Here is a 471,392-nt window from a genome sequence, read left to right as displayed (position 1 = left end):
AGGTATTAGCATCTTTCAATATTAGTTGAGAGTTATGTATATACATGTAGTAGTAGAGAGAGAGAGAGAAAAAAACATAAGAATTATAGCATCATACAGATGTTTCATCCTTCAAGGACTCGTCATCGATGATAAGCACCTAATATGTTGGTACCTAGAGGGCGACTGAGAAAACTCTACATTGGAAGGTGCGATAGCCCCATCGTTCAATAAATGTCATAATTTCAATATCAAATTTCAAAAATTCTGGACCGTGCCACTATTCAAATGAATTAAAACGACAGAAATTTTGAACCAACAGTAACTACCTCTAAAACTATAAATTTACCAGACAGAATACTCAGACTTTCATTGTAAGCATAAAATGTCGTCTCAATGCTATCCTACTTTTTGTATGCCGTTCCCAAACTAAATATAGAAATTGCCTTAATATTTCATACGGTATAATAAAAGAAATTATGAGGGTGCTTTTAAACTTGCATCTTGAATCTAAACGTGTTCATTGGGGGGAAAAATGTCTGTTAAACCTTAACCAATCGATGACGTGATATGTACAGAGACCAATGAACACGTGTGCGACTCTGTGGTTTAGTTTTAATTCGTCTTCTGTTCCAAGAACAACTTCCTTGATATAAAAATATACAACCCTCAACTAGCTCATTAAAGCATATACTTTAGATTCTGGACGAGTCACAATCTCGGGGATTAAAATAGACCATTGGGATCAATGGAAAAAGTAATGCTGCTTCCTGAATCGCTATCTCACACATACTTGGAAGGAAGTTATACCTGCATTTGAAATACATTATCCTTACATTACGTATATGTTCCTCAATCTTCTTATGGAATTTTTTTCTTCAGGAAAACCATTTTAGCACCAGCTGTGACGTAGAGTTGTGAAAAAATGACACGCTGACCTCAGGTACATAACGCTTATGTGTGACCACCCTCTTGGAAGGCCCGAAATAGCTCCACTGCACACATGCAAGTTAATCAATCTTACACAGGTAGGCCGTGTACACGTACACACCCGGTAGTTCAATACGTACGGGGTTTGATAAGGCCCTATTAGTTAATGTGTATTATACACCTGTACTTAGCTAGCAAGACCAGGAACATAACACACACTGTGTATATTATAATAGTTTGTAAATTAGGAAGTCTAATAATAAGCATGTTCAGTTTGCCAAGGTGAGAAAATTCCAATGTATAATTACTCGATTATGCGTAAAACTTACAAACATTTTGTTATGTCAGAAATCAATGTATTATAATAATAATTAGAATCAACGTAATTATGCATCGTTGATATTGCATAAGGCCAGATATATCGCGTTGGCAATGCAAAATAAAAAAAGGTGTGCTACAATGTCGAATATATATTTACATAATACATTGCAATGTAAATAAACAAAAAAAAATATGCTTTCATCAATTAAAGTGCGCGACGGCACATTGTATGTTCATGGTAGGGGATTTGCTCCTGACGCTTTGCCATAAAGATGGTAAGGACACACAAAATAAGTAAGAATATTGTTACAACATTTTATTTTCAATTAATGTATCAAACATAAAAACGAGGTCCGTATGTATTCAGGAGTTACACAGTTGTACCACAACGACACATAGCTTGCAACATTACACTTTATACATAGATGAAATAAAAATATATCTGGATTGTGTATAGTTACTTAATCATGAAAATGTATAGATGCTACCAGACTAGATTGTTGAAAATCATAATCCTTAAATACGTTGAAAAAAATAGAACAAACAATATTTCATTTGACTGTCTCTCTTTTACACACACATTTATCCAAAACATCCAATGTTGAAACAGTCAAATTAAAAGTAATAATAAAGTACTTCTATAGGCAGTTACATCCATTCGAGGAAATTTTCGCCCAAGTTTTCGTTGTATGTCGAACATGACTGGTGCCAGATTATTATAACAGTTTCAAACTGGATAACTTGTGTGTTTACTGATTCCTTGTTTTAAACGTAACCATTGATATTCCTTTTAAAGGAAATGAATTTATATTAGATAAACAAATCATTATTATCAAATAGCATGCAATAGATTTATAAGAAAAACTATTTGAATATAATAAAGTTGTAATGTAGTAATGATACATTGTCCTTGGTAAACCGGACAGTTTCGAAACACTTTAAATGCCTGTTACCAATACGAAGCTGAACCTGATATACAGGAATGTGACGATATGAAAATGTAATAAATAAAGATGAATGTGGTATTCCTATATAAGCTGTACAAAGACTAGACTTTGAACCACTGACTAGATTCTCCAGTACATTACCCAACCATTCACAGAGCACATTCACCAGCAGTTAGAACTCATTCGGTTGATTATTAGTGGAATAAATGCATATATGCTTCGAGTAAGTTAACCAGGTAAAGCACGCAATAACGAAGCATTGACTCTTTGGAAGGAAAAACCAAAAAGTCGTTCTATCATTAGAAAATGTGAGAAGATAATAATCCTAATTTATCTTTAAATTCGTCCACATCCAGACTAGAAAAAACATGTTGGACTACTCATGATTACATATGAGATCAAGTATTGTAGGCAGTTAGGACGTTTTATAAAAAAAATGTGGTCACACACATCTTTTTGTATCACTTCTTTCGCCCTCATTTCACCCTTTCTCAAGTTTTTGCCATTGGGTGGTTTTCCCCCTCGTGTTGAGAGTTTCATGAGTTTTCATTGTTCTTCAGAATGTAATACTTAAATATCTTCAAGTCAATATCGGTATAAGTTTTACCTCTGTAGGACGACTCGTTGTTTGGAATCTTCCAATTTTCTATCTATTATCTTCTTAACGATATATTTAAATGCTGTAAGCTCTTTAATTGCTCAGGGGTGTGCTACATGTCCGTCCGACCCTGCGAATATGCCTTCTGGATTCTGACGGATGGACGTGGAGCGTACACAATGACAACCGACACTGATTGGCTCCCACACCTCTTCATACCTGTAGACATTGTTTTCTGTACATCCAACAACACGAAACACACGTGTATAATAGTTAATCTTTTTACACTCGCGTATAAATCCGCTATCGGGTGATTCTTCTTGGCAGTTCCGACAACTGCATTCTGCCTGGAGCATATTATCAGGGATCCGGAATCGATCGTACTCCATAACATAATAGGACGGACACAATGGTGCATTACTGGATGGAAGATCCGGACAAGTGGAATCACCTTCGATACGAAGATATTTCTTGTCCACATATTCCTCTGGAATGTTTGTCAATGTGCGTACAGGTTCTATCATTCCGAAACTGTCATGGATACGTGAACTATATTCGTTTCCGCGATAATTTCTTTCTATCCGTCGGTATTCCGCGGCACTTGGCGGATGACATACTGTACGACGAAGTCGATTAGGTCTCGCATGAATGCCAACTAAGAATAACACTGAGACAATACACCACTGCAATACCTGGAATTACAATATATATGCATGATTGATTTGATTAAAAACTCTTTATCATGCACTATTATTTGTTAAAGTTTAAAATGTGTTTGTAATTTGTTCAATTTCAGATAATAAATGCATGTGCTATACAAAAATATTTATCAAGATACGTCTGTAAATAAAGTGTATTCGGCATTAACGTTATAAAAGCTCGACATAAACTTTATCAGAGAAATTATTGAACACCTGTAATATAAAATGGCTATGCTATGTTAATGGCAGAAACGCGGATGCGATGTTATATAACATAATAGACTTGAGTAGGTAGATAGCTGTCTCTACCCGGATCACTACTAAAAAGTGAAAGCGAAACACGTATAGTAACAAGAACCTGTTAATTAAGTTTAAACTTCGCCAAATCTGATTTTTACATTACATGTTTTTCATAGCTTTACATACCTTTGTCATATTCATATTTCTACCTTCACTATCTTACAAGTTATGGTCCACAGAACTGCCATATCGGTATTTATACATAACGGATACCCTGGCAGTGAATTGACAGGGTGTTTCCCGTCACAGTTATGTCCCTTTGCAAGCATGACGTATGTCACCTGCTATAGGAAGTTTAAATTGACGACCAGTTAGTACCTCCAATAGAGCGGTTTGATGGTTCCTTCTGTTTATTTATGCTAAAGGGGAAGTTACAAATACTCTTTCGACAAATCATCGCTACTCTCTAACACACGATTTAAGACAGTTACCACCTGTATTTATATATAGAAAAGGGAAATCCTCGTTTTCTTATTTATGATTTGACTGTAATTGGGAAGGGGCGTGTTTATAGATGGTTTGTTTGATACTGTTCGGCGGATATCTTCCTAAATGATATTCCAACTATCCTTAATAGTCATTGATATTGAATTAGAAAAAGGATAGGATTTAAAATTCCAGGTTTTTTTCTTCTTTGAAAAGTCAGTTGTTTGAAATAATAATCAGATTGTCCAGTGTTTGAAATAAGTAGCACTATTTCCCTTTTCATTCAAAGATTATGTAATTATTAAATAGAAATGATTCTTCAGTTCGAAGTAACATACAGTTATCAATAATATGAAATGAAGAGACTTTACTTTAAGTCCATATACATTTGTTGAGGAATAGACTTGTATAAGATGAATTACATTTGTTGAGGGGGAGTGACTATAAGTTGATATTGAACTCATGTCAAACCCTCCTGCCAAATGGTGAAGCAACGAAATCTGTTAAAATCACAGATCACATATATCATAGGTAGATGTCCTAAAGCATGGTGTATTTCTGTATTACAGGTAGATGTCCTAAAACATGATGTACATATGTATTTCTGTATTACAGGTAGATGTCCTAAAACATGACCTATTTCTGTTTTACAGGTAGATGTCCTAAAGCATGATGTATTTCTGTATTACAGGTAGGTGTTCTAAAACATGACCTATTTCTGTATTACAGGTAGATGTCATAAAGCATGATGTGTTCCTATGCCACTGTTAGATGTCCTAAAGCATGATGTTTTCCTATATTACAGGTAAAGATGTAGATGTAATGTATATATATATATCTATGTACGTGTAACTTTACTGGTTTTACCTCTAGGATACATCTCCGATAAATGCAATGTTTTGATATTTTGATGAGAGGTAAATTATGCTTCATTAAGCGATTCTAGTATTATCGTTATTCCCTCAACTTATTAAGGTATGGGTATATAGTGACACCTTTGTCTGTGCGGCCGTTTATGTAACATCAAAACATCACACCATCAATGTCTACACCTGGCCCGATTAGATTTGGATGGTCATCGATCAAGGTTATAGGTCAATAGTCACACTTGACACTAAAAAAAAAAAAGAAAAAAAAAAAAAACCAGTATATCTCCTGAACCACTAGACCGATTTCATTCAAGGTCTGTCTACTCTTTACTAGCTTTGAAATAGCAAAAACGTTATGATAAAGATATCTGTTTAATCAATCAACAGATGTAGTTCATATTTCCATCATTAATAACATCATATCATCCAAGTTTACACCTGATGTGATTTTGGTGGTCATCAGTCCAGATTAAAGGCCAAAGGTCACACTTGACCACTTTTGAAAGTAAAAAGCTTGGACCGATTGTGTTCATGTCCACGCCATGATATCACAGCATCAAAGTCTACACTCTACACTCAGAATGGTCAAAGGTCAAAGTTAAATGTCACACACCAATATAAAAATCTGGCGAACAAGATATACCATGAACCCCCAGACAGATTTATTTCCAAATGTGGGGGTTGGGGTTTATATATATGCGAGACACAACTCGCTTTAGTTTGCTTATAAGCCGAGTTACATACTCCCGAGATCTCTAGCTAACTAGTCCTACGCTCAACTTATTGTTAATATGAAGTTAAACAAAATTAAATAAATAAACAAATAGATAAATAAGCCCAACTAATCGAGTTCTCTCTAGCCGCGTCCGTGTGTAGAGCGGCTAGTTTTACCAGGGTTACAGTAGTCTATCGGCTAAAGGAAGTATCACTGTTAAATTACTCCTGAAAACTATTATCAGACGTGACGGTTTTTAAAAAAATGCATATAAAATAAGACTTTTCCTGAATTACGAAAATTAAAGTGTCGGAAACCGTGCTTTATAAAAATTGCAGTGTAAAATACTAGCACTGCGTGAACTCGTCAACCGTACCGACGGATTCCATTCGGCTTTCTACATTGTTTACAAATAACAAATGTGCTAATCTCTATTTCAAAACCCGCAATCATATATTTAGGATAAGGCTCGTATCGTTATAATCAAACCCATTTCAAATTATCGTACTCTAATGAGTATATAATATACAGTTATATTCGCTTTAAACAAATATTCACAAGTTATATTTCATTATGCGCCGAATAATTCCACGTTGTTTCTCCACTTGTGAACGATATATTGACACGTGATGGAAATATTTCCTGACATCGCATTGATAACGGCTCTTATTGATGACACTTCTGAGCAAGATGTATAAGAAAAAGTATATGTCACGATAAAGAAAAAAGGTCGAAATCATTTAATTAGCGAATGCTGAACAGTAGATTGTTATTCCCAAAATACCAATATACCACGGGAAGTTCCTGGATACAAATACAGCTTAACAAAAAGCAATTAAAAAAAAATAAAAAACAAAAAATAGTATACAATGTAGCTTAATGAAAAAACCGATTCCATCCGAATATAAGAGATACATGTGATTTTGAGATAAATCTTAACGCATGGTATATATATTATATACACACACACATATATACTGTATATATATTGGTTGAGGCTAGACCGATAATGACCATGATATAATTTAAATAGAATATCAGACAGAGCCTGAGATATATCGATCTCGAATACGACAGAATAATCTGTCTGGCGTATTTCTTCCTTTCGACTGATTTCCCCACCCTATTGTATGCAGATCATGGGAACAATTGACATGACGTCACTGTTAATTATGTAGTCACTCAGCAACAAATGACCGCATGTCTCATAACGACCCACTAAGATCGGCTTCATATAGAATATATAAAAATATCGGCTGTCAAAAACGTATAAATGTTTCGTTTATCTCGAATATCAAGCAAGAAATAACTTTGTATGGTGAAAATTGGTAGGTGATTACCATGGGTATGATAATAAGGGATTGGGGCAAAACCACCTTCATTATCTCTTTAATTATGATTATAAAACAGCGAAAACAAAACAATGTAGGGTATCTTTTTAAGTTCATTTATTCAACTTGAGAGTCTTTTCCCTGAAAACCGGCCATGCATTTCACATGAATATCGTAGTTCCTTTGACTTTTACTTAAACAATTAAGAAGAAAAGCATTATTGAACTTAGAGGAAAATCGTAATTTTAAGTAAAGGAATTTTCATGAAATAAATTCTAAATATCATCCTAAAGTTCATTGATCAACCAGAAGAATAAATTATTCATTAAACTACTAAAATATAAATTCATATTACTTCTTCAAACATTGAATAATTAGAGCAAGAGCAAATAAAATATGTAATAGGAAAAAATGGCAAGAAAATACCGACTTATATAGGAAATGTAATTCTAACTCAAAATCTATGAAACAATGGTGTATATAAAAGAATGTAAACTGTTAATACAGAAAAAATGGTATGTTTCAATTTACTAGACACATTGCAGGTGATACACAATGTGTTATTGACATACATAGTTTAAGTAATGTTTTTGGTCCCAAATGACTAATTTTTATTGGGTCGTAACCTTACGATACAAAAATCAGATCAATTGATGCCTCAGACTTATATAATGTCAGTTATGTTTGTAAATTCACCTGCGATTTTCCAGTATCATTTCAGACCAAAAATATAGTGGTGTACTTCAAGTATTATTATAGACCAATTATTAAACCCCCTACACTCGTCAGTAATATAGTGTTGTACTTCCAGTACTAATTCAGACCAAATATCAAAACCCCATACCCTCGTCAGTAATATTTGTTGTACTTCTAGTACAATTTCATACCAAATACTTAAAACCTCCACTCTCCTCAGTAATATTTGTTGTACTTCCAGAACTATTTCTGACCAAATATTGAAACCCCTACACTCGTCAGCAGTATATTGTTGTACTTTCAGTACTATTTCAGACTAAAATATCAAACCTCCTACACTCCCCAGTAAGGTAGTGCTGTACTTTCAGGATTGTTTTCAGACTCGTTTTGCAGTGATTGTTTGTTTGTCTACTTTCTACCACAATACCCCGTGTTATTCCACTCTCAAGCCATTGTATAAATGTGCCGACTGTTGGATACATATATTTTATATACCACTAGTGGTATATGACCTTACGGTCTTTTGATTGGTCAAGAACTCGAACTTTGACCCAAGCTGCAATTGTTCTTGACGTCACATAACCGAGTTCCGGACGTCACCGGTACACTTTATTTGCAAACGCGAAATTATACTTGGCCACGTTTCCCTTTGATTCAAGCCGATAGTATTGTGGTAGAAACAGGTCACACGACTCGTGATTGTTGGATATGGAATTTATTTCACACTTTTAAGTAATTTTTTAAAAGTTGCAACTTTTCAAAAAAAAATACCTTACTCGTGTGAAATAAATTCCATATCCAACAATCATTCGTTGTGTAACCTCTATTTCTACAACATTAATTGCTCTCCTTACAGGTGTGTCTAAAGCAATTAGTAAAAACCTATAAAAACCTATGTACGGAAGAGTGTTGTTAAGTGTTAAATTGATAATTATATAAGCACCTTCGAATCTTAGTTGCCAGTGATATTTCAAATTAGATTATGGTCTATCCCCGTTATCCGTACTAATGTAGTATTTGAACATTGAGCTATGCCCCTATGTAGCCCTCCTATCAGCCCCCACCCACCTATGTGCATTGAAGTTTTTTCGTATGACATGGAATTATCCTGATCCATCAGTGATCTATGCTACTTATATACAATGTAGGTAACTTTACATCACGCCATTATATATATACATATGTCGTAAATTTCCCTTACTCTTTCTTTACGTATATTCCTTTTTACCATTATTATTTCTTTATTTCTTTATTAATTGTTAATATTGATGTTATATGGTAATTAGCTCAGGTGCATGTCTTTTAATTACAATACTGATAAGCAAAAGAAGATGGACGTCACAGTTTTGGCGTAAACTCATATAGGTTACGCGAATCAAATAACAACTTATTTGTATACATTTGTATATCTTAATTTTATATCTTTTAGTACTATTTGTATCACAATAACATAATCATATATATAATGAAGACTCTATATGACGGAAACCGCTACAAATAGAAAATTGATTAAAATCCTACCCTTGGTTTTATTGACGTGTAAATATGATTACATGTAATAATAAATATGAAAGGAGACAAAAGAACAACATATTAATACATTTGGGAAACCCTGTATAAATATATGATACTGTACTGACAACTGTTTTAATATCAACAGCTATTTACAAGAACATTGCAAAAATATTCCGTTTACATTCGCGAACTACCTACTCAAAATATAAATAGATGATTAAGAAAATCCACCATGGAAATATACTGGCGACGATGATCATTTAGTTTTTAGTTCCTGGTTAAACATCATCTATCGATATGCACTGAGATTGTTTACTAACGAATTTATCAGAGCGGAACGACCTTGGATAAACAAGGCTACTTCAACACTAATTGTATCTTGTTTAAATATATAACGTTCGATGAATCAGGGCAATGTCACTGGAAATATACCTATTGCATATCTATGTAATTAAACTCAGTCCTGTTGAAGGCCAAATGATTGATGCCATGACGTGTGTATACACACGGGAAACTTTATACAACACTGTGCTCAATAATAAACAGCCAGATTTTCCTTCACGCACGATTGATATATCGATACGTGTATATTGATATATTGGTATAACATAGATGCCTTTATTTCTGTTATACAATGACATCATATTAGTGATGTTGTATAGATTACACTGATGGTAATATAATCTACAATAGATCACTAGTATTCAAAGAATAATGTCGTAGTTTTCCTTCCTGATGTATTAAATTGAAAATTTCCGCTGTTACTTATAAAAAATTTCGTACATTTTATCAGATGTACTTATGCTTTAAAAATTTGTATTATTTCTAGTCATGGAGATTTAATCAGGTTATATCTAATTTTGTTATTATAATATCTTTAATTTCCATGTCGGAGTTCCATTGTTTGATATAAGCGATATAAGCATGGAGACATTTAACAAGACCATTTTACTTTAATGATTACCATTCATATAATTGACAGACATTTTAAAAAATAGATAGGTAACAACACTCGTCCATACCCATTTTGGAGTCTTCGTTTAAGGAAATAAAGTTGTCTTGAATTACAAACACCCTGTACGTCGATAGAAATGTTACATTTGCAAGATATACTTCACAGAATCAGAGAATCAGTCTTGGTGTCGTTGAAAGATTTGGTTAAGCTTATTGTTGACACTTTTTCGTCATTTCTTTAAGGATTAATGGTTATGTCTCCATGCATGGTTACCATAATCATTCATCATTACAAAATCAGAGCTGTATTTGTATAGGGATATTGTTTAGTGCAGAAATGGAATTAATGGAATGTGGTTAAATATTTTAATTTATCTTTAACTATTTTTTCACTCTTTGCACTGCCATCTCCATTAAAAACTTAAGGAACGTCTATTTTTCTTTTGTGATGAAAGCTTTCTTTTCCAAGAAAGGCGAACCACATTATAGATACATAGTTGTGAACTTTAGAGGAAGGTATTCGTTAGATAAACGACTATGACCCATGGAAAAGTCACAAGATGGAATCGTGAGAATGATTAATTTCTCATCAACAACATCTTCGTTGAGTTTGGTGACCAGATCTTCCAAAGGACTATTGACTGGCCAATTGGGACTAATTTTGCCCCTAGTTGTTTTCATACGAGGTTAATCTTATCGAAGAACTATCAAAATAGGTAAGAGAGATACGCAAAGTCCTTCAATTTCATTTAAGGATGTTTTTTGCGAGTGTATATATTAACAATGTTATTTTAACCATAAAAAAACAACCATTGGAACTTTTAATCAATGACACTCCATACTTCTCAGTGAACAATCCGCTTACCTCAATGTCACTTACAATGTTACCAGCGGGGACAGCTTACAACTAAACAAACGATGATTTCAGTTTCCCCAATTCCTCACTTCTAGATCCCTACATTATGGGTTTCGAGAGATAGAGGTTAATGAAGAAAAAATGGAAAAGGTTTAATGGCAAACACCATGATACGAGGGCTGATTGATAAGTTGTGAGCCTGTTATTGAACGAGGTACTCAAGGATGTTCTTTTTAAGTCCTACTATTATCTGACTATATAGGGCCGTGTACCCAAGGACTGGTCTCATTTGGTTAGTTTATATCGACGAGGTAGCACTCTAAAGCAAACAAAACAAGCATTTTTGCAAAATGGACCAAATCGGTTAGGGTTAAGGTGAAAGAGTCTGTCATTGCCATGACTGCCATTCACGGTTGTGGCTTAAAATTGGTTGAGCATCCGCATTATTCCCTTGATCTCGCTCCATCAGACTTTCGTCTATTTCCAAAACTGGAAGGCACCCTTACCCTAACCCTAACCCTTACCCTAACATGCAGTAGATGGCTTTCTGAACAGCCAAGCAAAGGAGTTCTATAAAAGTGGCATTGGGGCCCTTGAATACCGCTGACAAAATTGTATGGATACTGAATGTTGAAAAATGATACAATATGTCCGACAAAATTCAAATCCTTCAATATGAGGCTCACAACATATCAATCAGCCCTCGTATCATGCTTTCCTTGTGTGATATGAAGTCGGACGTGTTCAATGCATGCTGACATACCTAGTGGTCCCTTTCTCATCGCCCTAGTTCTTATTGTGAGAATGTATCTTTACCTGGAATTGATCTAGATTTGTATGGCGGGTGTCGTCGTGACCTAGATTTGTGGCGGGTGTCGTCGTGACCTAGATTGGTGGCGGGTGTCGTCGTGACCTAGATTTGTATGGCGGGTGTCGTCGTGACCTAGATTTATATGGCGGGTGTCGTCGTGACCTAGATTTATATGGCGGGTGTCGTCGTGACCTAGATTTATATGGCGGGTGTTGTCGTGACCTAGATTTATATGGCGGGTGTCGTCGTGACCTAGATTTGTATGGCGGGTGTCGTCGTGACCTATATTTGTGGCGGGTGTCGTCGTGACCTAGATTTATATGGCGGGTGACGTCGTGACCTAGATTTGTATGGCGGGTGTCGTCGTGACCTAGATTTGTGGCGGGTGTCGTCGTGACCTAGATTTGTGGCGGGAGTCGTCGTGACCTAGATTTGTGGTGGGTGACGTCGTGACCTAGATTTGTATGGCGGGTTTCGTCGTGACCTAGATTTATGGTACAGCGATCGTGCATCATCAAAATGACTGTTCTATCTAAGTGATCGTAATGAATAACTGGTATTAAAAACGAAAAATATGAAAGTTTTATAAAACATCAACAAGTAGGTCCGTCTGGACATTTCTATTAGTAAACCGTTTTCTGATAATGCGCATCGAATCCATCCTTTTTAAAGTCCGTTACACGTTTTGAAGGCATGCTAGAAAGGCAGTTCTAAGAAATTCCAGATGTCTGTTTGTAGGTAACAATGTGTGCAAAATATCAAAACAAAGATGCTTGGCGAATCTAAAATCTGGAGAAAAAAAACACATCTTAATCCAGTACTTGTTTGTTGTCTTATGAAACTTTTAAATTTTTCGTTTTTTCCAGACATGGTGTTAGGGCCAGAGGAAACTCGGGCTAGGCCGAAAGTAACTATCAGCCATTGCTTTTAAACCTATATCACATGGAGCTGTATTCCTACACTGACCGACTCAGTATAAACTGTAGTATACAGTCTCATGAATACAATTTGGTTTACTAACGACATGTAGGCTAGACAAATTCAGCAAAGAATGTAAATTTATATATAGTAATGGCACAATGTTGCATTTAACGCGAACTCGTGTTACAGGATTCAGGAAGGTGAACACCAACACCTCTAATAGGCAATCAGTTCTCAGAATCGACATGTAAATATTTGATAATGAAGTATTCCTTGTCTGGGACAACCAGTTATCGGAACATACAAACTCCATTCAGAATTATGTAATACTTTGTTCCGCGTAGAGTCTTATCAAATAACCATGTCTGGATTTTACGATGAATGCAATGTATAAGTCCACAGTTATGTTTTTTCTGTTTTTCGTCCGCGTGCTGGTAGGTTTTGGACAATTTCACGAAAAACAAACAGAAACTGATTTTCATAATTTGGTAGAAATATATCAGTAAAATTCATGAAATCAAACTGCACCCATAATGAACTACCAGCCGACCAGAACACTTATTGAAACAACCATGGTTAACAGTTTGAAGTAAGTCTTTTAAACATGCTTAAGTTAAACAATTATGTTTTATTTATGTTTTCTTCAAAATTAAATACATATTCAAAATGTCGCACAGAATACAATTTTCCCTGACAAATATCTTGTGTTTTTATTTATTTTTATTTTTTGTTTACCTTGCTGGATAGTATGTTTTTGAAATCTGAAAGGACGTAAAACAGATAAAAAATCCAACTGTGGCCCAACCACACATATATCTTATCTTAGTGTCCCGTGTGAAAATACCCACATTAATTCTAACTAAACCTTTTCATTTCCTTCTCAAGGACAACCGGTAAATAACATTTAAAATAGCTGAAGTAAAAGGTACAATAGGATATGCTGAATAGTAAATATAAAACTGAATCATACCGCTGCACTTATCCTTCTAGGACTAAATACGCATCTAATGGTTCTATTTAACTCGGAAAATATAATATAATTTAATATAAATTACTAACTTCACATTCATACGTGAGTCTTTGGAAATAATTGTGATATATTGTGATAAGTTACGTTATTTGTTTTTGTATTATAGCGACCCTGCCGCATGTATCGGCTTGATACTTTAATTCTTAATAAACAGTTTAGTTTTCTACACAAAAGCAATCTCTAGTTTTAGATTGAATTTGTGGAATATTTCGTCATTGTGTGTAGACGCCGCAGTAAGTTTTGTTCTTGCGTGGTGTCTCTGTGGTGTCATGGTGTCATGGTGTCGTGGTGTCGTTGTGGTGTCGTGGTGTCGCTGTGGTGTCGAGTTGTCGCTTTGGTGTCGTGTTGTCGTGGTGTCGCTGTGGTGTCTCTATGGTGTCGATGTGGTGCCGATGTGGTGCTGCTGTGGTATCGCTGTGGTATCGTCGTGTCGCTGTGGTGTCGTGTAGTCACTGTGGTGTCGTTGTGGTGTCGTGTTGTCGATGTGGTGTCGCTGTGTTGTCGTGCTGTCGCTGTGGTATCGTTGTGTCACCTGTGGTGTCGTTGTGACGTCATTTTGGTGTCGATTTGTCACTGTGGTATCGTGTTGTCGCTATGGTGTCGTGTTGTCACTGTGGTGTCCCTGTTTCGCTGTGTTGTCGTGGTGTCTTTGTGACGCTGTGGTATCACTGTGTCGCTGTGGTGTCGTGGTGTCACTGTGGTGTCTCTATGGTGTCGATGTGGTTCCGATGTGGTGCCGATGTGGTGTCGCTGTGTTGCCGTGGTGTTGTGTTGTCGCTGTGGTTTCGTGGTGTCACTGTGATGTCGTTGTGTCACTGTGGTGTCGTAGTGTCACCTGTGGTGTCGCTGTGATGTCACTTTGGTGTCTCTGCGGTTTCGAGTTGTCGCTGTGGTGTCGTGTTGTCACTGTGTCGCTGTGGTGTCGTTGTTGTGTCGTTGTATCACTGTGTCGCTGTGATGTCGTGGTGTCGTGTTGTCGCTGTGGTGTCGTGTTGTCGCTGTGGTGTCGTTGTGTCGCTATAGTGTCGATGTGGTGCCGATGTGGTGTCGCTGTGGTGTCTTGGTGTCAGTGTGTCGCTGTGATGTCATGTTGTCGCTGTGGTGTTGCTGTGGTGTCGTGGTGTCATTGTGGTGTCGTGTTGTCATTATGGTGCCATGGTGTCTTCTACGGTGTCGCTGTGATGTCACTTTGGTGTCGCTGTGGTGTCATTGTGTTGCTGTGATGTCACTTTGGTGTCGCTATGGTGTCACTGTGTCGCTGTGATGTCACTTTGGTGTCGCTATGGTGTCATGATGTCGCTATGCCATCTTTCGTGGTCTGGGTATCTTTTCTAGTCTTGTTACAATTAGTTTTGAAGGTGCTAATGTCTCGGGGTTTTTTTGTTTGTTTTTTTTGTTTTTGACCCGTTAGCGTATTCCGTTAAGCCACTACATCAACGAATGATTTGTAAAATAAACACAGAAAAAAATGCATGCCATCTATTCAACGGAATACTTTGTTTCCTTAGATTCTTGGATACCAAATAATTTTACTGGAAGCAGTAATAACATCAAGACTTAAGTTCTTATGTATAGATAACGAGTATAACATCGCTCACATTTACACACAAAAAAAAATCATGACACTATTGACCGTTGTCACGTATATTACTGATTTATTGAGGAGTTTCAGTGTCTGCTTTCATGATGTGTTATACATGTATTTATAAGGTAGGTGTCAACATTGGTTAAAGGAGATATTTATTACCACAGCTGGGTAGGTATATGGTAATTTATTTAATCGCGTAGAATCCATATCTTATTGCTACAATTGATACATATAAGCATAGCCAAAATAATGATTACAGACAGATCATGTATAAACCGCTGCATAGAATCACCCACCCACCACCAATTATGCCTAAGTGCAGAACCGTCCAAAGAAAGCCAAAAAAGGGGTATTGATAATTGATATTGATAATCAATTAAAGTTGAAGGCGATTTTCAAATAATCTTTTTAACCATATATCATTTTTGGAACTCCCAAATTGGAAAAATATTGATTTAGAATTTTAAAGAAATGCTTTGCCATGGTAACTTATATTCGGGTGAGCGATGGCAAGCATTTTGAGAAATTCCAAAGGAACAAGGAATACTCATTATATTTAACATATATCATCTTTTGATACCGGAACAAACATTTGCTTCCTCAAATGTTTATTTAGCCTCATTTATCTAAGAATCGATGTGTGATATTGTAGTTCGATTCTATAATCACGTGACAAAGGGAAATGACTCCAAATACAACTTCATTGTGAAATATTTAGAATGTGATGCAACCATGAATCTCTTCACATCTTGGTCTGGGTTCTTGACAGGTGACCTTTGGAAATTTATCATTAACAGAAATTTACAGATAATCACGTGACAAAGGGAAATGACTCCAAATACAACTTCATTGTGAAATATTTAGAATGTGATGCAACCATGAATCTCTTCACATCTTGGTCTGGGTTCTTGACAAGTGACCTTTGGAAATTTATCATTAACAGAAATTTACAGATAGTAAGCCTTCTTCAGTCTGATATCTCAAATCCTTATATTGATTATTAAAACACGGAACTGAAGTTATATATGATTATCTAGCACAAAATATCCCTGTTCTATTTATTTCGATAACGATGACACGTTTCGGGCCCAAATTTTCTATCAAGTTTTGTCAGCTTGAGAAAAGTTAGCTTTAATTTTTGGTCCCTGTAAATGTGCTGCTTATAGACTGAACATATGTATATAAATAGCATGATAATGATTATGAAACAAGAAGGGACTGACCATAGGCGGATCCCCCTAAAGCCAAGGGATCATTTTGCAATCTTGAATTAAAACTAAGAATTTCATCATCAGATAACATCGCAAAGCATATACATGTATTGGATAAAAATATTTAAAAAAAAAAAAAAGAAGAAGAAGAAAAGAAAAAAAAATCGGGACTTCATCCTATATCAGATTTACACAGTTTATTAGAATGCTTACATATTAATATATATACACACAAACTTTTATTCCAGAAAAAAATGCACTAACTGGTGTGCGCCAAAATTAGAACGTTGAAGAATCCTGATAATGTTGTTTGTTTAAGATAAAACTCTGCTGCTTAATTTAATGTGGATGTTACCCTGTTGATGTCGTTGGTTGTTGTTTGTTGATGGAACCCTGTTGTTAATTGTTATTTGTTGCTGATGAAACCTTGTTCATGTCGTTATTTGTTGTTGATGGAACCCTGTTGTTCACTGTTGTTTTATGTTGATGTAACCCTGTTTATGTCTTTGTTATTTGTTGTTAATTGAACCCTATTGTTCACTGTTGTTTTATGTTGATGTAACCCTGTTTATGTCTTTGTTGTTGATGGAACCCCGTTGTTCATTGTTGTTGAGAGGTGACCGAGTGGTTAAGGTGTCCCGACACTTTATCACTAGCCCTCCACTTCTGGGTTGCGAGTTCGAAACCTACGTGGGGCAGTTGCCAGGTACTGACTGTAGGCCGGTGGTTTTTCTCCGGGTACTCCGGCTTTCCTCCACCTCCAAAACCTTGCACGTCCTAAAATGACACTGGCTGTTAATAGAACGTTAAACAAAAACAAACCAAACCAATCATTGTTGTTGTGACCCTGTTTATGTCGTTTTTTATGGAACCCTGTCGTTTATAATTATTTGTTGTTAACTGAATCCTGTGTTCGTTGTTGTTTATATATTGATGGAACCCTGTTGTTCACTGTTGTTTAATATCGATGGAACCCTGTTGTTCGCTGTTGTTTTATATTGATGGAACCCTGTTGTTCACTGTTGTTTTATATTGATGGAACCCTGTTGCTCACTGTTGTTTTATATTGATGGAACCCTGTTGTTCACTGTTGTTTTATATTGATGGAACCCTGTTGTTCACTGTTGTTTTATATCGATGGAACCCTGTTGTTTTATATTGATGGAACCCTGTTGTTCACTGTTGTTTTATATTGATGGAACCCTGTTGTTCACTTTTGTTATATATCGATGGAACCCTGTTGTTCGCTGTTGTTTTATATCGATGGAACCCTGTTGTTCGCTGTTGTTTAATATTGATGGAACCCTGTTGTTCACTGTTGTTTTATATTGATGGAACCCTGTTGTTCGCTGTTGTTTTATATTGATGGAACCCTGTTGTTCGCTGTTGTTTAATATTGATGGAACCCTGTTGTTCACTGTTGTTTTATATTGATGGAACCCTGTTGTTCACTGTTGTTTTATATTGATGGAACCCTGTTGTTCATTCTGGTAAGTTGTTGTCGTGATCCTTTAGTTCCAGTTTGTTTAATGTTACCATGTTATTATTGTTGGTATAGCCATTCACAGGGATATTTAATTTCCTTATTCTATTTAACAGTTACACCACATGGGACATTCTTTACGAATTTTCAAATTTTTCCGATAAACCTGATGCAATAAACAACTTTAACTGAAATTGCAATTTTACGGATTTACCTGCCATTATTCTTTGAAGGCGACTTCCTGTTGTTATCCGTGTACAAACTATCTGTGGTATTTGAGACAGATAACGTTATTTAACCAGGAAATGGCTATAGTTCGGACAACACTTGACCTACAAATTTATTTCAACAAACAATATTGGAAAGCTGTTCCCTAAAAAAAACACTTTCAGGCATTGAATTGGGTTATATCAAATAAAAAAAAAAAACGCAATGACAAAGTCTCGATTCTCTTTATTCAAATTAGCATTAGGCCAAAAACAAGTATTGATATAGAGGTTACACAACGAGTGGTTGTTGGATATGGAATTTATTTCACACGAGTAAGTTATTTTTTAAAAGTTACAAAAGACACGAGCTTTAGCGAGTGTTTTTTGCAACTTTTAAAAAATAACTTACGAGTGTGAAATAAATTCCATATCCAACAATTTCGAGTCGTGTGACCTGTTTCTACCACAATAATATCGGTTTGAATCAAAGGGAAACGTGGCCAGGTATAATTTCGCGTATGCAAATAAATTGTACCGGTGACGTCCGGGACCCGGTGATGTGACGTCATTAGATTTTGATGACGTCAATAACAATTGCAGCTTGGGTCAAAGTTCACCGTGTTAGCCAATCAAAATGCGTACAGAGTTTATACCACGTGTGGCTAAGCGAAAATTTCCACACGCGAAAATATCCACTTTTTCAGTATATGTCTGTAGTATACCTCGGATTATACTGTAGAAAGGGGGATATATGTCTGTAATATACCTCGGATATTTACTGAAGAAAGGGGAATATATGTCTGTAATATACCTCGGATATTTACTGTAGAAAGGGGAATATATGTCTGTAATATACCTCGGATTATACTGTAGAAAGGGGAATATATGTCTGTAATATACCTCGGATTATACTGTAGAAAGGGGGATATATGTCTGTAATATACCTCGGATTATACTGTAGAGAGGAGAATATATGTCTGTAATATACCTCGGATTATACTGTAGAAAGGGGAATATATGTCTGTAATATACCTCGGATATTTACTGTAGAAAGGGGAATATATGTCTGTAATATACCTCGGATATTTACTGTAGACAGGGGAATATATGTACGTAATATACCCCGGATATTTACTGTAGAAAGGGGGATATCTGTCTGTAATATACCTCGGATATTTACTGTAGAAAGGGGAATATATGTCTGTAATATACCTAGGATATTTACTGTAGAAAGGGGGATATATGTCTGTAATATACCTCGGATATTTACTGTAGAAAGGGGAATATATGTCTGTAATATACCTCGGATATTTACTGTAGAAAGGGGAATATATGTCTGTAATATACCCCGGATATTTACTGAAGAAAGGGGGATATATGTCTGTAATATACCTCGGATATTTACTGTAGAAAGGGGAATATATGTCTGTAATATACCTCGGATATTTACTGTAGAAAGGGGAATATATGTCTGTAATATACCTCGGATATTTACTGTAGAAAGGGGGATATATGTCTGTAATATACCTCGGATATTTACTGTAGAAAGGGGGATATATGTCTGTAATATACCTCGGATATTTACTGTAGAAAGGGGAATATATGTCTGTAATATACCTCGGATATTTACTGTAGAAAGGGGAATATATGTCTGTAATATACCTCGGATATTTACTGTAGAAAGGGGAATATATGTCTGTAATATACCTCGGATATTTACTGTAGAAAGGGGAATATATGTCTGTAATATACCTCGGATATTTACTGTAGAAAGGGGAATATATGTCTGTAATATACCTCGGATTATACTGTAGAAAGGGGAATATATGTCTGTAATATACCTCGGATTATACTGTAGAAAGGGGAATATATGTCTGTAATATACCTCGGATTATACTGTAGAAAGGGGAATATATGTCTGTAATATACCTCGGATATTTACTGAAGAAAGGGGAATATATGTCTGTAATATACCCCGGATATTTACTGTAGAAAGGGGAATATATGTCTGTAATATACCCCGGATATTTACTGTAGAAAGGGGAATATATGTCTGTAATATACCTCGGATATTTACTGAAGAAAGGGGAATATATGTCTGTAATATACCCCGGATATTTACTGAAGAAAGGGGAATATATGTCTGTAATATACCCCGGATATTTACTGTAGAAAGGGGAATATATGTCTGTAATATACCCCGGATATTTACTGTAGAAAGGGGAATATATGTCTGTAATATACCTCGGATATTTACTGTAGAAAGGGGAATATATGTCTGTAATATACCTCGGATTATACTGTAGAAAGGGGAATATATGTCTGTAATATACCTCGGATTATACTGTAGAAAGGGGAATATATGTCTGTAATATACCTCGGATTATACTGAAGAAAGGGGAATATATGTCTGTAATATACCTCGGATTATACTGTAGAAAGGGGAATATATGTCTGTAATATACCTCGGATATTTACTGTAGAAAGGGGAATATATGTCTGTAATATACCTCGGATATTTACTGTAGAAAGGGGAATATATGTCTGTAATATACCTCGGATTATACTGTAGAAAGGGGAATATATGTCTGTAATATACCTCGGATATTTACTGTAGAAAGGGGAATATATGTCTGTAATATACCCCGGGTATTTACTGAAGAAAGGGGAATATATGTCTGTAATATACCCCGGATATTTACTGAAGAAAGGGGAATATATGTCTGTAATATACCTCGGATATTTACTGTAGAAAGGGGAATATATGTCTGTAATATACCTCGGATATTTACTGTAGAGAGGAGAATATATGTCTGTAATATACCTCGGATTATATTGTAGAAAGGGGAATATATGTCTGTAATATACCTCGGATATTTACTGTAGAGAGGAGAATATATGTCTGTAATATACCTCGGATATTTACTGTAGAGAGGAGAATATATGTCTGTAATATACCTCGGATTATACTGTAGAAAGGGGAATATATGTCTGTAATATACCCCGGATATTTACTGAAGAAAGGGGAATATATGTCTGTAATATACCCCGGATATTTACTGTAGAAAGGGGAATATATGTCTGTAATATACCTCGGATATTTACTGTAGAAAGGGGAATATATGTCTGTAATATACCTCGGATATTTACTGTAGAAAGGGGAATATATGTCTGTAATATACCACAGATATTTACTGTAGAAAGGGGAATATATGTCTGTAATATACCTCGGATATTTACTGTAGAAAGGGGAATATATGTCTGTAATATACCCCGGATATTTACTGTAGAAAGGGGAATATATGTCTGTAATATACCTCGGATATTTACTGTAGAAAGGGGAATATATGTCTGTAATATACCTCGGATATTTACTGTAGAAAGGGGAATATATGTCTGTAATATACCTCGGATATTTACTGTAGAAAGGGGAATATATGTCTGTAATATACCTCGGATTATACTGTAGAAAGGGGAATATATGTCTGTAATATACCTCGGATATTTACTGTAGAAAGGGGAATATATGTCTGTAATATACCTCGGATATTTACTGTAGAAAGGGGAATATATGTCTGTAATATACCTCGGATATTTACTGTAGAAAGGGGAATATATGTCTGTAATATACCTCGGATATTTACTGTAGAAAGGGGAATATATGTCTGTAATATACCTCGGATATTTACTGTAGAGAAGGGGAATATATGTCTGTAATATACCTCGGATATTTACTGTAGAAAGGGGAATATATGTCTGTAATATACCTCGGATATTTACTGTAGAAAGGGGAATATATGTCTGTAATATACCTCGGATATTTACTGAAGAAAGGGGAATATATGTCTGTAATATACCTCGGATATTTACTGTAGAAAGGGGAATATATGTCTGTAATATACCTCGGATATTTACTGTAGAAAGGGGAATATATGTCTGTAATATACCTCGGATATTACTGTAGAGAAGGGGAATATATGTCTGTATATACCTCGGATATTTACTGTAGAAAGGGGAATATATGTCTGTAATATACCTCGGATATTTACTGTAGAAAGGGGAATATATGTCTGTAATATACCTCGGATATTTACTGTAGAAAGGGGAATATATGTCTGTAATATACCTCGGATATTTACTGTAGAAAGGGGAATATATGTCTGTAATATACCTCGGATATTTACTGTAGAAAGGGGAATATAGGTCTGTAATATACCTCGGATATTACTGTAGAAAGGGGAATATATGTCTGTAATATACCTCGGATATTTACTGTAGAAAGGGGAATATATGTCTGTAATATACCTCGGATATTTACTGTAGAGAAGGGGAATATATGTCTGTAATATACCTCGGATATTTACTGTAGAAAGGGGAATATATGTCTGTAATATACCTCGGATATTTACTGTAGAAAGGGGAATATATGTCTGTAATATACCTCGGATTATACTGTAGAAAGGGGAATATATGTCTGTAATATACCTCGGATATTTACTGTAGAAAGGGGATATATGTCTGTAATATACCTCGGATATTTACTGTAGAAAGGGGAATATATGTCTGTAATATACCTCGGATATTTACTGTAGAAAGGGGGATATCTGTCTGTAATATACCTCGGATATTTACTGTAGAAAGGGGAATATATGTCTGTAATATACCTCGGATATTTACTGAAGAAAGGGGAATATATGTCTGTAATATACCTCGGATATTTACTGTAGAAAGGGGGATATATGTCTGTAATATACCTCGGATATTTACTGTAGAAAGGGGAATATATGTCTGTAATATACCTCGGATATTTACTGTAGAAAGGGGAATATATGTCTGTAATATACCTCGGATATTTACTGTAGAAAGGGGAATATATGTCTGTAATATACCTCGGATATTTACTGTAGAAGAGGGAATATATGTCTGTAATATACCTCGGATATTTACTGTAGAAAGGGGAATATATGTCTGTAATATACCTCGGATATTTACTGTAGAAAGGGGAATATATGTCTGTAATATACCTCGGATATTTACTGTAGAAAGGGGAATATATGTCTGTAATATACCTCGGATATTTACTGTAGAAAGGGGAATATATGTCTGTAATATACCTCGGATATTTACTGTAGAAAGGGGAATATATGTCTGTAATATACCTCGGATATTTACTGTAGAAAGGGGAATATATGTCTGTAATATACCTCGGATATTTACTGTAGAAAGGGGAATATATGTCTGTAATATACCTCGGATATTTACTGTAGAAAGGGGAATATATGTCTGTAATATACCTCGGATATTTACTGTAGAAAGGGGAATATATGTCTGTAATATACCTCGGATATTTACTGTAGAGAGGAGAATATATGTCTGTAATATACCTCGGATATTTACTGTAGAAAGGGGAATATATGTCTGTAATATACCTCGGATTATACTGTAGAAAGGGGAATATATGTCTGTAATATACCTCGGATATTTACTGTAGAAAGGGGAATATATGTCTGTAATATACCTCGGATATTTACTGTAGAAAGGGGAATATATGTCTGTAATATACCTCGGATTATACTGTAGAGAAGGGGAATATATGTCTGTAATATACCTCGGATTATACTGTAGAAAGGGGAATATATGTCTGTAATATACCTCGGATATTTACTGTAGAAAGGGGAATATATGTCTGTAATATACCTCGGATATTTACTGTAGAAAGGGGAATATATGTCTGTAATATACCTCGGATTATACTGTAGAGAAGGGGGATATATGTCTGTAATATACCTCGGATATTTACTGTAGAAAGGGGGATATATGTCTGTAATATACCTCGGATATTTACTGTAGACAGGGGAATATATTACGAATTACCTCGGGTTATACTGTAAAAGGGGAATAATTTTCTTTAAAAACCGGTATTTACGTAAAAGGGGAAATAGTCTGAATACTCGGGTATTTACTGTGAAAGGGGGATATAGTCTGTAATATACCCGGTATTTTTCGTAGAAAGGGGAATATTGTCTGAATAAAAAAATGGTTATACGTGAAAGGGGGTATAGGGGCTGTATATACCTGGTATTTACTGTAGAAAGGGGGGAAAAATGTCGTAATTTTACCCCGGGAATTACTGTAGAAGGGGAATAATTTGTAATATACCCGGATTTACTGTAGAAAGGGAAATCTGTTTAAAACTCGGATTAACTTTGATAGAAAAGGGGAATATAGTTGTAAAAATCCTCGGGTATTTACGTAGAAAGGGGAAAATTGTCGTAATAACCCCGGTATTTTTGTAGAGGGGAATATATGTCTGTAATATACCTCGGATTTACGGGAAAAAAGGGGATATATGTCTGTAATATACCTCGGATATTTACTGTAGAAAGGGGAATATATGTCTGTAATATACCTCGGATATTTACTGAAGAAAGGGGAATATATGTCTGTAATATACCTCGGATATTTACTGTAGAAAGGGGAATATATGTCTGTAATATACCTCGGATATTTACTGTAGAAAGGGGAATATATGTCTGTAATATACCTCGGATATTTACTGTAGAAAGGGGAATATATGTCTGTAATATACCTCGGATATTTACTGTAGAAAGGGGAATATATGTCTGTAATATACCTCGGATATTTACTGTAGAAAGGGGAATATATGTCTGTAATATACCTCGGATATTTACTGTAGAAAGGGGAATATATGTCTGTAATATACCTCGGATTATACTGTAGAAAGGGGAATATATGTCTGTAATATACCTCGGATATTTACTGTAGAAAGGGGAATATATGTCTGTAATATACCTCGGATATTTACTGTAGAAAGGGGAATATATGTCTGTAATATACCTCGGATATTTACTGTAGAAAGGGGAATATATGTCTGTAATATACCTCGGATATTTACTGTAGAAAGGGGAATATTGTCTGTAATATACCTCGGATATTTACTGTAGAAAGGGGAATATATGTCTGTAATATACCTCGGATATTTACTGTAGAAAGGGGAATATATGTCTGTAATATACCTCGGATATTTACTGTAGAAAGGGGAATATATGTCTGTAATATACCTCGGATATTTACTGAAGAAAGGGGAATATATGTCTGTAATATACCTCGGATTATACTGTAGAGAAGGGGGATATATGTCTGTAATATACCTCGGATATTTACTGTAGAAAGGGGAATATATGTCTGTAATATACCTCGGATATACTGTAGAAAGGGGAATATATGTCTGTAATATACCTCGGATATTTACTGTAGAAAGGGGATATATGTCTGTAATATACCTCGGATATTTACTGTAGAAAGGGGAAATATATGTCTGTAATATACCTCGGATATTTACTGTAGAAAGGGGAATATATGTCTGTAATATACCTCGGATATTTACTGTAGAAAGGGGAATATATGTCTGTAATATACCTCGGATATTTACTGTAGAAAGGGGGATATATGTCTGTAATATACCTCGGATATTTACTGTAGAAAGGGGAATATATGTCTGTAATATACCTCGGATATTTACTGTAGAAAGGGGGAATATATGTCTGTAATATACCTCGGATAATACTGTAGAAAGGGGAATATATGTCTGTAATATACCTCGGATATTTACTGTAGACAGGGGAATATATGTACGTAATATACCTCGGATTATACTGTAGAAAGGGGAATATATGTCTGTAATATACCTCGGATATTTACTGTAGAAAGGGGAATATATGTCTGTAATATACCTCGGATTATACTGTAGAGAAGGGGAATATATGTCTGTAATATACCTCGGATATTTACTGTAGAAAGGGGAATATATGTCTGTAATATACCTCGGATATTTACTGTAGAAAGGGGAATATATGTCTGTAATATACCTCGGATTATACTGTAGAAAGGGGAATATATGTCTGTAATATACCTCGGATATTTACTGTAGAAAGGGGAATATATGTCTGTAATATACCTCGGATATTTACTGTAGAAAGGGGAATATATGTCTGTAATATACCTCGGATATTTACTGTAGAAAGGGGAATATATGTCTGTAATATACCTCGGATTATTACTGTAGAAAGGGGAATATATGTCTGTAATATACCTCGGATATTTACTGTAGAAAGGGGAATATATGTCTGTAATATACCTCGGATAATACTGTAGAAAGGGGAATATCTGTCTGTAATATACCTCGGATATTTACTGTAGAAAGGGGGAATATATGTCTGTAATATACCTCGGATATTTACTGTAGAAAGGGGAATATATGTCTGTAATATACCTCGGATATTTACTGTAGAAAGGGGAATATATGTCTGTAATATACCTCGGATATTTACTGTAGAAAGGGGAATATATGTCTGTAATATACCTCGGATTATACTGTAGAAAGGGGAATATATGTCTGTAATATACCTCGGATATTTACTGTAGAAAGGGGAATATATGTCTGTAATATACCTCGGATTATACTGTAGAAAGGGGAATATATGTCTGTAATATACCTCGGATTATACTGTAGAAAGGGGAATATATGTCTGTAATATACCTCGGATATTTACTGTAGAAAGGGGAATATATGTCTGTAATATACCTCGGATTATACTGTAGAAAGGGGGAATATATGTCTGTAATATACCTCGGATATTTACTGTAGAAAGGGGAATATATGTCTGTAATATACCTCGGATATTTACTGTAGAAAGGGGAATATATGTCTGTAATATACCTCGGATATTTACTGTAGAAAGGGGAATATCTGTCTGTAATATACCTCGGATATTTACTGTAGAAAGGGGAATATATGTCTGTAATATACCTCGGATATTTACTGTAGAAAGGGGAATATATGTCTGTAATATACCTCGGATATTTACTGTAGAAAGGGGAATATATGTCTGTAATATACCTCGGATATTTACTGTAGAAAGGGGAATATCTGTCTGTAATATACCTCGGATATTTACTGTAGAAAGGGGAATATATGTCTGTAATATACCTCGGATATTTACTGTAGAAAGGGGAATATCTGTCTGTAATATACCTCGGATATTTACTGTAGAAAGGGGAATATATGTCTGTAATATACCTCGGATATTTACTGTAGAAAGGGGAATATATGTCTGTAATATACCTCGGATATTTACTGTAGAAAGGGGAATATATGTCTGTAATATACCTCGGATATTTACTGTAGAAAGGGGAATATATGTCTGTAATATACCTCGGATTATACTGTAGAGAAGGGGAATATATGTCTGTAATATACCTCGGATATTTACTGTAGAAAGGGGAATATATGTCTGTAATATACCTCGGATATTTACTGTAGAAAGGGGAATATATGTCTGTAATATACCTCGGATATTACTGTAGAAAGGGGAATATATGTCTGTAATATACCTCGGATATTACTGTAGAAAGGGGAATATATGTCTGTAATATACCTCGGATTATACTGTAGAAAGGGGAATATATGTCTGTAATATACCTCGGATATTTACTGTAGAAAGGGGAATATATGTCTGTAATATACCTCGGATATTTACTGTAGAAAGGGGAATATATGTCTGTAATATACCTCGGATATTTACTGTAGAAAGGGGAATATATGTCTGTAATATACCTCGGATATTACCGTAGAAAGGGGAATATATGTCTGTAATATACCTCGGATATTACTGTAGAGAGGAGAATATATGTCTGTAATATACCTCGGATTATACTGTAGAAAGGGGAATATATGTCTGTAATATACCTCGGATATTTACTGTAGAAAGGGGAATATATGTCTGTAATATACCTCGGATATTTACTGTAGAAAGGGGAATATATGTCTGTAATATACCTCGGATATTTACTGTAGAAAGGGGAATATATGTCTGTAATATACCTCGGATATTTACTGTAGAAAGGGGAATATATGTCTGTAATATACCTCGGATTATACTGTAGAAAGGGGAATATATGTCTGTAATATACCTCGGATATTTACTGTAGAAAGGGGAATATATGTCTGTAATATACCTCGGATATTACTGTAGAAAGGGGAATATATGTCTGTAATATACCTCGGATATTTACTGTAGAAAGGGGAATATCTGTCTGTAATATACCTCGGATATTTACTGTAGAAAGGGGAATATATGTCTGTAATATACCTCGGATATTTACTGTAGAAAGGGGAATATATGTCTGTAATATACCTCGGATATTTACTGTAGAAAGGGGAATATATGTCTGTAATATACCTCGGATATTTACTGTAGAAAGGGGGGATATATGTCTGTAATATACCTCGGATATTTACTGTAGAAAGGGGAATATATGTCTGTAATATACCTCGGATATTTACTGTAGAAAGGGGAATATATGTCTGTAATATACCTCGGATATTACTGTAGAAAGGGGAATATATGTCTGTAATATACCTCGGATATTTACTGTAGAAAGGGGGAATATATGTCTGTAATATACCTCGGATTTTACTGTAGAAAGGGGAATATATGTCTGTAATATACCTCGGATATTTACTGTAGAAAGGGGAATATATGTCTGTAATATACCTCGGATATTTACTGTAGAAAGGGGAATATATGTCTGTAATATACCTCGGATTATTACTGTAGAAAGGGGAATATATGTCTGTAATATACCTCGGATATTTACTGTAGAAAGGGGAATATATGTCTGTAATATACCTCGGATATTACTGTAGAAAGGGGAATATATGTCTGTAATATACCTCGGATATTTACTGTAGAAAGGGGAATATATGTCTGTAATATACCTCGGATATTACTGTAGAAAGGGGAATATATGTCTGTAATATACCTCGGATATTTACTGTAGAAAGGGGAATATCTGTCTGTAATATACCTCGGATATTTACTGTAGAAAGGGGAATATATGTCTGTAATATACCTCGGATATTTACTGTAGAAAGGGGAATATATGTCTGTAATATACCTCGGATATTTACTGTAGAAAGGGGAATATATGTCTGTAATATACCTCGGATATTTACTGTAGAAAGGGGAATATATGTCTGTAATATACCTCGGATATTTACTGTAGAAAGGGGAATATATGTCTGTAATATACCTCGGATATTTACTGTAGAAAGGGGAATATATGTCTGTAATATACCTCGGATATTTACTGTAGAAAGGGGAATATATGTCTGTAATATACCTCGGATTATTACTGTAGAAAGGGGAATATATGTCTGTAATATACCTCGGATATTTACTGTAGAAAGGGGAATATATGTCTGTAATATACCTCGGATATTTACTGTAGAAAGGGGAATATATGTCTGTAATATACCTCGGATATTTACTGTAGAAAGGGGAATATATGTCTGTAATATACCTCGGATATTTACTGAAGAAAGGGGAATATATGTCTGTAATATACCTCGGATTATACTGTAGAAAGGGGAATATATGTCTGTAATATACCTCGGATATTTACTGTAGAAAGGGGAATATATGTCTGTAATATACCCCGGATATTTACTGTAGAAAGGGGAATATATGTCTGTAATATACCTCGGATATTTACTGTAGAAAGGGGAATATATGTCTGTAATATACCTCGGATATTTACTGTAGAAAGGGGAATATATGTCTGTAATATACCTCGGATTATTACTGTAGAGAAGGGGGATATATGTCTGTAATATACCTCGGATTATACTGTAGAAAGGGGAATATATGTCTGTAATATACCTCGGATATTTACTGTAGAAAGGGGAATATATGTCTGTAATATACCTCGGATATTACTGTAGAAAGGGGAATATATGTCTGTAATATACCTCGGATATTTACTGTAGAAAGGGGAATATATGTCTGTAATATACCTCGGATATTTACTGTAGAAAGGGGAATATATGTCTGTAATATACCTCGGATATTTACTGTAGAAAGGGGAATATATGTCTGTAATATACCTCGGATATTTACTGTAGAAAGGGGAATATATGTCTGTAATATACCTCGGATATTTACTGTAGAAAGGGGAATATATGTCTGTAATATACCTCGGATATTTACTGTAGAAAGGGGAATATATGTCTGTAATATACCTCGGATTATACTGTAGAGAAGGGGAATATATGTCTGTAATATACCTCGGATATTTACTGTAGAAAGGGGAATATATGTCTGTAATATACCCCGGATATATATGTCTGTAATATACCTCGGATATTTACTGTAGAAAGGGAATATATGTCTGTAATATACCTCGGATATTTACTGTAGAAAGGGGAATATATGTCTGTAATATACCTCGGATATTTACTGAAGAAAGGGGAATATATGTCTGTAATATACCTCGGATATTTACTGTAGAAAGGGGAATATATGTCTGTAATATACCTCGGATTATACTGTAGAAAGGGGAATATATGTCTGTAATATACCCCGGATATTTACTGTAGAAAGGGGAATATATGTCTGTAATATACCTCGGATATTTACTGTAGAAAGGGGAATATATGTCTGTAATATACCTCGGATATTTACTGTAGAAAGGGGAATATATGTCTGTAATATACCTCGGATATTTACTGTAGACAGGGGAATATATGTACGTAATATACCTCGGATTATACTGTAGAAAGGGGAATATATGTCTGTAATATACCTAGGATATTTACTGTAGAAAGGGGAATATATGTCTGTAATATACCTCGGATAATACTGTAGAAAGGGGAATATATGTCTGTAATATACCTCGGATTATACTGTAGAGAAGGGGAATATATGTCTGTAATATACCTCGGATATTTACTGTAGAAAGGGGAATATATGTCTGTAATATACCTCGGATATTTACTGTAGAAAGGGGAATATATGTCTGTAATATACCTCGGATTATACTGTAGAAAGGGGAATATATGTCTGTAATATACCTCGGATATTTACTGTAGAAAGGGGAATATATGTCTGTAATATACCTCGGATATTTACTGTAGAAAGGGGAATATATGTCTGTAATATACCTCGGATTATACTGTAGAGAAGGGGGATATATGTCTGTAATATACCTCGGATATTTACTGTAGAAAGGGGAATATATGTCTGTAATATACCTCGGATATTTACTGTAGAAAGGGGAATATATGTCTGTAATATACCTCGGATATTTACTGTAGAAAGGGGAATATATGTCTGTAATATACCTCGGATATTTACTGTAGAAAGGGGAATATATGTCTGTAATATACCTCGGATATTTACTGTAGAAAGGGGAATATCTGTCTGTAATATACCTCGGATATTTACTGTAGAAAGGGGATATTGTCTGTAATATACCTCGGATATTTACTGTAGAAAGGGGAATATATGTCTGTAATATACCTCGGATATTTACTGTAGAAAGGGGAAAAGTAGAGGGGCTGTCATGAGTTTCCCCCCATATTTGATTATGAAAGGTTTTTGAATTTTTTATTTTTGCGAGCCCGGGGAGCAAAAAAAAAAAATTCTAAGAGATCATAAAACTAATATGAAGGGGAAAAGAAAAAGCAATTTTTTTTCAAAGACTTTTCTTTCATCGTTCCCCATCAAAAAAAAGATTTTTTCTTTTTTCCTTGAACGTCAATCTAACCAAATCACCCGCTTCGAAGTGGTCAATTATACCGAGAGAGAAAAAAAATATTTTAACACAACTGACTCTTTAAAAGGATTCATTTTTTTTTAAAACACGTCTCAAAAAAAAAATTTCAGATTTTTTATTTTTAACTATAAAGATTAAAAGGGCCTTGGTTGTTTAAAAAAGAGGAAAATTTTAGTTTGAAAGTTTATGAGCGATTTTTTTTTGATTTTGACAAGCCGTGGACCGTCACTTGGCGCGTTTAAAGGAGGGGTTTTGGTTTTTACAAATGTAAATTCCTGTTTGCTGTCGTTTCAGAAACCCCTTTTTACGGGCCCTTTTTACGGGCGTTTTGGGGGGTTTATCCTTTGTCCTCGCGGAGTTTTTTTGGGGATGTGGGGTTCCAAACCCTGAATTTTTTCCCACTGAAAATTGTGGAAAACTGCCGGGGGGAAAAAAACGACTTTGGTGCCCATTTTTGGGTTTTCAAATGTTTGTTTGTTTTGGGGGATTTTCACGTGTTTTCGCGACCAAATGTCGCAGGTTATTCTGAGTAAAACCCTTTTTAAGGGAAAGTTGTAACAAAAAAAAATTGCCGTTTTTTTTATTTAGGATTTTTAAGTAAATAAAGGTTATCCCTTTTTTTTTAATTTTTAAAAAAATCAAGGCTAGATTTTTAAACGGACAAAGAACCGCAATTTTTTTTTAAAACGGGTTTAAAAAATTGGGTTTCAGGGGGCAAAAAAATAGAGGTTTGGGCCCGGCCCAATTTAACATCTTTATAAAATAATTTAAAAAAAACTTGAGGAGGGTTTTCTCTTGGGTTTTAACTTTGATTGGGACAATAAAGTTATGGGGTTTAAAAGACCCAATTTTGGGGCGTTCAGTTGATTTTTTTTTCAAAATTTTTCAAACAAATAAATCGCCATTTTTTCGAGTCGTGGAAAAAAAAAGTAGGTCGTTCCCCCCGGGAAAGAATCAGTTTTTGGGCCCGGGAAAACCCGCCCCCTCCGTGCGAAAAAGGGGTTAAATTCCCCTAGTTCAAAAAAAAATTTAAAGTGATGGGGGTTTTTGAACCCCTATTAAAAAAGGGAAATCATAGAAAAAATGTCTGTAATTTCCCTTTTTTGGGGGCTATTTTTTTCCCGGGGAAAAGGGGGAATATTGGGCTGTAATATACCCTCGGATTTTTATGTAGAAGGGTAATAAGTCGTAATATCCCCCTTTATGGGTTTTTGTTTGAAAGGGGGAAATATATTGGGCCCTTTTTAAAATACCTCGGATAAGGGGGGGAAAAATTTTTTTTTTTAAGGGGAAAAGGGGAAAAAATATGTCCTTTTAAAATTTCCCGGATTTTTTAAATTTTTTGGGGGTTTGCTGTTTGATATTTGGAAGAAAAGGGGGAATAGGAAAATTGGGGTTTTGGAAAGGGGGAAAAGGAAAGGAAAAAGGAAAGGGAAAATATTTTTAATTATAATGGATATTTATGGAGAAGGGGAAAAATGGAAATTTATTTTATGGGGAAAAGGGGAAGGAAAATTGAATAAATGTAGAAAGGGGGGGTAATGGAAATGGAAATTTTTGGGGGGAATAAAGGGTTTGGAAAATTTTGGGAATTTTTGGGGGCTGGAAGGGGGAGGGGGGAAAATAGGGCTTTTAATATCCCCGGTTTTTTACTGAGAAAAGGGGGAAAAGGGGGGGGGAATTTTGGGAAAAAAGGGGAAAATAAATTAAAAAAGAAAAGGGAAAAAATTTTTTAAATTTTGGGTTTTGAAAAAAAATTCTTAAAAAAGTCGGTTTTTTTTCGGGGAAAAAGATTTTAACGGTTAAACAGGGGAATAAAATGTTTTTAATATCCTCGGGTATTTTTCTGAAAAAGGGGGATTTTAAAAGTCTTTTAATAAAATCGGATTTTTAAATGTAAAGAAAGGGGGGGGGAAAAAAATGGCTGTAATATTCCCCCGGATATTTTTGGTAAAGGGGAATATATGTCTTTTAATATAAACCCCCGGGGAAATTTCCCGGAAAGGGGAATTAAAGGGCTGTAATTACCTGGATAAAATTTTCTGAGAAAAGGGGGTAATTTTCTGTAATATACCTCCCATATTTTAAATTAAAAAAGGGGAAATATGTTGTAATAAAACCCCGGATATTTTCTTTTAGAAAGGGGAATAATTTTTTCCCGTAATATAAACCCCGGTTTTACTTTAAAAGGGGAAAAGGGGAATAAAGAAAGGGGGGAAATATGTCTGGGAAAAGCCCCCCGGGTATTTCTGAAAAAAGGGGAATATATTCTGTAATATACCCCCGGGTATTTACGGGAAAAAGGGGGAAAAAATTTCGTAATATTCCCCGGATAATTTTTCTGAAAAAGGGGAATATTGTTTGTAAATAACCTGGAAATTTCTGTGAGAAGGGGGGAAAATAGTTGTAATAAACCCCGGAATTTACTGAAAAGGGGAAAAATATTAGGGTTTTTTAAATACCTCGGATTATTTCGGGAGGGAAAGGGGAAATTTTTTTTTTATATTTCCCCGGTTTTTTTACTGTTTGAAAGGGGGAAAATTTCGTAAATTCCCCCGGGTTTTTAAAGGGAGAAAGGGGAATATATGTCGGGAAAATACCCCGGGGTAAATTTAAAATTTTAAAAAGGGGGGAAAATATCCCGTAATATAAAACCCGGATTTTACCCGGAAGGGAAAGGGGGGAAAAAAGGTCTGGGTTTTAAAACCCGGATTTTACTGTAGAAGGGGGAAATTGTTTTGTAATATACCCCGGATATTTAAGATTAAAAAAATATTTTCTGTAATTTTACCTCGGATTTTTTCTGTAAAAAAGGGGGGAAAAATGTCTGTATAAAATTACCTCGGGTATTTTACTGTGACGGGGAAATTTTGTCGTAATAAAACCCGGATTATTTTCTGTAGAAAGGGGAATTTTTTGTTTGTAATAAAACCCCGGATTTAATGTAGAGAAAGGGGAAATATTTCTGGAAAATCCCTCGGATTTACTGGGAAAGGGGCTATTGTCTTAATTACCCTTTTGGGATTTACGGTGGGGGAAAGGGGAAAATTAAAGGGCTGTTTAAAATACCCGATTAAAACTTTAGAAAGGGGGGTATGTCCCGTAAAATACCCCGGATATTTTCTGGAAAAAAGGGGGGAAATATGTTTTGGTAATTAACCTCGGATTTTTAAAATGTAGAAAGGGGAAAATTGCTGTAATAACTCGGATTAAAACGGGAGAAAAAGGGAATAAAATTTTCTGTAATATACCCCGGCTAAATTTTCTTAAAAGGGGAATTTTAAAGGTTTTGTAAAATTTCCCGGATATTTTCGGGGAGAAAAGGGGGAAAATTGTCTTAAAATACCCCCGGGTATTTAATGAGGAAAAAGGGAAATTTTCTTTTTTAAAACCCCCGGATTAAATTTTCTGTAGAAAAGGGGGAAAAATTGTCTGTAATATACCCCCGGTTTTTTCTGAGAAAGGGGGAAATATTGGCGTAAATCCTGGATTAAAAATTTTCTTTTAGAAAAGGGGGAAAAAATAAAAGTCTGGAAAATAAAATGGATTTTACGTAAAAAAGGGGAATTTAAATTTTGTAAAAATACCTCGGATTTATGTTTGAAAGGGGGGGTTAAAATTTTTTGGTATTACCCGGAAAATTTAAGTAAAAAGGGGAATTATATGTCTGTTAAATACCCGGGTTTACTGAGAAAGGGGAATTATGTTTTGTAAATACCTCGGGGGTTTTACTGTAAAAAGGGGGGGATATTTCCCGTTTTTACCCCCGGATTAACTGTAAAAAAGGGGATAAACTGTCTGTAATAACCCGGATTTTACTGAGAAAGGGGAATATATGTCCCCGTTTTAAAAAAAATTTCCTCGGTTTTACTGTAAAAAGGGGAATTAAGGCTGTAAAATAAACCCCGGATTTACTGTAGAAAGGGGAATGCTGTCTTAACCCCGGGTTTTTTAAATGTAAAAGGGGAATCTTTTCCCCAATATCCCCGGAAAATTTTTTTGTAGAAAAGGGGGAAAAATTTTTTTTTAATATACCCCGGATAATTTTTCGGGGAAAGGGGAAATTGGGCTTTTAATATACCTTTGGAAAATTTTTGTAAAAGGGGAAAAAAATTGGGCGGGAATTTAACCCCCGGATTTTTACCCGTAGGGAAAAAGGGGGGTAAACGTTTTTAAACCTTGGATTTCTGTAAAAGGGGGGGATATTTTCTGTAATTACCGGATATTTACTGTAGAAAGGGGATATATTCCGTAAATACCTCAAATTTTCTGTAGAAAGGGGGAAAATTTTGCTGTAAATACCTCGGGTTATTACTGAGAAAGGGGAATAATTTTGTTCGGGAATTACCTCGGGGGGATAATTTTGGAAAAAAGGGGAATAAATTTTTGTAAATAACCCCGGGTATTTACTTGAAAAAGGGGGAATTTTGTCTTTTAAAAAATTTCCCCGGATTAAAACGGGGAAAAAGGGGGTAAAAGGGCTGTAAAATACCTCGGATATTTAAAATTAAAAAAAAAAGGGGGGTATAATTTTTCTGTTTTTCCTTTGGTTTTTTACAAAAAAGGGGAATAAATGTCTTTTTAAAATTAAAATCGGAATTCCCGGAGAGAAGGGGGGGTAAGTCTGTAATATACCCGGATTTTACGTAAAAGGGGAAAAATGTTTTTGTAAAATTTCCCCGGAATTTAAATTTTAGGAAAAGGGGAAAAATTAAAGTCTGGGGAAAATACCTCGGATATTTACTGTAGAAAAAGGGGAAAAATTTTTGTAAAAAACCCGGAAAATTTTCTGAAAGGGGAAAAACTTGGGCTGAATATACCCCCCTATTTACTGAGAAAGGGGAATTTGTCTGTAAATTCCCCCGGAATTTACGAAAAAAGGGGGAAGATATTCTGTAATTTAACCCCCAAAAATTTAAATGAAAAAGGGGAAATTGTCGGGAATTAAACCCCGGGGTTTACTGTAGGAAAAAGGGGGAAAATTTTCTGTAAAGACCCCGGATTTTAGGGGGGGGAAAGGGGGGAAAATTAAAGTCTTTTAAAATACCTCGGGTTTTTCGGGAAAAAAGGGGAAAATTTTTTCGTAAAAATTCCCCCGGATATTTACTTAGAAAAGGGGGGTAATGTCGGGAATTTTTACCTCCGGATAAATTTTCTGTAGAAAGGGGGAAAATTGTCTGTAATATCCTCGGGTATTTACTGAAAAAGGGGAATAAAAAGTCGGGAATATACCCGAAAATTTTCCGAAAAAAAAGGGGGATTTGGGCTGTAATTAACCCGGAAAAAACTGTAAAAAGGGGAAAATAAAGTTTGTAATATTTCCCCCGGATATTTTTTTTAAAAAGGGGAATATAAGGGGCCCGTTTAAAATAACCCCCGGGAAAATTTTCGGGAGAAAGGGGGGGGTTTTGTCTGAAAAAATTTCCTCGGATATTTACTGTAGAACCGGGGGAATTTTAAAGTTGGAATTCCCCTGGATTAAAACTTTTAAAAAGGGGAATATTTTCGGGAAAAAAAACCCCGGATTTTAAAAATGAAAAAAGGGGAAATTTGTTCTGTAATAAAACCTCGGATTTTTACTGAAAAAAAGGGGAAAATTGTCTGTAATATTGGTTTTTGAAAAAAAAAAAAAAACCCCCCCGGGAAATTTACTGAAAGGAAAAGGGGGGGTTTTATGGGCTGTTAAAAATACCCCCGGATTTTAAATGAAAAAAGGGAATATATGTCCTTTTAATTACCTCGGATATTTACTGTAGAAAGGGGAATATAGTCTTAATACCTCGGAATTTACCCGTATAAAAGGGGGGGTAATTTTTCTGTAAAATACCTGGATATTTTTGTAGAAAAAGGGGAAAAATGTTGTAATATAAACCCCCGGGTATTTTTCTGTAGAAAGGGGAAAATTTTCTGTAATATCCTCGGGAAAATTTACTGAAAAAAGGGGAATATTGTTTTGTAAAAAATACCCCGGATTTTAAAGAAAGGGGGAAAATTTGTTTTTTAAAATACCTCCCGGGTTTTTTTCTGTAGAAAGGGGAAATTGTCTGTAATCTACCTCGGATTTTCCGAAAAAAGGGGGAAATAGTCTGTAATACCTCGGAAATTTTTAAATGTAGAAAAGGGGAATAAAAATTGTTTTGTAATATACCTCGGATAAATTTTCTGTAGAAAGGGGAAATATTTCGTAAAATACCCCGGAAATTTTCCCGTAGAAAGGGGAATATATGGCCGGGAAAAAACCCCGGATTTTAAATGTTAAAAAGGGGAAAAATGTTTTTGTAATATACCTCGGTAAACTGAAAAAAGGGGAAAGGGGAAACCCCATTAATTGGGGGCGGGCTTTTTAAAACCCCGGGAAATTTTCTGTGAAAAGGGGGAAAATATGTCTGTATATCCTCGGAAATTTTTACTGTAGAAAGGGGGAAAAATGTCCGGGAAAATTAACCCCGGATTATTTTCTGAAAAAAAGGGAAAAAAATGTTGAATAACCCCGGAAATTTTCTGGGAAAAAGGGGGATATATTCGGAAATTTCCTTTGGTTTTCTGTAAAAGGGGGAAAATTGTTTTTTTTAAAAAAAAACCTCGGATTTTTAAATGTTTGAAAGGGGAAATTTTGGCTTGGGAATATAAAACCCCCGGGTATTTACTGTAGAAAAGGGGGAAAATCTGTCTGTAATTACCCGGGTATTTTAAATGGGGAAGGGGGAAAAATTTGTTGTAATTACCTGGGGTTTTAAAATGTGAAAGGGAAAATTTTCGTAATATACCTAGATATTTTGTTAAAAGGGGAAATAATTTTGGGCTATAAACCCGGGTATTTTTGGGAAAAAGGGGAAAAATATGTCCCCGAATAACCCTCGGAATTTACGAAAAAAGGGGGGGTATAGGTTTTGGGAATATAACCTTTGGATATTACTGTTTGAAAGGGGGAATAAAAGGGCTGTATATACCCGGGGTTTACTTAGAGAGGGGGAAAAATTGGGCTGGAATAAAAAACCTCGGATTTTCCCCGAAGGAAAGGGGGAAAATGCTTAATAACCTCGGAATTTTTCCGAGAAAGGGGAAAAATTGGGCTGGGAAATTAAACCCGGATTTTACTGTAAGAAAAGGGGGTTTTCGTAAAATTCCCGGAATTTCGTAAAAGGGGAAAAATGTCGGGAAAACCCCCGGGAAATTTACTGGGAGCAAGGGGAATATTGTCGTAAAACCTCGGATTTTTTCGGGAGAAAGGGGAAATATGGGCTGTATTTTACCCCGGATTTTACTTTTAGAAAGGGGGAAAAATTTTTGGGAAAAATACCTCGGAATTTCCGTAGAAAGGGGAAAAAATTGTCTGTAAAATTTCCTTTGGATTTTTTTAAAAATGTAAAAGGGGAAAAAAGTCGTTTTAAAAATCCCGGATTTTTTTAATGTAGAAAGGGGGAAATTTGGGCTTATACCTCGGATTTTATGTTTGAAGGGGGAAAAAAAAGTCGGGAATAAAACCCCCATTAACTGTAAAAGGGGGAAAATTTTCTGTAATAACCTGGGGTATACTGGGGAGAAAGGGGGAAAAATTTTTCTGTAATTCCCCCGGATTTACTTGAAAGGGGGGAAAATATTTTCCCGGGAAAATACCTCGGTTAAACTGAAAAAAGGGGGTAAAAATGTCCCTTTAAAAACCTCGGATTTACTGTAGAAAAAAGGATATTTTTTTTGTAAATCCTCAATTTAATTGAAAAAAGGGGGGTTTTAAAATTTTTAATTCCCTGGTTTTAAGAAAAGAAAAAGGGGATATTTGGGCTGTAAAAAACCTCGGATTGTTTCTGTAGAAAGGGGAATATATGGGCTTAATTAAACCCCGGAAATTTTTTGTAAAAGGGGGGTATTGTCGGTAAATAAACCCGGACTTTAAATGAAAAAAGGGAAATTATGTCTGTAAATCCCGGAAATTTTAAATGTAAAAGGGGAATATTTCTGTTAAAATCTGGGTAAAATTTTCTGTAGAAGGGGAATATCTGTCCTTTACCTCGGGTTTACGGAAAAAAGGGGAATATGTCTTAATTACCCGGTAAATTTTCGAAGAAAAAGGGGGAAAATTTGTCCCGTAAAAAACCCCGGGATTTTAAATGAAAAAAAGGGGGGGGAAAATTTTCTGTAAATTTCCCCGGGATAAAATTTCTGAAGAAAGGGGGAAAAATAATCCCCGTAAAAATTCCCCCGGTTAATTTCTGAAAAAGGGGAATATTTTCTGTAATATCCCCGGAATTAACCCGTAGAAAAAGGGGGAAAATGGGGCTTTAAAATACCCGGAATTTAAATTTAGAAAAGGGGAATAAGGGCCCGTAAAAATACCCGGATTTTTACTGTAGGAAAAGGGGGGTATATGTTTTTTTAAAAATACCTCGGAAAAATTTTGTTAAGAAAAGGGGAAATATGGCTGGGAAAAATTAAAACCCCGGATATTTTTCTTTTAAGAAAAGGGGAAAAATTCTGTAAAAATTTCCCCGGATTAAAATTCTGAAAAAAGGGGGGGAAAATGTCTGTAAAACCTCGGTTTTTCTGTAAAAAGGGGGGGGATATTCCTTTTTAAAATACCCCCGGTTTTTTTCCCTTAAAAAAAAGGGGCTTATGTCTGGGAAATACCCCCCGGATAAAAGGGAACTGTAAAAAGGGGAAAAATTGTTGTAAAATTTTGGTTTTTTGAAGAAAGGGGGAAATTTAACCCGGAAAATTTACAAAATAAAATTTGAAAAAACTTTGGCTAAATTTTCTTGAAAGGGGAAAATTCCAAAACCGGAAATTTAACTGGAAGGAAAGAAAGGGAAAATTAAAAATTCTGTAATAAAAACCCCGGGGGATTTATGGAAAAGGGGGAAAAATTTTTAATAACCTCGGAAAATTTGGAAAAAGGGGAATAAATGTTGTAATATACCCCGGAAATTTTTTGGAAAGGGGAAAATATGTCTGTAATAAAACCCGGAGTTTAATTTGGAGAAGGGAAATATAAAAGTTGGGTAATACCTCGGTTTTTACTTAGAAAGGGGAATATATGTCTGTAAAAACCCCGGATTTTCTGAAGAAGGGAAAAAAATAAAGTTTTTTAAATAAATCAAAAATTTCTGTAGAAAGGGGGGGGAATTTTTGGGGGGTAAAATGTTGTAAATTTCCCGGATATTTTCTTTAGAAAGGGGGAAAAATGTCTGTAATAACCTCGGAAGTTTACTTGAAGAAAGGGAAAGGTTTCTGTTTAAAACCCCGGAAATTCTAAGAAAGGGGAAATTTGTCGAATATACCCGGAAAATTTTTCCCGTGAAAGGGGAAAAATAGCTTTAAAATTAACCCCCGGGAAATTTTTGAAGAAGGGGGGATTTTCTGTAAAAACCTCGGGTATTAAATGGGGAAGGGGGGGGAATTCTGTAAAAATGGAAATTTTCCGGGGATTGGGGGAAATTTTCGTTAAAATTTCGGGTAATTTTTTAAAAAAGGGAAAAAAATTCCACCCGGAATTTTATTAAAAAAATTCTAAATATGGATTAAAATTTTCGAAAAAAAATATTTCCAAAAAATACCCCGAAACTTTGGAAAAGGGGTAAGCCCCAAAATTTACCCGAAAAATTTACTGTTAAAAGGGTAATGTCCGGGGAAAATACCCCCGGGTATTTTCGAAAAAAAGGGGGGTATTTTCTGTAATAACCTCGGAAATTTACTGTAGAAAGGGGGGAAACTAAAGTCTGTTAAAATACCCGGATATTACTTAAAAAGGGGGGTTTTAAAGCCGGAATATACCCCGGATATTTACTGGGAGAAGGGGAATATATTTTTTGTAATTACCTCGGGTTATACTGTAAAAGGGGGAAAATTTTCCCTTTTATACCCCGGATATTTAAAAAGAAAGGGAATATATGTCGTAATATACCTGAATTTTTCTGTAGAAAGGGGAAAATATGCGTAAATACCCGGGATTTTTGAAAGGAAAAGGGGGGAAAAATTTTTCTTTAATTTTAACCCCCGGATATTAACCCCCTGAAAGGGGAAAATAGGGCTGTATTACCCGGGGTATTTAAATGGGAAAAGGAGAATATTTTTCTGTAATTCCTGGTTTTACTGAAGAAAGGGGAATATTGTCTGTAAATACCCGGGAAAAATGTTTTAAAAAGGGGGGAGATGCTGTAATTAAACCCGGGTATTTTCTGTAGAAAGGGGAAAAAAGGGCGGGGGTAAAACCCCGGAAATTTTTGGGAGAAAAAAAGGGGAAAAAATGTTTTGGTTTTAAACCCCGGGGTAAATTTTCGGAAAAAGGGGAATAAAAGTCTGTAATAATCCGGATTTTACGGAAAAAAGGGGAATCTTTTGGTTTTCATATTCCCCGGTTTTGGAAAAGGGTTATTTCGGTAATAAACCCCCGGGAAAATTTACCGGAAAAAAAAAGAATCTTAATAAAAACTTTGGAAAAATTTTAAACCCCGAAGAAAAGGGAAATTTTGGGGGGTAAGGAAAAACCCGGAAAAAAATTTTACGTTTAAAAGGGGTAAATTTCTGAAATACCCTCGGATTTTTCCCGAAAAGAGAAAAGGGGAAATTAAATTTCCCCAATATAACCTTTGGATTTTTAACTGTAAAAGGGGAAATATTTCTTTTAATAAACCCGGTTTTTCTGTAGAAAGGGGGGGAAAATTTTCTGTAATTACCCGGATATTTTTTGAAAAAAGGGGGAAAAATGGGCGGTTGGGAAACCTCGGGTTTTTTCGTGAAAGGGGAAAATTTTGGGCTGAAAATAAACCCCCGGGAATTTACGAAAAAAGGGGAAAAAAGGGCTGTAAAAATAAACCCCGGATAATTTACGTAGAAAAGGGGGAAAATATTCTGTAAAATACCCGGTTTTTCTTTTAGAAAAGGGGGAAAAATTTTTGTAATTACCCCGGATATTTTTCTGTAAGGGAAAAAAGGGGGGGGAAATATTTTCTGTAATATACCGGGTTTTTGGCCCCGTGGGGGGGGGAATTAAAGGGCTTGGGGATATACCCCGGATTTACGTAGAAAGGGGAATTAATGTCTTAATAAAACCTCGGAAATTTTTTGAGAAAGGGGGGGGAAAATCTGTAAAAATAACCCCGGATTTTTTATGTAGGGAAAAAGGGTTATTCTGTAATAAAAACCTCGGAATTTACTGTAAAAAGGGGAATATATGTCCGTAAATACCCCGGATATTTTTAGGGGGGGGAAGGGGGGGGGAATAAAATGCTGTCAAATACCCTCGGGTGTTTTTCTGAAGAAAGGGGAATTTCGTAAAAATGGAAATATTCCCCGGGGGTTTGGGGGAAATTTTTTCCCTTTTGCGCCATCATAAACCTCCGCGAAAATTTTTCCCCCCCCGCCCAAAATATTAAAAAAAAATCTAAATTTAAAAAAAACAAGGGTTGCGCAAAAATTCCCCGAGCCCAAAATATCCACCAACCCCCCGAACACTTTGGAAAAATGGCTAAGCAAAAAATTTTCCCCACCCAAAAAAACCACTTTTACATTTTAATTTTTTTGTAAAACCCTCGGATTATAAATGTAAAAAGGGAAGGGGGGAAAAGGGCTGGGGAAAATACCTCGGGTTTTTCTGGGGAAAAAAGGGGGGTAAATGTCGGTTAAAATATATAAACCCCCCGGATTATTTTTAAAAAAGGGGTTATTTCTTAATGTAATTACCCGGAATTTTTTCCCGGAAAGGGGGTTTTTTTTGTCCTTTTAAATCCCAGTTTTAAAGTCGGACAAAAAAATATTTGTTTTGTTAAAATAAAACCAAAAGGGGGGTTAACCTTTTTAAAAAAATTTAAGTCCGTTTTAAATTACCTAAATTTACCCCGTAAAGGGGGTATAGTCTTGTTTACTGGGGAATTTATTAGAAAGGGGTTTGGTTTTTTAATAGTTAAAAACGGTTTTTTTACTTAAAAAAGGGGAAAAAAAAGTTGGTTAAAAATTCCCGGGTATTTACTGTAAAAGAATAAATTCCTTAAAATACCCCGGTTTTTTCCCGTGGGAAAAAGGGGGAAAAACCCTTTAAAACCCCAAAATTTATGTTTGAAAAAAAATTTGTGGTTTAACCCCTTACTTTAAAAGGGGATTATTTTGGGAAAATATGGTTGGAATAAATTTAAATTTAAAAGGGGGTTGCCCCGAAACTTTTTTCTTATATGAAAGAAGGGGAATATCGGTTGGAAAATTAAACCCCGGTTTTATAAAAAGGGAAAAATTTTCTTTTCCCCGGTAACTAAAAAGGGGAAAAATTTTTAAAAAAAAATTTCCCTTCAAATTTGCTTATTCCTTCAAAAAAAACCCCCGGGAAATTTTTTAAAAGCGGAAAATAACACATTTTTTTTTTCCCTTAAAACCAAAAATATAAAAACTTTTTTCAACCCCAAAAAAACAAATTTTTTTTTTTTTTTTTTTTTTTTTTTTTTTTTTTTTTTTTTTTTTTTTTTTTTTTTTTTTTTTTTTTTTTTTTTTTTTTTGGAAAAAAAAAAAATTTTTTTTGGGCCCCCCCTTTCCTTTTTTTTTTTCCCGATTTTGTTTTGGTTGTCTTTCAAAAAAAAACCGGGGAAAACTGGAAAATTTCCAATTTTGGGAAAAAAAAAAAGAAAAAATTTTCCCTTTTAAAAACCCCTTTTAAAGTTTTTTCCCAAAAGGATGTGAACTGTAAGAAAGGGGAATATATGTCTGTAATATATCACGGATATAAACTCACGGATGTATAGTTTAACTCAATGCATTTACTATAATGTACTTACGTCAGAATGTTTTTCCTGCTTCAGTATTTTTATTCCCTTTTCAATCGACACGCTTTAAACTGTCGGTACAAAAGATATTTGTTCTGATTAAACACTAAAAGCAAGGGCGTCACCTATTAAAAAAAACATCTTAACGTCGGCACTTAAAGTTACATATCTAGGTAAGCCCTATATACAATGTAATATGCAGTCTTCGTTCTATACGGAACCCCATTATAGTCATGAATGATTCTTGGTTCTTTAATACTCTGTTGGCACACTGTTGTGTGTTACAAGAGGTTAATAATGAAAACAAAATGCATGCCAGATAGGGTAGTAAATATTCAATGATATATACAAAATATATTATAGCATATAAATAACCATAATATATAGCATTTCGCTGTAGATATTAAAGAGGAATAACTTAGAGCCCACGTCTTAATAAATACTAAAGTAAGTAATACAGTTGTGGTGTCTCACTCTACATATTACGAAGGATTGATTGTAATATGGTTGAAATACAATTATAATTACCAATTACGATGTAGCCAATGAAAGCATGTTTTATGTTTATGACACCAAGTAAAGTGCTAATTCAGTGATAGTATACATGAAGTTTATAACAAAAGCATTTTCATTTGGTGATATGTACATCAATAGAATGATTTTATCCCTTAATTCGCTATATTCAATTGCAAAAAGAAAACGGAAATACTTTACAGCGAAGTACAAATTTTATTTTTCATTAACTACAATATAGTATAAAACTTTTTACAACAACAATGGTTGGAACAAAATGTGCCCCCTTTCTTGTCCGATTTGTTTGTTGTCTTCATACGAAACTGATTTCAATTAAAGAACATATCTGAACATAAAGTCAAAGGAAAACTCTTCAATATTACTGTTAGAATTAACAAACAAATGGTTGACCGTGTCGGTTGGATGTACTCTAAAGAAGTATTGAAGAAGCGTACGTCGATCTAAATTAAAGACGTAGCAGACACGGACATGATGTTGAATAATTATGATTCTGATATGAAATACCATTTATAAATAGTAACTTTCCTGCTTCCCAAACATACGATATTTGATTGTCACAGTTGACCCAGTAGTCAAGATCTTGTTTCCAATATCAGTTTCCGTGTTAGATATCGAATCATGATTGGAAAATGAAATTACAACACGAGGTTAGGAGAGATTGTGGAAAACCACGGGAGAGCTTTAAAGTCGACAGCATGATATCATATTTCCGTTTACGATAGGATTCAATTCTCATTTCGATATATCCTCTTGGTTGAAATTGATGTTTCTTTTACTCAACAGTATTCGCTTGTTATTTTCAGCATTAGCACCTTGAGATTGGCGGTGGCCTTGCTTTGGTTAACATTTCCAGTTCACGCGCAATTTGAGGTCAATTTCAGTCCCGATTTCGGAGTGTTTTCTTCGTTTTCCGAAGCCAAACTTCATGTGGACGATGGAAAGTATTTTGTACAAGACGCTTTCAGATTTTACATTAAAATATGACACGATAACCAATGTACTTTTTAAGTTGTAGTTTGGATGTGACGTCATCAAAACGTGTGTTCATAATTTGTCAATACACACAAAAACGCGATATTATATCGTCATTGCACAAAGCTATCTCCTTACAATCTATGCCTATGGCTATATCATGACGTCATCTGGCACAATGTTTACCTACGTTACGTCGATCTGCTCATGTATAACTATTGCATTTATATAGACAGGAGAATATTTCAGATTAGACCAGAGATATAAATATGCTACTGTTCGGCTACCGGGTTGTATTGTCGTTATGGATGAGCAGGCAATAATAGTGTGAAGAGAACAAGCCAAATTGTCATTTATTTATGAAGAAAAATTATCCAGCATTAAATCGAATGTATGCGGTAGGACATGATACTATTCAATAATGGGGCAACACTGCACACGAATAGATGACAAAATGACTTGATTTATTTATTTGACGCTATCTCAATTGTTAAATGACCCAATGTTAGTTCATTGTAAGCAATGGCTATTTCTCAAATGGCAGTACAAGGCTCTCATAGACTTGAATGAGTAAATAAATGAATTGTATATATATATTGTTTGATGTAAGCACTTCCTGGATCAAGGGTCATGAGAATGGGAATTTACATTACGGATCAGTGAACGTTATCTTAATGTAACGTAATGCTTGTGGATTTGTCCTCTTACTTTACTGTTTTGATTAATAGGTTACATAGATTTAAATGGTGGCAATCGATACCTATGAATATTTATCAGCACGGCGGATAACTTACCTGTATGTTACCGACGTTTACTATATCATGATTGTACAAAAGATGTGTGGAAGTGTTTATAAATAGAAACGTAAAGTGTATGTCGGATAATAAATATTAGACTGTATCGTACGTGGCACTATCTTGGCCTTCTATGACTCGTCGGTGATTCCAGGACCATCACACTTATAGAAATACATGAAGGAAGTTAGAAAATGATCAGAAAGAGGTTAAACAAACTTTAAAACATAGAAGTGGGCCTGCAACCGTCCCATTAATTAAGGGGAACAAGAATCATGGAGCATGTCCATAACAAAGATATCTATTCTGATCTCGATGTGTTTGATCCCGAATAATGGGTTCATATTGACTTTAGTTAATACTTAATACTGGGGCATGGTCTGGAAGACGTCCGCAAATGGACACTTCCTTCTGAAATGAACTTTCCCAAAATGCCCGCTTGGCGTTTGGTCTGAAACCTTGCTGACTTCAGGGGACTTGCTAGTGATAAAGATGATAGAGGTGTAGTCCCACTGAAGGCAAAGATATACCCAAAGAGTGCCAAATACTGGCAACGGGAATATTTCAAGCTTTCAAAAAGCTTCCCTCTCCGTACGAACATGATTCCAACCAAGTTTTACCTATGTCATCCTCGTAATTACAATATTGTAATATTTGAATTGAGTGTTCACCATCCCCCTCACACTTACCCCTAGAACAGTGACATTGAGTTCATGAAATAAAGCAGAAAATGTCTTTTCGTCCGTATAAAAGAATTTTATGTTTTTAGTTTTCACCATTTTAGAGAAATAGTCTGCTCCATTTTAAGTATAACTACGGAGCTCAAGCAGGAATTACATAGCAATGGAGTTACGGATCTATATTGAATTATCATTATTTAAGCGAGCAGTTCCCTTAAAGCATATCAAATAGAGGTAAACCACCACAAATGTCATTTAGATTTATAAAGTTATTTTTATGTTTATCCAATCTATTTTGAAAAGGCATGTGTGTTTAAAATGACAGGATTCCTTAATATAAATGGAAAACAAACATAACTGGTTATGCTCTCCTAATGTATTGCGGAAGTGTTTCCCTTACCCTTTCTTCAACCATTTCCTTCTCATACCAATACAATTTCCCTTATTATTTTCAAGTTATGACTTTATATAGCCTTGTCCAGACCTCTTCCCGGTTGTCAATCTAAGTAACATGATTATGATTCTACCTTCATGCTCATTGTTTGGAACGGGACGATTTTTTTCCCGAGGGCGGACCCAGAAACTGGTTCTATAATTATTGTTCTTGTATTTATCTCAATAATCGTATGCAATATTCCGTGTAATCGCGGGAATCTCGACTATTTTCTAGTTTTAAGTGGAGAAGGTAGTCCCCATTACGGGGTTACTGTGTGGATCTTGGTATGTTATTCAATATCTAGGAACTTGAGGTGAGAGAACATGGGTATGGAAATGTATATCCATTGTGGGAAATTGTGGGATCCTTTTTAGCAGTTCTCATTCAGTATAGTTGATGTGTAAAACACATTTGTATCTGGAGTATCGGCGCGGTGATGTGACTAAGGGTTGCACGAAGTTCATAGGGGCATAATAGGAGACACAGTTTTTCAACAATTCTCTTACCTACGACGGAAGGGATTTAAACAAATGAAAAGTTTTTCAGCAATTCCACCACCTAGACAGAGAGGCTTGTTCAGTAGGAGAATCAAGGGTGGAAATGTTAAAATTTTAATCTTGTAACAGTTGAATTTTAACCAGATTACAGCGTTTGAGCCAAGATAATTCAATATTCACAAGACAATAAGAAAACAATTGCATTTAGGATATTTCAAGTTGATGTGATTTGTGAAGAAGTGAGCTCTAATAGAGGAATGTCGGGTGCACTACTTCTATTCAAAGATGTATTGGGCATGTAAATTGGGCATGAAGATGCGATAAACCAACCCTACCAAGATCCACACAGTAGCCCCGTAATGAGGACTACCTTCTCCAGTTAAAACTAGAAAATAGTCGAGATTCCCGCGATTACACGGAATATCGCATACGATTATTGAGATAAATACAAGAACAATAATTATAGAACCAGTTTCTGGGTCCGCCCTCGGGAAAAAATTCATCCCGTTCCAAACAATGAGCATGAAGGTAGAATCATAATCATGTTACTTAGATTGACAACCGGGAAGAGGTCTGGACAAGGCCATATCAAGTCATAACTTGAAAAGAATAAGGGAAATTGCATTGGTATGAACAGGAAATGGTTGAAGAAAGGGTAAGGGAAATTGTATTGGTATTTAAAGGAATTTTTTGTGGAATGGGTAAGGGTAAATGCATTGGTATTTAAAGGAAATTGTTGTGGAATGGGTAAGGGAAATCGTGTTGGTATTTGAAGGAAATGGTTATGGAAAAGGTAAGTGGAATCGCATTGGTATTTAAAGCAAATGGTTGGGAAAATTATGTTGTTATTAAAAAATTGTATTGGTATTTAAAGGAAATTGTTTAGAAAAGGGTATGGGAAATCGTATTGGTATTTAAAGAAAATGGTTGGTGAGAGGGTATGGGAAATTGTTTTGGTATAAGAGAGACTAGTTTGTCATGTTGTATTCAACACCAGAAACCACATAAAGACATTCTTGTTTTCTACATGTGAATTTATTGATGCAATACAACCTTGTTATGTATAGCAACATGGGCTTCATCCAGTACATTATAACTCTCGACATTTAACAGATCTGAAATAACTACATAAATTATATAAATAGTAACAGGCAATAGAGATAAATAACTAGTAACACACAAAGGATATAACTAACATAAAAATATACAAAAAGTAAAAATATTACTAACATAACATGTTATAAGTACGAATATAGATGGTCAATATATGTAATGAATTATGGTAGCATTTACCCGCTTTGTATTTTGTAGAGTGGAGAGGTCATGGCGACTCCATAGCGATACCTAGGTATGTACTGGACCCAATCAAAAGATCATAATACCAGACGTATTTGATCCAATTATGTTCCGATCTAATTAATATAATCAATTAAATCAGTAATAACACTAATTTCATAATCAAAAATATTTCCAAACTGCAAAATGATGTGTTGACCATGTGGACAACTAGTAAGCCTTCCACAATCCAGCAGAATTAGGGATATCCAGTTGAATGCAATGTCCATATGAAGGTATTGGCTCTACAGCATACATTTAAATGTATTGTCAACTATTTTTGTTACAAGATTTTAGTAAACATATTTTTATTTTGAATATGAAAGAAATGTACACGATATCCAACAGAACATCAGTCAACATAATCAAAAGGTAAAATAAAAACAAAACAATCTTGGAAATGTCATATTCAGGTGGGCAAATGAAATAAATAAGTATTAAAAACAAGTACAGTACTAAGAACAAGTATCACAGTAAATATAGGTACATGTATCATGGAAAATTAAAAATCATCGCTGAATCATGTTCCAAACAACGTTTAATCTGTCAATGATAGAAACAAAACAAACAACATCGTATTGTGTTAGGCATCACCACCTAATCCACATAAAGGTAAAGGAATGTTGTACAAAACAGGATAATTAGTTTTAGATAAAAAGTGTATATGTATAGATTTCTTTTAGAATTTAAATCAACACTGTACACTTACACATATCAGGAACTTCATATGGCTTTCATTTTTAACTGCTGGGCTATATAGACTTTTATATCTCAATGATTGCCATCCCGACTCAAAAATATTGTATTAATACTAAGAGTATATAGACCTTTCTGTTTTGATAAAATGTACATGTGAAAATGTAATTTTAGTATTGTGAAATGTAACATCCGGGGCTAAATTATCATTAAATGTCAAATATAAACATAGAGACAGAGTAAAATTGTTTAATATTAGCAGGGCGTAGACATAACTCCTACCGTTCACCAGCTCTCTTTGCCGCTAATGAACTATAATCAACTTTAATTATATAAGTACATCAGCCACTCAGGTTACTGTACAGAATTCAAAGAGAACTACTACCGTTGACCGGCTACCTTTGGCGCCACCGATCTAAACAGTGAACTTCTACAAGTACATGAGCTCTTCAGGTTACTATACAGAATTCAGATAGCTTAAACCGTTCACCAACTCTCTTCGGCGCTAGTGAATTAAATGGTGAACTTCTGCAAGTACATCAAGTCATTGAGATTACTGGACAGAATACAAAAACAGCTACTATTCACCATCTCTCTTTGGCGCTAATGATCTAAACAGTGAACTTCTACAAGTACATCACTTCAGGTTACTGTACAGATTTCAAAGACAGCTACAACCGTTCATCGCTACAACCATTCATCGGCTCTGTTAGGCGCTAATGAACTAATCAGTGAATTTCTACAAGTACATCACTTCAGGTTACTGTACAGAATTCAAAGACAGCTACAACCATTCATCGGCTCTCTTAGGCGCTAGTGAACTTATCAGTGAACTTCTACAAGTACATCACTTCAGGTTACTGTACAGAATTCAAAGACAGCTACAACCATTCATCGGCTCTCTTAGGCGCTAGTGAACTTATCAGTAAACTTCTATAAGGACATCAGTCATTCAGATTACTGTACAGAATACAAAGTGAAGCAACATTACACACGATCTCTATTTTATAGAGAGATTCGGCATTATGTTGTACTACAATACAAGTCAATATGCACCACAGATTCAACCATATATAATGCTCAACATCAATCTAACAGTTATGCCTAGTGCATAGTCACCATGGTGTGCTTCTCACAAAAATAACAAAGCAAATCTATTATAAGACACTATTGTGAGTCACTCTATACTGATTCGGCTGATTATACCAACATTTACTTGCTCGTCGTGTTTTCAGGAGTATATTGACAGACCAGAAGGAAAGGGAGGGATGTTCAAGCAATTATCAAAACATAACTTTTTTTTTTTGCTATTGAGATTCAAAGATTGCTTTTTTGTTTTCAATTTTAATTTAATGGATTGGTTTCAAGTCACCAATGAAATATTTCATTTTACCTACATGTTCCGACAATCAGTAAACAAGAAACTTGTTTTCTGTTGAGCTTAAACTTAAATAGATAAATAAGGAAAATTTCAATGAATAACAGTTATTTTTCAACATACCAAATAAACTTTTTTTCAGATGAACATATCATTTATATTGGTAAAAAAGAACTATCATCGATAGCTTCTTGTGGTGAAACCGTAGGATAGTATTAGAGTACTTATAGCGTTTGTTTCTCAGGTTCATCTCTTCTAGTACAGGAATAGTAGCGTGTCAAAAATTAGAATAATTTCGTCCTTAAGTGTTAGTTTTCCTATCTAAATGGAATCGCCGTTGTCAAAGTCAAATTATCCTTTTCCAAAGATTTAAAATAATAATGATTATAATTGGCTGTAAAAAAAGGAAATTTCTCAGCAGAATAAAATCAGAAATCCTTTTATTGATCATGAAATATTCAACAACTATTGAGTAATTATTTTTCTTGTTAACCCTAAAATACTAGTTTTAGAAGAAACGAAGGCACATTACTAATATTAGTTCTACTCTTCATTCAGGTGGGAATCATTTTTTTTCTTACGGATAATTTTATTTTTTCATGGGGAAATACGCTGGAAAAGAGAAAATCGTACTTGTGTTTGGCACACTGCCGTATGAAGACATCTCATGTTTTAGCTGCTCACACAACTAAATTAGGGTATTATATATACATTTGTACATAACAGTAGCATTACAGTACAACATGAAATAACACATTTTGTGAACAACGGTTTGTATATTCGTAAATATTGTAGAGTGCATGTAGCATTATTTAATGTGTTTATATTTGATTTCACAATCTTCCTTAACAAGTTCATATGATAACAATACTTAATTTATGACAAAACATTGAAAATTTATGTTTTAATGTTTAACATAATTTATTGATAATTTGTAGTCCATCTTTACACGGCCTGTATCTAATATAAGATTGTGCCTTTATCTACAATTGTTGATATAATTTTTTTCATATGCTTGTAGATTTGAATAACATGTTCCCACATACAAATGCAATTATTGTTAAAGATAGTCGATAATACTTCGAAAATTGTAAGGTTGTATACAAATGTACATGTAGCCCATGACTGCAGTATTGTATAACAAAAGAATTTACTGTATCATATCTTAATATGGCAAAAACGTTTTATATTGTATATTATCGTATATTTTATATCTGATTATAAAAGTTTTATATCAGAGAATATCTTATTATAAAAGTTTTATATCGTAGGATATCAGATTATAAAGTTTTATGTCATAGGCTATCTAATTATAAAAGTTTTATATCGTAGGATGTTTTATCATAAAAGCTATATATCGTAGGATATCAGATTATAAAAGTTTAATATCGTAGGACATCTAATCATAAAAGTTTTATATCGTAGGATATCAGATTATTAAAGTTTTATATCGTAGGATATCAGATTATTAAAGTTTTATATCGTAGGATGTTTTATCATAAAAGCTATCAATCGTAGGATATCAGATTATAAAAGTTTAATATCGTAGGACATTTTATCATAAAAGCTATATATATCGTAGGATATCAGATTATAAAAGTTTTATATCACAGAATATCTGATTATGAGAGTTTTATTTCGTAGGATGTCATATTATAAACTTTTTATATCGTATGAGGTCATATCCTAAAGGATGTCAGATTATAAAAGTTTTAAATATATGTGACCAGTTCCATATCTAGACCATTTCGCTACCCTAGGCAAAACAACATGGCATGGATGAGTTGTCAGATTAGTAAGGTTCTGTTGTAGGGCATAAAACTACATGAGTAACCTAAACTTCAGTAAACAAACAATAATAATTATATATATTTACACAGCCTAAAACAAACATAAATGTTCTTGTATGTACAAATGTCAAGTTTGTCAACCGAACATGTATATATCTTTTATACAAATCAATAATAGATCAAGGTATCTACAGGGGGTGTCGTCTCCCCTTGACAAACATTATGGGAAGTTGGTATATAACAGGTGCCAGGACTCTATTAGGTTAATTATAGTACATTAAATTGGGTGCATTCTAATAACTAGACCAACAAATATTACTACATAAACATAGCTTCTTCTAAACGTCTATTAATTCAATGTATTGCAGATTTTTTCTTCAAAACTTTAAAGTCTAATATTGCTTTACATCCTCATCTAAAATCAATCTACAACTACCATCTATGTGACATGCTCCATAGCACAAATATACAATGTATGTAGGCGACATCTCAACGCATAAAGAATGAAGGTTAACTAACATCCCTACCACAGTGGCATATGTAGGTCAACCGACATCCCCAGCAAAGCTTGATGTAGGCTACATCATATAGCATAAAGAATAAGGTTAACTTACATCCTTATCACAATGGTATATAGGATACACCCTCCAGAACAGACTTAACTTACATCCCTAGTACAGCATTATGTAAGCTACATCACATAGCACAACGACTGAAGGTTCAGTTACATCCCTAGCACATTGGTATATATGCCACATCCCCAAGCACAGATGCACTTAATGATCAATTTACATCCCTAGCACAGCGTTATGTAGGGTACAAATAACAGCAAAAAGAATGACAGTTAACTGACATCCCCAAGCACAGATGTGTAGGTCAACCGACATCCCCAGCACAGATGTGTAGGTCAACTGACATCCCCTATCACAGATGTGTAGGTCAACTGACATCCGCTAGCACAGATGTGTAGGTCAACTGACATCCCCTAGCACAGATGTGTAGGTCAACCAACATCCCCTAGCACAGATGTGTAGGTCAACTGACATCCCCTAGCACAGATGTGTAGGTCAACTTACATCCCCTAGCACAGATGTATAGGTCAACTGACATCCCCTAGCACAGATGTGTAGGTCAACCAACATCCCCTAACACAGATGTGTAGGTCAACTTACATCCCCTAGCACAGATGTATAGGTCAACTGACATCCCCTAACACAGATGTGTAGGTCAACCGACATCCCCTAGCACAGATGTGTAGGTCAACTGACATCCCCTAACACAGATGTGTAGGTCAACTGACATCCCCTAGCACAGATGTATAGGTCAACTGACATCCCCTAGCACAGATGTATAGGTCAACTACATCCCCTAGCACTGATGTGTAGGTCAACTGACATCCCCTAGCACAGATGTGTAGGTCAAGTTACATCCCCTAGCACAGATGTGCAGGTCAACCGACATCCCCTAGCACAGATGTGTAGGTCAACTGACATCCCCTAGCACAGATGTGTATGTCAACTGACATCCCCTAGCACAGATGTGTATGTCAACTGACATCCCCTAGCACAGATGTGTAGGTCAACTTACATCTCCTAGCACAGATGTATAGGTCAACTTACATCCCCTAGCACAGATGTGTAGGTAAAATGACATCCCCTAGCACAGATGTGTAGGTCAACTGACATCCCTAACACAGCGGTATGTAGGCTAAATCCCCTAGCACAGATGCACTTAATGCTTTTGATGGTCAATTTACATTCCTACTTTAGCAGTATGTAGGCTAAATCCCCTAGCACAGATGCATTTGATGGTCAATTTACATTCCTTCTTAAGCAGTATGTAGACTATACAACTCATAGCACCAGGAATGTAAGTCAATTTACATCCCTAGTAGTTTTTCATGAGTAGCAAATAATTGTCACATTTAGAACAGAAATAATCAATACTGTATTTTGTGTATTATGGTCATTGAATCGTCGAAAATTGTCTTCTGTCCCTACTCAAATTAATTCTGTTGTATCCCTGCATTGCTGCATGTCCAATACCTCTACCATAATATAAAAGATTTAGTTGCAAAGGAAGCTAGTATGGCATTCCCATGCATTTGTCTAGTTAACTCACAAACATAATAAATTACAATATTGCACATGTACCTATCACACACACTCTCAGATATTTACGCACACACACATTACAGACACATATTTTAACTGTATTTTGTATGAACATGTACTCCTGAGAATGCAGTACTGCAGAACTATACACTTTGAAGGTATCACATTGTACATCTATTCAACATCGATCCATTATTGAGTATTTTGACATTTGAAAATTAAAATACAATTTCATAAATCCGAACTATCCAGGAAGAAATTTAAGAGTAACAGTATTTAATAAATAATACAATCTCCTTTAGACAGTCGATAAGAAATAGACCTGGTAATCATCTGCTTATAATGTATACATGCTACCGTAAAACAAAATATTAAAGGGGCATTTGGACATCAGAAACATGCAGAATTTCTTTTGATGAAATCCATGTCCGAACAATGATTAAATGAGTGTCTGTGCCTACATGTAATGAAACTAACGCCGAAATGTACAAGAAAATGATGTAACGTATACAAATACTGTATGTCTTTGCAGTAATAAGTGATACTTCGAGTCACATTAGGAATTTCAGGACTTAATACTCAAAGAACTGGTTTATCTTGAGAGTAAAAGCGACTTATAAATGCAAAGATTATAACTTTTACTATTTGGAAAAAAATGCATATTTTCCAGTAAGTTTCATTTTGATGACCTAAGCGTTATTCAAACGGACGAATGCCGCTTTAAGACATAGCAAAAAATAATGAGTTGCTCAATTGATTTCCATGTTAATACTATGATGTTAATTAATGTGTCATATCTTTTTCATCATCTTTGGATCAGACAAATATCAGAAAACATAACAGATATAAAGAGCAGTACCATATATACTCTCCCCTTCCTTTTTATGGCAAAATGAATCTTTTTATATACTTAACTCACTGATCTGCCAATACAATCTTCTGTCTTTTAACCAAAGACTCTGTTTCAGAAAATCAATAGAAGCTCTCTCACTTCTTAGAATTATTTTGTGTTTTTTCTCAAACCAAGTTTGAAATAAGATTTCCCTATTAAACTTTTATGTAGTGTACTGATCTGATGTTTTTAAGCAAACAGTGTTCTTATTTGATCATATCGTATTACAGTAATATTATTCTGCTGTGTTTGTATCCACTATATTTATACAATATTTAAATATATTGACTTGATTCTAAAACATTTTGACTGACAATATATATCCATGAATTTCATTGATTCAGACTCATTTTTCTCACATTTTCACAAATTACAATGTACCAGAAAATCATCTCTTAAAAAGATTTTTCTAGTGAAAACAACAACACAATGTCTGTCAAATCTGGAGGACAACATTTCTTTAAGAAACAGTTGGAAAATCATAGAATATGCAGATACTGTAGTCAGCTTGAAGATGTCTGTATGTCTTACCATTTATCCGTGTAATACAGGCAGTATTGTGTCATTGGAGTGAGGACTTGTGCAAGGCAACATCAGTGTGGTTTTGATTGTTTCCCCGATTTGTGACCATGCTGAACACATCAAGACTTGTTGAAGGTTTGACACGTGGTTATTTAAACACTGGTAGGTTATATAGATTGTATCCGGCTCTCTGTGTCACAGCCAGGTATATATAAACCACATGGTACACTAAAATAGAAGGAAAATTTAACAAATTATTAAGGATTTTTTCTAGTGTTAATGTACAGTAAATATTTCAGCAGAAATTTTACTTTTGGGACTTTACGCCCTGGAATTATTGGGCTAAACTATGACTGCACTTAATACAATCTCTACATATTCTACAAATTCATCATTGTGCTAATCTGTTAAAATCTAATATTGTGATAAAATATTTGAGTGCACCTAATGAATACAATTATTTCCTGTGTATTACCCACTCTGTTAGATTGCCCTCACACGTCGAAAAAATGGTTTTATAATTTTAAGTCTGCAGATAGCCTGATCCGGTACATTGCCCACGGGTTATCTACTAAACGATAGAGTATATTCTCACTACCAGGGGAATCCCCTGCTGTATTTGTTTAGCTTTCACATTTGACCGATATTGCCTTGACATGTAAACAGTGTTCATAAAAGCATTTCTAGATCTACTTGTGAGTTACTTTTTCTTAATATGTCCATGTACAGTTAAATGTTCAATTCATATTTCGAATGTGAACAGCAATGTCTGCACCTGATAGTACACCAGTGAAATACAAAAAGTCAACTTGGATTCGACAAATATCGCATAGCCTGCAGTTTTTGTGTTTCTTGGAAAACATTTTGTCAGATAGCCCACTTCATTACATAGCCAACATGATAAAAGGCATTTTTTAAATGTTTTAAATTGTGTAGCCCATGTGCAATAAACAGGAAATAACAGTACAATTGCAGTATCTCAAATATAAACTGTATGCATGTTTTCTTTGGGCACCCAATTTTACCATGTTCAATCTTTTACTTTTTCTCAAACCTAATTAGGGTTTACCGTAAGTGAAAATGGGTCATATAAAATTTCTACAAAGAATTTAGAGATCAGAACTGAGGTAATATATTAATTGTTTAGACCACACAAATATTACGATATACATACCTCCTGGTATTAGACACAGGAACCCACCAATGAAGAAAACCAGGCTGTGCCATCCTGTGGGAGTACAAAAGAGAGGCTCTAAGTACTTACTCTCACATTACATGTATAGTGAATAAGATATGTAAATGAGCGACTTTTAATTAATAGTACTCGTGTCTACAAATTCTGCAAGTAACCAAAATAAAGAATGCGGACTGATAAAAAAAGAGTTGAAAAAAGCACTGACATAAGTTTTAAATGGTGTATTTATTTTAAATGAATTTTCAGTGCCATAACTTAAGTTTTTAAACTACAAGTGTTTTGTGTTCAATTAAATTGATACCAGTAAACTTATTTGTAATATATCAAATTATTTGAACAAACTCAGAACACAGCGTTCTCTATGCTGACTAAAATCTCTCACTATTTTAACCCAAAATCTAAATAAGTCAGATAATTTACATTAAGGCAAAAAGAGTTATCTCCCTTCCCTTACCTCTCTGCTCAGAGATGGTTATTGCAACACCAGTGACTACAAGTGCTGAAATGAAAGAAATAATGAAAAATGTTTTTATGAGATTAACAGGATCTGATAGACCCTCAAACTCAAATATTATGGTCTTAACACAGACATTAGCCTCGTGTCTTCTAATAAAATGTATAGACATTTACATAAATTCTCATACTACAAGATTAAGACAGCTTGGTCTTCCATCACTGCAGTATACAAGGAGGAGGTATGACATGATACAAGCATACAAATTGTTAAATGGGCATGATGTCAATTCTGGGGATATTTTCCAAACTGTCGGCTATAACAGAACCAGAGGTCATAACAGAAAATTACTCAAACCAAATTCAAGATTAAACATCAGGAGACACTCATTTCCAGTGAGGGTAGTCGAAGACTGGAACAATCTGCCAGCAAATGAAGTCAACTCACCATCAACCAACTCATTCAAGAGAAATTTGAACCAACATTGGAAGGATCTGGATATCAAATTCTGTCCGTCTTGTTACACATATACTAGTGTTTGAACAAAGCAACCAATTATTCCCCGGCAAATATGATTAGTGTAAACACCAGTCGGAGGGACAACTCTAAACATGATTGTACACATGTATACATCCGACTTGCTTGCCATTGGAACAATTATATGTACATTGTGTGTATAGATTATTAATATAATGTTTAGATATGATAAAACAATGAGATAATACCAAGGAGCGCATGCGCTGAAATTAATTTCATTGACCTTAAACAGGAGGCCAAGAAGCGAATATACGCTTATAAAAGGCCGTTAACTGCTATTGCTATTGCTATACTCACTGAAGACTAGTGAAGGTTGAACATAATTTTTTTTTGTATTGTTTTACTGAAAGACAAAAAGCTTAAGAGAAAAAAGAGGCCCAGAGGGCCTGTAGTATCGATCACCTGGATATTTCACCAAATATGACAAAAACTTCAATTTAAATTACATAATAACCGCTTTCCCAGTTACGGATTTAAAATTGATTTACACAGTATATAAAAATTAAAGCATTGCTTTTTATGGGGTCATCCCAACCATTTGGACAATTTTGAATCCCCATCCCATAGAGATGCTACAAGGCAAATATGAGCGATATCCAATGCAAGTTGACTTTTCTCTGATCTATACATGTGACAAGATGACAAGTTGACTTTTCTCTGATCTATACATGTGACAAGATGACAAGTTGACTTTTCTCTGAACTTTACATGTGACAATATGAACTTTGTGATCTGTACATGTGACAATTTGACTTATCCATGATCTATACATGCGACAATAGACTTCTCTCTGATCTGTACATGTGACAAAATGCATTCCCTCTGATCTATATATGTGACACTCGCGTGAACTTTAACCTTTGAATGACTTGTATGACATTTACTTGAAATTTATGGAACTGTACTTCTGACCTCTACATGCTTATGGCCTTTGTTTAACTTACCAAGTCCAATCACAGTGAGAGCAATGGAGCCCGCCACAACCTTACAGTTGTCCCTGATCTTAGGGTGCCGCCACCATCTAAAAATAACAAGAAATCACAAAAACGTTTTAACATGATAGGAAAGCATTGTAATTAAAATATTTAATGTAATTACTGTACTTAATGATGTCTTGCCCTATTATGTATTGAAGTATTGATTTTAAGTGTAGATTACATGTCAGGTACCAGCAGCAGAATCCCTACCAGAAAAAGATGTGTTGTGATAAAATTGAAGCATATCCGTATTCATAGCAGGCATATATTATAAGGGGCCATTTAACATCGAGACTCGGAAGAAAAGATGACAGGCTGGAAATCCAATTGCTATAGCTCAATTAAGTTATAACAGAGGTCTACACATAAGCAGCTGCCAATATAGTATAAATATATAAACATTATCTAATGACACAAAAACACTGGTATTTGTAAATGTAACATCATTATTTGAGACTGTCTCACTTTGTGCAATTAAAAAAAAGTGTCTGGCATTCTGACATGATACTGACATAACCACTTTAAGTTGCTTCATTTTAAACACATGTAATTACCAGCTATTTTGAACATAACTTGCTGTAAAATCTATTTTTGGTATTGACATGTACCTGCTGCCATCAGAGAAAGACCTTGTAGATACCCGTGTGTCGTCTGACCAAGTACTGGATAGGGAATGTGTAGAACGGGTCGTAGTCAGCTTAGCGTTCCTGTATAATGTGAAAATATGTTACAGTGATCTCAGTACAAACACTATAAACCTACCCACATATATCAAAAATAATACAGAACATCCGCAAGACCAACGATATACATAATCTGCATGTACTTAGTATAGTTTAATAGTTTTTCTTCTCATCTTCATATGAACTTTTAGGCTTGTGAAGAGGTAAACCATAAAAAACCTCTTATTCTGACCCAGAATTCAGGTCAAAATTAAATATATGCAGAATAAATATGCTGATATATGTACATTTAAAATTTACACTTCATAGCTCACGTCAATTCAATTTGAGATCCTAGTACATATTGCAGAAGTCAATATTTTACCTGTGGTGCATACTGATGAAAATGAAAGTCATTCTATCATGCTTTGTAATTTGTATACTGCTACAGTTGTATATATTGCTACTTTTTCCTATATATTGTAATACACCTATATATATATCCTCATTTATATATATAAAAAAAAATCAAATCAGGACATACCCAGCAACTCTCGTTTTGGATTCTTTTGAACTTGACGACTTTTTGGAGTGCTCATCATCATCATTCTGTAGGTAACAAACAAAATACACTTTACTAAACATATCACATGTAACTACAGCATATAGAAGGAAGGAAGGAAGGAAGCAAGGAAGCAAGCAAGCAAGCAAGGAAGCAAGCAAGGAAGCAAGCAAGCAAGCAAGCAAGGAATGAGGAAAGGAAAGAAGCAATCAAGAAAGGAATGAAGAAAGGAATGAGGAAAGGAAAGAAGCAATCAAGAAAGGAATGAAGAAAGGAAAGAAGCAAGCAAGCAAGTAACGAGGAAAGGAAAGAAGCAATTAATGCAAGCAAGCAATGACATGACGGATGGTGAGATTAGTTTTAATGGGATGCATTCTAATGGAAATTAAAAAGGAAATCAGCTACATGTAAATGTATATACATGTAACATCAATGTGTGCAAGTTATCACTATTTCAAAAACGTGTATTGAAAAACAAGCTCATAAATATTGTCTGTCCGTCTTTCAGCTCTTCTTACTATTGATGATAAATATGTTGTAATAACATTAAGAAATGTTATTTCAACACTGGTCGGGCTGTTGAAAAAAATTTCCACTTTATTTCATGACAGTCACGATTAAAATGTATCTACATTAATTGTAGCTCATACAAATGTACATGCATGTATATACATACATGTATTCTGTATGATTCTGACTATCTACCTGCTTTGGTATATATATATATATATATACTGTGTAGGTCTAAGTATAGCAGATAATTAAGTAGATAGTTCTAATCATAGGGGCTTGAAGTACAACCTGTAGACACCAAATGGTTCAGAAAGGCTCACAAGCCGCACAGAAGAGCTTGATGATAAGTAACAAGTAAGAACTACAAATAATTACAAACATTACTCGATCTACACACATAAAACCCGTGTTAGGCCAGTAGAACTACAGTGTACACGTGTAGGCAACTTCGGTGCGTATACTCTACACAAATGTACGTGTACATGTACATGTTGGTGCAGTGAATGACCTATTGATTAGTGACAAGGGCATCATATAACGATTACAGTTGAAAACAGATATACAAATTATATCTAATTATTGATATTTTCAAGGTTTAGATTATTCCTAGACACGTCATAATAATGAATAGCTGATCCGTCGTGTTATTAACATAAACCGTAAAATGTCAATATTTGTGAAAACATGGAAGATTCAACAAGATTCAGAAATAGACGACCCGAATGCAGTTTACTGACTGGAGGGCGGATTTTTGGTCCTGTCCTCAGTGGAGCTGTCTCCTTGGTTGACCCATATAGTCGAATCTTATCATCGTCTTCCGAATCAAACGCGTCATCTATTGAAAATGCCCCAGTAGACATTGTCAACAAACGGTTGTCATTTTTCTTCCAAAAGGCCGTTACCGCTTAGGCAATAGAAGAAAAATCGAAATTAGATTTCAATTATATTGAAATATTAACAGTTATACGACGCTATTATGCACACATATAAAATGAACTAGTAGATATATTTCTTAAATGTATTTAGACTGTAGACGATGACTACGCTATTTTATGGTAATATTTTTTTCCTCAAGTATGTAAGCGACTTAACACCGCACCGCTAAGCACTAGGCCTACTTTCGTTTCGTGTACTTACCAAACAAGAGAGATATGCCGACCTTTGCAATCTATACCAATGTGCCAAAACCTGAGGATGCGAATAAGTTTCTTCTGGATGCATCTAAATTCATATCAGAAAAATTAGGGAAGCCGGAAAAGGTAACACGCTCGATAAACGCATAGAACTATCCACAGGTGCCTGACTCGTTTTATAAAATAATGACATATAGAGTACATACCTGTATTTATATGTACCCTATATGTTATTATTTTATAAAACGAGTCAGGCACCTGTGAACTTTCCCATATTCCAAACATGGAACATGTCTCTGTGTCTAGTCTTCAGGGTAACAGTACTCTTTAAAAAAACCCCAAAAAAAACCAAGTAATACCTCGATTTCTGGCTATTTCTTTAATACAATAACAGGCATGCCCCTGTATGTTCACTGTACATTCCTTGTAGGCCAAGGTCACATACAAAAGTGGTGAAAAAGCTAGACGGCGACCATACAACTACATGTATGTAGAGTATTTACAATTAAAACCCGGCCTGCTACACATGTATACATGATGTATGTACTGTATAGAGGATAATGAATGGTTTCTTTTAGGGAAAATTCAGCAGTGGAAATTCATGCAAAAATTACATATACAGATTTTTATATGTCTCGCCTTTCATAATAACATTAAAACATTGCTATTCTTGTAAAATTGTGTAACATTTCATCACTAAAACCACTCTTAACAGGTCCATTGAAACTAGTACTGTACCACCCGACAAAAAACAAACGTGTACATAAGTAAAAGTAGAGAGAGTTTAGGTCACCTTACTAGCTCAGGCTTACGTGACTTTCCCTTCAGCCTAGTGGTAGGATGTTTGCCCAAGCGCGGGCAGGTTATATCTTTCATTACTCCTTCCTATTACACATCCACTTTTCCAATTTTTTAATTTGCATGGAACTGATTGTGGATGTTCACATTTTCAAGCCTCATAAAACTACATTATTAATACTAACTAATTTCTTAAAACAACATACTGTCAGGTGTCTGCTGGACCAGTTGTGGTTTGAAAATTATGAAAAATAAAAATGCATGTCTAAATTTAGGTAAAAAAGGGAATCACCCTGCCTAACAGGAAGGGTTGACAAGCAATGAACAAACTAAAGCCAGCAGCAATCTAATATCTCTTTAATTTCCCGAAAATTTCACATTTTACCATGAATTTTACCATAGATTTCATCGTAAATACCATACCCATTGGTAATACCATTGACTGAACAGCAAATGTTCTGATAGTCTTACAAGAGAAGAAATATTTTGTGAATTTCTGACCAAGTTTGTTTTATTAATGAAGGGCTGAATGTATATCTAAGTTTTACCAGCCTCTGCTCACTTTTATTCGGGATTGATAATAACTTTATATGAGAGCAGTTGAAATGGCTGCTTTTATTTTAATTACAATAACAGGAGACCATTTCTTTTTTCTGTTGCAGTTCGTGACTGTGCGTTTTCACCCAGACCAGTTGATGTCTCATGGAGGTTCTACTGAGCCTTGTGGTAGTGTGGAACTCTACAGTATTGGCCTTGGTACAGAGAAAAATAATGAGCATACAAAGTCAATTGGGGAATTTATAGCTGAAAAGCTATCCATACCAAAAGACAGGTAAAGTACATGTATACAATATGCAGAGATGTCTTAAAACCAGGAATGGCATTAAATATATCTCTGTTGTTTTAAAGAGACATCAATATGTGATTCCCTAGAATTAATCATGTTTAAATTTCATTATCATTTAGTTAACATCACAGCTTTATTACTTGCAAAGATCGAGCATTAAATTATAATAAAATATATGAAAGCTTGATTTAACAAAGAGTTACAAGGAATATTATTATTCTTTTAACTTTGTAGCATTGCTTATGAATTTGATAAGAATCTTCAAGTTGAAAAGGTCAGGTTTAACAAAATTTCTTTTTCCTCTTACAGATTTTACGTAAATTTTATAGACCTCAAAAGGACAGATGTCGGGATTGACGGGAAAACATTTGCTTAATATATATGTAGGGGTTATCTCCCTTCTACATACAATCCGCAATACATGTGAATATCAGAGTTACTTCCCTTGTATCACTCGTCGATGTACACTTTCACAGGTTGTGTGGAAGTTAATGTCCTAATGGAAAACTTCCATAAACACATTGTCCATGTCTTCATTATTGTACCAATACTATTATGTATTCGTTGCTTGGTGTAGCACTTTACATGTGACAATGTGTTTGTTTTAAGACTAGTACCTTGAAACACTTGGTTATTGGAACCTGATAGTCCTAAGAGAGGTTAGTCAGATGCTTCTTGGAGAAATTTACTTGAAAATGGAATAAAGATTTCAAAACATGCATTGATTTGTTCTTCTGAATTTTATTGCTGTGAGTGAAAAAATATTCTAGAACCAAAGTGTCTGTTGTCTATCGATGATGTATACATATCCATAAATGTAGTAATCAATATAGATAGACACGAATGAATAGCACCTTTATATACGATATTTAAATACAGGAATAATTTTTAGCTCATATGGTCCAAAAGACCAATGTGAGCTTATACCATAACGCGGCCCCCGGTATCAGTGTAGTATGATAAAGTGAAGCCCATGGTAAAGTGAAGCATTTTCCTATTTTCTTTTAAATTATTTTTTTTTCACCAAATCTTTTTTACAGTACATATGTACCTTGTTTTATTCCTCTGAACACATTAACACACAAAAAATGTTGGGGGGGGGGGGGGGGGGGAGGGTTGAGGAAATTTAGGGTGGGGCGGGGCGCTTTACTTGGTAAAGTGAAGCATTTTACTTTTTTCTTACTTATTAACTTTTTCTCACCAAATCTTTTTGAAATTATATTGTTTAATTTCCCTTGACACATTAACACACGAAAAATGTGTGTGAGGGTCAAGAAATTTAGGGTGGGGCGGGGCACTTCAATTTACCATGACCATGGTAAAATGAAGCATTTCACTATTTTCTTTTAAATTAATTTTTTTTCACCAAATCTATTTTTTGAATAAACTGTTCAATGATTTGGGGGGGGGGGGGGGGGGGGGGGGGGGGGCAAGAAATTTAGGGTGGTGCAGGGTGCTTCACTTTACCATGGCCAAGTGTGTTTTTCAGCCAATCGGATCAATTTTCCTAACGAGGTCCTTAGATCGTGTAATGATCGTGTATTTGTTGCACGTGTATTGTATATATTAACCTGTATTTGTATTGAGTGCGTACTATCTGTGTTGTTACATGTAAGGGATTGCGACGTATTGTGTGGGCTCGGGGCTATATATACCCGTGCACGGTAGTCGGGAATCTCTTAGACACCTGTAAGCACACGATATCTATAAATAGCACTCGGTGTAGTGAGGTGGCCGGTGGACTGACGGGTGAGGTGCTGGCTGGGGCGTAAGGTAGGCGGGCACGGGTTGTCGCCAGGTACGCCGGGCGTACGGACTGACGCCGGGGAGCGCCAGGGAACGCCGGGCCGACGGTAGGACATTCTCACGCCACCGAGTGTGCCAACTTTCATCCATTAATTTCATGTTACGCCGGCGCGGAATATGTATCACCGGGTGCCCACATAATGCTCTCAATTATCTATGTCGATGTCTGATGTAACCAATGTCTGGCAATAAATGTCATCAAATCGCAGTCGTTGTTTGGTTATTTTATACACTAGCAGCGAAGTAGCACCAGCGACGATCTTACGTAGGAACCCTGGATAGTAGAACAACGGTGAACCAAGCAGGATAAACCGTTACAATCGCATGTCTCTGGTAAAATGCACTACTATTATACCTCCTTTCCTGTAGCTATACACCTTTCGTTTCGTGTTGCCAAAACAAGAGAGATATGCCGATCTTTGCAATCTATACCAATGTGGCAAAGCCTGAGAATGTGAACCAGTTTCTTCTGGATGCATCTAAATTTCATATCAACACAATTGGGGAAGCCGGAAAAGGTAACATGCTTCACAAACGCATATAGAATATTTTAAATATGTTTCACACTTATACTGTACATTCATTGTAGGACAAGGACACCACGGTATACCGTCACGAAGATCGCTTTTAGTTATGTAATACTTCAGCATTGAACTGTTTTTGTATGGTATTTATGATCTATTTGAATGCCAGAGCTTTGCAAGCAAACAAATCATACATTATGATTTGTTTGCTTGCAAAGCTCTGGCATTCAAATAGATCATAAATACCATACAAAAACAGTTCAACGCTTATATTTACATTCCTTTTACTTTTTTCATTTTTAAATGCTATAATTCATATTTAAAATGCAGAATTCCCGCCTTACCGACAGTCAGCAGATTTTTTGTCAGTCGTTGGAACAACCGGAACATGGTCGCGTGTTTTTTGGCAAACAAAATAGTACATTGAAAATTTAAAAAAAAACTCAATTTTGTTAATCATTTTATTATCAACGTAATGCACAAATAGCATATTTGTCATAACAAATAATGTAGACAAAATAATTAGTCGTTAAACTTAATTATCCTGGATATTGTGGTTCCGGTTTGTGTTGTATTAATACGCTGATAAGTGTAGCGCGTGATGGATGGCATTTAAACGTACATCAACGTCAGAGCTCTCAAACAGACTATATAGTGACAATGCCAGACAAATGTAAATATATGTAATTATTACTCTCTAGGTGGGGTGATATCTATATTCAGTCGGTACATCTGGACAACCGGGTATGGTACCTGTTACCTTGTTAGCATGTTTGTGTGTTGAAATAACTTGTTACGATAGAAAGCTTTCAATCAACATTGTCGAGGCGTTTGTATTAATTATTTAACGTAATAAAAACACAATAAAATACATCTTGACTATAAACTCAATAACCACACATTACACCAATAGATTCAAGGAAATATTAAGGATTGACAATACAAAATAACCTACGATGAGACAAACATATAAACAACATTACAGCCAATGCAAATAGGTCCCTAGGTTGTTAAAAATGCAACCTTAAAAAAAAAGTCATTACATATTGAAGAACACGCATACAAAATACTAGTCAAACACACACTTGAATACTGCTCTTTCATTTATGACTCACATAACGCAACCAAATTAATAAAATAGAATAAAAATTAACGAAGAGCAACAACAGACACCACAACACCAGTTCAGTAACAGATACGATCCGCAAACTACAATGATCAACACTACAGATAGGTTCTCTAAACACAGGAATCATCAATTTTTTTCAAATTGTACACCAAATCAACCCAACATACATATATAGTCACTCCCGAACGAGACATGGACATGCTCATATCCGCTCTAAAGGACTCCTACAATATTCATTCTTTCAATAAACAGTAACACAATGGAAACTCCTTTTAATAAAAAACAGCACAATGTACAACATTAGAGGACTTCAAAGTACACATACCCTATTCTTCCCACGATGCCTTCATCACACACTGAAACGAAACAGCTGGGTTTTATTTTAACCTTTTATCTATAATTGCACAAACAAAACAAATCATTGTAAATAACCCCTTTTCACGCCTTTGCGCCAGGACCCCAGAGGGCATAATCATAAACAATGTCGGAACCCCCGTAAACCGAAGAAGAAGAATGGTTTTGTAACATGCGACATGAAAATTCTTGGGGACAAAGGGGGGAAATACAGAAGAACATAAACCACTAGAAGTATTGCAGAACAACTACCTTTTGCAGATGATAAGCAACCCAACAAGATGGAGAGGGACAGATATATCAAATGTCCTTGATGCGCTGATCACTAAAGATGAACATGCTATAGAGGAACTGGAGTACCAAAGCCCACTGGGGAAAAGTGACATGTGCACTATATTTTTCTGAAATAGGCGTAAATAAGGGAAAACTACAGGAAATTTAGCTGTGAGGAACTGAAAAGAGATGTTAGTGAAACTAACTGGCAAGATACCCTGAGAAATACAGACCCAGTCAACAAGATGTGGGCAAACTCGGGGTGTTCGAGAGAAACATGTGCCTATGGCGAGAACCAGCACTAAAAGGAAGAACAAGACACCACTGAATAAAGAAGCACTAGCTCTGATTAAGGAGAAGAACTCAATGACAAGGATATTGATAAGAACAAAAGATCTTTGAAATAGAAAGACTATACCACAAAGTCAGAAACAAGGTATTGAACAGAGTCAGACAAGCCCGTAAACAACTCGAACGGGGACTGTCAGCAAATGTTAAAAACCCTAAAAGTGCCTTTACACTAGCCCAAGTAAACCAAATTGTGGGAGAACAGATAGTGACGAGGATAAGGCAAACATTTTGTTGGACTTATTTAGCAGTGTCTTCACAAAGAAGCCCGAAGACAACACTCCAGACCTAAACACTAGCTCCTTAGAGGTGGAATATCAGTATTTATAGATATCAGAACAGGTTGACTAAAAAGCATTGAATGCATTCATAAGCTATGCCAGCCCCTGCTCACTTTGCTTTTATTCGGGATCTTTTGAGGATGGCTTTACATTAGAGCAGTTGAACTGCTTTATTTTTATTACATAAACAAGTGACCATTTCTTATTTCCGTTGCAGTTCGTTACTGTGCGTTTTCATACAGACCAGCTGATGTCTCATGGAGGTTCTACTGAGCCTTGTGGTAGTGTGGAACTCTACAGTGTTGGCCTTAGTACAGAGGGAAAATAATGATCATACCCGGTCTATTGGGGAATTTATCGCCAAAAAACTGTCAATTTCCCAAGACAGGTAAAGTATACAATAAGTAGAGGTGAAAATCTCTGTTGGTCTCAAAACCAGGAATGGCATTAAATATTTCTCGTTTTTAAAGAGACATCAGTATTTGGTTCCCTAAAGTTAATCATGTTAAAATGTTATTGTCATATTGGAAATCATCACAGCTTTATTTTTCGTAAAGATCGAGCATCAAATTATGATAAATAAAATGACAAACTTTGTTGACAAAGAGTTGTGAAGAGATAAATTATTGATCTTTTAACTTTGTACAATTGCTTTGAATTTAACAAAAATCTTCAAGTTGAAAAATTAGGTTTCACAAAATTTCTTTTTTGTTTTTACAGATTTTACATAACGTTTACAGACCTCAAAAGGGAAGAAGTCGGAATTGACGGGAAAACCTTTGCTTGATATATTTGTAGTGGTTATATCCCTTCTACATACAATCCGCAGGAAATGTGATCATATTATGATGTAGATGTACCAGATTTACTTCCCTTGTTTCACTCAGTGATCTGCAAACCATATCTGGGATTGTACACTCTCACAGGTTGTGTTTTTGTTTGATGCATCATTCGACATGTGGACAGTGTTTAAGACTAGTATAATAAGACAGGTTGACAGTGTGTTAATTTTAAGACTAGTATCATTAGACATGTTGACGGTGTGTTTAAGACTAGTATCATAAGACATGTTGACAGTATGTTTAAGACTAGTATCATAAGACATGTTGACAGTGTGTTTAAGACTTGTATCATAAGACATGTTGACAGTGTGTTTATTTTAAGACTAGTATCATAAGACATGTCGACAGTGTATTCATTTTAAGACTAGTATCATAAGACATGTTGACTGTGTGTTTAAGACTAGTATCATTAGACATGTTGACAGTGTGTTTTAGACTTGTATCATACGACATGTTGACAGTGTGTTTATTTTAATACTAGTATCATTAGACATGTTGACTGTGTTTAAGACTAGTATCATTAGACATGTTGACAGTGTGTTTAAGACTAGTATCGTTAGACATGTTGACTGTGTGTTTAAGACTAGTATCATTAGACATGTTGACAGTGTGTTTAAGACTAGTATCATTAGACATGTTGACGGTGTGTTTAATACTAGTATCATTAGACATGTTGACTGTGTTTAAGACTAGTATCATTAGACATGTTGACAGTGTTTATTTTAAGACTAGTTCATTAGACATGTTGACAGTGTGTTTATTTTAAGACTAGTTTCATTAGACATGTTGACAGTGTTTATTTTAAGACTAGTATCATTAGACATGTTGACAGTGTTTATTTTAAGACTAGTATCATTAGACATGTTGACAGTGTTTATTTTAAGACTAGTATCATTAGACATGTTGACAGTGTTTATTTTAAGACTAGTATCATAAGACATGTTGACAGTGTGTTTAAGACTAGTTCATTAGACATGTTGACAGTGTGTTTAAGACTAGTATCATTAGACATGTTGACAGTGTGTTTAAGACTAGTATCATTTGACATGTTGACAGTGTGTTTATTTTAAGACTAGTATCGTTAGACATGTTGACAATAGGATCCTGATATCCTTCTCATATTTAGTGTTTTATGTTTATGATAGAAGTTAATCAGATTCTTCTGGGAAATATTTATCCAAACCTTCAAAAATTAGATAAATATTTCAAAGCATGCATTGATTTCTTCTTTTAAATTTCATTGCTGTGAGTGAAACATATTCTAGATTATTTTGTTAAGAATAGTCAAAGTGTCTGTAATCTATCAAAACATCATGTATATATCCATCAATGTATCTATGAATATCTATAGATAGACACGAATGAATAACATATGTATATACGATAAGTAATCATTTTAAGTTGATACAACATCGACAATCGTTATAAGATTAATTGAGTTTAATATTTTCAATACTTTACGAATTAGAAACAGTAAAACATTTGACGAATATCAATCTGCATCAAACAGCTGTTTGTCCAGTATGGTTTTCTCGGTGATAATGACTAAACATTTTAAACCCAGAAGGAAAATCATGGAAATCGAAATAAATTGTAAACGCTAGCTCGAGTTTTGACTTGAAGATATTCTTATCTCATCATTAGGGTTACTCTGAAAGAACGTGAATGCATGTGTTTATTTTCTAAGAAATTCAGACTTGATATGTTGGATAAAATCCAAATAGACTTCCCCCCGTCTCTAGAGTATCAAGAATCAATACAATTGAGCTTTTACGATACGTCTAGTTTCAAACTAGGGGCAGATAATCTTGTGTTAAAAAGTTGGGCACCACAAGAGAGCATTTCAATTTTGTACGGAATTCTGAACAATGGCTATTAACTGAAAATTAACGTAAAAAACGAGGAAAGAAAAAGGCGTGTGAACACATAGCAGAAGAGAGACACGGAATTGATTTGATGGCGATGAGAGGCTGGCATATGTTTTTGTACTTCATGCTTTTTAGCATCAAATCAACTACAAGACACACGTACAATCTATAAGAGTAGATCACAATCAGAACGGGTGACGATGTAGCGCCTTAACACACTTAAAGTCACGTGCACAAGAAGAATTTCGACATAATCCGACAATCCTTAGACAGGTTATTCATTATGGCTGGTATAGGCCTACACTTGTGATAAGTGGCTACTTTTTAATGATGACATCAAAGTTGATTCAAAAACGATGAAATAAAAAAGTCTTCCTTTATATCAAAGCACGTATTTCACAGATATACACGTGCAGTTAAAATGTGCTTCCACCTTTGTGAATAAGCCAAAAAATGCCTGTTTTACCTCAATGCATGTCGTTGTCGGTGTCGTTGTCTGTGGAGGTCCCGACAGGTCAGTTGTATTTCTCAGATACCTTTTGGTATGGTTTGCTATGGAGGAAAACACTGGCGTGCCCGAGGATAAAGGATCGTCGTATTCAGTTGACTCGTGACAAGTGGTTACTTTGCAGTGCTGCAATGCAATTTAAAACTAAATATGAAACCGTCCTATATAAAAGCCAGTGTTCCGCAGATACCAACTAACATATGCGTGCAGTTAGTGCACCAGAGTCCCGACTATAATTGTAGAGGTCACGGCAGGCCATATCCCCCCCCCCCCCCCCCCCCCCCCCCCAGCAGATTCTCGCAAAATATTTATTTCTGTCTAGCGAACATTAAAGAGACCCCTGTATACATATCTTATCCTTTCTTTTCTGTCATGTTCTCTGTTTGTTCCTTCTAATCTGTTGGCGTCTCATTGGCACCAACATTTGATCCATGCTGTCACTTGGACTAACCCGTACAAAAAAGGTTAACGCTTTCGTAAATACCAACCGCTAGAAACGAACTCCTAGTTTGGGATGGATCTCAGCATCAATTAAAGTTCCTCTGAAATATTAACCGGAGTTCTTAGTAGATTGGTAATTAGGACACATAATCAATTAGATTTAATTTTCTTAAAAAGACTTAAAGAGTTGAAGTATGTCAAATACTTACTTGTTTGCAATTAATTGAAGGACATTCCGCCAATACTTGAGGCGAGCCCTGAGTAAGTGGCGTACTCGGTGTGGAAGTGGTGCGTTCATTGAGTGGTACTTCCTGAACCTTCTGTGTTTCTTATCAGTAGTTACATAACATCCTTGTTGTATATCCCCCTAGTACTAACGAGGCCACAAACATACACACATCATACCTCCTCCCCTTCATAGTTCACAGTAACATCTGGAGAATCTCAGTGTAAATGTCTAACTACAAATATACATAACTATCGTTAGATATTACTGGATACAAGGATAAGGTTAGATGATACGATATATAAGATATTTCATACAATTTTTATTATTTCAGATGATATGTAATTATTTTTTAAGAAGGATATTAGATATCTTTGATAATTATATAAGACACAGTATCATTTTGTTTACTAGAGAAGAGGTCTTGTAATATTTTTTTTTATCAAATATATTATATAAGATACATATATCATAAAAAAGGGTCCTTTACAAAGAAATATTTGATAAAATGATATAAATAAACTGTATCTTATAATTTGGTTAATACTGCATCAACATTGATCCATGAAAAAATATCAACTTGACTAGCTATAACATCTTCTCTCAAATCATTAGCAGATTTGTAACTCTTTTTTCCAGCCATAGTTGTGGATGGTTGATCCAACTCCTCAAAACGATTCAATATAAGTTTCCATAATGTGGGGTAGAACATAAGATAAAAAAAACAATACACTGAGAATATGGATTAATTTGCTAAAAATTCCATTCTATCTTTTCGTGAACATTTGTAGGTAGGCGTTTCGGGTATGCACATGGAAAACATTTACTATAATGTTATTTCAAAAATATGTAAAATATAATAATTTAGATTGGAAATTGAAACAAACACTATAAACAGCTACAATATGGTATCTGCTGTTATTTATATCTTGTTAGGGCAGAATATGTTTTTTAAGTATTGCCATTTCCCTCTTAGATTAACATGCTCTCGACACGTGTTGGATGTTACAGAGGCTGGTGACACGCGTACAACAAAACCCGACAAGTGCCAATATGAGTTGTGTATCCGGTTTGTTATATAAACATCTTATGTCTTATCACGAAGCCTCAAAACCAACTTTCACACAGGGGAGTGGATTTGAATACTATGACATATCACAGGGACTTGGCACATGATTTTTTTTTTTTTTTTTTTGTATTTCTTTTATTTTTCAAGTTTTTTTTTCTGCCTAGTAAAATACAAAAATATAACCCATACACTTACACTCGCACATAAGATCATAATCACATCACATATACGATATCATCATTATCATCATCATAATTCATTATATCATCCTTTTCATGCTACATATTCCCTTACACACATTAATTCATAATTAGTTCACATACAGTGTAGTTGCACATGAATATTGATGTAAAATGACCTATCGGAAACTGGCTGTTATGTTGTGTATTAGCTGATACTTTGATACCTAGAAACAGGGTTTAGGGATACTATCTTGATACAAGATACAAAGTTGTACATACAAGGATTCAAATCTTACAATATAAAGAAAATCACATAATGACCCTAACATGCCGTTGTAGTAATTTATAGTAGCAGTATTTGTATATCTTATTGCTGAGAAAAGACAGAAAACCTGCGAAATATCACCCCTGCTTGCTGTATATATGTACTATCATTATGAGTAGTGTTACTGGTTCAGAATATTCAGACTAAATCTATGTTGTTCTGACATTATCCCATTATAATGCAAAATTATGCGAAACATATTAAACTATTGGGTTAATACATTGCCTTCTTTTAACATTTTTTTCGGTTTGTGTAATCTTCCTATAAATACCTACCGGGGTAATAAAGTATTCTTCAGACCGATTCACACTTGGTGGTGCATGGTATACATTGTTGTATCAATATTCTCCAACCCAAGCCACCATCCGGTTACAATAATGGAAAAAAGCAATGAATGAAGCAAATCAAGCAGTAGATTTGTCGACTGTTTTACTACCAATATACATACTCATCGTGGTGTATTATCAGATGTGAGGGAAATTACCAATGTGTGATCTGATCTCTCCTTCCTAAACAACTTTCTTCTTTCATATGCCTCACGACCTCATCTGTGGCCTTTAGTTGAGTGTTCGTGAAGGCTATGGTGGAATCTCGTCATAAAACTCCATGAACCTGACACCTTACTACACGTAGTACTCCTGGCTAGCGTTCGGTATGTCTGAGAGTGGGACGAATAGCTCGTCTTTCGTAATGTGACCGGATGGGATGTCTTGTTGGAGATCTTCAGCAGTATGCTTCTGTAAGGTAGCACTATAAAGTAAGAATAGTAGACATATATACCTCACAAAGTCTGCCATTCCCACATATTCCATGGACAAGATTGTTACATTTAATGATTAAAAAGTTCCCTCTCCGTCCATCTTGTACGTACGTTAAGTCGCTTGTCAGCGCTCTAGTCACTTGAGTTATTTGATCCAGTTTCAACAAATACAAACGACTAGGACAAGGTCATGATTCAGGGTTGTCGTAGCAAGGTCAATGTGACTGTTACTATCTTTAGAAAACCTCGGCAGCACCTTGATCAAAATTCACACGAATACATAGGACCATATTCGTGATATCTCGTAAAAGCTTGTGTTTTTGTCAAGGTTACTGTTACTATTTTTAGACAATCTTTTGTCAGCACTCTAGCGTCTCCAATCCTTGGAGGATTTTCACTAAACCTCACACGAATATAAAAAGACTATAATGTTTCGGACAAGTTTGAGTTTCAGGGTTGTTGTGTCATGTTCAAGGTCACTGTTAATATCTTTAGAAAGATCTTGGTCAATGCTCTAGCAGCTTCATTCCTTGGGGGATTGTGATCAAACTACACAAATACAACGGACCATAACGTTTTGGGCAAGTTCTAGTTTCAGGTTCTTTTTGTGTTTTGTTTTTGTCAAGGCCATAATCACTGTTACATTTTGAAGGGTTTGAAGGGAGACATTTATTGTTCAAAACAATACCCAATATGTTATTTTTTGTTCGTATTTTACTCTCGTTTTATCGATTTTAAGTTAGAATGACTACGGTTTCTTTATTCTCTATTGTTATTGACTGATTTCGCGTACGTATGTATGAACACCCAGTCCGACAGCAACGCAATTTGTTCGAATTAAACCATCTGTTCGATAGTCAACTTATGGTTGGCACGCCATTTATCAATTTGACAAATCTTCATTTTTGCACAAATTGGTGCAGAAACAAATTAGAGGAAACACTTCCTCCAAAACGTGTCCCTGTCGACATTAAACAGCTGTTGATAATAACACCCTTCCCGCCACTCCCAATGTATCTGGCACATACTAGGAGCTCGAGTTAATATAAAGTACAAGGGCTAGATAGAAATGCAAATTATAAGTTTTGGTCATGACATTTGGCATTTAATCGCGACTTGTTTTCGTCGTTTATGTGAAGAAACGTAAATTCAGTTACGGAAGCTTGGAAATTATGTTAAGGATATACATGTATATATACACATATTCTTCCTATGTTCTCTTCACATTTTATTTGCACGTACACAGACACGAGAGGGTGAACAGATGCATTATGTTTGTTATAAGTTAGAACCAGAAGCCAGTTATGTTTAAAGTACTTTTCGGGTTTCCTGACACTAACAATATGCATCTATGGAGTCGAGGGTCTACTTCCTTCACAACTGTGACCTTCATTTTTATCTTATGAACCTTGACCTCTGACCTTCTTGACACTAGAAGTATAAAACCAATAGACCACTTGTGTGTCTCATTGCATGGTCTTTAACTGCAACTTGCTCGACGCCTTCTGCCTTCACTATGATCATCTTTTTTTTTTTGCGTTTTTTATTAGAAACTTAAACTTTTTTCTCTTCTCAATTGCTATCTTTTGATTTTGACCTTGAAACCATTTGACCCATGATGTACAGTGACGAAATCATAACAAACAATGTCTGGCTAGACGAACTTCCTCTGTTTCCCAGTCGTCAAGGAAACGTGATGTGTGGTTGGTTGGCCTCGTGTGAGCCATAGCTAATGTGATAGCAGTATCGAATACCCACTTTTATATGCTGCAGCAGTTAAAAAGTGTCTGAGGGAACTGCTGTGAAGTTTATTTAACTGATGTGGTGCCATGTCAAATACACAATGTGACAGAGCATACACAATTGTATTCATATTTGAAATATCCAGGTTCCTTATGTCTTCAAACGTTACTATGCAGTTTCGTGATATACCTTTGCTTAATACCTAGGTAGAATACGACCCGATTGAACTCGTTCCTAGTCTCTAATACATACGAAACCAAATCTGTAGTGAGAAATAGATATAATTCGGAGAACCTCTGCCCACTACGACCAGTGAGTAACTAGTGAGGAAAACCCCAATCCGGAATCAAGTGTTGTGCCTGTGCGAGTGTCTGCTCACTGACGTGCACACACACATACACACTGAGGCGGCTAGTGTCAGTCAGGATACTAACCATGTCACCAGGAGTAGCTCAAACCTTGGGTGAGTTTATCTTCTCTATCTATTTCAATGTACATATGTTACTTTAAAAAATAACTATGACTTAAATGTTGAAACATTTATAAATGTGTGGAGATATTCAATAATCCATACCGAATATATTCTAATATCACATTTTTTAAAAATATTTCCCCCTTGTTTGCTTTACATGTTAGATATGTAATTAAATGTTCTGAAAGGTCATACAGAAGGACTCTGCGATACAAGATCGATTTCCGAAAATAGACCCGCCTGTCATGTTACGATACTTATATCGTCTTACGATACTTGTCTGTCAACTTACGATACTTGTCTGTCGTCTTACGATACGTGTCTGTCGTCTTACGATACTTGTCTGTCGTCTTACGATACTTGTCTGTCAACTTACGATACTTGTCTGTCGTCTTACGATACTTGTCTGTCGTCTTACGATACTTGTCTGTCAACTTACGATACTTGTCTGTCGTCTTACGATACTTGTCTGTCGTCTTACGATACTTGTCTGTCGTCTTACGATACTTGTCTGTCGTCTTGCTATACTTGTTTTTCGACTTACGATTCTTGTCTGTCGAGTTACGATACTTGTCTGTCGTCTTACGATACTTGTCTGTCGTCTTACGATAATTGTCTGTCAAATTACGATACTTGTCTATCAAATTACGATACTTGTCTGTCAAATTACGATACTTGTCTGTCAAATTACGATACTTGTCTGTCAAATTACGATACTTGTCTGACGTCGGTCGTTTATGATCCTGACTGTCTTTGACTCAGTTGTCACGTTTTACTGCATTATAATGATAAAGAGTCTTACCATTTATAGCTCTTAATCTAGTAGAACTATGGGGCTCTCACTTTTGTTAACCTGGAGTAATATGTATTTCCTATCACTGAGGTGAGTAAAGGATTTATATTATCATGTGAGTTAAGGATTTATATTATGAGGTGAGTTAAGGATTTATATTTTGAGGTGAGTTAAGGATTTATATTATCATGTGAGTTAAGGATTTATATTATGAGTTGAGTTAAGGATTTATATTTTGAGGTGAGTTTATCGGTGATATAGAAGTGACCTCTTATTAGTGACTTGGGAGATAAAAATCAAGTGCATGGACTAAATGAGGTCTTAAGTATATCATAAGTGAATGGACATTATGCATGCAGTTTCTTCTGCGGATGACCCAGAAGCTGTTTTTTTTTTTATTTATGTATATAAATAGGTGTGTGGTCATTCCCTGGGACTGGTATATAAATAGGTGTGTGGTCATTCCCTGGGACTGGTATATAAATAGGTGTGTGGTCATTCCCTGGGACTGTTATATAAATAGTTGTGTGGTCATTCTCTGGGACTGGTATATAAATAGGTGTATGGCCATTCCCTGGGACTGGTATATAAATAGATGTATGGTCATTCCCTGGGACTGGTATATAAATAGATGTATGGTCATTCCCTGGGACTGGTATATAAAAAGTTGTGTGGTCATTCCCTGGTACTGGTATATAAATAGATGTATGGTCATTCCCTGGGACTGGTATATAAATAGATGTATGGTCATTCCCTGGTACTGGTATATCAATAGATGTATGGTCATTCCCTGGGACTGGTATATTAATAGGTGTATGGTCATTCTCTGGGACTGGTATATCAATAGGTGTATGGTCATTCCCTGGGACTGGTATATAAATAGATGTGTGGTCATTCTCTGGGACTGGTATATAAATAGATGTGTGGTCATTCCCTGGGACTGGTATATAAAAAGTTGTATGGCCATTCCCTGGGACTGGTATATAAATAACCTCGTGTAACAAAAATCCTTTCCAGAAATCCAATGGACAGTCATTAAGTTAAGAAACATTGATGAAACCGAGTCCTGAATTTTTTTTATTATAGTCTGATAGTTTTAAATGATATTAAACTCCTTTCTCTGTTGCATCTGATTAGAATTGTTAATACCATACATTGTGTATGCAATTTTTATGTTCATGTCGCCGTATTCCATACTAGTGATTTGTCGAGCTTATAGCCTCAGTATTCTCAACTCAATCTTACAGGTATGTAACTGCTTGGTTTCTCGTTTTTATTATTGATGTTGACTTTGATTCCGGTATCTTGGTGTGTTGTGTGTCCTTCATCCAGATATAAAGTATGTTTTGTCGCTCTAGTTTCCTGCTTTTTCAGTGGGTTGGGTTAGGTTAAACAGGATACACATGATATATACATTTTTCAATTAAGACTTTGTAGTTAGATACAATAGAATAAAATGTTGTTTAAACTGTATTAATGCAGTGCCTGTTTTTTTATCTACATGTTTTGCTCTGGTAGCTTTCAATGGACCAATACGTACCTTAAAACTAAGACAATGCTGTTAGTGGTGTACTAGTTTGTGCAAATGGATGAAATAGAGACATCCATATAAGAAGCTGATAGATTTACTTTGTTAGACATTGAGACAAGATTTACTTTGTTAGACATTGAGACAAGATTTAATTTGTTAGACATTGAGAGAGGATTTACTTTGTTAGACATTGAGACAAGATTTAATTTGTTAGACATTGAGAGAGGATTTACTTTGTTAGACATTGAGAGAAGATTTACTTTGTTAGACATTGAGAGAGGATTTACTTTGTTAGACATTGAGAGAGGATTTACTTTGTTAGACATTGAGAGAAGATTTACTTTGTTAGACATTGAGAGAGGATTTACTTTGTTAGACATTGAGACAAGATTTACTTTGTTAGACATTGAGAGAGGATTTACTTTGTTAGACATTGAGAGAGGATTTACTTTGTTAGACATTGAGAGGAGATTTACTTTGTTAGACATTGAGAGAGGATTTACTTTGTTAGACATTGAGACAAGATTTACTTTGTTAGACATTGAGAAAAGATTTACTTTGTTAGATATTGGGAGAGGATTTACTTTGTTAGACATTGAGACAAGATTTACTTTGTTAGACATTGAGACAAGATTTACTTTGTTAGACATTGAGAGAGGATTTACTTTGTTAGACATTGAGAGGAGATTTACTTTGTTAGATATTGGGAGAGGATTTACTTTGTTAGACATTGAGACAAGATTTACTTTGTTAGACATTGAGACAAGATTTACTTTGTTAGACATTGAGAGAAGATTTACTTTGTTAGACATTGAGACAAGATTTACTTTGTTAGACATTGAGACAAGATTTACTTTGTTAGACATTGAGACAAGATTTACTTTGTTAGACGTCGAGGAAATCGGATTAGTGTTGGCTTTTTCAGTGGAGTATCCAGATTAGTGGTGACTGTTCAATGGGACTTCCGGCGCATTTGTAATACGACCAATTTTAATGCTGATGATCAACCTGTGGGTAAAGTGTTTTCCCATCTAAAACCGGACGGATCGGCACAAACAGTGTATATCACATAAAACTCAAAAACTAAAAATCATAGTATTTTTGAAGATATAGTTAAAAATGTCAAATCTTGCCACTGCTCCACACCATGTGTGTTTAATATTGATGTGACTGTTGATAGTCGTCATCGATTTCCACTTAATAATGACATCTTTAACCCTAAACCTAACCCTGACCCTAACCCTAACAAGCTACATCCTAATACATATATTTAGAGATGGAAGGAACAAGCAAGATTAACAAGGTACGCAGAAACAACAGGAATGAAATCACAGGCTCTCACAATAGGCAATTTACGATGCAGGTGCAACCAAGTGTGAGTTTCCTACAGCCAATTTGGCTCCAGTCTTAAGACTTCCTGAAACTCCAGCCAGCCGAAATATTCTGAAACCTTCCAGCGTTACAGCAGCTTTACCGTCAATGTAAATTGAGGTCAAACTTATCTATAAAGGGTATCTATATCCAGTCTAAATTGAAGTCAAAATAATTCAAAAGAATGATGTATATTCTCAGAGTAAAAGTTTTATAGCTGGTCCACGGAACGAAATAATAGCTCATATCTCAACATGGAAGCTAAGCCCGCCCATACCACCATATTACATGTCATGTATGCTCTGGAATTCAAACGTGTCGGTCGAACCTAATATCTTAATGTAAGATCGGAGATATATTCATGTGAGCACCCATGCCAAATGTCTCCCTTTTTTCTGTACATTTGAACGCACTTATTTCTCGTCCTTCAAAGTAACTATTGATAAAACTTTCGCTAGCAAATGAAATTTGAGAATTCTTCTGCTTGCAATAGTTTGTATATGTTTCCTTCGGTGCCAACATGGACGGGTCTTAGGGTGCCCGCCTACTGACAATTAAAGAGATTAAAATCGCGTTTTTTCATGACCTATGTGTTTCAATTAAACATTTATATTGAATAGGATTACAGCTGGATTTCATTCAGAACGGTTTTCATTCGCTAACTACGTACTCTTTATTTTATTACAATGGAACTTAGATAAGACGTTTATATTAGCCATGATGAAATCCCCTTCAATTTTAGCGTTTGTTGATCTCGAGGTTGAGTATTATATTCCGAGATTTCTATAGGATGCCATAATTTTGCCCCCCCCCCCCCCCCCCCCCCCCCCCCCCCTAGTATCACTGCAATAGTATATCACTTCAAATTTCAAAAACTACAAAACACTTATGCGAAAACAATTGAAGAAAATAGTTTTCTATGACTAAGTTCCTATCTAAAGATCATTTATATTATCCTATAAAATTCCCTTTGAAAGGACTGTGCTTGGATGATGCATTTTAACTTTTTGACTCATAGTTATTATTAACACATATTCTGAGAACGACATCTTAAGTGTAAACGCGTGGTTGTATTACGTGTGCAGTAAAACAGCTGTAACATACGTGTTGGTCATGTGATGTCATCTGTCTACAGTAACATAGCTGTTGAATCTGACCTCTGATCACGTGTTTTATTTATCTCTTATAATTCTTTATAGCTTTGGCGAATCTGCATCAAAGACGCTGGTTTTTAATTTGGAATTTTTCAGCATCATACTCAATAATGATATACTACGCAATCTTATCTCTTTCCGATTACACTACTGACACTTGTTATTAAAAACAACTTCCAGATAAGAAATATGTATTTTGTTAGAACGTTTGAAAGTAGAACAAACCAGTTGAAACACCTACCACAGCGTTATGCTGTGTTCTTACTGGTGTCTCAAGGAATTTACCGTTATTTGAGATAATTCTAGATTACGACGTCAGACTTTATCAAACGTAGACACATACTGGTGTATATGTAAAATAGTGAATATTATATACAGTGGCTACAAATTAAAGCAAATCAATACCGTAAAACAAACTATTTTCGCGGTGACTTAATTTCGCGTTTTCATGTCTGACGACTTTTTCGTGGCGATTTTATTTCGCAATTTACAGCCGTAAAATGCTTACTGTACCTGTGCATGAAAGTATTCGTCGGAGAGTAATTTTTGCGAATTTTAATCACACGTGATATACGCGAAAATTAGTTAGTTAACAGTAGTAATATCGTTCATAGGTATGGTATCCTGTATAATGCATGGGTACGGGATCCTGTATAATTAATGGGTACGGGATCCTGTATAATTAATGGGTACGGGATCCTGTATAATTCATGAGTACGGGATCCTATATAATTAATGGGTATTGTATCCTGTATAATTAATGGGTACGGGATCCTGTATAATTCACGGGCACGGGATCCTGTATGATTAATGGGTACTGGATCCTGTATAATTAATGGGTACGGGATCTTGTATAATTAATGGGTATGGTATCCTGTATAATTAATGGGTACGGGATCCTGTATAATTAATGGGTACGGTATCCTGTATAATTAATGGGTACGGTATCCTGTATAATTAATGGGTATTGTTTTATAGTTTTCATGAACGTTTTATAAAGTAATAAAGTAATAAACAAGTAATAAGCATCATCTATAACGTTTTACCAAATTAAGTAAATGTTCAGTTTCAAATGATTATTTCCCGTTACTTAATATCCTCATATAAATATAACATTGAAATGTGATAACATATAGAAGTAGGAAAACAGGTCATGTTTTGTATCGCGATGCCTGTCTTCAGGCGCACACTAATTGCATTTCCTTCCCTTCCACGAATTCGGGGTGTTGATAAGTCATTGAGGTGTTAGGAATGTCTGCTGTACTTCTCTCCAAGTTGATTGTACATTGCGTCTAAAATGTCCTTTACTGAACCGGGCATGTTTTGTTTGTGTCTTATGCTATATGGTATCTTTATCTTGCCCTTTTCTTTGTTTCCTGTCTGGGTTTTTTTGTCCATGTTGTGATATTTTACTTTCTCCTCGGCGTCCGTCTTCATTTGAGCCATTCTGTTTCGAGGATATTAAACCCTGTATAAACAAAGAATCCACCATTTAAACAGGAGAATGGTTTCGTTTTTCAGAGTTATCCTATATTTACTTGTTGGATGTCGTTCATAAAGCAGAAGACGCTTTCCCTTTGGGACTCCTGGTCGTCTTAAGAGGTCCCCATTAATGTCTAGGTGTTCTCATTTTGCCCTCGGTTTGTCGATTTTGTGTTAATATTACAATATTTTACCCTCAAAAAATATTATACTAATATCGAGTGACTTTATATAAAGAACCTGCCGTGTCTAGTCGTTTAACATTCAGTATGCACTGTGATGTTTGCTTCAGAAACAGGCCATTACTCGCTTTGGTAAGCTTAGAAGAATTAACATCTTTGTGCTTGCTATGATGAAGTAATTTCCAAACTTAGATTTGCAAATGTAATTATAACATTAATTAGACTAACATATCGTCGTTATAAAGTCGTACAGATTAACAATTGTTAATTATGTTTGAAATGCAGACCCAATACATATCACAAATGAAACCTGCATGATTCTGAAAAAAAAATCATTTTATCTATTTATTTGTCTTATTTGTAACTTCTATGTAAGATTCAGTCTGGATTTCGTCACGAACTTAAAAAGATATGGCGTGGAGAGACTGAAACAGGAACATACATTACCGCAGCACGGACACTAAATTCCTTGATTTTCAGGATAAGAGATCTGTGTTACATAACTTGTAAACGCAAAATTGCAACTTTGTTTACCAACGCTGTAAACATGTACATGTACTTGTTTTTGAAATTCTTGTTTTGTTTAGAGTTACAATCGTCTATTCAAATACAGTAAGCTTAAAACGCCAAACTTATTACAACGTTATCTTGTTTTTTAAATATTTTGTCTTAAACATTTCACATATACAATAAAGATAGCTCCCGTGAAATGCCTAAAACATTTCATATAAACAATAAAAATAGCTCCCGTAAAATGTCTAAGTTATTTAACGCATTTAACCTCTCTCTCCCTGGTAAGTGATAGAAACTGTCAGATATTGCTTTATTCTACTTTAAAATGAAATATTTAAATACGTTTCCTATACATCTGGAGATAAAAATTGCTTTTTTCAGCCGATGTCATATTGCGTCAATCCTCTATCTCGCATTCTTGTCGTTGCTTGTATTTTTTAACTTGATTTACTTTGCATCTATTTTACAAAACAAAACTTCTGTTTTCTCTCTTTCAATCTACGTCTTTCGTTTTGTTTGCTCAGTATCTGTCTTTTCACGAACAATGGCAAGTTGTGCCATCTACAAACTATACATACTTCAGTGGAATAATAGCACCTTCTCCACATGGTAGAAAAACAAACAAACAAACAAACAAACAAACAAATATCCTAACGTGAATTCGTAGCTGCATCTGTTATCAAAACCCTATCAGCGTCTAAACAATCAACATCTGACGTCATTTTCAACACGAAAAGACGGCAAGAGTAAGAGATTAATTTCTTCTTTCTGTCAAGAGCACCAAATAAACTTTCACTTTCTGATGTCACGTCGAGAAAAACTAGCGAAATTGCGTCATAGAGTACTAATTGTTTTTAATGAGTGTTATGGAGTACCACTGTCTGTTTTTGGTTTCACGGAGTCACAGAGTTCTTGTCTGTTTTCCTGTATTTAGTCGTTTTTCTTAATTGATGTTTCCTCTTCTAATGTTTCATTCTAATTGTACTATTTTGTCTTGTTATGTAACGTATTTTTCCTTTTTTTAAATTGAATTTGTAATAAAAGAATTATCTTGATTCCCATTCATGATACCATGTTTGAAAAGTGAATGAATGTGCATGGAATTGACGATGTTAGCCTCCAAATTTCTATTCATTCTGATTCATCATTTAACGTCTATGAACTATAGGTACTGACCCCTAAAAAAGAGGCTGGGATTCGTACGTCAGAAATAATTAGTAAGACCAAACATTTCTAATCCATTCATTAATGAATTTGGCTTTTCGCTTTTACGTAACGTTGGAAACCACAGGTATGTGTAGATATTGATGACGTTCGCGTTATCAGATTAAAAGTGAAACACGTGTACGATATACTCCTGATGTTGCTGTGACTGGCTCGACCTATTACATCATTCAGTACGTGTATATATATCTGGAGTGAAAGTTTAAGTCCTACAAGTTTCGAAACATCTGTGAGTTTTCAAAAATAAAATGTATCTACTATCTAGACGTCAAGGAAGACGTTTATCATTTTTCAAAGTACATCTGCATTGCCAAAATTTACTTCACATAAAGTACGTATCTATATAGTAAAGAAAGGACGTGGGAATGTCCGCAGACATTAAATAAATTGGTACATGCTTTTTATGTATCGTTACAAAGAACTGGAAAGTTTTTGCTCCCTTACTTCTATCACACAGAGGGAAGTCTTATGTGAAAGTAACGTATATATTGGGACGGTTTATCTCCTTTTCTTTAGATCGTATGTCAAAAAGGATAATGAACGTCAAGATGTCGGATCTGGATGAATAAAACGCCTTTCTTAATGCATTGTTATCTTACTTCATTGTGGAATCTTTTGTTTTAATGCTGCCAAATCACAGACAGCGTATACACTGTTTATCACAAAAAAAATGCATAAAATGGCACCACGACATGAACAAATATTTATTACATTTTTACCAGTGAAATATCGAAAATTATTCATTCGTTAAAAGTGATATTTTTCACTGGTAGAAATTATCACTTTTTTGTGATATTTCTCACTTGTGAAAAATATTACTTTTTCTGATTTTTTTTTTTTTTTTTTTTTGCTGTGTATGTAAGTAAATACACAGCAGCCTATTTTTGTTATCAATCGATCATACGTATTCTTTGTTGGATATGCAGCATCTATATTTTCCCTCCATTTCCCGCATTAATATCAAAACTTTACATAATCAAATAAATTTGAATTCGTAAACAAGACGCCATCTTCGTGATCATTAGATAAGAAAAGTGGATAAAATCTTCTGTGTCATAAGATATTTCCTCTTTGAGGTAGCTAAACACTCTCACGTAAAGTAGGCCCTTCTAATTCTGGCACCATTGTCTCGCGCAAAGCAGGATGTCCCTGTCAATCTATAAATATGAGACGATGGAAAAATAACATTCTATTGTTATTTTTGGAATTGAGATAAAACGATTATTGATGAAATAAAAAAAGTGTTTTAAAGTACGATACAATATGAAAAATATGAGAGAAGTATACAAAATAACAAAATCGAAAGTCACCTTACATAATTAATTCAGGAATGAGGGATGCACCGAATGATACATACAAAATTGAATCAGACATCTATTTCGTCCATCCCGGACTTGGCAGTTATAAAATATGATAAAAGATCGAAAATATATCAGTTATATTTATCTTTAAGTCTTTTTCACATTTAATTACACACTCGTATTTAGACATTTATCTAAAATGCATAAGCAGTGAAAAGAGTTGCCAAAAAAAAAATATACAAAATTCACTAGAAAATAATTATTCGAAGCGGAATTGGAAGTCTGCAGAAAAGAAATATTTACATGTTCTCCATTAACCAAGGCGAATACGACCTGGGCCCAGTTGTTCAAAAGGTGATTAGGCTAATCACATTTTAACAACATTTTTCAAATCCTGATAAAATAATTTCTGGCCGAACTAGCTTGACAAAACTTAATGAAATTCTTTAATTCTTAATTCTCTTTCAATTGGCATAGTTTAAAGATGATATACTCACTGGTTTTTCAACAAATGAGAAATGAAATGTTCACTAATCAAGTGATTAAGCTAATCACCTTTTGAACAACTGGACCCAGGTGTGTCTATGTCAATAGAGAAGACAAATATAAAATCATCAGAAGTTTTCTGTGTCATTCATGGCTCTTGCCATTTAAAACTATGTCCGTTTTCAAATCGAGACCTTGGGAATCATAGACAGACTAAGCATGACAAAATAACTAATGAGATCACGGCTGTTATCATAAACTGTAATTATAGTCCACACCGAGTTCCATCCAAACCCTGTAATGGATGTTTGTCCTGCAAAGATTTACATCATTACATCACGGATAGCATTATATTGAGTGCCACCCCGTCCAAATCATATTAACTCAGTTAAACTGTAGGAAAGGAAAGTTCACGTACTACTAACAAGAATGAAAATAACCATGCCTAGTAAATTAGATTCGCCATGTTTGGCAAAAAGCACAAATATTGAGACGTCGTTGTTGACCATTTCATTAAACGGACATACAAAACTATTAAGGTCCTTACTATCAGGATCCTACCTATTGAGGCCGTACCAACTATTGTGGTCCTAAATATTGAGATCCTAACTATTCAGGCCGTACCCCAATATTAAGATGTCTGTAACTTCAAATTATACGTGCCGAAAAGATACTTATATCTGGAAATAGTCTTAAAAAGTCCTTCCATGGACAGCATTTCAAAAATTCAAAAATATTGTTAGAAAAGACAATTACTGCGAAGAAATTATTAGCTTAAATCATATTCTGTTTTACTTCATTGCCTTGTCGCTTTAAATAATGACTTAGTCGCAAAATCATTCAATTGCAGGAAGAGAAGATATTTTAGTACTCAAGTTGTTGCTTACTGGTGACGTTGTTTAAATAAATTCTTCTCAGGGGTATACCTTTTGAACAGTTTAAGATAGGGTATATTGAAGAATCTTGAAACATATATGGATCATCGTCACTACGATCTTCATTTTAATAGTGAAAGGTCAGGTAAATGAAGAATTAATAATAATAAAGAAAAATAACAACAACAAACAAACAAAAAAAAACAATAGGATTCTTGTCTGGGTACACCTTGATGAATCTTCTTGATACATAAAAGAGAGGAGGCAAAATACTTTTGTTTTCAAAAGAATTTTTTTTTTACTAGTAAGTCGTGTTGTCTCTAGTCTCTATGATAACTTGTACTACTTTATTTAGTTCATTCTATGATGACTCTGATCTAAGACAGTATTCATTAGTATTTTTAGAGTTATTTTTTCCTGATTTTGTTAACATATCCCCACATATACGAAGCAGGCTTGATTATTTTATGTGATATACATATGGCAGATATTGTGTTTTTCAAGTCGTGTAATGAACATTGTGTATGAATATATGTCATGTCATCCTGTTTGACGATCATTTCGACACGGATGAAAACTTCCTCATGTCAATAAGCGTTTCCTAGCGATCCATTAGTTTTCATTTGACACCAATACACTTTCCGTCCGTGTAACGCCCTTATTGTACACAATGCAGACTTGGTCAGGCATTTTGCTGATAACTTACAATACAGACATCATTTTCAAATTATTTGAACAAACTAAAGACAAAACGACAATGCCACACACCAAAAAGCACAGCTATAGTTTAACATCATGTGCAAACAACAAAAACAATACAGAACGGACCAACCTGGTGCAGAACGATAAGAAACCGGATATTCGTCATCGGACAACTCCCAACCAATACACAAACCGTGTTACAAAGAATTTGTTTTTAAATCATCAGAACGATAGGATGTATAATACACAGTTACAACATGTATAAAATATATTTCTCTATATGTATCTGCTCAGAACATATTTTATTTGTAAATATATAATCAGACACGAGTTGAAACAACCCTTATAATCCGTCTTGTTCTCCCTTAAAACAGTTGTAACGTTATACGCGAAACCGTATGTAAAAAAACAATGATTATAATATATTTATACTATCTGAATATAGCTGTAAGATGAATTTAACAAAACATGTACAGGCCAAATGTCTTTGAAATCAATATTCCGACAATGGTAAAGTTAAATATTTAAATTTCATTCGATGAAGTACTTGTACATTCCGTTATGACAAAATATAATATTGAAAGGGACCCACCCATTATTTTGTCTCCTAAAGTAACCCGGTGACACAACATACCACAACATGTTAAGCACATCCTCTGAAATAAAACACCCTCTGCAGAAACAGCACGTCACATTAATGTCTGGTTTCGGCGAAATAGAACTCCACATCACATGCTGGTTTTCTTGAAATCCCAGACTGTGTCACCATAACACCATCATACTGAGTATGGTTGGTTTACTGAATCGTATTTAATGTTTTACTTATCCCTGTCGTAGTGATTAAGCCTTGATGTCATTTTTTTTTTAGTTTCATCGGGGTATGAAACAAATTTTGTTAGCGGATTCTTACAGAAGTTTGCAAACAAAATTTGTTTCATACCCCGATGAAACTAAAAAAAAATGACATCAACACTTATAATTAATTTTAGAAAATGATTTTCTGATTTAAAACATGTTTTATGTACAATTATACAGGTTTTATTTGGGATTCTTTTTCTCAAATCAATACGCAACGTCAATTGTCGTATTGTGACGTCACATTTTTCGCGCCATTCTCGGAATTTCTTTCATAGAAGAATGAAAAGAATTTTTCGACCAATCACATTTGAGTATTTACCATGAAAACAAAGAAAAATTAATTATAAAATAAACAACAGTTTTCATTTTCGCAGAGCACATCAGAACATTACGAAATCAAATTAGTTGACATATCAATTAAATTATGATAATTAATCATTTTTCTTCTAAGGGTTTTCTTGATTTAAGAAATAAGGGACATCCTTACAAATAATTGTTTGCATTTCTATAACATGAAATATCTATACTTGGGTGACTGAGTTACATTTGACTTGCGAGTTTGAACTTTCTGATTTTTAGGAAAAAAAAATTATAAAGACAATGTCTTAAAAACTGTTCATGGGCAAATTCGCTGAACGATTTTGTTTGCAATGTTGAAATATCATGAAAAGATTTGTATACATACATTAATTTTAGATGCCTTAATTGATCAAAAATCATTTTTAAAATATGTGATATTTTATGGTGTAAATAATAACAGTTTTTTCTGGGGACTATATCATTTAGGCGCTTGTAATTCTGAACGCAATAATCAATACATAACGCCAAATACTAATCTTCATCAGTGATCAATTCTCTATAAAACGGATGCCTACATCCTGTCACTCTCCCTATGATTACGCATGTATACAGAGCCTGGTGTACTTGATAATTCATATACATATGCTGTTGACATTATCAGAGGATATACGTTGACAATAAGGATATATACTCAAATCAATATTACCCTACCTATATCTGACATATATCTGACATGGTTTCGTCAAACAAAGACTGAACTAAGGAAAATATTAGGTCAAAGATCGTTTAAATTAATCAATAAGACAGGAAATGTGAAAATCGTGGGGTTTTTTTTTTGTCTTTTTACTATTTTTTTATTTTATTTTTTGTTTGTTTTTGTTTTGTTTGTTTGTTTTGTTTTTGTTGTTTTGTTTTATTTGTTGCTTCTTTTTCTTCATCTCCCTGAACCAATCAACATAATTATTATATTAACAATATTGGAATAGGAGACTAAAATTCTGCTTAAGGATCATTGACTGTCGTTTGTCTTTTTATTTTTTTATTTTATCTTATTTTTGTTTTGTTTTTGTTGTTGTTTTTATTTTAGTTTTTTGTTTTTTTTGTTTTTTTGTTTTACTTTTATTTCTTTATCTCTCTGAACCAATCAACATAATTATCATTTATCAATATTGGAATAAGAGACTAAAATGCTGTTTCAGGATCACTGACTGTGGTACTGGAATGACTGCTTTATACGTAACGTTATCCCCGATTACCAATATAATGTGTATACCAGAAGTTGTACTTCTATAAGTGTATATTGGGTGGTGGAATCCGAATGTTCTTATCACCGTAAAGTATGTTCATGATACCATAATGACCATTACTATGAAATCTTAAACTTTGCACTGTATAAAGTGTCCGAGTCCTGGTGATTGTATAAGATAAAATCCACATTCTGTTTTCAAATCATTTCCAGCATGGTCATAGTACACTGTACCCTCGAGATTCACAATAACCTCTACTCCTCGTCATATCATCGATCCTTATCATCGCACACGAAAACCACATAGAAAAGTGATAACGAAACCTAAAATTGTAATCATACTTCATACCATCCGACATATTTCTGATATAAAAATATAATTTATCAAACACAGTGCCAACACAACTGGGCCCGTATTCGTGAAACTATTCCCATACATGATTATCGTGCTCAACTTCCTTCAAATTAACGTAAATTATGAAAAAGTATTCGAGCCTTAGCTCTGAGAATACTGACTTGTTCGTTCTGTGTCCATGTTTACATGGATTTTAATGTGATTTGTACCAACAAAACATATCTTGATAATATCAATTGTCATATGGCATACAGTACTTTTATTGTAAAGTTAACCAATTAATGCCTTTCATGTATACTAGAAAATACGAGATGTTAAATTGTGAATTGGTAATTTGGAACGATGTTTATGACATATATTAGATTATGAAAGTATTTTGACATCAATATCAAAATCTTGTCCGAAATTGAAGAATATATGCGAGACCGCTTGAGGAATTTTAACATCCAACGATAGTAAATCAAGAGTTAATTCAATGAACACATCACCAGTAGACAGGTGCCCAGTGGAAAAAACTAGCTTGTGTAAAAGCAATTACGACGATATGAATCTATGGCCTATGCACTTTCAGTATCTTGGTTAGATTAACAACCCCATCATGTATACACTCGAGGCACTTCTTATATCAGCCGATCACCAAGTAACAAACTCTTACATACCAAAGTTTATCTTACACACATTAATTTTCTTAAGCACGGAAATCTGTGCTTGTTTGTATTAACCATTGGTATGAAACATTCTATCAGTACTTTTTAGAAAGTGACCTGTCATTCTCTTTAACAAGTGCTATTTTGATAAAAGTTGATCCTTTAGATGAAGTTGTGTTCATCTATGGTATTGTCAACTTTTAAAGAATCATTAATATCATAGTATGTTTGTAGTGGTTTACGATTTATTATTAATCAATGTTTACACGTAATCGACAAAGTAACATATATCATTGTGCATTGTTTCTGTTAATAATTTATAAATTTTACAGAAAGTCTATTAATTCAGAGCATTTTAATTTTCTTAATTAATTTGCCCGTATTATCCTAAATTAATTCCTGTACTAAAGTCCTATAGTTTAAATGTTTTATGTATGTGTACAAGTATATCACATCTACATATAGGAACTCATTAGAAATGTGGCTCATGTCACATAAATAAGGATGATAGTTGAAATAGGAATGGTTTTACACTTGAAATACACTTCTCAGTACCATGTCTATCCTCCGTTAAGACTGGAGGGAATTCACACCCGCTGCGGAGTCAGATTCCATCTCTACTCATTAATTCACGTTTCTATTTATTTTTTTTTGCAGATTTGACGAGACAATTATGGGTTGCGGCAGTGCTGGTATTCGTCTTCTGTATAATGTCTCCGTTCGGTAAGTGGATGGTCAAAACGAAATTCCTATCCGAAATCGTTAAGAAAATGGAAAAACTGTTTACAAAAAATAAATCTAAATAAAGGGCATTGATAAATATATCAAGATGATTCTATCTTACGTTTCTCATCCTCTTCATCGACAACACTATAATCAACAATATATACTAGCATCATATTTCGGTGAAAATGCACCCGTCATTTTAGTCATCTTTTATGGCATGTCCCATTCCAAAAATAATTGATTACTTTACAACAATATTTCTTTGCGCCTTATGATTTAATGATGATATTGACGACAATCTGAAACCGAATGTTTCTTTTTTTAGCTAGCGTAGTAGAAGCAGCTTGTAACGTAGGAAAAGCAGAAACATGCGCACTAGACCTGCAGGCTTTAAGTGATGAAGTGTTCTCATCAAATATCATTACGGCTAAAACCGAGGAACTATGTAGGTATGTTGTGAAATTCTCGGGGAGGATGTAACCCAAGGTACTGATCGAATGTCAATTTAGCACATATTCTCTACATTTGTCTATAATATACAAAAAAAATGACAAATAATTTAATAAAAAGTAGATATTAAGTACACAGACAAAATGTCTTAGGTAAATATTGACCTCAAATTGATCTCAAATTGATTTCAAATTGACCTGAATTGACATGAAGGCATTTTGCCTGCATACATTCACTTGCTAAAATATACTGTACTGTGCAATAACCGCAAATTCAAAACATGCTGTAGTACATTGTAATTATATAGAAACAGATATAAAATACATTGTATACTGCTATGTTAACTAAGTACGGCAAAAAACATCATCGCCGCACCAACATAGAAGGATATCACATCGTCAACACGAACCCATATCAACTCAAGGATTCAATCCACAATAATACAATTTAGGCACGCGTCAAAACAAAATGATATATTATACAAATATATCAATATGAATACCTAAAATATACAAAGCATCAATATCAAACATATGTACAACAAAGTGGCAGGACATAATTAACAAGATGTAGATAATAAGATTTATTTATAGTAGAACATGGTGAACATGTAATTAACATAAGACCAGAAAATTATAAACAATGGCATTTTATACATGATAAACCTCCGTTACCGTGATATTATTTTATATATTTATTTGCTACAGAGTATCACTGTTGAACAGCAGTCACATACAATGTTACAATACCAACATGGACCAATGTGGAGAAAACCAGTTCCAATATGTCAGACTGCAGTATCAGGAAACACAGACAGACGTGGACAATATCTGTACTGGAGGTTTGTATGGGACTGTTAGTATTGAAGTATGATAGACGTGGACAATGTACTACTGTTTGTGTGGGACTGTTAATATTGTAGTAGGTTAAAATATAATCTCGTTGACTTTTAAGGGAATCATCCAATCGTCTAGCTTGACTGACATATGCAAAGACGTCAGTTATGTTTGGGAGCTTTCAGAACCGTTGGTCTCCTTTGTAAGAAATGTTGACGACAGTTCCCTGTTTGACGATGGAACGAAGGTGCTGAACAAGAAAAGCGAGCGACGAAGTTTTCTTCTTTCCCTTTTGCAAACACAGTTTTTCAAAAGCTGTTAACGTTGAAGATAAGATAGCATTAATGAGGGTTTCACATACGAAGGGCGATAACTCTGTGAAAGCAGAGTGATTTGAATACCATGTGCAGGATATTAAGAGTAACCTCCCTTAAACAAACTTGTTCTTCAATCATGGACAGCCTACATTAAAAAAACAATGTGCTTATTGTTTATTAATGCTGTTTAATTAATTTTGACTACTGTATCCAGCTTTCAGTATGCTTATTGCTTATCAATGCAGTTTAATTAATTTTGGCCCTACTGTATCTATTTTACATTTACACAAAGGCTTTGATCACGTGATTTTAACCCCAAGAGTTTTAAAATTCCATATACCGCAGCTCAGTATTGTTTGACAAAAATAATCATTGCTATCGTAATTGATATTCTGGATAGTATTTTATATAAGGTAGGGTATAATTTCTAAAACTCTGATAGAAGTTTTGCTTTGTGTTTATAGTTTGTCCCGATTACCAAGGACTTTCCTGTCTGCACGAATATGATTGAAAGAAACATTATTCTACAAAATACAAAAGAGTATGAGAATTTCTGCAGGTATGTGTATAAGTTTCAGTTGAATTCAAAACATATACATTACTGTTTTTAAGCTTCAGCAACGAAATTGACAAACACAAACAAATATGTTAAATATCACGTATTTTATATTAATCATCAGCAAACATCAAAACACTGTGTAATCTACTTAAGCTGTTTAAAGAAAACAAAAGAAGAAAACAAAAATATAAACTTTCAATAATGTGGATTTTTTCGTCAGCCTCAATACATTTTGAACATTCAATGTAAACAAATCTTTCTAATGATTACGAAGGAAGTGTTACTGATGGAATAATAATATCATATTCAGCACATTCAACGAGAGTCTAAAGTGCGCAAATTCAGTGCTGGATAGCTGTCAGTTTGAGCAGCAATTCTACCTGTCACTCCTAGAACCGGAAATAGTGTTGGCATGGCAACAGTTCTGTAAAACGGGTAAGTGTTTCTGAATCGACACAAGCTACAACGAAACATCTAAGAGTCATTCAATCAATAACAATCCAAGCCAAATGCACACTATGTATGAATAGTTTCAATAAAAATTCATTTTGTCCAAGCGCGCAAAACACCAACTCATCTTTCATCACAAACTTTGTAGTCTTAACTCTAATGCCGGAATTCGCTCTGATGAAAGGGAAATATTGACTTCTCGACTGCCTTTTAGATCAAAGGAAATCAACAATGACCTTTAAGAGATATTACATATGCTATGAAAGAAGGAGTTGGTCTTTACTCTACGTTTCTCCTCTCTGGATGATACAGATTGTAAAGCCTGGACAGGCTGCACAAGAACAAAGTATCTAGAAATGATTTCACATTGTTCGTCCTCTATTGACGTTGGTATTTACATTCCAAACAAAGAGGATACACTGCTGTTGTTCAGGGTAAAAGTGAAAACGAACATATCCTGGACACAGTGTCCAACTCTTTTTAGCATGTCAGTTTCCAGTATATCGAAAACATTTCATACTAAAAGCATTAGACATAACTATCGTTTCATTGTTCCTTGGACGTGAATATTCTGGAGCACAACACAGTGTTCTCCGGAGCATTTTTGGCAAGCGAGCGACTCTCATAGTTGAGGGTAAATACATCTTTATTTCTGAGTTCTGATCAAAAGCTCCAGATTATCTCATTTTATTCATATTTGGCACATAAAGGGCACTGTATTCTTGCATGTGTACATGTTTGGACTTAGATACCTATTTGTAAACGTAGGGCTAAGGAACCTACCAATAGCACAAACATGCTATCGTATTTGCTTCTTAGGCCATTTTGAAACCCCGCCTTTTAAGATGTTTTCATCAACTTTGATTATTATGATTGGTTCATGATCTTGGTGTATATTTTTCAGCCGGGTATAGAATATATGTCGAATTTTGTCGTTATCAACTGAAGTGAATAGTTTGTGGTATGTTCTGTCATATTTTATCTGTGTGATGTTGTATGGTGACGTATTACATTTGTCGTCATTTATTGAGGCACACAGGATGTTGTATGCGGGTGCTTTGTTTATCATCCATGACTATGCATTTACCCTTTCTTCATTCCAGGTTGTTCTACATTGGACTTAACCGTTGCTGCAATAGAAGCCTGCCTCATTCACATTGAGGATATGTCCGATACTTCAAGGCACTGCGAGTAAGTTCAATGACGACACAATCCCAAAGATATTGAAACAGATAACTTGGATATGATTATCACTTAAACAATTAAACATTTTTGACAACATTTTCATTGGATCAGGATTTTAGTTTGAATAAATGAATTAATTGATCAATGACATATGGAACAATAGGGAGTCTGTGGATCTATATTAGTAGCATAACTCAGCGAATAATTCATATAGAATGAGAACAGAATCGTTTGATGCGGAAAATATTATACGAAATTTATCTTTTTCAGGTCGCATTGGAGGTTAAAGTCTTGTCTACAGACGCACTCATTTTGTCCCGAGTTTATGCAGCTCCTCAAAATCTTCAGGTCATCCTATAGCTATGAAACGTTGGATATACAATGCACTACCACTACTACAACCACAACTACTACAACCACAACACCGCCACCTACCACAACTACGACGACACCGACAACTACCACTACACCTACTACGACACCAACAACAACAACCACACCTACTACGACACCAACAACAACAACCACACCTACTACGACACCAACAACCACACCGACAACTACTACACAAGGTAAGAAGATGCCTGGTGACATGTTTATGAGATCCTTCTTTTATCAGTACCTTGGCAATACAGTCTGTCAATAGAAAAGACTGAAATTTTGGCCTAAAATGTTTTATGGGAGAAACAGAGGTTTAGGTAGAGTATCGTCTTGTAATTCCTTTCCCGAAGAACATTATAAGATGACAGACATGTGACTTGATAGATACAACTATGTTTAGATAAAATGTATACAACTATTATATGAGATAATTACATTAAACACCAATAATGAGAGATCTTTATTCTACACATATTAATTGCCTCTGTCTAATTTGATTAACAATAGTTATATAGTTTGAATAAGATAAAACACAAAGTAAAAATAAGGAATAATAGAGGTTTTTCATGCGCTTTAAATAGTGATTAGATATTTAAAATAATAAGTTCAGATCTTTGCGCGGTTATGGAACCCAGAGCTCTTTATTTTCCTAGAGAAACAAAAATATTGAACCCGACAAAAATATGTCAAAAACCTAATTTATCAATCAATATTTACCAATTGAAACAAACTATTGATTAATTGTAATAATTGTAATACAACACATAAAATCATCTTTCTTTTCCAGCATTGCCCCCAATAGACATAGAAACCTGTGGTGCTGATAGTTTATGGAAACTTTCCTCGATGGATGATCACAATTTTGAACCTGAGGTCCTTGCGTGAGTTGAATTTTTTAGCTGATTAGAAAAGATAAAAACATAATGATAGGAAATGATAGGTAAAAATGGATAAAAATGAGTAAAAATGAGTAAAAACTATCAACGCGAAGGTAAGATATGAATAAAGGAACAAGTTTGAAAATTCAAAAACATATCAAGTTCAAGATTGCTTAACATCTAATGTTTCATTAACGACAGGCATCATGTAAATCCAAATCCAGTTACCATCACAAAGCAAGAACCGGTGTAGTAAAAAGGGGAAAATAGAGAACATTGTAATTAACGAACATAAAAATGTCGATCCTGATATCGCACAAGCATATGTAATAAAATCATGCAAAAATAATGGCAGCTTCCTACATATAATAATTTTATCTACTACCCGGCAGACAATTTTTTTTATGTTTTACGGAAAATGACACGGGGTTCTTAATAGAAATCTTTAAATTACCTTATTCCCAAATAGAAATGCTCGAGCCAATACACTTACCTTTCCTTATTTTTAATTTTTAAAATCCTACTTTGATTTTACTAGTTCCTTTCTGCATTTCCACTGTTTTGGAGGCCACCATCACTGGTGGGGGAAATCAGCTGTATGATACACTGTCACATTCATTTTTCAGCAAATACTGTAAACATTACTCAGTTTATATCTTAATGTGCTGTTCATTTCAGTGTCATTTACACATTTCATTTTCATATCATTTCAGAGACGCAATAACGGCCGCTACTTGTCTATGCCACACCGTGTCGGAGATGTGTAAATTATTTCGTGTGATGCACAACATGCCTAAACCATTACACCTATTTTGTAATTCCGCGGCCGCACGGACATGTGCGCGTTCAGGACCGACTACGGCAGGGTTGGACCAAACGTTACTCCTGATGAAGAGTGAGTGCAGTAGGGACGTGGCCAAGATTGAAGAAAAATCGGATTGTACGGGTCACAATTACGGCATCATACCGTGCAACGCAGGTACAACACGTGCAGAAGTATTTTTTTTAATTAAAGCGTCAATGATTACACTGGTTTATTAAACCGTTAAAACGCGAAAAGAATTGATATAACAGTAATAGTAAAGTATTCCCCTCGTTAATTATTACTTTAAAGAATGCTTTTAAATCGTTTCTGTGCTTAGTTATTTCCAAAAAAAGACAATATTTTGACTTTGCATTTCTTACTTTGTGAGAAGTTTGCTTAATGAAGAGTTGACAATGTGAAGTAATCTAAAATATTTTGATTGATACTACCATATATCTGATAAATGATTGAATTTCTGTTGACAGGAAACACAAACAGGGCGTTTTCATTGGTCATCCTGACTTTCCTGTTTATAATACATACGAGTTTATGAGTGTGTAGTGAACAAGATATATACGTATTGCATTCCACGAAAGGATCCGGGAAGTTGAACCGATACCAATGTGTGACGCTGTATGGATCTAATATTAGTGAGCGGAAATCGGCCGGACTCATCTCTACTCCGCGGTCAGTCTTCGTCACTAAATTCGTTAAAAGGGACACAGGAAGAGTGCAATGGAGGGACTAATAGAATCTTCTTTCACTCCTTTAGGGTGATATGGGGATCTCAACCCGAGGGGAGTGGATAGTAGGGGTATCATAAAGTTAACAAATACGATGTTTGCAGAAGATGCTTTTCTTACCATTTTTGTATATTAACTAAAATTAATCATTTTAATATTCGTTACGTTTGTCAGAATGTACATTGTCTTACAATGTCTCTTTGATATTCTAGGTCGATTGTACTGAGAGTAGATGATACCTTATTGGTTAGATAGAGACTTTTTAGTATTAATTGAGATATACTGTTTATTGCAAAGTTATTTTTAATGTAACAGTGTTTTGGTATCAGCATGCTGTAATGGGTTAAAATGTTAACACCACAATCAGAATCATGAATCTGTTGATATGATACTATGTTTTCTAGATATGTATTCTGACTGGAATACATATGTGTATTATATTGACAACAATATTGTTTATAGAGATAAACGCTGATGTTGACAATATTTTCTTATTAAGTATATATTAGAATATGAATGATTAAGAAATGTTTTTACTTAATTGTGTAAATGCAACAGTTACACACCTTAGCAAAGAAAATAAAACCATATATTTATGTTGCCATACGAAAATATCTTTCAGCATGGTTTTTGTTGGTGTGTGCCTGTAGATCTAAAGCTAACGTGAACACGTGTTAGTTTAGAAAAAAAAGTTTAATCGTACACAAACGTAATCACAACAAACTTATCCATTACATTTGATTATAATACGTGATGTGAAGTAAAGCTGTTGCATTCCAGCTACTATCCTTATAGTTTATTCAATTCATATAAAAGAACAAAAGTAGTAAATTATGTATGTACATAATATAGATAATTAGGAGATTGGTTACAACCATCAGTGTCAATATCCAGGCGACATTACCAAAACTGTAATTTATAATTATAGCTTTTTGATAAGGTCGTCACGTGATTTTATTAACCTGAAAAAATATCATCCGAGGACAAAGTCCGAGGTTGATATTTTCTTCATTTTAATAAAACCGTGAATTAACTCTGAAAACAAAAGGCTATAATAGTTTTATTATAATAGCAGTTTTAGACTGATTTGTGATCATTTGTAAATATTTAATCATATCATTTAAATACCACACACTTTAAGTAAATCAAAGTAAACCAATACATTAAGATGCTTTCAGTACACTAATTCTTCGATAATTTGATATTCTAACAATCAAAGTTATTGATTGTTATGTTTCAACAGGATATTTGACACTGTTGGAAATACCAAGGGGAAGTAATTCATAATAAATCTATTTTAAGAAACATCCAGTGAACGGCCGGTTGATATGATATGATTATTATTGGAATCATACATACATACATACATTTGTTATATATCAGGAGTCTCGTTATCATAAGTATTAGCAATTTTGTAATAATTTTAGATACTTATTATTCTTGCCTAGAAATATGACAGGGTGTTTGTTTCGAAAAACAATCTTGTTTTATTCGAAAGGCAATGCTCTTTATGAGTTCATGTGTACTTTTCTTGACGATATATGTGTATTTCGGTTGATGTGGTGTCCACACTAACAAAAAGAACAGAAACAAAGCCTCACACATTAACAATAGAACGGTGGTTGAACATAAATCTAGTTCAGATTGTTCTTACCTGTGTATTTATGTGTAACTACCTGATAAAAAAAACTTCTGTCGTCATAAATGGGTTTGAGGTAGCTAAAGATCATATCATAAGACCATAATAAAGATATCAATGCATAGGTAATGGCATCCATTACTTATATGAATTCCATCTGATTGTCTTAGGGTTGAATAGTGATAATGTAATCCATACATGTTTTAATAGCAAGATTTCATTCATGTAGTATATTATTCAGCAGATTCAAAATCTGTAGAATGACAGTTTCATTTGGATTAACAAACCTATTAAGATAGAAGGGACATATGCCTGGGACATAATTACTAATTATGTCTCTTCTACCTATGACGTAACAAGTACTTATACGATGTATGACGTCATATATTCCTTAGTTACTCTGTACTGAGGAGCAGCAAGGCTGCAAAGCGCTTTACATTATGTAACCAAATTGTCCGCGTGTCAATAATATTTTTGTATATATAAAGTGTTTTCGTTTTTTTTTTGTTTTTTTTTTAAGTTAGTCCCCATCGCGGAGGGAAGGTGGGCTATAACTGGTGTGGCGAGGCGGAGTGTCATCTATCGAATGTAGTTCATTCTGTCCTAAGTTTTGATATTTGGCCAACTTAAAGCATGTTTGTCCGGGCTTTATCTCCTGTACTTAACACATGGGGTATGAGTTCACCTACGTAAGGCGTTTTAGAATGTAACAAAAGAAGGTCACTCTGACCTACATTTTTACCTTTGACTAGCATAAAAGGAATACTTTGGGTATGGGTTCACCTGCGTGAGAGGTATAATTTATCATCTGTGCATTCTTGGCATCTAATGTCACATCCGGTGGGGACTGTAATCCAACGAATTGTATTATTTTACATAAGAACGTCACTATGACATTTGTTTGAACTTTTGCCAAACTAAAAGGAAAAGTTCGGGCTGTACAACCTACAGTACTTGTCACTGGAACTTCATATTTTGGGTATGGATTCTACTCATTTATTACGAATTGAGTAGTTGTGTATTCTTTGCATATAATTGCGCATCTGGTGGGGTATTGCAATTCGTCAAATTGTCTTGTTTTATTTAACCTTCAGAAAAAAAATCAATATTTTAATTAAGTATTATATTGAAAAGTAAATATGACAAATCAGATGTAGCATTTAAGTTAAGATGAATTTGTAATTTTTGATTAATTACATTAAAACTGACGATAGGAAATAATTTTTGTGAGTGTGGTTCCGCACATATTAAATAATCTGAACTGATGTAAAAGAATATTAACAAGAATATTTCACAAAAGTGAACATTTTGATTATATATGTATATTAGGTTCACTGTGTAATATTGATAAAAAGATGAAAACATAAACAAGGTTTGATAAATACAAAATTACAGCTCAGTTGATTAGAAAATCATACAGCATTCTATAAAACCAAGAAAATGGGCTATCTTAAGTGTACCCGGTACTCGTCGGGCTATCAAATATAAAACATTGTATCTAGTGACTTATTGAGAGTTATTGTAATACCATTGCTAGAATTTGGCCATGGTGACATCAGTTATATCTCTACAATGCATATCGAGACTTGTTTATATTACTGGTGACTGTCTTTAAAAAGCAACCTTTTACCATTGGCAAAACAATAACATGGCAGTTTAAGAAAATTATTTTGGAATTTTTAAGCAAAATGTTTGAATAAATACGTTTTATGATACCTGCTGAGTTAAGCTTATTATATAGACTTCATTGTGTTGACATTTTTATCCACAGCAGTGTTTATAAAGTTTTAGTCTCTGCTATAACCGTATTCTATTAAAATATGGTTCCGATCATCGACAGAACAATCCGGATTTTTTGTTATGTCAAGATGGAGTATTCAAAGTAATCCTGACCTATGAGTGATTTCATTTTTTTTTTTAAATCTGTCCTTGTGCGATATTACCTAATGATATACCTGATGGCTCCGTTATCACCACCCTAACTCTCTTAATTGAGAGCGTGATTTAACCTGGAGTTGACCTGGATTTCTATGGCGAGTTTGTCGGTGAAGTAGAAGATGCTTACTTTTTTTGCGATATCAGCAAAGCGTTTAATCGTGTTTTTCATCGCGTTCATTTTGCTAAATTGCGAAGTTTTGGAATAACTGGTAAATTGTTGCCATGCTTTTCAAATTAACTGTTGGATTGTTCACAGCGAATTGTCATGAACAATAAGTATTCTTCTAGGCAAAATATTAGGCCCATTGTTATTTCTGGTTTTTATCAATGATATAGCTGACAATATCCAATTAATTATATAGCTATCTGCTGACAATACCTCTTTATATGCTCCTGTTGACTCATCCTTTGCTACTGCTGATATCTTGAACAGGGACTTGGAAAAAATATTTAATTGGTCAAAAAAATGGCTAGTAAATTGTATCTTCTGAAAACTGAAACTCTTATTGATAGTTGGAAAACAAACCCACCAAATCACCACTTTGACAATGAACGAGAATATCTTACACGCCGTGAATTCGTATAAACTCTTAGGTGTATTTTCTCATATTATAGTGGGTGGCAATCTCACATTGAATAATACTAAAAAAAAAAAGCGTCTGCTTAATTGAGTGTATTCATAAAACTAAAGCATACTGTCGATCGCAAACATTGTAACATATGCATTTATTTTACCTTTATAAGACCAATTCTAGTCGTCTATGGAGATATTGCTTGGGACAATTTGACCAACACGCAATCACAAATGATAGACAACATACACCTAGAAGCTGCAGGCTTCATTGGAGGAGGCACCAAACTCACTAGTCATGCAAATCTTTAAACCCAAACATCACAAAATAGTACACAACTTGACACCACAATATCTCAGAAATCTTCTTCCAGAACGACACTCGACTATCCACCAACATAATATTAGAGACTTAAACAAATTGGTATCTGTACGTTGTAGAACAAACATGCTTCAAAAACCGTTCAAGTCTGTTTCTGTCAACTTACCGAAGACATACAGAACGAAACTTAAGACATATCGTTATAGATTTTTCCATCAAAAAGAATAATATTTTTTCTTTGACACAATTATATCACGCCACACTCCGAATTGAAAGTCTTCATCTTTTGCACAGGAATTCAGTAGCAAGCCCACCCTGCTCCTGCAGTGAGGCAAATGAAACAAACGCTCATCACTTATTAGACAAATATGTTTCCGCCCTATTCAAAACCAGATATCATTAGAAACGCGATTGTTTGGTGTCAAAAGTCTTTCATCTGGTCAAAATAAAGATATATCTATTTGTAAACAAAATGTCATTATCAACTCTAATCGTTTTCGTTAACCCTTTTCACTGATAATAAGTTTTGTCTACGAAATTTCATCACTGTGAATTATTGCTATTTACGCTCTTATTATGTCACATGCTATTAGTTTATAGCAATAGACAGCAGTTCACAGCATTAAATATTTGTTTTAATGTTTCAACTGTAATAACTCATATACGAGTTTAGACTCAGTAAAATGCTACGCCCCTTACCTTCCTTATCCATTTTCTCTTTTCTTTCTTCCAATATCCTTTTCAAGTAATTTGATAATGCTGTTAGATTTTCTATCAGTTTCGTATTTTTGCTAAATTAGTAATCTGTTATACATTTACTATAGTTTCTGCTAAGGAAACAGATTTATATCAGTCTAACAACTTGTTCAAGCATATAACTTCATTGTATGTCACATTACTTGGATGGTGTATTGAACAAGCTTACGAAATAAAATGTGGTTTATACTAGACGCTTTCTCTTCAAGAATACTTTGTCCTGTTTCCTTGTACTTTTTTTAAGTTTTCAATGTAAGCCCGTATTTATGCTCGTATTTCGTCCTCTTTTTGTCTTAGGCAGAGTAACGGTATGGTTTCGTATCGATATTCTTAACTGTTTTTGTTTTTGTGAATGACAAATTATGTTTATTGAAGCAGGACATCAGTCATCAAACCATTTAGGCTTTGATTTCGCTTTTGTCAAAAAACGAACAAAACGTGTCACTCAAACTTTATATCAAGGCAAAGTTGGTCCTCATCAGCCTTTCGATGTGTCCTCGTGTTGAGAGACATAACCTAATATTTAAATGAGCGGAGCGGTCACGCGAAACTGTGACGTATTTCGGCATCAAAGAAGTCAAGCCATCCCTCTGATGTCATCATACCATACTAGATATGACATCAGGGAAATCTGTTGAGCAACTTTTTTTTTTAAACATTTCTTTAAAAATTGCCTTACACTTTTTCTTTCTCTTTACAATTTCTTCAACCAAATATGATGTCCTGTCTTTTTAGACATCCTGATGGCCGTCATTTTCAAAAAGATGATATGTTATCACAGTTTATCAAATGTCCTGTATTTCCCCGTGTTATTTACGACATATCGAGTGATCGGAGACGACTCGTGCCGTGTCCGGCGGATTTGAGTCAGAACAAGGACATGGATAGGGAGTCATATCCGCGCTAGTCATTTTAATACGAAAATCAAATGACTGGACAAGCACCTGCTTACATGTTATGTTACAAAACTATGACGCTGGTGATTTAAATTATTTGAACTTGCCAAATATTAGTCGATGGCTCTTCCACTCGTGTGGATTTGTACAAATATTCGTTCAATACAACAACAAACAGAATATCGACATGTTACGATACCGTCATTCAAAATTAATCGAGCCAAAGATACGAACAAATTTCAACGGATATACTGGAAGGGTTTTCTTTTTCTGGTTCCTAGACGACATACTCACCATGTAAACCAATGTCAGATCCATGTGATGTGACATGATAAATAAATTCAAAGATAAAACTCGGTAGTAGTTCTGACAATATAATCAACGCCCTTCCATTTAATACATACATACAATGCAAAAAGGGTATAACTATACCAGGTGTCTAGTAATATAACTCTGGATGTCTAGTAATATAACTCTGGATGTCTAGTAATATAACTCTGGATGTCCAGTAATATAACTCTGGATGTCTAGTAATATAACTCTGGAGGTCTAGTAATATAACTGTGTGATTAGTAACATAACTGGGTGTCTAGTAACATAACCGGTGTCTAGTAACATAACTGGATGTATAGTAATATAACTGTGTGATTAGTAATATAACTGGGTGTCTAGTAACATAACCGGTGTCTAGTAACATAACTGGGTGTCTAGTAACATAACTTGGTGTTTAGTAACATAACTGGGTTTCTAGTAACATAACTGGGTGTCTAGTAACATAACTAGATGTCTAGTAACATAAATAGGTGTCTAGTAACATAACTAGGTGTCTAGTAACATAACTAGATGTCTAGTAACATAACTAGATGTCTAGTAACATAAATGGGTGTCTAGTAACATAACTTGATATTAAGTAACATAACTGGGTGTCTAGTAACATAACTATATGTCTAGTAACATAAATCGGTGTCTATTAACACCACAACTAGATGTCTAGTAACATAACTGGATGTCTAGTAACATAACTGGGTGTCTAGTAACATAACTGGATTTCTAGTAACATAACTGGTGTCTAGTTACATAACTGGGTGTCTAGTAACATAACTGGATTTCTAGTAACATAACTGGATGTTTAGTAACATAACTGTGTGTCTACTAACATAACTGGGTGTCTAGTAACATAACTGGGTTTCTAGTAACATAACTGGGTGTCTAGTAACATAACTAGATGTCTAGTAACATAAATGGGTGTCTAGTAACATAACTTGATATTAAGTAACATAACTGGGTGTCTAGTAACATAACTATATGTCTAGTAACATAAATCGGTGTCTATTAACACCACAACTAGATGTCTAGTAAAATAACTGGATGTCTAGTAACATAACTGGGTGTCTAGTAACATAACTGGATGTCTAGTAACATAACTGGTGTCTAGTAACATAACTGGGTGTCTAGTAACATAACTAGATGTCTAGTAACATAACTGGATGTCTAGTAACATAACTGGATGTCTACTAACATAACTGGGTGTCTAGTAACATAACTGGGTTTCTAGTAACATAACTGGGTGTCTAGTAACATAACTGGATGTCTAGTAACATAACTAGATGTCTAGTAATATAATTGGGTGTCTTGTAACATAAATGGGTGTCTAGTAACATAACTTGATATTAAGTAACATAACTGGGTGTCTAGTAACATAACTAGATTCTAGTAATATAATTGGGTGTCTAGTAACATAAATTGGTGTCTAGTAACATAACTGGATGTCTAGTAACATAACTAGATTCTAGTAATATAATTGGGTGTCTTGTAACATAAATGGGTGTCTAGTAACATAACTAGATTCTAGTAACATAAATTGGTGTCTAGTAACATAACTGGGTGTCTAGTAACATAACTGGGTGTCTAGTAACATAACTGGGTGTCTAGTAACATAACTGGATGTCTAGTAACATAACTAGATGTCTAGTAATATAACTGGGTGTCTAGTAACATAAATTGGTGTCTAGTAACATAACTTGATATTAAGTAACATAACAGGGCGTTTAGTTACATGACTAGATGTCTAGTAATATAGCTGGGTGTATAGTTATATAACTGACTGTATGATAATATTATTGGATGTCTAGTAACATAAATTGGTGTCTAATAATATAACTGGGTGTCTAGTTACATAAAAGGATTTTTAGTTACACAACTGGGTGTGTAGTAACACAACAGGGTATTTAGTAACATAAATGGTTGTCTAGTAATATAAATGGTTGTCTAGTAATATAAATGTGTGTCTAGTAACATAACTAGGTGTCTAGTAACATAACTCGATGTCAAGTAACATAATTGGATGTCTAGTAGCATACCTAGGTGTCTTGTAATATAACTGTGTGATTAGTAACATAACTGGGTGTCTAGTAAAATAACTAGGTATCTTGTAACATAACTAGGTGTCTAGTAACATAACTAGGTGTCTTATAACATAACTAGGTGTCTAGTAACATAACTAGGTGTCTAGTAACATAACCTGTATCTGGTTAATGTTTACGCTATTTCGATATTATAATTGTTTCCGTATTGGAACCGAATAACATGACAAAACACTCTTAAAAAGTGAGATAAAACTGAAAATTCGCACACAATGTGGTAGATAAAGAAATACAACTTATTATGAGTACCTATGTACTATCAGAATATATTACAAAATCAATAACATAAGTAATTGATAAATCTACTTAAACTTACCATTATTTTGAATAACAATGTGGAATGAAAAAAAGCATATAGTTTCTTAACACCATATCTTTGAAATAATAAAATGGAAGATCATAAACCACATTTCCCAAAGACTTTGAAATGATATTGGGCAGCATGTGTTTTTTTTTCAAATATGAGCTCTCTCCGTAATTGATAATGAAGTGCAATTATTTCAAAAATAAATTTTACAATATATCAACAAAATAGCCAAGAATCACAATTGCTTGTTTTAAATGCCACTGAAAATATATTTTGACAACATTGAGAGGTTTTATTAAAAATAGAATGGAATCTCAACTTACCTTCCTAAGAAGAAACAAGTGTTTTTTACGAACAAAATAACAATATCATCGCCATGTTATGTATGTGTTTTTGTAAAGATAAACTTCAGTGGGGTTTCTCAGTACTTAGTATTAATAATTTCATTGAAAATAACTAAAAATTGATTGATATTTTCTAGGCCCACACGTTCTTAGTGCTTTTCTGAAATGCTAACTGAAGCCAGAATGATATTCCCTATACTCATTACAAACATTCTTTAGTCCGTATTTCCAATGCCAATATGCTAAACCTTCCTTCTTTATAGACACTGCCGCTATGTCTAGGTTAAATCTCGGTTATAAGCCCGGGGCCATGACAACGAATTTGGACAACCAGGCGTATCACTGAACATAAAATATGACAAACTTCCTTAAAAAAATAACTAAAAAAACAAACAAACAAAAAACAAACACACAAAAACAACGAGAAAAGAAAATGTAGTACTTACTAATAAGACTCTGGTGTATTCCATCAAAGATCCTCATTACCTTCATCAACCTCAATCTGTCTTTTAAAAATGTATGTAAAGACATCTGCATTAATATCAACACATTTTGATGTTTAACTTGACTAATATGTGAATAAACTGGTTTAGGTTTTGGATTTTCTTCATGTATGCTTTCTCCGGTTATACCAGTGTAGTTTGTGCTTCTATCAACGGCATTGATTGACACAGGACTAATTTCCCGGGTACTGCATATATGTTTATTGACAGAGGACTAATTACCTGGGTACACCATATATGTTTATTGACACTGGACTAATTACCTGGGTACAACATATATGTTTATTGACAGAGGACTAATTACCTGGGTACACCATATATGTTTATTGACACTGGACTAATTACCTGGGTACAACATATATGTTTATTGACAGAGGACTAATTACTTGGGTACAACATATATGTTTATTGACAGAGGACTAATTACCTGGGTACAACATATATGTTTATTGACAGAGGACTGATTACCTGGGTACAACATATATGTTTATTGACAGAGGACTGATTACCTGGGTACAACATATATGTTTATTGACAGAGGACTAATTTCCCGGGTACTGCATATATGTTTATTGACACTGGACTAATTACCTTGGTACAACATATATGTTTATTGACAGAGGACTAATTACTTGGGTACAACATATATGTTTATTGACACTGGACTAATTACCTGGGTACAACATATATGTTTATTGACAGAGGACTAATTACCTGGGTACAACATATATGTTTATCGACTGAGGACTAATTACCTGGGTACAACATATATGTTTATCGACTGAGGACTTATTACCTTGGTACAACATATATGTTTATTGACACTGGACTAATTACCTTGGTACAACATATATGTTTATTGACACTGGACTAATTACCTTGGTACAACATATATGTTTATTGACAGAGGACTGATTACCTTGGTACAACATATATGTTTATCGACTGAGGACTAATTTCCCGGGTACAACATATATGTTTATTGACACTGGACTAATTACCTGGGTACAACATATATGTTTATTGACAGAGGACTAATTACCTGGGTACAACATATATGTTTATTGACAGAGGACTAATTACCTGGGTACAACATATATGTTTATCGACTGAGGACTAATTTCCCGGGTACAACATATATGTTTATTGACACTGGACTAATTACCTGGGTACAACATATATGTTTATTGACTGAGGACTAATTACCTGGGTACAACATATATGTTTATCGACTGAGGACTAATTACCTGGGTACAACATATATGTTTATCGACTGAGGACTAATTACCTGGGTACAACATATATGTTTATTGACACTGGACTAATTACCTGGGTACAACATATACGTTTATTGACAGAGGACTAATTACCTGGGTACAACATATACGTTTATTGACACAGGACTAATTACCTGGGTACAACATATATGTTTATTGACACAGGACTAATTACCTGGGTACAACATATATGTTTATTGACAGAGGACTAATTACCTGGGTACAACATATATGTTTATTGACACAGGACTAATTACTTGGGTACAACATATATGTTTATTGACGCAGGACTAATTACCCGGGTACAACATATATGTTTATTGACGCAGGACTAATTACCTGGGTACAACATATATGTTTATTGACAGAGGACTAATTACCTGGGTACTACATATATGTTAACTTACGCAGGGCTGATTACCTTGGTACAACATAAATGTTTTTGACGCATTACTAATTACCTGGGTACAACATATATGTTTTTGACGCGTTACTAATTACCTGGGTACCATATTATATGTTGTGTTGATTTATTCACATTATTAAAATCTCGTATTCAAATTAGATAGAGCTGAAAAAAAATCCTGTTTATTTATCTATTTCATTTCATTTCAATTTTTTTATTGTCATTATCTTTATAATTATCAATATAACTGTTTATATTGTGGGCATTAATGTCTTTATATAGTATTTTTTCTGACCAAACAACAAACGGTAAACAAGCTTATTAGAAATAAAAATATGAAAATAAGAATATGTACACATCATGGATAAATACAAATAAAAACATGTACACGTCACAGATAAATGAAAATAAAAACATGTACACGTCACAGATAAATGAAAATAAAAACATGTACACGTCACGGATAAATGAAAATAAAATCATGTATACGTCACGGATAAATGAAAATTAAGATATGTACATGTCACAGATAAATGAAAATAAAAACATGTACACGTCACGGATAAATGAAAATAAAAATATGTACAGGTCACGGATGAATGAAAATAAAAACATGTACACGTCACGGATAAATGAAAATAAAAATATGTACAGGTCACGGATGAATGAAAATAAAAACATGTACACGTCACGGATAAATGAAAATAAAAATATGTACAGGTCGCGGATGAATGAAAATAAAAACATATACAGGTCACGGATAAATGAAAATAAAAACATGTACAGGTCACGGATGAATGAAAATAAAAACATGTACACGGCACGGATAAATGAAAATAAAAACATGTACACGTCACGGATAAATGAAAATAAAAATATGTACAGGTCGCGGATGAATGAAAATAAAAATATGTACACGGTCACGGATGAATGAACATAAAAACATGTACACGTCCCGGATAAATAAGTGTATTATATCGTTAATAGCTATCTTCAATATTAACTCGGGACTGGATTTTATAGTTTGCTAATAAAGAGTTTAATAACTGATTTTCGGGATCAATTTCCAGCTTTGTCATCGCTTCTCATTAACATGCACAATAGGAAACGCCCACTTCGCCGTGTCTGGCTGGTGCTCTCACAGGCATGCACTTAGACTGGCTGGTACTATGTGTATCTTTCCTCCGGGCCACAATGGACGGATGTTTAGTCACCCAACACACGGGCATCGTATTTCTCACGTGTGCATTTTACAACACACGTCCACTTCGGATCAGGAGAGACGAGAACTAGCGACACAGAGGAAAACATCGAACACATGTTGGCGATATCCGAACATTTCCCTCCGACTGGCATGACGACATCGGGGCGCTCGCTATGGACGATATTGACAGGTATGTAGCTATAGACCATTACTAGATATGAACGTTTCATGTGATTTTCATGTGCAGAAAAGGTCAGATATATCACAGATCTATATCCAGGTTTACGGGTGTATTAACTATCTACGGATATAATGTGTGCCTGACGTGTATGGATTAGACAGGGGAATTATTTGTATAGATTGTGTAAAATCTCGTTAAATCGGCATAATTATACTACCATATAAGGTAAAAACATTTCTGATAAGAATCACGCCAGACCGAATTGGACAGCCAGACATAAATGTGAAAATGCATGAAATATTCAGACAGAATTTCCAAACGGCAGTAATGTTTTGTTTGTCCTACAATGACATGAAATAACTTATACACTGGGTCTAAAAAGACATCTACTTCTATCACAACATCACTTACATACAGAAAACCTTGTCGAATACACTTCACAAATGTCATAGGTTTTATATCGAACCACAATATTAAACAGCAGTGTGTTTCTATGGAGGAGCAGTGTAATCCGTACCAGGGATATCGATTATAAAAGTATAGTCCTTTGTTACGATGTAGCAGATGTAATCAGGGCGCACATTGACACTACTATCGAGGGCAATGCTTTTTGGCAAATGATGTTACTATTGTACACCTAAATCGGATTGGTTTCTCCACACTCTCAGACATTTGCTTTGTCTCAAACCAACCAAGAGTAGTGAAAGGCATGCATTCACATATGCATCACTGTGAATCAAATAACAATTAATTAACCCAAAACACAATGAGTGGAATGTCAGGCAAGGCGAGAAGAAGCCATCTTGGCACTCAGGATGAGAGATTTAGGCGATCATGGATTTTTGTGAAGCTTATTTACCCTGGTGGACAATGCTGTGTAATTTTAGTTGATAGTATGACCTAGTTCTGTCCTGATACACATCAGTAATAATGCCCGGCGTTCCTGGAAATAAACAAGATGGAACACATTTTGGAGGAATATCAAGTGTTAGCTTAGTAACAATACATTTTGACCCTTATGCCAATCGTTAATAAAGAAGAAAGAAACGCTTTGGAGAAATACCACACTATGTAGGAAGGCTTAGATTCGAAAGTTAAATAATTGTGACAACATATTACCGGTATGACCCCTTTACCGAATATAAGACAGAAGGGTTATATTCGGAAGTGAGATAATTGTGATAATTCAATTTTACTTAGATTTTAACCCTACGGAGAACAACAATAGATTTAGGGTGAATGACAAGAGTTAGCCGTAAGTCATCTGATACTGTATCACCAAAAGTGTAGATTTTTTTTATGAAGAAATGACCCTTTTCTTTCGTCTATAAACAATGATATAAATTACTCAGAGTGACATTTACTAGGCTTTTCGGAATGTCAATATATTAGTAAATGGTTAGCTTTGGTACTGAGATCTGTAGGACGTCATGATATATACAGATAAATAGACAGACCGACAGAAAGACAGAAGGGTTAGCATCAGTTGTGAGATTTTCGTAACAATACAGTTTGACCCATATGCCAAACGTTAATAAAGAAGAAAGAAACGCTTTGGAGAGATATCACACTATGAAAGAAGGGTTAGCTTCGGTAGTGAGATAATTGTGTCAATATATCATGACCCCTTTGCCGAATATTAATAAATTAAAGAAGGGTTTAGTTTTGGTAGTGAGATAATTGTGACTATATATATTATTACCCCTTTGCCCAATGTTAATATATAAAAGAAGGGTTACCTTCAGTTGAGAGGTTTTCAGGACATTATAATCCCAGTGCTATTTTTGGCACATGGTTTCCTTTTATCGGATTTATATTGAATCCCAAACAGACTCGCTTCTGTTAGTATTCCATACCTCAAAGGAAACAGACATCAGCGTTACTGTGTAATCAGTGCAGGGTCTGTTTAACACCTGGTTTGTGATACAATATACCAGCTAAGTACAGATAATACCTATATCATTCCTCAAGCTTTAGTATACCACAGTCTTATCGTCGATGACGAGTTCTAGATGGACGAAACAGTTGTATGATATAGATTAATATGCAAATATCTACAAATAGATACTGTATGTATTAACGTTTTTTTTTTTTTTAATTTAAAGTGATATTCACTTGTGTGCAATTCGTACAATTATTCTTTCAATATAATATTCTGCTTTCCCCAATGTCTGAAAATGATAAGAATATTCAAGCTTTTTCAATATTTTTAAAACACAGTCAAACTTCATTATCTCACGCTCTGACAACTCGTATATATATGTATATTCTCAGTTATCTCGAACACACAGGGATATCTCGAAGACTTTTTCCATCCCCGTCCCCTCCTCACAACTTCGAACAAACGAATTTAGACTGCCTAATGCTGTTTTTATCTACAAAAGAAGTCAATTTCGAATTGGGATATTTATGAAAATTAATACCAACGAACGACAGTCAAATAAAACTTCATTTTCTGTATTTCAATGATGACGTCATGCAATTAGACAAAAGCATTGACGTCTATTTTTTAACCTGTGTTAAACCATTACACGGATCACATCCCGTAAATAAAGATTAAACACGTCATTATAACGCGGACAAAAGCTATACTCTAAGCTAATTCAATAAGAAAACAAAACACAACAGAAAGCATAATACGATAGCCAAGCTACTGAATTATGGAATAGCAGGAAAGCTCATTTATCCTGTGGGCAGTCTAGACACTGTGTGGGCAGTTTTTTATCCTGTGGGCAGTCTAGACAACGTGTGGGCAGTCTTTTATCCTATGGGCAGTCTAGACAACGTGTGGGCAGTCTTTTATCCTGTGGGCAGTCTAGACAACGTGATGGCAGTCTTTTATCCTGTGGGCAGTCTAGACAACGTATGGACAGTCTATTATCCTGTGGGCAGTCTAGACAACGTGTTGGCAGTTTATTATTCTGTGGACAGTCTAGACTACGTGTAGGCAGTTTATTATCCTGTGGGCAGTCTAGACAACGTGAGGGTAGTCTTTTATCCTGTGGGCAGTCTAGACAACGTATGGGCAGTCTTTTATCCTGTGGGCAGTCTAGACAACGTATGGACAGTCTATTATCCTGTGGGCAGTCTAGACAACGTATGGACAGTCTATTATCCTGTGGGCAGTCTAGACAATGTGTTGGCAGTTTATTATCCTGTGGGCAGTCTAGACAACGTGTTGGCAGTTTATTATCCTGTGGACAGTCTAGACAACGTGTAGGCAGTTTATTATCCTTTGGGCAGTCTAGACAACGTGAGGGTAGTCTATTATCCTGTGGGCAGTCTAGACAACGTGTGGTAAGCCAGGGCAGGATTGTTAGTATAACACAGGACATGACAATTCCGGTATATGATAATTTGTATGTATGGTGAGGATAAATAGCATGTGATTCGTATTAACTGGTACTTATAGTGTTGTTATAAACAGTAAGAGGTCGTTTATACATATACACAGTACCGATATACTCAGGACTATCAGATAAACCCTAGGGTACTGGTATGGATGACGCTAGCAAATAATGCACATATCAAAATACATACCACAAATAACTCGTGTGTAATGCATTTATGCTGTATCAGAAATGGTAAATTTAATACACTTCATGTAAATATATATGGTACATGTATACTGTATGTTACCAGAGATTGTACAGAACTTGCCTAGTTAATGGCATGTCAATTCCGGAATACATACAGCATATATGGCTAGAAATCGTATATAACCACACTAATAGATGCTTCGCGTGAATTAGTTATGATTGGGTCCACTTAGCAATCAAAAAGAGAAATGAAATATTAACATTTATATGGAGGGGTGACCAAATCCCATAATTGTTGGTTTGTTTAGTTTTTTGGGTTTTTTTTTTTGTAGATAGATGAATTTTAAATCAAACGATTAATAACCCTGTAAGTGTTCTGTACATCAACTGTAACACAAACTATATAGAGGTATTGATACAATATATTTATACGTACACCAATGTACATGAGCTAATAAGTGTACTAATAAGTAGGAAGCATTTGATAGTTCGACTGTAAGTTAACTACATCATTTCATACCTATTACTTATATATGAATAATAATAAATAACAAAATATTTTATTTACGTGTCACACATATTTTACAACATTTTTTCACAGAACTCAACAAACATATTTGTAAAACATGCCCAGCTAAATTTGACTTACGAGACACTTAAGGTCCAGAACATATTATTGTACATGGACATGGAAAATATAGAACCTATATACGAGGGTGGGAGAAGTGCAAGTGTGGTTTGGCCAATCCCTACCGACAGGTTCCACAACCCCCAACCTCGTCATCATAACATCAATTTAATAAACTATAAAATACAATACTTTACAGAATATTTGTGCTAAATACAATGATGAAGGAAGAGCGATAGTGGTTGGGGAGCCCCCTCCCGACAAGTCGCCATACCATCACTAATGCATCAATTGGAACACATTAGTTACAGATATAATACAGATAAAACACATAATATGTAGCAATTGTATCACAGTCAACAACATCTCATTTTCATAAAAAGGAAGATTGACCGAGCTAAAAGGGGTTTCAGCGATTCCTTATTCATAATAAAAATAAATTTATCTTTGCAATTCATGGAAACAAATGAATCATCTAAAATACTTGCTATCGCAAAAAGAGGAACTCAAAGATCAGAATAAAAATTACATTCACATAAAAAATGGATTTCGTTTTCTACTTTAAAATTACAAAATTGACACAACCTATTATTTAATGGGATGATAGGACGTGTAAATCTACCCGTCTCTATTTGGAGCGGTAAGCTGTCACTTCTTAACTTAAGCTAATAAACTACGGTGTCATCTTGGTATTAAACTAGTGGCGTGAGACTCTGGTCTTAAATCTGTTTTTTAAATAATCGGTACGTTCTTAACTTATTTCCGTTCGTGTTATCTTTATCATACAAGAGGCCGGAAAACCACACCTCTTCATCAACTTGGCGCACTTTTTATTTGATTTTTAACATAACGGATTTGGTTGATTCATTTTTAATATTTGTGATACCAGCTAGCTTTTTAGCTCTTGAATCCCATGATTTGCCTTTCCTTAAAGACCAACGATCTACAACTGATGAAATATCTCAGTGTACCACGCCATGATCGTCCTTAACCTCGAAAGGGATAGTAGATTTTCTGTCCCTAGCGATACCTATTTAACCTATTTCTTTCCAGAAATCTCTACTATTAGTTTTGTTTAATAATTAATCATTTAGATCAAATTGGTTTTTCTCCATTTCACTTTTAAAAAAAGACTTGAAAATCTTCATTAGCTTTGTCTATATTATTTATACAATTTATTATCTATACTATTAATAGTTTTTTAAAACCAATGGCTGAATGTCACTATTAACCAAAAAATCATCCGGAATTCTCTTTGCATTAATATTTTTTAGTGCACTTCTTCAAAGTTTCCTCATTAATTTTTGGCTGTTTTGTTCCCATTTCAGAAGTTGGAATGAGTATAATGCTTTCCAAATATGAGTGATCGGGAATTTTTCAGGCATAACAATGTTCAAGCTACTAATCAAATCGGTCATTGTATGCACTTTAAAATTCTCAAAAATGTGAAGTTGGTCATGAGGTGCCAACATGTAGTCAACAACTGATTTACCTTTGGTAGAGATACATGTGTAGTCATTTGAACCAATTCTGCAATTAAGAACACAAATATAACAATCTATACAAAAATCCAAAAATGTATCTCCATAACCATTGACAACAGTATCTATGTGTATATATACAGCAGTTAAAGTCAACTAAATGCTGTGAGTAACTTAACATATTACAATGCATTATCATAATTTTGGTAATTCCACGGGAGATTGTGCATATTTAAATTTTAAACACTAAAAGGTACATTTATTGACTTCTTATTGACTAATTATTAATCCTTTAGAACAGCGTAGTTAAAACTTCTCTTCCTTATTAAATTAGAATTTTTAAAGTATATCTCATAAAATGTTTTATTGATAGATGTACAAAAATATTTACATGGTAAAAATGGGGTGTCCTATTCCCCATTAGGTGTTTCAAGGTATACATTGTATTTTTTTTCTATAAATGTAGATTAGATATCAATATAACAAAGCTTCCTAATACACATATTCATACTACATTAACGAAAATAATACAATATATTTTGTTTGTGTATATAATAATACAAACTTGATGACAACATATCCATGTTGGTATGAGTCAGAAGTGTATGTAACTACTCGGGCTCCGTTAGAGTCTTTGTTACAGTGGTGAGTAGGTAACTCTGTACAGCTACAAACGCTAGCTTGTTTGTAACTAATTGACGAGAATCATTACCAAAAAGTAAAGTCCAATCTGTACTACGTTATAAAAACAACACGACACAAACATCAATCATTACCAAAAAGTAATACTTCTAATATACAGTGTTGCTAAAGAACAGCCCATGTAGGCGTCGTCTGAAGACATCATGTATGTTACATTTCATCTAATACTGGGTACTAGTATTCTTGTCAACCTGACCTCATAGTTGGCAAATACATGGACTAGGGAACTGCACTTCAGTACATGATATAAAATTCAACCTTACGGATTACAGAACTGAGGCACTGAAGTGCTTTTAGCTTATCAGATGTCAATGTAGAATCTCTTAGGAGAAAGAAATGGATTTCTCATTGATAACACACGGGAAATACTTGCTTACAAAACGAGTTTTTGTTCTAGATTGGAGAAAAGTTCTGGTCGAAGTAGAACATGAATTCAATAAATATTCAAATGCACTAGTATATTGAGAGATGATTTTATACAAATAGGAAATTGTATGATTTCCTCTCATCCAAAAATAATTATCAAAACTGCTTCAAACACGTTAAAAGTGTGAAAGAGCACTCTGGGAAATAGAATGATCTAAATCAGCCCAAACAATTCGAACATATAGAAAGTGTGTGGTACATTAGTCATATATTCCAATCAAATTGGTAAAATTAAACATTGTTTATATTCCGACCTAATTGCAAAATTAATCATTAAGACATGGAATAGAAGAATGCACCAATCTTAGGAACTTTACAAATACTATTTTACTGTGTTGTGTATCAGGGTAATGTAAAAGTAATGTACTTTCACTTTAGTAGGTAAATGTTAATGTATAAATCGGTGTATAGTGTAGATACGCTCTAAACTAGACAGGTGGGGAAAATACGAAACTATCACTGGAACATAGTTGTGTGCACTTATATACACAATAAGAGCTGATCTTTGGACGTGTTATCTAAATATCGAAAGTCCATATTACAAGTGAATATTTGTATATTCGGACTAAGTCAGTGCATATCACTTACCGTTATTTACTTGCCAAACTACTTGTATATGAACGAGGACTTTTGTAGATATGACATACAGTGTACATATGTTGGCCCTCTCAAATTAGGGGCCGCGGTGGCCGAGTGGTTAAGGTGTCCCGACACTTTAACGCTAGCCCTCCACCTCTGGGTTGCGAGTTCGAAACCTACGTGGGGCAGTTGCCAGGTACTGACCGTAGGCCGGTGGTTTTTCTCTGGGTACTCCGGCTTTCCTCCACCCCCAAACCTGGCACGTCCTTAAATGACCCTGGCTGTTAATAGGACGTTAAACAAAACAAACAAACCAAACCAAACTCTCAAATTAGCGTATTTTGAAATATTAAACAGAATAGCGAAATGTTGGAATGGCACTTCCAACCTTTTCTGTATAGAAAAGTGTAAAGAAAGTGTAATCAGCGCAATCATTCCAGCTTAGAAATAGGTTTACCTCTGAATACAATGTATGCTTGTAGGATCAGGAATCTATATAATTATTACTCTGTTCTAAGTATCAGCTGTTTACTAGATAGAAACGAAAATCAATCACACCGTATTCACGGTTCACGGTTTTCTAACAAGGAATATATTCAATCGACTTGTATTTTCAATTGTTCCTATGTTTGTATTCCTTAGGCTTTGGTTAATTTAAGTTGTTCATGCCGTTGTCTTTCCTCTTTGCGTCTTTAGTTTGCTTTCTCTCAGTTTCTGAAGAAGGGCTCTGTGTAAGGTATCTTGTGTTTTAATGTTAGGTCTCTCCCATTCCTGTTTTTGTGTCTCCCTGAGTATTTGTGCCTCTTTTGTCCTTGCCCGATCTCTGTTGAATCTCCCTGGAAGCTGTAATGGTGTTCTTTTTGTGTCTCCCTGAGTATTTGTGCCTCTTTTGTCCTTGCCCGATCCCCTTATACCGTTGAACCTCCCCAATTGCTGTATTGGTGTTTCTTTTGTTCTGTCATCTCTTCAGTTCCAGCTAGTCCATTTGGTGTTTTGAGTATTTGACCGAGGATCATGGTTTGGTAGGTATGTTATAACAACTTAAAGCAGAAACTGAAACTGATTCAAACATATTAAGGTCACACCATGTTGGAAAAAGAAATAAGCATGTACTTTCCGATATTAAATCATTCTATGTATATGTGACGAAAAAAAATAACATGTCGCCGGAATGTCTCGGCTAAAAAGTATATGTTACATTGTTACAGTGAGTGTGTCCCTGATGTGTGCTTACTCCGTCAAATTGGATTGTCAGGAGATGGAAGCGTGTACAGACAAGCTTAGAGGCATGAATCACACTATCAGCAATCGTGTGGGGACAAGTCAAATGATCAAAACCTGCATGTAAGTAGGCATTACATCAATTAAGTACTACAGTAGTCCTTGATATTTACCAAAATACCATAAAACTGAATATCATTACCGTAACGTAGTAACACCAATTATTTTCCTACTTACCCAAGATATAACCAATGAGATATGCTTAATGATACCACATGTGGTATTTTCGCTGAAGTGAGACTTATCGAGATGACAGTTCCCAATAATGAACAATGCTATTTCAGATTAAAACCAATGAAAATATCCGATACATTTCAATTATATTACCAATCAAAAAGCTTGAGAGATGTGTTCGGCATTAATATTGATTGTGAAGTCATTGAAATCGGTCGCTAAAAAGGAGACCCCATTCACGATGAAATATGTTTTTAAACTTATTAAGTTTTAAATACGCTTACCAGCAAAATATTCAGTATTCCTCTATTCTTTATTTTAGTCAGCTTACACAGAACTTCCCAACGTGCTTCGAACCGGCTAAAAAGACATGTGGACTAAAGTTTGATGATACCATTCCATACAGGCTTCTTTATTATAATACAAAGGATTCGTGTAATAAAGGTAGGGTTTACATCATACGTCATTAGACAAGGTGACATTGACTTCACACATATACCTATTAGATACAGGTATCATTGACGTCACATATATACCTATTAAATACAGGTATCATTGACGTCATATAGATACCTATTAAATACAGGCAATATTGACGTCACATATATACCTTTTAAATACAGGTAACATCGACGACACATAGAAACACATCTTAAAAAATAACAATGACGTCATATAGATAACCATTAAAAACGGTAACATTGACGTCACAAATATACCCATAAAGTACAGTTAACATATATGTCGCACAGACGTCCATTAAATACAGGTAACATTAACATCGAATATATACCTATTATTATATATACCATCCTAACAAAGTAACGAATTCTGATACCATTAATATCATCACCTTTTGATAACAAGCAATGTGTTTAGAAAGATAAAAACAATGCATGCTAAAATAAATAGTTTTTTTTTCAGTTTTAAAATCTTTTTATTTATCCTTTTGCATATTATAAGTACATGAAATACATAGAAAAAACATCAATTATAGATACAGTTTTACAGCAGCACAACATCATTTTTTGGGAAGAGCATCAAGGGTGACAATGATTTGGTATACATAATAGTAACATTTTAGAAAATGCGTACATGTATATATATTGAAACAATGTTTAATGGCTAATAGAAATAAAGCATGTATTGAACAATTTAGATAAAGATGTACCAGTTAGTATGTATATGCCAAACTGTCCTCTTCACAGTGGGCCTGTTCTAAAGCACGTTTATCGTCGATGCTATATGGGTATGCAGAAGTCCCTGGCTTTGGTAGTAATTATAACATTATCATAATAATCGTCATGCAGGATATCTATCTCACAACTATTTGCATTGCTTTACAGGCTGTCCTATATTCCAGCCCCTCTTAAACTGTGAGACAAAGGTGGCATACGTGGATCTAAGCACAGACAAAAACAAATATTGTAGGTAAGTGACCACTGCTAGTATCGTTGGTACCATGAATGCCATTCATAACCACGTTTCTTTATTACCGTGAATACCAATATTTCCCCTCCAGATTTTGAAATGTCTTTCGACCTACTATATGGACCCTCCATCAGCAACACTTTTAGGTACTTGGTTCCACTGACGAGGCCTGAGACACGCACAGTTTAATTCAATTTGGCTCTACTTTATCTCTCAATTTGTAAGTGATGATACCTTTGTTTATCTTTTCTAAAACCTGTTGACGACCTGTCTCTGTTCCCATGGATACCATTCTTCTTGAAACGTGTATTTTTATCATAAATAGCCCTAAACCCCATGTTTGTATAAACAGATTTACTCATTCATACAGTCTGTAACTCACAATAAATAAACAACTACACTACAATCTTTTTAAAATCACCGACACAATGTGGCTTCATTAGCATAAAGAAATATATATCCACATACTACCTCTCCGTGATATATATTACTGACTACATATTCTTTTTTAATTGCAGATCATACATTGAAAGTATGGAGTGCCTTGAAACTACTTTAGTAAACATAACATGTTCCTATGGTGAGCAGACGAGTGCCTACATCCTAGACACAGTTTACGATCAGAGCTCGCGACAGTTCGGAGACGGAGTGTGTATGGCGGGTAAGTTATATAGTACTAGTAATCAGGAGAATCACACTGACACTGTATAGTATAACAATGTACCTTTGTAATCAGGAGACTGAGACAGTATAGTATAACAATGTACCTTTGTAATCACGAGACTGAGACAGTATAGTATAACAATGTACCTTTGTAATCAGGAGACTGAGACAGTATAGTATAACAATGAACCTTTGTAATCAGGAGACTGAGACAGTATAGTATAACAATGTACCTTTGTAATCAGGAGACTGAGACAGTATAGTATAACAATGTACCTTTGTAATCAGGAGAATCACACTGAGACAGTATAGTATAACAATGTACCTTTGTAATCGGGAGACAGAGACAGTATATTATAACAATGTACCTTTGTAATCAGGAGACTGAGACAGTATAACAATGTAGCTTTGTAATCAGGAGACTGAGACAGTATAGTATAACAATGTACCTTTGTAATCAGCAGACTGAGACAGTATAGTATAACAATGTACCTTTCTAATCAGGAGACTGAGACAGTATAGTATAACAATGTACCTTTGTAATCAGCAGACTGAGACAGTATAGTATAACAATGTACCTTTGTAATCAGGAGACTGAGACAGTATAGTATAACAATGTACCTTTGTAATCAGGAGACTGAGACAGTATAGTATAACAATGTATCTCTGTAATCAGGGGACTGAGACAGTATAGTATAACAATGTACCTCTGTAATCAGGAGACTGAGACAGTATAGTATAACAATGTACCTTTGTAATCGGGGGACTGAGACAGTATAGTATAACAATGTAGCTTTGTAATCGGGAGACTGAGACAGTATAGTATAACAATGTACCTCTGTAATCAGGAGCCTGAGACAGTATAATATAACAATGTACCTCTGTAATCAGGAGACTGAGACAGTATAGTATAACAATGTACCTTTGTAATCAGGAGACTGAGACAGTATAGTATAACAATGTACCTCTGTACTCAGGAGACTGAGACAGTATAGTATAACAATGTACCTCTGTAATCAGGTGACTGAGACAGTATAGTATAACAATGTACCTTTGTAATCAGTAGACTGAGACAGTATAGTATAACAATGTACCTCTTTAATCAGGAGACTGAGACAGTATAGTATAACAATGTACCTCTGTAATCAGGGGACTGAGACAGTATAGTATAACAATGTACCTTTGTAATCAGGAGACTGAGACAGTATAGTATAACAATGTACCTTTGTAATCAGGAGACTGAGACAGTATAGTATAACAATGTACCTTTGTAATCAGGAGACTGAGACAGTATAGTATAACAATGTATCTCTGTAATCAGGGGACTGAGACAGTATAGTATAACAATGTACCTCTGTAATCAGGAGACTGAGACAGTATAGTATAACAATGTACCTTTGTAATCGGGGGACTGAGACAGTATAGTATAACAATGTATCTCTGTAATCAGGGGACTGAGACAGTATAGTATAACAATGTACCTCTGTAATCAGGAGACTGAGACAGTATAGTATAACAATGTACCTTTGTAATCAGGAGAATCACACTGAGACAGTATAGTATAACAATGTACCTTTGTAATCGGGAGACAGAGACAGTATATTATAACAATGTACCTTTGTAATCAGGAGACTGAGACAGTATAACAATGTAGCTTTGTAATCAGGAGACTGAGACAGTATAGTATAACAATGTACCTTTGTAATCAGCAGACTGAGACAGTATAGTATAACAATGTACCTTTGTAATCAGGAGACTGAGACAGTATAGTATAACAATGTACCTTTGTAATCAGCAGACTGAGACAGTATAGTATAACAATGTACCTTTCTAATCAGGAGACTGAGACAGTATAGTATAACAATGTACCTTTGTAATCAGGTGACTGAGACAGTATAGTATAACAATGTACCTTTGTAATCAGGAGACTGAGACAGTATAGTATAACAATGTACCTTTGTAATCAGGAGACTGAGACAGTATAGTATAACAATGTACCTTTGTAATCAGGAGACTGAGACAGTATAGTATAACAATGTATCTCTGTAATCAGGGGACTGAGACAGTATAATATAACAATGTACCTCTGTAATCAGGAGACTGAGACAGTATAGTATAACAATGTACCTTTGTAATCAGGAGACTGAGACAGTATAGTATAACAATGTACCTCTGTACTCAGGAGACTGAGACAGTATAGTATAACAATGTACCTCTGTAATCAGGTGACTGAGACAGTATAGTATAACAATGTACCTTTGTAATCAGTAGACTGAGACAGTATAGTATAACAATGTACCTCTGTAATCAGGAGACTGAGACAGTATAGTATAACAATGTACCTCTGTAATCAGGGGACTGAGACAGTATAGTATAACAATGTACCTTTGTAATCAGGAGACTGAGACAGTATAGTATAACAATGTACCTTTGTAATCAGGAGACTGAGACAGTATAGTATAACAATGTACCTTTGTAATCAGGAGACTGAGACAGTATAGTATAACAATGTACCTTTGTAATCAGGGGACTGAGACAGTATAGTATAACAATGTACCTCTGTAATCAGGAGACTGAGACAGTATAGTATAACAATGTACCTTTGTAATCGGGGGACTGAGACAGTATAGTATAACAATGTATCTCTGTAATCAGGGGACTGAGACAGTATAGTATAACAATGTACCTCTGTAATCAGGAGACTGAGACAGTATAGTATAACAATGTACCTTTGTAATCGGGAAACTGAGACAGTATAGTATAACAATGTACCTTTGTAATCGGGGGACTGAGACAGTATAGTATAACAATGTACCTTTGTATTCAGGGGACTGAGACAGTATAGTATAACAATGTACCTTTGTAATCGGGGGACTGAGACAGTATAGTATAACAATGTACCTTTGTAATCGGGGGACTGAGACAGTATAGTATAACAATGTACCTTTGTAATCAGGGGACTGAGACAGTATAGTATAACAATGTACCTTTGTAATCAGGAGACTGAGACAGTATAGTATAACAATGTACCTTTGTAATCGGGAAACTGAGACAGTATAGTATAACAATGTACCTTTGTAATCGGGGGACTGAGACAGTATAGTATAACAATGTACCTCTGTAATCAGGAGACTGAGACAGTATAGTATAACAATGTACCTCTGTAATCAGGAGACTGAGACAGTATAGTATAACAATGTACCTTTGTAATCGGGGGACTGAGACAGTATAGTATAACAATGTAGCTTTGTAATCGGGAGACTGAGACAGTATAGTATAACAATGTACCTCTGTAATCAGGAGCCTGAGACAGTATAATATAACAATGTACCTCTGTAATCAGGAGACTGAGACAGTATAGTATAACAATGTACCTTTGTAATCAGGAGACTGAGACAGCATAGTATAACAATGTACCTCTGTACTCAGGAGACTGAGACAGTATAGTATAACAATGTACCTCTGTAATCAGGTGACTGAGACAGTATAGTATAACAATGTACCTTTGTAATCAGTAGACTGAGACAGTATAGTATAACAATGTACCTTTGTAATCAGGAGACTGAGACAGTACAGTATAACAATGTACCTTTGTAATCAGGAGACTGAGACAGTATAGTATAACAATGTACCTTTGTAATCAGGAGACTGAGACAGTATAGTATAACAGTGTACCTTTGTAATCAGGTGACTGAGACAGTATAGTATAACAATGTACCTTTGTAATCAGTAGACTGAGACAGTATAGTATAACAGTGTACCTTTGTAATCAGGAGACTGAGACAGTATAGTATAACAATGTACCTCTGTAATCAGGGGACTGAGACAGTATAGTATAACAATGTACCTCTGTAATCAGGGGACTGAGAAAGTATAGTATAACAATGTACCTTTGTAATCAGGAGATTGAGACAGTATAGTATAACAATGTATCTTTGTAATCAGGAGACTCTCACAGTATAGTATAACAATGTACCTCTGTAATCAGGAGACTGAGACAGTATAGTATAACAATGTACCTCTGTAATCAGGGGACTGAGACAGTATAGTATAACAATGTACCTTTGTAATCAGGAGACTCTCACAGTATAGTATAACAATGTACCTCTGTAATCAGGAGACTGAGACAGTATAGTATAACAATGTACCTTTGTAATCAGGAGACTCTCACAGTATAGTATAACAATGTACCTCTGTAATCAGGAGACTGAGACAGTATAGTATAACAATGTACCTTTGTAATCAGGAGACTGAGACAGTATAGTATAACAATGTACCTCTGTAATCAGGAGACTGAGACAGTATAGTATAACAATGTACCTCTGTAATCAGTAGACTGAGACAGTATAGTATAACAATGTACCTTTGTAATCAGGAGACTGAGACAGTATAGTATAACAATGTACCTTTGTAATCAGGAGACTGAGACAGTATAGTATAACAATATACCTTTGTAATGAGGAGACTGAGACAGTATAGTATAACAATGTACCTTTGTAATCAGGAGACTGAGACAGTATAGTATAACAATGTACCTTTGTAATCAGGTGACTCACACAGTATAGTATAACAATGTACCTTTGTAATCATCAGACTGAGACAGTATAGTATAACAATGTACCTTTGTAATCAGGAGACTGAGACAGTATAGTATAACAATGTACCTTTGTAATCAGGAGACTCACACAGTATAGTATAACAATGTACCTTTGTAATCAGGAGACTCACACAGTATAGTATAACAATGTACCTTTGTAATCAGGAGACTGAGACAGTATAGTATAACAATGTACCTTTGTAATCAGTAGACTGAGACAGTATAGTATAACAATGTACCTTTGTAATCGGGAGACTGAGACAGTATAGTATAACAATGTACCTCTGTAATCAGGAGACTGAGACAGTATAGTATAACAATGTACCTTTGTAATCAGTTGACTCACACTGTATATAGTATAACAATGTATAACAAAACCAACAGCAAACAACAAAAACAACAAAACAACAACAACAACAACGAGTAATAGAAATAGATCAAGAGTGACAGTAAAACTTGTAGCATAATAAACACCGGTGTGCCGGTGATCAGTTTAAATGAGAATATGAGACCAAGAGGGAATATTTAGCTGAAAATACGCGATGCCAAGAATGTTTTCTTTAATTTGAATAGAACGACAGAATTTGTCTCTGGGGCCTTAAAAGGCCCTAGAACTCGTGTACTAACGGTTTGAAGTAATACTTTTGATTGTTTCCATGAGAGTCACTATATAAATATAGTATTGGGATAATATTATATATCATTACATAAGAATACTACATGTAATGTAAATACCTGTTACACTATATTTATATCTCTAAATTGTTGTCGTCATTAAAATGACCGATAGTGTCGTCATAGGGTATTTAATGATATTCTGTTGTCTCTCTACAGCCAAAGACTGTACAGATGTTGACAATGCTGTGACGTCAGTGAAAGCATGTTTACTCCAATGGAACTCGACAAGAGATTATTCTGACAGGTACTCATTCATATATGTCTTGGTATGATTCGATAACAATTGTTTTTATAGAGTAGCGTGTCATAATCATATCAACAGTAAGAAAGGTACCAAATTTTGAAAGCAAGCATTAAGTATAATTTCCGTGAAATGTGTAAACCCACAGATGCTTAGTACATATGGCAAGACTAGGAACTCTCAAGAAGACCGAGTAGTGCATTTATAACTATCATAACTATATTATCACTTCTTATTACATGATTTACTTATTAATGTTTTCAATACTTTATTTGAATAGAGAAGTTATTGGTTTAAAACTTACGTCTTTTCCAGTGGAACCGATGCGTTAAAATCATGCGTTTCAAAGATAACCACATGCTCCGACGCCCTCAAGATGGTTCCCTATTTCGAAGAAAGTCTCATTGGAATTGACGTTACGGCTCGATTGACGACAGAAACACCAGAAACGTCATCTGCAGTAACCACAACAACAGCACCCATGACGTCATCAGTAAGGTCACCATCCTCCTCTACAAGTGAGTGAAAACGTTGATGGTTCATTCTGAGCATCGTTGACATGTTTCAGATTTGCGTGATTTGATTAACATCAATAACACACGTTATACAAAGTCTGGGAGTTTATTTATGTAATAAGAATTTACTTAAGAGAATGTGCTATATATTATGGTTGTAGTTTGCTGCATGATGTCTTCATGATATCCCAAGGCTTAACATATTAGTTTATCTCAGTGTTTTGTTGTTTTTGTTTGTTGTTTTTTAATTATTTACACTTTCTTCCCGGCATGGAGTAGCGTAATTTTGATAGTTCAGCAGTCGTACTCTTATAATTCACTTTTGCACGTGTATTGCACACAGATCAACTGCATGAAAAACGAACCTAACGGAATGGGGAGGTAACCGTCCATTACCGGTGCAACGTGGAAAGATGATCCCATCCGGGGAATGCTTTCCAGAGGGGTCACATTTACATGTTACACCGGAGTGAAATAATCCCGCTTAACACCACAAGGGTGCTTTAACGTTTAACACTTCGGAATGTCGGAATCAGAGATTTCACTTAATTTTATCACATGTTGTAAAAGTGGAAATTTCATCGTTTTTATCAAGGAATTCGCTGTTGAAAATGTATGCAACAAATAGTTCAGAATGGTTGAAGGATGCTTAATGATTTATCTTAATTTTGTAAGCACGAGAATTGTAGCTCCCCCAAAGATAACGGTTTACACTTTGTGTATGTGATATATTGTCGCCAAAATACATCCCCTACACACGTGTGTAAATTACATATGTGATACACATTGTTGACATAGCTGCACGATTACTGTCTTACACTTGACACTCACCAAGTGGGTATGACATACTGTAATAAGAGTTTACCTCGCGCTCTTGTCTACATTCGCACGGGCTTGATTAGGAATCGCTTTGAACTTGTGTGACAATATTGGATCCATAATCCATGACGTTTATTTATTTATTTATTTTTTCCTTTTTTCAAAGTCCAGTGACATTTTCGGCATGCAATATCGGCCGTCTTGTTTATTTTGCTGAATGTAAGCATTGTGCTACTCAGTACTTCTGCATGTATCACTGTAAATAAAGTGTGTTTTGCTAAAGCATGTTAATTTGTTTTGTTTATTCTACTCCAAACATCTCCGCATAAAAAACTGTAATAATACCGACATTGCGTTTCCAGTCGACACTTCCGTCCGGACATCAAATGCCACTCGACCCTATATTGAGGATGTTTTGACTAAAATATCCAGACAACCACTCGAAACTACAACGGCTACAACAAAAGGCACCACTATACTACCTGACCCAATTACGACTTCTTTCCGCCACGAAACGAGCAGTTCCCAAATGACGACATCTTCGAAACCCAAAACGAGCAGTTCTCCAACGAAGACATTTTCAAATCTCACAACGAGCAGCTCTCCAATGAAGACACCTACGGATACCACAAAAGGCATCTCTATACTGTCTGGCCCCATTACGACTTCTGTCCGCCACGAAACGAGCAGTTCCCAAATGACGACATCTTCAAATTTCAAAACAAGCAGTTCTTCGATTACGACATCTTTCACTGAAAAAACGAAGAGTTTTCAGAATGATATATTTTCAAATCCTAAATCAAGTATTTCTCCAGTAACCACATCTCCCAGCCACCAAACAAGCAATTCTCATTTTGAAATTACCTCTCAATCTATTGCATCAACAGAAAAGAATGACCCTCCCTCGAACAGAGGCTTTGTCATTCCAAAAGTTTCCGCCACACCAAGCCTTAAATTCACGGAATCGTCAACTGGTGGTGACAAAGATGACAGCGTTACTATGGAAACACAAAGTCACAGCAGCGTCGTGGAAATGGAAAGTTCAACTGTTCTGTCATCAGGACCAGCGTTCAGTGCAGAAGACGAAAATGAAGTAACACAGGATGCTGTTGTGAACACCTCACTCTTTTCGGCAGTCGTTGAAAATGAGATGACAACACCGTCCAGTGAACAACAAACTGCCAAGTCAGACCAAAATACTGTCACCGCTGGACTAGCGGACCGACAGAGCTACTCCGGGAATACACCCCCACGTGTCAATGACGGGATATCAGAGGAGGTGCATGAGAAAGTTCCCAGTTCCGTTCCAGGTGAATGCATTATTACTTGAATGTGTCTTGTAGTTGGATTTTGGTTGTATTAACACCTATACAGTATATATCTCGCTGTAAGTCTGCCTTGATAATCCTATAATATGCTTCTATATTCATGGTCGAACGTGTTTAACACATCAACTACGGTGTCATCTAACCAAAACATCAGCATTGCATGATTTGTCTATGACTATGGCATCACTTAACATATTAATCTCGTCCCTATTAGATTAGTCTGAAGATCGACATATCCTCGATTCGTCAGATTAATGGTAATCATGATTGTTCAAAAATCAATTATTTTGTTCATTGATAAATCGTCTATTATTTATTAGGATTTTTTAAAACTAAAGGCCCATTTTTAAAAAATAAGACGGAATTAATAAAACACTGTTTAATATGATACAGAAATAAGATTCTATATAAGGAATACGATAAGTGTTGAAGAAAGCAACATTATTTAAACATCCTCGGTTTGTTATCACCAGAGCCAACCAGAGTCTCGACAAGGCCTGTAAAAACATCAACCGTAGGAAGGGAGATAACTCGAACATTATATTCGTCAGGAAAGAGTCGGATTGAAACGACAACATCTAGATTACCTCTCAAATCGGAATCAGTTACAAGAATATCGACGGTAAAGTCAGACGTTCCTTCGACATCACTAACGTCAAAGACGACGACGTCACTTTCAAAAGGAGCCCACAGTGGTGACACTAACGGTAAGGTGATCTGCTATGGCATGATTTCGAAAAATATTCTTGGTAAAAAAATAGTGCTGTTTTTTCTCTCGATAGTTTTTTTGATGTTCTGTTAGTTACGGAGCAGACTCTCTGTCAATATTCTATGACACTTCTAGACCATGGAAGACATTGGCGTTTCGTTTAATATGAACGAGATGGATTAAATGATATGACGGTAGTTCGATTTGCATGCTTCACTGTAATTCGTTTTTGTAGAATCCTTTGCCGTTTTCCATCCTCTCCCTCCCTCACACATCCTGGAGGCGTGCGTTTTTTGTTTTTGTTGATGTATTTATTTATTTTTTATTGATGTTTCTCTGTATTTGTGTTTGTTTTAATTTACAATGGATTTCCGGTACATAGACCGGTTTGTACTCACTCGGAAAAAAATAATTTCAATAGAAAAATATTTTTGTGTGTTTTATATAATAATCTTGCATTTTCTAGACTATCACAGGAAACTGGCCTAAGAGTGCCCTCTAGTGCTGTAATATGTGTTGAGGCGGTACAATACTTTAGGTCAGAACGCCCTCTAGCAACTTAAATTTTCGATGTTGTTACAGGTGGGAGCACCCTACTCCACTCCAGAGCGCCCTCTAGCGACTGTTATATCTATTATCATGTTACAGGTGGCATCACCCTACTGGACTTCAGAGCTCCCTCTAGCGTCTTATATATGTGGTAATGTTACAGGTGGCAGCACCCTACGCCGGTCCAGAGCGCCCTCCAGGGACTTGTATTTGCGATTATTTCACAGCAGGCGGCACTCTAGTCCAGTCCAGAGCGCCCTCTAGCGACTATAATATATATGATGATGTTACAGGTGGCGACACCCTACTCAGTCCAGAGCGCCCTCTAGCGACTTATATTTGTGATTATGTTACAGGTGGTGCCACTCTACTCAGTCCAGATCGCCCTCTAGCGACTATAATATATATGATGATGTTACAGGTGGCGACACCCTACTCAGTCCAGAGCGCCCTCTAGCGATTTATATTTGTAATTATATGTTACAGGTGGTGCCATTCTAGTCCGGTCCAGAGCGATAATGTGGATTTTAGTAACTCTTGTATCTTACTTCTTCACGTGAATCTGTCTTGCGAACTTTGTGGATACGAGGAACGAATGAATCGAGTGTATGCTGAATGCTGATGGAAGAACGGATGGATCGAAGAGGATGAGTGTAAACTATATATGGATGATTGGTTGTAAAAGTTGATAAATATCTGTTTTGATTTTGAACTGATTAATTTTGATTATATCATCGGTAATTTCAGTAATAGTGCCGGTAAGTTAATTATATTTCCAATAAGTTACCAATGCTAGCTATCAGTATTCAGTATTATGGGTAATATTAATTGATACCGGTTATACCAATCGTAGCACCGGTATTTTTATTATATTGCCGGTAATATTGATATTTTGCAAAAAATTATTACGATTTTATTTTTGTAATTTCTTTAGTGTTTTTTTTTAAGTATACTAATATCGGGTTTAGTATTAATTGTGAGAAGAATCTGAAATATACATATGTTCATCGAGTGAATCACTACTGACCTGTGACCCTAACACGTGACCAGTGCATCGCTGACAAGTTAATTATCAATCAGTGTTGATCGATATAGAAATGTTGTATTGCTTTTTATAGTGTGGTGGAATGACCTGTCGTTTTGAAATTTGCGTGGGATATTTATATTAGGCGAGTGCATTTCCATGCTTAGTGAGTCCTAGAACACGCCCACGACGTAGTCAGGACTACTACTTCACATCACAAATATATAATAATGATATGAATAAATAATAGATTATTCTTTGTTCCGTATGTCAGATATGGCTTATAACATGCTATTAATAACGTTATACTGGTTAGCGCTGTCTGACTGTAGCAAACATTGTACGACCATCACCTGTTCTCATACATACATACATATATCGAACTTATATTGTTGTTTTACGATAAACCTTGTATCTACCTTCAGGTATGGCCTTACAATACACAAATTAACTGACAGATATAAAAAAAGCTGACCAATTAGATTAAAATGTCAATTTTCCAACAAGAAATGGACGTAGATTGACAGGTATTCCTAATTCATTTTTCTATTTTCACCCCTAATTACTACGCTATTTACATGTTAACACGCGCTGGTCTTAATTGGAAGTGGGATAAAAGTAACAAACAACCAGATCGGGACTTCTCTGAATTTGAGACACACGTTTTTATCCACTGCCCCATCTGGTGACCAGTTGTCACCCCCACCAACCTACTGTCCCTCATGTCTAATCGAGGTCATTGATACATATGACCTTTGAGTGTGTTTGTGCTTCATATGTGTGATTTAAATAAAATCGGCGTTCAACTAAGATGCAGGTATAGTCGCCAACACTCGGGAAACATCGTTCCTTTCCGTCGGGGATCAGATCTGTCGTCACTACTGATTAAGTTTACTCATGGCTGGACCTAAAAACTAACCATCGTCCAAACTTAACTGTAATACAGCGATAAATGTGTCCGAAATTTGAAGTTATCAAGAATCTATAGCTTAAATGCGAAGAGTACATGTAGCCGTGTGTCTGCAAACTGGGCTCCAACATGAAAAAATAACTTATTACAAAAGACTCAATTATTTCATTTTACGATTAAGACAGATATTGAAGGCCTAAATTATGAATTAAACTTAATTTAGACTTGAAGTAAAACGCATGATGATAGTAATGTATAGAACCCGGATGTACATACATGTATAGGTATACGATTCTGGATAAATAATCACGGCGGAGACGTGTGAGAATCGGCCACTAAGATAAAAGGGATGGTTTAATGAGTGACAACATTAATTGAACGACTTTATTTTAATTTGTGGATAACAGAAGTATGGTTACCAACAGAAAAATCAAAACAATTCATCCGAGATATGATATACAATATTCCATGTTTGTTGAAATAAAATATTGATCACTACTTCTTCATGTCTTAGCTTTTTTTTATCTTTTTTTTATGGTCTTATGCCACGCTTTGGCGAAAAAAAAGAAGTGAAAAACTCACTATTTTGTTAAATTCTAGTTCAATATCAAAATGTGATATTTATGAATGTAAGAAAAACTACCATCTATTTCTTCCAGCGTTAGTGTCCGGTTCACATATTTTACGTCATTCTATTCCAAGACTTTTCAAGAACTTAATATCGTCACATTCAAGGATTTTTCCAACACATTTTAGAGACAGTGATCGCTTATTGGTAAAATTGCACGTAACATTTGCAACAAAGAAAATTATTATAGCTCACGAGGGGCCACGATAGTTCAGCCGGTTAGGGAGCCGGTGACCGGCCGCGAATCCCCAGCTGAAGATCCGAGGTGCGCAGCACGTTTATAAGTCAGACCGATTATAGACCAATATATAAAGAATGGTTTGGAACTCCTCCGTCCTGCAAAAATTGGTCAATTTCATTCAAAATGTCGCAAACAGTTTACCAGAAAAGACTTTTCAACGGCGATAGTCTTAATCAAACGTTGAGATGGTAACCTTTAACATGACACCATGAAATCATACCTAAATAGTCTATTTCTATCACGCGCAGCCGCGACACTATGAAAAGTGATGACAAGTAATTTAGTTTGTTTTGACCTTATATTTGTTAACACCAAAGCCTGTAATTGTAGACAGCCACATTCGCTGTCTAGTGAATGTCCATTTTCGTTTGAAAAAGTTGTTCTCGAACCTGTCCGACTGAAGAAAATTCATCAGTTTTCAGAGTGTCGAAAATGCCCTACCAGACTCGGGTTGTGTTACTCGGGAAGCTGAGAAGGGCCAGTCTATACTTAGGGCTTTTTGGGGCCGTTAATGGGCCCCATTCCCAATTGGAATTATTTCATTTTAAAGGCAAATTCCCAAAATTTCCAGTTTACTCCTGAAAAAATCTTTCCCAATTCACCAATTTTCTTCCCAAAATGAGACAAAAAGGCCCCTTCCCAAACCAGTGAGAAAAAGCCCTGATTATTACTGTTATGGTTGTGTCCTTCTTCGCCCTAATTGCTCTGGATGACATACGACGGGCCTCCCGTAATGTCTTTCAATGAGACAATATATCGCTGTCCCTGATGACGGAGTTGATCCCGGATAGACAACATTTTAATGTCCCTGACGACGGAGTTGATCCCAGAGAGACAACATTTCACTGTCCCTGACGACGGAGTTGATCCCGGAGAGACAACATTTCCTTGTCCCTGACGACGGAGTTGATCCCAGAGAGACAACATTTCATTGTCCCTGACGACGGAGTTGATCCCAGAGAGACAACATTTCACTGTCCCTGACGACGGAGTTGATCCCGGAGAGACAACATTTCATTGTCCCTGACGACGGAGTTGATCCCAGAGAGACAACATTTCATTGTCCCTGACGACGGAGTTGATCCCAGAGAGACAACATTTCACTGTCCCTGGTGACGGATTTGATCCCGGACAGGCAACATTTCCTTGTCTGTGAGAACGGAGTTGATCCCGGAAAGACAACATTTCCCTGTCCCTGACGACGGTGTTGATCCAGGAGAGACAACATTTCCTTGTCCGTGAGAACGGAATTAATCCCGGACAGGCAACATTTCCTTGTCTGTGAGAACGGAGTTGATCCCGGATAGACAACATTTCCTTGTCCCTGACGACGGAGTTGATCCCGGACAGGCAACATTTCCTTGTCCGTGAGAACGGAATTGATCCCGGACAGGCAACATTTCACTGTCCCTGACGACGGAGTTGATCCCGGACAGGCAACATTTCCTTGTCCCTGACGACGGAGTTGATCCCGGACAGGCAACATTTCCTTGTCCCTGACGACGGAGTTGATCCCGGACAGGCAACATTTCCTTGTCCCTGACGACGGAGTTGATCCCGGAGAGACAACATTCCCTTGTCCCTGACGACGGAGTTGATCCCGGAGAGACAACATTCCCTTGTCCCTGACGACGGAGTTGATCCCGAACAGGCAAAACTTCCCTGTCCCTTAAGGGGGGACACTTTGAGTCGCCTTCCATATTAACACGCTGTGGGATACAGCGGGCCTTATCAAAGAGCTCTCCACTGTCCCTTAATAAAATAATACCATGCTTTTATAAATCAAATTTTATGAATTCAACATTTGATTTATTTCAGATGTGTATGTAGGTACATGTAGTAAAAGCAAAACGTGCTTCTAACGTCTATCTGGTGTCAACTGTTGTCAATAAGTGACTGTTTATTTCGTGTTTGTTGCAGTAGGCTAGCTCTAGGCGAGTATGCCTAAGGTAATTAATTAAAATCTTTTGAATACACTAATTGAGCGAGGATGGGCTTAAGTGGTGAGACCTCCATAGAAGTCATCGATCCAAATGGTCAGAGTGAAAAGTTGTAAATAAACTAATCGATTCTTAATTGATTCTAATAAAGGGCGTGGCCAAATCGGCCTACTTGTCCAAGACTCGACAATTTCCCTATTGCTAACCTTGTGTTCATTCATAATAAAAGGGGCTGAATTGACCAATGGAGTTCTAAACTTCTGATGTAGTCAGAAACGGCACGACGGATTTGATCTCAAGAAACATCATCTATAACTGTTCTAGGCAACGGACTTAATCCAGAAACATTTCAATACCAGGTATCGACGATAACGAGCAAAACTCTGGGAACATGATGGACAAACTCAGAGCCGGAACACATGATTAATGAAACGACAGACACTATAACAACACATGGTACCAAATGTGTGGAATAAAAAATGTTAAACAGTTTGATAGTCAGTTAATATCCTCTCAGGTACAATAAGGTGGCCTAGGGAACTTTCCCCTCTCCTTGTTGATTAATCACTGTTAAATAAAAACAAAAAGGGCGGGCCGGCTTCGGTATTGAACAGGTGGCAGGGACAGTGATAAGGCACATTTACAGGACAGACAATCGTCACAACTTAACGTCCTGTGTACTGCTTAGTAGATGGTTATGTAACAGAGTTTACATATCTACCAAGGCAATTTGAACTAGGTAAGTAAAATGTCTGGTTTACTTGGCTCTAATCCTCCAGGAATTCGTAAAAGCCGAAAGTTAATTTCAACAGTATTCTATTTGTCTCTAACCTCTTCAAGGAATTCGTAATAGCAGATATATAATTTTGATATCAGTTTATATATATATATATAATGGCTATATAATGGAGGTGAATATATACATATATATATAAATAGATTATTTTTGTCATGTGACATGATTTAGGAACTATATGACACATTAACCCAATATAAGTTCACGTGTATCATTTTGAGAATATCTCAATGTGTTACCGCTTTACACAAAAACAATTACTTCCTAGTATGTACTACATTCTTCTTTCTATCGTGTCTTTATACTATCTTCTGTTTATGTATTGTGTCGTTGGAATGCACAGTTATATGAATGACATTCTTATGTTGTAGATGAATATGTTACGGACAGGTCTGATCCTAGGCCTTCTTATCATTGTCCAGGTGGTCAGTACATGTAGGTGGAATCCTGACGCCGGACTGGTCACCTCATGGACTAAGGTAAGCGGGGTTACTTCGAACGCGTCAACTGGTAACAACCCCGGCCTCGTTTTGGATGGCAATGACAATACACATTGGACTTCCGGTTCCTGTTTACCAACAGGATACTTGACACGCCCGGGTCTGAACGCTTTGTTGAATCTATGTCAAACTCCTGCATGTCAAATGAACGGTGAATCGAACCATGATTTACACCAACTTACCGACAGCAGTTTTTACACAACCAGTTTAGTAGACGTCGGACAGAATAACAAAGCCCAGTTGACGTTGGACACGAGTGGAAAGAACTTCACCCAGATATCTGTGTGGGGTATTTACAATGGAGACACTGAGCTAAAAGTTGAGGATGCACACGGCACTGAAACCGTAATATATACATTCAACCAAAGTGACAATTACCATCGAAGAACGTTTGATGTGTCCACTAGTGTGGATGTTATAACTCTAGAATCCGACACCTCTTTCCGAATGAAGGAGATAGCAGCTCTGGGGCGTGGCGGCTGCCTGGAGAAGATAGTGGTAGACTTGGGTGTATTACGGAGGATAGGTGTTGTACGTACGAGGCACTGGGCAGGGACAAACTCGGCCTATAGCACAAGTCTCCTGTTGTCTGCAGATGGACAAACGTGGGACAAAATCCGAGATTTACAGCCTACCGCTTTACATGCCGTGTCGACTCGACTTCAATCCCCGAGAGAATATAGATACATAGCGCTGGAGTACGACGTGAAACTCAAGAATTACAACAAAGTTTACTGTTGGGAAATTGATTCATATGACGAGTTGGGGATCTGGGGAGCCGCACCAAATGCTGAACCAAACCCTGTGTCCATAAGAGACATGCTCGGGGTGAATGGTATCTGGGGGTGGGGACACAATCCGAATGGCCCCTCGCTGTATAGCAGGGTAGCGTCTTACGCAAGGAATTATCACAATTTAAATTGGGACGTACAGGACCCAGACTTCGACCCACAATTTGAGCAGATGGGTCAAGGTCATGGTACTAATGCATCCTGGTGGCTTAATTGGGATAGAGAATACAGCACGTGGCAGGCGGCCGGTCTTCAAGTGGACACATCTATTCAGTTTCTCAGCAAGACATTCCCAGCTAGTACTTGGAACACTCCGAGAAAATCTGCGTACACATATGGTAGGGAATTCGCCCGACACTTTGGTCCTCAAATAGGCAACGGCTTAGTGACCGCAATGGAAGTGGGGAACGAGCCGTGGGATTATAGTGCAGATTTTTATGCAACGGTTTTAGAAGGCATGGCTGCAGGGGTGAGAGACGTCGATCAAATAATAAATGTCCTTCCCGGAGCGTTCCAGGCTTATACTATTGCCCCTGAGGAACCAACACGCGGAAATTATATAGGAACAAGAGTGGGAAGTGGTGTTGCAACGTTCATCAGTGTCATCAATACGCATGCGTATAGCTTTATAACCAATGAAAACGGTCAGAGAGTGGCCACTTATCCAGAACATCCCGGACTCGACCTTCAATAGCGTGCGGAACATGATTCGATGGCGGAACATAAACACTCCAGGTAAACCGGTTTGGCTGACAGAATGGGGTTGGGACGCCGACGGCGGCAACGAGGACTGCGCTGCAACAGAATGTGTAGCGGAAAGCGCTCAGGCTCTCTACGGGGCTCGCGGACTCTTTCTTGCTGCTCGTCTTGGACTTGGCAGGGCTACATGGTATTTCTACGCGAACACTGACACCTGTAACACACTGTTCTGTAGGAGTGGTTTAACCACCTCTTCCAAGCATAACTTCACGGAGAAAGCTGTGTTTCATATGTTCGAGTCTGTTCTAGGTAAGTTAGGAGAGACCCATTTCCGTGCTGCGATGAAGGAAGATGAACATGGATATGTTTACTTATTTGGTCCAGCTGAAGCCTTCAAACAAGTCACCCATCTAGTCGCATGGCTTCCATTGGATGCCAGTGACGTATCGACAAGAACGGTAACCGTGACGTTGCCAGACGCGTTAACGCCCGTGGAGGCTTGGCGACTCACCGGAACTCACGTAGCCCTACAGGACGAGTCAAATCCCGTCGTACAGGGACTCACCATGACAATGACTCTGTCCACCAGGCCCCTTATTGTGCGCGTGATATACCCAGATCACGTGGAAACCATAGGTTGAACTTGACGTCACTACAACCTACTGTACCCGGGGTGGATATGGTGTTGTTGCCTCCCTGTGGAACTTTGGGATAGATATTGTGGTATTCCTTCCTTTAGAATAAACAAAATAAAACAAGTGACTACTATGAGTACCAAAGCTTTATTGTGTTGTGGAATGAGTATAATATATGTGACCTCGTGACATATAGTTAAAGGTCGCACGATGTAAAACATATATATGTACATGTTTCAGTTTGAGTTAAATACAATTAAGATTTAAGTAAAAGTTAACCTGATACGATACAGTGGTTGCTGGTTCGTTCCTATGTGGACACAGGGGCATGTCTAGTCTGATATCAAAAGATAGCCATAAATACCTATATAGAAAGTCATATATATATATGTGGGTATTTTTGGCTCTGACCGCAAAGTAACTCATGCAATGTCCATACCGAGGTCGTGACCGCAAAGTAACTTATCCATACCGAGGCTCCAACGAAGGTTGTGTATTTGGAAGGCATTCACAATCATCTAAATTAGGACGTCATTAGCTGGCTGTACTTAACGTCACGGTTAAGTATCGGATCTTGATTTTGTGGATTTTACGGGGCGATGAATAAATCAATAAATGAAGTCATATTTGTCTCAAGACCAATCAAATTCATTAATTTAAACAGGAAAGCGATGTTTAATTATTTCAGATAAACTAGAAATTTATTTCATAAGTCTCTGACAAAAATAAACACGCTTGTTTATGGCCCAAGCGTGTGGTGAAAAAAATCACAATGAACTAGTTCCTGAAACCTGTTCAAATATATGTTCATATTTCACACCTGCTGATCATTTTAACATGAAGATATACAATTTATAATTCTAGATACAATTTTACATTATTTCAATACATATATATATGAATATATATTTAGAATTACTTTGTGACTAAATCAAGAAAATTCGAAAAAAATCTGGTTGCCTGGATACGCTATTGATGTCCAAATACCTTTGAACCGATAGCCATAAAATTTGTTGTCACGGACATATTGTTGAACATCAAATTCATGACGTATTGTTGAACATCAAATTCATGACATATTGTTAAAACTTCAAATCTTAACGTAAATGTACTGTTGACACACCACTGACGTACAGTTGACGCTCTCACTCTGACGTACAGTTGACGCTCACATCTCTGACGTACAGTTGACGTTCACATTCCTTACGTGCTGTTGACGCTCACATTCCTTACGTACAGTTGACGCTCACAATCCTGACGTACAATTGACGCTCACATCTCTGACGTACAGTTGACGCTAACATTCCTTACGTACAGTTGACGCTCACAATCCTGACGAAGAATTGACACTCACATCTCTGAAGTACTGTTGTCGCTCACATTCCTTACGTTCTGTTTACGCTCATATCTCTGACGTACAGTTGACGCTCACAATCCTGGCGTACAATTGACGATCACATCTCTGACGTACTGTTGACGCTCACATTCCTTACGTACAGTTGACACTCACGTCCCAGGCGTTCTGTTGACGCTCACATCTCTGACGTAAAGTTGACGCTCACATTCCTTACGTGCTGTTGACGCTCACATTCATTACGTACAGTTGACGCTCACAATCCTGACGTACAATTGACGATCACGTCTCTGAAGTACTGTTGACGCTCACATTCCTTACGTTCTGTTTACGCTCATATCTCTGACGTACAGTTGACGCTCACAATCCTGGCGTACAATTGACGCCCACATCTCTGACGTTCTGTTGACGCTCACATTCCTTACGTACAGTTGACGCTCACGTACCAGGCGTTCTGTTGACGCTCATATCTCTGACGTACAGTTGACGTTCACATTCCTGACGTACTGTTGACGCTCGCATCTCTGACGTACAGTTGACGCTCATATCCCTTTCGTACTGTTGACGCTCACATCTCTGACGTACAGTTGGCGCTCATATCCCTTTCGTACTGTTGACGCTCACATCCCTGACGTACAGTTGACGTTCACATTTCTGACGTACTGTTGACGCTCACATCTATGACGTTCTGTGTACGCTTACATCTATGACGTACTGTTGGCGCTCACGTCCCAGGCGTTCGTTGACACACTCATATTTCTCACCTACTTCTGATGCTCACATCTATGATGAGCACGTGTCTATACAGATAACTAGTCTATAGTCAAATGGATGTTAGACAGTTTTAATGGCGGGCCATGTTTGCTCGTCTTCTCGTAAGCGTCCAACTGAAAGTAAAACGTATTATTGATACAGGAAAGGGAGTGTTAATTGTGACATACACATCCTACTTTTCGAGATCAAATGTGAATTTGGCACTCCAGGCAAAGAAAACTTAAATAAATGGAGTTCATATGACTCTTCGCACAAATATTTGCTATTGAGCAAAATATTGAAAAGAAGTATAGCTTCTTCGCTGATAGATGTACAAATGTATATATGCACCAAAAAAATACCAATTTCAGTTAAAATAGATATATCTGCATCATTTGGAAAGGTGTTTCAGCAAGACACCAGATCCTGACTGTGCATAGCTGTATCGACTGACTGTACATATCTGTATCGACAATCACATTTATTGTACTTATTACAAATAGACTTACATTTACCACCACGATCCTGTCACTAGGCATTTCCTCCGTGACAACAAGCACTCTGTCTTCAGACAAACACGTTGCTAGGGGGAACTTCGTTTCCACTTCTGGTAGAAAGTCGTCATACGTAGTGCCCATGTTCACGTCAAGTTTTTGGACTACACATCTATCATAAACACACATGAACACGTCACCAGACGTTGTGACGCCCAACCCACTCGGAGTCCCTTTCGGGTCATGAACAAATTTCAGTTCTCCTTTCGTTGTCACACAAACAAGCTCCCGCCGTCCAGAGTCTGACACAAGGACGTATCGACCAGCGAAACACGTCAGACTGGCCGGGGTCCGGAAAATCCGCGACTTGTTGTCATCCCTTTCTATGGAATACAGCACGTCACCATCAAACGTCAAAATATCTACACATCCGTGACCTACCTCACAACACCCCGCCACGAGGCGCATCTCATCCAGACAGGCCACAGATTGGTACTTCCGGTTTGTGTGTCTTGAAGAACTAATGGACATTTTGCCGCCCTTTCCAGCGGAAATAAATGTTATGACTTGCTGCTGAGGCTGTGTCACAACAACATGACATGATAAATACAGTTTTGTGACTCCACATGGGTCGTCTAGTTTGACACTGTCAATCAAGGTCATTTGGAAATTAAATCTTTTGATAGATTTATTTTCATTATCTACAACAACGAATGCGTCGGGAAGCACAGCGATGTCAGTGAGTAGACATTGGGTTTCGTGTGGAAGTTTTGCACTTAAAACCGTTACTGGGTCCGAGAATCTCTCGCGTAACGTCATATTGACAATTTCCATCCGAGATGGTCTTATCGAGGTATAATGAGTTGTTGTATACGTCACATATTCCACACAACTGTAATATCCAGTTCCTGGGCTATTTATATACTACCTACATTTCGCCGTCATACCCAGATTTACCTCAAACATTTTTCAATACATGTTGATATCCACGGTTCAGCACGATCTTACTAACACCGACATATATACCTTTAACAAGACTGGATCAAGGTAATTCTCGGCCACATTTCAAAGGAAGAGCAGCTTAGAGTGTACACATACATGGTAGTCAAACACATTCATGTACTCCGTCCAGTTATAACTCGTCCGCCATGGGACGCGCTCACTGTCCGGATATATTGAACACGTCCTCGTATCCTGAAGTTAGTCGACCCTGTATGTTATCCAGTATGTATTTTGGTGACGTTTGGAGTAGCTGTACGTTCCAAATTTGTTCCTATACTACCACAGATACATGTACCTAGCCAGGCACTTACCTATCCAGAATGTACATACCTGCGTCTCTGATGTATACATTTAAATGTGTGTATTGACGATCGCCGATCTCCCGGTACAGATCTTTACTAGGTTGTAGTTTATTCGTAATCCCTCGGTGATCTACGTTAATAAAAACAGGTTTTTTTTTTTATTGATTACTTAAATCTTATATATCACCCAGAGAGTTTAACTCTCTTATCGCTGGTGCTATAAGATGACTATATGATAAGATTTACAATATCTGCCGTGTCATTATTAGCCCGAGTTTCCTCTGACCCCAACACCAGACGTTGGACATTATGACGGACACCGGATGCGTGTTTTCCACGTTTTCCACGCTTTTATGTATTGCTCAGTTCGGTTTCTGGACCTCCTCATTCCGATCAGCGGAAAATCGAAATTCACGTGGAGAATTTTATTACAAGAGGTCACATTGATACAATGATCGTAATTACAGTGTAATTTTGACACCAAAAGAGAACTAGCCTCTATCCAGCTTCAAGTAGTATCTGTGTATGAGAAGATGTATTAGGGAGAAAAACACAGATCACGAGTAGATCTTAAGATATAGGAACATCTCACTCAAACAATACACAAAGGGGTCTACTTCATATCTTCTTACAAATGTGCTCTTTTTATGATATGTAATGATATATTACTAGATTATCTCCCCCTAGTTTGAAACTTAGACATATCGTAGGGACTTAAATCATACAGCTGTTCTATATATAATTATAATAGTTTCAATCCTGTAGAGACGGGTTGGGGTTGGGGGTGGGACAGTCTACAACTAGACACACATCATTTGCGCATGCGTTATCATTTTGAAGCACGGCAGTGCGGATGGTTGTTGTGCAAGTCACCACAGCATTACAGACAGCAAGGAGGTCGATTTTGAAGTTGAAATATATGTGCCTTATGGTTATTAACAAGAAATCGTTTCAAAGGCCTATCTGACCCCTGTGACCTTGGATGTAACTCAAGTTCATCTCTCTAAACAAACTTGATAGTCCTTAACATCAGCATGCTTAAAGGCTCAATATCAGATTCCTTGGCCTCTTTGCTATTGAGATGTCGTTTAAAGATTTTAGCTTATTTGACCGCTGTGACCTTCAGTGCTGGTCAAGGTAATTCATTTGAACAAAATTGGTAGCCTTTTATCCCAGCATGCTACAAGCCCAATATCATGTCTTTTGGACTTCTTAGTTATTGAGGAGAAGTCATTTAATATTTTAGCCTTTTTTATCCTTGTGACCTTGAGTGTTGGCCAAGGTCATTCATTTGAACAAAGTTGGCAGACCTTAATCCCCGGCATACTACAGGCCCAATATCATGTATCATGCCCTAGCCTTTTTCATCCATGTTACCTTGAATGTTGGTCAAGGTAATTCATTTGAACAAACTAGGCAGGCCCGTACCGCAGCATACTACATGTCATCAGTACCATGTGCCATTTGGTTATTGAGAAGTTGTTTAAATGGAAAAGGGGACGCTGGATGGACGACGGTTGTCGAGCCACGGCATAAGCTCGTTTGGGCAGGAGATAAAACACGATGGTAAAATACGAAAACAAATCTATTAGCACGGATACCTTTTGAAAAATACAGGGAGAATAAGACCAAGTGTCCAAGGAGAGTAAACGTCTTCTGCTTCATCGACGACACCTGTCATACAGATCTAGGTCAAATCCGGGTCAGGTCACACTCTCACAAAACGGTAACTACGGTGGTGACACAGCATATCAACAGGCATCGAACACGTCTGACGTAATATTAACAGACATCGAACACGTCTGACGTCATATCAACAGTTATCAAATACGCCTGACGTCATATTAACCGACATCAAACACGTCTGACGTCATACCAACAGTTATCGAACACGTCTGACGTCATATTAACAGACATCGAACATGTCTGATGTCATATTAACAGTCATCAAACACGTCTGACGTCATATCAACAGTTATCAAACACGTCTGACGTCATATTAACAGACATCAAACACGTCTGACGTCATATCAACATTTATCGAACACGTCTGACGTCATATTAACAGACATCGAACACGTCTGACGTCATATTAACAGGCATAAACACGTCTGACGTCATATCAACAGTTATCGAACACATCTGACGTCATATTAACAGACATCGAATAAGTCTGACGTGATATTAACAGGCATCGAACACGTCTGACGTCATATTAACAGGCATCAAACACGTCTGACGTCATATCAACAGGCATCGAACACGTCTGACGTCATATTAACAGGCATCGAACACGTCTGACGTCATATCAACAGTTATCGAACACGTCTGACGTCATATCAACAGTTATCGAACACGTCTGACGTCGTATTAACAGTTATCGAACACGTCTGACGTCATATTAACAGACATCGAATAAGTCTAACGTCATATTAACAGACATCAAAAACTTTTTTTTTTTTTTTTTTTTTTAACGTCCTATTAACAGTCAGGGTCATTTAAGGACGTGCCAGGTTTTGGAGGTGAAGAAAAGCCGGAGTACCCGGAGAAAAACCACCGGCCTACGGTTAGTACCTGGCAACTGCCCCACGTAGGTTTCGAACTCGCAACCCAGAGGTGGAGGGCTAGTGATAAAGTGTTGGGACACCTTAACCACTCGGTCACCGCGGCCCCCATCAAACACGTCTGACGTCATGTCAACAGGCATCAAACACGTCTGACGTCATATCACACAAGTAGAATAGAATAATCCAAATGGGAATCACAATATCCACCATAAAAACTGGATTTCTCTCTATATATAGCTAAACCTTGTGTTGTTTGTTTTTCTCGTCAGCATTGGGCATCTGTTATAAAGTAACAAGTAATATATAAGATATATATAAACATGCAATAAGATATATGATATATTTAAAGATAATCATGGATTTTGTTTTGTTTTTTATATATATTTCATATCTTTAATAGTATATGTCATTATTGCATTATACTCATAAGTTAAAAAGAAATGGGCGAGAAAGTAGGGGGTATACCTCTGTCAAACTGATATGAATTCAGTTTTAAAGTTTTCATAACGAGATTGTGGGGTGCACCCCGTAAGTCCATCAGAATTACAAAATCTGTTTTTATGTCCGTTCATTCCGTCACTAAAAAGCACATACGCTGAGAGATTTAATGTTTAATTATGGGTGAAAAAGAAAACTATCTCGAAATTCGTCTCTTGTAGGCGACGAAGATATTTTTTACGATGGTTAAGTGAAAACCATGGAATGCCGGACGGACGGAGGCCAACATTCAAGTACATTGTACAGCTACACTTGAAATAGGGAGTTTCAGATACATGTTATATAAAGGGAATGTCGTAGTAATATAATATACATATGTAGCGGAATTCGTTTTCAAATATAGGATTTTTTCATGCGCGCTTCTAAAATGTATTCTCGTAAAGTTTTCATAACGAGATCTCAGTCGATATACATATAGCATCAGACGAGGGGGAAACGAAAAAGAAAAAAAAAGAGAGATAATGAAGACTCTGGGTTCATTTTTTTCGTTAAGATAGTTTATCTGCTAATTTCAGATTATTGTAATTGCTCTTAGACGGATTGACAGACCGATCAGAGCTTTCTATTCAAGGCAAAAACCTAAATATAGTTATATTAACTAAAAGGACGGATGTTTTGTGAGGATATATCCTATACTCTATGAGTTTCACGAGCAGTGACTACGTAATATTTGATTGGAAGAATATAAAATAATGACGAGATTCACACCAAATTAGTTTAACGGTAGTGTAATATCAATATTTTCTTGCAGTGAAAAATGTCGAGATTCAATAGAGTTGCTTCCCTTACACCATAAATGTGTACGTACAATATAAAGTCACTACTTTATCCGGGGAACTAATGGGATTGTCTTAGTCACATTTTGTAAAGATATCACTCATATTTGTTACAATTTGAACAACACAGACTTCAAGGGGAATCTAATAATAAATGTAAGTACTAGCGACGGTACAGTACTGATAACAGACTTACAGGGGAATTCCAGTACAGACTTACAGGGGAATTCCAGTACAGACTCACATGGGAATTCCAGTACAGACTTACAGGGGAATTCCGGTACAGACTTACAGGGGAATTCAAGTACAGACTTACAGGGGAATTCAAGTACAGACTTACAGGAGAATTCCAGTACAGAGTTACAGGAGAATTCCAGTACAGACTTACAGGGGAATTCCAGTACAGACTTACAGGGGAATTCCAGTACAGGCTTACAGGGGAATTCCAGTACAGACTTACAGGAGAATTCCAGTACAGACTAACAGGGGAATTCCAGTACAGACTCACAGGGGAATTCCAGTACAGACTTACAGGAGAATTCCAGTACAGACTTACATAGGAATTCCAGTACAGACTTACAGGGGAATTCCAGTACACTCTTACAGGGGAATTCCAGTACAGACTTACAGGGGAATTCCGGTACAGACTTACAGGGGAATTCCAGTACAGAGTTACAGGAGAATTCCAGTACAGATTTACAGGGGAATTCCAGTACAGACTTACAGGGGAATTCCAGTACAGAGTTACAGGGGAATTCCAGTACAGACTTACAGGGGAATTCCAGTACAGACTTACAGGGGAATTCCAGTACAGACTTACAGTAGAATTCCAGTACAGACTTACAGAGGAATTCCAGTACAGACTTACAGGGAAATTCCAGTACATACTTACAGGGGAATTCCGGTACAGACTTACAGGGGAATTCCAGTACAGAGTTACAGGGAAATTCCAGTACAGAGTTACAGGAGAATTCCAGTACAGACTTACAGGGGAATTCCAGTACAGACTTACAGGGGAATTCCAGTACAGAGTTACAGGGGAATTCCAGTACAGACTTACAGGGGAATTCCAGTACAGACTTACAGGGGAATTCCAGTACAGAGTTACAGGGGAATTCCAGTACAGACTTACAGGGGAATTCCAGTACAGACTCACAGGGGAATTCCAGTACAGACTTACAGGGGAATTCCAGTACAGACTTACAGGGGAATTCCAGTTCAGAGTTACAGGGGAATTCCAGTACAGACTTACAGGGGAATTCCAGTACAGACTTACAGGGGAATTCCAGTACAGAGTTACAGGGGAATTCCAGTACAGACTTACAGGGGAATTCCAGTACAGACTCACAGGGGAAGTCCAGTACAGACTTACAGGGGAATTCCGGTACAGACTTACAGGGGAATTCCGGTACAGACTTGCAGGGGAATTCCGGTACAGACTTACAGGGGGATGCCAGTACAGACTTACAGGGGAATTCCAGTACAGAGTTACAGGGGAATTCCAGTACAGACTTACAGGAGAATTCCAGTACAGACTCACAGGGGAATTCCAGTACAGACTTACAAGGGAATTCCAGTACAGACTTACAGGGGAATTCCGGTACAGACTTACAGGGGAATTCCGGTACAGACTTGCAGGGGAATTCCGGTACAGACTTACAGGGGGATGCCAGTACAGACTTACAGGGGGATGCCAGTACAGACTTACAGGGGGATGCCAGTACAGACTTACAGGGGAATTCCAGTACAGACTTACAGGGGAATTCCAGTACAGACTTACAGGGGAATTCTAGTACCAACTTACAGGGGGATGCCAGTACAGACTTACAGGGGAATTCCAGTACAGACTTACAGGGGAATTCCAGTACAGAGTTACAGGGGGATTCCAGTACAAATGACATTACAATCTTACCGGGGAATTTCACTACAGTAGGGAAATCCAGTAAAAGTTATTAGAGAATTAAAGTACAGTGGTTTTTTTCAATCTTACAGGGATATTACAGAACAACCTTACAGGGACATTACAGTATAGGATTACAGGGACATTACAGTACAGGATTACAGGGACATTACAGTACAGGATTACAGGGACATTACAGTACAGGATTACAGGGACATTACAGTATAGGATTACAGGGACATTACAGTACAGCATTACAGGGACATTACAGTACAGGATTACAGGGACATTACAGTACAGGATTACAGGGACATTACAGTACAGCCTTACAGGGACATTACAGTAAAGACTTACAGGGACATTACAGTACAGCCTTACAGGGACATTACAGTACAGCCTTACAGGGACATTACAGTACAGGATTACAGGGACATTACAGTAAAGACTTACAGGGACATAACAGTACAGGATTACAGGGACATTACAGTACAGCTTTACAGGGACATTACAGTACAGGATTACAGGGACATTACAGTACAGGATTACAGGGACATTACAGTACAGGATTACAGGGACATTACAGCATAGGATTACAGGGACACTACAGCATAGGATTACAGGGACATTACAGTACAGGATTACAGGGACATTACAGTACAGGATTACAGGGACATTACAGTACATGATTACAGGGACATTACAGTACAGCCTTACAGGGACATTACAGTACAGCCTTACAGGGACATTACAGTACAGGATTACAGGGACATTACAGTATAGACTTACAGGGACATTACAGTACAGGATCACAGGGACATTATAGTACAGGATTACAGAGACATTACAGTACAGCTTACAGGGACATTACAGTATAGGATTACAGGGACATTACAGTACAGGATTACAGTACAGGATTACAGGGACATTACAGTACAGGATTACAGGGACATTACAGTACAGGATTACAGGGACATTACAGTACAGGATTACAGGGACATTACAGTACAGGATTACAGGGACATTACAGTACAGGACTACAGGGACATTACAGCTTTCAGGGACATTACAGTATAGGATTACAGTAACATTACAGGATTACAGGGACATTACAGTACAGCTTACAGGGACATTACAGTACAGAATTACAGGGACATTACAGTACAGGATTACAGGGACATTACAGTACAGGATTACAGGGACATTACAGTAAAGACTTACAGGGACATTACAGTACAGGATTACAGGGAAATTACAGTACAGATTACAGGGACATTACAGTACAGGATTACAGGGACATTACAGTACAGCCTTACAGGGACATTACAGTAAAGACTTACAGGGACATTACAGTACAGCCTTACAGGGACATTACAGTACAGCCTTACAGGGACATTACAGTACAGGATTACAGGGACATTACAGTAAAGACTTACAGGGACATAACAGTACAGGATTACAGGGACATTACAGTACAGCTTTACAGGGACATTACAGTACAGGATTACAGGGACATTACAGTACAGGATTACAGGGACATTACAGTACAGGATTACAGGGACATTACAGCATAGGATTACAGGGACACTACAGCATAGGATTACAGGGACATTACAGTACAGGATTACAGGGACATTACAGTACAGGATTACAGGGACATTACAGTACATGATTACAGGGACATTACAGTACAGCCTTACAGGGACATTACAGTACAGCCTTACAGGGACATTACAGTACAGGATTACAGGGACATTACAGTATAGACTTACAGGGACATTACAGTACAGGATCACAGGGACATTATAGTACAGGATTACAGAGACATTACAGTACAGCTTACAGGGACATTACAGTATAGGATTACAGGGACATTACAGTACAGGATTACAGTACAGGATTACAGGGACATCACAGTACAGGATTACAGGGACATTACAGTACAGCATTACAGGGACATTACAGTACAGCATTACAGGGACATTACAGTACAGGATTACAGGGACATTACAGTACAGGATTACAGGGACATTACAGTACAGGATTACAGGGACATTACAGTACAGGATTACAGGGACATTACAGTACAGGATTACAGGGACATTACAGTACAGGATTACAGGGACATTACAGTACAGGATTACAGGGACATTACAGTACAGGATTACAGGGACATTACAGCTTTCAGGGACATTACAGTATAGGATTACAGTAACATTACAGGATTACAGGGACATTACAGTACAGCTTACAGGGACATTACAGTACAGAATTACAGGGACATTACAGTACAGGATTACAGTACAGGATTACAGGGACATTACAGTACAGATTACAGGGACATTACAGTACAGATTACAGGGACATTACAGTAAAGACTTACAGGGACATTACAGTACAGGATTACAGGGAAATTACAGTACAGATTACAGGGACATTACAGTACAGGATTACAGGGACATTACAGTACAGCCTTACAGGGACATTACAGTACAGGATTACAGAGAAATTACATTACAGCCTTACAGGGGAATACATGCTTACCGATTACCCATTTGTTATGCTTATCATTTTGGGTCCCAAACCCTCCGACCTTTTGGGTGCCTTCACCCAAGGATGCTACAGACCACATATGAAACCAAATCCTCTCATCCCTACAGAAGGATTAATTTTTTTTTTCTATAAATCTGTATTTCCCTTATTCCTTAGGCCCCGCATGAGGACAAACTTGATAGTTCTTCATACCAGCATGCTACTGCCTCAATATCAGGACACTTGGTCTGTTTAGTTAACCAGAAGGTAATCATAAGGACATTTAACCATTTGACACCCTTGACCTTGAAAGTGAGTTAAGGTTGTTTATACAAGCATGATACTGGTCCAATATCATGCCCCTAAGGATCTTGGTCAATGTGAAGATTTCAACACATTTAACCTTTATGACCTTGAAAGTAGGTCAATCTAATTCATTTGAACAAACTTGATGGCCCTTTGTCATATTATGCTAATAGCCTACCATGGTATATCATGACCTCAGCCCTCTTAGTTATTGAGGAAATTTAAAAGCTGTTTGAAGGGAAAAAATATGAGAAATGTATGCATGGTAGAAGGCAGCTGGATGGTTGGACAACGGATGTAGCACCACGACATAAGTTCACCTGTAGCAGAACTGGAGCTTCCAAAAATAACAAAACATAACCAAGGATTATATTTCAATAGTTTAATTTGTGTGCTTCTATTTCATAGAAACCAGTATGTTTCAATTTTAAAGAGACACTTCATTATATGACACACAATAGACTTGTCACAGCGATGGTTGTGACTATAACTATATACAAATATTTTAAAACATTCATTCCACTTCATAATCATGAAAAAATATAAAAAAAAAAAAAAAGTCAATCTATATAATGTGTAAAATCCATTATGTTCTGGAATATTTGGTTTAAAAATTTCAGATTATGAATATTTCATAAATAGACATATTCCATCAGCATGATATGACAACAATGACTATGGTCTCCATGGAAACAACATGAAGGAGTGGAATATATGTGTACATCATCTCATTCATACATCAAATTTATAACTCATTCACTGTTAACCCCTTAAAATGTCTGATAACATGTTATAACGCTTTGTTCAGTGACATTACATGTGAAAGCTGAACAAATATCTGTATGATTATCCAACACAGAAAAAAATCTTAAGACTGTCTCACAAAATTTGAGTGATTTACATCATAAATTCATCAGGGTTTCTATCTATAAAAACCCTTCTGTGTGATGATTCAACACCTACTCATCTAAAAATCCATTCATAAATACTGAATCAATTTCACCAAATTCATTTGTCTCCAAAACTCATTCATATCTTAATACAATAAAGTCATTCTTATCCATGCTATACAATTATATGTCAAACTCATTCAAATTATATTACAGCCCAGTAATAAATATCTATCCATCCACTCACTTGTATCTCAATCTTACAACTAGCAATCAATCTCTGTGTTTGTTTTCATATTGGATTCTAGACACGTGCTCCAAATATCATTTTAAGTGCCAGGAATCCATCCCAATTTTTCATACTATAATAATTGAATGCACATAACTAATTGCTTATCAATTATGATAAGTTTCATACATTAACATAATTCAAGTGATGTGTTTTCTTATTGACAATAAAGTACAATTTGAATTAATGTATCATTAAGTACATTCAATCTATACATTGTAATCTTCTTGAATACATTAAAGACCATTTTTAACCTTTCAGGTCCCAGTTGTTTATAAAAATAAGTTTATACAGACAATTATACTTTTTCAGAGATTTTTTTTGTGTCTTGGTTGGTTCTGACCTAACCATCACTGTGGTAGCCACACCCACTATGGTAACCCCAACCCACTATGGCGGTAACCCCACCCATTATGACAGTAACCCCAACCCACTATGGCGGTAACCCCACCCATTATGACAGTAACCCCACCCACAATGGCAACCCCACCCACTATGACAGTAACCCCTCCCACTATGGCGGTAACCCCATTCACTATGATAGCCCAACTCATAATGGTAACCCCACCACTATATGGTAACCCCACCCACTATGACAGTAAACCCATCCACTATGACGGTAACCCCAACCACTATGACGGTAACCCCATCCACTATGACGGTAACCCCAACCACTATGCCGGTAACCCCATCCACTATGATGGTAACCCCACCCACTATGGCGGTAACCCCACCCACTGTGACAGTAACTCCTCCCATTATGGCAGTAATCCCATCCACTATGATGGTAACCCCATCAATTATGACAGTTACCCTATCCACTATGGCGGTAACCCCACCCACTATGGCAGTAACCCCATCTATGGCGGTAACCCCACCCACTATGGCGGTAACCCAACCACTATGGCGGTAACCCCACCCACTATGGTGGTAACCCCACCCACTATGACGGTAACCCCATCCATTATGACAGTAACCCAACCCACTATGGCAGAAACCCCACCCACTATGACAGTAACCAGACGCACTATGGCAGTAACCCCATCACTATATGGTAACCCAACTACTATGGTAACCCCACCAACTTTTGCTACCCAGTGATGGATAGGGGTACCATAGTGGGTATAACATAGTTTTCTAAGATAAAAGAAAAGGGCATACAGTGTAATATCTCACTAATAACTTATCAGATTTTCAATTATCACATAAAATATTTGGTTTGACTTCTCTTTTTTTTCATAATCATTCTCTATCAATGTCCCATATCTAGTAACTGCATCATATCAAACCTACCAAAAAGTATCGTCATATAGTAACACCCTACCAATATTATAGTATCATTATACAGTAATTCTGTACCATACAAGAGGTTTTTGTTTGTTTGCTCTGGTTTATTGCCCCATGAACAAACAGGGTCATTTGGAGGCAGATCTTCTTGTAGTAGTAGGTGACTACCTCACTTAACAACATAAGGAAGGCCTGTTACATGCCATCCAGAGTAATTACGATCATGTGTCTTGCTCAAGGACACAACTAATGACAGCACAGACCAGTCCATTTCTCAGCTTCTCTAGAAACATAAACTGATATATAGGTACTGAGCATCAAACCAGGCACCTCAGATCTCTATATAAGAGAGGTACATACAGTAATTCAAAAACATAATATCACAGTACAGAATATACCCAAAATGAAACTTTCACAGTGCTATGTTTTACATACAGTAATAAGCCCATCCTCAGAATTGACAATATTTGGATATTGATATCTCTCCTCTTCGATTGTTCTAAACAACATCCACTTCCTGCTTACACATGTAAATATTACCCATCATCCCTTGCTCAATACATGAAAATATTACCCATCATCCCTCGCTCGAACATATCAAACCGGGCTAAGTGTGTATAGCTGCCATTTTTAGGAATTTTCAATTTTAAAGAAACAGTTGTTAATTTATAAAATCATGATAAATGTCCTTTACTTTCTGTTACAGGTTGTAAACAACAGAAACTGTAATAAACTGAATAATTGTTAGAAGAAAGCTGATTTTGGAGGATGAATTGACAATGATAAACCGCCCGATACTGTGGTAATGTGCAAGGAAGACACTTCAATGTATGTTCGACTTAATTGTCGAATTAAATAAATGTTACTAAAACTAGTAATCTGTTTCAATTTGGAAAATTTATTAAATTGTGATATCCAACAGTAACTCGTTGTGGAACTTTTGAATGCTATTAGTTACAGCACATTACACTCGGCTGTCTGTGTGAAAAAAGTGATTTCAAATTGATAATTACATTGTCAATTAGATAAGTAACAAAAAGAAAAAAATATTGGTAATGGCAGTCCATCAACACAATAAGGTCAAAGGTCAAACAAGGCCACAAATTCTAAGGTATGTGATGTCCTTGCAATTTAAAACAACAGAAATTTGGAATGCAACATATTTCTAGAAAGTGTATTTTATAATAAGAGAAGAAAACACCTGAGAAGATTAAAGCTTTGAGCACACATAACACAGCAATAGTTTTCTCTCAAATGAAAGCACTTATAAACACATTCAAACAAGTTTTTAACATCTGGATATATATCACATTCATACAAGTCTTTTAACTATTCAACAAATACATCATGCATACTATATTCATTACACATGACTCTTCACATTGACTCTTCACATGCATCCATGATATAGCCTTCAAGGGAAAGGCAAAAGACTTTACCTGGAAAATAGGTTTGAAAAAGAACACTTTTTGGAACCATTCTGGTTAGATATGCTAGATCTCCAATTGGGGTAAAGAAAAATTATCTCAGGGTGTGACAATCACCTGATTTGGATGTGATAGGACACCCTTCCCCCTTGGTAATGAAATTACACTTTGGGTTTGGCCAACCTTCACCCTGAGTATGACGGAGACCCTCAAAGTACCCCTTATTGACCCACGAGTGTGACAGAGACCCTCAAAGTACCCCTTATTGACCCAAGAGTGTGACAGAGACCCTCAAAGTACCCCTTATTGACTCACGAGTGTGACAGAGTACCTCACTTTGCAGTGACAAACTACCCCTTAGTCACCCCGAGTGTGACAGAGACCGGAGACCCTCTACCCCTTATTCACCCACAAGTGTGACAGAGACCCTCACAGTACCCCTTATTGTTCCACGTGTGTGACAGAGGCCCTCAAAGTAGCCCTTATTGACCCATGAGTGTGACAGAGACCCTCACAGTAGCCTTATTCACCAGAGTGTGACAGAGACCCTCACAGTAGCCCTTATTCACCCACAAGTGTGACAGAGACCCTCAAAGTACCCCTTATTGACACACAAGTGTGACAGAGACCCTCAAAGTACCCCTTATTGACACACAAGTGTGACAGAGACCCTCACAGTAACCCTTATTCACCCCGAGTGTGACCGAGAAAGACTACCCCTTATTCACCCACAAGTGTGACAGAGACCCTCAAAGTACCCCTTATTCATCCACAAGTGTGACAGAGACAGACTACCCCTTATTCACCCACGAGTGTGACAGAGACCCTCACAGTAACCCTTATTCACCCACAAGTGTGACAGAGACCCTCAAAGTAACCCTTATTGACCCACAAGTGTGACAGAGACCCTCACAGTAACCCTTATTCACCCACAAGTGTGACAGAGACCCTCACAGTAACCCTTATACACCCACAAGTGTGATAGAGACAGACTACCCCTAGGAAGTAGTGAACTTCTTAGTGACAAGCGTCTTCTTGCCACTTAATCCTTGTACAGAACATCCCTCTGCAGAGTAAACCTTTCAAGCTAGAACTGAAACACGTCACTACCCACAATCTGTGACACTTGCGTTATCAATCCTGCACACTGTCGGAAACATTTTATTTAATCCATTAATACACTTTTTTTCACTTGTAAGCGAAGGAATGTTTATTTTTCAATATTTCAAAAATATTTCATTTTTTCAAACTGAATATTCCATATCCTAATCATAATCCATGGAAACTTTGTAAAATCCCATCACTTTCTCATAACACAGAAAACAACAATCTTTTGAGATATATCTTCAGTGTCTCAAAAACAAATAACTCCTATGGTACCAAATGATACATGGTCACGTTTAATCTTGGTTATTTTAGCACTGTTTTCCAACACTGTGTTTGCACTTCCAACCAGTCGACGGTTTGACTACCATGTCTGAAGTAGATCCGATTCCTAGCAGGAATCTTGGCACTGGCCAAAAGGCCAGATTCTTCGTCCTTTAGCTGAGCTGCCTATTATAACTATAATCACAAGTATGCTTATGTCATCTGAATCTCACTACCTACTGTGGGATTCAGGGTCTGTGGAATTGGAGTATGTATCCCGTTTATCCCCTAGGCCAGGGTCGCCATGGTGACCCTTGGACTTGGCCACAGCTGGGGAGTTGGAGTGACTATGTGAAGCAGCACTAGACGATGGGATAAGGGGAGGTGGAGCACACGCTGGAGAACTCCCCTTAACACCCACATGATTCAACATTGGACTCATTGTTCTGGCACCGAGGTGGTTCACCATGGGGCTTAAAGTAGTCCGTGCCCCAACATGGTTAACCATTGGACTCAGAGTCCTATTAAAGTGAGAAGCTGCTCCTAGTTCTGCTGTCCGTAAACCAGCCAACCGCGACTGCTGTTCATATGCTGCTAGGCGTTCACGTTCATACATGGGCATACTTGAGAGGTAGTCTCGACGGAATCGTTCATCCTGGAAAAGAAGCTCCTCCTTGCGTATGCGTTCCTGCTCCATCTCTAAAGAGGACGCATGTGAAGGAATGCGATGGATAAGTCTCTCGCGTTCACGTTCCATATCCTGTTGTAGCTGCAAGCGATGGTGATTAAACTCCAAAGCATTTTTTTCATACTGCCACAATGCTGGGTGTGAGGGCACACGATCAGCAGCCAGGAATGGGGATGCACCCATAAACAAACGACTGCGATCAAACATTGCCAATGGATTAGTGTGGTTTGGCATTGATGGTCCCAACATATACTCATTCCTTATTTTGTCTCTTTCTCCATGAAGTATATCCTCATCCCTTCTTTCCTCCTTAATTTTTAAACCACCTCGCTCATCATATCTACGTTCAAAGCTACTGTCTGATTTTGCAGAGCCCACACGTCCATTTTGGAGCGGTGACCTTGAACGTGACCTGGACCTTGCTGGTCGGATAGGTTCCGCAGGGAAAATTTTATCCCTGTCACGGCTTCTGTCTGTTAGGCAGTTGATCGGTAGTCTGTCTCGCTCATTGCTGCGCCTCTCTCTGAAATAACAAGCAGATTAGAATATAATGCAGTTATCATAAAAGAACATCTTCCTAATTCTGGATGTTAAATTATAAAATAGTACTGTCATGCTTCTGAATTGATCTCTGATAAAGTTCTTAATATTTCTATTGAAGAGGCTCTAATAAGTACAACATGACAAGTTTATGCATATGTATGTGTATGTAAATCAGACAAAGAAATCCATCATGTCCAATTGTATTTTGATTGGAAATATATATCACTTTTTCACAGACACTATGGAAATTGTAGACAATATCTACAGAATCCCATAGTTGCCATCTAGGATTAAAGGTTCTAAGTGATACCACTTGTTATCTGACAGTGGCAAGTGACGTTGACCTCAGAAACATTTAAAAGCCCTGTTGCAGGTATAAATATGATAATGTTCTACAAGACTTCTGTGAATGTCCAGAAACGAAAGGGTACATTTGCCAACAGACAGATCTACAGATGGAAACTGACTCTAGCAAACCAGTACCTCTGATTATTATGGTTTATATCTCAATATGAATGCAATGTCCCACTTGAAGGAGGAGGATTCTTACCTTTCCCTCTCGTCCTCTCGTCTCCTATCTAGGCCAATATATTCACGCTTCTCTCGTTCCTTTTCTCGTTCTCGCTCTAAATCACGTTCCTTTTCTCGTTCTCGTTCCTCTTTTTCTCTGTCCTCCATTTGTTTTGGCCAGGGAGTAGGAAATGATGGGGGTGTCCGGTGAAGTCGATTCCCCCAATCATGGGGTGGAGGGGTCATACCCGGCACACCAGTTACATCTCGACCACTGCTAAATGGAGCTCCTATAAAAGAAAGGTAACATTTCAATTCTTTTCCAATATGAGAAAAAACATCTACCCGGTAATTAAAAAAAAAAAAAATTGTTCTCCCCAAAAAATAGAATTATTGATGTCAATCCTTTACAGTGAACAAACCATTAAAATGTATTCCATGATCTTTGTTGATAACCATAATGATTCTGTAAACATTTCCATGCATATTTACTTTAACTTGCATAAATAGAAGATTGTATTTGACATACAAGGGAGACTACTGAGTGAAATAGGAGATACTGGTACCATTCACACGCACAAACTACATCTGTTATCGAGTCCCTGGATATCTACAGACAATATCACCGACAAAGGTCTCAACTCTGTTAATATGTCACTAAATATCATACCTAGCTGTCATTGTTTTGAAAAGTCTTTCAGATTTTACTTTGCTGTTGAGTTTTGTACCCCTTGCTATCTGCTCCCAGTTTAAGCTTAGACCTATAAAACTATGTCTGGCGCCGTAAGGACTACAAGGCACTTTTTGAAATTTTGCAATGTAATTTCTCTCAGAGGAAAAAAGAAAAGCGTTGATAGCAATTATTTTCGATAACATTTGGCTAGGTTTTATATGCCATTTAGATATCAGCACATTTCGATATCATAAGTTGAACTATGATATTAAGTATTGCCAGAAATTTATTCAGAACAAAACTATAAAAACTTCTCCAAGCAAAATAAAACAGTGTATAAAAGTTGATGTTTTAACCAAATATACAGGAGATCTAGCAACAGCTGAAACGTTATAGAATATAGAACAGTTTGAGGATTGTCAGGAACTGATTACATATTAATGACATATTACAGATGTGGGGACCTTTGTCTGTGGTAACACTACAACAAGAATAAGGAGAAAAGACAGAGGTTCACTACTTGTCTTTGTGACTTACGAAAGGGTGACAGAGACTTCTTACCAAGGCCACCAAACCCACTAAAGCCGCCAGGTAGAGCGGAGTAGGCAGCGGGCCGAGGAAACGGCGGCATGTCTGACAAAACAACAACACAGGGACTACAAGCATGCTGTATTAGTTTATCATCTCAATATATCAAAATGCTTTGTTACTTTGATTACAGGTGATTTGCATACAGAATATAATTCATACATGTTTTCTTCATTTCTTTCATTGCAAATTACATGTAACAATTAAATCAATGTAATTTCACAAAATTTTTGATGAAGAACTTTGTATGACATTCTTTACAATGGGTGTGTGTTTATGTATATATATACAAACATTTGGAACATTACAGTGAAATTGGGCAGGTTAGTAAAAGATCTTGATAATCTGTCAATATCAGGAATATACACTCCAGTACATTACTTACTTATTGCATTTTGTCCTATGAGACCACCATGTCCACTACTTTCCAACATACTTCTAGGCCCACCTGTAAAACAGAAAGACTGACTAACTAAGGGGAGACAACTGAAGTAAACAGATATGGGTAAGCATTGAAATCGGCCATTCCAACTAAGGGCAGATAACTCATAGAGGGCAGTTACCTTTGAAATAGACAATTCTGACTTACTAAGGGTAGATAACTCATATAGGGAAGTTACTTTTTTTAAAAGACAATTCTGACTTACCAAAGGTAGATAACTCAGAGAGGGAAGTTACATTTTTTAATAGACAATTCTGACTTACTAAGGGCAGATAACTCATGATTAAAGGTGATGGTTTCTGTTTTTGTCCTGAACAAAAATGTTAGAATTTTGTTACGTGTTTATGAGATGAACTAATCTATTACAAAGCAATGGCATTTAAAACATTTTACATATATATCTCTGGGGCATAATCCATCATTATGCATGATGCATGTCTCTGTCAATAGGAAATGTGAAATATTTGTACCATCACTGAACCATCACCTAGTAGTGAGACAGGCTTGCACCTACATTAATCAGACTGGTAACTTCTGACATGACACACGTCAATACGTGATAATATTTACACTAATGGACTGGTTAGCTCTATTTCCTTTGTCCCAGTAAGTTGGGATTGAGGCTGATGGACATATCTACCTGGTCCCAGTAAGTTGGGATTGAGGCTGATGGACATATCTACCTGGTCCCAGTAAGTTGGGATTGAGGCTGATGGACATATCTACCTGGTCCCAGTAAGATGCGAGTGAGGCTAATACATTTTGTACACATATCTACCTGGTCCCTGTAAGCTGGGAGTGGGGCTGATGGGACATATCTACCTGGTCCCTGTAAGCTGGGAGTGGGGCTGATGGGACATATCTACCTGGTCCCAGTAAGCTGGGAGTGAGGCTGATGGACATATCTACCTGGTCCCAGTAAGCTGGGAGTTAGGCTGATACATTTTGTACACATATCTATCTGGTCCCTGTAAGCTAGGAGTGGGGCTGGTGGACATATTTACCTGGTCCCAGTAAGCTGGGAGTGGATCCTAGTTCTGGTCCTTTGTGGACACTGCTACCAAGAAGTAGATGACTTGGGGGCCGCAGTGGTTCCACAGTTTTGCCGTCTGATTGGCCTTTTTGGGGATCAGACTGCCTTTGTTGGTGTTGGTAGATTTCCCATGCTATCCTTACATGGACAGCACACCACTTTCCTGACTTCTGCAATAAAACATAGACCAAATATAGTCAGCCAATATCATTGAAAAAAAATATTATACCCAAGCTCACAACATTTTTAGTATCTAGTATTTCAAAATCAATCGAGTCCAGAACTTGATGCCTATAATTTCAAGTCTGTTACTTCCATCACACGGTTAGAATTGGTCAATACAAAATAAAATTGATCTAAATAGGATTAGAAACCGACATATTGTGTTAATATCAATGAAAAACAACTCTTCGCCATTATAAGAAGAACCCCAGGGTTGAAACTTATAATACTTATTAATGCAATACTAATTATACCACAATACAAAAAGATATTAAGTACTTTTTCCTTATAGCAGCTCTGCTACCACCTCAAATGAACAACTATTACATCACCAATGATCAGACACTTTTAATTCCTATATGCACGAGAGCTCTCATAAGGGAGATAACCGAGTTTAAAATATTTTAAAAAAAAAAGTGATTACGACAAATGTCTAAAGGGAGATAACTGGATTCTTAAATTTTCGCTAGTGGGCAAAATGTATGCTCAGATAATAGCTACTATTACTCAGGTGAAATTGGAATATGACTGTATGGACACAGGCTGCAGCATCGTCGGAGGAAAGTTGTAGAAGATATGAGCAGTGAGCTGATTATGATTGTAACAGCGCCCATGCAATAGCTGTCACTGTGATACAGCAAGACATGACATAAGCAGCGGTTTGTGGTTTATAGTTGGCATAATGGTATCAATGATGCAGATTGGAGTCAAATAGTTAACCATAGCCTTTTTCAAATTATCAAAAAAACATGAAAATTTCAAGGGGATCTTTTTATAAATTATTCTTATTCTGCATGTTGATTAACTAAAAACAAATATTGGTAGATCGAACTAATTTTCAAAGAATTTTCAACAATCAATTTTTTTTTTTTTAAACTCCTACATTTACATCAATACACCTGATTCCATCAAATAATTAAATTTTTATATCAATTTTCCGTTGTTTCAGATTTTATATGTAGAACTTTCCAAACACTCTAGACGCGGCTATCTGGGACAGGGTAAAGCAACACTAACTTTTTGGGCAGGCAGAGCTCCCCCTGGGGTGGGGTTAGCCTTGTCTCGGTCTCGAAGAGATGCTAGCATCATCTGGGCTGGGTGCAGGCTTGACGATACACGCTGTAAAGCAAACATTGCAAATCACAGTCACACAAACACTTTGGATAAGTCACAGTCACACAAACCCTTAGATAAAGACAATCGCACACCAGTTTTTAATTAACAAGCAGTACACTCATCATGAGAATGTTTATTTCTATAGTAAATACAATGAAAAAGAACCTGGTAGGATATATTCTTGTTTCTTATAAATCATGATATTAAGGATACCAGTGCTTTGTTTAAATCTAGGTTTGACAAGATATATAGTCATGTTTTAATATATTTCCATGACAATGGAGCACCTCTACATATCTAGTGGGCCATAAAAGGCCTTTTAATGTCATGCCAATCCAAAGAGAATATTTTAATGTACACATACAATAGAAGCAACCTGTATCTCATTTATAACAGGCACAAATTTATGACATAATATCAGCAATAATTTCAGGAAAGTCAACATGGCAATGTATGCTTGGGATTTAATTTCCATTTCATCAGCCACTAATTAGCCGAGATGTAATACATATTTTCATGGCAGCCCTACACATCTGTGTTCTGATTGGATAGTACAGTCACAGGTGGCATATCAGCAAATCACCTGGCTTCCATGGTAACCATATGAATTTTATGAATTTATTCTCTTATATATCTGGAAAAATGCAATATACATTATGACATAAAATATTTATGAGATTTGAAAACAGCTGGTAATTTTCCAGGGAAACGATTGATGAGTTTGCGGAGAAAATGCTTTGCGGCAGACTACATTACAACCATAGAAAATATTTGATAGAAATCCATCTGTGTGTACAGCTTTACAACATAACACATGTATTATAGATGATTAATCTTGCTCTTTATGTTCTTATTTTAAAATCAATAAGCCAGGATTTTTCCTACTGACATCATAACGAGACATAAAATGATATATAAACAGAAGTGTGTTGTACGATTCTGTAGAGAGAGACGACAATTAAAATGAGAGAAGTTGATGGAACTCATGAATGAATCAATTTAAGGACTGGTATATATAGCCACAGTGGTAACAATACACCCATGTATCCAAAATACATGATTACAAGTAGCTACCTTAATCATCGAGGTACACAAACAATGGTGTCCATCTGTCACTCTTACCTATCCTAACCAGAACTGACACAATCTGTCACTCTTACTTATCCTAACCAGAACTGACACAATCTGTCACTCTTACTTATCCTAACCAGAACTGACACAATCTGTCACTCTTACCTGTCCTAACCAGAACTGACACAATCTGTCACTCTTACTTATCCTAACCAGAACTGACACAATCTGTCACTCTTACTTATCCTAACCAGAACTGACACAATCTGTCACTCTTACTTATCCTAACCAGAATTGACACAATCTGTCACTCTTACCTGTCCTTACCAGAACTGACACAATCTGTCACTCTTACCTGTCCTAACCGGAACTGACACAATCTGTCACTCTTACCTATCCTTACCAGAACTGACACAATCTGTCACTCTTACCTATCCTAACCAGAACTGACACAATCTGTCACTCTTACTTATCCTAACCAGAACTGACACAATCTGTCACTCTTACCTGTCCTAACCAGAACTGACACAATCTGTCACTCTTACCTGTCCTAACCAGAACTGACACAATCTGTCACTCTTACCTATCCTAACCAGAACTGACACAATCTGTCACTCTTACCTGTCCTAACCAGAACTGACACAATCTGTCACTCTTACCTGTCCTAACCAGAACTGACACAATATGTCACTCTTACCTGTCCTTACCAGAACTGACACAATCTGTCACTCTTACCTATCCTTACCAGAACTGACACAATCTGTCACTCTTACCTGTCCTAACCGGAACTGACACAATCTGTCACTCTTACTTATCCTAACCGGAACTGACACAATCTGTCACTCTTACCTGTCCTAACCGGAACTGACACAATCTGTCACTCTTACTTATCCTAACCGGAACTGACACAATCTGTCACTCTTACCTGTCCTAACCAGAACTGACACAATCTGTCACTCTTACCTATCCTAACCGGAACTGACACAATCTGTCACTCTTACTTATCCTAACCGGAACTGACACAATCTGTCACTCTTACCTGTCCTAACCAGAACTGACACAATCTGTCACGTTTACCTGTCCTTACCAGAACTGACACAATCTGTCACTCTTACCTATCCTAACCAGAACTGACACAATCTGTCACTCTTACTTATCCTAACCGGAACTGACACAATCTGTCACTCTTACCTGTCCTAACCGGAACTGACACAATCTGTCACTCTTACCTATCCTAACCAGAACTGACACAATCTGTCACTCTTACCTGTCCTAACCAGAACTGACACAATCTGTCACTCTTACCTGTCCTTACCAGAACTTACACAATCTGTCACTCTTACCTGTCCTTACCAGAACTGACACAATCTGTCACTCTTACCTGTCCTAACCAGAACTGACACAATCTGTCACTCTTACCTGTCCTTACCAGAACTTACACAATCTGTCACTCTTACCTATCCTTACCAGAACTGACACAATCTGTCACTCTTACCTGTCCTAACCAGAACTGACACAATCTGTCACTCTTACTTATCCTAACCGGAACTGACACAATCTGTCACTCTTACCTGTCCTAACCGGAACTGACACAATCTGTCACTCTTACCTGTCCTAACCAGAACTGACACAATCTGTCACTCTTACCTATCATAACCAGAACTGACACAATCTGTCACTCTTACCTGTCCTAACCGGAACTGACACAATCTGTCACTCTTACCTGTCCTAACCAGAACTGACACAATCTGTCACTCTTACCTATCCTAACCGGAACTGACACAATCTGTCACTCTTACTTATCCTAACCGGAACTGACACAATCTGTCACTCTTACCTGTCCTAACCAGAACTGACACAATCTGTCACGTTTACCTGTCCTTACCAGAACTGACACAATCTGTCACTCTTACCTGTCCTAACCGGAACTGACACAATCTGTCACTCTTACCTGTCCTAACCGGAACTGACACAATCTGTCACTCTTACCTATCCTAACCAGAACTGACACAATCTGTCACTCTTACCTGTCCTAACCAGAACTGACACAATCTGTCACTCTTACCTGTCCTTACCAGAACTTACACAATCTGTCACTCTTACCTGTCCTTACCAGAACTGACACAATCTGTCACTCTTACCTGTCCTAACCAGAACTGACACAATCTGTCACTCTTACCTGTCCTTACCAGAACTTACACAATCTGTCACTCTTACCTGTCCTTACCAGAACTGACACAATCTGTCACTCTTACCTGTCCTTACCAGAACTGACACAATCTGTCACTCTTACCTGTCCTTACCAGAACTGACACAATCTGTCACTCTTACCTATCCTTACCAGAACTGACACAATCTGTCACTCTAACCTATCATAACCGGAACTATGTCGAAAACTATGTGTTAAACATTCCACAGACTGTATCCTTACATCTAAATTCCTCTGCTGTTTTAGAATTTGTAAATCTAAACTGACATATCCATGATTTATGTCTTCTTCTAAATCTGTTTATAAATTTAAAGCTTCTAGATAAACTTTGCAATTGCAAATCTGCCTTTCATAATATGCAAATACATGTAGTTATAATGTCATTTTAAAAACTTGTTTACTAATCTAAATTTTTGGGGTGTACACCCTGAACCTATTGATAAAATGCAGCATTCATCCCGGGACAGGATCAACCTGAACATGAGACATAGTAAAGGCTAAGGTTAACAGTAAAATAGCCGGTAGAAAAAATGAAAAGTAAGAGACATTTTTCAGTGACAGCTTTAAGCACAAATCAAGCACAATAGGTTAGGCTGATTATTAGAACAAAACTTGTATTGTTTAAAGACAAGGCATTCAAAGAGGACACTGCTGCAGTGATATATCTATTGATGAGTTTTAGTGACAGCAAGCCTGGTTATTTATTTATCTGACTATAGAGAACCAAACAAATATTTCAATTTGATCCCGGAACAATTTCATATACCCTTTTTTATTCCATCTCACATTTTGTGGACTCGTTGATCCCTAACAGTTCTATATATCCCTTTTTACATCATAAAACATTCAACAGGTTCAATAATAAATTTTGCAAAATTATATCTTATAATTCTGAACAAATTCTAATTTGTTAACCAATAAAGAACAAGAGCTTATGAAGGTCATGCATATTTATAAGAGATGACATTAAGGCAAAATTGTATTATGAAAATTCCTGAATCTCCTCAATCTCCCAAAGAGGTCATGACACTCCTCAATATATCCCAGCCCCATCGTCGTGAGAAACACTTTGGAAGTAAAAAATATGACGGAAATTTTCCATTGGAGTCCAAGTTTGATGCTTTGATGGTATTGACTTGTGGTGTAACAAATTTCATTCCATTGATGACTCAGAGGTTCTTTTGTGACAAATTAGACAATTTGTTTTACCAATTCAACCCTCAATAATCACTTCATAAACCGACATTGTTTCAACAGTTTAAAGCACTCAGCAGCCAGGACAACAAATTATATAGTTACTTTATCATCAACAATTGTGTTTTGTGGTCATCAGTTATAACTTATGTCTTAATATTTCAAAAAGCACCTGCTGCTGCTGAAAAAAAGTGACAACATGTGTACAATTGACACTCAGGTCCACACAGTACTTAACAGTTTACACTCGGGTCTACACAGTACTTAACAGTTTACACTCGGGTCTACACAGTACTTAACAGTTTACACTCGGGTCTACACAGTACTTTACAGTTTACACTCGGGTCTACACAGTACTTAACAGTTTACACTCGGGTCTACATAGTACTTAACAGTTTACACTCAGGTCTACACAGTACTTATAACAGTTTACACTCAGGTCTACACAGTACTTAACAGTTTACACTCGGGTCTACACAGTACTTAACAGTTTACACTCGGGTCTACACAGTACTTAACAGTTTACACTCGGGTCTACACAGTACTTAACAGTTTACACTCGGGTCTACACAGTACTTAACAGTTTACACTCGGGTCTACACAGTACTTAACAGTTTACACTCGGGTCTACACAGTACTTAACAGTTAACACTCGGGTCTACACAGTACTTAACAGTTTACACTCGGGTCTACACAGTACTTAACAGTTTACACTCGGGTCTACACAGTACTTAACAGTTTACACTCGGGTCTACACAGTACTTAACAGTTTACACTCGGGTCTACATAGTACTTAACGGTTTACACTCAGGTCTACACAGTACTTAATAGTTTACACTCAGGTCTACATAGTACTTAACAGTTTACACTCGGGTCTACACAGTACTTAACAGTTTACACTCAGGTCTACACAGTACTTAACAGTTTACACTCGGGTCTACACAGTACTTAACAGTTTACACTCAGGTCTACACAGTACTTAACAGTTTACACTCGGGTCTACACAGTACTTAACAGTTTACACTCAGGTCTACACAGTACTTAACAGTTTACACTCGGGTCTACACAGTACTTAACAGTTTACACTCGGGTCTACACAGTACTTAACAGTTAACACTCAGGTCTACACAGTACTTAACAGTTTACACTCGGGTCTACACAGTACTTAACAGTTTACACTCGGGTCTACACAGTACTTGACAGTTTACACTCAGGTCTACACAGAACTTAACAGTTTACACTCGGGTCTACACAGTACTTAATAGTTTACACTCGGGTCTACACGGTACTTAACAGTTAACACTCAGGTCTACACAGTACTTAACAGTTTACACTCGGGTCTACACAGAACTTAACAGTTTACACTCAGGTCTACACAGTACTTAACAGTTTACACTCGGGTCTACACAGTACTTAACAGTTAACACTCAGGTCTACACAGTACTTAACAGTTTACACTCGGGTCTACACAGTACTTAACAGTTTACACTCGGGTCTACACAGTACTTAACAGTTTACACTCAGGTCTACACAGAACTTAACAGTTTACACTCAGGTCTACACAGTACTTAACAGTTTACACTCGGGTCTACACAGTACTTAACAGTTAACACTCAGGTCTACACAGTACTTAACAGTTTACACTCGGGTCTACACAGTACTTAACAGTTTACACTCGGGTCTACACAGTACTTAACAGTTTACACTCAGGTCTACACAGTACTTAACAGTTTACACTCGGGTCTACACAGTACTTTACAGTTTACACTCGGGTCTACACAGTACTTAACAGTTTACACTCAGGTCTACACAGTACTTAACAGTTTACACTCGGGTCTACACAGTACTTTACAGTTTACACTCGGGTCTACACAGTACTTAACAGTTTACACTCGGGTCTACACAGTACTTAACAGTTTACACTCAGGTCTACACAGTACTTAACAGTTTACACTCGGGTCTACACAGTACTTAATAGTTTACACTCGGGTCTACACAGTACTTAATAGTTTACACTCGGGTCTACACAGTACTTAACAGTTTACACTCGGGTCTACACAGTACTTTACAGTTTACACTCGGGTCTACACAGTACTTAACAGTTTACACTCGGGTCTACACAGTACTAAACAGTTTACACTCGGGTCTACACAGTACTTAACAGTTTACACTCGGGTCTACACAGTACTTAACAGTTTACACTCGGGTCTACACAGTACTTAACAGTTTACACTCGGGTCTACACAATACTTAACAGTTTACACTCGGGTCTACACAGTACTTAATAGTTTACACTCAGGTCTACATAGTACTTAATAGTTTACACTCGGGTCTACACAGTACTTAACAGTTTACACTCGGGTCTACACAGTACTTAACAGTTTACAATCAGGTCTACATAGTACTTAACAGTTTACACTCGGGTCTACACAGTACTTAACAGTTTACACTCGGGTTTACACAGTACTTAACAGTTTACACTCGGGTCTACACAGTACTTAACAGTTTACACTCGGGTCTACACAGTACTTAACAGTTTACACTCGGGTCTACACAGTACTTAATAGTTTACACTCGGGTCTACACAGTACTTAACAGTTTACACTCGGGTCTACACAGTACTTAACAGTTTACACTCGGGTCTACACAGTACTTAACAGTTTACACTCGGGTCTACACAGTACTTAACAGTTTACACTCGGGTCTACACAGTACTTAACAGTTTACACTCGGGTCTACACAGTACTTAACAGTTTACACTCGGGTCTACACAGTACTTAATAGTTTACACTCGGGTCTACACAGTACTTAACAGTTTACACTCGGGTCTACACAGTACTTAACAGTTTACACTCGGGTCTACACAGTACTTAATAGTTTACACTCGGGTCTACACAGTACTTAACAGTTTACACTCGGGTCTACACAGTACTTAACAGTTTACACTCGGGTCTACACAGTACTTAACAGTTTACACTCGGGTCTACACGATACTTAACAGTTTACACTCGGGTCTACACAGTACTTAACAGTTTACACTCGGGTCTACATAGTACTTAATAGTTTACACTCGGGTCTACACAGTACTTAACAGTTTACACTCGGGTCTACACAGTACTTAACAGTTTACACTCGGGTCTACACAGTACTTAACAGTTTACACTCGGGTCTACACAGTACTTAACAGTTTACACTCAGGTCTACACAGTAATTAACAGTTTACACTCGGGTCTACACAGTTCTTAACAGTTTACACTCGGGTCTACACAGTACTTAACAGTTTACACTCGGGTCTACACAGTACTTAACAGTTTACACTCGGGTCTACACAGTACTTAACAGTTTACACTCGGGTCTACACAGTACTTAACAGTTTACACTCGGGTCTACACAGTACTTAACAGTTTACACTCGGGTCTACACAGTACTTAACAGTTTACACTCAGGCCTACACAGTACTTAATAGTTTACACTCAGGTCTACACAGTACTTAACAGTTTACACTCAGGTCTACACAGTACTTAACAGTTTACACTCAGGTCTACACAGTACTTAACAGTTTACACTCGGGTCTACACAGTACTTAATAGTTTACACTCGGGTCTACACAGGGGTCTACACAGTACTTAACAGTTTACACTCGGGTCTACACAGTACTTAACAGTTTACACTCGGGTCTACACAGTACTTAACAGTTTACACTCGGGTCTACACAGTACTTAATAGTTTACACTCGGGTCTACACAGGGTCTACACAGTACTTAACAGTTTACACTTGGGTCTACACAGTACTTAACAGTTTACACTCGGGTCTACACAGTACTTAATAGTTTACACTCGGGTCTACACAGGGGTCTACACAGTACTTAACAGTTTACACTCGGGTCTACACAGTACTTAACAGTTTACACTCGGGTCTACACAGTACTTAACAGTTTACACTCGGGTCTACACGGTACTTAACAGTTTACACTCGGGTCTACACAGTACTTAACAGTTTACACTCGGGTCTACACGGTACTTAACAGTTTACACTCGGGTCTACACAGTACTTAATAGTTTACACTCGGGTCTACACAGTACTTAACAGTTTACACTCGGGTCTACACAGTACTTAACAGTTTACACTCGGGTTTACACAGTACTTAACAGTTTACACTCGGGTCTACACAGTACTTAACAGTTTACACTCGGGTCTACACAGTACTTAACAGTTTACACTCGGGTCTACACAGTACTTAATAGTTTACACTCAGGTCTACACAGTACTTAATAGTTTACACTCAGGTCTACACAGTACTTAACAGTTTACACTCGGGTCTACACAGTACTTAACAGTTTACACTCGGGTCTACATAGTACTTAACAGTTTACACTCGGGTCTACACAGTACTTAATAGTTTACACTCGGGTCTACACAGTACTTAACAGTTTACACTCGGGTCTACACGGTACTTAACAGTTTACACTCGGGTCTACACGGTACTTAACAGTTTACACTCGGGTCTACATGGTACTTAACAGTTTACACTCGGGTCTACACAGTACTTAACAGTTTACACTCAGGTCTACACAGTACTTAATAGTTTACACTCGGGTCTACATAGTATTACAGTTTACACTCAGGTCTACACAGTACTTAATAGTTTACACTCGGGTCTACACAGTACTTAACAGTTTACACTCGGGTCTACACAGTACTTAACAGTTTACACTCGGGTCTACACAGTACTTAACAGTTTACACTCGGGTCTACACAGTACTTAACAGTTTACACTCGGGTCTACACAGTACTTAATAGTTTACACTCGGGTCTACACAGTACTTAACAGTTTACACTCGGGTCTACACAGTACTTAACAGTTTACACTCGGGTCTACACAGTACTTAACAGTTTACACTCGGGTCTACACAGTACTTAACAGTTTACACTCGGGTCTACACAGTACTTAACAGTTTACACTCGGGTCTACACAGTACTTAATAGTTTACACTCGGGTCTACACAGTACTTAACAGTTTACACTCGAGTCTACACAGTACTTAACAGTTTACACTCGGGTCTACACAGTACTTAACAGTTTACACTCGGGTCTACACAGTACTAAAGTTTACACTCGGGTCTACACAGTACTTAACAGTTTACACTCAGGCCTACACAGTACTTAATAGTTTACACTCGGGCCTACACAGTACTTAATAGTTTACACTCAGGCCTACACAGTACTTAACAGTTTACACTCAGGTCTACACAGTACTTAATAGTTTACACTCGGGTCTACACAGTACTTAACAGTTTACACTCGGGTCTACACAGTACTTAACAGTTTACACTCGGGTCTACACAGTACTTAACAGTTTACACTCGGGTCTACACAGTACTTAATAGTTTACACTCGGGTCTACACAGTACTTAACAGTTTACACTCGGGTCTACACAGTACTTAACAGTTTACACTCGGGTCTACACAGTACTTAACAGTTTACACTCGGGTCTACACAGTACTTAATAGTTTACACTCGGGTCTACACAGTACTTAACAGTTTACACTCAGGCCTACACAGTACTTAATAGTTTACACTCGGGCCTACACAGTACTTAATAGTTTACACTCAGGCCTACACAGTACTTAACAGTTTACACTCAGGTCTACACAGTACTTAACAGTTTACACTCGGGTCTACACAGTACTTAACAGTTTACACTCGGGCCTACACAGTACTTAATAGTTTACACTCAGGTCTACACAGTACTTAATAGTTTACACTCGGGTCTACACAGTACTTAACAGTTTACACTCGGGTCTACACAGTACTTAACAGTTTAAAAGACATCACTGTGAGATATGATTTTATTGACCAGGGCCTTTACCCATTACACAAGGTGATCATTTCCAGATCATCAGATATACCGACAATACCCCAGTAGTTGGTAGTACTGGTACAATCTACCAAACAGGAAATTCATATATCCTGTGCCGGTCATGAAGCAGATGACTAATTTTCACAGTTCAGACCTTTGGGATACCTGTCAGGCAGGAACTTTAATTTAAACCTGTCCAATGGTTACCAAGCCATATATTATGATGAACAGGAACTTACTTTTGGTTGGAATGCCCCTGGTATTCCCCGAGTTGAGTCCGGAGTTCAGTGGTCCAGGACCAGCTGGAGGCATGAGTGGAGACATACCCGTAGGGTAGGCCGGAAGCCCAGGTATCTGGGGCCGGTAAAATGTTGAGTCTAACTTGGGCACCTTTTCATACTGAAACATGTAACAAACTTGATAAACATATACTGTAATACAATGATCTTTTCAATTTTTGTCCCCAAGGATCTGAAGACAAAAATGGCACTATACAAATTTTTTATCATTCATAATGAATGGTAAAATATGTTACCAGTGAAATTGTGCTTTGGAGTATTTATTCTCATTATCAAACCACTGCAATGTCATACTGACATACAAGTATACAGGAAACCAACAATATTCTCATTATCAAACCACTGCAATATCATACTGACATACAAGTATACAGGAAACCAACAAAATGAGGTCATTCTCATGAATATTCATTAAAATACATCCTTTTTCAATAAACTTCAAATACATGTACACACTTATTTTAAGTATGCCACATTATCATACATTCTCATCATAACCTCTGCATGTGATATTTCATGATTTTAAGAGCTACAGATAAAATACATTTATGTACATAATCAATTGAAAAGGTTTCCTTGGAAACATCTGTTCAGATGCCACAGATGTGAGATGTTTATCATGAATTTCAAATTTTACCAAGTAATGTGTCACATAGCTCTAATGATAAACAGATCAATCCTCAAATTTTACCAAGTAATGTGTCACATAGCTCTAATGATAAACAGATCAATCCTCAAATCTAAAAAAAAAGCTTTACCTCTAGTGGTATAATAGTGTTTTTAAAATTAAAATTATTCGTATAGAGGAACTTAAGGTGTTTCATTACATCATCAATCAGACACATTTTCCCAGAAATGTCCTCCCTAAATGACCTCCTCTCCTTCACCCACTTCTGTCTCCCAACAAAATATCACTCCTTTCTCTTAAGTTTGATCGTCATCATTTTCTCTTCCATATGTCCTCATCTCTCAAAAAACTTATCCAACACCTCATTGGTACCAATACCACTCTCCCTGGAAATAGCACCTCCTTCCCTTAAATTTGTTCCTCCCCAATATGTATCCTAACCTTCTCACTTATTCTGATCTCCTTCTACCCCTAAAATATCCCCCCCCCCCCTTCCTTTAAGTTTGCTCCTCTCTCGATTTTTTCAATAATTAAAGTATCTTAATCTCTTCATTTATTCCAATCTCCCTCTCCCCCAAAGCATCACCTCCTTCCCTTAAGTTTGATCCTTGTCTCCAATCCCCAATCTCGAGCTCCTTACTGGTACCGATCTCACTCTCCGACAATTTCCCCAGGTATCCTAATCTCGAGCTCCTTACTGATACTGATCTCTCTCTCTAACAATTTCCCCAGGTATCCTAATCTCGAGCTCCTTACTGGTACCGATCTCCCTCTCCGACAATTTCCCCAGGTATCCTAAATCTCAAGCTCCTTACTGGTACCGATCTCCCGACAATTTCCCCAGGTATCCTAATCTCGAGCTCCTTACTGGTACCGATCTCCCTCTCCGACAATTTCCCCAGGTATCCTAATCTCGAGCTCCTTACTGATACTGATCTCTCTCTCTAACAATTTCCCCAGGTATCCTAAATCTCGAGCTCCTTACTGGTACCGATCTCCCTCTCCGACAATTTCCCCAGGTATCCTAAATCTCGAGCTCCTTACTGGTACCGATCTCCCGACAATTTCCCCAGGTATCCTAATCTCGAGCTCCTTACTGGTACCGATCTCCCTCTCCGACAATTTCCCCAGGTATCCTAATCTCGAGCTCCTTACTGATACTGATCTCTCTCTCTAACAATTTCCCCAGGTATCCTAAATCTCGAGCTCCTTACTGGTACCGATCTCCCTCTCCGACAATTTCCCCAGGTATCCTAAATCTCAAGCTCCTTACTGGTACCGATCTCCCGACAATTTCCCCAGGTATCCTAATCTCGAGCTCCTTACTGGTACTGATCTCCCTCTCCGACAATTTCCCCAGGTATCCTAATCTCGAGCTCCTTACTGATACTGATCTCTCTCTCCCAACAATTTCCCCAGGTATCCTAATCTCGAGCTCCTTACTGATATTGATCTCTCTCTCCCAACAATTTCCCCAGGTAATGTAATCTCCCTACTGGGTCCAATCTCTCTCCCCGTAGTCTTGTATCTCCCTCCTAGTCAAGTTATAAGCACAACCCTGGCTAGCCTTTCACACCTCACTGTTTTTATGTGCCTGTAGCTCATCTCTCATGAATTCTCTCAATGATCCACTCTGGGGAAATAATTTTCCTTGTAATTCGTAACTACATTTTTTTTTGTGTGTAGACAGATAAAAGCAAAGAGATGAGTTTTTTCCCTCATAAATGTCTTCTTGGTTTGATAACCAGACTTAAAACTTAATGTTTATGATTAAATTTTCAAATTATTTAAATTTGTAATATTTCTTTTTTTACTATTTTCCAGGCAATAATTTTCTCACAGCAAGAAACATGCTTCAGATTTTATTAAAGTGGTATATATGACGAAATACTGTTCTCCATTATATATAGGTGCATGATTGCCTTCGATAATCATTGTCAAAAACATTAAATGTATAAAGTGCTGGTGAATTTTGAAAATGAACAAATGTTAGATTGGCAGTTAGTCAGTTAAATGAAATCTCACACCGATCTCAGTTTTAATGCAGTATCTAATTTTAAAGACAGTTACCACAAAAAGAAAACAGGTTCTTATCAGAGTTTACTGGCGGAAGCCATTTACTGATAAATTGAGGCTTATAAAAACTAGTGATAAACGCATATAAAGCACTGCTGTTAGGTGTTGGTGTGAGGGCAGTAACAGGCCGATAACACTGGCACTATCTCCAACCTCAGTCAGACCCACTACTGATTGGCTATAAACTAGTATTGGGCTTTTACAACAATTTTATCACCTCTTTTACAAAAGATCTCCCCCACAATGTCAGTTAAAGATCTTTTCAAATGATGATTTCAACACTCAGCCCAGAGGCAAATATAGCGTTTGTCAGATTACACCTCGGATAGCTCTGAAATTTCATGTCTGATGGTGGTGAGATAGCAGTGAAGTAAACTCATTTAAAACTCAAATGATAAAGCTGTACAAAAAAACCAAGGTTAGGGTGATGTACAGTCATTAAAAACACTATAGCTATCCGTATAAACTAATGATACTGGTATTGATGGCGGTTGTTTACAATCAATGTGTCTAACCCAAAGTTACTTGTGATCAAATTGTTTAAAGATAAAGATATCAAATTTTACTTTGAACTTTAACCCAAAGACGTTGAGAATGTTGATCTGACCCTATTGGACATCTCATATGACTGCACATCACCATCAGAGCTATTGGCTTTTGGGTGAATTTTAAGAAAAAACAAGAAAAATGTCCTTAATACAGCAATGTCCCATGCTCATAACAAATACATCCATTGCAGAAGGGGTCAAAGGTGATGACCTTTGAACCTTTAACCTTTACCAATGACCACCAGAATGTGATCAGGTGTGGAACTGGATGCTATGATCTAAACTGGTGTACATTTGAACCAAACCTGGCCAGGGTCCCTCAAGATATGTTGATTTGTAATGGGACCTAACAGGATGGACTAATAAGGTAACATTATATACTCCCCCCTCAAATAAAATGATGGGGACATAACAAAAGGACTGATGCAAGAACTATAGATGCATGCTTTGTACTACTGACCAGTAAAGGGGCCGGTGGTGGGCCCAGGGAGCCAGGGAAAGGTACAGGATACATGTGTTGGTGGGTATGTTGATGCTGATGCATATGTTGATGCTGATGTTGATGGACGTCTGAGCGAATGAAAGGGTGAGACCCGCCTATAGACGGTACAGGACGATCCTGTGTGGCAAGGAAGCGACGATTCAGCTCTTCTCGTAAAATCTCCTGATCTGTAAAACATACAGCACAGTCATTCATTAAAGGTTCAAGCTATCGTCAGTATCGTTAGTCCTAGAACATTTCAATTATCTTTTATTCCAAGAACTTATACAACTGTAAATCAATTTTAGAAATCATTTCTTTAATTAATTATTTGCAGTCTCCATCATATTTCAACCAGGCAAAAACTGAATACTAGGTTAAAATGATCTTCTAATAGCATATTAACACCATCAATATACCTAAAATGTTCTGAGAGATATACCCTCAAATTACTAGCAATATTGTGTATCTGTGACGTCTGTAGTAGTATAAATCAAGCGTTCTAATGACGTACACATGTGGGAATTTGTACATGGTCTTCATGGGGATTAGCCCTAAACAGCTCATTATTTATCAAAAGATTGGTAGAAATCTAGGAATATGTAGAATACCAGATTCCTTTCAGTTTATAGCCGTGACAGAACAATTTGATAACATTACTGGAAGCCTGGCCCAGTAATACATATTACAGCTCAATCCTACCAGAAATTCATTACAGTGCCTAACGCAATACACAAATGATGCAATTCATTCTCCCTAGATGATGAGCCACAAAGATGTCTGCCAGACGTTCTCACCCCAACTCGCACCACATAAACCCTTTGAAGAAATTTGATTTTCACCTCACAAAAGAAACTGGACACAAATTATACTCAATATGAATGAAAATCATGACTTGTGAGTCCATTAACCAGGGGTAATGTCGGTATCCTTTAGCCATGGTTAAATTCTCTTTACATTAATAATCTCCTCCAAACCGTAGTTCATGCTTTTTAATATTTTGCATCCTCCTCTAGCCATGGTTAATGTCTTTAGCCCCTTACCATGGAGTCCCCCTCCTAACTGAGTGACATCCTGTAGCCATGCGTTATCTCCCCTGATGTGGGTTACCTCCCCTTAACATTGATACACCCTTGATTGTAAGATAAATATAATGTCTTTCCTGACAGTAGATAACACTTGTAGCATAACATAACAGAGACCAGCCCTATCAGACACTTAACTACCAAAAGCAATTATTAAAAAAAATCTTGTGCAAGAAAATTATATTGAAATCATCATAATTTGTCAAACTGATATCCTTGTCAAAAAAAAAAGGAACTCCAGAATGTCAGACAGAAGAAGCATTTTGCAGAGATCAATAACCCTTATCAATAGCTATTAATATGAGCTGTCAGAACACAACACAGCTCGCCAAGTGGATTGTAATTTGGTAGTAAATATGTCGAAGGTCAGTCAAGGTCAGCAGGTTCACAAATGTAGTAGTACCCATGGAATGGCCTTGTCACAAGGAACACACACGTCTAATACCTAAGTAGTATCCTCATCAGTATTGGTACAACAATGTTTTTACAAGAGATCCCAGAGGGATCTTGGCGCCCACCATTGAATGATCTTTATAGGTTCAATGTCAGATTGATCTTTTCTCTACTTTTCCCTTCCTCTAAGTCTTACTAATCTGTGTAAATTCAGAAACAGCCCTCTATAGCTAGTACTTTTCAAACCAGGGGAACCTATTATATATAAAATTAAGATTTAGCGATAATGGCTGTCTGTCGGCCATGTTGTTTTCGGATTGGTCCCAATATGCATAACTAGGCACTGAGGGAAACCTACATTGAAATTTGAGGAAGATTCCTTCAGTACTTTGTGAGAAATAGCGATAACAAACTTCAATTGTCAATATCCAAGATGGCTGCCTGTCGGCCATGTTGTTTTCCGATTGGTCTCAAATGCAATATGCATAACTAGGCAGCAAGGGGAACCTACATATGAAATTTGAGAAAGATCCCTTCAGTACTTTATGAGAAATAGCGATAACAAACTTCAATTGTCAAAATCCAAGATGGCTGCCTGTCGGCCATGTTGTTTTCCGATTGGTCTCAAAATGTCCCCGAGGGGAACCTACATATAAAATTTGGGAAAGATCCCTTCATTACTTTCTGAGAAATAGCGATAACAAACTTCAATTGTCAAAATCCAAGATGGCTGCCTGTCGGCCATGTTGTTTTCCGATTGGTCTCAAAATGCACTATGCATAACTAGGTACCAAGGGGAACCTACATGTGAAATTTGAGAAAGATCCCTTCAGTACTTTCTGAGAAATAGCGATAACAAACTTCAATTGTCAAAATCCAAGATGGCTGCCTGTCGGCCATGTTGTTTTCCGATTGGTCTCAAAATGCAATATGCATAACTAGGCACCAAGGGGAACCTACATATGAAATTTGAGAAAGATCTCTTTAGTACTTTCTCAGAAATAGCGATAACAAACTTCAATTGTCAAAATCCAAGATGGCTGCCTGTCGGCCATGTTGCTTACTGATTGGTCTCAAAATGCAATATGCATAACTAGGCACCAAGGGGAACCTACATATGAAATTTGAGAAAGATCCCTTCTGTACTTTCTCAGAAATAGCGATAACGAACTTCAATTGTCAAAATCCAAGATGGCTGCCTGTCGGCCATGTTGTTTTCCGATTGGTCTCAAAATGCAATATGCATAACTAGGCACCAAGGGGAACCTACATATGAAATTTGAGAAAGATCCCTTCAGTACTTTCTGAGGATTAGTGATAACAAGAATTGTTTACGGACGGAGGGACGGAGGGACGGACGGACGGACGGACGGACGGACGACGGACCACGGACGCAGGGCGATTTGAATAGCCCACCATCTGATGATGGTGGGCTAATAAAAACTATCCTAACTGTTAACGGCCACTGATGATGCCCGTCAATATAGCTATAGATCCCCTGGACTTGTCCCTGAGAGCTTAAAACAGATCTTGAAGAATTTGTCCTCCATTTTACAATGACTTCAATCAATAATACCAGTTAATGTGTCTTCTGGTCATCCTCATCTCCATAGTTACCATTATGGTCTTAGTAGCAACTTTGAGTTTCATATTTCAAAATAAGTTGAGAATTCCTTATTTCCACATGTTTGAATTAGTATACTTTCCAGGCTGTATTGTAATAAGTCAATAAGCCTAAGTAAATATATATCATCCAACAGGATAGAAGAACATTATGTTTATAATAAAATTGTTACGTACGATCCCTATGGATGAAGTAATACATAAAGAAAAAGAAAAACTCGACAACAAATCTTTAGCGCTTTCTTCACATTATGGTAATTCTTTTGACAGTAATAAAGAATCACAGAGATGCGACGAAAGTGCTAAAGACGTGTTGTCGAGTTATTATTTTACATATATAACTGTTCGATAAAAATTAACATCAAACTTTCAATTATATGAATTCCTTTGTTGTACAATACATAATGACTTAAGAATTTTACCACTTAATATGAAATATTCCATACAATCCAACAGAACATGTGACTATAGACAATTTATATGAAATATTCCATACAATCCAACAGAACATGTACTATAATACAAGCTACCTGTCGATACTTACTGGCATAGGACATAGAATCACTGGGTGAGTGAGATGACAGACTAGCTGGAGTAGCCCCGCTCAACGCGCCGGATGTCAAAGAAGCCGCGGCTGGTCCTGGAGGCAGTGGGGGCGCAAACATGCTGTGGGGCGGATGCCCGGGGGTGTGGGCGGAGGGGGGGTGAGGGGGCAGTGGAGGGTGGTGGGGAGGAAATGTTGGCGTGTGGTTGGGGGTGGAATGTAAAGGATAAGGGGGTAGACTCGAACTTGGCGAGATCTGTGGACTATATAGGGGATGGCCAGAGTTTGTTACACTGAAACAAACAAGAAGATACGTTATAACAATTAGCAACTTTAAAATATCACAACAAACTTGCGACATCATAAACCTAATCGGTAGCCGTAACTTCTGACACTAAAAATAAATCTGTGAACAACTTGACTCTCAATGAACAAAACAACTCCACTGCTTCTTCGTAGGTAATCTTTGTGTAATATACAAATCCTGAACATGTTTATGCTTAGCATTACACATCAGAATCACATGAAAAGATTGTGTATCTGTATCTGACTTAAGTGAAGATGATATTGATCATCCTACACCATGGTATCAGTGGTGTCTAAAATCAACTCTACAATATCAATTGTTGTTTATTACACTACAATATCAATTGTTGTTTATTACTCTACAATATCAATTGTTGTTTATTACTTTACAATATAAATTGTTGTTTATTACTCTACAATATCAATTGTTGTTTATTACCCTACAATATCAATTGTTGTTTATTACTCCACAATATAAATTGTTGTTTATTACCCTACAATATCAATTGTTGTTTATTACTCTACAATATCAATTGTTGTTTATTACTCTACAATATCAATTGTTGTTTATTACTCTACAATATCAATTGTTATTTATTACTCTACAATACCAATTGTCGTTTATTACTCCACAATATAAATTGTTGTTTATTACCCTACAATATAAATTGTTGTTTATTACCCTACAATATCAATTGTTGTTTAATACACTACAATATCAATTGTTGTTTATTACACTACCATATCAATTGTTGTTTATTACTCTACAATATCAATTGTTGTTTATTACTCTACAATATCAATTGTTGTTTATTAGAAGATATTTGATGAAAAAATAAATATATGGAATTGATATAGTACATTCACAACCTTATCAACAGCCTTTTCGTGACTACACGAAAATATTATCGGAGGACTAAAACACACCTGGTCCTGGACTTTGAGAATGGCAGACTTGGAGGAAGTTGTGGGTCTTTCTCACGGTATTCCTCCCTCTTGCTAGCCAGGGGCCGAGGCGGGGGTAAGGGGGAACTGCTCTTCCTGTTGTCTCGGTTGTGGACTTGCGTGGTCCTGCTTGGCGGTCGAGCTGCTGTCAGAGCGGGATGTGGGGTTGTTGGTGATGATGGAGTTAGAGGCGGACGTTTGGCAGGAAGTGCTGCAGGTGGCACTGTACGTGGCACACTAGATATCACAGACGGTGTGGTGATTGGAGCCGCCGCAGATGCGGGGCTACAGGAAGTGGTATTGGTACCACAGGTGGTGGTGGCGGAGACTGTTAATGCACTGGTGGTGGTAGTAGCAGCGGTAGTGGTGGCAGTCGTGGCAGGACTACTGAGGGAAGGGGTCGTAGTGACCCCCACAGGACACGGGCTGCTGCATGCTGTGTGTGTGCTTGTGTTGTTGGTCACTATACATTCTCCTGTAAATATATACACACCATTGGAGGATTATGGGAAATGTCAAAATCATTGAATTTGGTTTAGTATTTTTAACATCCTATCAACCGCTTTGTCACTTAAGGATAGCCTCCCTTGTGTGCAACTGCATGTGTATTTTGGGAGGCTGAGTTTTCATATTTTGTAGGAACCACCAATTTTATCTACTCTGGTATGTCTTGGCCAGGGGATGGTCCACAGCCTTCCTCACAGGGGGAAATGCTCAACCAGAGGCCAAAGGTGAGGCAGTGTTAAGAGATATATTAGGAAGAGGAAAGTTTTTCTTAGAAAAGATCCCAAAAGTCGCCTTTTGTCAAATTATTTATTGCCTTTTACATTATCTGTTATGTCATATCATATTCAACATCTTTTTGTTTTGTATATCTTTATGTTTCATGAAAAGTTAACGCCGTGTTATTTGTTTCCTAAGACAATGACAGAATTCTATATCTACAAGCTACATAACCAGACAAACAGACAGCTGGTCAATGCAATTATCAAAACTATCATAAAATATATCAAATCTTAATATTTCACAAAAACCAGGAAATGGATTTGAATCATAAATGAAATTTAATCCTTAACACACTCAGCACTTTCATAGTCTAGCTAATACTTCCTGTTTTACCATTAAGCTTTCAACAGGTTTCTTTATTGCAAAAGTCCGATACTTTTGAATTGATTGTAACAGACCAAATCATAATCTTTAATATTTCTGCAAAAAAGGACAGAGATTTCTTTATTGTTTCAAACTTCACTTAAACCCTGAAAATGTTAATTAAGCCATCGAAAATAATATTTTCAGTAATTGACTTAACAAATAGCTTCATGAAGTAGATGGTAATCACAAGTCTAGGATCAGGAAAAGAGAGCAGAAGTAACACTTTATCATACCAACGTCATCATCTAGGTGCTTCCTGACAAACCATTGACCTCTACGACCTTAAAGCTTCAAGTGAACATAAATCCTTATTGTAGTGGTTTTATATTTACAACGGCCTTGGTATATATCACACTTAATAAAACTAGTCGAGTAGATATAAAAATTCTGGGTCTTGTTTTTACCTAATGGACTAAAATGATGAGAAATCTGAGTCTAGCTTTTACCTGGCAGACTAAGAGAAATTTTTAGTCTAGTTTTTACCTGACTGACTGAGATAAATTTTAGTGTAGTTTTACCTCACAGACTAAAAAGAAAGTTAAGTCTAGTTTTTCCTGACTGATCAAAGAGAAAGTCTTGATTCTATGCAACAGTTTTCATCTCAAACTGTTAGATAAAGAAAGACTTGATTTTCATGACTGTTATGTATAGAAAGTCTTAGATAAACAAAGACTATCGATTTACATAACCGTTATGTATAGAAAGTCTTGGATAAAGAAAGCCTATCGATCTACATAACCGTTATGTATAGAAAGTCTTAGATAAAGAAAGACTATCGATCTACATAACCGTTATGTATAGAAAGTCTTGGATAAAGAAAGACTTATCCATTTACATAACCGTTATGTATAGAAAGTCTTAGATAAAGAAAGACTATCGATCTACATAACCGTTATGTATAGAAATTCTTAGATAAAGAAAGACTATCGATCTACATAACCTGTTATGTATAGAAAGTCTTCTATGTGTTGTTAAGGTAAAAGTACACATACAAGAATTCCACCCACATTATCTGGGAGAGAGTAAGTTTCAATGGGACAACAAGTACTTGTCAAGTATCTATCAACAGCATCATATCATCAGACACACACCATGTACATCCTCCTCTATTAATTACAGGTCAAGTGCCCTGTTCAACAACAACATAACAATGGCTGATAACCCTTATCTCACTGAACACCTGATCAAACCACAAACACCACTTCTAGAAAGGATCATCTGATTCCAAGGTTAAACATTTGAATTGATAAAATACTTGATTTATCAACTTATCCCTTAAATTTGGGTTCTTGTTTATTTGACTGACCACTTTACTTTAAAATTTTGCAACTAGTCAACCAATCATATTGCCTGTACCAGCCAATATCTGTCAACTTCCTGTTGTTCTGGTGACCAATCATATTGCTTGTAGCATATGTTAGTGTTACAATGTGATAAATGTGAGGTAATACTTACGACTGCGGTTTACAGTATTGACAGTGGTGAAGATATCCGAGCTGGCATCAGAAGCCTGAAAATACACAAGGTGAAATCAAATTGAAGTTTTCAGTCTATTCAAGTTCACCTATAAAATCAACAAAGAAAATTTTAGTGTTTTCAAACATCAACACACAACAAACTCTAGAATAAGTAAATGATGGATGTTTATTACAACAGTGGACGACTGGGGAATTGTTTGTAGCAATAAAGAATCATAATTATGACCACATCATTCTTCACTAACTGTAATTTGTGTTAGAATGATGAAGTATGACAGCTGGTCCTTCCTCACCCTACACAAAGTTCATATTCCTCTGCCAGACGTTCATTTCCTCTTGCGAAACCCTTCTCCGATATTATCACTTTTATATGATTTCATATCTTTTCAAAAAAAATTCTGACAACTGAATACAAATTATAAAACAGATTTGTCTTGGTTTCACTGATATTTTGTAATTGGCCATGTACATTCTACAATTGTGTATAGGCCCATTTCCTTCAATACAGCACTTAAAAAAGGGTCAAAGGTGACACTTCTTTGTGAATTCTTGCCTCGAATGCTTTCAACAAAATTCTGTATCACAAGGCTGGTAACAAATTACTCTGACAACTGAGGGAAAAAATGGTGCATTTTAAAATTCATATTCAAAATATTAATGATATACTGCGATAATAAAATTTCATAATGTTTTCATCATCATGTCACCTTTAAGGAACTGTTAGATAAGCAGGCAGTATTCAAGCAGAGGCAATTCTTTTTATACACATTTGGATTCGCTCCAATCGAGATAAGACTGCCATTGGCTTTGTGTAAAGGTATCAGGCCGTGATCATGATCAGAGTTGGGCATGATTAGGGGATGGCAAGGTTAGAGGTCAACTAAATTACACGGCGAATGCACATGACTGCACACATAAGATGATGCATTAAAAAGCGGAGACATCTTCATTACTGTAGGTCCCGAGGTCTATCGTCAGCTAACTTGTCATGGAGCTGTGGAGATGTTCACAGCAGTATATCTACATCAAATCACAATACCATTAACTTATCTCATCACTGCTCTTATCTCTTGTCATTGCACACAGAAAAAAATATATCAGACAATCAAGAATGTTTCCTTACAATCTTGTGAACCAAATACAACTTTTGTAATTTAACACTATCTGGTTATCCCTTCCGCAATTAGGGTGTAAGATAGCAAGACATTCTAGATATATGCATATAAATCGTTTTAAACAAATTAAGCTGTTCTAAAAATAAATAATTCCTCTTATATTTATAACGTATATAATGGACAATTTGTCTTAAAAAATATTAATAAAATAATCTAAATATTTACACATTTCTGAGCGACTTAACTTGAACTTTACTGTACCTACACCTCTTAATTGTGCAACCCACCATTTTTCTGAGGAGGTCTGAAAACAGAAACGACTGGGAATGTTTTGTGATGATTCCCAGTTATAACGTCCTTCATGGCACGATGAACACCACTTCTGTCTCGACATAATGATAATGAGTCAACACCACTTGACCTGAGTAAACTGAGGGAACATTTTCTTTTTTGAATTCTTTGGTATGAATCCACTGCACACAAACATCCTCCTAATCCGATATCCTGAGTTGTACAATAATCCTGATCTGGTACTATGGTTGACTTTATCATTATCAAACCACATCAAACATTGACTACGGCAACAGTGGACTGGTATCCACTAGATCATCCTAAATCATTGTAGACATCCACGAAGTATAGCAAATCTATTATTACTGCTTCTATCAAAGCAAATATTCATTAAACAATATTGACCTGTGCAATTGTCAATCAAGACAGTTTCCATGAGAGCAAATATCCATAAAAACAGTTTCTTTTGTGGCAAATATCCACTAAGGGTTTCTATCATGGAATCGTACCAATTAGGTAGATTTCTCTCATTGCAAACATCCATCATGGCGAAAATTCATTCTTATTGTAAATATCCATCACTTTCCATCATGGCAAATATCCTTTAAGTTGGTTTCTCTCATTGTAAATATCCATCATGGCTAAAATTCATTTTTATTGTAAATATCCATCACTTTCCATTATGGCAAATATCCTTTAAGTTGGTTTCTCTCATTGTAAGTATCCATCATGGGAAAAATTCATTCTTATTGTAAATATCCATCAGTGTTTATCCCAGCAAACAAATCCATTATGACAGCTCTTAACTTGGATCATAATTCCCACTGTATCTTAATAATGACAAATATCCATTCATACATCTTCAGTCATGTCAAATATCTGTTATGACTTGTGTCTAAAAATGTAAATATCCAGTAGGACAATTTCAATCATGTAAAGCCTATCTAAATCAACAATGACAGACTAAATATTGTCTATGTCAACATTTCACACTTTAACCTCATGTTTTATGGCACCAGACGGCCCTAATTACTGCAGCGCTCAGTCTGATGGACATGACAGCGTATCCGACATTACCAATAGCCGTGTCCAATTCGGCAGTTACGACAGCATGTCTGACATTACGAACGTAGAGTCCAATGCTGCTCCATTATGGTTGATTAAAGCAGAGACAGTGTTCATCATTTTAGTCATATTTCGTATATTTTTTTAATGTCATCCATTTCCACAAAAGAGTTAAACACAGCACATAAATGCAATCACAATAAAAACTGACGAGTGCTATAAAACACAACAGGTTCATCTGCTTATTTATATGAGATGCGGTGGAGGTGTTATTCAACAGAACAGCCTTCTGCTGTATTCCCCAATCTAAATATCTAAATGTGTAAATTTGTCAGAATTCTGTCCATCACATTCAAACTTGTGGATGTAAAATACATAATAAACTTTGCCGGCACATGTTGATACATCTATTCCAATAACGGACTATGTATTTGCCAAATTGTTATCAGACAGCACACTTCCATTGCCTATTGTATTTTGTGAAACAATCACAACAGGAAATATCCTAATCCTAGTAGTGGAAATATCTGCATCAGAATAAGTTCCTGTTTTAGGCATCCGTCCTGACACCTGAAACCCGTCCATCAGTGTTACACAGCATGTCTAAAAACTGTCCCCTAACTACGCACACACAAAAAGCCGGGAATCATGGACCAATGACACGGGGCTTCATACTCGAGTAGCAGCCAGAACAACAGGTAGAGAGATAAGTCTGGGCGAGGATGGATAATCAGTCATACGTGAACATGTTGGAGTCTGCATACGAACATCTACTTATGGGTGATGTATTAGGCCTTGTATCAGAGTGCACTGTCACGTCACAGATCACCCTACCCCACAGAAACTACCTCATATTTTAATAAAGATTTCACAGATTCTTCGCCATATACCTCACCACTAATCATGTGTACCCCTAAATTTCTCCCCTGAAAAGTCTCTGGTTTAGCTGTTCACACTGGCATCCTGGAATATATACTTAACTCTCATCATATGTATACTGGTACACAATTTTTTATATTACCTCGCACTGTAGTATACTACAGATGACAAAATCATAAACCAACACTCCCTAAAGTACATACCTGTCTACAACTTACCTGTCATCAGATACACAATACCTACTAATTGTTTATCATATGGCACATACCATATTCATTATCTTTATTAAAATATCTGCATCGATTATCTCAAAATAACATTTTCTCCAATACACAGAGAAATACATGTTTCTATAACACATAAGGTGATTTAATACGTATTCCAGATACACACATCTATTTAAGGTTGAAATATTTGCATTTAAATGTTGCTCAATAGTTACACCGAGTAAAATTGTTGTGCAACAAAAATTATAGTGTAGTGCTGACCTTTGTTAATGAGTCATGACTATGCTGTCAGTGAAACTACCAGACAAGGACTGGCAATTTATCTTAATCTATCACTTTTGTTATTAATTTACACATATGCATACTAACAACACTATTAAAGGGAGACCGATCTACAACTTTACCCTCTGTGTCAGACAATCTGCATGTTTATAATTCACCTCAAACATAACCAGCTAGTGGATCTTCACTTAAATCACAGGTGACAGCTTCTGGTTAGTATTAATGGAAAAAATATATTAGCCCCTACTCCTGCCATACCAACAAGGTGTAACACTCGAAAAACCGGAAGTGGGGGGGGTGAGCTTCGATTCGCTTTGAATTAATTTCAATCTGATTAAAATATCAAATGCACATAAACTTCTGTAACGTACCTTGGTTTAGAATCCTTAAATATCAACGCATGTTATTCTTTTGTCATGTGACATTGATTTAAAGATGAGAAGATGGATAAAAAGCGACTGTGAAAGACGACGATGCATCGACTGTGGAACGGAAGTAGCCTGTATATTTAAGAGTGGTATGCAGGGAGGCAATCTGATTGGACAACAGCTTTATAAGCAATACTAACTATAATTGTCGACCAATCAAGACTACTTCCGTTCCACAGTCGATGTATTGTAGATCCTCGAGTGTTACACCTTGTTGATATGGTAGGAGTAGGGGACAGTATTTTTTCTATTAATACTAAAAGGACACCTGTGCTTAAATCTACCACAATCCACACATTAATTCATTTAATTTTATCTTTGACTTTCCTCAGATCAACACCCACCCTTCCCTTCACCCTTGATTAAAATAACTATATATTTCAACACTAAGTTCTCATTTGATTCAATGAATATCACAAAATTGCTAGGTTTCAAAAAGTAAGTGACCTTGACCATCAGACATGACCTCCAGCTACAGAGCAGTCTATCTAAAAGTCTATTCAAAATAGAATCAATTTATTTTGTTTCTTTCCTTCAACAACAGGAGTGCAAAAGCCATTGCTGACAGACAAGACAGCCCAGAGAGAAGATAAACAATTCTCAACCATATCTCTCAGTCTTTGTAGCTTCTACAACTAAACAAAAACTTGTGAAAACAAAGCATATCTGTAAGTGTTGATCACTTGACCAGATGACTGACAGGTTCTGCAGAAAGGAAAGAGATTCAGATTTTTTTTGTTTGCCCCCCCCCCCCCCCCCCCCCTACCTGCACAACAGAATCAACAAGATAACGGTTTTTACTGAAAGGGAGATCTGCAAATGAGATGAGTGGAAAAAAAACACTAGAACAAACAAAGAATATGGAGGTGGTGTACCAAAGGGGAAAGTTCGGTAAGAATCTCCCTCAGCTCATGGAATGGGTAGAAGTCCAGATATTTTGGGGGGAGTGATGGGTACGACTTGTGTGTGATGAGATCGGTTGGGAAAGGACACCCTGACAGCACATGGAATCGGAACAGGAGGGACAGACATTTTTGTGTGAGAGGATGAGTGGAAGAGTATGTGTGCTGAGATGGGGTGGGGAAAGACTATTCCACCAGCACAAGATAACATGATAAACTGTTGAGCTGATATATAGACCAGGCAGAATCTACCACAGAGATCGACAGCTGCAGCAAGGTCTGATAGATCACATCTACAGCTACAACCTTTTTACTACAACATAAACATCCTAAGCTTTTACACATTTTTCAAATTGTGTTAATTTTTTTTTTAAACTTATCCTGTCGATCCTTCACTGCTATGAAATGTTAAAAATTTTCTTAAAAACATTTCAAGGTTTACACATATTTCAAGTAATCACAGGGCTGGCACTCTCGATAACAGCAATCACTGCATGACAATGGAGGAAGCTTCCCAAATGTCACTTTTTAAACTTCTGGTCCATATAATCCTCGTTTTTCCTTAAAAGTTATCGGTTAAATAGACAAACTAAATGAATTTACGATACACTGTAATTAGTTCTAGCTGTGTAAATATTGGTTTTTCAACATGTGTTCACCCAAAGTAAACAAAGTTTTGCCCACGCTGGTTTATTCCTTGGCAGGTTATGCTACAAATATACGCAGTATTTGTGATTGTGATAATAGCTTCACAGTGCTTGATCCCAAAATACAAACCATTTCTTATAGGGAATAAAAATAGTGTTAAGGTAAAGAAGTACACCTTTAATCCTTGTAGTATCCGACATTAATGCGACACTGCAGATTTTTATAGAGAATGCTGATCCTGTGTACAACATGAAGGGACTAATTGTTATTCAGACAAAAAAGATGTCAACTTTATCTATTCTACAGCAATTGTAAACCCACGTGGTCGGGCAGATGACCCAGGGCTTTTTCTCACAGGTTTGGGAAAGAGCCTTTTAGTCTCATTTGGGAAGGAAATTGGTGAATTGGGAAAGATTTTTTTCAGGAGTAAACTGCAAATTTTGGGAATTTGGCTCAAATATGAAATAATTTCAATTGGGAATGGGGCCTATTAACGGCCCCAAAAAGCCTCCAGAAAAAGCCCTGTGACCCCATACCTTTTCATGTTCAATCGGGGAGTCGAACCCCGGTGAAGGCAAGTGTGTTACCACTGTGTTACCCGACCATCGTATGGTCTCACAAATGATCACCATGTTCTGTTCCCAGTGATATATTGTATATCTGAAGTGAAAATTTCAATCTAACAAGAACACTCAATTCTCCAAATGTAAAATTCATTGTAAAATCTTGTGTTTATATATAATTATAACCTCCGGCATATTACCAAAGGCCCAACATTTAAGATCTGAGGTCAAAGAAATAAAAAATGCTGTGATTGTTTAGCAACTAACTGAACACTTCAAACAGACTATATCAATCATTGTAATATTAAAAACATTAAATATGTCTCTTTTAGTTTCAGATGAACTATCATTTGACTTGTTACTGAGGGTAAATCCAAGGGTCAGGAGTAATTTCGTCTATTCAAGCGGAAGCTGGTACAACCAACATTACACTGTGGAATAAGTTTGTACACATGACATGCCCTCAGTGTAATAGCTATGAAGAGTCATGATTACAACCATCCAAACTGTAACATATGTACCGCCTTATGCAATAAAGCACTTGTATGAGTTCCAAAGATCAGACAACTGTTTTGTTTGAGAAGGGTAACACACCCTTGTCCTGCCAACAGCTCTCACACATGTTTCTCTCACACAATGGCCTTACATGCAGAAGTGCTCTTGAGAGGGTTTGAAGAACACAGATCTACTCTAGTACTTAAGTCCTGAACACTTGTTTACAGTGCTTTTAGCCCTTGTTGAGGGTTACACCATCACAAGTGCTTCGATTGCTTTTAATTTCAAGCGTTACCACCACCCATCTGTCCCCTCTTGGCCAGGCAGTATGAGGAGGTTTGTCATCTGAAGCCTCCATGGAGATCTCCCATAGTGTCTTTCTCATAAACCTCAAGTAGTGGCATAGTTTTTTATTCTGTACACAAGTCTATCGTTCTCTATCACATCTACTAAAGCTGGAGGGCTTGTGTGCACAGACCTCATGTTTACCATAAACTTGTGTTTGAAATGTTAAAGAGGAAATTAATCTATTGGGATAGCACTGTTTGTGTTAGATGATAAACTTGAGTTTGAAATTCAACACAAACCCTATTCTGTGTATGTGTCTGTGATAGGATAGGAATCTTACCCGCAAAACAAACATTGATATGTACAGACAAAATTTACAGTTAGATTTGGCTGCAAATTTGAACTCTTGTAATAATCAATATATTTACTAGGTTGGCAACTAGATTTTGACTTCACATTGATTATGTCATATCAATATGTACTTCTACGTGAAAATTCCCTTCAGAATTAAATCTAATCGTTATGTATTTTTTACGAAACCTTGTATAATCGTTACTCCTTGACAAGCAGCATACAGCCCGGAGAGCAGGTATAACACTTTAAGCGTTGTTGATAATCCAGTCCGACCACATGGTACAATTGGATGACTGCCGGCATTCCCACAATGCCTCAGTCAAGATAAAAATGCACTTGGCACTACAGATAAGCCGGAGTGACAAGGCAGTTCATGTACAATGATAAAAACCTCCGATTCCTTCAATCTGACAGACATGGGAATCACATACATGTTAATTTTTTTCTCCCATTTTTTAAAGTTACGTTTAACACTATACCGTAATTCTTCTTGACATTGAATCAACTTCAAGCACCTGCCTTGCGTTAAACTAATTGTTCACTATTAATCTAACTTTATTGAATAATATCATCAAAGTTTTTCATATATAACATAATCCTCACAATATAACCTGAGCCATAACACATTTCCTTAATACAACTGTTACATACAATTGCATTTAAATATTATTAAAAAGTTTGTTTTTAATAAAATCCATCATAAAATGAATTTAACGGCTGATATATTAATGTTACTGAAATATTAACTTGGTCACCTCTTTCTGTCTACAGATACACATGGTAGTTATTTACATAATATTCCTGACTAACAAATGTGTCTGAATTCTACAGCATAGCGTTTAAATCTCTAAAGGGCTATAAAATTTTGACAAATTTATTTCTCTCATAACGACAATAATTCATACGTTTCCGTGTATGAATAATTGCTGTTATGAGAGCAATAGCTGAAAATTATGTTTTCAATTAAGACAATCTTATTAGTTCCAGGTTCGTAGTGCAAACAAAACAGAATATCCTTAACACAATGAAACAGGTCCCACCATATGTATCAAACATCTATCCTTGGAAATAACAATGCTGCCTTGGACTTACATGCATATGTGTACTTATATAGCTGACCATCCAGTTCCAGGGTCACCACTAGTCCACAGGAACCAATCCTACTAGGGCCCTATTCCAATATTTTTAAATCCCAGAAAATTTGTCCACAGAGTTCCAGAACCACATCATAGACATTAAGGAATTTGTTTCTAGCTAAAGGAAACCTCCAATTAAAGAAGTACCTGAAATCGAGGAATGCTCCTGAAGGCCCGCTGGATTGGTTTCACAACTTTAAAATCATCTACCAGCTTTCTTCCACATATCTCACGAATCTCTTTAACCTGTACGCTTTGTTCCAGAACCAGCTTTCTTTTCATTTCTTAATCCAAGACCTGTCCATTTGTTGTATTAATCTCTATAAACCTCACTGATAATATGTAGAGTAGGGGAATACGGAGAGGGCTGTCACAGTGATTAGGCGATGATTGGTATCTGTTTCCCTTTGGTAGATAACCCTCGGTTCCCAGAAACAGGGACAGCTCTGGACAAATCACTTGCACGTTAGATCAACAACGGAAAGAACACTTCCATTTGTATGTTATCACACAGGAAGGGGCAAGAATTATAGAGATCCCCACACCAATTGACCTTGTACGACCCTGTAAATAAGCAGCGATAAACATGCAGGTTTGCACAGTAATTTCCGCGACCATGACCAGTTTCCTCCTATCAATGAACATCCGATTGTTATGACTAAGGAAACAATTGTCAAAAGCTTACGAATCATGGCACCAATCCATCAGCGACCTTGAAATATTATGTGATCATAGAAAGTTAGTTACAACCAACAGTAAATCTTCAGCAGTAATGATCTGTTTCTAAACAATTACCTACAACAAACATCTCAGTGACGATGACAACACAGCAAAGCACATGATGACAAAACATCAATATGATTCAGATGAAGCCTGTTTAGGCGTGTATGGAAGTGAAGCACTTCCGAGCACTTTCCTCTTCCACTTACCTTTCATATGATGCATTAAGATTTCACAAGTATAGTTGTTGAAGAGAGCCTTATGAGATATGACTAGGAGGCTGAATAAAGCCAAGCATTCACAAGAACCTCTTGTCCTTGTCGGTATAAATGTAGAGAACTAACACTCTAACTCCCTTGGCCTGTAACTCTGAAGAGTTCTATCACAACAGATGTGTGCCGAGTATACGAGGCTCACTATCGCGCCTGCCGATGTGCATTTATAAATATCTTTCAAGTGCTTTTTGGAATAGCTCTGTGACCCTGACGAGTCTTAGAAGGCAACATACTGGCCTATTGCACACAAAAAACAGGAAAGCTGAGGTATTTCCAAGTGTGGTGTACATCACTATGTGTGTGAGATAGTGGAAGGCAGTGTGGTACATATTGCCTCTGCCTGGAGTATGGCCATACAGCAGCCTCCATGTCAATACATTATACATGGGTTTTTTCCTGGTAATTGTTATAAACATCCATAGTAAGCAGACGGGCATTTGTTTCCACTTCCACCACTGTGTCTTTGATGTGAGGTACTGCCAATGGGCCACTCAATATATCATGGTAAATTTCTGACAATTACGATCAAACTAATTGTCTACGTACTGAAGCCTTTAGAAAAATCTTAAGTAATTCTTGCTCAACATAATGATTATGGTAAAACTCTCACAATTATGAAAGGAATAATCTTATGAAAAATGTTGGTAATTTTACTACAATTTAACTAATATCTTTTCAAATTACAAGGTAAAATATCCTTACAATATCAAGAGCTCAAAACTGTTATTATATCTTTAAGTCAACTATATGAACAAATTAGGATAACCTGAAGCATTGTTTGTTGAGAACATTTATACTAACATTTTAATACCTCCAAATTTTATTAGACGAGGAATGACATCATCATGTTTTTTCTACCTGTTCAGGTACACGCTGTATAAACCGAGTTGTAGAGCTGTTTGGATTGGTATATTTATAACAACTGTGTTTTGTTTTCCATACAAAAACAGTATTGTCTGGCCCCTGACAGGGGAGGTCACCCTTACAGGACTCGTCTCCCGACTTTTCACACATTAGCATGAGGTCAGCCTGCTATCATTAATACCGTTCTGACATGTGGCGGCTATCATGCACTTACTATAATAATAAGCAACAATAATCACAAGTATGTTTTGGTGCAGTGTGAGGTATGAACACTACATGTCATATAATGTACTGTTGTGTACAACAGACAACCCTCTGGTCCAATAAATCTGTCGCCATTACAACCCAATCACCATTCCTGACATACAACAATGACAGTGCTGCCACCATCCAGCAATTTTTTTGTAGGTTGTAAATCCAGAGTGTGAGTGAACATTTATCGATAATGTATGACAAGATTTGCAGTCCAGGTATTCCTGCAAAATTCTAGTCGACCATTTCTCCTGGCTGTTGATGAAGTGATAAGAAGGCAAAGCACACATGTTTGACCCATGCCATTCTCCTCAGAAAGTCGTGTTGGCAATCCTCAGACACAGTGAGCTGTAAGTTATGTAAAACCTGGCTTCCTATCTACTCCACAAATAGCACTTCAGTGTCTAAAGGTATTACAGTGATGACACATATCAAATGGTGTATATCCTTAGGGACGGCATAATGAATGTGCAATACATACATCATAGACAGACCAAACTTTACCACTGAGATTTGTCACTAAACATCACCATAGAGATCTGTCACTAAACATCACCATAGAGATCTGTCACTAAACATCACCATGGAGATCTGTCACTAAACATCACCATGGAGATCTGTCACTAAACATCACCATGGAGATCTGTCACTAAACATCACCATGGAGATCTGTCACTAAACATCACCATGGAGATCTGTCACTAAACATCACCATGGAGATCTGTCACTAAACATCACCATGGAGATCTGTCACTAAACATCACCATAGAGATCTGTCACTAAACATCACCATGGAGATCTGTCACTAAACATCACCATAGAGATCTGTCACTAAACATCACCATTAACTCACTGGTAGAACAGAATTATATATAAACACGTTTTATTTTTTCAAAAGGTGTGAGCTTCCTACTGAGTAGAGATGGTATGAGGTAGAATTACACCAGGATCGTGATGAGCTATATCCAAACCTACATTTGGTTGTGTATAGTGTGGAGAATCCCATTGTGTGTAAGATATGGTGCCACCTCCTACAAACACTCCCCAACAATTCAATAAGTGACCATAAACCATCAACAAATTCCCTCTGGTCTCCTTTTTTATCCTGCAAAAAGTTGCCATTAACATGTGGCGCCATAATCTTGTCTAAATCAGATCCAATTCACAGGTTCACAGACAAGGGGGTTACCATGTAATACAAGTAAGATATTTTCAGACTGGTTCGATCAGCTATAACCATCAAACCAGCTTCACACTTAGCTGTCTTTAGAACTCCCAATCAAACCTCCAGGAAACCATTAACAGGTGGCGCCCCCTAACAACCATAAACACATACAAATCAGATCAGAAACAAAACTTTATAGACAAAGGGCCCAATAACTCGATCAACAGTCAACTGTCACTGAAGTATTCAAGATTGCTCATTCAAAAGCATTTTTGTGTCTTTTGAAAGTGAGTATCTGATAGCGATATCAGAGCACACGGAAAAAACCCACTACAAATGGCGCCAACTAGGATCCATCAAAGTACAAATCTGATAGAGTTTACAGACGAGAGATACCATGAATTATAAATGTGATGACATTGAATCTCTACTATAACCTCGGTAATGTCCCAAATGTTTCACTATAGAAACTTCCCAAGGGTCGTCTGTGTCATTAAAAACCTTTTAAAACACCTGATCCATCTATAGGAGTCACAAGCCTACATAAAACATGGATGCAAAATAAGACAAGTCATGAAATACTAGATGTGTCAGGCAGTTCTCTCCCCAACCAGCCTGGAGTATGTGATCCAACGAAACCATTTACTGACTGGATTGAGAATACTCCTGACACAACCCGAGACATACCCACCTTAACTTAACCGCTCAACTACACCCACCCAAACTGACCCAAAAGACCGTGTGTGTGGATCAATTTCAACCTACCTAACCCCACACAAAATACTACCAGTTATCTCCCACCCTTATTCAACCCCACCCCGCCCCGCTCAACCCCACCCTGCCCCGCCCAACCCCACACAAAATACTACCATGTATCGCCCACCCTTATCCAACCCCATCCTGCCCCGCCCAACCCAACACAAAATACTACCATGTATCGCCCACCCTTATCCAACCCCACCCCGCCCCGCCCAACCCAACACAAAATTCTACCAGTTATCACCCACCCTTATCCAACCCCACCCCGCCCCGCCCAACCCCACACAAAATACTACCAGGTATCACCCACCCTTATCCAACCCCACCCCGCCCCGCCTAACCCAACACAAAATACTACCAGGTATCACCCACCCTTATCCAACCCCACCCCGCCCCGCTTAACCCAACACAAAATACTACCATGTATCGCCCACCCTTATCCAACCCCACCCCGCCCCGCCCAACCCCACACAAAATACTATCAGTTATCACCCACCCTTATCCAACCCCACCCCACCCCGCCCAACCCCACACAAAATACTACCATGTATCACCCACCCTTATCCAACCCCACCCCGCCCCACCCAACCCCACACAAAATACTATCAGTTATCACCCACCCTTATCCAACCCCACCCCGCCCCGCCCAACCCAACACAAAATACTACCATGTATCGCCCACCCTTATCCAACCCAACCCCACACAAAATACTACCTTGTGTCAACCACCCTCATCCAACCCCGCCCCTACCCTACCCCACCCTACCCTACCCTACCCCACACCAAATGCAACCTTGTGCCTCACCTATGTTACCACCCCACCCCACTCTTAAGGCTCTGGTCTTTCACCCCACCCCACCCTAACACCATCTTTTCCTAAAGGAAAACCAATGTAATCAACAAGTCACCAGACCACCACACAGCGCCTGTGGTGTAAAGCATTAAAGGGTTGCCTTACTATCACAGGGAGCAACTACAGCCGACTACAGTTAGTCATACATAGCATTTACACCACAATTAGTGTTCATGTTACCAGGTATTATCTTGCTGAAGCCACTAAATAATGTAACAGACTATGGCTACAAGGTAAAAGTCATTACAGAGGGAACATTTCACAAGATAAAAAGATTCTATAGCTTTGAGGAAATGAGTTGAGATAATTTAAAGATTTTGTAACACAAAAGCTGTCAAGAAATGAAATGGAGGATAATATAATGATATAAGTAGTTCATGTTAACCAAGACTGTTTGATTTGCAAAACAATACCTCTCTTGTGTGAAATTCCACATGTAAAGACACTCAGCCTGCTTATGGTTTGCACAGCTGTGTAAGTGTGGTTTGGGGAGGCCATCTCCATAATATCTAGGTTGTTTCTATATTTAGGTCATGTCTATAAGGCCACCTCTATATCACTATCTGATTGGTGAAATAGTTTTTTTGAAATACTGAAATCCATTCGGAAGCAAGTACCTGTACTTTTCGAGTTGTAAATTTAATACAATAACATTTTCTTTAAATACAACTTGCTTCCTGCTAAATTACATATCATACTTTGTGGAGAACATACAACATGGACTAAAACTGATATCAAAATCTTATAATTAGATACAATTTTATTTTTTTTAGCCAATTCATTAGAACATACGAGTATAATTTACATGAAAGTTTAGGTGTTAATTTGAGCCAGGCCAATACTGGATTCTCAACCAGCAGGGCGTATAATTAGACAAGTAGGCACAGAGGTTCCATATAAACACTAGTGGTGGGTAGTCACTCACAAATATACATATCAAAGCTCTTTACAACTTCTCTGATCTCCTTAAAAAATTACCTGTTTCCAATTTCATAATGATCCATAGCCTTGATATGCTATGAAAAAAAGCGCCTACAAAAATCTTGACTGAATGAAAATCGTAATTGAGGCGGAATTATGCTATTTGCGGCTGAATACCACAACACATAAGTTACTTCTACAAGGAGTCTAACTTACAAGAGGGTTACGGGCTAATAACTGGCACCACATGTATACTTGGTATATCACAATTTTATTCTCCTTTAAGTACGCAATCAATTACGTTTACCTGTGAAACAGGAATAAGGTAATTGACACAAATGCTATTTGTTTGGCATGCCTCCTTGGCTTTGATCTTACAAAAAAAAAAAGTCTAATATAAGGTGAGGTAATTGAAATCCGTCTGATACAGAATTGTATGTTTGTATAGACGGTGACTAATTTCTACATTTCATTCGGTCTCGCCACATGACTATATCAGTAACTGAAGCAGCTCTCTCAAATTTGCCATTAAACTCTTTGAAATACTACAACTTAGTAGATCATAAAGTTTTCATGTGAATTTTGATATATTTCATGAAATATTGATGTAATCGTTCACATTGAACAGTGCGCTGCTGAGTGGCTGCAATTGTACCCCAAACCATATCTATACATTAGCCCCCATTAACAAAAGCTGATGGGAGTTTGGCCCAGCCACAACATCTGTTTAGGCCTAGATAATACCCAGAGCCTCAGACAATGCCAAACCTAACATTTCAGCATCACACCAGACAGTCATCATCTGGGTAGATCTGTTATACAAATCGCTGGTAGGCTGTCATATATTTTACACTGCTGCAGTAGGTGTGAATCTCATTGGAATTGTATGAGTTATGCTGATATGAATGTAAATTTAATCTACATCCATGCTGCATGACATATCATCATACATGTACATACATTTAAATTTCAGCTGTTGGTAATGTATATATACAAGTATTACCTAATATTTATAGCATTGCACCTGACAGTTGGCACTGACAACATTCCCTGCAACATCTATGGTTATGTAAATGATGCCAATACAACTGCATTCATTTCCTTATGAATGCAATGCAGTTTTATCACTTAACCTTATAAATAACTGTCCACACAACTGAACAATCAAGCATCTCTAAAACATTCATTGATGAAGCCTTAAAACCAAGCAGTATGCCAGGAAGCGGTTTTAACTTGGAAAATGAAGAACCTTGAATAAAATATGTGTGATAAATCATGAGAGAGGCCATTATATCACCACACCAAAATGGTTTAGTGTACGTCATACTGTAGGTCTTTCTATCCTGTAAATTCTACAACAACCATCATCTGTGTTAGATTGGACTACAGGCGTCCTACTGGTGATGGTATACATGACTGTGTTGACCCTGTACTGTATACATGACTGTGTTGACCCTGTACTCCAGTGTGAGGACTGGTCTACACCTCCTTGTCTGACAGATCCAATCACAGACCATTTAATAGGTTCTCTCACAAGTTAAATGCCAACAGACATCATGACCTGTTAGAGAGAAACCTTCATCAAAACCAACAGCCATTCCCAAGGAAGAGGTCAGCTTCATACAGTACAGAAAACCTCATTATATATTATATAATGCCCCTCATTTACAAACAACAAAAACATCATAAAGTACAGAAAAACTTCAATATACATTTACACAGAATGAAATGTCCTACAGTAGAGAAGTGTCTCTTTATATATACAGTAAAATTCAATATCATCCCTCTCCTTTAATTCAATCAACCTAAATATTAATCAATGGATTCTCCATCTTGCTTAGTCCTGTTGTATTTGAAGGTGTAACATTTTTTTTTTTTTTTTAACAATCCTTTAAAAGCCTTTTCTAGTTTCTGTCAAGCCCCTATATAATGACAAAATTGTGTGATACTTCTATGCTTTACTATTCCTTTGTAAAAAGATTCCCTGGAAGGTGATGTTAAAATCTTAGAAATATTTATCAATACATCATTAATCACTCTTAAGCTATTAAATACTAATCAACATCGTTAATATTATCACAAGTACAGCTGATGAATTAACAGGTATGGTCTGGTACAGCCATAGGTTAATATTGATTATCCGATCAGCTAACAGTCATGGAGAAGTTCGTACCCTAAACTAATCTATAAACACCAGTGATTTACAGCTAGGAGCTAACAGGGTCTGACAATGAGGGGGAGCTGCTTATCTCCAATGGGCTTACAAACTATCATTAAATGTGTATTATCTGTTTAAAAACCAGCCAATCGGGTGATTAGTTCTGGTTGCCTGATTGTTGATAATCAATGAGAATGCATCAATCAGCTGATCTACGTTTCTATCACACCTTGGCTGACTAGGTTTGCCTGGGTTGATCAGTTGTAATCACCACAGGACAAGACACCAGAACATGGAATGTCCATGTAGGAGCTTCATGTCCTAGTTATTGAGTTACTCAGCAAGTCAGTACTCAGTACCAGCTTATACTGACTGTCGCACAGAAATTCATTGTACAAGTAGTACCCCCCTCCCTTCCTGGCTCATAGCCGCTCCCCTCCCACAACAGACCTCCTGCACCCTAGCCATGCACCAGTTACTCATTATTCATGTGATGAATTCTTGATTGATTATTTAGTTGATCATAATCTGAAACGGAAATTAAATGACACATCCACCAATATGGGGAAAATGTGGATTTAAAAAAAATATCTAATTATCATGTCATAGCTAATCTACGGCCATGGAATGATATTCCTAGTTAGAGGTAAAACAATAGGTCATTAATTTGACTGAATTAATTACAATTATATAACCTATAACACAATGATATTACACACTTACCTTACATGATCACGATCGTTAATTCCATCAGGAACAGTTAATATCCCACTAATAACCATTACTTTTTACTAATTTGACTGTGCTGCCTGTATCTACAGCGCTCTAAGGTTTAAATAACATTAGAATTCCACAAATTTGGTTTTATAAATCCCAACATGTTGTTGACAGTTCTAGTTTCCGAACTGTAATATCCTAAAGTGATTGTAGCATTCCTTGAAGGAATATCAAGTCTCCATAACCGATCGAAATTGTGTGTACTATTGGTTCCAGATTCTAGACAAATCCACCAATATCCAATCATAACACGAGATAAACACTGATCAAAGAGAACAATGTGTAGTTCCCTACATAGAAATGTCCTCATCCCCAGGTATTATTGTTATGACGATGTCTTCCATGTAATGATCAACATGTTGTAAAGTGTCTCAATAACACAGATTTACATGATCACTATGTCAAGCACCTAAACAACACAGATCTATATGATCCCATGAAGTATTTACAAAATACTGGTTTATATAATCACAAATCAAGTGTCTCAATAACACAGACTTATGTAATCACGTGTTAAGTGTCTCAAATACACAGATTCACATGTCCAATGTCTCAACAACAGATTACAGTATCCTATCAAGCATCTAAACAACACAGATCTACATAAACTCACACATACAGAGTCCCATCAATAAAGATTTACATGGTTAGATGGTTACTAGTCCATCAATTACCACAATGATTTTGTAACACCGGCCTCCACAACTGAACATTCTGTAGATACCTACAGCATTCAGAACCTGCTGCTGGTGTTGGCACCATCCATGTTGTACGAGAGATTTGTTTACATCCACACCAGTCTAGCCTGTCCCTGCCAATCCAATGATGACTTGAGGATCTGATCTGACAGCCCTGGCACACATATCTGTCTAATGCTGAATCTGGTCAGAGAAAACCCCAGAGACACTTCCATTTGTCTGCTGTGTAGAATCCTAACTGGGCCTGCCTCAGCCTGTATGTTTAGTCAGCTGAGCAGTTTAACCAAGGACAGAATGGTTAATCACTAGCCATGCAACGAAAAGTCATCCAGACTAGCACAGCCACCATTGGAATATTGATATAGTGCGGCCTCTCATAGTACATTGTGCTTACTCAAGCTTCACAAGAGAAACAAGGCCAGCACACTTGGGCACTAACCGCCAGTCACAGCACACTACAACACCAGGAGCCAGTAACAATCCTCTGTCAGCATGCCCAATAGCTATGCTCCTGCTGACCTCTTTGTAACTGGTCCCTCAAAGCATGACAAATACCTTGATAAAAGAGTCAATCAATTCATAGAGGAAAGCCACAGAGGCCTAAAGGAGCTGTGAGTTCTCCAGACAGACATACACAAGCAGGTTAACACATACTATTCTAGGCTTCAGACATAGATGACCCAGTATTCTTCAGTTCAGCCAATATTATACCTGATGTTCAATCTAGTATATCAAGGCTATCAACACTTCCAAACAGTACACTATTACCTGTCAAACTCTTCATCTCTTGTTGCTATGAAAACTATTTCCACGGTGATGTTCTTACGAGAATTGCATATTTTAGTCCAGTACAGTACTGGCCCTATACCACACTAAAGCCGTACCTATATATAGGTTGACTGTGTAAATGTTTGTAGAACTTGATATCTATGATCTTTGGTCGCTGATCAAGGCGATAGCGTTACTGGTAAGTATTGCTCATTGTCACCAGACTAGCCTATCAGACCACTAATCAGCACTTGGCGATGAGATACCTTTCTATCAGGCTGTATTAAACATCAAACTGGACGCCCTAGCTGCTTTATTTCCTTTGATTTATTCGTATTCACCTCAAACCTGCAGTCCTGTTTCAATCTACTCCTGGTTTACATATCTTTGTTTATTCAGTAATTATCTAGGTACAGTCTAACAATGAAATGACACCTTGTTATCATTTCCAGCCCAATGATAACTAGACATACCTAAGGTTACAGGTACTTGTACATAGTTGTGTGTCGTATCTAGTTAATATCTCAGGTAGCGTTACAGTTTGTTTACCTCCACATGACCAGGCACATTAACTACAATTACACAAACCTTCAACACAATCTGATAGGCCCCCTAACAGAAGTCCAGATACACCTGTACATGCCAGGGACAAATGCACATACCTTTGGTCAAGATTAGAAGTTCGGCAGAGACACGTGAGCTATATTTGTGGTAAACTGACCAAGACACAAGCTATATTTGTGGTAAAACTGACCAAGACACATTAGCTATATTTGTGGTGAAACTGACCAAGACACAAGCTATATTTGTGGTGAAAACTGACCAAGACACAAGCTATATTTGTGGTAAAACTGACCAAGACACAAGCTATATTTGTGGTAAAACTGACCAAGACACAAGCTATATTTGTGGTGAAACTGACCAAGACACAAGCTATATTTGTGGTAAAACTGACCAAGACACAAGCTATATTTGTGGTAAAACTGACCAAGACACCAGCTATATTTGTGGTAAAACTGACCAAGACACAAGCTATATTTGTGGTAAAACTGACCAAGACACAAGCTATATTTGTGGTGAAACTGACCAAGACACAAGCTATATTTGTGGTAAAACTGACCAAGACACATTAGCTATATTTGTGGTGAAACTGACCAAGACACAAGCTATATTTGTGGTAAAACTGACCAAGACACAAGCTATATTTGTGGTAAAACTGACCAAGACACAAGCTATATTTGTGGTGAAACTGACCAAGACACAAGCTATATTTGTGGTGAAACTGACCAAGACACAAGCTATATTTGTGGTGAAACTGACCAAGACACCAGCTATATTTGTGGTGAAACTGACCAAGACACAAGAGCTATATTTCTGGTCAAGAGTCTAAGAGATTCGATAGACATGTAGTCAAAACTTGATATAGTAGGGCTTTTTTTTCTATAAATACTATCCGGAAGCAGACGCCTTAGGTCTGGATTTGAAATGGCATCAAACCGCTCACATAAATCAACTTCCCAAGATCAAACACATTGCATGTGTTACAACTATTTATCACCAGGAATTTCACCACAGCAATTAGTGGTTGAATGGATAAAATGGATTCATTTATGATAATGGAGGCATAAGTGGTGCAAAATAAAATGTATTTATAATAACCTTGACCTATGACCTTCATGCCTGAAGAGCAATCTCATGAGAAGCATTTTTCATTAAGGAGGCAGTGTATGAAAATTGTGCATTATTGACAAACAGAAAATCAATGAATAGAGATGAAAGCAAAATTTGTACTTCAAAAACAATCCCTAGCAGGCAGTTTTTTGTAAAAAATCAGGAATTGCTTGATAACACATAATCATGCAAACCTCATTGTCCTATTGACCATAAAGGTGACTTTGACCTTTGAACCTCAAGTGTTTTCTCAAACAAGCCTTTCAACTGAGAAAGATATATAAGAATCTTTAGTAACAGAATATAAGAAAATAAGCTAGATCATAATGTTATAAGCCCAACCTGTATTCAGTAGAATTTAAACATGTTTACTGGGTTAACTTGGTTTGCTTGCATCTTTATTGATAATATACATGTCTGACAGATCACAGGTAATATACATGTATATTATCACAGGTATGTGTCACAACATTACAGGTATAGATTTACAGTGTGTCACCCCTACCTATACTCCCTTATCATAGATTCATATAATCATAGAGGTCGTCTGTATCAAATTGGCTCCCACACACCACTCAACCTGCACACTAAATATGCAATCATATATACCTAATGTTATCGATACTCGGCAATTTAGGAGTATCTCACCTGACAACAATCACATATTCATTCACTATACAATGGCTTGCCTTTGAACCAAGGATATTGAACCTGCTCTGCAATCTTCATATTATGGTATCAAAATCTGTACAAATATTTGCACTTTTTTTATAAATTCAATGCCAGCGCTGTAAAGATAGCTAGTCTAAAGGAAATCCATTAGTGGACCTATTACCTGGTCCCCTACAATTAACAGCTCCGTATGGATTTATTTCAGTTTTCAATAAGACCTCAAAGTAGTATCAGTAATGCTGTTATGAACATCAATTTCTGTATTGTCATGGTAGATCAAGTTTCATTCCTGCACCAAACTTGACAAACCAACTTGTCTCCATTTATTGGGTGTAACTGCCTGAATTTCTATGCTATTTTTTTTTACCGTTTTCTATTTGTAAATGAATTTGATACTAGAAAATCAACTCAATTAGGGACAATTAACTTTTGTGTTGCCAACAAAAAATATGAAAGATTTCAATTTGCTAATGCCACCTTTGCTCATATTTGAAAAATGCAGATGTCCCAAAGTGCCATCAAAACAGCATTTGTGTACAATTTGTTCTGCTTGGTTTGGCAACAACAGCTGATGTGCATTAGAGCATTCTGTCATTAAATCTGATAAATATCAGGCTTAATTAGCATAACATCAAACATTTTTATTGGATATATTTTTCATCTTAATGTCTTTTTTCCATCCAAATGTATTGAACACGATCACTCTCTTACTTTGAACTATGTCAATTGTCATTCATGCTAATGTCTCAAAATTTAATTTGATTGACTGCACAGAGATGCCAGCGATGCTGACTTTACTAGTAGTGTCTAGACATGACCGGGTCCAGAGACAGAGCCAAGTACCTATATAATATTGTAAATACTGTCTTAATACTCGAATCAACATCAACAGTTTAAGGCAGCATCAAAGGACTGTTCAATAACGGTATAATTGAACTATTCAAATTCAATAAACTGCTCAATGCTTGTATCAATGAACTGTTCAATGATTTTATCCATGAATTGCACAAAACCGGTGTTAATGAATAGCTCAATACTCATATTAATAAACTGCTCAATGCTTGTATCAATGAACCGTTCAATGATTTTATCCATGAATTGCACAAAACCGGTGTTAATGAATAGCTCAATACTCATATTAATAAACTGCTCAATGCTTGTATCAAAGAACTGCTCAATGGTATTATCAATGAATGGCACAATACTGGTGTCTATGAATTGTTCAATACTCATATCTATAAACTGCTCAATGCTTGTATCAAAGAACTGCTCAAAGATATTATCAATGAATGGCACAATACTGGTGTCTATGAATTGTTCAATACTCATATCTATAAACTGCTCAACACTGGTATCAATGATTTGTTAAATACTCATGTCCATGAACTGCTCAATACAATAAATCATTCAATACTGGTATTGGATGACTATTTAGAATGTACATGTTCTTTCTATAAAAAGAAAGTCTCCATTAAGTAGTTTCCCAGAAACTACCACTTACAGAAGGCAATAAGATGGACACCAAATCTTCTGTCACTGATCGCCCAACAACATGTCAGTCAACCAAATCTCCTGACATTGATCGTTCAGTCAGGTGTAAAAACACGTCCATTTTAATGTTGTAGTTGGGTATGTTGGTGTGATGGGTACATGAGATAGGAAGCCCATATGTTTAACAAATCCTGCAGTCTAGATTGCTCAGAGCACTTAACCAATGGCATATCACATGAACTTTGACATTCATGACAACCTGCCAAATTCAGCATGTTTTTCTCGTTTCATGTATAACAGCTTAATTTGCATTACTTTCACAGTTGAATAGCTGTTCTAAATTCATCAAAAATATTCAAATTGACTGTCTTTATTCGATTTACTTTCAAAGCTCAATGGCTGTTGAAAAGTTATCAGAAGTATTTAATCCAAGTTGAATACCAAGGATAGTAATACACCAGTTGAGCTGGAAAGCAGAGAAAATTAAGTGGTGGAAATTTGTTTAAAGGGTTTATAGTATTTATAGGCACATATCAGAGGGAGGAATGTGACAGGGGTCTAAACTCACCAATAAAGTCCTAACTGTTTATAAACACCCAACTAGTTCATGTAGACAGAAATCCCTCAAACCGTCTCCTGATATCTGACATGTTGTATATAAATTATTCAGATTTTTTTCAGATTTTAATTAGTCATAAAAAATCTTTATTTTCAAAATGTCCTAGACTCATAATTTTACCGCATGTTGTAACTCAGATTTCTAGTATTGTATATACCCCACATCCCATCCCCACCTGAAGATAGTCCAACATTTCCAAGGCAACTGAAAGTACTAGATATATTATTTTCTGATTAGGCATCCATTGGTCTGAAATACCAACCCAAAGGCTGGGGCACATAGCCCAATGCCGTGACTAATTGAATTATGGGTAATTTCAAGATGTGTTTAGAACTATAAAATCATTTTGATGTTCACTTTAGAAATGAATTATTTATAAAATAAACCCACTTCTATTATTTATGAATAATTTGACTTGTAAATCAAAGTATTTTCAAGGCAACTCTTGAAAGGAGTTTGGTTAAACTGTGTCAAGAGCCAAGTGTGAAATAAGAAAATTATGGCCATCAAATGTGATGCTTATTTACGGTATTTGGGAATAGCCTGATCTGGGCACATGTTAGACAGGGATCAATACCATGTCATAACCAGAAATCTAATTCCCGTCACAAACTAGATCAGACAGTCTGATTGAAAAATATGGCCCTTCTCACGGGAGTCAGCTATGCAAGCCGCTCATGACTGGCAGTACCGACCAGGGACTGGGAATTATTATTTTATCATCACTTGGAAATTAGCAATGAAAAAAGTCAATACATCTGACACACGAGGCAGTCTCTAAGGGCCCAAACACACACACGTCTATCACAATCAATCTTTCAGGTGTTCCATTCCACAATTCCACCTCCAATTTCAATGTTAACAAAGATGTGTATAATTGTGATAGCCGTACTCACCCTAGCATCCATTGATATTGATCATTGTCTCCTAATCAGGACTCTAGACACAATCAATTAGTAAGGAAACAAAGGACCAAAAACCCAGGTAACATACCAATTAACCCAGGTATAAAATAGACCAAAAACCCAGGTAACATACCAATTAACCCAGGTAACAAAATACACCAAACAACCCAGGTAACATAATGTACCAAACAACCCAGGTAACAGAACGTACCAAACAACCCAGGTAACATACCAATTAACCCAGGTATAAAATACACCAAACAACCCAGGTAACATACCAATTAACCCAGGTTACAAAATACACCAAACAACCCAGGTAAAATAATGCACCAAACAACCCAGGTAACATAATGTACCAAACAACCCAGGTAACATAATGTACCAAACAACCCAGGTAACATACCAATTAACCCAGGTATAAAATAGACCAAACAACCCAGGTAACATACCAATTAACCCAGGTTACAAAATACACCAAACAACCCAGGTAAAATAATGCACCAAACAACCCAGGTAACATAATGTACCAAACAACCCAGGTAACATAATGTACCAAACAACCCAGGTAACATACCAATTAACCCAGGTATAAAATACACCAAACAACCCAGGTAACATACCAATTAACCCAGGTTACAAAATACACCAAACAACCCAGGTAAAATAATGCACCAAACAACCCAGGTAACATAATGTACCAAACAACCCAGGTAACATAATGTACCAAACAACCCAGGTAACATACCAATTAACCCAGGTATAAAATAGACCAAACAACCCAGGTAACATAATGTACCAAACAACCCAGGTAACATACCAATTAACCCAGGTATAAAATACACCAAACAACCCAGGTAACATAATGTACCAAACAACCCAGGTAACATACCAATTAACCAAGGTAACAAAATAGACCAAACAACCCAGGTAACATAACATACAAAAAAAACCAGGTAACATAACATACCTTACAACCCAGAACTTCCATACAAAACAACAGAAAAAGGAATGATACAATTTGAGTCTTGTCATGTGACCTGCCCCATCAATTAGTCACATAGACAGGTTTTTGTTATCACTCCCAACAGATTACCTATCCCAATTATATATGTCAACTAATATATTTTGTAATGAACCCAGTTCTCTATATCTGAAAAAGCTCTTTCCATCAATCAACTGTGAGACTATATTGTATTTCATTCATTATGTACAGAGGTGAAAGAGTTCTTACCTTTTTCTCAGTAATCATTGATTATATGGGCCACCCTGATATATCCTTTGATGTTTTCCTTTATTCCACTGGTATGCCAATATACATATTGAAATTCATTAAATATTACCAACTTTATAAACATAACATCACATCTCTGCTTTTTTTTATAATACTTATCTAGTAAATCATGTTTGTATTACTGTTAAGCATGAAATGTTTGTGTGTATTTCTTTCATGGTTTGGAGATTTCAAATTATTTTGTGGGTACAAACTTTCATGGTTAGCCTATGCATGCAAAAACAATATAATGATAATACATACATTGTATTTATATGCATGGTTCCATAGCAACCGTGAAAACAACAAAAGTGTATACACAACAAATGTTTATGTTATACAGTAATGTATTTAACCTAACAGCATGTGGTTACAAAATAGTTTTTCCTCCAGGATGAACAAATTTCTTCTATTTAGGACAGACAAATACATTTCAGTTGGAAATGTACCAAACCATTTGTATCCGAGATGGACCGTTACCATTTGTTTCTGTCTAAGACAAACCAAAAGTTTTCAACCAAATGTTCTTTTTGTCAACGAATGACAAAAAAAGAAATTTCAGTCCGAAATGGACAAAAACGTTTATTCTATCTGAGACAGACCAAAATATTACTTTGAGGACAAAACAAACAATGCTATGTGTATATATGATGAATCAAAAGCCTTGCCTGACTGGTACAAGCAGCAGACGTAGCTGGAGTACACATGCCGTCCCCAGACATCAACATGCACCAATGTACTACACGTTTCCATGCAACTGTAACACAACATGGCTGGAATCCCAGAGCAACTTTGACCTCTATCAATATAACAAATTCCAGGATAGGCATTTAAGTCTGCAGCATTGCCTGTTTAATAGGACTTGGAGTATAGGCACAGAACTATTGGTATCTAGAGAATACAAAGACCTGCTCGTAAAACCATGCTATTTGCCGCTTTTGATAAGCCACCAGAGGCATGTACACATGGCGGTTTATCGGCACCCGTCCCCAGAGTGGCATACAGAGAGTACAACCACATGATACATGGAAATATCAATTATTGCCAATGAGATTTCATCCGGTACCAATAGGGTACAATAAATAAATTGAGCCCAGTAGAAGCAAAGGGAAATGAAGCAATTCCAATGCTTCATCTCTGTAATTGAACATATCAGTGTGCCAATATATGTCCGTCAATGTATTTGCAAATCAGATAATTTGTGTCCATGGCAACAAAAATATGCCCCATTGCCTATCCTCAGCATCCTGTATGATTTGAATTTATCTGTTAATGAGGAAAAGGAAAACATCCAACACTTGGCTGTAAAGGCATTCATTCTCACAGGCATGGTACCATCTACAATGCCATAGACAAATTGATCAAAGCCATCACCAACGGGGGAGCAATTCAAAAGATTCCTACACCTCAAGGATAAATAACAAACAGAAAAGGACTCAATTGTCGGGCATCTTTACCAGGCATCAAAAAAAAAATCATTGGTTGGTAGGTAAAAATGTGACCAGTTATGTCATTTGTTGCCTTACTGATCAGTTTCAATTTGTTACCTAACTGTGACCAGTTGTAATTTGTTGCCTAACTGTGACCAGTTGTAATTTGTTGTAATTTGTTGCCTAACTGTGACCAGTTATGTCGTTTATTGCCTAACTGTGGCAAATTATGTCATTTGTTGCCTAACTGTGACCAGTTATGTTGTTTGTTGCCTAACTGTGGCCAGTTATGTCATTTGTTGCCGAACTGTGACCAGTTATGGATTTTGTGGCCTAACTGTGACAAGGTATGTCATTTGTTGCCTAACTGTGGCCAGTTATGTCATTTGTTGCCTAACTGTGATCAGTTATGGAGTTTGTGGCCTAACTGTGACCAGTTATGTCATTTGCTGCCTAACTGTGACCAGTTATGTCATTTGTTGCCTAACTGTGACCAGTTATGTCATTTGTTGCCTAACTGTGACCAGTTATGTCATTTGTTGCCTAACTGTGACCAGTTATGTCATTTGTTGCCTAACTGTGACCAGTTATGTCATTTGTTGCCTAACTGTGACCAGTTATGTTGTTTGTTGCCTAACTGTGACCAGGTATGTCGTTTGTTGCCTAACTGTGACCAGGTAAATCATTTGTTGCCTAGTTCTCTGTTAATATAAAACATCTTTTTCCTCATGTCATAGTTTCTGCTTTGTTCAACTTAATAATTTTTGAAATAATTATTTCATTAAAAATTTTGTGCATTTGCTACTTTTTGGTATCAGTTTTAAATTTGCCATTTCTTTGTATCAGTTTTAATTTTCTGTATATTTTATTCTTTGTCCAGTTGTCTAATATTTTTTCCAGTGTCTAGTTGCCATAGCTTCCTGCTATTTCCAGTCTAATTAACACCATGTGACATTCTGTGTGTCTTTCTGTCCCCTTCATCATTGTACTGGTTCCATCATGCCTGGATCTGCTTGGACAATGAAGTACTTGTGCTTGCGTCCCCTGGGTAATACACTTTGAGGAGAAGTCATTGAAGTTTAATGATTTTTATCATCATTAAATTGCATTATTGATAAGACTTTCACAAATATCCTAGATAGTGCCCTGTTGTAATGGCCTTTCCTGCCCATGGTGCTAAGCTGTGGCGGGACTCCTGTCAGCCAAGTGGGAAATTTATGTCAATTGCGCCTTGCAGAGCTCAGACAATTTGTCCACAGCATTCTGTCATCTGTCTCCAACTTGGTATAGAATGTGTCCATGGTAGGAAATTGGTACAGCTCAAACACATACACCTAGCAGATGGACTAAAGTCTAAAAGACACAAAAATATTCCCTTTATACTGCAACTAAAACATCCAGATGATTGACCTGGTACACTAATACTGTCCCCATGGCTACAGTGTACTAACAACTGTCCCCATGGTTACAGTGTACTAACAACTGTCCCCATGGTTACAGTACACTAATACTGTCCCCATGGTTACAGTGTACTAACAACTGTCCCCATGGTTACAGTACACTAACTGTCCCCATGGTTAGAGTGCACCAACAACTGTCCCCATGGTTACAGTACACTAACTGTCCCCATGGTTAGAGTGCACCAACAACTATCCCTATGTTTACAGTACAATGACCTTCAGCATCACCCATTCCTGTCTGATCAAAGGTGTGTAGTTAATTGGCAGATGATCAAAAATAAGCTGATTTCAATTTAAAATTGTATTAGTGCGGCAATCAACTAGCAAAGCTCGTGACAAGAGGCAATGAAAATAAACAATTTTAATTAGGCACTTTTATCAACCATTCTACACCAGCAAGAAAACATCTGAAATTTATCTTTATAACATTGCAATTAACTGCAAAAGTACTCCCCACTAATCTAATACCCAAGGCTTTCAGATAATGAAAAGAGAATTATGAAACAACAAAAGTGATGTACAGTCCAAGTGTCGGGATCACAGATCTGACGACTCTCCTTTATCCTCAAAGATTTCTGTAGGATCTGTGGTTCCTCTTTTGCTATCGGTAAAGATGTTTAATTTCTGACAAAATATCACAAAGATTAACTTAAAACAGTCTTCTTCAGATTTGTGATGACAATATTATCACTGGAATGCAGACTTGATGAAGAGCTCACATGCAGATTGTGGAAGAGACTTTAAGAGCTCACATCAAGACAGTGAATTATTATAGAATTGAAATCTCTAATGAATATGGAACTATGCCAAACTCAAATCTCCCAAGATAAATCACCGTTGTGAAGAATAGTTGTTTTATCTTAAAAACATGTAAAATACAGATTGTACTTTTCAAAATGGCGGACCAAATCCAGAAGAAAGAGAAGTGCTGGTCCAAGCTAGACACCAAAAGCAAGCAGCGATCCATTGTGTACAGTAAACATTTTAATGAAAAATGCAAGCAGAGTTTTAGTAGCATGAATGAAGGGAGCCAATCATGCAGACACTCATCAATAACTGAACAGCCGATATGGCCTAGATGTTGGGCCGCTATCAGTCCTAGCAAGCCCTGGACAAATCAAACCAGTAGCACCGCGGACAAATAGAACTCTAGCGCATCACGCCAGGAGTGATAACACAGTGACAACATTTATATTCCACTCTGGTATTGACTTTCTGTCTCCATAAAAAGAAGCTCAGCTATAGATAAAGCACATTTAGAAGTTTTCGTTTGAATAGCCATGAATGTCACAAATAATTCAGATAATTCATCCATTGGCAAAATTTTATGGCACAAAAAATGCACAGACTGCATTATCTTCATGTGTTGTATTAACCCATAAATAATGCAATTGTCGTAAAGTTCAGCCTCTCATGGCAGCTAAAGCCGATAGCATGTTAGTTTGGCAGGGGAAAATGTGGAAAAACAAAACAAATCATCTGATATTTTATAAAAACAATAAACTCATGGAATTGATATCAACACCATAACATAGAAAGATGAAACATTTCCTTTATCAATATACATTTTAAATTTTACAAAAATATCTCTCCTCAAAAGTTAACATTAATCTGTCAGATAAGAAGAATTTTTTTGATATATGTCAACCTTAACTGTATATTGAATTCAGACGGTTCCCCTGTGCTGAACCTCACCCTGATATGTCAGGATAGGTTAAAGCAAAGGTTGTATGTGTCAAGCCGTAGTCGTCAGATACAGATATCACAACAGAGATCATACTGTCTGTCAGCAGTCTAACATCTAATCCATTAAATGAATTAATTCCCCATTTGCAATTGAGCGTTGCCAAGAGTTCCCCTTTGGGGGCCTCATAGTTGCAATCTACATGCAGCATGTCCACAGAGTGTAATGGAGCAGCCATTGCAGGGCCATCAGTGGCAGACAAATCACCCACTCCCCTGTGAGTGATGGTACTCACTTGACCTGTGTGCTCTTAAAGGGACAGAGTTGCTATAAACACAGCTCCAGTCAAACATCACTATGGTTATATCTCTGAAATTAGTATTCATCCTCCAAAGATACAGCCATGACTTCATTCTGATATTATTTTCTCATGGTATAAAGTTAATAAAATCCCGAATGAGAACAAATTTAGATATCACTTTCTTGCCTACCACACAATCCTGATTTTTCACACTTACTATCTTTGATATCTTTTCACCCATTTAGCCAATTGCAATTGCTCTCTATACGGTTTCTATAAATAACAAATAGTGTGTTTGCATCAAATCATTATCAAAACGAGTATGTTTAAAATTTGTATTCTGTAAGTTGCCATGGATACATGTCTGAAATTTACACAAGCAGTACAGGACTTTTTGTCTGTATTTCTTTAATAACAAGGATTTATGATAATGAATCAAAACAAACAGCCATCATATTAACTTTAGCTCAACCTGTCCCTCTGAAGCTCATTTTGCAATTATGTTTAAACAATTTACACAAGAATTAAAAAACAAAAAAAATCATTTAAAAATAACTTGACAATATAACTAGGAGATTGAGGAAACATCACACATATTTCAACCTTTTAGTTTTGGTCGTTAAAATGTATCTTAGCTCATGAAAAAAGTTACACCGATTTAATCTGGTAGATAGTTCCATCTTTATAATGTTGACAATAAAACAGCAATAAATACAAAGCTTGTTCATCCATGTATATCAAGCCTTGTCAAGGTTGACTACATCAAATCTATAAGGGAAGGTGTACTACATCACATCAAGTTTTCTTAGGGGAGGTTTACTACATCAAGTCTCTAAGGGAAGGTTTACTATATCAAGTCTCTGAGGGGAGGTTTACTACATCAAGTCTCTGAGGGGAGGTTTACTACATCAAGTCTCTAAGGGGAGGTTTACTACATTAAGTCTCTGAGGGGAGGTTTACTACATCAAGTCTCTCAGGGGAGGTTTACTACATCAAGTCTGTGAGGGGAGGTTTACTACATCAAGTCTCTGAGGGGAGGTTTACTATATCAAGTCTCTGAGGGGAGGTTTACTACATCAAGTCTCTGAGGGGAGGTTTACTATATCAAGTCTCTGAGGCAAGGTTTACTACATCAAGTCTCTGAGGGGAGGTTTACTACATCAAGTCTCTGAGGGGAGGTTTACTACATCAAGTCTCTAAGGGGAGGTTTACTACATCAAGTCTCTGAGGGGAGGTTTACTACATCAAGTCTCTGAGGGGAGCTTTACTACATCAAGTCTCTGAGGGGAGGTTTACTACATCAAGTCTCTGAGGGGAGCTTTACTACATCAAGTCTCTGAGGGGAGGTTTACTACATCAAGTCTGTGAGGGGAGCTTTACTACATCAAGTCTGTGAGGGGAGGTTTACTACATCATATTAAGTTTCTGAGGCAAGGTTTACTACATCACGTCTCTGAGGCAAGGTTTACTACATCACGTCTCTGAGGGGAGGTTTACTACATCAAGTCTCTGAGGCGAGGTGTACTACATCACGTCTCTGAGGGGAGGTTTACTACATCAAGTCTCTGAGGCGAGGTGTACTACATCACGTCTCTGAGGGGAGGTTTACTACATCACGTCTCTGAGGGGAGGTTTACTACATCAAGTCTCTGAGGGGAGGTTTACTACATCAAGTCTCTGAGGCGAGGTGTACTACATCACGTCTCTGAGGGGAGGTTTACTACATCACGTCTCTGAGGGGAGGTTTACTACATCGAGTCTCTGAGGGGAGGTTTACTACATCGAGTCTCTGAGGGGAGGTTTACTACATCACGTCTCTGAGGGGAGGTTTACTACATCACGTCTCTGAGGGGAGGTTTACTACATCGAGTCTCTGAGGGGAGGTTTACTACATCAAGTCTGTGAGGGGAGGTTTACTACATCACATCAAGTCTCTAAGGGAAGGTGTACTACATCACATCAAGTCTCTAAGGGAAGGTGTACTACATCACATCAAGTCTCTAAGGGGAGGTTTACTACATTGAGTCTCTGAGGGGAGGTTTACTACATCAAGTCTCTGCGGGGAGGTTTACTACATCAAGTCTCTGAGGCAAGGTTTACTATATCAAGTCTCTCAGGGGAGGTTTTGTCAAATGGAGATGCTGAACTTGAATCAGCACTACTATTAACAAGTGATCTAAGAACACTTGCTGATAAGATAGACAAAACACCCATCATACAGACGATTTCTAGACTAGAAATCGGGAGTGACCTATAAATATTCATAAAAAGACATGAACGGTAGAAAATAATCTGGCCTTAGACCAAGATGAAATGTAATAGGATTGTAGGACTAAAACTGATCTTTATAATCGTCCTGTTTATGGCTTATTGACCACAAATCTCCCCAGGGTCAGCCATACTAGACCTATCTTACAAGTTGGCCATTTTACAGACTACGTACTCCACTAAATACTCCCTGTAGTCACGATTCAAATCGAAGTCCGTCTGTATAACCACTTATGTCGGTTTAAAGTTTTGGCATCAGTAATACTAAATATTTGGTAAGCTCAGTGATTAAAGTCACCATGTAGGTCGATTATTGACATGTCTCAATTACCCACAATATTTAAGTGTGATATAGGTACTGGGTTATCCTCTGCCAGAGAAAAAACTTAGGTGCACTTATTCAGTCAATTATACAGTGCAACTTCCCAAAATTGATCCTTCTCAAAACCGATCAACTCTTAAACCTGATCAAATGGTGATGTACGGGATTGATCCTTCTAATGACTAGCAACTTCCCAGTACAGATCCCTCTGAATTCCGAATACCAAAATGATTCTGTCTGAAATAGTTTAAATTATGAACCTTTTTCCAAAACTGGCAAAATATTTATGCATTGTGCATGATTAGTTTAGAGAAGATCCATTGTAGAAGAAAACATACTTTTTGTATACAAAGATGGAAAAAGTCCACTGCACTGTAGAATTATACGCTTATCTTCTTGTATTGATTGATTAGATATCTAGTACTAGATGCAAATGTTGGTAACCTTTCAAGAACTGTCAATGTATATCTGATATTGTATACTACAAGTGTCCTCCCTCTTATTGACCATACTGATACCTATACTTTGTGTGTGTATTCGATATACAAGTTATCAGCTTATACAGAATTGACATTTGAAGGTATTTTCTTCTAAATGTCATTGCTGTCAAATAATAATATACTGTGAAAATGCTTGGTATTTCATAGAAATTTTACAGTAAATGTATATTTCTGTGCACTAGTTGTCCCTTTCGTTACCATCACTGTCATCCTGAGGACAACTTTGATCCCAGTGGATCTTAATAACCTAAGCTTTTCACCCAGTCAAAGACCGCCATTTTGTCAGCAAAAAGGAACAGTTAAAACTTGTTATGCCTGTAAACACCCAACCATTTTCAGAAATATCAAGACTTAAGTTTTTTACCAATCAGAACTCCATTCCATTTATTCAGATAATCAAACTATTTTTTTTAATAATCCATTCCAGTCAGCATGAGAACAAAAGTTTGACAGAAATTGGTTAAATATTACATTTTAAAGTTTCGACCAATCAGATACCTTGACTTTTACTTAACAGTAATCTGAAAATAAAACTGAAGATGTCAACTATATGGTAGACAAAACCCGATTGAAATCACCCCATTAGTTAAGCTAGAACTATCTTGATAATTTGGATGATGCAGATATCTTATACAACTTATATACTGTGGCCAAGGTTAAAGTTTCTTTTATCTTAAAGTAGGTTAAAGGTCACAGTCAAGGTCACAGTCAAGATCACAGTCAAGATCACAGTCAAGGTCACAGTCAAGGTCACAGTCAAGGTCAGTAGGTCCGGAAATGTAGTACCAATAGAAGGGTCTTGTCACAAGGAACACACATGTGAAATACCTAGCATTTTCATTAATATTGACACAACACTTTATAATAAAAGCTTGAACGTTAATGTATGTGGACCCCAACACCATCAATAGAGCAAGAGCTCTGTCCTGTGACTGTCCTGGCGAGCTAAAAGACAGTGCTAATTACAAACACTAAAACTTGTCATCAGAAGGTTGATAAGATCACAGGGGGGTTGTCACCAATTAGCAACTTCAAAAGGTCAATATACAGGTGTTTAAACAGGAATATGAAGCAGCTGATGAACAATTGTGGAAATATTGAAATATTCAATCTACCTTGACATTTACAACCGAAATAAAGAATAGCTCACTGTATACTTTTATACAATACCAAAAGCTATATGTAAAAGTTACCAATCTCCAACAATTTGATCTTTTCTTATTATTGTTTAAATTTGATTTCATCTTGAGGTAAACCTATTCCATTCAAGTCTCCCTTTTCAGTATGCAACTTTTGTTTTTTTTTTCTTTGTTGGTGTTAATTAATATCATCTTTATCGTTAACAGGTTTAGTGCCTGCTGTTAAGACCTTTCAACCTTTCAGAGGATGAGTGCTGGTGTTAATTACATATTTTGCTATACTGTGGGTGACATTTCTCACAAGTTTTTGTGATAATCACTGTATCTTATGAACAAGAGGCCCATGGGCCTTAATGGTCACCTTAGTTTTGATATATGTAAGCACATTTGGCCCCCTGTGACCTTGAATGAATGTCAAGGTCATCCATTTGAACATGCTTCAACCTGATATTGGGTCTCTGCACCTTTTGGTTATCAAGAAGTCATTTAAAGATTTTAGCATATTTGACCCCTGTGACCTTGAATGAAGGTCAAGGTCATCTACAGTGCAACTTCCGAAAACCGAACCTTCTAAAAACCGAACACCTCTGAATACCGAACGAATTGTCATTGTACGGAATTGGTCCTTCTTTATTATAGTATTAAAAAACTTCCAAATACCGATCCCTCTGAATTCCGAACACCGGACTGATTTTGCGCCGGTTCCTGTTAAAATATACCAAAAATTACTTCTGAAAACCGGCCTTACCTGGGCGATTATGACACGAGGTCAGGCCAGTCAACCGTGAAACAACAACTGTGACGGGTATTGTGTGAAGCCTTATTGTCTCGGGACCTACGTAGGTGATTTGTACAGGTATCCAATATATACCCCAAGGGGGCATGATGACGGAAGGCCTAGTGTATAATCAACACGACAATTATGAAACAATGCCACACTTCATTGAAGCGCGTCGGTTCGTTTATCTTCTCAATGCAAGTAGAGCTAGAAGCCTGAGTTTCGCATTTAATTTAAATGAGGCCCAAAAGGGGTTGTTTTCGTAAAGAAGCCCGTGATGTTTTTTTTAAACAAAGCGATGTCGGAAATACGACCAGAATCATCTGATCAATTGTAATTGATATTGAAACAAAACATCTTCACACCCTTTAATATTATTTGATGTGTAAAATAATCTGTATCGGACTATTGGCCCCATCCACATGACGATTCACCGGATGTAACAAAATGTAGGCCGATCGTAAAGTGTAGTTGTACATGTGAAAATACTGTTTAAAACTATTGTTATAGTCATTTGCCTTTCTTATATATTCTGCAATATATACATTGATTAACTTTCATAATATGCATATTATTCAGACAATCCAAATTGTCTAAGTATGTACGTGGCGTTTTGTAATCGGGTGCATTCTAATAAAACATCGTCCAACCAATTATATCCGGAATTTGACCGGTCATTTTTCGATCAACTTCTCCAAACCGAACCCTCTATAAACCGAACAAATAGTCATGTCCCATGCATGTTCGGTTTATAGAGGTTCCACTGTATTTGAACAAACATGGTAACACATTATCCCAGCATACTACAGACCTAATATTGGGTCTCTGGGCCTTTGAGCATATTTGACCCTTGTGACCTTGAATGAAGGTCAAGGTCATCCATTTGAACAAACTTGGTAGCCCTTCATCCCATTATGCTACAGACCCAATATCGATCACAATAATCAGCATCAGTTGTCCTTGTCTACACCTTGATATATAGTAATGAATAATGAACATTTAACAAATGATAATGGCTGCCTGCTTTGATTTGTACCCATGCAAGTGAATCCAGCAAGTTGGTTTCCGCGAGATTTGTCCCTACTGCGACAGACAAATAATGACTTACATCTGCTATAATACTGTTTTGCAGACCTAATTTTTTTTTACATTTTCTGTCCCAAAGCATCTAATACAAAACTTTGTGTTAGCCAACCAAGCAACTTCAGCATCTGTGAGTCCCCTCATAAGTTCATAACCATTTTTTGTGCGACATCCGTTTGCCATAAAATGCTCTCTGCTTTTTATAGCTTTACCCAACAGAGGCAAGAGCTTGTGTCGCCACAATGATGTTTCACACCTTTGCCAGGGATCTGTGGAAACAAAACGTCAAGCTAGCCATTACGTATAAGGCTTAATTACTGATTGAAAAGTCCCCGAATTTAATTAGTCCTTAGTGACCCAGAAGGATCCAGTTTGCTGACTATGTATAGGGCTGCCAATATCATAGCTTTAAAAGACAAACACTAATAAATACAGGAAAACATTCTAAGGTGGGTTTTGCTGACAACTAGGATGCCATTTGATTGTGCTGTCAGCATTCATGTTTAGAGAAAGTTGGATTGATGCAAATTGCAGGCATATATAATCCTCTAGTGCAGTGAGCCTCTATAAATCTACAGTAGTGTTGGAAAACTGTACTATTTACATCACCAATTACGGCCTTTTGGGAAATAAAACCGGCAAGCAAATCAAATTTGCTTGAAATGCTATTCTGGCACTACAGAGAGACTCTCCTAAGTCGATTGCCAATAGTTTATGTAGGGCTGCCAAATTAGATCTCAATTTCAATCCACATAATGCAATTTTACTGTAAATGGCCCCGCTCTCCTGGCACCTGACTTGACGGTTTTAGACTCGACTGTCAGGGATGTACATGTCCCCTGGGTAAAATATAGTTAGGAATTCTCCTTCACACCAGATGAGATGAGTAAAACCCGATAAACAGTGAGGCTTTCCCAGGGGTTTTTCAACACGGAAACCATTTTGGAGAAATGCATGGAACATCACCTACTTTCCCTCCCTCTCCCCATCAATGTTTATGTTAGAATCCTACCAGCACATTTAATGAAATTCTCTTGTCAGATTCCTTTTGATTTTTTTCTTCTTTAGGGAGAGAAGAAAGAATTACACTTATCGGAGACCCAAAGTGTGTAAGTTTAATTGTCAGCACTTTGTATGCTTCTTTTATAAAAGACAGTTGGAATTGTCAGTGATCCAATCTATTGAGCAAAAAAATATTGGAGCTATTCTTTTACTATGTATTGGTTGTGGTAGTTTATTAGCATCAGACCCAGTCCTTGACGGATCTGTGTTTTGTCATGAAGTCATGGTCCTGTCACCATTATAGCTACACAACTGCTTGTTCCCACCATCTACAGAATCAGCCAAGGAATTTGTGTCAAGGCCTCAAAAGGCATGGTGTTACAGGCTACTATGGAATATAGTCTTAAAAGGCATCATATTTACTGGGCTACTAACAGGCTACTACGGAATATAGCCTCAAAAGGCATGGTGTTACAGGCTACTACGGAATATAGCCTCAAAAGGCATCATATTTACTGGGCTACTAACAGGCTACAACGGAATATAACCTCAAAGGTCATAGTATTTACTGGGCTAGTAACAGGCTACTATGGAATATAGCCTCAAAGGTCATGGTATTTACTGGGCTACTAACAGGCTACTATGGAACATAGTCTTAAAAGGCATCATATTTACTGGGCTACTAACAGGCTACTACGGAATATAGTCTTAAAAGGCATCATATTTACTGGGCTACTAACAGGCTACTACGGAATATAGTCTTAAAAGGCATCATATTTACTAGGCTACTTACAGGCTACAACGGAATATAGCCTCAAAGGTCATGGTATTTACTGGGCTACTAACAGGCTACTACGGAATATAGCCTCAAAGGCATCATATTTACTAGGCTACTAACAGGCTACTATGGAATATAGCCTCAAAGGTCATAGTATTTACTGGGCTACTAACAGGCTACTACGGAATATAGCCTCAAAAGGCACGGTATCACTGAGGCTGTAAGGTCTTGTCTGCCTAAACAAATCCCACAATCCTAATGTCATTTTAACCTGGTAGACAGATACCACAATCCTAATGTCATTTTAACCTGGTAGACAGATACCACAATCCTAATGTCATTTTAACCTGGTAGACAGATAGCAGCAATGTCATTTTAACCTGGTAAACAGATAGCAGCAATGTCATTTTAACCTGGTAAACAGATAGCAGCAATGTCATTTTAACCTGGTAGACAGATAGCAGCAATGTCTTTTAACCTGGTTTTCTGACAGAATTATTTTCTTAACCTGGTTAGCAGAAAGCTTTAATGCCTTTTTAACTTGGTTAACAGACAGCTATTTATGGTTTTTTAACCTGGTTATCAGACAACTTTCCATATCTTTTTAACTTGGTTAACTGGCAGCTTTGAATGTCTTTTAACTTGGTTAACGGACAACTTTTAATGTCTTTTTAACTTGGTTAACGGACAACTTTTAATGTCTATTTAACCTGGTTAACAGACAGCATTATGTCTTTTTTTTACTGTAAGTTGACAGAATAACCCAGTAGACAGTTACAATTATGTCCTTTTTAATCTGTCAGTCGGCCTGATATCAAGTTTTTATCCTGGTTGCCAGACTGGTTTAGAGTTGAGTCCTATGCGGAGCCTGAACATGATCCTAAGAACACAAACAATTTCTATCAATGTAAAACATCAATTAATCAATGCCGTATTTCCCTGGAGAGGAGAATATATAGTATTGTGACTGCCACTATGAGGAGAGATGAAAACCGACATATTTACATATGAATGATTGATTATAGAATTATAGGCTGGATATCATGTTATGGTTTTTGGGTGGATAAAATTAATAGGTGATAACTTCCATTTCAGAGAATTGTTTCTATTAATAGATATCCGACAAAAAAACCTTAAAGTTCCAAAGGTGATACAACATTGGGGCCCAAAGCTCTAAATCTTCCAAATATATAATTAGGTAGTATCATACTATACGATGCAGAGCTTCACACCTATGGATGTTCTAGATCAAATACGTTCCCTCCATTAGTCTAACCCCCCTCCCCCTTCCCCAGGGAGTGGTGCACACTGGGGGCTGGACATGGACTTTCAGACAATTGACATTGTGTCATGGCAAAAACTAAGTTGGACCTTTCAGACATATATTACTCCAATCAACTCAACTTTTCACCAGTCATATAAGAGGACAAAGCAGATATATAAAGGTGAATCACTAATTTCAACACACTTTATAAATAGCAGCTACCTTCAATGACAAATAAGCATATCACAAAACAATTGGTGATATTCTCTCAAACCAGCTATTAGAAGTGTGTGGATACAAAACCACTTCCAATGTGTCACCTGTCAATGGCACAGACCGGTTCATGTAAGACAATCTGTTGTACAAGCCTTTCTTTTATATGCAGTAGGAGCTATGGGGTTATTATCATAGAGTCCCTTGTGTTCAGACAAAAAATGGCCTTCACATAATCACATTGTATAGAAACAGTAGAAAATAAATCCTTCACGATCACCAAATGTTTAACGATTTTTGTTTTCTCCCCGAATGCCATATGATTTAGCGTTGGCTATCTTGTTCTCATTTGTTACAAAACAGTAGGATCGTGTATCAAACAGGAACAAAATGGCCAGTATGTGTCTAGATTTAATGTATAAATTACATACTTATTGTAAACATGATGCATCACCTTTCCTTCTGTTAATATATTAGTGACTTGGACTCTTAATAAAATCCAAAACAGACTCCAATTATAGTTTCTACTACACATATGACATTGTGAATTATTATTTTGATGAAATAAACATTAACATTTTTCTTCTTTTTTTTTCTCCCATAAGTTTTACACAAAAATATCATTTTTTAAATAATCTGTCAAAAATACATAATCCCATGCTAAGATCTGCTATCTCCTGATAATATAAAGAATGGAATGCTACATTTTTACATTGAAAATCGACATATTCAAAAAACGTTGTATAAAGACTTTTTTTCTGGGTGGGGGATACATAGTCCAAATATGGTCTCAATGACACATTTTTATGGTTAAAGATCACAACCCTTAGAAAAAAAATCCCTTCAAGATCAATCAAAATTTCATGCAGTCAAAAATCAATCAGCCTTATTTGATGGCTACAGATAACTTGTGTTATTCACAAGATATAAGAAATGTATCATACAAACTCATAATAATTCAATAAAAGCTAATACAAAAGAGTTGATTTTGTCAGGAAATCTCAATACAATCTCGACCAGCTGCTTCCCACATTGACACGGCCACGGCTAATTTAACAGAAATGTTTTCATATCGTGTACAGAGAAACATCAAAAGAACATGACAGATTTAGCATTAAGGGGCATTACGACCAGATCACTCCTAAGTGAACAATACGAAATATCTAACAAAAAAAAATTCTCAACAAATATGGCCTCCTCCTTGGGTTGCTGCCTCCACATTTCCATAACAGCTACTCACCTCCAAAGTCTGAAGAGCTCTGCTGAAGAGAGTGTGTGATGTGTACTTCATTTACATCCAACACTGAAGGTGGTGGTTTGGTAAATTTACGCTCTGAGGCGATTGTCGATAATGACGGTACATAAACAAGGACTGAATAGACCTATTTGAGTAAGCAGTCGTAATGGGTGGAATGATCCTTCTTGCATAAAATAGGATCAGAAGATTAGGGTTTAAATGATTGGGTCAAATGACTTCTACCTCAGTTACATATGCTAATAGTGCTAACAGAAATGTTTGAATTCAACAAAAAGATTTCAAGTGAAAATATTCTTCTAAACGATGGAATAAGGAGCTTATGTAGCTTTGACTTAAGTAATATACCGGTAACATGTAAATCAAGAACATTCTGCCAGCGTATAATCCTGTTTAATACACATCTAAACACCACTTTGACTGTCAGAAATATGTTACCTATTTTACACCGATAATAATCTATAAATTATAATCCAGACCCTTGAAAGAGATTTATTACATTATGTATGCAGATTCCGTGTACCATATCCTGGAGTAAATTTCCTGTACATATAAACTACACGCACACATACCTGTAGACTTAAATCACATCAGGCTAACACTACAGAATACAGAGTTTTAAAAATATGGCCTATAGAATACTTATGTTATTTTTTGTTTTTACTGTATCCATCTAACTCCCACTGAATGATCTATTTTGTCATCTCCAATACCTTAGCAGCATCCCCAAGGTACCTTACGACTTTCATCGCATTTCTGACTAGAACGATACACGACAAAGCAGTCGAATCACATTGATTAGTATAAAGACAACGGAAGTACTCTTACAATGCAGGGCTCCTGGTGGCTATCGACTCTGATCAACTCTATTATATAGAGATATACAATGCTTTTCAACCTCCGAACTACTATCACCCTAACAATGTATACAGGGTGGTACACCTGTATCTCCAGGTCAATAGTCACTCAAAACCTTTGTGTGTTTGGGGTATACTCCGTCCTCTACACAAGCCTGAGGCTTACATGCTGCCAGGATCGAGACACTAAACACTTACCTGCAGCGAAAAGTGTTCCGTTAAATATTACTCCAACATAAAACACGTTAGCCTTCACTGCTTGTACAAGCCAATCACTTAGTATTCACACATTCTTCTTTGTTCGGAGAAAAAAATCATTTTACACATTGATATTGAACAGCGAATGAATCATCGCGATCGTCCTGTGTACAGAGTCCTACCTCACTCGTATAAATATACTATGTGAGCAAGCTCGGCGTCAGCTTTCAAATTAACCATTACTAAGCTTTTCACCAACCAGGCGAGAATGAAAATGTCGGTGATCACACAACGCCAATCCAATCTATCCAGGGATAGTGTTATAGGACCTTGATTTGTAGGATCATGATCTCCATAGGAGAAACACACTATATAACTAAACGACAATAACAAACGGCACGCACACACGCACACACTGCCGGTCACATGATATAAAAACGTGGAGACAATAAGAGTACTCACCCGATCGTCCCCGCTTTCGCTGTCACACTGCAACACAACAAAACAGCCCTCATTAATATTCATTATATGACATTTCAATAAGTGCAAATAAGGATTATGGGAAGCAGCGTAGAGTAGAGAAGCCCCGTGTTGTAAGCTGTGGGCTGTCAGTGGTATGGCTGTCTTGCTGTAGATATATATAGACCACCATTCAAGGCGATGAATTTTTCACAGGGAAGTGGAGAGATCCATAAGCATTACTAGGACTTGTAACCCTACATCGGATTAAAACTGGAACATATTTCCATGTCGACTTGGCAACAGCAGGTACTAAATCACTAACCTAGCTGGTGACACAGGTGCTTTCATACAAGGTGTCCGCAGTTAATGAACTGCTTGGCAATATACCATTTACAGATTAAAGGTATATTAGGGTATCAAGACTTCATTCGACCACAGATTTGTAGACCTGTGTTATTGAATTATATATTCATCAATTCTAAATATAGACACTGAAAATTATACCACACTTTTAAATCATAATATATGTGTATAAGATTTAAATTTGAAATAATTTAAATGCAGCAAGTATTCCCAATTAAAGCTAGATTTGTACTGATAATCAGTAGTAATGAGGTTGTTCACATACCAATTTCTCTACATGTACCTATTATAAACACATGATATGCCAACACACCCAGACATGTTTAAAAATTATTTCTGAAAAAGTTTGACATCTAGTAAATCTATCATAATTTTTATTGTTATTTATGCATCCTTCATTCCACGCAAATCTCTAGAGATTGTGAATCTAGACATAACATTACATCATCATTGTACATAGAATTAGTAAATTATTCAGCGACAAAAAATAAAGCTAAAGAGCCAAAATCAATCGAAGACATGGAAACCGTATTTGTTCTGTTTGGTTTACATGTAGGTCAAATTTCGTATTCTGTGTTTTCAATTTACTTTCTGTTTGAGAATATACAATGTTGCATTACAATATTGCTTGGTTTCTCGATGACCTTGAGGAAAGGTTCGACAAGCCGACATCAGATAATGAATTCCACGGCAGCAGATCAGACATAAACCGGACATAAAACATGCAGAGTCATTACACACGGTATACAAAATCATATTATCTGTAGAAGGGGAAAAAATATCAAAATGACTGCAAAAAAAAAATCTGATTTTATATCTTACCCAAGTCTCATTTATTGTGTTGTTATCTTTTTAAAATTGCATCAGTGAAACCCATAGAACACTATATCACAACAAGATAGGAGCAAAAAGCCATTTTATCACGGATGAGGGAGAGGTTGTTCCCTACAGAGGTATAGCAGCGTTCAGAAGCCTTTCCACCTTGGCAGCAGCTTTACATAGGTCTGATAACAGAGCATGAAAATGATCTCTCTGGGGAGGGTCGAGATGCCAGGCTGTGTATATAGGGCTGTGGTGGTGGTTACCAATGCTTACTCAATAGTCTGTCTCACTTTATTGATTTAGGGATCATTTTGGTGTCTCTACGGTCTCCTTACAACCAAGACAGTCACTGTAAAACTCAGGTACTGCCTTTTCAACCTTGAAAAGTATAGCTGGTAGTCCCTTTAACCTTTAAGTTCTCCTCCCCACTGTCCATCAAAACAGTCAATAATTTTGATGTCTGGATCTGTTTCTGGTAATCTGACCTTCATTGACTTTAACTGATCAACATAAATCCCTGGGGATTTCAACCTATCCGTTTGACCTATTAACACAAATCCTTTACCATGTATAAAACAGTCTGTTACGATTCTGAGGTAACCAAAATCCTGTACTATGTATAAAACGGTCTGTTACAATTCTGAGGTAACCAAAATCTTCTACTATGTATAAAAAACGGTCTGTTACAATTCTGAGGTAACCAAAATCTTCTACTATATATAAAACGGTCCGTTACGATTCTGAGGTAACCAAAATCCTGTACTATATATAAAACGGTCTGTTACAATTTTGAGGTAACCAAAATCTTCTACTATGTATAAAACGGTCTGTTACAATTCTGAGGTAACCAAAATCCTGTACTATGTATAAAACGGTCCGTTACGATTCTGAGGTAACCAAAATCTTCTACTATATATAAAACGGTCTGTTACAATTCTGAGGTAACCTAAATCTTCTACTATATATAAAACGGTCTGTTACGATTCTGAGGTAACCAAAATCTTCTACTATCTATAAAATGGTCCGTTACGATTCTGAGGTAACCAAAATCTTCTACTATGTATAAAACGGTCTGTTACGATTCTGAGGTAACCAAAATCTTCTACTATGTATAAAACGGTCTGTTACAAGGTAACCAAAGTACAAAAGTTCAATACATGAACTGTATTAGAGGAAAAGGCGTTGATAGGTTGAAAAAAACTTGTGGCTTATCCTCTGCCCAATTTTGGGCAATAAATATGTTTAAATCAACAAAAGCCATTTATAGTTGAAGGTGCTAAATAAGTGACGGCCTTATGTGTAGCTGTGTGAGCAACATCTCCAGATACACCCACCTTCCTCCATCACTGAACCCTGTATTTTTGCTATATATTCCTATTCTCAGTTGTGCTGGTCTAACTAGAACTGTCGTCCAGAGGGCCAACTCATACCCCCCTGCAACCCCCATCGTTACTATGTGTTCATTTATACAATAAACAAGATACACAGTTAAATCTCACTTAGTCGTATTCAGTTTTCTTGGTTACCCTAATTCTTTTTTTATCTATATTATGAATAAATTGTTGTACATGACATTATGAAATTATTTCACATGAGAAAATCTTTTCAATTGATCAATTTATAACAAAGAAAAAATTAAAAAGGTTATGAGAAAGGTAAAGTGTGAATGGGATTTATTCAAAAAATTACGACGTGATATAGATTATGCACATCTATAATGTATAAGGGTTATTGTCATGAAGTTTCGTTGAAATCGGAACAGTAGTTTAGGAGGAGTAGCCGGTACATCGTTGTGTCTACAGACGGACGGACGGACGGACGGATGGACAACCTGATTCCAGTGTACCCCCCCTAACTTCGTTGCGGGGGGTATAATAAGTTAATGCCATCACATTGTCTTGGTGTTACAAATAGATCTATACAAAGAACCTGTTAAGAAAAACCTGCTAAAATATCAGTTATTGATAACACCAACTTGAGATATTGAATAGAAACCTTTCCAGATAAAGTTGATAACAGGTCATCTATATACATGGCTATAGGGTTTATCGTACTGTGATCATGACTTGCATGTTAGCAGAGGGGTCATTTGTGTGTTACAAACACACCAAGAATAAACTATGGCTGTCACAGGGGATACTTACTTCAGAAGTAAGAGTAAGCTATGACTGTCACAGACTTAAGTCAGCTTTAGCCACTTCAGGGGATGTTTATAAAAAAATTACACTTCTGTTCAATAATAAAATCTAAAAGTGTTTGTCCAAGAAAATCTATCAACTGGTTAATGTTACACTACCACTACTTTTTATGTACTGTGAAAATGATGACCATGCGATCATATTTTCTCTCTTTATCATGGATCACACTAGAATTCCTTGAATGCGTAATGTTTCTCTCCTATAACCATTGGTTACTGAACTTTTGATAACATATCTTTTTTTTTAAAAAAGCAAAACATGCTTATTCAATGATGGTTGTGCTTAACTCTTCTGCGGGCTGTATTTGAATCTGATCCACCTACAGTGGTAAGGCTGGCAGTGTAGGTCGTTGTTGTATTGACCAACTCTATCACGTATTTATTGACATTAAGACTTGGTTCATTGTATCAGCAGCCCTACCTGGGGGTAAACAGCATTAACACTACACCAATTTCACACCATTTCCATGCTTAACAGTGCATGTTTACCCATTCTGATTGTTGCTAGCTCTGATAATGATGGGGATGAAAGAATGATAAAAGCCATTACCGATTGAGCATGTTTTTTGTTCTCCAGTGCTGAAGAGTTCGTACACAAAGCTTCGCCTCAAAGAAGTGTTTATTTGGTTAGGTATGCAAACACCAGAGTTCCGGATAGCAAGTGAAATCATTAACTAGAAATGTAACACGACTTTGATTAGTAGATGGAGCTAAACGATGAAAAGACTTTACAACCTCCAGGCAGTAAAACACACACTTCGCTATCTCATGATGGCTCATTAACTTTGCTTCTTTTTGATGACTGCACTTTTCATTAACACTTTGTTCTTTGAAAATTTTGAAATGTATTAAAAGACAAATATGGGCAATACCATGCTCACTAAAATCAGCCAACATTTCATGTCAATTTATAGTCTTGCTTTCAACACAAACCTGTCCATCATGACAACTTATAACAGAAACTTGTCTACTCCTACAATCCTAAAGCAGAAACCTGTCTATAGTAACCATCCTAAATAGAAACCTTTCTACAATGACCATCCTAAAACAGAAACCTGTCAACTGAGACAATCCTGTATACTGTGATAATCTTATATTAATTTTATGAATATAATATTCACTGTTTTTCAACCAATCAGTTGTTATGACCATATAAGGCTGTGGAATAAGCACCTGTCCCAGAAACCAGTTTGTGTCTTAATACAGTATGACCATGGTCAAGAGTTATACTTCCAACCTGATCAGTGAAGAGCCCTTACTCTGGACAAGTCTGGAGTGTTTCTGTGACCCTGACAGCTGACCAGGTCTGCTATCACAGTAATTGGAACAACACTTGAACTTTTGACAAAGCTAGTTGTCTTTGCACATATAACCAATGGCTAACTACCAGAGCTTGCTCTTACAAATCACTCTTATTATAAAGCATTCTAACAAAATCGGTCTCTTCAAATGAAATTCCATCTGCTTAGAGACCTCTTCAGTGTGGTTATGAGGCTACAGGAGTAAAGGCTAACGTACAGTGTGGTTTGAACTGGCTCGCCTTACTAAGGCAGCTTCAGATCTGTTCAAGTGGCCAGACTCTGGACAATGAAGTCGAGTCTCCTTCAGTTGACAAAGTAACCCATTACAATGAGTAGATGGCCCTAGGCCCCGACACAAGTCGATGGCCTGATCAACCTCTATAGCACTTGGACCATTGGTCAGGTGGAGAGTGGGGTGCGCTCGACCAGACAGGCAATGTGGGTGCTGGCTTCAATGGCCTTCGATAATGTTCATCAACAGCGACACATCAGGGCAAAACATCGCGCAACACTGGAGCAGGTGAATAGCATTCACGACCAAACACATTAGTTGTCGTCTCTCTTCCTCAAGGCAAAACATCAAATCCAAGCAAAGCCGATAATTTCTGCTCCCGGCTAATTTCACATAAGGTAGAGTCTACTATTGATCGAGTTGCAATTATTTCTCTTTGAATTTCCCTTATGGCTTGTATTCCCCGCGTAGCACTAATTTGGGGTAATGTTTAATGAATAAGATACGACACTAAGCAGAACCAGTGTATATAGTGTGGGGCCATACTAAGTGACTTCCACGTTGGTCTATAACAAAGCAGGGTATCCCCACTTACAACCACAGTATAATTGATACCATTACACCAAATATCTGCTATACATTCATTGAAAGGAAATTTAGGCCTTGAAAGGCCACAATGAGTGTAAAAACATAAGGAAAGACATTACGTGTTTCTGCAATTTTGTCTTAACAATCTTTTCTTACTTAAAAGTGTAATATCCTAATTTTACATTTCGTTCGTAATTGAAAGCAAGAAATTGCTGTTCGTAATAGAGCAGGTTTTGTTCCAATCCATTAACGCAAACCCTTCCCTGAATTATCCATTTTCTTCTGTTAATTTGATGGCCTTTTTAGATTAATTGATTTTAAAATGTAATTATGAACTTGATGACAAAACTCAAATGAAACTTTTCTTCCCTAATTAGATTTTCTTGAATCGACTGCAATTTTTTTGTCGATTTAGCTGCAATAGTCGCCCGATATTGATCCAGAAGAGCATTTGGGTAGAAGTTTTTCCTTTGCTTTTTCCCTTCACTCTGTCTTGCCATTTCTGTTGCTTGATCTAAGATCTAGAGCCCCTTGTGACACTTACAGTTTTCCAACTACCATCACAGATGATACTAGCTATTAAATGGAGCTGATTAACCATTTGTAGTCGAGATTTCTTTTGGAAATAAAATAACTTGTTCCCAATCCGCTAATTACGTTTTGAGATTGTGGCAACTCCACTGAAGGATGGTTAATACTTTGGATGCAGATAGAGAAAATAAATTGGAGGAAAAATAATTGGACATAAACAGCTGCATCATTAATGAATGATGATGGTTTGGAATTTCATTGAGCTATCCTTGTCGATTTTTAATCGGTGGTTTTGTCTTTTGAAATTCCACCTTTGTGTCGGTGGTTTTGTCTTTTGAAATTCCACCTTTGTGCCACAGTTTTGTATTTTCTGCTAAAATTTCACATTTTCCATCATCAAATATCATCTGGTCTAAAGAAATTATATCAGACAAGGCTGGTAATGGTGAACACACGAGAATGTAACCCTATACAGCCTTTCATTTTAAAACCAATTATAAACATTTGATTTCTATCATATTTTACCCCAACAATAAGTCTCTGAATAAAAATGAGGAAGATATAATTCCCGAATTAACAATGTAGAAAAACCAGAACTTCCCTGCTGTATATTTCAGATTTAAGTGAAATTATTATCAAAACGTAAATCTTATCACGATATGATAATGGGATGGGGCTCAAGGACATGAAACCTCACAGTGTTAACAGAGCTACACAGAAATTTGTAGTGACAATATACTTACTAAATATCCGCGGCCTGAACTGGAATGTGAACTTGCCTGCAATGGGAAGACATAAAAAAACATTGAGGAAATATCTCATCTGTTAATTATACAAATACTAGCTGTAAAATATCTCATCTGTTAATTATACAAATACTAGCTGTAAAATATCTCATCTGTAAATTATACAAATACTAGCTGTAAAATATCTCATCTGTCAATTATACAAATACTAACTTTAAAATATCTCATCTGTCAATTATACAAATACTAACTTTAAAATATCTCATCTGTCAATTATACAAATACTAGCTGAAAATTTATCATCTGTCAATTATACAAATACTAACTGTACTATATCTTGCCTGTCAATTATACAAATACTATCTGTAAAATATCTTGCCTGTCAATTATACAAATACTATCTGTAAAATATCTTGCCTGACAATTATACAAATACTAACTGTAAAATATTTACATTTGGTGTGGCAATGCCCTTATATATTACTAGTAAATCCCTACCAAAAGCAGCTTCATCTATGAGAGTATAACTGAAGTTGCCCTGAGGGCGTATGAATATCTCACTTGCAAAAAATGTAAACAAAGATGGCCGCCATACATTGTAAAGTCACATTGACATGAGATTTTAATAAATTCTAATTTGCGATTCATTAATAGAACGTAAATATAAGCGATAAACTGCCTAGATGCGGCAGACCTACTGGTATAACTGCTACATGTGTCACAGACAAACTGAATGGTGCGCTAGTGCGCACCATTCAGTTTGTCTGTGACACATGTGGCAGTTATACCAGTAGGTCTGCCGCATCTAGGCAGTTTATTGCTTAAATATCTCATCTGTCAATTATACAAATACTAACTGTACTATATCTTGCCTGACAATTATACAAATACTAACTGTAAAATATTTCACCTGTCAATTATACAAATACTAACTTTAAACCATTATCTGGAGTTTTGTTGATATATTTTAGTAAATAGTTAAGAATGAATTGGCTGATACCTCTTTGCAACTTCGAACATTTCATTAATCATCTTAAAAACGTAGGTATTCTGCGTCTAAATTAACAGATATTTTCTAACGGCAGTTGTGATTTCTATGGAATCTAGATACCACTACTATAATACAAGTGAAACCTTTTAGATGGTTATTAATAACATAACTATCAAACTAACAAATTTCAACCCGATTACTTACATAAATTCTCAATATGGGCCAATTACAAGCAACCTGACCAACAAAATTCAGCTGAATTATCCTTAGCAGTTTGGGAGAAGATGTCATTTTTTCAAAATGGTCAAATGTAAATGATAAAAGTTTTGTGAATGCAATGTTATATTATCACCGTGATCAAAAATTGTTCTGAATAATATCACCGTGATCAAAAATTGTTCTGAATAATCAACCAATTATGTGATATCTATAACCAGATATTTTCTCTATAGATCTGATGTTTCATGTGTCCTCTGTGTGATCAGCTGGAAACCAGGCTTTCGTAGATATAAAACCTCACGCTCCCGTTAGATATAATGGACCATGAGCACAATGTCATATTGAACATTGGAGAACAGGTTCATATTACTTCACCCAGGTATTTTAAACCTGTGTAAATTTAAAACAATGCCAATGTCCTTTTGTCCTTACCAGCATCCTCTATTACATTCTGACACTGAAACATCATGGATTTTTCTCCATTTTTTTCTGTTTTTTGTTTGTTTTGTTTTTGATTATACACAACTGTACCATTAAAATATGATTTTACTGTAGAATAATTTTTATTATTTTGCTTGTAATCTGAACATTCAGAGTTACACAGCAGACAAATGTATTTCAAGTACTGCAGTCAGCAGGTAATTCCATAATGAATGGTCTGCAGAACAATAGACTTTATGTATGAGTTGTGCAGCAAGAGAATAATTCTTACCCAGTCATAGACTACATATTTCATAACTTTAATACACATGATGCCAGCAGTCACCTCAGTAATGGAAGATTCAATGTATTTCAGACTAAACATTTACAAAAGATATATTTCCAAACCTATTTAATTGATTGATGAAATGAGTTTGTGCAGAGAAGCAATTTATGTGAAACTGATGATGTGTAATGTTCATTAGTTGTGTTTAAATCAATATCACAGCTTTGCAGCATTTGAAGGATGACTCTGCACTACCAATTAAACAACTCTTCCTCCAAATAGGCATATACATGTCGAACTTTGAACTTTGTGAGTCTAGAATGTACTCAAGTTTGTCTGTTTGATTTATGCAATAGCCCAATCAGGTCAGGGTCAATTTGTGGGTGGGGCTCTTTGTAGTAGCTAGTGGCTACCTCACCATATTGGATGTCAATCTCATGCTGTCCAGAGTAAATAATGTACTTGTCTAAAGACACAACCAAGACAACGACAACACAAGACAGTAGGTAATCTTACCTTCCAGAGACTCACAAACCTTCCTTTGTAGGAATCGAACCACACACCTCAGAGCTTTGCCAGAGGTTGTCAGATATGCTACCCATTGAGCTATCACACCCGGAATATCACAAAGTGACTTAATGTACTGCTGGTACATACCGGTGGTACATACTGGTATGAATGCAATGGTATGACTATACATCATCTGAGTGGTACATACTGGTATGAATGCAATGGTATGACTATACATCATCTGAGTGGTACATCCTGGTATGAATGCAGTGGTATGACTACGCATCATCTGAGTGGTACATACTGGTATGAATGCAATGGTATGACTATACATCATCTGAGTGGTACATACTGGTATGAATGCAATGGTATGACTATACATCATCTGAGTGGCACATACTGGTATGAATGCAATGGTATGACTATACATCATCTGAGTGGTACATACTGGTATGAATGCAATGGTATGACTATACATCATCTGAGTGGTACATACTGGTATGAATGCAGTGGTATGACTATACATCATCTGAGTGGTACATACTGGTATGAATGCAATGGTATGTCTATAACTCTTCATCTAATATGTTTAGCTACATTACTATACATGCAGGAGCACAACTTACATCACTAAGCACGTCCTGTGAGGTCTGGTCTGGACCGTTGTGGTCTAGGATCTCGGTCTGGTCACTACGTGGACTGCCCAATGGGTCGTCAAAGGGGTTGCCTGGCAATGTTGGAGAATGTGGACTGATTTTCTGGAAAGACAAAAACAGGTGATTCCCATTAGAGCATATATAAACTAGTATTTAGATATTTATTGTTAACATGTAGGTTGAAAGTGTTTACTCAGTAATCAACAAGATGTATACCATAATCTATTTCGAACACATGCAAGATGTATAACGTGATCAGTTTTAAACATCTGCATGATCTACATCATCATCAGTTTTAAACATCTGCATGATCTACATCATAATCAGTTTCAAACATCTGCGAGATACATAATAATCTATCAAAACACAAAGTTGTATACAAGCTCTAGCCATCAACGTCATATATATATAAACCCTTGTTGTTATTGGGAAGCCAGCTGTACTAGAGGTCAGTATCAATTGTTTTGTGTGTGATTTGTTTTACAAAGGAGATTCCTTAGGGAAATAAATGAAGATGTTAATATGATGGCCATCAATATCATCCAATGTATAACTGGTGATAATTTCAAATTTCTACTGAAGAATATAAACTGCTCAGTGATAATTTAAATGTTCTTGATTTAATATTTCATTTTGTAGTATCTAAAATGTTCAGGCAAGTTTTAATTTATCTTGCAGTGAAATACGATATTTCTTTTACACATTACACAGAAAAAATATCACTTTCAAATGCCAACCTTTAAACCAGCCCAGTACTTATTTTAAAACACAGGCATTCATCAGCCAGCATAAAAACACTATCACCATGATCAATAACATGATCCGTTAGACCCACTTTAACCTTCCACCTGATATATAGCTCTGTGAGATATAAAATTCATGAGGAATTTATCAACACAACAACAATCCCCATAAAATGTCTAGAGCACACAAAAATATATACCTCTAGTCATAATAAAAAGGAAATCCCAAATTCTATCAGATTTTAGTGACAGACTTTTCCTCATAAAACAAACTATTAACAGTATATCATGGATATATATATATAGGAATGAACCAGTGGGTATGTATATGTTATATGCAATGGTGGTGTGAATCTATAAGATATATCGTGGATATTCAATGGTGGTATACATCAATAAGATATATTGTGGATATTCAATGGTGGTATACATCAATAAGATATATTGTGGATATTCAATGGTGGTATACATCAATAAGATATATTGTGGATATTCAATGGTGGTATACATCAATAAGATATATTGTGGATATTCAATGGTGGTATACATCAATAAGATATATTGTGGATATTCAATGGTGGTATACATCAATAAGATATATCATGGATACTCAATGGTGGTATAAATCTGTAAGATATATCGTGGTATTCAATGGCGGTATGAATCTATAAGATATATCATGGATATTCAATGGTGGTATGAATCTGTAAGATATATCACAGATATTCAATGGCAGTATGAATCTATAAGATATATCATGGATATTCAATGGTGGTATGAATCTATAAGATATATCATGGATATTCAATAGATCGAGGTTCATTGATATTCAACAGAGGTATAAATCTGTTAAGATACATCCTGGATTCAATAACAGTATAAATCTGTTAAGATATATCCTGGATTCAATAACAGTATAAATCTGTTAAGATATATCCTGGATTCAATAACAGTATAAATCTGTTAAGATATATCCTGGATTCAATAACAGCTCTGTTAAGATACATCCTGTATTCAATAACAGTATAAATCTGTTAAGATATATCCTGGATTCAACAGAGGTATAAATCTCTTATGATATACCCTAAGGATGTTTGTAAGTAGGATTTACCAGGAAAAAGCTTAAGTCTGGAAAGCAATTCTGTTTTCCAACCTTAGACTACCATATAAGGTGAAATATAACACTAGCTCAGGTGTAGCTTTATGCTAGATAATAATTTTCTGGGCTATTTCGCTTTTAAAGTTCTGTTATCAAAATGAGATTAGGGAATGAAAAGTAAGAGCAGTTATAGGACAAATGGCTATATAAAAGCTGACTTGATTGTCTGTGAATGTCCCTCAGCACAAAAGCCCAGTAATGAAGGTTATGGAGCACATTTTCTAGCCTATGATGGCATAATTTGCCGGAAAGGCATACAGCAAAATGTCTCTCGATAGCAGAAAACGTCGTAAAAAATGGTGGAAAGGAAGACGTAAACTTGCAATCTATAAAATGTGTTTTGAGCACAGTCTGATAATGACTCGAGGGAGATATTATTAACCACTAAACTTAGCACTAAAAGCTGTTCCCATTTAATGCGTTTCTATATTCCCAGAAAGTGCTAGTCCCTGATGCCTACTCCAACAGACTCTATCCTGGCAATCCCACATACAACATGCTCCCTAGTCGACCCAGGGTTAAAACAATTGGTGACATCTTAGTATTTGTTTTTTAGGAGCCCACTATCCAATAGAATCGATTACAAACTCGGCCAAAGTGGATTAACACTCCTCAGAGTCGAGAAAATGTCAGAACAAATTTTCCATTTGGATATCGTCGTCCAAGCTAATGTGACGATAGTTGTGTCAATCACCCAGGCAATGAAGAATCTGCCCATACACGAAGCAAGCTGCAGATGGTCCAATACAAACCAAATATCATTTTTACAGTAATGACAATTTAGTGTCTTTCTAGAAGAGACATAAGTGCCTCAAGTGAAGTCTTTTTCAAAAGGTCAAAGGAATGGTATGCTCGTTCGTCACTGTTTAGAAAAATGATTAAAAGTAATGAAGATACCAACCCAAACACCCGTAGGTGTCTAACATTTAGATCTACTTCAGCAATTAGAACCTGCTTAACAGCAAATAATGTCATTTTCTAAGATTATAGAAAAGTCAAGCGTGTTGATGTACTTTACCAGGCCTACCTCTACAGTGCCAACGTACATCCTTCTCTACCTCCTGTGTTTTAAATTTGTACTACAACATTTTTGTTCTAGGAATGCTGGACCTACAGTAATGTGGAATAAATTTTGCACTTTAGAACTGTTAATCTTTACATGTACTTTAAACTTTTTCATCTTTTAAGCATACCAAACCTGTACTTCAAAACATTTAATTTTTGCGGCATGCTCAACTTGTACTTCAAAACATTTAATCTTTGCGGCATGCTCAGCCTGTACTTCAAAACATTTAATCTTTGCGGCATGCTCAGCCTGTACTTCAAAACATTTAATCTTTGCGGCATACCAAACCTTTATTTCAGAACCTTTTATATTTTAAGTATGCTAAATCTATACTTCAAATTTTTTAATGCTTTGTGGGTGTTGGACCTAAAGTTCGGACTTGTACTTCTGATTTTAAGTTTAACAGGGGAATGCTTGACTTATAATCCAAATTTTTTTTATGTTGATTATGACTTAAAAAAAACAAGACATAAATGTCATGTTGCATTGACTCTTAAGTAAAATCTGCACTGTTTTAGGTCTGCATGACCTTGACATTGGTAAACATATCTAAGGGTTGGCACTTCTGGGATTTTTTTTTTTAGATAGCTGTAAATTTTATTTTTTTTAAATGTTTAAAAATCATTACGTTAATTTTGTGTTAATTATCTCGAGTTAATTTTTTCCTATCCCAAGATATGCCTTCTTTATCTTTTTCATCAATTATAGAATGTTTTTTATCATGAAATTCAAATTGATGGTAATTTGTGATGCTGGAAACAGCCATATACTTGAAAACTGAAACTTTAAAGCTGTTTTAATATGTACATTAGAAGAAATTTAATTCAAAACTAATTTCTTCATGCTTTAAGAAATTGAGTCTTAAAATATACATGTTATTTTTTTACATCAAGTAGGAAATTCTGTCCACTTGTTAAGCCAATCAAATGTCTCGCAGCCGATGGTCATCAGTGTCTGTAATTTGAATGGTTTACGGCAGCCATTGATTTCATCACACGGTAAGAGTCATTTCAAGGACAGTTTGCCTCTATACCAGCAACCATTCATCATGAAAATAGTTATTTTCATTTGATGTACAAGAATGTATTTGCACAAATCACAGTATCAGCTGTTCAGTTTTTCCTACATTTTGGAGAAAATGATACACAGACTACGGCAGCTGATTTTTTTTATCTGTGCCATGTAATTTTCTGTCGACACCTTTAATAGCATTGTACAGCATTCATTATAAGCTGCATATATTGGGAGAAAATTATAGGTTTGAGAAAGCTCTGACCCCAATTGAGTTCGCTGGGAGGTGGAAGCTATAGTTAGCTAGTTATACATGTGAGTATAGAGGCTGAATGACTGTAATTAGGGGTTAACTAGTGCCCCTAATGACAGTCATCAGCACAACAAAGATGGAGATAGGGCGGCTCCTAGCTGTGGAGTACAGTATAGCTCCGGGCTGATCAGGCTCATCGTCCTCTACAGCTCAGTCACAAACCCGCACGTCTCCGCAGCTCTCACAGACGCCATCACACGACACCATGTCTTCTGTTGTCAAAATTTCTAATGTAGCGTTATTTTCTTAGTTAAAATCAAATTTTAAAATTGTCAATCTTTTCTTTTTAATTGATTTAGAGATTGCAATGTACTAGATGTATATAACTTGACATTTGAGATCCTATCAACAGTAACTTGGTGATGAGTTTACAAAAGATTTTGACACAATTGACGAATCAATTACTGCATCAAAAATAGATAGGGGCCACAAATATAAATTCCACGGAAACACAGTACAAGTTTTTAGGACGGTTTTGCATAATCACAATTTCACAACTGCTAAAATGATGAGACAAGAATCTATACAGATTTTGAAGAGCTATCTCCCTGACATCTCACAACCTAGCTAGACACAGCAGCTAGAAACCAAATACCACACCTACAAAAGCCTTGGAAACTGTGTTAGCAAAAACTACAACGAGAATGTTCTATATCACCTTGTGTCTAGTGACATCTATAAAACGTTAGTCCTGGTAGACTGGAACGGTCTATAGACTGTACAGCCCACTGGTAAACCCTCCACAAATATAAACCTAATTTAGCCCTTTTATCACTTTAATTTCCTTAGCTCAAATTTCGTGTAATGCATTTTTGATGGGGGAACATCACATTATGTAATCTCCAATAAGATTATGGGTATGTACATAGTGACATCTGCCTGGAATCAATACTTTGTCTCTGTACATGGATCGGGACCACTTTTATTTCCTAAAATACTCCACATTCTCTGGCTGTTTTTATACTCTACACCTTCAATTCCATCCAATCTATTGTGTTTATATTGTCGTGTAACCCATTACTCTTTTGACAATTCCATGTCTATCCATCTTCTGTCTGGTTTTTATGGTCGTTTTCAGTATAGACCATCCAACTATGACCATATTAAGGATCTATTGGTTTTCTGCTTATCAAATGTGACATATCATTCTCCTGATATTGGTATTCATCAAGACCTCTGTGTATAAATCCCATATAATCATTTACATATCATTCTGTCTTCTGGTTTTTTATAACGTTTTATCGTATTTCAATAATTTACGTATCATTCTGTCTTCTGGTTTTTTATAACGTTTTATCGTATTTCAATCATTTACGTATCATTCTGTCTTCTGGTTTTTTATAAAGTTTTATCGTATTTCAATCATTTACGTATCATTCTGTCTTCTGGTTTTTTATAACGTTTTATCGTATTTCAATCATTTACGTATCATTCTGTCTTCTGGTTTTTTATAACGTTTTATCGTATATCAATCATTTACGAATCATCGTCCTCTGTTTTTTGTACTTTATACCATATTTTAATTATTTACATATTATTTTTGTGCATTTCATCTTTGTCCCTTGCATGATAATTTGCTTAAGTCCTTTGCATTATATTTGACATTTGTTTGTATATATTACAATTGTCTTCAGTTCATTAATACAGCCCAACTTTCGTATCTCAAACTCTGATAACTTGAAGAATGTGCTTAATATAAAGTAAAAATTCAGTTTTGACAATAAAACTTATAAAATATACACTCTCAAATACTTAAAATATCTCAAGGCTTTTTCGCGACCTTACTCAGACTTTAACGTAACAAAGTTCAACTGTACATGACTTTTCACCATTCTTTATTGGCATGACCTCTGACCACGTGACCTTTGTCTGTGACTGTCTTGTGACTTATGTTGTATGGAGATGACCTTCCTACATATGACCTCTGTTGTTTGTGTATGACCTCTGTTGTTTTAAATGACCTTTGTGGTTTGTATTATTTGGTTATAACTTCTTCCTTGCCTTTTACTTTCAGAAAACACTGCATATAGTTCAAGTTAGAAGTCTGCATGTTTTCAACCTATTAGTTCTGGAAATTTGCTCCTTTCTCCATGTTAGAAATGTCTGGCAAATTCCATCAGCCAATTTATAACTCATATTTAAGTAAACTTTGATTAAAACAGATACAAATACAATATCCAACATTCTTCAGCAATCTTCCACCCAAAAATAATCAACTAATCTCAAATGTACCAATTTCTGTCTAATCAATGACCAAATCAGGGCCCTAATATTGTCGTCATGGATACCATAACAAGCATGAATAAGGTCATTAAGTTCTTAACATCAGAAATCTGACAAAGCCATGAATGATTGAATCTGTTATCACTGCTTTGTCAAGGATGCAAATCATCCCCGCCATCAATGGAGGCATCTTTGTATCCGGTGGAAAAGCAATGTAACATTTCACTGATCAATTGTGGCAATAAATCTGATCAACAGCTAGGACAATTGATCCGACTTAATCTCCATCACAACTGTGTGGCAAGCACTGGCTTCAGTACACAAAGAGTCGGAGGAGACTGGGCCAGCAAACCAGACCTCCCCAGTATACACAGGCCAGCAAACCAGACCTCCCCAGTACACACAGGCCAGCAAACCAGACCTCCCCAGTACACACAGGCCAGCAAACCAGACCTCCCCAGTACACACAGGCCAGCAAACCAGACCTCCCCAGTACACACAGGCCAGCAAACCAGACCTCCCCAGTACACACAGGCCAGCAAACCAGACCTCCCCAGTATACACAGGCCAGCAAACCAGACCTCCCCAGTACACACAGGCCAGCAAACCAGACCTCCCCAGTACACACAGGCCAGCAAACCAGACCTCCCCAGTATACACAGGCCAGCAAACCAGACCTCCCCAGTATACACAGGCCAGCAAACCAGACCTCCCCAGTACACACAGGCCAGCAAACCAGATCTCCCCAGTACACACAGGCCAAGATGGGGCCAGCAAACCAGACCTCCCCAGTATACACAGGCCAAGACTGGGCCAGCAAACCAGACCTCCCCAGTATACACAGGCCAGCAAACAAGACCTCCCCAGTATACACAGGCCAAGACTGGGCCAGCAAACCAGACCTCCCCAGTATACACAGGCCAGCAAACCAGACCTCCCCAGTATACACAGGCCAGCAAACCAGACCTCCCCAGTATACACAGGCCAGCAAACCAGACCTCCCCAGTATACACAGGCCAAGACTGGGCCAGCAAACAAGACCTCCCCAGTATACACAGGCCAAGACTGGGCCAGCAAACCAGACCTCCTCAGTATACACAGGCCAAGACTGGGCCAGCAAACCAGACCTCCTCAGTATACACAGGCCAAGACTGGGCCAGCAAACAAGACCTCCCCAGTATATACAGGCCAGCAAACCAGACCTCCCCAGTATACACAGGCCAGCAAACCAGACCTCCCCAGTATACACAGGCCAAGACTGGGCCAGCAAACCAGACCTCCCCAGTATATACAGGCCAGCAAACCAGACCTCCCCAGTATACACAGGCCAAAACTGGGCCAGCAAACCAGCTTCAGTTTCTATTCATTGTCAACCAAAGCGTCATAGACATATTTGCCAATGAACAAAAATTAATGGTAAACTTGGTGTCTAACAAAGAAACCTCTCATACCTTTGTCGATATACAGCCAGTATAAACCTTATACAACAGACCATGTAGACAAACTCTCTTAGCATCCTTACTTTGAAACTCTAATAAATTCTGCTTGTAAGTCATGTTAACAGGACTGGTGCATGCATGGAAGCCAACATTCAGATCAGCAGTGTTAACCATGAATTTGTTTCTCTTTGGCAAACAATGTCATACCTCACCCCTCTTGGGACTGCATAGCAATTGCTACTTGGACTGAAGGAGAAGTGTTTTTGAGACCGTTGTCCAGGAGATTAGATTTTCTATTGTGTAGGCTCATCCCTAACAGTTCACACATAAAGATTGACCTTGAAAACTGCCAATAAATCTCCTCCTATTAATGTCATTGTTAGCACAGTGTGATGATCCAAAACATTTTATGGATAGGCGACTTCAGCAGCAGCAGCAGCTGAAATATTGATTTGGATATGGTATCATGTTTCATGTTTGACTTGACTCCCCATTTCCTTTTCTATATCAGGAAAAATTCACAGTGCAATTTAATCCAGGACAAACAATCACACCTGAAACACCTCGTTAGAATTATCACCTGTGCCATGACAGCTAAACACCTGAAACACCATGTTAGAATTATCACCTGTGCCATGACAGCTAAACACCTGAAACACCTCGTTAGAACTATCACCTGCACAATGACAACTAATAACACCTAAAACACCTCGTTAGAATTATTACCTGCACCACGACAGCTAAAAACACCTGAAACACCTCGTTAGAATTATTACCTGCACAATGACAGCTAAAAACACCTGAAACACCTCGTTAGAAATATTAACTGCACAATGACAGCTAATAACACGTGAAACACCTTGATAGAATTATTACCTGCACCACGACAGCTAATAACACCTGAAACACCTCGTTAGAATTATTACCTGCACCACGACAGCTAATAACACCTGAAAGACTTTGTTACAACTCTGATGAGGCAATAGCATTCAGCAAACATACTAATGGATGACTTGAACTATTAATCTTAACTGCTCAAACTTATTTTCACAAACAAGGTACTAACACTTAAAGTAAATAGTCACTTTGTCCTTGACCTTGGAACTCGTAAACACTTGTCTTGGACCTTGGAACTCCAAACACAAGGATGTTACCCATATTTAACCTTAGTATAAAGTCTGACCAAAATCCATAAAAGAATGAAGTTGTTAAGTGTTTCAACTAAATCAGTTGATGGTTTTCTATATATAGCAAAAGTGACCTTGGCCTTGACCTTGGAACCCTCAAACATGAAGATGACCAAAGTATACTCATACTTAATCTCCGTATGAAGTTTGACCAAAATCTGTCTAAAGAATGAAGTTGCTAAGTGTTTACATTGAATCAGGGCGCAATGCAACACGAGAGGAAGGGTCAGACACCGGCAACACTATATGCCCCCTTAATTTTACAGCAGGGGCATAAAACTGAGTAAAATATATAGCTTAATCTAATATTGAAACAGAACTAGTAGTGTTCTAACTGGCCACGGCTTGAAAATTCGGCCATCATTTAATCAATTACCATGATGTTCCAAAGAGAGGGAAATACATCTAGATGTTCAGTCTGGCAGCGTGTTTTTCTCTCCGAGCTCAGCTGATCAATAAGTTGGAGAAAAGTACATCTCTTAATTAAGTCTCCTACAAAGACCCTAAGAGGCAAAATCGGCAAAGTAGTAATTCCAACATATTAACGTGTCAAGTTCTATACAATTTTCAAGTTCTTTACATTTTGTCGATGAAAAAAAAAACCTGATGACAGAAAAAGTTATAATGGTGATTGGAATAAACAGCAACAAAGGCGCTATGCTATTGATAATTAGGTTAATAGTACAGAATTCTAAAACACTCTCCCTGTATTTTAATATGTGCATCAGTTCCACTACACATTTACATTTCCCAACAAAGTGGGGGGTTTTTTCACTGCAATATTCCTGGCAAATAAGTGGTTTTTTTTTTTCTTACAACTACATTGTTTTCATTTGATAGTCCCAACCTAATTAGGAAGTACAAGACAAGTATAAAGGGAGATAGGGATATCATTTGTCAAATTGGAAATAATTCTACACATGTAACTTAAATACAGAGAAAGAGATGCGATACTAAACTCTTTGGAACAAGCTTTGTTCCGCACCAATATCCAGCAATGATAGGAACCTGCTTACTGTATACCACATATACCCCACGGGCCAACTCCATTAACATCCTACTCACACCGGGCCAGCAAAACAATTTTATTGAGGCAGATATTTATTTCACTGGTGTCTAGAGAATGAATTGATAAGACTGCCTGCCAGTGCTCCCTGTTCTTTATCCAGGTAAGATAGCTGTTAAAGAACTGGAGTTACCATCAGTAGAGATCACAGTCTATAGACACTGATAACAGCCACCCCTAGTGTGGACTTTATGTCTACAGATTCAAAAGCCAATATTAAATGTTTGAAGGCATTGTAAACAAATTTGAATTTACAACTTTTACATACAATTACCATAGGATGATTGATAACGAATTGTAGCACAGGAGAGTTCCAAAAGGTTCCCCAACTCTTTTTGAAAAGGAAGAAAGGACACCCTTACAGTGACTTGTTATCCTGCGGTGTGGTCACCCCAGCTCCTACTGGATTATGTGTCTGGTCAGGTATGAAGGACCTTATCTACAATGACTCCCATATATCACCAACCATCAAAGGACCAACAACTCTACTCCTTAAATCATACAACAAATCAGACTCCTACAAGTGTTTGCTTTTAGCTGGCGCTATAGGTGTGAATCTTTTCATGCCAAACAATATATCAACACAGACATTTATATACATAACTCTTCACAGAACAAGCTTGCCAAACTTCAAATGACAAAAGATTGTGTTTTATATCATTTAAGCAAGTTAGTGCTCGAAAAGACTTTTCAGAAGTAATAACATATTAAGTGGAAGCTTTTCCATTCTATAACATACACTTCACCTGATTTTAGCTGTGTGCTTGCTTTTGATTAAAAATAAACAACAAATAGAAATATAGATTGAGGATCTGCCAATCTAATGATAGCATGAAATTAAAGTCAGTGAAGTTCACACTTTGACCTAGTCAAAATCACTTTCAAGAACTTTAAAATTTCACAACAGATTACACTGACATCTATATATACTTGACTTCCCCACCAAGGTCAAATCCACAACTTGTCAATATCCACCCTCAGCTCCTTACTCATAGCAGGTGCTATCACTGTCAATTAAAGCAACACATTCATTGTCAATTAAATTAGCACCTTCACTGTCAATTAAAGCAACACATTCACTGTCAATTAGAGCAACACTTTCACTGTCAAGTAAAGCAACACATTCACTGTCAATTAAAGCAACATTTTCACTGTCAAAGCAACACATTCACTGTCAATTAAAGCAACACATTCACTGTCAATTAAAGCAACACATTCACTGTCAATTAAAGCAACACATTCACTGTCAATTAAAGCAACACATTCACTGTCAATTAGAGCAACACATTCACTGTCAATTAAATCAACACATTCACTGTCAATTAAAGCAACACTTTCACTGTCAATTAGAGCAACACATTCACTGTCAAGTAAAGCAACACATTCACTGTCAATTAAAGCAACACATTCACTGTTAATTAAAGCAACACATTCACTGTCAATTAGAGCAACACATTTACTGTCAATTAAAGCAACACAATCACATATGTTTCCATAGATAACATTTAATTTGTCACACATGTTACATTATGTTATTGAGGTGAATTAAATGATTTTAAGAGTACTAAGCTAGTTAATTTTCAATTTGATCTTGATAAAACTGGCAAGTCATCCCACAGGATGTCAAATTACACAGGTTCCACTGTGATTGTAGTCCACATGATGTCAGACCAGACAGATTCCACTGTCTGTGGATAACTATCAGCCTTTAATTATTACAGTCTAGCAGAAACATCAAACAAATTAGAGGACATGTAGGACAGTAAAGTGTTGTCATACTGAACAAAATAAAACCAAGAAACAAATCAACATCGGTAAGGAATTCATTTTCGTACATTCATCAAGAAACATATCAACATCGGTAAGGAATTCATTTTCATACATTCATCACTACAGAAAGCTGTGATGTAAATATCTGTGTCTCAGTGTGAAATCCAACATATATCTGCTTGTTAGTATGAGGAAAACAAGAAGACATCAATTTCAATATCACAATCCGTTGTTTTCTGTGGACGACATTACGGTTAAATTCAGGAACAAGGACAAGCTATCAGTTTTAATCAAAATCTTTAAAGGGGGGCCGAGACTATAAAAGGAAATGGGCGGAGCTTATTTCAAAATGTTTCACTTTTTGAGCAGGTTTCACTTCAGGAGCAATATTTATGCCGATGTATCACATTTAAAAAATATATCACACTAAAAATAAGCATGCATGCACATACAGACATGGTTAACATATCTGCCAAACCTTTTTGTTCAAACTCAAATAATAAATCAGTAATTACAACTTTAAAACCTGAAGTGTTGTTCATCTGACAGTTAGTTGTTCCAAATAAGGAGAGTTGACCTTTGCTAACCCCATATGTAATATAGTCCATAACAACACCACATGCCTGCTCCACGTGGTCTCTGTGCTGCATGTGTTTATACAGTGTAAGTGTTAGATGAAGATTTAAAGTGCATGCTTACATACCTTTAAGCCCATATTATTTTCCATATATCAAAATATTTGTCACTAATCACAGACAGGTAGGAAATTCTTCAGCCATAAATTGAATATGACAAAGCTGCATGTATATCATGAAGTATAGCCACTTTTGCTCTTTTAGCAAAGTATATGTACTGACACAATTGTAATTATTTACACCATTTCACAGAGAAAAAGTCCTACACCCATCTATGACCCATGTATGGTTTACCAGATGGGTTTGGATACATGCTTCGCACTTTCAATAAAACACAGTGGGGAATAATTTCCCGTTTGGTCCACACACAGCCATCATTCTCACTTCTTCCCATGTGTGCCTGTTTTCTTCTTTTATATATATGGTTTGTCCATATACCTCTTCGTGATAGCAATGTCCAAAACTTTTTATATCTCTCTTTTCTTAAAGCTGAATTTCGTGCATGTGCAGGTGCACCATTTCCCAGCCATGCTTGGACATCTGAAGTAATACATGGATTACATAAACAGTCTTCACACCCTTCTGTTATGTCATCTTCATGGTCAATATCTGGCACTCTACTACATCTATCAGTGTGGTCACATGCTGTTTCAACTGTTTCCTGGTTATGGTGGTTATTAACATTGGTTGAGATAACATGCTGTGCTTCCTCCTCAGATATGCTCCAGGGGTTACTGACCACAGCATCATCAAAGTCCCAGTCATTATGGTTGAACAGAGATGATATTACATCTATTTGTTCACATGTTAGTCTTAGTTGTACAAGTCTCCTTTCGTCTTCCATTTCTCAATGCTATAAACTTCTGACCACTGCTGTGAATGTGGATAAAGGAAGAATTTTGGCGCTTTTGATGTGTTGGCGGGAGATGGCCGGATCTTGGTCAGTTTATTTTGCTAGGGTTTACAAGGCTGTGTTATGTCATGAAATAAATTGTCCTATATCTTACCACAACATAAATAAAATTGTATTCTACAATTCAATATTACTATTAGTACGGATACAAGATATACGTGTCCAAGATAAAATTACTTCGTGTTCATATATCAATGCAAAACAAATTGTGTAATATATATTATTTACAACACCCCCGGTCAAGTAGAACAGTCCAATTGCATGTGTGTAGTAAATACTGAACCCCTTACACATGTGAATCAGTCTTAAGAATAACTATGGCAGAACAAAATCCATCAAGCACCAGCTCTAGGGAGAGACATGTATCTGATACAGGAGAAATGATGAGAGATAGAAATTTGAGAAGAAAAGAAAACCCTAATAAGGCCATTCTTGGAAACATAAAGTTTTATGTCAATTCTGAAGGTAAAAAGGCAGAAATGTTCAGCAAACTGGAAAAAGCAAAACGTGTGCTTAGAGAGAGAATATCTAATGTGACCAACGCAGAAATTCTACATGAAGCACTTGACCTGTATTTGAGGACATACGATGACGAAAGCTTGGATAACAACAGCGACAGCAATTTTCATCAATATTTGCATTGTAGCCAAGATGAAACCAAGGAAGATATATTCTTGACAACACAGTCAGCAATTAGAAACATGTCTGCTGGAATTCACCAACACAGTCGGATATGTAGGAAAAACATAGATGTAAAGGATATACGCCGCAGTGGACATGCTGGAAAGGTCACATTTATGTGTGAGGACAAGCACACGTTCAAATGTGATACGTCACCACATATAGGAGGTGGGAAGTTCTATGTCAATCTTCGAATGATGCATGCAGTGTTCGGAAGTGGACTTCGTTTTACTCAATATGAAAGAGCATGTAACAGTGCTAATATTGGAGTATGTCCAGAATCTTACTTCGGAAGTGTGCACGATGTTTACTGTGATGTAACATCTGATGTTACGCGTTCATGCATTAGGGATGCAATTGATGAAGAAGTTGCTCATACTATTCTCCAATGTGATGAGGAAAGTGAGGAATACAGAGGAATAAATATCTTGTCTGATGCAAGGCATGGATGGAGGAAAAATGCAGCTCAATCAGATGTTATTGCCTTGGGATCTGCAACCCATAAGGTAGTAGGTGCAGTAACGGTAACTCGTGATGATGACCCAGTGAGTCAACGACATGAACTAATAGGAGCAAAAAAAATCTATGACCATTTTGAAGAAAACGGAGTGAATGTCAATATCCATGGACACGACAGAAATTCATCGATCAACAAATATCTGGACACTGAGCAACCAACAGTAACTAACGCAAATGACACTTGGCATGCTACAAAAGGTATTGCAAAAGTGCTGAAGGCAGTGTCATTAGGACCAAAGAAGATGCACGCAGTTACATGGCACAATGAACTCTCAGACAAAGCAGGGTCCATCAAAACCCACTGTTATTATGCTATGAAAAACTGCAGAAAATCGTCCCAAAAACTTAAAGAACTCCTAGAGAATACTGTGGAACATTATAAAAATAATCATGAAAAGTGCTTGGAAAATTCTAGATGTAGGAAGGACAACAATTACATTCCATCAAAAACCATCATAAAGGACTCTGACGCTGAGAGAATTCTTCTTAAAGCCATTCGCGGATTGCAGATTTATAGGAATGCCTCTGATTACATTCACTGCATTGACACACATTATGTGGAGTCCTTTAATAATGCTTCTCTGACATACCATGACAAAAGGATAGCATTCGGGCACCGAGAATATCAGAGGAGGACAAACATGGCCATTCTGGATTGGAACCATAATGTGGACAGGGAGTACACTTCCATCTCGTATTTTGAGGATGCTAGACACCCCAGAAAACATGCTGGACATAAAAATTTATCTCCAAAGAGTTTTTCATTCCTCAATGAAATATGGGAACATGTCATGGACCATTACAACATGATATAGAAATACTGTGCATGACATGTGACTTTATAAATATACAGTGTACAACATATGTGAGGTTGTAAATACAGTGTACAACATATGACGTAAATACAGTGTACAATATATGACGTTGTAAATACTACAGTGTACAACATATGACGTTGTAAATACAGTGTATATTTATAAATCATTTTACAAACAAAGTAGATACCCTGTTATACTACATACAGTTATTAAACATAATGTACATTGATATATTGCACTGTCATGATGAAATTTATTTGGAATACATTCTATTCCTTCATATGTGGATTATAAATGAAACTTCTTTTAAATTATATGCAATTATTTGTTTTGTTGAACATAGTTTACATTTTAATAGAGTAAATATCAGTAATGAATATATATATATGCATCAAATTACTAACATAAAATGTTAATAGATTACTGATACAAAATTTAAATAAATTACTTATTTAATATTTTATCTAAAAACATTATGTCTCCTTGTTATACCTCTTTAGTTTTTATTGATACAGTGTATACATTTAGTAAGTGACCACCAAACAGATAATCACTCAGCCAGCATGATACCGTATGTCCAGTACCATGTGCCTGTGTTTACAAACACACAGTGGGGCTATTTTTATTGCTGCCAATCTGTTATCTCCCACCCCTCAATTACCACGCTTGACTCCGGTAGGGACCCATGCTCAGCCCGCCTTTAAACACAAGGGAAGAAATCTTAACTTAAAATTTGCAATACTTTTTCTAACTTACAAAAATCACTGGTATACTTCAGTATAGTAATCGATGAAGTAGTTATTGAAGTTTTATAAAACTCTTGAGCTCAATATTATTTACAGACATCCTGCCTATATATCAACCAGTCTCTTCACATAAACTGCCTATGCTTGTTGACCTAAGCAAGATTAGCATTAACACTTTCCTGTAACATATTACCAAGGTGTAAAATAAAGTCACCCATCAACAAAGCAAGTTTTATTTCAACTAAGGTATGGTAATGAAATTCACCTCCTTTATCAAATCTCAAAATACTGTGAAGTACCTGTTTGTCCTGGCAGAATCAGCAGAAAGGCAAATATTGACATGCCTCTTCTAGTGCCTACTTCGGCGACGATATTCAAATTGAAATAATAAAACAATTTTCCACCTTTATTAAACCCCAAATCATGAATAATTTGTTTGTCAAGTTACAATTGTAAATATTGCCCTTGTCAAGAAATATGCACCCTGCTACCATGACAACTATGCAGGACTTGGCTCAATCAGGTCACAGCATTTTAAGTTTTCCTTAGTAACAATACGAATCCAGACTACCTGTCTGCTTTCTTTCCCTACTCATCCTTTCTCACCTGGAGACACCAAAGAGTTCTCTAATCATAAATTCTGTGATTCAGGCTCAACGCCCCCAGTAAAGATACCCTTCCCTCCAACCTGGCTTCCTCTTGATTTACAAACGGCCCTTGGGAGGACCACCATTATTACTCGTTAACAGTAATAGCGGAGGTTATAACTACATGACAACCGTGTTTTATACCCAATGGTATAAATATTCACCTTGTAAATTTGATGGTTGAGGAAGCTGAAATAGAAATTGTCATTAAGCATATTTATGGGGTAGGAATCAGGATTTAGAAATTGGTCACCACAGATTACAACGAAACACTGGGGTTATAAAATACAAATAAAAGCCGTACCAGATAAAGCAATTGCTTGCAGATATTTAGTTGTGATTACCAGTTAAAACCAAATAGGATGTTCTTTGTAACACCTAGGGACAGGTAACTATTGTCATTAACACAAGCATTGGTAGGAACGTTCTGCCAGCATGACAGCTGTTCCTAGAGCAAGTTGGCCATGTCAAACATGCACATCAGAAGAATACACATTTTTACTAATATACATTAGTTCCTCACATGATAAGGAGAGTATATCTGTTCTACCTCAAGATATATATTTTTGAAAGATATATACATATTTCACAGTTCCACTGAGGAAGTAATTTGTACAAAATATTTTTTTTCTTCTTATTATTGTTTTCTTAATCAGAAAGATGTTATCACATTTTCAGATGATTCACTGCTCCTTCATAAACCAATTCTAGAGAACGATTTTTAACTCTTTCCGTACTCGCAGCGACTACACACGTCACAAAAACATGCTCTTGTATCCTTCATGATGACTACACACATCACAATTAACATGCCTTCCCTCCTTTGTGACAACTCAAATCGTCGGAAAACATCGTGAAAAATGTTGATATTACTTGCTGGTTCAGCATAGTCATACGAAGGAATTGACACGGAAATGATATTTTTAAGAAATAATAAGCAATGTAAATATTGTATTGATGAATTATTTTACATACCAGAAGCATATTCATTTGTTAAGATAGTCTATTTCAAAGAAGTCTGCCTGTTCATGCCGGTGTAGTATGGTATTTTGACCCCCATGGTAAATTGACCCCGGGGTCAAAATACCATTATGGTAAAATGACCCCCCCCCATGGTAAAGTGACCCCCCCATACTAAAGTCACTAAAACATGATTTTCATATATCATTTTATATATTTTCATTAAAACAATATTGTATCATTATAAACAGTACAAGTTTGGAGGGGTAGGTTGACTATATAGTGAAATATAGGTGAATAGTTGATGAGAACATTAATGAAGAAATAAAGCTTTTTTATCATGAATTTTGGTAATTTTGGTAACTTATTTTCAAAAAACCTTTATCAGCATCAATAATTCTATAAATTTTAACAACAACAACAAAATTGGTCTGGTCTGGGGTAACTAATTTTGATGAGTCATTTATGCCTGGAAGGGGGGGGGGGGGGGGGGTCACTTTACCATGGCCATGGTAAAGTGACCCCCCCCCCTCCTGCCCCTCCACAACCACCTACAAAGTTAACAATATTTTATTTGTTTACTTCCATTCATCAAAATATACATAAATAAAGTCAAGACAATTGGTCTTAGGGTAGGTGATTTTTGATGTAAGTTATATGGAGAGGTTGGGAAGAGGGAATCACTTTACCATGATTATAGTGAAAATATATTTTTGTGGATTTTTTTTTTTTTTTCACTTAATATTTTTTCAATTAACCTCAAATCATTAATCTATACATTTAAAAACCATTGAATTGAATCGTGATCAGTTAATTTAATGCGATTCATGTAATAAGAGGGAAGGGGGGGGGGGGGGTCACTTTACCATGGCCATGGTAAAGTGACCCCCCCCCCCCCCCTCCTGCCCCTCCACAACCAACCACCTACAATGTTAACAATATTTTATTTGTTTACTTCCATTCATTAAAATATACATAAATAAATTCAAGACAATTGGTCTTAGGGTAGGTGATTTTTGATGTAAGTTATGTGGAGAGGTTGGGAGAGGGGAGTCACTTTACCATGATTATAGTGAAAATATTTTTTTGTGGATTTAATTTTTTTCACTTAATATTTTCCAATCAACCTCAATTCATTAATCTATACATTTAAAAAAATTGAATTGAATGGTTATCAGTGAATTTAATGTGAGTCATGTAATGAGGGGGAAGATGGAGGTGGGGGGGGGGTCACTTTACCATGGCCATGGTAAAATGACCCCCCCACCACTCCCGCCCCTCTACACACCTACAAAGTTAACACTATTTTATTTGTTTTCCTTTCATTCATTATAATATACAAAAATGAAAATAATTGAAGTAAACTACTGAAAGTTTGGCAAAAAACTATTTTTTGATGGAGGGGGAGGGGGTCACTTTACCATAGCCAATCCAAATCATGTTGCTGTTAATGTATAGACCTGCCACGACTTGAAATGATCTACCCCAATACAATTCTGTTGATACTTCACGATCTGATTTATAGAATAATACTTATTTAACCAAAATTTTCAATAATTTATTTCAATTAATTAATCAATCTATATGTGAGAACATAAAGCATCTACAAAATGTTTGGATGTTAACATCATAACAACAAGTGATGTTAATGTGAGTCATGTGAGGAGTGGGGGAAAGCGACCCCCTTCCTTACATAACTTACATCAATATCAATTATCTCAGGCCAATTTAGATTTGTTAAAATGTATAGATTAAGGAATTAAGGTTTATTAAGAAAAAAGGGTAAAATATTTTATTTTATTATGGATATAGTAGCGTAGTAAGTAAAATTGATTAATATATTTTATCAATTTTACTTATTACACTACCATATCACACATACATGATCACATCAAAAATTTTTCTTAGACAAATCTTGTTTTGTTATGATGGATATTTTAAGGAATTGAGTTTTTTTTAGGTCACTGAGACAAAGACTCAAGTGACCTATTCTAATCGCCTTTTGTCCGTCATCGTCTGTCGGCGTCCATAAACTTTTCACATTTTCGACTTCTCCAAAACCACTGAACAAAATTCAACGAAATTTGGCAAAAAGTTTCTATGGATGAAGGTCAACCAAAATTGTGAATTATATGGTCCCCACCCCCCAGGGGCCTGAGGGGTGGGGCCAAAAAGGGTCAAATTGACTAAAACTTCAAAAATCTTCTTCTCTACGCTCAGATATGGTGGAGTCAAACACTCTTTATAGATGAAAGAGTCTTGTGGTGCTTTACCAAAATTGTGAATTGCATGACCCTGGGGTCTCACGTTTGCCCCTTGGGAGGGGGTAAACTTTACTATAGTTTATATAGGGAAATCATATTTTTGACTATTATTTGTTGGATTTGTATTGGAATTCATTCTAACTTGGTTCAAATTATCAGCATAGGATAACAGTTTGATGGTATGTACATGTTGGCCCTGGTTGACCCCCAAGGGCTGGTGGGCGGGGCCAAAAATGGTCAAATTGACTGAAATTTCAAAAATCTTCTTCTCTACTCTTATATTTGGTAGAATCAAAAAATCTCAATAGATGGAAGGGTCTTATGGTGCTTTACCAAGATTTTGAATTTAATGACACAGGGGTCTTGCATTTTGCCCCTGGGGAGGGGGTAAACTTTACTATAGTTGATACAGGGAAATCACATTTTTGGCTATTATTTGTTGGATTTGTATTGGAATTTTTCAAACCTGGTCAACATCATCAGCGTTAGCTAACAGCTGATAGTACCCATATGTTGGCCCTGACTGACCCCCAGGGGCTGACAGGCGGGGCTAAAAAGTGTCAATTTGACTGAAATTTCAAAATCTTATTCTCAATACCTATATATAAGATAGAATCAAAAATGTTTCATAGAAGAAATGGTTTTATGGTGTTTTACTTGAATTGTGAATTTCATGACCCTGGGGCTTCACATTTGCGCCTTGGGTGAGGGTAAACTTTGCGATAGTTTATATAGGGAATTCATATCTTTGACAATCATTTGTTTTGTCTATTTGAATTCATTTTAACTTTCTTAAAATTATCAGCAAGGGATGACAGCTTAATATGCACATGTTGGCCCTGACTGACCCCAAGGACTGATGGGTGGGGCCAAAAAGGGTCAATTAAATTAACTGAAATATTTCAAATCTCAGGTGACCATTAAGGCCCGTTGGGCCTCTTGTTTTTTTTTAATATTTTGTGAAAAAAAAGTCAATCACAAAAATGGCCATGGTGAAGTGACCCCCCCCCCCCTTTACATGATCACATCAAAAACTTATGAGATCAATTTTGTTTTGTTATAATGTATAGGTTAAAGATTTGAGGTTGATCAAAGAAAATTTTTTTTTTTTTAAAATGTCAAAATATCTTGTTTCGTTATGATCATGGTAAAGTGACCCAAACCTGCTCCAGCTTTTGCAATGATCTACCAAAATCTAATATTGTAAATACTTTATTTTTAGTGGAGTAAACTTGTTATAAAAGTTTGGTGAAAAGGTATATCAAAGTATTGTAAAAGTAGTGGAAGGGAATAAGCGGGGGAGGGGGGGGGGGGGGGGTCACTTTACCATGGCCATGGTAAAGTGACCCCCCCCCCTTCCTCCTTACATGTACATGATCACATCAAACACTTATCTGAGATCAAATTTGGTTTGTTTTGTTATAATGTATAGGTTAAAGAATTGAGGTTGATAAAATTTTTTTTTTTTTTTTTTAAATGTCACAATATCTTGTGTCGTTATGATCATGGTAAAGTGACCCAAACCTGCCCCAGCTTTTGCAATGATCTACCAAAATCTAATATTTAAATACTTTATTTTTTGTGAAGTAAACTTGTTATAAAAGTTTGGTGAAAAAGGTATATCAAAGTATTGTAAAAGTAGTGGAAGGGAATAAGCGGGGGAGGGGGGGGGGGGGGGGTCACTTTACCATGGCCATGGTAAAGTGACCCCCCCCCCTTTCCGGACTTGCATCAAAATCACTTATCTGATACAATATAGCTTTTATTAAAAAAATATGTTGAATGATATATGAAAAACAAGTTAGGATTTTTTTTTGTTTTTTTTGTTTTTTTGGAAGGGGGGGTCATTCTACCATGGGGGGGGGTCATTTTACCATAATGGTATTTTGACCCCGAGTCATTTCACCATAATGGTATTTTGACCCCGGGGTCATTTCACCATGATTCAAAATACCATGCTACACCGGGTTGTTTACATAGCTACAAAATGGCGGCCTCAAATTTACTTTCGTTTTCTGCGAGATTGTGGAGGAGTAAAACACAATAAAGCTATTAAAAACGATAAAATATATATAACTGAGTAACGTTTATCATCAAAATAAGTAAGACATACGTAAAATATTTTTACACAACGAAAAAAGAACGTTTTGGCTGCGTGATTACTTGCACACGTGTGACACATATGCCAATCAACATGTCATTTCTGCGATTCTGCCTGGTGATTTCCCCGTTTTCCAAAGGAAAAATTGGGTAAAAGAGTTTCCGTACTCAGTACTCATTCAAAAAAAAAAAATCATACGATAAACTTCATTTAATATTGAGCATCACACAACAGTAAAAGATCATTTTATCGACGTCTGATGTGATAGCCATATGCTCCAATACACAAAGGACCTACCCAGCATTCACTTCCGGTAGTGGCCGCGAAATTTGAATGAGTACGTAAAGAGTTAAATAACCAATTGAGATCCATCTCACGACTAACTCATAGAAAGCTAAATAACAGCAATTGTACAGTTACCTAAATATGATAACATGTACGAGATTCCACAAACAGCCAGATGATAATAACAAAATGATTGTAGAATACATTCGCTGAAAATTTACAGAAACGATCAACTGCATTCCAAATGATAATTACAATTGTTGTAAGAAATTCAACAAATGGAGAATGATCAAGTGTCCCTAGTCATTTCTTTTTGCAAATATGATTACAATGGAATTTGTAGTAGGAAATTAAAATCTACAAGACAAAGATGAGCCAACATGAAACAACACGGTTTCCTTGTTATGAGGTATTTGAAGGAGAAGCTCCAGAATCGGTTACGTAATCAGACATTCTAGGGCCTGTTCAACTTTTTGGATAAAAAATAAAGAAAAATCATTATGTAAGCTGGTTTCTGCTCATCACACACTCATTTGGAATTATATTTCTTGAGCAAAAACTAGAATTGAAATCATTTTGCTGACATAATCCCTGTTTGGCATGCGTTAAGGTTTCGCAGCTGCCAAACCAATAATTCCATCACAAAATCGTCGACTTCATTTACAGTTTTCTACATGATTTACCTCTTTCTATTGACAAAAATTGAATTTTCTTCCCATGCAAAGCCATAGGTATTGATTTTTATAAATTTCACATAGTTACCATGGCAGTGAAGTTTGTGGTGTAGTAATATCAGTCATTTGACAAATGCCGGTAACATATAGATGTTGTTGTGCGTCACTGTCCCCCAGTACTCTCTATTGATTTGTGTTCACTAGAAATAGATTACTTAAAACCAGAGTGCTGCATTTTCTAAAAACATGCAATAACTGTCACATAGTAAATTGCATGATAGGTGTATGTAGCCGTGAAAAGCCCATCTTTTGTGTTTCTCTTACAGCCGTGAAATGGCACATTTCTACATAATGACACAGCGTTTACACACACCAAGTGTAAAGCCCTACTGCCATGCAATCATTATAAAACCTTCCTCTCACTCAAACAAGGAAAAATTTTCTGTTCAGATTCTGGTAATAAATTTGTATTTGTCTTCGGAGGATATATCTAGTTGCAAGTTTACAGCACAGAAATAAATGAAAAATTGACAGAAATGTAAGAAGTAATAAATATAATTCATACATGCATTGAAAAAGCAAAAAGAAACACCCCATCAACCTACCATGAACTTTAGGAATGGATAAATTCACTCTACCACATTAACTTTAGGAAAATTATATTGAAATATCAATCTCCTATTTTGCCCTATCTGAAGTTGCCTTCCTCGACACTATGTTCTCACACGAACAACTTACAAGGTGAATAAAAAGGTCTAATAATTTAAATACAAAATTATTTAGTTGTAAAGTGATCACTCCTATCTATTAAACTTTTACATTTTTTGACAGAGCAATCCTAAACGTTTGATTGTGATGTAATGAAACTTGATACGTCTGCAGTCCTGTGACCCAGGAAACTGAGCAAGCCGTAACACATTTACTAAACTTCTTATCAAAGTCTCACATATCTCACAAACAATCTTAATGCCAATCTCCTTTTACTAGATTTTCAATTACACGTGGGATTTGTCTCTAATTTAAATGTCTATCATATTAAAGGAATGTGTTTATCATACAATCACACGTAAAATTTGAATTTAATACAATTAGTAAACTGCCATGACTTCTGGAAGGAAGACTTGCCTTTGTCATGCGGTAAAAACTGGCTTTGACACTACAGCAAAGCAACATATCAATACATCTGATCGTACCTGGCAGAAAACTAACCAATTTGAAAGTCCTTGAGATTTTTATAAGTCTACACACAGTGCATGGCACCAAGACATCAGATCTGACACAACACTAGAATCCAGCTTTCTTATACCTTCTTACCTGGGACTAAAATGAACTCTTAATCTATTTTTGCGGTAATTCATTTTCACAATTTTCATATCATAGACTACCTCAATGGAACATAATTTTGCATATTATCAGAGTGTACCAACAGCCAGGGTCAATTAGCTACAGTTACTGACCGGTAGTTACTGACTCTAGTATAGCTTGAACTTATCTAAGGTCAAACTGCCTATGGACCAAAGATTACAGACCTCAGTATCAATTAGTGTTAAGGATGTCCCAGTCAGCTCGACATGAGTAAACCAGCTGTACTGTACACACCAGCAGTGGCCAGATGACCTTGTGTAAAGGTCAATGACTGACCAGCAGGTTCCATCTGTATTGTACTCCCCAATCGATGACCTTGTGTTAAGGTCATCAACTTGACCAGTAAGTGCAGCTCTACTCACATTAATCTAAAAATACACTTAAATTCAAATGAAAATCAAAACAAATCTATCCTTCACCATCAATGTCCATCTGATATAGCAGTCAATAATCTGCAGCCTATAAGCCTTATTAGACTGGTCACAGTCTGACCAGTAGATCAGGACTAAACATCCCCAATAATCATCCTGAGACACATCTTCTAGACAGGTCAATCAATGATCACTTTACTTGGTCCACACTGGACATCCTGCTGCCCATGACACAAGCTAGCTAGTTTGTATATAAACTGGCTGACCACTATAATTGGAATTTGGTTGTCCTAGACTAGGTTTTCCAGCACATCAGAAGCCAAGACTTCATTGCTGACAATAGATGTCTGGCCGTCTAATCACTGTCAATTTTCGCTCACCTTTTTATCGCTCAGACCAATTCGTCCACTAATCAATGTCAACACTTCCCATTACTCCACTAACAAATATGGATAATTCCACCAAAGTTATTCTTACCACAGACAAGTCCTCTTGATCATCAGTACCCTTGCAAGTTGAAGTAATCAATTGTCATTTTACCTTATAATCTATGTCACTATCCTTCATCAATATCATTTCACCTTATTTCATTTTTTTAAGATCAGCAACCTCCTTTCTTTCTCTTCACTGGAGATAAAAGATATCACAAGCTTAGTGGACAAATTCAAGGTTAATGCCTTTGCTCATGCTTTAGGATAATTGCTTAACTGGATGCAAGAACATGTATGTCGCTACTGAGCACAAGAACACATGTACTGTTAGAGCACAAGAAATGTACTTTTAATGAGCACAAGAACATGTATGTTGCTACTGAGCACAAGAACACATGCATCATTACTAAGCAAAAGAACATGTGTGCCGTTATATTGAACACCTGAACAGGTGTGTCATTTCTGAAGACAGCAACATCAGACAGTTGTGACCTGAAGGAACTGTACAAATATGTACAACAGGAATAATACAAATATTTACAGTTTGTCTGTGTTTTCATTCCCAGTGTCTGTGCGGAAATGGACACTGACTCGTTAATGGAAAATCCCGTGTAGTGTTCTTTATTCGGAGTGTAATCTGGAGGCCTCTGTGCCACTACTGGTAAAAACTATCTGGCACCAAAATAAATCATCTCAGGTGTCCAGATACAATGTTCTTTTATCGGGGATCTTGTTGCATGGCTTTCAATATCAAGTTCCACCTGTATCAGACAACACTAGTTTCTGTGGGTAGAGACGCTGCACCAGACACTGATGTGGTCCCAGGCCTGCTATCAACAGGAACATGTACCCCCTATCCATTCTATTGTTTACACCTGTGGGGATGTCGAATTAACACCACAGGTGTACCCATCTGTAGTTCCCACCTAATACTGGGTTAACAAGTACCAAACAGACTCTTTGAGAAATAATTGCTTTTAAATTTCACCCTGAATACCACCATGTAATACGAGTATGTAACCACCTTATTATACACGACCTTGTGAGAATATTAATTGGCAAAAATTTACATCTCTTACAACATTACTAAACACTTAATATATTTGTAAATCATTTTGGAGAGAGAGAGAACCCTGTGTTACTATAACTTCTATTCAGATCTAATGAGTATTAGAAGTCTGACATGTGATCTATGGGCCGAGAGTAACCAGAATATTTGATTTGTAAACTATGAATTAGCCTATCAAACCAAGTGATTCCAGAGGTATACCAAATTGGTCTGTCAAGTTTTGCCTACTTTATTGGTATAAACAGAGTGTTTGCCTATCGCCAGACACTCGACAGGAACAAGAAATGTGTGTGTATCTACACCACCGTGCTTGTAGCCAGGCATGTTATCAGGGGCGCCCCGATATGCCAGAATAATGCACAGATGATGAGAGGTATTTATCAGGCCACAGACATCTCCAGGAACTAATAAAGCCAGACTCTGCTTTCCCTGTTGGATTAGCATAGGCTTGTCATACCTCCAATGTCCCTGCCAGGGGGATTCTCCCAGTCTTAAATAGGATCAGTATTGTCATAATGGTACTGTCTCGGCTAAAAGGCATTCCAATACCCAGGTGCTGTATGGCAGAAAGATTTAGATTCTTAAATTCTCTTCAATCCCCATTTCCTGGTATCCTACCCCTGAGGATGGAATCCTCTGCCATTGTTTTCCACACTTTCAAATGTCTGCTGGACTTATTGGCAGGAAGGGAGAGAAAACTCCACATACCCAATCCTCTGTAATACAGCTTGAGACCAGGAACGCCATTCCTTGATGCCCTCTGTACGAGATATGTGACTAGACATGACAAAATATTTGTCATGGCCGCCAATATTCAAGGTTGTATCTGCTAAAGATCATGAGTCCGGTGAATTTCTATCTCATAATCCCTATTCCGAGGCCATAACCACTCGGGAACTACAATGTCTATATAAAGTAATGAAGCCTACTTTCAAATGGATGCATTTGTTAGATTACACCATTCATTACCACCAAAATTATTAAAAAAAAATTCAACTATACTAACCAGTAACCAGTACCATATCTGACCCAATAAGTGTACCTGTCTCTATAAACACCCCCACTCCACCTCAATTCCCTTTTTTTCGAGAAAGGAATGCACTAAATTGAAACATATAAAATGCTCATTACTTAAATAATCAGCTAATATATCGTCACCAAAGACTGTTGGTGCTACATAAACATATATACATGTAAATTAAAAAAATAAATAATATTTCCACCAAGATTTCAAAAGGAAACTTTTCCCTGTACATGGTTTAATTACGTGTATCCCTTTTGAGTTTTCGTGAGCACAGTGTGCTTATTAGGTTAATGTAGTGTTGTAACAGGCTGATGGCAATCACCACTAGCTGTCGAGACTGATAGTGTATGGTGTGATTAATGTGATCATGTGGAAATTCATTTTCTACAGTGGTGTCAAACTTTTTCAGTAGCAAATGGTCATATTTCAATGTTTGAACACAGCCGCATTAAAATCTATTCTTTAGTTTATATAAAACATCTTACCTTTATAGCAAACACTTTCACAATCAAGCAATCAGCAGGCCAAACCCCAAGGTTAGGCTGGAACAGTTATCATAATACTGCCAGAGGCCTTCTGACATCTCAACTTGAGACATATCTTACATCTGTTATTGCTGTTTAATGTAATCAAGTTTTTCCCATCCAGGGCTTACACAAGATTTTAAAGGATAGCAATATATATCCATAAGATATTGGTGAACACACCCTATGAATATATTTTGATCTTTCTTTCAAACACAAGATCTTGGTATCAGAGTTTTCCTGTTTTTTTCCTCTTTCATTTCCATTAGTTTACATCATTTCTTCAAACCTTCCCAGAGCTGTCGAGTTCAAGTTCATTTCAAGGTGAAACTTAGCAGGTTAAATGTTGAGTTGAAAATTTATATCTAATCACTATTTCACGTTGATATGGAGACCTATCCACTGTTTGTCTATCTGCAGAGCACCAAGCAATGAAACCTTTTGTACCTCCAAGTTGAAGAGAGTTAAATGTGATGAAACCTTTTGTACCTCCAATCACAGGAGAGCTACACAGTAAAACATTTATGCTGATAACAGATTCTCAAGAGCTTGCCTAACAGGTTCAAGATGGCAGCTGATTACTCCACAGATTGGTGTACATAGTCACTTTATACCACTGGAATGATGATAACTTCATAAACATCTTTCAAATTCCATGGCTGCCAGTGAGCAGTGTCAATGTGAGCTTGGGAGTCTAATGAGTTATGTGTTCTGGTAGGCTAGAGTTGGTATTACTAGGATAGGAGAACCAGCTACTCTAAATTTGCCTTGCCTACAACTGGCATCTGTTGGCTGCCATACTGTACACAATAAGCAGACAAATACAAAACAGCCCCAGTAATCAGAGGGTCACACATAAAGATTACGTAACAAGAGCAAGCGAAATACAGCTGAAATACCCTATAATGAGAGATGAGCAAAATGCAGCTGAAGTACATTGCCTGCAAATTATTTTATACCACTAGATGGAGCAATATACAATGTAAAGAAGTAAATCACCAGGTTGATTAAGATACTACATACAAGTTGATGATTTTATCAAGGACTATGTACACAGTGATAACCTCTGGACCTGTTCCATTAAACAGTGTCAAAGTCATCTGTGGAGAGATTACTAACATTTGATGTCAGACTACATCAGAAAGTGGCAATGTGTAACCCTATACCGTACATGGTTTAAGCATGGATACCAGCAATCTGGATCACATTACCACACAATATCCAATTTATTAGTTTTAACTTCTAGGATATATTCCATTTGTTTAGAACTAATGAATACCAGAGTTTATCTTACTTGCACGATATCAACAGTTCTGAAAATATGGAAGGATGCATTTTAAACTGAAAGAACTTTAAAAGTATGGAGGCAGCATAAACTGGCAAAACATCTAGACATAATCAAAGGATTATGCTCCCACAAATCCATCACTCAGGATGCTTTTACATTCCCTCATTTATTATGGTATGCTGAATTCCTTTTTATCCATTCCAACATACCGGATGTTGCAATTCCCTCCCTCCAGTCCCTCATTGGGGATCTTGCAATTGCCTGCCTCCATTCTCTCATTCAGGATGTTGTAATTCCCTCCCTCCAGACCTAATAATTCAGGATGTTGCAATTCCCTCCCTGGGGATGTTGGCAATTACTTCTCTCCAGTCCCTAATTCAGGATGTTACAATTCCCTTCCCTCCAGTCCCTCATTCAGGATGTTGCAATTACCTCCCTCCAGTCCCTCATTCAGGATGTTGCAATTACCTCCCTCCAGTCCCTCATTCAGGATGTTGCAATTCCCTCCCTCCAGTCCCTCATTCAGGATGCTGAATTCCCTCCCTCCAATTCCTAATTCAAAAAGCTGAAATTCCCTCCCTACAGTTCCTTATTTACTACACTGGAAGTCTCTCCCTCCAATTCCTGATCTACAATGCTGTTTACCAGGCTGCTGTTCATTCAGAAAGGATTGATGGCTATGCCTGGTGTAAGTCAGGTATGCTAATGACTGCCAGGAAGTTGTTTGTTTACAGTAGGGAAAATGACGAGCCTCACATCCCTTTCACCACTTGGCACATTTTGCTCATTTCTGCCCCATTGCTGCTGTTTGCTTACACTAGGGATGTCTGTCATTATAACCTAGCCAGACATTGTGTATATATGTTGATGTTGAGACAATCTTAGACTTCTTCACATTATGAACTCCTACATATATACTCTCTAAACCAACAAACTATACTCTCCAAAAGTATAACTACATTATCTCTAATCTCCTTCACATATACTCTCTAAACCAACAAATCTTAAACTCAACAAAACTATAGCTACATAATCTCAAACTCCTACAGATATACTCTCTAAACCAACAAACTATACTCTCTAATACTATAACTAGTCAAACCCTGTTACCTCAGAGTCAGTAGTCGAGTCATTAAAAACTTCCCAGGATAGCCTGCGTACTCCAGGTAACTGAGTATATTTCATATAGAACTTTTGATGTTGGAACTCAGTTTTTACTTTGAGTAAAGCAGAGTCTCCCTATAATTATCTGAGTTCAAGGTAATGATGTTTGACTGTACACATCTCTAAACCTTTAAACCATTAAATCTGTCCATTCCCTTCCATGACTGTTACTTCATAATCTCTAAACGCTCAAGTCTGGTTATTCTCTAATTATATAATCTACAAACCCACAAACCACACAACTGGTTATATTTTGTAAAACTACTTTTATATCTCTAGATTGAAACCACAGTCCTGTAACCACAGTCCTGTAACCAGAGTCCTGTAACCACAGTCCTGTAACCAGTCCTGTAACCACAGTCCTGTAACCACAGTCCTGTAGCCACAGTCCTGTAACCACAGTCCTGTTACCACAGTCCTGTAACCACAGTCCTGTAACCACAGTCCTGTAACCAGTCCTGTAACCACAGTCCTGTAACCACAGCCCTGTAACCACAGTCCTGTAACCAGTCCTGTAACCACAGTCCTGTAACCAGTCCTGTAACCACGGTCCTGTAACCACGGTCCTGTAACCAGTCCTGTAACCAGTCCTGTAACCACAGTCCTGTAACCAGTCCTGTAACCAGTCCTGTAACCACAGTCCTGTAACCACAGTCCTGTAACCAGTCCTGTAACCACAGTCCTGTAACCAGTCCTGTAACCACAGTCCTGTAACCACAGACTTGTAACCAGTCCTGTAACCACAGTCCTGTAACCAGTCCTGTAACCACAGTCCTGTAACCACAGTCCTGTAACCACAGTCCTGTAACCACAGACCTGTAACCACCGTCCTGTAACCACAGTCCTGTAACCACAGTCCTGTAACCACAGACCTGTAACACCACCGTCCTGTAACCACAGTCCTGTAACCACAGTCCTGTAACCACAGTCCTGTAACACCACAGTCCTGTAACCACAGTCCTGTAACCAGTCCTGTAACCAGTCCTGTAACCACAGTCCTGTAACCACAGACCTGTAACCACCTTCCTGTAACCACAGTCCTGTAACCACAGTCCTGTAACCACAGTCCTGTAACCAGTCCTGTAACCACGGTCCTGTAACCACGGTCCTATAACCACCGTCTTGTAACCACCGTCCTGTAACCACGGTCCTGTAACCACAGTCCTGTAACCACAGTCCTGTAACCAGTCCTGTAACCACAGTCCTGTAACACCACAGTCCTGTAACCACAGTCCTGTACACTTGATAACAAGATCTCAGCCTGTACAGGAGCATAAGAAATAACGCACCTGTGAAATTGACATGCGTTAATTACAATAACAAATTTCTCAAAACGTAACCTAGCAACACAGGTTTGGTATTATTTATAGTTCTTTTAACACAATGAAGTCAATTAAGGACACAGAGTTGAACAAATGAAATAGCTTAATGATTATGATTCCCCTGTAGCAGTTCAAATCATGTTGTGATTTAAAGCTACGCAACAAATATCAGACAATTCATTTTAGTACCTTTCCTAATTCAATACACTGATCTATGAAAGCGTCTTGAAAATTATCTGTCATTAGAAAATGTATATTTTAATTAACTTGTATGCTGGGGTGAAGAGAGGAAAGGTGGAACGAAACATTGGCATGGCAGCAAAGTCAGACCCGTAAAAATGGTCAAGATCATTCTTCCTCACTGCTTACAATTATTAACTGGTATCCAATGTTTCCAGCTCGCGTTGTCCCAATGATCGATTATAATCGATATCTTATCAGAATGGCAACCGACTCCCGACAATTGATTATGAGATGTCGACATTGATGATTATTTTCAAAATAGAAGTGCAAGTTCTACTTTCATTTTCACTAAGAGAGAATGGGAGTTACATGTCACTTTAGTCTTAAGTATAACTTTTTATTGATCATGTTTTTTAAACATGATTAATTACAAAAATATATACAACTTTTCATCAATAAAACTTGTTACGTTGAATTGGTGTGACAGAAAAAATAAAGATACAAAACTACCCATATTAAAGCTAGTATAAAATCAAAATTGCGGTAAGATCTGCTATGACGGAAATGAGCCTATTTAATCACGGGGTAAAAAAAAAGTACCGGTAACATTTTCTAAGAATTATGTATGGTAGGCTAACTGATTAATAATTGAAAATTGATCGGTTCACACTAACCGATTACATTCGATCATTGATGTTGAAATCTCAACTGATTCCCAACACTATTTCTGTTTGGAACAGCCCCAACATTACGGTTTGTAACAGCCCCAACATTACTTGTACTGATAGACTGTTTAAGGATAATAAATTATAATAAAGCACCTGTAATGTTTTATCAGGACTGTTAATTAAACAGACCATGATTGTATTGTTATTACTTACTCAGCATTGTAAGTCTTTACAGTGGACTTTTCCTTAATTCAACATCCCTTGTCACACTGTGTTACACATACAGAACTGCCTTCACATGTCATCAGTGAGTTGTAAAAAAAAATATCTACAGCATTTCTACTAGTGTGAGTTGTTTTAGTGCATCAAATTAATGGACTCCAGTAATCCAAAGATTGAGGGGTTATGAAGATATGTCAAGTCTGTGACCAGAATTCCAGTATCACACAAGTGTTTTCGTCCTATACCAAAGTAAAGTGTCTTGTCAAGGTCCTATGAAACACAGACTACACACCAATTCCTTGTGGATAGTAATACTGTAGACAAAACTAACTCCTGTCAGTCTCTACAACACACTGACTGTGGATAGCCTAGATCCCATAAAACACACTGACTTGGTCTGTATGACACACTGACTCCTGTGAATAGCCTAGCTCCCATAAAACACACTGACTTGGTCTGTATGACACACTGACTCATAGAGAGTCTATAAATCTTTCACTAACTCTTCTGTGATTTGAAGAAACAGTCTTTAATGATGTCCTTCAAACTCAACACCATTACTATACTGATGCCATCTACGTGGAACCCTCCAAAGTCACCGATCAGCTGACAAACACCATCAGCCTTAATCCTGTACTGAGGAGAAACTGAATTGAAGTAAACCTGTAATATACACAGCCCAACAGGGGCAATTAACTCCAACAAAGCTACGAGTTTGACAACCCGGATTACCACACTACTATTTATCAACTTTATTTCTCAGCTTTAAATCCGGGTTGGTTTTAAGTGGGATATTGATGCCAGCTCTAGGCCGATACATTTCAATATCCTCACATTTCCGTGCAGGTCAAGCCCCGCCAACATAAACAGACTACCCCAGATTATCAAACCACTCCAGTTGTCAAGTAACAGGCTTTTTAACAGAAACTTGCATTTCTCCCGCTTTTCTTTTTGAAAAGCTGATGAGTTTAAGATATTAAGGTTACCACCTACATTCCTAGAGACATATTTGCGAAGGATTATGTCGCTCTGTATATAAATACGTGGAGATTTGGACTATCAGTACATTAGGGCTCCCGTATACCTATAGTCCCGTTTATCTCCAGGTAACAGCTCCGATCGTCAGTCCCTCAACAAACCACACACTTACTGTCTGCGCTAAATTAATATGCGACCAACAGATCTTTCATTGTATCTGGTCAACAATACTCAAATGAACAGGGTCAAAGTGGTTTTATTTAAATATGACCATGTATTACAACATTATTAAAAGCATTTCACGGCTGCTACGACAAAACACACCTATCCTGTACACACAGGTATGTACTCTACAGGTGGCAGGGAGATTGATCGTTTAGCGACAGGTAAAAAAGCTGTCATGGATTATACACATCTTGACAGGTAAATGTAGCCTTTAATTTTTGATAACAAGAGTAAATACCTGTGGACCTACAGGGTTAAAATTGTCTGTGATTAATTGACCCCAAAGCAATTTATTGGGACTATGCTAAGACTAGATAGAAAGTATGCTTAAATTTTGAATTACAGTTTCTCTACAGGGGATGGACAGGTGTCCAATCAAGTCCCTTCTACCTTACCAAACAAATACCAATAAGCAAAGGTGAAATTTCTAAAGCTTGTGATAAAAATGCAATGTCATAACTGTTTCAAAATTGCAATAAAAACAGGACACCCTACAACCATAATTCTATCACCTAGGTAAAAACTGTAACTTGGTACAAAGTACCAACAAAAACTAATCCTTAGTAACCAAATGTATTTACAGGATACTCAAATTAATGAATATATATATATATGTGAGAATCTATGGAAGAGGAAATAATCTGTTACTAGGTATCAAACACAAGACTGCCATAAGTACCACGCACAGCATGTGAAAATTGCTCTCTGGAGTGTTATAAACTTTTCTAGCCCAAACTTCCCCATTATTGGTTGTAAATCAACCAATCAGACACTACCCTGCCCTGATGGAATGTGAGCAGAATTTGTCAGTGGGGATATTCCACGTGCCATAGCAACTGAAAATGGCGGCATTAGGTGTTAACTAATCACTAAAAGTGGCTTCTTCATCCACCAAATGGAGTCCCTCCATCTAATTGGACAGACATCTCAGATTTAAAGCAATCAGTAATGTTGTAAGCTCTATAAATAATTACTGATTGTCACTTTTGTGGCATGGTAATTTATAACACAGAAATCAAAATAGCACTTACAAATATGCAAAGGCTCAGAATGAAGCAAATTATGTCATGCCTTAATCAACAAACTGTTTGTCATCTGCAATGTATCATCAACAAAGAGAAAATTCAGCTTAGTTTCAGTGGTATTTTAAAACTTTAAAGACGTCATTTTTAGCACAAATGTTCATAGCCCCGCTCTTCATCACACAAGAAAGCGAAAAACTCCAATACATAGATTTCTGTCCCAAAGCTCATTAAGTGACTTTACTAGATTTCTGTCCCAAAGCTCATTAAGTGACTTTACTAAATATTCTAAGAATTCACAAAATCAGCACTTTGCAGAAATATCCCTGTGTCCACTAATGGGGCATGGTATACTAAAATATGTTGATTTTTCTTGACCATTTAATCCATCAATAATCCCAGCAGGAGGGTGGTGAGAAAGAAAAATATGAAGGCAAGATTTTTGAACAATTCCACCAACATTGTTCAATTAATACAACCACTAGAAAGATGAATGTGACTGTGGTTATAGTGACCTGGACTAATGATACTCGAAACTTTTTAAAAGGCTGTATAATCACACATTGGGGGTATTTTATAAAAGTCTGAAAGTACAATTAATAACAGTGACCTCGACTATTCAAAATTGATCAACATATATATCTGATACTAACACATGTGAGACTTGATGAAAATTTGTTGGTATAATTGACAACCTTAGATTGATGATAAAATTCTATAATAAATGTGACCTTGACCCTCTAACCTTGAGCAACCAAACCAACATTCAAATTTGTCCAAGGTTCATCAAATGCAAATAAACAAGGACATAGTCATCAAGATCTCCTAGCTGCCAATGCAAATTTTGTATAACATGAAATTAAAGTGGGCAACATGCAAAAAACATGAAACACATGACATAGCATTTAGAATCATTACATGTATTTGTGTTCAGTCATCAAGTTCATGTGAAAGTATTCAACATAATTAATAACAAGTTTACCAAGAAAGTTTCATCAAAATCTGATCATTCCTTCAAAAGATATTGTGCAGAAAGTAATCAGCCAATCAGATCACAGCAGCCTCATTAAATATGTGCGGAATATGACGATAATCACACTTGAGCGAGGGGTTTAAATAATTAGTCAACCAACCAAGTTTCATCAAGATCTGACCATTCCTTAAAAAGATATTGTGCAGAAAGCAAATCCAGACGGAGGGAAGGAAAGAGGGAAGGACGGACAGAGGGAAGGACGGAGGGAAGGACGGATGGAGGGAAGGACGGATGGAGGGAAGGACAGCCGTAACCCATTTGTATATCTCCCATCAACTTCCTTGAGTGGGGGATAATAACCTGTATCATTTCATCAACATCTGTATGTGAATACAACTGCTAAGGAGCAGGATAGACAGACAGACAGATGGGACAAAATCAGATGCACATACAGATAAAATCAGGAGGGGCCTGTACATCAGGTACACAGGATGTGTCAGGCCCTGAACAATGGATATTTAGAATGTGTTGAGCCTGCTTAAACCAAATAAATAGAATGTGCCAAATCTCCAGATCAATTGACAAACACACTTCCCCTCCACCACATAAAATACTCATATACCAGAGTTATCTCAATTAATGAGTTAAACCTAGTTATCGCCCACAAACGCATGATAATGGATTGCCAGATTTGATAATGGGTAGTTAGATTGGGTGTCGGATAAGGCCTAAGCCAGAGTAAAACACGATGTATCTGTAAGCTCCTGGATTGATGCCGACTGCCACAGCTATGAAAGCCGCTGATCGGAGACCATCACCAGGAAGCGTTGATGGTCGACACTTCAATACCCTAGGCCTATTGATTTCAGATCAAACTTTCAAGCCTGTTATGAAGATAAGCTGATACCAAATAGCTGTTTTATTTTGCTAAGTATCTATGATCGCATTTCTCTGGTATCGACTGTGTTTTCTACACTGATCTGCACGACTCTTGGAGGCCATCGTGTGGGCCATTCGATGCTAAACGTATTATCTCACAATGTTGGGAGTTGTATCTCCCAAGTTAATTGATAATAAATCTAATTTATGTACCCAACGACAGGCAGATAACATTTGTTACTGTTTCATTTTAATCAAGGGAGGAGAAAGATATAATATAGCTTCCATTAATAAATTCTGATCCCACAGAATTCTCCGACAGAGAAACGAATCAATTTCATTGTGCTGGAGGAGAAGAAGTGAAATTGCATGGCATGTCGATAAAATAGGGTCTACCATCAGACAGCAATACATCAAACAGCAGGCGTTTTTCTGAACATTACAGGGTCATGGAGGCTCTGTCAGAGCTTCAACAAATACTAGAGAATGCTACAAAATTATTGCCATTAACAGGCACAACTCCCAGGAAATGTCTCAGAGCAGTTAACACACAGCTCAAATAAATACTAAAATTTTAGCGTCTAATTTAGGGCTTGCAAAAATTATAGAAAATGTCTTAAAATATTATCAAAGGATCATTCAAAAGCTTAACAGAAGTACACTTGCTTGCCAACTTTTCATGGGGTAGGATTCCTATTGTTCCAAATGCAAAAGATTCAGAAAAGCACATTTTCAGGCACATTTTTCGACCTGTTTAGGAGCTAATACTGTTGAACCATATACTGTGAACATATACTGTCTCGTGTAATTTACGCATCCTAAATACAAACTTTAAAAGGACATAGTCATCAAGATCCCCAACCCATGTAAATATTGTATTACATGAAATTAAAGTGGGCAACATGCACAAAAACATGAAACACATGACATAGCATTTAGAATATTACATGTATTTGTGTTCAGTCATCAAGTTCCTAACAACAAGTTTCATCAAAATCCGATCATTCTGTGTGGAAAGCGAAACTAGACGGACGGAACTCATTTATATATCCCCCACCCAACGAAGGGGATAAAAACAGTCTTAAAAGGGTCTTTTCCAATGTAATGTATGCACACACAAAATTGGGAAACCTCATGAATTTGTGCTCGAAATTCACTAGCTTGAACTAAACAAATACCATCCTTAGTATTCAAATCATTGATGACAACTAAGTCCAATCAAAAGGCAATTACTGATTTACTTTGAGTTTATAGTTTTGTATTTATATCAACAAACAATAATCACCTGGAAAGTATTCATCTCATGGATGCATCAAGTACTTTATTAAAATGAGTCTCAGCAAGTTCTACTTTCACTTTTAATCTCTTTAGAAATTAGGTCAAACTGAAATTATTAACACATTCAGCTGAACTTGTGAGTATTGAATGTTACATGAATTGTAATAATTTGTCAAACTTCCAATCAAAACATGCCTTACCTTGCACTCGTAAATGTCAGTAATAATATTTCACGTGTTGTAGAAATACTCATCATGTTGCAGTCATATGACCTGCAGCCGATGGAGAGTCAGCATTTTTTTTATAGTCAAGAGATGCAGGTATCACATCAAAACTCGCATTTCAACAAGAATTTCTTCCTAATAGGATGCAAGGAAATAACATTCAATGTGCTTTCTATATGAATGTAAATTAGGTATCATCCATCGTAAATTTATTCAGTCCAACAAATTTAATTAAAACATCAGCTTTTACCATGACCCATTTCCGGCACCATGATCTGAACTCCAAAATGAATTAAACAGAAAACTATTATTTTCATTAATTAAAAATCATTTCCTGTCATATACTTGCCAGCAGTCAGCTATGACCCATGCAATGACCAACACAGGTAAGGTAATTCTCTCATTAAGAAGTGTGATGCAGGTGTGTTGATAATCTCAGACTTGGGGGCCCTTGCCTCTGGCATAAACTACATGTAGGAAGTTAATGAATTGTCCAGTTACTGACCTTGGGCCACAGCTTACAAGCATAAGCAATACCTTTCCTCTACCGGCTCATGCAAAAAATAGTAACAGTGACCTTAACCTTGACCCCAAATCCCTAGAACTCAAACCTGTCCAAAATATTATGATCCTTTATCCCTGTGTGAAGTTTGATCAAAATTCCTGAAGGAATGAAGCTGCTAGAGCAGAAAAAAGATGGCGTTACATCCCTACAAGAGAGATGGAGACGAAGCCTATAGTCCCCTTGGTTTCACTGGTAGGGTACTATTGACAATATGGAAAAGAAGGCACATTTAGGAAAGCTACCGATATCTATATCTCATCTCACATAAGGAAGAGGTGAGAGAAACTACCTCACACAAAGGTCCTCTTGACCTTAAGCACTGACTCATCAGAATTAGATAAAAATCCATCAAAACTTTGTACTGTTGATGACTTTCGGGCCACCAGTAACTATTTGTTAAGACTTATCGTAAAGGTCCTTGTTAGTTTTTCTGCTGTTTCCAGATTACATGGTAAGTTAACTAAATTCATGTGTATAATTATCAGCTTTACTTCATGATGTATTTTACTAACAATCATTAGACTAGAGGTGAGAGAAATAAGATACAATATAGAAAATCGGGGTTCAGAATCTTATCAAAGAATCACAACATCATTAATATGAACAACAAAACCAGAATTATTTCCAATCACTCTAACAATCATACTGCTGTACTGCCTTGATATTTAGTTATTTGACTGGAGGTGGTATAAAAGAGTCAATCATAACTGTATAATAATGTGGGGTATGGATACTTTTCTCCTTTAGACTGGGGCCGCGGTGGCCGAGTGGTTAAGGTGTCCCGACACTTTAACACTAGCCCTCCACCTCTGGGTTGCGAGTTTGAAACCTACGTGGGGCAGTTGCCAGGTACTGACCGTAGGTCGGTGGTTTTTCTCCGGGTACTCCGGCTTTCCTCCACCTCCAAAACCTGGCACGTCCTTAAATGACCCTGGCTGTTAATAGGACGTTAAACAAAAACAAACCAAATTCTCTTTTAGAATGAAGGTTCAGAACCTCATAAAAGCTGCAGACTTTTACTATAATGCCAGTGACTATACCACCATGATTTGCAACCGCCCTGATGATAACGCGGCTGTACTGAGCTAATGTACAACCATTACGTCTATTGATTCTTACCCAGTATTGTCCTAATCAACACTTACAAACACAATTATAATACAGTTACCTCCCCTGAGTCTACTCACATAGAGTGATCTCCCTTGTGTGTCTTTAGATAAATCAATAACACACAAACAACCTACAAAGTAGGTCATAACTCACATCTTTATTCCATCTCTGACACATTTTTTTCTCTCCATTCCATTCTACTTTAGTCCCAGTGCAATATTTCGTAGCAGTTCAAAGTTAGATGTAGAGGATGATGGTTCTTTAATATTCCATAAACGGGAAAACCTAACGATGGCTGAGATGAGTTACGGGTACCGTTCTCCATCCTTCAAACTCCCCTAATACAAATAGGTGACTATTTATGAACAGCTGTAATGAGATTTAGAATGCTTTAACGGCACAATGAGGAAATTACTAGGTGACAGCATGTGATTTTTACAACTTAATAGCAAACTCATGGAATAGCTTTTCCTGATGTATTGCATGGTGTGGTGAGACATTATAGGCAAATTAAATTTGGAAGCAGAATCTAGCACTGGTGGAACTTTAACACTGCGCTATATTATCATCAATGTGATGGAGGTGAGAACTATCACAACAAATACAACCAGACACTTCAGGCAAATTATAAAGCAGAAATGAATTCAATCAATTTCAGGTTTTTTTCAGTCTCTGCATAAAAATTTGCAACAGAATGTCATTAATCAAGCACTATATAATCAAATTAGGATTAAGTCAGGCAATTTGGTATTTAATGCTAAAAACAATTTTGAAACATTATCAAAATTTAAAGGAGAAGCTAGACAAAGAAAACAGTAAAATCAATATACCAATGATATAAGAAAATAATCTAACTTACAAGGGTACAAATGGAAGTGTCAATGTGCCTTTATCCAGCTAAGTCCCATACAATCGAGAGTGGCATTATGGCCTGATCTGGCATCCTCGGAGGAATTAACAGTCTAGGAATAACTCGGCCAATGAGGACAAACCTAAAACACCTATATCTAAAAGAATTCTCTGTCTACTCATCTAACTACCAGGGAATGGTTGCCGACCAACAAAAACCTAATCCTTATGAGATGTGCAGATTTTCAAAGGCTGAAGGAAATCCATTCCAATCTATGAGCTTAGCTGTTGCCATAGAACACAGGAAATCTCGCAGTAAACACCATTTAAGCATTTTCACCCCTCCTATGAACAAATCAGGACAGAGCCACGAGTGGCAGTGACAGCGCTATATTAATCAGACTATATCAGGATCAACATTCCTGTTCTGTCCTCTATAGCTGGGCAATGTACTGCTCTGGGGAAACATCGCCTCCTCAACAGGGTCAGGGTCTCCCAAGGGGAGAGCACTCCGCAGGTATGTCCTGGTGATTAACTCCTAATATGCAGGATACAGTGATATGCAAGGAAGTGTGCAGTGGTCTTGCCAACGGTAGTGTGTCCCATCTATGGGCGCAACCTTACGAGGTCAGGTGTTGGTGTTACCACAACATAGCTATGAGTCCAGAGATGTCCAACAGAGAAGGCCAGCATGTTGTAGACAGTGGTGTTTGTTATTTCATTTCGTCATCATAGCCCAACCTGGCTACCGTATAAAATGTGATAGTACAGACTTGATGACAGTAATGAATCCTAATTGATCTGTCTGGCAGACACTGTGTAATGGGGCACTGCTTAAACATTCCAAAGACCCACAACAAATATATGCTTATCCATAAACCTTATCGCTCTAGAGGTGAACCACACAACGCACAGCTGACCAAGAAACACCTTTAATTTTACCTGTAAAACCCACTTCCTGTACACTTAAGCACACTTTTACATCAAACCACTTGCCGTTAATTAACACTACGATCACCTGATGTGGCTCCCATGACAACTTTGCCCGAGGTATTCAGGCTCTATGGGCTATTGACAGATTTGTTAGCGATCATTAACACAGACCTCTCAACTATTCATCGAGATTGCTGTGTTAAAAGATCAGACTTATTCCTTCGAGTGTTTACTTAGTCCTTGCATTGCTGTCCACCACTGCGATGACGGAAGATTGATCGAACTACGATGGCTAAAGGACATGCTCACTTATAACCAACTATCAGCTTCAATGTCACTTAGCTTTAATCTCCAGAAACTTGTTTGCCTGAATTCATACTGTACAATTAGTTTTCTTTCATTAACAACAAAAAATACTCAATCTCTGTTTCACAGCACAGGCAACAAATTACAGTTGAAGAAAATTTAATTTAAAAATTTTGGAAGAGCAGAAGCCCAATTCCTGATATGTAGTCCATGCCTGGAACAATTGACTCAAGGAGATGGATTATGTTTAGGTGACACAGTGACAAACATCTCACATGCTGGTAGGCAATACAATGTTTAAACTAGATCTTTAAAGCCCATTGTATTAAATCGATCGCATGACATTGAAAAGATTTGTGATCTCAAGAGATGTGCTTCACACGGACACCGTTGGGAATTATGGGGTATTTCATCTAATATTAGGAGCTCCTTGACGAGGATTAATCACATGTTTATGGAGTATACCCACAGTGAGACCTGTTCACTATCACCGGGCAAGGCTAGAGCCATCACTAGGTATGCAGCCCCGCTACCCCTCACCCTTATCTTAGTCACCTTACACCCCACAGATGTGGGGTGGACGCCTGGCTACAACATGGGGGACTAGTTCAACACTGTGTGCAGGGCTGACAAGGCTTATATCAGATGTCTGAATGAACAAGTGACACTATGATAGCAGCCAATCACTTTCACCAGATAAATTTGAATTATGTCCATGATTGCTGCCAATTGCTTTCAAACGATAAATTTGAATTAGACCAGGGTTTTTTTTGTTGCTGAGGGATGAGTCAGAGATTTGCAAACAGGAACAAAGGTCTGTTCCAGGGTTATTGTAATTGTCACTTGGAGGGACACACAGGGGAAGATTTTTTTCCTGGGGGGGGGGGGGGGGGGGGGGGGCACAGAGAGGGGAACCAAGGTTGTTTAGACAGTAGACAGTAAAGAGACCAAGTTGAAGGGGACAAAGGTTGTATAGACTATGGACAGAAGGTAGTACAGGGACAGGGTACGTCTGATCATGCTACTCATCCAATAAGTAAAGTGTACGGTATAGGGATGACATGGTTCCTTCTCAATGACACAAGGACGGGTCTTTGATTCCCATACATCTTATGGGAGGAGTTGTACATGGGGTTTCAATTCCTCATATTATTGTAAATTTTATTATGCAACTTCAAAATCAAATAGAAATACTTAAACATTCTATTTTATTTCAAAACTAGAGGCCAGAGGTCTTAAATCAATCATCTGGATGTTCAAACAGTCATAGCAAAATATTCGCTGTCACATCTTCCAAGAAGTCTATACAATATATCTTCTCCACTAAATGGTGCTTCTGACAAAATTTTAGTCATAATCTACTGCTTTTTTGGACTAGATGGGTTTAGAAATAGTTAAAAGATGGGAGGGTGGGTACTGCATTGTGACTTAATTCTCCACTGTCTTTCAGACCAGGTGAGCTGATGACAATTAATTCTCCCTAATTTTTCAGACCAGGTGAGCTAATAACAATTAATTCTCCCCTGTCTTTCAGACCAGGTGAGCTAATGATAATTAAGTCTCCTCTGTCTTTCAGACTAGGTGAGCTAATAACAATTAATTCTCCCTAATCTTTCAGACCAGGTGAGCTAATGACAATTAATTCTCCTTAATCTTTCAGACCAGGTGAGCTAATAACAATTAATTCTCCCCTGTCTTTCAATTCAATTCAATTCAATTTATTTCTCTTTAACCATACATAACAGTACAGAGAAAACATATTTACACAATACAAAAGTTATATACAGTTGTTCAGCCAGTGTATAAAGTATGCACACGCAGACTGTATCAATTAGTTTATCAAAACATCTGATATTTAACCATATCGTTACGCATGATACCATTTTATATAATTTCAAATCAACAAAAAAAAAAAAAAAAAAAAAAAAAAAGATCAAGTCAAGATGAACATGATGTGTAACATCATGCTATGGAGGACACATTGCTAAAGATAATACTAATGAATTTACAGAGTTTTTTCAATGTATTTACGTGGTTTGAGTTCATAAGATCTCTAAATTTTAATATGTTCGGCCTTGTATAATAATATTTATTTAGATATAATTTTCTATGCGCAGCTAATGACTGGCATTCTAGCAGATAATGGAATTCATCTCCTATTTGTTGACTATTACAAAAAGTACATATTCTTTCGTGGCGTTCAATATTATTCCACCTTCCAGTTTCAATAATCAGTCTATGATTTGTAGTTCTGAACTTACAAAAAGTATTTCTTTCTTTATCTGTAAGAACGTCTAGATAGCATTCAAAACCAAATTTGTTTTTAAAAATTCTGTAACAACCAGTCTTAGAAGAATTAAATACATCATTATCCCACTGCTGTATAAACTGATCATGGAGTGTTTGTTTTACATATGACTTTATCCAAGAAGTATCTAATTCCTGGATATACTGGATATTCCACACATAGCTAATACCACATTCATCTAATAATTGTTGTATATAACTATATAGACTAGGTGAGCTAATGAAAATTAAGTCTCCTCTGTCTTTCAGACCAGGTGAGCTAATAACAATTAATTCTCCCTAATCTTTCAGACCAGGTGAGCTAATGACAATTAATTCTCCTTAATCTTTCAGACCAGGTGAGCTAATAACAATTAATTCTCCCCTGTCTTTCAGACCAGGTGAGCTAATGACAATTAATTCTCCCCTGGCTTTCAGACCAGGTAAGCTAATGACAATTTATTAACTATGTACACTACCAAATAAGTTACTTATATATCTACCCAGAAAATATGAAATAGGTCTAGAGAATCAAACTGGAAACCAGTCCACTGGTTCCTAATTTTCTTCTGGTCTTTAAGTGCATTATGATCTACACAATGAGTTGATGTATATCTGATTACGGTATTTAATTACTCCAGATCTCCTGCTGTCCGGGCTTGTATTGCTTTGATAGATACTCCATTCAGTACAAAGACTTCGGAGACTATTTCTCAGTTTTTAAAATATCATGAACATGCAGAGCCTTTGAACATACTACCCCACGTTATTTTATATGAAATATTAATTAATTTCCTGACAGCTAGTTAAGAGAGCAGGGCATGTTTCGGTGGGTAACAGATCCCAACCACTATAACATAGATGTCCTCCTTCCCTACATCGGAATACCTCTATACCTCACACAATGTCAATGGGCTCACCTTTGACCCCTAATCAATAATCTGTCAAATGTGTTTTTAAAAAAGCCCTACAGAAGATAAGGCATAATTAATTGTTCACACCTGTAAACTTGACAAACTTGCATGAACTTTTACGGAGATCAATACACTACCTGTCGATCTGATACCTCTAGACAGAAACGGTTGTGTATGCATTGTAATTAGCCTACCTGGATGATTGTTATGGCAGGTATGTTGTATAGTAGGTGTCATGTTGTCAGCTAATTAACACATATAGGTCATACAGGTAAAACAATCAGCCGTTCTGGCTTGAGGCCAAGTAAGGTTAACCTTATGGTCAGTGTGCCAACATCATAACTTTCTGTACCACTATCTACTGATATTCCTATGTAATTCAGCACCTGTCTAAAGGGACCACTCCCATTGCAGTATCTGTCTAAAAGGACCAATCCAATGGCAGTACCGGTCTTAATAGACCACTCTCATGGCAGTATTTGTCTAAAGGGACCACTCCAATTGCAGTAGTGTCTAAATGAACCATTCAAATGGCAGAAGCTGTCTAAATGGCAGTACCTGTCTAAAAGGACCACTCCCATTGCAGTATCTGTCTAAAGGGACCACTCCCATAGCAGTACCTGTCTGAATGAACCACTCCCAACGACAGTACCTGTCTAAATAGACCACTTCAAGAGCAATATTTGTCTAAAGGAACCACTCCCAACTCCCATTGAAATAACTGTCTAAAGGGACCACTTCAATGGCTCCAAATAAGCCTTCATTTCCATTAAGAAAGGGAGATAAATGGAGAGAAACAACACCACACTAAGCCTTTCCTGAGATTAACATCACAAATCTGTCTGAATATCATATGGTTAAACATATAATAATATATAACAATATAATATTGTATTACATTATGTTATGTTATATTATTTTATACTTGAGTGCCTCATAAATTTAACATCCAACAAAATTCTGTCTGTTAGCACAGTACATATAGTGTATAGCTCTGTGAAGAGATCAACTTAGAATGTATCCATTGGACATCATACCACTTGGATCAGGAAGACGGGTTACGGGGTCAGGAAGAGATCGACCGAACACCCATCTTAAACTCCAAAGATTTTATTCTGTATATATACTACATGCCTAAGTTTTAAAAAAGAATCATCATGTCAAATTTGATAAACATGGCAAAAACCCTCACTTCAGACACAGTTAAACACAATGATTTTATTTCAATGCAAAAAATATACCAGTGGCAAAACATTCCGTTTTGTTTTCAAAAATTGATTAGTTTATGCTGAATAAAATTTCTTAGGTATCAACATCATTAAGAAAAGTATCTAGAAGGAAATACACAAAGGATGACACAGGTGTCACTTTCATCAAACCATCACAGTCAACAGTGAAAGGGAGGTAAGCCATCGCTCCTTATCCCAGCCTAGCTAGACAGCATGCCTGCCAGATAAATCCATGTCATGGATCAGGGCTTATTACCCTCAAGTTGTCGGCTTTAAATGTTGTTGGCTTTCAAACAGCCAGCTTATTCATGCAAAAGGTATGCACACAACCTTTGGTATTTAATCAAGTACAATAAAATCTCTCTGTAATGGGTTTTTTTTTTACACCCAGTTTGATCCTGTATACAAATGCTGAAATCTTTAATCATTAAACTATAGTATCAAATTGAATTACAAACTGTACAAAAAACCATATAATAGGATTAGTGGATACACACCCTAAACAGGTAACTGCAGATAACTGCACTTGTATAAACTTTGTAGAAAATAAACAGAAACTAATGGTAAGCACCAAACCAAATTATACACAATCTACACAGGTAACCAAATAGGTAACCAAACAGGTAACCACATTACCAAGTTATACACAATCTACACAGGTAACCAAACAGGTAACCACACTACCAAGTTATACACAATCTACACAGGTAACCAAACAGGTAACCAAACAGATAACCACACTACCTTGTTATACACAATCTACACAGGTTAACAAACAGGTAACCACACTACCAAGTTATACACAATCTACACAGGTTAACAAACAGGTAACCACACTACCAAGTTATACACAATCTACACAGGTAACCAAACAGGTAACCACATTACCAAGTTATACAGTCTACACAGGTAACCAAACAGGTAACCAAACAGATAACCACATTACTACCAAGCCATACACAATCTACACAGGTAACCAAACAGGTAACCACACTACCAAGTTATACACAATCTACACAGGTAACCAAACAGGTAACCACATTACTACCAAGCCATACACAATCTTCACAGGTAACCAAACAGGCAACCACACTACCAAGTTATACACAATCTACACAGGTAACCAAACAGGTAACCACACTACCAAGTTATACACAATCTACACAGGTAACCAAACAGGTAACCAAACAGGTAACCAAACAGGTAACCAAACAGGTAACCACACTACCAAGTTATACACAATCTACACAGGTAACCAAACAGGTAACCACAATACTACCAAGTTATACACAATCTACACAGGTAACCAAACAGGTAACCAAACAGGTAACCACACTACCAAGTTATACACAATCTACACAGGTAACCAAACAGGTAACCAAACAGGTAACCACACTACCAAGTTATACACAATCTACACAGGTAACCAAACAGGTAACCACACTACCAAGTTATACACAATCTACACAGGTAACCAAACAGGTAACCACACTACCAAGTTATACACAATCTACACAGGTAACCAAACAGGTAACAACATTACTACCAAGCCATACACAATCTACACAGGTAACCAAACAGGTAACCAAACAGGTAACCACACTACCAAGTTATACACAATCTACACAGGTAACCAAACAGGTAACCACACTACCAAGTTATACACAATCTACACAGGTAACCAAACAGGTAACCAAATTACCAAGTTATACACAATCTACACAGGTAACCAAACAGGCAACCAAACAGGTAACCACATTACCAAGTCATACACAATCTACACAGGTAACCAAACAGGTAACCACATTACCAAGTTATACACAATCTACACAGGTAACCACACAGGTAACCACACTATCAAGTTATACACAATTTACACAGGTAACCAAAAAGGTAACCACATTACCAAGTTATACACAATCTACACAGGTAACCAAACAGGTAACCACATTACTACCAAGCCATACACAATCTACACAGGTAACCAAACAGGTAACCACACTACTATACTGTACATAATTAAACATAACTAAGCAGGTAACCACACAGGTAGCTTCACTCACAGGTAACACAGAATCAATCAACATCTTCAAGTTGCCAACATCTATAGAATCAACTTGTGTAATATTTACAGAGTACAACCACAGCACCACGACAGTCTATATGTCCTCCTTGTGCAGCAGTAGAGCATTCAAGAGTAATGAGGCATTCTCCCTCGTTTATTTGTTACAATAACTGATGGGAGTTGGAAGCAGTTACAAGGTTCCTGCTGAATCTAGTCCCCTTTCATCTTGACACATACTTAATTCTCCAGAGAAGTGAATTATCAAGCTCCAGTAAGGCTGTGCTCTCTCCTGTAGCCCCATCAGAAGGACTACCATTACGTTGTATGTGTTTTGCGATCTGTTTGCGAACCAGCATGAATATCGTTCATTATTTCCATCAACAAATTGAGATTTTTTAAACATTTTTTAAATGCTTATTTCATTGCACTGTTTTTTGTTTTTTTGTTGTGAAAACTAATTGTTTCCAGCATGTTAATAAAAATTCTTTCATTTTGACATCAAACGGTAATTTTTGTTTCTTTTTAAAAAGTAATTACAAAAACACTACCGGCAAAGGATTTCTTGCTACATACATTAGTAATTATAAGACTTTGACTTGCTGAGCAGACATCACCTGGCCTGATAATATGATACCAATGTGTAACAGACAGATAACAGGCCAGGGAATACAAACAAGTAACTAATTAGTGCTCTTTTATCTAATCAATTAATTATGTGCTGTGAGTGCTTTAGACACACAGCGGAGACCTGAACTGGCTTCAACTCTTTGCACCTTCTGAAATATCATTATACTATTTTTTTAAATAGCATACCTTCTTAAATGTCATACCATATTAATCCAACAATAAGCCCATGCCAGGAAATAATCCCACTTGTATCTATTACAGTTTTCTGGTGAACACAGATGCATGTTTCTGCTCTTTCCTCCTAAAGACCACCTGCTGCTTTGATTAGATTTTGATTTGATATGTTGCTCAAACTGGGGCTTAGATAGGATAAATACATTGTTGTTTTTTTTAATGAAATAAAATCCTGATCTCCAGTAAACACGAGAATTAAGCTAAGTTTTGCAGCAGTATACAACTGTATGAGCTGTTGTACACACAGTTACTCTGTATTCAGATTGTGTTTTATATACTTGATTCACGCTGCCATAACACCATTATTATTGGATATATCATATCTCTCTGATAGCCTTTCCACCTCCAATCCGCCACCTAAACACTGACACCGGTTGTAGATCATGTTGCCTGCTGCACACCAGTGTATGTGTGACACCTATCTTTACGATTCCCCCACCGGCCTGTTAATGCACCAGAGCCTTTGTACACCTGTCAACCTTCAAAGTCTACAGCTGATTTTCACCTGAACAACCAGGTTCATCATACCTTGACTTGTAACTGCCATTAAATCCAAAACACTCGAGCTTCTCTGCTCAAATTTCAGCAATGACAAGTGGGCCTTTATTCAGGCTAGCTACAGTAAGTTGAATACCCTGCTGGCACCATCCAGACGCGCCACGGGTACATTAGTACAAAAACTTACTATATTACATCTTACCCTAACTCATCACCCTAGTCGGGTGGCAAAATGTCTCCTAAATCTTCCTTCACTTTCAAACTTTAAATCTATTTACAAACAATTATAAGCAAAAACTCATTCTCATATCTCCAGTTAAGTCAGAATATGATAATCTACATTATTGTCTGACCACAGCTCCAGACCTGTTGTCATTGAGTTAACAGGGCATGTTTTATATTGAGAGTGCACGCTATTGTTTATGTGAATTCATCAAATCAGCTTGAAAATAATGAGCCGCAGATGTAGCCTCGTTTCACATGAAATTAATAAACTATTAGATATATGGTTTTTTGTCTGTTAACTTCTTGTGGTAATGCTTTCATAGTCTATCTTCAGATCCTCGAAGTGATATTTCTGAGAGTGTTATCTTATGGTACACCTTAACAAAACTGATGTTTTTTTTCGTAATATTTTGGAAAACAGCCTCCTCCCCCTTTGACCCCCCCCCCCCCCCCCCCCCCCCCCCCTAAAACTTCATCGCCATGGGTTGTTTGCATTTGTCACTGACAAATAAATAATCTTCAAGGAATTGCAAAGTTATAGTTTCTGATTCATTTATATATATCATTTCAACAAGTCAAAAGTGTGTATAGATTTTCTATGATGCGAGATCCTCTCTTACACTATCTGATTACATGTTATACTCCATACACCTGGACAATAAACAGGTGAACAATTGTCCATCTTAATTACCTCAGGTAAAATAACCCAATTATCGAAGAAAGTGCACATTATCCCTAATGGGTTAGTGAAAGATAAACCTGATCAATGATTCAAGATGGAAGCTGCTTTCTTGTAAATGAACAGTAATTGTTAAGCTCTGGCCCGGTAGGAATGTTACCTTTGAGCTCTATGGCCAGGTAGGAGTGCTACCTACTGAGCTCTATGGCCAGGTAGGAGTGCTACCTACTGAGCTCTATGGCCAGGTAGGAGTGCTACCTACTGAGCTCTATGGCCAGGTAGGAGTGCTACCTACTGAGCTCTATGGCCAGGTAGGAGTGCTACCTACTGAGCTCTATGGCCAGGTAGGAGTGTTACCTTTGAGCTCTATGACCAGGTAGGAGTGTTACCTACTGAGCTCTATGACCAGGTAGGAGTGTTACCTACTGAGCTCTATGGCCAGGTAGGAGTGTTACCTACTGAGCTCTATGGCCAGGTAGGAGTGTTACCTACTGAGCTCTATGGCCAGGTAGGAGTGTTACCTACTGAGCTCTATAGCCAGGTAGGAGTGTTACCTACTGAGCTCTATGACCAGGTAGGAGTGTTACCTACTGAGCTCTATGGCCAGGTAGGAGTGTTACCTTTGAGCTCTATGACCAGGTAGGAGTGTTACCTACTGAGCTCTATGACCAGGTAGGAGTGTTACCTACTGAGCTCTATGGCCAGGAAGGAGTGTTACCTACTGAGCTCTATGGCCAGGTAGGAGTGTTACCTACTGACCTCTATGGCCAGGTAGGAGTGTTACCTACTGAGCTCTATAGCCAGGTAGGAGTGTTACCTACTGAGCTCTATGACCAGGTAGGAGTGTTACCTACTGAGCTCTATGGCCAGGTAGGAGTGTTACCTACTGAGCTCTATGGCCAGGTAGGAGTGTTACCTACTGAGCTCTATGGCCAGGTAGGAGTGTTACCTACTGAGCTCTATGACCAGGTAGGAGTGTTACCTACTGAGCTCTATGGCCAGGTAGGAGTGTTACCTGCTGAGCTCTATGGCCAGGTAGGAGTGTTACCTACTGAGCTCTATGACCAGGTAGGAGTGTTACCTACTGAGCTCTATGACCAGGTAGGAGTGTTACCTACTGAGCTCTATGGCCAGGTAGGAGTGTTACCTGCTGAGCTCTATGACCAGGTAGGAGTGTTACCTACTGAGCTCTATGGCCAGGTAGGAGTGTTACCTACTGAGCTCTATGGCCAGGTAGGAGTGTTACCTGCTGAGCTCTATGGCCAGGTAGGAGTGTTACCTACTGAGCTCTATGACCAGGTAGGAGTGTTACCTACTGATCTCTATGGCCAGGTAGGAGTGTTACCTACTGAGCTCTATGGCCAGGTAGGAGTGGAACCTTTGAGCTCTATGGCCAGGTAGGAGTGTTACCTACTGAGCTCTATGGCCAGGTAGGAGTGGAACCTTCGAGCTCTATGGCCAGGTAGGAGTGGAACCTTTGAGCTCTATGGTCAGGTAGGAGTGTTACCTACTGAGCTCTATGGCCAGGTAGGAGTGTTACCTACTGAGCTCTATGGCCAGGTAGGAGTGTTACCTACTGAGCTCTATAGCCAGGTAGGTGTGTTACTTATTGAGCTCTATATCCAGGTAGGAGTGTTACCTACTGAGCTCTATAGCCAGGTAGGAGTGTTACCTACCGAGTTCTATAGCCAGGTAGGAGTGTTACCTACTGAGCTGTATAGCCAGGTAGGAGTGTTACCTACCGAGTTCTATAGCCAGGTAGGAGTGTTACCTACTGAGCTCTATGGCCAGGTAGGAGTGTTACCTTTGAGCTCTATGGCCAGGTAGGAGTGTTACCTACTGAGCTCTATGGCCAGGTAGGAGTGTTACCTACTGAGCTCTATGGCCAGGTAGGAGTGTTACCTAATGAGCTCTATAGCCAGGTAGGAGTGTTACCTACTGAGCTCTATGGCCAGGTAGGAGTGTTACCTACTGAGCTATATGACCAGGTAGGAGTGTTACCTAATGAGCTCTATAGCCAGGTAGAAATGTTACCTACTGAGTTATATAGCCAGGTAGGAGTGTTACCTACCGAGCTCTATAGCCAGGTAGGAGTGTTACCTACCGAGCTCTATGGCCAGGTAGGAGTGTTACCTACTGAGCTCTATAGCCAGGTAGGAGTGTTACCTACTGAGCTCTATGGCCAGGTAGGCGTGTTACCTACTGAGCTCTATGGCCAGGTAGGAGTGTTACCTGCTGAGTTATATAGCCAGGTAGGAGTGTTACCTAATGAGCTCTATAGCCAGGTAGAAGTGTTACCTAATGAGCTCTATAGCCAGGTAGAAGTGTTACTGAAGATAAATTCAAATTCTAAAACGAACCTGGAGAACAGGATGAATTTTCCTTGTGTTCAACTGATGTGCAACACCGACTGGTCACAATGATGGCATTATGGCAATGTCAGCTTTCTCTGCTCTAAGGAACTGGTGGGAAAAATTAGGTGGCTCTGAAGAAAATTTGCCTATATCCTGCTGTGCTACAGAGGGTTCTCAGGGTATTCAGTTCTTACTTAACACATGGTAACTAAATTGTCTGTCAAACCTGTCACACCCTTTAATCTTCATATAACAACATTGTGAAAAAACCTTTGCCTGCAACAAATCTTTAAGACTGAGTTTTAATCAATAACAATTACACATTTCTGATAATATGATACCAAACCGTACTCCTACTTCATCAATCTGTTCCTCTACAATAAATATTACTGAAGCCATCTGTACAAAATTTGTAAACTGAAACAGGAAATATTTCCAATGTACAAGGAAATGGGTATGTAACCAGTATTTTTCCTTGTAAAGAGACTGTTTGTTTGCTCAGTCCAGATCACATTTACAAATCTTATATTTCTCAAATTTACTATCTAGCCAAATATTGATGATGTCGAAGAAGCAGCAACAGATACCAATAGTAACATAACCATGTTAATAATAAATCAGTTTAGAATTGTGTAGTATCAGTGGTGACTGGTCATTCGGCTAAGGTAAAATTTGAAACAATCAGGAGGAGTTTTGTTGTTCAGACAGAATCAAGGAAATACTTAATTTTCTAGATTTTAGTGGTCAATTTAGAGCTGCATTGATGTTAAAAGTACAGGTGCTGTGGCCTGAGATACTAATATTCTGAATTTCAGACCAATGGTATTTATATTGTCTGTATACCCAGGAGAGATTCAGACCAGTGGTATTTATATTGTCTGTATCTACAGGAGAGATTCAGACCAGTGGTATTTATATTGTCTGTATACCCAGGAGAGATTCAGACCAGTGGTATTTATATTGTCTGTATCTACAGGAGAGATTCAGACCAGTGGTATTTATATTGTCTGTATCTACAGGAGAGATTCAGACCAGTGGTATTTATATTGTCTGTATCTACAGGAGAGATTCAGACCAGTGGTATTTATATTGTCTGTATCTACAGGAGAGATTCAGACCAGTGGTATTTATATTGTATCTACAGGAGAGATTCAGACCAGTGGTATTTATATTGTATCTACAGGAGAGATTCAGACCAGTGGTATTTATATTGTCTGTATACCCAGGAAAGATTCAGACCAGTGGTATTTATATTGTCTGTATCTACAGGAGAGATTCAGACCAGTGGTATTTATATTGTCTGTATCTACAGGAGAGATTCAGACCAGTGGTATTTATATTGTCTGTATCTACAGGAGATTCAGACCAGTGGTATTTATATTGTATGTATCTACAGGAGATTCAGACCAGTGGTATTTATATTGTATGTATCTACAGGAGAGATTCAGACCAGTGGTATTTATATTGTCTGTATCTACAGGAGAGATTCAGACCAGTGGTATTTATATTGTCTGTATCTACAGGAGAGATTCAGACCAGTGGTATTTATATTGTCTGTATCTACAGGAGATTCAGACCAGTGGTATTTATATTGTATGTATCTACAGGAGAGATTCAGACCAGTGGTATTTATATTGTCTGTATCCGCAGGAGAGATTCAGACCAGTGGTATTTATATTGTCTGTATACCCAGGAGAGATTCAGACCAGTGGTATTTATATTGTCTGTATCTACAGGAGAGATTCAGAAGGTGGTATTTATATTGTATCTACAGGAGAGATTCAGACCAGTGGTATTTATATTGTCTGTATACCCAGGAGAGATTCAGACCAGTGGTATTTATATTGTCTGTATCTACAGGAGAGATTCAGACCAGTGGTATTTATATTGTCTGTATCTACAGGAGAGATTCAGACCAGTGGTATTTATATTGTCTGTATACCCAGGAGAGATTCAGACCAGTGGTATTTATATTGTCTGTATCTACAGGAGAGATTCAGACCAGTGGTATTTATATTGTCTGTATCTACAGGAGAGATTCAGACCAGTGGTATTTGTATTGTCTGTATACCCAGGAGAGATTCAGACCAGTGGTATTTATATTGTCTGTATCTACAGGAGAGATTCAGACCAGTGGTATTGATATTGTCTGTATCTACAAGAGATTCAGACCAGTAGTATTTATATTGTCTGTATCTACAGGAGAGATTCAGACCAGTGGTATTTATATGGTCTGTATCTACAGGAGAGATTCAGACCAGTGGTATTTATATTGTCTGTATCTACAGGAGAGATTCAGACCAGTGGTATTTATATTGTCTGTATCTACAGGAGAGATTCAGACCAGTGGTATTTATATTGTCTGTATACCCAGGAGAGATTCAGACCAGTGGTATTTATATTGTCTGTATCTACAGGAGAGATTCAGACCAGTGGTATTTATATGGTCTGTATCTACAGGAGAGATTCAGACCAGTGGTATTTATATTGTCTGTATCTACAGGAGAGATTCAGACCAGTGGTATTTGTATTGTCTGTATACCCAGGAGAGATTCAGACCAGTGGTATTTATATTGTCTGTATCTACAGGAGAGATTCAGACCAGTGGTATTGATATTGTCTGTATCTACAAGAGATTCAGACCAGTAGTATTTATATTGTCTGTATCTACAGGAGAGATTCAGACCAGTGGTATTTATATGGTCTGTATACCCAGGAGAGATTCAGACCAGTGGTATTTATATTGTATCTACAGGAGAGATTCAGACCAGTGGTATTTATATTGTCTGTATCTACAGGAGAGATTCAGACCAGTGGTATTTATATTGTCTGTATACCCAGGAGAGATTCAGACCAGTGGTATTTATATTGTATGTATCTACAGGAGAGATTTAGACCAGTGGTATTTATATTGTCTGTATCTACAGGAGAGATTCAGACCAGTGGTATTTATATTGTCTGTATCTACAGGAGAGATTCAGACCAGTGGTATTTATATTGTCTGTATCTACAGGAGAGATTCAGACCAGTGGTATTGATATTGTCTGTATCTACAAGAGATTCAGACCAGTAGTATTTATATTGTCTGTATCTACAGGAGAGATTCAGACCAGTGGTATTTATATTGTCTGTATCTACAGGAGAGATTCAGACCAGTGGTATTTATATTGTCTGTATACCCAGGAGAGATTCAGACCAGTGGTATTTATATTGTCTGTATCTACAGGACAGATTCAGACCAGTGGTATTTATATGGTCTGTATACCCAGGAGAGATTCAGACCAGTGGTATTTATATTGTCTGTATCTACAGGAGAGATTCAGACCAGTGGTATTTATATTGTCTGTATCTACAGGAGAGATTCAGACCAGTGGTATTTATATTGTCTGTATACCCAGGAGAGATTTAGACCAGTGGTATTTATATTGTATCTACAGGAGATTCCAGTGGTATTTATATTGTATCTACAGGAGATATTCAGATCAGTGGTATTTATATTGTTTGCATCTACAGGAGATATTCAGACTAATGGTATTGATATTGTATCTACAGGAGATTCAGACAAGTGGTATTTATTCAGACCAGTGGTATTTATATCGTCTGTATCTACAGGAGAGATTCAGACCAGTGCTATTTATATTGTATCTACAGGAGAGATTCAGACCAGTGGTATTTATATTGTCTGTATCTACAGGAGATATTCAGACCAGTGGTATTTATATAGTCTGTATAGTTAATGCAAACATAAAATAGATTGTTGAGCCTTTCCACATTTTGGCTTTTACAATATCCCACAGGATATTCAAGCCAGCATATTACTCAGACAAGCAGGTTTACCTGCGTGACTTGTTATACAATAACAAAAAGCGCACACTCCAGACTTACGCTCCACTGAAAGACACAATTTCATCACCAGCGTTCATCATTGATTTTTGTATTGAGGTACAAATGGAGCACAGTGACATATCACTAGGCTTTTAAACACTCCAGTTAATTTGCTGTAGTACTTAAATCTACAAGATGTGGATATTATATAGCGCCTCTTACTAGTTCAGGCCTGTCATTAAAACAAATCATTTTTATGCAAACAGATTAGACTTTACTCCCGAGATTCGCTCCTCTGATCAACGTGAATCATCCGTACTTTACAAACGATGGTTTTTTGTTGAATTTTGTTTATGTTAATGTTTCATGTTGCCGTCATGTTGTATTTGTAATGCAGATGGGGAATGGATTAACTGACAGACGCTGAACTTGTTGGAATACAAATGTTGATGGGCCTTGATTACATCCAGTCCGATCTGCAATCTTTAATCAATTTGTACAAAATCATTAACCTTTTTTTTGTTTTAATGAGTTTCAAAAATCTTAAGATCAGTTAAAAGGTGGAAACAAATTACAAATTGCAGTTTTACTCTTAAAACTGTCAAATTAAAAAGCATTAGCAAATTGTTCAACTTATTTTTTGGGGGATTTAAAGGAAAACATATTTGCTTCATAATTGTTGTATCTTGACTACAGATTACAAATTTAGTTATGCATGGCCACGATCAGTTTAATTACAATGGTATTTAGTAACAGGTGACTTGTATATGAAGGCATCAATGTTTACAGGCTAGGGAATTATCCACTTTTACAACGCATGGATAAAATAATATTCTACACTGCCATCCTTAAAAGAATATTTAAAAAAAATTATTTATATATTTACCATAACATTACACCAGTTGCCTTATCCCTTCAAAAAATTATGTTGTTCTGTGAAAAAATGCTCTCAACGTATTAAAATTTCTTAAAAGGCATACATTGCTTTTTGAGGATTTGTAGATCATCAATAGCTGTACCAATTATTCAAAGACTATACAAGCATTATGACAAGAAGTTATCAAACAAAAAAATTAAAATACTCAATATCATAATCATTTTTACTGAATCTGCAATGCATATAGGAACTCATACTGCCAGGCATATCACTTCCAATGGTTTACTTCAAATCTTCACACCACTTGTCAAAAGCGTTATTTTATGGAAAATTGGCGTAATAGTAAAATAAGTATTATAACACATATCAGTATTTACTTTTGATATTGAAACACTATTGTCACAAAAACCCAGACATTCTCACTGAAATGACAGGAATAATAATCCAGACCCTAGAGAATAAAGATTGATAGACAATAGAAAACAAAACATGTTTTTAAATGTTTTAGTGTCACTCAGATCCATTAAAACGAAGCTCGGTTACATGGCCGAAACAAATATAGACTGTGATTTATAGCAAACAAATTGAATAAGTCCCAAAATAGCCTTAGACAGCTACAAATATAGATCTGTAGGTTCTATAATAGGCAAACAACCCACAAGTAGTACATGTGTCTATGCAAAGAAACACTTGGATTCCTGGGATATGAATCAGACTTACAAATATAGAAATGTGCAGAGTCTAAATGACAATGATTGCTTCTAAACGTGAAAAAAATTGTAACAAATCTTGCCATACAATTCCTTCTTCCACCTCCTGACTGTCTGCAGCCTCTATACAATCCACTGTGAAGAAACAAGTTAGTTGGGATTTGACAAATCAGCCTGCCATGACTACTGAGGATATTGATTTGAAATCACCCGGGCTGAGATGGTGGATGACTAGACAACTTCCTTGAATTCTTGATCACTCAAAGTAAGAATGATGGTATAAATTGTTCATCCAACAATAACAGATAACATTACACTAATGTGAATTTGGTGTTCCCTCAATATCAGTGACATTACAGCAAGGTAAATCAGGGTTCCCTCAATTTCAGTGACATTACAGCAAGGTGAAATCAGGGTTCCCTCAATATCAGTAACATTACAGCAAGGTAAATCAGGGTTCCCTCAATATCAGTGACATTACAGCAAGGTGAAATCAGGACTCCCTCAATATCAGTGACATTACAGCAAGGTAAATCAGGGTTCCCTCAATCTTAGTGACATTACAGCAAGGTAAATCAGGACTCCCTCAATATCAGTGACATTACAGCGAGGTAAATCAGGGTTCCCCCAATATCAATGACATTACAGCAAGGTAAATCAGGACTCCCTCAATATCAGTGACATAACAGCAAGGTAAATCAGGGTTCCCTCAATATCAGTGACATTACAGCAAGGTAAATCAGGGTTCCCCTCAATATCAGTGACTTTACAGCACGGTAAATCAGGGTTCCCTCAATATCAGTGACATTACAGCAAGGTAAATCAGGGTTCCCTCAATATCAGTGACTTTACAGCAAGGTAAATCAGGGTTCCCTCAATATCAGTGACATTACAGCAAGGTAAATCAGGGTTCCCTCAATATCAGTAACATTACAGCAAGGTAAATCAGGGTTCCCTTAATATCAGTGACATAACAGCAAGGTAAATCAGGGTTCCCCCAATATCAGTGACTTTACAGCAAGGTAAATCAGGGTTCCCCCAATATCAATGACATTACAGCAAGGTAAATCAGGGTTCCCTCAATATCAGTGACTTTACAGCAAGGTAAATCATGGTTCCCTCAATATCAGTGACTTTACAGCAAGGTAAATCAGGGTTCCCTCAATATCAGTGACATTACAGCAAGGTAAATCAGGGTTCCCCCAATATCAGTGACTTTACAGCAAGGTAAATCAGGGTTCCCTCAATATCAGTAACATTACAGCATGGTGAAATCAGGGTTCCTTCAATATCAGTGACATTACAGCAAGGTAAATCAGGACTCCCTCAATATCAGTTACATTACAGCAAGGTAAATCAGGACTCCCTCAATATCGGTGCCATTACAGCAAGGTAAATCAGGGTTCCCTCAATATCAGTAACATTACAGCAAGGTAAATCAGGGTTCCCCCAATATCAGTGACATTACAGCAAGGTAAATCAGGACTCCCTCAATATCAGTGACATTACAGCAAGGTAAATCAGGGTTCCCTCAATATCAGTGACTTTACAGCACGGTAAATCAGGGTTCCCTCAATATCAGTGACATTACAGCAAGGTGAAATCAGGGTTCCCTCAATATCAGTGACATTACAGCAAGGTAAATCAGGACTCCCTCAATATCAGTGACATTACAGCAAGGTAAATCAGGGTTCCCTCAATATCAGTGACATTACAGCAAGGTGAAATCAGGGTTCCCTCAATATCAGTGACATTACAGCAAGGTGAAATCAGGGTTCCCTCAATATCAGTGACATTACAGCAAGGTGAAATCAGGGTTCCCTCAATATCAGTGACATTACAGCAAGGTGAAATCAGGGTTCCCTCAATATCAGTGACATTACAGCAAGGTAAATCAGGACTCCCTCAATATCAGTGACATTACAGCAAGGTAAATCAGGACTCCCTCAATATCAGTGACATTACAGCAAGGTAAATCAGGACTCCCTCATTATCAGTGACATTACAGCAAGGTAAATCAGGGTTCCCTCAATATCAATGACATTACAGCAAGGTAAATCAGGTTTCCCTCAATATCAGTGACTTTACAGCAAGGTAAATCAGGGTTCCCCCAATATCAGTGACTTTACAGCAAGGTAAATCAGGGTTCCCTCAATATCAGTGACATTACAGCAAGGTAAATCAGGGTTCCCTCAATATCAATGACATTACAGCAAGGTAAATCAGGGTTCCCTCAATATCAGTGACTTTACAGCAAGGTAAATCAGGGTTCCCTCAATATCAATGACATTACAGCAAGGTAAATCAGGACTCCCTCAATATCAGTGACTTTACAGCAAGGTAAATCAGGGTTCCCTCAATATCAATGACATTACAGCAAGGTAAATCAGGGTTCCCCCAATATCAGTGACTTTACAGCAAGGTAAATCAGGGTTCCCTTAATATCAGTGACTTTACAGCAAGGTAAATCAGGGTTCCCCCAATATCAGTGACTTTACAGCAAGGTAAATCAGGGTTCCCCCAATATCAGTGACTTTACAGCAAGGTAAATCAGGGTTCCCTCAATATCAGTAACATTACAGCATGGTGAAATCAGGGTTCCCTCAATATCAGTGACATTACAGCAAGGTAAATCAGGACTCCCTCAATATCAGTTACATTACAGCAAGGTAAATCAGGACTCCCTCAATATCGGTGACATTACAGCAAGGTAAATCAGGGTTCCCTCAATATCAGTAACATTACAGCAAGGTAAATCAGGACTCCCTCAATATCAGTGACATTACAGCAAGGTAAATCAGGGTTCCCTCAATATCAGTGACATTAGAGCAAGGTAAATCAGGGTTCCCTCAATATCAATGACATTACAGCAAGGTGAAATCAGGATTCCCCCAATATCAGTGACATTACAGCAAGGTAAATCAGGGTTCTCTCAACATCAGTGACTTTACAGCAAGGTAAATCAGGGTTCCCTCAATATCAGTAACATTACAGCACGGTAAATCAGGACTCCCTCATTATCAGTGACATTACAGCAAGGTAAATCAGGGTTCCCTCAATATCAATGACATTACAGCAAGGTAAATCAGGTTTCCCTCAATATCAGTGACTTTACAGCAAGGTAAATCAGGGTTCCCCCAATATCAGTGACTTTACAGCAAGGTAAATCAGGGTTCCCTCAATATCAGTGACATTACAGCAAGGTAAATCAGGGTTCCCTCAATATCAATGACATTACAGCAAGGTAAATCAGGGTTCCCTCAATATCAGTGACTTTACAGCAAGGTAAATCAGGGTTCCCTCAATATCAATGACATTACAGCAAGGTAAATCAGGACTCCCTCAATATCAGTGACTTTACAGCAAGGTAAATCAGGGTTCCCTCAATATCAATGACATTACAGCAAGGTAAATCAGGGTTCCCCCAATATCAGTGACTTTACAGCAAGGTAAATCAGGGTTCCCTCAATATCAGTGACTTTACAGCAAGGTAAATCAGGGTTCCCCCAATATCAGTGACTTTACAGCAAGGTAAATCAGGGTTCCCCCAATATCAGTGACTTTACAGCAAGGTAAATCAGGGTTCCCTCAATATCAGTAACATTACAGCATGGTGAAATCAGGGTTCCCTCAATATCAGTGACATTACAGCAAGGTAAATCAGGACTCCCTCAATATCAGTTACATTACAGCAAGGTAAATCAGGACTCCCTCAATATCGGTGACATTACAGCAAGGTAAATCAGGGTTCCCTCAATATCAGTAACATTACAGCAAGGTAAATCAGGACTCCCTCAATATCAGTGACATTACAGCAAGGTAAATCAGGGTTCCCTCAATATCAGTGACATTAGAGCAAGGTAAATCAGGGTTCCCTCAATATCAATGACATTACAGCAAGGTGAAATCAGGATTCCCCCAATATCAGTGACATTACAGCAAGGTAAATCAGGGTTCTCTCAACATCAGTGACTTTACAGCAAGGTAAATCAGGGTTCCCTCAATATCAGTAACATTACAGCACGGTGAAATCAGGGTTCCCCCAATATCAGTGACATTACAGCAAGGTAAATCAGGACTCCCTCAATATCAGTGACATTACAGCAAGGTAAATCAGGGTTCCCTCAATATCAGTGACATTACAGCAAGGTGAAATCAGGGTTCCCTCAATATCAGTGACATTACAGCAAGGTGAAATCAGGGTTCCCTCAATATCAGTGACATTACAGCAAGGTGAAATCAGGGTTCCCTCAATATCAGTGACATTACAGCAAGGTAAATCAGGACTCCCTCAATATCAGTGACATTACAGCAAGGTAAATCAGGACTCCCTCAATATCAGTGACATTACAGCAAGGTGAAATCAGGGTTCCCCCAATATCAGTGACTTTACAGCACGGTGAAATCAGGATTCTCATAACATCAGTGACTTTACAGCAAGCTAAATAAGGGTTCCCCTAATATCGGCGTTTTTACAGCAAGGTGAAATAAGGATTTCCCTAATTTCAGTTTTTTTTACAGCAAGGTGAAATCAGGGTCCCCATAACATCTGTTACATTACAGCAAGGTGAAATCAGGGTTATCTTAATAATAGTCATTCCACAGCAAGAGGAAACATCACCTCCATATAATACAAAGCAACTTGACTTCTAAGTGATTTAGAATTTACAGCTAGCTGAAACAGTTGATTTCATTGTTTTTCAAACACTTAATGTCATCCCAGATAAATGTTTGTGTGTATCCATTCCGTGAATAGTCTGCTCCAGCTCTCTAGGGCAGTGTTAGAGTTGTAAAACAAAGCCAATAAGTCTATTACCATCACTTACCATTAGACAGAAACTTAAGAACAATATCTCTCTTACAACATGATTATATCTCATCTCCCAACACTAAGCAAACAGGCAGACATTATGTGCGATCAGATCAGATTCCCAGCCCACAGACATGAATCAATGTCTAGAAATGCTTTGAGGTTGCCTCCTGTAGAAGTGTAAAGGTTTTAAGAGAAATGCTGAATCACTGGTGACAAACACATAATGCAATGGCTTTAAATCATGGTACATAGGAAGTTTGAAATCATGGTAGAATGGGTGTTTGTAAAATCAGGGTGTGATAAACGTTTGAAATAATGAGGAATCAGTATGGTGGTGTATAAAACTTAGTGTATGTTCTTTGTGTTTATGTTTGGCAAATTGTTCACACAGACAACAAACACAAAACCTATCAAGGTGTGTTTTCTGGGGAATCCTCAGCAACTCTCAATTATCATTAATTTTTACAGAATGTGGAATCTTTTCGAGTAGATAACAGAACTGATTTTAAGTACCATTGTACTTCATTGCACGGTAGAAACTGTGATGATGAAACACCATGTGTATCTGTTAAACAGAATTATATATATTTTTCTTCTTTTTTTTTGTAAAGTGGAATTTATCTGATGAAGAGTTTTTGTATTTCTGTGCACGACGATTTTTATCAAATGAAGTTCCAGTGTATTTCAAGTAAGAACTAAACATTGTATATCTGCCAAGGTTCCATCATCATTTGGAATCTATACACTTGCTGTGACAATTGTTAGTTATTAACCAACCACATGAGAGATATGAACTGCAGCAGATGGTAGTTCCACAAGCTGTGGCCGACATTCTCTAACCACATTACCGATTATCCTCCCCAATCTACATGCGTGAGTAAAACAACATAAGTGGGCCTCTTCCACCATTCAACTGGCTTACTTCACTTGAAAACTGTTTTAAATTCTTGAAAATACAAATACAAAGGGGAAACATCAAATTTATTTTCAAAACTTGAAGAGCATTACAACACTCGATGATTTGAACCAAGATGCCGTACTGGAAATTCGTAGCTTAAGAGGAGTGTCTTGGAGAAGTAGCGATGTAAGGCAGTAAGATGAAGATTGTCTCTCTGTACAATGAAGAGGGTTGTAATGAGATAGGTGAATGGTATGTATGAGCTGTTAAAGGCAATTAGATAAAAGAGTTAATACCCTTGTCATGGTATAATAATATAGCTAGGTGCTATTTGTACTTTAACAAACAGAATATGTAGTAGCCTCACATGACAACAAAGGTAGACACATATAGGTGTTCTCTGTACTTTAATGCCATGACGAACACCAGCACTTGTTAACACACAAGTGTAGGTTGTAGAGGAAAACAGCCATAATGATGTATATATATGCCGGGGAGAAAAAAAACACACTTATCAACAGTAACTTCTCCATGGTATTTATGCTTTACACACATGGTGGAGGGGCTATACTTATCAACAAACATATTTCTCTTGTCAGCAGTTATGTCTTCCCAAACATTGATTAAAGTGCCTCCAATACCCCTCTAAGGAGACTAATCTAAGATTTTAGAAATGAATGAAATGAAATACAATGGCTCTCCCTTAGATAAAATGCAGTCTTAACAATAGCAATTCTTAGTGTAGTTTAGTTTTAACACAAATAATATTTCATGCCTGGTAATAAGCCCACCCATGTCTAATGCAGTTCAGTAAAAAGATAGAATTATTCTTTAGTTGACCTGTGATAATTTAAGCCCTCTCCCTCATTTGAGTAAGTAGTTATGCGACTGTAGAAAGCTATGAAATTGGATATATATATATACATACAACTTATATCTCAGGAAAACCAAGGTATCAAACTAAATGACAGAAACTGACAAATATAAGAAATTTCAACTCTGGATCAAAATCAATCTTGAGTAGGATCAAAATTAATCTTGAGTAGGTTATAACAACTATTTGAAGAAAAATTTAATGAAAATCAAATAATCTTTTCAGGAATAATTATATAGCATCACATTAAAACTTTCAAGATGGCTTCTGGTGGCCATATTGTATTTCAAATTGGGGTCAAAATCATACTTAAGAAGGTATTGATATATAATAAATCCTTCCAGAATGTTTTATAACAAGAGATCCCAGAGGGATCTTGGCGCCCACCATTGAATGATCTTTATAGGTTCCATGTCAGAAAGATCCCTTCAGTACCTTCTGTAAAATAGCGATAACAAACTTCAATTGTCAAAATACAAGATGGCTGCCTGTCGGCCATGTTGTTTTCCTATTGGTCCCAAGATGCAATATGCAGAACTACAGACCAAGGGGAACTTATAAAAATGTTTGAGAAAGATCCCTTCATTACTTTCTGAGAAATAGCGATAACAAACTTCAATTGTCAAAATCTAAGATGGCTGCCTGTCGGCCATGTTGTTTTCTGATAGGTCTCAAAATGCAATATGCATAACTAGGCACCAAGGGAAACCTACATATGAAATTTGAGAAAGATCCCTTGAGTACTTTCTCAGAAATAGCGATAACAAACTTCAATTGTCAAAATCCAAGATGGCTGCCTGTCGGCCATGTTGTTTTCTGATTGGTCTCAAAATGCAATATGCATAACTAAGCACCAAGGGAAACCTACATATGAAATTTGAGAAAGATCCCTTCAGTTCTTTCTCAGAAATAGCGATAACAAACTTCAATTGACAAAATCCAAGATGGCAACCTGTCGGCCATGTTGTTTTCCGATTGGTCTCAAAATGCAATATGCATAACTAGGCACCAAGGGGAATCTACATATGAAATTTGAGAAAGATCCCTTCAGTACTTTCTCAGAAATAGCGATAACAAACTTCAATTGCCAAAATCCAAGATGGCTGCCTGTCGGCCATGTTGTTTTCCGATTGGCCTCAAAATGCAATATGCATAACTAGGCACCAAGGGGAATCTACATATGAAATTTGAGAAAGATCCCTTCAGTACTTTCTCAGAAATAGCGATAACAAACTTCAATTGTCAAAATCCAAGATGGCTGCCTGTCGGCCATGTTGTTTTCCGATTGGCCTCAAAATGCAATATGCATAACTAGGCACCAAGGGAAACCTACATATGAAATTTGAGAAAGATCCCTTGAGTACTTTCTTAGAAATAGCGATAACAAACTTCAATTGTCAAAATCTAAGATGGCTGCCTGTCGGCCATGTTGTTTTCCTATTGGTCTCAAAATGCAATATACATAACTAGGCACCAAGGGAAACCTACATATGAAATTTGAGAAAGATCCCTTCAGTACTTTCTCAGAAATAGCGATAACAAACTCAATTGTCAAAATCAAAGATGGCTACCTGTCGGCCATGTGGTTTTCGATTGGTCTCAAAATGCAATATGCATAACTAGGCACCAAGGGGAATCTACATATGAAACTGAGAAAGATCCCTTCAGTACTTTCTCAGAAATAGTGATAACAAACTTCAATTGTCAAAATCCAAGATGGCTGCCTGTCGGCCATGTTGTTTTCCGATTGGTCTCAAAATGCATATGCACAACTAAGCACTAAGGGAAACCTACATATGAAATTTGAGAAAGATCCCTTCAGTACCTTCTCAGAAATAGCGATAACAAACTTCAATTGTCAAAATCCAAGATGGCTGCTGTCGGCCATGTGTTTTCCGATTGGTCTCCAAAATGGCAATATGCATAACTAGGCACCAAGGGGAATCTACATATGAAATTTGAGAAAGATCCCTTGAGTACTTTCTCAGAAATAGCGATAACAAACTTCAATTGTCAAAATCCAAGATGGCTGCCTGTCGGCCATGTTGTTTTACGATTGGTCTCAAAATGCAATATGCCTAACTAGGCACCAAGGGAAACCCACATATGAAATTTGAGAGAAGATCCTTCAGTACCTTCTCAGAATAGCGATAACAAACTTCAATTGTCAAAATCCAAGAGGCGCCTGTCGGCCATGTGTTTTCCGATTGGTCCTCAAAATGCAATATGCATAACTAGGCACCAAGGGGAATATATATGAAATTTGAGAAGATCACTTGAGTACTTTCTCAGAATTAGCGATAACAAACTCAATTGTCAAATCCAAGATGCTGCCTGTCGGCCATGTTGTTTTACGATTGGTCCTCAAAATGCCAATATGCAAAATCCAAGATGGCTGCCTGTCGGCCATGTTGTTTTACGATTGGTCTCAAAATGCAATATGCATAACTAGGCACCAAGGGGAACCCACATATGAAATTTGAGAAAGATCCCTTCAGTACTTTCTGAGGATTAGCGATAACAAGAATTGTTTACGGACGGACGACGGACCACGGACGCAGGGCGATTTGAATAGCCCACCATCTGATGATGGTGGGCTAAAAATCAAACAATTTCATCCAAGTTATCATATGATACTTTCCTGTTATGCTGTTGACACCCAACATATTGAGCCATGCATGCTGCCTTTTATGGGGATATAAAAACAGTCTGTATCAATGAAGTGCTACAACTTAACATATTTCAGGCACAGTGGTTTAGTGGTATAACGCAGGGCTATGTGGCCGAAGGGTCGCTAGTTCAAGTCCGGGCACGGGTTCTGTGTAGTATCCTTGTGTTCCAGTCGTATATGAGTATGTGGTAGGGCAGTGCAAGAAAAGTTGTGTGTAAGCTGCTAGTGCCAGAATGGCAGCTCCAGCTGTATGCTCCTCAGGGAGTTGAGAAAGACTGGTTGCTTAAGGCCCAATAACCATGGATAATATAATGAATGAACCACTTTGAGCCGGCTGTGTTGCTGTGATATAGCGGTTTATGAAATGCATTATTACATTTGGTTACTTTCTAATTCTATATATTCATCACAGGTCTGAAAGATAAAGCGAAGGTTATACAACATATATGAATTGTAGAAGTATGTTTTCTGCCAACAACAGACAAATACCTGTGATTTTTTTTCTCGTTTCTTCTTTACACGATTGTTTTTCTCTTTGTCTCGTTCTTTGTTCTGCGAGTTACACATGTCTTTCTTGTCGTTGGATTTGAGGTTCATAGAGTTCTTCACAGCATTCTGAAATGAATAAAATGAAATCTTGTATACAAAGGAAAGGTTTGGTTTATTTTGTTTAATGTCCTATTAACAGCCAGAGTCATTTAAGGACGTGCCAGGTTTTGGAGGTGGAGGAAAGCTGGAGTACCCGGAGAAAAACCACCGACCTACGGTCAAGTACTAGGCAACTGCCCCACGCTGGTATTGAACTTGCAATCCAGAGGTAGAGAGCTAGTGATAAAGTGTCATGACACCTTAACCACTCGGTCACCATGGCCAGGAAAAATAAATGTCTTTTAATACGAGGTTACATCGCAATAATATAAAATGCAATAAGCACTTCACAATAGTCATGATGGTTCCAATGAAATTGGTCACTAGCCGTAACATTTAAGAGTACCAGGGATGATTGCATTCCAATCTAAAAGAAAATTTTCATAAAAAGGCTTTATTCTAATGCCACAGAAAAAACATACTATACTAATAAGCAAAACAAGCCCCTCACTACAAATAAGTCAACTTTTTATTTTGTACAGAATCACTTTGTCAAGTGGCTCACAAATAAACCCTCCCCATCACTAAAGTTTTACACGAGGAGGGGGGTACTAAAGGATAAATACGGTAATATCACAGGACATCAACCCAATAAGTCTAAACCAAATGTACAGTGAAACCTGACTTTACCGATACACGGCGGGACTGAGACATTTTGTCATAAACGACAGTGTGTCGGTAAAGTCATTGTTTACAATGAGAGTGTGTCGGTAAAATCATTGTTGACAATGTCAGTGTGTCGGTAGTCATTGTTGACAATGACAGTGTGTCGGTAGTCATTGTTGACAATGACAGTGTGTCGGTAAAGTCATTGTTGACAATGTCAGTGTGTCGGTCAAATCATTGTTGACAATGACAGTAGAGCATGTCGTTGTTCCATTGGATATGGTCAGATGTTACAGGTGTCATTAAAGTCAGTGGTCAGTAAAGTCAGGTTTCACTGTAACATCATACATTCCTTCTGCAATGAGCTATTACGTAAAATCTAAGTCTGTGAAACCTGACTTTACCGACACACCTTTAGAATGAGCAAATATGTTGGATATGACAGTGTGTCAGTAAAGTCTCTTTCGGCAACAACAGTGGAGCATGTCGCTGTTCCGATGGATATGGTCAGATGTTATAGGATGTTGTTAATGTCTGTGGTTGGTAAAGTCAGGTTTCACTGTACCAGAAAATCATCAACATGGGTAATTTTATTCCTATATTACAGAAACTCAATCAAGAAACTGAAATGTGAAAAGGAAAGAAACATGACTGTTCTCTATATCACAGGAAATCTCCATGAAACAATGTCATAGAAAATTAAGTTTTGCTATAGTTACCAAATAATAACACAATAACTATTGGATATTGATTTCATATACCCATCCTCACTTGGCTCTATCAGACTACAGCAACATTGATACGGCCCTAGAGACAGAATGCAGATTGAAAGTCATTACGACAGAGATACGGTGTCATCAAATTGTTAAAACCAGAAGCAAGGCCATTTTTTACGAACACGAATTGATTAAATCTTTTTCATTTGAATCATTACGAGGTCACTTGCCCAGCAAAACCTTCTAGTAATGTAGAAGGACTATTTGCTGAAAAAAAAAATTGAAAGGTCAAAGGGTAATTGTGTCTCTAGAATTGATTTTAGGAGTTAATAATACAGCTAACTGTAGCTAGGTTAGAAGGGCTTAGAGACATGTGCCCACTTATAAGCCTTGAGAGCTCACAGTTAAAACAGCCATCTGTGCTACAAAGCTCCTGTTTTATTGGGCATTGTGTGTCCTCCTCCAGCACTTCATTAGAATTCATGGCGGCTTTTCACAAATAACAACTGACTGGTTGTTTAGAATCTTGGTAATACCAGACCAAAGACCCAACAAACAATGATAAGAGAACACAAATGATATTTCAAGATCAGCTGGTATGACACACCCACATATATAGATTTACATTTGTTGTATAAGATTGAATTCAAATTGCAGGTGATTTCTGGTTGTAAAACATGTACTGGTACAAAACATCCCCTAGTAATGAAATACTTTTTATATTTGTACAAGACTTACACTAGTTGTACAAGATATCCCATAATTATACAAGATTTAGTGTAACAATAGCTATACATGATTTACCATAGTTATACACGATTTACCATAGTTATACAAGATTACCATAGTGATACACGATTTACCATAGTTACACAAGATTTACCATAGTTATACAAGATTTACCCCAGTTATACAAAATTTACCATAGTTATACAAGATTTACCATAGTTACACAAGATTTACCATAGCTATACAAGATTTACCCCAGTTATACAAGATTTACCATAGTTACACAAGATTTACCATCGTGATACATGATTTACCATAAATCCACATTACTTAACCTAGTTGAGTCTAGTTGTGAAAGGTTTAGTCTGGTTGTACATACTTACACTACCTGTACAATATTTTCCCAAGATTGAACAAGACATGACCTACAGTTGAAGCATATTCAACCAGTTTTAAGACTCACCAATATCAATGAAATCAAGATTCTGTCTTTGGACAAAGAGAAGTGGATATAACACAAAACAATGGATACAGATGAACAACTCGTCAGTGTTGACTATAACAACATAGTGATGAGTTTGACGAGTTGTCTCTATCAACGTAGTTTCTGAGTCAATGAATAGGATTCTGTCTACAGAGAGACAGATGAACGGACAGCTAGACAACCTGATTCCAGTGTCCCATCCCCACCCCCTTTGTTGGTCTCTAGTTAGACAAAATATGTAGACACACATGTCTAATTCCCATGTATAATGTAATATCAATGACTTTTCACAGTTGTCAAACATATCTAGGGATACATTCTGACATATCAGTTCTTGTGGCCTTGAGCTTTAATTGGTGTACTGATCTAGCCTTATCGGTGGATTAGGTTCGGATCAACAACACCAGGGCTATTACTGGACATCAGTGACAAGCCAAAGTCACCAGCCATTGTAATCGGAATATCTGTCAGTTTGGCAGGTAATGCATGGAATACAAATCGTTTAGACTTAACTGCTAACTTCTGTACGTCATGTATGCAGGTCAGCAATGTCTTGTAAATTTAGTCAGCAGTGTCTTGTAAAGCTGGTCAGCAGTGTCTTGTAAAGCTGGTCAGTAGTGTCTTATACAGCGGGTCAGCAGTGTCTTGTAAAGCCGGTCAGTAGTGTCTTGTACAGCTGGTCAGTAGTGTCTTGTAAAGCTGGTCAGTAGTGTCTTGTACAGCTGGTCAGTAGTGTCTTGTAAAGCTGTTCAGTAGTGTATTGTAAAGCTGGTCAGAAGTGTCTTGTAAAGCTGGTCAGCAGTGTCTTGTAAAGCTGGTCAGTGGTGTCTTGTAAAGCTGGTCAGAAGTGTCTTGTAAAGCTGGTCAGTAGTGTCTTGTAAAGCTGGTCAGAAGTGTCTTGTAAAGCTGGTCAGTAGTGTCTTGTAAAGCTGGTCAGCAGTGTCTTGTGAAGCTGGTCAGTAGTGTCTTATAAAGCTGGTCAGAAGTGTCTTGTAAAGATGGTCAGTGGTATCTTGTAAAGCTGGTCAGAAGTGTCTTGTAAAGCTTGTCAGAAGTGTCTTGCAAAGCTGGTTAGAAGTGTCTTGTAAAGCTGGTCAGCAGTGTCTTGCAAAGCTGGTCAGAAGTGTCTTGTAAAGCTGGTCAGTCGTGTGTTTTATAAAGCTGGTCAGTCGTGTGTTTTATAAAGCTGGTCAGCAGTGTCTTGTACAGCTGGTCAGTGGTGTCTTGTAAAGCTGGTCAGTAGTATCTTAATTGTAAAGCTGGTCAGAAGTGTCTTGTACAGCTGGTCAGAAGTGTCTTGTACAGCTGGTCAGTGGTGTGTTTTATAAAGCTGGTCAGCAGCGTCTTGTACAGCTGGTCAGCAGCGTTCTATATAGCCTATGTTTTATTCCGATTCGTCCACCTCAGCAGCTGTCCTATCATATTGTATGGACTAGCAAGGGTCAGTCACTCTTGTATAAGGAGAACAGACAGATGCCCTCAAATCAAATTACTACCGATCAATGTCTTCACTGGCATATAAATATCACCTCAAATGAATTGTATAAAACATGGCCAGTGGTATTGATACGGATTAAATGTGGCTCTTGGGTGTTTTGTGTGGTTCAGGACTTAAGTAAATAGGAATCTAAATATCATTTACACACCATGTGTATATGTCAACTGACCAGACGCTGGTCACAAGGAAGATTTGGCTTGTTTTAAAGATTACCGAGTATTCTGATATATGTTAAGTATATTTGATACATTGTCCATTCTTTTACACACATTTATATTGATCTCTTTAAATTCTTCAAACTCTTTGAATTCTTCTAATTCATTATTGAATTCTTCTAATTCTCTAATTCATTATTGAATTTTTCTAATTCTCTAATTCATTATTGAATTCTTCTAATTCATTATTGAATTCTTCTAATTCCTTATTGAATTCTTCTAATTCCTTATTGAATTCTTCTAATTCCTTATTGAATTCTTCTAATTCCTTATTGAATTCTTCTATTCTTCTAATTCATTATCTTTCAACATTAAAAAGTATTTTAAACTTATGTAAACATGTTACATATACTGTATAGCCAGTTATTTTCTGTGGGTCAAACTTTTAGCAAGTTTGATATAAAATGAAACAACTGAATTTCAACACATCAAAATTTCACAATCTGGCTATAAGAGGATATCTAAATTTCAAAATTACTTCTATTGATGTCAAATAACAAATTGATCTTTGCTGCTTTTATACATTTATCTACCTGTGATTCCCTTGCTTTAATTAACCTAACAACCAACCTACCTGTGGGAATCAAACATTCTGTGCTGGCTAATGACAGTACAATATAATGACAGTCTTAATCAGTGTTTATTTCTCCATTAATATTTATGTGTTTCTTAACTTCATGGACCAAATTTTTAGGCTAACGGTTTTCAGCCCAGTTCAGTTCCGCTACATTCAATAAAATCTTTGCCCCCAAAGACAAAAACAAGACCTAATACCATCTTCCGTGAGTATTTAGATGGGCGTGAATTGTAACAGGAGAGGAAACACACAATGACCAGACCAGGACTCGAACCCAGGACTCGAACCCAGAACCTCTAAATTCTAGACGAATGCTGTAACAATTTTAGCCACCTAGCCACCAGTGCTGAGTTCAGTTTCGCTACATTCCTTCCTCCAACAAAATCTTTGACCCCAATGATTATATAAGACCCAATACGACCTTCTATGGGTATTTAGTTGGGCCCGAAATGTGACAGGATTGGAAGATGCAATGACAAGGCCAGGACTCGAACCCAGGACCTCCGAACTCTAGACGAATGCTCTAACCATTTTAGCCACCAGCGTTCAACCGAGTCCAGTTCCACTAAATCAGTGTTGTCTGTACTATACTCCAATATACTGTCACAATGTTTTCATTTCATTTGATATTGTGACATTATTTTTTTACCAGATTTTTTTGTATTTTCATCATTTTTATATGCTTTTAATACCCTCACATTTAAACATGTTGTTATACATCATATATATATATATTTATATATAAAGTCAATGATTTTTTGTAATTCAACATGTTTTTAAAGTCAATGATTTATTGTAATTATATAATTCAACATATTTGTAAAGTGAATGATTTATTGTAATTCAACATGTTTGTAAAGTCAATAATTTATATTAATTCAACATGTCTCTATATTCAATAATTTAATATAATTCAACATGTTTATATGATATTTATTTCTATATGTATTTTCTTTTATGTCACCACTGCCAATCGCAACCTTACGTGCACACATGCAATCCAGGACTAGATTGTTGCCCTGTCTGGTTGTCTTGTGTTTTACGGCCATGTAATCAACATGCCACAGACACACACCTAGACCCAATCTGACTAGCATGGCACCTCACCACTACAGATTGCATTAATATATCATGGCACATCTGGTGCTATAAAAGATGTCCTTTATCAGGCCGTGGCTTCGGCAATTACAACAAAGGAAAGTCAATCGTATATCATCTCCATAATTACAGTGGCAGTAGTTTAGGGACTAGCTTAACACTAACTCGATTTCTAATATACAATTTGAAAACTGATTAAATTCACAATAGTTGTTCAGGCTAGCTTATAATTTCCTTGAATTGATATCAATCAGTAAATCAATTTAGGTGATATATGCAATAGTAATTCTGTGTAATTTGGTTTGGTCTATTTTGTTTAACAACCAGAGTCATTTAAGGACGGCCTACGGTCAGTACCTGGTAACTGCCCAACGTGGGTTTCGAACTCGCAACCCAGAGGTGAAGGGCTAGTGGTAAAGTGTCGGGACAACTTAACCACTTGTCCACTGCAGACCCTCTATGTAAATCACAAAAAATTGTATAATAGGAAGTATTAAGGCCCCACTAATGAACATTGCAAAATTGACTTTCTCCTATATATGACTGTAACCTAATTAACAGTTTAGAATAATCAACAGTAATTCTGTGTAATTCACCATGCACCTCGGCCCCAATCCAGTATATTATGAGTTTTTGGGGTTTTTTCCCCCAATTCACCACAAAGGCTCCATTACTGTATAATGTTACATTATTTCTGTGCAAGTCACAATGGATGCCCAACTTCTGTATATTTTGGAAGTATTTTGCATAATTCACCATGGAGGACCCACTTCTGTATATTGTGAAGTATTTCATGTAATTCATCACAGAGATCCCACTTCCTTACATTGTAACAGTATCTTTGTGTAATTCACCATGGAGGCCCCACTTCTGTATATTGTAAAGTATTTCATGTAATTCATCACAGAGATCCCACTTCCTTACACTATGACAGTTTTTTGTGTAATTCACCAGGCCCCACTTCTGTATATTGTGACAGGTTTTTGTGTAATTCACAAGGCCCCACTTGTGTATATTGTGACAGGTTTTGGTGTAATTCACCACAAGGCCCCATTTCTGTATCATATTTAATCCTTTAGAGCCTCAAGCTAACCAAGCTTTGGTGGGTTGTGATAGTAATCTGTGTAATTCACCATTAGTGCCCTAGTCGTGTACATGGTTATTACATTCAATACAAGTTCATTATCAACCCAACAATCCTAATTGAATGATTTATACTGCAACAAGCAAAATGCAATTATTTTGAAATAACACTTCAATTCACAACATTAGTATTACCCTGTAATCATCAGCAATCAACGAAATTAAATCAAAGTAAAAATTTCATTATAATACATGTACACACTCAGTATTTTTACTTAGAGCTAGATTTTAAAAAGCATAAATAAGAAATGGAAAAGAGTATGCCAATCTTAGAGGTGGCACCATTAAATAATCAAATCTAGTGGTTGAGAAATTTTTAATTTATTTTTCAGATTTTAAATTTTGCTGATGGTTGTGAATCTAGCAATTAATTTAGTATGGAAAAAAATCACTCCACATAAATTTAACACAAGTGAGATTCAATCGAGATAAAACAATACAGTTACAATTTAAATTCTGTGAGAGGAGTAGAAAACTACACCAATATATACTGTTAGTACTGTAGCTAGGACTTGTGTTAAATTACTTGTATAACAGATAACATTCAGGATAAATATTAGGTAGCCTACAGCCAATCCATCACCTAACCTAGGGGTCTTGTACTCCTACCTCGACTTTGGTATGCTCCTTGGTGAGTGATACAACTACTAAGTATATCATGTTCTACTCTCATTTATTGGCGTTATATCTGACAAGTTTTAACATGCAAAGGTATCAATTTCTGACTTATAGAGGAGTAAAATTACTCTTTTACAAAACTTTAATCTTATATAGCTGTGTCATGCATATATACCTGTTGGCCTGATATCAATCTTAACTCACAAATATACCTATTGGCCCAATATCAATCTTAACTCACAAATATACCTATTGGCCTGATATCAATCTTAACTCACAAATATACCTATTGGCCTGATATCAATCTTTACTCACAAATATACCTATTGGCCCGACATCAATCTTAACTCACAAATATACCTATTGGCTCGATATCAATCTAAACTCACAAATATACCTATTGGCCTGATATCAATCTTAACTCACAATATACCTATTGGCCCGATATCAATCTTAACTCACAAATATACCTATTGGCCCGATATCAATCTTAACTCACAAATATACCTATTGGCCCGATATCAATCTTAACTCATAAATATACCTATTGGCCCGATATCAATCTTAACTCACAAATATACCTATTGGCTCGATATCAATCTTAACTCACAATATACCTATTGGCCCGACATCAATCTTAACTCACAATATACCTATTGGCCTGATATCAATCTTAACTCACAAATATATCTATTGGCCCGACATCAATCTTAACTCACAAATATACCTAAGATTTGATTCCTCTTGTACAAATTTCTCCAGTGACCTTCACCTTGTCTTGTACAAATATATCTACTGACTTATACCTTGTCCTGTACAGATATACCACTGACCTTCACCTTGTCTAGCATACATATACCTAATTATCTTAACCTTTCTTTCATAAAATGCCCAATGGCCTTCACCTTTAAGCACTCTGTAAAATACCCCAGACAGTGGTTATGGTTCCTTAAAGCCTGTAAAGTATATGACACTATCGAAGGATATATTTTTTCTTCAGATACCTGCCCTGGAGCTTTTACTTCAATCCTCTCATGGAACAACAACAACCTATGTAATGGAAACACTAAACATTTATTTCACGGCTGATTGATCTTCTTTGTTAAACTACAACCTGAAGCCAGAGTCAAATAACCATAAAAAGCTTGAGTGCTTAATCAGAGAAAATTGTTATTTTACATAAAACACATCATGCATCATTTGTCAGGAGAAATCAAGCAAAAAGACAATTCATTTCATAAAGTGCACATAAGACTTTTATAGGTTAACAGACAGCAAAGGTCATAGTCACAGCCAAAGGTCATATAACGTCAGCCATGTTGGGTATAACTTCCTAAGGATTTTGTAACTCAGTTAGATATAAATGTCAATGACAAAATACAAGTTACAAATCACTGCTACAATCTGAAACATCCCTAATTGTTATTAAACTTCACAAAACATCAGAAATACTTTTTAATTGGAATAATAAGAAACGATGAAGACAATTTATCCGAGTGACAAATAGAGACGAAGGTTAGCAACAAATTAATACCAGTATGTGGCTATAAGCTGGAGGTTTGGAGTGTTTTAAAAGTGGAAACTAGGGCAGTGCTAAGTGAAATTTCAAAAGAGATTGACCAAATTGGACAGATGGCATTTAGCAAAACCATATTTATATTTAGATTAACTTGAGTTCCGACTCTTCTTCTTGGAAAACAATCCTATATGCTGGGAAGTAAAGCCTGCAGGATTCCGCTCTAGTCATTAGGGAGGAAAAAATGCAATCAACATTAATCAACCTTTGATCTTTTACTTCTAAAACTATTTCAGGGTAGGAAAGCACAAAGGTCAGAATGAACCACTTTGAAAATACAAATCATTAGGTCTGAATTGATTTTCCTGTTATAGTAATTGACCTTGAACTGTTCCAGGAGGTAAATACATTCAATAGGGAAGCCCTGTATGTAGTTCGGGAATAACTGTGTTAGTAAGAAATGTATGGCCCCTCCCCCAGTAAGAAATGTATTGCCCCTCCCCCAGTAATTGGACCAGGGCTGGTTGAGGCTGTGTCTGTTACTGTGTGTAGACAACCACTAAAGTGAGTATAAGTCCAACTTATTGATAGACTAGCCTTGTCTCCACTAATGTGATGGCTGTGAAGTCAGATATGCCAAGTGCCAAGATTAGTAGGTAGCTTGTAAACTCAAGTCTGTGCAGAGACCAAACAAGCTCTCAACAATCCATCCGGGCCTGGTGAATACCTGTACTACAGGCACAACACCTCACTTTATTTTCCACCTGTGACAACTCCAATCTACCCTACAGATTAAAACTGTCTCCCCACTGACAGATAAGGAAAATATTTAACATGCAACCTGACAAGAGGGGAGACACACATGGACAAAAGGGCCATATACTGTCATGATTACCAGAGACAAGTGTTGAGGATCTACAGACAATATATAACCCACCACCTCAATGCTTCAACACACTTCTTAGGGAATTATAAGTGGCATCACACAGCAGTTTGTGATCAATACAAAGAGTACCCAAAGGCCAGTATGTTCCTAATCTCATATTGGTGGTAGGATATCAAATAGGATTAAAACACTTATGGTAAACATAACAGACCATTAATCCTTGACCTATACATCACTATGGTAACATAACAGACCATTAGACCTTGACCTTTACATCACTATGGTAACATAACAGACCATGTAGACCTTGACCTATACATCACTACGGTAACATAACAGACCATTAGACCTTGACCTATACATCACTATGGTAACATAACAGACCGTGTAGACCTTGACCTATACATCACTATGGTAACATAACAGACCATTAGTCCTTGACCTATACATCAATATGGTAACATAACAGACCATTAGTCCTTGACCTATACATCACTATGGTAACATAACAGACTGTGTAGACCTTGACCTATACATCACTATGGTAACATAACAGACCATTAGATCTTGACCTATACATCACTATGGTAACATAACAGACCATGTAAACCTTGACCTATACATCACTATGGTAACATAACAGACCATTAGACCTTGACCTATACATCACTATGGTAACATAACAGACCGTGTAGACCTTGACCTATACATCACTATGGTAACATAACAGACCATTATACCTTGACCTATACATCACTATGGTAACATAACAGACCATTAGACCTTGACCTATACATCACTATGGTAACATAACAGACCATTCGTCCTTGACCTATACATCAATTTGGTAACACCCACCCTGTGTTGCTGTTGTTCCTGTGACCTGTTGGATTAATCTGTCCATATAAGCCATGTACATAATTTTTCAGAAGATAAATTACCTTACTTTGTATCAATGACCTTTCAATGGACCAATGACCTACTTTTGACAAAATGCTAATTCAATGTATCGCCCACTTTGCATTAACAATAAGCTTGCTATTGGACCAATGACCTTCCATTTGACCTTGACCTTTCAATGGATCAACAGATTTATTTGTACCTAATAACTTTTATTTAATGATCTAACATGTAACCAATGACTTTGTCTGATGACCTTCATTCCGTCAATGACATTTCATTAAATTAAAAGCATTACCTCTCATGTCACCTTTGCATGCTTGACCTATTTCATCACTAACCTCATTTTGGTAACCTTTGCATGCTTGACCTATTTCATCACTAACCTCATTTTGGTAACCTTTGCATGCTTGACCTATTTCATCACTAACCTCATTTTGGTAACCTTTGCATGCTTGACCTATTTCATCACTAACCTCATTTTGGTAACCTTTGCATGCTTGACCTATTTCATCACTAACCTCATTTTGGTAACCTTTGCATGCTTGACCTATTTCATCACTAACCTCATTTTGGTAACCTTTGTATGCTTGACCTATTTCATCACTAACCTCATTTTGGACCACCTTTGGACCACCTAACTTTCATCATTAAATAAGGTACTGGTTTTGGTTTGCATCTTCTTTGGTTGAATCATGACTTGGAATACATCATGATGTGTTTTACACCAGACTTCAGCACATATTTTAGTCCATATCATCTTTGGACAGACCGTTGATCTTCAGCTTGACATACCTATTACAGACCAATGTGTTAGTCCTTTAGGACCTATACCTAGCCCACCACTTTTAGTCATCATCAAACCCATTACAAGGTAAACCTGGGCTTTAAGGTTATTTAGATATGGGAACTGAATATACAAATGGACTCAGCTGAGCCTTGAAGCATTAAATCAAGTGAGAGGACATCAATACAGCACTCCTGTGTATACCACTATCAGCCTGTAATCTCCTACAAGGTAACTCACTGTAGTAATCAGCACTTCTGCCAAGGTAAGTCTGTTAAAGGGCCGGTCTGTCCATGTGTGGGAGCTCTTGTGTATATACAAAGGCTTACAGGCCATAACAGTTTATTGATTTCCAGTGTCTCAATCAGACATACATATACATGGAGCCACACATAGGGTATCATTACAACAGATGAGAAGGGGATGGGAAGAAATCAATGCCTGCCCTGATAGTGTTAATTATGGAATATTTCATCTGTATGAGGCTGTGTTTATTACTGTGTAGATGTTATGGAAATCATATAGAGATTTAAATTGCTCAACACCACCAATGAACTAGGTTTGCTTTAATAGTTTAATTTACACACTAGGAAACCATTTCCTTTTTAATTTACATACAATTACTGCATAAATAATTATAACATTATCAAATTATGAATATTTACTCAGTTCTTTTAATGAACTAATGTTTTATTTATTGATAATCTGAAGTGTTTTTCTCTATGTTTATTTAATTTATCTATTTATATATTTTTATATATACATATATTTATATATATATATTTATTTATTTATTTATTTTTGCAATTACATAGTAAATATGTATCCTACTCAAGCTATTCATCTAATTATTTATTTATTGTATGGATTTCTGCTCAAGTCACACAAATCTTGAGTGTAAACTGTCTGGGTTCTGTAGACTTCAATCCTTACAAGGACAGTAAGCTAGTACATAAACTAGAACTATTGACACAACAACACATTCATCCTTCCAACCCCAGCATGCCACATACATAGCTGCTCCTCAACACAAACCAAAAACCATCACAGCTGGCATGACAAGCATACAGCTGAAACTGCTCATCAAATCTGATTCATCAAAATGTTTTGCAATTATGCACCACACAATTATCTGCCATGAGCAATTTGTGAATATTTTTTTAACAATAATACTGTTACTTTTTTTAAACATTTTTTTCTCCAGTAAACAAGTGGAGAAATTACATAATCTTATGAGAATAAATCTGTAAAACAATTTATGTTTTTCTGAGCCTCCTTTTTATAGTTCAGGTGGGAAATATACACATAAATCACTTACAATAAATATGAATGCTTCTATTCCCTTTACTCATGTAAAACACATTAATCATCAACAGATATCTCCCACTGCATATCAAAACAAGTTTAATACATTTAAAGCTGTGTCAGCCTGCCTTAACAAGACCAGGGCCTGTAGTCTGTATACACTGCCAACACAGCTATAATGTACACACAAACATCTCAATTTCAGTCAGAAACAAAAAAAAAAGCATGGATCAAATTTCAAATCTGGGGCAAAGACTAGAAAGCATTCAATCTCATTCTTTTGCATGCTATCTTACAAATATTTTTTTTTTCTTAAAGTGATTCATGTACAAAGCATTTGTGACATAATGACAAACCTAATCAAATATGTTTTCCATCAAAGGTGTGAAAAAATTAAAGCAAAACATCTTTTTGAAAGTATTACACACACAAAAAAATAAATATATCACCCAGAGTGAAACAAAGTACAGAGATATTTGGTTACTAGTATTTAGTAAATTCCAAGCTTTGAGATACTTAATCACCAAATATTACTCATGTGAGGTTTCTTTGATACCAAGTCTTTCCTTTTATTGTCAAGAGCACGAAACCGGTAATATTTGCAATCTGTAAGTACTATGATAAGCTTATCACTATGTATAGTACCATCATTGTTTTACCTTCCTAGCCATTACCAACAAAAATGTAGGTACATTTGATAAGACTACAAACGAAAATACAGGCAATCAGTGATGCTAAACTTGAATCCTATATCAGTTTACTGGGATCCTGAATAATTTTACGGGGATCCTGTATCAGTTAACTGGGATCCTGAATAATTTTACGGGGATCCTGTATCAGTTAACTGGGATCCTGAATATTTTTACGGAGATCCTGTATCACTTTACTGGGATCCTGTATCAGGTTACAGGGACCCTGTATGAGTTTACTGGGATCCTGTATCAGTTTACTGGGATCCTGTATCAGTTAATAGGGATCCTGTATCAGTTTACTGGGATCCTGTATCAGTTAATAGGGATCCTGCATCAGTTTACAGGAATCCTGTATCTGTTTACTGGGATCCTGTATCAGTTTACTGGGATCCTGTATCTGTTTACTGGGATCCTGTATCATTTAACAGGGATCCTGTATTAGTTTACTGGGATCCTGTATCTGTTTACTGGGATCCTGTATCTGTTTACTGGGATCCTGTATCAGTTAACAGGGATCCTGTATCAGTTTACTGGGATCCTGTATCTGTTTACTGGGATCCTGTATCTGTTTACTGGGATCCTGTATCAGTTAACAGGGATCCTGTATCTGTTTACTGGGATCCTGTATCACTTTACTGGGATCCTGTATCTGTTTACTGGGATCCTGTATCAGTTAACAGGGATCCTGTATCAGTTTACTGGGATCCTGTATCTGTTTACTGGGATCCTGTATCAGTTAACAGGGATCCTGTATCAGTTTACTGGGATCCTGTATCTGTTTACTGGGATCCTGTATCTGTTTACTGGATCCTGTATCAGTTTAACAGGGATCCTGTATCTGTTTACTGGGATCCTGTATCTGTTACTGGGATCCTGTATCAGTTAACAGGGATCCTGTATCAGTTTACTGGGATCTTGTATCAGTTTACTGTGATACTGTAACAGTAACATATTGTTTCATTTATGATAGATATTTATTTGTATTTTACTGGAATGTATCAGTAGGGATCATCTATCAACATTCTAATCACATCCTCCATTATTATATCTTTTGATAATATTTCTCAATTCCAGCACAAACCCTAATGTCATGTTCTCTCTGATACTCACACTGTCTCTTCAGACAGGTAGCAATAACACAGGTGTTATTTTAAGATATGCAACTACAAGGACAAAGGCGAGACTATTTCTGCCATGACTGAACAGTATCAGTTTACTGGGATTCTGTATCAGTTAACAGGGATTCTGTACCAGGTTACAGGGATCCTGTATCTGTTTACCGGGATCCTGTATCAGTTTACTGGGATCCTGTATCAGTTTACTGGAATCCTGTATCTGTTTACTGGGATCATGTATCAGTTAACAGGGATCCTGTATCTGTTTACTAGGATCCTGTATCAGTTAACAGGGATCCTGTATCAGTTTACGGGGATCCTGTATCAGTTTACTGGGATCCTGTATCAGTTACAGGGATCCTGTTTCTGTTTACTAGGATCCTGTATCAGTTTACTGGGATCCTGTATCTGTTTACTGGGATCCTGTATCAGTTAATAGGGATCCTGTATCAGTTTACAGGGATCCTGTATCTGTTTACTGGGATCCTGTATCAGTTTACAGGGATCTTGTACCTGTTTACAGGGATCCTGTATCAGTTTACTGGGATCATGTATCTGTTTACTGGGATCATGTATCAGTTTACTTGGATCCTGTATCTGTTTACTGGGATCATGTATCAGTTTACTTGGATCCTGTATCTGTTTACTGGGATCCTGTAACAGGATACAGGAATCCTGTATCAGTTTACAGGGATCCTGTATCTGTTTACTGGGATCCTGTATCACTTTACTGGGAACCTCATCAGGTTACAGGGATCCTGTATCTGTTTACTGGGATCCTGTATCTGTTTACAGGGATCCTGTATCTGTTTACTGGGATCCTGTATCTGTTTACTGGGATCCTGTATCAGTTTACAGGGATCCTGTATCAGTTTACTGGGATCCTGCACCAGGTTACTGGGATCCTGTATCTGTTTACTGGGATCCTGTATCAGTCTTCTCGGATCCTGTATCAGTTAACAGGGATCCTGTATTTGTTTACTGGGATCCTGTATCTGTTTACAGGGATCCTGTATCTGTTTACAGTGATCCTGTTTCTGTTTACTGGGATCCTGTACCAGGTTACAGGGATCCTGTATCTGTTTACTGGGATCATGTATCTGTTTACAGGGATCCTGTATCAGTTTACTTGGATCCTGTATCTGTTTACTGGGATCCTGTATCTGTTTACTGTGATACTGTAACAGTTTACTGTGATACTGTAACAGTAACATATTGTTTCATTTATGATAGATATTTATTTGTATTTTACTGGAATGTATCAGTAGGGATCATCTATCAACATTCTAATCACATCCTCCATTATTATATCTTTTGATAATATTTCTCAATTCCAGCACAAACCCTAATGTCATGTTCTCTCTGATACTCACACTGTCTCTTCAGACAGGTAGCAATAACACAGGTGTTATTTTTAAGATATGCAACAATCAAGGACATGCGAGAGCTAATTTCTTGGCCATGTATAAAACATGATAAAAATGATAAAATCTGTCAGCTGTAGCGATTCAAGGAAGGAATTGTCATCGTGACAACAGACATCAATCATAAATCTGATTCAAATCCACCAGTGGACTGATCACCATCACAAAAGTGTCCATCAATGCAGCAACAAATACCATGACAGATTCAATAACAAAAACCAATCAATAACGCTCATTTACTGCCATGGCAACAGAAAGTAAAATATCAAAACCATGAATAATCACATCTGTTGTTAAAATTGTTGGTTGTACATATTTCAACCCTAGATATAATACAAATTGGATATTTACCACTTAGGTATAATAGGTATGGCCAACTCTACCGACATCTGTTGGATTGGAGATCTATCAAATAACAGCTGCTTTACAAGAAATACGATAATGTCTTTATCACAGATCAACTGCACCATTTTGTTTTCATTTTCAATATCAATCAATTCAAAAAGCAGAAAATATTGTTGGTTTATACAAAACTCTTAAAACATAGACATAGGATCTATAATACTTCCCCACAAAACATCTGTTTTAATTGATACAACTATATAACATGCAATGAAAAATGGATGAAACATTTCTTTAACCCTGAATATCACATGTGAGAAATGCAGCAACTTGTCCATGTTAAAAAATATTGAGGTGATGGAAATACTGCCGTCAATGTTTCCTTAATTAATGACAATGAAAACAAAACAATATACAATGTATAGAGGATATCTAACAGTATCTTCAGTAATACCAAATATATTTCACGAGTGGGGCTAATATTTTGATATTTTTCACGAGTGCGCAGCTATTACATTTTTTATCAACGAAAAACCTACCCTGTATGCTAACTAGGCCTACAGCGAAAGTTTGCATACAAAAAAAGTAGTTCCCCCTGTCCAGGTGCTGACATATATGTCGGGCTTTCTGATTGGTCAATTATTTTGGTATTTTCTAATCATTAATTTGATTGGTCAAATCAGCAAAAGTGATATTTTTCACTAGTGAAAAATATCACTTTTATAGAATGAATAATTTTTGATATTTCACTGGTAAAAATGTAATAAAAGGTATTCATTAAATAGTGATACAACTTGAGAGTGGTTTCCCTGAAAATTTGATTTACATTTTTCACACAAAACTGTTTGCTTGTTTGCTGGGTTTATCGCTCCGTAACAAAGCCAGGGTCTCATTGTAGTAGTTGGTGACTACCTCATTGAACAACATACAGGAGGTCCATCGCATGCTAACCAGATCAATAAGGGTAAAGTGTCTTGCCCAAGGACACAACCATGACAGCACAGACTGGCTTGTTTCTCAGTTCTTAAGAAACACAAATTGACAAAGGTAGTGATTGTCAAACCACCTCGAATTAACACCTGAGATTGTGTAGCCGGCTGTCTGACTGACTGAGCTATCACAGCTCTTTTCACATGAAATTTGTAGACACTATGGTTTTAATGAAATCAGGAGTAATACTGAAAGTGTGGTTTGTACTTCAATATCGTCATAGATTAGTTTGAATTAAATTAGACAAAAATAATATATGACTTAATTCAGATTGATTAACGAATCTACGTGATTAACTTAAGGGGCATCTAAACAGCAAATCCAGTCAAAACATTGATATTTTACAGGCCTATAAATCCCTATTATGGTGCAATGTCACAGAAGTAACATGATGAACTTTTAGTATGTATCATGGCAAACCCTGGGTCTCGCTGTTGACATGTAATTTGTTAAGCTGTTTGTAAATTTCAACAAAATGTAAGAAAAATGCATGTTTCAGGGGGACATAATTAACTCATTTGTATCCCATATATTACACAAACTTGCCATGTCGTTTTGCTCACAAGTGTCTAAAGCACAAAATAGGAGCATTGGTTTGACCAGCTTTGACGTTATTATATGTATAAACGCTGTTTTTATTTTGACCTTGAATTGCAAATGGCGGTCGTGAATGATATCACACAAATATGGCATATAAGGAGGTATTTAAAACATCAAAAATGCTCTTATTAGACAATATAAAGTATTCTTGAAGTGGCAAGAAGACTGCTTTTATGAAAAAATGTTCAACCGTTGAGTTTGGGGTAAAATATGCCTATTTCTGAAAAAGGCTGCAAACTCACCATTTTAACAAATTGACATTCAAATGTTCATGTTACTATGATGAGATGTCTTAAAAGTACGATATAGGAGTTTTGTTATTAACTGAAATGCCTCCTTTAAGCCATATTTGTGTAATATTATTCTCAGCTGCCATTTGCATTTCAAGGTCAAAACAAAATAAGTGTTTATACGTACATACAGTAAAATCTGGTCAAACAAATGCTCCTACCCTGTGCTATAGACACTTGTGAACATAACAGCATGGCTATTTTTCAGGTTTGATCATTTGCGTGACTTAGAATTATTCCATGCCAAATCTTACCACAAAGTTACTCTACAGAAGAAATTGGTAGCATCTATAGCATATTATTGATGATTGTAAGAAGCTACATGTCCAAACAAACATTTTGGTATATTACATGACATTTTTTGTGCAAATCTTAAGGTATTTATTTGTGTTTGAAATTCAACACTATTCTGCTATATAGATGACCCTTAATGATTCTCACATTTTCTTTCTAAATTTTTTTTTTCCCCCTATGTACCATCAGTCTTATAAAAAGTAGTTCAATATATTTCAATCATGATCCCTGTGAAAACCATACCCCATTTGTTTAATTTTAATATTATTTATTGCAAGAAATCTGTGTTCTAGCCAATGACCAAACTAGTCTAGAACAGTGTATTAGCAAAAAGAGTAGTCATGTATATAGACATCTGACAGTCTGCCATTACACAAATCATGGCCTGTCAATCAGACATATTAGATTTATACCAAAATCTCCAGCACACCAAGTCCATTATTATGTAATACTGACAAGGCCTGTAACAATATTAGGATAACAACTAAACAGATATACCCATACTTGACACATAATGACTCCGGAGTGACACGGGAGATCTGTCGGAGACCAGCGAAATAATGAATCGAGAACTCCAACCCTCTGGTTACATGGCTAAATCAATCGATCTGATGCCTTAGTCAAGTCCATTTCCTGCGGGAATTCGGAGACAATTCAGAAGTGAATGGGAATAACATTTCTCTGAAACTTTAGCTCGGTTTTCAGAACAACACTACAGTGAACATTTGTGGTGATCCGATTGGGGAATGAATGGCACAGAGATGCAAAAGAGTCCCAAGTGCATATTAAAAGGCATCAATGTGTTTCAATACAACAACATGGCATTTGGGATAATTAACATGGATCAACTTCCACGCTAATACTATTTCAGTACTTTATGATTTTGCTCCGTTGATGTATCGTCTATGAGCACAACTAATATTGATGAGAGTTTTAGTATGTTTGGATGTCTTAATTGTGCTATTTCTGTGCTTCCTCATTATACACCATGGAAAATTTGTTCTACCACAATTTAATGCTTGCACTGTCACGAACGGATTCTTTACTCATAGTGGTTCAATTTCATTACCAATGCGAGTTATACTCCATTCCCAATTTGTCAAACAAGCTATTAAGAGATTACTTTTTCTCAAAATTTCTCTTTAGCACATATGTATGAAATTTGGTATACAAGCGATTTGACTGAGCTCAGGTAATCCTGACAAGGCCAGCTGACATCGGGTGTGATTCAGCACATCATTTAGCTTGTTTTTAGACATAACAAACTTTCTTTTATTCTGGTTTTTTTTTTTGCACTGCTTACATCACGTTAACCAGTGTTTCTTACTTACCTGTAAACCAGTTTTTTTTAATTATCCAGTTTTCATGGTTGTTATTAATAGTAGAGGTAATTTTTGCCGACATAAACTTGCCCAGAGTAAAAAAGATTCATGATGGTGTCTGCATGAACTGACATGTATATAAATATAAATTAACACATAGTGAATGCCTACAATTAACAGACAAGAATAAGGTGTGAAGATGAATTTAAGATATCCGTCATCAACGCTAATCTGGAAATACATCAACACTTAGGAAAGATGTTAAAAAATTAATCTGATACTACAGCCTTACCTAATCTGTGCTAGGTATGAAACGACCTTGTAAAGAAATGAGGAAATGTTACTTTATTTGAATGTTGCTATAAATATAATAAGATCCATATAATCTAGTTATCTACTGTTAAATCGTTGGGCATAGAGCAATGTGGAGGAATGTGACATACGAATAGACAACACATTAGATATCCCTCTTCCTAATCTGTATTGAATGAAACCTCTTTCTAAAAAAATTTTAATCTGCCCATTCCATCAAAAGACCAACATTGACGAGTGTAAATTTGAACCGTGGCTGTTTGTAAAGACTAGGTTTGTCCATTGTTAGGTGCGACACTTTCCCCACAAGTTGTACCCGATGAACCATGAAGGCGAGCTCTACGCAGTCAATTTTGACGGCTATTGTTCTCCGTACTCCACAACGGGACATTTACAGTGATTTCCTGACATTCTCTCATTGTATACAAACCATGGACTATTTCTATAGTTCTCTTATTTAATTTATATTCTCAACCTAACGAAATTAAATCTCACCAAGATAATAGGGAAAAGTGAAATTTAGTGCAACTTACCAACGTCGAGCACATTTATATAACGTTTCATTAATAGCAATATAATCAGACTTCAATCTATTTCATATCAAATATACATAGAGTATTTCTGGAAGAACATTTGTGATTTTTGAAAAGGTAGTCTTACCTCCGAGTTCCTCTATCATAGGAAACATCAGACAGTGATTAAAATATAATTTACCCTCACATAGTAGTGCTATAAACAGCATATCTAAAGTAATAACTACAGTAGTGTAGAGGTTCATGATCAATAAAATAACCCAACGTAACCCCAACCCACCTAAACCCACCCATACTTCCCTATTATAGAAGATACATTCAGGGCATCTATTGGTGACCTGAACTCTATACTACCTACTACCGGATAATGTCTACCAGATATGTACGCCTCTTCTCACAATCAAATAAGTATTTGTAGAATCGGTTACTTGGAACCCCGTAACATTGAACTTATTCCAGATATTCCTAGTTTGGTCCAGATCCTGATAAATAATGTAAAGTTCACTGAGTACTGTCGTTGAATTTACTGGTTGATGATAATAGCAGTGGTGAACTTGGCTTTAAAACAACTTTCTTGATGTAATACTTAACTATGAATACACCCACATCCAATGTATAGTGAAGTTATTGTGATTATTGGTGATTCCAAATTATTTACATTACTCAAAAATGTTCTATTATGATTTCCACAGGCAATACATTATATAACCATCCCATGTAATAGTGGCCCATTCACCTAAAAAGAGAGTAAACTTTATTTATTTTAAACTTATATTAATCACGCTTGTTGGCCCCGATGGATGATCGGGCAGGTGACCCTGTACCTTTTCTTGTCTAATCGGGGAATCGAACCTCGGCCACCTAGGTGAAAGTTAAGTGTGTTACCATTGTACCACCCGGCCAACCTTTCACTTAACAATGCTGTGGTTGATAGGATGTATAGGATGGTAAACTTACAAACAAGTGTATAATATATCATTAAAGACAACATATCATAAAGACCTTTGATCATTCCTATAATTTATAGTTATTATAGTCAATAATTCCAATACCCAAATATGGTCACAACATTAGTGGCCGTGTGTATATATACCACATCTCATCAAACATGGGTGGTTGGATAACACAGTGGTTTGCCTTTCAAGGACTGGGGTTTGATTCCCCAATCGAAGGTGAAAAGAAATGGGGTCACCTGCCAGACCACACGGTTTGTTTCAGGTACAGCAAGAACCCTCACATGGTTCAATCTGGGCTAACAAGAGTTACGGGTACAGTAAGACCCCTCACATGGTTCAATCTGGGCTAGCAAGAGTTATAAGGGTACAGTAAGACCCCTCACATGGTTCAATCTGGGCTAACAAGAGTTAAGGGTACAGTAAGACCCCTCACATGGTTAAATCTGGGCTAACAAGAGTTAAGGGTACAGTAAGACCCCTCACATGGTTAAATCTGGGCTAACAAGAGTTAAGGGTACAGTAAGACCCCTCACATGGTTAAATCTGGGCTAACAAGAGTTAAGGGTACAGTAAGACCCCTCACATGGTTCAATCTGGGCTAACAAGAGTTAAGGGTACAGTAAGACCCCTCACATGGTTCAATCTGGGCCAACAAGAGTTAAGGGTACAGTAAGACCTCCGACATGGTTCAATCTGGGCTAACAAGACTTAAGGGTACAGTAAGACCCCTCACATGGTTCAATCTGGGCTAACAAGAGTTAAGGGTACAGTAAGACCCCTCACATGGTTCAATCTGGGCTAACAAGAGTTAAGGGTACAGTAAGACCACTCACACGGTTCAATCTGGGCTAACAAGAGTTAAGGGTACAGTAAGACCTCTCACACGGTTCAATCTGGGCTAACAAGAGTTAAGGGTACAGTAAGACCCCTCACACGGTTCAATCTGGGCTAACAAGAGTTAAGGGTACAGTAAGACCCCTCACACGGTTCAATCTGAGCTAACAAGAGTTAAGGGTACAGTAAGACCTCTCACACGGTTCAATCTGGGCTAACAAGAGTTAAGGGTACAGTAAGACCTCTCACATGGTTCAATCTGGGCTAACAAGACTTAAGGGTACAGTAAGACCTCTCACATGGTTCAATCTGGGCTAACAAGAGTTAAGGGTACAGTAAGATCCCTCACATGGTTCAATCTGGGCTAATAAGAGTTAAGGGTACAGTAAGACCTCCGACATCGTTCAATCTGGGCTAACAAGAGTTAATGTAAGTTGATTTAACTTCTTTTGCATTTCTTTAAAATAAACAGAGTTTACATTTAAACATGAGCACAATATTACAGTGACATGCAAGTAGAATCTCGCTCATCAATTATCGACTGATTTCCAGTGATTCCACATACATGCACCTATCTGTGTACTTCACAGTGATAAGGAAGCAGTTCCTGTCGAGATTTCGATCTGGAATGTCAGCTGTAATTATTTTATTTGCTAGCTACCAGACCTAATAGTTTCTGTATTGGTTTTCAGGCTGGAAATAATTGACATCAATTTTGTTGTTGACCCTGTTGGCTTTGAATAAGACGCAGCCAAATGCTAGGTATATTATAGCTATAGTGTAATACCGGCTATCAATATCACCTTTACAATTACGTACAGATTGACGTATTAGATTGTAATATCTCCTACTTAGGCATTTATTCTTCTCTTTTGTCAGAAATCTAAATTTCCTGTCCATTGGTAAAAAAAATATTGTCAATTTCAGACGATAGTATTACCATGATATTAGACATAAATTGAATGTCATAATTGGTCGATAGAATTAAGTTTGATATTATGACCATCTTAATGGTAATGGAAATAGACCTTATATTCATATTGCATGTTGAAAATCGCCATATTTACAAGTTTGACAAGACTTTAAACCTCTTGCTTGTTGTCAGTTTGCGTAGTGTGGTGACGCTCGCGATCATCAATGTTTTATTACAGACAGAAATCATCAATATTCTGTTCCAATATGCCATCATCAAAGCACATCAACGGCATTGAGGTGTGATAAAAACAAAATATAGAAAATAAAATAAAACTCAAAATAGATTTTATCATTAATTAATTATGATATTTAATAAAGTACTCCATGAAAATATACAACTTTTATAACAAGATATTAGGAAATATTAACAAGTGAACAAAACACTGAAGAAGCCCAGTCTCAAATGACTTGATTTGGAAGTTTTTATTCAATTAATTCCAGGATTTTCATCAGCACATGTCACATGCAGTGGTGCCAACTACATCATTATCGCGGTGATGATCAATATTAGATGTCTTACTGATACTCCATCAGCACCCCAGCTATGATAATACACCAGGCGATTGTGTCCATCAGATGTATTCATGTTTACATCAGTATATTGATCATTAATTCTGTCAACAACACACCACTTACTGTCAGTGTTCCCCACATGACACTTGACCATTCTCCAGTAAATCCCCATACCCTCCCACTGTTACAGTTAAGACTGGTTTCACTCACAGAATCAACATAAAAAATCTCAGATTCCTAAATCACATCTGGTGAAGAAAAACAGTGAGCTTTGTTTTTTTTATATCATTACAGAATAACTCTGATTAATTTCCCTTTTTTTTTTTTTATGAAACAACATTTGCTAAAAATAACATTTTTTGGAATAACTATTTTTACTAAATAAATTCAACATTTCATATCCAATATCAAAATGATTTTTTCACATGAAAACTTTTCATTCATGCAACTCATGATCACCACCTAAATACATTTAAATTTGAAATGAACATTAATTAAAATTATTAACTTAATTATATTTCAACATTTCCAATTGGTCTTCATAAATCTATAAATTTCACAAATGATTGAAAATACTTTATCATGATGAATGCATTATGCTTATTAGAATAAGATCTTTTCCTTCTGGCATACTTATCTACTTAGGGACCTTAGTGTTATACCATACAGGTATATTAGGGCTGTCCTAAGTACATTAGAGGAAATGCTATTCTCATCAGCAATAAATCTCATACAATTCTACTCTTATATCCTGTCTGAAAACCAACACTGTACATCCCATTTTACAAATCCTAAATGTAATTTTCACATCCTTTCTTGGCAAAATTAGGCAGGCCGTCTCAATTGAGAGGAAATAACTGTCTCCACTCAAACATAAATATTGAATCTCCATTCATCTGCACTGGGCATCACACCTGCTCTCCACAGTATAGACAGGGCTCAGCCGAGGAACTACAAGGAATTTGACCTTTGACACTGGAAAGGTCAAAACCTGAGCCCACTGCCCATGACCTGGAATTTGTCTACTGCCAAATCAGCCCTGTATATATATACATTATCACTTGACAGACACAATCCTAAGCTGTGTTTTAACAGATTACCAATAGAGGAGTTATTTTATCTCGATCAATGGCTGTACACATTGACAACACAGCTTACCCTGACTGATCTCTACCATGATTTTCTCTCCTCCAACAAAGGAGAGTTACCAGCTGGGCTTGCAGTGGTGTGTGTGTGTGATAATTACATGCATGTTTAGGAAGCTGATCCTCTTGGCTGTGTACACATACATACAAACTCTATAATGGGATCCTCGCCCTGCTTTAAGCTCACTAAGATCTTGAATTTCAACAGTATCTAGCATACATGTATAAATATCTGATACTGAATTCACCCTGAAGAATTTTATATTGATAATACATGCCATCAAAATCCCGCTGAATATATTTTTAACAAACAAGTTTATTACCAGTGAAATCCCGCTGAATATATTTTTAACAAACAAGTTTATTACCAGTGAAAACAATTTGATGAATTATGACAATGTCAGATATCTTGTTGTCAAAATACAAATACATATTTATATCTAAAATAATAACATTTTCAAAGATATCATTTCAACATGCAGATAAAACACATGCTTGAATAATGACAAATTATCATAATACACCTTAGCTATTTCATAAATCCATTTAACTTGATCAGTCAAAAGAAACCAAAATGGTATATATACACTGTCTACAAGTATGTTTAGATAATAGATTCCTGTTAAGATTGATTATTTCTGCTTAGTAAGACTAGAAAATGTCTAAGACATAAATGCACCCGCTGCATAAAGATCATACCATACTCAACTCGCCTCCCGGACTCTGTGCCCAGTACGTCCACCATAACTGGCCTTCAGACGCCTGACCGCTGCGCGTACCGCAACCCAGACACCTCTAGACCCAGACTGCTGCCCACGAAATCTCGCAGTAACAGTCGCCCATGAACTGTGCAACCGTCCGCCAGACGTTAGAGCTCCCAACCGCCGTATTTTTCCAGTACCTACCATGAAGCCCGCCTAGACGCTACCCGCTAGACCGGCACCGAGACCTGCTGCCCAGTACTCTCGTCCATACATCGCCCCCATACTCCCCATACGCTCTCCAGACTACCCTCAGTATCGCCTTCCAACGCCGCTCCAAGACGCGCCCCCATGATATCCGCCCATTATCATCTCCCAGACGCTCCATACTCATCCATATCGCGCGCCCAGACCCGCCCAGAGCGCCTGCCATATCGCCGCCCCAACGGGCGCCACAGTAGCGCCGCCCATACCGATCCGGACGCGCCGCCAGACTGCGCCGCCAGAGCGCCCCAGAAGCGCAAGCCCAGACGCGCACCCAGAGCGCCCCAGACGGCACGCCCAGATCGCCGCCCAGACGCGCCGCCCGGACCGCCTCCGACGCGCCCCCCAGAGCGTCCGCCAGACGCGCCGCCAGACGCGCCGCCCAGACTCGCCGCCAGACCGCCCCCAGAACGCGCGGCCCACGCCGCCCAGACGCGCCGCCCAGAGCGCCGCCAGACGCGCCGCCCAGACGCGCGCCCGACGCCCGCCCAGACGGCCCCCCAGACGCGCCGCCCAGACGCGCCCCCCAGACCCGCCCCGGACGCGCCGCCCGGACGCGCCGCCCAGGACGCGCCGCCCAGACGCGCCGCCCAGACGCGCCCCCATACGTCCGCCCGACGCGCCGCCAGACGCGCCGCCCGGACGCGCGCCAGGACGCGCCGCCCAGACCGCCGCCCGGACAGCGCCCGAGAGCGCGCCCAGACGCGCCGCCCAGACGCGCCGCCCAGACGCTCGCCAGACGGCCGGCCCAGACGCGGCCCCCAGACCCCCGTCCAGACGCGCCGCCCAGACGCCCCCCATGACTGCCCCCAGACGCCCCTCCCAGACTGGCCGCCCATGACCCTCCGCCCAGAACGCCGCCCGGACGCGCTCGCCTGGACGCGCCGCCGAACGCGCCTCCAACGCCGCCCAGCAGGTCACCGTCCAACTCTCCTCCATACTCCCGCCGTACGCGCCGCCGACGGCCAGACTGCCGCCCAGGACGCCCTCCTGCCCAGACTCCGCCATATCTCCCCCAACGCCGCCCAGATCCCCGCCCAGTACGCGCCGCCCATACCTCCGCCGTACGCCCGTCCATACGCCCCCCATACCGCGCCCCAGACGCGCCGCCCCAGACGCGCCGCCAGACGCCCCCCAGACGTCCGCCAGCCGCCCAGACGACCGCCCCCAGACGCGCCGCCCAACGCCCCGCCAGACGCGCCTGCCAGACGCTGCCGCCCATGACGCTGCCCCCCGAGACGCGCCGCCCATACTGCCCGCCATGACGCCCGCCCATACGCCGCCCATGAGCCCGCCCCTCCAGACCGACTCCCAGGACGCGCCTCCCAGATCGCCCCGCCCAGACGCGCGCAAGAGCGCCCCCCAGACGCGCCGCCAGACGCGCCGGCCCACGACGCCCCCATGACGCGCCCCAGACGCGCCGTCCCAGACGCGCCCCCCCAGACGCGCCGCCCGGACGCCTCCGCCCAAACGCCCCGCCCATGACGCGCCTGCCCATAGCACCGCCCAACGCCTCCAGGACGCTCCGCCCAGACGCGCACGCTCCCCAGTACGCGCCCCTCGACACCCGCCCAACCCGCCGCCCAGACGTCCCCTTCCATACCCCGCCAGAGCGCGCCCAACTTAACTCCCACCTCCAGACTCGCCTGCCCAGACCTCCGCCAACTCTACCCCTACCCCATACGCCCTACCCACCGCCCATACGCGCCGCCCATACGCCCCCCACGCCATCCCCCCCATGACTCCCTCCCAACCTCCCCGCCCTCACTCTCCCCCCTACCGCCTCCCAGACGCCCCCGCCTGGACTCCCCCCCTTCCCATACGCCCCCCAACCCTCCCCTCCGCCCCATACTGCCCCTCCATCCTCCCTACTCACTCACTACCCCATACCCCTCCCAGACTCTCCTCCATACCGCCCATCCCGATCCCCCTAACGTCTCCTCCCATACGTCCCCCATACTCCCCCCAACTCGTCCTCCCATACGTCCCCCATACTCTCTCCGACTCCCCCCATACTCCCCCACCCTCCCATACTCCCTCCAGTATTCTCCCGTACGCTCCGTCCCAGACTCTCCTCCATACTCCTCCTTCCCAGTACTCTCCTCCCATACTTCCTCCATACTGCTCTCCAACTCCCCCCATACCTCACCCATACCCCCGCCCATACGCGCCTCCCGACCCTCATACCTCCGCCCAGACCCCCCCAGACGCTCCCAGACCCCACGCTCCCAGACGACCTCCAGACCGCCTCCAACGCCCCCCATACGTCCGCCCAGCGACCAACGACCCCCATACTCTACCAGACCGAATGACCCCCCCATACGCCCCCAAATAGTCCTCCTAACTCCCCAAACCTCCGCCAGACTGACCCAGACCGCCCCAACTCCCCATACGCTCCCAACACCCATACTTCCCATACACCCTCCATACGTCCTCCAAACTCCCCCCATAGCTCCAACCCCTAGCCTCGACTACACCCAGACCCCCCATACAGCTCCAAGACGCGCCACCCATACGCTCCCCATACTCCCTCCCAAGAACTCCCTCCAGAACACTCCCAATCACCCACCCATACGATACTCCATCTCTCATCCGTACTCCTACCATCTCCTCCCATATCTACTAAAGCTCTCCCAACTTACTACCTCCATACTCTCCAACGTACTAACCTCCATACTCCCAGTACTGACAGCTACCCATACGTCCCGTCCCAATGCCCACCCAATAGCTCTCACCCATACCACCTCCATACCACGACCCGATACCTCCCCCCAATACTCTACGACCAACCCACCCATACTTCTCCATACCTCCAGAACTGTCCTCAATACCCGACCCTATACCCCCCAACCCTCCCAGTACCTCCCCAGACTCTCCCATATCATCCATACCTCCCAACTCCCTCCATACTCCCTGCCATACTCCCAACCCCCACATACTCCCATATCTCATACCTCCCCCCATAACTCCTCCCATACTCCCCCATACTCCCCTCCCATACTCTCCTCCATACCTCCCATACTCTCCTCCATTACTCCACAAACCCCCATACTCCCTCCCATACTCGCCCATACTCCATACTCCCAATCATACCTCCATACTCTCCCCATACCCCCCCATACTCTCCTCCCATACTCTCCTCCCATACTCTCCTCCCATACTCCCCCCATACTCTCCTCCCATACTCCCATACTCTCCTCCCATACCCTCCCCCCATACTCTCCTCCCATACTCTCCTCCCATACTCTCCCCATACTCTCCTCCCATACTCTTTGCGAGTAATAGACCATCAGACTGCCTTCTCTCTCAAGAGACTACTTCACAATGTTAAACCTTTATTTCAATCATATCAAGTTTTAGCACTTTTAGGAATCAATGTGATTTTCAATTAAAACATATTGATTAAACAACTCTGAGGAGCAGGCTAATGGACAGTTAATTAACTACATAACAGGATAGAGTCTATAGTACTAAAATGCACCCCAGTCCTTCACAAACCACATTTAAAGACACAGTGGTCAGATTATATATTTAATTGAAGACAAAGAGGCCCAAGGGTTCTTGAATAGTTCACTTTGCCTTTTTAGTGGCAGGTTGGAAATCTAGCCAGTAACAAGAGGTTCGTTTTTGTGAACAAAAAACATGTATATGTTTCTCCTTCCCTTATACTAGGCATTGAATATTTTTGCACTCAATGGAGTTTGACCTGAAAATGAAGGATGCAATGACGCGATTATGGTACACTGCATATCGCCTGTGGGTTATGGACATATTTTAATTTTCACCAAGATCTCATGTTCTAACTGTTTAGAAGTTATGCTCCAGACAAGATTGTACAAGAACACCATCAAGAAGACATTACTAAAAGAGGTTTACATTCATTCAAAGCCATTTGTCACAATGACCCAATGACGGAGCAATGTTTATTACATTTTTACCAGTGAATATATTTCCACTAGTGAAAAATATCACTTTTTCTTATCTGACCAATCAGAACACTGCTTACAAACGGCAATGAAGAAAATTAAGATTTGCATATAGCTCTCCATCATGTTCTATGATGTCATAATGCAAGATAGAATACATAACAACACAATTTGGCGTACATTTCTGAGCCGTTGACAGGTGACCGCAATGAATTCTGAGAGAGATTGAGCTGCCTCGGTATATTTTGCTACAAAATGTAATAAACAAAATATCTGTTAGATATCCTCTATATATCATCTGTAGTTGATGCAGATATACATTTTGTTTTATTAAGATAAATATATTGATCAGTTATCTCCCAGACAAGATTTTGTGGGGAAATTTTCACTTCACACTTATTTGACACATGACTGTCAGGTCAAGGTCACAATTATTAAAAGACAAGATAATCCACTTAATATGTAGTGTATAACAAAGGTATACAACAACATTCATTAAGATATCTGCAATGGTTTAAAAGATATCACCCCGACAAGAAAATTCTCACTTATTTGACCTTTCACCATCAGGTCAAGGTCACAGTGATATTATGACTGTGCACAGCACATCAGCTTTAGGTGATGTAAGCATACTGTAAAATGGTTTAGATGCTATGGCCCGGACAAGGAATTAGAAGCAGAATCAGAACGTGTGTCTTCCTTGGGGCAGTAGGCAATCAAGCATGCTAGCTGTTCCCTAACGAATGGCATTATTTTAGAGACCGTTGGTTTACAAGAGTAATGCTCAGTCAAATGACCTAAAGACAGCCGAATCCAGTCAGAATACAGCTAGTGTTGTGACGTTTACCACTGTTACAACTAAACTTGTACAAATGTTCATGAGCTGAAGACAGCCGAAGTCCAGTCAGAATACAGCTAGCATTCATCGGGGTTACAACTGAAGTTGTATAACTTTTCATCTGTCACATGGCTGGGTGATTAAGGTTGATGTTGTAAATAATCAGTTACACCCCTTCTGATCCTTCTCGCTCCTCCCCTAGAACAGCCAGCATCTCCATTTATGTATAACATCTGATCTTCATCAGCTATGGAGGCAACATCCAATATATGTTATTAAACGCAAATTTTCCAATATCAAACCTTTGAAATTCAACCATAAGCCTTCTGTAGCAGGTTAGCCCTTATTTTAAGTAACTCTAGATTTCTATGGCTAAAAACCTTGATTAACAATACAACCAACAAAATTTCATCAAAATTGTAGTTCGGGGGATGACATTTGTTTCTTACCCAGACCCTTCAATCCCTGTTTATTCTCGGCTTTGGAACAACATCAATCAACTTACACCCATAAAAAGGTAGCAATATCTTAGTTTCCATAAATTGTGTACTATAACTACCAGATATGTCTAATGATCATAATATCCATAATGTGTCAGGGACATAAAGTTACTTAAGATTTGTCTTAACAGTAATAGATGAAATAGCCATCATTAATAGCTAATGTTCAGTGGAGTGAAATTAAAGGCTGTCTTCAGACACATTTCTAAATGCAGGCATTGCTTGATTTGAAGGGATAACAAATTGCCTTAGCTCTATCAAAATTTGCTAAAGCTTTCAATAACCTATCATAATTGTATCAGGCAATAACATTGAAAATATTTAAAACTGTTTATACAAAATTTGTCTAAAAGCTATGTGGGAAGTCTTAATTGGCAAAAACGATACTTCCTTTTATTTTAAATTTCCTTAATATGATATGACTATTGAGCATGGCTTGTTTGCTGTGCCACACTCTCACAGGGAATAGTTTGTGTCAACGATAAACATTATCTCTATCTGGTGTCTGTAGGAAACAAAAGGCTTTTAAAACCAATTAACAGATATTTAATTACCACTCATTTAAACAATTATTTTACCAGTTAAAATTAGACAACATTTTGAATAATTAACAAACTTTCAGTTAAACACATACATCATTCATACGATAATGTCAATGTAAAACAATAAATAGCAAGATGTGAGGAAACCGTATTGTAACAACAACTGGCCGTTTCTTATTTATGTGAAACATTTAAAATTAGTGACATGTTTCACACAAAAATTCAGAAAAATTATTTTGAGATCAGTTTCACACAAAAATTCAGAAAAATTATTTTGAAATCTTTGATCTAAGATTTAACAAAGCAATCTTTTACCTAATGGTCCATTCAACAGGAATCTCATCAAAGTTATTATCCCATGAAGTTATTATCCAGTTATTAAAATATAACAGAGGCAGAAAATATCTGTTAAATGATTGATGAAGCCGTGTTACCAATATAGAAATGTATTATACATATCTAGGAAAAACAGCTGCCATTTGCACTTTTCTTAAACATAACTTAAAATTTTCTGTGCCAATTTAGGATAGGGTAAAGGCGTAACAACATACATGGTCTAGAAAGAACAATATGAACCATACTATAACCGAGTAGAAAATAACCCTTAAAGTTAGCCTTTTATTATCTAATATTTCTAATGTAATATTCTTAATATATACAGACATTATTATTTAGAATTAACTGTCTTTCTAACACTACATAAAGACAGCGTTTTACTAATTTTAATGGCTTTCCTCATCAAACCAGGTATTTATAATGTAATATGTTTATATATGTATACCTATATGGACATTATTATGGAGAATTATCTATCTTTCTAACACTACATGGTGACAGCTTTTTACTGATTTTAAAGGGCTTTCCGCATCAAACCGGCCAAAGGGATTATCGACAATAAACAAAAACAAATTTTGAAAAAAAATTCTTGGCTAAAATGCTGTATTGTTTCACATTCTTTGTATGTGATGTAACTTTAATAATTTGTGTCTTTTTAAAAGGGGTGGATTGCCTCGAATATTAAACAATTTACCTGTGTACATGGCTGTAGCTATAACTCCATTGATCATGTTACTATACCCTTGTCTCCTTATCTTGTCCTCTCCATACATCTTTATATTCTTATACTCACATACACATACATATTAACCTTATAATCAAAGAAAGTCTGACAGTCGACCATAAATGCCCCTGTTATTCAACTGAGTTAGCCTAACATGGCCATGTAAACCCTACCGCCGTTCCTTTAAAAACATTTAATTTATACAGTCAGTAGTCTAAACCAATCTAAGTTTATCGAAACATACATCTTTTGAACCTCACCGGCAAAAAAAGGAAGTGACATGCAGAGCTAGTTTATTGACGCCATGTTAAAACAATTTTATTTCAATATTAACCGTCTGGCCGTACAGAAATCAGCAGGGCCTCATAAATACTTTGGTGGAGAACTCAGGCAAGCCACAAAGGTTTAATGGAGAAATATGTAATGTAGTTTTTATTCTTAAAATTTCCCGAGCGTGTTAACAATAGGTATTTGATGTGTATACATTACCTGTACAGGTAAGTTAAATCAGCATAGCTAGTGTTAGACTCGCCACCTGTCAGATTCCAACATATTACCACTAACAACCCTGTCTGTCTATTTTAATGTGTATATATTGTATCATCTGGACATTACTTAAATCAAAGAACATTTGTTTTAATAAGCAAGACTGAACCCTTAATTAATTGGCATTTTGAAATGATGATATCAATTATGAAATATTTCAGCGTTTTTAAACAAACTTACCTCCTCAATCTGACAGTTCATATATAGAAAAGTTTATATTATGTTTTCTAAACAAAATCAAAACTTTTTTGCTTGGCTGTCACGCTATATTATTTGGTGTTTTATTTTTCTTGGTTTTATTCAATTTCCAGTTTCACTTAGCTAATGAACCATAAACAGAAATTTGTATTAGGCTTCCAAGCATTCTCACATTTCTTATCATTAGATACAAGATATAGGCTGGTGTACATGTGTATTTTTATTCTTTCTAAACATATTGGATTTAATATCATTACCATTTCAATGACTTGTAGCCTAAATCTTTAATCAAAATTACAAATATTTTGACTCGTAACCATGACACAAACACACTATGACAATATCATGACTTGTAACCTTGACCATTATGACAAAATTAGTGACTTTAAACCTTGACCTTTGATCATTATATTCAATCATCATGACTTGTAACCTTGGCCATTATGACAAAATTAGTGACTTTAAACCTTGACCTTTGATCATTATATTCAATCATCATGACTTGTAACCTTCGCCATTATGACAAAATTAGTGACTTTAAACCTTGACTTTTGATCATTATATTCAATCATCATGACTTGTAGCCTTGACTTTTGATCATTATGACAATTTATCGTGACTTTTAACCTTGACCTTTGATCATTATATTCAATCAACATGACTTGTAACCTTGAACTTTGATCATTATATCCAATTATCATGACTTGTAACCTTGACCTTTCAACATTACATCCAATTATCATTACTTGTAACCTTGACCTTTCAACATTACATCCAATCATCATGACTTGTAACCTTGAAATTTGATCATTATGACAATTATCATGACTTGTAACCTTGACCTTTGATCATTATGACAATTTATAGTGACTTTTAACCTTGACCTTTGATCATTATTAAAATTGCATTCTTTGTTTCAAAGTGCACAAAACTATGAAACTGTATGTGTAACCAGAAGCAATATAAAATCAAAACATTTCCCCAAGATAACAAAACTACATGCCATGATTATTAAGTCCACCTGGTATCCAATATCTCATCTGAAAGACTCCTGAACAAGTTAAAATTCGGAAAAAATTAAAGGGCAATAACTCTGCTTTTGAAGGTTGTAAATCATGATGATATTAACTCAACAAATTTAAAAAGGTATCAGTCAAGAACCGAAAGAAAGAACCAAATGAAGATCTTTGGACATAAAAAGTTTACAAAGGAAGGAATAAGCAATTTAATGACTTTCCATTTTAAAAGCCATTTTCATCACACAGGTAAATATAAATCAATATAGTGCTACAAAGGTGAGGTGAATGAGGAGTAACACCACGAAATACTACTCATCTTCACGAGCTTTAAAACCTTCTCAGTAATGTTTCCCCTTACATTTGATCCTGTAAAGTGGCCAACACCAGTGTAAAGTGATATAGCTATGTTTAGTATTGTCGGCTATGTCAATAAGGGGGAAAAGCCAGTCACACTACACCGGAGCAAGCCTAGAACACATATCAGGTGGCCAGCTATTGTGACACACTCAATGGAAATCCTGTTTATCAATATTATATGGGCAGAGAAAACATTGTGGCCTGATGTTGTGCGAGGGAATAATAAAAGGAGGATTTGTAAGTTAGCATTAGCCAGCAGGTTAGAAGGATTGCTTTTTCAAAGTCAGATTATGGATCATAACCCTAAAGGGGAAATAGAGAATGTTTGTGTTGGTCTGTGATCACATGGGGAAATAGACCATTGTCAGTATTTGTGTTAATATTGTATGTGAACGGTTCCTAATGCATTGGTTAATTTATCACTGTAATTCGGCTATAAGAATCCTGCTAACAACAAACTTAAAAACACTTAAGCATTCATCATAACATGAAATTAATTTCATGATGTTACACCAGCCAATATAAATCCTTTATGACAGTGTGCCTTATAACCCACAGACAGTGTACAGTGACTACGATCATCATTATAACATACAGAAAGTGGGATGTGTACAGTGACGACAATCATCCTTATAACACACAGACAGTGGGATGTGTACAGTGACGACGATCATCCTTATAACACACAGACAGTGGGATGTGTACAGTGACTACGATCATCCTTATAACCCACAGACAGTGGGATGTGTACAGTGACGACGATCATCCTTATAACACACAGACAGTGGGATGTGTACAGTGACGATGATCATCCTTATAACACACAGACAGTGTACAGTGACTATGATCGTCCTTATAACACACAGACAGTGGGATGTGTACAGTGACGACGATCATCCTTATAACACACAGACAGTGGGATGTGTACAGTGACAATGATCATCCTTATAACCCACAGACAGTGGGATGTGTACAGTGACGATGATCATCCTTATAACACACAGACAGTGTACAGTGACTATGATCGTCCTTATAACCCACAGACAGTGGGATGTGTACAGTGACGACGATCATCCTTATAACACACAGACAGTGGGATGTGTACAGTGACAATGATCATCCTTATAACACACAGACAGTGGGATGTGTACAGTGACAACAATCGTCCTTATAACACACAGACAGTGGGATGTGTACAGTGACCACGATCATCCTTATAACACACAGACAGTGGGATGTGTACAGTGACAATGATCATCCTTATAACTCACAGACAGTGGGATGTGTACAGTGACAACAATCATCCTTATAACACCCAGACAGTGGGATGTGTACAGTGACAACAATCATCCTTATAACATACAGACAGTGGGATGTGTACAGTGACGACGATCATCCTTATAACACACAGACAGTGGGATGTGTACAGTGACTATGATCGTCCTTATAACCCACAGACAGTGGGATGTGTACAGTGACGACGATCATCATTATAACACACAGACAGTGGGATGTGTACAGTGACGACAATCATCCTTATAACCCAGACAGTGGGATGTGTACAGTGACGACAATCATCCTTATAACCCACAGACAGTGGGATGTGTACAGTGACAACAATCATCCTTATAACCCACAGACAGTGGGATGTGTACAGTGACGAAGATCATCGTTATAACACACAGACAGTGGGGTGTGTACAGTGACGATGATGTGGGGAATCGAAGGGAAATCATAACTGATTAACTCATCACACAGTATCATAGCAACAATGATCGATTCCACTCAAAATATATGTGAGCGCGTTGTAATACCATTTACTGAGAACTGCAATGCTATTTAAACTCATAGGTTGAATTATCATGTCCATCTAAGACGGTAAGCAGGAGTTGATTTTTATATCATGTCCATCTAAGGGTTTAAGCAATCTTTTAATACATTTTCTTTTCTAGTTAATTTTATCTCACAGATATATCAACTTAAAGAGTCAATCTGGCTCATAGTAAACGCCTAGGTTGATTTATTGTGTCCATCTGAGACTTTAAAGAAGTCTTCTATTAAATTTCTGTTTTATATATATTTTTTAATTTACAAATATCCACTTAAGAGTAAATCTGGCTCAAAACAATAAACATAGTTGTATAACTGATAAAATTCTATAATCGATTAATTGGAAGTAGTTGGAAATCAAATAATTTTGAATTATAATTGATCATTGGATTAATTAACACAAGTGAAGATGCTACAATATATATATAAATCCTTACGTTAAATACAAAGGGAAAATTCTGTTTGATGCGTGACCTCTGCATGCTTGCATCAATCTGCCATTTTACATTTCGACTGGTAACTTAGCTATTACACATCCTAAACTCAATTACAACATCAACCTGCCACTTCACATTTCCACTGTTGACATATTACACTGCCTAAACTTAATTACAACATCAACCAGCCGCTTCACATGTTCACTGGCTACTTGAGTGTCTTATACTGCTTTAACTCAATTACTGACATAGTGGTGAGTGTAATTAATAGCCCAAGTGTTAATTAAACGGGTCAGTGGATTGTATCCTTTTGTTACTGGTCAAGCAAAGTTTTTATACTAAAGCCCCCTTTTGATATAACATTGAATACAAGAACTAACACAAGGCTTCCAGATGATCCTTGATAATATATTTCTGACCCGGCAAAATGAGGTTAGACTTTTGTGTTTTGGAAGGACATATATATCTATATAACATATTTTGATCTATTAGGCTTTAAAGAAATAAATATTTGATTTTTAAATTGCTTAATGTCAAGGGTCGAATCACAAAAGCGGTTTGTTAAGATGAAAATAAATGTTCAATATAATGAACAATTTAATGACATTTAATGATGTTAAACAAAACCTGAGAAATTGTGTCCAATTTATTTCTACTTCAAGTTGATTTATTTCTATACAATGCATTCTTTGCGACCATTATATCCTAATGTTTCACTTAATTGCATAGCTATTTCGATATTATTAATAATTAACTCTGGAAATTATCATTTGTGGAAATTTAAACTCCTGACTTTTCCTCACAAATTACCATGCAAATTAATCCCTCCTGAAATAATTTCTCCTGAAATAATGTGTGAGAAGGTTATATCTTCAAAAAAAGTTTTGATCAAACCACAAATACCATTACAAAGATCTCTCAGATAGAACTGGGGATCAACTCGTATAATATATTATTACAAAGATCTCTCAGACAGAACTGGGATCAACTCATATGATATATTACAAAGATCTCTCAGACAGAACTGGGATCAACTCATATATTATTTACAAAGATCTCTCAGACAGAACTGGGATCAACTCATATGATATATTACAAAGATCTCTCAGACAGAACTGGGATCAACTCATATATTATTTACAAAGATCTCTCAGACAGAACTGGGATCAACTCATATAATATATTACAAAGATCTCTCAGACAGAACTGGGATCAACTCATATAATATATTATTACAAAGATCTCTCAGACAGAACTGGGATCAACTCATATATTATTTACAAAGATCTCTCAGAAAGAACTGGGATCAACTCGTATAATATTTACAAAGATCTCTCAGATAGAACTGGGATCAACTCATATAATATATTATTACAAAGATCTCTCAGACAGAACTGGGATCAACTCATATGATATATTATTACAAAGATCTCTCAGACAGAACTGGGATCAACTCATATAATATATTACAAAGATCTCTCAGACAGAACTGGGATCAACTCGTATATTATTTACAAAGATCTCTCAGACAGAACTGGGATCAACTCGTATAATATTTACAAAGATCTCTCAGATAGAACCAGGATCAACTCATACATAATATTTACAATGATCTCTCGGACAGAACCGGGATCAATGCATATACAGTAAGATATGTACTAAGATCTCTCAGATAAAACTGGGATCAACTCATAATAAGCATAACAATTAAGACCTGTCAGTTGGTGCTGGGATCAACTTACATGTCTTTATGACAAAGAGTAAAGGCTGGGGTTTACCCACAGACGACAGCCTGAGAATTACAAATATCTCTAAGATATAAATTTGATTTTATACTGATTACGAAACAAGTTATGTCAACTTGTATCAATCACGCTTGCTGACCTCAGATGGAAGCGCGCAAGGGATCTTACTGTCAGATGAAATTTGAGTACTCGAAGAAAATCCACCTGGTTGAGCATGTGACCCCCATACTTTTTCATGTCCTATCGAGGAATCAAACACTGACAATCTAGGTGAAAGACAAGTGTGTTACCACTGTGCCACCCAACCAGATCAATTCATATGTGACAAAACAAAGATCTATCAGCTAGAGCCAAGATCAATTTGCAGAATATATTATGACAATTATCTACCAGAAATGGATTCGTCTCACAGCTAGACAGAGACAGACCAGTCAGAGCTAGGATCAACTCACAGCTAGACAGAGACAGACCAGTCGGAGCTTAGGATCAACTCACAGCTATACAAAAAGACAAACCAGTCGGAGCTTAGGATCAACTCACAGCTAGACAGAAAGACAAACCAGTCAGAGCTAGGATCAACTCACAGCTATACAAAAAGACAAACCAGTCAGAGCTAGGATCAACTCAGAGCTAGATAGAAAGACAAAACAGTCAGAGCTATGATCAACTTAAAGCTAGACAGAAAGACAAAACAGTCAGAGCTAGGATCAACTCACAGCTAGACAGAAAGACAAACCAGTCAGAGCTAGGATCAACTTAAAGCTAGACAGAAAGACAAACCAGTCAGAGCTAGGATCAACTCACAGCTAGACAGAAAGACAAACCAGTCAGAGCTAGGATCAACTCACAGCTAGACAGAAAGACAAACCAGTCAGAGCTAGGATCAACTCACAGCTAGACAGAAAGACAAACCAGTCAGAGCTAGGATCAACTCACAGCTATACAGAAAGACAAACCAGTCAGAGCTAGGATCAACTCAGAGCTAGATAGAAAGACAAAACAGTCAGAGCTATGATCAACTTAAAGCTAGACAGAAACACAAACCAGTCAGAGCTAGGATCAACTCACAGCTAGACAGAAAGACAAACCAGTCAGAGCTAGGATCAACTCACAGCTAGACAGAAAGACAAACCAGTCAGAGCTAGGATCAACTCACAGCTAGACAGAAAGACAAACCAGTCAGAGCTAGGATCAACTCACAGCTATACAGAAAGACAAACCAGTCAGAGCTAGGATCAACTCACAGCAAGATAAAACAGTCAGAGCTAGGATCAACTCACAGCTAGATAGAAAGACAAACCAGTCAGAGCTAGGATCAACTCACAGCTAGATAAAACAGAGCTAGGATCAACTCACAGCTATACAGAAAGACAAACCAGTCAGAGCAAGGATCAACTCACAGCTAGATAAAACAGTCAGAGCTAGGATCAACTCACAGCTAGATAGAAAGACAAACCAGTCAGAGCTAGGATCAACTCACAGCTAGATAAAACAGTCAGAGCTAGGATTAACTCACACCTATACAAAAAGACAAACCAGTCAGAGCTAGGATCAACTCACAGCTATACAAAAAGACAAACCAGTCAAGAGCTAGGATCAACTCACAGCTAGACAGAAAGACAAACCAGTCAGAGCTAGGATCAACTCACAGCTAGACAGAAAGACAAACCAGCCGGAGCTAGGATCAACTCACAGCTATACAGAAAGACAGACCAGTCAGAGCTAGGATCAACTCACAGCAAGATAGAAAGACAAACCAGTCAGAGCTAGGATCACCTCACAGCTATACAAAAAGACAAACCAGTCAGAGCTAGGATCAACTCACAGCTAGATAAAACAGTCAGAGCTAGGATCAACTCACAGCTATACAAAAAGACAAACCAGTCAGAGCTAGGATCAACTCACAGCTATACAAAAAGACAAACCAGTCAGAGCTAGGATCAACTCACAGCTATACAAAAAGACAAACCAGTCAGAGCTAGGATCAACTCACAGCTAGACAGAGACAGACCAGTCGGAGCTAGGATCAACTCACAGCTATACAAAAAGACAATCTAGTCAGAGCTAGGATCAACTCACAGCTATACAAAAAGACAAACCAGTCAGAGCTAGGATCAACTCACAGCAAGATAAACCAGTCAGAGCTAGGATCAACTCACAGCTAGATAGAAAGACAAACCAGTCGGAGCTAGGATCAACTCACAGCTAGACAGAAAGACAAACCAGTCAGAGCTAGGATCAACTTAAAGCTAGACAGAAATACTAAGATCTGTCAAAACTAGGATCAACCCACAGGCCAGGGGACATTATGACAAAGATCTGTATGTGTCAGAGTCTGGATCAACTTATAGGATACATTACAACAAAGATCTGTGAGCTATATCATGGGAGACCCTACAATCATTTATAACAACATCAGCAGTGCTCTACAAGTGGCAGGCTACTATCGCTTGATATGTATGTATACCTTACTTCAACCAGGTAGACAAACACACACTACAACCTGTGGCAGAGATAGCACCCAGGTGTAGGGGAGATATGCAATGTTATCATATCACAGCTGTGTGTAAGCCTATAGGACAGTGTTAAATGGCACAATTTGTCTGTCGTGATTTTCTTTGTTGATTCACTATGTACATTTCAAAGGAATAGGAAACAAGTCCCATGTTCTACATTACACAAGAGAAATTATTCTTAGTCGTACAAGTCAAAAAATCTAAATTTAACATCTGAAGATAAATGAAAAGCCCCTATTTCAAAGCCTTTGTACAGTGTAAGATGAATTTTGTCTGTGTTGGTATGAGTAATCAATAAGAAAATCGTTTGATCAAAACACACAGTTTATACGACCAATGCATTTCAGTCACTACTGTGGCATTTCTCAGCAATACAGTCGCTCCACACTCCTCTTGTGTTGGGGCCCTGTGTGTCCAGAGACCTTTCAGACATGTGACCTTTGACCTTTCAGACATGTGACCTGACCTGTGATCTTTCAGACATGTGACCTGTGACCTTTCAGACGTGTGACCTTAGGAGACCATGGCAGTACCTAACAGCGGTACCTCCTTCTAATATTGTCCCACAACATATGTTGTTGGGATTTCATATTACAGACGATTCTGGCATGCTATGACAAACAGCACAAAAACATTCCAACACACCACGAACAGTGATAGCCCTTTCCCTTCAAACCTAAAAGACTGAGATAAACTTAGCACAGACATGACATACACCACACAAAGGTATATACAGGAGTGTAAGTTGGGGAGATGTTATCATTTTCCAGCCTATATTCACTACTACAACTGAAGCTGATCAAACAAAGAGAAGCCATAGAGCTGACATTATAATCAATATAAAAATCCTGATCACAAGGTGAATACTCTACTGACTAGAAGTCTGTATGTTAAATCTTGGCATCTAATAGAATAGGCCATCCACAGCTTCAATACTGTCTACAACACCATCCTCAGCTTCAACATTGTCTTCAGTCCCATCAAATGCTTCAATACTGTCTACTAGACCATCCTCGGCTTCAACATTGTCTACAGGGCCATCAAATGTTTCAATACTGTCTACTAGACCATTCTTAGCTTCAACATTGTCTACAGGGCCATCAAATACTTCAATACTGTCTACTAGACCATCCTCATTTTCAACATTGTCTACAGTCCCATCAAATACTTCAATACTGTCTACTAGACCATCCTCGGCTTCAACATTGTCTACAGGGCCATCAAATGTTTCAATACTGTCTACTAGGCCATTCTCAGCTTCAACATTGTCTACAGGGCCATCAAATACTTCAATACTGTCTACTAGACCATTCTTAGCTTCAACATTGTCTACAGGGCCATCAAATACTTCAGTACTGTCTACAAGGCTAAATGTAGCTTCAGATTGTCTACTAGGCCATCTATAGCTGCAATATTGTTCACTAGGATATTATCAGCTTCAACATTGTCTACAGGGTCATCAAATACTTCAATACTGTCTACTAGACCATCCTCATTTTCAACATTGTCTACAGTCCCATCAAATACTTCAATACTGTCTACTAGACCATCCTCGGCTTCAACATTGTCTACAGGGCCATCAAATGTTTCAATACTGTCTACTAGACCATTCTCAGCTTCAACATTGTCTACAGGGCCATCAAATACTTCAATACTGTCTACTAGATCATCCTCAGCTTCAACATTGTCTACAGGGCCATCAAATACTTCAATACTGTCTACTAGACCATTCTCAACTTCAACATTGTCTACAGGGCCATCAAATACTTCAATACTGTCTACTAGGCTATCTGTAGCTACAGATTGTCTACTAGGCCATCTACAGCTTCAATATAGTTCACTAGGATATTATCAGCTTCAACATTGTCTACAGGGCCATCAAATGCTTCAATACTGTCTACTAGGCTATATGCAGCTTCAACATTGTCTACAAGGCTATCTGCAGCTTCAAATTGTCTACGAGGCTATCTGCAGCTTCAAATTGTCTGCAAGGTCATCAACTGCTTCAACATTATCTATTAGGCCATCAGATGCTTGAACATTGTCTACTAGTCATCAATAGCTTCAACATTGTCTACTAGTCATCAATAGCTTCAACATTGTCTATTAGGCCATCAACTGTGTCAACATTGTCTACTAGTCATCAATAGCTTCAACATTGTCTATTAGGCCATCAACTGTGTCAACATTGTCTACTAGTCATCAATAGCTTCAACATTGTCTATTAGGCCATCAACTGTATCAACATTGACTAGAGGCCATCACACAACTTCAACATTGTCTATTTAATCAGGCTATCCAATACTCTCATTTTCTAATCATACCAACACTTTAAGGCCTGGCGACCTAACTCTGTGTACTCCTAAATCTACATTCATCATTTCGTACTCATACTGGGATCTCTAGGTCAGTATTACTCCAGCCACAGTTTAGCCCTAGTCTACTCCACCTACGTCTACTCTTGACATCTCTAGGCCATGCCATCGACCATAAAAAAGTGGAGGAAATTACTTTTTTGTAACCACTAAGATAGGCAGACACTTTAAAGTGTCAAGGAAATTTTTCTCTCAGCATCAACTCCACTATAGGAATTGATTGCAAGATTACTTGTGTGCACTAGGTTTTTTTCTGTGTAACATTACACAATCTCTTGCTGACAAAACTGTGATTGTGACAAGGAAATAGCTCTCTACTCGTTCCCACATTTCACAGGCACCAATGACAAAAGGGAAAAATGCAGCACCGTTTCAGCGTTTAGAAGAAAAGAAATGACTCTGCCATTTAAATGTGTCGATCCATTTGTATTCCAGTTACGTTGGATGTATTCACAAACAAATGTAAATTAAAGTTGAACTTTAAATAAAAGTGCAATATTCCAACTATACTGTAAATCAGATCGGCACTTGGCATAGAGTCAGAGCGAAAAAAAACATTACATCACCACCACCTCTCTCTGTCACCATTTCCAGACTCTGTTCAATGCTTATCGGTGTAGGCTGATCATTCAAAAAGATAATAGGTTGTCAGTCTAAAGGTATTAAACCCTCCAGCATGAATGATCTTATGTAGACCTCACATGTGTTAGGCTCTATCAAAAATATATCAGTGAGTCATTTAGAATCAATTTTCATTGTGTTGTCAAGGTTACAAAAAATTGTATATAAGCATGCAGGTTACCTCAACAAGGAGTCACTGTGGACATATATAGACCCAACCTCAAGTTATCACTCACGGCTATACTAATCCAACTCATCAAAACACTTACCTGTAACGAGAAAAGACAAGTTATCAGTATACTCTTAGAAACAATACTATATCGCTCAGGTAGATACAAATAGTTACATGCTATTTATTACACACACAAAAAATAATACAGTTTACGAACAACACACTTCTCTCCTTCTCTCCATGATGAAATTTTACCTTTCATCTGAAATAGAATTAATCTTTTTGCTGAAATATAATTCTATCTGAAATAGAATTAATCTTTTTGCTGAAATACCATTCTATCTGAAATAGAATTAATCTTTTTGCTGAAATACAATTCTATCTGAAATAGAATTGATCTGAAATATAATTGATCTGAAATAGAATTGATCTTTTTACTGAAATACAATCCTATCTTCTTTCTTTTTGTAAGATAATATAAATCTTTAAATTGAAATGCAATTCAAAATATAATTTACCACAATTAATCTGTTTTTCTGAAATGTAATACAAATTTTTCCTTGAAATTCACTATATCCTCAAGTACAATGTAACTTTTTCTTGAAAGTCACTACATCCTCAAGTACAATGTAACTTTTCCTTGAAATTCACTATATCCTGAAATACAATGCAACTTTTCCTTGAAATTCACTATATCCTGAAATACAATGTAACTTTTCCTTGAAATTCACTATATCCTGAAATACAATGTAACTTTTCCTTGAAATTCACTATATCCTGAAATACAATGTAACTTTTCCTTGAAATTCACTATATCCTGAAATACAATGTAACTTTTCCTTGAAATTCACTATATCCTGAAATACAATGTAACTTTTCCTTGAAATTTACTATATCCTGAAATACAATGTAACTTTTCCTTGAAATTCACTATATCCTGAAATACAATGTAACTTTTCCTTGAAATTCACTATATCCTGAAATACAATGTAACTTTTCCTTGAAATTCACTATATCCTGAAATACAAAATAACTTTTCCTTGAAATTCACTATATCCTGAAATACAATGTAACTTTTCCTTGAAATTCACTATATCCTGAAATACAATGTAACTTTTCCTTGAAATTCACTATATCCTGAAATACAATGTAACTTTTCCTTGAAATTCACTATACCCTGAAATACAATATAACTTTTCCTTGAAATTCACTATATCCTGAAATACAATTTATCTTTTCCTTGAAATTCACTATATCCTGAAATACAATGTAACTTTTCCTTGAAATTCACTATATCCTGAAATACAATGTAACTTTTCCTTGAAATTCACTATATCCTGAAATACAAAATAACTTTTCCTTGAAATTCACTATATCCTGAAATACAATGTAACTTTTCCTTGAAATTCACTATATCCTGAAATACAATGTAACTTTTCCTTGAAATTCACTATACCCTGAAATACAATATAACTTTTCCTTGAAATTCACTATATCCTGAAATACAATTTATCTTTTCCTTGAAATATAATACATTCAATAATAAATACTCAGGTAATAAAGTTCTCTCCAATAAACTTTTGTCTTTCCCTGAAATACAATCTATCTTTTTCCTGAAATACAATTGATATTTTCCGTGAAATACAATTTATTTTTTCATTGAAATACAAACAGTCTGTGTTTGAAACAACTCATCATTCTTCTATAATACAAATCCAGTTTAACATTCATTGCCAGTAAATTTTCTGTCACACCAACTAACTTCCACAATTTTCACAAAACAACAATTTCACATTGATTAACTTTATCAGATTATATACTCAATTTAATTTTATTTTCATTGACACAAGAGTTACAAAATGTGTTCTAGTGCTTTAATAGGGATAGACAGCATCAGCAACAGACATTCAGGGTAACTGTACACCTAATGTAAATAGACATCATTATCACAAATCATGAAAATCGATGATTGTCATTCCTGTCTTAAACTTGCCACATTTGAGTTTCATGATTTTATGTCACTCGTAAAATCTGTGAAAATAAATCATATAAAAGAAGTTGGCTAACAGTAAAAACATTACAGAGAAGATGTAGTAAAAGTGAGAAGCTGTATGATAATTCTGGAATATGCAGGTGACACAATTTGTTTTTATTAAAGGCAAGGATTTCCACCCATTAGTAAATTAAGTATTCGGGTTTTGTGTGTTAACAGTGCGATAGATACACAAATGTCAAACACTCGGTAATCAATCTTACGGAACACACAAAAGAGTTAAATATAACTGCATGTCTACTGGTTATGCTTGACATTTACATCTAGTGATTCTGCTAGTTTATACATCTTACAATTAATGTGATACCATCATAAAAACCAGGCCTACCGATTAATAAAACGCTTATACACAATATTGGCATGGATGTGAGGAAGAAAGATTACTCAATTGGCCAGGTATCAGACTGTGGGGTTCCCTCCGATAAATCTATACAACATATACATGCCAGCATTTCTTTTCTCCATGTACTGCCAGTAACCTATCCCGCCTTTTTGTCATACAGTAAGTGTTGGAAAAATACGATAGTCAATATTCAGTAACAAAGGCCTTCTAACATAACCACTTATACATTACTATCATATATTCCACCCATACCTGGATGAACCATTTGATTGACCTGTAACTCAACTGACCCATATAATCGACTTGTGACTGGATGAATCATTTAACGATCAACCATAATTCTACTGGCCCTTTGATACCTACCTAAGTCGACTGATATGACTGATATCTCGACTGATATCTCGGACCCATATCTCAGCGACTCAAATTCTCAGACTCAGTGTTAACAGATCATAGAAATCGACGGATATCTCAGACTCGGTGACTTTCACTAATCATAGTTGACCCTATACCCTGGCTTTACTCATATAAAATATTTAACCATACCCGATCTCAGTTAACTGATCCATACCTCAACTCAATTTCCTATGTTAACCCTTACCAGTTAACCCTTATAGGTTAAACGTTACGGACCTTGACCCTTACCTGTCGACCCCTCACGGATCTTGATTCCAACCAGTTGACCCGTAACAAAGTTGACCGCTACTAGTCTACCCCTACTGACCTTGACCCCTACCAGTCTACCCATACTGACCTTGACCCCTACTAGTCTACCCATACTGACCTTGACCCCTACCCATCTACCCCTACTGACCTTGACCCCTACCAGTCTACCCCTACTGACCTTGACCCCTACCAGTCTACCCCTACTGACCCTGACCCCTACCAGTCTACCCATACTGACCTTGACCCCTACCAGTCTACCCATACTGACCTTGACCCCTACCAGTCTACCCATACTGACCTTGACCACTACCAACTGACCCTTACTTCAACTAGCCCATATAGTTTTACCTGATCCACACTTCAGATTACCCATAGTTAACCCAAACCTAAGTTGACCCATACCAAAGCTGACCTTTACCACAGATGACCTCTGTCTGAGTAGAATAAAGCGGACATATTTCTTTGTTTGAAAATGAATATACATGTACTTTGAGTTGATATATTACAATTGCTAAAAATTTTCATATCAAATGGAACTAATGAATATTTGATTTATGTTTTTCATATCATATAGAATTAATGAAATATTTTTGTAAATATTTTCAAATTATATTGAATTAATCCAATACTTTCTCAAAATTCTTCCTATTATATGGAATTAATCATATATCTTATAAAAATTCTTCATGTTATATGAAATTAAATATTTTCTTTCTGCACTTTCCATCAAAATCTAGAACAGCTACCACTGTGCATTTGCTATGCTGAAGTGATGTAATGTTTTGGTAGACAAACATAAAAGTTGAGTGTGTGTGTGTATATAGTCCCTTTAATAACATAGGTTGAGGTAGAGCTACATAATACTACAGCTCCAGGTTATCAACATTTAACATATAAATCAAATCAGCTTGTAAGGCTGACTGTCAGAAACCATTACACAAAACATTCATAGCCTAAACACTAATAGCTGATCACAGCTTACATAAACCATTTTGAAAGTAGGTTCCACTTATACCTATCATTATAATATATTTACATTTATTAAGTGTTTTATCATAACATCAAAGGAAGATTAATCAGTGGCAGTCATTGCGAAGCCTCAAGATTATCACCACCATTATATACATGTACATGTAAACTCATACGACAGATTGACAACTTTTACTAATTTTTTGGTCCTGTGATCTTCATATCAATTATGGTAGATCCCACCAACTTGTCCTCCCAACATGTTCCTCTGACGCAATCCCTTCCCAAGGATCCAGGTTTAACAGAGTTCGAAAATTATATAATTAGGTCTACTCAGCTTTTGAAACTACATTGTAGGTCCCTAGGGCTAGAATTAAATTTAGGGCAACTGACTATGTTTTAACAATATCAGAGTTCTCCATTCAAAAGTACAAGGTCTAACTTAAGGTGTGAACCCTATCATGATTCTCAATGGGTTTTTTTCTCTATCACAATTCTATACCTTTAAATAGCCTGACTCCATGAATCGAATGAAACAGAAAATTTCCAAAGTTAACTCTACATGCTGTGTATAATGAAATCATCTCTGCCGTTTACCGATCCACTAAGTAATATGGCGCCAACTTATAATTTTTGTTTCAAATTCAATATGTTTTCCATTGCCAAGTTTCAAATCTCAGCATGATTTATCTCATTTAACATCATACTTTCTCTTTAAAGTCACTCATGAAACATGAATCATTTCAACCCCTAATGTCAAATTATATAAGTATCTAAAGTCACCTCCTCACTCTAATATGAGAGTAGTGCAAGTATATTCATTTTGACAAAATTTGTAGCCCTCTCCTGCTAATTTCGATTAAAAAAAATCATTTCACATTTGACACCAGTACCTGTGACCTTGAAAGAAACATTTGACACCGTGACCTTGAAAGAAAAATTATGACAGTGATCAATTCTACATTGTTTACTTGACTTCCATTTTTGTTGTTATCTAAAGCATGTCAAAGGAATTATGGGTAGTGATGTACCTATATCTATAAAAGAACATACTTTTGTGATTTCCCTTCCACTGAAAGGCCGAAAGGATGTAATAGCAAATGCTGAACCTGTCAATAATAACAACTTTTTGAGATCTTAGTGAGGCTCGATCTCCCACTGTCAGCAGGAGAGTAATGCACTCTTAATCCAGCCATCCTCAAGTAGAAAATATTCAAATTAGCTGTTAAAGTCACGCAAATCTTTCTTCTTCAAATGATGCATTTTAAAGGTGAAGTCATGAATCACATGAAATATTCAGTACATCCAAGTTTTAATACTTCTAAATGTCAAATAGCTTGTAATTGGCAATACATAATGCCCTGGAAACTGAACATCCATTACATTTGTTAGAGCTGACGAGAGACAATCTTTTAATTTCTTCTAATATTTTGAAAGAAAATCATTATCTGTTAATAAAAATGTACACTTAATGTAATGATGTCATAAAGCATCAATTAACAGATTAATTTAAACTTCATCAAAGTAAAGCAGCAGAGCTTTACCTGAGCTTTTTTTATTAAGGAATTTTAATTATCATATAATAGTCATTTGCTAATGCTCAAAGGTAATTTACAAGACATAGATGGAAATTTCATGATCAGTACAATTTGATGTCTATAGATCTAGAGAAGCTGGTCTATCAAACAGTGACAAACAGTCTATGACCTGATTGGATATATACAGCTAAATACCACCTCATCTGTTTTTTCATTGGCCGATCCTTCCACTGGCATTGATTTCCCATAGTGCTGTTGTGACACTGCCACCTCACATAAATTTCACAGTAGGCAATGACCCACACAATTTTATAATCTGTCTCCATTCTACTTACCAAATTTATCCTCAAATACCCCTTCCCAAGTATAAAAGTCTAGTACTGTATTTATCCTTAAATAACCCCCTCCCGTAATATAAAAGTTGAGTACCATATTTATCCTCAAATGAGTCCCCTCCCCTAGTGTGTAGTACCATATTTATCCTCAAATGAGTCCCTTCCCCTAGTGTTTAGTACCATATTTATCCTCAAATGAGTCCCCTCCCCTAGTGTGTAGTACCATATTTATCCTCAAATGAGTCCCTTCCCCTAGTGTTTAGTACCATATTTATCCTCAAATGAGTCCCTTCCCCTAGTGTGTAGTACCATATTTATCCTCAAATGAGTCCCTTCCCCTAGTGTGTAGTACCATATTTATCCTCAAATGAGTCCCTTCCCCTAGTGTGTAGTACCATATTTATCCTCAAATGAGTCCCTTCCCCTAGTGTGTAGTACCATATTTATCCTCAAATGAGTCCCCTCCCCTAGTGTGTAGTACCATATTTATCCTCAAATGAGTCCCTTCCCCTAGTGTTTAGTACCATATTTATCCTCAAATGAGTCCCCTCCCCTAGTGTGTAGTACCATATTTATCCTCAAATGAGTCCCCTCCCCTAGTGTTTAGTACCATATTTATCCTCAAATGAGTCCCCTCCCCTAGTGTTTAGTACCATATTTATCCTCAAATGAGTCCCTTCCCCTAGTGTTTAGTACCGTATTTATCCTCAAATGAGTCCCTTCCCCTAGTGTGTAGTACCATATTTATCCTCAAATGAGTCCCCTCCCCTAGTGTGTAGTACCATATTTATCCTCAAATGAGTCCCTTCCCCTAGTGTGTAGTACCATATTTATCCTCAAATGAGTCCCTTCCCCTAGTGTTTAGTACCATATTTATCCTCAAATGAGTCCCTTCCCCTAGTGTGTAGTACCATATTTATCCTCAAATGAGTCCCTTCCCCTAGTGTTTAGTACCATATTTATCCTCAAATGAGTCCCTTCCCCTAGTGTGTAGTACCATATTTATCCTCAAATGAGTCCCTTCCCCTAGTGTTTAGTACCATATTTATCCTCAAATGAGTCCCCTCCCCTAGTGTGTAGTACCATATTTATCCTCAAATGAGTCCCTTCCCCTAGTGTTTAGTACCATATTTATCCTCAAATGAGTCCCTTCCCCTAGTGTTTAGTACCATATTTATCCTCAAATGAGTCCCTTCCCCTAGTGTTTAGTACCATATTTATCCTCAAATGAGTCCCCTCCCCTAGTGTGTAGTACCATATTTATCCTCAAATGAGTCCCCTCCCCTAGTGTTTAGTACCATATTAATCCTTGTTTTTGTCAAGGAACAGGAATCTTCTTGCGTGAACATGGGAAGAAAAGTGAACAACCGGTGGAAGGAAATTTTCAGGAGTAAACTACAAATTAAATGAAGCTAAAAATATCCACAGAAAAAAAAAGAGTATTTGTGATTTAGTAAGTTTTAACTAGTTTTTGTACAAACTCATTAGAGTTGCAACTTGACATTTGGCATAAAACTACACATACCGCTATATAGCTACTGCATATATTTTGGCCTCCAACAGTGCTGATGAATTTAAACTTCTGAAGTGACAGCTCACTGGACAGGTTTTCTTACCAAGAGCCAACTAATGAGATACACATATTGGATTTTGATAAAAAAAAAGAAAGAAAAAAAAAGCTTCAGCTCCTCATCAAAAGAACTGCATAGAAAAATTTTAAATAATCCTATTAAAGTGAACAAAACAAGAAAACATAGGCCAAACGGAGATAGCTGTACATCAAGGTAGCCTTAACATAGGCCAAACGGAGATAGCTGTACATCAAGGTAGCCTTAATACATGTTTTATCTCCTCAAATCTGACAAATTGTCTTGTGCTAGTCTTCTGATCTTCTACAAACGATACACAGGTTGGTGTAGGATCAACTACTGTATAAGAACTGTTTTATCAATACCAACAAGGCCCGTCACTGACAGACATTGATCGGTTATTGTTAATGTACTACAGGCTATTATCAATGTTCTAGGTGCCTACACTCAACAGCCAGTTATATCTTAAATGAAATTGTATCTATTGTGAATACACCCAATCAAAGGCTTTTTGTCGGCTGTGTGTCTATATATTATTACTACCAAAAATATTACTCTTACTGTATCTATATCATGTGATGTATTCCCTGTGTCTTGAGAAAGGGGCGGTTTGCCTCGAAAATTTGACATTTTTCATGTCCACACTGTTAGAATTATTTCATTACCATATATATCGTGAAAGTGCTAGAAAGTTTGTTGTTAAGTTTTGTTTGTTTTTTATATATCTCTTACTTTACATGGACACAAACTTTTTTCTCAATATATATATACAGTGGAACTTCGTTAACTCGAAGTCGACGGCACCACGAAAAAACTTCGAGTTATCCGAGTGTTCGAATTAAGTGAGTTATCGTTTTTGGTGAAAAGTTTGGTCAATATTTGTCAACATTATATAATCATTATAACTTCGCTCTGTCGCTCATCAGTTTAGTGTGAAGACTGGTCAATACATGTAAATATATATGTAATGTTTCGTTATGTCACTTGTAATTTGGTGTAGTTTTGCCGATATAAAGTCACGATAAAGTGTCTTTCACTTAGTCACTTCAATAACGATCTGATGTGCAAGTCATGTTTGCAAAAGGTAAACGATAAAACGGAATTTGACAAAATAAGTTATTAATGTCAAAACAAATAACTGTTTAAGTTTAACACAGATTGCATACAAAACGTAACAGAACCATTACCTTTTATTGGACATATATAAAATACTGTTTGATCGGCCTACTTACTTTTTATTGATAACCACGCCATTTCCATGTGTATTAGCACCGGAAGTTGGGCTGCGCATGTGCGTATAAAATGTTACTGTAACTGAGTTGGCGTTTTATCCGATTTAATAGACAGCACTGACCGTTACAGTTGTACTCTGAACACCTCAGCAGTAATTACGCTATTGTTTCAGCAGTTTAAAGATTTAATAGGCGCCGGTGACTGTGTCATTTCTACACCTGTAAAAACATCAGCCAGGTAGATCTACCGGTGTGTCAGAGATTAGTTCCGCTTGAGCGAACGGGTAGATGAGTTGTTGACTATCGTGTGTACTGATATCGGCGACCGCCTTGGGAAATTACCTGATGTAAGTAAAGCAGTACTTTTTATCACCAAGACTTGTTGTTATAAGATTCAACCGACAATTTCTTTTATGAATTTATGAAACACTTATAATAGCATGTAGGTTAGTAGTGCCGATATGTTCAGTATTACAAACGGAATTTAGCTCTTAAAAAATGTCGGCGTTTGCCACCGATCGACGAAAATTAGACTTCGAGTTATTCGAACATTTCAAGTAGGATTTTTATTGTTGGGACCAAATTTTTACTTCGTATTATCCGAGTTTTTCGAGTTATCCGAATTCGAATTATCCGAGTTTTTTTTACTAAGATAAAGAGAGAATTCAGCCGGGACCGGCGAGGTACTTCGAGTTAAGCGGGGTATTCGAGTTATCCGAGTTCGAGTTAACGAAGTTCCACTGTATATAAGAATGATTCCAACTTACCTATCAAAACAGGTGAGAGAGAGTGTTATTAAGGGTCAATCCACTCTCTTCCTACAAAGTATCTGAACTTCCACTCCATAATTACTATAATTGTAAACTTAATCCTCTTCTGACACCGGTCAGATTCAATTATCAATTAATTGTGTAAGATTCATCTTTATAAACTGTCACAAGTTTCAAATGATACATACAGATTGTTGTTTACATATCTTGGAAAATCATAAATTAAATACATCCTTTCATAGCTATATATTATATATATACAGTCTTTCATTTTATTCCCCTTTAAACATGTTGAAATCCTTCTAACACCAAAGTCAGTAAAGCGTTTTAGACACAAATAGCTGGGAATTTATAACATTTTACAAGATTGCATGTTAATTAGTCTTTAGTGCACATTTCAAACTATGATAATCAATTATCCATCGATTCTGAATATCTGAAAATTGATCCCAGATATTGGACTGATTCCCAGGACTTATGACTTTGGTGTCAGTCAGTTCTCCTGATTACCAATATGACTACTGAATATTTCTTAATCAGGATTATACTGGGCTAAGCAGCAGCAGTGGTTGTAATTGCCACATGGCAATGTTAGTGAACATACAGCAATCACTGTATGTACTTTAGTTGCTCCATCTACTCCAGACATATGGCTCCTTCTTCACTTGCTGCTGATGCTAGTTTATATATGTACCAAACTGGCATCATAAATGACAACTAGCTTTAAAACATGACCACTAGTCAGCACTGTAAAACAAGACAACTAGCTGGCATTGTAAAATGTGACAAACTGGCACTGTAAAACATGACAACTAGTTGGCATCGTAAAACATGACAACTAACTAGCACTGTAAAACATGACAACTAACCAGCATCATAAAACATGACAACTAACCATCACTGTAAAACGTGACATCTAACTGGCATCGTAAAACATGACAACTAACCAGCACTGTAAAACATGACAACTAGCTGGCATTGTAAAACGTGACAAACTGGCACTGTAAAATATGACAATTAGTTGGCATCGTAAAAAATGACAACTAGCCAGCATCGTACAACATGACAACTAACCAGCACTGTAAAACATGACAACTAACTGTTAACCAGCATCATAAAACATGACAACTAGACAGCACTATAAAATGTCACATATATCCAGCACATTAAATGTGACAAGCTAGCACCATATTCTCAATCTTGATGAAACTTAGTATATGAAGTAGGGATCTATTTTCTTATAACCTTTCCTTGCAGTTGTACAGTATTCTGCTTTTTATTGTTAACAATAGTTATGCAAATATCTGATTATATCTTAACTCAATGCAAAAACTAGACTGTCCTTTCTTCTTTTTTTCTTTCTTCCTATGGGGACTTTCTCCTTTTTTTCTCCCTTTTCCCCAAAATGCAATAAATATATACCATTACATGTATTATCGTCAAGTATTTATATAAAGCTCATGTAAGAAAGGGTTAATATGTATGAGTCGTGTGATGTATGAATGTATGTCATGTGATGTATGAATGTATGTCATGTGATGTATGAATGTATGTCATGTGATGTATGAATGTATGTCAATGTGATGTATGAATGTATGTCATATGATGTATGAATGTATGAGTCGTGTGATGTATGAATGTATGTCATGTGATGTATGAATGTATGTCATGCGATGTATGAATGTAGGTCAATGTGATGTATGAATGTATGTCATGTGATGTATGAATGTATGTCATGTGATGTATGAATGTATGTCATGTGATCAATGAATGTATGTCATGTGATGTATGAATGTATGTCATGTGATCAATGAATGTATGTCCTGGAACTTCACTGACTGTAATTTTACCACATATTGCTGAAAAATCTTGATTAAAAAGAAAATTACAAAAAGAAATAAAATGTGCACATTAAATATTAGCAGTTCATCAACTGCATTATAAAGCTGCATAAAAATATCATAGTATCACAGCTTTAAAATGAAACAGACCGAGCAAGATATGAAAATTCTCTAGATTGTAAATGCAGTTTTAAAATTTGTAACACTGATTTATTGGTGGCAGTTATATGAATAAATCTGCTACAATAATCATGGGTTCACATAGCTTCCTTTGAGAGGGCTGATAATTACTGCTGGAACAATGAGGCCTATATATGGCCAATGAAAAACTACAGGCTACACCATCTGGTGCAGTGATCAGTAATAACAAGCCAAGATAAAAATCTCGGCCATATGACAACATGTCACACCTGGTTTGATCTCCCATTTAATCATGTATAAAATTTCATATTAGCAGTATTTTTATCCAGACTGTCAATCTCATGTTGACAAATAAAAGATTCTAACTACACAGGTTGTAATTTACCCAACTTTCCCCAAGGGAGTAATATGATGGATTTGTTTTCCATTACCCCTAAATAAAGGGTTTGAAGTCTATTTTTAACAAAAGCAGGAACTCTTCCGATAAAATAAAAGTACTTTCTATATCATATGATGTCATTTGATGGTAATTTAATTTTTTTTTTTTATTACTATTATTGTGATGTCATTGTAAATATGCAGTCATTGAACATACTTTGAATACCAAGTTAAGTCTGAAAGCTCCATCCATATGATGTCATTTGACAGTTACACATCTTGTCACTTTTTTTTTATTGTCATGTCTTAGTAAATATGCAGTCGTTCCAACACCTAGAAAATTATGGTACACCTGTCTGGGTATAACACGGAGAGGAAATCGTTAATTCTGTAGCGGTCTGGGTCTATGTATCCTCACTACAACACACTGATGTAACAGCTATACAAGTAACAAACTGCTTATTAGAGAGTACATGTACATGAATTTGAAGCCTCGACTCTGTCTACGTGGTAATTGGTGGGTACAGCTCAAGTGTATACATTGCCTGGTAACACATCAATTGTTGTGTGTCGGATACATATCAACTTGGATGGCTTTCATCAAGTGTGATATCAGCTTAACAAGGAAAATATTGTGAGGTCAACTTTGATTTTATCTGGTGCGACATGTACTAGGTGATGAATATATCGCTGTTGGCACAGGTCCAGTCCTACAAACAGTTTTTTTGTTTTTGTTTAACAGGAAACTTCTGCATTTCACTTGAATCAGAATGGTATCAGGAAAATTACATAAAAATACCAAAATAGATCATTTCATAATTTACCGCTCCAGGATTTATGAGATTCAGGGTTATTATTTTACTCCTGCTGAACTTTTTCCTAGAATTAAAAAAAGTTCAGCAATAGCCATTGTTTGTTCGTTTGTAGAGTTTATTGCCCCATGAACAGTAAGGGTCAATTTGAGGCAAGGTTTCTTTGTAGTAGTTTGTGAACAACATATGAGAGACCTATCGCATGTCATCCAGAGTGTCCTGTCCAAGGAACCAATCATGACAGTACAGACTGCCCCTTTATTCAGCTTCCTAGGAAACACAAACCAATACAGGTAGGGAGCGTTGAACCACACACTTCGGATCTTCACCTTAGGTGATGTGACTGCCACTCTAACGAACTGAGTTATTGCAGCCCCCCCCCCCCCCCCCCCAAGGATAAATACAGTCCCCCACAGGATAAATATAGTTATAGTGACTTTACAACACTAACACAGTAAACTTTCTGAAAACATTCTAATTTGTTAACATTATCTTCTATGTCTCAGACAATCAAATGGCATTAAATAGCATTTAAAAATTAAGAATGTCACTATTATTTTGTATGTTCTGCTTATTCTTAAGAATACTTCCATTAAACTTGATTCTAATCTCAATGTTTAAAAGTACACCCACTTTTCAGGTTAGAGAAATGTTCACATCAATCTAGTTATTATATTACACAATAACTGTAGTAGGCAATAGTCAAATCCATCTGTTGATGAGTTATCTAAAGGCCTACTTAATTACAGGTGAATACTGCATGTCAAATAACAACACATTTTCGAGTCTGTCAATGATGTATTTTAATTTGGAGTTTATTAAATACATACTATAATGACATAAGACTGCATACTCGCTGTCAGTTTAACATACAATATACATGTATATGTAATTTACCTTATTACTACATGTCAATAAAGCCAATACACAAGTCAGGATCAAATGAAAGCAACCCATGAATCAATTACAAGCCTTACACCTTGTGAACCAATCAAAGGGCAAAAAACAGCTCTAGATTCATAATACACCTGTAATTAGGAGGAAATCATAATACACCTGTAATTAGGAGGAAATCAAAGACATGTATTTCCATGTAATGTCTTCTCACTACCACACACAAACAAAGGATGTCTAAAAATTAACATATGTCATTAAAATCTATTTAACATGAATTGATATCTATGTCTCCCAACAGACAGTGTGCCGTGTCTCCCCACAGACAGTGAGCTGTGTCTCCCCACATACAGTGAGCTGTATCTCCCCACAGACAGTGAGCTGTATCTCCCCACAGACAGTGAGCTGTATCTCCCCACAGACAGTGAGCTGTGTCTCCCCACAGACAGTGAGCTGTATCTCCCCACAGACAGTGAGCTGTATCTCCCCACAGACAGTGAGCTGTGTCTCCCCACATACAGTGAGCTGTGTCTCCCCACAGACAGTGAGCTGTACCTCCCCACAGACAGTGAGCTGTATCTCCCCACAGACAGTGTGCTGTGTCTCCCCACAGACAGTGAGCTGTGTCTCCCCACATACAGTGAGCTGTGTCTCCCCACATACAGTGAGCTGTGTCTCCCCACAGACAGTGTGCTGTGTCTCCCCACAGACAGTGAGCTGTGTCTCCCCACATACAGTGAGCTGTGTCTCCCCACAGACAGTGAGCTGTGTCTCCCCACAGACAGTGAGCTGTGTCTCCCCACATACAGTGAGATGTGTCTCCCCACAGACAGTGTGCTGTATCTCCCCACATACAGTGAGCTGTGTCTCCCCACATACAGTGAGCTGTGTCTCCCCAGACAGTGAGCTGTACCTCCCCACAGACAGTGAGCTGTGTCTCCCCACATACAGTGAGCTGTGTCTCCCCACAGACAGTGAGCTGTGTCTCCCCACATGTACAGACAATGAGCTGTACCTCCCCACAGACAGTGAGCTGTATCTCCCCACAGACAGTGAGCTGTATCTCCCCACAGACAGTGAGCTGTACCTCCCCACAGACAGTGAGCTGTACCTCCCCACAGACAGTGAGCTGTATCTCCCCCCAGACAGTGAGCTGTACCTCCCCACAGACAGTGAGCTGTGTCTCCCCACAGACAGTGAGCTGTATCTCCCCACAGACAGTGAGCTGTATCTCCCCACAGACAGTGAGCTGTATCTCCCCACAGACAGTAAGCTGTCTCCCCACAGATAGTAAGCTGTGTCTCCCCACAGACAGTCAGCTGTATCTCCCCACAGACAGTCAGCTGTATCTCCCCACAGACAGTGAGCTGTACCTCCCCACAGACAGTAAGCTGTGTCTCCCCACAGACAGTGAGCTGTGTCTCCAAACAGACAGTGAGCTGTGTCTCCAAACAGACTCAGGGTACACTGTCTCCCAACAGACTCAGTGCGCCCTGTCTCCCAACAGACTCAGTGAGCCCTATCTCCCTACAGACTCAGGATGCCCTGTCTCCCCAAAAAGACTCAGGTTTCTGTGTCTCCCAACAGACTCAGGGTGTCCTGTCTCCCAACAGACTCAGGGTGGCGTGTCTCCCGACAGACTCGGTGTGCCCCGTCTCCCTACAGACTAGGGTGCTGTGTCTCCCTACAGACTCAGGATGCCCTGTCTCCCAACAGACTCAGGGTGCCCTGTCTCCCAACAGACTCAGTGCGCCCTGTCTCCCAACAGACTCGGTGAGCCCTATATATATATCTCCCCACAGAATCAGGGTGCCCTGTCTCCCAACAGACTCAGGATGCCCTGTCTCCCAACAGACTCAGGGTGGCGTGTCTCCCGACAGACTCGGTGTGCCCCGTCTCCCCACAGACTCAGGGTGCCCTGTCTCCCAACAGATACAGTGTGCCCCGTCTCCCCACAGACTCAGGGTGATGTGTGTCCCTACAGACTCAGTGTGCCCTGTCTCCCAACAGACTCAGTGTGCCCTGTCTCCCAACAGACTCAGGGTGGCTTGTCTCCCGACAGACTCTGTGTGCCCCGTCTCCCTACAGAATCAGGGTGCCCTGTCTCCCAACAGCCGTAGGGTGGCGTGTCTCCCCACAGACTCAGGGTGTTGTGTCTCCTCACAGACTCAGGGTGTTGTGTCTCCTCACAGACTCAGGGTGATGCGTGTCCCTACAGACTCAGTGTGCCCCATCTCCCCACAGACTCAGTGCGCCCCGTCTCCCAACAGACTCGGTGTGCCCTGTCTCCCCACAGAATCAGGGTGCTGTGTCTCCCTACAGACTCAGTGTGCCCCGTCTCCCCCACAGACTCAGTGTGCTCCGTCTCCCCCACAGACTCAGTGTGCCCCGTCTCCCCCACAGACTCAGTGTGCTCCGTCTCCCCCACAGACTCAGTGTGCCCTGTTTCCCCACAGACATAGGGCCCGGGTGCCCTGTCTCCCCACAGACATACTATATGATTCTAAATCCTATTGAAGTACAACTTAATTAGTTGTTTAGCATTCTTAGCCTTCAGCATCATAACTTAATGGTAGACATGCAATGAACTGTCACAACATACAGACATTATGATTTAACACTCACACAGCACATCATGGTACAACATCCCAGCTTAATGCAGCAGCAATTTTTGGAAACTAAGATTATTATATTTGTAGACAAACCACACTACAAATGTTCTTATCAAACAGTTCTTAATGCTAACAGGTCAAACCTCACAAAACCTTTTTATCTAAAAATCATCACAAAAGTTTTAATTTGACAAGCTTTCTACTTCACACTAACTTAATCCTACATCAATCAAACATGTGTATGTGTAGCCTTGTATGGCGCACACTGTTAATCCCTCATCAATCAAACACTTGTGTAACCCTGATCTGGACATCCAATGTTGGTTGCTATAGCAAGGTTACTATCCCCCGTTTATCAGTTATTCCCTCCAGGTGAAAACATTCACCATATTGCAGTTGTGATTGGAAGTGAGTCATATTTCTCATCAACAAGGAGTTCATTAACAGTGATTGGAGATTCTTTTGGAGATGGGAGAGGGATCCATCCAGAGAATGACAGGCATAACCATATTTTCCAAGATCCAACTTCTACACTTACCGTATTTTACCGGTATAAGCCCCGGGGGCAGAGAACACTGAAAATGAGGGGGAGGGGTGTTTCATCCCGGATATGACCCTACATTAGGGGGAACAAACGAAAGTGGGGAATGTGTTTAACTCCTAATATGGGCATATGCGGGGGGAAAATGCGGAAAATTCAGGGGTGTGCTTGTTCTTGAGAATGAGCTTATACCTGGTAAAGTACGGTTATAAAGTGACCTTTAACCACAATGGCAGCATTTCGATGAATCTCCTTCCTGTCAAATAATACCTACTAAACTTGTAACTAATTGTTCTCCCATTTTTTCAAACAGAAAGGTGAGGAAAAATGTACAACAACTTGCCAGTGTAAATAATCCAGATTTTTGCACATAAACTTTTCAAACCTCACCAGATGTTGAGTGGCATGTCCATACCATCACAGGATCAAATTGCCTAGGATGCCATGTCACTGTTAAAACAGTTGTGTGCATGTGAATTGGGGTTACAAAAATCCTTTAAAAAAATAATGTAAAAATAACCTGCACATATCCTTGTTTCCAGCACTTGACTGGTATCATTTCTTTAATCTCCTTGACACTAAATCATCAGAAGTAGAAAGGGTTTCCACAAACATTAGTTGTTTATCGACAGCCTACAATGGGGGATCCAATTCCTACTTGTCTAGATCCCTTTACATGTACAGAATTACAGGTTTACAGTGTTTCCCCAACTTCCTGTGACATTTGTCACTCCCCAGTGCTTTCATGCTCTAGTGCTGTATATTAGAACCACCATTGATCCGCCTATTGCTGCCAGTCATATAACCAATGACCTGGTATAGGGAGTACAGCAATTATTGTATAATAAACGTAGACTAATTTAGAGAGAAAATTGATTTTTTTTCAGAGCATGGAGCTTTATTTATCCAAGATTTGATACAAAATGAGGGACTCACTTGGCAAAAATGTCAATTTTCTAACCTAATCTTTATTATTATTTAGACCGATCATCACTAATTGCCATCGTTAATTGTAATTAACTGTCATTAGGGCGATAGATTTTATATAAATGGTCTGACCACTTCCAAAAAAAGGCAATAGCAGAATGTTAAATCTTTCAATGTGGCCCCAAGATATAGGGCCTTTATAATTATCAGACCTATGCTTCTGGTATTGTCTAGCCTCAAAGTACAGGATCTTGCCTAGGATCACAGCTTTGCAGCCTTCATCAGATCTAGGTAAGGATTACAGATTTGGGGCCTTCATCAGACCTAGGTAAGGATTACAGATTTGGGGCCTTCATCGGACCTAGGTAAGGATTACAGATTTGGGGCCTTCATCGGACCTAGGTAAGGATTACAGATTTGGGGCCTTCATCGGACCTAGGCAAGGATTACAGATTTGGGGCCTTCATCGGACCTAGGTAAGGATTACAGATTTAGGGCCTTCATCAGATCTAGGTAAGGATTACAGATTTGGGGCCTTAATCATACCTAGGCAAGGATTACAGATTTGGGGCCTTCATCAGACCTAGGTAAGGATAACAGATTTGGGGCCTTCATCACACCTAGGTAAGGATTACAGATTTGGGGCCTTCATCAGACCTAGGTAAGGATTACAGATTTGGGGCCTTCATCAGACCTAGGTAAGGATTACAGATTTGGGGCCTTCCTAATGTTAAATCACCAGACCTTTGTCTAGGATACTTTCTAGCCCGAGATCAACAGACCTTGCTTTTGTGTAAACTTCATCAGACTTGTCCAGGATTAAAGACATGGGGGCCTTATCCTTACCCCAGAACCAAATTTTAGAATCCCAGACCTTCCCTGGAAATGCAAATATAGGGCCTTCCTTAAAATATTCGAGAGCAATGGAACTTGCCAAGAATTGAAGATATGGCGACTTCCTTACATTACAGCACTGGAACTTGTGTGAGATTAAATATATAGGTGACTTCCTAACATCACAGTACTGAACTTTGCTTAAAAATAAGGCTGGTATAGAACAGCAGGCCTATTGTCATGTCTAGACAAACTTAACAGCATTTTAACGGCTTGCCATGTCATTAATGTCTACACAGGAGGATTGATGTGTCTTATTGGATTGAACTGGATTATTTGTATTTTATCTTTGACGGATGTTCCAGGATAAGTCCATTCTGGACCTATTGATGTTCTTAAATGTCATCTTCCTGATCATGGATTCATTGCGTATTTTCCCAGGAGAGGAATACACGATTTTCCATTTTTTGGTGATATATTCTTCAACATTACAGCATTTGCAACTGAATTTATTGTAAACTATGCCATGGAATAAAAGTATACTGAGCATTCAATCAGACAGGAAATTAACAAAAGACCGATAAAACTTCTGATACATCTACCAGACAGAACTAACCCGGAAATCAGACCATGTTTAACATCGCGCCATTTCCCCAGTATAAAACAGGCCCCGGACTGTCCAGAAGCCAGTCCATAACTCAAACCAGCCCCATCAGCTGGAGCAAAATCTGGCACTACCCACAATGATGTATTCTGTCTGTCAGAGATGCTGGACCATTACAGAGACAAAGAGTTAAAAGACTAGTATAACATCCCCCGCTCCTTTATATGTATGTAAGCTACAGTTATGTGTCTGTGTATGCATACATTGATTAGTCCACATCACCCCAACTCCTGACACTGCCAGCAGCACCATACACTTTTCACACAAAATGCCAAATAATAAACCCAAATAGGGAAAATATTTATTTGAGCTGTTAGCAATAAACTTTTGCTTTAATTTTTATATACATTTGGTAGATCTACATTTTCCTCAGGCTGCATCAGTTATATCTACTGTGTTTTAGATTTCATTTCCAGCATTTTAACATTGTAAAGAATAATGATGAATTTTCTGATATTCTTTGGAATATATATTGTGTATATGATTTGACCATCACCTGCCTTCAAACTCATTTGCGTGACCAATTGATTCCAAAATATTTATCAGCAACGTAAGTCTATGTATTAAATCTTTGATAGAAATATAATCTATTACTCTGTAGTAAGTAATTACTATGATGACCAGACAGGACTGACCGGTACAGGTAGCATATACATAAATTCATTTTTGAAACATCCCCTCAAATCAAGTTCAGTAGTACAATGTAGCTTTGAGACATCCCCCAAGCAATTAATTCACAGGTACAGTTATTTGGATAAAAGTGTTTTGAATCAACCTTCAACCCTCCTTAATCAGTACTTTTGAGACATTCCCTAGGCTGGACTAAAACACAGGTAGCATCATATCGCCTAGTCAGGACTAACAGATACACAGGTAGCATATTGGCTATATGACTAACACATATACAGGTAACTCAATAGTCTTTTGAGACCTTCCCTTTTCTACACAGTGGGTGGTACTATACAATAGGGGCTATAACACCTAGGTTACTGTAGGTATATACCTTGGGTACATTGGGCAGTGCCCTTAGTTATTCTGGGTGGTACGTACACAGGCTGTATCTGAGACATCATCAAATTCTTTCAAAATATGTTTTACAAGATTCTGCGGGTTGTACTTCCTAATATTCATAATCAATGCAATCAGAGACAATCTAGTCTCTACTAGGTTTTCCTTTTCAAGTCATTTATAAGTATACAGTTGTGATTTTATGACATTCCTTACAATTATTAGTGTGGGTTGTAACAGTGAAACATCCCCCCAGGTCAAAGAACATCTCCCACATATACACCGATCCCTGTGATACACAGTGCAAACATCACCAAGAGGCTAACAACAGACTCTTGGCAACAAACCTAAGTTTTTATCATTATTTGTATAAACTACTTGCCACCTATGAACCTGATAAAAGGACATTAATTTCCATTATGATGTTACCTACCAATCCACTGTAATAATATTACCTGTTAGTTTACAATCACACCTACAAGGTTTATGTGTGTGGATCTTCAGAGGCAGCCCGTCTTTAATGTTGTACTAGAAAGAGTGTGTAAAATATACAACTGCTCCCATTCCTGCCTCAACATAAATATTGAATATGCTGCTGTGCTGTTTGTAACAAAAGAAATGACGCTGAGTGCAAAGTCTTACCACAGAAATACAGTTAACTGTATTATTTACTTTTTATTAATGACTTAAGGTACTTGTCTCCAGTTATGTTTATTGTTTTGTCCACCCCCCTGAATACTCTGATTGTGTTTTTGTTGTTAAAATCAATGTTTTCGGATGCTTTTCACCAGTTACGCCTACTGTTTTGTTCATCCTCTATAACAATTAGTTACGTATTGTATATATGTGTATGTTGATGCTTCTATGTTATACTTATGAGCCGTAAGGCTTCAAGTTCAATAAACTAAACTAAACTAAACAAAATGTGTAACCAGAGAAATGACTCCACAGTGTATAACCAAATGAACCAACTATGAGGAAAGACAAACATTTCAGTTCCAGAGGCATAGATTCAGTTGCCCAACCTAGTACCTGCAGTTTGTGAGCTATCGACTATTGTCACCAAGTGTACTGTCCACATAATTGACACAAGAAGTGCACATATATGGCGAGTACTATGCTAAATCACAATGACTAAATCTCAAATCCTCTATTTATCACCTAGAAACATGTTCCATCCATTGATTTTCAGAGCCAGGAGTTGAGACATCGGTAAGCACATTATTAAATGTCAATATAGGGAGTTCCCACATGGTATTGGTCTTTTGACTACAAATCAGGATTCTATCGCACATCATTGATCTGTACACTGAAGCATCATCCGTTTGGTGGACCCTCTTAATTGGTCAAATTAACAGAAACACAGTTTGCATTTTTTCTATTCAATGACAACATATCAGCATAGAAAAATATATCATTAGAGCCCTTTAATCCATCACTAAATCTGAACGGCTATACTTGCTTAGAAGGACTGTAATAAAAAGACGCGACAATTTTGTTCCTGTATAGAGAACACAGATTGCATCTTTTCTTCCTACAAATGATTCTTTACGAAACAAAGGGAATATAAATGACTTAAAACAATCTAACCAGTCTTTAAACATCAGAATCCATCAAAGAATGCTAATCATCACTTTCTCTCCTGGTGCGAAGTCTGGTAAACGAAAACTGAGGTCATATGACATGAAAGAGAAATCAAGTGAGTGTAACAAAGAGGGTAGTGTAATCCTTCCAACTCACAGCGGTCCCAGTAAAAACCATCTATCAGAATTTACAACAATCAACAACACATGATTTGATAAAGGCACAGCTTTATGGATCCAGTCTCCTGTATAAACCCTCTAAAGAGTTCTATCCGGTCCGAAACCTCGATATGGTGAAACCTTCATTTAGCGGACCCCTTTTATGGTAGAATATTTTCAGTGAAACATATTTGCTATAGTAGAATTTTTGTTTTACACTGTAGCCATAATGAAATCCCTGCTGATTATCACAGCTATAGTAGAATTTTTGCTCTACATTGTAGCCGTAATCAAATCTCTGCTGATTATCACAGTCTTCATAGCAATTGTATATGGTGTAATTTATACAGAATAGAGGCCTTATGGCAATGAATTATTATAATGTAAATATTTCTTCTGCTGGATGCAACTTTGTATTGATACCAACTTCATAAAGAATTTAATTGTCGTGAATGCTTTTATTTTGGTGCTGATGTTTTTATAGATATTTATCGCTGAAATTTTAACAATTTATTCTAAACATATTCAACATTTCTTTCTTGAAATCATTGCATTTAATTTTGAAGTACAGCACTAGCGCTAACATACAAGACTTTTTGTAAAATGTCAAGTAGGAGAGGAGGGATCAGATGGGAGGAATGCTCAAATGCCAAGTGATTTATTTACTCACACTAAATCACCTCCAATAAACGACCTTATCTTCACTAGTACAGCAGCTTCATATGTTACGACAAAAAATTATTTCTTGTCAACGAACCCTGAGCACTCAAGTGCAAACTGCCATCTGACTAAAAAGGACACACTTTTAATGGCGATAAATTCAACATATTGGATGACCTTTACAAAAAATTCTGACACATTTTTAAAGAGTGTAGCAGGCTGTTGTGTAACCTACATCTACATGTGCTCTGTGTCTAATACATGTGTTGTAGCCTGTGTTGCCTACGTGTTGTAAGTCTGTGTTACCTACGTGTGTTGTAAGTCTGTGTTACCTAGCTAGGTGTTGTAGCTTGTGTTGCCTACGTGTGTTGTGAGTCTGTGTTACCTACGTGTGTTGTGAGTCTGTGTTACCTACGTGTGTTGTGAGTCTGTGTTACCTAGGTGTTGTAAGTCTGTGTTACCTACGTGTGTAGTGAGTCTGTGTTACTTACGTGTTGTAAGTCTGTGTTACCTACGTGTGTATTGAGTCTGTGTTACCTACGTGTGTTGTAAGTCTGTGTTACCTACGTGTGTTGTGAGTCTGTGTTACCTACGTGTGTTGTAAGACTGTGTTACCTAGGTGTGTTGTGAGTCTGTGTTACCTACGTGTGTTGTGAGTCTGTGTTACCTACGTGTGTTGTGAGTCTGTGTTACCTACGTGTGTTGTAAGTCTGTGTTACCTACGTGTTGTAAGTCTGTGTTACCTATGTGTGTTGTGAGTCTGTGTTACCTACATGTTGTGAGTCTGTGTTACCTACGTGTGTTGTGAGTCTGTGTTATATGTGTGTTGTAAGTCTGTGTTACCTATAGGTGTGTTGTAAGTCTGTGTTACCTACGTGTGTTGTAAGTCTGTGTTACCTACGTGTGTTGTAAGTCTGTGTTACCTACGTGTGTTGTGAGTCTGTGTTACCTACGTGTGTTGTAAGTCTGTGTTACCTACGTGTGTTGTAAGTCTGTGTTACCTACGTGTGTTGTAAGTCTGTGTTACCTACGTGTGTTGTGAGTCTGTGTTACCTACGTGTGTTGTAAGTCTGTGTTACCTACGTGTGTTGTAAGTCTGTGTTACCTACGTGTGTTGTAAGTCTGTGTTACCTAGGTGTTGTAAGTCTGTGTTACCTACGTGTTGTAAGTCTGTGTTACCTACGTGTGTTGTAAGTCTGTGTTACCTAGGTGTTGTAAGTCTGTGTTACCTACGTGTTGTAAGTCTGTGTTACCTACGTGTTGTAAGTCTGTGTTACCTACGTGTGTTGTAAGTCTGTGTTACCTACGTGTTGTAAGTCTGTGTTACCTACGTGTTGTAAGTCTGTGTTACCTACGTGTGTTGTAAGTCTGTGTTACCTACGTGTGTTGTAAGTCTGTGTTACCTACGTGTGTTGTAAGTCTGTGTTACCTAGGTGTGTAGTGAGTCTGTGTTACCTACGTGTGTTGTAAGTCTGTGTTACCTATGTGTGTTGTGAGTCTGTGTTACCTACATGTTGTGAGTCTGTGTTACCTACGTGTGTTGTGAGTCTGTGTTATATGTGTGTTGTGAGTCTGTGTTACCTACGTGTGTAGTGAGTCTGTGTTACCTACGTGTGTAGTGAGTCTGTGTTACCTACGTGTTGTAAGTCTGTGTTACCTACGTGTGTTGTGAGTTTGTGTTTCCTACGTGTGTATTGAGTCTGTGTTACCTACGTGTTGTAAGTCTGTGTTACCTACGTGTGTTGTGAGTCTGTGTTACCTACGTGTGTTGTGAGTCTGTGTTACCTACGTGTGTTGTGAGTCTGTGTTACCTACGTGTGTTGTGAGTTTGTGTTACTTACGTGTTGTGAGTTTGTGTTACCTACGTGTGTTGTGAGTTTGTGTTACTTACGTGTTGTAAGTCTGTGTTACCTACGTGTGTTGTAAGTCTGTGTTACCTACGTGTTGTAAGTCTGTGTTACCTACGTGTGTTGTAAGTCTGTGTTACCTACGTGTTGTAAGTCTGTGTTACCTACGTGTTGTAAGTCTGTGTTACCTACGTGTGTTGTGAGTCTGTGTTACCTACGTGTTGTGAGTCTGTGTTACCTATAGGTGTGTTGTAAGTCTGTGTTACCTACGTGTTGTAAGTCTGTGTTACCTACGTGTTGTAAGTCTGTGTTACCTACGTGTGTTGTGAGTCTGTGTTACCTACGTGTGTTGTGAGTTTGTGTTACTTACGTGTTGTGAGTTTGTGTTACCTACGTGTGTTGTGAGTTTGTGTTACTAACGTGTTGTAAGTCTGTGTTACCTACATCTGTTGTGAGTCTGTGTTACCTACGTGTTGTAAGTCAGTGTTACCTACGTGTTGTAAGTCAGTGTTACCTATGTGTGTAGTGAGTCTGTGTTACCTACGTGTTGTAAGTCAGTGTTACCTATGTGTGTAGTGAGTCTGTGTTACCTACGTGTGTTGTGAGTCTGTGTTACCTACGTGTTGTGAGTCTGTGTTACCTACGTGTGTTGTAAGTCTGTGTTACCTACGTGTTGTAAGTCTGTGTTACCTACGTGTTGTAAGTCTGTGTTACCTACGTGTTGTAAGTCTGTGTTACCTACGTGTGTTGTAAGTCTGTGTTACCTACGTGTGTTGTGAGTTTGTGTTACTTACGTGTTGTGAGTTTGTGTTACCTACGTGTGTTGTGAGTTTGTGTTACTTACGTGTTGTAAGTCTGTGTTACCTACGTGTGTTGTAAGTCTGTGTTACCTACGTGTTGTAAGTCTGTGTTACCTATGTGTGTAGTGAGTCTGTGTTATCTACGTGTGTTGTAAGTCTGTGTTACCTACGTGTGTTGTAAGTCTGTGTTACCTACGTGTTGTAAGTCTGTGTTACCTACGTGTTGTAAGTTTGTGTTACCTACGTGTTGTAAGTCTGTGTTACCTACATGTGTTGTGAGTCTGTGTTACCTACGTGCTGTAAGTCTGTATTACCTACGTGTGTTGTGAGTCTGTGTTACCTACGTGTGTTGTGAGTCTGTGTTACCTACGTGTGTTGTGAGTCTGTGTTACCTACGTGTGTTGTGAGTCTGTGTTACCTACGTGTGTTGTGAGTCTGTGTTACCTAGGTGTGTTGTGAGTCTGTGTTACCTAGGTGTGTTGTAGTCTGTGTTACCTACGTGTGTTGTGAGTCTGTGTTACCTACGTGTGTTGTGAGTCTGTGTTACCTATAGGTGTGTTGTAAGTCAGTGTTACCTACGTGTGTTGTGAGTCTGTGTTACCTACATGTGTTGTGAGTCTGTGTTACCTACGTGTGTTGTGAGTCTGTGTTACCTACGTGTTGTGAGTCTGTGTTACCTACGTGTTGTGAGTTTGTGTTACCTACGTGTGTATTGAGTCTGTGTTACCTAGGTGTGTTGTAAGTCTGTGTTACCTAGGTGTGTTGTGAGTCTGTGTTACCTACGTGTGTTGTGAGTCTGTGTTACCTAGGTGTGTTGTGAGTCTGTGTTACCTCTGTGTGTTGTAAGTCAGTGTTACCTACGTGTGTTGTGAGTCTGTGTTACCTACGTGTGTTGTGAGTCTGTGTTACCTACGTGTGTTGTGAGTCTGTGTTACCTAGGTGTGTTGTGAGTCTGTGTTACCTCTGTGTGTTGTAAGTCAGTGTTACCTACGTGTGTTGTGAGTCTGTGTTACCTACATGTGTTGTGAGTCTGTGTTACCTACGTGTGTTGTGAGTCTGTGTTACCTACGTGTGTTGTGAGTCTGTGTTACCTACGTGTGTTGTGAGTCTGTGTTACCTAGGTGTGTTGTGAGTCTGTGTTACCTACGTGTGTTGTGAGTCTGTGTTACCTACGTGTGTTGTGAGTCTGTGTTACCTACGTGTGTTGTGAGTCTGTGTTATATGTGTGTTGTGAGTCTGTGTTACCTACGTGTGTTGTAAGTCTGTGTTACCTATAGGTGTGTTGTAAGTCAGTGTTACCTACGTCTGTTGTGAGTCTGTGTTACCTACGTGTTGTAAGTCAGTGTTACCTACGTGTTGTAAGTCAGTGTTACCTATGTGTGTAGTGAGTCTGTGTTACCTACGTGTTGTAAGTCAGTGTTACCTATGTGTGTAGTGAGTCTGTGTTACCTACGTGTGTTGTGAGTCTGTGTTACCTACGTGTTGTGAGTCTGTGTTACCTATAGGTGTGTTGTAAGTCTGTGTTACCTACGTGTGTTGTAAGTCTGTGTTACCTACGTGTGTTGTGAGTCTGTGTTACCTACGTGTTGTGAGTCTGTGTTACCTACGTGTGTTGTAAGTCTGTGTTACCTACGTGTTGTAAGTCTGTGTTACCTACGTGTTGTAAGTCTGTGTTACCTACGTGTGTTGTGAGTCTGTGTTACCTACGTGTGTTGTGAGTTTGTGTTACTTACGTGTTGTGAGTTTGTGTTACCTACGTGTGTTGTGAGTTTGTGTTACTTACGTGTTGTAAGTCTGTGTTACCTACGTGTGTTGTAAGTCTGTGTTACCTACGTGTTGTAAGTCTGTGTTACCTATGTGTGCAGTGAGTCTGTGTTATCTACGTGTGTTGTAAGTCTGTGTTACCTACGTGTGTTGTAAGTCTGTGTTACCTACGTGTTGTAAGTCTGTGTTACCTACGTGTTGTAAGTTTGTGTTACCTACGTGTTGTAAGTCTGTGTTACCTACATGTGTTGTGAGTCTGTGTTACCTACGTGCTGTAAGTCTGTATTACCTACGTGTGTTGTAAGTCTGTGTTACCTACGTGTGTTGTGAGTCTGTGTTACCTACGTGTGTTGTGAGTCTGTGTTACCTACGTGTGTTGTGAGTCTGTGTTACCTACGTGTGTTGTGAGTCTGTGTTACCTAGGTGTGTTGTGAGTCTGTTACCTAGGTGTGTTGTAGTCTGTGTTACCTACGTGTGTTGTGAGTCTGTGTTACCTACGTGTGTTGTGAGTCTGTGTTACCTATAGGTGTGTTGTAAGTCAGTGTTACCTACGTGTGTTGTGAGTCTGTGTTACCTACATGTGTTGTGAGTCTGTGTTACCTACGTGTGTTGTGAGTCTGTGTTACCTACGTGTTGTGAGTCTGTGTTACCTACGTGTTGTGAGTTTGTGTTACCTACGTGTGTATTGAGTCTGTGTTACCTAGGTGTGTTGTAAGTCTGTGTTACCTAGGTGTGTTGTGAGTCTGTGTTACCTACGTGTGTTGTGAGTCTGTGTTACCTAGGTGTGTTGTGAGTCTGTGTTACCTCTGTGTGTTGTAAGTCAGTGTTACCTACGTGTGTTGTGAGTCTGTGTTACCTACGTGTGTTGTGAGTCTGTGTTACCTACGTGTGTTGTGAGTCTGTGTTACCTAGGTGTGTTGTGAGTCTGTGTTACCTCTGTGTGTTGTAAGTCAGTGTTACCTACGTGTGTTGTGAGTCTGTGTTACCTACATGTGTTGTGAGTCTGTGTTACCTACGTGTGTTGTGAGTCTGTGTTACCTACGTGTGTTGTGAGTCTGTGTTACCTACGTGTGTTGTGAGTCTGTGTTACCTAGGTGTGTTGTGAGTCTGTGTTACCTACGTGTGTTGTGAGTCTGTGTTACCTACGTGTGTTGTGAGTCTGTGTTACCTCTGTGTGTTGTAAGTCAGTGTTACCTACGTGTGTTGTGAGTCTGTGTTACCTACGTGTGTTGTAAGTCTGTGTTACCTATAGGTGTGTTGTAAGTCAGTGTTACCTACGTCTGTTGTGAGTCTGTGTTACCTACGTGTTGTAAGTCAGTGTTACCTACGTGTTGTAAGTCAGTGTTACCTATGTGTGTAGTGAGTCTGTGTTACCTACGTGTTGTAAGTCAGTGTTACCTATGTGTGTAGTGAGTCTGTGTTACCTACGTGTGTTGCGAGTCTGTGTTACCTACGTGTTGTGAGTCTGTGTTACCTATAGGTGTGTTGTAAGTCTGTGTTACCTACGTGTGTTGTAAGTCTGTGTTACCTACGTGTGTTGTGAGTCTGTGTTACCTACGTGTTGTAAGTCTGTGTTACCTACGTGTGTTGTAGTTTGTGTTACCTACGTGTGTTGTGAGTCTGTGTTACCTAGGTGTGTTGTGAGTCTGTGTTACCTACGTGAGTTGTGAGTCTGTGTTACCTACGTGTGTTGTGAGTCTGTGTTACCTACGTGTGTTGTGAGTCTGTGTTACCTACGTGTGTTGTGAGTCTGTGTTACCTACGTGTGTTGTAAGTCAGTGTTACCTACGTGTTGTAAGTCTGTGTTACCTACGTGTGTAGTGAGTGTGTTGTACGTGTGTTGTGAGTCTGTGTTACCTATCTGTGTTGTGAGTCTGTTACCTGTGTGTTGTAAGTCTGTGTTACCTACGTGTGTAGTGAGTCTGTGTTACCTACGTGTGTTGTGAGTCTGTGTTACCTACATGTTGTGAGTCTGTGTTACCTATGTGTGTTGTAAGTCTGTGTTACCTATGTGTGTTGTAAGTCTGTGTTACCTACGTGTGTTGTGAGTCTGTGTTATATGTGTGTAGTGAGTCTGTGTTACCTACATGTTGTGAGTCTGTGTTACCTACGTGTGTTGTAAGTCTGTGTTACCTACGTGTGTTGTGAGTCTGTGTTACCTACGTGTGTTGTGAGTCTGTGTTATATGTGTGTAGTGAGTCTGTGTTACCTACGTGTGTTGTGAGTCTGTGTTACCTAGGTGTGTTGTGAGTCTGTGTTACCTACGTGTTGTAAGTCTGTGTTACCTACGTTTGTTGTAAGTCTGTGTTACCTACGTGTGTTGTGAGTCTGTGTTACCTACGTGCTGTAAGTCTGTGTTACCTACGTGTTGTAAGTCTGTGTTACCTACGTGTTGTAAGTCTGTGTTACCTATGTGTGTTGTAAGTCTGTGTTACCTACGTGTGTTGTGAGTCTGTGTTATATGTGTGTAGTGAGTCTATGGTGCATTACCTCCATCATCACTAACACTTCCCCATCCATGTCATACTTTGAGTGTACCCACTTGGCTCTCTAACTGCTGTGCAGTCAAGCACAAGCTCAATGTTATCACTATCCATCATGATGATGTTTTAATTCTCACAAGATTGTAGATCTTACATTGACTGTTTCCAGCAACAAATTTACAAAAGATCGGATTTTTCAGTTGCAGTGATCGTTAATTAATTCTGATAGAAATAAATTTAATATATCATTGTCAATGTATCACAAACCATAAATTATTTGTGATAAATGTTGATAACATATTTTTTACAAATTTATCTTGCTGATTAAAAACTCTTGATAAATCTATCTTGATAACTTACATTTTTGATATGCATTGCATTTAACTGCTGCTATTTTAGAATTTAAACGTTTCATAGTTGTTTATGAAGCCTGAATGTTTACATATGATAATAAATTATCTATGCTGGAAATATGTTAATATTATTATCACCTCAGATAAATCATATCAATGTAGAAATTTAGAGATTATAACTGGATTTGTCCTGGGAGTCAGAAGTACCATCATATTCTGGATGGTAGCTGACAAATCTCATTATATTCGTATGCTGCTGGCAGTCAGGGTATACCAATCACGCTACACATCCAGACACTTAGAAGTGCCATGCCATGAATGGAGTTTCTCATCAAGCATCTTCCCCCCCCTCCAAAAAAAAAAATTTTCTTACACATACAGATAAAAACCTGATGGTTGTTTAGCTGTGTCAAAGCTTCTAATCGTTACAATAAATCCTATTTATTTGTATTCAGTAATAACTTTCTCTCTCTGTAGGAAAATGGTGATATATTTCTAGTTTTTCAGAGTCAGTATATAAACATGTGATGTTTTTTTATCCTGTACGTTTTTTACAGGAATACTTGTGTTGTACGTATCATCAGCCACAGCCATACTACCCCCACTTCACACATAATTAAGTAAGCATACCCTCCCTGATTGGTAGATAGTTTTATTGCATTTTCTGTAAGTAATCATCACGCATAAAAAAGCCGTTAGCATACACACTACATAGTCAGTTTACAGCTGATTATAACAGTGTTTTCTGTGGGACTCCAAGGTCGGTCCAACTCACTCAACTCTGATGGAGTTTTTAAAGGCAGCATACACCAGTAATAAATAAATTTACTTTCCTTATCCCTATAGCCAAGTCATAAAGGACTATCAGGGTCACCTATATGACTAAACTTGTATGTGTTTGAACATGTATACAACCAGATGTGCCATGTTAAGCACATGCTTTACATCAAGTGTTTGTTAGAGTTTAAAGTATCTGTAGCTATCCCAGAAACCAATGAGAGTAAAAAAAAACAAGGTATACATGGCCATTTTCATGTATTACACCTGTGTCTAGTATGTTACACCTGTGTCCAGTATGTTACACCTGTGTCCAGTATGTTACACCTGTGTCCAGTATGTTACACCTGTGTCCAGTATGTTACACTTGTGTCCAGTATGTTACACCTGTGTCCAGTATGTTACTCCTGTGTCCAGTATGTTACACCTGTGTCCAGTATGTTACACCTGTGTCCAGTATGTTACTCCTGTGTCCAGTATGTTACACCTGTGTCCAGTATGTTACACCTGTGTCCAGTATGTTACACTTGTGTCCAGTATGTTACACCTGTGTCCAGTATGTTACTCCTGTGTCCAGTGTGTTACACCTGTGTCCAGTATGTTACACCTGTGTCCAGTATGTTACTCCTGTGTCCAGTATGAGGTACGCATGACCATTTCCGTGTGTTACACCTGTGTCCAGTATGAGGTACGCATGGCCATTGCCATGTATTACACCTGTGTCCAGTATGTTACTCCTGTGTCCAGTATGTTACACCTGTGTCCAGTATGTTACACCTGTGTCCAGTATGAGGTACACATGACCATGTACATGTATTACACCTGTGTCCAGTATGTTACACCTGTGTCCAGTATGTTACACCTGTGTCCAGTATGTTATACCTGTGTCCAGTATGAGGTACGCATGACCATTTCCGTGTGTTACACCTGTGTCCAGTATGAGGTATGCATGGCCATTTCTAGGTATTACACCTGTCTCCAGTATGAGGTACGCATGGCCATTGCCATGTATTACACCTGTGTCCAGTATGTTACTCCTGTGTCCAGTATGTTACACCTGTGTCCAGTATGTTACACCTGTGTCCAGTATGTTACACCTGTGTCCAGTATGTTACTCCTGTGTCCAGTATGAGGTACGCATAACCATGTACATGTATTACAACTGTGTCCAGTATGTTACACCTGTGTCCAGTATGTTACACCTGTGTCCAGTATGAGGTACACATGACCATGTACATGTATTACACCTGTGTCCAGTATGTTACACCTGTGTCCAGTATGAGGTACGCATGGCCATTTCTAGGTATTACACCTGTGTCCAGTATGAGGTATGCATGACCATTCTAGGTATTACACCTGTGTCCAGTATGAGGTACGCATGACCATTTCCGTGTATTACACCTGTGTCCAGTATGAGGTACGCATGACCATTTCCGTGTATTACACCTGTGTCCAGTATGAGGTACGCATGACCATTCTAGGTATTACACCTGTGTCCAGTATGAGGTACGCATGACCATTTCCGTGTATTACACCTGTGTCCAGTATGAGGTACGCATGACCATTCTAGGTATTACACCTGTGTCCAGTATGAGGTACGCATGACCATTTCCGTGTATTACACCTGTGTCTAGTATGAAGTACGCATGGCCATTGCCATGTATTACACCTGTGTCCAGTATGAGGTACGCATGGCCATTGCCATGTATTACACCTGTGTCCAGTATGAGGTACGCATGGCCATTGCCATGTATTACATCTGTGCCCAGTATGAGGTACGCATGGCCATTGCCATGTATTACACCTGTGTCCAGTATGAGGTACGCATGGCCATTGCCATGTATTACACCTGTGTCCAGTATGAGGTACGCATGGCCATTGCCATGTATTACATCTGTGCCCAGTATGAGGTACGCATGACCATTTCTAGGTATTACACCTGTGTCCAGTATGAGGTACGCATGGCCATTGCCATGTATTACATCTGTGCCCAGTATGAGGTACGCATGGCCATTGCCATGTATTACATCTGTGCCCAGTATGAGGTACGCATGGCCATTTCTAGGTATTACACCTGTGTCCAGTATGAGGTACGCATGGCCATTGCCATGTATTACATCTGTGCCCAGTATGAGGTACGCATGGCCATTTCTAGGTATTACACCTGTGTCCAGTATGAGGTACGCATGGCCATTGCCATGTATTACACCTGTGTCCAGTATGAGGTCCCATTTTGTACTTGTTACTCACTTGATGCTCATCTTGTAAATCTTGTAATCTTGTAAATCATGTCCCCTTATAGTAATGAGTTTAAATGAGTGATGGCTAGATAAGACCCTGATACAGATAACAAGATTAACCATTAACAGCAAAAACAATTATATGTTTTCTAATCAAAATCTGTCAGAACATTTCTGCTATATAATTTGATAACAAAATCATATTAAATTCCCACATGGTTTCTATATATCAGAACTAGTATAACAGAAAACATTAACTTATTTCAGAATTTTTCATCACATAACAATGCATTTAAAATACAGTACAATTACCAGCATATATATATATAATATATATCTTTAATTACTATATTGTCATGGTGTAAAAGCTGACAATTTTGTGGTAATTCACATATATATGTCTAAGTGTTAATCTCCTCAATTAGAGTAATACAAAGGTGTTTCCGGCACAGGTAAATTGATTCCTCCCCAGGTGTACCACTGTATAAATTGCCTCAGGTAAGCTGTAGTAGCCGGCCCACAGTGATTACAATAAGCAATTGATCTAGTGTTACTGCCAAGCTCCACAATGAAGCCATCTCGCGTTCTCTTCAGAGAAAATCCATCCGGATCACTCAAATGTTGGAGAAAAAAATACATGAAAAACAATATTTTGCATGTTATTATAAACTTGATGTATGTATAGACACACAATGTACATGTATTCATGACAGCACAATATAGCTATCACACACACAACCCCTTGTAAACAATTGTGTTACTGGCGTTCACCTGTACAGTCAAACACAAAATCTCCGTCTACCAACGTCTACAGCTTCCTCAGCGGTATTACTGGTCTCTCCACGGGAATTAGATCAATTCAATGGCAAACTCTGTTGTGTATGCTCTGATCTCCATCAATATTGATTGTAATTTGGGCCACTTCCCTTCTTCTACAGCGCCTCCTTGTAGCGGCTGGCATTTCCCACACCAAACACACCCAATACATTACCATTTGGATCCACTTTAATGCCGTTCTACCAAAGGCAAAATGATCTATACACGGTCTACAACTACATAATACATTGTACCTTAACATGGTAAAATTTCATTTCATTTTAAATTTTTTTCTTTCTTTTTTTCCACGGGAGATATGAAATGCGACTGCTGATACACTGCAGTAAGTCGCGACATTCATATTGATGTCATTCGATTACTTTGTCATTCAAACCCATGCCACTTCAATAAAAAGCAACATGCATTGAAATTTCCTGTAAATCTCACTTTCTAGTTTGTACTCCAAGTGTCAACACCAATTTTAATTACACCTAAACTTAATTCTATGAGACTTCATAACAAAAATCAAATTTTCTCTTGGCAAACAAATCCTTCATTTACTGTGATCAGGTTATATTTATCCGATTTTGTCGCAGATAAAATTGTATTGATCCCTCGACGTTGGCGAGTAGTGAAATCTTCTGTTTGGCAGTATGTTATCCTACTTTTCGACCTGTCAATTTTCTTGCAATGAACTTAGTGTGGCAGAGGCTTTATACCATCGCACCCCAAATGCACTTGTGTGGAACTCGTCACTCACAACATTTACCTTATAAGGTTTCAAAGGCAATTAGTTACATTGTAGCATCAACCAGTCAGATGTGTTCTCGAACATAATTAACCCAATTAGCGAAAATCCTTAAAAATATTGGATTAAGTATCGTGACCTGTCTGTATTTCCTTTGACATTTGGAATATCATTGTCATGTTAAAACACACCTTCCACTCAAGAGTACCCATCATGTAAACATTTAAAATTGTTTTTACGTGAATGTTGAACCAGCTTTTTTTGTCAGTATGATACAGTTTATTAACAGTAAACATTATTTTGGGTCCAGATGCAAAAGAAGTTTGACCAAGTTCTCTAAACAGACAGTTAAAAACTTCTCATTATGATATTGCAAAATGTATTTTAACAAGTATTGAAAATTTCTTTTGTGTATCAGATTCCTAAAATATTAAAGAAAAATATATCCACCATATACTAATTATGCCTCACAGATATTTGTTATGTGGTACTTTGGAGACTTTTTATGCCTCACAGATATTTGGTATATGATGTGGTACTTTGATGCTGTTACAGTTATTTGGTATGATACGTAATTTGATGCTCTCTATCACAGTTATTTGGTATATAAGTACTTTGGGGCCCTCTGTCACAGTTATTTGGTATATAAGTACTTTGGAGCCCTCTGTCACAGTTATTTGGTATATAAGTACTTTGGAGCCCTCTGTCACAGTTATTTGGTATATAAGTACTTTGGGGCCCTCTATCACAGTTATTTGGTATATAAGTACTTTGGGGCCCTCTGTCACAGTTATTTGGTATATAAGTACTTTGGGGCCCTCTGTCACAGTTATTTGGTATATAAGTACTTTGGGGTCCTCTGTCACAGTTATTTGGTATACAAGTACTTTGGGGCCCTCTGTCACAGTTATTTGGTATATAGGTACTTTGGGACACTCTGTCACAGTTATTTGGTATATAAGTACTTTGGGGCCCTCTGTCACAGTTATTTGGTATATACGGTAAACCTCCAGTTAGTTCGAACAAAATTAAATAAATATTGACGAACCTGTTCGAATAATTCGAAATTATGCTCCAGAAAATATGCGTGAGTTCGAACTATTCGAGACAATATCGGCGAAAATCTCGGCAGAGTAAAATCATTAGACACAAACACATCCATCGTAAATCCGATACGTAACGGCGGCCTGAACAATGGCACATTTATAAGTAAGTAAAATGATAGTTTTTCATTTAATTCAATATTAATTGATCGTTAAACGTTCTTCATTTCGCGATAATTATGATGGTTTTTGCACGAAGTCGCTCGCGGATCGGGCAATGCGTAGCTACAGTAGGCCCCATAACACTACAGTACACGTTTCATTTGTGACACAAAAGTTAAACATTTGTACAGTATAATCTTTGCATGATTATATTTCTTATCTGAATGAGAAACTATCACTTTATTATTGTAATAAATGGTCTCTTAAAATACATCAAAAGCAGTCTTCAGAACCTGTTCCGTTTACGAAACCACTACTGTAAAAATAGGCGATATGTGTTGGTAAAATTAGGTCAGAACATCAACATGTCTGCTTTTACATGTAAATATGCCCAGTCGTATTATCTACAAAACATAGTTGATACCTGCAAAATTATCCATCACTAATTGGGACACCTGTGGATTGTTTTGACTGGATATGAATGCTCTTCACGTCACTCAGCACGATCGGGCGGCCGATCCTTTCAACTTTACCGCAAGCGACACCTCGCGTGGCCTGCTTACCTAGCGTGAGGTCGCAGGTTTTCAGGTAATACCTTGATTGGCAATACTTAAGAGATTGTCCAGTCACAATTAAATAATCATAATGCTAAGTTAACACTAGTTATATGTGAAAATACACGGATGATTTCTTAGTTTGCCATACAGAGCGCGAATACAAATATCGCATGTTATTTATACATTGTCGGGGCCTAAATTTTGCAATCAGCTGTCTCGTGCGTGGTGTATTTTGCAATGTAACAAAAACCGAATTAAAGCTAAAATATGTGGCATATATATTAAATCACAGACGCATTCTAATGATCACGCATACAATCTTTTAACCTAAACGTGCTTGTTGATCAAATTTAAATCTTGGCATTTTTTCTGGGCCGGTCATCGGGGCCGGGTCGTCGCGAGCTTTCAATTGAGTTTGCCGATAAAAAAAACCTTACTTTACGTTCTTCATTTGACAAGTTCGAACTATCCGAAATGGTGTCAGTTATAAACAGCCAGAGTTCGAACTATTACTAGCTAAAAAATTACTGTTTTTCTAGAAAAAAATGTGTGTTCGAACTATCCGCGTGTTCGAATTAATCGGAGGTTTACCGTAAGTACTTTGGAGCCCTCTGTCACAGTTATTTGGTATATAAGTACTTTGGAGCCCTCTGTCACAGTTATTTGGTATATAAGTACTTTGGGGCCCTCTATCACAGTTATTTGGTATATAAGTACTTTGGGGCCCTCTGTCACAGTTATTTGGTATATAAGTACTTTGGAGCCCTCTGTCACAGTTATTTGGTATATAAGTACTTTGGGGCCCTCTGTCACAGTTATTTGGTATGATACGTAATTTGGGGCCCTCTGTCACAGTTATTTGGTATATAAGTACTTTGGAGCCCTCTGTCACAGTTATTTGGTATATAAGTACTTTGGAGCCCTCTGTCACAGTTATTTGGTATATAAGTACTTTGGAGCCCTCTGTCACAGTTATTTGGTATATAAGTACTTTGGGGCCCTCTATCACAGTTATTTGGTATATAAGTACTTTGGGGCCCTCTGTCACAGTTATTTGGTATATAAGTACTTTGGGGCCCTCTGTCACAGTTATTTGGTATATAAGTACTTTGGGGCCCTCTGTCACAGTTATTTGGTATATAAGTACTTTGGGGTCCTCTGTCACAGTTATTTGGTATACAAGTACTTTGGGGCCCTCTGTCACAGTTATTTGGTATAAAGGTACTTTGGGACACTCTGTCGGCTATAATATGGTACTTTGGGACCCTCTGTCAGCTATAATATGGTACTTTGGTACCTTCTGTCAGCTATAATATGGTACTGTACTTTGGGACACTCTGTCAGCTATAATATGGTACTTTGGTACCCTCTGTCAGCTATAATGTGGTACTTTGGGACACTGTCGGCTATAATATGGTACTTTGGGACACTCTGTCAGCTATAATATGGTACATTGGTACCCACTTTCGGCTATAATGTGGTACTTTGGTACCCTCTGTCGGCTATAATGTGGTACTTTGGTACCCTCTGTCGGCTATATATAATATGGTACTTTGGGACCCTCTGTCAGCTATAATGTGGTACTTTGGGACACTGTCAGCTATAATATGGTACTTTGGGACCCTCTGTCAGCTATAATATGGTACTTTGGGACACTGTCGGCTATAATATGGTACTTTGGGACACTCTGTCGGCTATAATATGGTACTTTGGGACACTCTGTCAGCTATAATATGGTACTTTGGGACCCTCTGTCAGCTATAATATAGTACTTTGGGACACTCTGTTGGCTATAATATGGTACTTTGGGACCCTCTGTCAGCTATAATATGGTACTTTGGGACCCTCTGTCAGCTATAATGTGGTACTTTGGGACCCTCTGTCAGCTATAATGTGGTACTTTGGGACACTCTGTCAGCTATAATATGGTACTTTGGGACACTCTGTCGGCTATAATATGGTACTTTGGGACACTCTGTCGGCTATAATGTGGTACTTTGGGACCCTCTGTCAGCTATAATGTGGTACTTTGGGACACTCTGTCAGCTATAATATGGTACTTTGGGACACTCTGTCAGCTATATGGTACTTTGGGACCCTCTGTCAGCTATAATATGGTACTTTGGGACACTCTCAGCTATAATATGGTACTTTGGGACACTGTCGGCTATAATATGGTACTTTGGGACACTGTCAGCTATAATATGGTACTTTAGTACCCTCTGTCAGCTATAATGTCGTACTTTGGGACACTGTCAGCTATAATATGGTACTTTAGTACCCTCTGTCAGCTATAATATGGTACTTTGGGGCCCTCTGTCACAGTTATTTGGTATATAGGTACTTTGGGACCCTCTGTCAGCTATAATATGGTACTTTGGGACACTCTGTCAGCTATAATATGGTACTTTGGTACCCTCTGTCGGCTATATATAATATGGTACTTTGGGACCCTCTGTCAGCTATAATGTGGTACTTTGGGACCCTCTGTCGGCTATAATATGGTACTTTGAAGCTGTCACACACACACACTTCACATCCTGTGATCTGTCAATACCACACAATGTTATATATGAAATCTGATACAGCCTTGCCATTCTCTGCTGTTATGACACACAGTAAGTATAACAATTTTCCTGGTAGCCTTGTATTATTGATGTAACCTTTCATACAATAGTCTGTGTATGTGCATCAACCATACCTGTATTTCCTACACACTCATTACCCACATGAATATAATCACTCAAATATTACATAAATCAAGGAAAAAATGCACCGGTGAATTGATTTTATTGTGTATGTTAACAACACATTTCCTACATCAGACACTTACACTATGACAAATAAGATTGTTTTTATTTCAGCAAACATCTCAATCATAACCCAAAATGCAAATGTATTGACAATTTCTACTGTGTAAACCTAGGAATCCCCGATTAGTTATCCAATGTTGTACTTGTCTGCTGTCCAATGCATTTCTTCGATCCTATAAACAGTCAATAACAAAGGGATTGTTTGCAGGGTTCACCATCACCCCATGAAAAGCCAGGGTCATTTTGAGGTGGGGTCTTCTTGTAGCAGTTAGTGACTACCTCAATGAACAACATACAGGAGGCCTGTCACATGTCATCAAGAGCAATTAAACTACAGGTAAAGTGTCTTGCCCAAGGACACAACAACAACAGCACAGAACGTCCAATTTCTCAGCTTCCGGAAAAACACAAACCTGTGTGGGTTAATCACCTGATCAAGGTGAAAAAATTTGTGCTCAGACTCATGATTAGAAGGAGCCCCGGGAAGGAGCACGGGAAGGAGCCCGGGGTCAAGATCAGGAGCACGGGAAGGAGCCCCAGGAAGGAGCCCCGGGAAGGAGCCCCGGGAAGGAGCACGGGAAGGAGCCCCGGGAAGGAGCACGGGAAGGAGCCCCGGGAAGGAGCCCCGGGAAGGAGCCCCGGGGTCAAGATCAATGTGGACTAAATCCCCACATGGATGGACACCCATCTGGGACACACATGGGCACAGCAAAGTGGTCCTTTTTGGTGGTGTTGAACATCATATGCAAGACATCAACTGTCAGTACATTCTGAACCAACAATGTATAAAACACACTTTAGTTGTATGTTATCAGTAGGACTTCAGCTTCTCACTTTTGACCGATGTTATCAGTAGGACTTCAACTTCTCACTTTTGACCATAAACCTTCAATCATTAACCTACACCATCACTTATTTGGTAGCACACCACACTATGGCAGTTGACAACTATAAACCAATCCCAGATTTCTCAGCACATAACCAGAATATTTGTGGTGGGTTGACCTTGTTTGATAAATCTGTTTTACTGTTGATCTGGCTGCCAATGTAATCATATACAAACATCTATCTGTCAATGTCTTTACTGGTCTTGCCCAAACTTAGATTTATTTTTTTTATAGATGTCTAAAATAGGATTGTGGTGTCTATATTAATACAGTGCATTCCACTTAATCGGGTAACGCTTAATCGGGTATTTCGTTTAATTGGGTAAAATTTTAAAAACCAAAACCATTTTCTCTTAAATCATGTTAAAAAAATTCGTTTAATTGGGTTGGAAAAGTCGTATTTTTCGGTTATTCGAATAGAACAATCGGGACAAAAAATAGAAATGCTCCGATTTTCACGAAAGTCATCGCGTATTTCTTTAAGTTTTAGACATTTATCAACAAATAGTGTAATTTTGATGGTTCAAATGTCAAAAAACAGTTAAATATTACCTTAAACGGTAATGTTATGTCGGGGTTTTGTCATGTTCAGAACTGTGTTGTTGTTGATTCTGCCTCGTGTGGTTTTTCCCCAACAGGAAGTCGACTAAGAATTGTGGGTAAAATTAAATGTTATTTTTAGAGTCAGCAGCAGGCAAAACGTAATGGGGTTTTAAAAGCATAATTAAGCGACTAGACAATTAAACTTTTACGTCTGGGATGTAAAATCTTCGAAGCAAAAACCAAAACAATAGGTTTTTACCTGGGTCTGATATTGCTACAGATCGATTGATATCACCGCTTACTGTATGTGGCGAATCCAAAGTGAGGGGTTCGCCACGGGGAAATGTGACGACACCGATACACAGGTGAGTTAAAAATCAGTAGCGAGCAGTAAAATGACAGACGCCCGACGTTAGCTCATAATTCCTATTCAGGTTAGGATTAGAACTGGTTAATAAAAACATTACATTGGATTTCGTGTTGTTTTATCAGTGACTGCCAGTGTCAAGTTCGTATAAATTTATACCACAGGAAACGACCTAAATAAACTCGGTTTCTCCGATCTCTGTGCTTTGGTAATTGGAAATAATATGGAATATTTTAAACTTCAAAGCGAACATAAGAATGTCTCTATGATAAACATAAATGATTTTAGATGTAATTGTCGGCGAGTCCTTAGATCGTATGTCAAATTAGGAACACACGGATGAAACAGGGATGTATGACCCCCCGATTTGAGGTGCTACGATTGTACTGTGCCGCGAATAAGAAAATCATTAAGGTTTTGTTATTTTAATACACACATTTTTATACAATTAGTAATAGTAATCTGACAATTTGACATCAGTAAAAGCACAAACAAAAACACCGTTTATTAACAATAATAACGCAAATATTTTCATCCAAAATCGACCCAAGTCTGACTACCATTACGGACCAAATCCAAGATGGCGACGTGCATTTCGGCTTATCGGGTAAGTCGGTTAATCGGGTAAAAAGTCCCCGCAAATAGGCAACCCGATTAAGCGGAATGCACTGTATACCTTAAAAAAGAATCCTGGGTTTTTCATACATGTTTATATTTATTTATTAGGAAGGTAGGTTTTAAATATTACCAGGTGGACTGCTTGGCACAGAGCTATCCAAATTAAAGGAAATCTGAAGCAGCCAGAACTGACTCGAGACACAGGAGATAGTCTACAGCTGGTCACAGAGACAAGAAAATGGAACTCTGGAGAAGCCAGAACTGACCAGAGGCACAGGAGATATAGTCTACAGCTGGTCACAGAGACAAGAAAATGGAACTCTGGAGTAGCCAGAACTGACCAGAGGCACAGGAGATAGTCTACAGCTGGTCACAGAGACCAGAAAATTTGGGGAAGATTTGTTGTGGCCTCATGATCTGCTAGGAGCAATGAGATAATTATTAGTATGCATCCTCCCCCTAAGGCTACTGAAATGTGTGATCTATGGATCACCATGAGTCAAACCTGTGAGTATTTATTTGACCTTGGCTAACCTGGCCATAGGACATGGAGAGTGTATTAGAACTGGCTGGTACCAACAAACCTTAACTGACCCCAAGACACTTCTAACCATTTGTGTATTGGGTCAGCAGTAGAATTTGACCTTTGATGACCCCCAGTGAATTGTATACCTTATCAATGTAACACACTGACCATCAGAGAGATTCAGAAACTGACACTCCCTAGTCTTACTTATTGGAGAAGCTGTTCCATTCTTTTTTACCACACTCTCCTTCCTCTAACAAAGTGTACTACTCATTGGGGGGGGGGGGGGGGGGGGGGGGAGGGGCGGGGCAATGTCCCTAAACGTGGAGAATTGTAGCAATCCAGACAAATCTGCTGTGGATACAGGTGTATCAGAGGTCTCACCAAAAATCCAGGTAATAAATGCTTAAAAACGGTGAGCCCAACACAGGGATTCATTTAATGGTTCGAAGTGTAATACAGTTGACTTTCTTCATAGTTTGGTATTCCGTAATATTTAATAAAACAAATTGATATGGGTACATAAAATCTCATAATTTAATGATTTGCGAATGAAAATTCTATTTTCAGAATTACTAATGAAAATTACATCCGAAGTATGTACAAAGACCTCCATAAAATATTTCAGAAACATATAGAAATAAACAAATCTAATAACATTACATAAAGCCAACCTAAACTGAATTAAACATACCAGTCGTTATAACTCACTTGGTGCAACAACTTACTAACAACTCCATTTACTCTACTTCCAATTACTTTTTAAACCATTTAAGTGCTATTATCAGACGAAGAGTTGACCCATTTTTAATCTCAGACACTCTCCCAAATGCTTATCGAGTCTAGTTAAATATAACTTTCAGATGATAATTCAGCACATATGTCGAATGTGCATGTTGCACTTATATAACAGAGATAAAATATAATGTCATTAGCACTGTGATATACCAGCTTTGTACATTAATATATGCAGAAATCAATTGAAATTCCAAAAACAATTTGGCTATGTTGAAATCTACATTATTTACAGATGTAGCAAGTGGTTTTTCCAAAGGTGGTTTGTTCTTCACAAATGAAATGAAGTTCAGTATTCTTTAAGGAAGTGTCTGCTAAAATTTGTTCAGTTAACATAGATATATGGAGGTATTCTTTAAGAAAATGTCTGCCAAAAGGAAGTGGGGTTTTTCCTGCCAAAATGTATTCAGTTTACAAAGATGACTAAGTATTGTTTAAGGTTTTTTTTCAGCCAAAATGTATTGATATTAAGTTGATACAGTTTTTTTAATTACATTGAATTGTATAGAAAGTGTGCTGCTACATGTTTGTCAATTAGAAAGTAAACAACACAATAAATGTAATAGACAAGTTTTACTGGTTCAAATCTAGAAAAATATAGATATTCACTACATATGTCAAAATGTTTTCATTAGACATTCTACACCTGTATTGTATCAAGTGTTCAAGTCTAGAACTTATTATATCAAGTATTCAAATCTACAATTGTATTGTATCAAGTATTCAAGACTACACCTGTATTGTGTCAAGTGTTCAAGACTACACCTGTATGGTATCAAGTGTTCAAGACTACACCTGTATTGTGTCAAGTGTTCAAGACTACAACTGTATTGTATCAAGTGTTCTAGACTACACCTGTATGGCATTAAGTGTTCAAGACTACACCTGTATGGTATCAAGTGTTCAAGACTACAACTGTATTGTATCAAGTGTTCTAGACTACACCTGTATGGTATCAAGTCTTCAAGACTACACTTGTATGGTATCAAGTGTTCAAGACTACACCTGTATGGTATCAAGTGTTCAAGACTACACCTGTATGGTATCAAGTGTTCAAGACTACACCTGTATGGTATCAAGTGTTCAAGACCACAACTGTATTGTATCAAGTGTTCAAGACTACAATTGTATGGTATCAACTATCAAGTGTTCAAGACTACACCTGTATTATATCAAGTGTTCAAGACTACAAATGTATTGTATCAATTGTTCAAGACTTCAAATGTTTTGCATAACAATAGCTGTTGTAGAACAGCATAGCTCATCTCACAAATGGTTGTTTTTCAAAAATCAATTAGTTTGACTCCAGGAGTTAATAGTCTAATTATATATAACCCCACAGGGACCCTAATGTTAAATATCAGTACCCTAATGTTAAATATCAGTACCCTAATGTTAAATATCAGTACCCTAATGTTAAATATCAGTACCCTAGAACAATTATAAGTAATGGGTAATGCCTTTCAACTCTTGCACCAAAAACTTTTAATTTCTTTTACACATAAAAAGTCTGAATCCAAAATATGTCAAAAAGCAGGTTTTTAAAAAAAATCTTTTATTTCGACTTGGGGAGCGGATAGTATAACCCTCCTGGCTGGGACCCTAGAATGTAATATCAATATGACTTTCAACAGTTGCACACATCATTAGCTCTCCATCTTCTTTAAAGAGATGAGCTTATCAACTAAGACCTAGCAAAGTGTCTCTTCCTGTACACATTCCTTGAAGCAGGAATGCTGGTGAATGCTTGCAATTGTCCACCCTTTGAGTACACAAACAGACCTCAAAGGTAGCCAAACTGGCCCTTAGTTCTTTAACACAGTTAGCCCCTCAAAAACTTGTGTGTACTCAAAATCACTTGACTCCTAAATGACTGGTACCCACCACCACAGCGCCCCTAGCTACACGACTGATTCTCACCCCAGAGCATATAGCCTCTGAACAATTGGTTACAACACCAGAATAGTATTATATATAACAGCCTACAGTAACAGTTCTCCCCAGCCTTACCTAACAGAACAGATCTCTGTCTCACAGAGCCTCAAGTTCTAGTCTGTTACCATGCTGTAACAGACACTATTGAATATACAGTATTTTAGCCACCTACCATTCCAGGATACAAAACATCAAAAGCCGTCCTCTTGTCTACACACTATCTGTGAGAGAATAGCAGGCCTCGTCTTATCTCTTACATAACATGTGTACAATGGTCACTACAATACAGTGACAGGGCCAGACTACCTGTGATTAGCTAAGGTGTGTACTAGAAAGGTGTAGACTTCTCATCACAACCCTTAAGACGTTAGCTTTAAGTTCCAGTAAACCATTCATTTACCTGAGTCTCAAAGCGTGTTATTTCTAGCGTGTATTCCACAAACTACAGGTATACCACTAGTCTAACTACAGGTGTATCATCAGTCGAACTACAGGTATATAACAAGTATATAACAAGTCGAACTACAGGTATAGCATTGTTTAGTTACCTATCACTACACAAATAACTGTTACAGTCTAAGGGGCCTCTACAAGCAGTTTGTCTATTGCATGTAGTGTTCTCATTAAAAAAACTCCACGACCATGATATAGGAATTACACATCAGATGATGTACAGATAACAACCAAGAAGTCATTGTGTACGCTATGAGAGAGTGTTGTCAATACTAGACATATATACACCAATTGTATGGTATACAAAACACGAGTAATTCACAGATTTCAATGGGGAAAAAATTCAAAAGTTAATAATGATATTAAATTCAATCTGTAAAAATATTGACATTAGACTGAAAACCAGTGCGCTAAAAAGTAGACAGATTGGTGTAGGTTTGTTCAGAGTTGGTAAGGTGGTCAGCTAGCTATAAGAACTAGCGGTTACCATTCGCTGGAAGATCTACATGTAGAGTCAGAGTCAACTACACTTGAAACTTTGGGAAGATTGTTTTTTATACTCTCCTACCGCTGGTGCTGAAAGTCTCAATATACAGACCATACCTGTACAACAATGTCCTAATAAACCCCACCCCCACCCCCACCCCCACTCACTCATAACCATAACCATAATTATTTCCAAGATAACTTGTAGGTTATTTATTTGTATGCCCATGTTAGGTCTAATAAACACCCTTCCAAATACCCTCCCCCACGTTCATACACAACTAAAATCAATTCCAGGATATCCTGTAGGACTACTGAAAAATATTATCTGTATGACCATATTTGGTCCAATAAATACTCCTCCCAGTAACTAGCAACAAAAGGATGACAGTACATGTTCATGTCGAAAACGAATTCCACGATTTCTTGCGAAACTGCCTTGCATAAACATCCACAATTTTCTTTATGGTAATATTTGACTTGATAAGAACAACTCCCAAATTACTATATATGGTGCTAAATGAAAACCAGCCTCCACCATGAATGGAATTTTAATATGATACATGAATGATATTTAACTATATCTTACTGTATTGTACTTCATACATAAATGATGTTATATGCAATTTCTTTTCGTGTCAGATATACATGGCGATAAACTCAACTTTCATCTTTATTTTTCACATGGGACATTCAGTTTTAATATCTTGCACAGATACACTTCCACCGACTCCAATGACAACTCAAGTTCCAGCAGTGAGCTTTAATAACCAAATAACCAAGCTATAGCCGGAGAATAAATTAGCGATACACGGACAACATTTGGTTACTAAGACTACCCACTAGTTGTACAAGTGCACTGCAGCACACATTAACTTGTCTATGAGCTCATTTAAGAAGTATACCTAAAAAAAAGTAAGTGAACCGATAACATCCGACTGGCTCACTTCAATTACCATTATTATTTCTCCATAAAGCCAAAGTAACGATCCGGAGGACTCTGGCAGACCACCCAGTACAGCATGCATGCTTAAATCACACAAATCCACACAATGTGAAATCTTCTCAGAACACAAACCTTATCTCGAGTCTGAATTAACTTTCCCCAAGGCTCCTAATAACAATCTTTCTGTTCACTGCCTAGTAAGTTCTTTGTTACCGCCCAATAAAAGTGTATTACCCCCATAGACAGCACAGGTTTGGCTTCTAGCTTATTAAACAACCTGCATAAACAATTATCTGTAAATGTTCAGATGAATTAGATCTATTTTGAACAAATATATCCACACTGAACCCAATATAAAACATTTATCATTTTCTATATCAAAGAGAGATTCAATTATTTAACTGGGTTTAAGTTCTAAAATTAATTAAATTAGTTCAGTTAAAGATAATACTTTTTAAGCAAATTGATATTTTTCACTCCACAGTCCTATCATTACAGTGGTCTCATATGAGTTTCAGATAGGTTTTCCAGCTACCTTTCCTCGTAAATCTTTTCCTTAATGTATCATAAAAATATCTATTTTCTCCCAATTTCCTATGCCAATTAGAACTTTATTTTCTTCCCAGCTTGTTATGTATGAGAAAGCCTTATTAAATTACTTTTTTTTTTCTCAATCATGTGGTTAAAACTCAATTACTTACAAGATACAAGAGGCCTGATGGGCTTGTACCTCTCAGCTGCTACTAATGAAACTTTAAAATTGAAAGATTCAAGCATATTTGACCTCGGTGACCTTGAATGTCATTTAAGGTCATTTATTTGAACTAACTTGCCAGTCAATTCATCCCAGTATGCTACAGACCAAATATCAGGTTTCTGGTTATTTTTTTATTTTTTTTTTACTGGGGAAGACGTCATTTTGTGACCACGAATGTTTGGACAAACTTGCATTTGGTAGCCGTCATGCCATCCCAGCATGTTACAGACCAAATATCAGGTTTCTGGACCTTATATTAAAGCAAGTTTTACCTCTGTGTCTTTGAATGTGAGTCAAGGTCATTTATTTGAACAACTTAATAGCCCTACATGCTACAGACCCAATATCATGTATGTGAGCCTTTCAGTTATTGAGAAGTTGTTAAAAAGAAAAATTTCTTCTGGCAGGTGAGCTAACAAATGACTTCACAAAAATTACCAATCACAACATTATCTTACAATTGTCGTTTTGCTTGCTTAACCGTAATCACCCTGTGAAAAGCTAGGGTCATTTAACTTTAGACACAGTAGTAACTGGTAGCTACCTCACTAAGCATCCCCAGGATGCCTATCACATGATCTTGCCTAAGAACACAACCATGACCACACAAAACAGTCTGTGATCTCATCTTCTTGGAAAACACATGTACAAGAATATCGAACCCAGAAAAGCGTTAGAATCACACATCTCCGATTTTTACCTGAGATTGAACTATCAGATCCTCTACTGAATGAGTTATTGCGGCCCCCAATCACTGGTTATAACCAAATATTAACTAATGAAAATTTACAGTCAATTTACCAAGTAAGCTTGTTGATGCTGCCAGTCAGAAGATTGATGAATGGTGAGAGAATTTATACTGAGGGTAGGAAATGATGGATCATTGATCCGAACAGCTGTCAATAGATCAAATCTGACAGCAATCCCTAGCTACTTGGCTGGTCTGTAAATATACAATTTGTCATAACATTACCAGTGTTAAAAATCTGTGTCCCCCACACTACTTACAAGTAAAACTGGGAACCTATGATAACTAATAACCAGTATATAAATAGACCCAAAAAATGGCAGATTCTTTTTTCATTATGATAATTTAGCTGTAAACTAAAAACCTACCTGTCATCAGGTAATTAGATCTAGATATAATATAGATAGACTAATATATATATTATCATCTCTCTTATATAGTATGTGTTGTCAACAACTCTGACTTAATGAATTTAGACTGAATACGTTTGTATTTCACACACCTGCTACAAGACTTTTTATTTAGAGTCACATTTTAAACCTTACACCTTAACTCAGTATATATAACTACTGTAGTTAATTAAAATTACACCTTAGCTCAGTATACATAACTAGTTAATTAAAACTAAAGTGTAAACATGGAAATTGTCATCCAAGGACGAGTTTAAAAAATACAACTTTAGCTTAAGTATAAGGTATTCTTACAATAAAAATGGAAACACTAAATTGTCATCTTTAAGGACGTGTTAAAATCTAGAAACAAAATGGTAGGTTGTTATTCCACTTACAGTATTGCTATCATAATAAGATTATGTGTAAACGTTTCAATCTTGTAAATAATTTGGTAGTAAAGTAATCTTTCCAATTTGAAGCTTAAGATAAAGAATTCCTTGAACATTAAATGTCATGTTAATTTCACAGACAGCTGAAATAAATCTTCCAGAACTGAAAAAAAATCCTTGGGTTATTATTTTAAGTATAATATGATAGAGAGCTGTCTTTACATGCTGTGTTATTTAAATTCTTTGATACACTCCCACACAAAGTAATACTGTGGATAATTTTAAATGTTTGCTTTAAGCTTCCTGACTATGATGTCAAACAAAATCAAATCCAAGTTTATAATATTGAAATATTATTAATTCAAAATCAAAACATTGATCTTGGTCAAATCAATTTAATCTAATCACATATTAAATTGCTTGATAAATGTCTGGGAATACTCTGTACTTCATAAAAACCAAGCAAATCACAACTCTCACTGAAAACATCATCACCTGGCATGATGTGCTGCTGGTGAAAATTGTCTTAAATTCAGCAGAATTCTGATGTAAAAACGATAAACCTTGTTCAACTTCCATTTAATTCTACCAAAAGCGAACCACAGGAGTTAATGTGTTATGTTTTGAAAGTAAAAGAACTCACTTCTGATGATTTTGGCTGCTGTTGTCAGTGAAATGTTGAGACAGGAAGGATTTTTTGTTATTTGTATTGGCATAAAGGTACAACTGTCTATAACCAGGTAGTGTTTACACTGTGTTCAGGTTTGTACGTACATATTTAAAGTGTATCGAAAATTCATGTCAGGCGAGACCTTACAATGATTTCAACATTCTAACATTTCTTTCAGTAATAATAATATTTTCGTATGTGTGACCTGACATTTTTTTACAACAGGTAATAGCCAACATATTAAAGTAATCAAGCTAAAGACTGGGCCCTTCAGATGTTAAATCATCGTGTGATAGTGTATACACAGTCAATATATAAGTGGCTAGGCCACTCTGGTAGTAGCAGAGGTAATCCTACAGGTGTAACAACAGGTAACAATACCTGATAAATACGAGAGGCCAGAGGAGAATATCACACTAACACACCTGACCAGCTTTAGGTAAAACTATATACTTTGTGTGTGTACAATTATCAAGCTTTAGGTAAAACTATATACTTTGTGTGTGTACAATTATCAAGCTTTAGGTAAAACTATATACTTTGTGTGTGTACAATTATCAAAGTGTAAACAAGAACAAGGTATGTAGGGAAGTATTTGGTTTATCATCTCGTGAATAGCCAGGGTCATTTTGAGGGGAGGTCTCCTTGTAGTAGTTGGTGACTACCTCACTGAACAAGAGACAAGAGGTCTGTCGCATGCCATCCAGGGCAATTAGGGAAAAAGTGTCTTGCCCAAGGACACAACCACACCAGGACATACTGCTTCATTTCTGAGTTTCCTGAGAAACACAAAATTCCATGGCTAGGGAGTTTCGAACCACATACCTCCATAGTTGGAAAACGAAATATATCAGACATCATGCATGCAGTATTGAAGGTACATTATATAAATAAAGTTTTGTTTTCTAACTGGTTTTTTTTGTTATGAACCATCAACATTTCGGACACCTGTTGTAAATGAGGAGGTATCCCGTATATTCCTGTAGATATCCTATATGACTGGCCTTGCTAAAAACCTTATGGACAACATCATCATTTTTCAAAAGACTAATTACCAATCAATAATCCATCATCAGAATCATTTACCAAATGGGCAAAATATGGTGATCATGTTTTTAATTCTCTCCCCCCACATGTTTGGTTCCTAGAGCAACTGATTAAGGGAAAGGGACCCGAGGAACAACAGCCAGTCATATGTTTGGATCCTAGAGCTACTGATTAAGGGAAAGGGACCCGAGGAACAACAGCCAGTCATTAAGGGAAAGGGACCCGAGGAACAACAGCCAGTCATATGTTTGGATCCTAGAGCTACTGATAAAGGGAAAGGGGCCCGAGGAACAGCAGCCAGTCATATGTTTGGTTCTAGAGCTACTGATAAAGGGAAAGGGACAAGAGGAACAACAGCCAGTCATATGTTTGGATCCTAGAGCTACTGATAAAGGGAAAGGGACCCGAGGAACAACAGCCAGTCATATGTTTGGATCCTAGAGCTACTGATTAAGTGAAAGGGACCCTAGGAACAACAGCCAGTCATATGTTTGGTTCTAGAGCTACTGATTAAGGGAAAGGGACCAGAGGAACAACAGCCAGTCATATGTTTGGATCCTAGAGCTACTGATAAAGGGAAAGGGACCCGAGGAACAACAGCCAGTCATATGTTTGGATCCTAGAGCTACTGATTAAGTGAAAGGGACCCTAGGAACAACAGCCAGTCATATGTTTGGTTCTAGAGCTACTGATTAAGGGAAAGGGACCAGAGGAACAACAGCCAGTCATATGTTTGGTTCTAGAGCCACTCCTTACCTTGCCCTCCCACTACACTCCCTATTCCATTCTGTACAAAAAAATCTCTTTCAGCATGTTAACTGGTAGTATAGTGACACTGCTAATGACTCACCCTGGACACTTTTAAATGTCATGGGCCATTAAATTAGGTATCTTTGTCATGTACAAGATATACGTAGTCAGTAACATAGCAACTCATCTATACAACTGCAGACACCTCATTATACAGAAAATGTTACCCTAATGAACAGATATGTTACCCTAGCTACAAACTACAGATTGATGTTACTTAAGAGTGGCCAACTTTACACAGATGTTACCCTATAACTATACATAAATGTTACCCTATAACTATATACAGATGTTACCCTATAACTTTACACAGATGTTACCCTATAACTATACAGATGTTACCCTATAACTATATACAGATGTTACCCTATAACTATACACAGATGTTACCCTATAACTATACACAGATGTTACCCTATAACTATACACAGATGTTACCCTATAACTATACACAGATGTTACCCTATAACTATACAGATGTTACCCTATAACTATACACAGATGTTACCCTATAACTATACACAGATGTTACCCTATAACTATACATATATGTTACCCTATAACTATACACAGATGTTACCCTATAACTATACACAGATGTTACCCTATAACTATACACAGATGTTACCCTATAACTATACACAGATGTTACCCTATAACTATACAGATGTTACCCTATAACTATACACAGATGTTACCCTATAACTATACATAGATGTTACCCTATAACTATACACAGATGTTACCCTATAACTATACACAGATGTTACCCTATAACTATACACAGATGTTACCCTATAACTATACACAGATGTTACCCTATAACTATACATATATGTTACCCTATAACTATACACAGATGTTACCCTATAACTATACACAGATGTTACCCTATAACTATACACAGATGTTACCCTATAACTATACAGATGTTACCCTATAACTATACACAGATGTTACCCTATAACTATACATAGATGTTACCCTATAACTATACACAGATGTTACCCTATAACTATACACAGATGTTACCCTATAACTATACACAGATGTTACCCTATAACTATACATAGATGTTACCCTATAACTATACATAGATGTTACCCTATAACTATACATAGATGTTACCCTATAACTATACACAGATGTTACCCTATAACTATACATAGATGTTACCCTATAACTATACATAGATGTTACCCTATAACTATACACAGATGTTACCCTATAACTATACACAGATGTTACCCTATAACTATACATAGATGTTACCCTATAACTATACACAGATGTTACCCTATAACTATACACAGATGTTACCCTATAACTATACACAGATGTTACCCTATAACTATACACAGATGTTACCCTATAACTATACACAGATGTTACCCTATAACTATACAGATGTTACCCTTTAACTATACACAGGTGTTACCCTATAACTATACACAGATGTTACCCTATAACTATACACAGATGTTACCCTATAACTATACACAGATGTTACCCTATAACTATACACAGATGTTACCCTATAACTTTACTATTTAATAAACATAGATATGTTACCCTATAACTATACACAGAAGTTTTACCCTTTAATAAACATAGATGTTACCCTACAAAAATATACAGATGTTACCCTATAACTATACATAGATGTTACCCTATAACTATACATAGATGTTACCCTATAACTATACATAGATGTTACCCTATAACTATACAGATGTTACCCTATAACTATACACAGATGTTACCCTATAACTATACATAGATGTTACCCTATAACTATACACAGATGTTACCCTATAACTATACACAGATGTTACCCTATAACTATACACAGATGTTACCCTATAACTATACAGATGTTACCCTATAACTATACACAGATGTTACCCTATAACTATACAGATGTTACCCTTTAACTATACATAGATGTTACCCTATAACTATACATAGATGTTACCCTATAACTATACACAGATGTTACCCTATAACTATACATAGATGTTACCCTATAACTTTACTCTTTAATAAACATAGATATATTACCCTATAACTATACACAGATGTTACCCTATAACTATACAGATGTTACCCTATAACTATACACAGATGTTACCCTATAACTATACATAGATGTTACCCTATAACTATACACAGATGTTACCCTATAACTATACACAGATGTTACCCTATAACTATACAGATGTTACCCTATAACTATACAGATGTTACCATATGACTATACATAGATGTTACCCTATAACTATACATAGATGTTATCCTATAACTATACATAAATGTTACCCTATAACTATACATAGATGTTATCCTATAACTATACATAAATGTTACCCTATAACTATACATAGATGTTACCCTATAACTATACACAGATGTTACCCTATAACTATACACAAATGTTACCCTATAACTATACACAGATGTTACCCTATAACTATACATAGATGTTACCCTATAACTATACACAGATGTTACCCTATAACTATACATTAATGTTACCCTATAACTATACACAGATGTTACCCTATAACTATACACAAATGTTACCCTATAACTATACACAGATGTTACCCTATAACTATACACAGATGTTACCCTATAACTATACATAGATGTTACCCTATAACTATACACAAATGTTACCCTATAACTATACATTAATGTTACTCTACAACTTAACATGTTACCCTAAAACTATACAAAGATGTTACCCTACTACTAAACATGTTACCCTTGTTGTATCTATATGCATGTGTTTCCCTACAACTTTAGACAGAATGGCTACTATATAACCCTACAGTGAAACCCTATACCTTTTGTACACAGGAATATTATCAATTGGCTAGCTTGCTGTAACATACTTGAATGCAGAAGGCTTTAAATCACTAAATTATGTTGTGTTTGGTTCCAAACCACAACGAAGTACAATCCCACTGGAAAGATTATCGAGTCTATATGTCTGGCTTATATATATATTTTCAGACAATGCAATTTACAAGAAGTACATTCACTGTCCTCAAGATGATCCAAAGATGCTTTCCTCACTATTCAATCATTTATTTAAATTCTTTATGCATAAGAAAGTTTTGGTGTAGCAAAACATTTTATCTTATTTACTTCAGATTGATAGCATATATATATATACATATCTTGCATTAAAACATGTCAATGTTGTTGTACGGTGTGGATTTGACTCTTAATGGACCAAGTGACTTTCAGACATCAAAAATTAGAAATCTGTACTGAATTCATAACTATGATGACTTGGAACTCCAACTTCAGGCCATAATTCTAACAAGATTTTGAAGTGTCAACAGACATCTTCGATACCACATAATTCAATATTGACACAGCCTACACTTGCCAGTAAACACAACACTTTCTTTGCTCAACCTAATCTCCGCTTACAACCCTAAACCATCTCTACTCACTGCCAACTTTCTCCATTTTACATGTGTAAACAAATCTGAAGCAGTTTCAAACATACTTTACAGTTATTATAACCGACCTGTCAATGGCAAAGATAGCATTGCAATGATTTCCTGTGAAATCAGAGTTATCTATCCTGAACAAGACTTCCTGTTTCCAATCTGATTTTTACTGTTTAGACAGCTTAATCTAGTTTTATCAGCATTAATGGTTATTCAAACATTTAAAGTCTACTTGCCACATGAACTAAAGATTGTTTTTGTAATACCCACTAATAGATGCAAGGGCACATGACAACTTGTTTTAACACTTCATGATTATCTTCATAGAACACCACTTCCTACGCCAAGATGCCATCAGGCAATCATGCAAATATAAACAAATTTCAAGACTTTTAAGTTGTTTTTCTAAGTACAAAAACATACAATTTAATTAAGTTACGTAAATATTATCTTTGCACATCCCTGAACTGGTATTGTATAATTGTAAATGCACATATTTTTTTTAAAAAACATTCTGTATAGATGCATCCTTTAAGATATGACCTGATGCAGGCTGAATCATTCTGTACCCAATATCATGTAACTTTTACATCCCCTCAATAAAATCTGACAATTTATCTATGATTTCATAGCCTTACTGACACAAGTTTGTGACGGAGTATAGTTAAATACATTAGGAGCAAAACAAAACTGATACATTATCTGTTGGTGTGACCTTGTCGTCACTCTCCAGGTAAGAATGTTATACCTGTAATTAATCTTCCCTCGATGAATGCACTTCTGTATTACATAAGTAGGCCCTAATACTTTTGTTAATCATGTGATGTACATACATAGCAGCATGTCAACAAACCACCACTATGAAGAGATCATGCTACATTCTTATTATAAATTTATTGATAATACTTCATACAATGGTTGTACAGCAGGTTTAATCAAATCATAATTCATAAGTTGTGAGATATTCTTTGTACATAGTGTACATTCTCACTACTTACCAGAAAAAGCCTTTTTGACAAAAGAAACATTAGCATTAGCTATTTTTTTTATTTATTTATTTTTTTGCCAATTACAATGCATTAGTGACAGCTTAAGAGTTAAAAATCTCTTCAGCATTTTTCAACCACTCCAGGGATCACCACAATTTCAAAATGATGGGTGGAGGAAATTTTTTTGAAATTTTTTTCTGAACAAGTACTTTTGTGGATGTCATGCAGCAACGCGGTGCGACGTTTCGAGAAACATCATCAGTCATGACATTAAGAATAGAGATTTAATTATGTTGTTTAATTTATTTCTAATTAGATATGCATTTTAATCATTTGCTCACTCTCTGCCATATATATCTTTTAAATTAAAACAAAATAACAGCTTATACCATTACTTGAAAAACACTACAAAGATACATTCCTCATTTTGATAATCATCAATTTATTTTCACAGAACCATTTCAACCTCAACTCCAACTTGCTGTTCTTCAATATAACAACATTGAATAAAACAAATTCAAATAGCATCTTTTACTGTTATAAATATGATAAACATTCACATCAAGATCATAATGCAATGTCAAGTATCATAAATTAAAACATTTCAATTATAAATTTAACAAATTGCATGATCATATTATCAGTGAACATATTAATAGCAACTATTATATCTATGATACAGCATCTACAAATCAAACTAAATAGTAACTTTTACTGGACATAATATCAGAATATTTAAAGTATTTAAAGCAATGCACAAGCCACAATATAATTTCAATTAAGAGATCAATTCAACACAGTCACTATAATTTTCTCCTGAAAATAGTCTTCATTATGAACAATGGAAGCCAAACACACTTTGTCTCTCCAAATGACATGGAAATTCTGCTGTTGCACAGTCCCTTCCAGAGAGAAGCAGCTTTCTTGTAGGAAACTCCCTTGGTAGACACCATCATCAGAGAGTTCAAAGTCCTCTGAGAGAGCGCGTTCCTGCTGGTGGTAATAAATAAATAAATATTTTTGAAAAGCTTAATGAATCTAATTGTGGTCATTACTATATTATAAAAAAGAAATTATTATATTTGAACAAATATTTCTATAATCAAATTAGTACATATTAATTTCAAATGTATAAACTTGAGGTGCTAATTAACTTATCTTTATTTAATAATAATTAAAGAAAATAAAATACCTAGATAACACTTATCAAATAATAAATACAGAGATTTAGGAATGATTCTGAGATTATTTCTATTATTGGACGTTTTGATATCGTTTTTGGAAGGGAGATCACTCTAATAGTACTTTCTAAAAATAGCACGTGACAAGAAAACCAATGCACGAGATATTCATTAGATTATTATCATTATCTATCAACTCAAATAAGGGTTAATTTTAAGCTTACCTTCGTCATCTTCATACACAATCCGTGCGCATTTCTGTAGCCGTGGCTTGCGCGATGTATGAAAGATTTCAGTCTGTTGGCTGCCGGTGTGGCGATCGCATGTCGTTCAGATTTGGTGTTGCAAAGTGACATTGCCGTGAAGTTTTCAAAAATGAATCCATGCTTATCAAACATCGGCTTATAATTAGGTATTGATAGTATCAGTCTGTTTATCCCAGCTCAATATTAATTCTTGTGAAAAAAAACCTTGTCGGACCGTCGGTTTTTCCGATGTCGATGATGGTAACATTAATAAATTTCTCTGATGTCCCGATCGACTGAAACCATACAATCACATCTGTTCCCATGGTCAGAACAGTACATCTTCTACTATTGATTAATTATTACCATCGATAGGTGTGATCAAGAGATCAGTCGACCGTATCAAAACATAACGGTGAGGCACCTTACCGAAATCGCAAGTCGTCAATTAGGCCTAGTTCACCTGTAAAACCAGGGGCCATAGGTAATGAGTATCGGACGCTATAGAAACGGGTCAGTTTTCTGCTTGAAATCGATATAAAATAGGGGTGTTAGGTAACAATTACATGCGTGGCGGATCAAGTGAATTTGGTTGTGGAAGCGTGGCGGCACACAGCTAAAGGGTGGCGGGCCGCCACGTTAAAACAGGCAATGGTGATCACTGCACTCAGCTGTGAAATTTACATATGATAATGTGAATATGCAAATGAGAAGATTTAATTTGTCTGTTACATACCGTGAAGCATCAAGTTACAAAGTGAAATCAATAATGTGTAAATTTTGAGATATCAATAAAATGAAATTTTGTTAACACACCTATATCAAAGGTAAGATCAATATTCTTAAGTCCATTCATTAGTTTCATCTGACAATTTTTCTATAAACTTGAAGAAATCCCTTAACTAAAACATTTCCATAGGAAAGCAGTATTGGATTTAAGGTAAACCTTAGTTAAGGATTTCCTTAAATTCTGTAATGCTTTCCTATGGGAAATTTAAGTTAAGGGATTTCCTTTAAGGAACACAAAGCTGTGTAATCACAATGACAAGCATATAAATGCTGTGACAAATTCTGCCCATAATCAATTGTTGATGAGTTTTTAATTTTAACATATAAGCAGAGGTTATTTCAACAAAACTTTACTGCTGGTGTAGAGTATGATTGATGTATATTTTATAGACCCATTTGAAAATTTCTGTTTAAAGGAACCACAGCTTATATAATTAACTGAAAGCTCATCCATGGATGACTGTGTGCAGAATTCATAAGATCCTGCAATATATATGAACATGCATGGATTATGATTCCTCTTGAATATCAGTTTTTAAAAAATGTGCTCTGTATCACTGTGATTAATCCTCATGTAGGTACTTGAACTCTGCCTTAATCATGTTAATTTCCTCACCACACACACATATATTGTAACCCCCACCCCCTCCCCCAACTTACAGGTAATCTTGTATGTCATCATTCCTCCCCTTATATATTTCAATCACTCAAATGAATATATATTGTTATAATGTGATGACTTTGACGGGAATCTGTTGTCAAAGTTTACCATATATAATTATCAATTATGGACCTTTGGTGAGGTCAACATAGCCATAATAACCAAATCAAATGTCTTAAATTGTTTACATTATATATGAAACTACGAAACTTGTCTGCAAAAGGGTGGAATTGCATTATATTTATCTTGATAGAATGGAAATTTACACTCGGGCATTGATTGTGATAATCGATCATTATGACTCTGTTTCTAAATATAGAAACATTAGGTTAATGTCACAAAATGCTAACCTCCACATGACCATGTTTTTGGCCATTGAGAATTGAGGAAAATCAGACCATATCTGATATATAACAATAATACACTATTATTTACACAAGAATATTCTATGTCCCTATCTAGACCCGTAATGTATCAAAAGACAGCTCTATAACAAGTACATTCAGCAGTATGTTAAGTCCATTATCAGTATGAAGTAATGGATGGGTTCTCATGCTACTGTGTCCAGGTACATTTCAGTAGGATTGCACTTAAAAGCATATACTGCTTTCACAGGTCCCTGATCCAATAATGCTGACAGGGCTTTTTCTCACTGGTTTAGGATAGGGCTTTTTTGTCTCATTTTTGCGATGAAAATTGATGAATTGGGAAAGAAGTTTTTATAAGTGTAAGTTTTGTGAATTCTGCTTAAATAATTTCAATTGGGAATATCAGTATAAATGCAGCTTATATATAATTATTATCAACCATCCAAAATGTGATAAGAAAAAGCCCTGTTACAAATATTATGATATATATAACCCTGTAGAGAGTTATTCATTACAACAATGGTGAACCCTAATATAATGATATATACACATCAGTGTTTTGCTCAAGCTGTCTCGTAAAACCTTATTTGAAAAGGTAAAACATCCTAATAATTAATTTAGACTAAAATATTGGAAATTGGTTTTCAGACTAGATAGATGAATGAATTCCCCCAACTAATATCATTCCTAGCTCAATGATGAATTATTATAAGGCCCGAAACCTGTACTAATAGAATTTTGATGGAACGAATCATACCAAAGAATGAAAAACTAAGCCTTTTTATTCAAATACAGATCATCATCATATATCTAGCCACCTCCAGACCCTCCTAACATAGTGTATAATGATAACCTGCATTTTAATCAAATTGTTTTAGCAACATGGATTTTATAGTGAAGATCAGAGTATCCAGATGGCCCTGGATTTTAGCTAGTTTTGAAGTGAAATAGACTTGTCAATCAAAAATCTTGAGTCATGATCTCATTTTGGAAAGTCAAAAATATACTCTCAAAGGGTCTTTGGCAAGCTGTGATGGAGACAGTGAAACCTCACCTAACCGACACTGAATCAAATTATGTTGGATACATTAACAGTGTGTTAGTAAAATCAGTGTTGACAATGACAGTGGGACATGTCACTGCTCTGGTAGATATGGTCGAATATTACAGGATCTCATTCAAGGCAGTGGTCGGTATAAATTGGTCGGTTAAGTCAGATTTCACTGTATAATCATTTAAATAAGGGAGGTTTGATTTGGTCTTTTCTGCTTTATATACTGTCCTCACAACAGTCAGGGTCATAAGAGAAGGGTGATATATTTGACAAATTGACATCATTATAATCATTCTAAGCTTAGCATTGCTGTTTCTATCTCATAATTGTTAAGTTGAATGAAAATATAGAGAATTTCACTCCATTTCGTGCAAATTGATGCATTTCACTCAAAGCTAAGCCCCCGAGTGATATGCATGCTTACAACATCTACTCCTCCAATCTGAGATGTTTGATGTAAACATGAAGGAATTGTGTATGTTTATCTTGATGAACAAATTAAAATGAACAGAACGATTTATTTATCATGCATTGTTTATTTTTCAAGATTACCTAAGATCTCCTTGTCATTATCCAGTACTATTTGCATGGAACAAAATTCAACATAACAGATTTGAATTTCTTTTAACCTTAAAATGAAATGTATGGGCCTTGTTAACTTACAAGGGCTGTACATTTGCAGCCAACTTCATAAAAAAATATCAGATGTTAGGATCAGGCTAGGTCATAACTACAGAGGGAACAAAAAATTCAACAAATGCAATTAAGTTTTAATTACTTTTAAGGCCCAATTATCTTCACTTGATCTAAGAATCAGGCATTTATATACAAACTCCAAAATAACCAAGCGGTTCTCCTGGTCTCCAATAATTCACTGTATATATGCCAAGTTGACAGCACTAAACCATTTCATCATGTGTATATTTCTCTAGCCAAAATTTGGCAAAACATTCTAATAATTCCATTGATTTTATATCCATCACTAAATATGCTTAATAATAGAACATACAATACATAAATATGATGATCAGTGAATGATATTACAATGTCGTATAAAACCACTTACCTGGACAGCAAAACCAAACAGTTAACAATCATCAATACTAGCGTAATCTTATTTGATTTTATGGTTTGTCATATTTATAAAGAATTCAAATGCATGTAGTTCCCAAGATTTCCCAGGTGTTTCATTCAAAAGATAGCACAGGCCTAAATTATACATAAACAGATGTGCCTCTATCGACTGCAACTGCTAGCCTGTAAAATGTATTAGATATATTTCAACATCAAACTGTCAGTGCTACAGAAAAGAATATTGTGAGGTTGTCATGTAGAAATATGGCATGTGAATGAAACATATTCTAATACATCAAACATTTAAAATACACCTGAAAAAGAGTCATTTAAAAAAAAAACACTTTTGTCTCATTTTATGTGGACACTGCCAACAACATTTTGTGATATGAAGTCTGACGGAAAATCTGTAGAATCAAATAATAAGCATATAGGTTTCCATGCATTTTTTAAATACACATATATAAATGATGAGTCAGCTCAATGTTAAATTGTTCAATATTATCAAAACAAAAAACAACACCTGGAAAAAATTAATTGAAATGATACAATGTAATATTATAATAACTAATAAATGCAAAATCAACAAAGTTTAACATTGTTTAAGTAACAAGTGAATCCCCATAGCATTCAATCTGATACAATGTTTACTGTACATTGTTTCAATATAATATTGATTGTACTGGGGTCAATTAATACCAATTGTAAAATTTGATGAAATTGAGTGGCAAAATATATTGACATTGATGTGATTAACCAAAAATGGTTGATAATTAAACTGTCATACATTTGGGATGGGATTTGTATAATCTCAGTCATCGAAATCAAAAGGTAAACAACAAAGACATTTTTCAAGTTTGACTCACATGTGTCAAGTTATTGGGCAAATGTGGGTTGTATTATAATGGTCATTACGTGAAACCCTATGACCCCACGTGCATGATTTCCTGTGAGGTGCCCCCGCCATGTGAATCCAACACCCGCGCTCGCTACCAACCCAGTCAGTGTCAACACTGGGGCCTGGGTTCACGATTGGCCAACCCATTTTGTCAGTGGTAATTCGAAAAAAAAATGTTTACACACATTATAACGGTATATACACATCGTAAACAGACAATGCCTGACAATACAGGGTTTGAATCAATTGTTCAAAATTCTAACGAAAATGTATAAATACATGTGGATCCCCCAAATCAATTAGGGTAGAAATGATAGACCCCTGCACTGGATGCTGCTTTGATTCCGGCAGAGGCGGATATAATCTAGGACCAATAGTTTACATACCTCAAGATCCTCGAAGGTTTTGAAACTTATAATTGCAAATCCATCTATAATATCTTCTTCACATATTGTATTGTGTTTCTTCCGCCTGGGCTTCGAGCGTTTGTCTTTGCTCGGCCGAGACGGCGAATCGTCCATTTCATCTCCACTAGCGTCCGCGGTAGTCTTCCTCTCCCGGCGTTTCGTGAATCGCTGGTGTTTCTTGGTCTCGACCGCGGTCTCCATCGAAATCTCCACAATTCAACAGGACCTGATACACAAATATTAAACCCGCATTGCACACTTTAGATAATGAACACTAACTATAAGTAATCCTGGAGAACAATGTAGGCTTCTGAAGGTAAGAATCCACGGAAAACTCGGAGCTCGATATGTACACAGGCCGCCGTGTTTGAAATGGCGGAGCATACAATATGGCCGAACCACTCAATTGATATGGGCATATGTTCATCCGCGTACAACGCAAAACTAGTACGCTACTATAGTTCGCGCTGGATAGAAAGTGGAATATTTTGGTAACTTCGATGGGATTTGATTATATAAATACAATAACTATTTGGTAACCACGTTGAAGTTGTTATGGTTGTCTTGTCTACATGTAGACCACGTACTGATGGCAGACCTTTTAAATCACCTCTGGCGATGAACTAATGAAGTTGTTGGGACATGAAATATATCTATTATGAATTAATCAGATTTTTTTCATGCATGACATTTAAGAAATGTAGTAAAATATTACACATTATTTTAGCTTATTTCATGATGTATAATTATGATCTCTACCTTTTGTCAGCCATTTATTTATTTATTATTTATTCATTCATTCATTTTGACATATTAGATCTTATCATTTTTCTTATTGACTGAAAGCAGCTGAAATTTCACACTTATTGAAGCAATAGCTAAAAACATGTACTATTACTAATTTACTAAATAATATTAATTAAATTCATATAAATATCCTAAAAAATACCAGTAATTATAATTTTTAATTAAAATGAAATAAAATAAAAGAGCAGAAATGATTTTTTTTTTATACAAAGAAAATAGAAAATTTTGATACTTAGCCCTGAATTTTTTTTATCTTTTGTTATGAAATGAATTAAGCTCCAGTTTAAGATAATATGATTAATTTTGACTAATTAGCATACATTTGATGTTGTTATTCATGAATTCAAATAGTAAAAAAAAAATAAACAATTTAAGAGAACATTATGAAATTCAATATTCATTCCTTTTGCATGCACAAGCTGTAGTCAAAACTGATATTGAATGATAGAATGATATTCAACTGCAAGCTCTGCAATTACTGATGTCTATTATATTAAAAACTTGTTTGATGGAACATGTTGCTTTCTTTCTTGGGTATAACAGTTTTACAGAAAGAATTTCCATTTATTTATGTATTTTTCTCTGCAGTATAACAAGGTTTCATTTAATCACTTTCCATAAAAATCAACAGCATTAATCAAAACTAGTTGAATTTGCTATGAAGAATATTTAATGAGAAATCTATCATGTACCAGTAATAACTGTTTTTTATTGAAAAAAAGAAACGTAGAATATTTTATGAGAAATCTATAAAACCGATAATGAATTTTTATTATCTACAAGTGATTTTTTTTCACATGAAGTGTATGAAGTTTTATGATGGTGAGAAATTTGATATTTTTGAAATGTTAAAAATCAGGTAGAATTTAAATGTTTTCCTGCTAGGATACCAGGAAGTGACAATAGGACAGCAATAATGATGACATCATCAATCAAAGTGCACATAATAATTGCAAATACGAGCACTACCGGAGCCTACCTATAAACAAGAATTCGGCAGCATATAAATTGTAGACGACTTTCATTCTTTTATCAACACCAACCAGCTAACTTTATTGATTTTGGTATTATTTTTCATATAATTACGTTTTTTTTTGCCATGGAAACTTTTAAAGTATTACAGCAGTATGAAAGAGACTATGCTTTAACTAGTGGAGACATACTGTTAAAAATTAATCATCTTAAATTAATAAAGTCAGTCTGAGCATTTCTTTGTGTATTCCATTGGTGATTACATGTGTATAGTATCAAGTGTATATTATTTCAAAAATTCAGTAATACACAGTACAACATTATACATAATGGTACTGGATAATGGGAAAATCAATGATATTTGCATAAAGGTGCATATTAACAGATAAAAGTGCTGTTGTCACTGACAACCAGATGTCACAAAGTTCTCCTGTCATCATCCTTACACCGACAACCAGATGTCACAAAGTTCTCCTGTTGTTATCCTTACACCGACAACCAGATGTCACAAAGTTCTCCTGTTGTTATCCTTACACTGACAACCAGATGTCACAAAGTTCTCTTGTCGTCATCCTTACACCGACAACCAGATGTCACAAAGTTCTCCTGTCGTCATCCTAACACTGACAACCAGATGTCACAAAGTTCTCTTGTCGTCATCCTTACACTGACAACCAGATGTCACAAAGTTCTCCTGTCGTCATCCTTGCGCCGACAACCAGATGTCACAAAGTTCTCCTGTCGTCATCCTTGCGCCGACAACCAGATGTCACAAAGTTCTCCTGTCGTCATCCTTGCGCCGACAACCAGATGTCACAAAGTTCTCCTGTCGTCATCCTTACACTGACAACCAGATGTCACAAAGTTCTCCTGTCGTCATCCTCACACTGACAACCAGATGTCACAAAGTTCTCCTGTCGTCATCATTACACTGACAACCAGATGTCACAAAGTTCTCCTGTCGTCATCATTACACCGACAACCAGATGTCACGAAGTTCTCCTGTCGTCATCCTTACACAGACAACCAGATGTCACAAAGTTCTCCTGTCGTCATCCTTACACCGACAACCAGATGTCACAAAGTTCACCTGTCGTCATCATTACACTGACAACCAGATGTCACAAAGTTCTGTTGTCATCCTTACACCGACAACCAGATGTCACAAAGTTCTAATCATGGACTGTCCTCTCTCATCATCTAATGATACACTGTCCTCTCTCATCATCTAATGATACACTGTCCTCTCTCATCATTCAATGATACACTGTTCTCTCTCATCATCTAATGATACACTGTCCTCTCTTATCATCTAATGATACACTGTCCTCTCTCACCATCTAATGATACACTGTCCTCTCTCATCATCTAATGATACACTGTCCTTTCTCTCATCATCTAATGATACACCGTCCTCTCTCATCATCTAATGATACACTGTCCTCTCTCTCATCATCTAATGATACACTGTCATCTCTCATCATCTTATGATACCCTGTCCTCTCTCTCATCATCTAATGATACACTGTCCTCTCTCCTCATCTAATGATACACTGTCCTCTCTCATCATCTAATGATACACTGTCTTCTCTTATCATCTAATGATACACTGTTCTCTCTCTCATCATCTAATGATACACTGTTCTCTCTCTCATCATCTAATGATACACTGTCTTCTCTCATCATCTAATGATACACTGTCCTCTCTCACCATCTAATGATACACTGTCCTCTCTCATCATCTAATGATACCCTGTCCTCTCTCTCTCATCATCTAATGATACCCTGTCCTCTCTCATCATCTAATGATACACTGTCCTCTCTCATCATCTAATGATACACTGTTCTCTCTCATCATCTAATGATACACTGTCCTCTCTCACCATCTAATGATACACTGTTCTCTCTCATCATCCAATGATACACTGTTCTCTCTCATCATCTAATGACACACTGTTCTCTCATCATCTAATGATACACTGTCCTCTCTCATCATCTAATGATACACTGTCCTCTCTCATCATCTAATGATACACTGTCCTCTCTCTCATCATCTAATGATACACTGTCCTCTCTCTCATCATCTAATGATACACTGTCCTCTCTCTCATCATCTAATGATACACTGTCCTCTCTCTCATCATCTAATGATACACTGTCCTCTCTCATCATCTAATGATACACTGTCCTCTCTCTCATCATCTAATGATACACTGTCCTCTCTCATCATCTAATGATACCCTGTCCTCTCTCATCATCTAATGATACACTGTCCTCTGTCTCATCATCTAATGATACACTGTCCTCCCTCTCATCATCTAATGATACACTGTCCTCTCTCACCATCTAATGATACACTGTCCTCTCTCATCATCTAATGATACACTGTCCTCTCTCTCATCATCTAATGATACACTGTCCTCTCTCTATCATCTTATGATACACTCTCCTCTCTCATCATCTAATGATACACTGTCCTCTCATCATCTAATGATACACTGTCCTCTCTCATCATCTAATGATACACTGTCCTCTCTTATCATCTAATGATACACTGTCCTCCCTCTCATCATCTAATGATACACTGTCCTCTCTCATCATCTAGTGATACACTGTCCTCACTCATCATCTAATGATACACTGTCCTCTCTCATCATCTAATGATACACTGTCCTCTCTCTCATCATCTAATGATACACTGTCCTCTCTCTCATCATCTAGTGATACACTGTTCTCTCTCATCATCTAATGGTACATTCTCTTCTGTCATCTGAAGATACCCATCCTCACTGTTTTCATCTTTTCTGTCCTCTTATACTCATTCCCCTCATCTAATGATGATGAGTGATCATTTTACCCTGATTCGTTTTCATTGTTGCCATCGTCTACAACCACACGTTCCCCTCCCACTATTTATTATTCTGATCCAAACTCCCATTGTGAATTCCTGTAGGACAGAGTTGGCCTGACAAATCCTATCAGGCCATCACCCATGGTAATCTGATTGTATGTAGATGGTGCGATATGGATACCATCTATTTATACATGAGGGATTTCGCACTAGTCATGATATTAGGTAAACTCAAGCTATATCGATGTAGAATTTATCATAGGAGATTTCACCTCTGAAAATCCTTTTTCATTTCTAGTTTTTAAGATAATTTGCACATGGTAACATTGTTCTTCAAAGTTCTCCTGTGATAAATGCCGTCTGTGGAATATAAGTGTTGAAACAGATTCTGTAGTGGAGGAAAAGGCATCTGGTATTCCTCCTCAGTAACTAGAGTCAAAATAAGACAATGCTCTTCCTAAATAGATATTATTCCGAATACCTTACTCTCATAAAATTAGGTTCAGATGGAAATAAAAAACATTGCCTGTATTTTTTTTCCAATGTAAATTACAGATGGATTGATTCCTTAGAGACATCCCACCTACTTCTAACATGGAGAACCTGTGTAATGTAAAGCATGATTTGAAAGTCCACGAAAAAAAAAAAAAAATGGTTAAGATTCGAGTGTTTTGATATTATTTAGAAATTATATATGATACAGGTGTTTGCTCACCTGGTGCGAAGTAACGGTGAGCTTACGCCTTACGCTTTCTTTAAATCGCTACTGATCATGAATGACAAAACAGATTTTGACCAAATTTGGTCTGAAGCATCATTGGGGGAAGGGAATAAAATTTTGCATAAATGCTAACTCTGGCCCCCTTGAATGGAGGGAAGGGGCCCAATAGGGAAAACAGAGGTAAATTCTTTAAATGACTACTATCCCAGGTGAGCGATACAGACCCCTTGGGACTGTTGTTGTGTATCAGAGATAGTTCATGAAAACTAACTAAGAAATATACAAATTATTAAGACTATTTTCAACAAGCACTGTGTTGAGAAATTTTTTTTGTGCATGGCTTTATATATTAAATGTTTTCAATATTTTGTTTCATTGCTTAATTAGGTAGAACCAAAAAATTAACTAGCAAGGCAAAAGAAGTGACTTAGTAATGATTTAAATAATAAGGAATGTAAGTAATAAAAAATAAGACAGTAATAGGGATTTGATTAATTAGGAGTGTAAGTATTCAATAATTAGTCAGTAATAAGGATCTGATTAATTAGGAGTGTGAGTATTCAATAATTAGTCAGTAATAAGGATCTGATTAATTAGGAGTGTAGGTAATAAATAATTAGTCAATAATAAGGATCTGATTAATTAGGAGTGTGAGTATTCAATAATTAGTCAGTTACAAGGATTTGATTAATTAAAGTGTAAGTATTCAATAATTAATCAGTAATAAGGATCTGATTAATTAGGAGTGGAAATATTCAATAATTAGTCAGTAATAAGGATCTGATTAATTAGGAGTGGAAATATTCAATAATTAGTCAGTAATAAGGATCTGATTATTTAGGAGTGTGAGTTTTCAATAATTAGTCAGTTACAAGGATTTGATTAATTAGGAGTCTAAGTAATAAATAATTAGTCAGTAATAAGGATATGATTAATTAGGAGTGTAAGTAATCACTAATTAGTCAGTAATCAGGATTTGATAAATTAAAGTCTAAGTAATCACTAATTAGTCAGTAATAAGGATCTGATTAATTAGGAGTGTAAGTAATAAATAATTAGTCAGTAATAAGGATCTGATTAATTAGGAGTGTAAGTAATCACTAATTAGTCAGTAATAATGATTTGATTAATTAAAGTGTGAGTATTTAATTAGTCAGTAATAGGGATTTGATTAATTAGGAGTGTGAGTATTCAATAATTAGTCATTAAAAAGTATTTGATTAATTAGGAGTGTAAGTAATCACTAATTAGTCAGTAATAAGGAATTGATTAATTAGGAGTGTAAATATTCAATAATTAGCCAGTACCGGTAATAAGGAATTGATAAGTTAGAAATGCAAGTAATCACTAATAATTCAGTAATAAAGATTTGATTAATTATGATTGTTAGTAATCACTAATTAGTCAGAAATAAAGATTTGATTAATTAAGAGTGGAAGAAATTACTTTTTAGTCAGTTACAAGGATTTGATTAATTAGGGTGTAAGTAATATATAATTAGACAGTAATAAGGATGTGATTAATTAGAGTCCTAATTATCAATGTAAGTGTTTATAATGAGATTTAAGAAGGTCATAAATTCTGCACTATTATTTGTGCTTAACTATTGCCATATCAAATAATAAAATCAATAAATTGAATGAAAATCAAAATGAAATCTTATATGGAAGATATTCAGTTAAGTAAATAGTTATAAGCATATAGAAAAGTATGAAAAAATCACAATGAGGAAATACTTTAGCTATGATATATACACATGTTAGAAATATCTCATTTTTTTCCCCATCTGTTATAGGATTTTGTTAAATTTTATTGTTGTATATTACATGGTGAGTAGCGGAAATGTCATTGTTCATCATCGTGTTATCATTATCGCTTCCTTTACTTACATAATACATGTACATAATTTGCTGTATACCTGTGTTTTATAAATTATTTATGAACCTCATAAAACATTTAACACATTTCTTTGTATAACATTTGTGGAAGGGAAAATTCAGCCCCACACAATGAAGTTCATGTCATACACATCATGGTGAAAGAAGAAAGTTTCAGTATTTAGCTATTTAAAATTTAATTATTTTTCTTTGTGAAGGGAGACCAATCTTATATATAAGTTACTAAAAAGGTCAGGTGGAATAGCTACGTATTGCTGTATTCCTTTTTTCCTGTAGAATTAAGTAAGTTTTCTCAGTTCATGACAGCCACAATTTTAAGCACAATCTGAGGATGTTGGCTGTTCAATTCCAACTTCTTGTTATCCATCCATCCGTCCCTAAACAATTGGCAATTTTTTGGGAATTACTGGGAATATCATTCTCAGATTTTATATTAACATTCAGTTTAAAAAAAATCACAGTCATATTGTGCGACACATGTCTTGGTGATATGTATGACACATGTCATGGTAATATTGTGTGACACATGTCTTGGTGTTGTTGTGTGTGTCACCTCTTAGTGATAGTGTGTGTGACACATGTCTTTGTGTGATTGTGTATGACACATGTCTCCATGATGATGTTGTGTGACACATGTCTCTGTGATTATGGTGTGTGACATGTCTTGGTAATGACATATATCTAGGTGATGTTGTGTGACACATGTCTCCATGATGATGTTGGGTGACACATGTCTCCCTAATGATGTTGTGTGACACATGTCTCCATGATGATGTTGTGTGACACATGTCTCCCTGATAATGTTGTGTGACACATGTCTCCCTGATGATGTTGTGTGACACATGTCTCCATGATGATGTTGGGTGACACATGTCTCCCTAATGATGTTGTGTGACACATGTCTCCATGATGATGTTGTGTGACACATGTCTCCCTGATGATGTTGTGTGACACATGTCTCCCTGATGATGTTGTGTTACACATGTCTCCATGATGATGTTGTGTGACATGTCTCCATGATGATGTTGTGTGACACATGTCTAGGTGATGTTGTGTGACACATGTCTTGGTGATGTTGTGTGACAAATGTCTAGGTGATGTTGTGTGACACATGTCTAAGTGATGTTGTGTGACAAATGTCTCCATGATGACTTTGTGTGACACATGTCTCCCTGATGATGTTGTGTGACACATGTCTCCCTGATAATGTTGTGTGACACATGTCTCCCTGATGATGTTGTGTGACACATGTCTCCATGATGATGTTGTGTGACACATGTCTCAATGATGATGTTGTGTGACACATGTCTAGGTGATGTTGTGTGACACATGTCTCCATGATGATGTTTTGTGACACATGTCTCCCTGATAATGCTGTGTAACACATGTCTCCCGGATGATGTTGTGTGACACATGTCTCCCTGATGATGTTGTGTAACACATGTCTCCCTGATGATGTTGTGTGACACATGTCTCCATGATGATGTTGTGTGACACATGTCTCCCTGATGATGTTGTGTGACACATGTCTCCATGATGATGTTGTGTAACACATGTCTCCATGATAATGTTGTGTGACACATGTCTAGGTGGCGTTGTGTGACACATGTCTAGGTGATGTTGGGTGACACATGTCTCCATGATGATGCTGTGACACATGTCTCCCTGATGATATTGTGTGACACATGTCTCCCTGATAATGCTGTGTGACACATATCTCCGTGATGATGTTGGGTGACACATGTCTCCATGATGATGTTGTGTGACACATGTCTCAATGATGATGTTGTGTGACACATGTCTAGGTGATGTTGTGTGACACATGTCTCCATGATGATGTTTTGTGACATATGTCTCCCTGATAATGCTGTGTAACACATGTCTCCATGATGATGTTGTGTGACATATGTCTCCCTGATGATGTTGTGTGACACATGTCTCCCGGATGATGTTGGGTGACACATGTCTAGGGGATGATGTTGTGTGACACATGTCTCTGTGATGTGTGTGACACATGTCTCCATGATGATGTTGTGTGACACATGTCTCCCTGATAATGTTGTGTGACACATGTCTCCCTGATGATGCTGTGTGACACATATCTCCCTGATGGTGTTGTGTAACACATGTCTCCCTGATGATGTTGTGTGACACATGTCTCCCTGATGATGTTGTGTGACACATGTCTCCATGATGATGTTGTGTAACACATGTCTCCATGATAATGTTGTGTGACACATGTCTAGGTGGCGTTTTGTGACACATGTCTAGGTGATGTTGTGTGACACATATCTCCCTGATGTTGTTGTGTGACACATGTCTCCATGATAATGCTGTGTGACACATGTCTTCATGATGATGTTGTGTGACACATATCTCCCTGATGATGTTGTGTGACACATGTCTCCATGATAATGCTGTGTGACACATGTCTTCATGATGATGTTGTGTGACACATATCTCCCTGATAATGCTGTGTGACACATATCTCTATGATGATGTTTTGTGACACATGTCTCCCTGATGATGTTGTGTGACACATGTCTCAATGATGATGTTGTGTGACACAGGTCTCCATGATAATGCTGTGTGACACATATCTCCATGATGATGTTGGGTGACACATGTCTCCATGATGATGTTGTGTGACACATGTCTCAATGATGATGTTGTGTGACACATGTCTAGGTGATGTTGTGTGACACATGTCTCCATGATGATGTTTTGTGACACATGTCTCCCTGATAATGCTGTGTAACACATGTCTCCCGGATGATGTTGTGTGACACATGTCTCCCTAATGATGTTGGGTGACACATGTCTTCATGATGATGTTGTGTGACACATTTCTCTGTGATGTGTGTGACACATGTCTCCATGATGATGTTGTGTGACACATGTCTCCCTGATAATGTTGTGTGACAATGTCTCCATGATGATGTTGTGTGACACATGTCTCCATGATGATGTTGTGTGACACATGTCTCCATGATGATGTTGTGTGACACATGTCTAGGTGACGTTGTGTGACACATGTCTAGGTGATGTTGGGTGACACATATCTCCCTGATGATGTTGTGTGACACATGTCTCCATGATAATGCTGTGTGACACATGTCTCCATGATGATGCTGTGTGACACATATCTCCCTGATGATGTTGTGTGACACATGTCTCCACGATAATGCTGTGTGACACATGTCTTCATGATGATGTTGTGTGACACATATCTCCCTGATAATGCTGTGTGACACATGTCTCCCTGATAATGCTGTGTGACACATATCTCTATGATGATGTTTTGTGACACATGTCTCCCTGATGATGTTGTGTGACACATGTCTCAATGATGATGTTGTGTGACACAGGTCTCCATGATAATGCTGTGTGACACATATCTCCATGATGATGTTGGGTGACACATGTCTCCATGATGATGTTGTGTGACACATGTCTCAATGATGATGTTGTGTGACACATGTCTAGGTGATGTTGTGTGACACATGTCTCCATGATGATGTTTTGTGACACATGTCTCCCTGATAATGCTGTGTAACACATGTCTCCCGGATGATGTTGTGTGACACATGTCTCCCTGATGATGTTGGGTGACACATGTCTAGGGGATGATGTTGTGTGACACATGTCTCTGTGATGTGTGTGCCACATGTCTCCATGATGATGTTGTGTGACACATGTCTCCCTGATAATGTTGTGTGACACATGTCTCCATGATGATGTTGTGTGACATGTCTCCATGATGATGTTGTGTGACACATGTCTCCATGATGATGTTGTGTGACACATGTCTAGGTGACGTTGTGTGACACATGTCTAGGTGATGTTGGGTGACACATATCTCCCTGATGATGTTGTGTGACACATGTCTCCATGATAATGCTGTGTGACACATGTCTCCATGATGATGTTGTGTGACACATGTCTCCATGATAATGCTGTGTGACACATGTCTCCCTGATGATGTGACATATTCTCTTGTAGAAGATCATGCTGGTATTTATTGAGTCTTTTATAGACAGAGCCATCAAACTCTAGCTCAGAATACAAATATGAGGAGAAAAAGCATTGGTGATGATGATATTGCATTGCCTGCCATACACATGGTAATAAAGCCTGTTTGTGATAACATTTATATACATTTATAAACACTGGAGTTACCATACACTAAGTGACTGAATCAATAGTATTCTAGATTTCATTTGTTTCTGCCATCTTGTCTGAATTGATGTGAATCATTTATCATCATGCTGAATTATTCAACGAGATGCAAATGCTATGATTTTAACTGAAATTTTATATAGCACAATATCACTGTGACTTACAGAGCCTTGGCTGAAGATGTGTATGGATTTCCATGTGTATTAAGGATATTTTTTTACAACATTCAGTTGAATTTGTGACATTTAAATGGACACTTTAAAGTATAAAAACATTCACGAGGTAACAAATACTTGAATGGGTAGGGTGTTCATGGGGGTAACTAAAATTCTAAAGGGGGCATTTCGTTATGGAGCTTTCTTAAGTGTGAAGGGGGCATTTGCTTATGGGGATTGCTAAGTGTTTAGAGGGCATTGTTCATTGGACTTGCTAAAGTGTGTAGGTGAGCATTTGCTCATGGGGCTAGCTAAAGTGTGTAGGGGAGGGGGGGGCTTTGTTCATGGGGGTAACTAAAATTTGAAAGGGGGCATTTCGTTATGGAGCTTTCTTAAGTGTGAAGGGGGCATTTGCTCATGGGGATTGCTAAGTGTGTGGGGGGCATTGTTCATTGGACTTGCTAAAGTGTGTAGGTGAGCATTTGCTCATGGGGCTAGCTAAAGTGTGTAGGGGAGGGGGGGGCTTTGTTCATGGGGGTAACTAAAATTTGAAAGGGGGCATTTCGTTATGGAGCTTTCTTAAGTGTGAAGGGGGCATTTGTTCATGGGATAGCTAAAGTGTGAAAGGGCATTTGTTCATGGGACTTGCTAAAGTGTGTATGGGGCATTGTTCATTGGACTTGCTAAAGTGTGAAGGGGGCATTATTCATGGGGCTAGAAGAGTGTAGGGGGCATTTTTTCTTGGGGCTAGCTAAAGTGTGTAGGGGGAGGGGGGGGGGCTTTGTTCATTGGGGTAGCTAAAGTTAGACAGGGCATTTGTTCATAGGAGTAACTTAGGTTCGAAGAAGGCATTTTTGAATGGGACTTTATAGTTAGAAATAATTCATGGCAGTAACTATACACTGAGGGAGGCATTTGTATGGGTATTTCATAATGGAGAGTTGATTTGTGTGAACACTCATTAATTGGAATTTTACCAAATTTGGTCAGAAGCATCTGCATCCTTCTTGGGTGTGGACTCAAAATTGAACAAATGGCGGGGCTGACCCCCTGAGGGCCTGAGGGGCAGGGGCCGAAGGGGGTCTATTTGGCTATATTAATATAAACAACTTCTTCTCTGAAACTGAGCAATGGATATCGCTCATATTTGCCTGTTAGCATCACTATGGGGTGGGGATTTAAAATTGTACAAATAGTGGGGCTGACCCCCAGGCACCTGGGGAGCAGGGCCAAAATGGGTCAATTTGGCTATATTGGTATAATGACTTCTTCTCTGAAACTGAGCATTGGATATTGCTCATACTGGCCTGGTAGTATCACTATGGGTTAGGGATTCAAAATTGTACAAATTAGATCCTTAACTGAGAAAGTGGTTATTATATAACTCAAACAGAATTTTTTGTCATATTTGGTGAAATATCCAGGTGAGAGATACAAGCCCTCTGGGCCTCTTGTAAAAAAAGGAAGAATTTGTTGGTGTCAATGAGATCTAAGAGATACTGTAATGGGAGATTGTAGTTAACAGACTTTTGTCTTTTCCATGCACATGATCCATGCAGTAGATCTCAGCTTGGAGCTTCATCCATCCACAACAAACCAGTGCCGGCATTTTCCTTTGGCAGAGACCTACATCCCAAGGTGCTAAATAAAATAAAACAGTTTGTTTTCTGAAAAATCCGATACAATGCTATTACTGGCACTTACCCTCTGGTCTACAAGGCTATATACCAGGATAATGTCTCCGTTATACTGATGTCAAAGCACTGTCTAATAGTGGTACTTTCCGGAAGGTTTACGGGAGTGAGGCCTCTAAAACTGTCATAAGACTCTAGCTCCGGAGTATTCCCACACTCGCTATATCACATCTCATTGTTGAGTATGGTTATACTGGGAAAAGTATATCAAATATCTATATGTACAGCAAAACATGAAACCAGACAAAAATAAATCCATGAAATTATACACTCATAATATTAAAAGATTCTACAAATGTTGAAATAGAATAAAAAAAGTTGAAGTATGAAGTGATCATGTATTTTATAGCTTTATAATTCAAGGATATGGCTTAAACAAGAGTGGTAAGTGGTCTTAGAAGATGGTATTACAGGAGTGTATAATAGTCAACATTTATATTTTTCACTATATCACAGTATCTAAGGAAATAACATGTACAAGTATATATTCTCCCACTAACTTACTGAGTATCTATGGAAACATACAGGTACATACAAAGTTTATATTCTCTCACTAACTTACTGTGTATCTATGGAAACATACAGATACATACAAAGTTTATATTCTCTCACTAACTTACTGTGTATCTATGGAAACATACAGGTACATAAAAGTTTATATTATCTCACTATCTTACTGTGTATCTATGGAAACATACAGGTACATAAAAGTTTATATTCTCTTACTAACTTACTGTGTATCTATGGAAACATACAGGTACATAAAAGTTTATATTCTCTTACTAACTTACTGTGTATCTATGGAAACATACAGGTGCATACACAGTTTATATTCTCTCGCTATCTTACTGTGTATCTATGGAAACATACAGGTACATACAAAGTTTATATTCTCTCACTAACTTACTGTGTATCTATGGAAACATACAGGTACATAAAAGTTTATATTATCTCACTAACTTACTGTGTATCTATGGAAACATACAGGTACATAAAAGTTTATATTATCTCACTAACTTACTGTGTATCTATGGAAACATACAGATACATACAAAGTTTAAATTCTCTCACTAACTTACCAAGTATCTATGGAAACACAGGTACATACAAAGTTTATATTCTCTCACTAACTTACTGTGTATCTATGGAAACACAGGTACATACAAAGTTTATATTATCTCACTAACTTACTGTGTATCTATGGAAACATACAGGTACATACAAAGTTTATATTCTCTCACTAACTTACTGTGTATCTATGGAAACACAGGTACATACAAAGTTTATATTCTCTTACTGAAAACATACAGGTACATACAAAGTTTATATTATCTCACAAACTTACCAAGTATCTATGGAAACATACAGGTACATACAAAGTTTATATTATCTCACTAACTTACTGAGTATCTATGGAAACATACAGGTACATACAAAGTTTACATTCTCTCACTAACTTACTGAGTATCTATGGAAACATACAGCTACATACAAAGTTTATATTCTCTCACTAACTTACCAAGTATCTATGGAAACATACAGATACATACAAAGTTTACATTCTCTCACTAACTTACTGAGTATCTATGGAAACATACAGGTACATACAAAGTTTATATTCTCTCACTAACTTACTGAGTATCTATGGAAACATACAGATACATACAAAGTTTATATTCTCTCACTAACTTACCAAGTATCTATGGAAACATACAGATACATACAAAGTTTACATTCTCTCACTAACTTACTGAGTATCTATGGAAACATACAGGTACATAAAAGTTTATATTATCTCACTAACTTACTGTGTATCTATGGAAACATACAGGTACATACAAAGTTTATATTATCTCACTAACTTACTGTGTATCTATGGAAACATACAGGTACATACAAAGTTTATATTCTCTCACTAACTTACTGTGTATCTATGGAAACATACAGGTACATACAAAGTTTATATTATCTCACTAACTTACTGTGTATCTATGGAAACATACAGGTACATACAAAGTTTATATTCTCTCACTAACTTACCAAGTATCTATGGAAACATACAGGTACATACAAAGTTTATATTATCTCACTAACTTACTGTGTATCTATGGAAACATACAGGTACATACAAAGTTTATATTATCTCACTAACTTACTGTGTATCTATGGAAACATACAGGTACATACAAAGTTTATATCTGATTTATCTCATATCTTACTGGAAACATACAGGTACATACAAACTTTATATTAACTCGATATCTTACTAAGAATCTGTGGAAACAAACAGGTACAGTGGAACTTCGTTAACTCGAACTCGACGGGACCACGAGAAAACTTCGAGTTATCCGAGTGTTCGAATTAAGCGAGTTGTCGTTTTTGGTGCAAAGTTTGGTCAATATTTGTCAACATTATATAGTCATTATAACTCCGCTCTGTTGCTCATCAGTTTAGTGTAAAGACTGGTCAATACATGTAAATGTATATGTAATATTTCGTTCTGTCACTCGTAGTTTGGTGTAGTTTTGCCGATATACAGTCTCGATAAAGTTTCTTTCGCTTAGTCACTTCAATAACGATCTGATGGTCATGTCATGTTTGCAAAAGGAATAACGATAAAATGGAATTCAACCGAATAACAATTTATTAATGTTATATCAAATAAACGTTTAAATTTAACACAGACATACAATATATCCAGTTGCCATTGTTTGTAATTTATTTGTTGTTTTTCATGTAACATCACCAAACAGTAATATATTCGGGAATAAGTTTCGTGTTTTTGTATGTTTGTCTATTTATCTTATCACATATCACACCTAACCTGTCCACACTGATGGAACAAATCATCAATTTATGCCATAATTTACCTAATTAAACCCCTGACAGTTTAGTACACAGCGTAAACAATAGAACGATAAGTTAGTTATCACGACAGATTAGCACTTGAGAACCCGTCAGTCGTTTACGACTCGTAACAGCATGGTGTCCGATCTGTACGGTCAGCGAGATTGACAACTCCATGCGACATTCAAAAGGAATCTATTAAAAGGTTTTTAAAGGGGCATTCCTTCGTTTGGACATCATAAACATGTACAATTTCTATTGATGAAATCTATGTCCGGACGAAGATTATATGAGTGTCTGTGCCTACATGTAATGAAATTTACGCCGAAATGTACAGGAAAAAGACGTGTCGTATACAAATACCGTATGTCTGCGGTAATTTGTGATACTTCGGGTCGAATTTAGAATTTTCAGGACTTAATACTCGAAGAACTTGGGTTTATCTTGAGAGTAAAACTGATGTATCAATGTAAACATTATAATTTTTACTACTTGGAAAAAATACGGATTTTCCAGTAAGTTTAATTTTGACGACCTAAACTTTATTCAAACTATGGAATTCCCCTTTAGACAACAAAACAATGAGGGGAAACTCACACGGAAAACGAGTTCATGGAATTTAAACGGAGATTTCGCACGCGCACCTTTCGCATTAGGCGGACGGAAACATCGACACTAGTTCAGCCTTCGATAAATATCTGAAGTGTGATAATTGAATCCGGTGGTTTGTAACAACGACATATCACCACATCGATATTGAATTGTTATGGTATAGAAAATTAAGTAGTCCAATAGTGGATATATCGTGTTCCGGTCAGCCCTCCGACAAATGCCGGACGGAACCCAACGGGAAACGTCCTGGAAGTCAACTCTCATCTCTTGGTATTCCCGGAAAAGCATCACTAAACTCAACAGCTCTTCATTGTGTGGCGAACTTTTCTTCATAGTAATAATAGTCAATAGCGGTTTTATCATGGACCATTTTTATTAATCATTGAGGTTTTCTGGGTGTGTTTGATATAAAATTTGATTAAAGTCCTATATATGTAGCTTAAAGGAAGAAATACATCCTTTCTAACCCCAGCTATATATACGTTTTTGGCTTTGTACGGACCCTGAGGTTGGCATCGTGTAATAAGTCCCTCTGGGCTATATGACGCGATTAATAAAAAGTCTGTATTAAAAAGTAAGCAATTTAAAAAATGTCTTCAGTGCAGAAAAGGTGATTAATATCAGCGGAAAATGATAGGTCCCAGTCGACCCCGCGATGTCCTATAGTACTTAATTCCCGTCAGATTGTCTCAAGGGAGACAACCTCTATAACTTGCCCCTCTGATTGAGTTTACGCAAGCAACACGCGGTCAAGAGAATAATTATCATGTCAATAAGACGAGTAATTGACAGCTTGTCTCCGGTTTCCTTGCTATCATGGGAAAGAAATAAGTCTACTTCCAACCGGTGTGGGCCACTGATTTGATTTCTTACCAATTTCAAAGTATCAAATAAATGCAAAAAATGTCTGGTAGATTTTGAAGGTCATATGTCGCGTCGTGGATCAGACTAAAAGGAAATCTAATGTTAAATTGTTTTCTCAAACTAAACCTTTCATTATACAGCAAATCGAACTTGGTAACTATGAGTCGAAGCATTTGAGACTGCATGTGAGAGGTTGGCTGGTAACAGGGGAACAAATGTTGTCATTAGCCACACGACCGAACCATGCAGTAGTCTGGACACCATCTTAATTGACTCCATGCCTAGTTCATTACTACCATATACATGATTGGTACACTTAAACATCCCGCGAACTTTGCCGCGTGGTTAAACTTCCGGCGACACGGACAATAGCCAAACACGCACATGCTCAATTGACTGTGTAAATGAAAACGGACCGTCTACTGTCCGGAATATATCGGAAAACGCGAGATACTCTGTCTATGTTACAACCAGCGCATCGTCAGAAACCAAGGAGACTGCTCTATCGTATGACGGACTTTTTGACTAACGCTACTTTATGAATTCATCATTTTCAGGCGGCAGGTGAAAGAAGCTATCTGGATACGCTGCAGCGGGTACGTTGTGAATAGGGATGAGGGGGCTTGCTCATCACTAAATTGCCATCTCTTACAAAGTTATTGTTACCATCTCGTATACACTAAATGTAAACATCTCGTACACACTTATTTTTACCATATCGTACACAGTTATTGTTACCATATCGTACACAGTTATTGTTACCATCTCGTACACACTTATTGTTACCATCTCGTACACACTTATTGTTACCATCTCGTACACACTTATTGTTACCATCTCGTACTCATTTATTGTTACCATCTCGTACACACTTATTGTTACATCTCGTACTCATTTATTGTTACCATCTCGTACACACTTATTATTACCCTTTGGTACACACTTATTGTTACCATTTCGTACACACTTATTGTTACCATCTCGTACACACTTATTGTTACCATCTCGTACACACTTATTGTTACCATCTCGTACACACTTATTGTTACCATCTCGTACACACTTATTATTACCCTTTGGTACACACTTATTGTTACCATCTCGTACACACTTATTGTTACCATCTCGTACTCATTTATTGTTACCATCTCGTACACACTTATTATTACCCTTTGGTACACACTTATTGTTACCATTTCGTACACACTTATTGTTACCATCTCGTACACACTTATTGTTACCATCTCGTACACACTTATTGTTACCATCTCGTACACATTTGTTGTTACCATCTCGTACACACTTATTGTTTCCATCTCGTACACACTTATTATTACCCTTTGGTACACACTTATTGTTACCATTTCGTACACACTTATTGTTACCATCTCGTACACACTTATTGTTACCATCTCGTACACACTTATTGTTACCATCTCGTACTCATTTATTGTTACCATCTCGTACACACACTATACTGGCCATTCGTGAGTTGTTATCGAAACGTCACTAGCAATAACTTTATTGGTTGTGTTAGATAACAATTTGTATAGCTACTGTATGAAGAGAACGACCAAACACACAAATGCGAAATTTTGAACCGCGCCATCACGTGAAGTGAACATAACCACTGGATGAAAAAGCTTTCAAATCCTAAGAGTGTCCTTCTGAGAGAACGAGATCGGCTGGCGCTAATTATTACAACTGTTCAGACTACCAACCGAAGAGCAGAATTTGTAGCTTAACCAATCACAACGAAATAACAATTTTCTAACCAATGCATGAAAGTGACAAGAATGGTACTCGGACTACAATTATAAATATGAATTGTATTCTGAATACACTTATAAATGTGAATGGTATTCTAACTTCACTAATAGATGTGAATGATATTCTAGCCTACACAAATAAATGTGAATGGTATTCTGACCCTTGATTTCATTTATTTTCAATCTGATTTCACGCAATTTTCACTGAAAATCTTGTGATAAATCTTGATTGTAGTTTCTGTATAATTGTGACGTAACAATAATCTAAAATCGACGATACCGTGTTCCCTGTATATATTGTTATTACCTCCTATCTTCATTTCAAGCCTATAATGTTTCCTGTGTGTCGGCGTCGCCTATAACATCATATTAATAAACACACTTTTCACATCTGAGCGCATCTAAATCCAGTGGACGCGTTAATTCGCTGGCCGACTGCCGTTAGACCTCGTTATTAGTGGACACGGAATGACTTTTTCCAATACATGGAACATGATCACGAGCCATGTAACTAGACAGCTGTCATTATCAAACAGTCCACAAATAAAGGTCACTTTACCGGTGTGTGGTATACACGGTGTCGTGTCCTCCGGATCGTCACAAGGACTTACCGGGCTGTGGTACACGGTGTCGTGTCCTCAGGATCGTCACAAGGATTAACCGGGGTGTGGTACAACGGTGTCGTGTCCTCAGGACCGTCACAAGGATTTACCGGGATGTGGTACACGGTGTCGTGTCCTCAGGACCGTCACAAGGATTTACCGGGGTGTGGTACACGGTGTCGTGTCCTCAGGATCGTCACAAGGACTTACCTTGGTGTGGTACACGGTGTCGTGTCCCCAGGACCGTCACAACGATTTACCGGGGTGTGGTACACGGTGTCGTGTCCCCAGGACCGTCACAACGATTTACCGGGGTGTGGTACACGGTGTCGTGTCCTCAGGACTGTCACAACGATTTACCGGGGTGTGGTACACGGTGTCGTGTCCTCAGGACCGCCACAATGACTTACCGGGGTGTGGTACACGGTGTCGTGTCCTCTTAGGACCGTCACAAGGACTTACCGGGGTGTGGTACACGGTGTCGTGTCCCCAGGATTGTCACAAGGACTTACCGGGGTGTGGTACACGGTGTCGTGTCCTCAGGTTTACCGGGGTGTGGTACACACGGTGTCGTGTCCTCAGGACCGTCACAACGATTTACCGGGGTGTGGTACACGGTGTCGTGTCCCCAGGACCGTCACAAGGACTTACCGGGGTGTGGTACACGGTGTCGTGTCCTCAGGACCGTCACAAGGACTGACCGGGGTGTGGTACACGGTGTCGTGTCCTCAGGACCGTCACAAGGATTTACCGGGGTGTGGTACACGGTGTCGTGTCCTCAGGACCGTCACAAGGATTTACCGGGGTGTGGTACACGGTGTCGTGTCCTCAGGACCGTCACAAGGACTTACCGGGGTGTGATACACGGTGTCGTGTCCTCAGGACCGTCACAAGGACTTACCGGGGTGTGGTACACGGTGTCGTGTCCTCAGGATCGTCACAACGATTTACCGGAGTGTGGTTCATGATGCCTTTTCCTCGGACTTTCGTAAGGACTTCCCGAGGTGTGGTAGATGGTGCCTTTTCCCCAGGATGGTTGAAAGGACTTCCCGGGATGTGGTACAATGTGTCTTTTCCCGGGACTGTCTAAATGACTTCCCGGGGTTATGGTACATTATGCCGTGTCCCGGGACTGTCCCAAGGACTTCCTGGTGAGTGGTACATTATGTTGTGTCCTGGGACTGTCCCAAGGACTTCCTGGTGAGTGGTACATTATGCTGTGTCCCGGGACTGTCCCAAGGACTTCCTGGTGAGTGGTACATTATGTTGTGTCCCGGGACTGTCCCAAGGACTTCCTGGTGAGTGATACATTATGCTGTGTCCCGGGACTGTCCCAAGGACTTCCTGGTGAGTGATACATTATGTTGTGTCCCGGGACTGTCCCAAGGACTTCCTGGTGAGTGGTACATTATGTTGTGTCCCGGGACTGTCCCAAGGACTTCCTGGTGAGTCGTACATTATGCTGTGTCCCGGGACTGTCCCAAGGACTTCCTGGTGAGTGGTACATTATGTTGTGTCCCGGGACTGTCCCGAAGACTTCCTGGTGAGTCGTACATTATGCTGTGTCCCGGGACTGTCCCAAGGACTTCCTGGTGAGTCGTACATTATGTTGTGTCCCGGGATTTCCTGGTGAGTGGTACATGATGCCGTGTCCCGGGACTGTCCCAAGGACTTCCTGGTGAGTGGTACATTATGTTGTGTCCCGGGACTGTCCAAAGGACTTCCTGGTGAGTGGTACATTATGTTGTGTCCCGGGACTGTCCCAAGGACTTCCTGGTGAGTGGTACATGATGCCGTGTCCCGGGACTGTCCCAAGGACTTCCTGGTGAGTGGTACATTATGTTGTGTCCCGGGACTGTCCCATGGACTTCCTGGTGAGTGGTACATTATGCTGTGTCCCGGGACTGTCCCAAGGACTTCCTGGTGAGTGGTACATTATGTTGTGTCCCGGGACTGTCCCAAGGACTTCCTGGTGAGTGGTACATTATGCCGTGTCCCGGGACTGTCCCAAGGACTTCCTGGTGAGTGGTGCATTATGCCGTGTCCCGGGACTGTCCCAAGGACTTCCTGGTGAGTGGTACATTATGTTGTGTCCCGGGACTGTCTTCCTGGTGAGTCGTACATTATGCTGTGTCCCGGGACTGTCCCAAGGACTTCCTGGTGAGTGGTACATGGTGCCGTATGTCCGAGACTGTTTCAAGGACCTCCCGAGGTGTGGTACAGGGGACTGTGTCTCTAAGACATTGTCAAAGGGGATTTCCCGATATGTGGTACGTGAGACCGTGTCCCCGAGATTATGACACAAAGTATTCCCGGGTTGTGGTAAATCTATCCGGGACTGTTTCTTTCTTAGATTTCCCTGGATGTCGGGATCTGTCTTTGGGACCATGTCAGAAGGAATTCCCTAGGTGTGGTTGATTTATCGAGGACTATGCTTCTCGTGATGTGGTACGTTGGACCGTGATTTGATCAACATCTTTCCGACAGTTGTGACATTCTCTTCACATTCAGTATCACCAATATTGGAAATGAGATAAGTTTTCGTGGTCTTGCGATACGTTTTCTGGTGTATTGAAAATTGTGTCCGGCATACGGGGTATCAGTTGTACAATATCCTTACAGCCAGTACTGAATCCAAAAGGTCAAACACAGTCAGTGCTCTGTGTGAACCCTGTGTGTCCCTGACCTTTGTACATGACCCTAGAATCACGCGCAGGTGATTCTTATCGATTGCACTCGCAATATGTCTTCTCCTTCGCCATTATCGATTGTCTCGAATCAATCTGCCACTGAGGAGATCAGCATATCGATCTTTGTGGGATAAAATCTGAATGATTTTACTGAACATTACACTTAGCGATACAATGTAAAATTGTCGGGTTATTTAAGGCAAAGACTTGACAGCATCGCAATCATGGTACTGACACGTTTCCAACATCCTGCTGATACAACTCCATCATCCCGATAATAAATTCTTCACCCTCCTAATCACAACTCATCACCCTCTTTATCACCACTCCATCACACCGCTAATCACAACTCATCACCCCGCTAATCACAACTCATCACCCCGCTAATCACATCTCCATCACCCCGCTAATTACAACTCATCACCCCGCTAATCACCACTCCATCATCCCGCTAATCACAACTCATCACCCCGCTAATTACAACTCATCACCCCGCTCATCACAACTCATCACCCCGCTAATCACAACTCATCACCCCGCTAATCACAACTCATCACCCTCCATATCACACCGCTAATCACAACTCATCACCCCGCTAATCACCTCTCCATCATCCCGCTAATCACCTCTCCATCATCCCGCTAATTACAACTCATCACCCCGCTAATTACAACTCATCACCCTGCTAATTACAACTCATCACCCCGCTAATTACAACTCATCACTCTGCTAATTACAACTCATCACCCCGCTAATTACAACTCATCAACCCGCTAATCACAACTCATCATCCCGCTAATCACAACTCATCACCCTCCATATCACAACTCCATCACCCCGCTAATCACCACTCCATCATCCCGCTAATCACAACTCATCACTCTGCTAATCACAACTCATCACTCTGCTAATCACCACTCCATCACCCCGCTAATCACAACTCATCACTCTGCTAATCACAACTCATCACCCTGCTAATTACAACTCATCAACCCGCTAATCATAACTCATCAACCCGCTAATCACAACTCATCACCCTCCATATCACAACTCATCATCCCGCTAATCACCACTCCATCATCCCGCTAATCACCACTCCATCATCCCGCTAATCACCACTCCATCACGCCGCTAATCACCACTCCATCATCCCGCTAATCACCACTCCATCATCCCGCTAATCACAACTCATCACCCCGCTAATCACCACTCCATCACCCCGCTAATCACAACTCATCACTCTGCTAATCACAACTCATCACTCTGCTAATCACCACTCCATCACCCCGCTAATCACAACTCATCACTCTGCTAATCACAACTCATCAACCCGCTAATCACAACTCATCACCCTCCATATCACAACTCATCACCCCGCTAATCACCACTCCATCATCCCGCTAATCACCTCTCCATCATCCCGCTAATCACCACTCCATCATCCCGCTAATCACCACTCCATCACCCCGCTAATCACAACTCATCACCCCGCTAATCACAACTCGTCACCCCGCTAATCACAACTCATCACCCCGCTAATCACAACTCATCACCCCGCTAATCACCACTCCATCACCCCGCTAATCACAACTCATCACTCTGCTAATCACAACTCATCACTCTGCTAATCACAACTCATCACTCTGCTAATCACAACTCATCACCCTCCATATCACAACTCCATCATCCCGCTAATCACCACTCCATCATCCCGCTAATCACCACTCCATCATCCCGCTAATCACAACTCATCACCCCGCTAATCACCACTCCATCATCCCGCTAATCACCACTCCATCATCCCGCTAATCACCACTCCATCATCCCGCTAATCACAACTCATCACCCCGCTAATCACCACTCCATCATCCCGCTAATCACCACTCCATCACGCCGCTAATCACCACTCCATCACGCCGCTAATCACCACTCCATCACCCCGCTAATCACCACTCCATCACCCCGCTAATCACCACTCCATCATCCCGCTAATCACCACTCCATCATCCCGCTAATCACCACTCCATCACCCCGCTAATCACAACTCATCACCCCGCTAATCACAACTCATCACTCTGCTAATCACAACTCATCACCCTCCATATCCTTTCGATGTATTAGTCACGTCTTCATCACCTGTAATTGTCATTATATCTTCTTCCAACGCCATCGCCGTACTCCCCTTGACATGTCCCTGCTCTCCCGTCATCTCCCAAATAAACCGCAAGATTGGGGTGAAAATCATGCGGCGAGCCTTCAGTTGTGTTACTCAGTGAGGTTGACACCAGCTAGTATAAGACGGGGCGATAATCTAGCAAACAAATTTATAACCGCGACGTCATCGACATAGTCATCATGATATACTCAATGTATGAAGCCACAATTCGAGTTTACGGTGGAAGCTCGCGGTCGTGTCGTGGGCTGTGTCTGACGTAGCTTATTCCAATGCATTGCATACAAAACAAACGTCGAGATGCTTTTAAACGTTTATCTTGGTGGCTATACACGTCCCATGCCTGCAAGGTTATACAGCGCTGATGACAAGAGATTTTCACGGGCCATCAATATACCATTACGTATGTGTAGTGAAAGTGCAAATAGCACGAGCTGTGCGACTCATCTCCTGGAGATGTTTTCGCTAATTTCACAAAAAAACAACAACATTAGTGACATTGGTATTGTATACATACAAATTCAGCCTCGTCCTACCATTTATGTCTGCTATTAATCAATGATCAATATTAGTTTCCTATCACGTCGATAAAGATGCCCGCCGTATACAGCTTGTCCGTGTACCTGTGCTGGAGACGACATCAGTAGGTTACTTGTTGTAAAGTCGGTTAGAGAAAACTCGACCTTGACAACGATTGATGGCAGTCATTATGAATACGCTATACGCTGTCACGTGGGGCTTTACATTATTGACATGAAGATCTCATGTCTGTTATATAACTCAGATATTTCATTGTTGTTATATCTTGATTGTCTCCTTGTTGTGTCTCCTTGTTCGACCGTTTGTCTAATTTTTCGTTCGATGTTTTCGGACGTTTTTTCTTTTGGCAGTTTGTCTTGTTTTTCTGCATTGGTTTGGGCCGTTTGTTTGATTGTTGGGTCGTTTGTCTAATTGCTTTGTTGTTGTGTCCTGTTTGTGTGTCATGTTTGTTTGTTCACTGTTTTTTGTTGTCTCATTGTTGTTGTTTTTCATGTTTGTTGTTTTCTCATGTTTTGTTGTTTGTTCATGTTGTGTTGTTTGTCTCATTGTTTTGTGTTTGTTACGTCTTGTGTTGCTCATGTTGTGTTTGTCTCATTGTTTTGTTGCTTTGTCTCATGTTTTGTTGTCTCATTGTTTGTTTTTTGTCTCATGTTTGTTGTTGTCATTGTTTTGTTGTTTGTCCCATTGTTTTGTTTTTGTCTCATGTTTTGTTGTTGTTCATGTTTTGTTGTTTGTCTCATTGTTTGTTTGCAGTTGTTTTTGTCCATGTTTTGTTTTTGTCTCATTGTTTTTTGTTTGTCTCATTGTTTTGTTGTTTGTCTCATTGTTTTGTTGTTTGTCTCATTGTTTTGTTGTTTGTCTCACTGTTTTGTTGTTTGTCTCATTGTTTTGTTTTGTCTCATTGTTTTGTTGTTTGTCTCATTGTTTTGTTGTTTGTCTCATTGTTTTGTTTGTTTGTCTCATTGTTTTGTTGTTGTCTCATTGTTTTGTGTTGTTGTTGTCTCATGTTTTGTTGTTGTTCATTGTTTTGTTGTTTGTCTCATTGTTGTTGTTTGTTTGTGTCATGTTTGTTGTTGTTCATGTTTGTGTTGTCTCATTGTTTGTTGTTGTTGTCTCATTGTTTTGTTTGTTTGTTTCATTTGTTGTTTGTTTGTTTGTCTCATTGTTTTTTTGTTGTGTTTGTTTGTTCTCATTGTTTTGTTGTTCATGTTTGTTGTCTCATTGTTTGTGTTGTTTTGTCTATTGTTTTTGTTGTTTGTTTCATTTGTTTTGTTGTTTGTCTCATTGTTTTTTTTGTTTTTTTTTGTCTCATTGTTTTTTTGTTTGTCTCATTGTTTTGTTTTGTCTCATTGTTTTGTTGTTTGTCTCATTGTTTTGTTTTTGTCTCATGTTTTGTTGTTGTCTCATGTTTTGTTTTGTCATGTTTTTGTTCTCATGTTTGTTGTTTGTCTCATGTTTTTTTGTCTCATTGTTTTGTTGTTTGTCTCATTGTTTTGTTGTTTGTCTCATTGTTTTTTGTTGTTTGGTTTTGTTTGTTTGTTCTTGTTTTTTGTCCTCATTTGTTGTTGTTCTTTTTGTTTGTCTCATTGTTTTGCTGTTGTCTCATTGTTTTGTTTTTTGATTCATTGTTTTGTTATTTGTCTCATTGTTTTGTTTGTTTTTTTTGTCTCATTGTTTTTGTTTTTTTTTGTCTCATTGTTTTTTTGTTTGTCTCATTGTTTTGTTGTTTGTCTCATTGTTTTTTGTTTTTGTCTCATGTGTTTGTTATGTTTGTTGTCTCATTGTGTTTTGTCTATGTTTTGTTTGTCTCATTGTTTTGTTGGTTTGTCTCATTGTTTTGTGTTTGTTTGTTTTGTCTCATTGTTTGTTGTTTGTTCTGTTGTTGTTGTGTTTTGTCTCATTGTTTTGTTGTTTGTCTCATTGTTTTGTTGTTTTGTCTCATTGTTGTTTGTTTTGTTTGTGTGCTCATTGTTTTGTTGTTTGTCTCATGTTTTGTTTTCGTTGTTTTTTCTCTGTTTTTTGTCTCATGTTTTGTTGTTTGTCTCATGTTTGTTTTGTTCTGTTTTTGTTTCAGTTGTTTTGTTGTTTGTTCATTGTTTTGTTTGTTTTTGTTTCATTGTTTTGTTGTTTGTTTTTTCTCATTGTTTTGTTTGTTGTTGTCTCATTGTTTTGTTGTTTGTCTCATGTTTTTTTTTTTTGTCTCATTGTTTTTGTGTTGTGTCCATTGTTTTGTTTTGTTGTCTCATTGTTTTGTTGTTTGTCTCATTGTTTTGTTGTTTGTCTCATTGTTTTGTTGTTTGTCTCATTGTTTTTTGTTTGTTCATTGTTTTGTTTTGTCTCATTGTTTTGTTTTTTTTGTCTCATTGTTTTGTTGTTTGTCTCATTGTTTTGTTGTTTGTCTCATTGTTTTGTTGTTTGTCTCATTGTTTTGTTGTTTGTCTCATTGTTTTGTTTTTGTCTCATTGTTTTGTTTGTTTTTTGTCTCATTGTTTTTTTTGTCTTTTTTTTGTTTGTCTCATTGTTTTGTTTGTCTCATTGTTTTTGTTTGTCTCATTGTTTTGTTGTTTGTCTCATTGTTTTGTTTTTTGTCTCATTGTTTTGTTGTTTGTCTCATTGTTTTTTGTTGTTTGTCTCATTGTTTTTTTTGTTTGTCTCATTGTTTTGTTTTGTCTCATTGTTTTGTTGTTTGTCTCATTGTTTTGTTGTTTGTCTCATTGTTTGTTTGTTTGTCTCATTGTTTTTGTTGTGTCTCATTGTTTTGTTGTTTGTCTCATTGTTTGTTGTTGTTTGTCTCATTGTTTTGTTTTTGTCTCATTGTTTTGTTGTTTGTCTCATTGTTTTGTTGTTTGTCTCATTGTTTTGTTGTTTGTCTCATTGTTTTGTTGTTTGTCTCATGTTTGTGTTTTCTTGTTTGTTTTGTCTCATGTTTGTTGTTGTCTCATTTTTGTTTGTCTCATTTTTGTTGTTTGTCTCATTGTTTTGTTGTTTGTCTCACTGTTTTGTTGTTTGTCTCATTGTTTTGTTGTTTGTCTCATTGTTTTGTTGTTTGTCTCATTGTTTTTGTTGTTTGTCTCATTGTTTTGTTGTTTGTCTCATTGTTTTGTTGTTTGTCTCATTGTTTGTTGTTTGTCTCATTGTTTGTTTGTCTCATTGTTTTGTTGTTTGTCTCATTGTTTTGTTGTTTGTCTCATTGTTTGTTGTTTGTCTCATTGTTTTGTTGTTTGTCTCATTGTTTTGTGTTTGTTCATTGTTTGTTGTTCATGTTGGTTGCTCATTGTTTGTTGTTTGTCTCATGTTTTTTTTGTCTCATTGTTTTGTTGTTTGTCTCATTGTTTTGTTTTTGTCTCATTGTTTTGTTGTTTGTCTCATTGTTTTGTTGTTTGTCTCATTGTTTTTGTTTGTCTCATTGTTTTGTTGTTTGTCTCATTGTTTTGTTGTTTGTCTCATTGTTTTGTTGTTTGTCTCATTGTTTTGTTGTTTGTCTCATTGTTTTGTTGTTTGTCTCATTTTTTTTGTCTCATTGTTTTTTTTGTTTTTCTCATTGTTTGTTGTTTTCATTGTTTTTGTGTCTCATTGTTTTGTTGTTTGTCTCATTGTTTGTGTTTGTCTCATTTTGTTTGTCTGTTTGTTGTTGTCTCATTGTTTTGTGTTGTTCTTTGTTTTGCTTTTGTTGTTTGTCTCATTGTTTTGTGTTGTCTCATTGTTTTTGTTGTTTGTCTCATGTTTGTTGTTCATGTTTGTTGATTGTCTTTGTTTTGTTGTTTGTCTCATTGTTTGTTGTTTGTCTCACTGTTTTGTTGTTTGTCTCATTGTTTTGTTGTTTGTCTCATTGTTTTGTTGTTTGTCTCATTGTTTTGTTTGTCTCATTGTTTTGTTATTTGTCTCATTGTTTTTTGTTTGTCTCACTGTTTTGTTGTTTGTCTCACTGTTTTGTTGTTTGTCTCATTGTTTTGTTGTTTGTCTCATTGTTTTTTTGTTTGTCTCATTGTTTTGTTGTTTGTCTCATTGTTTGGTGATTTGTCTCATTGATCTGACATCACTCCTCTCTTTATATCCATTTTTAATTATAACAGGTTTTCATCTTCTGTCGCTTGGACCTGTTTTCCATCAATTTATTCAATGTTGAGGAGAACAAAACTTGGTATGTGTATTTATTCATCTCACTTGACTGTCGAACAAATGATATACTGCATATGGGTAATAACTATATAATTACTATTATCTGTAATTACTATTTCACGTGATTTCTATTTATTGTGATAACAATTTATGGTAATTGCTTTAACTGCAATTATTATTTAACGTGATTACTTTTTACTGAAATGACTTTTTACCGTGATATTTACTACTGTAATCATTATGAAATGTAACTTTCATTAACTGTAACTACTATTTACTGTAATTACTATTTACTGTAACTCCTATTGACTGTAACTCCTATTGACTGTAACTGTTATTTTCTGTAATTACTATTTTCTTTGATTACTATTTACTATTGTGATTACTATTTACTATTGTGATTGCTATTTACTATTGTGATTACTATTTACTGTGATAACTATTAACTGTGATTACTATGTCAAATTGTGATTACTATTTACTATTGTGATTACTATTAACTCTGATTACTATTCAAAATCGTGATTGCTATCTACTGTGATAAATATTTGCTGTAACTACTATTTACTGTAACCGTAATTTACTGTAATTACTATTTACTTTAACCGTAATTTAGTGTAATTACTATTTACTGTAACTGTTATTTACTGTAACTGTTATTTACTGTAACTGTTATTTACTGTAACTGTTATTTACTGTAACTGCTATTTACTGTAACCATTATTTACTGTAACTGTTATTTACTGTAACTTCTTTGACTGTAACCGTTATTTACTGTAACTGTTATTTACTGTAACTGCTATTTACTGTAACTCTTTATGACTGTAACTGTAACTTACTGTGATTACTATTGACTGTTACTGTTATTTACTGTAACTATCATTTACTTCAACTAATATCTACTGTAATTGTTATCTACTTTAACTACTATTTACGACGGTTACGTTTTCCTGTATTTTCTATTTCCTGTAAGTACTATTTATTTTAATCACAACGTATAACTGCTATTTACGGTAACTATTTACTGTAACTGTTATTAACTGTAACTTCTATTTAGTGTATCTACTATTTACTGTAACTTTCATTTACTGTAATTACCATTAATTGTAATTACTATCAACTGTAATCACTATTAACTGTAATCGTTATTTACTGTAATTACTATTTACTGTGATTACTATTTACTGTGATTACTATTTATTGTTACTTATATTTATTGTTACTTTACTGTAATTATTACTTACATAGATAGACATCATGTATTGCGTGGCAGTAAGACATGTAGATCGATCTCCACCCTATCAACAGTCAAGTTTACAATATTAATATGTAGTCGTTCTTTTCACAATGATCAGTTACATACACGAGTGGTTCACAGTCGATTTGGAACATGAAATATTAATGAATATCCTGGTATATTTGAGATAGTCGTTATGTACATAAAAAGGCCACGTGCTTTCAACTTTACAAATAAAACCTGTCGTGTAGCACGATCAGTCATCGTTCGATCTGTTAGGTATATGTATATACAGATACTATATATAACTCTATAGTATATTGAGGAAAGCCGTTCAGGGTTATCAGTATCCCATATACCCAACAAGACCTATATCCCCTTGGGCCATACCCCATATACCCAACAAGACCTATATCCCCTCGCGCCATATCCCATATACCCAACAAGACCTATATCCCTCGCGCCATACCCCATATACCTAACAAGACCTATATCTCCTCGCGCCATATCCCATATACCCAACAAGGCCTATATCTCCTCGCGCCATACCCCATATACTCAACAAGGCCTATATCCCCTCGCGCCATACCCTATATACCAAACAAGGCCTATATCCCCTCGCGCCATACCCCATATACTCAACAAGACCTATATCTCCTCGCGCAATATCCCATATACCCAACAAGACCTATATATCCTAACGCCACACCCCATATACCCAACAAGACCTATATTCCCTCACGCCACACCCCATATACCCAACAAGGCCTATATCCCCTCACGCCACACCCCATATACCCAACAAGGCCTATATCCCCTCACGCCACACCCCATATACCAAACAAGGCCTATATCCCCTCACGCCACACCCCATATACCCAACAAGGCCTATATCCCCTCACGCCACACCCCATATACCCAACAAGGCCTATATCCCCTCACGCCACACCCCATATACCCAACAAGACCTTTATCCCCTCACGCCACACCCCATATACCCAACAAGACATATATCTCCTCGCGCCATATCCTACATACCCAACAAGACCTATATCCCCTCATGCCACACCCCATATACCTAACAAGGCCTATATCCCCTCACGCCACACCCCATATACCCAACAAGACCTATATCCCCTCGCGCCATACCCCATATACCCAACAAGACCTATGTCCCCTCGCGCCATATCCCATATACCCAACAAGACCTATATCCCCTCACGCCACACCCCATATACCCAACAAGACCTATATCCCCTCGCGCCATACCCCATATACCCAACAAGACCTTTATCTCCTAGCGCCATACCCCATATACCCAACAAGGCCTATATCCCCTCGCGCCATCTCCCATATAACCAACAAGACCTATATCTCCTCGCGCCATACCCCATATACCCAACAAGACCTATATCCCCTCGCGCCATACCCCATATACCCAACAAGACCTATATCCCCTCGCTCCATATCCCATATACCCAACAAGACATATATATCCCCTCGCGACATATCCCATATACCCAACAAGACCTATATCCCCTCGCGCCATATCCCATATACCCAACAAGACCTTTATCTCCTAGCGCCATACCCCATATACCCAACAAGGCCTATATCCCCTCGCGCCATATCCCATATACCCAACAAGACCTATATCCCCTCGCGCCATCTCCCATATACCCAACAAGACCTATATCCCCTCGCGCCATACCCCATATACCCAACAAGACCTTTATCTCCTAGCGCCATACCCCATATACCCAACAAGGCCTATATCCCCTCGCGCCATATCCCATATACCCAACAAGACCTATATCCCCTCACGCCATACCCCATATACCGAACAAGACCTATATCCCCTCGCGCCATATCCGATATACCCAACAAGGCCTATATCCCCTCGCGCCATACCCCATATACCCAACAAGACCTATATCCCCTAGGGCCATATCCCATATACCCAACAAGACCTATATCTCCTCGCGCCATATCCCATATACCCAACAAGACCTATATCCCCTCGCGCCATATCCCATTTAACCAACAAGACCTATATCCCCTCGCGCCATATCCCATATACCCAACAAGACCTATATCCCCTCTCGCCATATCCTATATACCCAACAAGACATATATCTCTCGCGCCATATCCCATATACCCAACAAGACCTATATCCCCTAGCGCGATATCCCATATACCCAACAAGACCTATATCCCCTCGCGACATATCCCATATACCCAACAAGACCTATATCCCCTCGCGCCATATCCCATATACCCAACAGGGCCTATATTCCCTCGCGCCATACCCCATATACCCACCAAGACCTATATCCCCTCGCGCCATACCTCACATACCCAACAAGACTATATCTCCTCGCGCCATATCCAATATATCCAACAAGACCTATATCTCCTCGCGCCATACTCCATATACCCCACAAGACCTATATCTCCTCGCGCCGTACCCCATATACCCAACAAGATCTATATCCCCTCGCGCCATATCCCATTTACTAGTTTAACTGTATCATTAGTGAGATGAAAGTATCTAGTAGCATATTTATATTATCCTCGTTAAAGAAATAAAGAATTGAATCCGTGAAATCAAGAAAAAATCACGATCAATACCTTAAGGTTACTATGACAAAATACATTAAAAACGAAATTCAGATCAGGAGCTGAATACTTCACTGCAGTGAAAGACATGGTAGTACTATAGATACATTGTAGTTCAATCAATATAGAAATCAGAATTCACTAAAGAGTGACATTATGCAGTAATTTATTATAGAAACCTTAGAGTTCACTAAATACAGGCATAAAAGTTAACTAAATATAGACATCATACTTCACTAAATATAGACATCCTAGTTCACTAAATATAGACATCATAGTTCACTAAATATAGACATCATACTTAACTAAATATAGACATGATAGTTCACTAAAAATAGACATCATACTTCACTAAATATAGACATCATAGTCCACTAAATATAGACATCATAGTTCACTAAATATAGACATCCTAGTTCACTAAATATAGACATCATAGTTCACTAAATGTAGACATCATAGTCCACTAAATATAGACATCAAATTCACTAAATATAGACATCATAGTCCACTAAATATAGACATCATAGTCCACTAAATATAGACATCATAGTTCACTAAATATAGACATCATAGTCCACTAAATATAGACATCATAGTCCACTAAATATAGACATCATGGTCCAGTAAATATAGACATCATGGTCCAGTAAATATAGACATCGTAGTCCACTAAATATAGACATCATAGTCCACTAAATATAGACATCATGGTCCACTAAATATAGACATGATAGTCCACTAAATATAAACATGATAGTCCACTAAATATAGACATCATACTTCACTAAATATAGACATCATACTTCACTAAATATAGACATCATACTTCACTAAATATAGACATCATGGTCCACTAAATATAGAAATCATAGTCCACTAAATATAGACATCATGGTCCACTAAATATAGACATCATGGTCCACTAAATATAGACATCATAGTCCACTAAATATAGACATCATAGTTCACTAAATATAGACATCATAGTTCACTAAATATAGACATCATACTTCACTAAATATAGACATCATAGTCCACTAAATATAGACATCATGGTCCACTAAATATAGACATGATAGTCCACTAAATATAGACATCATAGTCCACTAACTATAGACATCATACTTCACTAAATATAGACATCATACTTCACTAAATATAGACATCATACTTCACTAAATATAGACATCATGGTCCACTAAATATAGACATCATGGTCCACTAAATATAGACATCATAGTCCACTAAATATAGACATCATAGTTCACTAAATATAGACATCAAATTCACTAAATATAGACATCATAGTCCACTAAATATAGACATCATAGTTCACTAAATGTTGACATCATAGTCCACTAAATATAGACATCATACCTCACTAAATATAGACATCATACTTCACTAAATATAGACATGATAGTCCACTAAATATAGACATCATAGTTCACTAAATATAGACATCATGGTCCACTAAATATAGACATGATAGTCCACTAAATATAGACATCATAGTCCACTAAATATAGACAGCATAGTTCACTAAATATAGACATCATAGTCCACTAAATATAGACATCATAGTTCACTAAAAATAGACATCATAGTCCACTAAATATAGACATCATAGTCCACTAAATATAGACATCATAGTCCACTAAATATAGACATCATAGTTCACTAAATATAGACATCATAGTTCACTAAAAATAGACATCATAGTCCACTAAATATAGACATCATAGTCCACTAAAAATAGACATCATAGTCCACTAAATATAGACATCATAGTCCACTAAATATAGACATCATAGTTCACTAAATATAGACATCATAGTTCACTAAAAATAGACATCATAGTCCACTAAATATAGACATCATAGTCCACTAAATATAGACATCATAGTCCACTAAATATAGACATCATAGTTCACTAAATATAGCCATCATACCTCACTAAATATAGACATCATAGTCCACTAAATATAGACATCATAGTCCACTAAATATAGACATCATACTTAACTAAATATAGACATTATAGTCCACTAAATATAGACATCATACTTAACTAAATATAGACATCATACTTAACTAAATATAGACATCATAGTCCACTAAATATAGACATGATAGTCCACTAAATATAGACATGATAGTCCACTAAATATAGACATCATAGTTCACTAAATATAGACTTCATAGTCCACTAAATACGAACATCATACTTCACTAAATACGAACATCATACTTCACTAAATACGAACATCATACTTCACTAAATATAGACATCACACTTCACCAAATATAGACATCATAGTCCACTAAATATAGACATCATAGTCCACTAAATATCGACACCATACTATATAACGATATACATGTAGTTCACTATGAAAACAATGTAGTTTTCTATAGAGACAATAACGTTCACTACATGGACACTATAGTTAGCTAGAGACAGAGTTGTTCACTATACAGACAGCAACGTTTACTTTGAACATATTTTAGCTCAAAAGAGAGACCGACCAGTTCACTAAAGATACATTATATTTCATTATTAAAACAACAGCTCACTGTAAAATTATATCAACACTGTGTCACTATAGTAACAGAATTGTTCACTATAGTAACATAATTGTTCACTATAGTAACAGAATTGTTCACTATAGTAACAGAATTGTTCACTATAGTAACAGAATTGTAACAGAATTGTTCACTATAGTAACAGAATTGTTCACTACAATAACAGAATTGTTCACTATAGTAACAGAATTGTTCACTATAGTAACAGAATTGTTCACTACAGTAACATAATTGTTCACCACAGTAACAGAATTGTTCACTACCGTAACAGAATTGTTCACTACAGTAGCAAAATTGTTCACTACCGTAACAGAATTGTTCACTACAGTAACAGAATTGTTCACTACAGTAACAGAATTGTTCACTACAGTAACAGAATTGTTCACTATAGTAACAGAATTGTTCACTATATTACAGAATTGTTCACTATATAGTGCGTTTTGACTTAAACATGCTTTATTGTAAAAAGAGACAATGAGGCACAAGTCATAGTTACAATAACAGTATAATCACTACGGAGACCGTATATTGTGTTATAGAGATTATAACTATAGAGACACAAATGTTCACCACAGAGGAGACGACAACAACAACAACAACAACAACAACAACAACAACAACAACAACAACAACGACGACGACGACGACGACAACAACAACAATAGCAACAACAACGACAATGACGACAACAACAACAACAACGACAACAACGACCACGACAACAACAACGACAAAAATAACAACAATAGCAACAACAACGACAACAACAACGACAACAACGACAACAACAACGACAAAAATAACCATTTCACTTTTCTTGAACTTTTATTCATATTCCATATAAATGGCACCGCCTCGCTGGAACAGTACTAATTTACAATCTAAGAATGTTTGTCGAATCATAGATCATGTGACGGAACTATATAAAAATCAAAGTGGGTGCTAATCGACATTCTACTAAGGCAGTCATCTTGTTCGGGCAGTTGGGATAGACTTAATTTGTCCATTTACAGAAGTTAAAAGGACGTAAAACAATAAAAAAAAGAATAACAAAAGAACACAGCTTTTGATGAGCTGAGCTGTCACGTGATATTGTAACGTGGCTTATGCCAGGACGAGAATCGAAATCAAAGCAACTTAAAACGCGAAAACGGCGTTAAGGAGTTTTTAACACAGAGCTTCAAAGCCAGCATACCGATGGTAGGAGTAAGCACGCCTCATTACACCCATCTGTACGATAAACGTAGTCGTAAAATCACTCCGCCTAGTTCCTAAGGCCTTTTTACTCATGAATAAATGATTCCGCTATTATCATTCCATCATAATAGGTACCCATGTTTTGGTTTTCTTATCGAATCAGATTTTCGAGTTCACCATCCACACAACCCTCAGCCCTCATAAGAATTTTCTTCCTCCTTTTTAGCATTTCTTGATCTGATTATCAATGTGATTGGATACAATTACGTGTCAACATTCGTCGGCGATTGGCTAATTTCTTGCTCGCCGTTGATTGGTTTTTGATCAATCCTCATATCCGATTGGTTGATAATCAATAATTGTTGCCATAGTGATAGGCAACCAGTTACCGATTACATTTGATTGATCAGATCTTTGTTTGAATTTTTAGTGTCGAGGGGATAACCTCTCTCTTGTCATTGGCTTACACCCTTTGAGCATTTGTAAACCTAATTCTGTCCTTGCAATGACTGACTGCTGTGGGATCTCTATAATTTCAGAATGACCTTGCAGGTTTAGCGTTCAAAAGTTCATTGCTGTAGTCTATACAGTTTATATATTCCGGGGCGGAATTCTCGCGTCTCTATTATTCATTCACTAGCCATTCCGACGTCTACACAAAGATAGATCGATGACTTACTCTCCAGAACGAAGCTAGTCACGCCAACTCCCACTCCATCTGTAGTCTACTGATAGTACAGAACAGACTGGCACAGAGTCCACACGTCCAGCATCTCTGATCACATTCCAACTTACCTCTGGCGAAAGATTTGGTTCCCTAAAACGGTACCCTTGGTTGGAATGTTTTTTTTTTTTATTCCTCTTCAATAAGTTCTGTGTCATCTAGTCTGTTTCAACATATATATATATATATATATATAAAATCGATAATTGTATAAAAAAAATGATTGGAATAACCCTATATTCTGTGTCCACGTGACTAAACTTTAGTTAATAGTATATTTCAGGAGAAAATGGAATTATGTCTTGGGTTCAGTGATACGCAAAATGCAAATTAAAATAAGAATACAGTACTGTCTAAGAAACCAAAAATAGATTATAGTTCTACGATTGCTTTGTACATTGCTAAAACGTTTCATTTTCATAGACCTCGGCCTGCATTGTAAGTCGTAATCCCTTATTAAATGGGGAATGCCACTTTTCTGAGTTATTTCCCTTTGACCGGTACTTTACGACACAGTGACAATAAAATGACTGAACTTTGTCGACACAACACGAAAAGAAGACGTTAATGTAACATTTGTGACGGCGTATTGTGACATTTACTGGAATAATGAGGATCTTACATTAACGATCATTGGACACACACAACTGAGTAGCGCATTTAATGAACAAAATTATATAACGATTTTAAATTCTAGGACTGAACAAACCCTGAAGGAATCCAGAGAAATTCAAATTGACATATACACATGTAATTTAAGTTTGAATTAAAATAACTGTTTTCTGAGATATTAACTCTCATTCGGTCTCCAGAATACACTTAAGATATGCGTCATTCATTCCAAATGTGTGATGCTGCTTTTTTGTGAAAACATTGTCAGGAGAAATTGATTTATATTATGTCTAGCAGAATTTGTCAAACGTAAATTGAACAGAATTTAAAGACGTCCCGAATGCCATGTCGCATTAACTGACATATCATATTAAGCTACACCATCGTTGTTTTACTGTTATCGTGTCGAGCAGTAATAGATGTTTACAGCCTAAATGACAACACATCCAATTACTCTACAATACGACAGTCGAACGCGCGGAGGACTTAGCTTCATGACGAGCTGCTTCAAACGTCCTTATCACCATTCTACAACAACAACAACAACAACAACAACAACGACGACAACGACCACGACCACGACCACGACCACGACCACGACCACGACCACGACGAGATACAATTGAAATGCAGACATTAAAATAAGCAGAGTTGATCGACACCCAGCCATAGCATCACATTCCATGATGCCGGTGACAATAAACGAGACAGAAAAACCACACTTTTATCTAAAATACTTGTACAGATAGTGGTGTCTATATCAATGGGTTAACGTCCATATATACAAGCAGCCAAGGTCATATGAGTACGGGTGTCAAGGAAACACAAGCAGCCAAGGTCATATGAGCACGGGTGTCAAGGAAACACAAACAACCAAGGTCATATGAGCACGGGTGTCAAGGAGACACAAGCGGCCAAGGCCACATGAGCCCGGGTGTCAAGGAGACACAAGCAGCAAAGGTCATAGGAGTACGGGTGTCAAGGAAACACAAGCAGCCAAGGTCATATGAGCACGGGTGTCAAGGAAACACAAGCAGTCAAGGTCATCTCACAAGCAGCCAAGGTCATATGAGCACGGGTGTCAAGGAGACACAAGCAGCCAAGGTCACATGAGCCCGGGTGTCAAGGAGACACAAGCAGCAAAGGTCATAGGAGTACGGGTGTCAAGGAAACACAAGCAGCCAAGGTCATATGAGCACGGGTGTCAAGGAAACACAAGCAGCCAAGGTCACATGAGCCCGGGTGTCAAGGAGACACAAGCAGCAAAGGTCATAGGAGTACGGGTGTCAAGGAAACACAAGCAGCCAAGGTCATATGAGCACGGGTGTCAAGGAGACACAAGCAGCCAAGGTCACATGAGCCCGGGTGTCAAGGAGACACAAGCAGCAAAGGTCATAGGAGTACGGGTGTCAAGGAAACACAAGCAGTCAAGGTCATATGAGCACGGGTGTCAAGGAAACACAAGCAGTCAAGGTCATCTCACAAGCAGCCAAGGTCATATGTCAAGGATGTTGACAATTAAAACCTCATTCAATTCGATGATAGGATTAGGGATACAAAGCAATGGTAAGTCACCAGCTCCTAGTATCTCAATCAGGACGAACATTTTACTGACGTCACCGACACATGGATGTGAACTCTGGAGCAATATTTAACGGTCGACAACATGGATCGATGCTGAAATACTACAGCGAAAAGTGGCAAGAAGATGTCAAGTATGATAGGAAGTTATATACCACAACCGATATCAAGGTTTCGAATTCGACCCTCTTTCGTGTGTAACAATTAATTCCTTAGGATTATGGGAAACCCAAGCCTATGTGGATAAATGTGAACTCTTGATTTGGAACCGCTTGTGCAGGGGAGATCCAAATTATTTTTGGGAAAACAATTCTGAATGTTCGAATGTGTGATTTCATAGTCGGCGAAACAAATATCACCCGGTAATTATTAATTGGCTCGTGGGCAAAAATCAATGTAACCTGTAACAGGTCCTTTGTATACCTTTTTATGGATCCTGGCGATATCTGAAATAAAGGACCTGTTACAGGTTACATTGATTTTTGCCCACGAGCCAATTAAATAATTACCGGGTGATATTTGTAGTTCTATATGAGACAACCCATGAACTATGTTTAAAAAATTCAAAAAAGGTCCCAGGGGCATGTTCCATGACCATTCTTACCTTTTTTTGCTTTAAAAAGTTATCATTTTCTTTAGAGTGATATCTACTGCAAATCATAGATGCCTTTATGCAACAAAAAATATCTATTTAAAAGATTACACAATCTTAAGCCCCAAAAGTACCTCAATTTTTAAGCCAATTTTAAGCCATGTTCACTTTTTACGGAATTGGTACAACTAATTCCGGTTCTTGTACACCCAACATATTTGGCAATTATTTGGACCATCATGTTACATATCTATGGTGAACATTTTAGAAAAATTGAAAACCGGTAAAGTTGTCACATATACAACAATCTGCAGGGAGGTACTTTTCAAAATAGCCCTGCAGGTTGGGCGTAAGAATTGTACCTGTTGTCCCCTATTGCGTGATCGTAAGAGGCGACTAAATTTCGGATCTTATCTTTTCTTTTCTTTCTTAGCAAATTTATTCTTCCTAATGTCCCCTTGACAATGCCTCACTTTTAGCCTTTAGTTGAGCGTTCGGCCCCTGTGAGGAAGGCTTTGGGTTCCGTCCCTTGGCCGAAACAACTCTGGAAACTCTGGCTTGCTGTACATACCAACTGAAGCTTGCACTTGACCAAAACAAAAATAAAAGACTTTTAAAACATTTTTTTCGCTAACGGATCAGAAATCGGAGATCGCAGTGTGTTACGCGTGCGTGACCTTCTATATATATTAATCTTCAACTTTCGGCCATATTATTTTTCGATTTGATTAAAACATGTTTTATTTGCATCAATATATACAAAAGGATTGGGCAAAGGCTTTCAAACTGATATGAAGCCATTTCCCAATGAAATATATGTTTTTAGATCTATCCACAAATGACAATCACAACATGGGATCATCGCGAGAATACATTAGAGAAAATTAATTTTCATTACTTTCTGTGAAATTAAGATATGAACAGCATCCTTTTTCAATTTCTTTTTCTTGTTTAGGCAGCCGCAGAGATATCCTCAAGAAATATGACAAAACCATCCTTCCCAGGCGCGGATCCAGGATTTTCGAAAGGGGGGAGGGGTCCAGTAATTTAGTGATGATGCGAGCACCGTAGGCGCGAGCCGATTGTTTTTTTGGCGAGGGGTCTGGGGGCCGCCAAGGCATTTTAAATGTCCCCCATGGATCCGCTAGTGTATATTATAGTATCGGAATGAAATTCATGGCGTGGAAGGTAAAGCGTCACGTGACGTGTTGATTTCAACGCGATTTTCGCACCACCGCCGCGGTGGCCGAGTGGTTAAGGTGTCCCGACACTTTAACACTAGCCCTCCACCTCTGGGTTGCGAGTTCGAAACCTACGTGGGGCAGTTGCCAGGTACTGACCGTAGGCCGGTGGTTTTTCTCCGGGTACTCCGGCTTTCCTCCACCTCCAAAACCTGGCACCTCCTTAAATGACCCTGGCTGTTAATAGGACGTTAAACAAAAACAAACCAAACACACCACCGACGGGTAATAACAATACCTAACGCCGGTTTGTACATTTAACTGCACCACAAGCGTCCATCCCCGTGTAGTTGCCCTTGAAAGTAAGCTAGTACCCTTTAGCGACTGGGCTCAAATTCCAGCGGACAAGTCTACCAAGCATAATCTACCTTTCTCTTTAACTTTTTCTAATTAGTTATGTCATACGTGGCCAATTTCTTTGTTTGAACACTCGTTGGAAAGATGGAGCATTTTTTCCTTTATTTTGATATATGATAAAGTGGGGTTCACGACCTGTAATATCGAAAATACAACTTTTAAAATCCTTGTTCGGTTTTCCCTTCCGGGGAGTTACTAACCTGGAGCTATTATATATCTGCTTGTACATGTAATATAGACCGTGGGATGGGATTACGTGCCAAGTTTCTGTAGCCGAACAGATATATGTAGACGAGCGTTGAACGTAATATCGTGATTTACGCCATGTCGTCACTTCTAATGTATGTATACTTGTTAAGTACCCTCTCATGCTAATCAGTTAAAAGGGCTCATTATACTATGATCATTTAGTGTAAAACACAATTCTGTTGGGAATCCTCTCCATTTAAAAATCTGTATTGATTTTTTCCACTGGAATTCTTAGGTGTTACTGGGTATAATATCCTCGTTAAGGATACGTCAATAATATCCGTCATTATTGACTTTTACACGTTATATGTGAGTGTCGGGTCCTTCCCCCCGGAAAATGTCTCCGACATTGGGATGGCTAAACATATAATCACCGAAATGGCCAAGTGTTACTGTAAATTACTTAAATTTCGCGTGGTATTTATTTTCGAGTTATTACGTTGGTTTCTCCTTGACACCAGACCTCATATGACCTTGACTGTTTGTTTCTTCTTGACACCCCGTCCTCATATGACCATGACTGTTGGTTTCTTCTCATTGACACCCCGTCCTCATATGACCATGACTGTTGGTTTCTCATTGACACCCCGTCCTCATATGACCATGACTGTTGGTTTCTTCTCATTGACACCCCGTCCTCATATGACCATGACTGTTGGTTTCTTCTCATTGACACCCCGTCCTCATATGACCATGGCTGTTGGTTTCTTATTGACACCCCGTCCTCATATGACCATGACTGTTGGTTTCTTCTCATTGACACCCCGTCCTCATATGACCATGGCTGTTGGTTTCTTATTGACACCCCGTCCTCATATGACCATGACCGTTGGTTTCTCATTGACACCCGTCCTCATATGACCATGACTGTTGGTTTCTCATTGACACCCCGTACTCATATGACCATGACTGTTGGTTTCTTCTCATTGACACCCCGTCCTCATATGACCATGGCTGTTGGTTTCTTATTGACACCCCGTCCTCATATGACCATGACTGTTGGTTTCTTCTCATTGACACCCCGTCCTCATATGACCATGGCTGTTGGTTTCTTATTGACACCCCGTCCTCATATGACCATGACTGTTGTTGTCTCCTTGACATCCGTCCTCATATGACCATGACTGTTGGTTTCTTATTGACACCCCGTCCTCATATGACCATGGCTGTTGGTTTCTTATTGACACCCCGTCCTCATATGACCATGGCTGTTGGTTTCTTATTGACACCCCGTCCTCATATGACCATGACTGTTGGTTTCTCATTGACATCCGTCCTCATATGACCATGACTGTTGGTTTCTTATTGACACCCCGTCCTCATATGACCATGACTGTTGGTTTCTCATTGACACCCCGTCCTCATATGAGAACGACGTCGCGAGGACAAACAAATCCATCCTGTTTCTGTTTCCCTGTTTCGTTTAGGGTGTCGATTTGAAATATGTTTCGTAATGTTTAACCCTCAATTGTTTCAAAAAGAAGTGATTGCTCCTGGTCCGAAATGCTACTTGTGTCTCCTTGACATCCATCTCATATGACCTTGGCTGCTTGTGTTTCCTTGACACCCGTGCTCATATGACCTTGGCTGCTTGTGTCTCCTTGACACCCATCACATATGACCTTGGCTGCTTGTGTTTCCTTGACACCCGTGCTCATATGACCTTGGCTACTTGTGTCTCCTTGACACCCATCTCATATGACATTGGCTGCTTGTGTTTCTTTGCAGACCCCCCCCCCCCCCCCCCCCCCCCCCCCTTCCTCGACTCATGTTGGTAGAGAGCGGCTACCATTAATTGAATTAATAACAGAAAAAAAAACAAATTCAAATTATTTTGAAAGTTATTAGCACAATCATATTCAAGATCTCTTGGGAGGACCAATTTGTCAAACATTTGATCCCCTTTTCCAATCAGGCTCCAAATACAAACAAAATACTCTTTGAAATCTTACAAATCAGTTTTATTTACATTGGCTAGTACACAACGTAAGCTGTTTAATCTTGGTTTTTATGTAGAAATTAAACCATTTATCATGTTAGCCGAGCCAATTCTACATTTAGATAGATTCAGAATCCAAATCAGTACAACCTGTTGAAAACATACCGCTGAAGAGGAGATGATAGTCTACCCACATAGCAAGGCATTGATATCCTTGTATGTAACGAGACCTGATCGACATCATTTCAGTACAGATGATAAAACTAGCGCGGTCGTTCGAGTATGATGATAAAACATTTTATTTGTACGGTATCGAGATCCTAACATTGCTGTCAACAATTTTAATCGAATCTTTTTGTCAGCAATCGGCTCCCACAGCGACAGACTTATCGAACAAGCACGGTCGGTTGACAGTACTTCCGAGGGCGGATCTAATCTAAAAAGATAAGAGATGCTCCAACATACAGCAAACCCTTCAGACAAAAGCATTAGCATTCCATCAGTGCAAGTCGATCAAAGTCACAGAGAAGCTTGGTACACCAAACAAGTCAATCAAAGTCACAGAGAAGCTTGGTACACCAAACAAGTCAATCAAAGTTATGGAGAAGTTTGAAGAGCGATTCCAGTCAATATTGAAGGTCTCGATACATCAAATTTTCAAGAATTGTTTTGCATTTATTGCTCTCGATTGGACATGACGAAGTCTGTGTTTATAAAAGATTACTGACATTCCAGGAAGATGATTTTTTTTAAGTGTAAACTATGGAAATGTCAGCAATTGTACGAATGAATCACGCTGGTTTTCAGCCAGGGATAGGAAAGTCAATCCAAGCTGGATTTGGGATTTAAACTTTAAAAAAAAAGATACGATGTATACCCTGGTCGATAATGACCGGCGGACTGTCTACGGTCTGGTTAGAACGTGGTAAACAGACGGGTCAATCAGTCTCATGAAGAGGTACTGACATGTGATATTTATACTCAGATGTCACAATGACAGTTGTTAAATCGTTGGTATCTGGTTAGAACCATTCCGGATTTTCGCTTTCTTTTTGTCGCAGCCACGGGTACCAGCTTTGTCTTTCAATACACTTATCATCTGACAGGTAGTTTTTTTTTTTTTTATTGTTTTTTGTTTGTTTTTGTTTTAACTTTTCCGGTCCCGGAAGTTTCTCCAATGCGCATGACAGGTGACCTGACATGACCTAAAAGTTGGTTACTAAGCGCAACTGGTCAGCAGACTAGCCGCAATGTTGACTCACACTTCAGGGGTTTTGGGCACAGCCCAAAATAAATAACATTCAGATTACTTTCCTATGCATGTGTTCATCCAAACTGTTATTCAGATTTAATGATCCTGTGAATGGGAGCCGAGGTTTCTTTGCAAACAGCAGCCGGAGCCGGCGTTGAGTTTATCAATGAACAGAATACAACAACTTGGGTTTTAGCACTGATAGAGATTAACAAACATTTCCCCTTGAGCAGACACGTAGATACAGTGTTGTATTGTAGAAACCCTTTTAAACGCAAGCAGCTCTAAATAATTAGATTTAAGCCACTTTCATATCTTAATCGAAATGGCATTGTAAACAAAACACACGACCTAGTGTTTACATGAACTGAATCAAAAGATAAACATGACATCTGCGCGTGCTCACTTGCACTTGTAAAGAATATCCGGATTGCAAGCCGAGCGACAGTTTTGGAAGATTGGTTTGGTTTATTTTGTTTAACGTCCTATTAACAGCTAAGGTCATTTAAGGACGGCCTCCCGTGCGTGCGACATGCATACGTGTGTTGAGCGCGTATGTGTGTTTTGGGAGGCTGCGGTATGTTCGTGTTAAGTCTCCTTGTGATAGGCCAGAACTTTTGCCGATTTATAGTGCTACCTCACTGAAGCATACTGCCGAAGACACCCAGCAGGACACCCCACCCGGTTACATTATACTGACAACGGGCGAACCAGTCGTTGCACTCCAAATATGCTGAGCGCTAAGCAGGAGCAGCAACTACCATATTTAAAGACTCTGGTATGTCTCGGCCAGGGGACAGAACCCAAAGCCTTCCTCACAGGGGCGAACGCTCAACTAAAGGCCAAAAGTGAGGCAGTGTCAATGGCGACGTAAGGAAGTTTTGGAAGAACACTGTAGCTTGATTTTCTAGTTTAAAAATTATGTTAAAACGGTGATACGCTTTAGCGCCATTTTTCTGGGAACCGGCAAAATAAGGGTACTCAGGGCGAGTTTTCAATACTGGATTTTTAATATATTTATTAGATTACCTGATAAAATAACGAAACTTTTATACGACGGAACAATAGACATACCTATGTATGAATTCCAATATTTCTATCTGAAGTTTTTCACGGTTTCCGTAGGGTATACGAATTGTACCAGCTGCTGACCATTGCATGACCGTAAGAGTTGTACTGACACTTACAATGAACATCAAAGGGTGTGTGTCATTTTTACTGACTTTTAATATAGCCCCTAAACGTCTGAAAATGTATTATACTGTGGCAAGCCGTTTTAACATTTAATCCCATTTCCTCTTAAGGTAAATATGCTTCAAATTTATTTCACTTAAGTGAAATACTTTTTACCTTAAGGTTAAAAGACTTTTTTTTGCATTATGTTTTATTTCACTTAAGTGAAAAAGAATTTCACTTAAGTGAAATAAATTTTATTCATCTTAAGGGAAAATCTTTTTCACTTAAGTGAAATAAAACATAATGCAAATGCTGCTGTTGAGTAAATCGGACACCCACTCTCATGAATCAGATATGGACTAGTCCATCTATTGACCAAGCATTGGGTGTTTAATTTCTGACCAATTCGAGACCTTTTCTCTACTTCATTTGTTGTTAGTAAAATCAATACTATTTCCCATATGATTTACTTTCACTTATGTTTTAATTCCATTAAATATATGTTTTATTTATTTCCCTTATGATAAGTGATAAGAACGTATCAAAGTTAAAGTTTACTCACGCTGTTTCTTAGTTGACAGGTCCAAGGGGTTCATTCCATTATACCATGGAGTGGATAGGAGGACAGAGTGACTTTATGGACATATGGTCAGTTTTATTTACCTTAAGATGAAAAGAATTTCACTTAAGGGACAAGTATTTTGCATTATGTCTGCACATAATTTTTTTTCACTTAAGTGAATTTTTTTTTGTCTTAAGGGATATTAACATTTATTTGCATTATGTTTTATTTCACTGAAGTGAAATTCTTTTTTCACTTAAGTGAAATTCTTCTTTCACTTAAGTGAAATTCCTTTTTCACTTAAGTGAAAAAACATCCCCTTAAGAGGAAATGGGATTAAATGTTAAAACGGCTTGCCATATTATACACACTATGGAACGTCCAAATAGACCTAGACTGCAACACATTCTCGGGTCCCTGTGATTCAGATGACCAGCCAAGTTGTCGTGATATAAGATACCCGATAAATGTATCAAATATACTATATATAACTAAGATACCTTATATAACTAAGATACCTTATATGAAAAGATACCTTATACAACAAAGATACCTTATATAACAAAGCTATCTTATATAACAAGATACCTGATATAACAAAGATTCCTTATATAACAAAGATACCTTATATAACTAAGATACCTTATATAACAAAGATACCTTATACAACTAAGATACCTGATAAACGTATCAAAGATACCTTATATAACAAAGATACCTTATATGAAAAGATACCTTATATAACTAAGATACCTTATATAACTAAGATACCTTATACAACTAAGATACCTTATATAACTAAGATACCTCATAGAACAAAGATACCTTATACAACAAAGATACCTTATATAACAAAGATACCTTATATAGCAAAAATACCTTATATAACAAAGATACCTTATATAACTAAGATACCTTATATTACAAAGATACCTTATATAACTAAGATACCTTATATAACTAAGATACCTTATATAACAAAGCTATCTTATATAACAAAGATACCTTATATTACAAAGATACCTTATATAACTAAGATACCTTCTATAACAAAGATACCTTATATAACACAGCTATCTTATATAACTAATATACCTTATATAACTAAGATACCTTATATAACTAAGATACCTTATATAACTAAGATACCTTATATTACTAAGATACCTTATATAACTAAGATACCTTATATAACAAAGAAACCTGATATAACAAAGATACCTTATATAGCAAATATACCTTATATAACTAAGATACCTTATAAAACTAAGATACCTTATATAACTAAGATACCTGATATAACAAAGATTCCTTATATAACAAAGATACCTTATATAACTAAGATACCTTATATAACTAAGACACCTTATATAACAAAGATACCTTATACAACTAAGATACCTGATAAACGTATCAAAGATACCTTATATAACAAAGATACCTTATATGAAAAGATACCTTATACAACAAAGATACCTTATATAACTAAGATACCTTATATAACTAAGATACCTTATATAACTAAGATACCTTATATAACTAAGATACCTTATACAACTAAGATACCTTATATAACTAAGATACCTCATAGAACAAAGATACCTTATATAACAAAGATACCTTATATAGCAAAAATACCTTATATAACAAAGATACCTTATATAACTAAGATACCTTATGTTACAAAGATACCTTATATAACTAAGATACCTTATATAACTAAGATACCTTATATAACTAAGATACCTTATATAACTAAGATACCTTATATAACAAAGCTATCTTATATAACAAAGATACCTTATATTACAAAGATACCTTATATAACTAAGATACCTTCTATAACAAAGATACCTTATATAACACAGCTATCTTATATAACTAATATACCTTATATAACTAAGATACCTGATATAACAAAGATACCTTATATAGCAAATATACCTTATATAACTAAGATACCTTATATAACTAAGATCCCTTATATAACAAAGATATATTATATAATAAAGATACCTTATATAACTAAGATACCTTATATAACTAAGATACCTTCTATAACAAAGATACCTTATATAACACAGCTATCTTATATAACTAATATACCTTATATAACTAAGATACCTTATATAACAAAGATACCTTATATAACTAAGAAACCTTATATAACTAAGATACCTTATATAACAAAGATACCTTATATAACTAAGATACCTTATATAACTAAGATACCTTATATAACTAAGATCCCTTATATAACAAAGATACCTTATATAACTAAGATACCTTATATAACTAAGATACCTTATATAACAAAGATACCTTATATAACTAAGATACCTGATATAACTAAGATACTTATATAACTAAGATACCTTATATAACAAAGATACCTTATATCACTAAGATATCTTATATAACTAAGATACCTTATATAACTAAGATACCTTATATAACAAAGATACCTTATATAACAAAGATACCTTATATAACTAAGATACCTTATATAACTAAGATACCTTATATAACAAAGATACCCTATATTACTAAGATACCTTATATATCTAAGATTAAGATACCTTATATAACAAAGATACCTTATATAACTAAGCTACCTTATATAACTAAGCTATCTTATATAACAAAGATACCTTATATATCTAAGATACCTTATATAACTAAGATACCTTATATAACTAAGATACCTTATATAACAAAGATACCTTATATAACTAAGATACCTTATATAACAAAAATACCTTATATAACTAAGATACCTTATATAACAAAGATACCTTATATAACAAAGATACCTTATATAACTAAGATACCTTATATAATAAAAATACCTTACATAACAAAGATACCTTATATAACAAATATACCTTATATAACTAAGATACCTTATATAACAAAAATACCTTATATAACTAAGATACCTTATATAACTAAGATACCTTATATAACTAAGATACCTTATATAACAAAAATACCTTATATAACTAAGATACCTTATATAACAAAGATACCTTATATAACAAAGATACCTTATATAACTAAGATACCTTATATAATAAAAATACCTTACATAACAAAGATACCTTATATAACAAATATACCTTATATAACTAAGATACCTTATATCACAAAAATACCTTATATAACAAAGATACCTTATATAACTAAGATACCTTATATAACTAAGATACCTTATATAACAAAGATACCTTATACAACTAAGATACCTGATAAACGTATCAAAGATACCTTATATAACAAAGATACCTTATATGAAAAGATACCTTATACAACAAAGATACCTTATATAACTAAGATACCTTATATAACTAAGATACCTTATATAACTAAGATACCTTATATAACTAAGATACCTTATACAACTAAGATACCTTATATAACTAAGATACCTCATAGAACAAAGATACCTTATATAACAAAGATACCTTATATAGCAAAAATACCTTATATAACAAAGATACCTTATATAACTAAGATACCTTATGTTACAAAGATACCTTATATAACTAAGATACCTTATATAACTAAGATACCTTATATAACTAAGATACCTTATATAACTAAGATACCTTATATAACAAAGCTATCTTATATAACAAAGATACCTTATATTACAAAGATACCTTATATAACTAAGATACCTTCTATAACAAAGATACCTTATATAACACAGCTATCTTATATAACTAATATACCTTATATAACTAAGATACCTGATATAACAAAGATACCTTATATAGCAAATATACCTTATATAACTAAGATACCTTATATAACTAAGATCCCTTATATAACAAAGATATATTATATAATAAAGATACCTTATATAACTAAGATACCTTATATAACTAAGATACCTTCTATAACAAAGATACCTTATATAACACAGCTATCTTATATAACTAATATACCTTATATAACTAAGATACCTTATATAACAAAGATACCTTATATAACTAAGAAACCTTATATAACTAAGATACCTTATATAACAAAGATACCTTATATAACTAAGATACCTTATATAACTAAGATACCTTATATAACTAAGATCCCTTATATAACAAAGATACCTTATATAACTAAGATACCTTATATAACTAAGATACCTTATATAACAAAGATACCTTATATAACTAAGATACCTGATATAACTAAGATACTTATATAACTAAGATACCTTATATAACAAAGATACCTTATATAACTAAGATATCTTATATAACTAAGATACCTTATATAACTAAGATACCTTATATAACAAAGATACCTTATATAACAAAGATACCTTATATAACTAAGATACCTTATATAACTAAGATACCTTATATAACAAAGATACCCTATATTACTAAGATACCTTATATATCTAAGATTAAGATACCTTATATAACAAAGATACCTTATATAACTAAGCTACCTTATATAACTAAGCTATCTTATATAACAAAGATACCTTATATATCTAAGATACCTTATATAACTAAGATACCTTATATAACTAAGATACCTTATATAACAAAGATACCTTATATAACTAAGATACCTTATATAACAAAAATACCTTATATAACTAAGATACCTTATATAACAAAGATACCTTATATAACAAAGATACCTTATATAACTAAGATACCTTATATAACAAAAATACCTTACATAACAAAGATACCTTATATAACAAATATACCTTATATAACTAAGATACCTTATATAACAAAAATACCTTATATAACTAAGATACCTTATATCACAAAAATACCTTATATAACAAAGATACCTTATATAACTAAGATACCTTATATAACAAAAATACCTTATATAACTAAGATACCTGATATAACTAAGAAACCTTATATAACTAAGATACCTTATATAACTCAGATACCTTATATAACAAAGATACCTTATATAACAAAGATACCTTATATAACTAAGATACCTTATATAACTAAGATACCTTATATAACTAAGATACCTTATATAACTAAGACATGTTATATACCTAAGATACCTTATATAACAAAGATACCTTATATAACAAAGATACCTGATATAACTAAGAAACCTTATATAACTAAGATACCTTATAAAACTAAGATAACTTATATAACTAAGACATGTTATATACCTAAGATACCTTATATAACTAAGATACCTTATATAACAAAGATACCTTATATAACTAAGAAACCTTATATAACTAAGATACCTTATATAACAAAGCTACTTTATATAACAAAGATACCTTATATAACAAAGATACCTTATATAACAAAGATACCTTATATAACAAAGATACCTTCTATAACAAAGATACCTTATATAACACAGCTATCTTATATAACTAATATACCTTATATAACTAAGATACCTGATATAACAAAGATACCTTATATAGCAAATATACCTTATATAACTAAGATACCTTATATAACTAAGATCCCTTATATAACAAAGATATATTATATAATAAAGATACCTTATATAACTAAGATACCTTATATAACTAAGATACCTTCTATAACAAAGATACCTTATATAACACAGCTATCTTATATAACTAATATACCTTATATAACTAAGATACCTTATATAACAAAGATACCTTATATAACTAAGATACCTTATATAACTAAGATACCTTATATAACAAAGATACCTTATATAACTAAGATACCTTATATAACTAAGATACCTTATATAACTAAGATCCCTTATATAACAAAGATACCTTATATAACTAAGATACCTTATATAACTAAGATACCTTATATAACAAAGATACCTTATATAACTAAGATACCTGATATAACTAAGATACTTATATAACTAAGATACCTTATATAACAAAGATACCTTATATAACTAAGATATCTTATATAACTAAGATACCTTATATAACTAAGATACCTTATATAACAAAGATACCTTATATAACAAAGATACCTTATATAACTAAGATACCTTATATAACAAAGATATCTTATATAACAAAGATACCTTATATAACTAAGATACCTTATATAACAAAGATACCTTATATAACAAAGATACCTTATATAACAAAGATATCTTATATAACAAAGATACCTTATATAACAAAGATACCTTATATAACAAAGATACCTTATATAACAAAGATACCTTATATAACTAAGATACCTTATATAACAAAGATACCTTATATAACAAAGATACCTTATATAACTAAGATACCTTATATAACAAAGATACCTTATATAACAAAGATACCTTATATAACTAAGATACCTTATATAACAAAGATACCTTATATAACTAAGATACCTTATATAACTAAGATACCTTATATAACAAAGATACCTTATATAACTAAGATACCTTATATAACTAAGATACCTTATATAACAAAGATACCTTATATAACTAAGATACCTTATATCACAAAGCTATCTTATATAACAAAGCTATCTTATATAGCTAAGATACCTTATATAACAAAGATACCTTATATAACAAAGATACCTTATATAACAAAGATACCTTATATAACAAAGATACCTTATATAACTAAGATACCTTATATAACAAAGATACCTTATATAACTAAGATACCTTATATAACAAAGATACCTTATATAACAAAGATACCTTATATAACTAAGATACCTTATATAACTAAGATACCTTATATAACTAAGATACCTTATATAACAAAGATACGTTATATGACTAAGATACCTTATATAACAAAGATACCTTATATAACAAAGATACCTTATATAACAAAGATACCTTATATAACAAAGATACCTTATATAACTAAGATACCTTATATAACAAAGATACCTTATATAACTAAGATACCTTATATAACTAAGATACCTTATATAACAAAGCTATCTTATATAAAAAAGCTATCTTATATAACAAAGATACCTTATATAACAAAGATACCTTATATAACTATGATACCTTATATAACAAAGATACCTTATATAACAAAGATACCTTATATAACAAAGATACCTTATATAACAATGATACCTTATATAACTATGATACCTTATATAACAAAGATACCTTATATAACAAAGATACCTTATATAACAAAGATACCTTATATAGCAAAGATACCTTATATAACTAAGATACCTTATATAACTAAGATACCTTATATAACTAAGATACCTTATATAACAAAGATACCTTATATAACAAAGATACCTTATATAACTAAGATACCTTATACAACAAATATACCTTATATAACAAAGATACCTTATATAACAAAGATACCTTATATAACAAAGATACCTTATATAACAAAGATACCTTATATAACTAAGATACCTTATATAACAAAGATACCTTATATAACTAAGATACCTTATATAACAAAGATACCTTATATAACTAAGATACCTTATATAACAAAGATATCTAATATAACTAAGATACCTTATATAACTAAGATACCTTATATAACAAAGATACCTTATATAATAAAGATACCTTATATAACTAAGATACCTTATATAACAAAGATACCTTATATAACAAAGATACCTTATATAACTAAGATACCTTATATAACTAAGATACCTTATATAACACAGCTATCTTATATAACTAAGATACCTTATATAACACAGCTATCTTATATAACTAAGATACCTTATATAACAAAAATACCTTATATAACAATGATACCTTAACAACAAAGATACTTTATATAACAAAGATACCTGATATAACAAAGATACATTATATAACAAAGATACCTTATACAACTAAGATACCTTATATAACAAAGATACCTTATATAACTAAGATACCTTATATAACTAAGATACCTTATATAACAAAGATACCTTATATTACAAAGCTATCTTATATAACAAAGATACCTTAATAACAAAGATACCTTATATAACTAAGATACTTATATAACTAAGATACCTTATATAACAAAGATACCTTATATAACAAAGATACCTTATATAACAAAGATACCTTATATAACAAAGATACTTTATATAACAATGATACCTTAATAACAAAGATACTTTATATAACAAAGATACCTTATATAACAAAGATACCTTATATAACTAAGATACCTTATATAACT

The 471,392-nt window shown here is 37.0% G+C and overlaps 11 protein-coding genes, 1 long non-coding RNA gene and 1 pseudogene across 14 annotated transcripts; 8 read left to right on the top strand and 5 right to left on the bottom strand.

Moving 5' to 3' along the window:
• Nucleotides 1-49,707: 49,707 nt before the first annotated feature.
• On the top strand, nt 49,708-52,176 carry LOC117332505. The gene is made up of 2 exons (XR_004533750.1): nt 49,708-51,362; nt 51,476-52,176. It is a non-coding gene; the product is annotated as an uncharacterized LOC117332505 (long non-coding RNA).
• Nucleotides 52,177-56,804: 4,628 nt separating this feature from the next.
• On the bottom strand, nt 56,805-63,202 carry LOC117332504 (transmembrane protein 134-like). Its single transcript, XM_033891437.1, has 7 exons — nt 63,050-63,202; nt 61,782-61,846; nt 61,184-61,282; nt 60,543-60,619; nt 59,062-59,106; nt 58,587-58,640; nt 56,805-57,640 (listed from the first exon to the last, which is right to left on the bottom strand). The coding sequence occupies exons 1-7, from the start codon at nt 63,170-63,172 to the stop codon at nt 57,561-57,563; spliced, it is 543 nt and encodes a 180-aa protein (XP_033747328.1). The 5' UTR covers nt 63,173-63,202; the 3' UTR covers nt 56,805-57,560.
• A 177-nt stretch (nt 63,203-63,379) lies between these two features.
• On the top strand, nt 63,380-65,811 carry LOC117333357 (macrophage migration inhibitory factor-like). The gene is made up of 3 exons (XM_033892620.1): nt 63,380-63,571; nt 64,906-65,075; nt 65,400-65,811. The coding sequence occupies exons 1-3, from the start codon at nt 63,464-63,466 to the stop codon at nt 65,464-65,466; spliced, it is 345 nt and encodes a 114-aa protein (XP_033748511.1). The 5' UTR covers nt 63,380-63,463; the 3' UTR covers nt 65,467-65,811.
• Nucleotides 65,812-67,221: 1,410 nt separating this feature from the next.
• Nucleotides 67,222-70,592, top strand: LOC117332130 (annotated as a pseudogene).
• A 7,296-nt stretch (nt 70,593-77,888) lies between these two features.
• Nucleotides 77,889-103,945, top strand: LOC117332579 (cell wall integrity and stress response component 4-like). The gene is made up of 11 exons (XM_033891550.1): nt 77,889-78,232; nt 93,919-93,984; nt 94,313-94,436; nt 95,145-95,278; nt 96,055-96,149; nt 96,460-96,584; nt 97,703-97,790; nt 98,055-98,356; nt 98,953-99,046; nt 99,757-100,022; nt 100,334-103,945. The coding sequence occupies exons 4-11, from the start codon at nt 95,222-95,224 to the stop codon at nt 100,399-100,401; spliced, it is 1,095 nt and encodes a 364-aa protein (XP_033747441.1). The 5' UTR covers nt 77,889-78,232; nt 93,919-93,984; nt 94,313-94,436; nt 95,145-95,221; the 3' UTR covers nt 100,402-103,945.
• A 9,193-nt stretch (nt 103,946-113,138) lies between these two features.
• Nucleotides 113,139-136,134, top strand: LOC117332818 (cell wall protein DAN4-like). The gene is made up of 10 exons (XM_033891864.1): nt 113,139-113,367; nt 121,922-122,057; nt 122,491-122,612; nt 123,515-123,599; nt 124,118-124,260; nt 129,694-129,781; nt 130,094-130,296; nt 131,475-132,422; nt 132,914-133,147; nt 134,185-136,134. Exons 1-10 carry the CDS (start codon nt 113,292-113,294, stop codon nt 134,256-134,258), a joined length of 2,109 nt encoding a protein of 702 aa, XP_033747755.1. The 5' UTR covers nt 113,139-113,291; the 3' UTR covers nt 134,259-136,134.
• A 2,541-nt stretch (nt 136,135-138,675) lies between these two features.
• Nucleotides 138,676-142,001, top strand: LOC117332799. Its single transcript, XM_033891835.1, is given in 3 exon segments — nt 138,676-139,180; nt 139,609-141,201; nt 141,203-142,001. Coding segments are annotated over 2 exon segments (2,259 nt in total). The 5' UTR covers nt 138,676-139,180; the 3' UTR covers nt 141,869-142,001.
• Nucleotides 141,994-145,800, bottom strand: LOC117332800. The gene is made up of 2 exons (XM_033891836.1): nt 144,479-145,800; nt 141,994-144,103 (listed from the first exon to the last, which is right to left on the bottom strand). The coding sequence occupies exons 1-2, from the start codon at nt 145,295-145,297 to the stop codon at nt 144,029-144,031; spliced, it is 894 nt and encodes a 297-aa protein (XP_033747727.1). The 5' UTR covers nt 145,298-145,800; the 3' UTR covers nt 141,994-144,028.
• Nucleotides 145,801-148,774: 2,974 nt separating this feature from the next.
• Nucleotides 148,775-151,564, top strand: LOC117332129 (dentin sialophosphoprotein-like). The gene is made up of 2 exons (XM_033891013.1): nt 148,775-148,786; nt 150,503-151,564. The coding sequence occupies exons 1-2, from the start codon at nt 148,775-148,777 to the stop codon at nt 151,562-151,564; spliced, it is 1,074 nt and encodes a 357-aa protein (XP_033746904.1).
• Nucleotides 151,565-155,957: 4,393 nt separating this feature from the next.
• On the top strand, nt 155,958-156,623 carry LOC117332128 (postacrosomal sheath WW domain-binding protein-like). The gene has a single exon (XM_033891012.1). It carries the CDS (start codon nt 155,958-155,960, stop codon nt 156,621-156,623), a length of 666 nt encoding a protein of 221 aa, XP_033746903.1.
• Nucleotides 156,624-156,751: 128 nt separating this feature from the next.
• Nucleotides 156,752-164,031, bottom strand: LOC117332502 (RNA-binding protein 25-like). 2 transcript variants are annotated; one of them, XM_033891432.1, is made up of 5 exons: nt 163,915-164,030; nt 162,992-163,054; nt 162,556-162,651; nt 161,386-161,635; nt 156,752-160,815 (listed from the first exon to the last, which is right to left on the bottom strand). In XM_033891432.1, exons 1-5 carry the CDS (start codon nt 163,949-163,951, stop codon nt 159,837-159,839), a joined length of 1,425 nt encoding a protein of 474 aa, XP_033747323.1. In that variant the 5' UTR covers nt 163,952-164,030; the 3' UTR covers nt 156,752-159,836. The 2 variants fall into 2 exon arrangements, with proteins under 2 accessions (XP_033747323.1, XP_033747324.1); XM_033891433.1 differs by lacking the exon at nt 162,556-162,651 and having other exon boundaries at nt 163,915-164,031.
• Nucleotides 164,032-165,326: 1,295 nt separating this feature from the next.
• On the bottom strand, nt 165,327-416,209 carry LOC117332500 (autism susceptibility gene 2 protein-like). Its single transcript, XM_033891431.1, has 11 exons — nt 415,796-416,209; nt 308,142-308,267; nt 239,651-239,782; nt 236,596-236,631; nt 229,819-229,845; nt 187,291-187,345; nt 184,666-185,158; nt 183,433-183,725; nt 179,767-179,975; nt 175,995-176,154; nt 165,327-165,422 (listed from the first exon to the last, which is right to left on the bottom strand). The coding sequence occupies exons 1-11, from the start codon at nt 416,015-416,017 to the stop codon at nt 165,355-165,357; spliced, it is 1,821 nt and encodes a 606-aa protein (XP_033747322.1). The 5' UTR covers nt 416,018-416,209; the 3' UTR covers nt 165,327-165,354.
• On the bottom strand, nt 409,567-411,182 carry LOC117332503. 2 transcript variants are annotated; one of them, XM_033891434.1, is made up of 2 exons: nt 410,545-411,182; nt 409,567-410,132 (listed from the first exon to the last, which is right to left on the bottom strand). In XM_033891434.1, exons 1-2 carry the CDS (start codon nt 410,716-410,718, stop codon nt 409,926-409,928), a joined length of 381 nt encoding a protein of 126 aa, XP_033747325.1. In that variant the 5' UTR covers nt 410,719-411,182; the 3' UTR covers nt 409,567-409,925. The 2 variants fall into 2 exon arrangements, with proteins under 2 accessions (XP_033747325.1, XP_033747326.1); XM_033891435.1 differs by having other exon boundaries at nt 409,567-410,129.
• Nucleotides 416,210-471,392: the final 55,183 nt, after the last annotated feature.

The sequence above is a fragment of the Pecten maximus genome, chromosome 8, assembly GCF_902652985.1.
Source record: "Pecten maximus chromosome 8, xPecMax1.1, whole genome shotgun sequence".
Taxonomy (NCBI): Eukaryota; Metazoa; Mollusca; class Bivalvia; order Pectinida; family Pectinidae; genus Pecten; species Pecten maximus.
This window is presented reverse-complemented; position numbering and strand designations above follow the sequence as displayed.

What these genes read in the sequence shown, in the direction of transcription:
- LOC117332504 (XM_033891437.1), bottom strand. Translation starts at nt 63,172, where the DNA reads ATGTCTACTGGGGCATTTTCAATAGATGACGCGTTTGATTCGGAAGAC. An exon ending in TCCAAAACGAGAGTTGCTGG is followed by an intron (nt 61,283 to 61,781) that starts GTATGTCCTGAT and finishes CACATTATACAG; the next exon opens with GAACGCTAAGCTGACTACGA. An exon ending in CCTGTGTCTAATACCAGGAG is followed by an intron (nt 57,641 to 58,586) that starts GTATGTATATCG and finishes CTTCTATTTTAG; the next exon opens with TGTACCATGTGGTTTATATA.
- LOC117333357 (XM_033892620.1), top strand. Translation starts at nt 63,464, where the DNA reads ATGCCGACCTTTGCAATCTATACCAATGTGCCAAAACCTGAGGATGCG. An exon ending in AATTAGGGAAGCCGGAAAAG is followed by an intron (nt 63,572 to 64,905) that starts GTAACACGCTCG and finishes TTTCTGTTGCAG; the next exon opens with TTCGTGACTGTGCGTTTTCA. An exon ending in CTATCCATACCAAAAGACAG is followed by an intron (nt 65,076 to 65,399) that starts GTAAAGTACATG and finishes TTCCTCTTACAG; the next exon opens with ATTTTACGTAAATTTTATAG.
- LOC117332579 (XM_033891550.1), top strand. Translation starts at nt 95,222, where the DNA reads ATGTCAGACTGCAGTATCAGGAAACACAGACAGACGTGGACAATATCT. An exon ending in GATACTTCAAGGCACTGCGA is followed by an intron (nt 97,791 to 98,054) that starts GTAAGTTCAATG and finishes TATCTTTTTCAG; the next exon opens with GTCGCATTGGAGGTTAAAGT. An exon ending in CATCATACCGTGCAACGCAG is followed by an intron (nt 100,023 to 100,333) that starts GTACAACACGTG and finishes TTCTGTTGACAG; the next exon opens with GAAACACAAACAGGGCGTTT.
- LOC117332818 (XM_033891864.1), top strand. Translation starts at nt 113,292, where the DNA reads ATGTTGGCGATATCCGAACATTTCCCTCCGACTGGCATGACGACATCG. An exon ending in GACAAAAACAAATATTGTAG is followed by an intron (nt 123,600 to 124,117) that starts GTAAGTGACCAC and finishes TTTTAATTGCAG; the next exon opens with ATCATACATTGAAAGTATGG. An exon ending in AGTTCCCAGTTCCGTTCCAG is followed by an intron (nt 132,423 to 132,913) that starts GTGAATGCATTA and finishes TGTTATCACCAG; the next exon opens with AGCCAACCAGAGTCTCGACA.
- LOC117332800 (XM_033891836.1), bottom strand. Translation starts at nt 145,297, where the DNA reads ATGGAAATTGTCAATATGACGTTACGCGAGAGATTCTCGGACCCAGTA. An exon ending in ACAGGATCGTGGTGGTAAAT is followed by an intron (nt 144,104 to 144,478) that starts GTAAGTCTATTT and finishes TTTTACTTTCAG; the next exon opens with TTGGACGCTTACGAGAAGAC.
- LOC117332128 (XM_033891012.1), top strand. Translation starts at nt 155,958, where the DNA reads ATGGCGGTAACCCCACCCATTATGACAGTAACCCCACCCACAATGGCA.
- LOC117332502 (XM_033891432.1), bottom strand. Translation starts at nt 163,951, where the DNA reads ATGTCCATCAGCCTCACTCCCAGCTTACTGGGACCAG. An exon ending in CATAGGACAAAATGCAATAA is followed by an intron (nt 162,652 to 162,991) that starts GTAAGTAATGTA and finishes TTGTTTTGTCAG; the next exon opens with ACATGCCGCCGTTTCCTCGG. An exon ending in GAAGTCTCTGTCACCCTTTC is followed by an intron (nt 161,636 to 162,555) that starts GTAAGTCACAAA and finishes TTTCTTTTATAG; the next exon opens with GAGCTCCATTTAGCAGTGGT.
- LOC117332503 (XM_033891434.1), bottom strand. Translation starts at nt 410,718, where the DNA reads ATGTTTGATAAGCATGGATTCATTTTTGAAAACTTCACGGCAATGTCA. An exon ending in TGTGTATGAAGATGACGAAG is followed by an intron (nt 410,133 to 410,544) that starts GTAAGCTTAAAA and finishes TATTACCACCAG; the next exon opens with CAGGAACGCGCTCTCTCAGA.
- LOC117332500 (XM_033891431.1), bottom strand. Translation starts at nt 416,017, where the DNA reads ATGGAGACCGCGGTCGAGACCAAGAAACACCAGCGATTCACGAAACGC. An exon ending in TTCTCAAAGTCCAGGACCAG is followed by an intron (nt 183,726 to 184,665) that starts GTGTGTTTTAGT and finishes TGTTTGTTTCAG; the next exon opens with TGTAACAAACTCTGGCCATC. An exon ending in TGATTCTATGTCCTATGCCA is followed by an intron (nt 179,976 to 183,432) that starts GTAAGTATCGAC and finishes TATGTTTTACAG; the next exon opens with ATCAGGAGATTTTACGAGAA.